Raw genomic sequence first — 491,545 nt, 5'->3', positions numbered from 1 at the left:
CATTGCTTAGGCCTGAACAATGAGACCAACACCTTAATTCTTGCACAGGTGTCACCATCCCTTGGGAGAGAGTTAGTGTTGCTTCATCAGCTGGATGCTCCATGCTTTTCAAAAGCAAGAGAAAAAAAAAGAGTGGGGACGTACATCTGTACATTGCTATAGGCAGAAGAAAAGTTGAATGCCCCTTCCAGTAATTCCACTTCTAGGATTTTCTCTTTAGGCAATAATTAGCAGTGGGAGTCAAAGTTAATTGTGCAAAAGTTTTCATCACCAAGCATTATCCCTTATACTGAGAAATGAGGAACAAACCAAGTGCCAGTTGGGACTGATAAGAAGCGGCACATTCATACAACGGACCAACAAATGGCTCTTAACAATCATGCTGTAGGATATTGCATGACGAAAGGAAAAATCTCACAATATGTTAAAAGAAAATAAAGGAGACAAACAGTAGTTATTGCTGAGTCATGTGATTGTGGATAGGTTTTATCTTATTCTTTACACTTCTCTCAACATTGTTCTATGAGTGATATTGTATCGGCAGAGATGTATGATTACATACAACAATAAGTGTTAAAGCTAACTGGTGGACACTCGGCGGCCCAGGTTGGGATCTCAGTGTCTTGCCCTTGCCCTTGCCCTTGATCGTGCCCTCTCAAGAGATTGCTTTCCCTGACCATGCTACCCACACGTCATCCCAGCCCCTTGCCATTGCTTTCCTGCCCGGAAAAGTTACGGCTCATCACTCACCCTTCCATGTGGTTACCTCCTGTAGACACCCCAGATTTCCCAGTTGATGACTTAGTGAGGTGACTGCCCTGGTATTATTCTTTTCTGTCTTGCAGAGTTAGGAGAAATGGAGCTGAATTAAAGAACAAGTGCTCATGGAAAACCATCTACACTGTTGGTGGGAATGTAAATTGGTGCAGCCATTATGGAAAACAGTATGGTGGTTCTTCAAAAAACTAAAAATAGAGCTACCAAATGATTCTGCAGTCCCACTCTTGGGCATATATCTGGAGAAATAAAAAGAAAAGATAATGCTCCCCAATGTTCATTGCTGCACTATTTACAGTAGCCAAAACATGGAAGCAACCTAAATGTCCATCAACAGATGAATAAAGAAGATGTGGTACATTTATATATGATGGAATACTATTCAGCCATAAAAATGAAATAATGCCATTTGCAGCAACATGGATACAACTGGAGATTATCAAATTAAGTCAGAGAAAGACAAATACCGTATCATTTACATATGGGCCTAAAATATGACACAAGAGTTTCTGCTGTGGTGCAACAGGATTGGCAGTGTCTTGGGAGCACTGGGGCACAGGTTTGATCCCTGGCCCGGCACAGTGTGTAAAGGAAATGGCACTGCCACAGCTGTGGCTTAGGTTGCAACTGTGGCTCTGATCTGATTCCTGGCCCAGGAACTCCATATACCGAGGGGCGGCCAAAAAAGAAAAAAAAATGACAAATGAATTTATCTATGAAACAGAAACAGATTCATAGACATAGAGAACAGATTTGTGGTTGCCAAGGCAGGGGGCTGGGGGAGGGATGGACTTAGGTGTTTGGGATTAGCAGATGCAGACTGTTATACACAGAATGGATAAACAACAAGGTTCTACTGTGTAGCACAGGCAACTGTATTCCATATCCTGTGATAAACCATAACTGAAAATAATATGAGAATGTGTAGATGTGTATAACTATCAGTTTGTTGTGCAGCAGAAACATTGTAGATCAACTATACTTCAATAAAATAAGATAAAGGGGGGGCCCTCAGGAACTGTTTCAAGGAGAAAACATGGCTGATCATCAGTGTCTTCTGGCTTTGCCACCAGGTTCCAAGCTCCATGGATAGTGGCCCACATTTCCTGCATATTCCCTCCACTCTCATCAACAAAGGGCTCCCTTTGGGTGTAGCATCTCTTCCCCCAACAGTCTTCTTCTCGAGTCCAGGAACCAAGTCCTCCCCATCCTCTCCCTACCAGGGCCAAGCAGGAGTGGGTGGGAGGGAGTGGGGCACTGCATATAAACCCTTGTGGGATGAAATTGATTTGTTTCTAGTCTACATCTCCTTGCAGATCTGTTCTGATTTCTGGAAACCTTGAATTACAAAACAGGAAATCAAGGAGTTTGCCCTTAATAATAATAAAAAACGCATGTGCCTTTCCTGTGTCTAGCCTAGCACTTTCACCCATTTTCAATTCTCACTCAGCAGCTGGCCCATTCCCATCACTTCTGTTTGAACCTTTTAAAGGTCAAGTCCAACATCTCATCTTGGCCATCAAGTCCCCTCCAGCCTTGTTCTCCTCTCAAACTGCCCCTGTCCATGGATTTCCAGAAGTGTGCTCTTGTTCTCCCACCTCTGGGCTTCCACGTCTGTTCTCTCCAACTCCCTTCATCCTACTTCCCACAGGACGCCTCCCTGTGCTTGAATCTGGGCCAGCGCTTCCCCCATGTCTCTCTCACCACATCCTGCTCCCTAAATTGCCTGGTGACAGGTCTGACTGTTCCTACATCACCTGTGAGCTTCGTGGGGTCAGGGACTATGTCTGTTTTGGTAACAGTCACTGTTTTTCTCCAGAGCCTGGCATGGTGTGTGGCATGTAGTAGTCATTCAAACCATTAAATGGAATCTAATGGAAATTAACTTTCTATCTCAGACAAGGCTGCCTGGGTAGAGCACCAGCTGTTGACTTGTGGGTTGGAAGTGCCTGCTGAGTTCTGGGTTGATGAGGGAGTGAAAGCCCTTTATTATTACTTAGTAAACATGGCTGGTTATAGTAAGGGATCTTCTGCAGTATGGAGGAGGAAGAGTAACAAAAGATGTTTTGGTGAAAAGGGTGTGGGCTGTAGTCTGGGTATAGATTTTGCCCTTGGAAATGGTATTGGGGAAGAGTGCGTGATGCTTAAACAGGAAAGGGCTCACGAGGCACTGGATTTGGGGTCAAAGTAGTGGAATGAAGTTGCAGCTGTTGGTTTGCTGGTTTGCTCAAGATGCTCGATTTCTGGCCCCAAAGTTGGGCTGTGGGTTAGGAAGAGGCCACCCAGCACTATGAGGCCAAGTAACTGCAAAGAGAGACAGGGATTGTAATGAAGAAAGTCTCGTTTGTGCTGGAGCAAGTTCTGACTGAACTCCTCATGCCAGTCACAGGGGCCCAGGCTGGGAGATTTACAGCCCAGTGGCTGTTGCTAGGATAGGTCTCTCCCAGGAAGCCCTCAACACCCCCCCACACACACCTGTGAGGTGGAATGAGGGGGTGGTGGTTAGAGCTCACCCGGTGAAGAGAGTGAGGCAGTCCACTCAGAGCCTAATCCGTCCACTTATTGGTGCCTAGGCCTGACAAGAGCTCTCCAGGCTGCCTTCATCTTTCTAAGCTTCAGTTTCTTCATCTGAGAAGTGAGTCCACAAAACCCCTATACCTCACAAGGCTGTTGTGAATATTAAAGTAGATAAGCACATAAAAATGCATGACTGGCGCACAAAAGCAACTGACGAATTTTTTATTTTTATCTTCACCGTTTTATACTTTCATAAGGGCCCATAACTAGAGTGTAGGGCTTTCCTGATCTTTTGGGGTCCTGAGGACTATAGGCGTTTATCTGTTGAGTGAATGAATACAGCGATTAGTTTTAGTATTTGGATTGCCCTATTTCATCACGGAGGACTCAGGCCACTGCCAGCTGCGGCTCTTTAAAGCTCAGCGTTTCCTACGAACTTGCTAGTCGCGGGGATTCGTCCTCGTTCTCACCCCTACAGATAAGGAAAAGTGAGGCTTGGGCAGGACCCGACACGCCCCAGGTCGGCCTGTCGGCGGAGCTGGAGCTTCAACCACAGGCGCCCGCCCTCACCCTCCAGGGCAGCCCCTGCTACTCTCGGCTGGTCGCCACAGTCCCCTCTCGCTCTGACACCTGTCTTGAGAGCCGCCCCAGGGAACGCAGGAGCAGGGATCCGGCTGCACACCCTGACGTTAAATTCTTTCCGAACTAGGTGTTGAGGGATGCCCCGGAGGCCAGATCTCTCCTCTTCCCTCCCTAGCCTTCTCCAGGATCTCCTCTGGGCTTGAGGCGAGGAGTGCTGAGCGGCAGGCGCGAGTCAGTGCGTCCGGGTCTCCAGCCACCCGGCTTGGGCGCCAGCTAGGGTCCCGGGCCCGCCTCCCGCCCACGTGGCCTCCCAGGCCTCTCCACGCCCACGCCCCGCCCCTCCTCGGGGAGCCGCCCCCACAGCCGCGGCCGCGGCAGCTGTAGCCGTGGTTCGCTCTGCAGCCTAGCGGGTTGAGCCTGAGCTGGGCGCCGAGGTGAGTGTAGATGGCTGGCCTGCAGCCCCTCTGCTCTGCTAGACTTTCCCTGACTGGACAACCCCATTAGCCGCCTCGGAGCGGGACACTTTCCCGGGCTGGCTCCTCTCCACCTTCACCCACCAGGCCGGAGCTGGGCCCCACCCCATCCCGGTGCCCGCGGCGTGCTCTACGCGCTGTCTGGCCCCGGGCACTCTGGGCGCTCGCGGGCGCACTGGGCGCTTGAGCGCGGCGCAGGTAAGCAGTGTCACTACAGCCCAGACCGGCTGCCACTCGCGCTGTTGACCCTGACTTCGGTCTTCTTGGTAGCTTTTGGGCGAAAGTTCTTGGAACCACTGCCGGGGAGGTGCCACCTGTCCTGGGGCGCAGCCCCTTTACTCGGGTGTCGGGCACTGCAGGTCTGGTCTTGCAGAGCTGCTGGTCACTTCACCGCGGAGAATCCAGCTTCGGGTGCGCGGGGCGGCGGCCGAGGTTTCGCGCGCCTCACCCAGTGCTGGCGGCTGCATGGTTTAAACTGTGCGGCCAGAGGCTCCTGAGATAGAAGCGGGGGAGGTGGACACCAAGGGGTTAAGGTGAACCTTGGTGCCTCATAGCCAGAAACGGGTGAGCGTTTTTCTGAGTGTGGAGGTTTCTACCAAGTCGGTTTCCCTTGGGCTTTGTCACGCGGAAGAATCGCGCTTGTCCTATCAGCGGCAACATCATGAGCTGAAAGTTGCTGAAACGGAGCTTCTTGTTCCTAGAGGGCTTTTGCTCCATTTAATGCCTGAACCGTGCTTCCTTCCAGCACTGGGTGAGGATGTGAGAACTGCACAACAGTAGTTGTCTTGGATGAATTAGCAGAAACTTATTTTTAAGCAGTTCATGTACTACCCAGCTATCACCACTTTCTACCCTGGAGTGTGGAAGAGGACTTTTGCTATGTCTGTGTCTTAGAATAGTCTTGGGAAAGTTACTTCACCTGTCTATGCCTCAGTTTCTTCATCTGTAATGTGGAGGTGATAATAGTTCAAACCTGAAAGTGTTGTGTGAGACTAAAGCTCTTAATGCAGTGCCTGGTACAAGCTAAGTTCTACCTTGTTAGCTGTTATTATTATGGCTGACATCTAACAGGGCGTCGCTATCCCGAGCTCTTCAGCCAGGTTGGTGGGCAGGTCTTGGCACTTCCCCTTCTTTTGCTAAGGACCTGAATTATTTACACAGTAGCTGTGGTGTCCCCTTCAGCCTTGAAACACTTGGGCTTGGCAGTAATACTTCCTATGGTTAACCAGCCTTGTGCAAAATGTATCTCAGAATGTGAGATTAGAAATGACCTTTGTCAAGGACACTCCTGGAAAATGAGGTCTTGGACTGTCTCTGGGGCCTCTGAGGTATTGCTGGATGTTTCCCTTGCAGAGGTAGAGTGGATAAGATTTTACCTGAATTCCTTCAGGCTGTGGGCCCCCTGACAGGCTGGCATCCTCTATCTCTGTGAGTGTGGGAGTCTATTTAGAGGCCTGAGGGCCTATTCTTGTCCCCTCTCTTCCATTCATTCACCTTTAGCTGATTGTCTCTTCCATCAGCAGAGTGTCCTTTGGCTGCACCAGTTTAGTTTTTTCCTTCTGGCAACCACAGACAAGCATTCTGAACCTGGGGCTCCAGAAACCTCCTGAAATACACATGGGATGTTTGCAGCATAGGTGTATATTTGCCAAATGGTTCTCTTTTCATCACATTCTGCAAAAGGCCTGCACCCCATAGAAGTGGGTACTGAACAGCTGGTGGGAAGATGGGAGTTCCTGCTCCCTATACAGGGCAGGGCCGATTTTTTAATGGAGTCAAGATGGTGACATTACCTCTGTACCTGGAAGTGGAGGTGCACCTATGTTCCTTTGTGCCCTTGCTTAGAGCACACCTTCCAGTTGAAAATTCAGATCTGCCTTGACTTGAGAAAATCTGATAATGAAGTCATTTGGGGAAAGAAGAAGACAGGTTGTGGGGCCTTTAGGATGGGATGCAATTCATGAAGATTTGAACTCAAGTTGTCAGGAGACGTCTCAGGGCCTTTGCACATGCTCTTCCCTCTGCTGAGCACACTCTTCCATCACCATCACTTCTTTTCCTTTCTTTTTTTTTTTTTTTTTGTCTTTTTGCCATTTTAGGGCTGCTCCCATGGCATATGGAGGTTCCCAGGCTAGGGATCTAATTGGAGCTGTAGCCACTGGCCTACGCCAGAGCCACAGCAATGCAGGATCCGAGCTGTGTTTGCAACCTACACCACAGCTCACAGAAATGCCAGATCCTTAACTCACTGAGCAAGGCCAGGGATCGAACGGGCAACCTCATGGTTCCTAGTCGGATTCGTTAACCACTGAGCCACAACGGGAACTCCCATCACTTCTTTTCATGTCTGGCACTTCCTTGCCCTTTAGCTCAGATGTCTCCTTTGTAGAAAAGGTTCCCCTGACCAAAGCAGCCCCTTCTCCATCAGTTTCTTTCACGTTCCTTCATTATATTTTACTCATGGAACTTACCTGAAACAGTCTTACTCATGCATTTGTTTATGGTTTTATTTTCTTCATACACCCAAAAGTATGTAGAATCCAAGAGGGTAGTTATATTGCCCTGCTCACTGCTGAACTCTGTCTCCTGGCACATATTAGGTGCTCAGTAAATGCCCCTGAGTGACAGAACCAATGAGTATCCACCGAGGGCAGCAACATGAGGCCAAAGAGGTTTAAAAGTAGTGAAATGCAAAGGAACTGGCTGTTAGTCAGGAATGCCAGGCTAAAGTGACCTTTGAGGTCGCATAGTTCAACCTACAGTTTAAACCACTTCCACAGCATCTCTCCATAGTTATTGCTTAACCTGAGTTTGAATCCTCCAGTGACAGGGACCTCATTGCCTTCTGAGAGAGCCCATTCTATTGGAGGAAAGATAGGGGGTGCAGAGAGCCAAAGATAGTTCCTGTACCCCCTCTGATGAGGATGAGAGGTGGTCACCAGGCTTCTGCATGCTGCTGCTCTAGTTTTCAGTTCCACTTTGCACCCCAATCACCCTTCATCCATTACCACCCATCCCAACGAGCTTCCCCTACTTCTCTGCCATTACCAAGGTTCCTGAGCCCCTGAATAGAACTTAATGTGCTACTGAGTCATACGTCATGGGGGGCGGTGGGTGCCGAGGCAAAAGGCATCAAAGAAAACTGCAATGACCTTCTAGGCCATCTCTATTGTTCAGGCTCCTGTAACTCATTGGGCAGCAGGGGTGGGTGGGAATGGGGTTGGGGCTCTGTTTCTTTCAGTCTTTTGTTCTTTCACTGGATTTTTCCTAATCATTCCTTAATCAGTTTATTCCGTATGGCCCGAGATACTATTTAAAAATTAATCCTTGGACTCATTGTCTTAATGGTTTGTATCAGTATTGCCTGATTCATATCATCTCACACATACAGGTTGAAACCTGAGTTAAAATGAAATGTTCCTTTTTTCTGTTATAAATTTGTTGATGTTGTTGTTGTTTTGCTTTTGAGGCGCCCACCGCGGCATATGGAGGTTCCCAGGCTAGGGGTCCAGTTGGAGCTACAGCTGCCAGCCTACACCACAGCCATAGCAACGCAGGATCTGAGCCGCATGCGACCTACACCACAGCTTATGGCAACATCAGATCCTTAACCCACTGAGCGAGGCCAGGGATTGAACCCAAAACGTCATGGTTCCCAGTCAGATTCGTTTCTGCTGCACCATGATGGGAACTCCAAAATGAAATGCTTCTAAATGTGGTTCTAGTTTATGGACTCAGTCCCAGTTTCTTCATAGGCTATCACTAGTGTGGTGGATGAAGTGGGCTCTATTCTGAGGAGGTTTGGAGATAAGCTTTGCTTTTTTCATGTACTTTAGCCACTTAGCTCAGCTCATTTGCTTCACTTTTCAAGAATCACTTATGGAGGGAGGGCTCTGGCACTGGCCACCCAGCAATCCAGAAAACCAACTGCGTTCCTCCCTTCAGGAGTTCATTACCCAGTGGTGGAGCTGGACAATAGATAACTCAACCTATAATATGATGTCAGGGAGTGTGATCAGTGTGACGTAGGAGATAAAGCTAGGTAAGGGGATCCAGAGGGACTGGGATGGAAGCAGGGTTGGTTTAGGTTAGGGACGGTGTCTCTGAGGAAACAGCATTTGAGCAGAAACTCATTTGAATGAGGGAGCAGCCATGTGGGTATGCTGGGGAAGACCACTCCATGCATATGGAACCCAAGGTTGTGGTCAAGCCGCTGGTGTGGGCTTGAGCTCTTGAACCCCAGACATGGTCTGTCTCCCTGGGGAATGGAGAGGTGAAATGAGGCATTCTAGGCAGAACCTTCCCTACCTTCTCCTCAAATCCTCAGCATTGTGTACTCACGTGGTTGACCAGAAGGCTCATGCCTTCCTTTCCAGAGGGTGGGACCTGGAGTGACGACATGCCTGAAAGTGCCACCTGGACAATGAGCCTGAGCCTGGGGGCACTGCTAGAATTATAACTCTACACATACTAGGGCCTGCCTCACCCTACCTGCCCTGACCATGGACTTCTTCCTCTTTTGTGTCATTTAGTCACATCCACCTCATCACTTAGAGGGAACTCTCTAGTGGGAAAGTAATTACTTAGCAGGACTTTGATGGAAAAAAATGAAGATATGAAAATATATGCAATTGTGGACCAATAGATGAATGCTTTTCCGTTTCTCCATTGATCGCCTGATCACTTTATGTTATTTAACGTAACATAAAGGAGGTGTGACTGGAAAGCTCCTTGGAAAAAGAGACCTCTATAAAGATACAGAGAGGGATAGCTACAAGTTCCCCCTATTGGAGAGTGAGGTGGGATGGAAGAAGAGATAACAGCATGTGCAAAGTTGCAGTTAAAGAGATTCTCATTAGTGGAGTTCTCGTTGTGGCTCAGTGGGTTAAGAACTTGACATAGTGTCCGTGAGGATTTGGGTTCGATCCCTAGGTTCGCTCAGTGGGTTAAGGATTGGGCATCACTGTAAGCTGTGGCATGGGTTGCAGATGCAACTTGGATCTGGTGTTGCTGTGGCTGTGACTGTGGCTGGAAGCTGTATCTCCAGTTTTATCTCTAGCCTGGGAACTTCCATATACTGCAGGTGCAGCTGGAAAAAAAAATCTCTTTGCTTATAGCAGTGCATGTGGGTTTCTCCGTGTGTGTGTTAGAGTGTACTGTGCGAAAGGAACTGACATAGCAGCCTTTGATAAATGCCAGTTGAGCGGAATCGCTGTGCCTTGTGCCACTGAACTGTGCACCAACATCTTCGTATTATCTGTGCACCTATCCTGTGGCACAGGCCCTCTGAGTGAACTAGTTTTTGAGACCAGGAAATTGAGGTGTGGTGTGATGAATAACTTGCCAACTGTGTGTCTTCTTGGGCCTCTTGTCAGTTGTATTGGGAGAGATGGAGCTGAGGAGGATCCTCCCAGAAGATATATTCAGTGATGTAAAGAGATAAGTGTTTTGAATATCTTGAACGGGGCTGTCCTTGGTACACGTCCCCATGGGATGTCAGCTTTGGGAGTCAGAGGCTGCTTCCGGCCAAATGCTCAGTCCCAGGCTCGGTGAGGGTTTGTGGGATGTTAGGTGGATGCCCCAGGGTTTCTGGTGCCCCTGGCACAAAGCTGGAGGAGGTCATTGCCTTCATTTCCCAGGTGTCTCCTGACTTTTCCAAGGTGGACCACAAGCCACCTTGTGGTCCTAGTTCAGGACAGAACTAGACATGGGGCCCAAGTCAAAACCAGAATGTGCCAGTGAGAGAGGCGGGGGCCCATGGCCAGAGTTGGAGAACAGTGGGGGCAGCTGGGTGTCTTGCCTGGCTCAGCTAGCTAAAGACCAAGCTAGTTACTTAACAGTCCAACTTGACTCCTTGTCCCAACACCCCATCTGCACTTCCAGCCAGCATATGGTAAGTTTATGGGTCTGGGCTTGCTCTCTTGCTGATAAAATCCCAAGCCCTGAATTCATCTTCAGTTCTGAGCCCAGTAATATTTTCCTGGAAGCTGGAGCAGCACACTGACTGGCTTGGAGGCAAATTGAAATGTCTACAAGATGCAGAGGTGGTGGTTGGAATCTCTGTTCCTGTCTCCGCTCCAGCACCACCAGTGGAGTGACCTTGGACAAGGTGCCTCACCTCTCCAAGCCTGTTTGCTCATCTGTAAAGGGGGTTAGTGCTGCCTATACCTCACAGGCTTGCTCTGAGAATTAAATGAGAAGATATTTGCAAAGTGCTTACCCCCATCATAACCTACATGCAGAAGGGGCTGACTGGGGTCCTCATTTGGTAACTTAGGGTTAACCCAGGTCACTCCATCACTGCTTTGTGCTTCTGCAGGAAAGGTGTGCTCAGGCACACTGGAACATCTTCCTTCAGATTTGGGGACTTCACTGGCATGGGAAATGGTCTTTTTAGAAGCCAAGTCTGGATAATGGACTTGAGGCTCAGTTTATGGTGAAACAGAGGCCAGGTATGAACCGCTGCTGAGACTTCCTGCCCAACCACAGCTCCTCATCCTCCCCCATAGTCCTCTCCCAGCAGTTTGCCCAGCTCCCAGCCTACAGTGATTGCCTTCCTGTCCCCATGGTACCAGACCCTGAGGGGCACGTGACTCCCCCAGAACTTGGCTGCTCAGCTCAGTATTCCAATTCATTGTTACCACACTGCATTCCAAGTCACCTGCTGGACCCTGTAATGGAGCTGAACCTCATGGCCCCCCAAACTCCCCAGAAATTTTTCTACTTTCACCTCTTTGTTTCTGCTTGGTGTGCTCTTTCGGTCTTGTCCACTTTTCACAGCTTCCTGTGGTGCCCAACTTCTTCCCTCTTTTCTTCCATTTTGGCTAGAAAAAGAAATGCTCTTTTGCACAGGAAACCATGATTATTTCTTAATATACAGAAAAGCAAACAAGTCAGAAATTATAGAGTAAAAATTGAAACTGCACCTTCCCCATCCCAGACTTGTGTCCAGAAAGAACATTTATTTATTTATTTTTATTTTTTATTTATTTCCCCACTGTACAGCAAGGGGATCAAGTTATCCTTACATGTATACATTACAATTACATTTTTCCCCCCACCCTTTGTTCTGTTGCAACATGAGTATCTAGACATAGTTCTCAATGCTGCTCAGCAGGATCTCCTTGTAAATCTATTCTAAGTTGTGTCTGATAACCCTAAGCTCCCGATCCCTCCCACTCCCTCCCTCTCCCATCAGGCAGCCACAAGTCTATTTTCCAAGTCCATGATTTTCTTTTCTGTGGAGATGTTCATTTGTGCTGGATATTAGATTCCAGTTATAAGTGATATCATATGGTATTTGTCTTTGCAGAAAGAACATTTATGATTAGCTGGCTGTGTGTATATTTCTCTTATGTTTTTACGTACCTGTGACTATTTTTAAAAACCAACATACTAGCTCATTTTGTATGTGTTCTTTTCCAACTTTTTTCTTTTTTTCATTTAGCTGTGTGTTCAAGAGCACTTTCCTTTCCATCTTTTGCATCTCTCCTCTTTTTACCTGCCCTGGCTCTTTCCTTTCCCGGGGATGAGTGTACAAATTTAATGGAAATAGGTTTTCTGTTTTCTTGGGTATATATCCAGAAATGGAACTGCAGGCCATATGGCAAGTCTATGTTTAACATTTTGAAGAACTGCCAAGCGTTCTCCGCAGTGGCTGTACCTTTCTGCAATCCCACCAGCAGTGTAAGGTTCCAATGACTCCACGTCGTCACCAACACTTGTCACTGTCCATCTTTTTGATTATTGCCATTCTAGTGCATGTGAAGTGGTATCTCATTGTGGTTTTGATTTTCATTTCCCTAATGGTTAGTGGTGTTGAATATCTTTTTTTCCACTTAATTTTTTTTTTTTTGTCTTTTTAGGGCCACACCCATGGCATATGGAAGTTCCCAGGCTAGGGATCAAATTAGAGCTATATTCACTGGCCTGCGCCACAGCCACAGCAATATCAGATCCAAGCCACATCTGTGACCTACACCACAGCTCACAGCAATGCCAGATCCTTAACCCACTGAGTGAGCGCAGGGATTGAACCTGTGTCCTTATGGATTGTAGTCAGATTGTTTCCACTGAGCCACTTAATTTTTTAAGGGCAGTTTGGGGTTTATAATAAAATACAAAAGAAGGTACAGAGATCTCTCCTGTACTCCCTGGTCCCACACATGCATAGCCTGCACCTTTATCAACATCATTCTCCAGAATGGTACATTTGTCACCAAGGATGAACCTGCGTTGATGCAGCATAATCATCTAAAGTCTATAGTTTACCTAAAGGTACACTCTTGCTATTTTACTTTCACTGGGTTTAGATAAATGTATAATGACATATATCCACCATTGTAATATCACACAGAGTATTTCACTAACCATAAAAATCCTTTGTGCTTCATCTGTTCCTCTTCCCCATCCCCTCCGCTGGAAACATAGACCTTTTTATTGTCTCTATAGTTTTGCCTTTTCTAGAATATCATATATTGGAATCATATACTGTGGAGCCTTCTCATTTTGGCTTCTTTCACTTAGTAGTATGAATTCAAGGTTCCTTCATGTCTTTTCATATCTTGATAGCACACTTTTTAGCACTAAGTGATGTTCCATTCTCTGGATGTATCACAGTTTATTCTCCCATTCACCCACTGAAGGACATCCTAGTTGCTTCCAAGTTTTGAAAATTATGGATAAAGGGGCTATAAACATCGGTGTGCAGGTTTTTACTGTGGATATAAGTTTTCAGCTCTCTTGGGCAAATACCAGAGAGTGTGACTGCTAGATGGCATAGTAAGAATGTGATTAATTTTTTAAGAAACCACCCAACTGTCTTCCACAGTGGCTGTACCATTTTGCATTCCCATCAGCACGCGTGTCACACATGTCTTTTACAAATACTTTCTCCCACTTTTGTAACTTGTCTTCTAAGTCTCTTGGTATTATCTATTGTAGAGCAGAAGTTTTTCATTTTATGAAGTCCAGATTATCAATTATTTCTTTCATGGATTGTATTCAGTTGTTGAATCAGGCATCACCATTACAGGGTATTCTAGGTTTTCTGCTGTATTATCTTCTGGGACTTTGAGACTTGTGCATTTTACATTTAGTTCTATGATACATTTTGAGTTAATTTTTTGTGAAGCGTTTTAGGTCTGTCTGGATTTTTTTTTTAATATATGTATGTCCAATTCTTTAGGTATCATTTGTTGAAAAGATTAACTTTGCTCCATTGTATTGCCTTTGCACCTTTGTCAAAGATCAGTTGACTGTATTTATGGTGGTCTATTTCTGGGCTCTCTGTCATGTTCCATTGGCCTATTTGTCTATTCTTTTGCCAATACTGCACTGTTTTTGTTGTTGTTGTTGTCTTTTTAGGGCCACACCCACAGCACATGGAGCTTCCCAGGCTAGGGGTCTAATCGGAGCTGTAGCTGCTGGCCAGCAGCAATGCCAGATCCAAGCCATGTCTGCAACCTATGCCACAGCTCATGGTAATGCTAGATCCTGAACCCATTGAGTGAGGCCAGGGATCAAACCCATGTCCTCATGGACACTAGTCAGGTTCATTACTGCTGAGCCATGACAGGAACTCCAGTACTGCACAGTTTTGATTACTGTAGCTTTACAATGCATTTTCATGTCGGGCAGCACCAGTCCTCCAACTTTGTTCTCCTTCAGTACTGTGCTCATTGAGTATCTTTTCATGTGCTTATCAGCCATTTGTATAACTTCTTTGGAGAAACGTCTAATCAAACCTTTTGCCTATTTTAAAAATTGGGTTGTCTTTTTACTATTGATTTGTAAGCAGTCTTTATATATTTTAGATTCAGTCCCTTATTAGATGCATGATTTTTTCAAATATTTTCTCACATTCTGCCTTTTCACTTTCTTGATGGTGTCCAAGATTTTAATTTTGCTGAAGTGAAATTTATTGGTTTCTTTTGGTTGCTTGTGCTTTTGGTGTCATATCTAAGAAACTTTTGCCTAATCCAAGGTCATGAGAATTTATGCCTAAGTTTTTTCCCAAGAGTTTTTTAGTTTTAATTCTTTTTTTTTTGTTGTAGTTTTAGTTCTTATATTTAGGTCTTTGATTCATTTTGGGTTAATTTTTGTGTGTGGTGTGAGGCAGAAATCCGGCTTCATTATTTTGTATGGGGATATCCTTCTGACCCAGTACAATCTGTTGAAAAGACTTTTCTTCCCATTAAATTGTCTTGACATCCTGTTGAAAATTACTTGGCAATAATTGTGTTTATTTCTGTATTCTCAATTCTGTTCCATTGGTCTATATGTCTATCCTTATGCTAGCACTGTCTTTTTTTTTTTGGCTGCCCTGAGGCATATAGAGTTCCCAGGCTAGGGACCAGTTGAGCCACAGTTGCAACCTAAGCTGCAGCTGCAGGAACACCAGATCCTTTACCCTGTGTCCTGGGCCAGTGATTGAACCTGTGTTTGCAGTGCTCCCAAGATGTCGCTGATCCTGTTGTGCCACAGCAGGAACTCTTTTTTTTTTTTTTTTCATTCTTGGTCTAGTACTGTCTTGATTAGTGGAGCTTTGTAGTAAGTTTTGGAATTGAGAAATATGAGTCTTCCAACTTTGTCTTTTTCCGTTGATTCTGCTGGCTATTCTGGGTCCCCATATGAATTTCAGGATCAACTTGTCAATTTCTGCCAAAAAGGCAGCTAAGAATTTTTTTTTTTTGTCTTTTTTTGCTGCTGTTGTTGTTGTTGCTATTTCTTGGGCCGCTCCCGCGGCATATGGAGGTTCCCAGGCTAGGGGTCCAATCGGAGCTGTAGCCACCAGCCTACGCCAGAGCCACAGCAACGCGGGATCCGAGTCGAGTCTGCAACCTACACCACAGCTCACGGCAACGCCGGATCGTTAACCCACTGAGCAAGGGCAGGGACCGAACCCGCGACCTCATGGTTCCTAGTCGGATTCGTTAACCACTGCGCCACGACGGGAACTCCCAGAATTTTTTTTTTTTTTCCTTTTTACGGCCACACCCACAGCATATGGAAGTTTTCAGGCTAGGCATCAAATTGGAGCTGCAGCTGCCAGCCTATGCCATAGCAATGCAGGATCCGAGTTGCACCTGCAACCTACACCACAGCTGGTGGCCGTGTCAGATCCTTAACCCACTTCGAGGCCAGGGATCAAACCTTCATCCTCATGGACACTGTGTTGGGTTCTTAACCCACTGAGCTACAGTGGAAACTCTAGTAGCTTAGAATTTGATAGGGATCATAGAGTCTGCAGGTCAGTGGGGAGTTTTGCCATCCCAGTGATATTAGATCCAGTTCTGAAATACTTATACTAGGGTTATACTGGGGTGCATCTCTGACTCAGCTTTCCCAGTCATTGAGCTTTCTCAGGAGACTTGGAGCCTCATCCTTCAAGCTGCACAGACAAAAACCCAGGGACTTCAGCATCTCTTTTCTTTGTTGAAGAAAATGACAGAATATAGTGTAGTGTTGAATCTAAGGCTGAAGACCTTGGATAAGATATTTAGCTCCTGAATTTGTAGAGTGGGAGTGCATCTGGCACTGACTGAACATATGGCAGACCCAGCTTCCCTGGCATGATGGAGATCTCTGAAGACACTCCCACAGTCCCTGCCCCCATGCCTTAAGAAGTATGGTGAGAACTAGGAGGTACTGGGCTGTGGTGGAAGGTATTGTAGTGAGAGGCTGTGTTTTATCTTGTTTTATCTATTGGGCAAAGAGGGAAGGGAAGGGTTTTTCATTTAAGGGAAGCGTTTTGCTGCTAAAGGAATTTTTGTCCCCCCTTGTCCCCATCATAGTTTGAAGACTCAAATAAAAATAGGAAAGAAATACTATCCCATATTAAAAGGTTAGTTTACACCCCTACATGCACTTGTGTGTTCCAGATGTAATGGTCTGGCCACATGTCCAAGACTGTATTCTCATGGAAGTAGAAATAAAATGTGAAGCACCTACATGTGCATCCGTAGGAGCCTGGTTTTCGAGATTTAAGAAACAGCCTGGGGACTCCATTGGAAACTGCAAATCCACTTACACCTCAGCTTACTCTCGGCTGGGCCGAGAAACTTCATTTTAAACAAAACAGTGCTAATGTGTGTATGAGTGAGGGATGGAGTTGTTACCACTGTTGTTTCAAAAGTCAGTTAGAAAAGCATTACTTTGGGCTGAGGTTTTAATTTGTTTCTGTAGGGGGAAAACTTATATGTGATAGAAGTTATTTTGAGATCTTCAAAATCTAAACTCCTTTTGTTTAACAGATTCCCTTCACCTAGGCTGTTAGAGCAGTTCACAGGGATTTCATTTCCATTCTTCAGTGAGGGGTGGGTGTGCATGCCTGTGTGCCTGGAAAGTTAGGGGAAAAACACAGTGATATAATCCAGCCCCAAACAAGGAAGCGTGTTACAGAGCTGAGGCTCCAGTCTCAGAAGGTGCAGCTTAGCTGACCTTATATAACCTCTATGACACATCTCCCAGCGGGGTGGGGGCACTGTTTCTATCCAGCATGGCTTTAATTTTACAAAAGCTTTGTGCAGTCTTGCAGACCCAAGTGGTTTTCTTAACAAATCACTCACATTTCATGTGTCCTGGGCTGGACAGGGCCTCACTAATCTTTGGCCAGAATTGTGAGTCAGAAAATATTTAAATAACCACCTGAATCCTTTAAGGAGAGAGAGTTGGTGAGTTAATTTAGGGAGGTGGGAGTTCCTGTTGTGGCTCAGCAATAATGAACCCGACTAGTATCCTTGAGGACGTGGGCTTGATCCCTGGCCTCACTCAGTGGGTTAAGGATCTTGCATTGCTGTGAGCTGTGGTGTAGGTCACTGAAGTGGCTTGGATCCTGCATTGCTGTGGCTGTGGTATAGGCCAGCAGCTGCAGCTCAGATTCGACCCCTAGTCTGGGAACTTCATATGCTGCACATGTGGCCCTAAAAGCAAAATAACAAAATTTAGGGAGATGGAGTGACGCTGAAATAGCAGTGCAGGAAGTGAATGGCAGATACTGATTTTAGAAGCTCTTTTTTATTATACTAGTAAAGAAAGTTATATTACCTTTTAGAGCGAGATCATAATGATGATGTTACCAAATTTTAGTGAGCACTTAGTACATAGTGGAGCATGGCTTTTCACACTTGGGTTTTTTTTTTTTTTTTTAGGGCCATACCTGCAGTATATGGAAGCTTCTGGGCTAGGGGTCGAATTGGAGCTGCAGGTACTAGCCTATGCCACAGTCACAGTGATGCAGGATCTGAGCCACAGTTTCTACCTATGCCACAGCTTGTGGCAGTGCTGGACCCTTAACCCACTGAGTGAGGCCGGGGATCGAACATGCATCCTCATGGATACTAGTCTGGTTCTTAACCTGGTGAAGCACAACAAGAACTCCCACACTTGTTTTTTTTTTTTGTTTTTTTTTTTCTCTCTTTTTTAGGGCCACTCCTGCAGCAAATGGAAGTTCCCAGGCTAGGAATAGAATTGGAGCTGCAGCTGCCAGCCACAGCCACAGTCACAGCAATGCCAGACCCAAGCTGTGTCTGCAAATTATACCACAGCTTATAACAACGCTGGGTCCTTAACCCACTGAGCAAGGCTAGGGATCTAACCTGAGTCCTCATGGATCCTAGTCAGGTTCATTATCACTGAGCCTCAACGGGAACTCCTCACACTTGTTTTTGATTTGGGCCCATTGTAAGAAATAAATCTAGACTAACCTGGGGTGTGTGTGTGTGTGTGTGTGTGTGTGTGTGTGTGTGTGTGCGCGCGCGCGCGCGCAGGCACATACGCGCGTGTGTACACAATGTGCACATGTGTACACACACACATATCTAAAACAAGTTAGGTGAGACAATACTTACCCTTTGTATGTCCAGTGCCCTCTGAACATTAATTTTCTACATTAATGAATTTATACTTTTTAAAAAAAGGATGGTCGTGAGACTCATTCAATTTATTTCAGTAATGGGTCAAAAACCTACTGTTTGATAGTTTCCACTGTGGCACAGTGGGTTAACAATCCAGCTTATCTCTGTGGAGGCTCTGGTTCGATCCCTGGCCTGGTGCAGTGGGTTAAGGATCCGGTGTGGCTGCACCTGTGGCGTGTGTTGCAGTTCCAACTCAGGTTTGATATCTGGTGTGGGAACTGCCATACGCTGTGGGTGCAATTAAAAAAAAAAAGCAAACCTACCATTTGCAGAACACTTTGCTAGACAATTTACTATGGGCTTTACATGTACTATCTCATTTTATTCTCATAGCAATCTCATGCATGGGGGTACTGAGGCACAGAGAGGTAACTTGTCCAGAGTTACATGATGAATGAGTAGGATTTGGGCTTGAAATGAGTATTGTTAAAAGTTCAAAGGAGGGAGTTCCCATTGTGGCTCAGCGGGTTAAGAACCCAGCTCGTATCCATGAGGATGCAGGTTTGATCCCTGGCCTCACGCAGTGGGTTAAGGATCCAGCGTTGCTGCAAGCTGCAATGTAGGTCACAAATGTGGCTCAGATCCTGTATCGCTGTGGCAGGGGTATAGGCTGGAAGCAGGTCCGATTTGACTCCTAGCCTGGGAACTTCCATATGCCTCAGGTGCGGCCCTAAAAAGCAAAAAAAAAAAAAGATTTCTGATGGAGTTAGTTTTTTGGGGGGCATATTAGGGTTCTTCAGAGAAAGTCAACAGGATATATAATATATATTATACAAATATATACAACATAATATAACAATGTATAATGTATAATGATGTATGATGCATAATATATATTATACAATATTATACAACAGGATGTAAATATATATTTATCTTACAGAGCGAGAGGGAGAGCATGAGAGGGAGAGAGATTTATATTTATTTGATTGTAGAGGCTCGGCACATTCAAAATCTACACAGTAGGCTGGCAAACGGGAGACTCAGGGAAGCATTGCAGTTTGATTCCAAGGGCTGTCTGCTGGCAGAATTCCTTCTATGGGAGGTCAGTCTTTGTTCTGTTAAGGCCTTAGACTGATTGAATGAGGCCCACTCATATTATGTAGAACAATTTGTTTTACTCAGAGTCTATTGATTTAAATGTTAATTTCATAAAAAAAAAATTCCTGGAGTTCCTGTCGTGGCTCAGCGGAAATGAATCTGACTAGTATCCATGAGGACACGGGTTCGATCCCTGGCCTGGCTCAGTGGGTTAAGGATCCTGCATTGCCATGAACTGTGCTGTAGGTTGAAGAGAAGGCTCAGATCCTACTGTGGCTGTGGTGTAGGCCAGCAGCCACAGATCTGATTCTACCCCTAACCTGGGAACCTCCATATGCCTCCTTTTTAGGGTGTGGCCCTAAAAAGACAATCAATCAATCAATCAATCAAAAATTTCCTGTACCTTCACAGAAACATATAGAATGATGTTTGACCAAATATCAGTCCCTTAAGGTCTAGTCAAGTTGACACTTAAAGTTAAGTATCGCAGGGAATAAGATACTGTTTAAAGTTGTTCCAAAGAAAGGAAAAAGTCAGTGGGAAGCAGGAATGTGATATTGTTACAAATAGAAGGACATTTCAGAAAGAACTCCTTCTCCCATGAATGACTGCAAAATAAGGTTATCCTTGGTTCCTGTGCAATTACAGGGGAATAACATGTGTTGGCAGATGGGTTGACAATGGCAGTGGCTCAGATTTTATTGCTTTGAGTTGAGTGGATTTTTCTTACATTTCAGTTTTAGACCAGATCCCTGAGAGTTCATGGCCCTAATAAACAGGGTCATTTATCTGCAGCTAGTGGGTATTTGTTCAGTGCATTTATCTGCAGGGCACTCTGTGTTAAAACCACATTTGTGTTTCAGCCTAAACTTGAAAGACTTCCTTCACCTCTCCTGAGCCAAAGCTACCACACAGCTGTGGTGACCTGTGGATCACTGGCCATAGGAACTGTTGGTATTTGGGGATGTCTCAGTGGAAACTTAGGCTGTATGTGAGAATATGGTATCCAGACAACATTAAACTTATTGTAGTTTTAATTTTATCTTACTTTTATTGATATAATTCACATACTATAAATCCATCCTCGGAGTTCCCGTCGTGGCGCAGTGGTTAACAAATCCAACTAGGAACCATGAGGTTGCGGGTTCGGTCCCTGCCCTTGCACAGTGGGTTAACGATCCGGCGTTGCCGTGAGCTGTGGTGTAGGTTGCAGATGCGGCTCGGATCCCGCGTTGCTGTGGCTCTGGTGTGGGCCGGTGGCTACAGCTCCGATTCAACCCCTAGCCTGGGAACCTCCATATGCCACGGGAGCGGCCCAAGAAATAGCAACAACAGCAACAACAGCAAAAAAAGACAAAAGGCAAAAAAAAAAAAAATCCATCCTCAAAGTATACAATTTAGTACTAGTTTTTAGTATATTCACAAGGTTGTGCAGCCATTACACATGTCTAATTCCAGAATATTTTCATCATCCCAAAGGATAACTTTTATTTTGAAGGTAGTTTAAACATTCAAGAACACTGTCCACTGGAGCCAACCCCTCAGCACACAAACATGCTCTTATTTTTCTCAACTTAAGAGAGAAGCACACCCCACTTATTCCTTCAGTTACACCTCCATTTCTTTTCAGTTTAGAGCAGAACTTCTTGAAAGAATTGTCTGGACTTGCTAACTCCAACTCTTTCATGCTCTCTCACTTAAAAAAAAAATGATAAACGACACATAACATAAAATTGACCATTATCACTATTTTTTTTTTTTTTAATGGCTTCCCCTGCTACATATGCAAGTTTCTGGGCTAGGGGTTGAATGAGAGCTACAGCTAGGGCCTCTGCTACAGCTATGGCAACACTGGATCCAAACTTAATCTGTGACCTGCACTGCAGCCTGTGGCAGTGCTGGATCCTGAACCCACTGAGTGAGGCCAGGGATCAGACCCACATCCTCTGGGGACAACATGTGGTCCTTAACCCATTGAGCCACAACAGGAACTCCACCCTCACCATTTTTAAGCATCCAGTTCAGTGGTGTTAAAGTATACTCACATAGTTGTGCAACAATCTCCCAGAATTTTTCATCTTGTAGAAACTGAAGCTCTCTATCCATTAAATGACAGTTTGCCATTTCACCTCTCCCCAGACCCTGGTAACTTCCATTCTGTTTTCTCTTTTCATGAAGTAAAAGATGTCTCATATAAGTAGAATAAAAAAAAGCAGTATTGGGAGTTCCCAATACTGGCTCAGTGGTTAACAAACCCAACTAGCATCATGAGGATGCCGGTTCAATCCCTGGCCTTGCTCAGTGGGTTAAGGATCTGGTGTTCCCTTGAGCTGTGGTATAGGTCCCAAATGTGGCTTGGATCCTGAGTTGCTGGGGCTGTGGTGTAGGCCAGCAGATTCAGCTCCTACTGGATCCCTAGCCTGAGGTATGGCCCTAAAAAGACAAAAAAAAAAAAAAAAAAAAAAAAAAAAATAAGACTCTGTGTGTGTATGGCTGGCTTATTTCATTTAGTATAATGTCTCCAGTATATAGCCATGTCGTAGCATGTGTCAGAATTTCCTTCCTTTTTAAAGGCTGAATAAACAGTCTATTGTATGTACAAACCACATTTTCTTTATCTGTTTATCTGTTGAGGAGGCACTCGGCTTGCTTCCACTTTTGGCTCTTGTAAATAATGTTGCCATGTTGCTCATCCCATGGCCCCTTCTCTGACCCCATCCTTCCTCCTGGCCACTAGCAGTGTTCGACATAGTTGGTCATTTTCTCTTCCTTGAAGTTTTTTGTTGTTGTTGTTAATGTTTTGGGTTTTTTGTTTGTTTGTTTGTTCTCTTTTTTGCCACTCCAATAGCATGTGGAGGTTCCTGGGCCAGGGATCAAACTTGTGCTACAGTAGTAACCCAGGCTGCTGCAGTGATAATGCCAGATCCCTAACCTGCTCTGCCACAAGGGAACTCCTTGAAGTTCACTCTTTGTCTGGCTTCCAGAACAATGGTCCTCTTCCTACATCTCAGTTGAAGGATCTTCATCCTTCTGAATGCTCAATCCAAAGCCTGGGGTGTTGTCTTTGACTCTTCTATCTCTCATCCTCACACCTATCAGAAAATTCCACTGCGTGTGCTATCAGAATATACCTGGTGTGTGGCCACTGTCTTGCTGCTATGACTCTTGTCCAAGCTCCTCTCCCGTCTCACCTGAATGAATGTGGCGATTTCTTTGTTAGTCTTCTAGCCTCTGTCCTTACCTCCTTCCAGCTTGCTCTCAATTCAGAGCCACAGGGATCCTTCTAAAGGGGTGGCCAGATTACCGCTTATTTTTCTAGAAACCCTCAAAAGGGCTCTTATCGTACAGCAAAAGCTGAAGTCCTTATGGTGGCCTCTAAGACCCCCATGATTTGGCTCCTTTTCTTTCTGACTCCTCCCTTAGTTTGGCTTTCCCCTCATTCCCCTACTCCAGCTGCATCCGCTTCAGTGCTCTCCTTCAGCTGGACACCTCAGGGCCTTTGCACTCACTGTTCCCCTTCCTGAAATGCTCTTCTCCTGACTTTGGCACAACACAGCCCCTCACTTCCTTAAGCCTTTATAGATATCACCTTCCCTGGCCATATTATCTAAACATAGAAGTGATATCATATGGTATTTGTCTTTCTCTTTCTGATTTACTTCACTTAGTGTGAGAATCTCTAGTTCCATCCATGTTGCTGCAAATGGCATTATCTAAACTGTCAACACTACCCCCAACACGCCTCTCTGCCTTCCTAGAATTTTTTTTTTTTTGGCCATTTATTGGGCCGCTCTCGAGGCATATGGAGGTTCCCAGGCTAGGGGTCCAATTGGAGCTGTAGCCACTGGCCTACGCCAGAGCCACAGCAACGTGGGATCCGAGCCGTGTCTGCGACCTACACCACAGCTCATGGCAATGCCGGATCCTTAACCCACTGAGCAAGGCCAGGAACTGAACCTGCAACCTCATGGTTCATAGTCAGATTTGTTAACCACTGTGCCACGACAGGAACTCCTAGATTTTTTTTTTTCTTAACAATCTAATAGAGGATATATTTTGCTTTTTCATCTGATTCATTTTCTGCCTCCTCCACTAGAACGTAAATTTCTTTTTTATGATTTTTATTTTGTCCATTATAGTTGATTTACAGTGTTCTGTAAATTTCTACTGTACAGCAAAGTGACCCAGTCATACATATATATACATAGACCCTTACCTATTCTTTTTCTCACATTATCTTCCATCATGTTCCATCACAAGTGACTAGATATAGTTCCCTGTGCTATACAGCAGGATCTCATTGCTTACCCACTCCAAATGCAATAGTTTGCATCTACTAGCCCCAAACTCCCAGTCCATCCAACTTCCTGCCCCTCCCCCTTGGCAACAACAAGCCTGTTCTCCAAGTCCATGAGTTTCTTTTCTGTGGAAAGTTTCATTTGTGCTGCATATTAGATTCCAGCTATACATGACATCATATGATATTTACTTCACTTAGTATGAGAATCTCTAGTTCCATCCATGTTGCTGCAAATGGCGTTTTTTTTTGTTTTTTTGTTTTTAATGGCTGAGTAGTATTCCATTGTGTATATGTACCACATCTTTTTTTTTTTTTTTTTGTCTTTTTGCCATTTCTTGGGCCGCTCCCACGGCATATGGAGGTTCCCAGGCTAGGGGTCGAATCAGAGCTGTAGCTGCCGGCCTACGCCAGAGCCACAGCAACGCGGGATCCAAGCCGTGTCTGCAACCTACACCACAACTCACGGCAACGCCAGATCGTTAACCCACTGAGCAAGGGCAGGGACCGAACCCGCAACCTCATGGTTCCCAGTCGGATTCGTTAACCACTGCGCCACGACGGGAACTCCTTTTTTTTTTTTTTTTTCTTTTGTCTTTTTGTACCACATCTTCTTAGTTCATTCATCTGTTGATGGACTTTTAGGTTGTTTCCATGTCTTGGCTAGTGCTGCAATGAACATACGGGTGCATGTATCTTTTTCTTTTTTTTTTTTTTTTTTTTTTTTGTTTTTTTTTTGTTTTTTGTCTTTTTGTTTTTTGTTGTTGTTGTTGTTGCTATCTCTTGGGCCGCTTCCGAGGCATATGGAGGTTCCCAGGCTAGGGGTCGAATCGGAGCTGTAGCCACCGGCCTACGCCAGAGCCACAGCAGCGCGGGATCCGAGCCGCGTCTGTGACCTACACCACAGCTCACGGCAACGCCAGATCGTTAACCCACTGAGCAAGGGCAGGGACCGAACCCGCGACCTCATGGTTCCTAGTCGGATTCGTTAACCACTGCGCCACGACGGGAACTCCCATGTATCTTTTTCAATGAAAGTTTTCTCTGGGTATATGCTCAAGAGTGGGATTGCTGGGTCATACGGTAGCTCTTTTTTTTTTTTTTTTGTCTTTTCTCTTTTTAGGGCCGCACCCACAGCATATGGAGGTGCCCAGGCTAGGGGTCGAATCGAAGCTACAGCTGCTGGCCTATGCCAGAGGTACAGCAACACTAGATCCAAGCAACGTCTGCAAACTACACCACAGCTCATGGCAACGCCAGATCCTTAATCCACTGAACAAGGCCAGGGGTCGAACCCGAAACCTCATGGTTCCTAGTTGGATTCATTTCCACTGTGCCATGATGGGAACTCCATATGGCAGATCTATATTTCATTTTCTGAGGTTCCTCCATACTGTTTTCCACAGTGGTTGTACTAATTTACATAGAATGTAAATTTTATGAGGCCTGTGTTGGTTTTTTTTTTTCACTCTTCTATTCCCTGCCATGTCCCAAGCACCTCTCCTGGCACTGTTGAACTAGTAAGTGGAAGTTTGGGAAAGAGAGTTTAAAAGCCATTTATGATTCCTCCATTATGATACAATTCTTGCTTTCTTTTTTTTTCATTTTTTCTTACCTCCGAACTGTTACATGTTAGTGTGTGTGTGTCTACTGTCTTTTCCCACCATACATTTCTCCATAAGCCTCTTCCTCCTTCTCTTTCTCCTCCTTCTTCTTCAGTTGCTACATGATCTTCATGATTGCTTATTAAACAGCTACATTATGTTTCACTGAGTGGATGTAGCAATTTTACTTAACTCTGCTCTTTTATTCACTATTATTGGGCTGCTTCCACTTTGCTGCTCTTGAAGATGAGGCCAGTGAATGACTCTTGGGCATTGGCCTTGCCTCCCTCCCTTGCCTCTGGAAGGAGTCCCCATTCTCTTGAACCCAGGTTGGGGCCATGGCCCAGGAGGGTCCATGGTGCTTCCCCACCCCCTGGCTGTGGTGATTGGTCCAGGGCTGCATATAGGCCTAGCCAGGACAGACTGTGGCTTCCCTCAGGCCACCCTGACTCATTCTGAAGCTGCAGAGAAGTTCCCGTTGTGGTGCAGCGGAAACAAATCCAACTAGTAACCATGAGGTTGCAGGTTCCATACCTGACCTTGCTCAGTGGGTTAAGGATCCAGCGTTGCTGTGAGCTGTGGGGTAGGTCACAGATGTGGCTTGGATCCTGCATTGCTGTGGCTATGGCATAGGCTGGCAGCTGTAGCTCCGATTCAACCCCTAGCCTGGGAACCTCCATATGCCGTAAGTGCAGCCCTAAAAAGCAAAAAAAAAAAAAAAAAAAAAAAAAAAAAAAGGGAAAAAAGAAAAAAAGCTGCAGGGAAGATGCTCAGAGGCACTTGAGTCCAGAGCAGTAAGGATGGGGCTCTGGAGTATATAGTGGTGATAGAGTACAGAGATGGTTGGGGATGTCATCTTTGGGTTCAGTCATTGGACTGAGCTGTTGCAGTCAATCTTTTTCACCATCCTAGATGGAGTCAGATCTCTCACTGCAAGGAATGAGTCTAGACAAATCCAACCCTATGGAGCATCATCCCCCTTCCACCTCTCTTCCCCCCTTTTATAGTTGTTTTTTAGTCCAGAGCGAGGACAGATATTATAGACCTAAGTAAGGCATTGTTCAGGGCAGAAAATGCATGTTGGCAGAGCAGCTTGATTTCTTTGTCACAAGTAGAGAGGCAATGTGAAAGCGTCATCTGCCTGGATGCAGATGCTGGCACTGTGATGTGGTGTGGGAAACCTCAGTTTCTTTGTCTGTAAAATGGAAATGAAAATAATCACACCCACCTCAGGGAATTTTTTTTGAGAACTAAATGAGTTAATACATGGAAAGTCTTTAGAATGGTGTATAACACAGAATGAGAGACCATTTACTGAGCATGAGTTGGGGCAGCAGCTGTGTTATGATGCCCAACTCTTGAAAGTGTAAGAGGGGTTAAACACAGAACTACCATAGGATCTAGCAATTCCACTCCTGTGTATTTACCCAAAAGAATTAAAATCGGGGACTCAGATAGCTGCACACTCATATTCACAGCAGTGTTATTCACAATAGTGGAAAAGTGGAAACAGCCCATGTGTCCATTGGCAAATGAATGGATAGACAATGTGGTACATGTGCAATGGAATAGTACTCAGCCATAGACAGGAAGGACATTCTGATACAGACCACACATGGACGTACCTTGAAGACGTTATGCTAAGTGAAAGAAGCCAAACACAAAAGGACAAATATTGTCTGATTCCACTTACATGAGGCACCTAGAATTGGCAAATTCATCAAGACAGAAAGGAGAGTAGAGGTTACCAGGGGCCAGGGGAAGGGCAGTGAGTATGGAGCTTCTGTTTGAGGTGATGAAAAAGTTTTGGAGACGGGAAGTGGTGAGAGTTGTACAACAGTGTGAATGTACTTAGTGCCAATGAACTGTACAGTTAAAAATGGTAAAAAAAAATTTTATCATAATAAAAAAATATAGGTGGATTTAGAAGGTGTGACTCCTATTGTGGGTCTTCTGGACATTTTCTTTACAGGTTGAAGTTAAATCAAAATGGAGCAAAACACAGTGAAAAAATAGGCACAGACCAAAAAAGAAGTGGTGGTGGTGGTGGTGGTGGGATAAACTACCCAGGAGCCCAGAGGGTCCCTCTAAGATCTGATACTGCAGCCTGGGATCTGGCATAGCAGGAGTGGGCATGGAAAGCATCCAGATGAATATTCTTAGTGACTGTGGGCAGGTCAGTCTGGTCCCCCGGGTCAGATGGGCCCAGCCCAGGGCTGGAGCCCATGTGAGTCACAGCTCACCCCCTAGTGAACAAAGAGATGTGGCAGGGAGGGGTTGGGCGGTGACTCAGAGGCTCCAGCTGCTGTGAGCTTCCTCTAGGCGCCCGCCCTCTCCAGTTCCCTGACCAGCTTTCTCCTGTGTGGGTGGAGGCAGGTATACCCACTTTTGAGCAGGCCACTGGGAAGGCTCCCCAACAGAGTCTAAAAGCTGTTCAGAGCTCTTTTGCAGCTCATTTTTAGAACCACAATTATAGCAGCTACACTGATTGAGCGCTTGGTGTATACCAGCCCTGGGCTCAGGCCTCTGCACATTTAATCTCCTTCAAACCTTAATCTCATCCTATCAGCTATCTCATCAATCTCACTTTACAGAAGAGAAAATGGGCTTATAAGGATGAAGCAACTTGCCTGAGGCCACACAGGCTGCAAATGGCAAAGATTCAGGAGCCTGGACTTGTAGCCATGCCGATGCATAAACACACACACACACACACACACACACACACACGGAAGATTAAACTCCAAATGTGACTTATCTCTAGGTCTTAGGTTTAAAGACAACTTTAATTTTTTTTTTGAGCTCATAAAAAAAACTGGGAAATGCAGATAATAAGTATATATTACAACAAAAACTGCATCATGAAGTATGATTACATTTTAGCATTTCAGATCATTCTTATTGGTACCTTTGGGATCCTGAGGAGTGGATGATATTAAATGAACTCGCTGACACTTCCAAATACAAAGATTGAATTTCATAGACCTGTGAAAAAATTGCAAATTGTTGAGTAGTATTTTAAGTAAATAAAATATTGAAATACATTTAAAATAGAAAATGGGACATTTAAAATCAAGGAAGCTTTTCCATTAAAAAAATACACACAAAACCCCGCTGAGTACTGAATGCCACTCACTCTGTGGGACACTGAGGCTAATCATAGCCATGACATTCTTGTCCAATGTTTGTAAAGCTGTAATGGCATCTCAAAAGAATCAGGCTCATTTGGCACAAATTACCATGAATGTTACAACAGATAAAATACGTGTAATATAGTTTGCTCCTGGAGGGAGCAAGCTGTCATGCTCATTTTCATTTCCAAGGCATTATTTTTCTGTGTGTAAAAGGCCACATGTCTTGTTTAATGGAAAGAAACTTGCTCTTTCAAGACTTTTATTTATTTTACGTATGTATGTATTTTTTCTTTTTACGGCTGCACCCTCGGCATATGAAGGTTCCCAGGCTAGGGGTCACATTGGAGCTACACCTGCTGGCCTATACCACAGCCACAGTCACAGCCACAGCCACAGCAGCAAAGGATCTGAACCGTATCTGCGACCTACACCACAGCTGGATCCTTAATCCACTGAGCGAGGTGAGGATCAAACCTACATCCTCATGGGTACTAGTCAGATTCGTTTCCACTGAGCCATGACAGGAACTCCAAAACTTTAATTAATTAATTAATTAATTTTTTGTCTTTTTTGCCATTTTCTTGGGCTGCTCCTGTGGAGGTTCCCAGGCTAGGGGTCGAATCGGAGCTGTAGCCACCAGCCTACGCCAGAGCCACAGCAACGCGGGATCCGAGCCACTCCTCAAAGTGCTCAATTTTATTGATATTTCTGTTGATATTAGATAGCTAGGAAGGAGTTGAGGATGGGCCACCTAAATGAGTCAGTTTGCTACCAAGTTAAAAACTCTGATAAAATTTCAGGAGATGAAATTTAAACTATTGGCGACAATGAATTTCCCTTCCCCCACATTCATTGGGCTTTAACTTTTGGTCTTGTCCATATCACTGCCTCATTCATTAAGAAGTGACCATAGGAGTGGAGTTCCCATTGTGGCTCAGTGGTTAACGAATCTGACTAGGAACCATGCATGAGGTTGCGGGTTCGATCCCTGCCCTTGCTCAGTGGGTTAAGGATCTGGCATTGCCGTGAGCTGTGGTGTAGGTTGCAGATGAGGCTTGGATTATGCATTGCTGTGGCTGTGGTGTAGGCCGGCAGCTACAGCTCCAATTCGACCCCTAGCCTAGAACTTCCATATGCTGTGGGAGCGGCCCTTAAAAGACAAAAAAAAAAAAAAAAAAAATTTGAGCACTTTTGGGTTTTGTTGTCCAATACAGTAAAGAGGCATTCATTCATACATTTACTGAGCAAGTATGTATTGAGTGGTGTGATGGCTGGGGTAGACTGAGGGGTACAGACAAAAAGAGATTAGGAATGAGCTGACCATTGAAGTTGTATGACGGGCACATTCTTTCAGCTTTTGTATGTGTTTGAACATTCACATTCAAAGAGTTAAAATGTATAATATTGAGCCCTTAAACCTTGGGCTGGGCCCTGTGCTCAGTGCTAGGGAGGCTTTTCTGAGAAAGACAGGCTCAGACTTTGCCCTTCTGGAGTCATTAGGCAGACTCATTCAGGAAACAGATATTAATCAAATAGTCACAAGAATGTAAGTAACATTACGGCTGTGATAAGTGCTGAGAAATCAGGAGCTGAGATGCCTGAGATGTAGTGTAGACCCCATTCTACCACCCAGGATTCAAGGAGGAACTAAGAGTCATCAGTCTGAGGCAGCACCAAGGGGGCATTTGTGTGTGTGTGAGTGTGTGCGTGGGCATGCACAAGCATAGTCTAGGCTGAGAGGAGTCTGATTCTCTGTCTGCCTGAACCGTGTGATAGAAGGACTTCAGAGTGGCCCAACTGCATGCCCTTCATCCTCTTAGAAAGGTTCCATGGTGCATGTTCTAGAAAATAACTAAGGCAGAGCACACTCCTTCAGTGCAATCCAGTTCTTCTTAGAAGAAAAATGCAGGGAGTTCCCATTGTGGCGCAGTGGTTAACGAATCCGACTAGGAACCATGAGGTTGCGGGTTCGATCCCTGGCCTTGTTCAGTGGGTTAAGGATTCGGTGTTGCCGTGGACTGTGGTGTAGGTCACAGACGCGGCTCGGATCCCACGTTGCTGTGGCTCTGGCGTAGGCCGGTGGCTACAGCTCTGATTCGACCCCTAGCCTGGGAACTTCCATATGCCACAGGAGTGGCCCAAGAAAAGGCAAAAAGACAAAAAAAAAAAAAAAAAAGAAGAAAAATGCAAACCTTTTCTTACTTTCCCCTATGCAGCTTGCTACTCCCTGCCTTGCCTTCTAGCAAGAACCCAGTCCCTGTTCTTTTTCAGTCTGCATGTGGCATTCTTCCTGTCTGCAGTGCCCCTACCTCTGCTCTTTTCGGGGTCAGCTCCTTTCCATGTACCAGTCTTGGCTCAGATGTTGCAGGGGTAGAGGATTAAAAAAATGGGTATCATGGGATTATATGAAATCATGTGTGTGAAACTTTGAAGACTGTAGAATAGAATTTAAGGAATTTTTCATTCAATTAAAAAAGCTCAAAAAAGAATAAATTAGAAAAAATAAAATTAAGAAACTGTTTATCAAAAGACATCATTAAGAGAGTGAAAAAGCAAGCTGCAGTCTGGGAGAAAATATTTGAAGTACACATGTCCAACAAAGGATTCATATCCAGAATATGTAAAGAACTCCTACAAAACAATAAGAAACAGACAACCCACATTGAAAAAGGCAAAACACTTGAGCAAGCACGTCACCAAAGAGGATTTCAAATGACCCATAAACATATAGAGAGGTATATAACCTCAATAGTCATCAGAACATTATGAACACAATGATAGCACATATAGCCACCCCAAATGGCTAAAATAAAAAAGACTGACACAAATGTGCTGGTGAAGACATGGAGCGACTGGAACTGTCGTACACTGCGAATGGGAGTAGGAATGGGTACAACTACTTTGGAAAACTGTTTTGGCCATTTCTACCCAAACTAAGCATGTGCCTACCTATGCAGAGCAGTTCCATTCCTAGGTATAGTGCCTGTGAGAAATGAGTGCCTATGAGCACCCAAGGACTTGTACATGGATGATCATAGCAGCTTTATTTATAATTACCAAAAGGTGGAAACAACCCAAATGCCCATCAACAGCCATGTGGGTAAGCAGGATGCTGTTTATCTATATAGTGGAGTGTACTCAGCAATGAAAAGAGCCTTTGGGTAGGGCCTTAACTGGGGGACACATGAGGAGACTTAGAGGACTAGATGCATTTTATATTTTGATTTGGTTGGTGATCACATGGGGGTATAAATATATGAAAACATTATTGAGTTGCACAAATAAGATTTGTGCAGTTTGGAGTTCCCATTGTGGCGCAGCAGAAACAAATCCAACTGGTGTCCATGGGGATGTGGGTTCTATCTCTGGCATTTCTCAGTGGGTCAGGGATTTGGTGTTGCATGAGCTATAGTGTAGGTCACAGACATGGCTAGCCCTGAAAAGCAGAAAGAAAAAAAAAAAAAAAGATTTGTGTAATTTATGTATGTTGTGACCTATTTTATTATGTATTCATTGGGAAAAAAATACACAGTAGTCTTTTTCTAGAGGAAGGTTGGGGTGTTGAAACACTGTCAGAGGCCAGGATAGAGCCCGTGAGAGGCGTTTTCCTGGCTGTGGTGCTCAGGTGTGTTTCTGCTCCTCTTCACCCATCTTGACCTCACATTCTGCGGTGTGAGCAATGCCCATCACCAGTCCCTGGCCCGCTCCTTACTTTGCAGAAAGGGTGGGCATTGGGGGGACGGGAGGCTGCTCCTAACTGTGGTGCCATTTAGAGGAGAGGTGCATCTCTTTGGTGCTCTCATTGGACTCCCTGTAATGTCCCAACCTGAAGGCTGGAGAGGGAGGGAACCTGCCTGTCGGCTAGCTTGACCTGAGGCCAAGGCTTTACCTGAGGTGCAGTGGTTGGTGTTGGAAGGGATGGGTTGGAAGGGATCCAGAGAGGAGGTGGAACCTGCCTCTGTCTGCCCAGGGAACATGGCTCAGCATCCACACCCTGGGCTGATCTTCACGAAATTACAGCTTATTGTATAGACAGCCTGGGACAGCCCAGTGGGTGTGCTGGGGCAGATCTCCAGGCTGAATGGCCTGAGGTTCCCTGGGTCAGGCTTTGTGCCCCAGAGGATCTGTGCTTGGGTGCTTTGGCTTGTGTCTTTCTGACAGAAGATGGACATGCTTCATTTCCATGCCTGGCTGCTTGGGACAGAATAAGCACTCTGGCTGTGGCTCTGGATGCCAACATGATTTGGCTTTTATCTATTTATGCCCTTGTGATTTTCCATGTTCTATAAAAGTTTTAAGCCGCTTTACCAAGAGACAAGGCAAGTGTAGGGGTTAAGAGGATACGATGCTCTGGAGCCAGAATGCCTGGATTCCCAGGGACGATCTTGAACCAGGGACAGGTGGCAGGTAGTGCTCATACCCCTGAGGACAATGCATTGGCTGGTGGCCTTGAGCAAGTCACTATGTCCATATGTGCTTCAGTCTCTTGGTTAGATGATAGAGAATAAATTGGAGATGAATCTGGGGTAACATGAGAGTACTAACAGTAGCACCTTTGGGTTGTGTGGATTTAGTGAGGAAATTAATATGAAGCACTAAGGACTGCCTGGTACAGTCTGTGCTCAATGGATGTTAGCAGTGGTGGTGATGGTGGTGGCCACGTGAAGATGCTTTATTTTTTCTTTTCTTTAAGGGCTGCACCTGCGGTACAAGGAAGTTCCCAGGCCAGGGGTCAAACTACAGCTGCCGGCCTACGCCACAGCAATGCAGATCCAAGCTGCATCTGCGATCTACCCCCTAGCTCATGGCAACGCTGGATTCTTAACCCAGTGAGCGAGGCCAGGGATTGAACCTGCATCCTCATGGATACTAGTTGTGTTCTTAACCCACTGAGCCACAATGGGAACTCTTTGAAGAGCATGTGGATGTGCTGGGATAGTAAAGGGCGTCAGGGCTCACAGGGGGCGCAGGGCATCAGTGGGTGGGAAGCACCTGGAGCTTATCTGCACACGGCCGGGCTCAGGCAATGTTCAGTGACTTTCTGTTTTATTATTCCATCATTTGACCACAGGCCTTCCATCTCTTATCCACAGTTATGGAATCAAGAAACTGAATGTTTCTGGAGTTCTCTTGTGGCATAGTGGGTTAAGGATCTGGCATTTTGACTACAGTGACTGCTGTCGCTGCTGTGGTTTGGTTTTGACCCTGGCTTGGGAACCTCCACATGCCAAGGGTGTGGCAAAGAAAGAAAGAAATAGAGAAAGAAAGGAAAAAAAAGAAACTATGTTTTTAAAATAACTTGGTGCAGGAGTTCCCGTCATGGCGCAGTGGTTAACGAATCCAACTAGGAACCATGAGGTTTCGGGTTCGGTCCCTGCGCTTGCTCAGTGGGTTAACGATCCGGCGTTGCCGTGAGCTGTGGTGTAGGTTGCAGACGCGGCTCGGATCCTGCGTTGCTGTGGCTCTGGCGTAGACCGGTGGCTACAGCTCCGATTCAACCCCTAGCCTGGGAACCTCCATATGCCGCGGGAACGGCCCAAGAAATAGCAACAACAACAACAACAACAAAAGACAAAAAAAAAAAAAAAAAACTTGGTGCAAACACCAAGTTTGCACCAAACCTGACCTGAGTTAAGAGGACACTGTATAGTGTGTAGCAGAAGTAATCATGTTCAGCTGCAGAACTTTCTGTATTTGACTGTGGATGCTGCACCTGACCCTGATGGGGTTTTATGTAACATATCATCGGAGTTCCTGTTCCTGTGGCGCAGTGGAAACGAATCCGACTAGGAACCATGAGGTTGTGGGTTCGATCCCTGGCCTTGCCCAATGGGTTAAGGATCCAGCGTTGCTGTGAGCTGTGGTGTAGGTCACAGATGCGGCTCAGACTGGCTCCGATCTGTTGTTGCTATAGCTCTGGTGGAGGCCGGTGGGTACAGCTCTGATTAGACCCCTAGCCTGGGAACCTGAACATGCCACGGGTATGGCCCTAAAAAGACAGAAAGACAAAAAAAAAAAAAGAATTGTGCATACTTGGTACCACTTTTCTAAAATGCAAACATTATGAATTCTTAAACACACCCCCCTCCAGGGGGTGGGAAGAGGGATTGTGGAGTTGTCTGCTTGTGGTTTATTCTCCAGTTGGCCAGTTGGGCTAGTTTCTCTTTTTTTGCTAATAGGCAAGTACCCTGCAGTGAGTGTCCTCCTGACACTGGGATTGCTGCGTCAACAGGCAGGCAGACTTCAAATTTTGGTAGCTCTTGGCAGATTGATTTCACAGAGATTAGAGAAAGTGATAGTTCATTCCACCAAAAGTGTGCAGATGTGAATTTGGTCATGTTACTGCCCTGCTTCCAAGAACCTCTTGGAAGATGCTCACGGCCCCCAGACTTACATCCTAGCTCCTTTCTTTGGTGTTCACAGCCTTCCCTTCCCAGTCTGGCTCTGGCCTGTCTGCCTAGTCTCTGACTTTCTGACCGTACTTGGGCCTTAGACCAGCTGAGGGTCCTGTGCTGAGTCAACCCCACCTCCACCACACACACCTCCTACTGTGCACCCTCTGGCTCAGCCCCGGGCATGCTCCTTCTTATGGCATTGCCCTCTGGGGAGGGTCATTACTGGCTCTGAGCTAAGAGACCTTGGAGAGCCCAGGGGGTAAGGGATGCCCTACAGGAAGGCCCTGAGACAAATTTGGAGGAAGATTTGTGTCTTTAGGCCTGTGAGAGGCCCTTGCAGAGGATTAAGCTGGGGAGTGACCTAGCTCACTGGCTCCTATTTAAATACCACAGGATTGGAGTTCCCTTCCTGACTCAGCAGTTAACGAACCCGACTAGGATTCATGAGGATGAGGGTTCAATCCCCGGCCTCACTTGGTGGGTCAGGGATCCAGCTTTGCCTTGAGCTGTGGTGTCGGTTGCAGATGTGGCTTGGATCCTGAGAGTGGCTGTGGCTGTGGTGTAGGCCAGCAACTGTAGCTCTGATTTGACGCCTAGCCTGGGAACCTTCATATGCTGCAGGTGCGGTCCAAAAAAAAAAACCACTGTCTGTTAAGGAAGTGTTACAGTGGCCTTAGTCACTGATGGCTTGTACATAAGAGGTAAAGAGAGAGAAAGGTCAGGGATGCCTCTCACAAGTCTGGATTGCAGTGTGGGTGGACAGAGGTGCCCTTCCCTAAGCCTGAGACTCAGGAGGAGGATGGGATGACAGTGAAAAGAGCAAGTGCTCTGGTTGCTGGGGTCCAAATCCCAGCCCAGGTTTTTGTTGGCCGGGCAGGGCATTTTACCACACCTGAGCCTCAATGGTCTCATCTGTAAAGTGGGCATTAGCTGCCCCCACCCCATAGGGTTGTGGTGAATATCAGTGGTGTGAACAATGGTCACAGGGCTGGCCCCTAGCAGGTGCGGGCTAAGTGTAAATCTCCCCCTCCCTGGAGCCATGACGCTGCCCTCAGTCTCCCCAGACCTACTTCTGTATCGGAACCACCTGCCTAGCCATCGCCTCCCAGAGTCCTCGTCCTGTCCAGCCTTGCTTTCGTTTTCTTGCTTGATTCTGAGTCCCTGAGAACCTGAACCACAGGCAGTGGAGCTTGGACATCTGCATTTCTGAGAAGTTCCCCAGGTGAACACAGCTGCTCCCTTAGGGCAGGAACTGTGTCTTGTCAGTGCCAGTCCCCTGGGTGGCCCTGCTGGGTAGATGCTCCTGGAATAACTGAACCATTAACAACTGTCTGTTCTCAGGCTCCCACGTGACTCCATCTCCCAGCAGGCTGGATAGATCCAGTTTTCAGAGCAGCCCAGTGCCAGGCTGGCCGCCCCAAAGTCGCCCTGGGCTGTGTGTCTTTAAAGTGCAGATTCCCAGGCCCAGCCTTGGCGATCCTGACTCTGAAGGCCGGAGCTGGAGACCACTGTGATCCTGTGCAGGGACAATTCTGTGTCCTGCTCCATCAGGACAGCTGTGGGCTCTGAGCCCTGTGCATCCTCCCGTCTCTGGCATCTTGTGACTCTGTCAGGGAAACACTAGGCCCTTGGCCTCAGCCACAGGCCGTGGCATGTCCTACCCTGCTGGGTGAGGTTGGTTTTCTTGGTTCCAGGTCACCAGGTGTGGTTTCTGGGTAGTGGCAGCGGCCGCTCCCCTCCTGCAATCAACAGGAATTAAAAGGCCTATCTGTTTTGAACTTGAGTGCTGCTACCCCCAATTGCACAAGGACAGGTGTATTTATCACACCTGATGTCCCAGTGACTTGGGGCCCATGCCCCCCAATTTACTTTGGTTTGTGGTCTCATTCTCCCAGGCAGCTCTTGGGAACAGCCGCTCTCACCCCAGGAGAGCCCAGGGCTCAAGTGCCAGGCTTTGTGTCCTGAAGCATCTACCCTTCCTGTTGGCCTCCCCTCCCTGGACACAGAGGAATGATTATGGGCAAACGGAAGGTTTCTATCTCTGCGCCACTTGCAAACTACTCGACAAGTTTTGTAAAGGTGCAGTCTTGCTCCTGACCTGTGCCAGCCTGCTGAGCAATAGAGGTCCCATTGTGGTGTCAGAAGTTAATTCTGGGTGAAGGTTCAGCAGCTGACAGAGCCAGGCCAGCACTGGACACGTGACTCTGCTGGCCCAGGGCAGCCTACTCACACCTCACTGTCATTTCTTGTGTGCCCTGTGGGCGTGTGCCTCTCGGAGGAGAGGAGGGCAGGGATCTGGAATCCTGGAGGGGACCTTGCAAAGCAAGTCCAGGTCTCAGCCTGTGGGGCTGGGGAGGAGGGGCTGGGTGGGCTGTCAGCCTGAGTCTGGGCCTGAGGAGCTGCCCTCTCAAAGGCTCATCTAGGGTGACCAGCACTCAGGTCACTTTCTTCATGACTGAGGCAGCCAGTTTACTGCCTCCTGAGGTCTCTGTGCCTGTGCAGTCTTGCCTTCTGGGCAGGTCTGGAATGATTCCTCAATGGGTTTTCTTATATTCTCTGGAAGTGCTTTTCCTCCCTTCTTTTCATCCTCCTGTTTGCTCAGCGTCCCAGCTCCCAAAGCTTCAAGTTCTGCCTCCCAGGCCCTTTAACCCTGCTGCCTTGGCTCGCTCTGTCCAGCAGAGACCCCCTCTCTTACACCCTGCTCCCCAAGACCACAGTGCTGATTGCAGTGTGGTGTCTGGACTCACTCACTTTGGGACCTCCGACGAGTAGATAACCTCTCCCAGAAGCCCTCTGCTTTCTTGTCTTTCTGTTTCTTGTCAAGGGGAGTGGACATCAGCCTTTGTGGAGCACTGTGCTGGGCTCTTTGCTGGCCCTGTTTCACTGACTCCCCACAAAAGCCCTATGGAGCTGACACCACTACCACCTGTTTAATAGCTGGAGAAAGGAAGGCACAGAGCAGCCCTTTCAAGCTCTCATAGCTGCCAAGTGGCAGAAGTCAAATTAGAGTCTCCATAGTCTTAACTTCAGAACTCAAGGTCTCACCTGGTTATCTGTATGGTGAATGTTGTCATCATTTTCAACTTAGATCTTTCAGCAGCTTGTGGTACATCATGTTGTTGTAGAATCACAACTCATTTGTGTTTGACTTAACTAAACTAGAAGCTCTTAAAAAAAGGAAACAAGCATGGAGTCCCTGCTATTCCTCTTGACTGCGTGTTCTGGTGGGGTGGGGGGTGGGAGGTGGGGGGTGAATCTGCAGGTCTCCCAGGCAAGCCCCGGCTTCCACAGCCCCGGCTACCATCAGGCAGCCCTGTGTGTGATTCTGAGGGTGGCAGTTCTGTGTGTTCCCTCTGTCCTGTCACCGACTTTACCTGGAATGTGTCTGAATACACTGCCACTTACTCTGTAGTGGGTTCCTGGAGGGCGTGGGCACCCCTCACCAGGTTGCTCCTTTTTGAGGGGCTTTCCAGGGGAATTCTGGACTCTATTTCCCACCAGCCATAGAATTTGCCCTCCGATGTCGGAGGCTCTCATTGGTCTTCCCCTTTGAGGGGCCTTTCTCAGCTGACACTTTGGGTTAGAGCACAGAAACAGAGCTAAGAGTTAGCCACAGAGTTTTTGGGGGGATTGGGCTGCATATTTATTCAGGTGCCAGCCTGTATGGGATATGGGAGGTTTGGAGGCCTGGATCCAGGATTCGGACAGATCCAGCTGCTCAGTCCCTGTGGTCCACTTCCAGAGGCTTGAACTTGGCCAAGCTGCTTAAGCTAGAGTTTGTTTCCTTCTCTGTAAAAACCATGTGCATCTCATGGGGTTCTTCTGTGACCTTAATGCAGGTAGAGGGTAGGTCCTGGATAGGTCTCAATTCCAGTGAATTTTTAATTCTCATCAAGTGGCTAGCTACATACAATTTCATGAAACATTTTTTTGTTTTGTTTTGTTTTTGTTTTCTCCTTTTAGGGCTTCACCCACAGCGTATGGAGGTTCCCAGGCTAGGGATCAAATCAGAGCTATAGCTGCCAGCCTACACCACAGCCACAGGAGTGCTGGATCCGAGCTGCATCTGCAACCTACACCATATCTCATGGCAACACTGGATCCTTAATCCACTGAGAAAGGCCAGGGATCGAACCTGCATCCTCAAGGATACTAGTCAGATTCATTTCTGCTGAGCCACGACGGGAACTCCAATTTCATGAAACATTTTTATAGTTGGACTTCTCAGAGAGATCACCCTTTTCTTTTTTGCAGGCATTTTGAAGCACTCTTTGGGCATGAAGGATGCTGTATGTATGCATTTGTCTTTGCAGATATTGAATGATGGAGGGGCAAACCAGATTGCCATCCTTGAGCTGAGTCAGTGAGTGTGGTTGTGTCACTTCTGCTAAGTTCATTTTAATAAATGATCTGGTTGGTAAGGATCAGGTCGGAAAGTCTTTCCTTGTCTGAGGGATCCCGTTTTATCTCCAGCTGGGAACATTGACACAAGGTCTTTTCCAGGGCCATTTTACATGACTGTCATTTCCTTTTTGGATTTCTCTTGAGGGTGGTGGAGACAAGCATCCATTTTCTTATGCTTATGCCCTAGTTCTTTCAACCCAAGAAAAGTCGCTTATTCCCCTTACAGTTTCCCCACCCATAAGGAGGTAAGAGTCCCTGCCTTACAAGCCTGCTGAGAGGATCAAGCATTTGAAGCACTCTGCAGGGTGCCTGGCTCATAAAAGGCAGTCATCACCATTACCAGTGGTGAGGAAGAGGAGGACTGTGATGACAGTGGTGATACTGATGACGTGGTTCCCAGATCCCTGGCTCGCCTCATGCCCTCCCTTGGATGGGCTGTGCTTGGGCAGTGTCATCTTACAGTGGGCAGTGGGGCTGAGAGACCCCAGACTGCTCTGACCACCGTGTCTCACTCTCTCCTACCTTTGGATCCTCCATGAATGGATGAGCATGCTCTCTGTCCATCAACAGAGTGAGACAGGTATCCACTAAAGATATCATTGGAGAGACTTAGAGAGAGGCAGGCAAATGTTAGTGCTTTTGTAAAAAGTAATGCTTTTTTTCATTTTTCATTTTTATTTTATTTTTTTTGTCTTTTTTAGGGCTGCTCCCGCGGCATATGGAGATTCCCAGGCTAGGGGTGCAATTGGAGCTGTAGCTGCCAGCCTACGCCAGAGCCACAGCAACGCCAGATCCGAGCCGTGTCTGCGACCTACACCACAGCTCACGGCAACGCCGGATCCTTAACCCACTGAGCAAGTCCAGGGATCAAACCTGCAACCTCATGGTTCCTAGTCGGATTCGTTAACCACTGAGCCACGATGGGAACTCCAGTAATGCTTTTTTTAAACCTTTTTTTTTTTTTTTTTACATTGGAACTTTTTTATGGTATGAGGACTTATCCAAGAACCCTGGTATATGGATCATAGAGGACAGGAGATGCCCTTTTTGAAATCAGAACATCCTTTGGGGAGTTCCTGTTGTTGCTCAGCAGTAACGAACCCAACAAGTAACTATGAGAACATGGGTTTGAGTCCTGGCCTCACTCAGTGGGTTAAGGATCTCGCACAGTTGTGAGCTATGGTGTATGTTGCAGAAGCACCTTGGATCTGATGTTGCTGTGGCTGTGGTGTAGGCCAGCAGCTAGGGCTCTGATTTGACTCCTAACCTGGGAACCTCTATATGCCTCATGTGCAATCCTAAAAAGACCAAAAAAGAAAAAAACAAAAGCAAAAATAAAGGCGCACCCTTTGGCCTAAGGACAGGCAGCATCCCAACCAAACCCTGAAATCTGATCTTCTACTGGGAAGACTGAGATTTGTGATGAGGACCCGAGGATTGACCTAACCTTCTCTCCTCATCTCCCCAAAGGTGCTTATGGTAGAAACCATGCAGCCTTTACATATTCAGTGAGAAGTGGAACAGTTCCTGCCACTGGGAGCGTGCTCACCTTGGCCTCTCTGTGTAGTTAAGCCACATGGAGAGCCAACCCCTGAACCTGAAGCCCACCTGGTGAGAACTCTGTTGGAGCATGTGTGATGATGGCCTTAGCTTGCTGCATCCATTTCATCATTGGGGTGTCTTGACATTGTGTCTAGAAATGTAATACCTGAGTCCTTGAGTCCCCAGTGTACATCTTCCTTTGATAAAGTGACTTAAGGGCTCAGGTAGGTACTGGGGTGGGGGTTGCCTCTTGAAGCCTTGTTTTTCTTTGATTTGGGGGTGGCCAGCTCCCCACCAGGGCCACTTTATTTCTTCAGCTGCGTGGTGATAGCCTCCGAGGTTCTGCAGCAGGTTTGCGTCATCTTTAATGAAAGTGAACACGTGCAGTTGATTGAATTTGTTCAGCAGGGGTTGTACTTGGCACCATGCTCACAGTTGGGGCGCCACTGCACCTGGTGCAGCTGGGGAGACACGGGGACATATTAGCCGGAGTGCCAGGGAGCACTGAAGGGCCAGGTAAAGCCTGTGGGGATGTGAGTGGTTGAGTTTACAGTGTGTCTCTGAGGGTGGTTGTGGGAACCTCCCTTCCAAATTCTTGTCTCCAACTCCCAGCCCAGACCTCACAATGCCTGGCTTCTAGGAAGGATGGAATAAAAATACAAATAAAAATAGGTAGCAGTAACCACTAGCACTAATCACTAACAAAGTACACCGTCTTGACTAAACACTCTGTAGATTGTCTCGTTTTGCCCAGAGGGATGAGATCCCATCTGTGGCTCCCTGAGGCAGCTGGAGGTGCTGCTCCCCTTGTGACCATATGTCTCTCCATTACCTCTTTACCACATTACGCTGTAATGATCAGTTTTTTGTTTGTTTTTTTAACTTTGAGATAATTTTAGTAACCCCCAAATCCATCAACCCTTTTTTATTCTTGTAAAACTGCTAGTGGTACAGTTGTAACCGAAGTCCTGCTTAGCCTCCAGCCAGTCACATGTCTGTCCTCAGAAGCAGCCCTTTAAAAATTAAGTGTCCTCCATGGTGGCATGGGTGCTCTCATCGAGGGCGAAGCAGCAGTTCCGTGTCAGTGTGGCCGAAGAGCTGGCCTCACAGGCAGGTTCTGTAGGGGCTTGAGCCGCTGCCAGCACCGTGGGCCACAGTGTGATGTCTTTGAGACGGCGAGGCTGCCAGTGTCATTATCTCTGGTTCAGTTTATCTCTGGCCATAGCAGCCCTCAGGGGTGGTGGCCTTGTTTTCAGTCAAGGCTTCTGGGCCACATTTTTTGGCTCATGCAGAGGTGAGGTCATCTAGGGCAGGTGGCTTGGGGCACTGTGGTCACAGGCCCAGTTGTCAGTCAGCCTTCAACCCTGACTTTCGTTTTGGCCCTGAGGTTGGTGGACAAAAAAGAAAAAAAATGTATCCAGCTCTCTCCCTTTTGTGATAAAAGCCTTTAGGACAAATCCTGACTGTGGTTTACTGATAAATGTTTATAAAGCCTCTGAAAGCCAAGCATGATGCAAAGGAACTTCTGCAACTCTCTCCAGAGTGTGTGTTTTCTTTTTTTTTTTTTTTTTTTGTCTTTTCTAGAGCCGCACTCGGCAGCATATGGAGGTTCCCAGGCTAGGGGTTTAATCGGAGCTATTGCTGCCAGCCTACATCACAGCCACAGCAACGCCAGATCTGAGCCACGCTGCAACTTACACCACAGCTCACAGCAATGCCGGATCTTTAACCCACTGAGCAAGGCCAGGGATCGAACCTGAAACCTCATGGTTCCTAGTTGGATTCGTTTCCACTGCACCACGATGAGAACTCCAAGTCCTGATTTCTGTTCTCAAGAGTTTGCAGCCTGTTTGGGGAGATCAGACTGAGGTGCTTGTTACTGTTAGCAATTGATGTGTCACAGTAGCAATTAAGTGCAAATGGTGTTGTTTCTATTGCAAGTCCTACAAAAGTTTGGGGCGTTCCCAGGGGGCGGCAATGGTGGTGTGTCAGGTGGGTGTGTCCCTAGGCATGTCAGGCTGGTGAAAGGAGGAGAGACAGAGGAAGGACACGCAGCAGGGGTCAGGGGTCCACTCTGAGTTTGTCTGGTGGATGATCATTGGCAGGGTGGGCGGTGATGAAGAGATCAACTGGGATGTGCCAGAGGTGAAATGACACATGCCCTTGGAATGGAAGTGGAGGAGAGGCAGAGATGCTGTTGCTGCTGCTTTGTCTTCTCTGCCTTCTCCCCCTCCTCCTTTTCTACACCTTTCCTTCTTCTTTAGTTAAAATACAATCATTGTATTTTCATAACTATTGACCTCCAATTGTAGGATACAATGTTGGTAAATTTAGCATGTTTATTGATTTATAGAAAAGAAACAAGCAGTCACCTTATTTTTTTCCTTTTTATGTCCATACTTGCGGCATATAGAAGTTCCCAGGCTAGGGGTCGAATAAGAGCTGCAGTGCCAGATCTGAGCTGCACCTTTGACCTACACTGCAGCTTGTGCAATGCCAGATCCTTAACCCACTGAGTGAGGCCACGGATAGAACCTAGCATCCTGGTGGATACTAGTTGGGTTCTCAACCTGCTGAGCCACAAGGGGCTCCCCAGCAACCTTATTTTTGAGAGGATTATAGAGAACTCTCATAGAGTTGAAGAAAACCATGGAATAGAAGAGTTGTTTTAAATTCTTTTTTTTTTTTTTTGGTTATTAAATTCTTAAAGCTTCCTTTTTTTTTTTTTTTTTTTTAAATGGCTGCACCTGAGGCATATGGTTCCCAGGCTAGGGGTCGAATTGGAGCTGCAACTGACAGCCTATGTGACAGCCGCAGCAACACGGGATCCGAGCCGCATCTGTGGCCCACACCACAGCTCATGGCAATGCTGGATCCTTGACCTACTGAGCTAGGACAGGGATCAAACCCACATCCTAATGGATAGTTGTCGGATTCTTAACTTGCTGAGCCACAATGGGAACTCTGCCTTTGACAAATCTTAACCCAGTTTTCCAATTTGTAGAGCAAGGCAGTGCCTGCCTCCTAGGGCTGATGTGAGAATTCGACGAGATGATCCCTGCCATTGTCTGCATGTTGGGCATCCCTCAGTGCTGGGGTTCAGAGCTGCAGGCTGAAGGGTGATGGTTTCTTGATGGCTGTCTGCAGAAAACCTTCTCTAATGCCAGGAGGAAAAACCTAAGACCCTGACCTAGAACTAGCCAGTGAGCCTGCGAAGGGCAGGCTCTGACTTTGTCGCTGCTGGGGAAATGTGACTTTGAGGACGGTCTGCTGTTGGCATCTTTGGGGATGTAGGTGTCAAATTGTCTTTCAGCAGCTACTGAGCTGTGGAAGAGCTTGTTACGCTTAGCAAACTTGGCTTCCAGACGGAGGTAAGGTGAGTCCACACCAGGGTCACAGCTGCAGAAGTGGCTTCTGCTTTCTCCCTTCTCCCTTTGTGGAAGGGATGCAGTGGCACCTCCAGGACTCTGTATTCAAATCCCACTACCCTTTCATCTCTCCTCCTTCCAGGTTCCACATTTTCCCTCTTGCCTTATTCTGAGTCCCTCCATAATGCACATGCTTCAGCTGAAGAAGTTAAACTCTGATGGAAGCCAGAGAAGTGGTCCCAGACAGGGATCCAGATGCTAAAAATAGTTCATGGTATGCTCTTTGCAAGCCAGTGTTGGAGCAGTATTGGAGGCTTTGGCTGGGGATTCTCCCCAATACTGATTCTGTCCAATACTTCATGGTGCAGGGGTCCAAGATATCTGGTCCTGCTTGCCTGGCTCTGAACGTTTATCCACAGGGTGCTTTGATCTGGGAGAAGGCCAGACCCACAGTGGAGCAGATGGAGGAGGATGGGTGGGAGATTTGGCCAAGCAGCCCTGTGATGCTCAGTGGTCAAAACAGCTGACCAGCGGAGCTGGGCTGCAAAGACTGTTCCAGCGTGGAAGGTCACGGGTGTCAAAACTATCCTGAACACAGACAAACAAACCAAAAAACTATCCTGAACCCCCTTTGGCCTGGGAGGCTCAGGGTTTGAGACCAAAATATTATCCCTCAATATGGTCTGCACAGCCAGTTCTAGCGGTGAAACTGACAGCTATTTCTTTGGTTACAAATGATTCATGTTTGGGGTCACGATGTAGAAAGAGAATATATCTTTTAATGCTGAAGCCACACCCTGAGTGGTCAGAAATGCAGTACCTGAGGCTGGAGAGTGAACCTCTCAGTTGTGTCTCAGACTCACCCTGGGACGGATGCTCAGGAGTGGAATTATGGGTGGAATCTTCTACCGTGGGGATAGTTGCCCTCAAGCACTGTCTCTCTGGCTCTATCCCTGTGTCTCTTAGTCTCTCTCGCTCCTAAGGTTAGACTTGAATCCTTAAGGGTGGTGTTGTATACATTAGGGTAGCATTTACCATATGAGTATTCATTTTGTGAAGTGACGCTCACAATTCAGCGTCCCTAATTTGCCAGGTGCTCTGCTCTCAAGAGGCTTCACACTGGAAGAGATTACAAGCTTATGAACATCCCTCCATCCATCAAATGCGGATTGAGCCTCTACTTGAAACTGCATGTGAAAGTACCAAAATTGTGACCCAAAACAATTTGGCTTTCCCTGTCCCCATGGACACAGCATGTACCAAGTTCCAAATAACCAAACCCACCCTCAGAAGGGTCCTAATGAGAATATGTAGTGATTAGTGTCAACTCATTGAGAGTTAAGCAGACATAAAAATAAGACCTAATAAAACTTAGAATTTTAGAGGGGTGCAAAATTCCTCGTGGTGCAGAGGAAACGAATCTGACTAGGAACCATGAGGTTGCAGGTTCGATCCCTGGCCTCGCTCAGTGGGATAAGGATCCCATGTTGCCATGAGCTGTGGTGTAGGTCACAGACGCGGCTCGGATCTGGTGTTGTGGTAGGCCAGTAGCTCTGATTTGACCCCTAGCCTGGGAACCTTCCGTATGCCGCAGGTTCGTATGCCGCAGGTTCGGCCCTAAAAAGACAAAACCCAAAAACAAAACAAAACAAACAAACAAAAAAACCTTAGAGTTTTATTCAACTTAAAATGACTTCAAAGGACAAAGAAATTCTTCTCTAAGGTTGTAGTTCCAAGGAGCAAGGAGAAAGGGTGTCTGTGCCCTAGGCAGTCAGTCATAGGCCCAGGTGACTCCTCCCTTGTTGCTCTGTTACTTCTAAGCACTTTGTCATCATCTACATGTTCAGAGCTGAGTTCCAGCCGGAGGGAAGGATAGACAAGGCATACCCATGTCCACGACCTGAATGGAGAAGCAGAACATATCATTTCCTCTCACATTCCACTGGTAACTCAGATACCTGGCTACACCTGGCTGCAAGGATGCCTGGAAAATGGAGTCCCTGATAAAACTCCAATAATCCATAAACTAAGGGAAAATGGACTTTGCTGGACACTGGACAGCCTTTGACCTATTCCCTTTGTATATAGCTAATGCATTTCTTTGTGTGTTTCTAACATAAATGTACCCAGGTTATAAAAGTTGCTTATTTTGCTTTTTCAGGAAGAAGACCTGGGTCTTGCCGCACCATGTCTATGGACAGTTCCAGAGTAATGAATCAGTGTGTCTTTAGAGGAATGGAAGAAAACAAGGAAAGGTGAAAATATCTTTAAAAATTAAAATTACAAAAATTCCTACATGCAAGAATTAAATGCAATGCAGAACTTCTTATAAGTCAGTGAAGTCCATCGAGACATTGGGGATAGCAACATTTCATGTGTCCCCTTTTCATATCTTGAATTTTATCATCAGTGGGGGATAACCCTTGTCAAGCATGAGGGAATTTTTCCAAGATTTAGAAAGAAGAATTGGTATAAATAGAAATGATGTGGTATAGAATTAAATATCTGATTCTAAAAACTAAGCACTTGTTCCATGAAAACTGTGAACTCATGCTCAGATGTGTTATGCCTACATTTGTGGGTGCCCAAACCTCCAAGAGGAGGTAAAGGCAGACCCTTAGCTCTTGGCAGCTGCATCTTCTCTGGAAGTCATCCACTCTTCCTCTTCCTTCCACCTCCTCTTTTTAGTTTCTTAAAAATAAATGTATTGGGAGTTCCTTTGTGGCTCGGCAGGTTAAGGATCCGGCAGTATCATTGCCTTGGCTCTGGTTACTGCTGTAGTGTGGTTTCGATCCCTGGCCCAGGAACTCCCACATGCCATGGATGTGGCCTAAATAAATAAATAAATACACTTAAAAATTTTAAAGTATTAATTTAACACCCAAGAAATGCATGGGTATGTTTTCCTAGTTAAAAATAAGAGCAGAGTCCACTTTGGCCCCCCAGTTTCACTACCAGCCCCTACTCCTCTTATACCTTTTCCAGAAAGAGTCCACTGTGATCTACTTTGTGCGTTTCCTTCCAGGGCTTTTTCTAGGTGTCTGTATACATATAAAAAAAGAGGGAGTTCCCGTCGTGGCTCAGCGGAAACAAATCTGACTAGCGTCCATGAGGACACAGGTTCGATCCCTGGCCTTGCTCAGTGGGTTAAGGATCCCCTGTTGCCGTGAACTGTAGTGTAGGTTGAAGATGTGGCTCAGATCCCGCATTGCTGTGGCTGTGGTGTAGGCCAGCAGCTGTAGCTCCGATTCAGCCCCTACCCTGGGAACTTCCATATGCTGTGGGTGTGGCCCTAGAAAAGACAGAAAAAAAAAAAAAAAAGAGTCATTCTTTCCTTCATTCTCTTTTTCTTTATTTCTGTTCTTTAAGTATGGTCTGCCATACTATGCTTGGTGGTCTATTATGTAACCTTTTTAAAGAATTCAATAAGATGTCTTAAAATGTTTTCAAGACAGTGCATGTGATTTTACCTTGTTTTGCTGCAGAGTGTTGTATTTGTGGCCTGAGAATCTCACTGTTTATCGGACTGTTTTCCTGTTGGTGGTGGGCAGATGGGTTCAGTTTTTTGCCCTTAGAGCAGTGCCGTGATGCACTTTCTGGGTTTATGCCCAAGGCACATGGGCAGATTGTTCTCTTAGCTGGTAACTGAGGAACGACGTTGTCAGGCCACCCTGTGCTTGCATTTAAGATCTTAATAAATTTTGCTGAATCATTCTCTAAAGAGCACCACTTATCAACAGGATACTAGATTTCCTTTCTGCCTGCCTCCTGCTACACCTCAGCTCTTCATACTCTTACATTTTTGCCAGTCTTTTGGGTCAACAGTGGTATCTCTCTGTGGTTGTAATTTCCTCCCCCTTCTCTTTACTCTGGGGAAGTTCATCTTCTCAGGTCTCTCTGGTCCCCAGTGGCCCTGGTGAGCCTCCCAGGGACCCAGTGACTAGCCTGAGGCCCAGGGCACCTGGGCAGTGCTGGTCTTCTCCAAAGTGGGCATCTCTTCATTTCTCTCCTGAAGATTATCCAAGTTTTCTCTTCAGGAGCATTCATACCAGGATCACCGGCTTCTCTCTGGATCTCAAAGGGGCGGGTGGGAGAGGGTTGGATTCCCCTACTTCAGGTGGTTTCATCACCACCATCAGCAGCAGCAACAATCTGAGTATTTCCTGTGTGTCAGGCTCTGTGTGGATCACTTGGCTTCCTCATCTCACCTGATTCTCACCATGGCCCTATAAGCTAGGGAGTTGGGTTTTTATCCCCATTACATAAAGAAAACTAACAAAAACTGCCTTGCCGTGGAGCCTCTGCTCCTACCCTTTGCTCTCATGTTGAGTGACGGACCCATGCTTGCTGAGTGGCGAGTTCTCCTCTGGTCAAAGCTTTGGAGCCATCAAGCCCTTGTTTGCAGTGGCCTTGGCCACACTCAGGTGTTCTTGGTGTCCTGGTCTTCCCAGAGGAGAGCGTGGAGTTGAGAGTGGTGGTTCGGGTTTTGTCTGCCTCCAGGATGTGAACACGGGCCTTTGCATTTCACCAGCTCCCCTGTTCTGGTGTATGGTTGGGGTGGCAGTCTCACCTGTGTCCGTGCACAGTACTTCTCTGGAAAGGGGCTTTCACCGTGAGCATATTTGTCACGAGGAGTAAATTTGCTTTATTAGGATAAATATGCCCACTGAGCTGTGGCTGGAGAGAAAGTTCTTCACTTGCCTCAGAAACCTGATCAGTCACCTTTATCCTAGAACCATTCTTTTTCTTTTTTGTCTTTTGTCTTTTTAGGGCCGTACCTGTGGCATATGGAAGTTCCCAGGCTAGGGGTCGAATTGGAGCTACAGCTGCCGTCCTACAGCACAGCCACAGCAATGCAGATCCGAGCCACATCTGCGACCTACACCACAGCTCACGGCAACGCCGGATCATTAACCCACTGAGCACGGCCAGGGATCGAACCCTCAACCTCATGGTTCCTAGTCGGATTCGTTTCCACTGAGCCATGACGGGAAATCCAAGCCCCGTTCTAAAAGCAGGCCAAGTACAGTATCAAAGGCCTTCCTGAGCCCCACCCCTGCCCCCCCCATTATGTTTCAGAGATGTAAACATAGAAAGCTGGCAGAGGTCCTAGGCTTGCTGTGTGAGTTCTTGCTTCTCCATCATGACAGTGTGAAGCAGTCAGGCCTAGAGTGAGGAAACGATTGCTTGCACATGGAGACAAACCTCAGTCTCAGCCTCCAGGGACTGGCTCTGGCTCTTAGCACAATATCACAGCTACTTCTTGTGTGATTATTAGGATACCAACCAGTACTTGTGACAAAAATTGAGCTTATTAAAATAGCAGATAATGCCTTGAAGGAAACCAGCCCATTGATCCATCCCTTGATTATTCATTCAGTGGAAGTCTATGGAAAACTGTGTGCACCAGCAAGCTGAGTCAGATAAGAATTCTCACGCATTCTGCTGTGGTGCAGCATGTTAAGGATCTGGCATCGTCTCTGCAGTGGCTCAGGTCACTGCTGTGGCTTGGGTTTGATCCCTGACATGGGAACTTTGCCAAAAAAAGAAAGAAAGAAAGAAAAAACAATTCTCAGGAGTTCCTGTGGTGGTGCAACAGGATCAGTAGTGTCTTGGGAGTGCAGGTTCAATCCCTGGCCCAGCACAGTGGATTAAGGATCTGGCATTGCTGCAGCTGCGGCTTAGGTCAGGATTGTGGCTGGGATCTGATCCCTGGCCTGGCAGCTCCATACGCCTCAGGGCAGCCAAAAGTGAAAACAAAACAAACAAAAAGAATTCTCAGGGAATTCAGAGTCTTGGTGGGAGGTGGGGTGGGCGTTTGCCCATGCAATGAGCAGTGGTTAAATAGAAAACTTTAATTCTTCATTGGTCAGTGGAGATAATAATAGTATCTCCTGCATTGAGTTGTTGGGGCATGTCCCAAGCTAACCATAGTGAAGCACCTGGTGTGAAGTAAACACCCAATAAAGGCTTTTCATTTTTGTTTATTTTTATTCCCACAATGAGGAACCTAGAAAGATATTTCTATTAGGAGATTGATAGGGCCAGACTTGTGTTTTAGAAATGATAGTCAATTGACAAGATTTCCTATCCTATATGCCATTATTTTTTTATTTATTTACTTATTTATTTAGTCTTTTTTTTTTTTTTTTTGCCTTTTCTGTGGCCGCTTCCATGGCATATGGAGGTTCCCAAGCTGGGGGTCCAATGGGAGCTATAGCCGCTGACCTACACCAAAGCTCACAGCAATGCTGGATCATTAACCCACTGAGCAAGGCCAGGGATCGAACCTGCAACCTCATGGTTCCTAGTCGGATTCGTTAACCACTGAACCAAAATGGGAACTTCCATTATCTTTTTAGTATCTACCTGACTGACTGGACTGTGAACTCTGTGGGGCCTGGTCTTGGCTGTTTTTTTTTGTTTGTTTGTTTGTTTTTGGCTTTCCAGGGCCACACACAAAGCATATGGAGGTTCCCAGGCTAGGGGTAGAATTGGAGCTATCACCACTGGCCTACACCACAGCCACAGCAATGCCAGATTTGAGCCCATCTGCCACACTGGATCCTTAACCCACTGAGCAAGGCCAGAGAATGAACCTGCATCCTCATGGATACTAGTAGGCTGATTTCCACTGAACTGAGACAGGACTTCCTTGCCTGTTTTGTTCACTATTGTTTACCCAGTGCCCAGCACACAATACATACTCACTAATATTTCTGGATGGATGAGGGTAGGGGTGTGGTAACCATAAAGGGTGAGCCCTCAATCCCTGAGGTGATGTGCTGTAGCAAAGCCTGGCAGTGAGAAGGACAGATACTCACCTGGGGCCCATCCAGGTTCCCCAGGAGAGGGGCTTCCCTGGAGGCCCTGCCCACAGTCCTCACTCTCTTCTATGGGAATATAGTTTTGTTCCTGTACTTTATGGACATTTTGTGTTTTAACCAAGCGACTTTATTGTGAGGCGACCTAGTCCCACAACATTTATTAGCTGAGCAACCATTAACTGCCACTGTACTTCTAGATGCCAGCTCACAAGATCACAGGTGTTCTAGGAGAGTAAGCCCCTGGGGAGGGCAGTTTTCTGCTGTCATCTTTGGTGTTGGGCAGAAAATGTTGTTCCTCCGTGCCTCACTTTCCCCCCATGCAGTATGGAGTTAGACAAATGGAATTCCTGATGTTCAAAGAGGAGAATTTTGACAGGAGAAGCCCTTGCTGCCCTTGCAAGTCCTTCCTGTAAATGGACTTGTGATAGTTCCTTGAAATGGATGGATGGTTAGGACTCAGCCCATGCTGGAGAAACAGAAAGTTTTACATTCATTCATTCATTCATTCATTCGTGGGTCAGTCAGCAAACTTTGCTCAGCAGCCCTAAGCACTTTTGGAAAATGTTCAAATAAGGGATTAGGCTTTCCTTGCAGGGTCTTTCACCCTCAGGTTGTAAAGTAGGCCTTTTTTTTTTTTTATGAAAATAAAGATCTTCTCTGGCTTGCCCATTTATTCCAGGGTGATTCAGGCACCCCCTTTGTGTTGGCTCCACTAGACTTTACTGTCCTGGAAGGCGTGGCCTTGTCTGGTGCAGCAACACCCCACTTCTGGCCCAGGGCCCCACACCCTCAAACTGATAATGGCTTTGACGGGCTTTACTGACTAGAAAACAGTAATTTTTGGATGGCATCATGAAGGGCAATATCTGAAATTGAGGTTTGCCCCAGGCTGTGTTCTGTTTTCACACTCCAGGAGCTGGCTGCCTAGAGTCCTGCCTTGGGTTAGTTTCACCGCCTGTTAGTTGTTCTTTTCCTGATCCGCTTATCAGCTTCCATCTGGTTCTTTAGGCAGGAGCTGTTTCAGTCACTGATTTTTATGAGCTCTTTGTTCACTGCCCCAAGGGTTCTGTGGGGCCTGCTATGCTTCTTCCCCCTCCCAAAGTTCAGCCCTGACCTTGAGAGACTGGAGACCAACAAAAGGGAGAGTCACCTGTCCTGACCTGAGGCTCTAGCCTTAACTCTCAGACTCACTAACCCTGTGACCTTGTGCAAGGCACTTCACCTCTCCAGGGTGTCTTCTTGGAGATGCTGCAGCATTTCCCACAGTCTGCTCCTCAGAACATGGTTTCCTCCAAACACTAATAGGCACTGCAGGGGAAAAATGGGGCCTATTGTCAAGCTAGTTGGGCATTGCTGGCTTAAGCATTGTCAAATGTGGCTTTCCTTGGAGTTACCTGGTGGTCTAATGGGTTAAACCCTGCCGTGGCACGGGTTCAATCCCTGGCTTGGGAACTTCTCAGTGCTGTAGGCACAGCTGGGAAAATAAATGTGGCTTTTCTCATAGGATCCAATAGAGCCTATGAAAGGTCAGTGTGCACAGAGAGGTCTCTCAAGAAGGATTGAATGTGCAGCCCCCTGACCGCCACATCTGCTGTTGCACAGATCACACCAGGGACGTGCTGCAGATCTTGAAGTTTCTTCCCACTGCCGCAATGATGTGCCTGGGACAGAAGCAAAGTAACCAAAGACAGAGATGTGGGATTTTGGAATGCTTTAGCTCCCCCACCCCCCCTGGCCGCTGGAAACTTTACTGTATTATTGTAGGCAAAAGACAGAAGAGGATTTCCAATCCCTGTCATAAGCTTACTGGTGAGTGAGTGGAGAACAAGTGGGAAGGTCAAATATCGTCATAAAGGTTTTCATTCAGGCAGAAACTCTTGTGTAAAGAACCCTGGGCTGCAAGTTGAAGAACCACTGCAATTTCTGCCTCTTCTTCTGGCTGTGTGACTTTGGGTGTGTCTCTTCTCTCTCATATCTCTCATTGGCTTAAAATAGGGATTGGTTGATTGATGATTTCCCGTTCAATCCTAAAACTTTAGGTATATTGTTTAAAACAACTGTAAGCCTCCTGAGGATGGATGTGGTCTGTCTCTCCTTCTTGACTCCTCAGGGCAATGCCTGGGACAAATATTTGTTGAATAAATGTGAAAACAGAATAGGCTCCTTATTACATTCATTGGCATAATCCCAGAGACAGCTTACTATTAAATGATTGCTAAAGTAATTGAATGAGTACATAAGATCTTCCTCAAGGCACATGAAGATGCTTTGCAGGAGATGTTATTATACAGATGAGAAACTGACACTTTGAGAGGCCAAGGACCAGGTGGTGATCCTATAGCAGGAATGGAAGAGCCCAGACCCAGACCCAGCCTCCTGAGCCTCAACTTCTGCTTTGCTGTGTATGTGTGGTTTTTTTTTTTTTCCTCACTAAAACATCTTTATCTGTCCATGGGCTGGCCAAAGGCATTAATTAGGATAGCATCTTGAAAGATTTGCTGTGAAGCTAATGAAAAAGCTCTTCAGTTCTCCAGGGAGCCTAGCTAATCCTCTACACGGCAAATTATAGTAATATCTGTCAATTCTGGGCATCTCCTAAGGGACTTTTTATATGCGCTGGCTATAAACATCCCAGCAACTAAGCAGAATACACCTTGTTTGTCTCCATTTTGCAGCCAAGGAAACAGTGTTAAGTATCTGCCGCAATGGCACAGGTAATTTTGTGCTCAGACTTAGACCTGTGTCTTTGATGCTCTGAAGGGAGAAAGTCCCTGGCCTTCTCACCATCTTTCTTCCCCCCCCCCCCCCCCCCCCCCCCCCGTTCATACTGGGTGGGGCACTTGTCTGACCTTGTCTCTGCAGCTGGGAGCTCAGAGCCCCCCTGCAGAATGGGGCGGAGCTGCTGTGGCTGCCACAGGGGTGGGGCTGGGCTTCAGCCAAGGTGCAAAGGGTGGATATTCTAGTTTCATTGGAGCCCATCAGCATGTTCCTGATTCCAGGCCCTAGTGACAGGAGGAACTGCCAGGAGGGTGTTAGGAGAAGTGGTGAAGATCCCGACACAGTTTTCAAAGTTTTCCAAGTCTAGTTTGCCTTCTATGAAGCTGGATAACAGTGGTACTTATGTCATAAAGTTGATGCGAAGGTGCACTGTGGTAAGAAGCCCCTAGCTTGTGGTCACCAGGAACCTAACACCTAGCACATGGCATTAGGCTGTTATCAGCCTGTAAATTGTTCTTCCACCAGCTGCAGAACTGGGGAGGAGCTAGCAGAACACATGCTCTCCACTTTTCTATGGCAGTTTTTTGTTTTGTTTTGTTTTGTTTTTTTTTTGTCCCTTTAGGGCCACACTTGTGGCATATGGAAGTTCCCAGGCTAAGGGGTCGAATCAGAGTTGCAGCCACTGGCCTATACCACCGCCACAGCAACGTGGGATCTGAGCTTGTCTGTGACCTATATCACAGCTCACGGCAACGCCAGATCCTTAACCCACTGAGTGAGGCCAGGAATTGAACCTGCATCTTCATAGATATTAGTTGGGTTCATTAACTGCTGAGGCATGACAGGAACTCCTCTAAGGCAGTTCCTATGGTGACCACTTTGGAAAATTCATTCAGCAAGGACTTGAGTGCTTGCCATATGCTCAGCACTCTATCAGCATGCTGGGGGATGCCATCAGACCTGGATCATGCTTCCTGTCTAGAAGGAGAGGCGAATGCATGTGATAGGAGACAAGAAGGGTTCAGGAAGGACCTTGCAGGGTCTGGCACACAGTGTGCACTTGGGACATGTTTCAAAACACTCAAACTGGGAGTTCCCATCGTGGCATAGTGGTTAAAGAATCTGACTAGGAACCATGAGGTCGCGGGTTCCATCCCTGGCCTTGCTCAGTGGGTTAACGATCCGGCATTGCCGTGAGCTGTGGTGTAGGTCGCAGACGCGGCTTGGATCCCGCGTTGCTGTGGCTCTGGCGTACGCTGGCAGCTACAGCTCCAATTAGACCCCTAGCCTGGGAACCTCCATGTGCCGCGGGAGCGCCCAAGAAATGGCAAAAAGACAAAAAATAAAATAAAAATAAAAAAATAAGAAAAAAAAACACTCAAACTGGAGGAGACTGGGATGGGCATCATACTTGAGGTGGCACCAGGAAACACAGGACAGGCATCTGGCGGGGGGAGGTCACCCAGCCCTGCTATGGACTGGTAGTGGCATGTGAAAGGCAGCACCTGTCCTGATGCTGAGCCCTGCTGGGTGGAGACCATATGCGTCAGTCTCCCTCTTGGGAATCTGATAGAAAATTCCTACCAGGCAAGAGCATGACACAGTCCCTGGAGGTAAATTAACATTTTCAATTCTGAGGGCCAAGAATCAGGCTTGGAGAGCAGCGTGAGGCTGGGGTGGCAGAACCTCTGATTATGGCATCGCTTGCTGGGGCTACAGAGGTTCAGAATTATCAAGATGTATTTATGAAGTGCTGGCTTTGTGTGGGGTGTTCTGCTAGGGTGTGGGTGGTGAGAGTCTTGAGACTTTTGTTCCCTAGGTGGAAGAAGAGCCTGGGAACTCCAGTTTAAGCTTTCTCCATGATCGTTGCTTGGACTTGAGTGGCATGTGGCTTTTGTCCCATCCCTGTGCAGTGTTGTGTGTGCTTTGTGCAGCCCGAGCAGGAGTCAGTGTCTTTTATAAGGATGAGGATTGATTGAGATCCTACTATGCACCAGGCACTGTCCTGGGCTCAGGGATAGATCTGTGACTGGCACAGGCAGGGCCCGATAATCTGACAGGGTCTCTACCTTAGAGGGGCTCAGATTTTACAAGGGCAGGAACTAAAACAAGAAGTAAAATGAGTGACCAAGAGGAGCTCTGAATGAGTGGGAGGGAGGCCTGGGGTCTGGGGTCTAGTCTTGGTTTGGGACTAGGATTAAGGGAAGGATGAGGGCAAATTGGCTACTGCAGGGGGTGGAGCTGGGAGCTCAGATGTGTAATCTACCTGTTTCCATGGTGTAAATACTGCCACCATGACTAGCTTCAACCCACTAATGCAAAGGCGCTGAGCCGTGCACCGGCGGCCCTCCCCAGTGTGAGCTGGCTTCAGCATACCCCCCACTTAGGGTTCGGATCTAGCCACCCCTCTGAGTGTTGTTTCCTGATCTCTGAAGTGAGTAGGTGGGACTAGACAACAAGAAATTCCTTGGTGAACTGTGTAAATGCAAAATGTAAATGTAAGTGTTGTGTAAATGTAAAATGGTAATGATTTCTCATAGCACTGAAGTGTTATGACCAACACTGTCTTCTAACCCGTCTACTTAGGACCCATGGTCAAGAGTGGGATGTGATGTTTTGAGCTGTTTAAACCTCACCCTCCTCTTTTTAAAACTGCTTTAAGAAAATCCACATCTTTGATTTCAAAAAATAAAAAATTACTTGTAGAAACCTAAGAAACTATAAGCAATTGAAAGAAGAAAACAGAGTTACTTTGGTTTTTTGAATAGAATCATGAGTGTGATCTTTTATTTATTTTTTATTTTTTAAATTAAATTTATTTTTCTTTACTTTTTTTTTTTTCTTTTCTTTTTTTTCTTTTTTAGGGCCGCACCCGTGGCACATGGAGGTTCCCAGGCTAGGGGTCAAATTGGAGCTACAGTTGCTGGCCTACACCACAGCCATAGCAACTTGGAATCTGAGCCATGCCTGTGACCTACACCACAGCTCATGGCAACGCTGAATCCTTAACCCACTGAGTGAGGCCAGGGATTGAACCTACAACCTCATGGTTCCTAGTCGGATTTGTTTCCACTGTGCCACGATGGGAACTCCAGGTGTGATCTTCTATTGTTGTTAAATGTGACCTAGACTTATACCATTGTGTAAAATTTAAGGTGTATACATGTTACTTTGATACATTTATGTATTATGATGCAGTTGCCATTGTAATGATATTTATCACATTATATACTTGTGGTACAATACTCTTATCTATATGGTAGTCCCCCATTATCTGTGGGGTGATACATTCCAAGACTTCTGGTATCTGCCTGAGAAACCTCAGAGAGTACCAGGCCCTATGTATGATTGTTTTTTTTTCCAATTCCTACATACTGATGATGAAGTTTCATTTACAAATTAGGCAGAGTAAGAGAATATCTAAATTGTCGAAATCATCTCTCTTGTGCTTTGGGGCTACTGTTACATAAAATAAGAATTACTTGCACACAAGCCCTGCGCTACCCTGGCAGCCAATCTGGTAATGGAGAAGGCTCCTAAGTGACTAGTGGGCAGGTGGTGTACCCAGTATATGTGCGCTGGACAAAGGGATGGTGCACATCCCAGGTGAATTTCATCGTGTTACCCAGAATGGCCCACACTTTAAAACTTATCAGGGAGTTCCCTTCCCGGCTCACTGGAAATGAAACCGACCAGTATCCATGAGGATGTGGGTTCCATCCCTGGCCTCACTCAGTGGGTCGGGGATCCAGTGTTGCTGTGAGCTGTGGTGTAGGTTGCAGACATGGCTCAGATCTGACATTGCTGTGACTGTGGTGTAGGTCAGCAGCAGCTGCAGCTCTGATTCGACCCCTACCCTGGGAAGCTCCACATGCTACAGGTGAGACCCTAAAAAATAAAAAGACAAAGAAAAAAAAACTTATCAGTTATTTATTTCTCAAATTTTCCATTTAATATTGTTGGACCAAGGTTGACTGTGGATAAGTTTAACCACAGAAAGCAAAATGAGGAATCAGGGGGACTACTGTATTCAGTATTTGATATGCCGGGTCTCTGTGCTTATTTAGTGCTCACTGGGTGTGGTCTTACTGCTCCTTAGACCCTCACTTGCATTTGGTCGGTGAGGAAACTGCCCAAGAGGTGATATGCCTGGAGGTTGCACAGCGAGTTAGAAGCAGAGGTGGAATGAGAGCCTAGACCTATAACATTGTGTAAAATTTAAGGTGTATACGTGTTACTTCGTTGCATTATATATTGTGATGTGGTTGCCATATCCTGGAGCCATGAATGAGGGCCAAGTCAAAGCCCAATTGTGTTTTGGCAGGTTGTCCTCATGTTTATAGGACTGAGGGTTTTGGGTTTTTTTCCTCCTATCTATAAATTTGAGCAAGTGAGAACAGTTCCTCCCTTTCCCTGATTTCCCTCCTTGCTTTGCTTCCTGCCCCCTTACCCCCAGGACACTGCAGTCCTTCCTCATACCTACCGTACTGTTAGGATTTTTCTGTGTTAACTCATTTTCTCTCCCACCCTCCTCCCCAATTATGCTGTTGTTTCAGTTTTGGTGGTTTGTGGTTTTTTTGCCAGGTCTTGTTTTATAATCTTAGTATAGTAGTTTTATGATACTTCTCACTTGTGTCCATCATTTTTTAGTTACGTTATCTTCCTATGCATTCTTTGTAAGGGGCTGGATGATATCTCATTCATTGAACAAATGCTGATTGAATGGCTGCTGTGTGCCTGGCCCTGTATTGCGAGTGAATGAGCAGGAATGCGACGCTGCCCCTGCCGGTGTGGAGGTTCTAATTAGTGGGAAAGTCAGCCATTAACCTCCTAATCGCATGGACAGAATGTTCTGCTAGGTTACAGTGATGGAGTGGTGGGTGAATTTTAATAATTACCTGTTCTGTACTCCGCAAAGCAAATGAATGGGAGTTTCACCTCTCCAGTAACATCTGGAAACAGTTCCAAGTCTGTGGTGGGGAGGAGTGGTGGGGTTGAGTATTCCAGGCCAAGGGCATGTTTTTCCTGTTGTGAAAAGTGAGAACAAAAGTATTATAAAACTACTAGTATTGCAAAGAAAATGTTGGGCTTGTGAGGCATAGGTCGCAGATGAAGCTCAGATCTGGTGTTGGCGTAGGACAGCAGCTACAGCTCTAATTAGACCCCTGGCCTTGGAAATTCCATATGCAGAAAGTACGTCCCAAAAAAGAAAAAAAAAGGTTATTGGGCTTGTGGATAGTAGGCATATTTTAAGTTCTGAACCAATCAGAGCTCTAAACACGTGTTAAAGGCCCAACGCTCCTTTCTTTGTGTTCTTTATCTTTTTAATTATAATAATGTATTATCAACGGAACTATTTTTCTACCCACCTGTATATTTAGAAAATTTGCAAATCTCCAGAAAATTTAACAGATTTTTTTCTTTTATCTAGATTTTATGTGAACATTTTCTCTCACTATTCTGTGTGTGTGTGTGTGTGTGTACACATATACTTTTTTTTTTCTAAACCGTTTGGAAACCATTGCATATATTCTGACACTTTACCTCTAAATGCCTTGGCCTATAACTCCTAAAAATAGGGACAGTCTTCTCTATATTCACCTACTGTCACCCACTCCTGCAAATTACCAGTAATTTTATATTGTCTTCTAATATCCACTCCATATTTAAATTTCCTTTGTTGTTCCCAAACACCTTTTACAGCTCATTGCATCTCTCCCTCCCTCCCACGCCACATCCAGGGATTATGCCTGGCTGAAGCACTTCGTTTGGTTGTTATGTCTCCTTAGTTTCCTTCAGTCCAAGACAGGACCTTCTCCTGTATTTGGCCTCCAAGACGCTGGTGTTCTAAAGAGTCGGATCCATGTTCTGGATTTGTCTGCGTATCCTCGTGGTGCTGTCTGCTGTGTCCCTCTGTCCTTTCCCTTCCATGAATGTCACGTGAAGCCCAGAGGCTGGTGGTGGGTCCAGGAACAGCATTTGCAGTGACAGGGCCTCATTGGTGACATCGTTCCTCCCCAAGGTCAGGGTGACCCATGGCTGGTGGTGCTGAGGTAACACTTGGTTAAGACCACAGTCTGCATTGTGTTTCAGTTTAGATCTGATAGAGATAATAATAATTATATTGACTGTAATTCTAACAGTTACCTTTGTAATAAAAAAGCTCTCTCACTTTAAACACAAGTTTTTTTTGAAATTACAGAAACAGTCACATATTAGTACTGTTCTTTTCGTTTGTTTGTTTTAAGATTTTCAAATAAGATTGAGTCTGTTTGATATGGACCTTATAGGTATAATGGCTAAGGGAGACATTTCAGAGAAAGCTTCTGCCCTTAAAAAATTTTCTCCCTTGGAGTTCCTGTTGTGGCTCAGTGGTTAACCTCATGATTCCGACTAAGAATCATGAGGTTGTGGGTTCGATCCCTGGCCTTGCTCAGTGGGTTGAGGATCCAGTGTTGCCGTGGGTAGTGGTGTAGATTGCAGACATGGCTCGGATCCTGCATTGCTGTGGCTGTGGCGTAGGCCAGCAGCTGTAGCTCCGATTGGACCCCTAGCCTGGGAACCTCCATATGCTGCAGGTGTGGCCCTAGAAAAGGCAAAAAGACCAAAAAAAAAAAAAAAAAATTCTCCCTCTTTGTTTTTGTTTTCTTTCCCGCTCTTTAGGGTGGCACCCTTGGCATATGGAAGTTCCCAGGCCAGGGGTTGAATCAGAGCTATAGCCGCCAGCCTATACCATAGCCACAGCAACGCCAGATCTGAGTGCATTTGAGACCTACATCACAGCTCACGGCATCGCTGGATCCCTTAACCCACTGCACAAGGGCAGGGATTGAACCTGCATCCTCATGGATCCTAGTCAGGTTCATTACCACTGAGCTACAATGGGAACTATCCCCTCTCTTTTTTAAATTGAAGTATAGCTGATTTATAATATTGTGTTAACTTCAGGTGTATAGCAAAATGATTCCATATATGTATAATTTTATATGTATTTCAGATTATTTCCCATTACAGGTTATTATGAGATATTGAATATAGTTCCCTGTGTTATACAGTTGCTTGTTGCTTATGTATTTTATGTATAAGTAGTTTGTGCCTATTAATCTCATACTTCTAAATTGTCCCTCTGCACCTCCTCCCTTTCCCGTTAGGTAACCATACGTTTGTTTTCTCTGTCTATTTCTGATTTGTATATAGATTCATTTGTAGATTTTAGATTTTTAGAGTCCATGTATAAGTGATATCATGTAATATTTGTCTTTTTCTGATTTATTTCATTTTGTATGGTATTTTCTAGGTCCACCCATATTACTATAATTGGCAATATTTTATGCTTTTTAATGACTGAGTAATTGTCCATATATGCACTACATCTTCTTAAACCAATAGTCTGTTCATGGGCACTTGGATTGTTTCCATGTCTTGGCTATTATAAACAGTGCTGTCTTGAACATATGGGTGCATTTATCTTCAAATTCTAGTTTTGTCTGAATATACACCCAGGAGTATATTAACTTTATGTTTATTATGTTAGCTTTATGTTTAGTTTTTTTAGGGAAACTCCATACTGTTCTCCATAGTGGCTGCACCAGCCTACATTCCCACTGGTGTAGGAGGGCTCCTTTTTCTCCACAGCCTCTCCAGCATTTATTGTTTGTATGCTTTTTTTTTTTTTGTCCTTTTTGTCTTTTCTATGGCCACACCTGCAGCATATGGAGGTTCCCAGGCTAGGAGTCCAATCGGAGCTGTAGCTGCCGGCCTACACCACAGCCACAGCAGCACAAGATCCAAGCCATGTCTGTGACCTACACCACAGCTCATGGCAACGCTGGATCCTTAACCCACTGATTGAGGCCAGGGATCAAACCCGTAACCTCATGGTTCCTAGTCAGACCCGTTTCCACTGCACCACAACGGGAACTCCTGTTTGTACACTTTTTGATCATAGCCATTCTGACTGATGTGAGGTGATGCCTCATTGTGGTTTTAATTTGCATTTCTTTAATAATTAGTGATGTTGAGCATTATTTTCATGTGCCTGTTGGTTGTCTGTAAATTTTCTTTGGGAAAATGTCTATTTAGGTCTTCTGTCCATTTTTGGATTGGGTTGTTTGTCTTTTTTGCATTGAGTTGTATGAGCTGTTTGTATATCTTGGATATTAACCCCTTGTCAGTCACATCATTTGCAAATATTTTCTCACATTCTATAGGTTGTCTTTTTGTTTCATTGATAGTTTCCTCTGCTGTGAAGAAACCTCTGAATGTGATAAGGTCCCATTTGTCTATTTTCGCTTTTATTTATTTTGCCTTGGGAGACTGATCTAAGAAAATATTCCTACAATTTATGTTTAAGAATGTGTTGCCTATATTCTTTTCCAGGAGTTTTTGGTGTCATGTCTTACATTTAGGTCTTTAAATAATTTTGAGTTAATTTTTGTGTGTGCTGTGAAGGAATGTTCTAATTTCACTACACACAGCTGTCCAGACCACTTGCTCAAAAGACTGTCTTTCCTCCATTGTATGGTTTTCCTTCTTTGATGAATTGACCATAGGTGGATGGGTTTATTTCTGGGCTGTTTATCCTGTTCCATTGATCTGTATCTCTGTTTTTGGTTTTTTTGTTTGTTTGTTTGTTTTTTTTTTGTGACAGTATCATCCTGTTTTTTATGCTGTAGTTTTGCAGTATTGTCTGAAGTCTTGTGGAGGGGGTGGGTTATGCCTTCAGCTTTATTCTTTTCTCTCAGGATGGCTTTGGCAACTCTGGGTCTTTTGTGGCTCCATATAAATTTTAGGATTATTTGTTCTAGTTCTGTGAAAAATATCATGGGTATTTTGATAGAGATTGCATTAAATCTGTAAATTGCTTTGGGTAGTACGGTCACTTTAACAGTATTAATTCTTCCAATCCAAGGGCATATTTTTCTCTTTTTTAATAGATGTAGCAGGCTCTAACAGTTAGTTTATAACATTCAGGAAGAAAACAAGACCTCCTCAAGCTTAGAATGCCATTGTGGGAATTTTGGAGAGTGACAGGCTCCCCAGGTGTGTGTGTGAAAGCATATCCATGTGTTCTCGTTGTCTCAAGGGAGTATGAATGGCCAGTCAGGGTGTCAAAAGTAGTATCAGATATGACACCAAGAGATGAACCCTGTGCCAGTCTGGAGAGGCATGATGGCACAGAAGGCATGATTTAAGTTAAAGTCAAGGAAATCTATCTTGAGTGCCTGCTTGGTGCCAGGCATTGTGCCAGGTGCTGTGAATGACTCAAGCTGGCTCTTGCGAACCTTATAGTCTGGAGGGAACAGACTTAAACACACCATTTCCAGGGTGATAAGTATCCAGTGGGTGTTAAGTTTCCTAGGGGAGGTAGTAGTCAGAAAATGAAAGCTTACATGAGGCCCAGTCAGGTAAGAGTGGTCTATGCATATGCAAAGGCCCTGAGGCCAAAGAGAACCTGTGGCATGCTGGAAGAAGAGAAAGTTGCTCAGTGTGGCTGTATCATGGAATGTGACAGGAGACAGGAGGGTCTGGGATGGGAAGACTGGGCCCTGAGAGCCTTGATAGTAAAGAACTTAGATTGTCTTAAACCCCAGGAGATTCCAGGAGAAGCATTTTAAGTTAGGGGAATGACGTGATCAAATTTACATTTTGAAAAAAGATCTCTGGCTGGAGTAGGAAAAAGATTTGCAGGGAGGCTAAACTTGGGGCTGAGAGACCAGCTGGGGGTATTATAGCCATCCAGGAGAGAGGTGGTGAAGGGAATGAATGGGAAGATGACTGGATATCAGTAAGGAAGGTAGAATAAATAAAAAATATTCTGGTGCTGGAGTTCCCATTGTGGCACATCGGAAATAAATCCGACTAGGAACCATAAGGTTGTGGGTTTGATCCCTGGCCTTGCTCAGTGGGTTAAGGATCTGGTGTTGCTGTGAGCTGTGGTGTAGGTTGCAGACACGGCTCAGATCTGGCGTTGCTGTGGCTGTGGCCTAGGCTTGCAGCTGTAGCTCCGATTAGACCCCTAGCGTGGGAATCTCCATATACTGTGGATGTGGCCCTAAAAACAAAAAGCAAAAAAAAAAATTCTGGTACTCAGAGTTCCTTTGTGGCCTAGAGGGTTAAGGATCCAGTGTTGTCACTTCTGTGGCTTGGGTTCGATCCCTGGGATGGGAACTTCCACGTGCTGTGGGTGTGGCCAAAAAAAATTCAGGCAGTAGGGGTGGTATTGGATCTGGGGACTAAAAGAAATCATCCTTCCATCTGTCCATCCATCCATCCGTTTGTCCTTCCATCCATTCATCCTTTCACCCATCCATCCATCCATCCATCCATCATACATCCATAAAGCCAAAGTTTTTAGTTGAAAGGGTCAACATTTCAATTTTAACCCATGTATCTGGAATGGGCATGTGTAGGTGGGGGATACACAGTGAATGAAGCAGACACGGTGATCCCTGCACTGATGGAATTTACCTTCTTCAGAGATGGAAACTATCAACAGACAAATGTATGAAACAACATTATCTGATGATGTATGCTATGGAGAAAAATAAAGAAGAATAAAGAGGTAGAGAGTAAGATGTAGAATTTTATTTTATTTTTTGGCTACAATGAGCATCAGCTTGATGTGGGACCTCAGTTCCCAGACCAGGGATTGCACCTGAGCTGTAGCAGTGAAAGCACTGAGTCCTAACAACTGGTATACCAGGGAATTCCCCAAGATATGGAATTTTAGATAGGGAAATTTGGAAGGATTTTTTTTGGGGGGGGGGGCCCACAGGTGCAACATATGGAAATTCCCAGGCTAGGGGGTTGAATTGGAGCTGCAGTTGCTGGCCTACACCACGGCCACAGCAACACTGGATCCTTAATCCACTGAGTGAGCCCAGGGATCGAACCCTTGACACATGCATACTAGTTGGGTTGTTTCTGCTGAGCCACGACAGGAACTCCTGAAGGGATTTTAAATAGAATACTATTTCAGCACAGATTTGAATGCGGATAGAGCAAGCCCTGCAGCCCTCTCAGGAAGCTCATGACAGACAGGAGGGATAGCATGTGCAAAGGCCTGGGGCAGGATAGCGGCTTGGCCTGTGTGAGGAACAGCATGCAGGTCAGTATAAATAAAAGTGTGTGTTGGTCAGTCTGGTCAGCCCTGTTACTGAGGGGTCTCATCTTGAAGATTGGGTCTCCTTTCTCTGCTGACAAAGAGAGGGCCGTGATGGGCTTGCTCAGGCAACTGGGGAGTGGACAGTGGACAGTGTCAAGAGATGTGTTGCCACGCACCAGAGATTGTTGAGCCTAGGCAAGATAAGCATCTTTTTGACAAGGTCTCTCTTTGGCTAGAGCTGTGTATTTCAAGCGTTCCACCAAAATCCCCATGGGCAGAGAAGAGGGAATATCACAGCTCAGAAGAAGGAAGGTGTTTTAGAATAATCATTTATATTGGCCAGATAACCATCATACCATGTTTTCTTCATGTCATGTTTTCTTTTTTTTTGTATATGAGAAAGCTATTGATTAATCATATGTTTTATTAATGTTGACTGATATTATGAAATTGCCCTACTGGTTCTAATAGTTTTTCAGATCTTATTTTATTTATTTATCTTTTTTGTTGTGATTAGGAGGAATTTTTACAGATATATAATCACATTCTCTGCGACCTAATAAAATTTTGCTTCCTCTTCCTTTCAAATTGGTATTTTTTTTGGTCTAATTGAATTGGCAAATGCTTCCTGAATAATGTTGAATAATGGTGAAATCTGTGAAATCTCAGGTCATTCTTTCCTTATACTACCTTCAGTGGGAGTGCTCTAACCCTTCCCCCAAAATGTGATGCTGGCTTTCAGTTTCACCTGTGACTCTCTTGAGGAAGTTTCCCTCTATTCCTATTTTGTTAAGACGTTTCTTAAAAGTCAGGAATAAATGTTGAAATTTAACAAGATTGGCATTTAAGGAGACATTTTTTTCCTTTGACTCTGTTAATGAGATTAGTTATACTGATTGATTTCCCGATACTGACCAATCTCGCATCCCTAGTATGAACCACGTGATTGTGATTTCTGTTTCTTTTAATAAAAAAAAAAGTTTTTTTTGTTTTTGTTTTTTTTTCTTTTTATAGCCGCACCTGCTGCATATGGAAGTTACCAGGCTAGGGGTTGAATCAGAGCTGCAGCTGCCAGCCTGTGCCACAGCCACAGCAACTCAGATCCAAGCCGAATCTGTGACCTACGCTCCAGCTTTCAGCAGTGCCAGATCCTTAACCCGCTGAGCAAGGTCAGGGATGGAACCCACATCCTCAGAGACAACATCAGGTTCTTAACTTGCTGAGACACAATGGGAAGTCTTGGAATCTGACTTTTTTTTTTTTTTTTTTTTTTTTTTTGTCTTTTTAGGGCCATACCTGCAGTATATGGAGGTTCCCAGGCTAGGGGTCTAATCCAAGCTGTAGTGCCGGCCTATGCCAAAGTGACAGCAACGCCAGATCTGAGACGCGTCTGACCTACACCACAGCTCAAGGCAACGTCGGATCTTTAACCCACTGAGAGAGGCCAGGGAATCAAAGAATTTGACATTTTATATTCAAATTCCTGCTCTGTGCTATGACTCTAGGCAAGGATGTAACCTCCTTGAACCTCAGTGCCCTTGGACTGCCTTGGTTCACCTCCTGACTGTGCCACTGTGTGACCTTGGGTGAACTGTTTAACCTGTCTGTGCTGGAGTTTCCTTGAATGTAAAATGAGGCTAATAGGACCTACCTTCTAGGGTAGTTCCGAGAATAAATGAGATAATGCGTACAACACACTTCCTTAGCCTAGTGCTTCAGTTGGTGTGTAATAAATGTGGCTTATTATTGCCAACAAATTGACCTCTATTTCTCTGTGGCCTTTAAATAACTTGATGGAAGTTTGCCTTGAATTTCAGTTTGTAATTTCTTTGTCCTGGTGCTTCACTGAAAGTTGTCTGCCATGCCTGTTTCTCTCACATTTGCGTTGGTGACTGAATTCGGGAAGACAAGACTGACTTCCCAGGCAGCAGCATCCTCCAGAAGCTGCAGGAGGAGGTCTGCTCTTGAATGGGCCACTCTCCTGGGTTGAGCGTTTTGTCCATTGAGGACAATGTGTGGCTTTCATGGGGGACTCATCCTGGTGACTACAGCATGGGAAAAGCGGAATGGAGTTCAAGCCTCAGTCACTGCACAACAGGAGCTGGGGGGTGGGGAAGGGAGGGCTGATTTCTCCAAGGACCAAGGAGTCAGCTCAACCAGCAGTGGGTCAAATTGAGCGAATGAAAGGATGTGAGAAAATAAGAGGTGTTAGTTTGACGGGTTTGGCCTTTTTATTTTGAAAAACGCTCCTTTTGGCTCTGAATTGGTCTCTTGAGCTGTAAGGAGCAGTGCCAGTTAACCCACATTTAATTAGAAACTAGGTTAGTGGACATTCTGTTTTTCCCCAGAGCATGTCCTGCATGTTGGACCCCTTCCAGGGGCTGGTACAGTAACGGCCATTTACACAGCCCTGGCTGTCTGGATGCTGGAATCAGCCGGGCGAATGTACATCTCTTTCCTCCCACCTCCGCCAACACTCTCCTAATTCATTTTGCCTGCTCCTCAGAGAATGCAGACTTTCTCCTTGATCTTCCTAAGGATCAGTCTTCCCTGCTGGTCTTTGCCTACCTCTGCAGTTTGGGAAACACTTCAACACCTGCTCACGGTTAGATTTTTCTTTTCCTCTGCAGTGGAAGATTTTCCTCTCCTGGGTGAAGTTATGTGGATTTCCTTTTGTCTGATGACTTCCCCCTGGGGGGTGTGTGTGTGTGTGTGTGTGTGTGTGTGAGAGGGAGAGGGAGAGGGAGAGAGGGAGGGAAAGAGAGAGAGAGAGAGAGGGAGAGGGAGGGAGGGAGGGAAAGAGAGAGAGAGAGAGCAAGAGAGAGAAGCTTCCCTCCTCCCTCCCCCAGGCCTCACTGTGTCTTGTTTCCTGGGTTGGAACCCAGCAGACAGTGATACAGAGACTCCCTTGTCTGCCTGGTTCCCACCAGCTGATGAGCAAGGTCATTTTCAAACTCCTGACACCTGCTTATCAAAACTGCCAGCTGCGTGCCACAAAATGTCCCCTCCCCCACACCAGGGACGGGGGAGATAGGAAAAGACCAGGGAGGCACCAAGGGCCAGAGAGCAAAGGACACTGTCTGCACCACGTTTAAGTCATGGGTGGGCATTTGATTGGACAACAGAACTCTGGAGGCTTTTGTTTGATGTAAATGCCTCTCCATAACCATTGTGTTGTGCAGTGGGGAGTTCTTTTAAATAGACAGTACCCACACTGTGATTTGATTCCCCCTCCTAGTTTTTTTTTTTTTTTCGTTCTGTGAGCAACATTACTTTTTAGAAAGTTTTATATCATCCTCCTGCCTCTTACTATTTGAAAGTGCTATGAGTACAGAGGCTCTATATCATGAAATACATAAATTAGATTGGATGGGATTTCAGTGGAGGTGAGGAATGGGTGAAGGACCCTGTGTGTGAGCAGGTGTTCCTCTTTCCTATTTGTGGATATGGCTGTTCTCAGGGTTCTTCCACAGGGATACTCTGTTCTGGGAGCTTCCTGGTGGATCCTGGGTATCTCTCTCTCTCTCTCTCTTTTTTATTTTATTTTTTTTTTGCTTTTTAGGGCCATGCTTGCGGCATATGGAAGTTCCTAGGCTAGGGGTCGAATCAGAGCTACAGCTGCTGGCCTACACTGCAGCTGCAACAACACATGATCCGAGCTGTGTCTGCAACCTACACCACAGCTCATGGCAAAGCAGGATCCTTAACCCACAGAGTGAGGCCAGGGATCAAACTTGCATCCTCATGGATACTAGTCAGGTTCATTTCCACTGAGCCACACCAAGAACTCCTCCTGGGTGTATCTTGAGGAGCAGCTGCCTCAGTCTTCAAGAGTTGGCCATCTAGGGAATGGAAATCAAAGAGTTCATTGTGGCTAGAGCTGCTTGGGGGTTGGTGGGGGAGACCCTTCTCTCCACTGAACACATGTGGTTTTGAACATAGAACAAAGATGGGGACATGTCTGGGCAGTAGGTAGGAGAAGATCCAGTTTTGAGGAGTTTGGAACATATAACGGGGGGAGGGGAGGGTGTTTCTTCAAGAAAGAGAATTCGAAAATATCCTTTTCTGGAGTTTCTATTGTGGTACAGCAGAAATGCATCTGACTAGTATCCATGAGGATGTGGTTTCAATCCCTGCCCTCTCTCAGTAGGATGGGGATCCAGCATTGCTGTGAGCTGTGGTGTAGGTTGAAGACGTGGCTCGGATCTGGCCTTTCTGTGGCTATGGTGTAGGCCGGCAGCTGTAGCTCTGATTCGACCCCTAGCCTGGGAACTTACATATGCCATGGGTGTGGCCCTAAAAAGCAAAAAAATAAAATAAAATAAAATCCTTTTCCAAATTTTATAAAAGCACCCCACCACATGAACACCTTTTGAAGGATGGGCTGCAACGTCATGAGCTTCCTGGTTTATCCATTTGATGCTGGAGCAAAACAAGCAGAGACACATTGTGAGGAGAAATTTAGATGTGGGGAGGTGAGAGGTTCAACTCTAGGCCAGATTAGAAAGAAAATGAATGTAGTGTGTTCCTTTGTGTCTACATGCTGCTCAACCTGCAGGTGTAGCAAAAAGCAGGCATAGACATTTCTTTAAATGATGGGTGTGGTTGTGTTCTGATAAAACTTTATTTTATTAAAAACATTTTTTATTGAAGTATAGTCGATGTACAATGTTGTGTTAGTTTCAGGTGCACAGCAAAGTGCTTCAGTTATACATATATATTCTTTTTCAGATTCTTCTCCATTATAGATTATTATAAGATATTAAATATAGTTCCCATGCTGTAGAATAGGTCCTTGTTGTTTATTTTATATGTAGTAGTGTGTATCAGTAAATCCCAAACTCCTAATTTTTCCCTTCTCTCTTCTTCTTTGGTAACCATGAGATTGGTTTCAATGTCTGTGAGTTTGTTTTTATTTTTATATAGAGAGTCACTTGTATTTTTTTTTCGATTCCAGAAATAAATGATATAATATGGTATTTGTCTTTCTCTGACTTACTTCACTTAATGTGATAATCTCTAGGTCCATCCATGTTGCTTCAAATGGCATTATTTCATTCATTTTTATGATTGAGTAATATTCCATTGTATATGGCTACCACATCTTATTTATTCATCCATCAGTGGACATTTAGTTTCCTTCCTTGTCTTGACTATGAACATTGGGGTCCATGTATCTTTTTAATTTATAGTTTTCTCTGCATATATGCCCAGGAGTGGATTGCTGATCATATGTGGTTCTTTTTAGTTTTTGCTTTTTTGTTTTTTTCATTTTTAATTAGGTTGTCTTTTAATTATTGAGATACAAGATGCTTTATATAAACTGTGCACAAGTCCCACAGATATATAATTTGCAAATATTTTCTCCTCTTCTGAGGATTGCCTTTTTTTACTGTTTTGGTGGTGGCCTCTGAAATACAATTTTTTAATTTTAATGATGTCTATTTTATCAGTCTTTTTCTTTTATTGCTTGTGATTTTGTTGTCATATCTGAAAAACCATTGGCAAACCCAAGGTCATAAAGGTTTACACCTATGTTTTCCTGAGCTTCATAGTTTTAGCTCTTACATTTAGGTCTATTATTCATTTTGAGTTAATTTTTGTATATAGTGTGAGGTAGGAATCCAAATCATCTTCTATGTGGATATGCAGTTGTCTCAGCACAAATTTTGTTAGGAAGACAGTTATTTCCCCCATTGAATTGTCTTGGCAATCTTGAAAATCAATTGGTCAAAAAGTAAGAGTTAATTTCTGAATTCTCAGTTCTATTCCATTGATACCTATGTCTATCCTTATGCTGGTACCACACTGCCTTTTTTGTTTGTTTGGTTGGTTTTTTAGGGCTGCACCTATGGCATATGGAAGTTCCCAGTCTAGGGGTTGAATTGGAGTTGCAGTTGTCAGCCCATGTCACAACCACAGCAATGCCAGATCCAAGCCACATTGGTGACCTACACCACAGCTCACGGCAATACTGGATCCTTAACCCACTGAACGAGGCCAGGGATCGAACCTGCATCCTCTTGGATTTGGGTTCATTACCAGTGAGCCACAACAGGAACTCCTGTTCTTCTCTTTCAAAATTGTTTTGGATATTTGGGTCTTTTTAGGTTTTTTTGTTTGTTTGTTTGTTTTTGTTTTTGTTTTTGTCTTTTTGTCTTTTTGCCATTTCTTGGGCCGCTCCCATGGCATATGGAGGTTCCCAGGCTAGGGGTCGAATCGGAGCTGTAGCCATTGGCCTACACCAGAGCCACAGCAACATGGGATCCGAGCTCGTCTGCAACCTACACCACAGCTCACAGCAACGCCGGATCGTTAACCCACTGAGCAAGGGCAGGGATCGAACCCGCAACCTCATGGTTCCTAGTCGGATTCGTTAACCACTGTGCCATGATAGGAACTCCAAGGGTCTTTTTAGTTTTTTGAGGAAGCTCTGTACTGTTTTCCATAGTGGCTTTACCAATTTACATTACTGCTAATAATGTAGGAGGATTTCCTCTTCTCCACACCCTCTCCAGCATTTATTATTTGTAGTCTTTTTGATGATAGCTGTTCTGACTGGTATGAGGTCATTGTAGTTTTGATTTGCATCTCTCTAGTAATTAGCAGAGTTGAGGCTTTTTTTTTTTTTTTTTTTTTTTTTTTTTTTTTTTCAGGTGCCTGTTGACCACCTGTATGTCTTCTTTGGAGAAATGTCTATTTAGTTTTTCTGCCCATTAAAAAAAATTTTTTTTTTATACTGAGTTATATAAGCTATTTGTGCATTCTGGAAATTAAGCCTTATTCATTGCATCTTTTGCAAATGTTTTCTTCCATTCCATAGGTTGTCTTTTCATTTTGTTGATGGTTTTCTTTGCTGTGCAAAAGCTCTTAAGTTTGATTAGGCCCCATTTGTTTATTTTAGCTTTTATTTCTTTTGCCTTGGGAGACTGATCTAAGAAAATATTCACATGATTTATGTCAGAGAATGTTTTGTCTGTGTTCCCTTCTAGGAGTTTTATGGTATCATGTCTTATATTTAAATCTTTAAGCCACCAATAAACTTTATTTGTATAAGCAGGCAGAGAGCTAGAGTTGGCCCTTGGGCCATAGTTTGCCACCTCTGATCTAGACAATTAATAATTTCAGATTGTTTGGTGAATTTTGCTAAAAAGTAGTAAGTTAAAAAATTAAAAACAAATTTTATAGCATCTTGCTTTTATAAGTTTAAGTTTATTATATTATTAACTATTACTTTTTGTTTAGTGTTAAAACTTTTTGAGAATTTTGGAAAAATATAAAGAGGAAATTTATAAATCACTTGTTAACTCTACCATTTATCAGTAAACACTGTTAATCAGTGAATATTGCAGGAGGTTTCCTTCTTGCATCAGTGTCATATACACACACACTGATAATGTTAATTGAATTCATGCTGTCTGCACAACTTGGTTTCTTGCTTTCTTCTAGAATATGAAGGTCCAGGTGGTGATGGAAGTGGTACAGTTTTGGAGGAGGGTGCCATCATGGTTAAGGCTGTGGATTGTGGTGTCTTGAGTCCTGGGTGTGAAGGCCAGTTTTGTTGGAGCTGTGAGGCCTTAGTCAAGTGACTTTAGTTCACCTGTTAAGTAGGGGTAATCATTCTACCCACCTCCCATGGTGGTTGTCAAGTTGGGCAGGCACAGAAATTAAGTCCTCAGTGGATTTTGGACAACATCATTATTATTAGTGCCGTTATTATCATTGTGTTGTAGGAATGGTAGCTGTTCCTGGGTTTGGGGGCAGATCATGGAGCCGAGGCCCTGCCTTGTAGACCTGGCACATCTTGAAGGAGAGTAGGGATGTCCCAGCCCATCAAGTTCCCCAGAATGCATTGTCCCTCTTGGACACGCCATGAGGGAATCCTCGTCTTCATTGGATGCCATGCAGGACCCCAGGACCTGTCTGTGCTGGTCCCTCTACAGCATCACCCCTCCCACCTAACCAGATCCCACTGCTTTCTCTTCAATTCAGTCAAGCAGGGTCTCTGCAAGCATCAGGAAAGATCACGATGGAGTGAGAACTGTGATTGACCGAGCACTTTCCAAACCTGGGTCTCGTTAATGAGATTAACCTGGTCTCCAGTAGCACCAAGTTGGGATTTGGGAATGATTATTCCCTAGTATAGGCGAAGAGACTAAAATTTATGGTCACATATCAGGGAAATAAATGACTGTGTTGGGGCACTGCCGTCTTTGCTTTTGTTGAAACCTGGGTTTCTCAACCTCGGCACTAGTGACATTTTGGACAGGATCCTCCTTTGTTGTTGAGGGTTGTCCTGTGCACGGTGGGCTGTTCAGCAATGTCTCTCACCTCTACCCACTAGGTGCCAGCAGCACATCCTCTCCAAGTTGTGACAACCAAAAATGTCTCATGCATTGCCAGATGTCCCCTGGGGGAAAAGGAGGAGACATGTATTTGCCTGCAGGTAGATGGGATTGCAAGCAGCTCATTATCAAACTTAAAACGCTGTCATCGGTGTGTCTGAACAAGGAATCTTCAGGGAGTTCCCCATGAGGGCAGAAAACCGTAAGATTCTTATTTGAGATCATGTGCTCAGAACCAGTGTGTTCACATCAGTTCCAGGTGGTTGAGCTTTACAACCTCTTCCTAAAACGTTTTTGTTTTTATCAACTGCAAGATAAAGTGTTTCTTTGTTAGGCTGCGTGTCTCCCCACTTTATGAAATGGGGTGCCCATCCCAGTTGCATCTTCCTATTCGGCTTCCCATGCTGCCAACTTGCAGGCTCATCACAACGCTTTGCACGCAGCAGTGTGTCTGTAACAAGGAGAGGGGTGGAGACATTTCCCTGCTGCTAAATCTTACTTGGACATTTCTTTTTGGTCTTCTTTCTAGAAATCCTATGCCATCTGTTACCGCCCTCCTCTTTTTCTCATTCCCCTTTTCAAATTTTGCTGCTTCTCACCTGTTCGTCCTAAATTTAATGGTATGCTTGTAAATTAAGAGTGAGAGACATGGAGTGAGGGCCCAAATATCTCTTCTTTGGAGTAAGGTATATTTTGTGAAACAGCCCATGTCCTTCTTTCAAGAGGACCCTCCTCATTATTCAGACCTTTTCATAAACACTGGGGTTGTTTGTTCTTGATGGTTGGGGTATTTGGGAATCAGGGCTCAGAGGGAATAGACACTTTACTGTGTATGAGGCCAAAGACAAGTGAAGCAACTTACACACCTAAAACTGGCTAGTAAAGTACAGATGGCAAATGGTTGAAGTTCATCTTAAAAGTCTTCCAAGCCATGAATAAAGGAGAATGTGCCTGGTTCTGTGTGTACAGTGATCTGTGCATCTAGATGTCACTGTACATAATACATAGTTAATACACTGTGAGAAGTGCACATGCAAACAGATTCCACTGTGATTCTTTCCTTTTTTTCCTTTTTAGGGTTGCATGTGCAGCATATGGAATTTCCCAGGCTGGGGTCAAATCAGAGCTGCAGCTACTGACCTATGCCACAGCCACAGCAACACAGGATCGAAGCTGAGTCTGTGACCTACACCACAGCTCACGTTAATGCCAGATCCTTAACCCACTGAGCAAGGCTAGGGATTGAACCCGCATCTTCATGGATACTAGTCGGATTCATTTCCACTGAGCCACAGCAGGAACTTAATGTGATTCTTAATAATGTGTGCATCACTGAATCATGAGCGTCTAAGGCACAGTGCTGTGCTGCCTGCGTGTCAGACAAGGCAGCGGCGAGCTCTGTGGTTCAGGAGGTGGCTGCCTGTGGTCTGGTTCCCACGCCACCACTTGCTGCCCTGTGAGCTTGTTCCAGTTTGTGACCCTGCCGGGCTTCACTCTCACCATCTCTAACGTGAGGATGCTGATGATAATACGAGCACCTGACACAGACTAAGAGCTCAGTGGGTGTTGGCAGTCATGTTACTGTTGATACTGTCACAGTCGTCATTACATTATTATTGTTCCCAATGAGATGTGACTGCTTTGAGGACTGAATTTCCACTCCTGCACCTCTTGGCTAAGGTGCTTCCTTTAAAGCGCCAGTGTGGAGCCAGGTCCCATTGTCTTGACCCCAGCCTACTATCATGGACATACCTGAGTTTCTCTTTCTGTGCTTCTTTTACTCACTTCTCTGCAATGTGACTGGCTTATTGCTTCATCTCCTCAGTGACTTGGCAGGCCCACAGGCAGCCCTGCACACCCTGGCCTATCCAGAGGATGACAAAATGCAGATGTGGCTCCAGCCTCCTCAGAAACCCGTGCACTTCTGACCTCACTGTCCTGGCTCCCAAACATGTGTCCCTGACTGAGGGGCTAAGGGACCGGGGTGAGGGGTAGGGGGTTGAAGAGACAAGTCGCAGAAGTCAAAAGAGTCCGAGAGGACTTTTAAACCAGCCCTGGATGGTCAATGTTAGAATTGCTGGCAGGCTGGGGCACAGGCCTCCAGCTTTATGGATCCCCACTAATGGATTGTTTGTATTGCTTCTTATGAAATATTTTGACTTCAGAGTTTATTCATGAGTGTTCCAGCTAAAGTTAAAAATGAAAAAGTTAAGCAATATGTTAAAGGAAAGAAATAAGCCAGACCTATGAACAGGAATCCCAAACTTAAATGCTCACAGGGCCAGTGTTCAAAGTGACCTTAGGGTGTTTCATTCCCTTTCCCAGGAACTCTCTCCCTTTCCTTATTCCTGCCTTCTATTGGGAATGTGAGTCCACTGTGGCCAGATCTGCTGATTTCCCAAGAGAATCCAGAAATTGGGATCTGAAAGTAAAATCTTGGGATCCTCATGAGAGTGCTCCAGATTTTGGAATGTTGGCTACTAATTGGAAAGAAAAATATTCAAACACATCTGTGGGCTGGAGTTGCAAAGCCACCGGCTTGCAGGGGACTTGAGAGATGCTGTGCTGGTTTTTGGGGTTTGCAGGTGAAGAAACCAAGCTCCAGAGAGAAGTGTCTTGTTCATGCTCCCAGGGCTGGATTTGAATCCAGATCTCTGGGGCCCCCATCACAGGCATTTTTCTTCCAGTTCAATTTGGACTGTGTTTTTCTGTTTGGCTTCCAAGAGGGCCACTGAGTGAAGTTTTATTGCAGGTGTCAGGGTCATCCAAACTGCCGAGGAGCTCATGCAGTGACCACAATGGGTAGGCGCCCCGGGAAGCCTGAGCGTGCTCCCCATCTGGGCTGATCTCTCATTCATTCCCAGAAAGGGCTGTTCTTGGCAGAGCCACCTCCTCAGATTCATCATACTGAAAAGCACACAGATTTAATTTTGCCGAAGTTTGATCCTGTTCTAGGAAAGTACATCCAGTATGGCTCAACAGAGAATTCTCTGCCCAAGAATCTATGTGGTTTAAAATACTTTGGAGATCTCAGCCTGCACAAAGTGAGACTGGGCTGATTTCCAGGGTGTCAGGTCAATTCAGCCTTGTCCTTCGGCCAGCAAAGACCAGGCTGCCCCTGGACCATGGCGTCTAACCCCAGCTGCCCAGCAGAGCAGCCCTGCTGGGATAAGGTGATGAGAAATTTGCCTTGGCTAACTGGTTGGTGTGGCCGAATGACTGTCTGTCCAAGGGGCTCAGGGATGAATATTTCCTGTGATACAGAAGGGGAGGGGTGGCAAGGGCTCCAGGCTCGTGAACTCATGTGCTACTCAGTCTGCTCATAAAAAGAAGTTTTATTTTTGCAAGTTACTGCAGTGTGAACCCCAAACACCAAAGCCAGTCTCTTGAAGGAAATTGATCAGGATCCAGGAGGAGCCGGGAGGATCCAGGATCCTCAGCCGGGAGGGTGACTCATGAGCATTAAGTTCCCGGAACACACCCGTCCCTGGCCAGCCAGAAAGAGGCTGAGAGAGGACCTAGACGTGGAGAGTAGGGTGGGCACTACAGGCATGGCCTCTGTTTGCAAAAAACAATGTGTGTTACGGTCAAAGCATCTATCTCCTGTGAGCAACCAGGCGATTTTAAAAATAGGAGGTCCTGCAGAAAGCTGTGCTGGCTGCACGTTTTCTTCTGGAAGGCCAAGTGGTCGCTTTCCAAGCTCAGTCTTGGAACAAACAGAGTCAGTTCTAGCTCAGCCTCCATAGGAGCCGTGTGCCGTGGCAGCACTCTTATGTCTGCCTCTCCTTCAGCTCTGTTGGAAGTTTCTGAAACCAGTACCATCTGTGGCTCTCAACAGCAGGAACAACTGGTTTTTCCGGCTGTTGAGAAAGTCTGTGATTTATGTGGATGAAGTATGGTGTAATTGACCCCACTTCCAACCCCTGAAGTTCCAAAACAAACTGAGAATGCATGTGAATCAGCAGTTTATTTATTAACTGCCTACAGATGAGTCACAAACATCTATTTGTGAAAAGCCTACAAACACCCATATCACTCTCTGGGTTTTCATGTACTGAACACAACTTTGCAATTAGCACCCAGATCAAGAAACACAGCATGATTGGAGTACCCACTGTGGCTCAGTGGTAATAACCCCAACTAGTTGGGTTCGATCCCTGGCCTTGCTCAGTGGGCTAAGGATCTGGTGTTGCCATGAGCTGTGGTGTAGGTCACAGATGTGGTTCAGATCTGGCATTGCTGTAGCTCTGGCGTAGGCCGGCAACTGCAGCTCCGATTGGAACCCTAGCCTGGGAACTTCCATATGCTGCAGCTTTGGCCCTAAAGAGACAAAGAAAGAGAGAAAGGAAGGAAGAAAGAAGGAAAGGAAGAAAGGAAGACAGCATGACTGGTGCCAAGCATTCCCTGTGACCCCCTCCACAGGAGGAACCACCACCCTGACTTCTAACTTTGCATAAACAGAGTCACCAGGATGTTGAATTCTTGGTTTTGAGCTTAAAGAGCCCTAAGCAAGTTGGTGCCATAAAACTGAGGGAAAAATCAGCCAGGGTGGGTTGTTCTCCGCAGGTTGGGAGGAAGGTTATTGTGTGGCAAGGGTCTGAAAGCAGTGTTGGCTCATTGACTGGGACGTTGATGGGTTTGTGGGCTCTTCCTTGAGAGTAAGTGGTGTGGGGGAATCGCAACTGTGTTTGGGGGCCCTCGGGTGGGCAGTACCCTGAACTTGCCATTACATTGGCGATATTGTGTGTGCCACTGATACAGGACCATTTTCTTAAAGGCCTGATTGTTCAGGAAGTATTAAAAGCCTGTCAGGGAGGAGTGGCATCCTGAATTGGAGCCAGAGAGAAATGCCATATGTCGGGACTGATAGAAATCTGATCATCCCCGGATGCCGCCTGTCAGCGTATGGGCTCCTGGGAGCAGTTTTTGATGGCCTCAGTGATGTCTGTTGACAGTGGAGGTGGGAGGATACAGCACCGCTCATGAGTTCCTTGTTTCTTGGCCTTAGGTGTGGGGTTTCTTCTAGGGATGCCATGAGCCACTTGGATGGTTTGTTTTAAAAACAACTGAAGTCTGTCTCGTTGGCCTGTGTGCACTTCACACTAGTCCTTAACACCAACAGCTGGGAGCTTCACTGGCAGGTGGACATAGCTGGGCTTCTTAATGATTCGCTCTCACATTACTTGCGTGTGTGGCTGGGGTGGTTTCTATATATACACTTGCTTTGTGTGAAGCAAAGGAAAGTGGCAGATCCCATTAAAAATGGTTCCTGTTGATTCAGTATTCATTCAACATTTATTAAGCGCCAACTGTGCTCCAGGTGCTAGGGTGACTTTATTCAGTCACTGGGGCGACCGGCCTTTATGTATGCACGATGTTACAGGTGAGTTATTTATTGCTTTGAGGGCTGCATGTTGTGCGTCACTCTCTCCTGATGTGTGCGTCTCATGTCTTAACAAGACATTTATCCCAAAGGAGACAACATATGTAAAAGACTGTACACTGGAAAGTGTGTGGTAAGTACATCTGGGGGATTATTTTTATTCCAGGGCCCCCAGTCTTCTGTTTATATGTCAAATTATGGCATAACGAGTAGGCTTTGTTCTGGGTGCACTTTAAACATTTCTCCATGCCTTTTACGTATCAGAGATTGGAGCCTCGTAGAGCTGATGCCCTCACTCCTTGAAGGAGCCGGTTTGCAGCTCCAGACCTTTACCCTCAGCTGCTCGGCAGAGTTGAGTAAAGTCTAGAGACAGGGCTGATGGGACAGGAGTGTCAATTTGTCCAGGAGTTGGAGTACTGGACTTGATGAGAGGACTTCCCTGTGACTATGATTCATGTTGGGGTTTCCCTGTTGTATAGCAAATACAGTTTTCACCAGTAACTCTCCTTTAGCCCCTATCATTCTATTTGACTGTGTGAGGATGGGGAGAGGTGGCACTCAGGTGGCAGGCGGGTTACAGCAGGCACTTCCACTGTTGAAGTCAACATTTGCCTTCCGGGGCCCTCATTCTGCTCTGCTGCTCACTGACTGGTTGTGGGCAAGGTACTTAACCCTCTGTGCCTCAGTTTGCTCATTTGTCAAGTGGGTTTAATAATAGTACCTATGGTGTTGGATTGTTATGCTAGTCAAGACTAAGTACTCAATAAATACTCACAGTCATTTCTCTTTAGTTATTCCTGAATGTTCCCATCACCCAGATTCTGTGTGTTTCACACCCGAGGTGTCCAGCAGAAGCAGAGTGTCTTTTGCCCAACAGTGTGGCTTTAAAATTTTTGCCTTATTCACAAATGAACCTTTCCACAGGAAAGAAACTCATGGACATGGAGACTAGACCTGCGGTTGCCAAGGGGGTGGGGGAGGGAGTGGGATGGACCTGGAGTCTGGGGTTAATAGATGCAAATTATTGCGTTTGGAGTGGATAAGCAATGAGATCCTGCTGTATAGCACAGGAAACTGTCACCTCTGATGGAATATGATGAAGGATAATGTGAGAAATATATAAAATATATGAAATGTATAAAATGACTGGGTCACTTTGCTATGCAGTAGAAATTGACAGAACACTATAAATCAACTCTAATGGAAAAATAAAAATCATAAAATAAAAAAGTATAATTAAGACCAGTTGAAATCTCAGTCCTTTCCACCAACCAGTATTTTCTTTTTAACTAATAGAAACGTCTCATTTTCAATTTATATAAATTCATATAATTGATAGTAAAACAAATTTATTTGTACCAAAAATCAATAAAAACTAATGCCTTTACAAAAAAAATTTTTTTTGCCTCGTACAGTCTACGTTTTAGGAAGGGCTGGACTCTTGTAGATTTTAAGAAGACATAAAGAGAGAGTTCCATTCCTTTTTGCAGCCCCATTTATTTTAAGGATTGCCTGGATGGTGCTATTATTTACACGTGTGATGGAGTCGCAGTTTATTGGTCTGGCTAGGAAAGACCGTGACATGTACAGAGATCGGTGCATGTAGGAGGCGTTTACTTGAAAGAGGTGCTGTGGATTGAAGACAAGGCCTCTCTCTCAGTAGAATAGTCTGGGCATGGGCTTGATGTTGGCTAGAGAAATAGGAAACGTCAAGCCTTGCTTGTCTGAAGGTTCAGGGGGCCCAGCCGAAGGGAAGGGCAGGAAGACCCGGCTGGTAAGTCCAGACAAGCCACCAGAGGATTCCAGGAAGGAAGCGCTGAGGGCGTTGCACTTTTTCTTGCCAAGTTTTTGTCTCACACAAATGCGGAAACATTATCAGGGCGGATTCATTAGAAAAGGAATCTACTGAAAAACCCGTTAGTAAGTGGCTCCAGACCATCATCATCTCCCTGGGTTTTGTAGCCAGTTGCAGAGATGACAAGGACATTCTGCCAGGATGGCCAGGGGTGTGCGTGTGTGTGTGTGGACCAGCCACTTTCCCCCAGGTCCCCACAGCACATCTATATGCAGGTTCTGTGCCCTTATTCCATGTCACCTTAGGAACAGGTGGTAGCTTCTCTCTCTGGATGAATAAGCTCCTTGAGGGCAAGGACTGAGGATGGCGGGGGGCTCGGGGGTCAGAGTTAGTGACTGTGTTAGTTTCCCATGGCTGCTGGAACACCTTCTTGTAAACTTAATGGTTTTAAACAACAGACATTATTTTATAGTTCTAGAGATCTGAAGTCTAAAGTCAGTCTCACTGAGCCAAAGACAAGCTGTCAGTGGGCCTGGCTCCTTTCTGAAGGTTCTAGGGGAAAATCAGTCTCTTTGCCTTTTCCAGCTTCTAGAGGCTGCCTGCATGCCTTGGCTGGTGGCCCCTTCCTTGCTTCACTTCCACTTCTGTCCCCCTCACTACATCTCTTCCTGCTGCTCTGACCCTCCAGTCTCCCTCTCTAGGGCCCCTTCTGACCACCTGTAAAGTGATTAGCTTCACCCAGCCAATCCAGGATTATCTAAAAATCCTCCCCTTAATCCCTTCAGCAGAGTCCTTTTTGCCGTGTGAGATAAGGTTCTCACAGGTTTGGGGAATTAGGATGTAGACGTCTTTGAGGGGCTGTTATTCAGCCTGCCACACCAGCATGTCCCCAAAGTGCTAAGCTCACAGATCTTGGCATCACTTAATGTCTCTCTAAGGAGTCTCCTCTTCCGATATGGGGATAGTAATAGTACTTCCCCTTCTTCTGAGACTTAACTAAAGTAATAAATGTGAAGTGCTTAGTACAGTGCCTGGTGAGTGCATTTCAAGTACTATCTATTAACACTCACTCTCTTATTCTTAGCACTCAGAGTGTTTGGATGAATGTTCTATTTTCTAGTTTGGTTGTTCTATAGACATTTAAGAACAAAAAATGTTGTCTTTTTTTCTTTCTTTCTTTCTTTCCTTCCTTCCTGTCTTTCTTTCTCGTCTTTTTAGGGCTGCACCCGTGGCATATAGAAGTTCCCAGGCTAGAGGTTAAATCTGGAGCTGCAGCTTCTGGCGTACTACGCCACAGCCATGGCAATGCCAGATCCAAGCCTCATTTGCAGCTTACACCACAGCTCACAGTAACGCTGGATCCTTAACCCACTGAGTGGGGCCAGGGAACAAACCCACATCCTCATGGATACTAATCAGATTCATTACTGCTGAGCCACAGTGGGAATTCCTATATATTTTTAATTTAAGAATCTCACTTTGGGTTTTAGGATATAAGGCAAGACTACAAGACTAAATCATCTTTTGCAGGAAAAATATATTCTTTTCCTTTGTAGAATGATACATAAACAGTGCTAAAGGGTGGAAAGAGATTAATTTAGCACCTGAGTAATCCATTTGGCTACAAGTCAAGTCTTTTTTCACTTTTCCATGTACTTGGTGAAGCTTTGTCCTGATATTCACACCGTGGCTGCTCATCTCCTGCCCTCAGGTCTGTTCCAGCAGGGGAGGAAGAAAGAGGGAGGGCCAACACTATACAGGGAAGCAAAGGCTTTGGGGAATCCTCAGCAGATTTTTGTCTACATCTTTGGCCAGAACTGAGGTGTGTATCCTCCTTTATCTGCAGGGAGGCCTGGGAGGGTGAGTGTTTAATTGCAACCTAGAACACACTGGGTGCTGCTAGTGAGGCTGAAAGATGCGTCACTGTCCCTTGTGATTCCCTAGAGAAACTTTGGCTGATGCTGATCCCCAAGGAGATCTGGATAAGAATGGTTGCATGTTTATTACCATATTGTTTGTAACAGAAAAAAACGTAAACACCCCAAATATTCATCAGCAGGACAAGCAGGAAGAAATGGATATTTTGTCCATACAGTCAAGTACTGTAGAATAATTATCACCTGCACATATCAACATGAATAAATCTCAAAGACAGGAAGTATCAAATAGAAAAGTATAGAAGTTTAAGAATAACATGCCTTGATTCCGTTTACAAAAAGCTTACATGAAGAAACACTGTTGTTTGTAGTTGCATCGCAAGATGAAAATACAGATAGGAAGTGATCAATGTCATATAGAAGTGAGGAAGGGAGGAAATGGGGAGGGATGTACCGTGAACATCTGTTGTTTCTTGTTATCGGGGGAGGATCCCGGTTTTGTGGGGTCTGCCACATGTATAATTTGGGAGGCTCTTTTTAAGAAAAAAGAGGGTCCTGCCCTGGTTTTACTGTGTGTCTGCCTCTAACTGGCCATTGCAAGTGTGTATGTGATATACTGAGAAATCATTTCTAAAGTTATGTGGGGAGCTCTTTGTAAGTAATGATAAGATTCATCTACACAATAGCTAATGATTTTGGAACACTTTCCATAGGCCATGTGCTAGGCTAAGGATTTGGTGGGATTTTTTTCACTGACTTGTTACAACCAACTTATGATTATGTGCAACTTATGTTCTGCTTATTAGTCTCCGTTTATGGCCAAAGCAGAGGCTCAGAGCGGTTAAGTCATTTGCCCAAGGCCACTCAAAGAGTGTATGGCAGTCTCGGGGTTCAGACTCATGGACAGAACAGGATTTGTCTACTATGGATTAAGATTGCCACACATAGTGATTTCTGTTATTGCTTATGTGAATGTTATGTGCACCTCAATAAAGACTCATTATTTTTTACTAACTGGAGGAAGTGTGACACAACCTGAACATATCTTCCCATCACATGGAGATTCTTTTTGGAATTAGTATGTTCTTTGGCAGTATTTCTCAAAGTAACTTATTTGTTGCATAGGTAAGAATGGTTTGTGATACATTAAATGTCTTTGACTAAAACTTAATTTAAAAAAAAACCTTTCAGGAGTTCCCGTCATGGTTCAGTGGGCAACAAATCCGACTAGGAACCATGAGGTTGCTGGTTCGATCCCTGGCCTCGCTCAGTGGGTTAAGGATCCGGCGTTGCCGTGAGCTGTGGTGTAGGTGGCAGATGTGGCTTGGATCCTGCGTTGCTGTGGCTGTGGTGTAGGCTGGCAGCTATAGCTCTGATTCAACTCCTAGCATGGGAAACCTCCATATGCCGAGGGTGCAGCCCTAAAAAGCAAAATAATAATAATTAAAAAAACCCTTTCAAAATCCTTGTTGTATTTAATCTGTTGTCTGAGCTAATACAAAACTTCAGTCTTAGATAATCAAGAAGTCAGTCCTGATGATTTCATAGTAGTAGAACTCAGTGAGGTTCTCCCCCATGGATGTACATTAAACTTCTTGAGCCCCCAGAACAACACGTTTTAGTGGATACGTGGGTCTGTTTCGTGGTATCTGCAAAGGATAGGACTCTTTGCATGCCCATGGGTATATATACGTGAACATGACTTCCTGTGGATACCGAAATGCCTAATTTCTCAGTTGGAAGAGAGGGTAAAGGCAGGCCAGGTTTGAATTGGCCATTCCTTGAAACAGCTTGAGTTAAAAGCCAAATCATGCAAACTCAAAGGGCTGGCTGCCGGCTTTCTTCTGGAGTGTGGTGAAGATGGCTTAGGAGTGGTCTGTGAGGTCCTTGGGTTGCAGGGTTCAGCCTGGGGGCTTGGCTGTGGAGGCCTCAATGGAGGGAGCCCCTGTGGCTGAGGCCAGGGAGGAGCTCACAGCATCCTCAGAGCTCTGGACACGGTCTTTGCTCTGGGGAACCTGCAGCAACGAAAGCAGGGAAGTGAACCGGGTCAAGCCAGTGTTGCTCTTGGCTTTGGAGAGAGAAAGGAAAAAAGGCAGGGTGACCGGAAGGAGAAGAAGCCAAGCCACCTTCTCAGTCACATGAATATTTGTAAATATTGGACAGTATCTGTTACCAAGTAACAGCCTTGCCAAATGATTGAGTGGAGGGCCTCCTCTTTGATTTCGCTAGCTGTGTGTGTGTGTGTGTGTGTGTGTGTGTGTGTGTGTGCGTGCGCGCGCAGAGAGTATTTGCCTTCTTTTGTGTAGTTCTATGGGTTGAATAGAAGGATGGTTGTTTCTCAATTGTCTGAGTGCAGGCTGACTGTAAAAATTTGGCACTGCAAAGTGAGCAGCAGTTTGTGATGTGATCAATTTGGCATTTGTGTAAATAACTTGAGAACCTTAAACACAAAACTGTACATCATATACTGTAGACTCAGGACATCAGAGGTAGTTAAGTCTTGTCTACCTCGTTTTTGAAATGAGGAAACAGGCCAGAAGAGCCTGCATGTAAGGCTGCTTACACATGTATAAATGTTTGTAAGGAGCCTGCCTTTTTGCAACATGAAGGCTTTACAAGTTCCTGCTGAAGCATCTCCAGGAATTTTAAATTGGAACATGGGGCCTCTGGAGGAGTGAAAATGTAAAACCCTCCAGGTTTTCTGATAATTACAAAGACATGGCAGTGGGGTGGGGGTGCCGGGGGCTGCTGGGATCACTCACCCCACCGGACCCCCATTTCCTGCTGGAGCCTCTCATTTTACTCTCAAGCTGTCCCTCTCTGTGGAGCAGGGCACATGACAATGTGGAAAAAGCCCCCACAAACAGCTCCTCTGAGTTCCTGTGATAACCTGCCCAGGGGAGGCCCTGTGTGGAGTCAGCCCTGTTTATGGAGAGGCTGCCAGACCTCACTCTCCCCTGGTCCTTCTTGCTCAGACAAGCCTGCCACTAAGCTGCCACTGTCGGAGGGCAGTGTTTGTTTTTAGCATTTCTTCCCACTCACCATGAGTTGCTTTTACTTTTGATAGTACCCCCTTTCAAGAAGCCAGTGCTCTCAGGCCGTGGACTGAGCAGAAATGACCAAATGCGGACCCTGCCCTGAAGGAAATCTGCATAGGGTACATGGGTGAATAGGTCAGAAGTCTGAGCTGAGAGTTGGGGAATCAATAGAGTAGTGGATACCCTGGTGGAGGTTGTGGGGGTCAGGGAGGCTGCTTAGAAAGGGTGACACTGGGACTGACTCAGCTGCTCAGAGAGAACCAAGCATCATAGGTCTGGACGGTGTTGTGGGGACGGGTGGTGGTCCTGGAGGCCTGGTGTAGGGTTGCTTGGGTCGGGCACCCGGGAAAGAGGTCTGGGGTAAGTGGGGTGGGGATGGGTGTACTGGTTAGAGGGTCTACTTAGTTGTACTTTTTTTCTTTTATTTTTTAATTAAACTGTAGTTGATTTACATTGTTGTGCCAATTTCTGCTGTATAGCAGAGTGACACAGTCGTGTGTGTGTGTGTGTGTGTGTGTGTGTGTGTGTGTGTGTGTATTTTTCTCTTATTTATCTTCCATCATGGTCTGTCCCAAGAGACTGGCCATTCTAAATGTAGTAGTTTGCGTCTACTAACCCAAAGTCCCTGTCTATCCCACTCCCTCCCCTCTCACCCTTGGCCACCACAAGTCTGTTCTCGATGTCTGTGGGTCTTTTTGTAGATAGGTTCATTTGTGTCATATTTTAGATTCCACATAGAAGCAATGCATATGGTATTTGTCTTTCTCTTTCTGACTTACTTCACTCAGTATGGTTGTCTCCATGTTGCTGCAAATGGCATTGTTTTGTTCTTTTTTATGGCTAAGTAGTATTCCATTGTATATATGTACCACATCTTCTTAATCCATTCTTCTGTCGATGGACATTTAGGTTGCTTCCATTCTTGGCTATTATGAATAGTGTTGCTATGAACATTAATTGAACTTTTTTTAAATCTTGGGTTTTATTTTATGAGATATGGAACCTTTCAAAGATTTGAAATGGGATGCAGAGATGGAAGACTGACTGGATTTGAGATTTTACAGCTTCTTGCTTGTTGCAGTGTGCAGGTGGAGCTAAGACGGGGACTAGATGGGGGAGGAAAGGGTCTGAGTAAAATAAATGCAGGTGTTCTCGTTGTGGCTCAGTGGTTAATGAATCTGCCTAGGAACCATGAGTTTTTGGGTTTGATCCCTGGCCTCGCTCAGTGGGTTAAGGATCCGGCATTGCCCTGAGCTGTGGTGTAGGTCACAGACACAGGTCAGATCTGGCACTGCTGTGGCTCTGGAATAGGCCGGTGGCTACGGCTCAGATTTGACCCCTAGCCTGGGAACCTCCATATGCTGTGGGTACGGCCCTAGAAAAGACCAAAAAAAAACCAAACAAACAAAAAAAAAAAACAAAGAAAATAAAAGAAAAAATGCAGAAATAAGAGAGAGGGGGGGTGTCTCTGTGGACTCCTGGAGGCCAGAGAGGGTGTGGGGAGTCCCTTCCTTAATTAGGAAGCCCCGGTTTCTAGATCTGCTCCATGGGAGTGGGGACAGTGGTGAGGATTAAAGAGCTCGTGGGCCTGTTTGTGGAGGGTGCAGATTCCTGTCTTTCTCTTCTCAATCAAAACTCACCCGGCCTGTGCCCCAGCCCCCAGGGCCTGGCCCTTTGCTACTTGGCTGGTGAATGATTTCTTGTCACGTGTGGGATTTAATGAATAGTCAGCCGGTATTAATATGTTACCCAGTCCTGATAACCTATTTACATTTTAAGCAGAAGTCCTCAGTGCCTGGACTAAAAGAGTCCTCAGTGTTCTTAAGTCAGCCCTGAAAATTTTATCCATTTTACCAGAAAACCTTTAAATGTCCAATTTTAGCTTCAACTTCTATTTTTTACATTTTTCTCTATCAAAGTTTCAAATTGAAATGAAGTTTCTTTAAAAAGTGGTAAGAAAGTTTAGTCTCTTTTGCCCCCTAGTGGCAGATTCGTAAATACCTCTTTTTGATTCCAACCCCTGGAATTTATAGACTCTTCATGTGCCTCCTATATGCTAGTGCCACAAAAATCTTCACTTCTTGATCTTTCTTGTTTGTTTGTTTGTTTTATTTTTATTTATTTATTTATTTTTGTCTCTTTTTCTTGCCATTTCTTGGGCTGCTCCCGCGGCATATGGAGCTTCCCAGGCTAGGGGTCTAATTGGAGCTGTAGCCACCAGCCTACGCCAGAGCCACAGCAACGCCGGATCTGAGCTGCGTCTGTGACCTACACCACAGCTCACGGCAACGCCAGATCCTTAACCCACTGAGCAAGGCCAGGGCTCGAATCTGCAACCTCATGGTTCCTAGTCGGATTCGTTAACCACTGCACCACGACGGGGTACTCCTGTTTGTTTGTTTTTTTAGGGCTGTACATGTGGCACATGGAGGTTCCCAGGCTAGGTGTCAAATGGGAGCTACAGCTGCTGGCCTACACTACAGCCACAGCAATTTAGGATCTAAGCTGCATCTGCTACCCATACCACAGCTCATGGAGATGCCAGATCCCAACCCACTGGGCAAGGCCAGGGATTGAACCTGCATCCTCATGGATACTAGTCGGATTCATTTCCACTGGACCGCTATGGGAACTCCACTGTTTGATCTTATGATGACGGTTCAGTCAGCTCCTAAAGGAGCAGCAGAACATACAAAGTAAGTTAAAATGTCTGGAAGGTTTTGTTTTTAACTTTTAGCATTTCCTATTTACTCTGATATTGTTGAGATCCTGAGGTTATTACAAACCTGAGGCTGAGAATTGCTTCTTTGTGCACTAGCCATAGTTCTGCTACATATCTTTTCTTCTATTATCATGGATTCAGGAGAGTGCAGGAAGTATTTCAGAGGTACTAATTGTTATAGGTCTGAGAAAAATATTAAAATATTGCTCATCCACATGAGCAGACAGGCACTCGAGACAAGGCACATAATAGTGGAAAAATATGAACTCCCTGTGAAATGGATGGTGCTGCTGACGCTCTTTCCTTTGCAGTAGATAATTTTAGAGAAATATTCATATTCTCCACAAAGTGGGCTCTTTTGAAAAAAAAGAACATGTTGACAAGTGGACTTCAATTCTCTGTAAGTTACTATTTTAACGTCTGAGTGGAAGTGGGTGAATGCCCGACCCTGTGCCTGATGAATCATCACAAGCCCTCTGATACTAGAGCTTGTTTTCTGACCATGTTTTTGTCTAGGTGTTTTTTTTTTCTTTCCCCACTGTACAGCATGGGGATCAAGTTATCCTTACATGTATACATTTTTTTCCCCACCCTTTGTTCTGTTACAATATGAGTATCTAGACATAGTTCTCAGTGCTACTCAGCAGAATCTCCTTGTAAATCTGTTCTAAGTTGTATCTGATAACCCCAAGCTCCCGATCCCTCCCACTCCCTCCCCCTCCCATCAGGCAGCCACAAGTCTATTCTCCAAGTCCATGATTTTATTTTCTGTGGAGATGTTCATTTGTGCTGGATATTAGATCCCAGTTATAAGTGATACCATATAGTATTTGTCTTTGTCTTTCTGACTCATTTCACTCAGTATGAGAGTCTCTAGTTCCATCCATGTTGCTGCAAATGGCATTATGCCATTCTTTTTAATGGCTGAGTACTATTCCATTGTGTATATATACCACATCTTCCTAATCCAATCCTCTGTGATGGACATTTGGGTTGTTTCCATGTCCTGGCTATTGTGAATAGAGCTGCAATGAACATGCAGGTGCATGTGTCTTTTTCAAGGAAAGTTTTGTCCGGATAGATGCCCAAGAGTGGGATTGCTGGGTCATATGGTAGTTCTATGTATAGATTTCTAAGGTACCTCCATACTGTTCTCCATAGTGGCTGTACCAGTTTACATTCCCACCAACAGTGCAGGAGGGTTCCCTTTTCTCCACAACCCCTCCAGCACTTGTTATTTGTGGACTTATTAATGATGGCCATTCTTACTGATGTGAGGTGGTATCTCATGGTAGTTTTGATTTGCATTTCTCTTATAATCAGTGATGTTGAGCATTTTTTCATGTGTTTGCTGGCCATCTGTATACCTTCCTTGGAGAAATGTCTATTCAGGTCTTTTGCCCATTTTCCCATTGATTGATTGGCTTTTTTGCTGTTGAGTTGTATAAGTTGCTTATATATTCTAGAGATTAAGCCCTTGTCGGTTGCATCATTTGAAACTATTTTCTCCCATTCTGTAAGTTGTCTTTTTGTTTTCTTTTGGGTTTCCTTTGCTGTGCAAAAGCTTTTCAGTTTGATGAGGTCCCATGGGTTTATTTTTGCTCTAGTTTCTATTGCTTTGGGAGACTGACCTGAGAAAATATTCATGATGTTGATGTCAGAGAGTGTTTTGCCTATGTTTTCTTCTAGGAGTTTGATGGTGTCCTGTCGTATATTTAAGTCTTTCAGCCATTTGGAGTTTATTTTTGTGCATGGTGTGAGGGTGTGTTCTAGTTTCATTGCTTTGCATGCAGCTGTCCAGGTTTCCCAGCAATGCTTGCTGAATAGACTGTGTTTTTCCCATTTTATGTTCTTGCCTCCCTTGTCAAAGATTAATTGACCATAGGTGTCAGGGTTTATTTCTGGGTTCTCTATTCTGTTCCATCAGTCTGTCTATCTGTTTTGATACTAGTACCACACCGTTTTAATGACTGTGGCTTTGTAGTATTTCTTGAAGTCTGGGAGAGTTATGCCTCCTGCTTGGTTTTTGTTTTTCAGGATTGCTTTGGCGATTCTGGGTCTTTTGTGGTTCCATATAAATTTTTGGATTGTTTGTTCTAGTTCTGTGAAAAATGTCCTGGGTAATTTGATAGGGATTGCATTGAATCTGTAGATTGCTTTGGGTACTATGGCCATTTTACAATGTTGATTTTCCCAATCCAAGAACATGGAATATCTTTCCATTTCTTTACATCTTCTTTGATTTCTTTGATTAAAGTTTTATAGTTCTCGGCATATAAGTCCTTTACCTCCTTGGTCAGGTGTATTCTGAGGTATTTGATTTTGTGAGGTGCAGTTTTAAAAGGTATCGTATTTTTGTATTCCTTTTCTAATATTTCATTGCTGGTATACAGAAATGCGACTGACTTCTGAACATTAATCTTATATCCTGCTACTTTGCTAAATTTATTAATCAGTTCAAGTAGTTTTTGGGTTGGGTGTTGTTTTGAGCTTTACATTTTTTATATGGAAATTTTGCCCAGGCGCACATAGAGTTGTCTTATTTAGTTGTTATATTTTTAAAAGAGCATCTGATAATCATAATAACTATGAAAGTAACACACATTCATATGGTGCTTTATAATGTAATGTGCCTTATCCATGAATACAGTCTTTCAAGATATAGTATTTCCCATTCTAGATGAGGACATCAAGGCTCAGGCAGGTTAAGCACCTTGTCCAAAGTCATGTAGTTAATAACCTGCCTCTGGTCAGAGTCTTCTGCCCGCAGGGCTGGTGCTCTTTAAGCTGTGTGAGAGAGAAAAACCCTGTTCTCAGGAGGCTGATGTAATGTTTGAGTGTAGAGTGATGTTTTTGATGGAGATGGGCAGAGATTATTATCCTATTGTAGAGTTTAACAAGCCTCCCTGAGCAGGCTCTTATGCCATGCTGACTTGGTGAGCAAGCGGATATGGAGCTAGACCAAGCACTGGGGCTGACAGGGCCTAGCAGTGAGCTGTTGATACCCAGGAATCTCTGTTTTCCTTTGTGCCATGTGTTAAGGCTGGCATCTGGGGCTGTAATCCAGGGCAGAGGTGTTCTCTCCCTCAAGAGCTAGGACTGTCCTTTAGCTGGCTTCCCTCTTCCCCTGATTATTAGAGGAGGGGGTGACATAGAATTATAGCCACTTGATCCAGGGAACACAAGTCTACATCCCCCAGCCTGTGAGGCCAGTTCTGTATTCTTTGGTCACAGCCATTGCATGTGGCTGGGACCGATAGGAGGGATTTGAAGGTCAAGTCATGATATTGATATAGCTGGTATTGGTTGAAAGGATCCAGTCACATATGCTGGAGATCACACAACCTTCTTTCCATTTTTCCAGTGTACCAGACTCCATACCACAGGGCCTTTGCACATGCTGTCTGGTTTCCCTGGGGTGCTTTCCCCCTAGCATTCCTCTGATCTCACAGATATCATAAAAAAGCCCACTTTTGTTTGTCTGTTTTGTGTGTGTGTGTGTGTGTCACACCCATGGCATGTGGAAGTTCCTGGGCCAGGGGTGAAATCCAAGCAGCAGCTGCAACCTGTGCTACAGCTGAGGCAATACCAGATCCTTAATCTACTGCACTGGGCCAGGGGTCAAGCCCTTGACACCACAGAGACAACCCCGGATCCCTAACCTGCTGTGCCACAGCAGGAACTCCCAAAGGTCTACTTTCTCTGGAAACTTCCCTTAATCCTTATGCAAATATACGCTTAGCTTGGGTAAAATATGGATTTAACTCATTAATGAGAGAACTAGAAGGGCAAGGAAGAGAAAGCTGGTTCTAGGAAGTACCCAGGAAGACAGATACATATGTGTGTGTGTGTGGGCACACCGTGCATGTGAGTGTGTGTATATGCGCACATATATATTCTCTTGTTATGTGGGTACATACACATATATGCATATATATGCAAATGTATATATAACATATATATGTATGATATATATATAACACTGCAGGCAGGCTTGAGGCCAAGTATTTAATACAGGGCAGAGAATGGTGTCCATTAAAGGTAAAGCCTCCTCCAACCTATCAGAGTTTGGGGTCGGAATGCAGGCTGTATGCAGGCCTGGAGGAAGCTAGGCTAGGGGCCTCTTACCAAACAGGGTTTGGGGCAACAAAGGACAACATGTCAGAAACCCAGCAGTGAGAATGGGGTTTTCAGAACCAGGGAAAGCCAGTGATTAGGACAAAGGAGGAAAGGAATGGAACTGGTTCTTCCAGCATTACCTACAAGATATGATACATTGTGGTCTGTCCCATGTTTACCCCTCTACTGGCCTATTAGGTGCTCTTCTTTTTCTCCCAAAGAGACCCAGAGCATCACAGAAGGAACTGTGGAATCAGATGCGCTTCGGTTTGCATTCAGGCTCTGCTGCCTGTGAGCTATGCGGGCCTTACTCAGCCTCAGTTTCCTCATCTGGAACACTGGAATGTAATCTGGGCAGTTACCAAAGCCTCCAGCATTCCACACTTCAAGTTTTGCTGCATCCAGAGGTTTCATAGTCCATTAGCCAACAATAAATGTCACTCTAATTTTTTTTTCTTTTTAGGGCTGCTCCTTTGGCATATGGAAGTTCCTAGGCTAGGGGTCAAATTGGAACTGCAGCTGCTGTCCTGCATCACAGCCACAGCAACTTCAGATCTAAGCTGCATCTGTGACCTATGCCGCAGCTTATGGCAACACTGTATCCTTAACCCACTGTGCAAGGCCGGGGATCGAACCTGCATCCTTATGGATAGTTTGGTTTTGAAACCGCTGAGCCACAATGGAAACTCCAGTATAGCTCTGCTCTATGTTGTGTCTCTTAAAGAAACCTCAAGATAGATTGATTTTATACCCAAGAGCAGCCCCTCTTAGGAACCCTGCTCTCTTTCCTCTTCATTCCTTTCAGTCCCCAGCTCACCTTGCCTTGCAGGCACCCTAAAACCTCCCTCCTCCCTTCCATAAAGTCCCCCTAAATTCTCCCCCTAGTCACTCTGCTCTAGAAGATTTCTCTCTTCTTCCTCACCCCAGTATTCCCTCTTCTCTCCATATCCTGCTTCTCTCTCCTCTGATTCTCTCAGTGTGCAAAAGGAGACTGATGAACAGACCCTGTGAAGGGGGAAGATGGCAGACAGGGCAAAGTCCTTTAGCCAGTGGACGAGAAGCTGAGTAGCGTCAAATTTGAAACAGTTCTCACCCTTGATTCAGGAAGAAGGGCACCTCACAGCATGGTCACAGGATTCATTTAAAGTGGTGTATGGCAATGGGGTTCCCATGATGGTGCAGCGAAAATGAATCCGACTAGGAACCTTGAGGTTGAGGGTTCGATCCCTGGGCTCACTCAGTGGGTTAAGGATCCAGTGTTGCCGTGAGCTGTGGGGTAGGTTGCAGACACAGCTCAGATCTAGTGTTGCTGTGGCTGTGATGTAGGCCGGCAGCTACAACTCCGATTAGACCCCTGGCCTGGGAACCTCCATATGCCATGGGTGCGGCCCTAAAAAGACAAAAAAAAAGTGGTGTATGTCAAGTTTCTGGCAGTTAGTAGACCCTCAGTAAAAGGTAGCTCCCATTATTGTTACAGAGAAGGAAACACAGTGGGGACCTTCCCACAGCTGCGAGTGAGGAGCTGGAATCAAGAACTCCGCCGAATTGGCTCTGGTGCATCGTCTGAGTGAGCACAGGACCCAGAGGGTTAGAACTCACCCACAAGGTCAGGGTTGTTCCCAGTGAGTGGGGTAGGGATGGTGCTAGGATGGAGATGAGGTCATGGTGACCCCAGCTGTGGGGATCAGTCTGGCAGGAAGCCAGACGAACTGTGTTCTAGTCCTGAGGTGGGGGGGAGGCTCTCGTCCCAAGGTTCCAAGATTCTAGAGGAGACCATCCAGAGCCATCTGGGTTTGAGCCAGGATTGACTGGTCCCCTCTGCCTTCAGGATCTTAAAAACTGATCCAGGAGTTCCCGTCGTGGTGCAGTGGCTAACGGATCCGACTAGGAACCATGAGGTTGCGGGTTCGGTCCCTGCTCTTGCTCAGTGGGTTAACGATCCGGCGTTGCCGTGAGCTGTGGTGTAGGTTGCAGACGCGGCTCGGATCCAGCGTTGCTGTGGCTGTGGCGTAGGCCGGTGGCTACAGCTCCGATTAGACCCCTAGCCTGGGAACCTCCATATGCTGCGGGAGCGGCCCAAGAAATAGCAACAACAACAACAACAAAAAAAAAAGACAAAAAAAAAAAAAAAAAAAAAAAACTGATCCACTGGGGGTTTCTAGGAGAAATCAGCCGGCTTTGACTCCACGTGTCCCGTCTGTGAGGTTTGGAGTCTGGTCAAGTCTTAGGATGGCAATTGGATAATGCTGTTGGCTGCCTGCAGACACTGGGTCAAGAGCTACAAGGACCTTTTTTTAGGTGACATTCAAGTGCTCCCGCATGGAAAACATAACCAAGAAGTGGAAGGAAATTCTCTATGATTGTGTCCTTTCTCTGAGGTCTTCTCCTTTAGGAAAGGAAGACTTTTTGTTTGAAGTTCATATTAATTAAAAAGAAAAGAAAAGGAAGGAAAAGAAAAGAAAAGAGAAGGGAAAAGCAAAGGGAAAGAACCACATTGGGTTTTTGAGACACCTCCAGGCTGCAGAGCTGAGGTCCTCCTGGAGAAAGCTTGTCTGCTGAGATTTCTATGCTGGTCAGCAGAGGACAGTCTTCACTCACATAATGTGCTGACTTTGTCCTCTTGGGGAGGTTGGAACCCTGCTCTCCTGGAAAAGTCAGTCCTGGAAAAGATTCACTTCCAGCTGTTTCAGATATAACTCTGAGCACTCAAGGAGGGGACTTTACCCCTTTAGAGCTGCAACGTCTGTGCTGTGTCTACTGCTGTCTGTGCATCTGAAGCCTTAGAGAAATCATTAGGGGGAGGTGTACAGCTTTTTAGAGCACAGGTTCAGACAGAATCGGAGCCAGATGGGCACGACATGTATAAACACCAATTAATAAACACTTGGCTCCAGATGAGCCTTGCTCGTCAAACTCATGACCTTCTCACCTCCATGGTCCGGGCCCTTCCTCCCATTGGTACAAAAACGATAGAGATGGGTACAAAAACCAGAGCATTCACAGGCCAGCTGGGAGGGTACATTGGGACATGCAGGGCACTGTGCTTTTCTTGGGGACATTTAAATTCCTTCCAGTGGATCTTTTGTTTTTCCCCATCACATTAAAAAAATTTTTTGTTTTATTGAAGCATCCCCCATTACCCCACCACACTTTTAATCCTATTGATGCTATTAATAATAATGTTAGGTAACATTTACCATGCTTTCACTATTTGCCAGGCACTGTGCTGAAGGGCTCTTATAAGCGTCCGCTTGATTAAGCCTCTTAAAAATCACAAGATGTGGGGGAACTGCTGGGGCTTCTGAGGCTTTGTGAGGGTCAGATCCTTGCTGAGGGTCATTTAGGTAGTGAGGGGGGATCCACATTTGACTCTGCTGAGGTGTTGCCCAGACCTGCCCATCCCCCATTTATTGAGTCCCAAGTATGTCCCAGTGTGGGGCAGATACAAGACGCAGTGCACCTCTGGCTAATTTTAGTTTTGAGTGTGCTATTATTTGAATATTTGAAAGGAGAAAGGAAGGAAGGAAAGAAAGAAAAGGAAGGGAGGAAAGAAGGAAAAGAAAGGAAGGAAGGAAAGAAAGAAAAAGAGGGAAAGAAAGAGAGGAAGAACGACCAGCTCTCAGGGAGCATACATCTGAGAGTGGAAGCCCAAAGGAGTCCTGCATTCCTTGGAAGTTCCCTTCCTTAGTGGCTATGAGGATGGAGATTTAGAAGTTGGGGGAGGTTGGTGGGTCTGGTTCCTTCTTCTCCTTCCCTTCAACGAGAGCCAGTCTGCTTCTGCCAGGTTTATTTCTTGAGTTTTGAGTCTGATCAGGTTTGACACATGGGTTCTGCTGCTGAAAGAATGAAGCCAGCCTCTGGCATAGCAGCTTGTAGCTAAGAGCATGCCTGGGGCATTATCCACCCACGTTCCCGGGGTTCCTTCCTCTTCTAGCTCCCTTTCCCATGGCTCCTTCCCTCCTTTGCCAAGCACTTCCTTCCCTGGCTCCCGCTGGGCCTTCACATTGCCAGCAGCTCAGCTCAGCTCAGCTACTGATGGTTGGCAGGGCTGGGAGGCTGAGCCCTGGACTCAGAGCTGAGCTTCCTCACCTGCTGGCACACTGTGCACGCGTCCTGGGCTCCAGGCTCCTGCTCTGCGAGATGTGGTGTTAACAGAACCTACCCCTCAAGTTGTTGTGCAGATTATATGAGATGGTGGCACCAGGTTTTTGCTTTTTGTCTTTTTAGGGTCGCAGCCATGACATATGGAGGTTCCCAGGCTAGGGGTACAGTTGGAGGTATAGCCACTGGCCTATGCCACAGCCACGGCAACACTGTATCCTTAACCCACTGAGCAAGGTCAGGGATCGAACATGCATCCTCATGGATACTACTCAGATTTGTTTCTGCTGAGCCATGACGGGAACTCCTATGGCACACCAGTTTTAAACATCACCTGGCCCAGGTGTGTAAGTGTTCACAATCTCTGGACCATAGTGATGATTATTATTAGTATTACAACAGCCATAACCACCCTGTTTTTCTCCCAACATTGTCAAGAGGGTTCCGTGCTCTTTTTCTCTCCACTTCTTTCTCACCCGCTCGCTCCTCTGAAGAGCTTGGCCAACCAGCTGCCACCCCCACTGCTGCTGCTCTGAAGCAGTGCCCCAGGTTGTTGCCATCTCCTGACAGGCAGTCCTGATTCCCAGACAGCCCCCACTTTCTGAGTCAACAACCCCAAGCCAGCGTCTCCTTTGGGGAAGTTTGGGTATTACTGACCATTTTGCAGATAAGCGACCTCAGGGAGAGGCTGAGTCAGGGGTGTGCACAGAGCTCAGGATTTGGTTACAGACATAGCCAGGCAGGGGGACCATGGGCTCCTCCTCCTCTGCTCCTTCCCAAGCTGTAATCGGTTCTAAAAAGTTGTGGTTAAATTGTCAGGGGGTGAAGAAGGTGGCAAGCCCATTGTTGTTTTCTGTGACCCTGTCCCTGAATGAAGAGATTTCCTTCAGGGGGAAAATGATAGAAAGGAAGGAGCCACTGCTGCTCCGAGCACCACAGGTGACTAAGTGGCTCTATGGGAGGGAAAGGCAGGTGAAAAAGACTACCTGCCGCATGATCCCACTTATGTGACATTTTGGAAGGGGCAAGATTATAGGACAGAAAGCAGATCAATGATTGCCAGGAAGTGGGGTGGGAGGAGGGTCTGACTACATAGGGGCTGCACAAGGGATTTGGGGGTGATGGGGCAGCTGTTTGATTGTGGCAATGGGGATCCACCTGTGAGTGCTGGTCAAAACTCACACCTGCATATCAAAGAGTGAATCTGTATGTAGAAGTGTATTTTCAAAAATGAGTTAGGAGTTCCTGTTGTGGCTTGGCATGTTACAAACCTGACTAGTATCCCTGAGGATGCAGGTTCGATCCCTGGCCTTGCTCAGTGAGTTAAGGATCGGCGTTGCCCTGACCTGTGGTGTAGGTCACGGATGTGGCTCAGATCCTGCGTTACTGTGGCTGTGGGAGGCTGGCAGCTATAGCTCCGATTAAACCCCTAGCCTGGGAACCTCCACATGTCTCAGGTGGGCCCTAAAAAAAAAGAAAAGCAAAAATTAGTTAATAAAATAAAATGTAAAATGAAATATAGGCTGCAGGGCAGGAGGACAGAACACTGTATCAACACACTTCAGCAGGTTGGTCTCATCCCCAGTTTTACTGGTGTGGAAATGGAGGCTCAGGCCCCTGGGGAATGGAGAAGATTTCTTTGGTGTTTTCTTCTGCCTCTTCATCTCAGCCCCTCCAGGCCCCCGGTGCCGTTCTAGGAGCTGAGGATCAAGTCCTCACAGAGCTCAGGGTCTGGAATTCTGGGAAACAGACATGGAATAAGTAAGTCTAAGTAAGGGTGGCATGGAAGGGAGGGTCAGGGTGTGCGGCCAGAGCAGGGTCAGGGAAGTGCCCTGCCTTGAGGAAGAGACAGCGAAGCCTGGGGTCTGTAGAAGGTCAGGAAGCCCCAGCATCTCCCACTGTGAGGTCTGGAGCAGAGATAGTGTGATGGGGAGGGGAGAGGGTGAGCTGTGGCCAGTGGGGGGTGGGGGTGAGGGGGGCGGGGGGGGGGCAGAGTTAAGGGCAGCAGGCCTCTTTAAGCAAATGAGAACTCATTCTGAGGGCCCCAGGAAGCCTTTGCCGGTTGAAGCAGGACTAATCCCAGGTCTGTCCCTCTCCTGAGGCCAGCCTGGTCTACACCCTGCACTTCCTGCCTTGCTGCTAGGCCTTCGGGTGGCGAGGACGCCTCCAGTTTGTGTGTGTTTCTTTTATAGTTAATCCACTCTGCTGGTGATTCATGCATCCCTCAAGACTCCAGTGCCCAAATGCAATTTGTTAATAAGTTGCGTCTGGCGGGACCTGGGGGGAGGGGTTGTAACTACGCAGTAATTAATAGCTGATGTTCTCCTGAGCACCCTTGGGAAACCAGAAATAACTTTCCGTCCCTGGCTTTTGTTTCCCACTTACTGGCCCAGATCTGGGGTTATCTTGGTCATTCACTTGATTAGTTGTTAAGGGTCTTTAGCCCTTTCCCCGCTTGCTTGCAAGTTCCAGGTTTGCATGGTCCGCTCTCACCTGGTACTTGAGAGCGCTCAGGAACCTTTGTGAAATGAACAGTAGAGGAAGCAGGCAACTCTTCTCAGCTTTGTCATCATTCCTCTTCTCAGAACCCATTTCCTCATCTGTCTTTACAAATTAGCTGGCCCTGAGCTTTTGTTGCCCACCCTATGTACAGCAGAACCCACCTGGAGAGCAGCCAAGGGGCAGAGACCCATCCAGGGCTCCTGGGAACGCACAGAACTCACCTCATCAGAGGACCACTCAGTTTGGTGTGGCGTGTGCTGTTTCAGCGGCCGCACAGTGATGGTGGCAGGGCAGCAGTAGTGTTTTTCAAGATTCATGTCTATTTTCTTAAAATTGAAGTATAGTTGATTTACAAGGTTGTGTTAGTTTCTGGTCTACAGCAAAGTGATTCAGTTATACATATACATTCTTTTTCATATCCGTTTCCATTATGGTTTATTACAGGATATTGAATAGAATTCCCTGTGCTCTACAGTAGAACCTTGTTTTGATCTGTTTTATAAATAGCAGTTTCTACCTGCTAATCCCATACTCCTAATTTATTGCTCCCCTCGTCCCCTTTGTTAACCATAAGTTTGTTTTCTAAGTCTGTGAGTCTGCTTCTGTTTGGTAAATAAGTTCATTTGTAAGACGCTTGTCTGCTTTAATTTAAATTCATGTATTTGTATTAGATTTCCTTATGTTTCTTTTTTTTCCTTCGGAAGCATTTATAGGCCAGTGCTGAAAAAATTGCCATCTTTTGCTCCAAAAGAAATATATTTTATTATTATTATTATTATTATTATTATTATTATTATTATTATTTTGCCTTTTGTCTTTTTAGGGCCAAACCCATGGCACATGGAGGTTCCCAGGCTAAGGGTCAAATTGGAGCTGAAGCCACCGGCCTACACCACAGCCACAGCAACACAGGATCTGAGTCATGTCTGCGAACCACACCACAGCTCACAGCAACGCCAGATCCTTAACCCACTGAGCAAGGCCAGGGATTGAACCCACAACCTCATGGTTCCTAGTCGGACTCATTAACCACTGCGCCACAATGGGAGCTCCCTGCCTTTTCATTCTTATTGATGCTGCCCGGACAGGTGGGGGATTATCTGGTTGCCTGGAGTATGGGGATAGCTGTCAGCTCAGGGAAGCGGGAAGAGGACATATACCCAAGGGTCCCAGGTCTGCTGACTGAGGCAGCAGGCAGGCGAGACCTGGATGCCTATTTTGTGCTGAGCATGCTATGTACCCACTCATTCCATCATTCATTCTTCCGCCAGAGGTATGCTGAACACCTGCGGGTGTGGAGCACTGATCTAGCCCCCCAGGATACAACTGTGAACAAAATAGACAAAAAATCCCTACCCTCATGGGATTCAAGTGGGGGAAACCAACAACAAACAATAAGTAAATCATAGGATAGGTCTGACAGTGATAAACACCTTAGAAAACAGCGGGGATAGTGAGACTGGGAGGGCTGCAGTTTCCAACAGCATGGTCTGGGAGAGTCCTAGACTGAGAGAAGGGTTTCACTCCGTTACACATAGGTTGTGTGCTTACTAGGTGTCAGGCACTGTGGAGGGCCTCCTGGGAACATTCCCATCATGCCATTTGCGTCCTTTTGTGAACTTTCACAAAGAAACAGAACAAACTTTTTTTTTTTGGTTGCATGTGACAAGTACAATACACACTTGCTTAAATTTAAGAAAGAAATGGGGACTCTTTCACTGACAAATCCAGTGATAGTTCTTCTGCTTCAGGCATGGGTGGATCCAGGTGGCTAATCCATGTCATTTCTTGTTTCTTACTCTACTTACCCCCAGATTAGCTTACTTCTTAGATGGATTCTCTGTACAAGATGCCCTGCACAAGTCTATGTTTCCACACCATCAGCTCAGCTATTGCACTGGAGGACTGCATCTCTTTTTTTTTAACTCTAGCAAAAATCTCAGGCTTCACTCTCATTGTTCCAGGCCAGGTCCCAGGCCCATCTCAGGAGCTTAGGGTTGGCCTTCCTTAATCATAGTTTAAGAGCTGGAGAGGGGCATTCTCCCACAGAAGATCAACGTACTATTGGCAGAAGAAGGGAGACTAGATGCTGGTGATAAGAAAATCCATCTTCCACTCTGGCAACACTTGCATCAAGAGAGCAAGAAGGGCTGCAGAGAGCCTGCAAATAGAGAGACCTCATGACCTTGAGCTAGCTCTTGGATTCCCAGGCTCTGAATAAGGGTGGTTTCTTAGCTGGTTCTCTGAGGATCCTTCCAGCTCTTAATCTATTTGAGTTTTTGGCATATTATTTGAGAACAGACACTTTAATTAAATTACCAGGTTTGAAATGATGTAGCGTCATGGGTACTTTTTTTTGTCTTTCAAGTAGTTCCTTTGGCAAATTGCTAAGGAAGCTGTGAGGCACACATGACTCGCCTCTGCTCCGGCTCTGCCGTTTCTTGGTGGCACCCACCTAGCGCTCTGGACATCTGGTCTGCAAGGAAGCTTTGTAAATGTATTAGTCTGGTGTTGGGAAGTGAACTCACTGCCATGAATTTCATGCTCTGAAGACCAGAATGGCACATTAAGGAAGATTTCCCCCGGCTTTACCTCCCAGTGTGAACTTGTGAGTAGGCCATAGTTTAAACAACACAGGACCGTCGACCTCTGTGGGCAAAACCAGCTGTGTGGATGTCAGCATGCTTTTCTGAGACACCGATGAGATGTCTGGGTTCAGAATTCTGTTTTATTGGTAGTGTCTCATCTCCAGAGTTAGACACACACCAGCCGGTTTTCCCGGGAAGATAGGGAGGGATGACAGAGATTGCTCTTTGCAGACTGTGCCGGGGGTGACTTGCCCGTCTGTTCATCAGCCGTCTGTGGGGGCCCATGTTCGTGCAGCCTGGGAGGGGGGGCTTGGTGGTGAGTCACGTCAAAGCTGGAAAGCCATGCACACCCTTCCAGAGGAAGTGCTGGCAGGCAAACCGCTACAACAATGAGTGGCCAGGAGCCATGTGCGGGGCTGTGTGAGTATTGGGCTGAGCAGTGCAGTGCAAGGGGCAAGAGTGCTGCTCTGACTGATGTGCTTTGAAGCCTGGCAGCATCGAAGCTTCCTGGCTGTGTGATCTGGGGCAACTTACTTGAGCATTTTGTGCCTCCATTTCCCCATTATAAATTTGAATCATGGGAGTTCCTGTCGTGGCTCAGCAGTAACAAACCCAACTAGTATCCAGGAGGATGCAGGTTCGATCCCTGGCCTTGACCAGTGGGATAAAGATCTGGCATTACTGTGAGCTATAATATAGGTCACAGACACAGCTTGGATCCCGCGTTGCTGTGGCTGTGGCTATGGCATAGGTTGGTAGCTGTAGCTCTGATTCAGTCCCTAGCCTGGGAACTTCCATATGCTGTGGGTGTGGCCCTAAAAAGACACACACACACACACACACAAATCGGAATCATCATTGAATGCTGTCAGCATTAAAGAGGAGATTATGTATTGGGTTCTGGTCATCAGAATAATGACTTCTGTTGGTGATGGACTAGTATGGTATCCTATTCGTAATACCTAACACATGTGTTTAGTGTGTGACAGACCTGCTATTCATACATGACATACTCAGATAAGGTTAGAATTCATGTTACTTCAGGTGGATGTTATCATTGTATTGATGAGCAAACTGAGAGATAAGTAACTTGCCTAAAGTCGAAGAGGTAGTAAGTGGTGGGTGTGGGATTTGAACCCAGGCAGCTGGCTCTGGAGTCTTGTTCTTAACCGATATGCTCTACAGTCTCACTGAAATCATCAGAGCTACCCAGGGAGCTTCCTGTAGGTTAGGAAACATCCCAGGCACTTTCTCTAGATTGACTCCTTTAACCCTTACAACAGACCTTCTGAAGTGATTGCTTTTATTCTCTCCATTTTATAGATGAGGAAACTGAGGCACCTAGAAAGGGGTCAGAATGTGAATGGAGTTCACATCCTCATCAGCTGGGTGGTTTAAGACAGGGAAGCTGATGACTATGAGCCTCAGGGTTGCTTCGAGGTAACTGAGGACAAGAACTGCCTGCTGACCTGTAAGACCTGAAAGACCTTCTCTGGGGGGTGGCTGTTTAATAATTAGTGAGAGGACCTTGCTTCCAGCTTTATTCTTTGTCTCTAGCTGCTCCTGGTACAGGGACAGGGGCCAAGAGCTCTTGGCTTTCTTGGAGAAAAGGTCTTTGAAGAGATGTTTCCACTTTCAGCTTGGGTCCGCTGTGGCACCAGGGCACACCAGGATGCTGTGTCTGGCCTTGAAGGTGACAGTTCTGCCCCTTGGGAATATGAATACACTGTGAACCTGTCCCAGCCACTTGGGGCAGACTGTCTAATGGGTCTGGCTCTTGGTTTCCTTAGCAGCAAAGCAGTGAGTTTGGGATGGAAAGCAGGTGATGAAAAGCAGCAAATCGAGAAAATTTGTATTCTTGCGATGTGGAATAAGCAAGTGTTCTTGCCTCTATTTTACACACTGAACATGGGGACCTTTGCAAGGTGCTTTCTCAGCAGTCGGTCCCTCTTGTCAGCTATTTAAGCCATGCCTAGCTTCTCCCCCTGAAACAACACGGGGGGCTGTATCTTTGTTGCCGAGCCTGTTCTCGTGGTTATTTTGTCAAATTAATTATTGTAAGCATGAAGTTCTGGGTCAGCTTAATGTTCTTGGAAAATGCTGCCAAATTGCTGCCAAATTATTCTGTGGAAACATTATACCAATTTATACATTCATAGTTGTGAAGTGAAATGTCTGCTTCTCCACAGTCTTGTCCACGTTGGATGTTACCATGTAAAATTTGCCAACTTAAAGGCAGATGTGCTATTTATTTAAATTTCCATTTTGCTAGTTACTAAGGAGGGCAAACATTTTTTTGCTTATTGGCTGTTTGGATTTCTTCTTTTGTGAACTGTCGATATTATGGCAAAATATTTCAGCCTTTATTTAAAAAGCTATTTTCTGATTACAAAATTATGCATGCATATCATAAAAGTTCAAGGAGTGTAGGAATGTGTAACATGACAATTGCAGATTTCCTGGATAAATCCTAACCCTGAGAAATCACCACTGCTGACAAGTGTGGACCTTATTTTTTTCAGAAATTTCTAGAAGGTGTTTTTTTGTTGTTGTTGCTTTTTTTTTTTTTTTTTTTTTTGTTTTTGTTTTTGTTTTGCTTTCCCACACCATATGGAGTTTCAGAGATCAGATCTGAGTCACAATGGTGATGCCAGATCCTCTAAGTCACTGTGCTGGGCCAGGGATCAAACCTGTGTCCTGGCACCACAGACATGCCACCAATCCTGTTTTGCCGCAGAAGGAACTCCTAGAAATTTTTGAATGCCACCATTTCACTGCAAAGATTTCCAAAGTGATACATCACTTTAGCATCTTAAAAGGTGTTTTGCTGAGTGGCCATTTTCTTGAATAAAGGTAGCAGGTTTATTTTGATAAATTGATCTTTCCAGAGAAGCCACTCAGCCTAGAGGGAAGAGTACTGAATTTGGGGTCCCCACCAGCTGCTTTCATGTCTCCCTAGGCTCAGCTGGGTTGTGTGATCTGTTTGACCTTGTCCAGCCTTGGATCAGTGCCTCTGCTCTACCAACAGGAGTGCTTTCTGTTTTGCATGCCAGGCTACTGAGCTGTAAAGGCAGCAGCAAGAGGATGAGGGCTCCTGAACCTCTGTCAGTGCCGGCACTGGCGCTGGCACCAGTGCACGATGACAATAATTAACAATAGTCATTACTAACAGCCAGCATTTCCTCTGTATGTCCTTTACATGCTTGACTGCACTTACACCTCACAACAACTCTGTCAAGTGTAAAAATCTAATATTATCCCTGTTTTTCATACCTAAGACATAGGTTCCTAGAGAATAAACCATTTGCTCAGGGTCGCCAGCCGGGAATTGCCAGAGCCAGAACTCAAACTCGGCCTTGAGAGGTTAACTACCCACTCTGCAGTTCTGCACAGCTGCTTCATGAACCCCCATCTCCCTGTCCACCTTTACACATATTAGTCTGGTCCATATATATCCAGGGACCTGAGGAACCCCCAATAGGATCTCAATTTTGTAAAGACTGAGCAAGTTGGGAGCAGGTAAAAAGACAAATTCAAATGGCTGCATCCCTGAATCAGGGCTCTGGAGCGAGTGGGGAGCGCATCTTTGCCTGGGTGACAGGGTGCAGTTGCCATGGTGGCAGCTATGGCAACGCTGATGCAAGTGCCAGCCATGTTCCCACTGGAGCCCAGCTGGTGAGCTGGAAGATAAGGTATCCAAGACAATGGACTGGGGGCTTGCTGTGCCCTGTGCTTCAGAAGGACCATGTTTGATAGAAATAATTGTTAAATAGTACATAACTGATCAACATGGTTAATTTTTCTCTCCCCCATTTATAGCTCTTGTAGATTAGGTGGCCAGAAAATCCTTAGGCAATTTGGCAGGACTCAGGAGCAGAGAGGGGGCGTCATCCTCTAATTGGACTGTCTAGCCCTGACCTCTAGCAACCATGGGGGCAGTTCCAAGTCTAACTTCTCAATGCTTCTGCCTTCTCCATGGTTATGGTCCTTATTTCTCAGGACCCCCATGAAAATGAATTAATCTACTTAAAAACCACAGTACCGTTATTATTATATTATTAAAATAGCAATAATGTTTCCCTCTTTCACTCAGATTTTCTCTTACTCTGAGTAATTCTCTTACTCAGAATTATCCTCGCTCACCCAGGATTTTGGGGGTGGCTTGCTCTTTGTCATAGTGATGACATAATCTCCCTTTGAACGGTGTCCTTGGCGTTACCTTTCCTTTTTATGCACATATACTATAGCAAGTCTGACGTGGTCCAGCCCCCAGCACCATATTTCACCGACAGTTTCGGAATAAACATGTTTTTATGTGTGGCCCCAGTCACTGCCAAAAACAGCATTTAAGGAGCTTCTAATTACCTTGGAGACTGCGGTAGGTCCTGTATCAGAGAGTCAATAAACTGCTTTAAGCGATGCTGGCTAATTTAAGAATTTGGGGTGTTTTGGGAGTTTGATTCAACAGAACATTTGTTAGAGATGCCCATTTCTGAGGACTCATTTTTAGGATTGTGATTTTCAGTTTGGAGGTGTTGGGCCACCTCCATGCTGATTTATTAGCTTCTGATCAATATCTTATTGAAAAAATTGTGAAGACTTTCTTCTGCTCCTCTCTGGGCGAAAAGAACTCATGGAGCCCCTCTTGGAGAGGAGCTGGGAGAATATGGTATCTGTCAATATAATTTTTCATTTAGAGCTTCCAAGTTTCAAAAAACATGAATTTATCTTCTTCCTTTTTGTCTCTGATTTGTATAGAGTTTGATAGAACGATTCCAAGGACTTCTCTTAATTTTTATTTTAAGACAAAAATTGGAAAGATAGTTAAGGTGGTTTTTAAAAAATGCCTTCTAAAGGTTTATTTGATCCAAATCCATTTAAAACATTAAGAAAACTCAGCTATTAAAATGTTTTAACTGGAGTTCCCATTGTGGCTCAGCAGATTAAGGACTCTGTGATGTCTCTGTGAGGATGTGGGTTCCATCCCTGGCCTTGCTCAGTGGGTTAAGGATCGACATTGCCACAAGGTGCAACATCTGTTGCAGAACTGGCTCAAATGCAGTGTTGCCAGTGCCGTGGCATAGGCTGGCAGCTAGGTCCAATTCAGCGAGGAAATTCCATATGCCACAGGTGTGGCCATAAAAAGAAAAACTTAGTTAAATTAAATTACAAAAATAAGATATTTTAACTAGAATTATACTTTCATCAAAGTGTAATGGATGTATACCAATTAGTCTGCATGGATTGCTACTTACAGATGTAGAGAAACTCAAAAAATAGGTCTAATCTCGGACCTTTATTGTTATTATTGTTAAAGTCCAATTGTACTTCATGAAAAGAGGAACCAACCCTGTAACACTGACTTTGAGTCTGGTGCATAGTAAGCATTTTAGTTCCTGCCTCCTTTCCTCTGTTGTTACTGCCTCTGCAATGGTTTTAACATCTGTTTCTCTCTATTCATGTTCTCTTGGAACCAGACTGCCTGGGTTTGGATCTTGGGTCTGTACCTCCTAGCTGTGTGATTTTGGATAAGTCACTTAACCTCTCTGAGCTTCAGTTTCCTCACCTGTAAAGTGAGAATAATAGAAGTACCTACTTATAAAATTATTTTGAGCATTCAATGAGCTAACATTTATTAAGCACTTAGAACATGTCTGGCACATAATAAGCATTTTTAAACCTTAAAAATGTCATCTCAATGACAAGAAGTTGAGGATTCTCCTGGTCCACAAGGCAAAGGTCAGTGGTGCTGATGAATTGGGATAATCGTGACCTGATTCCACATCCCTGGAGCTGAGGGGCCAGTGGCTCTCATCAATGGAGAGCTCCAGATTCTCATTTCAGACAAGGGAGGGCTCCCAGTGTTGGCTCACAGGAAAGTAGGGAACAAACAAGGAGTCCTGGTTAGAAAAACATATGCTCGGGAAAGAACAGGCTCTCCCCAGGCAAAACTTTAGAAAAACAACAATCTGCTCTCCTTGATTAAAGGGTAGAAAACTAATTATCCTTTCCGGAGGGACGCGAGGCCGCTCTTTGCCCGGCTGTGACCTGGAGGTGCAGGATGTGGATTTCCTTAGGTTGTAATGAAGCCTTTCCCATTGCAAATGTGCCGTAATTCAGATGGATGCATGTGGGGAGAGGGAGAATGCTCCTTTTGCTTTAGAAAGCAACCCCTAGACACTTTAGAAACATCACTTGCAGATCAGTACTTGGAGACTGAAAAAAATAGATTTCTTAAATTGGATTTCGGAAAGACCTCTGTTACAGAACATCTCTTCAAAAATATTCTGTGATTTCTGCTAATTAGACCAGCTGACAGCTTGAATATTTGAACCTCGGTGCTGCCAACAAGAACCCATCCATGCACTGATGATGCGGATCGGAATGCCAGTGAGGAGTGACTGGGAAACATGTTATTTTCATGCTAAATACATGCCAACTAGTATTAGTTCTAGTTTCTTTTGTCAAAGGAAGGTACTGAAACATTCCATATGGGGTCATTTGGGTATGTGTTTCCTTGTCTTCCACATCATCCTGTCAGGAATGGGCAGTTCTGTTGACCTGTACTGTTTGACTGGAGATGTCAAGAAAGTTCCAGAAAGTCTTACAAATACTTCTTGACACCACATCTCCATGTGGGGATCCATACTCATGCAACTGTGGCGTTTCCAACATGATAGGTCTGCTCTTAATTTTTGTCCCCAAATCTGCCGTTCCCGTAAGTCTTCTCCACCCTCTCAATTGCTCAGGCTAAAATTCTGAGAGCTCCCTTTCCTTCTCTTTTAGTTTACTCTCCAAACCCTGTTCCCTACCTTCAAATATGTACCTAAGTCTGTCAGTGCTCACCACCCCATTGCCATCATCTCGGTCAAGTCCCTGCTGTCCCTCACCTCCTCACCTCCTTCCTGCCCTTTGTCTCATCCCTAAAGCTATTTTCTCCACATAGCACTGAGAAGAGTCCTTTTAAAACTTAGATCATGCTGTACACAGTAGAAAAAAAAATAATATATATATGTAAATAAATGATAAAAAAATAAAATGAAAGAAAGCAAAAACAAAACAAAACAAAACAAACCTTAGATCAGGTTTTTTCTCTGCTCAGAATCCTCCTGTGGGTTTTCCGTCTCACTCAAACTAAAATCCAAAGACCTTGCAGTCATCTATTAAGACCCTTACCATCTGGTTCCTGCCCCTTCATGACCTTCTCTGCTTGTTGCTTACTCACGTACCCTACTCCGGCTGTACCAGGCTTACTGCCCCTTAGCTGTGCCCCAGGAACCTTGCATATGCTATTCTGTCCATCTAAGACACGCCTCCCCTTTAGGTCTCTGTTTTAACACCACTTTCTTGGAGATGCCTGCCCTGAACACCCCATAGGAAATGCCAGTTACTCCCACTATCTCTAGTCCCCTACCATGCTTTGGTTTTCTCTGTAGAACTTATCACCTCCTGATGTAAGCGCCAAAAGAACAGGGACTGTGTTTTACTCTCTGCATCATCTCTTATGCCTACAACAGTGCCTGGTACCTCATAGACACTCTGCAGGTATTTAGAGCTAACATTTATCAAGCACACAGTATGAGCCAGGTAGCATGCAAAGCACTTTGCAGAAATTACTCATTTACTCCTCTGGCAACCCTAGGAAGTCTAAGTCTTGTCATGTCTGTGTTAAATGGGAACTAAGTCTTGAGCAAATTCCACAAGGTACCTAAGGATACATGGTGGGCTTGGGCTTGAACCCAGGTCTCGGAGGCTGCAGAGCCCATTATCTGACCACCTTGTGTTACTGTTGTCTCTCTTTGGGGGCCTTACATTGTTCTAGAAAGGTTTGTGGTACTTGCCCAACACACAGAAGAGTGAATGAACAACGTGTGGACTTGAAATGTGGAAACAGCCTTAGTGTATTTGTCGTGACAGGATGATGTCTGGAGTTTGGTTTGCTGGGAGCAGTTATGGCATTTTGCAGATACTTTTTCTTGGATGAGGAGACAGCAAGGGAACTTCAGTGGGGTTAGGAAGGTGAAAGTCATGTATAATCCAAAGTGCTCCAAGATGCCCTGGGAAAGCTGTCATGTTAGAGCCTGACCCCCCTTGTGGCCAGAGTTCCTGCCTTTTTGCCAGGGTTATTCATTTGGACAGTTCTGGCCCGAGGAGCTGGCTGGAATTTGAAGACCATTTGCTCAGAAAGTGCCTATCTAGGATCCAGTTCAGCCTGGGGGTCATGAGACGGGGGCAGATCCACAGTCCCATCCCAGGTTTCTCTCTGGGTCCATGCCCAGCCTGCAGAAGGCCACCCGAGATGCTCTCAACTGTGGAACTTGTCCTCCCTCTCCCACAAGTGCATGTGGTTATATTCATGCTCTGTCAGCATGTATATAAGGCTCTTCTGTGAGGCTGTTGACCACAGGCCTCCTAGGGCAAGCACTGTGTATTCATTCTCCAGCTATTTATTAAGGTTCTATTAACAGAGTGCAGGGACAGCAATGAGTCCAAACTATATACTCCCTGGCCTTCCACTTCATCACCCAGAATGAGGATAACTCTTTAAATGCACTTTTTGTGGAGTTCCTGCTGTGGTGCAATGGGATTGGTGGGGTCTCTACAGCAGCAGGACACAGTTTAATCTCCAGCCCAGGACAGTGGGTTAAAGGATCTGGTGCTACTGCAGGCTGTGGCTTGGATCTGATCCCTGGCCTAGAACCTCTGTATGCTGCCAAAAAAAAGAAAAGAAATTACCTTTCTACCTTCTGGATCCTAGATAGGCACTTTCTGAGCAAAGAGTGTTACGTGTGTTAACTCAAATAATCCTCACAACAGCACTATAAGGGAATCCTGTTACTACCTCCATTTTACAGAAAGGGGAAGTAGGAACAGAATGTTTAGGTCACTTGTCCAGTGTCACACAGCTAACGAATGGCAGAGCTGGCTCCAGCATCTGTGTTCTTAACTCCTGTGCCAAGCTGCCCCTTTATAACACCACCCGAGAATCTTTCAAATTGACCAACAGCAGTTTTTCTGGAAGATTGCACCCGTGAAATGTTGTCCTAAAGATAAAAGCTTTGCAGGAAGTTCAAGTGTAAAAAAGAAACACAGCAGAATGGCTTGTGAGAAGGGAGCAGAAGATGTAACGGGTGTTGCTGCAGGATCTCTGAACAGAAGGACCAGGCTGGGGGTGGAAAGTGGGAGGAAGCACAGAAAGCCAGAGAGTATGGGAATTTTTATCATTGTTGAATGATTCACATAAATATGTGACTCTGAAACAGGGACTTGTAGGGCTGATTTCTCACAGTACTGATAAAACTTCACATTTAAACCATTTTTGTCAATTCCCAGGCCTCACAGAATGTTCTCCTGGCTTTTATTTACATCATTCCCTTTTCTGGAGTAGTTAATAGCATTTTAGTTTGCATTGTTATTTCATGAAGATGTTTTCCACAAGATGTCTATCTTTTATTTTGCCTAAAGATATCTTTACCCTCACTTTTAAAAAATTGTGGTTAACTACATATAACATTGTATTAACAATTTTAAGTATGAAATAATTCTTTGGCATTATATTCATTCACATGTTGTGTATCAATCACCGCTATCTAATTCCAGGACTTTTTTTTTTTATCCCCTCAAAAGGAATTCACCCTCTTCCCTTAGCCCCTGGCCACCACTTGTCTGCTTTCTGCCTCTGTGGATTTGCCTATTTTGGGTATTTCATATAAATGGGATCATACAATATGTGGCCTTTTATGTCTGGCTTCTTCCACTTTGCATAGTGTTTTCGAGGTTGTTCCATGTTGTAGCTTGTATCAGTGCTTCATTCTTTTTTATGATTGAATACTATTCCATTTTATGCATATGTAACATTTTGTTTATTCACTTTCATTCATCCTTTGATGAAATGTTATACCTTTTTAATATATTTACTAGAGTACTGGCTGTGTGCTAGATACTTTGCTACATGTTGTATCCTGAACATATAAAGAGCCTTTACATATCAGTAGCAAAAAGTACATCCCTTTTATATACATGAATAGATAGGAGTTCCCTTGTGGCACAGCAGGTTAAGGATCTTGCATTGCCACTGTAATGGCTCAGGTTGCTGCTGTGAAATGGATTTGATCCCTGGCCCAGGAACTTCTACATGCCACAGGAGCAGCCAATAAATAAATAAATAAGGGAGTTCCCGTCGTGGCGCAATGGTTAACGAATCCGACTAGGAACCATGAGGTTGCGGGTTGGGTTCGGTCCCTGCCCTTGCTCAGTGGGTTAATGATCCGGCGTTGCCGTGAGCTGTGGTGTAGGTTGCAGACGCGGCTCGGATCCCGAGTTGCTATGGCTCTGGCGTAGGCTGGTGGCTACAGCTCCAATTTGACCCCTAGCCTGGGAACCTCCATATGCCGCGGGAGCGGCCCAAGAAATAGCAACAACAACAACAACAACAACAACAACAACAAAAATAAATAAATAAATAAATAAACAAAAACCCTAACTTCTAAAAAATAATAATAATAAATAAATAAATAAATAAATAAAACCACAAAAAATAATGAGTAAATAACCTGAACAAGAAGGGAATACAAATATAATTATTTCATGGGTTTAAAAAATTATTTCAGTCTCTTTTTAGTTAATTCGGGAATTAGTTTGGATAGAGCAGGTCTCCATTATTTAGAACAGATCTTAGACATTTGTTTGGGGAAGAATTTCATTTATTGCTCCATTCAAGTAGGGATGTGACCTAAGGATCATCTCCATTGGTTTTCCTAGAGGCTCCATTTTATTTTTATTTTTATATTTATTTATTTATTTATGTCTTTTTTTAGGGCCACACCCATGGCATATGGAGGTTAACAGGCCAGGGGGTCTAATCCGAGTTGTTGCTGCTGGCCTATGCTAGAGCCACAGCAACACCAAATTTGAGCCACGTTTGCGACCTACACCACAGCTTATGGCAGTGCCGGATCCTTAACCCACTGAGGAAGGCCAGGGATAGAACCCGAAACTTTATGGTTCCTAGTCAGATTCGTTAACCACTGCACCACGATGGGAACTCCAAGGCTCCGTTTTTAAACCCTTTGTAAAGTAGCTTGCTCTTTTGAATGTTTCTGAATCCAGATGGATACAAAAATCTTTTTGGAGAGTATGTTACTTTTCATGTGGGTCTCAATACATTTTGGTTGGTCACTCACCGCCGAGATATAGAGCGGTGGATTTTCAAAGTCTGAGGCTCTTTGAAATTGCATGTGCTATGTTTCTTTAACTGTGCTGGTAGGCACCTGTTACCTACCTCTACTGATCTCCTTAAACGTGGCCAGTGCCAATTAAGATGTGCTGCAAGGATGAACTGCTCAGTGGAATTTGAAAACTTAGTGCACAAAAAGGTGAAAATATCTCTAATATTTTTTCTGTTGATCACATGTTGAACTGATAGTAATATCAGGCTAAATAAACTATATTATTAAAATTAAACTTACCTGCTTTTTTAAAAACCATTTTACCGTGACTAATAGAAAATTTTAAATTGCATATATTGCTCACATATTTCAACTGAGCAGTGAGTGCTGTTCTATAAATAACTGGCAGATGGGTGGAAAGAAGCCTAAACAGATATGACTTCTGCACCTTCAGAGTCTTAAAGGTGCCTGGAGAGAGAGACTACAGGAGGTCTGGATGCCTCCAGGAACCCTTTGGCTGCCTTCTCTCTCTTGACCAGAGGGATCTTTTTAAAGGCAAATCTCATCATGTCATTCCCTACTTTAAAACTTCAGTTGGAGCCCCAGTACCCCCCAACCCCAGCCTTTAAGGCTCTGTCCCGGCCACCAGCCCAGCCTTGTCTCATGACTCTCAACCTCCTTCCCTGCCTGTCAAAGCCTTTTTATAAACATTATTGTAATTTCCATTATATGCACAATATGTTTCCATAGTAATGATTTAAAAATACATAATGTAAAAGATAAAAGATAATGCCCACAATTATGCTGCCTGCCCCCTACACCAGCTACATCATCAATCACTGTCAACAGCTGGTGCCTGTGCTCTTCCAGGGCCCTCACTCTGCACGTGCACAGCTGATTCTGTACGTGTGTGTGTGCAAACCTAAATAGGTTTATCTATTGTCCTGACTCTTATTTCACATACTGTATTTTACCGTCTCTCTTTGCTGGTGAGGGCATAAGTGGACTGCATTATTTTTAATTGATGTCTGGTATTTTATTGCATAGCTGTGCCATAATTTATTCATGTTTATTACTATTATTTATTTATTTATTTTGCCTTTTCTAGGGCCACACCTGAAGCATATGGAGGTTCCCAGGCTAGGGGTCAAATTGGAGCTGTAGCCACCAGCCTATGCCAGAGCCACAGCAACATGGGATCCAAGCCTCATCTGCAATCTACACCACAGCTCATGGCAACGCGGGATCCTTAACCCACTGAGGGAGGCCAGGGATCAAACCCGAAACCTCATGGTTCCTAGTCGGATTTGTTAACCACTGTGCCACGATGGAAACTCCCTATTACTATTTTTAATTATAAAAATTTTCACCCATATAGCTAAACATAGACTATTACAACATTCACCTCTGTACCCCCATATAGACTTAATAGACAGCAACAATGTGCCTTGTTGGCTTTAGAATTTTTGTAAGAATAAATGAAACCTTCCAGGCAGAGAAGAAGCCTTATGTGTGCCCCACCCAGTCCCTCTCCTTCCTGAGAGGGAATCACTGGTGTGCAGGTGATACAGCTCCTTATCTGCAGCCTTACATTTTTACTATGTATATATGCAGCTATAAACAGTGTTACTTTGTGCATTCCAGGTAGGATCATAGCCCATCATGCATCTGTCTGCAATCTGGATTTTCATTCCTTTTTTGGGGAAGATTTTTCATTAATATATAGTTCTATATGGTCTTAATCACAGATATTTTAGTTGTCCTATTTTACTTCCAATTGCTTAAATGTGTTGGAGTTCTACTTCTTAACTCTGAACTCTCTATCTTTGGTGGAACAGTCTGTATAAGATTGGATTGATCTATGGGAGTTCCCATTGTGGCTCAGAAGTAAAGATCCCGACTAGTATCCATGAGGATGTATATTCAATCCCTGGCCTCAGTTGGTGGGTTAAGGATCCAGCATTGCTGTGAGCTGTGGCTTAGGTCACAGTCGTGGCTGGGATCTGGTGTTGCTGTGGCTGTGGCGTACGCTGGCAGCTGTAGCTCCGATTCGACCCCTAGCCTGGGAATCTCCATATGCCGCAGGAGTGGCCCTAAAAAGACCAAAAAAAAAAAAAAAGATCAGGTTGGTCTATTGTTTTGAAAGTTTTATAGATTTCATCAGCAAAACTGTCTGCCCTGGTGCTTTCTTTTTTTAAATTGGTTATAGAGCTTTTTAGGCTTTCATTTTCTTCTTCTTTTTTTTTTTTTTTTTTTTTTTGATCTTTTTGCCATTTCTTGTGCTGCTCCCATGGCATATGGAAGTTCTCAGGCTAGGGGTCGAATGGGAGCTGTAGCCACCAGCCTATGCCAGAGCCACAGCAACTCAGGATCCGAGCCTCATCTACAACCTACATCACAGCTTACAGCAACACCAGATCCTTAACCCACTGAGCAAGGCCAGGGATCGAACCCGAAACCTCATGGTTCCTAGTCGGATTTGTTAATCACTGAGCCACGACGGGAACTCCTTTCATTTTCTTCTTGAGATAGTTTTGATAAGTTATATATTTTAATGGAATGTATGCATTTTAAGTTGTCAGATTTAATGGCATCAAGTTGTTGATGGCATTCCTTTGTCATTTACTTGGTGTTGTATCTGTCATTCTGTACCCTGATCTGTAACAGTATTTTTCAGTGTTCTCCCCACCCCCAGCTTGATCAGTTTTGTCAGCTCTGTCTATTTGGTTTATCTTTTCAAAGATCAGTTGTTTACCTCCTGCACTTTGAGCATGCTTTTCCTGTGGCCTCACCTACAGTCCCTTTTCTCATCATCTGGTTGAGTCTTTTTTTTGGCTTCTCAAACCTTGATTGAGCCACTTTGGCTACAACTCTTTCTTTTTTTTTTTTTTTCTTTAAATACTTTCCCTGTTAATCTATCTGTTGAAAAACTCACCCGCCTTCTCCCTCTCAGTTTTTGGTCTGGTTGTCCTTCTGCAAGTTCCTTAAAAGCTAGAACTGCATCTGTTTTGTTTACCACTGTCTCTCTAACATGGAGCATTGTACCTGGTATACCATAGGTACTCAGTAAGTATTGGTGAAGAAATTAGTGGGTGTGAATACATAAATAGATACAGCTACATCCTCCAGTGGGTAAAGGCTGTCTTTTCAGGAGGTGTTCTCAATAGGACTGTTGCCAAAAGGATGCAGCTGGTGCTGAGTGATTGTACCAGCTGAGCATTCTGAGGTTCAGTGATTCTTTTTTCCTATAATTCATCAGGTAATAAATAGCTGGAGTTGTAGCCATGGCATGCATAGAATGAAGCTGAGTGTGACTCAGTGAACCACAGAGACATGGTACTGGCTAGTGCCCTTGTACTCTCTTAAGGAAACAAGCCAAAGTGATGAGCCTTCTGTTCTGCACACTCCCTCTTTCCAGGGAGCTTCTCCAGGAAGAATTGGGTTTTCACCTGACTAAAGACCCACACTAATTGGGTTTTAATCCTCGATGAGGTACCAAGAAACAGAAACTAAAATACACTTAAAGCAAAAGAAACCACCACATATTACGTGGTCCAGTCAGCATACAAATACCTGGTACTGATTTCTTTTATAAAGTGTAGCTGTTTGGTTTTCCTGGTAATGCCATAGTTGTCTTCATGGGGAGAGAGAGGTAAAACAAAAGAAAAGAAATCCAAGGAAATTTTGTTAGCAAGATGCTCTGAGTTGAGAATTAAGATATTAAAATATTTACAATATACACAACATGCTGGCAAAGGTGATAAACTTTGAAAAGGAAAAAAGGTCGTAGTGGGACCAGGAAATTAGAATGAGAAAATGGGTCTCTTTTCATGATTACAGTATACTCATATTTGTGGCCATGTTGTTGTCACCTAACAAAATATTCATAGCACATTAAAGCCTTTGTTTTATTTTTACTTCTGTTTTAATCCACTCTGTAAGAATTAGATGTAAATTTCATTATCTCTCCCACATGAGGCCTTGCCAATGATAATATCTCCTTTACTGGGTTAAAGAAGATGCCTTCTCAATAATAATAACAGCTAATTTGATCAGCTATTAAGTGCCAGACCCTCTGCTAAACATTTATATAGTACATTAATTTAATGTTTCAGTTTCGTAAAAGAGATTATTATCCCCACTTTCCAGATGAGAAAGTGGAGGCTCAAGGGGAGGAGAGAGTAGGTAGCCTGGTTGAGGTCCTCCAGCATGAAGGGAGGGAGTCCCTCTTGGGGCCCTCAGTTGGCTCCACTTTTAGCCCTCACAGTGTAGGCAGCAGAAGCAGCCTGAAAGCCACACTCCTGGCAGATGCTGTGGAAAGGGTCATCAATACTCTTCTCGAGGTGATGGGAAAGAGCCATATTTGTTTTCTCATGGTGGGAAAATGCAGCATGTTGTTAACTTGGCAGCCTGCTGCTCCTGAGCTTATGCTCTCTGAGTCCAGCCTCAGAGACACACACCTCAATCTCTGCTCACTCCCTAAATGCACCTGGAATCCTGGTCTTTCTGTGGGCATTTCTCCATTTCTGCTGTGAGCTCTCCTGAGGGTGGAGAGTTTATAACTTTTGTTTCCAACCGTCCCTAGGGTTGTAACCTCCTTCCTGACAAGAAGCTGTGCCTCCCCTCTTGGCAGTTTCTCTCCTGCTCCTCCCCCAGCCCTGGCTCCTGCCAGCCCCTCCATGGAGGTGGAGGTGGGGGTGCATAATTAGCGGTCAGCATTGCCCTCCGGACATCTGTGGATGGGCTGTGCTTCCTCACAACGTGTGTACACACTGTGCACAGACCTGAGCCACTTAGGGGCTTGAGGACTGGACAACTCTAGGGAACGCCTCCTAGCCCTGTTACAAAGTCCACTGCACAAAGCCTTTTTCTGTAGAACCAAGTGCCATTTTCTCCCTTGCGTTTTTGCTGACAGTGCAGAAGAAGTTGCTTGTAAAACAGAAAAAGTACACCCAGGACAGGCTGGACCCGGCTTTGATGTTGAGATGCTGTCCTGTCTGCGCCCAGTTTCCTCAGTGGTTTCACCAAGGAGCCTTCTCAGAAGTGTGTGTTGTGTTTCCCGACTCCTTCCTGTAAAGCCACGTGGATGGTAGCATTTGGCTGGGGAGGTGGAGGAAACTATCAGGAGACATATGATGGCAGATTCGATTGGTAAAAAGGACTCCACCAAAGTGACTGATCTGGAAGCCTGGCTGGTGGTGCAACACAGGGGTGGGGGAGGTAACAGTTAGGGATAGCCATTTTCTCGCCATCTTGGTAGGTTTCCTGGTAGTTTCCCCAGCAGAGAAGGGTGCTTTGAGTTGCCCGAGAGTGCCCTGGATTGAGAGATTTGCTCTGATGCCTTTTCTTTGCCTTCCAGGCCTCTTTAGTGTGAGGCCCTGCTAAACTGGTGTCCTCCCAGAAGGAACCCCCATGCTGCATTCTTCCAAAAGCACGGAAGCCCTGTTTGGTGGGGCTTCTCTATTTGAGAGGGGCTACACCCTCTGAATCTGGATTCAGATGTAGCTGGGTATGAATCCCACCTTGGCCACCTACCTGCTGTGTGACTTCTGGCACGTGGTTTAAACTCTCTGAGCCTAAGTTTATCCTGTCTGTAAAAATATGGTAATGATAATATTCCCATTATACCATAATGTTATATATTATATGAAAAAATTACAAGGTTAATGTATTATTTAAGTGTATGTAATGCCATACATATAAACGTATAGAATATTTATATAACACCATTATAATACTACCTGTATATCATGTATTAACATTATAGGATAACATAATAACCCATCTTATTGTTATTGTGAGATTTAGATTGTGTAGGCAGAGTATTTAGAACAGTCCCTGGCACATCCTGTAACTTAATCACTGTTAATTATTGTGATTGTCATTTTCTGTGGATTGTAGTGTATTAAACAGGGGCACATTGACTCAGAATGTTCTGGTATATGTTGTTGCTTTGGAAGCAGTGAAGCTCATCAAATAATTAGGAGAGCAAAGCTCAATTTAACCCAGGAGTGGAATCTAGGGGGAAATGTTGAATCTTAAGGGTTTTTTTCTTTTCTTTTTTTAAGGGAGAAATGTCTTTTCAGAAGAGCTTAGACCAACATGTTACTTAATAAGAGAAGAGTATTAAATCTAAATAACCACCCACCTTTTCTCTGTTTGTCTTGAGATGTTATTAGACTGGGTTTTTATTGTTGTGGGTGTGGGTGAGGCAGAGGAAGGGGGATGGATATAAAGACACATCAGGCAGAAGTTCCCATCTGTTTTGCTGAGTTGTCCCAGCTCTTCTGTTCAGTTCTGTGTCCCTGTTTGAAGGCTGTCTTTGGAACCAGGCCTTGGGGGATGGAGTGGCACCCTGCTGACATCTGTTGAGAACTTAGCAGGGACAGAACTGCAGTTAGAACCCTTATCTCATCTTGACTCTGTGTACTGGGTGCTATTTCTCCTGAAATAACAGGACTGAAAAACAGGAATGTGAATGCTCAAGAGCTTAAGCCTCGGGTTCATGGTCACACAGCTAATAAAACACCATGGGATTTGAGATCAGACACCTGAGACCACAATTCTGATTTCACCTGTGTGATGAGAGTTGCATCACTCTCCTTAGGTCTCCCTTTTCTCTCCTCTTTCTTTTCTTTTTCTTTTTTTTTCTCTTTTTAGGGCTGCACATTTGGGGGTTCCCAGGCTAGGGGTCGAATCAGAGCTGCAGTTGCCAGCGTACACCATAGCTCATGGCAATGCCAGATCCTTAACACACTGAGTGAGGCCAGGGATCAAACCTCATCCTCATGGATACTAGTTGGGTTCGTAACCCACTGAGCCACAACAGGAATTGCCCCGTTTTCTTATCTTTTGAGTATGATAATGCATCTCAGCTCCCAGTGTGAGTCAGTGAGTTTGGCTACATGAAGTATTAGCATATATTGTTTTAAGTACTCAATACCTGCCAGCTGCTGCTCTTATAGAATTATCTTGTATTTTGTTTATCTCTTCCCAGTAGAGCCAAGCTAGATTTTTTATCAGGCCCGATGATTTTTATCAAAGGGTGCACTTGTCACTATAAGCATCCTCCTTTGCATTCCTGCTGACTGTGACAGGGAGGTCCAAGAAAAAGTTGTGGGTATTAGGTTAAAAACCAACACCACCAACCCCTGGTACATCAGTGACTAAAACCTCAGGGCAGGTGCAGGGTGGGCCTTTGTCAGAGATACTCTTCAGTGAGGTGGTACTTCAAGTAAACATGACAGTTGAATATCCATATCGACAGACAGCATTTGGGGAAGGAGTAATGTATCACTCTGTAAACAAGCTGTGAAAGGTGTCCCTGTGGATATGTTGCCAGCTACAAAATAGGATTCATTTTACGAGACAGAAGTAAGGTTTTTCTGGTTCGCTGGGGCTGCCCAGCCTCCTTGGTGTATCTCTCCTTTTCTCTACTGTTTACCTGCCGCTTGTGTAGACCCAACTTAAAGCTGCCTCCATCACATCTAAGGAGCATGATTCGTGTGGAGAGATGAGTAGGTGAGTAAGCCAGTTCCAACTTGTTAGGCAGCGGCCACATGTCCTGTCCATGGTCCCTTTAAAAGTCTGGAGCTGGAGCGTGGCCTGCGTGGAGGTGCATGAAAGTGCAGGCACTCCCCAGCATGTGAGCAATGACGGGGGTTCCTAGGCTGCAAACATCACCTGATGGCATTCCCTTGAGGACCGTTTCTGTGTGAGAAATACAGCTTAAGGTTGGGAGCTTGATCTAGCTTTTTGAATTTTAGATTTTCTTTTATTTTTTAAGGGTGAGGGATTGACTATTTCAAGAGACTCTGAGGCTTTCCTCCTGGGGGGCTAGGAAGGAGTTTGGAATGAGTTTGGCTGCAAAGATTGCAGACCTGTAGAAAACTCCAGCAGCCTCATCTGCCTAGGCCAGTTCTTCAAACATCTCTCTTTTGATAAAGCTGCGTCTGAAGTTAGTGATTGCCTCTGAAGAGCCGATGAATAATGAATGTATTGTCTTTTGTCCTCTTTCAGGCCTAAACGGCAGCGGCAAAACAACTTTCCCATGTTTCCATCTCCTAAAGCCTGGAATTTCAGAGGGGTAAGTGTTTTCCCTGGACAGTCCTAGCTGTCATGTGTTGTGTTCTGGATGCTCCAGAGAGGAGACTGCCAAGGTTGGCTTCTCTGATCAAAGTCTCCACTGAGGAAGCTTCTGTACTTTATCACCTGGGAAAGTCATGTTTGCATCAGCACTTGTGGTGTAATTAAAAAAAAAAAAACTAAGTGGTTCAGTAAGCACCACCTGATGGTTGCTTGCCATGTAGGTCTTGGGTTACTGAAAGCATCTTATGAAGAAGCTAAGAGGTGGCAAGGTTGACAAAATGGGGCTGGTGGCTGTTTTCTTGGAAACATGGAGAGAACCAGTACACAGTGAAGGAAAAAGAAATCCTAAATGTACAGTCTGTTTATATGTAGATTTTTTATTTTGCTTTACGAAACAGCCTTTAAAGGGAATCATAAAGTTCTCCCAGTCACAAAGCCATAGACCCTGAGAGATGTAGGAAGGGTCAGATTTAACCTCCCCTTGATGCAAAGTTCTCATCATTTATGTAATAATAATAATAATAGTCAAAATGTATGGAGTTTCTTCTGTGTGTTAAAATAAATTCTAGCTATGACCTCAAGAGCAAGTCCCTTGCATGTGTAGAAAATATTCTGAACTCTTTTTCATAGCAGGCCTTTACCAGTGTTGTTCCTTCTGCCCAGAACACTGTCCTCTGCTGCCCAGCACCACACTCCTACACACATTGCACTGGCCTACCCACTTTATCCACTGGATCTAAGCCTTGACATCATCTCCTGTGGGAAGGCATCATGACCACCCCGAGTCTAACCCAGGGATACCTCCTATAGACCCCTATACTTTTACTGAATTTAAGATTGAAAGCCCCAAACATCAAAGAACTTACCATTGTCTTGTTCACTGCCATAGTCCCTGGGCCTAGCACTGTGCCTGGCACATACAGGCTTAATTAATTTGATGCATAAATGGAATGAATGACTGACTAAATAAATTTCTCACATCCATCAGACATAAAATTCACTTCAGATTATGTTTCAAGTCTTTAGTCTTTTCAGCACTGTTTTTACTGGTTCAATTCATCTTGAATATCCTATATATATCGTAGTCATATTCCCCAAGTGTCTTTTTGCTTTTGTTTTGTTTTGTTTTTTTGGCTGTGCCCAAGGCATGTGGAAGTTCTTGACCAGGGATCAAACCCATGCCATAGCTGTGACCAGAGCCACAGCAGTGACAGTGTTGGATCCTCAACCTGCTGAGCCATAAGGGAACCCCTCCAAGTATCTTTTCAAAAATACAGATCATGGTTCTTTTTGGCTAAATTTTCAGCATACATGCTTTTCACTGAGTACAAAAAGAAATGTGTAGACCTCTTAAGTAGATGTGCATGTCTTCCTGAATGTAGGTTGTTCATGGTTTTTTGGATAAGACCCCCATTTCTCAAAGTATGTTCAGTTGGATGATCATAACCATTAAGTGAAAGAAGACTTCTGTGGTCACATAAACCTGGGACATCCTGAGGGTACTAAGTTTAATATGTTCACCACTGCAGGACTTCTCAGAGCCTTTGATGGGTTGATGTGCGTGCAGACTGCATTAAGGAGAGCTGATGGAGTTAGTTTGGAGCATTTCCCCCTTTGTTGGCAAAATAGTTTGTACACACTTTGAAACAGTTGACTTTTGTAGTCGATTTTGAACTGTAGAGACATTGAGCCTTCTATGAACAAGTTGGCCTTTTTGAAGGTGTTTATTTTCTCTCCTTCTCTAACCTCCCTTGAGTGTACCTTATCCTTCCTTCTGATTCAACAGTGGCTACTAGCCAAGGATTGGGGTACATGTAGAATTTGTCCCGAGTTTGCCTGGGACTGGCCAGGTTTTGGCACTATAAGCCCTGTGTCTTGGGAAACTTCAGTCCTGGGCAAGCTGGGACAGTTGATTGCCCTTCCTATGACCATGAGACCTATTCAGTTGTTTGCCCTTGGAAAATGTTTTGTGAATTTTTGAGCGCAAGTCTGATTTTTCTAGAACTTGTTGCTGAAAAGGAACCTGTTAGAGGCACACTTGGTTTAGGGACCTTCTTTCAGGGGTAGTTTAAATGGTACCCGGTGCCTTGCAGGGGTAACATTTATATTAGTAATTGGCTGCAGGAGAACAAATGAACAAATTGCCCCTGGTTAATTGCAGTCAAGTAGATGACAGAATCTAATGCTTTGTTGACTTCAGTTTCCTATCAGCCCTCAAATTCTTAGCCAACTTGTAAGATTTACCCAAATAGCTTTAATAGAGTCTCTTAGGTCAGTTGTGTTGATCTTGGTCTCCTATCTTTGCTTTGATTTCTTCTAGCCCCTGCAGCTTCTTGGTAAAGTTAGACAATCTGACCTCAAGACATACCAGAGGGAGACGGTTCAGGGCCTGGTCAGTTGCCAGATTCCTCTGGGCCCAATTCATCTCTCTGTCGCTTGGAGCATAATCCTCCACGGCATGGTGGGGGTGGAAGGAAACACTGTCACTCCCAGCCAGGACATGCTCTGTAACCACCATTATGGTAATTGAAACTGAAGAACAAGAAGCCCCCAGAATGCCACGGAGAAGACATTGGAGGCACTATCCAGCTGTCACAGTTTCTATAATGACATGTGACTCTCAGGCCTGTTAGACCGAGCTATGCATGCTGTTCTAGGGCAAGGCACGAGTTCTGTGCACATTTCATTTTCTTCTTTCTTTGGAAGGGATGGTTTGAGAATCCCCATGCGAGCAATTGTGGCAGAGAGAACTGTTAGAAGCACTTGCAATTCTATTCCTCTTTAGCTTGTAACAAAAAGGATTCCTGTGTTACTTCACCCAGGTCCTGGACAATTGAGGGTTTGGAGGATGGGGGTGGGGCGGAATGAATAGGAAAAGGCAAGAGAAGAAGGGACCACATGGCTCTGGATGAGCAGTCAAGAGGGAGACACATGAGGGAGCTGAGGAGGAGGCACAAGGGGAGGAAGGGGGTGGTCAGAGTCTTAAGGAGTAGACGTTTTGAGAAAAGAGAGAGATGTTTCAAAGTAATCTTAAGGAAAGGCTTGCTGAGTGAATTGTATTGTAACACCCTCTTTGTGTTCCCCAGAAGCTTTCACTGCAGATCTGCATGAAGCTACATTTGTAGTTTTCTCTTTATTTGGGCAAGAGTTTTTGGCCGCAGAGAGTCCTAGGAAGGGCTGGTGACACTGGGCTGACACGTCCTTTCTACTTACCAAGAAGTGCATCCCTTTCATGAGGTGACGCTGTTAATTATACCTTGTGTCCTTTGGTTCCCATGCTCGTCCTCTAAGAAGACAGGGTTCCTGGGTGTTACCAACCCTCTGGGACTTCCTCACCCTCCTGGGCAAGGGGTGGTGCTGTGCCATCTCTCGCAGGCCGTGGGTGCTGTGGATATGCTCGTGGAGAGAAGCTAAGAGGGTGGTTTTGCTTGGGATGGTTACAGTGGGAACATCATGAGCAAAACCAGAACAGAGTCGGGGGAATAAGCAGCAGGACCCTCAGAGGCGGGGTCCTGGGAAGTATCTTGCTCTGAGACAGAGCCTCTGAATCTGGTTAGGACAGCACTGAGCTCAGAATTTCCTCCTTTCCTTATGGAGAGATTTGCTACAGCTTCTCCAGCAAGCTGAGAGAGTCACCAAGGTGGACTCGAAGGGGAAACTCACCCCCAGAAATGTGAAAATCTCCAGAACACAACTCCTGCCACTGCCTGTAGTTAACTAGGAAATACTTAACAAGACCTCCTGTGTGCGAGGCATTGTTTGAGGTACCAGAATTGAGATTTCAATGAAATATCAATCAAATTTTAGGGCCATGCTGGTCTTGCCTCTTGATCCACTGCCTGGTTTTGACTCTTGCCTAGGCCATTTGCTAAGAAATCTCTGAACTCTGGGAATTTGGAAAGGACTTTGAACCTTGTAACCTTAACCATTTAATTTTCAGATAAGGAAAATAAGGTTTAGTGTATTAGTCAGGACTCTTCTGGTTACAAATGATAGAAACTCAAAATAAGCTCAGGTGGAAAGGGGAATTGATTGATTCAGGTGACTGAGGGGACTGAGATGGTAGGCTTCGGATAACTGTATCCAGGGGTACTCTCTCAGTTTGTCACTCTTGAGATTTTGGTCTTATCTTCTACTGCATGTGAACTTTTTTTTGGAGGGAAGGATTACCACAAATAGGAAGGAGAGGTTTATGCTTTCAGAATCCAGATGGAAAATCCTATATGACTCTGATTTCTCTGGTTCTGGGCCCACAGCTACACTTTGGCCAATTGCTGTGGTCAAGAGCATGGACAGACTTTGGTCACATGCTTCTCTGAGGGACCTGGGTAGACAAGGTTTCATGACTGACAGTTCTACTAGGGCCACTGGAGGTAGGGAAGGGACATTTGCTCCAAGGAAGAGTTTTTTTTTTTTTAATTTCTTTTTAAAATAAAAGGTTAATAAGCATTTATTCAATCACATAGACGCAAAATTGAATACGACACAATCTTGGCAGTTCCCCTCGTGGCTCAGCAGAAATGAACGTGACTAACATCCATGAGGACACAGGTTTGATCCCTAACCTCGCTCAGTGGGTTGAGAATCTGGCACTGGCGTTCTTGTTGTGGCACAGCGGAAATGAATCTGACTAGGAACCACGAGGTTGTAGGTTCGATCCCTGGCCTTGCTCAGTGGGTTAAGGATCCGGTGATGCTGTGAGCTGTGGTGTAGGTTGCAGATGCGGCTCGGATCCTGTGCTGCTGTGGCTCTGGTGTAGGACAGCTCTAATTTGACCCCTAGCCTGCGAACCTCCATATGCCATGGGTGCGGCCCCAGAAAGAACATATTGAATAAGACATAGTCTTGATTTTGTGAACCTTAGCATCTAGTAGATGTGTATGTTAGCAAATTATTTTATTGGAGTTCCTGTTGTGGCTCAGTGGGTTAAGAACCCAGGTAGTACCCAAGAGATGCAGGTTCGTTCCCTGGCCTCACTCAACATTGCTGCAAGCTGCTGCTGTAGGTCACAGATGCGGTTCAGAACTACCATTGCTGTGGCTGTGGTGTAGGTTAGGTTGGCAGCTGCAGCTCTAAATCGACCCCTAGCCTAGGAAATTCCATATGCCGTAGGTGCAGCCCTAAAAAGAAAAAAAACAGCCAATTATTTTATCACAGCACAATGTCAGAGTTGGAGGTGTACGACAGAGCTAATTAACAGAGGCTAGAAATAAAAGGTCGCTAGACATCATACTAAAAACTTGTATTTTCAAATGACCCCTGCCCTGGTTACATGGCATAGATAATAAAAGTGCCATCCCCGCCTACAGTGTCTGGCACCCTCATCAGGGAGAAAGGACTAACCTTCTTCATGGGGGGTCCCGATATCTGGGGGAGTCGGTGGGTACTTGAAATTGAGTGTAGGGTCTGGGAAGCATGTCACTTTTTTTAGGGCAAAGGTCCTCATTTTTAGCCACCCTTGTATTTATTTATTTATTTATTTTTGTCTTTTTGCCTTTTCTAGGGCCGCACCCTCGGCATATGGAGGTTCCCAGGCTAGGGGTCGAATCGGAGCTGTAGCTGCCAGCCTACACCACAGCCATAGGAACTCGGGATCCGAGCCGCGTCTGCAACCTATACCACAGCTCACGGCAACGCCGGATCCTTAACCCACTGAGTGAGGACAGGGATAGAACCCACAACCTCATGGTTCCTAGTTGGATTTGTTAACCACTGCGCCACGACAGGAACTCCTAGCCACCCTTTTAGAGTTCTTCAATCCATGTATCTATGGATACAGTTCTAATGGTAGAAAATACAGTTATGTATGCGAGGCATTTGTAAAGAGATTGATTTTTAATAGCCTCTTGAGGCTTATTCATCCTGCTGGGGTTGAATATGGCTTTTTTTTTTTTTTTTTTTTTTTTTTTTTGGTCTTTTTGCCTTTTCTAGGGCCACACTTCTGGCATATGGAGGTTCCCTGGCTAGGGGTCTAATTGGAGCTGTAGCTGCCAAGCCTACGCCAGAGCCATAGCAACATGGGATCCAAGCCACGTCTGTGACCTACACCACTGCTCACAGCAATGCCAGATCCCTAACCCACTGAGCAAGGCCAGGGATGGAACCCACAACCTCATGGTTCCTAGTTGGATTCGTTAACCACTGAGCCACACTGGGAACTCCCAAAAATGGCTCTTAATGGCCTTGGAAAGGGACATTTTCACATAGACTGGCATACTCTCAGGCCCACTCGACCTGTCCTGCCCCCGACTCCTTCCTGCATGGATCTCTGGCCTTCTCCTCCCTTCCCCAAGCATATAGTTTCCAGCTCACCTCTCTTCCTTGGCACTTTTGGGGTACATATTTCTGTCATTCCTGGCACAATTAATGCTCCTTTAGATATTAACCTCCTTCTCCAAGGAAGAGATTGGCACCGTTACCAAAAGGAGTCTGGTTACTAGTCAGACAGAAAACAATGCTGTTGCTGCTGAGGGCCAAAGCCAAGTAAATGATTAATGACAGCCTACTGTACAGCACAGGAAAATCTATTCAGTGGTTTGTGGTAAACTATATGGGAAAAAAGAATGGGTATATTTATATGTATGACTGATTTACTTTGCTGTACACCTGAAACTAATGGTAAATCAACTAAACTCCAATTAAATTAAAAAAAAAAAAAAAAAAAGCCGAGCAATCAGGAGAGAACTGCGACTTCAGACAGTAAGTTCTCTGCCTGCTCCACACTTCCTGACCTAATCCAGGCCCTGTGTTTGGAAGTTGGCAAACCCTCAGTTTAGCTGAATGTTTCTTGAAGATCATCCTGAAAAGCTCTGAAATTCACAGCTTATTAGATTAAGAGGGTCTCATACTCTTAACACACCTGGCCCAGTCAAAGTGTACTGTGGCCTCATCTCCCTTTTGCAAAAGAAGGCAAGCATGGCTTTCTCTTCTCTCGTAGCTTGTTTGAACATTTACCTACATTATTGAACATCAGCTCCTGGCAAAGCCATGGCAGTCACACATGGTGGATAGTATCTGTTCCATTTCAAAGAGGAGGAAACTGTGCCCACATCTGCTCACTTGCCTGAAATCACAGCCATAGTAAGTGGCAGAGCCAGCGTTTAAACCCGGGGCTTTTGTCCCCAGGATGTTAGAGCCTTTTTTTTTTTAACTCGGGATCTGAGCTTTGTCTGTGACCTACACCACAGCTCACGGCAACGCCGGATCTTTAACCCACTGAGCGAGGCCAGGGATCGAACCCAAAACCTCATGGTTCCTAGTGGGATTCGTTAACGACTGAGCCACGAGGGGAACTCCTATTTTCTGGATTTATATACGGAAGCGGGACTGCTGGATCATATGTTAGCTCTATTTTCAGTTTTTTAAGGAACCTCCATACTGTTCTCCATAGTGGTTGCACCAATTTACATTCCCACCAACAGTGTTGGAGGGCTCCCTTTTTTCCACACCTTCTCCAAGATTTAGTATTTGTGGACTTTTGATGATGGCCATTCTGATTGCTGTGAGAGATACTTCATTGTGGCTTTGATTTGTATTTCTCTAATAATTTGTGGTGTTGAGCATTTTTCTATGTGCCTGTTGGCCATCTGTATGTCTTCTTTGGAGAAATGTCTGTTTAGATCTTCTGCCCATTTTTTGATTGGGTTGTTCATTTTTTCTATATGGGGTTGTATGAGCTGCTTGTATATCTTGAAAATTAAGCCCTTATCAGTTGTATCATTTGCAAATTTTTTTTGCATTCTGGGGCCTGTCTTTTTATTTTGTTGATGCTTTCCTTTGCTAGGCAAAAGCTTTTAAGTTTCTTCAGGTCCCATTTGTTTTTTGGTGGGTTTCTTTTTTTGCTTTTATTTCTACTGCCTTGGGATGCTGATCTAAGAAAATGTTGCTCGGGAGTTCCCGTTGTGGCGCAGTGGTTAATGAATCCAACTAGGAACCATGAGGTTGCGGGTCTGATCCCTGGCCTTGCTCAGTGGGTTAAGGATCCGGCGTTGCCGTGAGCTGTGGTGTAGGTCACAGACGCAGCTCGGATCTTGTGTTGCTGTGGCTCTGGCGTAGGCCGGTGACTACAGCTCCGATTCGACCCCTAGCCTGGGAACCTCCATATGCCGTGGGAGCGGCCCAGGAGGTGGCAAAAAGAAAAAAAAAAAAAAAAGTGTTGCTGTGGATTTCCTGTTATGGCTCAACGGGCTAAGAACCTGACTAGTATCCATGAAAACACGAGTTCGATCCCTGGCCTTGTTCAGTGGGTTAAGGATCCGGCATTGCCGTGAGTTGCCATGTAGGTCTCAGATGCAGCTTGGATCTGGCATTGCTCTGGCTGTTATGTAGGCCAGTAGCTACAGCTCCAATTCGACCCGTAGCCTTGGAAGCTCCATATGCCACAGGTTCGGCCCTAAAAAGACAGACAGACAGAATAAAGGAAAGAAGAGAAATATTGCTGTGAGTTATATCAGAAAATGTTTTGTCTGTATTCTCTTCTAGGAGTTTTATGTTGTCATGTCTTATATCTTTAAACGATTTTGAGTTTATAATAGATGACTTTTTGATGTGAGATGCCCCTTCAAAAGGAAAAACTCTCATTTCCGCTTAGTCCTCTTGTCTCGTTTCCCTTCAGATAGTGGAGAAGGCAGCCTGTGAGAGATGCCGACACCTGTGAGGAAAAGCCCATGTCATTGTCAGTCTGCTGATACCAAAAATATTCCGGGCACATTGAAGCTCATTTTTAGATTCAAAAGCAGTTTCTTTTTTTGGTCATATGTGAGGTCTGTGGGGACATTGCGGCTTGTATGCCAGCTGTAATGCCAGCGCAAATGTACTTCTGAGGCAGAATTTATAGATGCCTTTGTTTATTCTATGCTGTTATCAACTCACTTATTCCCTTTTTGTTCCAGAGTTGTACACGGTAAAAGATGCTTTTGACTGTGGTCTTTTAGATTATTTAGGAGATCATTTTCCAAGTGATAGAAATTCTACTTAAATTAGCCTAAGCAAGGAGAGTTTTAAAAATTATAGGGGTCTCAAAAATATCTCATGGAATGTAGCAGGACTTCAGAAGTCCCTGGAACCAGGTACCAGAAGCCCATGAGGCTTACAAATTCCTCTGCTGTTTGCTGCATTTTCTCGGCAGACTGACCTCCTCCATTTCTCCATATTGTGGAAATGCAGCCATCTGCTGAGTGCAGCCTTTTCTCTCTCAGAGCCAAAATTACTGGGGCAAGGGTACTGGGGCATTGATTGGCTCATCTTGGGTCAGGTGGATACTCCTGGACCAATCAGCAGTGGTCACACAGTGTGAAGTTCTGCTATACCACTAGGGTGGCTCCTATGGCAACCATGGTAACATAAAAAAACTAGAAGGGGCAGTTTCCAGAAGAAAGGACCAATAGACACAATTCTTGTCTACAAAAGTCATCCCCATCTTTCATCGCATAGTAAAGGGTATTCATTCCTGATTCCCAGGGGCTTACTCTCAGGTAAACAAAATTTCTAACTGCTCTTCTTCCATATTTGGTTAGAAGTAGTCCTTTTAGTTATTGATATTTTTTTTTTCATTTCTCACAGTCTGATCTGGAAACAGGAATAGACAGCTCATAAGATGTAAAACATAATAGTCCTCTGGATTAATCAAAATAATAGCAGATCCTGGAAAATCATGTTCTGAAATGGCTAAGGTCATTTCTGTACTATTGGAAAGTATTGGTGCTCAGGCAGGAATTTTAAATAGAAGGTGGCAGAGAATCAGTCTCAGTATTGCTTTGTGGTTTGTTGCCTTTATGACTTTTCATGGAGCTATTTATTTTTCATTCTAATCAAATTTAGTCTTTGTTAGACAAACAATATCATGGCAGTGATCTCATTACCTCCTAAAGGCCCTCGTGCCTTGAGAAGGTGTGGGAGGGGGTGGTGATGTTGAGAACTGAAGGGATGCACCAATTTGGAGAATCCCTTTTCTGAAGCTGAACCTTCCCCCTCAGTTTTCCTTTATGTTGCTTTTCCTGCCCACATCAGAAGCTGAGGACATGAATTGAAGCCTCTTACATGGGGGTTGATATTGGTCCTGTCACTGACTTTTCTTCTTTCCCATTGGTTTCTTCCTAGTCACAGTAATGTAGCCTATTTAATGGATTGGATGGGGCTTAGCTCATTGTGACTCTAAATACTGCCTCCTCCTCTTCTTTAAATGCCCAAATCACATTGTTCAATTAACTAGTAAAACATAGTAAGAAGCCATGAGGGGCAGGGCAAAGGGGAGATGAGGCATGTTAACATACAATAGAAACGATGCAGGTGGGTGGAAGGATCCCGCTTGAATCCCAGGGCTCACAATGGCAATATGCCCACCTACCCCAAGTCCTGCATTGGCCTTCCCCATTGATACTGTGGTTGCCAGGACCAGAGTTGAAGTGCAAGCAAGAGGTCCACAGACTGAAGGTGCCCTGGCCAATGACACACACTTGCCTTATAAAGACTCTGGTATCAACAAACATACTTGGTCAACAGCAGCAGTTTGCCAATTGGCCCAATGAACAACTGCCTAATTTCTATTTTATTTGTGTTTCTTGGCAGAAGGCACATGGAGCCAGAATGGGGTGTCTCCAGTGGGCAGCCAAATTAAGGCCTCATGTATATTAAGGGCTCATATATATTTAGAGCCTCTATATAGTTAGTATCTCACTGATGCATATGTAGTGTTAACATTTATAATGGGATGCCTTATGAATATTAGGTATCTTTTGCTCCTTCTACCCTTTCCTATCTGTGTTTACCACACATGTGTTCTATTTCCTAACCACTTCTTTATACTTAAGTTATTTGTATTATTGAAGATAAGTACGTCTTGCAAACTCATTCATCTTTGGTACTTGACGTAAATATCCTCTAAAAGCAAATGCTCATTACAACTTGGTTGCATAGAGCTTATTTTTAAGTGGGCTGCCCAATATAGGCCCAATGATGGAAATTCTCCTCTTAGTTGATTTTTGCACCTCCCACATTTGTCATCCCACTCTGCCATCCAACTCTGGAAACCTCAATGAATGCAACTCCTGGACTAGGCTTTTTGTGCATGACTGTTTTTTTTTTTCTTTTCTTTTCTTTTTTTTTTAGGGCCGCATGTATGTCATATGGAGGTGCCCAGGCTAGAGGTCGAATTGGAGCTGTAGCTGGTGACCTACACCACAGCCACAGCAATTCAGGATCCAAGCTGCACCTGCAACCTATATCACAGCTTACGGCAGGGCCGGATCCTTAACCCGCTGAATGAGGCCAGGGATCGAACCTGCATCCTCATGGATGCTAGTCAGATTCGTTTCTGCTGAGCCATGACGGGAACTCCTGTGCATGACTCTTAGTGCTGACTTTCACATGGTACTGGTAGTGAAACCAGCTGGATTAGATGCTGCAGCAGCAGCTTGGACCGCCATGGCCCTGACCTCCTGGTCAACACACGTTCAGGGAGAAGGAAACCTACCATACAGCAGAATACTGCTTGTGCACAATGTGCTTTTGTATCCTCAGGTCTGATTTGACCTTACAATCATTTGGAAAAAAGAGGGAATGAAGTCTGGTTACTTTTTTATGGACAGATGAGGACTTACTTTATTTATTTATTTATTTATTTATTTATTTATTTATTTTTGTCTTTTTGCTATTTCTTTGGGCCGCTCCCGCGGCATATGGAGGTTCCCAGGCTAGGGGTCGAATCGGAACTACAGCCACTGGCCTACGCCAGAGCCACAGCAATTCGGGATCCGAGCCACGTCTGCAACCTACACCACAGCTCACGGCAACGCCGGATCGTTAACCCACTGAACAAGGGCAGGGACCGAACCCGCAACCTCATGGTTCCTAGTCGGATTCGTTAACCACTGCGCCACGATGGGAACTCCAGGACTTGTTTAAAATCATAGTTTAAGGTACAATAGAGTTTAATCGGATACACATTTAATTTATGCAGGTTTAACTAAACCTGCCATAGAATAAAGAGTAGGGAAAGAATTTATGACTTGGTGTTAGATGGGCTGGTGAACCTGCTTTTCCCTCTGTTAATCGCAGTGGGGTGATGGTGATTCTGGACGCTGCTGTGAGCTTTTTGTTCTGCCTTCTGTGGAAAGTAGCATAATGTCTTTTCTATCAAAGGAAATCTTGGTTACTCCATTTTGCTCTGGTTTCGCCTTCCTGTGACCCCCACCCCTCCCCTTTCCCTCTTCTCCCAGTAACAGTGTGTTTCAAATTAGCCAACTGGGAAGAGTGTGCACCCTGACCTGACCAATGGGAAGGGGACAGGTACATCACCTGCGTTAGGGATAAATAGGGGAGGGTCCTTTGTTTGGTGCACACACTTTTTGGAGTGCCCGCGCCCTTCTGCAGAAGTAAGGAGCCTTGTCAAGATTTCTCCTTGTCCATGTGTCTCACTTTCTGACACTGACGACCTGAGCCAGAGTTATTATAATTTCCAACACTTCCCCCTAAAAACAAGACATAGCTTCATCTGGGGCTACATTGAAGATCTGTGTACACTATTGATTCTCACGGTGAAGTAGGAACTCTTGAGTGTGGTTTATTAAGGGCTTGTCAGGTGTCACCTGATGTCTTCCTAAGGGCTTTCAATGATTTTTATTTTTACTACATGTCTTATTTTTCAACTCTTTTTTAATGAAAAAATTTAAATATGTGGAACCTTGAAAGATAAGTGCAGTGAACACCCACCATCTAGAATCAACAATCGCTAATATTTTGTCTTACCTGTTTATATATTTCTAGCCATTTATGCAACTCAGCTTTGTTTTACTAAATAATTCCAAAGTGAGACAGTCATGATACCTCACTTCTAAATACCTCAGTACGTACATACTAAGAATAAGGATGTTTTCCTACATTACCAAAGCTAAGAAAGTTACTATTAATTCCTCAACATTCAGTCTGTATTTACATTTCCTCAATTGTCTTTTATAGTTGGTCCCCCCCCATATCATTCAAGGACCATCCGTTGCATCTGGTTGGATTTGTTTTGTTTTTATCCAATTGAGAACTGCAGTTTCATTTGTTATTTAGTTCTTTTAATCCCTTGAATAATCCCCTCTTTCTCTCTGTCTCTTTTTAAAATGACATTGACTTTTTGAAAGAGCAGACCAAATGCTTATGGAATGGGTCTCACATTTTAATTTATTTGATTGTTTACCTATGGTGTCATTTAACTTGCTCCTCTGTCCTTTATATTTCTTACAAACTGGTAATTTAGATCTAAAGACTTGGTTTGTTTCAGGTTAAGCACTTTGGGGCAAAAAAACATCCTAAGGGATGCTGGCTATTTGCATTCCATTAAGAGACACAAGGTCAGTTGTTGGTTATTAATGGTGGTAACTTGTATCTGGGTAGCTGCTGATGACAGTTCAATCCCTGAATGAGGAACTGTAGATTCCTTGGTGGATATTTTAGACAGAGGTCTTGGCAAAAAGCAGGCATGTCCTTCCACTACCTCAAGAAAATGGCTGTTTAATAAGAGGATTACAGTTGCAGAAACCCAGGATTTCTCTCTGTGAGTCGGTTTTCATTCTTTCTGTTGTGTAGGTCCTGCTCTTGGCATCTTCTCCTTGTTGGTGGTGTTGTTGGGCTTGTCATAATGCCAGGTGTCATCCAATCTGACATGATCTTTCAGCAGCTCTTTCTCCCAGAGCTCACAGGATAGTCTCAGTTGCCCCATCCCCAAATCCCTAAGACAACTCATTGCTTCAGGTCAACTTTCTTGGGGTGGGCCTCACAAGTGGTGGCCAGGCTGCTGGCTGGCTCCTAGAAGGGCTTTCCTCCCCCTTGGCCCAGTGAGCTGTGGCCAGAGATTCAGAGTCAAAGGAATCTGACATCCACCAGCTTGGGCAAATTAATAACCCCATTGAGACTCAAATGTCCCCATCTGAAATGTGTATCTAACTCATAGGGTTCTTAGGAAAGTTTTAAATCATTTGTGTCAAGTATTTCATACTAGGTCTAGGTCTGTGACATAGTAGGTCCTCAATAAATGCTTTTTTTCTTCCTTGCTTCTGCTACTATTATCTTATACCTACTCAGCAGGGACTGTGGATATCATTGGGGAAAGTGGCACAGATATCCTGAAAAGAGAATGTGGGGAAGATAACCTGAAACATTTCTGGTATAGTAGAAAAGATTTTCATTTATCTAATACTTCTTCCTGTTCTAGGGTTATCAGTTCAGGCCTTGGGTTATGAGAAACATTCTGGACCATTTGCTCTTTCACTTATATGCCATTAAATTAAAAAACATACCTGATGTATATGGGACTATGCATCAGCTTGTAGGGAGGAAAGAAAATTTCTTGTGTAAAAAAGCTACTGAATAAATTTTAAATATAGTCTGGATATATTCCTGAACATTCTAATGTGTTTCTTCTGATACGGATTGAGTTATGGGTCAAACCTTAGGTATCTTGTGCAGTTTTTTGACAGCGGATTCAGTTCTGAATTTATTTTGCTCGTGTCTCTGTGTGCTAGGCGTCTCTCCGTACTGTCGCAGACTGGTACATCATACTGGCTGTTCTTGGCTTCTTACCTACAGCACCTTAGTTGCCCCATGAAGACATCCAGCAAATGCTTACATTCTTTTCATGTTTGTGGTCTTGATTACATTCTTATATGTGAGAAAAATCAACATTGTATTTTAAAGGATAAATGAATATTCTGATACTGAGGGAATATTTGAAATTGTTGACCCCAGCAGGCCTAAGAATTGGAAATTTTTCAAAGTGTTGTTTTTCAGCTAGAGAACTAATCAGCATTTTGAAAAATGGTAACTTTAAATGCTCGTGAGGGTGCACATGCTCTCATGCTCTCACTGATGTTCAGTGGTGTTGTTCCTTGATCATCTGGAAAACTGTTTGTGTCAAGAATCATAAATGTATTTATGGCTGTTGAGCTAATAATTCCACATCTAGGAATTTATCCTAAAGAAGTTCCCAGAGATGTGGGTTAAGATTTATGCACAAAAGTGTTTAGTGCAGCAGTTATTATAATGATAGGAAAAAAAAGGTAAAGTCTAAATGTCTGATCACATGGAACAGTTGGTATAAGTTGTGTTTTGTCTATGTAAGTACATGCTATGCAGCCATAAGGGGATGTTGAAGAAGAGTGTTAATTCAGGAAAAATGTTTATTGTTATGGTTTTAAAAAGCAGGGAATGAAATTGTATATACAGTAATGATCCTGCTATGAAAAAAAAATGACTTAAAGGACTGAAAGAAAATGTGCCAAAATATTAATAATGATTTCTTCTCTGAAAGTGAGGTTGTAAGCAACATTTTATTCCTTTGTTTTGACTTTCCCAAGTTTCTACAAGGTGCATGCATACTTTTTATAATTAAAGAGAAGAAAAATTGAGGTGAGAAGACAAATATTTGAACTGTAATTTTCAAATGGAATCTTAGGTTTTAAGGTTTAAAAATAAAAAATCATCCACAAAAGGCAACAGGAATAAATCTGAGTCAGAAACGCAATGAATTGGCCTAAATCCCATGGTTACTTAAGATGGAATTTTAAAATATGGCATCTATTTGTGGAGGAGTTTCAAATGTGAGAACTTGGTAAAGGTGAACCTGGAGGAATTTTGTCTTCCTTTTCTAACAACAACAAAAAAATCCATAAATCTTACTTAAGGGGAGGAAAGCACCTCAGTAAGAAGGAATACTGTGTACTCAGCCGGGAGAGAAATCACAGTTCTAAAACAGGCATCCCCAAGAGTTAATATTCCAAAGAATTAATAGGTAACCAGTTGTATCTTCCTGAATTGGGGGTGCATTATCTTTATGGGTTCTGGCTGATGGCTTGGGACAATACTATGGAATATTACTTTGGGAAATTTAGAGAAAAATACCTGATATGGCAGCCTGTGTGTTCTTCCTCTGGGGTTTAATTATTGAATCTCTGAGGATATCGATTGCAAACTTGGCTTAAGAATTTTGGGGTCGGAAAGATACTTGGCTTTTAAAAAACACTCTCTGCCTCAAAAGTAAGTTTCCCATTGTGGACTTTGCATAATGAAAATCAAACGTGTTTTTCTTGGGTTAGATCTTTGCCAGGCATTAATCAGTTTATCACTAAATTCTAAAGCTTCTCAAGGAAGGAAAAATCTTGAGTTTCAGACTGGAATGGTCTTTTCAAGTCTACAGAATTGATACAAATGGACAAGATTTGCTGTTCTTGAAACATAATAAATCTTCCCACCGCCTATTCTTATAGTCTTTTTTTTTTTTTTTTTTTTTGCTTTTTAGGGCAGCTCGTGGGGCATATGGAGGTTCCCAGGCTAGGGGTCGAATCGGAGCTACCGCTGCGGGCCTACACCATAGCCACAGCCACGCCAGATCTGAGCCTTGTCTGCATCCACACCACTGCTCACGGCAACGACGGATCTTTAACCCACTGAGCGAGGCTAGCGATCGAGCCCACAATCTCATGGTTCCCAGTCGGATTCGTTTCTGCTGCGCCACAACGGGAACTCCTATTCTTACAATGTTGATGTCATGCCTTTTTCCCTTCTTTTAAAAATATATTCATCTCATTATCCAGAGTGACTAAGAAGCCCTGCATTTGTGCTGCTCACTAAAATGCTTGTCCTCAATTTGCTTTTCCTTTTCTCCCAACACCCACTGCTCAGGAAGTGGCTGTCCCATCTTGCTCCATTCGTCATTCTAACGTGGTCCATCGAAGTCCCTCCATGGAGCCTACCTAGTCCTTGAACATCATCTCTCTACCTTAATAAATGTCTTTTTCTCTTCCCTTGTCCCCATGCAGTTTTTTTCCTATTTGGGGATTTTGCTTTAAAGGCTAATGTTGTCTCTTATATCTCTTATGTGTAATTTTATGTTATTTTATGACAGCAAACTTCTTCAATATATTAACAAATATTTCCACTACCCAACTTAAAGGGTAATTGTCCAAAAGTGCTGGGGCCAAGAATAGGAAAGAAAAATCCTTACCATGAGACCATAAACAGGCAATACAAATACGTCAATTGATTTAGTTTTAGTGGGCCAAGAATTTGTGTACATGTGTGTTTGTGGAAGAAACTCAAAGTTGGCTTTCAGCATGTTCTCCACTCAGCTGCCTTCTGTTTCTTACATTTGACCCTGGTTTTATTTCTAGAGGAACTCAATTTTGAAAGTCTCTGGTTTAGCAATAGGAGAAGATAGAAACATTTTCACCTGTTGTTGGTTGTGTTTATTTAAACAAACTCATGCAACTATTGTTGCTTACAGTCACTGGGCTCATTTCTGCTGGCCTGGCAGGGTTTATGTTGGCAGCTGTGAGGAGATGCTATCAGCAATTCATTGTGTACTGTTTGCTTAACGGAATAGGGCAGCCAGCTCCAGCCAGTTAAAAAAACACATGTGTTGGATTAGTTGGATGATTTTATTAAGGTGCCTGTCTGGTTGGGAGAGTGCAGCCTGTGACTGAGGAGGCAGTGCTCAAGTTCTTAAGAGGCCCTCAGCCACAGCCAGTGGGCTGGGGATGGTTTGTTCGCAGCCTCTTAAGCATGCTGCACCTGCAATGGGGGAAGAGACGTCAGTGATAAGAATACTGGTGAAGTCTCAGCTTTGTTGTCTTTTGAATCTCGGAGGACCCAGGGCTATTCCAGAAGCTTGGGCAAGGGAGGATCTGCTGGGTTTTCCTTAGTGAATAATGTTCAACAAGGTTTTCCTTCAGGAACGGTCATCCTCTTAACCACCAATGAGAGAACTTGGAAACAAGAACTTTAAAGATACATAGTGCCCAAGTTTACTTCTTTGCTCTTAGAATGAAGTCACCACTGGCCATCATGACTGTAGAAACGTAAAAAATAGGAATTTTTTTTTTTCCCTTTTGCTTAAGCCATTAGCGTATCTCCTGGCAATAGTTCTTAACATGTGGTCCATGGGTGCAGCCGTAACAGCAATAGCAAGAGCTCCTTAGAAATGCAGACTCTCAGGCCCTACCCCCAGACCTGAATCAGAATCTGCATTTTATCAAGATCCCCGGGTGATTTGCAGGAACATTAAAGTTTGAGAAACTCTAGTTTTTAGGGCAGTCTTGCAGACACCATCAACCCAGGAGAGGTTTCATGGGAAAGTCTTGAGTCAGGATCTGGGGTGATGGAAATTGCTGTGTGGTTTGTCCTCTTTCTCTAGTAAAAGAAAGTAGGGCTATGGTGAATTCCAGTTAACAAGTACCCAGGACTCTAGACACTTGGAGCCAAAATTATTAGTACAAACACCTCAGTGATTGAGACATAGTAAAAGAAGCCGCAGGCAGGAATGAGAGTTCTGGTCTTGCCACCCCTCCCCCACTGCACCCTCCTTCCCCACCTGGGACAACCCAGATCAGAGCATTCTTTGTTCAGGGAAAGCCCTCCTGGACCGCTTTCTCTAATGCAAATGTTTTTTGTTTTTTTTTTTTCCTCACAGTGTGCACAGAGTAAGCCTCCTGCTGATCTTGTGGGTGTCCTCTGGCGGCAAGGCCACAACACCCTGACAAGTGACAAGCAGGCAAGACAGTAACTTGTGATAAAGGAGAGAAGGGTATCCATTTCACCTCGCACTTCGGCCCCGTGTGTTATGTAATGCGTTTCCTGCCTTTAATTATTTACCGGTCTTGCCCAGCCCATCCACTGTCCTGGCTGCTGTTTTCTTTGTTCTGTGACAGAGGAATTTGACCTCTCTGGGGTTTAGATCCCGCTCAGCCCTGGCCATTTCTCGGCATGGTTTTTCCTCAGGTGGCAGTTTGCTGGGGGCAGAGGCATATTTTCCAACCCCCCGCCCCCCTCCATTTCAATTCCTTTAATATGTCTTTATTTCGAGGGAGATTTGGGCAGAGGCTAAGCTGATTACAGGGCTCAAGTGAGGCCCTGAGCACATTTCAGCTTTGGAATGCAAATTGTTGTCTATAGTAATTACAGTTTGTGCCACAGCCCTGTTTGGCCCCCATGGTCATTATCTTGGTGCAGAATAAGTAGCTTTGTGCTTTTAGAGTAGGTGGTAATAAGGAGTGTTTTCAGAGCCATCTCTAAGCCTAAATGGGAGTAGGACAGACCCACATGTGTGGCAGGGTGTCAGCACTGACAAGCTCTGCCACCATGCACCAGGAACTCAACCTCTCAGAGCCTGTGTCCTCCAGTCCTTGTCTCAGAGCATTGCCATGGTGATGAGATGGCGATGATGTGATGGGACACTCTACAAGGTGCGTAGTAGGTGCTTAACAAGGGGGAGTATCACTGCCCAGCAAGTGTCCTAAGGGTAGAGATCCACAATGAGAAAATGCACACCCTTCTTTTTTTTTTCCCTGTGATTTTTATTTTTTCCATTATGGTTGGTTTACCATGTTCTGTTAATTTCTACTGTACAGCAAAGTGACCCGGTCATACACACATATATATTCTTTTTCCTCACATTATCCTCCATCATGTTCCATCACAAGTGACTAGATATAATTCCCTATGCTATACAGCAGAATCTCATTGCTTATCCATTCCAAATGCAATAGTTTACGTCTGTTAACCCCAGACTCCAAGTCCATCCCACTCCTTCCCCCTCCTCCTTGGCAACCACAAGTCTGTTCTCCAAGTCCATGAGTTTCTTTTCTCTGGAAAGGTTTATTTGTGCCTTATATCAGATTCCAGCGCAGTAATTCCTGTAATTCCTGTCAACACATCAGTTACTCCTCTTGTCCTACAGAGGAGCTGTGGTACATCTTTCTCATGCTTCACAGACCTGCAAAATTGAGGGCTAGCTTGGAGTGCTGGCTTGGGTGAGACTTCCTATGTGCCAGTCAATTTGGTGATTTGGCCTCTGAGCCATGGGTCTTTCTCATTTGTCAAGTGAGCACCATCACTGTATGTGATTCACAGGTTGTTGGGAAGATTATGTGTGAAAAATACATAGAAAAATTGAGCACTAGTGCTTGATACTACTGTTATCCCCTTTGCAGAGATGAAAAAAAATTAAGGTTTTAAGGGCTAGGTGACTTTCCTAAGCCTGAAGCTCATATGGGGTAAATCCCAGACTCTGACCCAGCAAATTGGCTCTAGGGTCTATATTAATATCCCTGACACTATATCAGAAGGTGGTCAAGAGTCACTGCATAAGCACTGCCCAGGAACCTGCAGCTGAAGCTCTCCTCAGACCACTCATTTTTGTTGACAAATTCTTTCTTATGTTAAAACAGATCATAATGAAGTCATTATATTACTATATTAGATAATGATAGATGTAATGTTATATGATATTTTAAAATAAAATTTTATTTTTAATATACGTTATAATTATATAAGAAATACTATATATGTTAAATAATGATAGCAACAGCTATTTGCATAGATTTGCATTCCTACTGAAAATGTCCTAGCCATTGTCATCACTTTTTTTTTTTTTTTTTTTTTTTTTTGTCTTTTGTTGTTGTTGTTGTTGCTATTTCTTGGGCTGCTCCCACGGCATATGGAGGTTCCCAGGCTAGGGGTCAAATCGGAGCTGTAGATGCCGGCCTACTCCAGAGCCACAGCAACGTGGGATCCGAGCCTGCAACCTACACCACAGCTCACGGCAACGCCGGATCGTTAACCCACTGAGCAAGGGCAGGGACCGAACCCGAAACCTCATGGTTCCTAGTCGGATTCGTTAACCACTGCGCCACGACAGGAACTCCTGTCATCACTTATAATTACTTTCTGTTGTCCCACCTGGGAGCTTATTGTCCATGATTTTACTGCAAATTTTATTGTTTGTCATAAACCATCTCCAGAAGTTGCTATTGTTACTTATGTGCCAGGCACTAAGTGACTTATTTGATCATCACAACAACCTTGTGTAGTAGGTGTGCTTGTTATTCCCATTTAACGATGATGAAACCAAGGCACAAAGAACTTAAGTAAATTGTCAGAGGTCACACGATAAGCAATAGCCCCAGGCTGTTTGGCCTTCATTGATTTCCAACCTCCTTTCCAGATGCTCTGCCCTTGCCATTGTGGCTGGCCTTAGTGCCCTCAGATCTCCATGGCTGCAAACCACTTCCTGGGGCCTGGTCTCACCTGGCCTCAGAGGGTCTTTCTGGAGCCCCCTCCTGCAGACCCCAGATTCTCATTCAACACAGGAGGCCCTTTAGGCCTCAACCTCATACTTCTTTAAAAAAGCAAAAAATCAGCCTTTCATTTTAATGATGACACAACCCAGAAGTGAGGTTCTTGTTAGCACACTGGGGGGACCTGGGCAGAGGGGTTTGGAGTTGTAAAGTCAAGTTAGCGCGGGAATTCCTTCTTTTCACCATAAATTACAGTTGTGAGAACTCTGTGTAATTTCACATTTGAGGAGGGGATGGCTGGGCTTAATTCTTGTTGGAAGGGCAAATTTATCTCACTTCTCATTCAGCAAAGAGTTGGAGTCATGAAGCATAGAAATGGAATTTGTCACTGTTGTTGTTGCAACTCCTGGCTTTTAGCTCATGTATTTATGCATGTGTACTTTAAAATATCATTTCCAGTGTTATATAGCCATGGCTACTGTTTTTGACAAAACAGAATTTTTATCTACTCATGTCAATTCTTGTCCCCAAACTTGCCAATAACCTTGGCACCCCATTTTCTACAGGACAGAGTTAGCATTCCTGCCTTGGTTCCAGCCTTCTCATCTCCTGGCCTTCCCACCCTGTCCCTTCCATCGGCCCTTTGAACATCTCCCCACTTCCTGGATGAGCCATGCTGTCCCCACCTCTCTCCTTTGCTCAGGGCCCTCTCCCAGCAGTCTGACAACTCCTGCACATTTCCAGCAACCTGCTCGAATGGCACTTTCACTCAGCGGAGTCCTGAGAATTGTGCCCCATGCTTCCTCTGTGTTCCCAGTGCTCGGAGACTGGAATGTGGCAGGTTGAGCCCACAAGCTGTTTGCAGGTCTGCATCCCCTGACCTGTGAGCTCCTCCGTGGTATTTTTTTTTTTTTTCTTTTTGTTTTTCTCTGTGGTATTTTTGTATGCTGACACTTTGAACACAGAGCTGGGCACTTCTTTGATGAATGAAGGATCCTGCCCCTCTTTACATAAAGCCGGCTGCCTTTCTTCCCTGAGGAGGGTCCAAGGGTAGTAGATACAATACAAGTGGAGGATCTGAAACACCATGCTATGGGCTCCATGAGAACTGGGCCAGTCTTGGGGCTCCAGAGCCTGCACTGTGGTCAAGCCCCATTCTGTGGCTGTCAGATAACCGCCCAAGTGAGCTGTCTAGTAATTAGCCCATACTGCAGGCATAGGTTCAAATCTCTGTTCCATTACTGCCATGCTTGGACTATACCTTAGTCCCTCTGAGCCTGTTTCCTCATCTAGAAATGAGGGATAATAAAAGTATCTGTCCCATAGGTTGATCATAGAATTAAATGAGTTTAGCCTAGTGTCTGGCATATAACAAGCCTCCAGTCAATGGTGGTTGCTGTTGTTATTAATAATTGATCACAGGATGTGTGCTGGAAAGGAAATTAATAGGGTGTCATGATAAAGAATAAGAGAGTGGGGTGTGGTCTTTTAGACATTCTGGTCATTGAAGGCTTCCTGCCAGCTGGTGACTGAAGGGCACTGAGAAGGACACTGCTGCCATGTAAAGAGCTGGGGGAAAGAGTTTTCTGGAGAGCAAGTGCAAAGGTCCTGAGGCAAGAAAGAGCCTGATGAAGAATAGTAAGTGTGAGCAGAGCTTAGGAGTAGGGAGGAGAATAGAATGAGATGAGGTCCAAGAGGGAGACGGAAACCAATTTACATGGGGCCTTGTAGGCTGAGGGATAGTATTTGGGTTGAATTCGAAGCGAGAGGAAGCTATTCAGCCCTTATACCCAGAATTATTCTGTGGGATTGGTTTCTGGACTACTGCATCTTTAGCCCATCCTGTGTTCTCTGTGCATGAACTAATCCCTTGCAATAAAACCCAGTTGTAATTGATTTAAACAGGAAATGAATGTATTAAAGGATATAGGAAGCTCAAAGAATTTGGGAAAGATCAGGGAATCAGGAACAACCCAAATTACACTACCAGACTTTTCCTGCAATGATAACATTGCTGCCACAGCTGAGCAGGTGTAGATACCATGGTTTGCACCACCCACACTGATTACAGAACACACATATTCGATCTACTCTCACAGCTTCTTCTTGGAACTGCTGCTACCCTCACCAGAGTAGAGTCTACAGTATCTCCAAGTCTTTTCATGCCAACTTCTGATGCCAAGTCTGGGGCGGAGGTATTTGATTGACTGAGTCTAGCTTTGTGCTCTTATGCCCTAGCTGCAAGGAAAGCTGGAAAAGCAAATGTGTGGTATCCTCATCTCCTTTGGTAGAGTGTAGGCCCTGGCTCATGAGTTGGGTGTTCCCCAATCGTAGGGAGGAGATTGAGTTGCAGAGTATCCAGGGGCAATAAATGTCCGTCACCAAGACACATGGAGTAAATAATTCATGGAGTCACTTGGACACAGCAACATTCATCTAATAGGCAGTGTGGTACAACTACTATGGAAAACTGTAGGGAAGTACCTCAAGAAACTAAATATAGAGCTACCATATGATCCAGCAGTTCCACTGCTGGGTATATCTGGACAAAACTTTCATTGAAAAAGATACATGCACCCCTATGTTCACAACAGTGCTATTCACAATAGCTGAGATGTGGAAACAAGCTAAATGTCCATCAACAGATGAATGGATTAAGAAGATGTAGTGTGTGTGTGTGTGTGTGTGTGTGTGTGTGTGTGTATATATATATATACACACACATACATATACTCACACACACATATATATACATACACATGTGTATGTGTATATATATATATAAAGAAGATGTATATACATGTATATACTACACACACACACACACACACACACACACACACACACACACAATGGAATATTACTGAGCCATAAAAAAGACAAACTAATTCCATTTGCAGCAGCATGGGTGGATCTAGAGATTCTCATACTGTGTGAAATAAGCCAGAAAGAAAAAGACAGATACCGTATGATACCATATTTAGAATGGATGGGCAATGGGATCCTACTATACAGTGCAGGGCAATGTGTGTGATTGGGTCACCTTGTTGTACAACAGAACTTGATGAAACATTGTAAATCAACTAAATTTAATAATAATAAAATTAAAAAAAACATAGGCAGCCACACTTGAAGTAAGACTTGATTGCTTTTCTCATAAACAATGATTTTTTTTTAAAAAATAGTGCCAACTATTTCTCAATCTAATGAGAGGCTGGGAACTATTTTTTAAATTAGTTTAGTTTGTGCAGGTGTGTGGAGTGGCATGTCTCTCCCATGTTTATCACAGATTTGCATTCCTGTTGGAAATGCCCTAGCCATTGTCACTGCTTATAATTGCTTCTTGTATGGCCACGTGGGGTTTATTGTCCAAGATTTTGCTGCAAAGTTTATTGTTTATCTTATATCGTCTCCAGGAAGCTGCATGCGGAAATCTCTAAGCCTTACCAGGAAGTCTGATTTAAAGGGACAGCCTCCAGGGCAGAGCCCTAAGCGGGAGGAGTTACTGAGCTTTCCAGCCAGAATTGGCTTCCCTTGGGTGGGAGCTGGAAGGAAGCCTTTTCATAGTATCTACCGCTTGGTTTGCTGGTTTCCAGTATTTTGGTGGTTCCTTTCTGATTCCGATTTAAAGGGGAAAAATGGCAATATTTATTCTTCAAGTACACATAGATATACACCAAACAAAATAAAACAGAAACAACTACTTTCACTGTTGTGTAGGCAGAACGAATATTCTGAGTCATGGGGGCACACATGCTTTTCAGTCTCTTGGTATTTTCTAGAAGTTTTAAACTGTTTAGATGGACACAAGGATTCCAGGGAAGTCAGCATTATAACATCTAAAAAATAAATAGAACTTGAGTTTTAAGCTCCTTCCCATCCACCACCCCATCCCACCCCACATTGAAAGGAAGAGGGAAAATGAGAAATCGAAAATTTCCATTGCCTTTGTCTTTTTAGATGCCCAGTTGACAGGTCTCATACAAATCAGAATAAAAATCAAACTATTTCATATTTGATAAAAACTTTGCAACTTGCTTGGAGGAAAATTTGAACCAGTGTCCATAATTACACCAAAAAACTACCTTTTCTGCATGAAAAATAAGTAATCACTACTATGCTTTTGTCTTTTAAAAAATACTGTAGTATGGAAAAGTTTAACTTATATAGAAACAAAAAGAATAGTATAATGATCCCCAGTGTTCCCATCGCCTTTGTTTTGCTTTTAAACACGTATACACATCAGTTAGATTCCTATGGTCCTCGCCATAACCCCATGAAAGAAAATGGAATAATTATTCCTGTTTTACAGATGAGGAAGCTAAGGGTCAAGAAAGTTAAGAAGTGACTTACCAGGTCATTTAGCTAGTAAATGCAGAGCCAAAAATCACAGAGCTCCCGTGTTAATTTACTGCTCATTATTCCAGCCAGCCAGTTTTTTCCAGAAATTGTCCCTAAGGAGATATCTCAAATCAAAATAATGGTGAGAAACTTTTCAATAAGAATGATTTCTACATTTGTTATATATTTTAACTTAGAAGTTTACTTTGTCAAAACTTGTTTTTTGATATAAGCAAATTACTTTTAAAAATCCTCCTTAATATGAAACGAATGTGTGTGTGTGTGTGTGTGTGTGTGTGTATGACTGAGTCACTTTGCTGTGCAGTAGAAGTTGGCACCACATTGTAAATCCACTATACTTTAATTAAAAAAAAAAGTGAGAAGAAAAAAATTCTCCTCAAGGAGTTCTCTTGTGGCACAGTGGATTAAGGATCCAGCGTTGTCACTGCAGTGGCTTAGGCCACTGCTATGGTGCGGGTTCAAGCTCTGGCCCAGGAACTTTCATATGCCGTGGGCATAGCCCCCACCCCAAAAAAAATATCCTCTCAAGTATTCAAGTGTTAGGAGCACCACCCCCCTCATGTTCAGGTTTTCCACTTCTAATCAATTTTGACAGTATAATGCCAAATAGTTTCATTTCCAACTAAAGAAACCCTTTGGCTGATAGATATCAGCTAATCAGTTTTTAAAACTCTTTTTCCTAAGAATTGGGCAGAGGTCAGCAACCTGTTGGAGTTTCACTTTTAACTGACAGTTTAACCAAGAGGACCTGACAGTCCTTTGATAAAGCTGTATTCAGGGTGCTCATGTTTCTAAGAAACTGAACAAGCTTTTGCAAGCACCCTAGTCTGCTACCTGCAGAAGTTCTTCAGGCTTCCTTGCTTGTGTTTGTAAAGGAGGTGGAACCGCACTGACCAGGCAGGTGGCTATTTTGCAAGGTACAGCAGAAGACAGCTTTCCTTATTTTTTTGTTCCTTTTTTAAAATAACTGTCTATGTACTGGTTGCCAAAATCATGTGAGTAATGTGATTATAAAAGTTCAGAATTGTTTAGCAAGAAAAAAATACAGCGTTCATGCTTTTACTCATAACAAAACCAGCCAAATAAACCCTCACGATGAGCCATGGTTAGCAATCTGTTGAGACCTCCATGATCAAGCCTCAATTATTTTTAGTTCTTGTGTTGAAACTATAAAGGAAGACTTTTTATTTATTCATTCTTGACCTTGGGCAGCCAGGTCTGCTCCCACATTCTTCTCATCATTTTGTAATCTTGTTGAGCCGGGATATTAAGCAGGGCTCTAGGAGTGCATCAGCATTTTTAAGTGGTTGAAGTCATGTCTTGAGTTAAACCACCTTGCATCCAGCTGACACTGGCCTGGTATGGGGTCTGGACACCCCCACTACTCCCCAGCCACAGTTTGTCCACGGCTCATAGTGAGAGGGGTAGTTGTTGAAATTTTGCTTAGATTAACCACACTTCCAGCCTTGAGGAGTAGCTATGAAGGTATCTAATAAAAGTGTGTGATGGCAGGTAAACTCCCAGGTTCTAAAATACTTTGAAGTTCTTTTTTTTTCACTGACTTGCTGAGCATTATGCCTTCAGGCTAACCTAGTAATACCAAGAGTATTATGGTACCTCCCCTCTCCACCACAGCATTTTTTTTTTTTTTTCTCAGTCGTAATCTGAATTTGACAATAGCCTCAGACCCTAAGATCTGTGAAGTGACACTTTTCTGATGGCGGAAACTTGGTTAAATCAAGGTGCAATATACACTTTTAATTCGGTCACTGCTTCCATCTCGTTTTAATGAGATTGTGTTACCACCTACTTTTCAACTCAGTTTATGGAATTATTTTAAAGTGTAAGACATCAAATGGCATATGGTTAAAGACTGAATTTTCCAGCCATCTTCTGAGCTTTTGCGAAATCTATGCCTTCTCTGGGGCAAATAGGAAAGAAATTGAGGAACCAGAATAAAAATTTAAATGGAAAGAATCATTATTAGTCACCAACTTTTAATGGAGAGGTAATTCTGCTGAAATCTCACCATTTTGTTTTATGAAAATGAATTTATCACAGCCCTGATGAATATTTCTTATAATATTTTTGGTAAGAACATTGCTTGAAACTTCTCAACAGAACATGCCATAAAGTACATAGACTAACAACACAGGAAACACATCGCTTGGAGTGCCAGTGACATGAGGAAGCCTGCGGTGGAGTCCTAATGAGGCCCCCATTTTGGCACTAGTCTCTTTAAAGGTCACTAGAAGTTTGTCACCACCATGGTTATTTCACCAGGTGTGGGGAAACAGGGACCATTTTTGCTTACCTATAGCTGCCTTATAGGTAGTTTCCCAGATGTATAAATATATATAAATGATTCAAGCCCAGGCATTTAAAGAAAAGCATTATACCCTGAGAACCTATACCCCCAGAATTTCATAGTTCTTAACATCTCACTCTAATATATATAGAATTTATTTGGGGTGAGTGTGAAGTAGGGCTTCAGAATGAATCTTTTCTTTGAGGAACGAATTATCCCATTTGTTAGTGATCCTTCTCTCCTTTCATGGTTTGCAGTCAACATTTGCTATACATCACATTCTTGACTATCCTGGGGCAGGTTTCAGGGGTCTTTTCTGGGCGCTGTGTGCCTGTAGCAGGAGCTCTAAAGTCAGCCATGCAGCTCCCCTCCGTGCCACATGTTTGAATCTCATTTTTTTTTTTTTTTTTTTTTTGGCCGCCCTGTGGCATATGGAGTTTTGGGCCAGGGATCAGATCTGAGCCAAGCTCTGGCAACACTGGAACCTTAACTCACTGTGCCAGTCTGGAGATGAAACCTATGTCCCAGCTCTCTAGAAATGCTGCCAACCCCATTGCCCCACAGTGGGAACTCCGAGTCTCAATTTTTAAAAAATGTGTACAGTAGAGATAATAGTAAGGCCTACTTTGGGACAGTGTGTGATGATCAAATGAAAAAAAAATACATGTTAGATTCTCATATATAAAACATCAAAAATCTGTACTCACTGTTTACGGTTTCAGTAATTGTGGCTTTAGAATGTTTTAATATCTGTGTCAGGAGTTATGTTCTTAAGAGTGAGCAACCTAGAGGTGACATTTCAAGAACATCTCTTATGTTGGCTGAATGTTCATAGGGCAGGACCTAGTGAACTGGGCTACTTCCACACCCTCTGCAGAGGGCTCCAGAATGTGGCTGACGTGGGACGATGTTAAGAAAGCAAATGCTAGGATAATGTTATCACTCCAGTTTTTTTTTTTTTTTTCTTTTGTCTCTTTAGGTCTGTACCTGCAGCATATGGAGGTTCCCAGGCTAGGGATCCAATCAGAGCTACAGCTACCGGCCTATGCCACAGCCACAGCAACGCAGGATCCAAGCCACGTCTGCAGCCTACATCATGGCTCACGGCAACGCCAGATCCTTAACCCATTGAACGAGGCCAGGGATCGAACCCGAAACCTCATGGTTCCTAGTCAGATTCTTCTCTGCTGCGCCACGGTGGGAACTCCATCACTCCATTTTTGACAAACATAAATAAAAAAATAAAACATGACACCCAGCAAACCTACCTGCATTTAGACAGAAGGAAAGGTCTGAAGTTTGCCAGCAGAGGTGGCAAACTAGTGACCCTTGGATCAAATCCACTGGCAACTGTGTTTTATGTGGCTTGTATAGCATTTTTTTAAAATGGTGAGTTAGTGGCAAGCTTTTAAAAATTGGGAGATTTTTATATAAACCCGCCATTTCTAACTTCCCTTGAAAATTTTGAATGTCTGTTCACTTGGGCCATTAGTCCCTTGAGACTGCAGCAAGCTGGAACTTTCTTAAAGCAAACATTGTCAGTGGTATCCAATGCTGTCAAGCCCCCTCTTTCACATACCTTATGCCCTAGCCCTGAAAGCCTTTAGGTTTGCGACCCTCTTATCTCCATCTGGCTTTGATACGGGTACCTCTGGCAAAGGGGACTGCAGTAGAGGAAAAATCAGGGCCTTTGGGAAGATTCACATTTTACACCATATACTTTTCTTTGTTATTTTTTGGCTGAACCCATGGCATATGGAAGCTCCTGAGCCAGGGATTGAATCCAAGCCCATAGCTGCAACCTATGTCATAGCTGTGGCAATGTCAGATCTTCAACCCGCTAATCTGGGCTGGGGATTGAACCCACGCCTCCTCAGCAACCTGACCCACTATAGCGGGAACTCCCACCATATGCTGATGTGTGGTTTGAATGTATTATATAATGACACCATGTTACTTTTAAAATTTAAAAATTGGTAGAAATACATGTTTGAATAGTCGAGAGTATCCTAGATGCCACAGAGAGAAAACTCACCTCCCTGTGCCTTTTTGAGCTCTCATTACAAAGCTCAAAATGAACTTGAGCCCTGCAGGGCAGGAGCCTCTTGTTATGGAAATGTTCTTCTGAGGTGCCTTCTGCCTGGATGATTTCATTACTGGAGTTCTGGTCAAAGCAGGGGCATCAGAGGAAACGGCCATGCCCTGTTCTTTCCTTCCCTTTTGTGGCTGTGCCCTGTGTCTCCTGCCAGGGCATCTGCTGGTCCTCTCGCCCTTCCTCCCTCCTCCACAGCTACCTGCCCCAAAGCCCACTCAAGTTTCACCTCTTCCACGAAGTGCTGCAGCCCACGGGTTTCGGTTCTTCTTTCTCGTTCACAGTCAGCAGCAGGAAGTTAGGCTTAATCATTCTAGGATTAGTTATGTGAATGAGACCTTCCTCCCCCAGGAAAGAGGTAAACTCTAGTGCCCTGTGGTCACCTCACGTTGCCTTTGGCTGCCCATTGGGGTGATCCTGGCCTTGGTGGCTGGGACTTTATGGAGAGGCTGTTGCAAAAGCCTCCAGGAGGCTTTCCTGTCATGACTCAGTGGTTAACAAACCTGACTAGTATCCATGAGGACGCAGGTTTGATCCCTGGCCTCTCATAGTGGGTTAAGGATCCAGCATTTCCATGAGTTATGGTGTAGGTCACAGATGAGGCTCAGATCCTGCATTGCTGTGGCTGTGGTGTAGGCTGGCAGCTGCAGCTCCGATTCAACCCCTAGCCTGGGAACCTGCATATGCTGTGGGTATGACCCTAAAAAGACAAAAAAATAGCCTACAGGAGAGGAGAAGTACCTGGGCTTATGGGAGGTTGACATCTTTAGTTCTCAGGGGATTGACATTCTTCAATAGCTGAGTTGCTACCAAAGCTGGTTAATCTTAGGTTGTTTAAAGGCCTGTACAAATCAGGACCTTTTCCATGCAGGAGGCTAGCACTAGAGGCCTTTTTAGGAACACCTCCCTTTCCCCTAGCACCACGTACCCTGGGCTTGCTCTAAGGGGAGTCTGACTTTGGGAAATCAGAAATCTCAAGGACAAGTTGAAGCCCACCTTTTATGGACACCACTGCTTGCTTTGCATACATTACTGAGCGCTTCCTGGGTGCCAGACCAGATAGGTACCACATACAGCCCTTGAGGTGACCCACTTCTTGCCTGAAAGGCCTGAGCCTTTTCATAGCAATTTCACTTCCTTCTTTCTCCAGACAGATGGGACCCCCATTATGCTCCTTGAAGCAAAACCCACACCCATCAGATCAGTGCTTTCAAAGCATTTGCCTTTCTTCCAAAGCACCATGTGGTTCTGCACCCTGCCTCTGTTGCCCTTGCCAGTTCTTCTGTGTAGAAAGCCCCTCAGAATTCTGCCCATGTGTCTCTTGCTCTGAGAAGCCTTCCCAGACTTTGTCCCCATAAAAAATGCATTTGTAAAAAAAAAAAAAAAAAAAAAGGGAGTTCCCATTGTGGCTCAGTGGTTTAATGAATCCAACTAGGAACCTTGAGGTTGCGGGTTTGATTCCTGGCCTCACTCAGTGGGTTAAGGATCCAGTGTTGCCATGAGCTGTGGTGTAGGTCGAAGATGCGGCTCAGATCCTGCGTTGCTGTGGCTGTAGTGTAGACCAGCAGCTATAGCTCCGATTAGACCCCTAGCCTGGGAACCTCCATATGCCACAGGTGCGGCCATAGAAAATACCAAAAAAAAAAAAAAAAAGCATTTGCCAAGCCTAGTTATTTCTTGGCTCCCTCAACACCTTTTGCAGATTCCTGGCAGTGTTTATTTTATTCTCCAGTCATCTTTGGTTCATCTTTGTACTACCAGAGCCTGGTGCCTCCTTCCGTGGGGCTCTTATGTAAGGTCCTTTTTAGAGGCCCTATGGTAGGGGGCCCATCAGCTGGCCTGAAAATGGAGAGAGCCTGCTTTCTTGTAAGCTCTGAAGTCAAGTCTTGGACTGAAGTTGTTGTTCAAACGAACTTCTGTCTTTGCTGGGACCCCACTTTAGTCAGGGATGAGACAGGCAGATGTTCTTAAAAATCTGTGCATTTGCAAAAAGGCCTTGGGAAACCCTGAGCTAAATCTTTGCGGCTAAAAGTTGCTATTACAGAGATTTTTTGCAAATCAAATACTACCCATTAGAGATCTAAAAAAAATAAAAAATAAAAATCAGGAATTGAAAGCTACGCCAGAGGTATGTCTCCTTGGGTTTGAGTCCCTCTGCGACTGGGCAGGGAGAGGAAGGTGTTGATTTGTTTGTGGGGAGGGACTGAACAGGCATAGTTTTCATTCGAGACCTTGTAGTTCACATAAGACACTCTAGGTTTCATAAGAGGCCAAGGGACCAGGGTAAGGTGTTCATGCATGAGATCCCCGGTTCTTAAAATGAGAAATAATCAGCCACAAGTTGGTTCCATAATAACTCTGAGAAGAGTATCTAAGGTCTTTTGTTATTCACGTGAAAAGCTGATAGGGAGGTTTCCAGAAGCAACTCTTCTAAAGGGGCTCTGAAGAGAAGATTTGAAAGAAAGGAAGGCATGGATATGGTGTGTCCATCACTCTCATTTGTTGAGTTGCTATGAAATTGGGATTTAGTGTGGGCTCTGTATGCTAGGCAGGGCCCGCACTTGTGGGTGAACTTCAAGTGGACTCTTGGTTCATTTTTGAACACACAGAGTTCTCGTGTCCCTTCTCTCCATTCCACCCCAATGTCAGGGTCTGCAAGCATGATACCTTGGCAGCAAGCCCTTTTAGAGCTGCTGGAATGCCCAGCATGGCTTTAGATGGGGACCCTGTGAGCATTCTTACAGGCTGGGGACTGTCAGCCAGAAATTGAATTTCTGGTGTGCCTTTGAATGCCAAAAGGCAAAGTGCTCTGAAAAAGCAGCCACAGCAGCCGGCAAGGAAACTGCTGGAGGTGGGGAGCTCTGGGCTGGTGCGGTTCTCAGCTTCTGACAATGTAACTGATGGCCCCCTGTCACTTCCTGTCATGCCGCCAAGTGGCGGGGAGGAGTTCCTTGAGGGAAACCATGCTCTGCTGTGCTTAGAGAATCCTGTCGGGAGGGCTCTGCCGCAGCTAGGGGCGGCGGACTCCGGGTGGATGAGGTCGGAGTGCCCCACGGTGTGGTGTTGCTTCTTTGTTCGGGCTCAGGTAAGCTCCCTGAAGCGGGGCCAGGGGTAGACCGCTCCCAGCTTACACCTGAGCCTGGCTGGGCTGTGCCAGGAGCTGAGGTGTGGGAGGGTGTGGCTGTCCGCATCTCCCAAGAAACAGAGCAGGGAGCTGCCAAGAGCACCTGGGATGGTGGAGCACACTTCCGCCTCACCTTACTATGAAACGGAAAAGAGCTGTGTGATTGCATTTAAGGCCACAGATAGTTGTGCTTGGTGGAGATGGTGAGTTAAGTGGAGTGTCTGGACATCAGCGCTTCCTTTGACATCTGTGATTGGAGGAGAGCAAGGGGGCTTTCATTCTTTGCTGAGCGATGCCAGTATTTTAATTTTTGTAAGGGTCCTGTTTTCATTAAGTGGGAAGGGAAATCTGTGTGTGTGTGTGTGTGTGTGTGTGTGTATTTAACTAGCAAAGTAGACTTCTAAGGCCTTTTTCTCTTCGGATTGGAAGATGGCTAAACTCAGTTTTGAAAATTCATTCTGCTTGGAGTAACTTTTTTGTAGGTTTTCTTAAAGTGATCCTGGTGCTTTGAATGTGTTCATCATTGGGACAATGAAGTCAGATAATATCAGAGGAAACTCAGATTCACTGCTATTCTCATTAAAAGTATTGGTGCTTGTTCCAGTTATTTCAGGAGTGGCTAAAAATGTTATGTTTCTGTGGCCTGAAGAATAATTAGGAGCCCCGAAGCTTACTCTTTCTGTTCCTTTTATTTGTTTGTTTGTTTGTGAGTAGGTGTTAACGCTTTGGATAAGCCAAAACTATTTCCTAAAGAAAATGCCCATTGCTTTTTCTGTTTCTGTCATCAAAATTATGTTTCTGAGACTGGTATTTGTTTGTAATACTAATTGCAACTCTTATACATGACCACTAAGCATACATTTTTTTTTTTACTCACACAGTAAATGCAATTTATTTATTTATTTTTTTGGCTGCCTTGAAGTATATGGAGCTCCTGGGCTAGGGATCAGATCTGAGCTGTGCCGCAAATTAAGCTGAAGCTGTGGCAACACAAGATCCTTAACCCACTGTGCTGGGCTGAGAACTGAACCTTGTCCTAGTGCTCCCAAGACATTGCTGATCCCGTTGCACCACAGCATGGAGGTCCTAAACATACATTTTATTTATTTGTTTATTTATTTTTTGTCTTTCCTAGGGCCACTCCCACGGCATATGGAGGTTCCCAGGCTAGGGGTCTAATTGGAGCTGTAGCTGCCAAGCCTACACCAGAGCCACAGCAACATGGGATCCAAGCCACGTCTGCGACCTACACCACAGCTCACGGCAACGCCGGATCGTTAACCCACTGAGCAATGCCAGAGATCGAACCCGCAACCTCATGGTTTCGAGTCGGATTCGTTAACCACTGAGCCACGACGGGAACTCCTAAACATACATTTTAAAACTTTCATATGATTTAAGCTGTTTCACTATCTTTCTTCTTTCCCATCTTATTCACCTAGCTTTTTGTTCACCTAATAAGGAATAATTTTTGAGCCTTTGAGATGTGGAAATTGACATTTAAAATCATTTACTATGTCTCAAGAATAGTTCATGCAACATTAATAGAAATATTACCGTAATAGCTAGCACTTATTAGATGCTTTTTTTTTTTTTTTTTTTGTCTTTTCTAGGACTGCACCTATGGCATATGGAAGTTCCCAGGCTACGGGTCTAATTGGAGCTGTCGGTCACATCTGTGACCTACACTACAGCTCACAGCAATGTCAGATCCTTAACCAACTGAGAGAGGCCAGGGATTGAACCTGCAACCTCATGGTTCCTAGTCGGAATAGTTAACCACTGAGCCACGATGGGAACTCCTATTAGATGCTTTTCATGGTACTTTATTTGCATTAGCTCCTAACCTTCTTACAACACTTGCAGGGGTTGGTTGTTATTACTATCCCCATTTTGCAGATGGTAAAACTGAGGTTTAGAAAGGTTAAATACCTTGCCCATGGTCTCCTGGTGGGTTAGTAGTGGATCAGGCTCCAAGCACAGGCAGAATGGATCCAGAAATGACATTCTTAGCCATTAGGCATACATGATGATTTTAATGGCAGGGCCCTTTCCATATCTGCTATCACCTGCAGCATCTTCTCTAACACCTTGTTTTCCAGTCCTTTGGCAAAACAGTTCGTTCTGGTGGATGTTTGCTTTGGTCTAATCAGCGCTTACATAAGAGGCATCTATGATAAGTCACTGCCTTCTCTGGACTTAGTTTCCCACCTGTCAAACTGAGATGCTCTAAACTCATTTTAGCTCTGATGACAATGTATGACAAGAAGTCACAAATAGTTCTAATATCTTCCCTGTTTCAAAGTAAAATGATTTAATAATTACTTTTACGCACACGTTTCCCAAGGATATCACCTGGAACTCTAAATGTAATTGGCCAGCTAGCTACTGACCTTAATTCTACTCTTGAAAATATTATCGTATGGATTTTAATTTCTTGGCTCTGAGAGTCTCTAGAGAAAGGATCTGGAGGGATTGGGTTTGGCTATGGGAGAGGCAGTTGGTAGCTAGATGTGGAGGGAGAGAAAGGGAAGGGAGAAGCCCTTTAAAGATCTCATAAATCCATCATCTGAGATTTGGCCAAGGTAGTTCTGTATCAGTGTAGGAATGGTAGAGGGTAACAGTCAAGGGCCTGAGTTTTAGAACAACAGAGATAAAGGTTTTGAGTCCCTTCTTTGCCTCTTACTAGCAATGCAATCCTAGGCACGTTATCACACTGCTCTCAATCTGTTTTCTCCTTGTAAAATGGGCATAATAAATAGTGAGTACCTTATAGGGCTGTCATGAGGAATAAATGAAGTGACTCAACACAGAGCCTCGCAGAGAGTCCACATTCAGTGAATATGACCCATGTTCCAGGTCTTATTGACTATAACTGTTGGTGGCTCCCAGAGAAATGAATCCTTAGTGTGAAAGGGCTCAGCAACAGTAGAGCTGTGAGACATCATATCCTGAGTTAAACATGGCCCTGGTTTGATTTTGTGGAGGGAAAGAAGCAGTGTATTACACGGGAAGTCAGTACTTCATTTTATTTTATTTTATTTTATTTTTATTTATTTTTTGTCTTTTTGCCATTTCTTGGGCCGCTCCCTCAGCATATGGAGGTTCCCAGACTAGGGGTCTAATTGGAGCTGTAGCCACTGGCCTACGCCAGAGCCACAGAAACGTGGGATCTGAGCCGCATCTTTGATCTACACCACAGTTCACGGCAATGCCAGATCCTTAACCCACTGAGCAAGGCCAGGAGTACTCCATTTTAAAGCCCCAATTCCAGCCATGTTTTTACAGCTTGCTCGGAACACCAAGTAGGAGCCGTGGAGGGGGAAGTTGATTCAAACCAGATCCTGAAAAGGCCTGTCTTGATGGAACACTCAGTGGTATGACGCGGAGAGGGCAAGGTCAGGGTGGTGACCCCGAATGTCCACCGGGAAAGAAACAATGGGTGACTTTAGGACCTAAATATAGACTCTGTGGATGTCAGTTAGGGGAGCCAATTCCTGATGCTGACCAGGGTGGGTGAGTCTCTTGGGAGGAGTTCAGAAATCAGCCCCTGTGTGCCCTCCCTTGCTTTGTCAGCCCTTTTTTTCCCGAATAACTTTGTTTTCTAGCTTTTCTGCATCCCTTGAGTACCTGCATCTGTTTGGGAGCCTTGTTTATGTCCCCATCTCTTCCCTCCCAAGTTTTTCTTGTGCTATTTACCATCTCTTTCCCTTGTTTCTTTAAAAAAAATTTTTATTATAGTTGATTTACAATGTTCTGTCCATTTCTGCTGTACAGCAAAGTCAACCAATTATGCATACACACACACACACACACATTCTTTTTCTCATATTATCCTCCATCATGTTCCATCACAAGTGGTTAGATATAGTTCCCTGTACTCTACAGCAGGACCTCATTGCTTATTTACTCCAAATGCAGTAGTTTGCAACTCCCTTATTTCTTGCAGGCCCCACCCAGCCCCTGCCATAATCCCAGGTATTCTCACCACAGAGTGCTGGCTGGGAGTCTGGAGTTTGGGATTCAAGTTGTAGGTTTTGCAGTTAGCCTTGGGCAGTGTTGAACTTCCCTGGATACCGAGTTTTCCGATAGAGACACAGGTAGGTCCTGAAGGTTGACACTCTGGATTCACATCCTCACCGCCATTTGACCTTGGGCAAGTTTTCTTTACCTTGCTGGGCCTTAGTTACCTCTCCTGCAAAATGGAGATGGTAATAATGTCTGCTTCACATACTATGAAAAGTTTATAAACTAATATCTGTGAAACCCCTAAAACAGTGCATCTTGTAAGTGCTCACAAAATGCTAGCTAGGATTATGATTATGATTTGTAGGAAAATGAGACTTGAAATGGATCAATGTTTCCTAAACTTCAGTCATGTTTCCCATATCTACATACCACTTTTATTATTATTTTTCACTTACTGTTTTTCTTTCAGTTGTCTAGTTGTTTTGTTTTGTTTTGAACTTCGGCAGTGATAGGCCTAAGCAGTGATAAGCCTAAAGTAACTGAACATTAAAATGTGTTTTCTAAAACATGTCATAAGAAATAGGAGTTCCCACTGTGGTGCACTGGGTTAAGAATCCAACTACAGTGGCTCAGATCACTGCAGAGGTATGGGTTTGATCCTTGGCCCAGTGCGGTGAGTTAAAGGTTCTGGTGTTGCTGCAGCTGTGGTGTAGCTTGTAGCTGTGGCTCAGATTTAATCCCTGGCCCAGAACCTCCATATGTCATGGGTGTGGCCATAATATTTTTTTCTTTTTCTTTTTGCTTTTTAGAGTTGCACCCTTGACATGTGGAGGTTCCCAGGCTAGGGGTCGAATCAGAGCTGCAGCTGCTGGCCTACGCCACAGCCACAGCAACGCGGGATCCAAGCCATGTCTGCAACCTACATCTCAGCTCATAGCAATACTGGATCCGTAACCCACTGAGCGAAGCCAGGGATCGAACCTGCAACCTCATGGTTACTAGTTGGATTCGCTAACTGCTGAGCCACGAAAGGAAATCCAATAAAAAAATTTTTTTTAATTACGAAAGTATTCCTTGGTCTACTGTGTATAGTCTGAAATGATATTGTGTCATTACCAGGTCCATTTCCCACACTTTGGGGACCACAGGACCAGTGACTCTGAGCATCTGAGGCTCAGGTTGCTGCCTGATGTGATTTTGATAGTGCTCCTCCAGAATGAACAGCCTTTTATTCATCAGATGCAGACTGAGAACCAGCTTTGTGCCTGACTTGGTGCCAAGATGGCCAAAATATGGGTCTTTGTGGCCCCTTCTGCCATCTCTGAATGGGACATTACTAGCCTAGAGAAAACAGGGTAGAGAAAGGCACAAAATGACCCCACTGCTGAAATCCCATCTTAATGAGAAGTAAGAGAAGCTAGGGCCACTCTGTCTGAAATCTCTTGAGGTGGGTAGAGACTATCTCAGTCAGCTTTTGCTGAGTAACAACCACCCCAAACTCAATGGCAAATGATAATAAGCATTTATTCTCTCTCTCTCTCTTTCTCTTTTGGCCACACCCATAGCATGTGGAAGTTCCCAGACCAGGGATCCATCGAACCCATGCCACAACAGTGACCCAGGTCACTGCAGTAACAATGCTGGATCCTTAATCCAGTGTGTCCAAGAGAACTCTGTAAGCATTTATTCTCATGCTCACAGGTGTACCGGTTGGCTGGGGTAGTCTGCCCCATGCAGGTCCATTAGCTTCCTGTATATATATTCTTTTCCTGTGCAGGACAGAGAGCCCCAAAAGAGCAAGCAGAAATACGCAATGTCTCTTAAGGCCTAGATTCAGAATTGTCCCTTCCACCCATATTCCATTGGCCAGAGCAAGTTGCAGTACCAAGCCATGGAAGTCAGGGAAGAGCATAAAAGTTTATCTTCCATAAAGATCATCAGTATTTACTCACACAACCTTCATATATTGATTTTTTTTCTTTTTTCTTTTAGGTCTGCACCTGTGTCATATGGAAGTTCCTAGGCTAGGGGTCCAATGGAGCTGCAGCTGCTGGCCTATGCCACAGCCACAGCAATACAGGATCCAGCCCACATCTGCAACCTGCACCACAGATCATGGCAAGGCTGGATCCTTAACCCATTGAGCAATGCCAGGGATCAAACCCGTGTCCTCGTGGATACTAGTTGGGTTTATTACCACTGAGCCATGAGGGAACTCTGACAACCCGCATATATTGAGTGCCTGCTGTGTGGAGTAGTGCACTACCATGTTGGGGGAGAATTAAATGGTACCAGTAAGTGATGAAGATGATGAAAAGAAATAACCCAAGCCTGGTATGTATTAGATCCTAACTATATATTCAGCAAATGAACATCTGCTCATACCTTTGGGATGCTGACTAGTGATGAGTGCTTCACATGGGTTATCTCATTTTATTTTCCCAATGCCTTCACCCTGTTAGGCAGGTACAGTCATCCCAGGTCAGACAAGTGGGATACTGTCTTGGCCTATTAAATGCTTGTCATCTTCTGCTATAGGAAGGGGTGAGTTGGTGAAGGCACAGCAATGGGGAGAAGCCACATGCAAAGAGATTATTCCCTGATGTGTGGGGGAGAAGTGGGCTTTGTACCAAAGGGATCTGGTCCAGATCCTTTGTATTTATTCCCATATATACCTTGTGCACTATCTTGGGTGCTAACTCTTCAGGCACCCACCATGGACGAAGACTTTCACCTGGTACTTGGCCTCTTAGAGTTTTTTTGTTGTTGTTTGACTGTTTTTTTGTTTTGTTTTGTTTTGTTTTTAGGGCCACACCACAGCATGTGGAGGTTCCCAGGATAGGGGTTGAATTTGGAGCTGTAGCGTACAGCCTAAACCTCAGCCACAGCAAAGCCAGATCCGAGCTGTATCTGCCACCTACGCCACAGCCCCTGGATCCTTAACCCATTGAGCAAGGCCAGGGATCAAGCGCACGTCCTCATGGATACTAGTCAGATTCGTTTCCACTGAGCCATGACGGGAACTCCCTTAGAGTTTCTTTTCATCCCTAGCCTCCTGCTTTTTCTTTTCTTTTAATTTTTGGAAGTTTTATTGAAGTAGAGTTGATTTACAATATTGTGATGATTTCTGTTATACTACAAAGTGACTCAGTTATACCTGTACACATATCCACTAGCTCCCTGTTTCTTGAGGTCACATGCACCTTGGGATGTTCTCTTGAGAAAATTGCACACAGTTGTGAAAATGTCTGTGCAGCCCCCTGGCCCAGGTGAAGAACCCTGCTGTAATCAGTCAATCCGTCCCCACCCCCTTCTTCCTTCCATCCCTTAACGACTTTATCTAGTGTAAGAAACATTTTTCCGTATTTGTATGCCAGTGTCAAGCTTAGGGTCTCACTCATATTAGTTGCCCAATGAGTGTTTTTAAAGCGGGGAGAGAATGAGAATGAAGGTGTTGGTGGTAGCTCATTTACATGTGCATAGCGTCACAGAACTTTCCAACTGGATGAGATCTGAAAGCTCATACATTTTATAGATGATAAAACTGAGACCCGGAAAGGTTAGTTCACTTGCTCAAAGGCACACACCTAATGACAATGACGAAGATGATGACGACGGCAATGATAATGATAATACAAAAATTAATGTTCTCCTCCAAGCAGATGACTTATGCTCTGATACAATTAGGTCTCATTCCCACAGTACCTGTTTAGAAAATGTTCTCATCTATCGGGTGTACAGATTGTGTTGCACAACTGAGTTTTCTTGACCTTCACAGACACAGATAAGAGAAACATATACATCATGTCTCAACTATGGTCCAGTTGTGGTTTCAGCCTTTTAGGGCAGGGCTCTTGTCATCCATCTCTTTCTCTGCATCTCCCCTTTCCACTCTGTCCCACAGTCCTCGCCCAGAGTTGTGCGTGCAGATTGCTGAGAATGCAGAGGGGTTGGGGCTGAGACAGGACGTTTGTCGGGCCAAGGAGCCAGGTCACACCAAGGATGGAAGGAGGGATAGGGTGGGTGCAGGGGAGGGATTTGTTCCTGCAGAGCCCTGGAAATCTTATTTGGAGCCATTCTTCTATTCTTAGTTTCGAAGGCACTTTGTTCTCCAGTGCATTGTTTTAACAGCCACCAGGAAATCAGTCCCTGCTCGGGGTCAGCCATGCCGCTGGTTCCTGCCTGTGGCCGCCCAGGTGGGAAGTAGACTGGTTTGTTTCAGGGCTGGTTGTTCGTCATCAAGATCCTCGCCGCCCTTTCTCCTTTTGTTGCCCACCCTGTCTGCATGGGGCAGGGAAGGGCGAGGAGGAAAAAGGGTCCAACGAGTCTGTGTTTCTTTATAGCCATAATAACTACACTTATTTCTGTGAAAAAAGGAAAAAGGCTAAAATCCAAGTATTGACAGAGCGCGGTGCCCTCTGGAGCAGTGTTGTCAAATAGACGTAAAACGTGAGCCACGTGTCTAAATTTAAATTTCCTTGTAGCCATATTAAAGAGGTAAAAAGAAACAGATGAAGTTAATTTTCATGATTTATTTAACACAGTATATTCAAATATTAGCACTTTAACATGTAAACAATATCAAGAAAAATTTTTAAGTTTTTATTATAGTTGATTTACAATGTTCTGTGAATTTCTGTTGTACTGCAAAGTGACCCAGTTATACATATATATATATATGTATATATATACACACACACACACACACACACACACACACACATTCTTTTGTTCACATTATCCTCCATCATGTTCCATCACAAGTGGTTAGATATAGTTCCCTGTGCTATACAGCAGGACCTCATGGCTTATCCACTCCAAATGCAATAGTTTGAATCTCCTAACTGCAAACTCCCAGTGCATCCTACTCCCTCTTCATTGGCAACCACAAGTGGGTTCTCCCTGTCCATGAGTTTGTTTCTTTTCTGTAGATAGGATCATTTGTTTCTTAGATTCCAGATAAAAGTGATAGCAAATGGTATTTATCTTTCTGACTTATTTCACTTAGTATGAGAGTCTCTAGTTCCATCCATTTTGCTGCAAATGGCACTATTTTGTTCTTTTTTTATGGCTGAGTAGAACAATATAAAAATTATTGAGACATCTTACATTCTTTTTTTTTTTTTTCATACTAAGTCTTGGAAATCTGGAGTGAGTTATCCACTTAGAGCACATCTCCGTTTGAACTGGCCACATTTCAGATGCTTAGCACCCACACATGGGCTTGTGGTAGCCGTTGGAGAGCCCGGATTTAGAGCAGCAGTGTCCAGTAGAGCTCTGTACAAGTCTAGTGTTTTATATCTGCACACTCGCACACCAGAGTTTCAGAGGGCTGTTAAGCACTTGACATGTGGCTAGTGCAGCTGAGGGGCTACATTTCACATGTTATTTTCATTAATTAAATTTAAACAGCCACACATATCTGGTGGCTACCATATTGGAGACTGGAACTCTAGAGATTTGATCTTGTTAGAGAAACATCAATTTAAGCTTGGCTGAGGTATCATTTTTCATCTACCACATTGGCTGACATTGAAATGTTGGATAAGTTGCTTGGCAAGGGTAATAGAACCTTTTATGCATGGCAGTGGGAGTGTAAATTAGAACAGCCTTTACAGAGGACAGTTTGACAATGTTCATCAAAATTACAAATATACTTTGGACCCAGGAGTTTCATTCCTGGATATTCATGCTACAGAGGCTCTCACATGTGTAAATGGATTTATATAGAAGGGTATTTGCTGCAGCAAAAAAATTGGAAACTACATACTGAGCTAATCGATAGGATTGGGAAAATAAGCTATAGTACATTAATTTTTTTATTATAGTTGATTTACAGTGTTCTGTCAATTTCTGCTATGAAGTGACCCAGTTATACATATACATTCTTTACTACATTTAAACAATGCAATTTGCAACTATTGTAAAAATGAGGCCAATTTTAGTTTGATGGCATGGAAGGCTGTCTGAGTGCTGTCATGTTAAGCAAATGTGGAGCAGTGCAGATAGTATGATGCCATTTGGGTAAAAGAGGTGACTTGCTTATTTATGTCCAGAGCAGCTCAGGAAAAATGTAGACGGAATTAATCACAATGGTTGCCTCTTGGGAGAGGAAGGGCTAGGTGTGGGAGAGAGGTCTACTTATCATTGTTCCGTAAACCCTTTTGGAATTGAATCCAATGCACCTGAATTACTTATTCAAAAAATAAGTATCTAGGAGTTCCCGTTGTGGCTCAGTGGTTAACAAATCTGACTAGGAACCATGAGGTTGAGGGTTCGATCCCTGGCCTCGCTTAGTGGGTTAAGGATCTGGCATTGCAGTGATCCGTGGTGTAGGTTGCAGAAGTGGCTTGGATCTGGCATTGCTGTGGCTCTGGCGTAGGTCAGCAGCTACAGCTCCGATTAGACCCCTCTCCTAGGAGCCTCCATATGCTGCAGGAGCAGCTCTAGAAAAGCAAAAAGACTAAATAAATAAATAAGTAAATAAACAAATGTATCTAAAACACAAAAAAGGAACTCCAAGGGAAAAGTGAATCAGAGAAGGTTTCCTAGAGGAGGTGACCTGTGGATGAGTTTATAAAAGATACGCAGGGGTCTTAGCAGGAGGAAAGCTGAGGCTAGGAGGCTGAACAAGCAGAACAGGTCAGACGTGTGTGTGTACCTGGAGGTGGGCAGAGTACCAGCATATAAAACAGAGCAGTAATGGAGCTTGGACAGACACCAGATTTGCTAAATTGGAAGGGTTTGTGCACAGAGTTTGGACTTAAGTCTGTGAGCCATAGGCAGCCATTCATGCTTTGAGGGAAGCAGGAAATGACATGATTGTGTTTATGTGAAAGACAACTTTTGGCAGAATGAAGGATGATTTAAAACTGTGGTTCTAAAGTGTGATCCAAGGAGTCCCCAGGATGTGGAAAGTACTAACTACATGACTGCGGAACAGATTTTCTTTACATGCCTCAACCAAAATAACACACCGCAGCAGATTGATTACAGAAGCAGATATGTGAATCCAGCTGACTTCTATGCAGCCAGACACTAAAGAGAGTTATGAAAGTATAAAATGACACTGCTCTTCTCATTATGTTTTTTGTTTTGGAAAATAGAGTTAATTTTCACTAAAATATGATAATTAGATTAAGAAGTAATAATATACTCATTACTTTTTTAAAAGAAGGAATATTCTTTAATCCTTTTTTCTTTTTAAAAAAATTTTATTACATTTATTACTTATTTTTTATTTTTTCCATTATAGCTAGTTTAGTGTTCTGTCAATTTGCTACTGTACAGCAAGGTGACCCAGTTACACATACATGTATACCTTCTTTTTTCTCACATAATTTTATTTTCTAATACTGTAAATATTGATATCACCAATACAAACAAAAGCTCTTCAGGGTCCATGATAAAAGTATAAAGGGGTCCTGAGACCAAGAATTTTGAGAACTGCTAATTTAGAAGCAAGGAGGCCTTGTGTGCTTGTGATCTCAGTTGGATCAAAATAAACTCTAGGGAAACAAATGCAGCTTTCCAAACATGAGTCAGGTAGGAGGCATGAACTAGCAGTGCTGGAGCTTTGCACATCCAAGTGCAATGAACTGGTCTGGGCAGGTATGTGTGAGAGGAAGAGGCAGACTGATGGATGGGTTTTGACTGAAGGAAATGTCAGTGCACGTCCAATATTCCATTTATGCACTAAAAGATATTTCTGTTATGTCCAGTCCTTTGCTGTTAGAGACATCTTGAGCATTCCTGTACAGGCCTCTTAAGTACCCATCACATGCAAGAGTTAGACTAGACTGGAGTTCCCATTATGGCACAGTGGGTTAAGGATGTGGGATTGTCTCTGTAGCAGCACAGGTTCAATCCCTGGCCCGGCACAGTGGGTTAAGGATCTGGCATTGCGTGGCAGTGGCATGGGTCGCACCTGCAGCTCAGATTTGATACCTAGCCTAGGAACCGTGGTGTGCCCAGGGTGTGACCAAAAAAAAGAGTTACACTAGACCATGTCCCCAAAAGTGGGATACTAAGCAGGAAATCATGCTCATTCTCAGCTTGACTGGGAGCTGTCAGGTTACTGAGAGTGCCCACTTTCCTTAGTATTATCAGATATTTTAATTTTGCCAATAATTAATTTTTATTTTAATGTTGGATGTGAATGTCATCTTATTATTTTAACCACTCCCTCGCTAGCACTCCTACCTCTTTCCCCCACCTTGGAGCATAAGATACTAAACTATGAATTGTAGATAATTCAGAAAGAGCCTGCCTCAAGGAAATGTGTGTGTGTGTGTGTGTGTGCACATGTGCATGTATGGTGTGTGTGTGTGTAAGCTTGTTCTGTATTCTGGTTCCCTAGGTGAGGGAGGAGTAAAAAAATTAAGGTACTTCTCTTTATTTTGGATAGACATCACCAGTCACCTTTACCCGTTCTTTTGGTGTTTGTTGTAATTGGGACCAGCTGGGTCTTCATTGAAGGAGAAGAAATTGGGCCTTTCTCCATTGCCTGACCTGGGCTGGTGTCTGGGGAAAGGCCCAGTCTGAGGCATTAAGATGAGACTTGAGGCCCTGAGCAAACAGGTGTCCTGTGAGTATGAATGGTCTTCTATAGACTGGCCACATGCCTTCCTGGGTCAGGCCTCCCTCTGGGCTTGAAGCCAGGGATAGCCTCCATCTGACACCTGTGCTGGTGCACAGGGTCCTTCCTACCTTCACAAGGGCCTTCTTGGAGATTTAAGGCTCTGTTGTACCTGTCCTGAAACTCAGTAACTTTTGAACAAGGAGCACCATATTTTCATTTGGTTCTGTGCCCTGCAAATTATAGAGCCCCTTCTGCTTGAAGCGTCTTTGTGTCTCCTTTGGGTCTCCAGAGCTGAGCTCCACAGGCAGCTCTTTCTCACTCTGTGCAGAGCCTGCCTTCACTGTGAGCCCAAAGCTGTTTTGGGTAAAACATTCATTTCTTCACATCCTGTGTTACTTCTATTATTTACTTCTCAATCTCTTTGAAACTCTCTTTATCCATCCATATGTATATGTATATGTATATGTTGTGTATGTGTGTGTGTGTATATACACACATACTTCTCTAAATATACATCATACAGGCTGTCAATCAACATTATTTACAGATTCTGTATTTGCCTACTTGCTAAAATTTATTTGTAACTTCAAAATCAACATTCATAGCGCTTTTGTGGTCATTCACCAACATGCACAGAGAAGCAAAAATTTGAGTCACTTGCCATGCACGTCCTCTAGCTGAGACAGAAGAAGGCAACACTTGGGCTCCTCATTCCAGCTGATGCTCTAAACAAGAATCTTTCTCATGGGCTATTTGTGCCAGGTTTTTCGTACTTTTTTGCATTTTGTTGGTGATTTCCCTGTGTGAAACAGCCCTCAAGTGTAGCGCTAAAGTGCTGTCTGAGGTCCCTAAACAGAAAACAGCTGCAAGGCACCTACAGCGAACACATGTGTTAGGTAACTTCCTTCGGGCACAAGTTATAGTGCTTCGGGCCATGAGTTCAGTGATAATGAATCAATGATGTATATTAAACAAAGCGTCTTTAAGCAGAAGCACAGATAAATGAAGACCATGTATGAATTGGTTGATGAAAATGTTATCAACTTATAACATGAAAAGCGTTAGTGATTAGAGGCTGAAAGGAACTTGCCTCTGTGTTTCCCTCAGACGTAGTGGTTCCGTATTTACTAACTCCTTGTTCATCAAGATTTTACAGAACATGAGGACCTCAAATAACAGGAATTGACTGTATGTGTGTTTATCTGTACGTGTATCCTTTCCTTTTCCTTGCTCACTCTCCTTTTCACCCTCTTTCTTCTCCTAACCCCTTATGGTTTCTGTTCTTTTTCATTGATCATTGGTCCTTCTGTCAGTAGCCTTTTTTAAAAAATTAAAATAACATTGGTTTATAATATTGTACTTTTAACATGTATAACATTGAATTTCTACTTCTGTGTACCCTACAGTGTGATCACCACCCAAAATTTAATTTCCATCCATTACCATAGAGTCGATTCTTTAGGAATTCCCTGGTGGCCTAGCTGCTAAGCATTCGACATTATCACTACTGTGGCATAGGTTCGATTCCTGGCCCGGGATCTTCCACATGCCACCAGCATGGCCCCCCAAAAAAACCCAACAAAACAGCCATGCATTTGACCCCTTCACTCGTTTCTCCCTCCCCCACCCCCTGCCCCTTCTGCTCTAGTAACCACTACTCTGTTCTCTGTATCCACATCTTTGTTTTTGGTTGGTTCATTTATTTTGCTTTTGTATTCCTTATATGAGTGAAATCAAATGTTACTTGTTTTCTATGACTTAATTTCATTTAGCGTAATGCCTTCAAGGTCCATCCATGTTGTTGAAAATGGTAAGAATTCATCTTTTTGTTTGTTTGTTCTTGTCTTTTTAGGGCCGTACCCGCAGCATATGGAGATTCCCAGGCCAGGAGTCGAATCAGAGCTGCAGCCACCTGCCTGAATCACGGCCACAGCAACTCGGGATCCGTGCCACGTCTGCAACCTACACCACAGCTCATGGCAACGCCCACTGAGCGAGGCCAGGGATCGAACCCACGTCCTCATGGATGCTGGTCGGGTTTGTTAACTGCTGAGCCACAACGGGAACTCCGATATCATCTTCATCTTTTTATTGCCAAGTAGTATTCGTGTGTGTGTGTGTGTATGTGTGTGTGTGTGTTTTCCATATGTATATACTGCATCTTCTTTATCCATCCACCCATTGATGGGCCCTTAGGTTGTTTCAGTATCTTGGCTGTTGTAAATAATCAGACATGAGCTTTGAATCCTCAAAACGTATCCAGGGAAGGTAGTTTTGTCCACTCATTCAATACACATTGGTGGGTCACCTTCTTTGTGTAGTGTACTGGGCTATCCTGGAACCTGAACACAAACATTGTGTTCCCAGAGCATAACTTACAGTTAGGATTATTGTCATCCATAATTTTAAGGCAAATCAAGAATGTCCTATTTATTTCTAGAAAGTGTTTCCCAGTCTCTGCCATTCTCCCCGTCCACCTTCCCACCTCACCCAGTAGTCTTCTTGGCTAGGCTATGTGTTGTCATACATGCATAGATGTTAGAAGGAAACTTTGGAGGTCACTCAGTCCGCTGCCCTCATCTTACAGATGATAATGCCCTCATCTTACAGAGAGGGAACGTGAAATGCCTAAGCTAGTTAAATGACTTTAAAAAATAGATAACCACCAGAACAATCAGGTAATTGTTTTCTAGTTGCTTACTTGACTACTTGTGCATCAGATAAGAGAAAGATAATAGCCCCTGTGATCTAGCAATTTCTGAAGAAAACCTATAAAACAGACTTCTGTAAATTTTGCACATTGTAATAAAGCTAGAGAATATAAATACAAATAGAAATTTTAGAAAACTCTTTAGGATTAAACTTTCTTGTTTTCACAGAAACATTTTGTATCTGTGGTCAAGGTGTCTAGATGGTTTCGACACAGGTTTTTTAATCCCCATTTGGGTGGTTTTCATCATCAAAATATTTTTCATCTTACACCCTAAAGTGGACATCACTTGGTCCTAACTATATGTAGCTTAAGTTTGAGAGCCAGGACTGTGACAATAGAGAGTGGAGAAACCTCCCACAAAGCCAGCCAGGAAACAGATCCAATAGGCCTCACTTCCCGCTCCCTCCCCAAAGCTTAGCCTCCACCCCTCCCCTCCCAAAAAGGGGAAGGAAGAAGGTTCAGTAAAGATAGTGTGCCCATCCTTTAACAAAGCTTGGCTAGCCCTTTGAGTCCCCAAGTGCTTCTGCTTCCTGTGGCTAAAGTTAGCCCTATTAGATAGGGATTTCATTTTTAATCCATGACTGGGCAGACAGAGACGACAGATCTACTCCAGAAAGGATGGGTGTGTGAGGTCAGGGTGGGGGAGGAGTCTCTTTTCACTCATCTCAGGGAAGATGGCAACATTGTGTCACTTTTTCTGTGCTTGTCAGGACCAGCAAACTCAGGGGCCAGTGCATGTGACAGTTACAAGAGGGAGTTTCCACAAAGAAAAGCTCATTCATTTGTGAATCTTCTCTAACCATAGCCCTTCACAATGAAAAATACCTAATAGTTTTCTACACAACAGTTCTTCCCTGCCAGTTATCTTTAATGGAAAGTTTATATTATTACAATAAACAGAAAACCAGGCCCAAACTTGAATATAGCTGTTAAGATACAGAGATACCCACAAAACAATGCAACTCCATTCTAACTCCATGCTTTTGCAAGAGTCTCTTTGCACCCTGGAGAAAGAGAAAGATTGAGGTTGATAAGCATTAGATGGGTGTTAAAGATGAGGTAGCCCCAGTCTGAGCCTTTCTCCTTGATGGGTTAAAAATGGGCAGTGATCTGATGCTGGGTAAAGCCTGTCATAGCAGACTCTCCCAGTGCCCCACTCACACCACCTCAGCTCACCTCCAGAGTCCCCTGTACGCACTTCGGACTTCTGTGTCCTTCTACTTGCAGAGGTGTCCAGCCGAAGGGGTTAACATCCTCAGGAGCCCCTCCCCGTCAGTGAGAGGCAGGAGCTGGTGGACTGAGTACTTTGATCTTCTTGCTCCTTCGTGGAAAATTAGGAGCTGTGTCCTACACAGTCTCTTGGGGGCCCCAGTTTGAACTCCGGCTGCCCACAGCTATAACCTGGTGGCTTCACACATTTTTGTGACCTCCCTCCTTCCCTCCTCACTTTCCCACACCCCACTGGTTCTTCCACCCCAGTGGCTCACCCTCCCACAAAAATAGCTTATACCTAAAACTTTAGCCAAGATCTGCTGTGGGAGCAGCCCAAACCAAGACAGCTGGGAAGCATGGTGCCTAAAATCATCTTACAAAACACTGTGGTACCAGACCGATCCTCCAGGAAACAGTACCCCCAGGGTATATAGCCAAATGGTGCAAAGCAACTTGTCATTTTTCTTTCTTTAAAGGTCGCAAATACATTGAAATTATTGGTATTGAACTCTGCCATTTTCCCTAACATGTTGGTGGTACTCTGTTCTTATGAGTCACTTCATTTTCCGTGTTTGCTGTTCCTCTTTCAATATGGTGTTGTAATTTGCTAACAAACTTGGTGTTTCCACTTTTGCCTGTAGATGTAATTTACTGTGTGGCATTTGTCACTTGTGTGCCAGTCTGAGACATCTAGGGAGTAGAGCAGCACTGTTGATCTGTGGCTGCTTAAACGTTAGCTGATGCATCAGTGATGAGCCCAGGCTGAAAAACAACAGGCAAATATTGCTACACTCAGCCACTTTCTGGCAAGCCTCTTACAATAGCCTGAGGAGAACGAGGACTTTAAAATTAGGGATATTAAAAGTGCTCTAGGAGTTCCCATTGTGGTACAGCAGGTGTCTATGAGGATGCACTTCGATCCCTGGCCTCACGCAGTGGGTTGAGGATCTGGCATTGCTGTGGCTGTGGCATAGGCTGGTAGCTGCAGCTCCAATTTAACTCCTAGCTTGGGAACTTCCATATGCTGCAGGTGCAGCCCTAAAAAGAAAAAAAAAAAAAAGTGCTTCTATAAGATGAAGTTTCTGTTTTGGCCTGATTGACATTGGCAGGTTGAAGGCAGGACCAAAGGTCTAATGCAGAAAGGATTTCTTATCTTCAATGTTGAGCCCATGCCAGAAAAGTCCTGTCCCAGGAAACCTAGACCGTGCAGAGAGTGGTGAAGTCCAGGGTGAAATATATCCCACGAAAAATCAGAAGCATCTTTAAATGATCTGGGATTATGATGCCTAAGAGCAAGGCAGGGCAGAGCTCTGTAGCACTCTACTGTGGGCACACAGAGTTGCCCAATATATATATATTTGTTTAGTATTTGAATGAATCAGTGCTTAGTAGTCAACCTTGCTTTGGGTTTTCAGAGATGATGGCCTCAGAATGAGCACCCATCCCAGAAGAGCCTCTATAGATTCTTTCCTTCCCAGGACTGGCTGCACAATTTGTGGGGGCCCAGTGAAAAAATGCAGGGCCCTTGTTAAAAAGTTATTAAGGATTTCAAGGTGGTGACCACAAAACATTCTGCTCTATATGCTCGCATAATGGAATGTGCTAGAAGTAGCATCGTAAGTGAACTTGGTCTGATTTCTATACTCATCGTGGAAAGAGAGAACTTACGGAGAGATCTTGAACTTTTAGTGATGAAGGGCCCTTATGAGCTCTCACTGCCCATCTATCTCCATCCTTGCTTGGTTGGCCCTGTGCAGTCACTTAGGTGTCATTTCAAATGTTCCTCCTCGGAGAGGCTTCCCTGCCCTCTCTCTGGCAGCTCCACCCCTACCCCCCTTTTCATAGGCTTTCCTATTTCTCTGTTTTACTTTCTTCCTTAACTTAGTACACCCTAAAACTAGTTTATTTGCCTGTTGTTTTATTGTCTCTGTCCCCTACTCGACTGTTCTCTTCTTGAGGACAGGGATTGTGTCTCTTTCGTTCACCAGTGTGTCTGCAGCAGCTAGCACACAGTGTGTGGCACATAATAGGTGCTCCATAAAATATTTGTTGAATGAATGAACCTATGTAGTGAAATTCACTTATCTCAGTCTCCTGTTGTTCCTAGGTTTCTGTGGCTGAGAAATCAGGAATACTGCGGGCCCCAGAATCAAAAGTGAAATTTTATGGATGGGACATCTTGATGTTTTAGTCTTGCTGAAAAGAAATTCTACAGCTTCATATTTGCTGTTTTGGGGCACGTGGGTTCATTTGTTGACATGTGTCAGGCAGCATTTGTTGTGCTTTCTCTGTGTGCTGGGTTAGGCCTTAGAAATGTCCAGGAAAGTTCTGAACATGAAAGAATTCTACTCTTAGTGAAACACTGATTTCCTGGGAAATGGATTAAAGGCTGGATAAACATGCTTTGATTCTGCAAAACCCAGATCTCTGTTTCACACTTCAGGATAAAAGTGATTGGGATGGGCTTTGATGCAAAAATTCCGGATTAGAAAATTTAGCACAAAGTCCACACCCCCCATCCCTGCAGCCCACTTGTGGCTCATCGCAACTTTTACGTTTCAGTCCAAACTTGACAGGACATGATAGTGCTGCTGAAGGCAAGATGCCCTGAATACCTGAATGTCCCTGGTGTTTGGGGGCCCTTTACCTCTCTCCTATAATTTGGGGTTGTGGTAAGGCCCTCCTCCACTTTCAAAGACAGCTGCAGAAGGAAAATGTCCCTCTAATCACAGTTGACATGTTTCCAGACACCGCATCAGAAATGGTAACTGGCTTTCACATTGTTGTTCTGACAGCTTCTCTGCAGACTGTTGCAGGAGTGTTATTCTCAAGTTAGTCAAGGCTTCTCTGAAAAATCGGTGGCCTCCTTTGTGCTAATGAACTCTAATTGGACGAGGAGAGGTGTCTAGTCCTTCCAGAGGAGCTATATTAAAAGATATTGTTGGCATATTTGAGTACATTTTTTAAAATTTTGTTTTGAATTGTTAGTTTTTTTGTTTATTTTTTGTTTTTTGGCTGTACCCATGGCATGTGGAAGTTCTCAGGCCAGGGTCAAACCCACGTTGCAGTGGTGACTGCTCCACAGCTACAGCAATGCCAGATCCTTAACCTGCTGCGGCACAAGAGAACTTCGTCAAGTACGTTGTTTTGAAGGGAGAGGTATTGCCTATTCCAGTTATTTTCCTTATAGCTGTTTCTTTCCTGCTGAGAAACATCTTTAGAATAGACAGCCTCTTCTGCGAATTTCTAGCTTGGTTTGGAAGGACAGCTGTTTTTGATCAAATAATCCTTAGATTATATTCTCCTCAGGCCTAAGGAATTGTGTCCCAGCTAATACCCAACCAAATTCTGCTGAAGGGCCTGGTGGTACCCACTGCCTTGCAGGAGTACCAAGGATTAGCAGATCCTGCAAAGCTGAGCCCCAAGGGTCTGATGCTCCCTGGAGTTGGGCAAGGGGTGGATATCAGATGCTCCAAAGAGGAATGAGTGTTTATGGACATGTCTTTTTGTTGAGGAAGGACAAGAGTGTGCCTTTATTTTACTTTTGGCAACTTTAATATCATTTCAAACTTATAGAAAAGTTACAAGTCTAGAATAAGATACTCTTTTTTATATATTACTCAATGAATTTATTACAATTATGGTTGTACAGTGATCATCACAACCCAATTTTATAGCATTTCCATCCCAAACCCCCAGCACATCCCCCCACCCCCAAACTGTCTCCTTTAGAAACCATAAGTTTTTCAAGGTCTGTGAGTCAGCATCTGTTCTGTAAAGTTCATTGTGTCCTTTTTTCAGATTCCACATGTCAGTGATAGCATTTGATGTTGGTGTCTCATTGTCTGACTGACTTCACTTAGCATGATAATTTCTGGGTCCATCCATGTTGCTGCAAATACCGTTACTTCGTTCCTTTTAATGGCTGAGTAATATTCCATTGGGTATATGTACCACATCTTCTTGATCCACTCCTCTGTTGATGGATATTTAGGTTGTTTCCATGTCTTGTCTATTGCAAATAGTGCTGCAATAAACATCCGAGTACATGTGTCTTTGCGAGTCATGGTTTTCTCTGGATAGATGCCCAGGAGTGAGACTGCTGGATCAAATGGTAGTTCTATTTTTAGTTTTCTGAGGAATCTCCATACTGTTTGCTACAGTGGTTGCACCAATTTACAATCCCACCAACAGTGTAAGAGGGTTCCTTTTTCTCCACACCCTCTCTAGCACTTACTATTTGTAGACTTTTGGATGATGGCCATTCTGGCTGGTGTAAGGTGGTAGCTCATAGTGGTTTTAATAATGAGTGATGTTGAACATCTTTTCATGTGTTTTTTGTCCATCTGTATATCTTCTTTGGAGAATCATCTCTTTAGATCTGCCCATTTTTTGATGGGGTTTGCTTTTTTGGTATTGAGTGGTAAGAGGTGTTTATAAATTTTGGAGATTAATCCCTTGTCAGTCGATTCATTTGCAAAGATTTTCTCCCACTCTGTGGGTTGTCTTTTCATTTTGTTTAGGGTTTTCTTTACTGTGCAGAAACTTTTAAGTTTAATTAAGTTCCATTTGTTTATTTTTGCTTTTACTGTCGTGACTCTAAGAGGTGGATCTGAGAGATGTTGCTGTGGTTTATGTTGAAGAGTGTTTGGCCTATGTTTTCCTCTAAGAGTTTTATAGTATCTGGTCTTATATCTAGGTCTTTAATCTATTTTGAGTTTATTTTTGTGTATGGTGTTAGGGAGTGTTCTAATTTCATTCTTTTCCATGTGGCTGTCCAGTTTTCCCAGCACCACTTATTGAGTAGGCTGTCTTTTCTCCATTGTATATTCTTGCCTCCTTTGTCATAGATTAGTTGACTGTAGGTGTGTGGGTTTAATTCTGGGCTTTCTATCCTGTTCAACTGATCTATTTTTCTGTCTTTGTGCCAGTACCATACAGTTTGATGACTATTGCTTTGTAGTATAGTCTGAAGTCTGGGAGCCTGATTCCTCCAGCTCCATTTTTCTTTTTCAGGATGTCTTTATCTATTCTGGGTCTTTTGTACTTCCAAACAAACTTTAAAGTATTTTGTTCAAGTTCTGTGAAAAATGTCCTTGGTAATTTGATAGTGATTGCATTGCATCTATAGATTGCCTTGGGTAGTATAGTCATTTTGATAAAATTGACTCTTCCAATCCAAGAGCATGGTATGTCTTTCCATCTATTTGTGTCATCTTTGATTTTTTTCATCAGTGTCTTACAGTTTTCAGAGTACAGGTGTTTTGTCTCTTTAGTAGGTTTACTCCTATTTTATTCTTTTGGATGCGATGGTAAACGGGATTGCTTCCCTAAATTGTCTTTTTGATATTTCATTGTTAGTACATAGAAATGCAGTTGATTTCTGTGTATTAATTTTGTATCCTGTGACTTTGCCAAATTCATTGATGCACTCTAACAGTTTTCTAGTAGAGTCTTTAGGATTCTCTAGGTGTAACATCATGTCATCTGCATATAGTGGTAGTTTTACTTCTTCCTTTACAATTTGTATTCCTTTTATTTCTTTTGCTTCTCTGATTGCTGTGGCTAGGGCTTCCAAAACTATGTTGAATAGTAGTGGCGAGAGTGGACATCCTTGTCTTGTTCCTGATCTCAGCGATAATTCTTTCAGCTTTTCACCATTGAGAATGATGTTAGCTCTGGGTTTGTCATATATGGCCTTTATTATGTTGAGGTAGGTTCCCTCTATGCCCACTTTCTGAAGGGTTTTTATCAGAAATGGGTGTTGGATTTTGTCAAAGGCTTTTTCCGCATCTATTGAGAGGATCATATGGTTTTTATTCTTCAGTTTGTTAATGTGGTGTATAGCACTGATTGATTTGTGAATATTGAAGAATCCTTGCATCCCTGGGATAAATCCCACTTGATCATGATGTACAATCCTTTTACTGTATTGTTGGATGTGGTTTGCTAGTATTTTGTTGAGGATTTTTGCGTCTATGTTCATCAGTGGGATTGGCCTGCAATTTTCTTTTTTTGTGGTATCTTTGTCTGGTTTTGGTATCAGGGTGATGGTGGCCTCATAGAATGCATTTGGGAGTGTCCCTTCCTCTGCAATTTTTTGAAATAGTTTCAGAAGAAGAGGTGTTAGCTCTTCTCTAAATGTTTGACAGAATTCTCCTGTGAAGCCATCTGGTCCTGGACTTTTGTTTGTTGGAAGTTTTTAAATCACAGTTTCAATTTCAGTACTTGTGATTGGTCTGTTCTAAAAATTTGTCCATTTCTTCTAGGTTTTCCATTTTATTGGCATATAGTTGCATGTAGTAGTCTCTTATGTTCCTTCGTATTTCTGTGATGTCCATTGTTACTTCTTTTTTGTTTCTAATTTTACTGATTTGAGTCTTCTCTCTCTCTCTCTTTTTTTTTTTTGATAAGTATGGCTAAGGGTTTATCAATTTTGTTGATCTTTTCAAAGAACCAGCTTTTAGTTTCATTGATCTTTTCCATGGTTTTCTTCATTTCTACTTCATTGATTTCTGCTCTGATCTTTATGATTTCTTTCCTTCTACTAACTGTAGGATTTGTCCTTCTCTCTCAAGCTGCTTTAGATGTAAAGTTAGGTTGTTTATTTGAGCTTTTCCTGGTTTCCTGAGGCAGGCTTGTATTGCTATAAACTTCCCTCTTAGAACAGATTTTGCTGCATCCCATAGGTTTTGGAGTGTCGTATCTTTGTTGTCATTTGCTTCTAGGTATTTTTTAATTTCCTCTTTGATTTCTTCAGTGATCCATTGGTTGTTTAGTAGCATGTTGTTTAGTCTCCATGAGTTTGTGTTTTTTGCAGTTTTTTTCTTGTTGATTTCCATTCATATAGCATTGTGGTCAGAAAATATACTTAATATGACTTTACTTTTCTTAAAGTTACTGAGGTTTGATTCATAGCCCAGGATGTGATCAATTTTAGAGAATGTTCCATGTGCACTTGAGAAGAAAGTGTATTCTGTTGCTTTTGGATGGAATGTCCTGTAAATATCTATTAAGTCCATCTGGTCTAATGCTTCATTCAGGGCCTGTGTTTCCTTATTGATTTTCTGGATGATCTGTCCATTGCTGTAAGTGGGGTGTTAAAGTCCCCCCCTGTTACTGTGTTATTGTCGATTTGTCCTTTTAAGGTTGTTAGCAGTTGCCTCATATATTGTGGTGAACCTATGTTGCATGTGTAGATGTTTAAAATTCCTCTTGGATTGATCCTTTGATCATTACATAGTGACCTTCCTTGTCTCTTAAAATATTCTTCATTTTAAAGTCTATTTTGTCTGTTATGAGTATTGCTACTCCAGCTTTCTTTTGATTCCTGTTTCCATGGAGTATTTTCTTCCATCCTCTTACTTTCAATTTGTATGTGTCCCTAGAAGTGAAGTGGGTCTCTTGAAGACAGCATATATATGGGTCTTGTTTTCATATCCATTCAGCCAGCCTATGTCTTTTGGTTGGGGCGTTTAGTCCATTAGTCCATTAACATTTAAGGTGATTATTGATATGTATGTTCTTACTGCCATGTTATTAGTTCATTTGGATTTGTTTTTGTTGCTCTTTTTTCTTCCCTTCTTCTCTTCCCTTGTGGTTTGATGATTATCTTTACTGTTGTATTTGCATTGATTTTTCTTATTTGTTTGTGTATCAATTGTAGATTGTTGGTTTGCGGTAACTCTTAAGTTTTGATATGAGTCTATATATATATATATATGAGATTGTTTTAAGTTGTTGGTCTCTTAATTGCAAGTGTATCTCCAGTGTCCTGCATTTGTACCCACCTCTTCTCATGATTTCTGAATTTGGTGGCATAATTGTGCATGGATGATTTCATATCTTTACTGTATATATGCCTTTACTGGTGAGCTTTGTCATTTGTGGTATTTTTGTTTCTGATTGCGGCCTTTTCTTTTCTGCCTAGAGAAGTTCCTTTAGTATTTGTTGTAAAGCTGGTTTAGTATGCTGAATTTCTCAGCTTTTGCTTATCTGTGAAGGTTTTGATTTCTCCTTCAAATCTCAATGAGAGCTTGCTGGGTAGAGTAATCTTGGTTGGAGGTTTTTTCCTTTCATCACATTAAGTATATCATACCACTCCCTTCTGGCCTGCAGAGTTCGTGCTGAAAAATCTGCTGATAACCTTATTGGGGTTCCCTTGTATGTTATTTGTTTCTTTTCCCTAGCTGCTTTCAAGATTTTCTCTTTGTCTTTAATTTTGGTCAGTTTGATCAATATATGTCTTGGGGTGTTCCTCCTTGGGTTTATTTTATATGGTACTCATTGTGCTTCCTGGATTTGAGTGAGTGGTTCCTTTCCCATGTTAGGGAAGTTTTCAGCTATTATCTCTTGAGATATTTCTTCTGTCCCCTTCTCTCTCTCTTCTCCTTCTGGCAGCCTTATAATATGGATGTTGGTGCATTCAATGTTGTCCCAGAGTTCTCTGAGACTCTCTTCATTTGTTTTCAATCTTTTTTCTCTTTTCTGTTCCACGTCAGTGATTTCTACTAGTCTGTCCTCCATCTCACTTATTCATTCTCCTGCCTCCTTTATTCTGCTCTTGGCTGCTTCTAATTAATTTTTTTACTTCAGTTATTATGTTTTGCATCTCTTCTTGCTTAAATTTTATATCTTGTATCTCTTTGCTCAGCATTTCCCATAAATTATCCATCTTTGCCTCCAGTTTATTTCCAATGTCTTGCATCATCTTCAGCATCAACCGTCTAAAGTCTTTTTCTTGGAGGCTGAGAATCTCCTGATCACTTAGCTGTTTTTCTGGGTTTTTTTTCTTTCTCCCTTGTCTGAGTTATCATTCTCTGTTTTTTCATTTTTATAGGTTTTTGGTATGGTGACCTTTTTACAGATAATAGAGTTTTAGCCTCTCTTACTTCTGGTGTCTGCCCCCCTTGTGGCTGAAGTTGGCATAGGGGCTTACTGTAGGCTTCCTGATGGGAGGAACTGATGCCTGCCCACTGGTAGGTGGGGCTGATTCCTGTACCTCTGGTGGATGGAGCCTTGACTCTGGGTGAGATTAGAGGCGACTGTGTGCTTGGGGGCTCTTCAGGCAGCCCGTTTACTGAGGGGCGGGACTGTGATTCCCCCCCCCCCCCGGAAAATTGTTTGGCCTGGAGCTTCTCAGTGCTGATGAATGGGGCCAGATTTTCCCAAAATGTCCACCTCCAGAGAAAGGCACTCTAATGAATATTCCCAAGAGCTTTGCTTCCAATGTCCCTCCCCCACAACAAGCCACATCCCCCCCCTGTTTTCCCAGGATGACCTCTAAGAACTGCAGTCAGGTCTGACATAGTTTGCTATGGAGACTTTGCTTTGCCCTGAGACCCAGCGCACGTGAATGTCTGTGTGTGCCTTTTAAGAATGGGTTCTCTGTTTCCCCCAGTCTTGTGGAGCTCCTGCGCACAAGCCCCACTGGCCTTCAATGCCAGATGCTCCAGGTGCTCTTTCTCCCAATGCCAGATCCCTAGGCGTGGGGACTTAACCTGGGGCTCAGAACTCTCACTCCTTTAGGTGAGTCTCTGTGATACAGTTACTTTCCAGTCTGTGTGGCTTCCCACCTGGGAGGTATGAGGTTGCTCATATTGCGTAGTCGCCCCCCTCCCTCTTTGTCTTCTGGAGTAGGATATCTTTTTGAAAGTTTCTGGTCCGTTTAGTTAAAGATTGCTTGGAATTTGATTGTAATTTTGTTGTTTTTAGGAGAGAAGTTGAGCTCCAGTCCTTTTATTCCACCATCTTAATCCCATCTAGCATAAGATACTCTTGAATACCCTTTACCCACACTCACTGATTGTTTATTTATTTATTTATTTATTTATTTATTTTTTTTTGTCTTTTTGCTATTTCTTTGGGCCGCTCCCGCGGCATATGGAGGTTCCCAGGCTAGGGGTCCAATCGGAGCTGTAGCCACTGGCCTACGCCAGAGCCACAGCAACGCGGGATCCGAGCCGTGTCTGCAACCTACACCACAGCTCACGGCAACGCCGGATTGTTAACCCACTGAGCAAGGGCAGGGACGGAACCCGCAACCTCATGGTTCCTAGTCGGATTCGTTAACCACTGCGCCACGACGGGAACTCCCCTGTTTATTTATTTTTATTTTTATTTTTTATTTTTTGCTTTTTAGGGCCATACCCGCAGCATATAGAGGTTCCCAGGCTAGGGATCCAGTCAGAACTGTAGCTGCTGGCCTATGCCACAGCCACGGCAACACAGGATCCCAGCCACATCTGTGACCTACACCACAGCTCACAGCAACACCAGATCCTTAACCCACTGAGCAAGGCCAGGGATTGAACCCACATCCTCCTGGATCCTAGTTGGGTTCTTTAACTGCTGAGCCACAAAAAGGAACTCCATGGTTGTTTATTTTTGCTTTCTCTCTCTCTGGACTTCTCTTCCTGTGTTTTGGCTCTCTGTATCAGTCGATAGATAGATAGGTAGATAGATAGATAGATAGATAGATAGATAGATAGATAGATAGATAGATAGATTATATGTAACATATAAATGTAAATTATTTTCTTCCTATTTATTTCTTCCATTATTTCCCTTTAGCCCCTAATAATTTAGTGTAAGAACAAGAGCATCCTCTCACACAGTATAATTATCAGAAGCAGAAAATTCAATATTGACAAAATATATTAACTCATCTACCATTCATTTTAAAAATTGCCAACTTTCACAATAATGTGTTTTATATCATGTTCTTGGTCCAGAACCAAATTTAAGATCATGAATTACATTTATTTACACATATTCTTTAGTCTCTTCTAATATGGAACAGTTCCCCAGGCCTTCTTGGCTCCTTTCTGCTGGAAGAGAATGTGGATGGGCTGTGGAGGTGAAGAAGTAGGAGCTGTGAGTCTCTCTGGCTTCCTGGACCCTTCCCATCCTCTGACCAGAGAAAAGTGGACTCAGCCCCTTCTGTGTCTTGCATAATGGGTGGTCAATGTGAAGGTCATTCTTGAAATTTCTTCCCAGCCTTTAAAAACTCATTGACATTTCATTCTCCTTAAAAAATTTAAATAATGGCTTGCATGTCTTTCCACAGAGTCAAGTTGATGGACTGTTTTTATTCTGTGGCTTTACCTGCCTCCTCCTACCCTGCTAGTTTTAAAAGCACAGAGCCAGATTCAGCTCATTTTAGGTTCAGTGTCTTAGAAGCAGACCCAGATACAAGGGCAAGTAGTTTATTTGGGAGGTGATGCCCAGAAGCATTGCGGAGGGAGTGGGGCGGAGAAGGAAGCCACCACAGGATGTGATCTTGAACAGGTTAGCTCTGTGGGCAGCTGAGGCTCAGTCCTGTGGTGGAGGAGGGGGCTTCTGGGAGACTGTACACGGCTGCAGTTCTCAAACTTTGCTGCACGTAGACTCACCCGGGGAGCTTCTGAAACTCCTGATGTTCAGAATCCTGGGATGGCAAGAGCTAGTCCCTGGGAGCTTTTAAAACTCCCCCTGGTGATTCTGGTACACAGTCAAGACTGAGAGACCATACCTCAGTTGTCCTCTCAAGCTTTAGGATACTGGCATATTTACGTACCTACTCCAGTTCATCCCAGGTTGGGGGCTGCTCCTAGTGGCGCTCACACCCAAGCATTGCTGGCCTGTAGAATGCCAAAGCATGCCAGGAAATGGTGATTGCCCCAGGGATGTGGGCCAGCAGTATTGGCTACACAGCTGGATGTGATAGAAAATCTTGGCTTTGTCCACATACTTGCAGAGCAGTTTTAATCAAGTCATTTAAACTCTTTAAGTCTCAGTTTCCTCATGTGTAATAACTTCTTTGTATAAGCTGTATGGATTAGACATAATATATGGAAAGCACCCAGCATGCAGTAGATTCTTAATAGACCGTTGTTTAAACCCAGCAAGGGGAAGGAGAGAGAGAAGGAAGGGGCTACTTTAAGCAGTCAGAATATGCCATCAAGAAACTAAACTTTAGCAACTCAGGTTGTGAGTTCTGATCTTGTAGACAACACCAGTTAGTTCTACCAGGGAAACTTTTTCTTATTTAAAGAAGTGTTCTGGAGTTCCCATTGTGACTCAATGGGTTAAGCACCAGACTAGTATCCATGAGGATGGGGGTTCAATCCCTGGCCTTGCTCAGGGGGTTAAAGGATCTGGTGTTGCCACAAGCTGCCATGTAGGTTGCAGATGCGGTTCGGATCCACTGTTGCCGTAGCTGTGGAATAAGCCAGCAGCTGCAGCTCCAATTTGATCCCTGGCCTCGCCTCAGTAAGTTAAGGGTCTGGTGTTGCCATGAGCTGTGGCATAGGTCACAGGCAAGGCTCAGATCTGGCGTTGCTGTGTCTGTAGTATAGGCCAGGGGCTGTGGCTCTGATTCGACCCATAGCCTGGGAACCTCCATATGCCATGGGTGTGGCCCTAAAAAGAAAAGAAAAAGAAAGAAAAAAATTATTGTAATTGTTAGAAGATTTTTTTGGGGAAAGTGCTCTGTTTAATTAGATTTTGTGCTTCTTGTCACATTCCATTATTGGAAACCTTTGTGACTATGAACCCCCTTTCCCACCTTAGATGGGTGCCCATAATAAATTTTTTCTGGAGCATTCTTTCTGGAAAATATATTTGCCCATACTCTGCCCTGGGTAGACCATTTTTCTGTCTTCTCTCCTGCTCCTCTGGCCTTCAGTGCTTTAGAGGAAAAAGTGGTCTGTAAATGTTTGTGGGATAACCGTGAATGTGGTTGCTCTTGGTTGTCAGGGCTGGCGATGGCACTGGCCAGCTGGCTGGACCTCCCCCACCTGTCACCTCCTTATTCAAACAGCTTTTCCTTCCCATGGAAGAGGAAGACCTTTCCTTGGCCAAGGTGACCGCATCTCTGCATCCAAATAAGCTAAAGGCTAGGTGTTCTGTGGCCAAAGTCAATCATTAGGGCTTTTCCCAGTTTGCCAAAATCAAGTTAATAGGTACACTTTTATACATTATAGGAATTTTCTTCATGTTTTTTCCCTCTGGTGCCTACTCTCACTGCCCTTACTTCTGTTTTTGCTGCTACTACTGCTGATAGATAGTACTCGAGAAGTTACTCTGTGCCAGGCATTGTGCTGAGCCCTTGATTCACAATGATGTATTTAGCTCTCATGATAACCTTGGTATCCCCATTTTATAGACAAGGAAACTGAGGTTCAGAGAAGCAGCATGACTGGGATTGACACCCACCAAGTCTCACTTTAGAGCCCACAGAGCATCTTTTTTTTTTTTTTTTATGTTAGAAGAGATTTATTGAATACATTGCTAAGGGAAGTAGTGGTCAGAAGAGCTCACCTGCCCTGGAGTAGTGGTTTGGGCTCTTTTTATTACAGGAACTGGTGTCCTCTCTCTCGGTTCCCGCATGTAAATAAGGGATTGAAACATGGCAGTTCTGGTTGGCTGATGTTTGAGGCCACTCATTAGTCAATTGGAGGTTAACACAGAATGGCTTGTGTATAAAACGGCTTCCACCTAGCATCTTTAAACCACAGTTAATGGCATCTGAGCACAAATTGCATACTATGTTAAGATTTATTTACTAGAGTTCCCATCGTGGCTCAGTGGTTAACAGACCCAACTAGTATCCATGAGGATGCAGGTTAGATCCTTGGCCTCATTCAGTGGGTTAAGGATCTAGTGTTGCCATGAGTTGTGGTGTAGGTTGCAAATGCAGCTCAGATCTGGCGTTGCTATTGCTGTGGTGTAGGCTGGCAGCTACAGCTGTGATTGGACCCCTAGCCTGGGAACCTCCATATGCCGCAGCTGCGGCCCTAAAAAGATTAAAAAAAAATTTTTTTTTTAAATTTACCAACAGTTCAGAGAGCACCATTATTTCCAGATTTTCTATCCTGTGATTACACGGAATAATCTAGGAAAAAGAATCACGGTTCCTGAATGCTGGAAAAGGGAGGATTTTTAAAAATAAGGAAAAGAGGAGTTCCTATTGTGGCACAGTGGTTAACGAATCCGACTAGGAACCATGAGGTTGCGGGTTCGATCTCTGACCTTGCTCAGTAGGTTAAGGATCTGGCGTCATCATGAGCTGTGGTGTAGGTCACAGACGCGGCTCAGATCCTGAGTTGCTGTGTCTCTGGTGTAGGCCAGTGGCTACAGCTCCGATTAGACCCCTAGCCTGGGAACCTCCATATGCCATGGGAGTGGCCCTAGAAAAGGCAAAAAGACCCCAAAAAAAAGGGGGGGGGAGAAAAAAACAAGGAGTGTATTAAAAATGGAGTAGGGGATCCCTTTCAGTACTCTTGCTCAGTTGTAGGGCTGAGACAGAAGACAAACAAGATATGGATCCTCTCCCTGCTCAAAAGCGAGTTTAGTGAGTCAAGTTCCAGCTAAGGGCAAGCACAAGAACACAAAATCCTTTTGCTAATCTCTCTAAAGAAGGCCCAGATGAAAGCCCTCATCAAAGCCTCTGAAACCACCAAAGCTGTTTGCCAGCAAAGAGATAAATCAGAAAGGTTGGAGATCTGGTTTGAATTTAATAATTACAAATGACTAATCAGGGGCCATTTGCTGTCAAGTCAGGAGCTGCACTCCCTCCATCAGTGCATTTTTGCTGCTCTGGTCACTTGGTTATTAAATAGAAAAGGCCCTGTGATTAAATCACAGGGCTGTTCTGACACTAATCAATTCAATCTTGGCCATTTAAAATTAAGTCAGGCCTTGCACTTGCCCTGTCTCTGTGACAGAAGTGGGAACAACACACTGCAAACGTGACTGAAGGTATCCAGGGAGCATCCATTTATAACCCTGTGTGATGTGGGCAGTTAGAGGAGGGTCAGGCTGCATCTCAGGCCTCTTATCCATCATCCTTCAGGATCCTTCATCTCTAATACCACCCCCTGCCCCCTGCCTGCCTCTCAATGCCGAGTAACAACAAAGCAGCAGTGACAACAGTAGTAATAGTAATTATGGAATAACCACAGTGGTGATAATAACTACCATTTTTTAAATCTCTTGCCATATGCCTGGCTTCTTTTAATATCTTATCTGCTTGAATCCCTTAATAACCCTATAATGGAGAAATCAGTTTACAGAAGTATTCTATAGATAGATTCTCACACACCTGGAACCTGCCTGGCCCATAGTAAATTCTTAATAAATAGAGCGCACCTTGCCCAGGGTCACACCAAGGAGTAAATGTTGGAGCTGGATTCTGAATTTGGGTCTGTCTCATTTATGCTCTTAATTTCCTTCAGGTAGGTGGGTAAATTCCTGGTGAGCTTTTTTATATTGTTGTAAAACACCTATTGTAGTAAATAAATATTTACATTTATTTTATATTGTATTAATTTAAGTAAAATACAATTTTTTAAACAATATAAAAAGAGAAGAAGCACTAGATAGCAGTAGGATCAGTGGTTTGGGAACCAGGCTGACCTCAAGGAAACTCTCTTCTCTGGCATTTACTCATTTTGTGAGCTGGAGCAAGTTACTAAAGCCTTCTTGAACTTCGTTGTCCTCTCTGTCAAATGAACACCTCCATGCTTACTTAGGCTGGGCTAAGGAGAAACTGAAATGGAATTGTCCTTTAATGGGTGAGCACAGTTCTTGGCTCAAAGCAAGTGCCCAGTTTCAGCATTCACTTCCCTTGTGTATCTATCGGAAGGCACCTGGAAATTCTCCTTTGATTCTAAAACTCAAAGCTTCAAAGGATCCAAAGATTTGGGTCTAGAGAGAATGGAAGCTGAGCCTAGTAAGAGTAAGATAGGCTTGGATCTGGGGCCAGCTCTTTTAAAAATCCATCAGTTGAGGACAGGATAGAATCAGTGCTCTTCACATAGAGCTGTACCCAGAACTACAGAACAATCGATTGTTCCTGGATCATTTACTGATGTGATTTTGATGTATGTCTCATGCTGCCAGAAGATAGCGAAGCCTAAAAGAGATAGCCATAGAGTAGCCCCGAGACCAAGGATGCATTGTGAAAGTGGATGGGTCACCAGTAATGAGCCTCAGAGTCCACCTGATCCATCCAGAGATACATGTATCTCCATCAGAACTCACATCCAAATATACAGAAGACTTTGCTCTGTTGCAAATTAACAAAGAGCTTCCTGATTGTTTTTTGATCCAAGAGGCTTGAGAAGGTTTTTTCTAGCACCCAAACATTTCTAGAAAGTGTCTCCATCAACTATGTAACCCACAGGGCTAAGGAATCTGAAAATACACTCAGACTCTTTGTTCCCATACATTTCCCTCTCTAACTGCCTTTCCTCCCAGCCCCAGATAGGCACCAGGCATTCAGACAAAGAGTTCAGGTGCCTGTTAAGTTCATGTATGGTTTGGTTAAGCCGGCTGTTGCCTTTTCATTGAGGTTTTAGCAATCCTGGATTCCTTACTCCTAAAGCACATCTGCTTAGTACACGTGCTGTTGTTCAGGGCAGTGCGTGGATGCTCCCTGGTGATGGATGTGCCTTGCCTTTGAACAGACCTGACCTTGCTTCTCCTGGGAGGAGTGGAAATCACCAGCGTCCCACTTGAACCAATGTCTGAACAGCCATAATTTTTTTTAACATGTCTATATATTTTAAGGAAAATAAATGCCCCTGCTTGTAAGGAAAAGATTCTTTCTTATTTCAAAAGCAAGAATCATAGCTTGAACTTGCATGTTTTCAGTCTCCAAGGAAATTTGAGGTTGAAGAATTTCAGCCTTCAGTGAGCTTTGCTTTTGAGGTTTTGATTTAATTTTGGCAGCCAGGTGGTTAGCGGAAGGGGAGGGTGTCACCTCAAGAACACTGGCCCTCTTTATTTATTCTTTTTTTAGTCACTCATTCAGAAATTATTCATTGACCTGCTGTTCAGCTCAGGGCACTGGGGTTCAAAGTTATGTGCTCAGGTCAGAGAACCCAGCACAGTCTCTGGGCTCCCCCAGGGCACTTTGTTTTTCACAGCTGAAGGGGAAGAGCGTTCGCTTCAGTAACTTTGACAAGAATAACAGGGTGGGTCCATGGCTCTTCAAATAGGCTGAGAACCTGTGAGATCAAGTGTGCAAATGCAGGCGTTTCACACGCAATGTCCTTCCTGCCTAGGAACTCCTCCAGGTAATCTGTCCATGGCTTCTGATGCACAGAGGAAGGGCTGTGCTGGGCTGGAGGAGTAACTGCCTATTTGGTTCCCTCCATTCCTTCCACCTGCCCTTCCCCACCCCAAAGTTGGGTAATTGGTAAAGAAGATAAGCTTCTCAAAGAGAGCAGGGCTAGGGGCACCAGCAAAAAAAAAAAAATCTAGAAATACTCCTCTGGGTTTGGCTAGGTATCAGTATTGTACTGGGTTCTGGGAATGTGATCATGACAGACTGAATCCTGCCTTCATGTGCTTACATCTCCTGAGAAGGTCAGCCAAAAACCAGAAAACAAAAAAATTAAGCAAAGTTTCTCTCTAAAGTGGGTCACCCTTGCTAGTCTCTGTCTCAGCCCCTTACTTATCTGACTCATTCACATCTGTAATTATTTTGATTTCTTTTTATTCCCAGTTAGAGGGCAGGGAGCATGTCTGGCTTGCTTACCGCTGGATCCTAGGACCCAGAGCAGGGCTTTGCACATCTGAAGTGCTCGGTGAACATATAGTAAAAGAGCAAACAGCTAGGTGACATGTCGTGAACTGTTTGTCTTGGGCCCAAAGTTTAAACTTCAGGCTCCTTTTGTTTTGCTGACCATGGTTGTTCACCACCCTCTGCAGTGGGAATTAAAAACCCACTTTGATAATCCACCTAGATTTCGTTTTACAAAAATACGTGGTTTTATCAAGATCATTCTATCCCAGATTAACTGGCTGTGGCTTAATGTAAAAGGCTACTAGAGGACTTCTGTCTTCTGGATTTAACACTTGGGTGTGTGGAAGCATCTGGGGTTAGTGATGCTTATGAGCCCTGGGGGATGTACTGAGTTGGTCTGGAGGGGGCGGCAGCATGCCCAAGAGAAATGATCTCTCTTATTATCCCCTCTCCTTCATCATTGTGGGCTTCTTGGGATAACAGGCTACTATTAACATGTCATGTTGACAAAATCATGGAGCCCTGAGGAACAAAACTGTAGCATCATAAAATTCCATAATCTGACAATACTAGGCAGCAACATACATCTCTAAGCCCTACAGTTCTGGTAATACATAATGGGAGCCATTTGTTGCACCCCTGCTATGTGCCAGGCCTTGTTCCAGGTGCCGCACATACATCATCTATGATTCTCACCGAAGCCTGACCTGGTGGGCATTATTTCCTCTTTATAGATAGTCCCAGAGCCTTCATCCTTTCATGGCATTTCCCGAGATCCTAGGTATAATTCTGTAGCTTCTAAAGGCAAGAGAGGCCAGGCTCAGGAAGGGCACAGGTTCCCCTGGGTGGCAGGACACTAGCATAGCCATTCCCTGCTCTTCTACCCCAGCACATGTTACTAATTGATGGCAGACTTATCTCATTTGCTGTGCTATGGAATCCTTCTCAATACAGTGCTCCAGGCAGACACTGCCAGACATTCTGGATGGCAAATGAATCATAACCTATTTGCCAAGCATGCTTTAAACGGTGTGTGTATGTGAATGGTTTTGCCCTAGGAATTAGAATCCTGCATTAGAAGTGTTATACTGTAGCCATGTAACTTGTAGCAAAGTGCTTCTCTCTCCTGACCTCAGCTTATTTACCTGGAGAATGGGAATTATCTCTTGCCATCATACTTGTCTCAAACATCACAATAGGAAGTTCCTGTTGTAGCTCAGTGGGTTAAGAACACAGCATAGCTGATGGAGGGGAGGGAGTGGAGGATTGGAGCTGGCTATCAGTCAACGTAGAAAGATTACAAGAGATCGCGAATAGCATGAAACTATTAGATATCATGGCAACAGAAGAAATGGGGAAAAACTAATGTAATATACATGTAAGATAACCTGACTGTACAAAAAAAAAAAAAAAAAAAAAAAAAAAAAAAAAAAAAAAAAAAAAAAAAAAAAAAAAAAACAGCATAGTGTCTGGAAGGATGTGGGTTCCATTCCTGGCCTCACTCAGTGGGTTAAAGATACAGCATTGCCATGAGCTGCAGTGTAGGTCAGATGTAGCCAGATTCCTGAGTTGTTGTGATGTAGGCAGGCAGCTGAAGCTCTGATTCAACCCCTAGCCCGGGATCTTCCATATGCCACAGGTGTGACCATAAAAAGAAAAAAAGAGAGTCGCCATATAAATAAATATAAGCCAGGAGTTCCCACTATGGCACAGTGGGTTAAGAATCTGACTGCAGTGGCTTGAGTAGTTGTGGAGGTGCAGGTTCAATCCCTGGCCAGGAGCAGTGGGTTAAAGGATCTGGTATTGCTGAAGCTGTGGCTTGAATTCAGTCCCCAGTCTGGGAACTTCTTCCATATGCTGCAGGTGTGGCCATAAAATCAAAAAATAAATAAATAAATAAATGCCAGTAAAGTGGCTTCAGTGACACCACAGTGCCAATTTTAATTTTAGCTGGATGATAAATCAGTGAGGATCAGGTCCCCACACAAACAGGAAGCATCCTCAAAAATGGCAAGTGGTGATCAGCATCTTCCCAAGACTCCCCCAAAGCCCCTGAGTGGAGTATTTGACCCCCTAAAAATCACGTGGTGAACTTGTTAGAGCAGATTTTAGGACCTCAGAAGGGCTGATTGAGGATCCTGGTTCATAGTATTGGATCTCTAAATTATCCCACCGCTCAAGTGGAATAATGTGTAGGATCTAGCATTCCATATGCTAGATAGAACCATGTTCATCTTTAGGATTTTAAACATCTGGATAGAACCATGTTCATCTTTAGAATTTTAAATATCTAGATAGCCAGTGATGGAAAAAGAAGCCCCAGCCCCCTCCCCATCTTTGTCTGACAAACTCTTATTCCTCCTTCAGACCTAATCAAATGCATCCTCCCTTAGAAGACTTCCCCAGCCCCCATCAAGGCCAAACTAATTACTCCCTTACTGTGCTTCCAGTTCTGCAACCCAAGTTCTGGGCACCTACTATGTACCAGGCACTCTACTAAGCTTTAATATGTGTTAGTGTATTTACTCTCCCCCCTTGGAGAAGAGAAGCTAATGTTATCACCTCCACCTTAGAGGTTGGGAAAGGGTGAGTCAGACAGTGAAGTGACTTTGCCTAGGATGATTAGATCTTACTGCATTATAAGTTAATCACATCAGTGTCTGCATCTCCTACATGAATGTGAGTTCCTTAACTGGAAGTTGCTGAGATGAACAAACACAGGACCTGCCACATAACACATGCTCAACATGTGCATCTTTGTTGCACTGAAATGGAGAAATAATAAAGCAGTTACAATGGGACAGACAAGGATCGCTCTGGTTGCTTTCCAGTCTCTGCCCATGTTCACATTCCTCCTGATAGAGGAGAAAGAGGATGAGGAGGTGGGCTTCTTTGGAGGTTGATGATTCCAGATGTACCTGGACTGCACTGTAACCTCAAACCAGTGATTCTGGTCTTTTGATAATTTTCTGCCAAGTAGGATCAGGAGACTTAGTAAGTCACAAATTAGGGACTTGAGAACTACTTGCCTGATTGGTTAAGCTGGGGATACAAAGAGAGGTGACTATCTCTTCGATGAGTTTTATTCTGGTTGTGCATTAAATATCTTTTATTTTTATAAAGAGGAGAATATATTTTTCCATATTCAACTTCATAGACTTCCTCGGTCACAAGTTCATTTCCAATATAATTTTCTTTAGTTCAGATTCTTTTCTGAATCTTGGTGTTTATGACTATAAAATAAGAAAGTTGGAGAAGATGGCTAAGGTTCTTTCCAGCATTCTGGTTCTGTGATTACATCAGCACCCTGGATGAGGTTTAGAACAAATTTAAATTACCCAAGTACAAAGCAGCTCTAAAAATGGAATATCTTAAAGTGAACGAGATTTTCTTTCCACTCTAATCTCTTCTTCCAAGCTAATAAAAATCTGAACTTTGTATCTAGGTTTCTAAGCCTTGATATACAGAGACATTTAGAAAAAAAAAAAGAAAATCTAAAGAGAAACTGAAGCCGCATGAATAAGAGCAATAATGCAAACCAATTAGCCTAGAGCTTAATAGTGTCCCAAAATTTCTTAGGCTTTTTTAGAACTCTTCTTATTCATAGCTTGGTTAAAGGTTTTGGGTAACATGGTAGAAATGATAACGATTACATGTGCTATTTGATTGCATTTTTTCTTTCCTTAAAGCCACAATTCTTGTTTACATTTGAACTTGGTTTTATCTTTTGTTTTACAGCGAAAGCGGAAGCAGAGCACCCAAGATGAAGATGCCGTTAGTCTTTGCAGTCTTGATATAAGTGTAAGTACAGACCTTCCTACATCTCTACCTTGAGAATACCTCTCACCTCTGAATGTACTTATTAATATGCTACATGCTGTAAGTGGGCTTCCAGGATCCAACTATGGAAGTTGTGATCTGGGGGGAAACTTGTTTTAAAGAAACATTTCATGGTACTGAAGAAATCTGTGTGGCCAACTTAAATTTCCAAGCCAAGTTGTTTATTGCCTGTGTCTTTTCTCTCGTAAAATGAATTATGATCTCAGCGCATCTGGGTAGAAGCTAGATAAATGCCTCTGCTATGTTAGAAGCTGGTCATGGAAGATGGACCGGGTGTTTGTCCCCCTTTGGGGAAGTTAGTGAGTTGGCTCAACTAGGCAGCTGGGTGGCCCAAAGGCCAGAATGAGTCTCTAGAAACATGGCTGAGGGAGTGGCTTTGGATTCAACAGGTCTTAGTTTGAATCAAGGTTCAGTACTTTGTGTGTGACATCTATCCTCACCTTTCTCTCTTCTTCTGGACCTAACAGGATTGTTGTGAGGCTCAAGTAAAAGAATGTAAGAGAGAATACCAAGCTCATTGCCTGGTACCTTCTAGGCACCCACCAAATGTTACCCTGTTTTCCTTTTCAAGGAAAAGCAGAAACTAACAAAAATGTTTAAGTGACGTGATAGTTGAGTGCTAGTGATGATAGAGGTTGAAAGCTTTTTTGGATTTTCCAGACCCATTTCCTTGGATATTTAATTTCAGCAACTTTCTTTACATGGCCTCTTTGTCTCCCAAGTGGCAGAATTGGGAAACCTATGTGGGCTTCTGATGTTCTCAATTATCCAGAGGCTGGGGTATAGGGTAGCAGGCCCTCCCTGGGTTTGCCATGTCTAGCATCTTTTACACTTCCTTGAAATTTAAATGTTGTGCACAGCAGATCCATCTAACAGTAGGTCATGGTCTTTCTCCTCTCGAGAGACCACAAAAGCCATTCTTGTGAGATGAGGCTTCTAAGATAAAAAATTAAGAACTGGGTTATGGTCCTGACTTCCCATAGCTAACGATGTCATCTTGAACAAGTCACTTCATCTCTTTGGCCTCATCTGTTAAAAAAAAAAAAGAGAGAGAGAGTGGTTTGAGATCATCTTCTAAAACCATTGTGAAAATTTGAAAGTTCATTGTACACAGATTGTCGGGCTCTCATCTCTTGACCAATATAAACCATGCTCTCCTAGTTATTTTTAATTGTGGCAGATTCTTGTATAATGCAGACAGCCATGATAGAGTGAGCCTGAGCTAGCATTAATGTACTTGCACATCTTTGTTTCACCATATGGTGTTTGTTCCAATCTTCAGACCATCAGATTGACGGAGTTGGACCAGCTGATTAGATTGCCATGGTAACAGACCCAAAAAAATGGTGTTCTTCTGGGTTTTACTTTACTCGTTGAATGTTTTATTGTTGACAAGTAAAGTCTTAGAAACTTCCCTTATTGGCAACAGGTTTTTGGTGTTTGAGTGTTTTTAATTTTGTGGTAATATTAGAATTGTTGACTTTCAGAATATATAGAGCCCTTAGCCATCATAGAGCCCAGTCCCCTTACTTTGAAAATGAAGTAGAAGCCTAAGGAGGTGTAGTGATTTATAAGACTTTAATCTAGATCATTTCTAAGACCATGCCTCATCATACATTCCCTCTCAACTATATTTACTTTTCAGGAAAACATCTCTAGAAGTGTTATTCAAAGAATCTCTCTCATATGGAAGGATTTTTCACAACTATGAGTTGTGATTTGGTTTTTTGTGTTGATTGGCATCAATGACCTTGCCTTCTTATCAGGGTCACCTAAGCTCATATAGTGATTAATTTTTTGTCTTTTCTCCTTATGCAGCTACCGAAGGTACTGCTTGCTTTCTTTTTTAACCCTATCATATCATGTTTTGTCACAGTAAAGAGATTTTCATGGAAGTCTACATTCGTGTTGGGAGTCAGCTACAGCCAAACTCCTTTCTGATTTACCTGGCCTTTTTCCTGAATCTTAGCAAACAAATTCCAGAACCTGGGCAGAGTTTCTTCCAGATATTGTCACATAGTATTGTAATCATTATAAAACTTAGAAGAATCCTAGAAGTTGTTGGAGGACATGAAAACTGGCGTTCTGCAGGTTTACTGACAGAACAACCTGTATGGAGATGGCGGACTGTGTGTCAGATCCAGATGTGGACGTGGAGGAAGTGTTACTGACCTTCAGTGCCTGGCACCTGACAGGCCCTCAGTAGAAATGAGTTAAATTGAATGAAATAGTGGGTGGAGCCATTCATGAGAAGATGTTTTGGCATAAAGGCTACAATGTCTCAATAAATACCTGAGTCCAACAACTTACTTTCTCTAATAGATAAATGGCTTTGCAGTCTCCTCAAAGGTGCTTTCAACGGGGATATCCAGTAGCGTCACTGTCCCCTAACTAACCAGCAGCAATAGTGAAGAGTTGTTTTGAGCCTCTTTTTGTGTGTAGTGGAAAGTATCTGAAAAAAAGGTGGGTTCCAGTGGATGACTCATACTGGAGGATGTGAGGGTTTGGAAAAGTAGTATTAGTAACTCTCAATTTTGATTCCACTTAATAAGTGGAAAGACATTCACCACATGTGTGCTTTGAACAAGAAATTGCTAAATGAGAGACAAGGGGTCTTTGGGGATTATGGTCAAGTTTTCTTCAAGTCCTAGCCCAGTGCTGCACAGTGAGCTCTTGGTAAATACTTATTGGTCGATAGATTTTTAACAACAAAATAACAACAACAAAACAAAACAAAAAATCAGTGAACCTTCCTAATGTGTATATGGCATTCAACACACCTGCCCCCTTTAAAGAAATATATCTATGACATAAAGTTGGGAAACATTAACACAGAAATCTACACACACACACCTATTAAAAGCATATATAGGTGTCTGAGTGATAGTAACACCAAACATTCCCACTGATACGTTATTTTCAAGCCTCAGATGACACTTCTGACAGGTACCTGGAAAGGGATTTTCTTACTAAATACCTCTGCAACCTCCTATTGAACTTGGGCTTAGAGACCAAAGAGGCATGGGTAAACTAAGAGCTTATTCTTATAGAATGAGCATCCTCAATTGTTGGTGGGGGGTGGGTCATGGACTCTTTCAAGAATCTGGTGATAGCACTGGGCCCCAGAAATTTTTACAGTATTAATTGTGGTTTCATGGGCCCCAGGGGGCCCAGCCAAGACCCCACATTAGGAGTTCACCTTAGAAAGGAAATAGGAAGGGCCTTAAGGTATGGTGATGTACTTCCACAGAATTATCCACCCCCCAACCCCCGCCATCTCCAGCACTTGGTGAAAAATGAATTGTGACTGGAGAGTCCACACTAGTTGACAATATAATTGGTCTCTATTTTTTCCCACCGTTTTACCCAATCCACTGCCTGAGCCCCCAGCTTCCTGGCAGGATAGAACACAGACTATTCCAGAAAAAAAAAAAATAGCAACCTATATTTTTGAGTACTTTTGAGAACATTTTGCAAAGTGAAGAATGCTCCCAGCAGCCGCCTACAAATCTCTCACGTCAGAGGATATGAGTGGGATGGTTTCAGGGACATCGTTTCCCCACAGCACTTTTCTAGTTTAAATTCTAGTGGGTGAGAAATGCCTGAGTGAAGAGCTGGGTTTCATGATCCTTCAAGAAAGGCCCTTGACAGAAGAGCCAAAGTGTGCCCCTGATGGAGGGCACTGCTTAGCACCAAGCATCTTTTATCAAAAAACAGAAGAGTTTGGGGGTGAGTGTAAAAATAGTTTCCAGTAAAGAAACAATGTAAAAGATAAAGAAAGAATATGTGTTCTTTGTAGAAAATTTGGAAGATCAGCATTCATGGATACACTCACCTCAAAGTAGTAGCTGCATTTTGATGTATTACCTTTCTGGTATTATATACACACTCACTTAAAACCTTTTCATTATGAAATATTGCAGACATACGAAACAGTATAAAAGATACTGTAAATGCTACCAAAGCAACTGAAGAAATATGCCCTTAACAAGGCCTCAGGCCCTTGCATTCCCCTTGCTCCTCCAAGTTTAATGTTTATTGTTGCCTTGCCTTTCTATAAACATGTATCCCTAAATAGCACATATATTTTCCACTAGCTTTTTTTTTTTTTTTTTTTTGTCTTTTTTTTTTTTGCTATTTCTTTGGGCCACTTCCGCGCATATGGAGGCTCCCAGGCTAGGGGTCGAATCGGAGCTGTAGCCACCAGCCTACGCCAGAGCCACAGCAACGCAGGATCCGAGCCGCATCTGCAACCTACACCACAGCTCATGGCAACGCCGGATCGTTAACCCACTGAGCAAGGGCAGGGACCGAACCCGCAACCTCATGGTTCCTAGTCGGATTCGTTAACCACTGCGCCACGACGGGAACTCCTCCACTAGCTTTTAAGGTTTGTGTGAGCATACAATTTTTTAAAATTGAAATCACAACACATATTAATTTATTCCTGTATTTTCCGTTTACTATATTGAGATATCACCACATCCTGAAATATTCTTTAAAAACATTATTTTATTTTTAATGATTTTTCTTTTTTTCCATTATAGCTGGTTTACAGTATTCTGTCAGTTTTCTACTGTACAGCAAGGGGACCCAGTCACACGTACACGTATATATTCTTTTTTCTCACATTATCATGCTCCATCATAAGTGACCAGACATAGTTCCCAGTGCTACACAGCAGGATCTCATGACTTATCCATTCAAAAGGCAATGGTTTGCATCTATTAACCCCAAATTCCCAGTCCATCCCACTCCCTCCCCCTTGGCAACCACAAGTCTGTTCTCCAAGTCCATGATTTTCTTTCCTGTGGAAAGGTTCATTTGTGCCATATATTAGATTCCAGCTGTAAGTGATATCATATGGTATTTGTCTTTCTCTTTCTGATGTACTTAGTATGAGTCTCTAGTTCCATCCAGGTTGCTGCAAATGGCATTATTTTGGGTTTTTTTTTTTTTTTTTTGGTCTTTTGTTTGTTTGTTTTTGTTTTCGCTTTTTAGGGCCACACCCACAGCACATGTAGGTTCCCAGGCTAGAGGCTGAATCGTAGCAACAGCTGCCAGCCTATGCCACAGCCACAGCAACACCAGATCTGAGCCTCATCTGCAACCTACACCACAGTTCACAGCCATGCCAGATCCTTAACCCACTGAGTGAGGCCAGGAATCAAACACACAACCTCGTGGTTCCCAGTCAGATTCGTTTCCACTGTACCATGACAGGAACTCCTATTTTGTTCTTCTTTATGGCTGAGCAGTATTCCATTGTGTATATATACCACATCTTCTTAATCTAGTCATCTGTTGATGGACAACAACATTATTTTAAATAATCATACTTTGTCAAATGGATGCACTAAATTGATTTAACCAGTTCTTCATTGAATATTTAGATGAGTTACAACTTTTGACTATTACAAATAACACTGATGTTCATCTAAGAATATCTTTGTGTAATCTTTTATCAGCAGGATAAAATTCCTGCCTAAAAGGGAATAAATATTTTTTACACTCATGAACAAATTTATACCCCTTCTGGCAGTGAGAGGTGGAAATGAAGTTCAGGGCATTTGAGTGTCTTGTGCAAAAACTCAGTGGGGGTATTGTTTTCAGTTTTCTCTCCCACATTACTCTTTCAACTATATCACCCAGTCCCTCGCTAAGTCTGTAACTTTATATAGGACATTTGCTTATACCACCCCCCCAGGAGGAGCCCCTCCTGCTGCCCCTGGCAGAACCCAGACCCTCTCTTAACTGACAGGGATGCGGCTGGTAGTAGTGGAGTTGGTGGTGGGGCATCCTTTCCCTGATGGTGGGGCTTCCTCACAGGAATAGGTGGTTGAACCATGACTGGGGTTGGAATGAGATCCATTTAATCTTCACAACAGTCCTGTGACCATAGGTGTTATCCTGCTCTTTCCCTCCCCCCCAATGAGAAAACTGAAGCTCAGAAAAATAAGCAACTTGCTCAGTGTCCCAGCTGGTAAATTCAAACCTGGGATAGTTGGACTCCACAGCTTCCCCATCCTGCCTCCAGCACAGGAAGGAGAAGAAAGCTTCAGCTCCATGGTTTCTGGTGATGAACATTCAGCTGGTCTTATTCTCAAACATGTTTGAGCTTTATGATGTGCACCTTTAAATTACCATTCCTGTGCTTTCCAGGTACTTCCCCCTGTTACATGGATGCTCAAAGCACAAGAGTTGACATAGAAGTGAAGGGGGAAGCTTTCCTGTCTTGATGAGGCTAAATGATGTTTCATTATTAGAATGTGTTAAACTAGACATGGAACAGTGACAGGATTATTTTATCTCTGTTCAGCAGAGTCCAGATAATTTAAAAAGATACCATTTCTGTGGTTTTGTTTCTCTTGGTCTGTTCTGGAACTTGCTAACGGGGGAGATTAGCTTTGCCCTAGCCAGCGTGAAACCTTGATGAATTACGTGGGAGATTTTATTTTTTATTTTTTTATTTTTTTTAAAAATTTTCCCACTGTACAGCAAGGGGGTCAGGTTATCCTTACATGTATACATTACAATTACAGTTTTTCCCCCACCCTTTCTTCTGTTGCAACATGAGTATCTAGACATAGTTCTCAATGCTATTCAGCAGGATCTCCTTGTAAATCCATTCTAAGTTGTGTCTGATAAGCCCAAGCTCCCGATCCCTCCCACTCCCTCCCCCTCCCATCAGGCAACCACAAGTCTCTTCTCCAAGTCCATGATTTTCTTTTCTGAGGAGATGTTCATTTGTGTTGGATATTAGATCCCAGTTATAAGTGATATAATATGGTATTTGTCTTTGTCTTTCTGGCTCATTTCACTCAGGATGAGATTCTCTAGTTCCATCCATGTTGCTGCAAATGGCATTATGTCATCCTTTTTTATGGCTGAGTAGTATTCCATTGTGTATATATACCACACCTTCCAAATCCAATCATCTGTCCATGGACATTTGGATTGTTTCCATGTCCTGGCTATTGTGAATAGTGCTGCAATGAACATGCGGGTGCATGTGTCTCTTTTAAGTAGAGTTTTGTCCAGATAGATGCCCAAGAGTGGGATTGCGGGATCATATGGAAGTTCTATGTATAGATTTCTAAGGTATCTCCAAACTGTTCTCCATAGTGGCTGTACCAGTTTACATTCCCACCAGCAGTGCAGGAGGGTTCCCTTTTCTCACGTGGGAGATTTTAATATTGCTCTTATCACTGAGGAGACCAGGCCTACCCGAGATTGGGTTGCCAGTAATACATACTTACATTTAACCTGATGGCATTTTTCTGTTTTGGATTTATGTTCTGCTCTTGTCACCTGCAAAATTGGTCACAAGGTAGCAGAGACTCTATGTTGAGTCCTAGCCCAAGTCTCTGATGACAAATCTGCTCATTTTTGACACAGGCATATTTTGTCTTGCTTTTGGCCCAATTGACTAGGCTGTGGATTGTAATCCTTTCCCTGTGTAATTACTGTGATCTTTTCTCTCTGATCCATGTCTTAAAAAGCACAGTGACAGAGAAGAATTTCCATCGTGGCTCAGTGGTAATGGACCCGACTAGCATCCATGAGGATGTAGGTTCAATCCTTGGCCCTGCTCACTGGATTAAGAATCCAGTGTTGCCTGATTCAACCCCTAGCCTGGGAACTTCCTTTTGCTGCAGGTGCGGCCCTAAAAAGCAAAAAAGCAAAAAAAAAAAAAAAAAAAAAAGGCACAGTGACAGAGAAATTCCAAAGAGCTCTCAGAAGTTAATGTTACAAAGTGTTAGTCATCATTTATTGTTCCCCTTCAGCGACCCTTGTGGGGCCCATGATCATTGAGGGTTCATGTGCTTTAAGAATACCTATTTATTTGAATCTGTCAGCAGAATTACATATTTGGGGAGCTTGGAGACTAAATACCACTTGTACCTAGTTTCCTCACCTATAAACTGAAGTCATAGCAGTGCCTTCCTTGCCTCGGAATTGTAAGGATTAAAATGAGTTAATTCATGTACAGCACTTAGTACCTGGCCCTTAGTAAACACAAACTATGCTTGCTGATTTCACAATACAAAATTGACCTTATGCTTAAATTTGAGGATGCTTGTTATTGGCGCAAGTATTCCATAAATAGAACTGATTATGAAATTTTAAAAAAAGTACCAGGATATAAAGAGATGTATATGAGGAGTTTTATTACAGTATTTTTTTAATAATAGCCAAAAGCTGTAAACAGCATGAATGACCAAATTGTGTAGAGACTTGTAAAATATAGTATAAAATATAAGTATAGAGGACAACTGCAGAACACATAACTATATGTTATGTCTCTGGATGTTTATATGTATTTGTCTATATGAAAGATAAGCATGGGAGAACATATGCTGCATTGTGCATAGTGGTTATGTTGGTAGAATGTGATTATAGAAAGGAATGGTTGAGTTCCAAAGGTTCTTAACCTTTGGCATCTTGTGAAACCTATGAGCCTCCCCCAGCCCCTGAAGACTTTATATGTGCTTAAAATAAAATAAGATTAGAACAAAACCCAGTTGTACTGAAATGCAGTTATCAAAATATTTAAAAACAAATTTGTAGGAGTTCCCATCGTGGCTCAGTGGTTAATGAATCTGACTAGGAAACATGAGGTTGTGGGTTCGATCCCTGGCCTTCTCAGTGGGTTAAGGATCCGGCATTGCCAGGAGCTATGTTGTAGGTTGCAGACGCGGCTTGGATCTCACGTTGCTGTGGCTCTGGCATAGGCCAGCAGCTACAGCTCCGATTAGACCCCTAGCCTGGGAACCTCCATGTGCCGCAGGAGCCGCCCAAGAAATGGCAAAAAGACCAAAACAAACAAACAAACAAAAAAACAAACAAAAAACAAACAAACAAAAATTTGTAGTAAGAGTTACATATGTGCTTCTTAAGGCATAAAGTAACAAGATCGAGCAGCAAGTCTAATAAGTAATATACCCTCCATGGAAGAAGAATAAATGATATTTTGAAAAACCAACACCAGCCACACTGTGTTTTGGAAACATAGTGATTTCTGTGGTGACAAAGTCATATGTCTGCTGATGCTTCTGTGATTTGTGGCCTCTTTTCATACTTTGAAAGAAATGCTAAATTTCACTTGTTAGTAAAACTGAAGATGTATTTTTTCTCATCCAAGGTCACAGATGCCCTAAATGGAATCCCATGGACTCCTTGGGGATCTGGGGATTCTAGGTTAAGAACTCCAGGTTAAGATACTTGATCTGTTATGATAAGCTTTGTATTGTATTTAGAAGTTCACATGACTAAAATTTAAAAATACAACAGATATAACTGATTTTAACCCATTGGTATGTGAAGTTGTTCATGTTTTAAAGGAGGGAATGTAAAACATTATATAAAAGTAAAGAATGCAGTGCAATGGGATCAGTGGCATTTGGAGAATGCTGGGATAAAGGTTTGATCCCTAGCCTGGCATCATGGGTTAAGGATCTGGCATTGCCAAAGCTGCAGCTTTAGGTCACAGCTATGGCTAGGATCTGACCCCTGGCTCGGGAACTCCATATGTGGCAGGGTGGCCAAAAAAAAAAGAATGGGGATAATGATGATGATTTTTTTTTTTTTTTTAGGAAGGCCTTGTAATAACCATTCAATCAGTTCCCAACATTTAGTGTTTAAATTTTTCTTTGAAGAGTTCCCATTCTTGCTCAGCAGGTTAAGAACCCACAACAGTGTCCATGAGGATGCGGGTTCAATCCCTGGCCTTGCTCAGTGGGCTGAGGATCCATTGTTGCCACAAGCTGCATAAGTCACAGATGCACTTCAGATCTGGCATTGCTGTGGCTCTGGTATAGATCTGCAGCTGCAGCTCCAATTTGTCCCCTAGCCCAGGAACTTCCATATGCCACAGGTATGGCCATTAAAAAAAAATTTTTTTTTTTCTTTGAGACCAGCTCAGCTTTTTGAAATAGATGACTTAACTCACCCTAATAGTTTAGTAGAATGTCTTTTGTGCTTTTTCTGCTGTTTGAAAAACAATTTTAGGGTAGAAAAATGTTATTTTTAAAAGATAAATACTGAAGTATTTAGAATGTCATGATATCTGTAATTTACTTTTGAATACTTTATCATAAGTTATAAAGTGACTATTTTAAAATGAGAAAATATTTTTATTTTTAATTACACAAGTAACACTGCATATATAGCCCCATAATTTTAAAAAAATCATGCAGAGATAGAGCCAAGAGGCCCTTAACCATCCATGGTCCTATTTACCTTCTCAGGTATAATCCTGGTTACCAATTTAATCTTGTCCCAGATATTTAGATACAGTTAGATAGGTAGATAGATAGAGCTATAAAAATTAGTTTGTGGTTGCTTTTTAAGGACGTAAGTATTCTCATATTTTTGTTTCACTTTGCAATTTGCTTTTTTTGTTTTATTTTAAGTTGTCTTTATTTTTAGAGCAGTTATGTTCCCAGCAAATTGAGCAGAAAGTACAGAGAATTTTGTATATCCTCTGCCCATCCACGTGCACAGCCTCCCCCCAATATCAGCCCTCACCAGAGTGTTACACTGTGACAACTGGTGAACCCACATTGGCATATCATTATTACCCACAGTCCATTATTTACATTAGTGTTGACTCCATGTTGTGTATTCTGTGGGTTTGACAAATGTGTGATGACGTATCCACCATTATGGTATCTTAAAGAATAGCTTTACTGGAGTTCCCATTGTGGCACAGTGGAAATGAATCCGACTAGGAACCATGAGGTTACAGGTTCGACCCCTGGCCTCACTCAATGGGTTAAGGATCTGGCGTTGCCGTGAGCTGTGGTGTAGGTCACAGACGTGGCTTGGATCCCGTGTTGTTGTGGCTGTGGTGTAGGCTGGTGGCTGTAACTCTGATTTGACCCCTAGCCTGGAAACCTCCAAATGCTGCTGGTGTGGCCCTAAAAAGCAAAAAAAAAAAAAAAAGAATAGCTTTACTACTCTAAAAATCTTCTGTGCTCTGCCTCTTCATCTCTTCCTCTCCCCAGCTGCTGGTAACCACTGATCTTTTTACTGCCTCTGTGGTTTTGCCTTTTCCAGAATGTCATACAGTATGTAGCCTTTTCAGACTGGCTTCTTTGACCCAAAATATCCATTAAAGTTTTTCCATGTCTCTTCATGACTTTTTTTTTATCACCAAAATAATATTCCATTGTATGAATACGCCACAGTTTGTTTATCCATTTGCGTGGTGAAGGATATGTCTCATTGTTTTAACTGCTGCTTATTACTGCATAAGATAAACGGGTCATAGTTTATTTTAACATGCTTCTTCATTGAGGGGAATTTTTGTTATTTCCGATATTTCCCAGTTACAAACAGTGACCATCCTCATATTTCAGAGCAAGTAGTAAGGTAGATGTAAAAAAGTACCTGTAGACACTCGGTGTTTTAATATTAGTGTGTATAATATTAAATCGCCATCTTTGTAGTTCAGATTCTTGTGTAAACAATTAGAAAACAAACTGTTGGAGTTCCTGTTGTGGCTCATCGGTTTAGTGGTAACAAACCTGACTAGGATCCATGAAGATGTGTGTTCGATCCCTGGCCTCGCTCAGTGGGTTAAAGATCTGGCATTGCAGCGGCTATGGTGTAGGCTGGCAGCTGCAGCTCCGATTCAGTCCCTAACCTGAAAACTTCCATATGCCACAGGTGCAGCCCTAAAAAGAAAAAAAACAAACTAACTAAACTGTTAGCAAATGCAGATCTGAACAGGCTGTGAAAATTGGTAGAGCAGGAAAATTATTTTATCTCCATCGTGCAGGCTATATTTAAATAAAAGTGTACAACTTTTAAACTTGCATATCCAGAAGTTATTCCTTCTGTGTCATCCATGGTTTAAAAAAAAAAAAAAACTACAGTTGTAAATTCAAAGGATAGGTTTGTTATATTGACAAAGTTTACATCCCAACTGCTTTAAACATTTTGTAATTTATCATTAATTCTATTTGAGATTATTTGCAATAAAAAGTCACTAGAAAATAATTGTTTACCAGTGCTTTTGCATATGATTTTTTTTTTCTAAAGCATAGCCTGGGTCCATCCACCTGAAAATTATATGTAAATAATCTCAGTTAGAAAGTACCATCCGGGCTTCCCTTCCCAGCTAATTGAGTTTTTCCCCAAATGACTTATGTAATTGCATCAAGCCTCATCTTTGATCTGGTTATATGTTCCTGGTTTCAGTAGCAGAAGCTGTTTTTCTTTTTTCTTTTCTCAGTTATATCTGATGTCCATTCTCTGTGAAGAAAAGGTGATAGGTTGACTTTTTTCCCTTGACATTTCCACATAAACATTTTATTTTTTAAAAGATTTTTATTTTTTCCATTGTAGCTGGTTTAGAGTGTTCTGTCAGTTTTCCACTGTACAGCAAGGTGACCCAGCCACACATACACATATACATTCCTTTTCTCATATTATCCTCCATCATGCTCCATCCTAAGTGACTAGATACAGCTCCCAGTGCTATTCAGCAGGATCTCATTTCCTGTCCACATAAACTTTTTACATTACTGGATTGTTAATACAATTCTTGGGTAACTTCTGAAAAATGTCAAAAGAATGAAGGATCCAGAAAAATACTTATGGTCTGTGTGTCTTTGTCCACGCTGCTAACTTATACTGCTCTGTGTGGCTCATTTATGGAGAGTGGACCAAGGACGAGCAGGTAGTTTTTCATTAAGCTACATTCACAGCTGATATCAATGATAAAGTGTATGAAACTGAATCATGGGCTTATTATATTTACTGGTCAAAATGCCAAGCTTTGGTTTAACTCCTTAGAAATCCTGGAGGGAACTGAAGGTGTTTGTTTTGGTTCTTTCTCTCTCTCCCTTTTTTTTTTTTTTTTTTGGTCTTTTTGGGGCCGCACTGAAGGCATATGTAAGTTCCCAGGCTAGAGGTCGAATTGGAGCTGTAGTTGCCAGCCTACACCACAGCCACAGCAATGCCAGATTAACCCACTGAGCAAGGCCAGGGATCAAACCTGAGTCCTCATGGATACTAGTTGGGTTCGTTACCACTGAGCCACAATAGGAACTCCTGTTGTGATTCTTTCTTGAGCAGACTGACTTTTTTTCTTTTAGTTCTATAAATGAAAATTCATTTATTCCTCACACACCTTAAAACACCAATTTCTAAAATTGGACTCTTCTACTACACACAAAAATCAATAAAGTGTTTTCTTTGCCTTTATTTGCCAGAGAAAGTGATGCTTTTGCTGGCCAGGTCTGTGTAAATTCCATTCAAGGAAACATATACTACTATAGGATTAATGAGTTCATTTGTTCATTGTTTAGGGCATTCATTGAGTCAATCATGCATTATTTCAATTAACTGGTACCTATTGAACTCTTCTGTGTGTCAGGCACGAGGATGCTAAAGGAAGCAAATCTCATTCATTCATCGGCAGACAAGTGGGAATTACTCTCTGTTTTGGTACAAGTTAACCAAGGACAGAGAAGGCACTTTTTAGCTGTACCCTGGATTGGTTTTCTCCTTTCTGTAAGGGAATAATTCTGCATTGATGATTGGTTTTGAACGAAAGAAACACTGTTATAGATTCTGCTGCTAACATTTTTCTCCCTTAGAATATCCCTGAAATCACCTTTATTTTCTTCTAGCTGGTTAGCCCAAAGGTTCAACTGGAGATATGCTTCACTTTATTTTAGGCAAAAATTGACCCTGAGAAATTATACTTTATGGAAGGTGGGCTGCACCTGTCCTCTCCTTATAGTGAGGGAGCAGTGGCTTTCAGGACAAGAGCTCTTGAATTTTTAGACCTGAAAGGAACATTAGAGATTATCTAGTTGCTTACATTTCATTTCGTAGATAGGCAATTGAAGCTGAGACACGTTAAATGTCCCCCCCAGAGTGACCGAGGAAGAGCAAGAATATAATTCTTGAGACTCATGTTCTGGATTGTACTTTAAATCCAGAAGAAGGGAGAAACTAACAGTTCTGGTTCAGCTGTGTGACCTGGCCTGGCGTATTCAAGCTCTTTGTGTTCAGGTTTCCTTGGCTGGAAAGTGCAGATGACAATAGAGTTGCTGTGAGGATTCAGTAAGATAATGCAGGTAATGTGTGGCACAATGCCTGACACAAGTAAGCACTTAATTTCCACTGAGAGTGTAAAGTATTCCAGGAGCATGAAACAGGACACAGACAGGGAGATTGTCTTTTTTTAGGCACTGCTGTCTCCCTGGTGCCAAAGAGAGTGCTGGTATGTACCCAGGCCTCAATCAATCAAAATTTGTTGAATGGATTATTTTAAAATATAAAAGTAGTAATTCTCATAAAGTATACATGATACCAGGAAGGGGAAAATAAAGATGATGTTTATATGTCTCTTATAACAAGAGGGTTGTGGAGTTCTCTGCCTTTTTTTAGGGGGAACAAGTTTGTTTTTCAACATACTTAAATTTAAGTTTTATTGTTCTTAATGTATCTTTAATGTTTTAAGATGTATTTGAATGATAATTAATAGGAGTATTTAACAAACGCCTCAGTTGTTGATTTCATTCTGCAAAGCTTTGTTCAGACTCCAGCAGTTGTGATCACTAGGTGACCAGTGCTAACACGGGGTCAACTCTGCCTTTAGATAGAGCCAGAAGCACACCATTATCACCTCCTCCAGCTGGACCACCTTTATCAGGCTCCCATCACCTCTGCTATGTGCATGATCCCAGTGGCCTTCCTGTTTCTACCCTTGACCCTCTGTTGTCTACTCTCAACCCAGCAGCTAGAGGGGTTCTTTTAAGCCTAAATCACATGCTGTCTCTCTCATGTTCTCCTTCGCACTCCCCAGCACGGTCATGTCCTCCTAGTGGCCCCAGAGGCCCAGCACCATCAGGTCCTGCTACTACTCCTGGACCTCATTCCCTCCCATGCTCCCTTTTCCCTGAGCTCCCAACACACTAGCTTTTTTCTTATTCTTCAACACTCACACCCTAGGGCCTCACAATTGCTGTTCCTCTCCATTTGGAAAACTCCTTCAAACTCCCATGTGACTTACTTCCCATTTTCCTTCAGGTTGTGCTTGAATGTTCTCAGACCAGCTCTCACGGCTCCCCACCCCACCCCCCACCCCTGTGTGGAGCAGCATATCATTCCCCATCCCCACCTTGGCACTCTCTGCTTCTTACCTGACTTTATTTTTGTCCTCTATGGTATTATCACCTGCCACATTACGTATTTTTATTAGTGTCTGTCTACCCTAGAATTACAACTCTCATTTTGTTTTTGCCATATTCTCAACATCTGGGATGGTGTCTGGCACAGAGTGTGTCTAATTAATATTTGTTGGATAAATGAATGAGGGGCCATTTCATTGCTCATGTTTCATGCAATCTTTGGAAGGTTACTGTAAACATGAACTGGGTTTATCTTGGCAACGTCGTAAGAATGTCTGTCTTCCTCTGTCAGCATATTTGCATTCCCTCATTTTGGAAGAAAATCCATAAAACAAGCGGCAAAACCAAGGCCAACCTGGAGAGACTTTGTGGTATACAAAGTGAGATAAGTGAACATAATGCCAGGCTTTTACGAGCTATAAAATAAATCAGCCGAAAGATAAGCGGATATAAGCAGTGTGGAATGTACACGATTGCTACAGATGCAGAATTGTTAATGCTGATGCTTTCCCATCTAACTTGATGCTGAGGAAATCTCTCAGGATAATGGAAGGAACGGAAATTTTCTGTTAAAATGAAAAACATTCCCCTTTTGAAGTTTCAATTCCTTTCCACTTAACCGGGATTTATTGAGTGCAGAGCACTAGTCCTGGTGCCCACCGTGTGGTGACAGGAGGAGAAAAGCATGCAAGGAGTTGTCAGACACACTCATCTCCGGATGTGGGAAGGAGTGTATTCCAGGCCTGTTGAAACAATGCACTACCACTACATTAATTGCAGCTCACCCTGGACTGTGTTCTGGCGATGACATTGAAATGTGAGTGTGTCTTGAGCATTCTCAATACTGTGAAGGAAAGAAGGGAACTGCTTTGTAGAGACCCAGCTTTGTGGAAACTAGAAATGCGGGGTGGTGGTGGGGCTCTCCCTGGACCGAGTGGCATTCTTCCCCACTCTCCCTCCAGGGCTGGTAGAGGAGTCTCATCTGGGAAAGTGATGCAGGGCACCTGCCATGCTGACCCACCCCCTCTAGCTTTGTGTGTTCAGCTTACCTGACTTAGAGAAGGTAAGTAAGGTTGTGGTTTTAAACGCCTTTTATTGACTATAAGCTTCAAACACATTGGAAAACTAAATAAGAGGTGCTGAATGGATCCAAAAGTGGACCAGATGATCTACCTAGCTCAATCATGCTAATGACGTTAAAGAAAGGTGGTTTTGTTTTTTGTTTTTGTTTTTTTTAACTTGCAAATAATCCAAAAGGTAGATGATTCACCTATGGCTAATAGAGGCAACTGCACTTGGAACAAGATGTCCACATCCGGAGTTCCCATCATGGCTCAGTGGAAATAAATCTGACTCGTATCCTTGAGGATGCCGGTTCGATCCCTGGCCTTGGTCAGTGGGTTAAGGATCTGGCATTGCCATGAGCTGTGGTGTAGGTCTCAGACAAGGCCCTGATCCTGAGTTGCTGTGGCTGTGGCATAGGCCAGTGGCTATAGCTCCAATTTGACCCTAAGCCTCCATATGCTGCAGGTGTGGCTCTAAAAAGACAAAAAGAAAAAAAATGTCCACATCCACAGATGGCACCTCACCAGTCACCTGTCTAAATGTCATTAAAGCCACAGGAATTGACTCAATTCCATAGAGGGGTGAGAAGAGGGAAAACATCTTCTTAACATGGTTTGGTTTTCACACATTTGAATATTACGTTTAGCTGAAAAAACTTTGACCTTAAAATATTGTCTATGGTCTTCCCTTACAGTCAACATTTCATGTTGTTTTGCCTTCACATAGAAAAAGGGGTTTTCTTTTGACTACGTTTTTTTGTTTTTGTTTTGAACTTTTTGCTTTTTAGGGCCACACCTGCAGCATATGGAAGTTCCCAGGCTAGGAGTTGAATCAGAGCTGCAGCTGCTGTCCTACACCACAGCCACAGCAACACAGGATCCAAGCCACTTCCATGACCTACATCACAGTTCATGGATCCTTAACCCACTGAGTGAAGCCAGGGATTGAACCCGCATCCTCATGGACACTAGTCAGGTTCATAACCTGCTGAGCCACAATGGGAACTCTGTGACTACGAGGTTTTTTGTTTTTGTTTTTGTTTTGTTTTGTTTTTTGTCTTTTTGTCTTTTCTAGGGCTGCACCCGCAGCATATGGAGATTCCCAGGCTAGGGGTCTAATCAGAACTGCAGCCACTGGCCTGTGCCAGAGCCACAGCAACATGGGACCTGAGCCATGTCTGCGACCTACACCACAGCTCACAGCAATGCCGGATCCTTAGCCCGATGAGCAAGGCCAGGGATCAAACCTACAACCTCATCGTTCCTAGTCAGATTCGTTAACTGCTGAGCCACAATGGGAACTCCTGTGACTATGTTTTTGAAGTGTCTTTTTCATGGCTGCTGACAATTTACTGTGCTTTGCTCTGCTCCCTTGGCCATAGCTGCATGCTGCTTCTTCAGTCAGCCCACACTCTGCCACATCGTGTTCTCTGCCTCATCGCTGCTTTAAGTTTTGCTATGTCCCTTGGTGATGGTCTCCCTCTCTAATACAACCAGCAGTTGAGGCTGAAATTTAATTTAAATTATTGTCAGATTGCGGAAATAGGCCTGCCATGTGCTTGCTGTCCCCCGCGGGGAAGTGGAGGAGTGTCTAAAATGAGAAATGAGCCGGCTGCTGGCGACAGTCATGAAGAATGTGTCTGAAAACAGGGATGGTATGAAGGGAGGGTTATCTCTCTATGTTAGATAATGAAAGGCTTGATTTATGGGGTCTCGGGGAAAACCACAGTAAGGAGCAAAATTGCCATTGCGACCCCAGAGGTTGTGTTTCCTTTGGGAGCTAATGTCTGACTGGAGGTCTTAGGTTGTTGGCAGAAGGGCGACATTTTACTGGGCGCAGACTTTGAAATGTTATTATGTTTTATGTGATGCGGGCTTCAAGAAGCAAACATGCTTTTGAGAGAAGGCTATTGAGTCCTTTCTCTCTCTCCGGAAAAGGTCTGTTTTAATGGCATCATTGAGTAGCTTCCTGATGTACAGTTAACTTGGAAGACATTTCTAGCCTCTAAGGTCCTTGAAGACCTTAGGTGTATTTTTAAATTCTTTTCTTCATTTATTCTTTCATTCATAGTCATGTTGATTGAGCATCCCTTAAACTCACACTGTGTTGGTGGTGAGAGGATAAAATGGCAAACAGGCCAGGCAAGGTGCTGGTGGCTTACAGTCCAGTGATGAGGTAGACATTAAGTTAAAAACGACAGTAACAAGAATATAATAACAAGTGGAAATTAAAGCATGGGAAGCATGCTACTGTGAGGACATTTAACCAAAGATCTTGACTTAGTCATGAAAGGTCAAAAAAGTCTCCTTTGGGGAAGTGAGGTCTGAAAGAAAGGAGGGTATTAACTAAGTTAAAGGGGAGAGTAAAAGGGTTGCAGCATGGGAACAGCATATGCAAATGTCCTATGGCAGTGTGGAGCCTGCGGTTTTAAAGGCAGGTGTGGCTGGTAGGTGATAGATAGTAAGACTACAGCAGTCAACAAGTACCAGACCATGTAGAGTCTCAAAGAATATGCTCAAGATTTAGATTGTTTTCCTAAGACCAATAGTGAATCCCTAGTGGGTGTTGGGGGTGGGGGTTGGAGGGTGTTGGCTAAGCAAGAGTATGGATTGCATTTTGAGAAGATTCTTCCAGCCGCTAAGTGGAGAATGGCTCAGAGGAGGCCAAGGTTAGATGCAGACAACCAGTAGAAGGCTGCCTCGCTTTCCTGGTGATGATGTCCAGGTTTTAGCTGTGGTAAAGCTGATGGGTTTGAGAGATGTGTGTAGAGCTTTGCATGTTACTGCCTTGTCTTGGATGGGCTCTTCTCACCATGAATTAAAAGACTTAGTTTTCTCTTGACTTCTGTTGTGGAGCTGTCAGATCTTGCACTTGTCGCTTCACCTCTTTGGGCCTCAGTTTCCACATCTATAAAGTAAAGCAGAAAAGTGCATCATTTCCAGTGCTAAAATGCCCTGGATCCATGATATTTTGAATACCATGGGTTTTTCAAGAGGATGATTAGAAGGTCAATATATTAGATGCCAGTTACTAATGGGAGACCAATATCTAAGTCTGCTCATATAACCACCTGGCTTCAGGTCCTTCTCTCCAACTCTGTGGATGATGGAAGAAGACAGAAGCAGTTAAGGACACTAACACATACTCTCCCACTTCTTATTATAGCCAACACTAGACTATTCTTTAGGACTATTCTTTAATGAGATAAGTCTTCACTCAGGCTGCTATGACAAAGTACCATCATCTGGGTAGCTTAAACAAAAAACATTTCTTTCTTTCCCCGCTCTGGTTGTGGGTGAGACATTTGTTTCTTACACTCCTGGATGCTGAGAAATCCATCAGATTGCCTGCAGATCTGGTTCTTGGTGAGGGCCCGCTTTCTGGCTTGTAGAGGACCGCCTTCTCACATTTTCCCTGTGCCCTCACAGGGTAGAAAGAGAGTGATCTGTTCTCTCTTTTCTTTTCTTTTTTTTTTTTTTTCATTTTATTTATTTACTTTTTAAAATTTTTGTTGGTTGTTGTTGTTGTTGTTTTAGGGCAGCACTCCAGCATGTGGAAATTCCCAGGCTAGGGGTCAGATCAGAGCTGCAGCTGCTGGCCTACACCACAGCCACAGCAATGCCAGATCTGAGCCATGTCTGTGACCTACACTGCAGTTCACAACAATGCCAGATCCTTTAACCCCCTGAGTGGGACCAGGGATCAAACCTGGGTCCTCATGGATTACCAATGAGCCACAATGGGAACTTCTCTCTTGCTTTTCTTATAAAGATGCCAAGTCCACCCGCACAACTTGATCTAAACCTATAACTTCCCATAGACCCTGCCTCCAAATCCTATCATATTGGGGTTTAGGGCTTCAACACATGAATGCAGGTGGGGGTGGGGGTGGGGGAGAGGGAGGGTGCAAACATTCAGTCCATAGCAGATAAGTTTTTAAAACACACCAGATGCATGTGATTCATAGAAAAACAAAACAAAACCCTTCATATGAGTAGGAGTGAAAGCAGGGATTCTAATGAAGCAGCCCAGTGTACACAGCCTAAATGAAATGGAAAAAGCTAGAGGAGTTTTTGCGGAGGGGTTCATTTGACTGTTGTGCCTTATGATTTTGGAATCCTTTGTCAGCAGTTGTAACAGGTCCTCAGCTGCAACCACAAACATTTTCCAGTGGAGGAGTGGTGATAACATTTTCACTGACCTGAAAGGAAAAAAAAAAAAAAAAATTGAATGACACCGCCAGCGGAAAGGCAGGAGGTGTAATTTGCTAGTTGGCATTGGTCAGCTGCCTTCAACAGCCTTGTCCTGAGTGTCTTTGAATGAATGCACATTGCCACGGAGATCCCCGGGGGTATGGAGGGGGGCACTGTTCAGCCTTGGCCTCATAGAGGAGCCACAAATTAAAACAAGAGCGGCAGTGTCGACCTTCAGACTGTGAGAGGACTGCTTTCTTTGTGCCATGTCACCCAGCAAAATAATCCTAATAAAAGCTTTTTGTTTAGCCATTGCCACAAGAGCAGGGCTTTAGGAAAGGAGTATTTCCCCACCCTCTTTAAAAGGGGTTTGGAGCTGGCTCAGCAATAGCAGTTCAGCAGATCTGAGTTAAAAGTGGGCGTGGGGTTGTGGGGATTTGTGGAGTACAAAGGTTCTTAGGTGAATCTTAGTGATTCAGGGTGTTTAGTGTATCTCTCCCACGTAAAGAAGGACAGATGCTTCCACCTCGCAGCCCCCTCACCCCCTCTATACCAGTCCTTATAAATTCCCAAATGGTGGATGCCGGGGTTGGGGGTAGGTCAGAGATTTACACTTCCTTTGCTCCCCCATTTCAAGCTGTGAATGAGAATCTGTGTTTTTTAAATTTGCATCAGCTTGGCCAGAGGAAACCCTTTTTTAGTGCACCTGTCACTGTTGATGGGTTTTGGGGGCTGCTTGAGATTTATCATAGGTATGACTAGTGGAAATAGAGCTGCTGCTTCTTAGATTGGAGACATTTGGAAGAGAAAGAGTGAAAAGGATACAAAGGAAACCTACAAAACATTGGAGTTCCCATCGTGGTGCAGTAGTTAACCAATCTGACTAGGAACCATGAGGTTGCGGGTTCGATCCCTGGCCTTGCTCAGTGGGTTAAGGATCTGGCGTTGCCGTTAGCTGTGGTGTGGGTTGCAGACTCGGCTCAGATCCCGTGTCGCTGTGGCTCTGGTGTAGGCCAGTAGCTACAGCTCCGATTAGACCCCTAGCCTGGGAACCTCCATATGCCACAGGAGAGACTCAAGAAAGGCAAAAAAAAAAAAAAAAAAAAAAAAGACAAAAACAAACAAACAAACAAAAAAAACCCCACAAAACAGGTGAGAAGGTTTCAGCGACCCTTAGAAAGGAGGAAGAGTCTGAGTAAGGCAGGTTCTCTCACTTTGGGCAGAGGGAACACTGTCTGATGGCAGCTTCTAGACGACTGCAGGCCTGGGCAGTGATGGACTCCCCACCTTGCTGCCTGCAAGGCTCCTGCAGCCCCTCTCCTGAGGGCCCCCCCACCCCAGCCCCACTGTACCACCAACACAGGCTCCCTTTACCAAGGGGGTGATCCATGGAAATACAAATGCATCAAGAAAGGAGAACACAGGTCTGGAAAACTATGCAGCCTCTGCTTTTACCACCACCCCATACCCTCTTCTGATCTCAGGATTCTTTGCTTTCCCTGCTGGGAAGACGGTTTCCTCTTGTGTCTTTTCCTCTGGACAATCTAGGTTTTAAATTCTCAGTATTTGAGGAGCTCAAGTTGGTTTTATTCCAACCCTAAATAATAGAATTGAGCTCCAGTACCCCCCAGCCATGATTTTCTGGATCATATATGGCCATCTCTTGACTTGTGCAAGGGAAGATGGCCCCTAAGACTCCTCTCTGGTCCACCTGTCCCCTGATGATGATGATGGCCAAGGTCCCAGACAGAAGGTGCCAGAAAGGGAAGGTCCCACCACTTACTAAGGGCTTGCGGATGCCAGGCACTGTGGACAGTGGCTCCTTTCATATGCAGAACCAGCCTGCGGGGTTGTCCTCATCAGACCCATCTTCCTTACCCCAGTGAGTGAGGTGTCTTTTCCCCAGGCCTCAGTGACTCATACAGGGAACTCTCCTGGTCATGAGCCTCCTGTCCAGAGGGCCAGAGGCACTTTATCTCTGTGGTGTTAGCCTTTTCCTTCACAAGCCTGGAGAATGCTCAGGAAAACAGATTTGTTCTTCAGCAGCATCCCAGCAAGAGAAGCCATGGTGTGGCCCTTCCTCACAGCTGGCTAGTGCCAGCTTCTGAACAGGAAATGACTGCATTGCTTTTTTTTTTTTTTTTTAATCCATTAGGCTGATCTTTTTAAAAACGTAAGTCATATCATGTTACTTAGTCAAAACCTCCATGACTTCCATGGGGTCTAAAAATTTAGATTGAAAAAAATTATGTTTTCATTTTTGCTAACCTCCAGCTAAAATTTACTTTTGTTATGAAGGAGGACAACAAACCACAGAAATACCTGTGACTTTGTCACCAAAAGAACACCCTAATATTTTCACATTATGCTGGTTGCATGCATCTCTAAATATCTTGTACACCCATGATTATTCAAAATGGCAGTAGTTATTAGATCCACCACCAGATCCATTATTTAAAGCAGAAACAAAGAAACCATATGTTACCATAGGATAACTTAGTCTTCTAATATGTTGATAACTATATTTTTATATAGTGGGTTTCTTGAATCAGAAGTGTACCAAAAAGGGCTGTGGGGTAGTGATGGGAGCGGTTACCCAATTTCAGGCACGGCGTTGGCTGAAGAATTTAAAAGCAATAAAAAGCCAATTTCAAGTATGTCTGCTTTTTATTATCTCTGTATGCTGGCAACTCTAAACAGCATCAGTGATGCTGTTCTCCTACCTGCCAGGATGAACCACTGCCATCAGCCCCCCTTGCCCCCACACCCTCACCTGTGGCCTTTCACATGCCTAATTTGTTGTTTGTTTCTCTGTTTTGTTTTTTGATTTTTGAAAACATTTTGTTAAAAGAGGTCCACAGGTTTCAGGAGGCTGCCCAAGAGATTCAGGGCACAGAAACAATTAAGAATCCCTGACTTAAGGAGTTCCTGTTATGGCTCAGTCATAATGAACCTGACTAGTATCCATGAGGATGTGGGTTCAATCCCTGGGCCCACTCAGTGGGTTCAGAATCCCATGTTGCTGCAGCTGTGGTGTAGCCTGGCAGATAAAGCTCCGATTCAACCCCTCGCCTGGGAACTTCCGCATGCTGCCTTGGGTGCGGCCCTGAAAAGCAAAAACAAACAAACAAAAAAAGAATCCCTGACTTAGAATAAAATATAGATCCACTTTCCTTGGGCTACAGGGTCCTATGTGTCTAGTTCCTGACTACCTGCCAACTTCATTCCTCTCTTGCCAGGTTCATTCCTGTCTTCTTCTTCACCAACATCTGGTTCCCATCCTCTTCAGAACTCAGCTTTCTTTTTATTTTTTTTCTTTTTTCTTATTAGGTCTGCACCCATAACATATAGTGGTTCCCAGGCTAGAGGTCAAATCGGAGCTGTAGCTGCCAACCTACACCACAGCTACAGCAAAGCCAGATCCTTAACCACTGTGAACTCAGCTTTCAATGCCCCTCCTTGTGGAGGCCATCCCTAATGTCCCTAGCTAAGGCAGGCCATCCTCTCCCAGTGTTTCCTCTTGTAAATATTACTATTAAACCATCTATTGTTCTCATATACTGTCACCTCCCCTCATTGGAAGGTAAATTCATGAGCACAAGCAGGAATTCCCACTGTCCTCATCCCTGCTGCAGCCCCAGCCCCTAGCACGTCGATGGGCGCTGTCAGAGGCTCAGCATCCTCAGGGCTGAGTTTGCTCCTCCTGAACTTCCCGTGGAAGTAGCCATTTGATCATATATACTTAATTACTAGACTTAAAATGATTAAAATCATTCTTTCAACACCTGGGAAAATATATTCACCTATAAATGTGCATGTGGATGCAGCAAGTGTATTATGTAAACAACAGAGAAGGAAAGAAGAAACCTTTCAAATGTAATTCATAGGTCAGAAAATGGCACCAGATTTTCTGTCTTGCCTTCTTTGGTGTTGCGTTGGTTTGGAGAAAGCAGCAGAAATCCCGACTCACAGAGCCTTAGACAGTAAGGATGCTTGGTCTCATAGAAGTAAGAAATATGGAGGTAGGTTGATTGATTCCTGATTGATTGACTCAATTACTCAACTCTCACCAAACACCCAGGTAGGCCCTTTCCGTCTCCCCAGACTCTCCACACTCTTCAGGCTGGTGCCCTGACCCTCACAGGTGCAAGATGACTGCCAGTAGCCACTGGGGCAGTGTGCTTCCATTTTCTAGAAAATGAGTCTTCTTTTTAGTATAATTGAGTTCGTTAAGTCACATGCTTATCCTTGTGCCAGTAACAACCCTCAGAGGAACATCATGCAGATAGATTCAGATTATGTAGTGGGCATGGTGTGGATATTTGTAGAAAACGGAGGTTCCATAAGGAGGGAGAAAGTGAGAATTAGCGATTAGGAAGACAACATGCTTCCTCTTATGGACCTCACACTGTCCACTGTAGGCATAGCTCTTCTAAAAATCAAATTTCTTTTTTGGTTTTAGTGTTGACAAATAACTCCTTAGAATGGGTTCTGATGAAAGCAGTCCTAATCTTTTTTTTTTCTTTTTTTCTTTTTTTCAAATGCATGGGCTTTGTTTCTTCCAGAAAAAAAAATTAATTATTGCCTTTATCTTGGCCTTGTTATCAGTCATGTGATCTGGCAGCTGAAGAAATATGGCCCATGGCTGCAGACTTGGATGCTTATGTAACAGGCTTTGGTCTCCATAGTTTTAAGGGGAGTGTGTGTGTCAGGGATTTGAAAAAGCTCTAATATAAATTTTCAAAGAAACAACATCACTTAGACCTTACTTAGATTATGAAAAAGCAAGTCAATTGATCTTGGGAGGCAGAGCAAAGCCTCTAATTGAGCTCTGGAAAGCCTCTATTTTTTTTTTTAATTCTAGTTTTATTACAGCTGAAGTGTCAGCTGTTATTGTGATGAATCCTATGAAAGAAGAATAGAATTTGGTTCACTTTAGGAAGATTATAAAACAAAAGATGCAAGTAAATAAGGGGATATGTTTATATATTTTATCTATACACACACACACACACACACACACACACACACACACACACATATACACACACAGATGTGCAGAGAGGTCTGAAAAGTGAGCCACCTGTACTTCTGCTGCAGAGAAGAGAGCATCCCTGGGGTAAAGGGGAAGAATGCAGTTGGGACATAATGTAGTGACAGGAGAGGGTAGGGAAGCCTGAGGGGCTCAAGTGTTATTTGTAAGAAAGATAGGTATTCATGAATGACTAGTGCAATAAAAAAAAAAAAAAGAACAGAGTCAGTTTATCAGCAATAACTAGACAGTGAAACTGTGGTATTAGATTTGATGGCTTAAGAATCCTTCAGTTCATAACTTTTATTTGCAGCAGCATGGATGAAACTAGAGACTCTCATACTGAGTGAAGTAAGTCAGAAAGAGAAAGACAAATACCATATGACATCACTTATATCTGGACTCTAATATACGGCACAAAGGAACCTTTCCACAGAAAAAAAAAATCATGAACTTGGAGAATAGACTTGTGGTTGCCAAAGTGGGAAGGGGAGGGAGTGGAAGGGACTGGGAGCTTGGTATAAATTTTGCAGAATGTTGCCTTTGGGATGGTTTAGCAGTGGGATCCTGCTGTGTAGCACTGGGAACTCTGTCTAGTCGCTTATGATGGAACATGCAATGTGAGAAAAAAGAATGTATACATGTAAGTATAACTGGGTCACCATGCTGTACAGTAGAAATATATATATATATATATATATATATATATGTATGTATGTGTATATGTGTGTGTGTGTGTATAAATATATATATATATATATATATATATATATATAATTAAAAAAAAAAAAAGAATCCTTCAGTTGGGAGTTCCTGCTGTGGCTCAGCGGAAACATCTGAATAATATCCATGAGGATGCGGTGGATTTGATCCCTGGCCTTGCTCAGTGGGTCAGGGATCTGGCGTTGCTGTGAGCTCTGGTGTAGGTTGCAGACAAGGCCCATATCCCATGTGGCTGTGGCTGTGGCGTAGGCCAACAGCTGTAGCTAGGATTTGACCCCTAGCCTGGGAACTTCATATGCCGCAGGTTCAGCCCCAAAAAGCACACACACACACACACACACACAAAGAATCCTTTAGTCCCCTGTTGGTAAAGGCTCTGGGGTAAAGGGCTAGAGAAAGAAGTTGAGATTTCTAAAACTGTTGAGTCATTGTCCTTTCAGACTGAGGTTATTTTCTTTCTTTCTCTTTATCTCCCTTCTTTCCTTATTTACCCCGTGCTTCCTTTTTCTCCCTGAGTTATATGTATTTTGTGTGACTTGGAGCTTTTCAACGGTGCCACGTCCTAGGATTGGCTGGTTATATATTCAGATGTCCAGCTTCCTAGTAGACCTCTCTGATGTACAGTGGCTCAGGCCCTACATCTTCCTCCTCAGCTCCAAACCCCTCAGTGGTCGGCAGCCCCTCTGCTCCTCTGAGAATAAAACTTAGTGAAATGACACAATTGGGACAAGAAAAGAGCCCTTTGAAAGCCAAGTAGTAGAGTTGAAAAATGACACTCAACTCTTTTTAGAATTTAAATTTCCTTTTATTTTAAGGTTTAGGGTAAATATTTAGAATATCTTTACCAGTGGCAACTGCCAGTCCATCATCTGTGCCATATATGTGACAAGTATGGGAGAACTCTGGTTCAGCGTTTCTTACAGCTTTCTCCCCCTTCAGCTACAGTCTGTAGCTGTAGGCTGCAGTCATTTAAGGGGCAGACAACCAAGAGCACTTGTTTTTCTGTCAGTAAAGGTCCATTTATTGCTGCCATGATGAGATGTTTTGTAGAGAATCAGAATGCACGTGTTTGGATTCCTATCCTCCACTTTTGTGGGAAAGTGATTTTATCCCTTGCATAAAAATGGGCACAGTAATATTTCTTGACAACCTTAAGTCTTTCTCATTACAATGAAAACCTTTGGGCTAGTGCAGGCACCCTTCTATCCTGCCCCTCACCTCCATCTCTCCCCTCCCCTCTCTCATCAACTCCATTCACGCCTGGATCCACTCTAGTCTGGATTCTTCCTTCACCTTTCCTCTGACTTTGTAGCCAAACACCATGTGTGAGTGTCACATAAATGACCCAACTGCCTTAGCCTCCAGGTCTTGCTATGGCCACATATAATAGCTCTTTTTCCATCATGACCTCTGCTGACCATACCTGATCCAGCTCTCCCTCTGTATGGCCTCTATGACCGACACACTCTCCTCTTTCACCCTCGCCTTTTTGGTCACTCTACCTGGATTTCTGTGCAGGTTCCTCTTCCTGTGGCCACCCCTCAAATGGGGACACCCATCAGGGTCCTGAGTGAGGCTTCCTGGACAGCTGCATGTGAACGTCTCCCTCAGATTTGATACTTAATATGTCTAAGATGCAACTCCTCCCCTTCCCCCATATCCACCAAATTCATGGCCCCTTGAGGTATTTGTGTCCCTGAATAGCACCTCTCAGTTGCCAGAAACCTGGGTGGTAGCGTGACCTCTTTCCTTCCCATGCTGAATCCATCACCAAGTCTCAACCTGTCTGCTTCCGAAATATCTTTGAAATCTTCCAGTTGTCTCAGCCTCTTTCTTTGCTGAGGCCACTCAGTCTTTGACCTGCATTCCTGCCGCCAACTTGGACATCAGCCTCCTTTCTCCCTCTCAGACCCATTCCCTGCATGAAGCCAGAAGGGTCTTACCAAAACACAAGCTGGGTTTTCACTCTGCTACTTTACACCTTTTGCTCCCGCTTCCTATCCCTCTAGTGACACCCAGACCATAAAGCCCAGTTGTTGTTTTGGTTTGTTGTTTGTTTTTTGGGGTTTTTTTTTGGGGGGGGGCTGCACCCACAGCACATGGAGGTTGCCAGGCTAAAACCACAGCCACAGCAACATGGGATCTGAGCCACGTCTTTGACCTACACCACAGCTCATGGCAATGCAGAATCCTTAACCCACTGGACAAGGCCAGGGATTAAACCTGTGTCCTCATGGATAGTAGCTGTGTTCGTTAACCACTGAGCCACGACAGGAGCTCCAATTCAGTTATATTTATGAGGGTGGACAAAAAGAGCTTTCTTCTACACATTCACCAGACCTTTTTGTCAATAACTTCTGACTTTGGTCTTCCCTGAATCTTCCTCTGATAATTCTATGTTGTCCTTTCTGCTCTATCTGCAGCCCTGGCTCAGGTGCTGGAGGAAAGTGCTGTGTTGAAAGAAATCAGAAACAAGGTTCATCGAATGTGCAGATTTCCATCTTCGGATCAAATTCATTATTTAAAGATCTGCTATTTCTGGGAGGTCTTATTTTCTTAAACACAAAATCCCTTAAGCTACAAACAGAGACTGTCAACTGAAGCCCTCTCTGGCTATTCTTAGCCCTTGCTTTTACTATTTTTTTCAAGGCAGTGCATGATCTATACATCCATTGAGCAGTCTGGCTTCCTCTTTGGGAAGTAATAATTCTAGTGAGTCAGGGAATGGTTGAGAGGATAAAGTGGACATGTCAGATCAGGGTTTGATGAATCAGCCAGCCAAGCCTGAAGCTGGAAAGATTACCAACTGCATACTTCACATTTTCTTCTCCAAGTTGACCATTAAGAATGGCATATTAATACAAATGGGTTTTTTACAACATGTGAATCAGCTTGTGACAGTTCTGTAGGGTTTTTTCCTTTAATCTTATGAAACAAAGGACAAGTAGCCATGATTTTGATCTGCAGAAGTAAGGAGAAGGGGCCCCAGGCCTGTAGCTTTCTCCTGATGCATTTGAGAAAATGGCAGTTTGTGTCATGTGTGTATGTGTGTGTGTGTGTGTGTCTCCTCTCCAAAGGGGAGACCAGCATGCAGGGACTCAGCCAACTTTCCAGGCTATGCCTCCCAAGTCAGGTCACTGGTGGGCAATGAGGTAAATGCAGAGATCTTTTTTCTTTTCTTCCCCCCACCTCCCCATCTGATATCTCTGGGCTCTGATTCAACTCAAAGAAACTACAGGAGGAAGAACCAGAAGAACACTTACTCAGATTCTTCCTCCTGTAAGATAAAAGCTCTGCAGAAAAAAAGAGAGTGATGAATAATGAAATAGAGTTAGGGCCTGCAGGGGGCCATGGGGCCCTTGAGACCCTTATCCTGGAGTATACACAAGGGGAAATTTGCTTCAACACTGGGGCATTTTGTTGCGGTGACACACATCTCTGCTCTGTGATAGGCTTTCCTGCACAAGGAGGAGCCAGCTCTAAGGAAGGCCCGGGGTTGGAAAATGTTGGGGGTTGGGGGGCAGTGCGCAGAATGAGTCAGATGGGGAGGGGAGACTCATAGGTCTTCAGGGCTGACTCTCAGGATGAGGGTCTGGTGACAGCAGGCACAGCAGCCAAGTTGACAGGGCTGGACTCCACCTAGAACCAGTGAAGTTTTCTATCCCATGTGAGATGTGACCCAACTAGCCTAACACTACAGAACCATTGTTCAAAAATAGATTTCATAGATAAATGATGGATAGACTGACATTGGTGTGTATATTCGATAGAGGGAGAGAGAGGCAAGATCTGAAATGACTTGATGAAAAATTTATCTCTGGGAATAGGCTTTGGGTAATTTTAATTTTGTTGTTTTTGGGGTTTTTTTAAGATTTTTATTTTTTTCTCTTGTAGTTGATTCATAATGTTCTGTCAATTTCTGCTGTTAATTTTGTTTTTATTTGCTTGTATCTTCTACCTTTTCTGCAAAGATCATATGCTACTTCTACACTGAAAAACACAAAGTAACAGGTTTTTATTGTGTTTTTGTTTGTTTTTTAAGAAAAGAGTGTATTGGAGGGAAAAGTGAGGAGAGGAAAACCCATCAGGAGGTTGTTGAAATAGTCCAGGTGAGGAGAGACCAGGATGCAGAAGGAGGAGAGGAGAGAAGTGGCTGATCAGTGGGACTGGAGGTGCTAAGCAGACGGGTGGCTGGGGCTGGGGGAAGGGGACATGGGGAAGTGAGAGTGAGGACTCGGTCACCTTGTGTCACTAAGTGGAGCATGGAGTTCCTGTGGTGGCTCAGTAGAAACAAATCTGACTAGCATCTATGAGAATGCAGGCTTGATCCCTGGCCTTGCTCAGTGGGTTAAAGATCCAGCATTGCTGTGAGCTGTGGTGTAGGTCACAGGCGCGGTTCAGATCCCGTGTTGCTGTGGCTGTGGTGTAGGCCAGCAGCTACAGCTCCAGTTCAGCCCCTAGCCTGGGAACCTCCATATGCTGCAGGTACGGCCCTAAAATAAATACATACATATATGCATCCATGCATACATACATACATACATAAATGGAGCAGAGGAGAGAAGGGAAGAATGGAGATGGAATGCCCTTAGATACAACAGAGTCGGAGACAGGAAGGGCCAGACCCCCCTCCCCGCCCCGCCAGCACACAGCTGGGACCCTCAGGCAGAATCTGAGGCATTTTCCCAACATAGTGAACAAGCAAATAGGTGAACCGGGGAGCCAGACCACCTGGCTGTCTACCTCCACTCCATCACCTGCTAACTGCATGACCTTAAACAAAGTATTTCACCTCAGTTACCCTATCTGTATTTGGGGATAATAATACTATCAACCGCCTAAGGTTATTATATGGATTAGATGAGTTAATATTTGTAAAGGGGGTAGCACATCTCCTGGTATTTGTATCATGTAATGATTGATAGAGAAAAACAGAAACTAGAGTTTGAGCCCCTTGAGGACCGGAATGTGTGTTTAACTAGTCTCTACTCAAGTACCTCTCAATATAGTATATTTTCTACAATATGGTATATAGCATATTGCAAGCACTAGCAATTTAGTGCTAAGCAAGTTTATTGTAAGCACTATGCATATAGTTGTCAAATAAATACACATGGCGATTGGGTTTTTAAGTAAATTTTGGCTATATTTTGAGTTAAATACACCTCAGATGGCTTTGTTTTCTATGCATAGGAAAAAAAAAATGGAGTTCCCATCGTGGCTCAGCAGTATTGAACCTGACTAGGATCCATGAGGATGTAGGTCCGATCCCTGGCCTTGCTCAGCGGGTTAAGGATCCTGCACTACTGTGAGCTGTGGTGTAGGTCACAGATGTGGCTCAGATCCCTCACTGCTGTGGCTGTGGTGTAGGCCGGCAGCTGCAGCTCTGATTTGATCCCTAGCCTGGGAATTACATATGCCACCGGTGTGGCCCTAAAAAACAAAACAAAAAACATAAAGAAACACCTAATTTCAAGTTCCAAATAACCAAGTTTACAAGGAAATTTTGGTACTTTATTTCATAACATGGGAGATACTTGTATTTTCAAAGATTCCAGGAGCTGCAGTGCCTTGTACCTACATATGATGGATGATGTGAAAAAGCATCAATTAAAGAAAAAGGGCTTAAAAACATTGCTAAGTGTCTGGCAGTGAGTTTCTATGACACTGGGGGGCTGGGGGGAGCCTAGGAAGCACTGTGTAAAACTTAGAAAAGGCATAAAGCAACTTAGTTTTGGATCTTGAGCCAAAATTGATAAGATCTGAGGCACGGGGGACTACATGGGACTACATTCTGTGTGTTTTCCAAAAGGCCCTTTCAGCTGTCATGCCACTGCTGGAGTGTTAAGGCGGACCCTCCAAGGAGGGAAATGGGGAGATGCAGCCACAGTATTTTTAGACTTCATTGTTCTCTGAATTCTAGAACAGCCCACCTAGATTTAAATGTGTTTTCAGCACACTCTTCCACTCTTTGTGCTACTTTAAGATTGGTATCTAGAAATAGAAAACAAAGTATGTTTTCTTTGGTAATTAAATGCCTTGCTGTTTCACCCAGAGTTAGGCCGCAGGGAACCATCTATTTTGGGCTCATGGAGTTGATAGAACATCATCTTTAAGGCAAATGAACACAGGCTTCCTGGGAGGGAAGTGCCATAGCAATGTAAGAGCTTTCTGGTTGAGTTAATGGCACTGGCAGAATGTGAGGCAGCTAACGTTTATTGAGCTTTAACCACGTAACCTAACATGGGTCTTCTCTCCCTTTCAACAACTCTGAGAAGTTACTACTATCCCTGTACCCATTTTACAGATAAAAAATACAAGGATGAAAGAGGTGAAGAAACTTGGTCCAGGCTGTATGTCTGTACTGCTGGAATGAATCCAGAGACTGTCTTTGAGCCTGTGGCATGTTTGTTTTAAATAAATGAGAGTTTGAGCTTCTCATACCAAGTTGTAAAGAAGAATTATGTAAGTTCCTGATGAAAGGTCTTCTGATTCTGTAGGGACAGGACACTTCGGTGCTCTTTGTAATCCCCAGGAGTACAGAATGAAGTGGTTTTCACAAAAGGCTGGTGCTCACCTTGGCAGGAGGTGAATGAAGCTTGATTCACTGCAATTAAGATAAAAATAAAGCTCTTTTAGTGGTTTTAGTAAGTGAAGAAAAGAATACCTGCTGATGGTAATTAGTGTTCAGTTCAGCCTTTTAAAAAAATCTACCGGCAAATTAAGTGCATTAAGACACCTCAGAGGGAGAGGTGAACAGAGAATGTATGTATATGTGGGAGGGTGTTCTTTTCCATACCTCACCCCCAGGAACTCATCACATGATAAAAATAACAAACTACCTTTTGTTGAGCTCCTGCATTATTTCAGAAACAGTACCATACCTTTTTACTTATATCTCATTATCACCTAAGTCTCAAAAAAGCTCTCTAAGGGAGGGGGTTTCATAGCGATTATATACTTGGGGAAACTGAGTCTCTGAAGAATTAAGTGGACTGACCAAAGCCACAGAGATAGCAAATGTCACAACTTAGAATTGACTCCCCAAATCTTTTATTTTTGTTTATTGTAGAAATTCTCAAGCATATACAAAACTTGAAACATTGGTATAATGAGGCCCCCACCTATTAGTTTACCCAGCTCTACTGTCAGCCATCACTTATCATTTTTCTTTTACCTATTCCCCCATCCACACGTTCTGTAGTAGTCGTAATGGTAGTAGTAGTAGTAGTAGTAGTAGTAGTAGTAGAAATAGTATCTTAGAGCAAATCCCAGGCATTATGTCACTTAGTCCATAAATATTTTAAAAGGTAAAATACCACAACATTAGCAATTTCTGCTTTAATGCTACTTTCTATTCAGCTCAAGGCTTGCTTTGCTTGACAGTGAACTTTTCTCTAGTTCATGGTGCTTATCACCATCTCTGTGTGATTATTTCTTGTGACTCAAACTCTTGAGGGGGCAGCAGCTGTGCCATCCCTTCCCCCCCAACACACACACACTCACCTCCAAACTCTGCACTGAATGAGTGGGACGCAACCACCGCTTATAAAATGAAGAGTAAATGCTCTCAACTTTTTAAAAATCAGAGGTTTGCTGTTTTCAAGCAATCCTAGCAATGGCCAAGAAAATCTCTGAAGGAAGAGGTGAGGAAATGCTCCTTCAGGACCCCAAACTCACTGCTTCCACCTTGAAAACATCTTACATGACAGCACAGTTGGCCAGTAACTGCTTGGGGAGCTGGACTGGAGGTACAAAAGAAGGCTGAATTCTGGTACATGTTTATGAATTTGATTATTCAAGTTATGCCTCAGTTTGGGTAGAGTTGAGTTGGCTCCAGAGCAGAAGAAACTGTTTTCATGGAATAAATTCTGAGGAGTCAGGAAGACCACTTTCCCCTAAAATTGAGATTCTTCTTATGAAACTTTCTGTCTATAGTTTACGGCATGTAGGAATAGAGGAAGCTTGGATGTGGAACCAGAAAACCTATGTTATCTTTCCCTGTTCTGCCTCTGTTTCTTCATCCATCCATTTAGTCCATACAGCTGAGTACCTACTCTGTGCTGGGCACTAGGCATCAAATAAGATCATGTATGTGAAAATAATCAGTACATAAATCCTCTAGTAATTATTGGTCTTTTCCTTGTTAACATGCAAGTGCCTTTAGAAGGGAGCTCTTTGAATCATAATTGGTCCTTATGAATAATTCTTAGATTTTTAGAGTTTTGACCATGCGGTGGCAAGGTGGAGGGGTTGGGGAGGGGAAGGGAAAGAAACAGGACACAAGGCCATGGGCTCACTAAAGATGTACTGGATCAAAGACTGGCTCTGAGGAGGGGCAGTTTTGTGTGGGGAAGTTATGAAGGTAATCCACGAGCAAGCACTATTATAAAACAGCACCATATAATTTCTGGTGTTACAGAAGACCATTCAGAGCAGCAAAAACAGCAGTTTCAACAGCTTACACGTACTTTGAGCCCATTCAAAATTTCTACAAATGTGTCCCTTGAGAATAAACACCACTTGGACCTAGAAGTTCTATAGTCATTTTTACCCCAACAATTAACTCTTGTATTAATTGTTGCTGAACTTTCAGACCACTTTCAGTACCAACACATCTCCATAGGGTATAAGACTATTACCTGGTCTTTTAATTCAACCCCTATTTCCTCCATCCTCATCTTTTAATGTCTGTATTTCTGTACAACTCTTCTGTGCTTTTGTACTCCTTTGAGGATGAAGTAGAGTAAAATCTATCAATTAAAGGCATAAATAAATGCCTCTGAGATTGGAGTGGTAAAGGACTTGTTATGAACCCAAGTGGGAATTTTAGGACCATTAAACAGATTATGTGTTTTATTGTCAGCTATTAAATATTATTTTGCACTGGAGAGATATGTTGACCCTAGAAAGGCTGGGTTCATTTTCTCTAGTGCAAGTTACCAGAACCAAGGCCACTCAGGTAATTCAGAGATCCTAAGTGCAAGGGTGATGCTTCTTAGTTTTTGTTTCAGCATCATGATAGAAGTTTAGGGGCAGCTGCCACCTGACAGTCCTTGTGCTGAGAACTGAGAAAATGAAGATAAATGAGATCCAGTCTTGCCGTTGAGGAATCACAGCCTCATGCAGTATAAGTGTTCTACCACAGGCCTTTGTTCACTTCTTTATTCACTCAACAAACCTGGCCTTGGGGCTTTGCTAAAGATTTTGGCTTAGATTCTCCAGGAAGTGGAGATTTGGGAAGAAGGATGTAATCTGATTAGAGTGATCTTTTCAGAAGATCAAGAACTGAAAGAGTGGCTTAGTGAAGTCAGAGCCTGGCAGCTTGTAAATCAATTAGGAAGCCAGAGAAATCTCCCAGGAAGATCATCTGCTCATGGACTTCTGTTATATGCTGAATGTTGTTCTCTTTCACTGGGAACAAAAAAGGAAAAATCGATGAACAAAGAAACACAAAATAAAGCACCAATTTTGAGAATAAGGCCCATTTCAATTCAGGCATCATCAAATAGACTTGGCGACCCAATGCTATTACAGATTTTTGCTCTCTCCTTACTGATGAGACTGGGTTTTATATGATTTTCCCGTTGGTTCAGATGGAGAAATGTAAGCAAATGTGATGCGTTAGTTATGCAAACTAATTACCCTAATTTCTGTAAGCCAAATTTTGTGGCTTAAAACAACACGTTTATTATCTCACAGTTTTGTGAGTCAGCAGTTTGATTTGGCTAAGCTGGTCCTCTACTTGTGAGTCTCAAAAGGCTGCAATCCAACTGTTGGCCAGGGCCGTGGTCTCATCTGAGGTTTGATTGGGGGAAGAATCTGCTTTCAAACTCACATGGTTGTTGGGAACTTTTATTTCCTTATGGTTGGAGGACTGAAGGCTTCCTTTTGTCTATTGGAAGAGGCTGCCCTCTGCTCTTAGAAGCTGCCCTTAACTCCTTGCCACATAGTCCTCCCAATATGACCTCTTGTTTCTTCAATGCCAGCAAAAGAGAGTTGCCTTAAAATCTGGATGTTACAATCTTATGTAATCAAGTGCACTTACATAATTGTGCACATCTCATCACTTCGCCATGTCTTATAAGGCAAGAAGCAAATTACTATGTCAGCATATAGTCAAGGGCAGGGGATCACTAAAGAGCATGAACACAAGAAAGTAGAGGTCATGGGCCCTCCCGCCCAACAGACTGTCTTCCATATGTGATGTTCAGTGACTTGATGGAGGAATAGATAAGAAGGTAAAGAAGACCACAGCCTAAAGGGCTCCCAGAAAACAATTGTTGCCATCACAAAACTATCCTGTTTTCCTCTGACTGCAGTAATCTTGGGAAATTGTTCCAGTCCCCACTGAATCCTTCAGGCTGATTGTTTTAGCCCCACTGCAAGATTGAGGCAAAATCTGTTCCTTTGTCTGTGTGCTGGAGTCCTGGTGGCAGCAGCAGTTGGTACTGGTTTTATTTTCCTATTCCTTTTTTGTTTTATTTTAGTTCATAAAATGTTATCTTCTTTGCCTGAAAGCCTTTGTTCCTTTTAGTTGATTTTAATTTTAACTTATTTAGCTCAACTGATTTGAATAATAGTCATTTGGGGGCAGGCAGGATTCCATATAGCATTCTTTATTAGAAAGTTTCAGGTAGCAATTTCAGGCATTCTGCTCATTGATTTAATGTAAATCATAAGAAAAGAAGCTTGATGACTCTTAGAAAAGTGGATCCTGGCACCGTAATGAATCCACCTTGAGCATATCTATATCAATTCTCATACCTAGAAATCCACAGGATGCTCTACCCATACTAACAAGATGTTTCAAGAGGGATCAATAATTTTTTGAAACATAAACTGGAAATCTTACACAGTAGAAATTGACTTGCATCCTGCATCATTAAACATAACTGTGCTATGAGCCTTAAATAGTTGCTGTGCTCTGATTGCCTACCATGTGTCAGGTACTCTCTTTGTTATCTTCATTTTCTTTCCTTACACAGTCTTGACAGTGACCCTGGAAGGTAAATATTATCTTCATTTTGCAAATGATGAGTCTGAAATTCACAGACGTTGTTCAACAAGTGCATGGTCACACATCTACAAGTTGGAGTCATTCTACCTGACTCCATATCCTGTTAACGGGTCATTGCACCAAGAATTATGGAGCTAAGATTGATTCCTCACTCAGATTGACATCCACGTATTGTTTTTTACTGAAATCAGTGGCAGCTTGGCAGAAGCCATAAAGGACAGAACTTAAAGGGGAGTTTCAGCTTGTGTATCATTGCTCATAAAGAAAGGAAGGTTCCTGCCATGGTGCAGGGGGTTAAGGATCCAGCACTGTCTCTGCAGTGCCTCAGGTCACTGATGAGGTGCAGCTTTAATTCCTGACCTGGTGCAGTGGGTTAAGGATCCAGTGTCACTGCAGCTGTGGCATAGGTCACAGCTGTAGCTTGGATTTGATCTCTGGCCCGTGAACTTCCATATGCCATAAGTGCGGCCAAAAAGAAAAGGAAAAAAAAGTGTTTTTCACCGTTTTAAATATAAAATATATATCCACACTATGGAAGGCAATACAGTGATTTAAAGACAAGAAAGAAAGAGGGGAAAGTGAGGTAGGTCTAAGGTGAAAAGTTTGCTAAGATACATTGTTAGATATTATAGAAATTTGAGAATAATGTCATTTTTGTGCTACACTAAACTGCATAAAAAACAATTCTATTTATTTTTCAAAGATATAGAAATGCATTGAAGGTAGTCTGAAAATAGCCTAAATTCATTAAAATGATTCCCTCTGAGGATGGGATCTGGTATTGGTCCCAGTAGCAGCCTGGAAGAATTTTAACGTTTTAAATTTTTACAAGGAGAAAATATTCATGTGTTACTTATGTAATTAGAAGTTACTTTTTTAAAAAGTAAAATATAGAACACAAAGTCAGCCCACCTCATGAAGAGCGGCAGCCAAAAGTTGCAGTTATTTATAAATGATTTCAACAATAAAGATAAAGGATGAACTAAAAATACCATGAAGACTTTTCCCCCAAGAGATTTCTAAATCAGCTAAAGCTTTGATGTCTGGCTGTTGTCTGAATAGGGCACTTGCTCAGGATTCAGCTATGGCCACCCTATAGAGAGTTCCTTGATGAGCCATGGTGGGGACAGAGGGATGAGTGAGCATATCTGTTTCCTTCTAGACATCTCTGTTCTTCATCACTTCATTTTTTGTTGGGTAATCTTCCAGGGCCAGATGAGTATGGAAAGGGTGGGAGAAAAGCGGGGAGGGGGTAAGGCAAGGGATTTAGTTGATGGAGAAAGGGGTAAAAAAGAAACTCTTCTTTGAAGGTAGAAAGCATTGGATTCTAGGTATCTACTAGGACTCTTTAATATCCAGGCTGATTAACTCATTTGGGTTCCAATCTTATGAGACTGGTATAGGCTCTGTCCCTTGGTGAGCCAGATCACTTAATTTCTAGGAGAAATGGCATGAGAACTCTTGACCATTCCTCTAGTTCTTGCAAAATATGTAACATGCTGAATGAATCAAGTTCTAAGCAGTACAATTCAAGTTAGATTGGCTAGTCAAATAGTTTTTCTCTAATCCATGTTAAAAATAAATATTAAACAAATAAAACAACTTAAAAACTTATCCATGTGCATATTAAAATGTCATGTTCTAGTAGTGATGCGTGGTCCATGCTTGAGGAAACATTGCTGTAAGTGTGATGAGCTTGGGCTTTGGGGAGGAACTGTGTTAAAATACTGTCTCCACAACTAACTTAGTTACCTAGGGACTTAACCTTCATAGCGTCAATTTCCTCATCTTCAAGTGGGTTTACTAGTAGCTGCTACCTCCTGGGGCAGTTGTCAGGAATTTCTGAGCTAATGTCTATAAAACATGTGTAGTTCTTAAAATTGTTAGCACAATCAAAAGGTCTTTGCAAATAATAAAACAAAGACTCAGATCTTGATTGAATATAGCATCTGTAAAAGAGGCTGTCATCCTTTGGTGATGGTTCAGTGCTCAACTTCTTGTTTTGGAAATTTGTATGTGTTACGTGGGAGGTTTTCCCCTAAATTGTTCCCCTTGGGTCCTCTTTTTATTTTGGTCCTCATTTGGCTGTAATTCATAAAATTACCTATTTCAAATCAATCTGATGGCTGAAACAGGCAAAACACAGAATCAAAGTGATTACATAGCTACTCTGAAATGCACAGAATCAGACCCAAGAATTTTTCTCATTAAATAATCTTTGTGGGGGTGAAGTCTCTAGCATGAAACTATGTAACTAAAGCCTTAGAAACACCTCATCAGATGGTGGGTACTTATGTTTAAATTTTGTATCAAATACATCTGCTCCAGCTCTACTGCTTGCTAGTTAACTCTGTACTTAGAAAAGTGAAGTTAACTCAGTTATTTGGCTCTTAAATGCCTTCCCTGGTGGAGAAAGTGGAAGAGAGTGAGCTGTGGTGATGGCAACTAATTGGGTAAGTTGTGCCTAAATGGAGGCCTCTGAAGATCTTGAGTCACACAACAAGAGTATGCCATAGCTGAAAAGGCGATCCAGTTCAGGAAGCCCACCTATTAGAAAGCCTTTACATTTCTCCCTGTCACTTCTTTAGAGCTTCTGCCTGATTAGCTGGAGGGATTGACTGAGCTTTTCCCACCATTGCCTTTGCTGCTGCAGCCAGACTCAAGCCAAAATCTCGCCTTCTCACTTACATTGAGATGCCAAGTGGGAATTTCTAGGGATCTTAATTTGCCATTCTGTTTTTCTCAGAACTTGACTAGTACAGATAAAGAGCTGAGGTACTCATGTGTTGGGGATGAAGAGAAAAGTTTTTTTGCTAGGTTTGTACCCTGGGGTGCTCATTTAAACATTCTTAAGGTCAGGTAGATGTTATTTTGGGACCAAAGGCTTTCTTTGGCTTAACAGTGTGTGTGTTAATAAAAGGAACCTTTCTATTTCCTTCTTAATGTTTTTGAAAACCTTTTCTATCCCAGTAAATTTTCCTATCCATGCAATTTAATAAAATAGCATTCAAGGAGTTTTTACCTTTTAAAAAAAGGAAAACATTTTAATATTTGATGAAATAAGTCAAAAAATAATTTAAAAAGTCTTGAATACATAGTACTAATTTTATGAAATATCAGCAAGAAAATTTCCATTGCATTCCTGGCTGCTATTTCAGCCTTTCGGGAGTGGGATTTGTCCTCTCAGTGTTAAAACTGGGTTCAGTGACGAGGTCCCAGAGAACATGAGTCAGGGCAGAGCTGGCCTTCCATTCTGGTGTCTCAAACTTTTATTGACCACTTATGATGCTCACTGTGGTTAAGTCCCTCAGCAAACACACACTTCTAATCATATGTGAAAGACAAATGAATTGTGCCTTTGGGAATGTGTGTGGTAATAGAGATGCTTTAAAAAAGGAGACATTTGATGGGAACGTGCTTGGAGTCTCAACCTTCTTGAAACTGGATGACATCTCTGCCCCTTTCCAGCATTGAAACTCCTTGAGCTGTTAGAAACATAGACTGCCTCTTGTCCTAGAACATTTGTTTTGCTTGATCCTTGAAGAGTAAATACACCATCAGACACGGTAAATATTTACAGCCCCCTGAAGCGCGGTGTTTTTTCCTGTTTGTGACATCGCTGGCTGGCTCTTTTGAACACGGCATAGGTTTTTCATTAGAGTGTAGCACGTTGCCTCCACCTCTCCTTTGCAGAAGGTCTAGGATGGTCTTTAAAAGTAGGTGCTTTGCCTCAACATGCTAAAAATAGCCACCGAAAAACAAGGTGGGCTGCTGGAGCTGTCTCAGCCCCCATTTCCTCTTAGCAACTTGAGGGAAAATGCAGAGGATGACACACTGCCAAGATGAGATAATGCCTGGGATCTGGTGGTTGAAGTCATCCCCAAAGGGCTTCCTGTCCAATGAAACACTTCCGGGCCTGAGAGAGCCGGATGCTCTGGGGTTGTACCACTTTCTTTCCCAGAGTTTGCAAACCTAGGGACCAAGCCCACTTTTTTACTACTCTTTCTCAGGAAGGTAGAGGGGTAGACATGATTCTTTACCATGAGCTGTCAGATTCTAAAGAAAGGTAACCCTCTAAGAGTTAAAGGGTCCTGGCAGTGATGGGTTGAGGTCTGCAAACCCAATCAGTGAAACCTCAGCTATTAGACTCCTTGAGATGTGGGGAGAGGGTATAGGATATGGAAAACATGTTTCAATAACCAAGCCCTCATTCTTTGTTTTCTCTCATATGTTTAATGAACTGCAATTTTGGAATGATTTTAGATTTACAGGAAAGTGGCAAATATACTACAGGGAATTCCTGTATCCCCTCTAGCCTTCCCTAAGCTTCTCTTAACGTTAATAATATCTCACATAACTATGGCACGTCAGTCAAAATCAAGACAGTAACTTTGATAGAGTGCTACTAACAAAACTGCACTCTCTTTGGATTTTACCACACATTCCTCTTTAAAAACCAAAATTATTTTTTAAAAAACCAAATCATAAACACACATACACACACCAGTACACAAATATTCGTTTTTAAAATGTATATGTGCAAATGCACAAATTTATCTAGTTATATAAACAGATATTATGTTCTCCTGCCTTTTAATGGGTCATACACAGTATCATTTGCATTTTTTGGTGTTTTTTTTTTTTTTTTTGGTTTTTTTTGGTTTTTGGGTTTTTTTGTTTTTTGTTTTTTTGTCTTTTTGCCATTTCTCAGGCTGCTCTTGTGGCATATGGAGGTTCCCAGGCTAGGGGTTTAATCAGAGCTGTAGCCGCCGGCCTAGGCCAGAGCTATGGCAACTCAGGATCCAAGCCACGTCTGCGACCTACACCACAGCTCACGGCAACGCCAGATCCTTAACCCACTGAGCAAGGCCAGGGATCAGACCTGCAACCTCATGGTTCCTAGTCGGATTCAATAACCACTGCGCCATGACAGGAACACCCTCATTTGCACTTTTGGATAACCATCAGCTTTATGCTTTGCTGTATTGCATTGGCCTCTTGATGTTTTAGGGCTCTTTGGCCCCAGGAATTTTGTGCTTTTTTCATCCTTGGGTCAGCTGTCACAGTTTTTCTAGCTCCTCTCTTATTACCAAAGTGTCAGCTGTTACTTTTCTCTACAATCAGCATTTTCCTCTGTGGCAGACCTCCTTCTTATATCTACAACTGTTTCAGTTGCTAACCTGTTAAGATTTTATAACCATGAACTAGGGCTTCTTAGAATTATAGAAGGAAACATACTGTAAATGAGGTCCATGGGCTGTAATAGTATATGGATTCTGACATTTTTTCAGAAGCCTTTTTATTTCCCCTCTTTTCCACCAGATTTTGAGAAATAACAATGCAAGTTCAGTGATAATTTAAGAGATAGAGCCTAGATTTTAATAGCTAAAAATATGGGAATGATTACCTGTCTTATGTAGAGGTTTTTACCAAAAAATTCAGCCTAGTACTATATATATATATATATATATATATATATATATTTTTTTTTTTTTTTTTTGCTTTTTAGGGCTGCACCTGTAGCATATGGAATTTCCCAGGCTAGGGGCTGAATCAGAGCCACAGCTCTCAGCCTATGCCACAGCCACAGCAACGTGGGATCCAAGATGCATCTGCAACCTACACCACAGCTCAGGCAACTCCAGATCCCCAGCCCAGTGAGCAAGGCCAGGGATTGAATGCACATTCTCATGCTTACTAGTCCATATTCATTTCTACTGCACCACAATTGGAACTCTCTTCCAATATATTTAAATTATTATTTAACTCGGTAAACATTGACCTAGGTAAAAAATTTAAATTATTTCCCTATAATGTTTTTTACACACCTTACAAAAGTATTTGCTTATTGTTGAAAAGTTGAGAAATAAATAAGTTTTTTCCTATGTTGTTATTTTGAAAGATGGATGTAATCTTTCATTTATGGCTATATTTAGCACATATAGAATGTTTTGATTTTTATATAAGTATTTTTTTTAATTTTGTGGCCACACCCACAGCATATGAAAGTTCCCAGGCCAAAGATTTAATATGAGCTACAGCCACAACTTATACCACAGCTGCATCAAGGCCATATCCTTTGACCCACTGCACCGGGTCAAGGATCAAACCCACTCCTCCACAGCAATCTGGGCTGCTGTAGTCAGGTTCCTAAACTACTGTGCCACATCAGAAACTCCTGTTTTTATATATTTTTAATATAAATACTCCTGTGATAAATAGTCTTGTAGCTGCACTTTTAAACACATCCAAGAGACTGTCTTTCCAGCAGTGAAATTTATTGAGTCAAAACATAACACTTAGATGGCTTTTGATGGCCGTTCCCACAGATAACAGAATGTTAGAAATACGTGATATTCTAGCTGCTGAAGGAAGCTTATAATCCTGAATTCTAGAGTGGAGCTGTTTGCTAGGCTGTGCACACACAATAGCAAAGGAATCGGCTCTGCTTCAGCCAAAGGTCACTTATTCATACTGTGGGAGGTTGGGGTGAATTTAGATCATCAGAAGTAAACCTTTTCAGGTGGCTTCTTGACTCTTAGGAAGAAACTGTTTGTCAAGCCCTCTTGGAGTTTGTTGTGACCTCCTCCACTGGAGATGATGGCTTCGTAGTCGGGGGTTTATGAGGGGCAGGCTTCCACAGGCTCTGTCCCCCCACAGGCTCTGCCCCCCACAGCACTTCCTTGCCCTGCAACTTCAGGGAGCTTCACAAAATAGCCTCTTTAATGAATACTCATCCTCTTCAATTCCTGTTGGTGATTATTGGCCTATCTTTTATCAAGTTTTCTGCCTGGTGGACTGTCAGGCTAAACTTCTTGGCATGTTTTCTAGCTAGCCAGTTAAAAATGGAAGACTAATTTCCAATGAGCATTCAATTCCAAGTAGCTCATCTGGTGGGATTGTGGCATCAGTGCTGGGCCACGGAGGTAAGGGTTTGATCTCTGATGAACTCAATTGGCCATGCTCTTTTCAGAGTGTGGTAGCAGAGTAAGAGAATGCTAAATTCTTTGCTCACTCCCTTTCCTCCTTTTAAATAAAGTCTCTTTTAATTAGACTCTTCTATGGAGTATAGCCATCACCGTTCTTTTTAATCAGCAATTTAGAACCAGTCTTTTCAAAAACTAAAAATAAATTTTCTGAACCTTCTGATTCTGATCCTGACTCTTCACTTTCCTTAGGAAACCATTTGTTTATCAAATGAAGCACACATTCTGCAGGCTCTGCATCTCTGAAACCCTGAATTCATGTTAAATATTTGGAGGATCAGCCTTCTGGGAGTGAGTGACGTGAAAAATACACAGTGCAGACTGATTCTTTCCCATCATTGCTGATCCTTACACAATGTTTTTTTATCTTGTCTAGTTGTATTATAAATACCTCCAGAGTTGGTATGGATCATTCAGAAGGGGTCAAAACAAGAATGGGTTGGGAGTTCCCATCATGGCTCAGTGCTCAACAAACCCAATGAGTATCCATGAGGACACGTGTTTGATCCCTGGCCTCGCTCAGTGGGTTGAGGATCTGGCATTGGTGTGAGCTGTGGTGTAGGCTGGCAGCTATAGCTCCAATTCGACCCCTAGCCTGGGAACCTCCATGTGCCATGAGTGCGGCCCTAGAAAGACAAAAGACCAAAAAAAAAAAAAAAAAAAAAAAAAAAAAAGAATGGGTTGAAGTCACATTTGTATCCCCAGGCACAGGCCTGTGTTGGGTCCATGTAGGGACTCCAGGTGAGTGAGTGAAAGAATTATCAAATAAATGAATCCCTGAATGACTTGAATCAATAAATGAATGTATGACACAGCCAATTAGAATAATCCCATAATGGGCTTTATAATGTTTCAGATCATTTAATTTAAAATGTCAGCTATCTCCAATTTCAAAAAAAATTAGTAATAGATTGAAATTTGTATACCATTTCGTGCACAAAGAAATTATGAAGGAACACTAAAGAAGGCTTCCTCCCTTAAAGGGTAGAGATGGCCTTCATTCCTTCTGAAATGTTTCATCAACTATTGATCAAAACCAAACATCTGCTTTTTAACCTAGTTCTTCCTGAAATTGCTCACTTGGCCTCATGCAATCATCAGGAGTTCTCTCTTAAGCACAGAAGATGGGGGGAGGGGACAAGGAAAAGTGGTAAGTCAGCTTGTATTCATCAGATGTGAGCATGACACCTTTGTTTGCTAAACCGTGTCACAAAGGTAATTTTTGCTGCAGAAGCCCTCCCACTTAAAACCAGTTTTTGTTGTTGTTGTTTTTATTTATTTATTTATTGGTAAGAGATGTGATTTTTCTTCCCTTGGGGGAACTGAGGAAACAAAGGCTTAAGTCATTTCTTGACTCTGCAGAATTGTTGCACAGGAAGTTCATGTGTAGGTGCATGATTCAGTTTCTCTACCCTCTTCTTCTCAGAGGTCAGCAGGGAATTCTGGGTGACTCAGCCGCAGGGCACTGTATCAGGCCCCATTTTAGTCATCTGGCCTGGAGGTGGCCAGACCTTGAAGTCATTTTCTGTGTGTATGAAAAAGAGAGGAGAGGGTTTGTGCGTTTAAGCCTTTCTGCTAAAGCTAAATAGTTCTTTCAAGGGAGTGATCCGGTCCTTCCACATGGTTTAGACCTTGGGAAGTAGAAGTAGCAATTAATTAAACAGTTAATTCAGTCTTACTCTGAACTTTATGCTTTTATTTAGTATTTCCATGTCTTATAATTGTTTCATTTTAATGCATGAAGTATGGGTGAACATCTGTTTTAAGAACACCTAATGTTAAAATTATGGACACAAAAACAGATAATTTAGGGTATTAACAGTCAGAATACTTTTAGGTAAGGATTTGTCACAATCTTTCAGAGAAAAAAGCCCCCTAATATGTTTATTTTTCATATTCTTCACATTTTAATTAATTTATTTTATTTATTTATTTTTGCTTTTTAGGGCCATACCCTCAGCATATGGAGGTTCCCAGGCTAGGGTTCAAATTGGAGCTACAGCTGCCAGCCTACTCCACAGTCACAACATCACAGAATCTGAGCCACATCTGCGACCTACACTACAGCTCACAGCAATGCCAGAAACTTAATCCACTGAGTGAGGCCAGGGATCGAACCCACAACCTCATGATTACCACTCAGATTCATTTCCGCTGAGCCACAGAGGGAACTCCTTGATTTCTTTATGACACCAACATTAAATGGATGTAGAAAATTATAAAATAAACTTGAAACAACAAGAACAACAACAAAAAGACAAAAGACCAAAAAAAATAAACTTGAAGAAAGATTATTATATCAGAATATTACTACTGAGAAAGAGCTACTGTTCATATTTTGGCAGATAGCTCTCCCAAATGTATAATTATGTGCTCTTGCCCAGAGGGTGACACAAGGCACAGATCTGTTTTGTGGCTTGTCTTCCTTTGTGGTACATAAGAACATTGTACGTGTTCATAAACACACCTGGACCTTGTTATTCTTAATCTCTATATAATATCAAGTTATTCACTTGAGACATAACTTTATTGAATTAATCCACTATTGCTGGATATATAGCCTGCTTCCAGTTTTTCTTACTGGAAACTTCAACTTTTTCAATAATGATAGCTGCTTTCTACCTCATATTCAATGCTATGTGAAGCACTTACCATGTCATATCTCTCTTTCTGTTTAATTCAGGTAAAATTCACATAACATAAAATTAGCCATTTTAAAGTGTGCAATTGTTTGACATTTAATACAATCACCATGCTGTGAAACCATTGCCTCTATCCCATTTTCAAAATATTTTCATCACCCTAAAGAGAAACCCCTACCCATTAAGCATTGACTCCATCTGCCCCATCTTCCTCTTCCCAGCCTCTGGCCACCCAACCACTAACCTCTTTTCTGTCTCTCTGGGTTTACCTATCCTGGATATTTCCTATAAATGGAATCATACAACATGTGACCTTTTTTGTAACATCACTTTTAACCTTCACAAGTTCTGTAAGGTAAGACCTAGGGAGACTAAGGGTCTTACCAGGGATTCCCACCCTGTAGGACCAGAACCTGAATGCTGATCTCTCTGAACTTAAAGCTTCATTCTGGAGTTCCCGTTGTGGCTCAGTGGTTAACGAATCCGACTAGGAACCATGAGGTTGCAGGTTCGATCCCTGCCCTTAGCTCAGTGGGTTAAGGATCCGGCGTTGCCGTGGGCTGTGGTATAGGTTGCAGACATGGCTCAGATCCCGAGTTGCTGTGGCTCTGGCGTAGGCCAGCGGCTACAGCTCTGACTGGACCCCTAGCCTGGGAACCTCCATATGCCGCGGGAGCGGCCCAAGAAATGGCAAAAAGACAAAAAAAAAAAAAAAAAAAAAGCTTCATTCTGTCCCAGTGTTGCATGCTGTCTCTCTGTGGTCTTTCAGACTGTTGTATAAAAGTGCTCACTCTTTTCTTAGCCTGTTTACTTTAGCATCATCATTAGGTGATTAGTCCTTTTCCTCTGCTTCAAACTTGTAAAATGGGAAAGTGCTAATACAGCAGTTCTCACATTTTAACTGCAATCAGCATCACCTGGAGGACTTGCAGAGTTTCTGACTCAGGACTGGGATGGGTCCCAAAAATTTGCTTTCCTGACAAGTTCCCAGGTGAGGCTGGTGCTATGGGGACTACATGTTGGGAACGAGTGCTCTGATAGATATGTTTCATTACACTACCTCCTGATCAGGATGCTTGCAATGGCACTTAAGCACATGGAAAATTCAGAAAAATTGAATGATTATCCAGCTTGACAAACATGTGGGTATAATGTAAACTGGAAGCTAAGGAGTGTCCTGAAGTGTGATCCAAACTTGCATTTGGTTTTCCAAATATATGTTTAAAAAGAAACTGAACATCTGGTAAGATTGTAAGTATGCATATCCTATGATCTACTTTTGAGCCTTAGAGAACCAATCTCAGGAGTGCAGAGAGAGGCATTTACAGGGAAGTGAAAGGCAATGCCTTTTGTAACAAAACTATTTAAAAAGAAAATCTAACTCTTAAAATCATAAATAAGAGAACAGATAAATAAAATATATTGTGTAAAGGCCAAATGCAGTTAAGCTTTGAACTCAATCTACATAAAATAACATGGAGGGAGCTTAAAAATAATGCTAAGTGGGAAATATATTTACACTCACAAAACCATACTATGCATTATCTGTGGATGCCTGGAATTTAAAAAAAAAAAGTGATAAATGGTCTCCAAAGAAGGTATATAAACGGCCAATAAGAACACGAAAAAAATGTTCAATATCATTGTCACTAAGGAGATGCAAATAAAAAACACAGTAATATACTATTTCACATCCAGTGGGTTAGCTGTAATTGCTTTTAAAGACTGGGAAATATCAAGCATTGGTGAAGATGTAGAAAAATTGAAATCCTTATACATTGCTGGTGGGGATATAAAATGGTACAGCCACTATGGAAAAACGTTAACAGTTCTTCAAAGAGTTAAATGTAGAGTAACCACATGACCCAGCAATCCCACTCCTTAGTATATACCCAAAAGAATTGAAAATAGGTACTCAAGGACTTGCATACAGATGTTCATCATAGCAGCACTGTTGATAGAAGCCAAAAAGGGTAAACAGCTCTAATGTCTATCAACTGATATATGGGCAGTCAAAATGTGATAAATCCAAGCAGTAGAATATTATTCAGCCAGAATAATGAATATCAATACATGCTACAACATGGATGAAACCTAGAAACATTATACTAAGTAAAAGAAGCCAGATACAAAAGATCACATATAATATGGTTCCATTTATATGAAATGTCCAGCACAGGCAAAAGTCTGTCCATGAAGAAAGATTAGTGATTGCAATGGACTTCAGAGAAAGGAGATTTGGGAGGTACAGGGTTTCTTTGGGGTGATGGAAATGTTCTGGAATTAGTGGTGATGGTTGCATAATATTGCAAACTAATCACCACTGAATTGTATATCTTTAAGTGGTTAAAATGATGAATTTTAATTCAATAAAATTTTTTTTGTGATAAGTGGACTAATAGGGTATATACCCAATGCTTTCAATAGTTGCCTTTGGGAGTGGCTTACAGGTGGGATATGGAACTGCAGTGATGGGAAAAGGAGATGTTAAGTATGCTAGTAATGTGGAGTTCCCGTCATGGAGCAGCGGAAATTAATCCAACTAGGAACCAGGAGGTTGTGGTTCGATCCCTGGCCTCGCTCAGTGGATTAAGGATCCAGCGTTGCCATTGAGCTGTGGTGTAGGTGGCAGATGTGGCTCAGATCCAGCATTGCTGCAGCTGTGGCATAGGGTGGCAGCTACAGCTCCGATTCAACCCCTAGCCTGGGAACCTCCGTATGTCTCGGGTGCAGCCCTAAAAAGACAAAAAAGACCAAATAATAATAATAATAATAATAAAAGTATACTAGTAATGTTTTTTTTTTTTCTCTATTTAAAAAAAAAAAAAAAAAGCACTGAGAGTTCCCTTTGTGCTGAGTAGTTAATAAACCCAGTCAGGATCGATGAGGATACAGGTTCGATCCCTGGCCTCACTCAGTGAGTTAGGGATTCGGCATTGTGATGAACTCTGGTGTAGGTCACAGACGAGGCTTGGATCCCATGTTGTTGTCGCTGTGGCTGTGGCTGGCAGCTATAGCTTCAATTTGACCCCTAGCCTGGGAATTTTCATATGCCCTGGTGTGGCTTAAAAAACCAAAAAAAAAAAAAGGGAAGAAAAGAAAAAAGCATTAGAAGCACATTTAACAAAATATTCTCAATTTGGATGGTTGGAACGGCAGCATTCATTATGTATTACCCATAGCATTTGCTCTGATTTTTTAAATTTCTCTTTTTTTTTTTTTTTTTTTTGTCTTTTTGCTATTTCTTGGGCCGCTCCCGCGGCATATGGAGATTCCCAGGCTAGGAGTCCAGTCAGAGCTGTAGCCACTGGCCTACGCCAGAGCCATAGCAACGCGGGATCCGAGCCACGTCTGCAACCTACACCACAGCTCACGGCAATGCCAGATCATTAACCCACTGAGCAAAGGCAGGGACCGAACCCGCAACCTCATGGTTCCTAGTCAGATTCGTTAACCACTGTGCCACGACGGGAACTCCTAAATTTCTCTTTTAAAAAATCATACCAGATGCAAAAAGGCCAGTGGAGTGGGCTTAACATGAGAAGAGCTGCCTTCTTGTCCAGCTCAGACCTCTGCCTGCCTCCTAAGGTCCCCTTGGATCCTGGGCCCTCTAGTTTATGCACTCTTTTGGTACAGCCTCCACTGGCCCCTCTTGACTAAAGTCATCATTACACTTCTGATTTAGTAGGAACATTAAGATCCTTGATTCCCCAGGGGCTAATCAGCAGACGTTTGCTGTCCTGACTCCTCCCTGAGTCTGAGCACAAATCCTCCTTCTTACTAGAGAAGCCCCTGCCACCAGGCTCACCTAAATATTGCTTGGGTTAAGTCCTGAAAAAAAGCAGAAGAGCGTTCATTTCTGTTGGTACGAATATGGTGACTGGTCAATATGGACCTGCAGAGAAAACCTTGACTTTTTTTTTTTTTTTTGTCTTTTGTCTTTTGTCTTTTGTCTTTTGTCTTTTTAGGGCCGCACCTGAGGCATATGGAGGTCCCAGGCTATGGGTCCAGAGCTGTAGCCACTGGCCTACACCACAGCAACACTGAATCCAAGCCACATTTGCAACCTACACCACAGCTCATGGCAACACCGGATCCTTAACTCACTGAGCAAGGCCCCAGATCAGATCTGCATCCTCATGGATGCTAGTCGGGTTCATTAACCACTGAGCCACAACAGGAACTCCACCTTGACTTTTCTTAAAACATTGATTATTTCTCCTGAACGTACAGAGCAGTGTTCTAGTGAAGAGAGTTTCATGTCTGATTACCAGGCATCATAATAGCTGAATGATAGGCAAAAACTCTACTTCTCTGCTGGTCTATTGCAGGTATCATCGGGCTATAGCCAAATCTTGTCTACTGTCTGTTTTTTTTGTTTGGTTTGGTTTGGTTTGGTTTTTTTCTCCTTTTAGAGCCACACCCCAGCATATGGAAGTTCGAAGTTTAGGGGTCGAATCGGAGCTGCAGCTGCCAGCCTACACCACAGCCACAGCAACAGCAATGCCAGACCTGAGCCACACCTGTGACCTACACCATAGCTCACAGAAATGCGAGATCCTCAACCCATTGAGTGAGGCCAGGGATTGAACCTGCATTCTCATGGATACTAGTTGGGTTCATTACCACTGAGCCACAATGGGAACTCCTACTATCTTTTTTTTTTTTTTTTTTTACTTTTTAGGGCTGCACCCAAGGCATATGGGGGTTCCACACTAGGGGTCAAATTGGAGCTGTAGTTGCCATCCTATGCCACAGCCAGTGCAACACAGGATCTGAGCTGTATCTGCAACCTACATCACAGCTCACAACAATGCCAGATCCTTAACCCACCAAGCGAGGCCAGGGATCAAACCCACAATCCTATGGTTCCTAGTTGGATTCATTTCCGCTCCACTGTCTGTTTTTATAAGTAAAGTTTTATTGGAACACAATTACACTCTTATTCACTCATTGTCTTTGTCTGTTTTCATTACTGCATGAGCAGAATTCAATAGCTGCAACAGAGACCACAGGGTCCACAAAGCCTAGAACAGTTATTATCTGTCCTTTACACAAAATTTTGCCAGCCCTTAGAGTAGTGGCTAGGAACATGGGCTCTTGACTCCAAATACTCTTGGAAGGTAGTTAAGAAATATAGAAGATCTTCTGATCTTCTTTTTAAAGTGGGGATGACACTGAAATGCAGGGAAGTGAAATGAAAAGTCAGAGACAGTTACTCATGGGAGTTAAGAGTGTAAATGCTGGAGGGAGTTCCCACTGTGGTACAGTGGAAATGAACCCAACTAGTATCCATGAGGATGCGGTTCCATCCCTGGCCTCGTTTAGTGGGCTAATGATCTGGTATTTCTGTGAGCTGTGTTGTAGGTCGCAGATCCAGCTCAGATCCTGTGTTGCTGTGGCTGTGGCTGTGGCTGGCAGCTACAGCTCCAATTCGACCCCTAGCGTGGGAACCCCCATATGCCTCTGGTGCGGCCCTAAAAAAAATAAATAAATAAATAAGGAAAAAAATGACATGGAATGTTATATTAGTTTCAGGTATACAGGTATACAACATGATTTGATATTCTCATTCATTGTAAAACATAAGCTAACCATCTAAATGATCTTCCTCGTGGTTGTAGTGCAAGCATAGAGACAAGGTTTACAACAGGGAGAACCTTTAGCGGGCTGTTGCCCTTGCCCAGGTGAGAGAGGACGGCCGTGTGTGCTGGGCTAGTGGCAGGTGAGGTGAAGTAGTCGATGGATATAGTGAAACTGATGGGACTTGCTGGAAGAGTAGACCTAATGTGACAATGTGTGGGAAATGCTTAGCGTAGGGCCAGGGATGGTTTCATCCTCGTCACCATCATTACCATCTCCGCCACCACTATCGTGATCATCTTGAGAGACAGTGTTAGCATTATGGTTTAGGGTATAGATTCAACCCACCCTAGTTGGGTTTAAGCCCCAGATCTTCCCTTTGACTGTGAGTAAGCTACAAACCCTTGATGTGTTTCCATTACCTTTTCTGTAAAATGAGGGGATCAGAGTACCTTCCTTACAGGACATTGTGAAGTACCATAATATTCCTGCCAGATAGTAAACCATAAACACTGTTGCTCTTATTTGAGGGCTAGGAGATGGTCCCGTACTTGACAGAGATTTGGTGAGTATGGCTAAAATCCTAGCATTCTGTGGAAATTCTCCTTAGATGTCAAAAACAAACCCTTCTTTATGTAACCCATTGATTGATGAAGCTGATGGGAGGGCTTTCTCCTTGACCTCTGGAAATCTGCAATTTCAGGGAGACAAGACAGCCCCACTGTTTGTTAGAATGTTTTAGCTGCAGGGTTTTTAATCAGCATTCCAAAGATGTAAAGGCAATAGAAGTAGGCACTGGGATCTCCACAGAAAATAGTGTGGGGCTCTGTGCCTGTTCTGAAAAGCTGTGTCTGTGTGGGGTTGGCAGGGCTGTCGTTTGGGAGACATCACTTCTTAGAGGCAGGCTCTGTAGGGGTATCTCATTTCTGCATCTCAGGCAGACCTTATTTCAGCTACAGGGCCTCGGGGTTAGCTTGAGCTCCCCAAGCATTCAGCTATGGGCTTTGAACAGCCTGGGCCAGATGCAGGGCATCGTCATCCCTATCATGCCCTGGTCAGGGAGGCTGCTGGAACCAGAGGACCAGCCTCTGGGAGGTGAGAGGGACCCCCCCTCCCACCCCAGGTGTCCACTCACCCAGAGCCTACACAGATTGCCTGGGAGCTTGTGTTCACTGCTTGCTACAGACCTGTCCTTCCCAGGCCCCAGGCAAGTGGCACTTGCAGCATTATAGTAGGCTGTCCCAAAGAAATAATGGTGTGTGTTCTCCTCCACTTATAACCACAGAAGGGACCTCTTTTACCTTTCTGTCTTCTGAGAAATAAAAAAAAACAAGACGTGGTAAAGGTCATTTAAAACCCAATAATGGCCTCTCTCCAGCTCAGAAACAAGTTCCCATTGGTGGCACTGGACCAGAGTCTGTCCTTATACCTGAAGGCTGGGGTTTTTAAAACTTTGGAGGCTCTGGATATCTTTTCCTACAATTACTTAGTTGGAAACTTGTTTCTTACCTTTTAAGTTAGGGAGATTGTTGTATATACAACCATGTATGTGAGAAAATAATAGGATCTTATTGAGCTATAACAATGTTGCTGTTTTATTCATTAGACTTCACATGAGCCTTACATTCTGAGTATCTGCAAGATCTTTTTTTTTTTTTTTTTTTTTTTTTTTTTGTCTTTTTTTGCCATTTCTGGGCCGCTCCCGTGGCATATGGAGGTTCCCAGGCTAGGGGTCCAATCGGAGCTGTAGCCGCCGGCCTACGCCAGAGCCACAGCAATGCGGGATCCGAGCCGTGTCTGCAACCCACACCACAGCGCATGGCAATGCTGGGTCGTCAACCCACTGAGCAAGGGCAGGGACCAAACCCACAACCTCATGGTTCCTATTCGGATTCATCAACCACTGTGCCACGACGGGAACTCCATGCAAGATCTTGAGGTTAGGTTTTAAAATCTTTACTTGAATACTGACAGCTCACATTTATTGAGCACTTACTATGTGAGAGAGAATCACTGAGCTCATTCACATGTCTTTAATCCTCACCCTACAAGGTGGATGCAGTTATAATCCCCACTTTACACATGAGAGAAATGAGGCCTACATGAGAGAAATGAGCTTGCCCAAGTAACAGACTAGAAAGTGACAAACCTGGGATTTGAACCTGAACTGCAATGCCAAGCCCTTTAACTTACTCTCCTAGCCTTTTAAGTATTCCTGCATCATAAGTAGCTTTGCTCCCGATGAATATTCTCATACCAAACACACAGTCATACAGAGTTGGTTGTTGGTCCTTTCCCTCTTGATTTCTAGGTCTTCATATATCGTGGAGATAAGTGTTTTCCGATATGAGTTATGAGCATATTTTCTCAGTTTGTCCTTTGTTTTCTGACTTTGTTTACAGTATTTCTGTGGTTCTTCTGTTTGCCAGGTAGAAGCATTTTTACATTTAAACTGTCTCTGATTTTTCATTTCACTTCCCTGCATTTCAGTGTCACGGGTGATCAGTAGGGAGTTGTTCATGGTTCTAATTAGACCTCTAGCCTGAAGCTTTGATAGGCATTTTCCTGTCTGCTGAGATGGTCCAAGTGCAAGAAAGGGGCCACCAGACAGAAGAAGCTTTTGGAGGTAGCTTTGGACCCTCATGAGACCCCTGACTCCTTATGCCATCCACTTCCAAAATTCACCTGTGGAACATCTTGAACATTTTCTGACTTTCTTCTCTTTGGCATTGTTGAAGAACGATTCCTCAGCCAGCCTAGGTTTGGTTTTAGCAAAAAGTGTCACTTTATCAGTATCACACTTGTCTCCTAGTTTCAAGATATTTACAGTCTCTGTAAAGGAAGCATGACCTAGATATGTAATATAAATCTTAAATAATACAAGGGAGTAAGAAGGCACGTACATACTCATTTATTTGACAGAGGCCCTTTTGTACGTCTTTGAATTAAACTCTTCTAGTTGCAAGTGACAGAAACACAACTGAGTTCTCTTGTGGCTCAGTGGGTTAAGGATCTGGTGCTGTCACAGCAGTGGCTCAGGTTGCTGCTATGGCATGGGTTCAGTCCCTGGCCCAGGAACCTCTGCATGCCACGGGTGAGACCAAAAACAAAAAGAGACACAACTCAAACTCTTCAAGCAAAAAGGGGGTTTCTACTCATGTAATAGGAAAGTCCAAAGCTTATTGACCCCAGGAATGGCTGGATCCAGGTGCTTCTTTTCCTCAAGAATTTCTCTTTCTTTACCTCTCAGCTTTTATTTTTCCTACTGCCTCTATTCTCAGATGTGGTCTCCTCTCCAGGCTTACCCACTTCTAACTTAGAGGTCCTATCTTGCCTAATTCTTCCTGCAAAAATCCCAAGCCTGGTTCTCATTTCCCCTCCCTGAATCAGTTGCTGTGACCTGAAGGAGAGGCTTGCTGGTTGGCCAGTCCTGAGTTATCCATACTCCCAAGGGGATGGATGGTGGGCTCAGTCCCATTGAAACCACAAGCACTGAGACAGGAGCAGTTTCCCAAAAGAATTGTTATTAGAAGAGGGAAGAACTGATGCTGAAGGAGTCAAAACCCCAGGGTTCCCTGCAGCCTGAGCTTCTTGTTCTCAAAACTCTTAAAAGATCAACTCAACTCTGGGTGCCAACAACAGAAGCAAACAAAATCTTTTTTTTTTTTTTTTTTGTCTTTTTAGGGCTAAACCCGAAGCATATGGTGGTTCCCAGGCTAGGGGTCAAATCAGAGCTGTAGCCACCAGCCTACACCATAACCACTGTTCCCATCTTATGAAATAATGTACCAACATTTCTTTGTAAATTTGGTTATTTGGAACTTGAAATGAGGTGGGGTTTTTTTGTTTTGTCTTTTTAGGGCTGCATCTGTGGCATGTGGAATTCCCAGGCTAGGGATCAAACTGGAGCTGCAGCTGCCAGCCTACACCACAGCCACAGCCACACCAGATGCAAGCCGAGTCTGCGATCTACACCACAGCTCACAGTGACACTGGATCCTTAACCCACTCACTGAGCGAGGCCAGGGATCGAAGCTGCATCCTCATGGATGCTAGTCAGATTTGTTTCCACTGAGCCTTGAGGGAAACTCCAGCAAAAAAAATCTTGAATGGAGTGGTTGGACATGGGTTAAGCCTGTAAAAATGAAGCCTTCCTGTCCTGTAATAAGAGCAATAGCTTTGGTCAATTCTCACCAGCACTGCAAAATAAAAAAATAAATTAAAAAAAATGTAGCATTGCTGCCTCTGTTACTGATGATGGGTTTTTGAGATTCAAATGGAATTTGTTGGAAAAGCTACCATCCTGTCATCAGTGTTTGTAAATACCAAAACCCAGCAGAAAACATGCAAAGGCATTGTTTGCTTCTTCTCGACCACGGACAAATGGTCTGGGGAAAGAACAAGGTCTTGAGTTGGGCGAGATTCTTAATTGACTACTTTTGCAAATGTCATTTAATCATTCCACATTTGAATGGTCCATAGCTTGTGAAAAATATGACAGGAAATGCAGGGGCATTTGTAAGTGAAATGGCCTGGACATCTTGTAGGTTGTACCAAAAGTAGTAGTTGACATTGTGTCTGGCACCGTGTCTTATGCCCTCCAGGCGTCATCTGTTCACTTCTCATGATAGCCTCAGGTACTGTTCTCATCCCTATTTTATAGGTGAGGAAAGTGAGGCTCAGAAAGGTTCATTCACACAGGGTCCCAGAGCAAAGGAGTGGTAGAGTCAGAATTCTGCCTCAGGCAGCTGGACTCCAGTGCTCGGTTATTAGCTGGCCAAGTAACCCCAACCTCGTTAACTTACAGGGTTTCCACATCGTTTTTACAGGTGAACTCTTGGGTTGTTAGAAGAATCTTAAAACAGAGATGCCACTACAGTAGTTTACTCTGAGAGTCCTGGTGTATAATTAGCTCTGAATAATGACAGACCACAAGAAGAGAAACATTCTCCAGATTTTTCGAATGGGTTTCCTTCTACCTGTCCCACAAAACAGCCACACTTGCTAAAATGGACTGGGACTTGCTAAAGGAGCCAGGATGCTGACCAACTTGGCCAGCAGCTCTGAATTTATAATTATCAATAATCTTCAAAAATGGCATTGCACGATCTTTGAGATCTGGTAATTACATACCTGTATGTAAATGGTTCAAAGGCTGGGCTTTTAAACAAATCTGAATTTGAACATAGAACTGCCACTGTGACCTTAAAGAAGTTGTGGAGCCTGTCTGAGCCTCAGGTTCCTCCTCTATAAAAGGGGTCATTAGTTGGTCTGAGCTCACAGAGCTGTCACGGGGATTAAAGGAGTGCTTACAGAGTGCTCAGCACAGCACTGCCCAGAGTAAGTGATCGAAACAGGCCAGCTGGCAGTAATACAATCATTTATTATTACAAGGACTATTGCTGTTATTATTCTTTCTTGTCCTTACTCCTTCCCCCTCCAAAATAAACTCTACTGCACCAAGATCTCCATTTTTATCACTGACATTTAATAGTTAAACATCCTTTACAGTGGTTTGCAAAGCACCTTGCAATTTCCTCTCTTCCTAATTCCTGGAATTCTTATGTTTGAACTTGAATTGTTTAAAGCTCTCTGTTCAGCAAACTCTTTTGTGTTTTTCTCTCTGATGTCCAGAGGCTTTGAAACAGTAACATTTCCATAATCTTCCACAAAAAAATTGCACAAACTCCCTGAAGGGTCACTGCCTTTTGGGCAGTCTTCTCTTCCAGCTGGCTGTCTGGCTCTCTTTTCATTTTTTATTCTTTTCCCCAAGATCTTTTCTCTTTGTCTAGCTCTTTTATGGGGAATCTCTTGCAGGGCTTTCTCTAAAATATTCTTGCCTCTTCCATTCACGATTAAGCAGTTCTTTTGGCGACAAGTACTGACGAATACCACATCGCCTCACAAATGGTCTGTGGCTTGGCTCACAGATGAGTGCCTTTTTCAGGTGATCATGATCCCCATGGCCTTTGCAGAAGTTTTGCCATAAAAAGTTGATTATTTATGATATCCCTGATTTTGGCAGTTAAAAGCATGGGGGATCTAGTTCGTTACTTTTTTCCCTTTGCAAGGAACATCTCTGAAATTCATTTATGGCAAAAGAAACAGGAACATGGATCAGGTTTTTAATCAGGATAACCTCCCCTCTGTAGAGCAATTTATGAATTTCAAAGCACTACCATGTTCATAATCACAGTAAACTTGTCTCTGGGAACCAGTGGAATGTGTCTGTTCAGGGAAGATGATGGGGAGGAGGAGGCAGAGAATGGATCCAGGATGCTGAGCTGTGGGGTGGGATTTTGAGGATGTGCCTAGGCTGGACTGCAATAAATTGGAGAACTGGATCTCATGCTTTCTGGTACTTTTCTCACTCTTGCTAATAACAAATGACCCGTGAGAGGATTTTACAAGACTCAGAGGGCACCTCAAAAACACTTTGAGATTTGTTTAAGCTGCTGTCTTTTTTTCTCTTGTGCTATGTTTAAGACATCCATTTTATAATAAGTGTAACATTTTCCTGAGCATCTACTGCAAGAGGAAGATATGGAATAATTCTTGCTTCCTGATCGAAGTAGGTAAATTCCTAGCAGAGGCCATTAGAAAGATATTTAGGGGAAGAAAAGAGGAGTATTTTTTCCTTTAGTTTTGGAAGACTTCCAAGGAAGAGGAAAAGAACTTACTTTAAGAAACTGGTGGTTCCGGAGTTTCCGTCGTAACTCAGTGGAAATCAATCTGACTAGCATCCGTGAGGATGCAGGTTTGATCCCTGGCCTCACTCAGTGGGTTAAAGATCCAGCGTTGCCATGCTGTAGGTCGAAGACACGGCTCAGATCTGGCGTTGCTGTGGCTGTGGCATAGGCCAGCAGATGTAACTCCAATTCAACCCCTAGCCTGGCAACCTCCATATGCCTCAGGTATGGCCCTAAAAAGACCAAAAAAAAAAAAAAAAAAAAAAAAGAAAAAAGAAAAGAAAGAAAGAAAGAAAGAAAAGAAACTGGTGGTTTACAATGTTTTTGGAAGCACCACTACCAAAATGCATTGGTTCCTTTTGCAATTAGGAAAACTTCCTTCTGATTCAGCCATTTTCATTTTGTGTATTTTCCTTGCCAAATTTTTCTGCATTTATACATATGGCATAGGTGCCCTAAGAAATAGTTTTTATCCTGCTTTTTTTAATCTAATATTTTTCATTTTGGTTGACTTCAAGTTATTTGTTAATGTTTACATAGTGTCATCCAGTGGATGTTCTATAATTTAATTAAATATCCCCTGTTGTTTGATGCTTGGATTCCAGGGCAACTTAGTGCAGAGTTAGGAAACCTGGGCCCCAGAGCCAACCTGACCCATATTTCCTGCTCTGCCACTTCCCAGCTGTACTATCTTGAAGACATACTAGGGGAATGATACTTTCCTCAAAGGATTGTTTAAAGGGAAATAATGTATGTGAGGCACTTAACCATAGCTCCTGGCACATAGAGTAGTCCCCATATTTAGTGGCTAGTTTATTATTATTTCTAATTTATTATTATTAAATGACCATGCACTGACAGTGTTTTCTTTGGGACTATTTTCTTTTGGTTAATTTGCACATGTAGGAATATTGGGCCAAGATATTTGCATATTTATACTGTCCTTGTTTTATATTGATGTCTTTTGATATCCCAGTTGTTTTTTTTTGTTTGTTTGTTTTGTTTTTTACTGTCATCAACAATTTTAAGTATGCCATTTTCATATACCCTCACCAGCATTGGAGACTATAATTTTCTAAGTTGGGCAATTTAGTATGTTTAACATGATAGCTTGTGATCTTCCCACATTAGAAAAGTAGAGAGAATAGTATAATTAGCACCTCCACTCACCCAACATCTAGTATCAATAATGGTTAACCTCTTCCCAGACTCAGCACACTGTGATTTTAGGAGTACTTAAAGCAAACCTCAGTTATCATATCATTTCACTCATTGGTATTTCAGTATACAGCTCTACCTGATGAAGACTTTTTAAAAAATATTTATTTGTTTGTTAGTTTATTTTAAAGGGCGAAGCTGCAGCATATGGGAGTTCCCAGGCTAGGGGTCAAATCAGAGCTGCAGCTGCCAGCCTACACCATAGCCACAGCAACACAGGATCCTTAACCCACCAAGCAAGGCCAGGGATGGAACCCACATCCTTGTGGATACTACTCAGGTTCTTAACCAGCTGATCCACAACAGGAACTCCCCAGAAGACATTTTACACTAACAAAATCCTTAATAGTCCAAATATTCAGTCCAAAGTCAAATTTCTCAAAATTCAAATTTGTCTTTGGGGCTGCATCTTAAATAATACCAAGGAATTCTGGTTAATTCATCTCACACAGTTCCTTGTTCATTTGGCCTATTTGAATCAGGATCCCAACATGTTCCACCCATTTCTTTTCCAATATAGGCTATCACAGAGTATTGACTAGATTTCTCCGAGCTTTAGTATGTCCTTGTTACTGATTGATTTTGTATGTAGCAGTGCCAATTGTATATGCCAATCCCAATGTCCCAATCCATCCCTCCCCCCAGCGTTTCCCCTTTGGTAACCATAAGTTTGGTTTTGAAATCTTTGAGTCTGTCTCTGTTTTGTGAATAAGTTCTTTTGTATCATTTTTATTAGATCACACATATTAGTGATCTCATGATACTTGTCTTTCTCTTTCTGACTTACTTCACTTAGTATCAGAATCTCTAGGTCCATCCATGTTGCTGCAAGTGGTATTATTTCACTGTGTTTATGGCCAAATAATATTCCATTGCATACATATATATAACACATCTTCTTTATCTTATCCTCTGTTGATGGACATTTAGGTTGTTTCTGTGCCTTGGCTACTGTAAATAGTGCTTCAGTGAACATTGAGGTGCATGTATCCTTTCAAATTGTGGTTTTCTCCAGATATATGCCCAGGAGTGGGATTGCTGGATCATATGGTAGTTCTATATTTAGTTTCTTAAGGAAGCTCCACACTGCTTTCCACAGTGGTTGCACCAACCTACATTCCCACCAGCAGTATAGGAGGGCTCCTTTTATCCCACATCCTCCCCAGCATTTATTGTTTGTACACCTTTTCTTTTTTTTTGTCTTTTTGTCTTTTTAGGGCTGCACCGACAGCATATGGAGGTTCCCAGGCTAGGGTTCCAATTGGAGCTGCAGCTGCTGGCCTATGCCAGAGCTACAGCAATGCCAGATCCGAGACACATCTGCAACGTACACCACAGCTCACGGCAATGCCGGATCCTTAACCCACTGAGCGAGACCAGGGATTGAACCTGCAACCTCATGGTTCCTAGTCAGATTCATTTCTACTGCACCAAGACGGGAATGCCTGTTCGTAGACTTTTTGATGATGGCCATTCTGACTAGCGTGAGGAGATATCTCATTTTGGTTTTGATTTGCATTTCTCTAATAATTTAATGATGTTGAGCATCTTTTCATGTGGGGTTTTTTGGGTTTTTTTTTTTTGCCGACGGTATGTCTTCTTTGGAGGAATGTCTATTTATATCTTCTGACCTTTTTTTTGATTGGTTTGTTTGTTTTTTTGATATAAAACTGCATGAGACATTTGTGTATTTTGGAGATTAATCCCCTGTCAGTCACATTGTTTGCAAAGACTTTCTCCCATTCTGTACACTGTCTCTCTCTCTCTCTCTTTTTTTTAATCGTTTCTTTTGCTGTGCAAAAGCTTTTAAGTTTAATTAGGTCCCATTTGTTTATTTTTGTTTCTATTTTCCTTACTCTTAGAGGTGGATCCAAAAATATATTGCTATGATTTATGCCAAAGAGTGTTCTGCCTGTATTTTCCTCTAAGAGCTTTATAGTATCTATCTGGTCATATGTTTAGGTCTTTAATCCACTTTGAGTTTCTTTTTGTGCATGGTGTAAGAGAATGTTTTAGTTTCATTTTTTTATATGTAGCTGTCCAGTTTTTCCAGCACTACTTATTGAAGAGGCTCTCTTTAACCCATTGTACATTCTTGTGTCCTTTGTCATAGATTAACTGACATAGGTGTGTGGGTTTATTTCTGGGCTTTCTGTCCTGTTCCACTGATCTATATTTCTGTTTTTGTTCCAGTGCCACACTGTTATGATGACTATAGTTTTGTAGTATAGTCTGAAGTTGGGGAGCCTTGTTCCTACAGTTCCATTTTTCTCTCTCAAGATTGCTTTGGCTATTTGGGGTCTTTTTTGTGTTTCCATGCAAATTTTAATTTTTTTGTTCTAGTTCTATGAAAAGTGCCGTTGGTAGTTTGATAGGGATTGCATTGAATCTGTAGATTGCTTTGGGTAATCTAGTCATTTTGACAATATTGAGCCTTCCAGTCCAGGAGCATGGTATTTCTTTCCATCTGTTTGTGTCATCTTCAATATCCTTCATCTGTGTCTTATAGTTTTCAGAGTACAGATCTTTTGCCTCTTTAGGAAGGTTTATTCCTAGATATTTTATTCTCTTTGATGCAATTATAAATGGGATTGTTTCCTTGATTTCTCTTTATGATCTTTCATTGTTAGTGTATAGAAATGCAAAAGATTTTTGTGTATGAGTTTTGTATCCTGCAACTTTACCAAATTCATTGATGAGCTATGGTAGTTTTCTGATAGCATCTTTAGGATTTTCCACGTATAGTATCATGTCATCTGCAGACAATGACAGTTTTACTTCTTTTCCAACTTGGATTCTTCTTATTTCTTTTACTTCTCTGATTGCCATGGCTAGGACTTCCAAAACTATATTGAATAAAAGTGGTTAGTGTGGACATCCTTGTCTTGTTCCTGATCTTAGTGAAAATTCTTTGAGCTCTTCACCATCAAGAATGATGTTGTGAGTTTCTCATACACGGTTTTTATTATGTTGAGGTAGGTTCCCTCTATGACCACTTTCTGGAGTTTTTTTTTTTTTTAATCAAAAAACAGTGTTGGATTTTGTCAAAAGCTTTTTTTTTTCTTTTTTTGCATCTGTTAAGATGATCATATGGGTTTTATTCCTCAGTTTGTTAATGTGGTATATCACAGTGATTGATTTGCAGATATTAAAGAATCCTTGTATCCCTGGAATAAATCCCACTTGATCATGGTGTATAATCCTTTTAATGTATTGTTGAAGTTGGTCTGCTAATATTTTTTTTTGCATCTATATTCATCAATGATATCAGTCTGTAATTATCTTTTTTGTGTGGTATCTTTGATTTTGGTATCAGGGTCATGACGTAGAGTCTTATGTAACTGACCAGATACCAATGGTTACTGGCTTTCCTGACAGTAGCAGAACAATCAGCACAAAGATTCTATTGACCATTAAACTAGTTGGAAGAAGTTGAATATAAAAATGTGATTATATTAGCTTAAAACAGCTGTTGTTAGTTATTGCGCTAGAAGTCACTCTCTCTTTGTTCCAGTGCCCTAAGAGCAGTTCCAGAGGTAGGTGTGGACAGGTTTTGCCCTCCAGGCATTCTAGATGGGAGGAGAATCAGAAAAGTTACATGGCTGCGGACTGTTAAGTAATTTCAAGAGTTGTTGCCACCTGGCAGAACATGGTTAGTGAGTGGTAGTAATAAATGCTGTTAGAATCCAAGAGAAGAAGCTATCTCCTGTGGGCTGGATTTATCTGGGAAGGTTTCTCAGAAGAAAAACTTGATCAAGATGCTGAATAATGGGTGGCATTTGAAAAGGCCAAGAAAGTGGAGGGAGGGGCTATTCTGGACATGAGTTCAAAGGTACACGAAACTTTTAAGATGTCAACCAATCGATCCACTCTTGTTGATGGACTTGGTATGTATCTTCTGAAACTTTTTCTTTCTTTTTTCTTTTGTTCTTTATTCAGCAAATATTTATGGAGCGTTTATTTTGTGCCAGCCTTTTTGTGGCATGGGAACGTGGCTCATGAGGCAAACTGATTTCTTGAAAAAAAAAAATCAAACATAAGCTGGGAATCAGAAGACCTGAATTACTCTGAAATCCTGTTTTTAGGCTAAAAATACAAAAAGAACTCCTTGAGATTATCGTTCCCCCTTTTATCACCAGATGGAAATGTCAGCAGGTCTGACTGAGGCTTTAGCACCCTGTCATTTTTCCTAGGAAGAAAAGATTCTGCTATTTTAATGAAATATATATATTATTTTATTATTTGTTCCCTTACCTTCTTTCTTCTCTTCCTTTCTTGTGGAAGCACTTTATCCTTTGAGCTCTAAAGCTAAGCTGGAAACTCATGAAACAATATTTGTCACTACCATGGGCAAGGATACAAATGAAAGCTCCCAGACAGCTCACCTTTGTTCAGATTCCAAGTGCGTGGGATGGAGGCTGGGGAAGGTTTACCAGTGGTTATCCCACTGGAAGAGGTGGGCTCACTCACAAGAAAAAGCACAGATCTTGAGATTGAAAATGGCATATGGGGAGTGGGTATCTGGGGACAAAAGAAAGACATTGTTAGCATTTTTCACATAGTCATACACTTTTGCAACAGCTCAAGTTCTATCAGTTTCATCCACGTCTATTTTCCTTTGAAATGAAATCTGCCAGCATCTATGGAGCAAGCAGTGCTCGCTGTGTGCAGTAGTGTTATTCCAAGGAGAGGGATTTCGCTTCCTTCCCCATGATTCCCACCAGTTCCCCCCACCCCAAAGTGCCCCCAAATAAGCTTACAAGCCAGGTTGTATACTGTGGTTGCTATACAAATACAGCTTCAAGGTGAACCCCCTGTTGGCTTCCCCATGATTCCCGTGAGCCCTCTCTTCCCCTTTCTCTTTCCCTATCACATAACATTCTATAGAATTTCTGAATTTTCGAGATGAAAGAGAATTGAAGAGTCACCAAGTTCTGTATTTGCTGACAAATGTATTCCACTCCTTTCCCCAGGGGATACCAGCACAGAGGGTCAACTCACCCCTTGGTTCTTTTATCCCCAACCTCCTGGGTATAAAATATAAGGGTTAATATTCCACAAGACTTGGATTGAAACATCTAATCCAATATATTCTGTTTGACCAAAACAGGATCCAGGAGGAGTTCCCATTGTGGCTCAGCAGAAACAAACCTGACTAGTATCCATTAAAACCATGGGTTCAGTCCCTGCCTCTGCTCAGTAGGTTAAGGATCCGGCATTGCCATGAGCTGTGGTGTAGGTCTCAGGTGTGGCTCGGATCTGGCATTGCTGTGGCTGTGGCATAGGCTGGCAGCTGCAGCTCCAATTTGACCCCTAGCCTGAGAACTTCCATATGCTGCAAGTGTGGCCCTAAAAGAAAGACATACACACACAAGCACACACACACAAAATAGGATCCAGGAAAGTTAAATTATTTGTCCATAGCTTCTTGGAGTCTTTAGGTAAACAGAGACTGAGACCCAGGCTGCTTGAACCCACACACATGTCCTATCTATAAAGCCACCTGTCCATATTGTAGACCAGGATTGCTGCCCCGTGAATCTGGGCATACTAAGGACAATGATATTCTATCCTTGGGAAGGGGGTGCTGCTGTATAGATAGAACTATTCGTATTCTGGGGAGACTAAGATATGGTGTGGCTATTTAGTAGCTGTGGGCCTTGAGCAAGTTACTCAACCTTTCTGAGCCTCTATGTCCTCCTCTAAAAAATCAGGGAAAGCACCCTCTTCAGCAGGTTGTGAGGGCTCAGTAAGGTAATAATACATGTCACATGCTAGACACAGGCCCAGCCATAAAGCAAATGGCAACCTAACATTTTCTAGCATTTCAGCATTCGCATCTGAATGCCCCCCAATCCCAGTGATTCGCTTTTGTTCTATCCAAAGTTAGCTCAAACCTGTCCACCTTACTCCAGTTTTGAAAAGAGGATCCAATACAAAATTGTTGCTCTGGAGATGTGGCAAACATGTACTCTGCTCTTAGAACTGATTTAAACATTTTTGTTTCAGCATGATCTTTTCAGTTGGTTGGTTGGTTCCTAGGCTTTCAGGAGATTCTTTCTTCCAACAGACTTACCTCCCAGCTCTTTTGGGGACCATAATAAACCTAGCTACTGTTTATGAAATTACTACTATTTCAGCCCCTTTCCCAGCTTCTCTCTAATCTTCACCTCCACCCTTTGAAGTGGGTACTATTATGTTCTAATTGTAGATCAGGGCACTGCGGCTCTGAAAGATTGGGTAACTTGCTTGATTGTTGAAGATATTTTGGTGGTTCTCCCTTGTTGGAAGATGAAGTACCCCACTTATGTGACCTACAGTTGTCTGGATGTGAGATTCCATCTAGGGTGACTCTAGCACTTTGGAATTATAAGCGTTAGGGACCTAGTTGACCATCCAACCCCTTATTGACCAGCAGAGGAAACAGATAAGCAAAGAGGTCGCCGGACTTGACCAAACTCATTGTAGGAGTTCAGGGCTAAAATTTGAACCCAGGTGTCCTGACTCTTGTTTGATGTTCCTTTAATCATATTTTGTAGATTCATATCCTTGACCCTTAGCATCATAGTTGCCAGGATCAAGACACTCACTAAGTTGCAAATGGCCTGCAACTGGAATTCCACTGCAAGTGGAATTAATGTTCCACTTCATACATGGAACTGCAGATTCTGGAAGGAAAATACTTGCATTTGAACCCAGCTCTGTCACTTATCAGCACTGTTACTTTGGGCAAGTTGTTTGAACTCCCTGCCTCAGTTTCTCCCTTTATATAGGTACTCACCTCATTGGATTGTCGTGAGGATTACCTGAGATCCATCGTGGAAAGTCATAGGATGGTGCCTAGCAGAGAGCTACCCACTACTCAGCATCAGCTGTAGTCATCATTTGTCAAGTGCTTGTCACTTGCTGGGCATTTTTTGGCACTGGAGATACAGTACTGAACAAGAAAATCATGTTTCTTGCCTATATGGAACTCACAGTCATGTGGGAGATACAGATGTTAAAGAATAGTGAAGCTTATGATTTGTTGAGTAATTCTAGTTCCATTTGTTTTTATAGAGCACTGTTTAAAAGTTGCTGCAATGTAGCTTTGTCTTTAGTTCTGATTTTTTATAAATGCATGACATCACCACAAAGATTTTGCATCAGAAGTTTGACTGAGGGTACACCGAGCCCTCAGCCCTAAGAGGCCTCTGGTGCTCAGCTGCATGAGAGCAACCATCTGTGTGCTGCATCCAGAGCAAAACTGGCCGAGGTCCTATTACTTAGATGTAAGCAGCCTATCCGAAGGGCAGAAAGGAAGTTATGACTGGGGGAAATCCACAAGGCAGCAAGGCTTGGTCACTGAGGGAACAGACAACTCTCATAGTCATAACAGGACTGTAGGAAGAGGACACAGTAGGAACCATGCTGTCATACAGATAACACAGACACCACGCAGACAAGTACTTATTTTTAAGTGACAGTGGTATATTTTAGGCCAGTTCCATCCCATTTGTAGTCTAATTCCATCTTATTTTCTGTCTTTCTTTGCTCATAGTCGATCTTACCTCTGTTTCAACAGTGTTTTTTGGGGGTTTTTGGCCATTTGATATTTTAAAAATCTATATTCCTGGAGTTCCCTTTGTGGCTCAGTAGAAACGAATCTGACCAGCATCCATGAGGACGCAAGTCCAATCCCTGGCCTTGCTCAGTGGGTTAAGGATCCAGCACTGCCATGAGCTGTGGTGTAAGTCACAGACAAGGCTCGGATCTGGCATTGCTACAGCTGCGGCTATGGCATAGGCCGGCAGCTGTAGCTCCGATTGGACCCCTAGCCTGGGAACCTCCATGTGCTGCAAGTATGGCCTAAAGAAAAAAAAAGGAGAGAAAGGGAAAAAGAAAGAGAAAGAAAGAAAGTCTGTATTCCTCTTGCATTTCCTGACAATTGAGGACATTGAGCTGAATTTTCTGATGAGCCCTTATAAAATATTACCATAGTGAACTAACTAACCCAAAGTGTAGGCTGTCTGTACCAAATGTGCTGATTTTAGACAAAGATGTTTTCATCAGTAAGTGATATTATCATTTTTACATCCTTCCCTGAAATAAAATAGCATAAATTGAGATCATACTTTGTATACATCTCAGTCTTTGCTGTTTTTAAGATCATAGAAGATAAGTATTTATGCTTAAATTGCTTATTTCACAGTTTAAGAAACTGCACCTCAGAGTTTGACTTGCCCAAGGTCACACAGCAAATTCAGCAGTAGAATCAGGATTGGATCCCATGTCCTCAAATGTAGGTCAACTCACTCTTAACTGTGCTGCTTCTTTTAGATATGTCCCATAGTTAAATCAGTATTTGAAATCCTGGGTTTAAATTAAAGAATTAACCCCTTTGGAGACAAAGAGGATGGAAAAGATCCCCAAATCCCATCTTTTCCTCTCTAATTCATTGAGAAAGGGGGGAGTAGATGATTTACATGCCAGAAAGGTTAATAACAGTATGGATAATATGCTCACCTTGTACCCATACATACATAGTTTATCCCATTAAACAATTCATAGGTTTTATCTCATTAAAGCCCAGACACTCTCATACCCCATTTTACAGCTGATTAAACTGTGGTTTGGCATGGATAAATAAATTATCCAAAGTCACATAGTAAGCAAGTGGAAAACTTGGTATTTGCATTCTGGCTTCTGATTCTAGAGCTTGTGTTCTCCTGGGCTCTACCAGGAACTGAAGAATGAGGTGTTGAATATTCCATAAAATTTTACCAAAGAACCAGGGCAGAAGGGAAATATCTTATTCTTCAAAAACTAATGTCACAAGGCAATGCATTTATAACCATCAGGTTACTGTAGCAGTCTGTAGGAATTTTTTTCCTTTACTTTGTAATTTTGCACTTTCCATATTAACAGTTTCTCTAGGAAATTAAATTTAATTGGGAGGAAGGAAGCCTCTGTTCTCTTTGGTCCTGGCTGGTGCAGATGCTTGGCCTCCTCTGAACAGGTAGGAGGGTAGGAGGCCTGCCTCTCTCTGCTGAGCTCATAAACTGGAGAAGTGTCTAAATTCGGGAATGGTGCCAGGTGGGGTGGGGGTGAGGAAGGGAGGAAAGGGATGTGGGCTTTGGAGGCCATAACTCAGGAAACATGATGGCACCTAATTTCAGAGTGGCATGAGGCAAGCGTTTAGGAAAAGAATAATGAGCTATTGTTGTGGGCTTTTTTCTTTAATGGGTGGGTTGTTTTTATTAAGTTTTATGAACAGGAAACTGAAGCAAAATGCTGATCCCTTTGGTTTTTGAGCTCTGCCAGCATCATTTTCATTTTTATTTTTGACTGTTGGTGACAGGCACTTCCTTTAACATTACTGAGGGTGAAGTGTAATGAGACACCCCAACCTGCCTTTCATAAAAACAGCGGAATCCAGATGAAGAGCTGTAGTTTCAGATCTTATCAATAATGTCATGAGACAGAATAAGATTCTCCTCCCCACCCCAACCCAGGTAGAAAGACAACTCTTTCAGAAACCAAAGCAGTCTGCAGAATGTTTTCCCTTTTAACATGTTCTAAAAAACTTGCCCAACATGTGGAAAACCTCTAACATGTTTTAAAATGGGTCTTGCTGTGGCAAAGAAGATACAGATTGAATTCCCCTCCTGCCCTGAATCATAAACACTCTGCCTTCTCAGCTATTGTTTCCCCTGGAAGATGACTTCATCTTAAAGGTGGTCTTACCTGTTGTGCATTCTGGATTCATGAAACCAAAGTTTCAGGCATCTGGCTGCCAACTTCAGAAATGTTAAAAGCTGTTTTGTTGCTGCAGGGCATTTATTCATTGCTTACCTTGTAAAAGTTATGTCTTACTGCATTTTCCTGGCACCAGAGCAATCCTTGTACCTACCCATTGCATGTGGTTTTTCTAAGCCTGCAGGCAGCATTGGGTTATTAAAGTTCAAGGAGGAAGCCACGTGATGTTGGCTTTACAATTTTCTCTCTTACCTTCTTCCCTCCCTTCCTCCCACTCCCTGACAGATGAGTTTTGTTCACTGTGTACTGTGTCTAAACCAGAATGAGCCTTCAAAGCATCTCCTGTAAGACTCCAGGTAAGGAGGAGGCCCAACAGGGAGAGCATGACCCTCCCTTCAGAGAGGTTTCCTTCCTCTCCCATCGGCTTCCTTGGATAAAAATTCTTAGGTCTGTAACTTCACATCAGCCTGGGACCATTAGACCAGCACCATGTTTGATCTTGCAGAAACTCCAGGCAAAATCTCCCCTTCCCCTTAAAAGTAAGCCTCCCCAGGGCCCAATTTAAGAGAACAAAGTTTCAATGTAAATGGCACTAGGTATGAGCATGGCAAATTGAAAAGAGAAGGAAAAGGGAAGATGAGCTTGTTACAAGAAGTTTCTGAAAACAAACTATTTGACATCTCTTTGGCACTAGAGTTTCAGTCAACCTGACAGGTCTACTTTGTTCAGGCATTAGTGTAATTGCTGAGTGTGTGTAAAAAGCCAGAGGAAACTGAAAGCCATCAGTTATAGCCAGGAGGGCCCCATAGCCTTACACAGCAGGAGCCATCTCTAAAAGTGCTTTCAGTGACTTTGGGACTTTTCAAGAACCTTTTTAAGGGACCCATGTCTCCTTTTCAAAATTTAATTTTTTTTAAATTGTTTTTAGGGCCACTCCTGGGCATATGGAGGTTATCAGGTTAGAGGTCTAATTGGATTTGTAGCCACTGGCATGCGCCAGAGCCACAGCAACGCCGGATCTGAGCCGTGTCTCAGACCTACACCACAGCTCACGGCAACGCCAGATCCTTAACCCACTGAGCAAGGCCAGGGATTGAACCCGAAACCTCATGGTTCCTAGTCAGATTCATTAACCACTGAGACACAATGGGAACTCCCAAAATTTCTTTTAACGGCCCACTGTGGTATTCTGTGTGTGATTTCTTGGTCCCACCTCAGAAACTTTAAATAGACTATATTCCTTATTGCAAAAATTCTCTGAATGTGCCTCCTCTATGACATGGGTTTTTTTTTTTTTATTAGCCTCATTTTTATTTAATTTTTGTTTCAATAAATATGGATCTTTCTGCCATATGCCAGCATGATAGAAGGAGCTGGAGCCAGTGTGGTGGTTAGGATAGTTGTGGTCCCTGTGTGCCCTTGTTGTTGGAGACTCACTGAGTCATTATGAGCAGGATGGGTAGGAAAGAAGGAGAAGTACTTAGCACTGTGGGGGCACGAAGCAAGAGCTCCCCTTGCCAGGGGATTGAGGACAGCCTTGGAGGAGAGGAATTAGCCAGGAAGCCATCTGATGAGTTGTTCTTTTTTATTTTTTATCTTTTTAGGGCCGCACCCATGGCATATGGAGGTTCCCAGCCTAGAGGTTGAATCAGAGCTATAGCTGCTGGCCTACAGCAGCTGGACAGCCGTAGCAACACCAGATCCAAGCCATACCTGTGACCTACACCACAGCTCACGGCAACACTGGATCCCTAACCCAGCGAATGAGGCCAGGGATCGAACCTGCATCCTCATGGATACTACTCAGATCCCTTTCTGCTGAGCCATGACAGGAACTCCCTGGTGGGTTGTTCTTGTCGTGCCAAGGAACTAAATAATCATACAGTAAGAAAAAGTAGTGGAGTTTGTTGAGGCTTAATGGGTTAAGAACCCAACTAGTACTCACGAAGATGTGGGTTTGATCCCTGGCCTCACGCAGTGGGTTAAAGGATCCTGCATTGACATAAGCTACTGTGTAGGTTGCAGGCACAGTTCGGATCTGGAGTTGCTGTGGCGGTAGTGGAGGCCAGTAGCTGCAGCTCCTATTCGACCCCTAGCCTGGGAACTTTCATAGGCCACAAGTTTGGCCCTTAAAAAAAAAAAGTGGTGAAAAGAGGCTGATACTTAACTTCAGCCTTCTGTTGCCACGGCTTTGGGTTCAGTCAGAATGGCAGGCGTGTTAGACCTGTGTTTGCTGAGCTTTGTTTTAGATGTGATATGGAAAAATTCAGACACAGCAGAAGCTCCCATTAAGTCAGCTCCTACTTAACCAAAGCATTCAGTGAACCTGCACCCTTGAAAGCCCCCGTGGTGTTACAGGATGCCCATGGCTCAAGGAAGATTTTCAGTAAATAGGCTGCTCTCTTCTACACACCAGCCAACTTCTACTCCATCAGATGAGTGAGACACAGGCTAGCCAGGATCTGAATCTGTTTCTGCTGGTTGAACTCGTTCTGTAATTAAGGTCTTCTACTCACGCCACCGTCTCCCTCCCCCTATCAGCCCCAAGCCTTTTTCAAGTAAACATCTCCAGCTAACCACCCTCCTCCCATTCTCTACTGCTACAGCTAATTTTTTAAAAACTTAAATGCAGTCATGCCCCCTGGCTATGAAGATAAGCATGTTTTTAATTGAAACATTGGAAACCAGATTGTAAATCAAGTCCCAAAGGCCAGAACACGTCTCCTGGTGGGTGGCTTGGTTGGTAGTTTACTGGGAATGTGGACTTGCATATTTTTCCTTGTATCCTTGTTGCACCCATATATTTATAGCAGGCTGCCCAGCACATGGTAGTTTCCTGTGTATGGTCTGAGCCCATTAGTAGCTCTCCATGCCTCTTCTGAACTGTGATGCTACAACCATTGGACTACCCCTGCGCACCTCTGGCCTGAGGATCTGTGGTTTGAGTGTTTCTGGAAGGGCAGGGGCCCAGGTTCATTACTGGGCTTACAGATAATTCTGACTCACACTTTGCTACTCAAACAAAGCTCTTTGATCATGTTTATAAAAAATTCAAATTTCTGGAGTCTACCACTGTAAGATCCTGATTCAGTGGGTTCCAAGTGCGGCCCAGGGATACAGATTTGATAAGCTTCCCAGTTGATGTCACTGCCAGTGATCTCTGGAAATACTGTCCCTAAATTCCCAGAACTCATGTTTTTATAAATGTGTTGGTTTTCAAATCCCAGCCAGAAGATATGAATAGTGCTGTAGTTCATTATTATGCACATTTCCCCCACATTTTAACCTTTCTGGGATTGGGATGCATATAAAATTGATCACATGTTAAATTTAATTGGAAACTTTTTTTTTTTCTTTCTTGGTTGTCCATAAAATAATAGTACATATTACAGTCTTTGGTGTCTTAGGTTTGATGAAATATGGCAGTTTGATTGCTGAATTTGTAGTTGATGAAAAGAAAACACTTCCACATTCTTATCTAAAGCTAGAATTTATACATTTCAGATTCCATTTTCTCCATGCTCTGGAGTTAGTATAAAAACCCTACATGATGCAGGCATTAGTTGTAGTCTGAGGGGAATAGTTTTGGAGTATAACAAATTTATTGAATTTTTGGTCAAAAAGTATGCAATACTCTCAAACAAATGCAGACTCTCCATAAAGTTCAAAGTGTACAGAAAGTGTTCTAAAGGTTGGCTTAAATTCTGTAAGCCAAGCAAGCCTGCTGATAGTAATCAGCTCCAATTGGAGAAAGTCAGGATTCTTATTGCAAAATCTTGAGTGAAGACAGGTTTCTGATTGCACAGGCTATGCTGTGTATCAAAAACACAGTTAAATTGTACCCTTTAGGGATTTTAATTCATCACTGAGTTTGCATTTCTGCCCCCAAAACAATTAAATATGGTGGTAAAATTTGTCCTGGGAAAAACCAAGCTTTGAAATGTTTCTTCTCAAGTTTTTCTTAAAGTATTATCTGTCACTGAAACTTTCATTTTCACTGGTCTTTGGAAGTGCATTTTCATATCTGAAACAGTTTAAGATAATTTTCTGTTCCCCTCCCCCCCCCCACTCCCATATTCTTCTTTATTCTCTTGTCCTTTTCAAGCTTTATGAAATCTGTTACTCAGTGAAGGGTCAGGTTTGGGCATGAAAGAAAGATTCTAGGCACATAGATATTCTGTGGCTTCTTGGCACTCAAGCACTTTTTTCTTTGCTTCACTAGGCCTTACCTGACATTTGACATCAACAAATGAGCAAAGTCTAAATGAAAATATCCTTGAGGTCAGAACCAACAGATTGTCTGCATTCTGATGCCATATTTCAGTCTACTTTCTCTCTTTTTTTTTTTTTTTTTTTTTTTGTCTTTTGTCTTTTTTTGTTGTTGTTGTTGTTGCTATTTCTTGGGCCGCTCCCACGGCATATGGAGGTTCCTAGGCTAGGGGTTGAATCGGAGCTGTAGCCACCGGCCTACACCAGAGCCACAGCAACGCAGGATCCGAGCCGCGTCTGCAACCTACACCACAGCTCACAGCAACGCCGGATCCTTAACCCACTGAGCAAGGGCAGGGACCGAACCCACAACCTCATGGTTCCTAGTCGGATTCGTTAACCACTGCGCCACGACGGGAACTCCTACTTTCTCTTTAACGCAGGACTTCTCAGCTATGGCTTTATAAGGATTTTGGACCTGGTAATTCTTTGATGTGGGGGGGGGACTATCCTATGCATTATAGGATATTTACCAGCACCCTGAGCCTCTACCCATTAGATGCCACTAGCACCCTCTCCCAGAGACAATCAGAAATGTATAGACATTGCCAAATGTCATGTAGGGGACAAAGCTGCTCCCAGTTGAGACTCACTGCTGTAATGATTGTACCTGTCAGTGGTATATCAGGGCATAACACATTTCATTCTTTGTTTTTAAACATAAAATCTTGACTGTTTTTGCATTATAGCTAATAAATCACAGGATTAGTTCAGTCCTCAGAGAAAGAGATGCTATCAATGAACCGGTTTTTCAGACTTCTTTCAGAAAATGAAATCTGTAATTGAAGGCACAAATGAAGTCTTCCAACTTTAGAATATCCAGGCTTATATTTTCATAAATCTAGCCTGGAGCCAGTGGACATATCCCCATGCAGGAGGAGAGATTTTTTTTGATGGTTTTAGATATTATCAATGCTTTATTTGTGCCATTTTAACCTGTGTAGCGGTAAACCAGTCCTGACCTCTCAGAAATCACCGCCACAACTTCTTCAGGCTTTCAACTGCCCTCTCCATCAAGACTGAAGTTGCAGAGAGGAAAGGGAGCTGGGTCATTAGCTAGGAATGTCACCCAAATGGAAGGGGAGGGGAGGGGTGTTGGTACACACGTGTGTCCAACATGTACCTGCAGGACCGTGTCAGATTAGCAGGGGTAGACAAGATGGCTCCAGATGCCAAGGAAGCAGATGGAGGTGCATGTGTTTGAAGGCAAGGCTTAGGGGCATCAGCTACTGTCACTTCTGCAAATGCACACTTCACTGCAGAAGTTACAGGTGAAAAGCCATGTTTTAAATGCAACCATATTTCTTGAGCAGGTATGTATTACACCTCTTGTGGCAGAGAGATTCAGGGATGGGTGGAGAAGAGGAGGGGAGAAGTGTAGCTCATTAAGCACCTGATCACTCTTACATATTTGATGAATGAATGAATGAACAAAAGAATGAATGAACAAATGAACCTTTTAGAAAAAAATAGATCCCACTCACCCTGATATTAAGTGTAATGCTGTCAGGACAAAGCATCGTCCTGTTGGCCGAGAAGTCTATCAGAACCACTTTAACTTCTGACGTTTTAGGCTCCCACAGGGCCTCTTCTGCTCATAGTCATGGCAGTGGGATTTGAGGAGTTGATTGATGGTCTCCCAGTCATTCCTGGCTGTCTGCTCCTCTAAAAGGAACTAACAGCCAGTGCTGGGCTTGTGGGTGGAGGCCCACCACTCCATCAGCAGCACAAATGAGCCCTGCTCAGCCCAGGCGAGAATGCAGGCTCTGCTCTTGGCACCATTCCTGGAAATGCAGAACAGGCTTCTTTATTCCAGTCCCCAGGCTTCTGGCTAGCGAGGAACACTGCTTGGCTGTGAAGCGTTTTATAGGATTATAACGGGTTGTGCCGAAGGCAAGTTCTGAAAGGCACTTTGTGCCATTGCTTTGAGTGAAGTTGACTGTTAGAGCAGTGTTGTTCTTAAGCCCATAAACACACACACAGGCAGGAAGGGGAATGCTGGGCTTCTGTGGCCGCTCATCTGGGCAGCACTGCAGAGCTGGACTGGCTTCCCTCCATTGTGACACAAGCTTCAGGGGTATGCTTGGGATCCTCCTGTAGAGTAGCCTGCTTTCTGACCAAGTCTTTGGTCACAGACATCCCTGGTTAGAATCCAATGCACATGTCCAAACCCTAAATCAGCTAATGTTGGAGCAGTGCGTCACACACAAGCGAGCTTCTGAAAGAGGAAATTGCATGGGGTCAGAAATTCCTTGAAAATCTTTTAAATGTCTCAAGGACCACGTACATGGCTTGTGTATAGCCAGAATTGCCAGTTTCAGTTTACAGGCCTTATTGTATCAAAAATATATGTCTTCAAACATCAAAATTTTATTCATGCTGGTGTGACTGAGAAGCTTGGAAGCATCAGACCATCTAAAGGAAATACAGATTCCCATATTCCCTTTCACACTCATTTGGGGCTTATGCTTTCCCCTGCCTCCAGCACTATTTAAATTGTTACTGGCCTTTAGCAATCTACCTCTCTCTCTCTCTCCCCCTCTCCCTCCCTCCTGCTCCCCATCTCTGTCTCTCTCTGCCTAGCATATATAGTGGGAAAAACATAATTTTGCTGCAGATATATTGTACGCCTATGTATATTGATTGATTTTTATGGTTCCAAGTCTTTTGAAGAGAGGCATTAAAAAAAAGTTTTAAGAGGAAGTGGATATGGCAATCTTGTCATCAACCAGTATAACTATTCTTTGCTCTACGACAGTTGTATTTAACTTAAGATTTAAGTCCCCTTTATTTATTACTACACTGGACTTATGGTATATCACACTTCCTGCTTGATCCTGAGAATTCTGCAGCAAGTAGCCTAGTCCCACAGCTGGCTGGCATAGCTTACCAGAGTCACTCTTCTTTTTTTTTTTTTTTTTTTTTTTTTTTGGTCTTTTTGCTATTTCTTTGGGCCGCTCCTGCAGCATATGGAGGTTCCCAGGCTAGGGGTCCAATCAGAGCTGTAGCCACTGGCCTACGCCAGAGCCACAGCAACTCAGGATCCGAGCCATGTCTGCAACCTACACCACAGCTCACGGCAACGCCGGATCCTTAACCCACTGAGCAAGGGCAGGGACCGAACCCACAACCTCATGGTTCCTAGTCAGATTCATTAACCATTGCACCACGATGGGAACTCCTCTTCTTTTTTTTTTTTTTTTTTTTTTTTTTTTTTTTTGCCGTGCCTGCATCATGCAAAAGTTTCCAGACCAGGGATGGGACCCACAGCACAGTAGTGACAACACAAATCCTTAACCTGCTAGGCCTGCAGGGAACTCCAGATGTTTCTCTTCTTCATCAGGTGCTAGATGTACACTTCCCAACTGGAGATCAAGACCAAGTGAGCTCCATCAGGTATCAAAGTCCATCCATGAAGGCACTGCTATTGGCCAGGGTCCACTAGTTGAGGTGGTGGGCCTGCGGGGTCCAGAGGAGGAGGGAGAGGAAGGGAACAAGGAACGAGCTCTATGTGTTTCTACTCAAATCCTTGGCAGCCAGAGGAGCCCTGTGTGAAGCTTTTGGTAGCAGAATTAATCAGGTGCTGCTTTGGTTGGTTACCTTCTTACTCCTCACCCCAAGCTCGGCCAGGCTTGCAGTGAGCATCTGTGTAAGTTTTCCATGAGCACAGTTCAGGCTAAAAGGACAAAATGTGTTAGGAATATGGGCTGGGGAAAAAATCAGTGTCCTGAGGCATTCTTCCTACACCAAACCTCTTTTTTTGGCCATTTCCCGTCCTACTACTTTAGTGTGTATACTTGAGGAAAAAAATTCAGGTGCTCTCTTCAGTCTCAGTTTGAAGCCACCCACCCATTCAGGAGCTTCCTTTGCATGAGTGGCAAGAATAGGGCTGGAAGAACTAGACCAGATTTTCTCTGGTTCTGAAGGCAGTTGGTCCACAGGAGCTGGGCAGGAAAAAGTGCCATCATGTGTGTTTGGTATCTGGGATGAAAGAGCTGTGTATCATGAGGTTTCCTGCATGGAAAATGGTTAACTGCTGGATTCTGGCCTCAGCTGAATCAGAGAGCACTGAAAAAGGGACTAGATATTTCCATTCCCACCACCTCCTGCACACCTAAGAAATCAAAAGACATTGTCCCTCTAGACCACCATCTGCTATGGCCATGACTTTGATAAGAGGGGGGAAGATTCAACAGTGCAGTCTACAAAATAACTTTTGAGATAATGATCATTTTAATATTTTAAAAATTACTAATTTCCCAAATAACACATCAGTATATTTTTTCATGTAAAAAATTTAAGGGAGTTCCCATTGTGGCTTAGCAGTAATCAACCTGACTAGTATCCATGAGGACTTGGGTTTGATCCCTGGCCCCACTCAGTGGGTTAAGGATCTCATGTTTCCGTGAGCTGTGGTGAAGGTCACAGACACAGCTTGGATCTGGCGTTGCTATGGCTGTGGTGTAGGCCCACAGCAGTATCTCCAGTTTGACCCCTAACCTGGGAACTTTCATATTCCGTGGGTATGGCCCTGAATAAAAAAAAAAATTTTTTTTTTGGCATTTCTTGGGCCGCTCCCACACATATGGAGGTTCCCAGGCTAGGGGTTTAATCGGAGCTATAGCTGCCAGCCTACGACAGAGCCAGAGCAACGCAGGATCCTAGCCGTGTCTGCGACCTACACCACAGCTCACGGCAACGCCGGGTCGTTAACCCACTGAGCAAGGCCAGGGATCGAACCGGAAACCTCATGGTTCCTAGTCGGATTCATTAACCACTGCACCATGATGGGAACTCCAAAAATTTTTTAAGAGTATGTTAGTCGTAGGAGTTCCCGTCATGGCGCAGTGGTTAATGAATCTGACTAGGAACCATGAGGTTGCGGGTTCGATCCCTGGCCTTGCTCAGAGGGTTAACGATCCGGCGTTGCCGTGAGCTGTGGTGTAGGTTGCAGACGCGGCTCGGATCCCACATTGCTGTGGCTCTGGCGTAGGCCAGTGGGTACATCTCTGATTAGACCCCAGAAAAGGCAAAAAGACAAAAAAAAAAAAAAAAAAAAAAAAAAAGAATATATTAGTTGTAAATGTAAAGTCTCCTTTGTCCACTCCTTTAATCCTTTAATCCCCCTGCCACTGCTTGCCTTCTCTCACCCCATAAGAACTTGCTGTGGATCTTTCCAGATGGGTTTTTTGGGGTTTTTTTTTGTATAAATTATTTTATTTATTATTGTAGTTAGATCTACACAAAGTTGTCTTTTCACCTTCCAGGTGGTTTTTAATGGTATTTACTTATGTTTCTCTATAGATACATACATGATTTTAACAGAAATGGTATTACATTGTGCTTACTCAATTATTATCATTATTTTTTTTTTTTTTTTTTTTTTTTTTTTTTTGTCTTTTCTAGGGCACATGGAGGTTCCCAGGCCAGGGGTCCAATCAGAGCTGTAGCCACCAGCCTACACCAGAGCACAGTAATGCCAGATCCAAGCCGAGTCTACAACCTACACCACAGCTCATGGCAATGCCAGATCCTTAACCCACTGAGCAAGGCCAGGGATCAAACCCACAACCTCATGGTTCCTAGTCAGATTCATTAACCACTGAGCCACCATGGGAACTCCCTATTTTTTAATGAACCTAATACATTGGTGATCTTTCCATGCCACACCCATAGGCCAATCTTCTTTTTGTTTTTTTCAATTTTATTTATTTATTTATTTGCTTTTTTTTTTATCTGGGCCTCACCCGTGGCATATGGAAGTTCCCAGGCTAGGGGTCGAATCAAAGCTACAGCTGCTGGCCTATACCACAGCCACCGCAACGCATTATCTGAGCAGTCTTTGACCTATGCCACAGCTCACGATAATCAGGATCTTTAACCCACTGAGCAAGGCCAGGGACTGAACCCACATCCTCATGAATCCTAGTCAGGTTTTTTAACTGCTGAGCCATGAAGGGAACTCCCGATTTTCTTTTTATTACTATTATTATTATTATTATTTTGGTCTTTTTGTCTTTTTGGGGCCGCACCCATGGCATATGGAGGTTCCCAGGCTAGGGGTCTAATCGGAGCTGTAGCTGCTGACCTACGCCAGAGCCACAGCAACGCGGGATCCATGCCGCATCTGCGACCTACACCACGGCTCACAGCAACACCAGAACCTTAACCCACTGAGCTAAGGCCAGGGATTGAACCTGCAACCTCATGGTTCCTAGTCAGATTCGTTAACCACTGTGCCATGACAGGAACTCCCCGATTTTCTTTTTGATTGCATGTGAATAGTGTTCCACAGTGATGAGATTATTTAAGACTTCCCTATTGGTAGATACTACGGTTGTTTCTAGTTTGGGTTTGTTTTTTACTGTTCCAGACAGGGCTGCAGGGAATGATCTTATAATTGCCTATTGGGCATTTACAGTGTGTTTCTCTGGTAAGGTGTGGTAATGCCTGGTCATCACTGCACAGCTTTATCTTGACACATCCTGTCAGATTCCTTTTCTGAGTGGCAGGCAGCCTCTTACCAGCCTCTTCATATTTAAAAATGGGCGCAGAGGACGGGGCTTTAGGAAGCTTTTTGGAAGTGGTGGAAATGTTTAGTGTCCTGATCGTGGAGGTGGTTACATGAGTGTTTACCTTTGTTAACACGCAGTTAACAGCACAATTAAAATGGGCGCATTTTATTGTTTGTAGATTATACTTCAGTGACTTCATTAAAAAAAAAATGTATGGAGGAAGACTGGCTAGGAATAAGGCAAGAAAGAATACCACCTCTTAATGTGGGCTTTAAAAAATGCTTACTTTCATCCCAGATAGCTTGCCTCCGTCCGGCTTTTCCCCGGGCTTCCTCTTCCACCTGCCGCCCGGCTTCGCCCCAGCCTCGGTTTACCCGCTGCCTCTTCTACCGCGAGAGCGGCTGGGAACCCGATGGAGCAGCCGCTGGGTCGGGCGTCCCCTCAGTCATGTCCCCCTTGTCGGTGGCCCTGAGCCGAGAGCCCACAGTAGGAAGGTTCCCACCGCGAGACTACCCTGCAGCTCGTGAGGGGGTTTCCGTGGGGCGGTACCTGGACGCTCCCGGGAAGCGCCGGGGGAGGGCCCTAGCTCGCGCCCCGCCCACTCCGCAGGCCAAGATGGGAGGGCCCAGTGACGGTCCCTCCCCTTTGCCCAAGCGCCGGAGTCTGGTCGAGCTAGGCTAGAAGCCGGCTGTCAGTCTCCGTGTAGCCGCAGCCGCCAGGCACCGTGGAGCTGGGGCCCCCTTTCGCTTGGGAGTTTTGTGGTCGTATCGGGTCAGCGGTGACATCCCAAAGGGCAGGCCCGGCAGCCGCCATGGTGGCCAAGGATTATCCCTTCTACCTCACTGTCAAGAGAGCGAACTGCAGCCTGGAGGTACCCCCGGCCAGCAGTCCAGCCAAGGACGCTGAGGTAGGGCCCCCACCTGGACTTCTCCGGTCTTTCTCGATCTCTTTCTCTCGGCTCTCTCCCTATGTCACTGTCTCCGTTTTCATCTTTCATTTTGTGCGTTCCTCCCTTTTCTTTCTCCACCTCTCATACACTCTCTCTAACTCTCGGTCTCTCGGTCTCTCTGCCTCCCTTCTCAATGGATCAAGAGTGAGCCACCTCCTCTTTCCCTACCTCTCTTCCTCCCAGCCTAAGGGCATCAGCCTCTTTGCCCTTGCCTCTCTCTTGCATCCTGCAGGGCTCTTAGACTGTCAGTCAAATTGGCAGGACTTTCTCCTACCGCATCAACTGGCTCTGTTGTCAGGAAGAGCTACCTTTTTAAGCACAGGTTTCCTCTTGCCAGGGTTGGGGGTTGGGGGACATTGTTGAAGACCCTTTGGGATGTCTCACCTGTCAGCCTCAGGCTTGCAGCTGTTTGGCAGCAAAAACAGAACACAGCACCTCTGCATGTCATCTATGGCCAGTGGGCGTCATTTAGCTGGGGGTCTGGGAGCTAAATGAGTAATTTGAGGGTCTCCCACATGGATTCTGAAAGTGGATTAAGCTCTTTGGGGGCAGTGGGAAGCTGTTTCGGAACACTGGAGACATTTCTCTTTCTGAGAACTTTCCTGTGCCTTGAGGGTGATGTGAGGGAGCGCTCCTAACTTGTGTTTAGTCTGCCTTTTCCTCCTGTGTGTTCTGTCACTGGCAGAAATGCTCACTGGCCTTAAAGGCTGAGTTCAGCTGGCAGGGAAAGTGTTCCTCTTTCTTTGAGGGTCTTAGCAAATAAGGTTGCTTTCGTTAGACTGCACCTTTGCTGTGGCTAAGCTGCAAGTGGAACCCACAGGACCCAGATCATCATTTCCGCTGGTGTGTGTCTAGGAGATCTCCACTCTGCCTCACCACAACTGGGAAAGTCTGGGGGCAGGTGTGCATCCGGCCTTATCACAGTGTTCTTGGGGGTCCACCCACCCTTGAGTCTGCTCAGCTGTGTGCACTTGGTTCACTGAATTATATATATTCAGGAGGATAGCATCAAAAATTCATTGCCTCAAACAAGAGCTGCTCCAAGCTGACAAGACTCCAGACTTGGATTGTAATCAGCTTTCTGTAAGCTGAGTGCAAACTGACTTCTCACTCCCATTCCCACCCCACACCTCAGTTCAGTTTTATATTTTCACAAAGGGTTTTTGTTCCCCGCAGCTGTGGAAGTGTGATGGCTTTAGTGGTGTTTGGACTTAAATAAATTTTGACAGGACAGCACCTGCATAGAATTCAGGTTATTCGGACTTGGGATAGATATATGATTTTTTAATGAGAACTTCATAATTTAATGAATGTAGGAGCAGTGAAGCTAGTGTCCCCTCAAACTGCTTTTTGGTGTTAGCAAAGCATAACCTTGTTGAATTAGTAAATCGAATTAGGTCAAAGAAAAGAACAGTGAGAAGAACTCTGGACTCTGACTGGTCCCTTCCTGCTATCACTTAGTCCTGTATTTTGAGTGGTTTGACTAAAGGCTTAGGTAAAACACATCTGCTTAACCTTTTCTTATCCTGGTTCTTAGAGTATAAATATGTCTGTATATCACAAATGTGGTAAGAGAAATGTATCACCTGGAGTTCCCATTGTGGCTCAGTGGTTAGCAAATCCAACTAAGAACCATGAGGTTGCAGGTTCGATCCCTGGCCTTGCTCAGTGGGTTAAGGATCCAGCATTGCTGTGAGCTGTGGTGTAGGTCACAGACTCTGCTTGGGTCCCGTGTTGCTATGGCTCTGGCACAGGCCAGTGGCTACAGCTCCGATTAGACCCCTAGCCTGGGAACCTCCATATGCCACAGGTGCAGCCCTAGAAAAGAAAAAAAAAAAAAGGTATCACTAGATGTCAAATATTAATTTTCTTCATGGTAGCTGGAGCCAGATTATAAAATGTGACTTATTTTATGGGAATGTCCTGGTGTGGGAGTAAAGATGGGATAGGAACAGTTTCTGAAGTAGTAAAAAATATTTTTCAGATATCACCTTTGAGGATTTTTTCCCCTAGAGTTTAAGTCAGAGTAGAATTCTCTCTTATGCTGTATATATATCTTGAGTCAGAGGTGTTCAGCCCAGTACATCTCCAAACTTCATTAATCCGACATATCGCTTCCTGATAATGGCGCTAGGCAAAGTTGGAAAAAGAAACCTAAGTGATTTGGGGGCTGGTTTTCTGTTTCATTATCAGCTGAAAAGACAGTCAACTATTGTAGGCCTCACTTCTCCATAAGCAGTCAACTAAAATATATTTGCTACCAGCAGGTGTCGTCAGCACTTGTGTTTAAAAAAGCATACACTGGCCTTTTGAAAAACATGATTATATGCTTGTTTATAAGCTAGGCAATAACTGCTAATTCCTGTGAAAGTAATTTTTAAAGATCATTTTCTTTGGAGAAAGAATGTGGTTATGATAAAAAAAAAAAAAGAAAAGAAAAGAAGAACAAGAAAAACAGAGAGAGAGAGAAGAAATGGCCTATCCAAAGTCCTTTTTGACCTTCAAAGGCAGTTGAAGCAAAGCACCTTCCCCGTCAGACATGTACTGGCCCATCCTTCGAAATTTGCTATGACGAATACAGTGGGCACCGTGCTGTATGGGCAAGTGCCTTGTAGCGTTTGTTCCTGTCCTTGCAGCAGGAGTGCTGGGCAGGGCCACTTAGGGAAAGACTTGTGGGGAAGAACTGAATGTCACTGATGTGCATTTGATACTGTACCCTTGAGTAAAAATATGCGACAGTAAACATTCTCTTAAAAGTAAATCGTAGCAAAATTTCTCCTCGGGGTTTCAATGCTTTGTACATTTTTAAATTTCAATGATAACTTTAAGTGGCAGAAAAACATGGTATATGTTATAATTTTATTTTCTTTAAATTTTTTATTTTTAACATTAAAATTGCTCTACCTGGATTCTGATATCAAAGCAATATGGCTCCTTACTCTAGTAGTTCTTATGACACAGATGTATGAGTTGGGTTATAAATGTTTAATTTTAATACCTGTAACCAGCTAGATCCTTCTGGCTCTTATCGTTAATGGTGACATCTAAGGGGCTTAGTTCATTTCAGTCCTTAGCGCTCGACTTTTAGAAACATGGTATCACATGAGCATCATTAAGCTTATTTCTTCTGATTCATTACTGCAGGTTTGCTCAATTGATCTGTTTTTATATTTATTGGGTCCTTGTTTTCCATGCCAGGAAGAACTGGTTCTTCTAGGTAGTGTCCACTTAAGATTGGTGCTCTGTACACCTGATCAAGTCAATCAAAGAAAAGTTGGTAGTGCTAATGAATTATACTGATTCCAAGTTAAAAGTCACTGTTTTCCTGTGGTGAGGTTTTCTTTTAGAGAAAGAAGCCTCAAAAGTATATGTTGTCTAAGGATGGTGGAGTCTGGTGAGATCTTAAGAGTTTGGGGTCCATTTAATGACAATACAAAGTAATGTTTCTGTTTTCTTTCTAGAATAGATCTAATTATGTGATGGACAGCTTACTTTTGCTTTTAAGATTCACTATCTCAGATGTTGGTCAAGATTGGGCCAGATGTAGTTAGTGGTGTTTGTAGTGATTGCCTTTGTCTCTCTTGTATATGCCTCTGACTGGTCTCTTTGTAAGTGTTCTAACTTTGACTCAGCCAATAGCCTAATGCAGAACCTTGAAATGACCTAGAAATGATGGAATTCTATTCTTTTTCTAAGTACCACATCTAGTGTCTCACTTCAGAACCTAGTCTCTTGGAAGGTTAACATAAAGCATGTATTATTCTCCCCACTTTATGAATAAAGATATTTGGGGAAGTGACTGGCAAAAGTTACTAAAAAAATCAGCAGCTGAGCCAAGACCCAATGGTTGGTTTTCTGATGAATTTAGTCTAGCACTTAATACCAGTGTACCTTATGCCATCTAAAGGTGTTTACCTCTGTGAAGGGGGGAGGCAAAACAATAGATGTGTAAAATACTTTGAGATATTTTCTTTTCAATGTATCATCTTTACTAATTGAGGAGGTACCTTTCAAGCTTCAGTTCTAAAGGGCAAGGTGAATTCTATGCCCCACCATAATTTATGCTCCAGTCGGTCCACATGTGTATTTGAAATATATGTACCTGAAGCTGTATTCCTTACTGGCCAACAGGAGAGCTAAAAGGGTTAGCTGATTTCCAGTTATTTATACATTTCTTATAATTTGTATCTTATGGTGTTAAACTGACCGTATGTACAACTAACTACTTGGAAATAGTTCCAAGGGATTACAGCAGTTAGAATCTTGGGATTTTAGAGTTCCCGTTGTGGTGCAGCGGAAACAAATCCGACTAGGGACCATAAGGTTGCAGGTTCAATCCCTGGCCTCGCTCAGTGGGTTAAGGATCTGGCATTCCCATGAGCTGTGGTATAGGTTGCACACTCGGCTTGGGTCCTGCATTGCTGTGGCTGTGGTATAGGCCAGCAGCTGTAGCTTCAATTGGACCCCTAGCCTGGGAACTTCCATATGCCGTAGATGGGACCCTAAAAAACAAAAGAAAAAAAAAAAGGAATCCTGGGATTTCATCACATAATCAAATAGATTCCACAAATCATGTGACCCCAGATGTTGCTAGATGGAGAGCAACGTGGGTGGTAAAGGGCTATCACTTGTTGATAGGATCTGAGTGTGGTCATTGGCCATGATTCTGAGGCTTGTTGAAATAGGTGGGCATTTTAGGGGTCTTTGCCCTCCAGGATGCACATGAACTAGGAATAAGTTTATTAGAGAAAAATATGTTGACATGCACCTTTGAGTCTGTTTAGGGTGTCAGCTACTGAATAAGACTGCCTCGGTTCATGCCATCTCCAGCTGCTACTGATAGGGCCTTAGACAATCTACTGTGCTTTTCTCAAAGCCCTGGTTTCCTCAGTGCTAAAATGGGCACGATGATAGATGATTCATGTACAGTGCTTAGCACATAGTAAGTGCTCAATAAGTATCACCGTCAAGTCCTCTGCATCTCAGAAAGATTCCTAAAACAATTTTTAAAAACATGATCACCATCCTAATTTCCTGGATGCTATTTTATGCATATCAGTGCAACAGAGGTCTTCCTGTAAGTCCTCTAATCATCCTTAAAACAATCCTTTGAGGGTGGTGTAAATGCTCTTTTTTGTAGAGGAAACTGAGGCTTAGAGCTGGATAGTGGCCTTTCCAGGATGGCTGAGCTGGGAGGTGGAGGAGCCAATACTCACACCCCAGTCCGACCCTGAAATCTGTATTTTCCCAACCACATCATGTTGCCTCTAAATGACTAAATCACTGGTTTCTTCACCACAGAGCACGTGAAGGGTGAACTCGCCTGCTGGAGCAAATTGCCTTATTGCCATTTTTTCCTGAGTATCTGGACAGGAGACCCCACCATTAGTCACTTCTCTGGCAGCCACTTCATAGAATGGCTGTGACCCACAGGAGGGGGTTTGCAAGCCTTCATTTGGGAGGGTTTTGGTAACTTCCGTTTTGTGCTTCTCAAGACCAAGGAGCTGGTCTTTGGCAGAATTCTGCATGCTCAGTGCTGTGGAGGTGACATTGTTAGTGCTGCAATTAGTCATTTTGCTTATCTACATTAACCACCAGCCTTCCACATAAACCAATAACTAGAAGCCCCTGACCACCATCTGGATATTTGCAAATTGTGTCATTTTTCTCAGGACACTTTGTGATTGCCTATAAAATCCTGGACCGGTGCCACTGTTTTCATAACAAATGAATGAAAATAAATTACTGGTCCTATCCTAATTTTGCAAAGTCCTATGTACATATAATTGTTATTAATGGCATGTGTGTATCTGAAAGGGCTCCTTCTTTTGTGATGTGTGCACTCAGTTGCCTTCCATAATTTGTTAGCCTGGTAATGGGTATGGGTCTCACACAAAATGAGGAAATTTCTGTGATTGCACTGCCATTTTTCCTTGTTGTGTTGGCTCATGAAACATTAGGAATGAAGGCCAAAGGTTTCTAATGCCTTTAAGTTTTTATGAATTGAGGTCAGTTATTAGCTTAGAAAAGGTTATGGCACAAATTAATCAAGAAAGTTTTCCAAACCTTTGGCTGGAAAAAGAGTGGGTCTTTTTAAGTCTGGAAATGCTTGTGTCCAACCTTCTGTGTTTGGGAAATTGCGTCCTTTTGTAGGAAGGTAGCTGATTATTAGTAAACTCAATTAATTGGAGCTGAACCAGAAACCTTAACGGTAAGTTCACTGGACTTTTTTTTTTCTTTTTCTGGCTCTTAAGATGAGGAGGAAAGGAGTAGCAAAACATGCTTTTTTTCCGGGGATTTATGAAACAAACAAACAAAACCAGCCTCCAGGAAATGACCCAGGGTGATTGTGTTAGAGAATCTCAGGGTGGGAAAGACCTATTGAGAACATGGAGCTCAGTTCTTGTCCACTGCTGGATCCATTCGATCTCTCATTCAACACTTCCAGGAACCTTCTAAGGCTGTTCATTCCATCTTTGTTTAGTGTGAATCATAAGAAAATCCTCTCTTAATGATAATGTTGCTTTCTGGAGCTGAATATTATGCAATAATACTTCTTCATGTCTTATCCCCTTAAATATTTGAAAACTTTCCCTACTTCACACGTGTGCATGAGCACACCCGTGCATACACACACACTTAACACACACACACACACACACTTCTCCCAGGAGCTTGTCTTCTCCTGGCTGGACATTCTGGTTCCTCTAACTTTTCTAAATAGGACATAATGCCCAATCTCTTTCTCTTCCTTTGTTGTTTTCTATTGGACCTCCTCAGTGTGCCTGGAAATCTTGAGTATTGATCAGCCTAAAGACCCTGTATGATGCTGTATCAACAAACAAGATTTATGTTTAAGTTGCTTCCTTAGACAAAGGAAGTAGACTAATGCATTGAGAAGGATTTTTGAAATTAATGATTAATCTTTGTCTTATAAATAATTTACACAGACATAACATTCCAAATGTCCAGACAGATGGGCAAAAGACAGTAATAGGCATTTCACACACAAGGAACTATGAAAGTAACTGTTTTGAAAAGTTCACTCTAGGAGATCCTGCCATGGCTCAGGACTTAGTGAACCCAACTAGCATTCATACGGACACGGGTTCAAACCCTAGCCTTGCTCAGTGGGTTGAGGATCCGGCATTGCTGTGAGCTGTGGTGAAGGTTGCAGACATGGCTTGGATCCTCCATTGCTGTGGCTGTGGCATAGGCAGGTGGCTTCAGCTCCAATTGGACCCCTGGCCTGGAAACCTCCATATGCTGTGGGTATGGCCCTAAAAAGACAAAAAAAAAAAAAAAAGTTCACTCTAGTAGAAATTATAGAAATTAAAATGGTGGATAATTACTAGATGCTACTTCATACCCAATTGATGTCACAAATATTTTAGAACTTTGTTTTGGCCATGCCCACAGCATATGGAGGTTCCCCAGGCCAGCAATTGAACCCAGGTAACAGCAGCAACCCAAACCACTACAATAACCTGCTATGCTACAAGAGAACTCCACAAATAATTTAAAGACATAATAAAACCCAAAGCTGGACATGTTGCAGAGGAATAAAATACTTCTGTGTGGAATGAGGGGACTTCTCAGTACAAATTACTAATTTTTTTTGTTGTTGTTGTTCTTTTTAGGGCCACATCCACGACACATGGAACTTCCCAGGCTACAGGTTGAATCGGAGCTGTGGCTGCTGGCCTATACCACAACAACACAGGATCCGAGCTGTGTCTGCAACCTACACCACAGCTCATCGCAACACTGGATCCTTAACCTACTGAGCAAGGCTACGGATCAAACCTGCATCCTCATGGATGCTAGTCAGATTCTTTAACCACTGAGCCATGACAGGAACTCCCTCAGTGCAAATTAAAGGATAAAAATGTTTCAGATCTTCATACCCAGTCTTCCAGCTCTTGGGAGGAAAGCTACATGTCCAAAGTTGTTCATTATGGCATTATTTGAAATACTATTCATGTTTTATGTTTATGCAATTTATAGGTTTCAAAGTGCTTTTAGATTCTTTGCCTCACCTGAGTATAATTATCCTCATTTTAAACATAAGACTCCCAGGAGTCAGAGAGGTTCAGTGTTTTTCCCAGGATCACACAGCTGGGAATGGTAGACTGAAGCTTGAAGTCAGACGGTCTGATTCCAGCCTAGCATCTTTTCCTACTCATTCCTAACAACCAGAAGAGCCAGTAATGTCTGACCTGTAATGAGGGAATGGCTCCATGTACTGTGGCCAATAAGTAGCAAATGGAAATACCTGGTGTTCCTGGAAAAAATAAAGAGGCTAAAAGTTGAGCATAATTATATACATGATGTAACCTATTTAAATATATGTATGAACATGGGCTGTAGAGAGGTGGGGGAAGGGATATTTCAATCACAGCACCCCCCCCTTTCTTTTTCATTGTCATCACTATAGCAGTGCCACCCAGTATTCAAATAACAATTATTTTCACATGCATTCTCTCCCAGATTCAGAGAGATTAGGAGGCACGGCTGAAATATTGGTCCCTCCTTGCCTAGTCTTGACTTCTTGGCATACCAGAATGTTGGCTTAAGCTAGTCGTGTTCCTGAGTGCAATTGGTGAAAGCAGCACTGTCTAGGGCTTGTTCAAAGTGAATGCCATTAAACTTATCCTGAACATTGCATGCAGTGACCTCACCTGGGGACCAATGGACTTGTGGACCCTTCCCTGGTCTGCACTGCTGCAGATCCAAGTGCAAGGTATTTCTTTATATTTGATATGAGATGCCTGTTAGAATAAACAAAAAGCCCACAAAGAACAGATAGATACAAACTTCTGTACATGTAGAGGACATCCCTTCTCAGCTCTAATTTGCACCAGAGGTGATAATTAAATGGTAAAAACAAATAGAGCATTTCCCCCAGGGTATTGTTTCCATAGATACCACTAGACATTAGCAACCTGACTGAATTAAGTAAAACTGAGAGCATAAGTCAGGACCTTGGGAAAAAAAAAAAATGAAATGTTTACCAGGTGCCGTAAATTGTCAGATTTAGAAGTTTGGTGTCTTGCTGGATAAAGAAGCAGCAGAAAGGAGAAAGAACTAGCCAGTGGGTAGAGAGATGGAGTTGGGTCTGATGGCGAGGGGGCCTAAGTGATAAGGTTTCCCTCTGTCCTTTCTAGACCTGATACAAGGCCGATGCAAGCTCCCTTCTCAAGTGTGTTATCTTATATTGAAATGCTAACATTTCATAATCCCCAAGTGACGCAATCGGGTCAAGAACAACTCCAGGCAAATGCAGAGAAGATAATTAAAGGTCACTGGCGAAGACAGTGTTCTTCTTTTTAACTTCACAGAAGTGGGGGAAGGGTGTGGGTGGCCCATCTGTATCCTGTTAGGTTTTTGGCAGCCTTGGTTCGTTTTCTCACACCTCATCAGCAATCTTCCTTACTGGTTGGTGATTGCCTGGGTGCTTCTGGGTGTGGTCTTACAGAAGGGGTCTGAAACCGCTGTAAAGAAGGAAATAGACTGAAGGGGGAAAAAATAATGCTAGCTTAAGTGTCAACCACAGATGCACCGTAAAGAGTCTCTGCCTTCCGCCTCAGCTGTTTGATGAAGCCTTCTCAGAGAGCTTTGAAAGAAAGAGCATCAGAAAAGACACCTGCTTTTCCCTCGTTAGTCTCTAAATGTTTTATGCCCAGGCTTTAACAGTTTAGAAGAGTGGGCTTTGTTCTGGCTTACCATCGAGGACTCTTTGCTTCAGATGACTCTTAAATGCTCATCTGAATTTCTTTAGGAGTGACTATTTCTAAGCTGGTTCTTTCAGAAGTTTTACTGCTAGCTGGGGACAGGGTGCAAGTAGGCTAAGCTTTTTGGAACATCTTTGTTTCTGAATGAGTGGACTGGGTTAGATCATTATTTCCCAGGAGATGGATTTCATACCACTTGTGGTAGCTCAAATAACATCAAACAGGGTGACACAGAGATAAGACAAAATAATTTTGAATCACTTGCCCTTTCCAATTTTTTTCTGATCCTTCTCATTTTGTCAAGGAGAAAGTCTCACTTTGCAGCAAGTGTGTCTTTCGTACCTCTCTCTCCCTTGCTAATTTCCCTTTTTAACAAAGCACAGGCCTCAGGGAGGCAAGAGTCTGTGACAAAAATTTAACAATAGGGTTCATTTTTTAATTTCTATTTATGGTAGGTGATAGTGATTTTCTGTGTAGAGCGGTGATAGAGTTTGTTTTTGCAATAAGCTTAAGTAAAAAAGTGCATAATGTAAGGAGACATTATGTAACAACTCAGGTGATATGTACATAGGGCAAAAAAATTGCGGTGTTGGTACCAAAAGTTTGGGAGCAGGGCATTAGGCATGTCCTGAGGCCTTTCTAGGATTAGAACTCTGACAAAATTTCCCAAGTTTGGGCACAGCCACTTACAACTAAACTTGAAATTTGGACTATGAGTATAGGACCCAGATTTCAGGTATTAAGATTTTTAAATAGATAAAAGTGGTTTTAACATTACATAGAAATTTATGAAGGACTAGTTGTTAGCCAATTAAAAAAATAAAACTAGACTTTTTTTTTTTTTTGGTCTTTTTAGGGCTACACCTGAAGCAAATGGAGCTGCCCAGGCTACGGGTCGAATTGGAGCTGTAGCTCCCAGCTTACGCCACAGCAGTGCAGGATCTGAGCTGAGCTGTGTCTGCAACCTACACCAAAGCTCATGGCCACGCCGGATCCTTAACCCACTGAGCAAGGCCAAGGATCAAACCTGCATCCTCATGGATGCTAGTCAGATTCGTTTCCGCTGAGCCACAACGAGAACTCCCAAAACTAGACTTCTAAGAACAAAATCTTTTTTTTCTTTTTTCTTTTTTCTGCTATTTCTTGGGCCGCTCCCACGGCATGTGGAGGTTCCCAGGCTAGGGGTTGAATCGGAGCTGCAGCCACCGGCCTACGCCAGAGCCACAGCATCGCAGGATCCGAGCCACGTCTGCAACCTACACCACAGCTCACAGCAACGCCGGGATCGTTAACCCACTGAGCAAGGGCAGGGACGGAACCCGCAACCTTATGGTTCCTAGTCGGATTCATTAACCACTGCGCCACGACAGGAACTCCAAAATCTTTTTTTTTCTTTTCAAAACTTCAAAGTTCCAATGTTCCAGCTGAAACCATGTAACCCATCTTCTTCCTTTTCCAGTTCACCCCAAGAGAAGGATTTAGCACAATGGCATTTAATTTGGGGCAGCCATAGAGTGTAGTGGTTAGAAGCTTGGATTTGAGAGTTGGACTGAGCTGAGTTTGAATCCCAAAGTCAGTTACTTGTGAGCCAAGAGACCTTAGGCCATTAACTCCTCCTCTAAGCCCCAGTTTGCTAATGTATAAAATGAGAACTTCCAAGGGAATTGTGAGGATGAATGGGCATGCAGAGGGCTTCCACAGAGCAAGTGCTACACAGACTGTTAGCTGCAGCGGCATCTGTTTTGCATGTGCACTGGTGGAGCAGAAGCTAGAGATGGTCATCCCTGTCAAGTGTCTGCTGGGAGGTCACCCCTTCCTTTTAGGAAACACCCACCCAGTTTCCCAGGGATCAGAGTTGGCACTGGGCATCCTTTTTTTTTTTGAAAAAACAAAAGATGTTTCAAGTATATTGGCAAGCTTCACATTCATTCTGACGGGTAGGATGAAAAAATATGGTGTGGTTTTTTTAGTGTTCCCGTAATGACTCTCCCACAGGGTTAAAGAGCTCTGGGTGGAGAGGCGCCCTGCTCACCAGAGATGAGGAGTGTGTCCTTGAGGCCAGCGTCTAGCTGACACTCGTCATCCGCGAAATTTATCCATGTTCCAACCGCAGACACAGACCCAGGGAAGGTGAGGAGGATTAGGTTGCTTTGGGAGTTCTTCATGTGCTATTCATCAGTAGCACACTTTCATTATAAATAGATCCATTGTTAGAAATGCGGGGAAACAAAAAAAGAAAAAAAAAAAGTTCTTATTATGGCACAGTAGAAACGAATCCAACTAGGAACCATGAGGTTTCAGGTTCGACCCCTGGCCTCGCTCAGTGGGTGTTGCCATGAGCTGTGGTGTAGGTCACAGATGCGGCTTGGATCCTGCATCGGTGTTGTTGCTGTTCCTCTGGCATAGGCTGGCAGCTGTAGCTCCGATTAGACCCCTAGCCTGGGAAGCTCCATATGCCGTGGGTGCAGCCCCAAAATGCAAAAAAAAAAAAAGGAAAAGAAAAGGAAATGTGGGGAAACACCATAGAATGGTGACTCTGAGCTGGTGAAGAGTTGAACAACTCAAAATGACTCCCAGTGCTCTTTGATTGTCAGTAAATATTTATTGAGACCAGACTCTACCCAGGTCCCCCCTCCCCAGTTTAAAGAAGAGAAATGCATGCTTTTGGCCCTCAGGGAACTTTTCCTTGAGTTTGGTGAAGTCATTCACAAGTGTAAAATACAGATAGTGATTGTCAATCAGCAGAAAGGGGAGTTTGGCAGGCTGGGATGGGGGTCGCCCAATGAACCCCCTGGTGATGGATGCTGATATGCCCATCCCCAGGCCTGCCCTTAACACTCATATGGCACCTGTGCACCTGGCTAGATGCTCTAAGATGCTGGGGGAGGATGCAAGAGGGGCTCCATCTCTTTTTGACAACATTAGAAGAATTAAACCTGGGTCAGGTGTGGAAGACTGGCTTCTCTGCTTCTAGAAAATTGCTAGGATCTGTGAGTAGGCAGATAGGGGCCCTGGCAGCATATAGTTTATTTAATAGCAATTCGAGAGGTTTTGCAGGGTCAGGTGGCCCCTGCCACCTCTCTGCATAGCCCTGCTTTGTAAATTCAGGAGTAGCCCAGAGCCTGGCTCCTAAATGGTGAGGCAGAAGGTAGGAGCTCCTAGCTGGTAAATGAGCCTTCCCCAACCCCTGACAGTGCTGGAGGATTTGGGGAAATCTTTGTCAAGTTTGACCCTCAGTGGTGTCCCAAAGGAACCTTTCCCTCTATAGCTGGCCCTGCAAGAAAACTCATGGGACCTTTGCCCTTTCTGCCACAAGAGCACTTTACTTCAGGAATAGAGAACATTTTTCTTTCACCACAAAACTATCCAATCGGTTTCCAAGAACAATGATCATCTTTCCTGGAAACTTTTATTGGCAGCCCTTATCACTGAATCTCTCACGGCAAAACCAAAGAGCCAAATCACAGATTTGTATTTACTTCTTTTAAGTCAAGTGCCATTGTCTGTTCATTTTCCCTCTTGTGTCTTTGTAATTGAAATGAACTGTGTGTGATGTGGGGAGCAGAACTTGGTCTCTAAGGCTTCTGCCTCCTTTGTCAGTGCAGATAGGTTCTTTTTCAGATGCACAGGCTTCTGAATGTTAATCGACTCTAGATAATGATACATCTCGTTGCATATTAATTGCTGAGAGTTAGAAATAATGCATAATCGCTATGTTTCAAGGTTGCAAGTGTACAGCACTGAGAACCGGGGTTTGTTATGAGCTTTTGGAAAAATCCATTGTTAGTGGGCATTTTTAAATTCCTGTCACTGTGTGTTATAGAATTCCTGACAAATGTGTTATAGAATGAAAACCATCTCAAACAACATACAGTCTTGTGTTCTGCATGTGTGCACCAATACTCACACCTCCCAAGGAATAAAATTTTGAAGCTATTCATCTCTTCAGTTGGGGTATGTGGGGGTAACAGCAAGGCCATATGAATCCATTATATGTTACCTACCTCACAGTTTCCTGAACAGCATGCTTTGTACCTTATTTTTCTACAAACCATTGCTCAGTGGGTGGTAAGGTGTCAGCTGAAAGCCAAAACAGGAAAGTTTAAAAAAAAAAATTTTTTTTTTATTCCCGATTCAATCAGTCCCTCGTGGCTGTGTGACTGGTAGCTTTTTCCATTTTGAATAATCATATTTCAGGGTATTCTGTTCTCAGTTGAGAGCAGACTGTTCTAAAACACCCGAGTGCAGTGTTCCTTGGTTCTCCAAGGAGGCATGTGATACTGAGGACACACGTGGACCAAATGATTTGACAGGATAAATTGTTCTGGGAGGGACAGCTGGGGGTTAGCAGGGACCATAACAAATGCATTTTATGTTTCTCTCTGGGAGTCACAACTCTGCCAGGCTTGACTGCTCAAAATCATTGTTCTTAGAAACCGACCGAGCAGCTAGAGGAGAGGGTCCATATTCTCCTCCTGCAGACCTGGTGCACCTGGTTAGATGTCCTTGTAGGTTTTACTAAGCAGCTGAATGTGGGATCCCTCATCCCAGCCTAGTCTCCAGTCAGATGGCAGACCCAGCTGTCAGCTTTGTTTGCCTGCGACATGTTTGATCATTTCAGATTCAGCTGGAACACGCTGTCCTTCCTTTGGGACATGAGATTAAGATCTGTGCATCCTTTTCCATCTCTGTACTTCTTTTCCTCTTCTGGGAAGCTAAGATAATGCAGAGCTTCAAGGGATGACAGGTGGATGAGAGAGAGGATACGTCAGTGGGTCTGTGTGGTCCTTTCTGGAAGCCAAAGGTGACCTTTTATTTTGGGGAGAAATTCTATCTTGCACCTCTGACATGGCTTGAACACCAAGAATTCCCATCATTGCCTGATTTCAGATATTATTGGGATCAGGCAAGATTGGAGACCAGCTCTTCTAGCCCATAATTCAGCAGTGTGGGGTGGAATGGGAGGAGTTCAATGTGGGTCTCAAGATGCTTGGGTTCCCTCTCCCCATTCAGGTTCTTATCTTGGGATTTCATGGCTGATGTTTTTTACCACTCGGACACAGCCTTGAATCCTGCCAAACCACTCCCAGTTTTGCTCTATGCAGCCAGAGCTTGACTAAACAGTGATAAAACTGCAGGAAGAAAGGGAAGGCAAGAATGTGGCCTCATAGCAGCCCGAGCCCCCAGTGGCCAGAGCATGTCATTGGTGAGATTGTGGCAGTGACATGGAGTACCAGTTTTGTTGAGGCCCATGGCAAAACCCAGTGCTGCAGGGAATGAATGAGGGCAGGAGAGCAGACTGGGGGGGGTGGGGGGGATCTCACCTCTCCTTGGTCATCTGAATTTGAAGGCAATAATTTGATATTTATAGGGAACAATTTATGGGGCAGGCTTATACCAAGCACAACACACCCGTGATCTCATGTCAGCTTCCCAACAACCCTGTGAGGGAATAGGAGAGTCACCACCACCACCCCCACTTCACAGGGCATGATACCGATCCTGTGGAGGTTACATTGTTGGCCCAAGGTCATAGGATATTGGGATCATAGGGCATTGTCCTCTAAGGAGAAAGGTTGACTCATATTTGATCCTTAGACCCTTTGCAAAGAATCAGTACATTTTGGGGGCAAGAGTGATAAGAAGTTTGTCACTTGCAGCAGAGGCTTTCTGCTCACTTTTTTTTTTTTTTTTTCCTTTTGCTTTTTTAGGGCAGCACTCACGACATATGGAAGTTTCCAGACTAATCGGAGCTACAGCTACGGCCTATGGCAGCCACAGCAACACAGGATCCAAGCCACATCTGCGACCTACGCCACAGCTCATGGCAACACCAGATCCTTAACCCACTGAGTGAGTCCATGTATCGAACCCACATCCTCATGGATATTAGTCAGATTTGTTTCTGCTATGGCACAACGGGCACTCCCTCTGCTCATTATTAAACCCTGGAGAAACCTCAGCAAATGTCCTTAAAGTACCCTTGAGGTCTGTGCATACCATTTCCCAAACCCTGAAGCAGAGGTAGAACCCCTAGTACATTCTTCTCTCCTTCCACCTCCAACACAGCCCACAGGGAAGCCAGGGGATCCACCCCCACCCCCCCTGCCGTTTTGGTTTTTTTTTTTTTGTCTTTTGTCTTTTTAGGGCCAAACCCAAGGCATATGGAGGTTCCCAGGCTAGGGGTCTAATTGAAGCTATAGCTGCCAGCCTATACCACAGCAACGCAGGATCCAAGCCACATCTGCGACCTACACCACACCTCAGGGCAACACTGGATCCTTAACCCACTGAGCAAGGCCAGGGATCGAACCCACAACCTCATGGTTCCTAGTTGGATTCATTTCCACTGTGCCATGGCAGGAACTCCGGGGATTCCTTTTACAGAGACCAAAAAGTGCAGAATTTATATTCCATCCAAGGGTTTCCATGAAGTCAATAGGAAATGACTGACTGAAACCCCAGAACCACAGAGCCCTTCCTCTGGGCCTGTGGCTGTGATTATGTCACCACTGCCACCTCTGGGTGCCTTGTCAGCACCCGCCCCCCCCCACCCCCCAGTGGGGCTGTGTGGTCCTGACCCCATTTTCTAGACTTGAGGGTAAGTGTAGCATAGTAGGCACATTTCTTCTGTGGCATTCTTCTGAAAAAGTCATAACCTGACTCTAATCATGAGGAAACATCTTCTGGGCCCAAGGCTGGCCTTCCTGTAAGGGCCACAGAGGCACGAGTAGGCCAGCAGTTCTCTCTCTTTTCCGGGAGGTAAAACTCCTAACATGCTTTGGCTCTGAGGACCTGGACCTTTCTGCCATGACAGAGTGAGAGCTTTGCTTGATGGACAAAAGGCAGATGTGGAGCCAGGGACTGCAGAGAGAGCTGAAAATTTGGCTTCCTCTTTCTCTGAAGGTCTGCAGTGCCATGTCTGGGCCTGACCAAAATGAGTTTCAGGCGATGGGCTGGCATTTGCTAAAAGGAACTTATCGGGGTGAGGGTGTGCATTTCTCCTTCTGCCCAAGGTTAAGTAATAGTAACATCCTGTGTAAGAGAACTTGAATGTGGTTTTCTACTCAACTCCAATATTTTAGGGCTATTTATTAGATATGTTTAATCGTGGGCCAATTTAACCAGTAGCAGACTAATAAAATAACAAATTTGGGCTTGCTGCCAGGACAAATGTTGACTTACCCTTATAATGTTGACTGAAAGAAAAACTTTGAAAGTAATTGAGGAGTGAAACTTTAGCCAAAAATACAGTGTCTGAAACAGTGGTTCTGTTTTATTTTACTGGCACTGCTAAGAGATTTTGTTCTCTAGGCTGCTGCCCACTTCAGCTCTCAGAGAGTCCGATGTTTTACTAAATTATTTTCTAAGGTTGGTTTTTTTTCTTTTTTCAGCCCATAAACTATCATTCAGCAAAAATGAATATCCCTATAGCAGAGAAGAACAGGCTACTTTTCCAATGTGAGGGGCAAACATTCAATGATAATGAGAGGAATAAAGGTAATAATTTGCTCGAGGTCTTCCCTCAGAAACAAAAACTGTATGCCAGGAACGTTTGCCCTCTCAGAATTTGTAGTAAAATTAATTGCTCCTCCAGAGTATACTCGATGGAATCTATCTAGCTTGCCTCCCACTCACTTTTCTTTCATTTTGCCATCCAGTTTATACAAACATTAGAGAGCTATAGGATTTTGCCAGCATGTGTTTTGGACTTGAAGGAAGCAGCAGAGGCCTGGAGGAAGTGAAGCCAGGATGACCATAGAAATTGGCATAAAGTGTGGTTTCTTTCTCTTCTCATTTTTGATTTGCATTGATGGAAACTGTATTTGGGGCCAGAACTGAGCATACTTTCAGAGGCTCATGCCAGTGTTGTCTGAGCGCAGTCAGATGCCCCGCCCAATGCTTCCACCTTAACCAAGGCTCCCCTAAAAGCTACTACCTGACAGGCTGACCTTGGCCAGAGGGCATAGGTGCTGCCTGGGCTTTTGATGCTAACTGACTGAAGCAAAGACAGACTGGATATACAGAGAATAATCTCCCCAAACTTCATGTGTTCAGTTTTACCACCCCAAGAGTCAATGGTTTAATTTGTGGGTTTACCCAGACCATCTTTTGATGTCTCTGCCATCTGCTTTTTAGCATTTCCATTAGGAGAGGCTGGAGAAATTGTCGGATCTTCAACACAGCAATCCAGCAGTCTTTCTGCAGCGTGGGTGTAAGATTGAACTAACTCAGAGTGTTGTGGATTTTATTATTCCAGGCTCCCCTTAATCCAGAGTAGCAAAAATACAAAGAAAACAAAGCCCCCAAAAGCTTTTTTTTTTTTTTTTTTTGCCTTTTAAAGAAGAAAATTGGGATGTTTTCCTTATGGCATCTGATACAGAAAGAGTTCAAAAGGAAGTCTAATTTTCCTTGGATGCACAGTGCAAGGCAACAAACTTGCAGCTGGAGAAAAGAAATGCCAGGGTGTGGCCTTGGCCTTTGAGATTAGCCTGGAGGGAAGGTATCAGGGATTCCTCTGGAGCTGTTCCTGGTGTTTTGTCAAAGTCCACAAAGCCTGTGGTCCCTTGGTTGAAATCACTGATAAGCATCTCTAGGGGAAAATTACAGTTCTGCATTTTAAGACCTTTTGCTCACCTTGTGGGTTAGAAAGGAATAATTCTGAAACACATTTGGCCTAATCAATGAAGCCAGGTTTCCGTTGGAATTTGGGCCTCATTATTTGTCTTTTAAGTTCTGGTAACAAATGACACCAAGTCCATTAGCTCTGTGCCAGGGAAAAGAAAACAACCCAAAAAAAAAATTTTTTTTTTCAATGGAAATTTTGGAGTTAGAAACCATTATTTCATTATTATCCTTTTCTTTTTCCAAAATAAGATGAAAAGTCACTTTCAGGATCCAGAGACACTCCCCTTCTTGTTCCTCCAGCCCAACACCTCTTGCTCACACAGCTCTATGATGATCTTCGGTCTTCGAGTTGCTACTTCTGTGTCCTGCATGCCCCTGTGGTCCTCTGTCCCCTGCCTACTCACCACCTCACCCACCCTACTCGTTGCCCACTTCAGGCAAGGCTGACTCTTGAGTTGCTCTGCCTGGATCGACCTTTTGGTGCTCCCTGTTCAGCCAGGAGTCATTCCCCCAAAGGTGACACCTGTACACTTCAGCGAAGCCCACTTTGCCCATGCTGGGTAAACACTTGCAGAATTGAATTTCAAAGGATACACATGGTCACAAAGTATCTCTTCCATTTTGTGTTTTAATTACAAAGAGAGTAGTAGTAACTTTACAATGGAGACATCCAGCAGATACCTCCTGTAGGGCTACTGTAAGTACCACAAGCAGGGAGGATTAGAACAAGGGAAATTATTTCTTACTCTTCTGTAGACTAGAAATCAAAAATCGAGGTGTCTGTAGGGCCATGCTCCCTCCGAAACCTGTAGGAGATTTTTTGCTTGCCTCTTTCTAGTTTCTGGTGTCTGCTGTCAATCTTTGGTGTTCTTTGGTTTGTTAATGCCTCACTCTAATCTCTGCTTCCATCATCACATGGTGTTGTCCCTGTATGTCTCTAAATTTCCCTTTTAATAAGGACACCAGTGATTGGATTTAGGGTCCACTCCAGTCTGTTATGATCTTATTCTAGCTTGATTACATCTGTCAAGATCCAATCTCCAGATAAGCTCACTTTCACAGGTTTAGGGGTAGAACTTCAATATATCTTTTTGTGGGGGATAGACATCAACTCATTGTACCACCTTAGCCAATTGGTCAAGGTTAACCTCACCAGTAATAAGATACTGTGACATCATGTACCCTCGATATGGTGTACCAAGAAAGGCACATCACTTCTGTTGTATTATAGCCAAAAATGCATAATCTGAATCTAATCATGAGAAAACATCAAACATCTAAATTGAGAGATAACTGAGCAGTATTCTTCAAAAGTGTCAATGTCACCGAAGACTGAGAAACTGGCACAGATTGGAGGAAATAGCAATATGACAATAAAATACAATGTGGGGGCAGTTTCCATTGTTTGAGGTTGTGGGTTTGATCCCTGGCCTCACTCAGCAGATTAAGGATCCAGTGTTGCCATGAGCTGTGGTGTAGGTCACAGATGTGGCTCAGATCTGGTGTTGCTGTGGTGTAAACTGGCGGCTGTAGCTTCGATTATACCCCTAGCCTGGGAACCTCCATATGCCGCAGGTGTGGCTCTAAAAAGCAAAAAATAAACAAACAAGTGATGTGGAGGAGTTCCCATCATGGCTCAGCAGTAACAAACCCAACTAGTGTCCACAAGGGTGCGGGTTTGATCCCTGGCCTCGCTCGGTGGGTTAAGGATCTGGCGTTGCTGTGGCTGTAGTGTAGGCCAGCAGCTGGAGTTCTAATCTGACCCCCCTGCCTGGAAACTTCCAAATGCTACAGCTGTGGCCCTTAAAAAAAAAAAAAAAAAAAAAAACACAATAATACATTGTGGGTTTCTAGATTAGAACCTGAAAGAGAAAATGGAATGTTAGTGGGAAAATTGGTGAAATCCCAATAACTTTTTAAGAGTTTAATTTGTAATGTTGTAGAAATGTTAATATCTTAGTTTTGATAAGGGGCCCATGGTTATGTAAGATGTTAACATTAGGGCTAGTATGGCAGAAAGTGCATGGGAACAGAGTACTACTTTTACAATTCTTCTGTAAATTAAAATTATTTCAAAAACAATCTTTTTATGGAAGAGAATGCATACATTGAATGATTAGATAAATTCACCTGTTCTTAGAAGCTAAGAGGAAGAGAAATGATTTTAGTAAAAACATACCAGTCTGTGAGTCCTACCTTAGGTGCCATTAATTGATAGCTTGCTTTTTACAAAGCCTGTGCTATGCACTCATCCTCATTACTTGTTGAGCAGAATAGTTATCTGTTGGGCGGAACAGTGTGGCAGAGGCTTCTGGTCCATATATGGTCCACATCTTTCCTCTGTCACCTGAGATATGTGACCTGTGTAAGTACTTATGCGCATTGAACCTCAGCTTACTCATCTGTAAATAGATGTAATATTAGGATGTTCTGCAGATGCCATGAGCAAATCCACATAAAGCTCTTAGCCCAGTGCCTGACACAGATTTTAAATTGCCAATAAATGTTAGTGCTCACTCACAGAATTCTCACTACTGCGTTATGAGGATTATTTCCCCATTTCTCAGTTGAAGAAACTGGTAACTTGCCCAATATCACCCACCTAGTAAGTATGAGAGCCAGACTAAGATACATAGACAGATATTATATTTACATATATATATATATGATATGTATATATGTAGTATGTATTTTAGATAGATAGATAGATAGATATAAAATTCTCAAGCATTTAGTTAGATAAACAGTAACTGGGAAGGAGAGTCTGCAGGAATTCTCTGAGGGGCAAGATTTAAAGTAAGCTGTCAGATCCCTGCAAAGGAGAAGAGTATCGCCTTTGAAAGGAGTTGGGGGGAGGAGTAACCTGAAAGGGTAGGAAGGCCTTGGCAGTTGGAGGTGTCAAAGGAAGTGAGAACACAAGAATATTTGTGGAGACTTAGAAGTTTTGAAGGGTGAGAATCTTGGACACAAGCTGTGAAACAGTAAGAACTGCCCTTTGGCCCAAAGGAAGCGGGTGGTTGAGACAAATGCAGAGTAATGAGCAGGAGTGAGGCTCTGGCAAGGAGAGGGAGTTCTCAGCGTACTTAGTAGAAGATGGTGCTCTTGTAAGAATGGAAAGAAAAGCTTGGATTTGGGAGGCAGTCGTGGAGAAAGCAAAGCACGCTCACAATTCAAAATGAATACAGTGGAAGTAAAGTCTCTTCTCCGTGGGCAGTGTGACCTTGAATGACTCCTATTTTCTCTCATCACATTGTTTTATGTTGTTGAGTTCAGCTATCAGGATCCTGTTGATGGATTTCATTTTAATGAAAGCAAATGAAAAATCAGTCAGTAGAATAAAACAGATTTCAGGAAGTCTGATAGCCAGGTTGGTGCCTCTCCATGGGGTGTCCTGTCTTTAAGTATTTCAGGGTAGCTCTCTCAGCTTTCAATTTCCCAGCCACACGAACCTTTCCCTCTTCTGGCCTATGTCAGTTGAGAATTATTGAAATTCACTAGTGGGATTTTTTCTCATTTTACTAGGTTTTTTCTAAATGTGTTCAATTCTAGATGACATCTGCCCCTTCACTATCCTTTCTCACCAGGCCCTCTCTAACAACTGAAGTAGAAATCTCAGATGGCACCTGTCTGCCCCAGTTCAGCCTTCGCTAGTATAGTTGCAAAACTGTTTTCTGTCCATCGAAATAAATCTTATTAGGTAGCATTTTTTTTTTTTTAGGACTGCCTGCACCCACGACATATGGAAGTTCCCAGGCTAGGGAACAGGAGCTGCCCTTTGGCCCCAAAAAAGCAGGTCCCAAGTCAAATAGGAGCTTCAGCTGCCAGCCTACGCCACCGCCACAGCAAAGCGAGATCCAAATCGCATCTGCAACCTACACCACAGCTCATGGTAACTTTAGATCCTTAACCCACTGATCGAGGCCAGGGATTGAACCTGCGTCCTCATGGATACTAGTGGGGTTTGTTACCACTGAGCCACGACAGGAACACCTATTAGGGAGCATTTTGACCATTACCATAGGCAGGACTGCACACTGCATCCCCTGGGAGAGTTTGACAATTACCAGCATATGATCAGTGCCATTCCCTACACATTCCCTTCCCCCAGCCCTGTATGACTTTGAAGCAGATCCCAAGCATCATATCATTTTTATGTCTTTTATTCATATGTATTAATGGTCTTAGGACGTTTATGTTATGCCAGGATGATTTGTTTTGTGGGGAGGGTTGTTTTCTGGGTTCGTTTTTGGTTTTGTTTTTGTTTTGCTTTTTATGGCTGCACCCTTGGCATATGAAGTTCTGAGGCTAGGGGTGGAATTGGAGCTGCAGCTGCTGACCTATGCCACAACCACAGCAACACGGAATCCTGGCCACACCTGAGATCTATACCACAGCTCACAGCAATGCTGGATCCTTAACCCACTGAGCAAGGCCAGGGCTCAAACCTGCATCCTCTTGGATTTTAGTCAGATTCTCAACCCACTGAGCCACAATAGAAGCTCTATGTCAGGATAATTTGTTCAGAAAGTTAAGATAGTAAAATGTGGTAGGATAGGGTTCACTCACATAAAAGGCAAGTCAAACACATCCCCTGCTCCCCAGGGGAGGACCCCACATATGCAGCTTCAGGGAGAAGGTACAAATCTCACCTGTGCTCTCTGGTGGAGCCTGACAACTAAGTGTGCCTGTGGGAGCCTGCCATCCCTGGGAGTGTCATCTTTAGGTATGTCACAGTAGAAAGCTGAAGCTGAGGACTACTGACCCAGGCCATGACCCCTATGAAGCCAGCAGTGATATAGAGCAGTAGTACGACATCTATGGCCCCTGTGCCAAATACAGCCCACTTCCAACAGCCCTCAAACTATTTCAGTGGCATGAAATAGTGTTGCCCTCCCCATCTTAAAATTAGATTTCTACCCCTTATTTTTTGACTCAGTAGTTCTTGGAAGTGAAACTCAGGATCTAAACATTTCAAATGTTACTAGTATAGTCAAGGTGCTGTCAGACACAGTACTTTAGAAATTAATTTTCTAGAATCTGCTACAGTGTCCCCTTCTGCGAAAAATACTCAACTGAAAATTGGATACTCTCCTGAAAAATTCATGTTCCTTTTTTTGATGAAGAGAGAAAGAAAAAAAAAAAAAGCCCTCAAGCCTTTAAGAATGATTCCTATATTTTTTAAGGGTTGAAAAAAGCAAAAGAGTAATATTTTGTGACATCTGAAAATTATATGAAATTTGAATTTTAGTGTCTATGAGCAAAGGTTTAATGGAACATAGCCACATTTCTTTATTTACCTACTGTTTATGACTGATGGCAGAGATGAATAGTCATGACAAAGGCTGGACAGCCCACAAAGCTTAAAATGTTTAACCATCTGGCCCCTTATATAAAGAGTTAGCCGAGCTCTGGAGTAGGGTACGGACTCTGGAGCCAGCCTGTTTAGGTTTAAATCCTGGCCACCTTTTTTTAGTTTTCCCTGTCTTAAAATGAGAATCACAATAGTGGCTACCTTACAGGGATGTTAAGGGTAATAAATTAGTAAATATCTGTAAAACAGAGAGAAATATGAGCTTATCATTATTTAATAATGCTAGAGCATCTCCATCACTCTGAGATTATAACTTCCTCTGTAACATGAAGATGATGAAAGCCTCCTAGGTTACTGGGTGAATGAGATATAACCCCTGGACACACCCCCTGTCACACAGATAAAGCCCTGCATAAAGCTTCCTGGTATTTCTAAACATTTGAAAGACTTTTTTTTTTTTTTTTTTTTTTTTTTTTTTTTTTTTTTTAAGATTCCATCAACTCATGGGCAAAAGCATTTGCTAGTACAGTTGAGTCTCACCTCTCCCTTGCTCCTTGCCAGGTGTAGAGCATCCAAGAGCAGTGCTGCTCTGCACAGAGCAATAAGTCTTGTGCTCCTGGCTGCATTTCTGGCCCCTCCTTAGCTGTGTTTGTGACTCAGTAAAGACAGAGGCTCAGGGCAGCTACAGACATGATGTGGAAGACCCTTCCACTGCTCCCCCAACCCAACTCTGGTTGCAAAAAATGAATTGCAAGAAGAATGAGTGAAGGGTTCCTGTGTGCTGTGTCTATTAGAATGGAACAACTTTTAAGGAATAAAAAATTGTGCCAGATCATATTGGTATGATAGGCATTTTCTTACATTGCATATAATGTGCTTTGGTTTTTACCTCTTGGTGAAAAGAATGAGGAAAAAATAAACACTGTATCCTCTACGGAAAGAATATTAAAATTTGTTTAATTAAATCTCTCATTAAAAGTAAAGTTTCAGAGTTCCTGTCGTGGCGCAGTGGTTAACGAATCCGACTAGGAACCATGAGGTTGCGGGTTCGGTCCCTGGCCTTGCTCAGTGGGTTAATGATCCAGCGTTGCCGTGAGCTGTGGTGTAGGTTGCAGACGCAGCTCGGATCCCGAGTTGCTATGGCTCCGGCGTAGGCTGGCAGCTACAGCTCCGATTAGACCCCTAGCCTGGGAACCTCCATATGCCGCGGGAGCGGCCCAAGAAATAGCAAAAAGACAAAAAAAAAAAAAAATAATAAATAAATAAATAAATAAAAGTAAAGTTTCATGGAGTGCTTTATTCCCCTTTGTTTGTAACTTAAGCACAAGAGCTATCTGAATGATGGAGTTCCCATCATGGTGCAGTGGAAACAATCCAACTAGGAACTGTGAGGTTGCAGGTTTGATCCCTGGCCTCAATCAGTGGGTTGAGGATCCGGCGTTGCCATGAGCTGTGGTGTAGTTGGCAGACGTGGCTTGGATCTGGCTGCTGTGCCCCTGGCATAGGTCCACAGCTACAGCTGCAATTAGACCCCTAGCCTGGAAACCTCCATATGCCATGGGTGTGGCCCATAAAGACCCCCCCCAAAAAAAGATATCTGAATGAATTCCTCTATGGAAAAAGGGGATCTCTATGCCTTTCTTCATCCTCTCCTTCCCATCTTCCCACCTCTTTTTCTATCCTTCATTTTTCCCCTTTCTTGACTTCTAAAAAGATGAAGAGAAAATATTTGATACAAGTCATTACTCAGTCATGATAAAAATTCACAGCAAACTTTGTGTAGAAGGGAACTTTCTCCACTTGATAAAGGTTGTCTCTTCCATGCTAATGATGAAACCTTCATTAACCCCTTTAGAACTAGAAATTAGACTAGGCAACCCAATGTCTCAGCTTATAATCAGCAATAGACAGGTAGTCCTAGACAGTGCAATAAGACAAGAAAAACAAACAAATTTATAAGATCTGGAAAAGATGCAACAAAACTGTTACTCAGTAAATATTGCCCACATGGAATACTCAATGCATTTTTCATTTTTCTTTTCTTTTTTAACGTCTTTAGTGAGATGACCTCCTGCAATATCTTAAAATTTCATGGTGAGGGTGGTGTTTTCTCATTTTTCTTTTCTTTCTTACTAAAGAGGTTAACTCTTTAGTGAGATGCCCATGCTGTTTTAAATTTCCATGGTGAGTGTGGTATCTGCACTTGAAACGGGACACCTTGTTCCTGGGTTTATCAGTGACCTTGCCCTGCTTAGTCTGGCAGCTGAGTTGTTGGACTAGGAAACTTCTGCAGGTTGTAGTCTGTCCTCTCTCTGTAAAGCCTGAAAGCATCCCTGGTATTGCATTTGCTAGTTCTTAGTAGAGCTATTTAACTAGAATCTGGAAACAGTTTCCCTGAGGGCTCTTTTTAGACAGCAGTAAAATGTAGCTGGAGACATACTGAGTAAATGGAAAAGAAAAATCAAATTAGGCTAAGAATTTTTTTAATCTCCTCTTCTCACTGAAGCCCTCAAGGGGAACACCATAAGTCATACTTTGCTCATGTGGATCAGGCATAAAGCTTCCTCCATAGATTCAGCAACTTGCAAGTGTTCTGGTTTGAAATTGCACCTGCTCACTTTGCTGGATCAAGCACTAAATCACACAGCAATGGTTTCTGTTGCAATTGTTCGTTACTTGGGAATGTCAAATTGCCAGAGAGCAGCCCAGTGTTTACTTCCAAATGGGCAAAGCCTTGGGAAAGGAGTTTTAATTATAATCACACATAGCAGTACTGCACACAACCTGCAGAGGGGCTGACATTTGCAATGTGCATACATCTTGTAGCGATGCAGAAAAACACCCATCTGATTGGGTCATGTAAAATGGGCAGCAAAATCAGCAGAACCTTAGAAAAGATGACACAGCAAGTGGAACAGAGCCCAATCTTCTCTCATCCTGCCAAATGTGCAAGACTCCCTGTCCCTTTTTAAAGCAAGAGAACCCAGTTGGCATTTGCCCTTCAACCTCCCCAGTTTGATACAGAATCTGTGACCCAGCAGCTTTAGCTGTTTTAAAAAACCAGAGACCCAAGAGTCACTGGGCTCTGAGGTTCATGCATGATTGTCTGAGACCAAGTCCTGCTCCCCTAGGAAATCCCCCATCTTCTCACTTGCTGCAATGCAGTTTGTGCCACCCAAGGTAGTATATCACAGCTCTGGCATTTCCAGCTAAAGCAGGAGCCATTTAGAGAAAATTAGGAAATGCTCAAGAGGCTGTGTGTGTGTGTGTGTGTGTGTGTTCAGTATGCCTGCTGGTGGTGCAGCTCTGACGTAAAAAATATTTTAAAAATCCTTCTCTGGGCACAGATATTCAGGAGCCAGGCACTGGAGAGGGAGCATCCTTGAAGGGCACTGTTACCTGGAAGCAGAAGGGCTATTGGATCTTTCTCTTTAGCATTTAAATAATTGTAATGTGATGTCTCTCATGTTGAGAGATTCCTCCTTTGAATTTTGGAACTAAGCCTTCCCAGTGTTCGGAGAGTTTCTTGCTGTCTGCTCAGTTCAGCATGCTAAGAGGCTGGAGAGGTACCCGGCAGCCCAGATTCATTGTCCGTCTTGGAAAAGTATTTGCTTCAAGAAATCATGAAGTCACTCCTGGCCACATTATGGAATTGTTTTGTGCTTTTTAAAAAGTCTTTTAATTTTTCTATTTGAATGCCAGAAAGGTTGAATCTTTTTCAGAGAAGGCTTCTGATTTCTGAAGCTGGCAAGGACATAAAATGACATGAGTGTTTCTCAGCAGAATTCCAAATTCAGGCAAGATTTTTCCAAGCACCTACTATGTTCAGAATACCCTGCAGAGATATTCTGGAGAATCGGAAATTCTGGCTTAACTCTTGAAACTTTGAAAACAATGGCTGAAAAAGAAAGATGAGCATCTTGAGGCTCCCTTTGGAAATGACTGAGTTTCGCCACAACTGTTGGCAAGTTTGGCTTTTCTCTCAAAATTTGGTGTCTTCATGTGCTGTCCAGCGTCTACTGCAGGTCAGATGGAGCTTAGGAAGATAAGGGTAACTGTTCTCTTTGTCTTTGTAAAGTGTTTTGTCTATCATCTCACTCTTTTCCACAGCCTGTTGTTTGTACTTACGTAATTCTTATCTGCAAAGTCATTGGTATGGGTAAGTTTCCCTCACCCATCTGCTTAGATTGGGGTAACTTGCAGATTTGCAGGTATTTTATGTGGAGGTGATTTTCAAAACTTGTGACTGTGTATAGTATAAAAACTGGCTCGTGGCAGGGTTTTCTCTCTGTACATTTTCTTTTTCTGTCTAGTTCTTTATAGGTATTAATATGTGCATTTCAAATATACTGTAGATACAAAGATGCTTTCTTAAAAGCCTAGTAATAGAAGAACTTCTGTAAAAATATGTATATTTTTTAATTTGGTGAACCAGGAAAAGAAAGATTCTCTGTGCTTTAGAAAAACCATTGCATATTAGAAATTTGGAGAGTGGCTCAAGGCAAGGTAGAGAAAAGGTTTTTAAAAAGAGGAAACCAGAAGCATCAAAGGACAACCACCTGACAAGGTCATTGGGTGGGAAAGCTGAGGCAGCTTTTCTCTACAGGAGAGGCTGGGGAGAATGATTCTGCTAACTGGAAGCCTCTGATTTAAAAGCTGGCAGATATATTTAAGGTGAAGGGAAAGGAGAAATCCCTGCCCATTTCCTGCCCCCTCAGAGGCTGCGGCTGTTGACACCCCCCTGCCATTGCTCCTTCCCTGGGTCCTAAGCCAGGTCACCTCCACACAGTGGAGTGGGATGGGGCACTGGTTACCTTCCACAGATCAGTATGCAGCCAGCAGTTCTCAGAGTGGGACATGATTGTATGGTGGAGTTATCTTGTCTTTGCAATTGACCTTGACGTTTTCCTTTTTTTTTTTTTTTTTTTTTTAACCCTACAGGAACCCAGTAATAAACGAGTCAAACCCCTTTCCAGAGTCACATCGCTAGCAAACCTCATTCCGCCCGTAAAGGCCACGCCGTTAAAGCGCTTCAGCCAAACTCTGCAGGTAAGAAGGCCACGGTGGACTCATGTTTGCAGAAAACCTTGTTATGTGGGAGGAGACATCGGTGCCCTAACCAACCCTCCCCTGGCTTATTTCAATAGAAGAGAGAGCAGGTAAGGGGACTAAAAGGAGGAAAGAGATGTTTTCAAGTTGAAAACGCATCAGGCAGAGTCCTTCAAGGAGTAATAAGGAGTCGTCTCTGTTGGGTCTTTCCTCAGAGTTGTATTTCAGAGTCCTATGCTCCATCCAAATGCACTCTTGTAGGTTTTGTCCTAAAATATCGATGGGCCTCCCAAGGAAACCAGCACATGACGTAAGCTAGAGGGCAGAAGAGCCTGATGGCTTAGACCAGGGTCTGCAAACTACAGCATGTGGGAAAAAATTCAGCCCACTCTGATTTCTTATGGCCCGGGAGCTAAGAATGGTTTTTATTTTTAAAAAATGGAACAAAGGAGGAATGATAGATATTGCATGACCCATGAAGATTATATAAAATTCAAATTTCAGTGTCTGTAACTAAAGTTTTGCTGAAACAGGGCATGCCCAAATGTTGATGTGTTTTCTGTGGTTGGCATTGCACTACAAAGGCAGTCAAGTAATTGTGACAGAGACCATATTGCCCACAATACCAAACAAATTTACTGTTTGGCTCTTTACAGAAAATGTTTGTTGACCCCTGACTGAGAACAAGTGCCCTGGAATAGAAGTATCTCACTTCTGTCCTTGGCTCTGTCACTCAGACTTTGTCCCCTTGGGCAGGTAACTTAACATCTCTAGGTCTTGCTTTTATTCTTTGTGGGTGAATTGGGGGATAATTCCAATAGCTCCTTTATAGAATCATTGCAAAGATTTACAGGATAGTACATTTAAAGGACTTAACATAGTGCGCTGGCCCATACTTAGTCACCACTAACTTCCTAACTAGTTAGCTAAGGTGTAAATATTAGCTACTATAATAATTCTTTGGTTGACAGGTGGTTGTAATTCTTGTTCATAAACTCCTGATAAAGTTTCTTTTAAAGTGAAAATTGAGGAGTTCCCATCATGACTCAGTGGTTAACTAATCCGACTAAGAACCATGAGGTTGTGGGTTCGATCCCTGGCCTTGCTCAGTGGGTTAAGGAGCTGATGTTGCCATGAGCTGTGGCGTAGGTCGCAGACTCGGCTCGCATCTGGTGTTGCTGTGGCTCTGGCGTAGGCCGGCAGCAACAGCTCCGATTTGACCCCTTGCCTGGGAACCTCCATGTGCTGTGGGTGCGGCCCTAGAAAGGACAAAAGACAAAAATAAATAAATAAATAAAGTGGAAATTGAGCTTTGTCCAAGGCCTCAAGCCCAATGTGAAATTCATAAAAATCCTTTCATGGACTGAAGCCCATGAAAGTCATGCCATGAAAAGACTCACCTTATTCAGCTGAGAAGTAGTCTTGAGTCTGCCAGTTTCTTAGTTTCCTGAATACTTTTGCTTAGCAGTATTTTGATCTGATTTTCTGAGTCATTAAGAAAACTATGGACCGGAACCTAAGGCATGTCCCATGCTATGAAATGCTGTTATTTGACAACAGTTTGAAGTCTCCCTCACCCGCGCCTGTCTTTGCTTCTCTACCATTCAGCCAATGTGCCATGACTCTGCACAGACCAAGCTGTTCTCACCACCTTCCTACAGGTGCTGTCCCTCTCCAGTGCTAATCCTCAGCCCTGCCCATTCCTCTGTTAACTCTGCTAGTATTTCTCCCGAAATGAATACCTCATCATCTAATTAGCTAATTAGGTTTGGCTCTGTGCTGGAACCTCTGGGCTGCTTCTTATCCCCTTACCCCCTTTGTGGGGGAAAGGAGGAGAAAAAAAAAAAAATAAGGTCATCTGGGGGAGCCAGATGAAGGGCTTTGAAGCTAGTAAAGAAAAATGTGTTTACCTTCTCTCCCCAGTGACCAGTCCTTCAGCCCTCTGGCCAAGTTCATCACAGGCTTCCCCTGGAAGATTCGTCATTGCCCTAGCCCTGCACATCTGGTCTTTCACTGAGTTCTGCTTTTCGAAGATTCTTTAGCCTGTCTACTGCCATTTTACCCTTTCCTTTCCATCCCAGTGGCTATGGCTTAAGTTCACTGTAGTTATTTCCTCCCTTGGTCACCACCTCCATGGCGATCTCTTTCCAATGTCTCTCCAAGCTCAGTCCCCGCTCTGCCCCAGGAAGGGCTCACTCATTCCACAAGTATTAAGTAGGCCCTCATCATCCACCTGGCTCTACTTCCTGCCCTCATGTTGCTTCCATCCTAGATAGAGTTGCCCTCTGGCAACTTCATGGCCACATCTGGCCCTCACTTGTGTTTTCTTTGGCCGCACATTGTTTTGAGCTAACATTTAGAAATCAAAACAGTCCCTGTAAGAATCTGGACTTCTGACTTCTTTTGAGGAATTGGAAGGCGTAGCAGTTCCTACATGACGCATGAGCTGTAGCTGAGTAGCCAGGCAACTTCCATCTACACATGTCCCCACTTCTCCCAGTTGTCCTCTCAACACCTGGCCCCTTCACTCACTGTCACCGCCTTCCTGACCTGTAGATTCCGTGTTTGCGCTCATGGGTCACAGGAGAGCACCATCTACCCCTCCTCACGCCAGCCCTACCCTGACTGCATATTTCTTTAAGGTTCTCCATTGTCATACCTATAAAAATATTTCCTTTGCCTTCCCAGGCAACCTTTATTTCGTTTCTCCTATTTCTGCCCTATACAGTTCGCACACAGGGAACACACTGCAGGAAATATTTGATCACCTTGCAAACTTGCATTGACCTAGAGAACTGGGATAGAAAGAAATCAAGCCATGTCTGAAATCCAGCAGACTGAGACCAAGCAAAGATGAGAAAGCCAGACCCGAGGGGGAGATCTGACATGTGGAAAATGGTTTCTAAAACCTCAAAAGATTTTTTTTTTGGCAAAATAATTTTTTATTTACTTGTAAAAAATATCACAATAAATAGCTCACTCCAGGTTCTGTTTATTGGACAGAAACAACCTGGCAGAAACAGAATGGTTCTTCTTAATGGTTATGCACATGACCACAGACAGAACTTGAACATGTGCTTATGTTGTGAATGGGGGTCAGCAAATGGAAATACGCCCCTGGGTTGTATGCAGAGTTAGGCAGCCAGGTTTGCAGGATGATCTGCAAACCACAGAGAATACCATTCTTGCCCCCATGTATCTCCCTGTGAGTCACCTTGGCATAGCCAACGCAAGTTCTGCAGAATTATTTCCAGCCTTAGCATCCCAATAATTGCCTCATGACTTTTTGCTTCCTTTCCCAGCTAGAACAGGATAGATGTTACTATAGCCTAAGGAGCAGGGAGGACTGGGGCCAGGGGAGATCCCAAAGGGGTACTCAGTGGGCCAACTTCACATCTTTTCCCATCTTGCCTAGGGTGACCTTAGTGCCCATTCTTAAAGGGGAGAAACAGAAAACAAGGAGTGCAGGGCTGTCCCAAAACTCTTGGCAGTCATTCATTCCTTATCCAGATGTGTATATAATTTTTTTTCTACTTCCCAAAACAACTCATTGCTGTAAGTGAGCCACTTGCTTCTCCGTCACAGTGTCCTTTGTCCCAGGCTCCTGGCACATACATGTCCCTTTGATAGCCAGTTAGGTCTCTCAGGTTGAGTTCCTTTTATCATAGGAAGAGAGATGACTTAGACCCAAACACTATACTTTAATCAATAGTAGAACACTTAGCAGCCCTTCCTCTGGCTTCCTGAGAGGCCAGGGTTAGCCTAGGAGGATATCGGCAGGGCTCGGGGCTGGCAGCCACTTCCAGAAAGGTTAAGAGCCCAGTCACAAATGGGAGTGGTCCTTGCAGCGACAGTTCAGCAAGACACTGCAGGAGTTGTTCTCTGCCAGCTTCCCACATGGTCCCCTGTTGACTGGGGACTCAGACCCCAGCACAAAGGCAGCATTTGTGGAAACTGGAGGGGGAGAGACGCCTGCATGGCTCTCCATCCGCTTCTAACTGGGGAGGTTAGCACTGCTGGTAGACTGTAGCACAGATGTCTAAATCCCTCTGGGCCTATAAATCCCCTCACTGGCCTGCCCACCTCTGGAAGGGGCCAGCATGCACTCCCCACTCCCAAGTGGAGTGAGGAAGGTGAGCTGCCCCCATCACAGCTGTGTGCGGTAGGTGAACTCATTTGGGCTGTGTCCAGGGCGTGCTATGGAGTGCTGTGTGTCTTACACTGGAACTGAGCCCTGCATTCTCTTTGAATGTGAGCTGCATTTCTTTTCCATTATAAAAGTGTATGTTCATTTTGGAAAAATACCGAAAAGAGGAAAGAGAAAGATTCCACTCCCAAACAACCTCTGTTAATGTTTTATAATTTCCTTCCAGTGTTATTCTCGGTCTGTCTACAAAACTTGCATACCCTGAGCCTAATTTGGGGTTACTTGCAGTCTGCCCAGCCTTATCTTTGTATGATCTGTTTACCTTTGATTTAAACCTCCCCCAGGGACTATGGATGATCCATTTCTCTTGCATCTCTATTGGTCTTGGCCTCACATGTTTCCAAGCTATGCCGTTAGGTGTGTAAAATTTCCTCTTTATCATTGTACTTTTCACTAAAATTAAATACCCCTGTTTATTTCTTTTAATGCTTTTTCTCTTGGGTTTCATTTGGGGTTTTTGTTTGGTTTGTTTGCTTTGTATTTTACCTGGTATATTTCAGTCTGTTTGTTTTTTTGCTTTTTAAGGCCACAGCCGTGGCACATGGAGGTTCCCTAGGGGTCGAATTGGAGCTATAGCTGCCGGCCTATACCACAGCAACGCAGGATCCAAGCCACATCTGCGACCTACACCATAGCTCATGGCAACACGGGATCCTTAACCCACTGAGCAAGGTCAGGGATTGAACCCACGTCCTCATGGATCCTAGCTGGGTTCATTAACCACTGAGCCATGAAGTGAACTCATACTTGGTATATTTTGATCATCTCTTAATTTTCACTCTCTCTCATTAAGCTGGATGAGTGTTTTATTATGGCTTAAGGGAAGTGTTATATCACAGTTATCCTTGGAAAATAGGATCTTAATGGACTGAGTATATATTATTCCAACATGATATGATTTATAAAACTGGTCTGCTACTAATGGATATTAAGGCTGTAAATATTTTTATATTATTAAATAGCTCTGTGTTGAATGTTTTCTGATGACATTTGTCCTTTCTTTTAAAGTACCTTCTATCGTGCTTTCTTTCCTCATTATGTTTTAAAAATTCGAAAAATATATAAACACAGAATAAGAAGTAGTCTTTTATCTTGTAATCTTGTAGTTCTTGTGATCTTATAATCCCATCTCCCCATTACCAAAAAAACCTCTATTAACACTTTTGTATATACTCAGGCAATCTTTTTTTTACTGTATACCTACATGCATATAAAAACAAAATCATAATCATACTATTTTTTAACTTGCCTTTGAACAATACAAAGTAACCATACAGTATGAGAACACATTTTCATGTCATTAAATATTTTTCAAGATCCAAATTCTTAGTGGGTTCATATAGTGTTTTGTCAAAAAGATGTTTATTTAATCACCCTTCTATTGCTGAGCATTTAAATTGTTTGTATTTTTCCACTATTATGGATAATTGCTTTAAACACCCTAATCACAAATCTTTATATGTGTCTTTATTTCTTCTTTCCTTAGAGTATTCCCAGAAGTGGAATTCTAGTCAAAGGGCGTAAACAGTAAAGGTGTCTAATATCGCTGGTGTTAGGCCTCTGTTCTTGATATGAATCTGTCTTGGACAAAATTGCTTCTCCGTGTTCTCACATCCTAATTCTAAACTCATGGTCATATTCCTCCCTCTCTTTGAGCAGGAGTGGAAGGATTTGTGTTGGGCCTAGAATAGCTCAGATAAGATGAAGATAAAGGGGAAAAGGGCATTTGGGGTTTGAGGAAGGAGTGTGGAAAGACTGATGCCATCCAGGTCTGAGAAGTAAGTAGGAAGAGTCCCCAAGCATATGGGCTTAATCTCCATGGGGTGGCAACCATGATTTTCTGCTCTAAGGACATCAAACATCACCCCTTTGTCCAAGGTCATATACTTTCTATAACTGATAAAAGTCTTTGGTCCTAATTTATTTGAGCTCAAGGGGTAGGAGTGTGGGGATGTGTTGGGGTGTGTGTTGGAGGAAGTAACCAGAAACCATACTGCCTGCTTGGAAGGTAAGGATGTAACTGAGGAGTGACCTGTATTCCACATCAAAAGGAACTCCTGACTTTCTGCTCTTCTTTACTATTCCTGGAATCATAGTTAGACCATTGTAATAGTGTGCTATTGTAATTTAAAGCTTGTCATTTTAAATGTAGTACTGACATCTTTCATTAGTTGAGTATTTACAAGGAGCCAAGTTCTATGCAAGGTTCTTTGTGTTCCTGGCCTCACTGACAACTCTGCAGAGTAGGATTCATCTGCACATTATAGGTTGAAAAATGTGCCTAGTGTCACACAGCCGGTCATGCTGGAACTAGGATTCTATAGAATTCACAGTGCCTCTCTGGTGGTAGGCTTTTGCAAAAAATCAGTTTGGTCATTACAAAGGCTGCAGTTTGCCAGGATCTAAAAATAATGGCCAGATTTCAGTCTGAAGCATCCCACCTCGATGCTGTTCTTTGCTCTTTGTTTGCCTGTGTGGTAGTGAGAGTCATCATTTCCATTTCAGCTTGTGGAATTTTTTTACCATGAACATTATCACGCAAAAGCTATTTTATGGTGCCCAGTGAGGATGGTTGGGTTGCTTCCCCAAGCCTCTGGAAGGCTTCCTAATTTTTGGCTGATACTAAGCAATACACTGACACTGTACAATATTGCCTCCATTCCTAAAACAAATATTTTCTTCATCTTGTCATTCATTTCTACTCCAGATTTCCCCCACAGCTATAGAAAACTTTGTCCTTGTACTAGTCCTTTCAGGTTTGACATTTATTGATTGTCAATTGATCAAGTGCCATTTTACCATATTTTTAATGCACGTTAATCTAAACCAATTCTATATGTGATTTTATGTTTATAGCACCATGTCTTTTTTTTTTTTTTTTTTCCCCTGTCTTCTTAGGGCCACACACACGGCATATGGAGGTTCCTAGGCTAGGGCTCTAATCAGAGCTAGCTAGGGAGTTCCCATTGTGGTGCAGCGGAAATGAATCCAACTAGGAACCATGAGGTTGCGGGTTCGATCCCTGGCCTCGCTCAGTGTTAAGGATCCGGCTTTGCCATGAGCTGCAGTGTAGGTCAAGACACAGCTCGGATCTGGCATTGCTGTGGCTTGTGGTGTAGGCTGGCGGCAACAGCTCCGATTAGACCCCTAGCCTGGGAACCTCCATATGCCTCGAGTGCCACCCTAAAAGGTGGGGGGGAAAAAAAGCTGTAGCTGCTGGCCTACACCTACGCCATGGCAAGCCAGATCTGAGCCACGTCTGCAACCTATACCCACACAGCTCATGGCAACACCAGATCCTTAACCCACTTAACCTACTGAGCAAGGCCAGGGATTGAACCTGTGTTCTCATGGATACTAATCAGATTCATTTCCACTGAACCGTGACGGGAGCTCCCTTTAGCACCACTTCTAACTCAGTGCTCATGGTTTTACACAGTTGTCTACTCATTTTGTTTTTTCTTTTTTAAAATCTTTATTATGGAAAAATCTATTAAATACGTAAATGTTGGGAGTTCCCGTCGTGGCGCAGTGGTTAACGAATCCAACAAGGAACCATGAGGTTGCGGGTTCGATCCCTGCCCTTGCTCAGTGGGTTAAAGGATCCAGCGTTGCCCTGAGCTGTGGTGTAGGTTGCAGACACGGCTCGGATCCCGTGTTGCTGTGGCTCTGGCATAGGCTGGTGGCTATAGTTCCGATTCGACCCCTAGCCTGGGAACCTTCATATGCCGCAGGAAGCAGCCCTAGAAAAGGCAAAAAGACAATAAATAAATAAATAAATAATTGCAAAGAAGTATGAAAATAAAAATCATTCATAGTCCCACCATTCAGGGGTAAACCCTATTATCATTTTGTATTTAAATAGGGACCTTTCTTCTCTTCCTTAACTCTGCATTTGAGACTTTCTTATTATCATTAAGCTTTTCTCAAAAAGAATGTTTTTCCCAGTTTTATTGAGGTATAATTATATACAGCAATGTATAAGTTTAAAGTACGCAGCATAATGACTTGATTTACAGGTGTCGTGAAATGGTTACCACAATGAGTTAACATTCATCATCGCATATAGCTACAAAAAGAAAAAAGTGTTTTCTGAAAAAGAATGCTTCACAGATTTCATGTCATCCTTCACAGGGCCATGCTCATCTCTGTATGGCTCCAATTTTAGTATGTGCTTCCAAAGTGAGCGCAAAAGAATGCTTTTAACTGTATAATATTCCACTTTATGGTTGCACTGTAATTTATTTATTTTTTTATTACTCAAATGAATTTATCACATGTATATGCACTATAATTTATTGAACTCATCCCTGTTGTTGGGCATTTAGGCTGTTTCTAGATCTTTTGCCTTTATAAACAACACTGCTACTCATAAATGAAGACATATATAAACAAGTACTGATGGTAGCAGTGTTGTCGATGGTATAACAACAATAAGAAGTTAACACCCATTTCCTACTGATCATGTCACTTGGCTAAGCCCTTGATATACTCTGTCTTGTCTAATCCTCACTACAACATTGTGACCTGCTTATTACTATGCCCCTTTTTGGGTAAAGAAAGTGAGACCCAAAGAGATTTCCAAGATCCCTCAGCCATTTAGGTGACTTGAAGCCATGGTTTTACCCCAAAGCCTGTGTTCTCAGCCCATGTTTTGGAGTTTTGGAGCTGAAAGACGGGACTCAGTTTTCTTCCACTTAGCTTGTGCCAGTCACTTAGTCTTCTGGCACTTGGATTTCTCATCTATTAAAAGGGGGCAAGAGGTCCTGTTGTGGCTTATCGGTAATGAATCCAACTAGTATCCATGAGCACACGGGTTTGACCCCTGGCCTTGCTCAGTGGGTTAAGGATCCAGCATTGCCGTGAGCTGTGGCATAGGTTGCAGACATAGCTCGGAGCTTGCATTGCTATGGCTGTGGCATAGGCCACCAGCTGCAGCTCCAATTTGACCCCTAGCCTAGGAACTTCTGTATGCTGTGGATGCAGCCCTAAAAAGACAAAAAGAAAAAAGGGGGGGAGAGCAAAACCTGAGAACTTGTCCAATGCCTCTGTCAGGATTAGAGAGAGGGTCAGGTGTGCTAAAGTGTTAGCTGGAAATTGTTATTTCTCAACTTAGGTTAATTTCTCTCATCAAGCTTTACAAGAGAGACTCCTCCAGGATGCTATTTGAGAACATTTCCCATCCCCCACCATAACCACTATATAGTCTGGTTTAACCCATTGTAGTAACAACACAGAAATGTGTTTTCCAGAGTTCCCGTCATGGCGCAGTGGTTAACGAATCCGATCCGACTAGGAACCATGAGGTTGCGGGTTCGGTCCCTGCCCTTGCTCAGTGGGTTAACGATCCGATCCGGCGTTGCTGTGAGCTGTGGTGTAGGTTGCAGACGCGGCTCGGATCCCGAGTTGCTGTGGCTCTGGCGTAGGCTGATGGCTACGGCTCCGATTAGATCCCTAGCCTGGGAATCTCCATATGCCGCGGGATTGGCCCAAGAAATAGCAAAAAAAGAAAAGAAAAAAAGAAAAGAAAAGAAATGTGTTTTCCTCTTAAAGTCCCACCCTAACCTCCAGTCCATTTAAAAATGAGCCATCTGCTACAAAGTAGCCATGGTAAGTGTAGAGAATTTCCCTGGCTTAAACTCTTTATTGGAGCATGTTATCTTTGGCTGTAGACCTTCTGTTTTGGGAAAAGGAGAAGGGAGTACCCCACTGAACAGGCAGCTTTAACAAACCAGATCTGTTCCATCATGCCTAACATGCTGGGTTTACATTTCCTGTGACATGTGTAAGGGGCCCCCTTTTCCTACCCACAGCATCTTTTCCACATACCCAGCTCAGGCATAAACACGAGCACCCATTTCCTAAATCTGCAATATCAATGTCTGCTATGGCCATTGTTATTTTAGCTGCCAGCAATTATGAGCTTTGCGTTTTTGACTCATTTGCTAGGTAGATTCCCTTGCGGAAATTATTGCTTGTCCTGGAACGTTTTCTATTCCAGGCCCAGAACCCCGCAACTTGGGGGCAACTATGTACAGGTTTCTATTTTGTATCCACTTCCTCCCAAGTAAGTGAGCCTCTCCTGGTCACCCTGGACCAGTGTTTCTCACCTCAGGAGACATTCATCAGTGTCTGGAGATGTGTTGGTTGTCACAGCTGTGACACAGCTGGGGTGGAGATACTACTGGCATTTAACAGCTTAGAGGTAAGGATGCTGTTAAACATCCTACCATGCACAGGACAGCCTCTCAGAACAAAAAATATTCTGGTCAAAAACATTAGTGGTAACAAGGCTGTGATTCGTAGCCTGAAACTCATCTGTTTGGGCACATGCATCCCACCACACTTTAAATCTTACTCTAGAGGAAGGAGGGTAGGATACTGCTTAAAACGTCCAAGGGGCAGGCGGAATTAAACTAAAATAGACCAGATGTGGATTGCCATCATCACCTGAGTTTAAATTCTGAAGCTGCAGTCATTAGCTGCATGACCTTCAGCAAACCTTCACCCTCTCTGAACTTCAAGTTTCCTCATCCCTAAAATAGGGATGGGAATCTTCACCTCTTGGGCTTAACAGGGTTCTACAGCTCCCCCTCACCGAGCCCAGCACCATAGCAATGCCATTCATTCAATAAGCAAAACTGTTGAGGCCCTACCATGTGCCAGTGCTGAGGAATCCATCAGTGAACAGAACAGATAGAGAGCCTCTCCTTCAAGGAACTTAGCTTCTATTGGGAAGAAATACACATGTCAAAAACAAACCAGTAAATATCATGTGGCGTGTGATAAAAAGAGAGACATATAAAGCAGGGGGATGGGCAGTGGTGGGAACACTGGAAGGGACACGGGAGTTCTCCTCTCTCTCAAGGCATCCATCCTCTTCTTTGGGTTTTTCCTCCCAGCAGTGGTCACCTTTTCTTCCCCCAGAACCAATCCTCTCATCTAATTGTGTCCAGTTATATTGATAATTGGTAGGGATGTAGGTAGGGTGTGTGGTCAGCACTGTGGTGAACGCCCACCCATAGCTTGGGCCTGATTGGCTGTGAGCTGTCCCCAGGGCCAGCTGCTGACCACACACCTGTCTGGTGTTTTTTTATGTCTTTGGGATTCTTTCTTTAGTATCATCCCCTTTTTTTAAGTGGGATTTTAAAAAGACAAAATGCTTCAGTCCAGCATAATTAAAGGTGTAAGGCTGAAGTTTGATTGAGCCACTCAGTCATTATTCTTAAAACTGAGCAAATGCATTCCCTCTTTTTAATGAGGCTTAAACTCCTAGAAGATTAGCTCTCATCTCCCCAGGATGCATGATTTGCATGTAGACAGCAAGTACAGCCCCCATGGTAGAGAGAGCTCAGGTTTTGGAGTCAAACAGAAGTGGTTGTGAATCCTGGCTGGGAAAATACCTGAGCCTCAGTTTACTGACCAGTAAAAGTGGAATGAACTGCCACCTTGCAGGGTGGTTGTGAGCATCAGAGAGAAAGCATCAGAAGTGCTAAACATGGGCAGGTACATAATGACCCCTCTGAGGTATGCACGGTGAACTTCATCCATGTCCCTTCCCACTTGGTACCTGAGCCCAGCAATCACTATGGAAACACAAAACCAGAAATTCTTAGTGATAGAGCTCACCTAATATAGCTCACCTCTCTTCCCCCCCACCCAAACTGTGACAGAAGAAAATCCACAACTCTGAGAAAATTTTCAATAAAGATATATTCAATCTTATGTTCAAAACATGAAACTGAGATTCAGATGTATTTTTTTTCCCTATCAGATTGAAAATAATATCCCATTAATGAGTGTAGGAAAAGGTATTATCACATACCTTTCTGGAGATTACAAACTTGAACAGACTATTTGAAGGTCAGTTTGGCAGTACATATCAAATGCTAAGAAGTTGAAACTTCTTAGACCAAGGGATTCTACCTAAGGAATCTGCCTTACAGAAATAACAGCACAAATACATAAAGGATGTTCACTGAGGCACTTTTTGTAATAGCTGGACATTGGAAATGATTTTAATGTCCATTACGTGGAGTCGATAAATCCATGTGGTCCATATGGGCAATGCAATGCTAACTCTGTAGCCATTAAAAAGAATGACTTAAGAGACACACTAGCAGAGCCTCTTGCCTGCCTGATTGCATCTCTCACAAGTGTCTTATCTTAATAAATCTATTTCTTTCCTATCAAAAGGGAAAAAAAAAAAAAAAAAAAAAAAAAGCATACCACCAGGAGTTCCCTCATGGCTCAGCAGGTTAAGGATCCCTAGTTGTCCCTACTGTGACTCAGGTCATTCCTGTGGTGTGGGTACAGTCCCTGGCCTGAAAACTTCCACAGCCAAATAATAATAAATTAAATTTCAAAAAGAATGAGGAACTTTCATGTGAAGGAAATGTTTTCAAACTTGAGGTGGCAGCTTGCACAGTACTATAAATGTACTAAAAGCCACTGGATTGTTCACTTAAAAAGTGGTTAATTTTATGTTATATGAATTTTACCTCCATAAATTATTTTTTTAAGAATGAATCTCATACACTAATATGGAGAGACATGTTGATTGAAAAGGGAATATATTCTGTTTTCTGTGAATGTTAGCAAATGCATAGAAGAGGTTTGGAAAGATCTCAAACTTTTAGTTACTTCTAGGAAGTGGATTTGGGAAAAGAAGGGGATTTGTACTCAGTTTTATATATTTTGGTATGAGAGTTTAAAGTTAGCATAAATTATTTTCAAACTGATGGTGGAGAAAGGGGAAGTTCAGAGTTGGTCAGGGACTGAAAATACAACAAAGCAGGCGATTAATTCTCTTAAGTGAAAGTGGAAAATGTCTTTCGTTTTGAATCGTCTTTTTTGTGTTTTCCTCTCTTTAATTCCCACCCTGGTTGGCATCAGAACCACAAACTGAGATGAGTGAGTTACATGATGACTCACTTTGCTTGTCTTGACCTTTCCGTGCCTGTGGCTAATTGACTTTGAGTGCCTTGGGGGAGCCGGGGGCAGGGGAGGTGGGGGGAATGTTCTGCAAGTGTTAGTCACTCTGGTCAGTGTTTATAAGGGCCTGTTTTCAGGAGATCACAAGGATTTGCCAGATACCATTGGTGAACTGTATTTGGAGCAAGTACTTTCTTGACTAGCACAGGGCTGGTCCAGTGATCTTGAGCTCATTAATGAGCTCAGGAGCTCACAGATGCCTGTGCCAGCCTAAGGAATCATGTTGCTACTTGCAAACAGAGCTAATTTCCTGCTTCCAGAAGGCTGTGGTAATACCCTGAAGCCTGTTGGCATTTATTTTTATTTTTATTTTTTATGTTTTTTGTTTATTTTTCTTGAATTAAAAGTTTTGTAAACTAGGGTAATAATTACCTATAACGCCATCAGGCAAAACAGTAGAATTTTGTGGCTTTATGTTAAATTTTATCATTGAATCTCAAATTATTTGGAAGCTACCTAGGTAGCTTCACCTCAGTGATGACAGCTCATATGTCACATGCAAATTCAGTTCTTGCCCTCAAGAAGTTTATAGTTCAGAGCAGGTGACCAATAAGTATAATAATATGTGATTGTCATTATATCAGCGATATATCCTAATTGTTCTGGTAAAGGATGAGAGAACATTGGTAATGGCTTCCTAGAGGAGGTGTTTGGGTTACATCCCACAGACAGTTGGAGTTAGATAGCTGGGCAATAAAAGAAAAGCATTCCAGGAAAAGAAGACTGTTTGAAGGATGCACAGTGAATAGCAAAGCATGGTACACTTAAGGAATGGCATGTAGCCTAGTAGACTGGAGAATAGGAGGCTCATGTATGAGTGGCAGGAGGTGATCCTAGATATATAGATGGTGGTCAGATTACAAGAGGTCTTATGTGCCAAACTAAGGAGTGGGAACTTGACATTGAAGGCCATAGACATGTGGCCACACCCATGGCAGGGAACACTTGCTAAGTGTTTTGAGCACACCAATATCTCATTGCTTTGGCAGTTTCCAATAAGTGTGTTGAAATCTTGGATGAAGGCTAAAGATGATGCCCTCCCTCGGTTTTCTTCTTGATCATTTGTGTTTGTCAAGATAAAGCACTATGGTAGCATGTTTCATCCACAGGGGAGGACTTTGGGTAATTAGATCACCCAAAATCTACCAGGACTTCTTTGGAAAATAAGGCAGTGACTCAAGGCAGGCATAATTTGCTGCCAAGATGGTAATTGACAGAACCTCAACTGAGGTGAATGTGAACAGAACAGGCAATGTATTAGCCCCCAGTCTTAGAATGGCTCTCCCTGGCTTCAAGCACACTGATATCCAAGGGCTTATACAGTGTTTGTAGAGCTTGCTGCTTCCCTTCTTCCTGCCAAAGTACTTTCCCTCCATCCTTAACTCTGTGCATCCCTTTATTCTCTCTGATAGCAGACACACAGCTTCTGTGTGACCAGAAAGAGTTGCTGCAAGAAACTCCTGCTTATGTTATCTCTTGAACTCACAATCCCAAAGGAATAAAGAATTTCACACACTTTCTCTCTTGAACCACACAGCAAATTTCAGGGAGACATATGCCCCTCTCTGAACCAGGGTGGTGGATTACTCTGTTCAGGTCTGGGGGAGCCAGCCCAGACTGCGTGGGACAGGATATTCAAGAGAGGGCTGTGCTCCCAGAAGGAGGAGGAGAGCAGGAGTACTGGACAGACTTTTTTTTTTTTTTTTTTTTTAGGACATCTATTACAGGTAACCTTTGTTCTTCCCAAGAGCAGAGTTGTCCACTGGAAAAAATGTAGAGCCCACCCCTTGTCTGAGAGCCAGCTTTGCACATGTGTTTGACCTGAAGTGTTCTTGTGCTGGTGCACACTTGGTTATCCCAGTATTGCAGAACGGATACTCCCAGCACGTAGGTAAAAGCGGCCCCTTGCCCAATTTTCCTTAGCACGTAGGCTCAAGACAATTCCCTACTTCCCAAAGGCCTCGTGGCATTGTCCTCTCTTTCTTGCTAATGTCTGATTTATGTTCTGTCAGTGACAGGAAGCCGCTCAAATGATCCACCCAGTCCTGCTGCTGCCCCTGTGACGGTTTGTTTCTCTCATTGTTTAGCGCTCCATCAGCTTCCGAAGCGAGAGCCGGCCTGACATCCTCGCCCCCAGACCCTGGTCCAGAAATGCCGCCCCCTCAAGCACGAAACGGAGAGACAGCAAGCTTTGGAGTGAGACCTTCGATGTGTGTGTCAATCAGATGCTTACATCCAAGGAAATCAAACGTCAGGAGGTAGGCTGGCACATCTGGAGTTGGCCACATGTCTGGAACAAGGTGCACTGTAGGCCAGAGCCAAGCTGAGGTCTACACGGCCTCTTCCCTGTGTTGGTAGAAGTATAAATGGGGATGTCAGATCTTATAAGGAACTGAGAAACCAGCGTCCAGCTGAGTGGGTGTGGCCCTGGCTTTTGAAAGAAACAAATGTGAAAATCTGAATTTACAAAGAAGATGAATCAGAAAGTGTCTATTTAGGGAGTTCTCATTGTGGCTCAGCAGGTTTAAGAACCTGACTAGTATCCAGGAGGATGGGATTTGATCCCTGGCCTCCCTCAGTGGGTTAACTGCAGCATAGGTCACAGATGCGGTTCAGATCCCCTGCAGCTGTGGTGTCCACAGGCAGCTGCAGCTCTGATTAGAACCCTAGCCCAGGAATTTCCATATGCTGCACGTGTGGCCCTAAAAAGAAAAAAAAAAAAATTGGTATCTATTTAGGATATTAGAATTCACAGAAATAATCACTTTAGTTATATTTTAATAGCACCTTCTAGAGTTTTTTGCTTGTTTTTTTAGGGCCACACACATGGCATATGGGCTCTAAAATATTTTAAAACATTCAGTTTAGGAAACTTTGTTCCAGTTTTGTGGAAAATTTTGTTACAGAATGCAACTAATCTCATTCCCTTCAAATTTTCTGTATCAGCAGCCCTAGGTAGCTATGAACTTTTCATGTGCCAGGATGTGCTGTACACTTAAAAGTGGAAAAAACTGCCATCATCTATTGAAATCCATGGAATACCTATTTTAGTGTAGGAACCTGACATCAGCAGAAGGAGTACTTGAAAACTTTCTAGGTATTTGACTCTCTTCTAGGACTCCCTCAGGCACACTTGTACACAGATGAAAAGATGTATGTGTAGGGTTATTCATCACAGTAATGTTTATAATAGTGCCGGATGGATCCTGAATATCTATTACCAAGGCCTGGTTAAATAATGAATTCCCATGGAGTTCCCGTCATGGCTCAGTGGTTAACGAATCCAACTAGGAACCATGAGGTTGCAGGTTTGATCCCTGGCCTTGCTCAGTGGGTTAAGGATCCAGCGTTGCCATGAGCTGTGGTGTAGGTTGCAGACGCAGCTTGGATCCCGCATTGCTGTGGCTGTGGCATAGGCTGGCGGCTACAGCTCCAATTAGACCCCTAGCCTGGGAATCTCCATATGCTGCAGGGGCGGTCCTAGAAAAGGCAAAAAGACAATAATAATAATAATAATAATGAATCCCCATATATTCTGTAACTATGGAAACATAAGTGGCTGATACGTGTACATGGCTAAGTGAATAAAGCAAGGCACAAAATAAGCAGTTATAGTATGCTACTGTTTATGTAAAAAAGGAAGGAAAATTGTGTGTATGTGTATCTATCTACTTATAGATATGTAAAATATTTCTGAAAGAACATATAAGGAGCTGGTAACATTGTTGCCTCCTGAGAGGGCAACTAGGTGGCTGGAAGAAGGAAGTGAGAGGGAAGTTTTCACTGTGTGCTCATTCCTACAATATAAATATTGAACTATGTCAATGCATTATCTATTAAAAATAAATAAATAATTTTAAAATAATTTGAACTCTCAAAAAAAATCATTGAAGAAATATGGCAAAATCGTAACAATGGTTAGCAAGATAGCATTGTGGATAATTTAAAGTTTTCCTCTTTATACTTTTCTGTGTTTTTCCAAGTGTTGTTAGTATACACATATAACTTGTATCTTCTGATGGTGGCCTTCACAGTGACACTATACGGCCCCAGCACAGACACCTGACTGTGGTGTATCCCAGTGTGGGGTTCTGTGGTTTTCTTCTCTTAGGGACCATGTTGAGCTATGGTCAGACACATGAGGAAATGTGAGGAAGGTCCAAGTAGAACTAATTAATTGTGTCATGCCCATCCATGTCCTGGCTTTGATAGCACTCTGTAGTTATATAAGATGCCACCACTGGAGAACAGTGAGTAAGAGCAATACAGGACCTCTCTGTGTTATTTTTGCAACTTCTCATGTGAGTCTAATAATAAAAGGTTTAAAAAATACATACTACCAGGAGGGCATGATGTGGAAGCTTTACTGGGCCTTGAGAGAGGTTGCCATGCACAGGCCTCCAGCTCGGCATTCTGCCTCCACCCGCCTTGCCAGGGAGCACGTTCCTGTCCTGCTGTCCACCAACCCCAGGGATGGAGCTTTTCTCCAAGCCTGCTCACTTCTTCCCTCTAGTCTGAAAGAAATGTAGTTTTCCCTGAACCATCACCAAAAACACATAGTCCTTCAATAATGTAAAGTTTGAAGTTCCTGTTGTGGTGCAGCAGAAACAATCTGACTAGGAACATGAAGTTGTGGGTTTGATCCCTGGCCTTACTCATTGGGTTAGGGATCCGGCATTGCTGTGAGCTGTGGTGTAGGTCACAGACATGGCTCAGATGTGGTGTGGCTGTGGCTTAGGCCAGCAGCTGTAGCTCCAATTTGACCCCTAGCCTGTGTACCTCCATATGCTGCAGGTGCAGCCCTAAAAAGCAAAAAAAAAAAAAGTAAAGTTTGCCAACAGTTTAGACTTTTAGATAAGAGTGAATGTTCTGTGCATCATAGCTCTTACATTATGATAGCTTAATAGAGCCAACTTAGAAATGGTCCATTTACACACTCTTGCATACAGCCAGTTCCTGTAATTTTATTTATTGTACCATGTGGGACTGAGAGGTAATTTAGGGTGATTAACTTCACGAGATATTTAGAGTGATAAAAAAAATTGGATTCTTCCTACAGTGCAGCCTCAAGACAAGTAGCTGATAGGAATAGAGCTTTCTGTTGAAATTCATGTCTGTTGCGTAGAAGGAATACAAATTGTGATGGCCCGATTAATAATAATTCCATGTCCATCATTGAGAACAGACCCTGAATCACTTATTATGATTGCCACTAACAGCAGAGACATGGAATCCATGGTTCAGACTCTAATTATTATTATTTTGCCTAAAATAGTTCCATCTTGTTCAGCTTCATCAAAATTCTGTAAATGTAAGATGACTGGTTGGATTGGAAACATATGTGGAAACTCTCCCACAAACAGATAAGCACATAATACAGAAGTTTTGCAAAATCTTTTCTTTGTAGGCTTTAGTCACTAAATGCAATTGCTTTGAGCTAACTTTTAAAGAATCTTTTTATTATTATTTTTTTATTTTTTTCCTTTTTATGGCCACATTAGCAGCATGTGGAGGTTCCCAGGCTAGGGGTCTAATCAGAGCTACAGTGCCAGCCTACATCACAGCCACAGCAACACCAGATCCTAGCCTCATCTTCGACCTACACCACAGCTCATGGCAACGCCCAATCCTTAACCCACTGAGAGAGGCCAGGGATCGAACCTGCAACCTCATGGTTCCTAGTCGAATTCGTTTCTGCTATGCCACAACAGGAACTCCTAAAGGGTCTTTTAAAAAGCCTTAGGAAATGGAGTTCCCATTGTGGTGCAACAGAAACGAATCCGACTAATACCCATGAGGATGCAGGTTCGATCCCTGGACTCACTTAGTGAGTTGGGGATCTGGCATTGCCATAAGCTGTGGTATAGATCACAGACATGGATTCAATCCTGTGTTGCTGTGGCTGTGATATAGGCCTGCCACTGTAGCTCAATTCGGCCCCTAGCCTGGCAACCTCCATATGCTATGTGCTGCCCTAAAAAAGAAAAAAAGAGAAAAAAAAAAAAAAAAAGCTTTAAGAAATAAGCAGATTTGGAGCTCCTGTCATGGCTCAGAGGAACCAGATCTGACTAGTGTCCATGAGGACAGAGGTTCAATCCCTGGCCTTGCTCAGTGGGTTAAGGATCTGGCATTGCCAGGAGCTGTGGTGTAGGTTGCAGACGCGGCTTGGATCTGGCGTGGATGTGGCTGCAGTGTAGGCCAGCGGCTATAGCTCCAATTCGACCCCTAGCCTGAGAACTTCCATATATGCTGGGTGTGGCCCTAAAAAGACTAAAAAAAGAAAAAGAAATAAGCAGATTTGGGGCTTTGAGCACTGGAAGTAGCATTGTTTGAATTTGGTCTCATAAGTAAAAGGACAGTTTGGTAAACATGTTTTATCTATTCTTGCAGGCCATCTTTGAGCTCTCCCAAGGAGAAGAAGACTTAATAGAGGACTTGAAATTGGCAAAAAAGGTACATTCAGATTCAGCGGTCCTTTGTATCACCTCCTACTTCTCTCCTCTGTGTAATTTCACAAAGATTGTGCTTTATGAGTACTCTTTTTGACTAAGGTCATCAAAAGTTGAGAAGAACCTGCACAAACCAAGTAGTGGGGAAAATGGCTCAACGCAAGAGTTCTCTAGACCTGGCACCTTTAGGGATTCTCCTCTGTATGTCTCTAATGCACTTCAGGGAATACTTTCATTTAATCAAAAAGCATTCATGGGGGAGCAGTTTCTCGGGGCTACCTGAGATGCTGTCTCCCGGGCGTAAGTCCTAATTTCACCCCCAATAAAACTTAACTCTCCAAAAAAAAAAAGTGCTCACGGGGCTTGGCTTTACATACATTTGGTTGTCCTAGAAGTCTCACATGCAGAGCCCCCTCCTCCCTGGGAAAGAATGTGTGGATGTCTACAGCTGGAACTGTGTTTTGGAAAGAAAGTCAAGTGCATCCCATGAGGTTAAAAATGGTTCATTGAGGCAATTCCATGCTATCATGTACATGTATGTTAGGGTCGTTTTTTTGTGTGTTTTTTCTTGTCTTTTTAGGGCCATACCTACTGCATATGGAAATTTCCAGGCTAGGAGTCCAATTGGAGCTGTAGCTGCCAGCCTACACCACAGCTACGCTGGATCTTTAACTCACTGAGCAAGGCCAGGGATCTAACCACATCCTCATGGATACCAGTCGGTTTCATTACCACTGCCACAAGAGAAACTCCAGTTATGAGTTATATGGAAACTTGTTTCTAATCATACTGTGTGTGGAAGAGGCTGAAATTCGTGCCTTGTATTCTGTATAGTTTTGACAGCAGTCCTTCCTCAAAAACCTTTCCATTACATGGAGTTCCCGTCATGGCTCAGTGGTTAACGAATCCAACTAGAAACCATGAGGTTATGGATTCTATACCTGGCCTCACTCAGTGGGTTAAGGATCTGGTGTTGCTGTGAGCTGTGGTGTAGGTCACAGATGTGGCTTGGATCCCACGGTGCTGTGGCTCTGGCGTAGGCCCCTAGCCTGGGAACCTCCATGTGCCATGGGTACGGTCCTAGAAAAGAACAACAACAACAACAAAAACCTTTCCATTCTAGTGACCCCCATGGAGGCTAGAATCCAGACTCCTCCAGCTGATACTCACAGACTCCTCAAGGAATCAGGGTTGGAAGGACACCTCCCTTTTTTAAGTGTTCTTAGTCCAACTTTCTGCTAATATGAAATCCCATTTGTAGCATTTCTGAGAGATGGCCATCCAAGCTTTGCTTGGAAACAGCCAAGAAATTGAGTTTTGGGCAGGGCTGAGGAGGAGGAAGATGGTGGGACAAAGAAGGCATTTAATTCTGGGAGACATATTGGTGGGCATATGTCCAGCTCCTCCATCCTGTGTCAAGATTTCCCTTAAGCCCCTTAAGACGTTTTACTTCTGTCCTTTGCTTTGCTGGTCTTCCCTTCTTGGAAACCCATCCCTTTCCTTTCAGCCATCCATATCCACCCATCCTTCAGAAGAAAGTTCAAATCTTGGAGTTCCTGTCGTGGCGCAGTGGAAACGAATCCCACTAGGAACCGTGTAGTTGCGAGTTCAATCCCTGGCCTCACTCAGTGGGTTAAGGAGCCGGTGTTGCCATGAGCTGTAATATAGGTCACAGACATGGCTCAGATCTGGAGATGCTGTGGCTGTGGTGTAGGCAGGCAGCTGTAGCTTCAATTAGACCCCTAGCCTGGGAACTTCCATGTGCCATGGGTGCAGCCCTAAAAAACCACCCAAGAAAAAGGAAGTTCAAATCTCAGTTCATTCTTCAACAGTATTTACTGCCTCCTCCTCTCTGCCAAGCAGCTCATCTTTAAAATTTCCCTTAGCCGGTCTACCTCTAATTCCCTGATCCTCTTATCTTCACAGGTAGCTTTATAAAAGCCCCACCACCACCACCCACCCCAGAAGGCAGGGACTGTGTGATCTGAGTCTTTGTATTCTATTGTAGTGTTCTGGGTATAATTATGTATTCTTGTGGTTTAATTATCATTAATACGAGGTGATAAGACTGGCAGACATTTTGCCCTCTTTGCTTCAAATCCACAGTAAAGGCTAACAACTATGTTTTTTTCTTTTCTTCCTTTACTTAATTTTAATATGGACTAATTGAAAAAGAACCTGCTAGTAACTAATTTTGTGTAAAGTAGGGTTTTTTAAGCTGTCTTATCTAACTAAAGTTAATTTTTAAAACATTATACAAATAAAATCTGCTCTATACTTGTATCCTTTCTGAGATGTATAATACGCTAAAAAAAACCTCTTAAAAACTCTGCTTTGGTTTATCAACAACCATAGAAGGCTCAAGGCAATGCTGGATTTTCATTTGCTCCAGCCACACCCTTCTTCTGTTTATGCAGCATTATGGGAGAAGTTGTTGAGAGCCAAATATTTTGTTATTGCGTTGGGGATCTCAGAAGCCATTTATGTTAATAACTTACTTCCTCTGATTTTAAATATTTGCTTCCATCTCTTGCCCTTCTTGTGCAGGCCTATCATGACCCCATGCTGAAACTCTCCATAATGACAGAACAAGAGTTGAATCAAATTTTTGGAACACTGGACTCCTTAATTCCTCTACACGAAGGTATAATTTTGTTCTCAGAATGAGTTGTGACTTGTAGCCTTGAGTGAGTTGTCTTATAACAAGTCACGGTTATGTAATAATGTGAGTAACTCAGAATCTTATAGCCCCATTCATGTTTGCATACCTAACAAAATAAGCATTCCATTTGTTATTTTTTACCAGACCTCCTTAGTCAGCTTCGAGATGTCCGGAAGCCTGATGGCTCGACTGAACACGTTGGTCCCATTCTCGTGGGCTGGGTAAGAAAAGTTCTCTTGTCTTGATTGACGATAAATTTCAGTAATGTAGATGAAGTTTCATTTCACCTTGACTTTTTCTTGTTGGAAGGCATTGGCTTCACAGCAGAAAAAATTTATCATTACAGGAGTTCCCATCATGGCTCAGTGGTAATGAACCTGACTAGTATCCATGAGGACATGGGTTCAATCCCTGGCCTCGCTCAATGGGTTAAGGATCTGGCCTTGCCCTGAGCTGTGGTATAGGTTGCAGACGTGCCTCGGATCCCAAGTTGCTGTGGCTGTGGTATAGGCCGGCAGCTGCAGCTCTGATTCAACCCCTAGCCTGGAACTTCCATGTGCCGTGAGTGCAGCTCTAAAAAGACAAAAGACCAAAAAAAAAAAAAAAAAATATCGTATAGTTAGGCTTTATCTCCTCAAAGCATAGAAACATTTTTTTATTATTATAAATGTACTTAAAGATAACATGGGCTTTGTGCAATAAAAGAAGTGAAGTTATTCATGAAATTGTTACTAGTTTCACATCAAGCAATGTGAAACTAATTAATATTCACATCAGGCCAATTACAAATATAGTTATTGCCTTTTTTATTCTAATGAAAATTCATGAATAGGAGTTCCTGTCTTGGTGCAGTGGAAACGAATCTGACTAGGAACCATGAGGTTGCAGGTTTCATCCCTGGCCTTGCTCAGTGGGTTAAGGAGGATCTGGTGTTGCCATGAGCTGTGGTGTAGGTCACAGACATGGCTCAGATCTGGCGTTGCTGTGGTTCTAGCATAGGCTGGCAGCAATAGCTCCGATTAGACCCCTAAGCCTGGGAACCTCTGTATGCTGCGGGTACAGCCCTAAAAAAGGACAAAAGACAAAAGACAAAAAAAAAGAAAAAAAAATTCATGAATAGCTTCCTCTCTAGCACTATAAAAGCCTTTTATTCATGCTATTAAAAACTCTATGGTCAAATATTTCATAAACAAGGTAATAACTAAATGTTTTTAATGTTTAACATATATCTTATACTAAGTAACTTCTTAGGAGAGCTGGGTCCTGTGCTGAACTTTATCCCAATATAACCCATTCCCTTTCCTAATTGAAGAAATCAGCTCTGACTGTAGGTTATGGATTGTGAATTTATGGTTCTAGGGCTGAATTTGTGTTTTACTGAGTGCATAAAGTGATTGTTCATTTGTTTAATTTATTTTAGGCAAGGCATGGACTCTATTTTTCCACAGTCCCCACCACTCCCTATTATACATTTCTGTTTCACTCTGCGAGTCCTTGAGTGTTTCACCCCTGCTCCAGGTGTTTTTCATTTGTTACGAAGCAGGTCAGGAGAGCAGATTACTTTGAAAACTTTTTCCAGGCAGGGTTAGGTCTCTCATCCCTCTGATCCACACAGTGTTCCAGAAAAATAAGCAGGAAGTGCCACAACAGCAAGTATTAGAGTCATTCCACTGCTTGGAGAGTGTTGTGGAAATTATAAATCCTACTCTTACTGTGTGAATTCTGTTTATCCAGTTCCATTTTATTTGTGTTTTAACCTTCCTAAACCTTCCTGCTCCTAAGTTTTGATGTTGATCTTCTCACTTACGCTTCTCAATTACTGCCTTGATCAAGAAACTCTGAGGGTTTCAGCTCCAGTTCAGGAGTCAATTTTAGCACTGAGGCTGAAATATCCCAAGGGAATCTGAAAGGGAAGTAATGTTCTAGGATGAATAATTTAGAAAATGTGCCTCAATATTTCAGGAGAGACCATTCATCTTATATCCTTGACTTTCATTTTATTATGAGCCGTGGTAGATGTCTTCGTTGCCCACAGATAAATTTCTCTAAAGAGAGCCAGACAGCTGGAGACAGAGGAGGTGTAATGAGAGGAGAGAGTCTGCCTTGGTATTTCTTGAACTTCCTCAGTCTGTGGATGGCTTTGGTGGGAGTGAGCCCACAACCCTCCAGAATTAGCATGATGACTCCTCTGTTTTTGACGAAAGGCAATGCAGAGCTACAAGGTGTCATATACAAATCATCACTTCACACCAGAAGCAAAAATGAATGCATTTGCCTTATTACTAATTTTTTTCTGAAATAAATGCACTTTTATTAGGATACTGGTTTGCTTTGAGGATAGCTTTTGCAGTCCTTTTCTGTACCCAAAAGAAGTTCGTCCATGCCAGTCCACTGCAGTCTGGACCTTTCAGACACAAAATGGGGCCTTGCAGGGTGAAGAGCAGGCTAAAATTAAACAACTGGCCCATTGTTACCAGACCTCATGAGAAACAGTCCTTATTTATCAGGCCTGACGAGCTGTTAAATGTTTTCCCTCTTTTAACTGCAGATGTGTCCGTGTGAGTGGGAACTGTAAACCAAGGGGTACATCTGTTTGAGTTCTGGTCTTTTTAACAGAACAAAATAAACATCTTAGTGGACTTTGAATGAGAAAAGTCAGAGCCCATTTCGACCCATGAAAAATTGATTTATTTCTCCCCAAAGGAAAAGAAGTGGAAAAAAAAAAAAAAAAAAAAACCTTTTAAACAAGTGAGCCTCCCAAGTGGATAGCCCTGACCAGTCCTTTTGACCCTAGAATGAATCAATTACATTTACTTGGAAGACCTTAAACAGAGTGGTGGGGTTTTTTCAGGGAACCACCCTGGTTACTCACAGGTTGGCCTGTTCTTATAAGCCTCCTCTGTCATAAAGACACAAGTTCCCAAGTGACTTTATCTTCACGCTAAGGTTTTTTCAGTGATAAAATAATTTATAAGCTCTCCAAGGCAGAAGTTCTTATATTAATTTGGGTTCTAATTAAATTTTCATTCCAAAGAGAGAGGCAGGGTATATGGAAGCAAAAAAAATAGATTTGTTCTATCCCTTTTCTCAGCGATAGGGAGATAGAAAGAATTAGTTAAAAAAAAAAAAAAGTGAAAGAGTTTCCCTTATAAATTCTTAATGGTCTATTTAAAGAGCTAGTTCAAAGCTTTAGGACAGAGGGGACAGACATCCATCAGACTAGATTTGCTTCTCTAAACCAGAATTTCTTCAATAAAAATATTCTAGGAAAAGACAAAAAAATAATAATAAATAAATAAATAAATAAAATAAAAATAAATAAAAATTTTTTAAAAATTCTAGGGATAAATAATAGCAATATCTAGTACTTACTGATTCTTAACCAGGAACCAAACTTGTGTTATGTTTTTTTAAAAATTGAAGTATAATTAATTTACAATGTTGTATTAGTTTCAAGTATACAACAAAATGGTTCAGTTTTATATTTATATATATGTATACATATATATATCCCATATATATACATATGTATATATTATTCTTTTTCAGATTCTTTTCCATTATATGTTATTATAAGATATCGAGTATAGTTTCCTGTGCTATACAGTAGGTCCTCATTGTTTACCTAATTGTTAATCCCAAACTCCTCATTTCTCTCTTCCCCGACCCTCATCCTCTTTGGTAACCATAAGTTTGTCTTTTTTGTCTCTGGGTCTGCTTCTGCTTTGTTGTGTAATGCTTTTTATCTGCTCTATCTCAGGATTTCATTCAAGAAAAAAGGTATTAGTATGTGCATTTTGTAAGTGGAGAAACTGAGGCTCCCTGAAGGGTCACCTGACTAGTAATTGTCTGAGTTAGGCTTTGAGCATGATTCTGCCTGGTTTCAGAGTCTGTCCTCTTAACTATTGTGTTATCGCTTCTTACATTTTCTATAAGTGAATGTGTGTGTGTATTTGGGAACCATTCTCTGCACATTTTTCATTCTCTGTCGAGTTATAGATTACTTGGGGCTTTTTCTAGCCAGTGAGCTGAACCAGATAGCTTTTTGGGTTCTGCTCAGGAAATGAGCACCCTTGTCAGGTGTGAATATAGGACCAGATCAGGATTTGGTTGCCATGGCAGCAGGGGTGCAGGATCAGAGAAAGTAATGGCCCATTGGATAGCAAGCAGCAGTGTGGTTAGGGTATCTCACTAGTTTACTGATGGTTACTACTGATTTGTTTCTCTGTAATAAAAACATTGGAAATTTCCAGGTCTTTTTAAAAGGTGACAAAGTAGAATGAAATTAAGAGGGCCTGAGGCTCTTTATTAATTAACTCTGAAGCTCTGAATTACAAGCCACAATCCCATATCTGGGAAGTGAATGCATGTGTGTCTGTGTGTATGTGTAAGCACCAATTATCATTACTTTCAAATACAACATTGAGGCAAGGATGTCTATAGCTCTTTTTAAAACAAATAAAAGTCGGGAACTTGGGGTTATCCGATACAATTTGGAATAGATTTACATGGAGATCCTGCTGAGTAGCATCGAGAACTATGTCTAAATACTTATATTGCAACAGAACAAAGGGTGGGGAAAAAAATATATACATGTAAGAGTAACTTGGTCCCCTTGCTGTACAGCAGGAAAAATAAATAAATAAATAAAACAAATAGAAGTTTGGAGTTCCTGTCTTGGCTCAGCGGAAACGAATCTGACTGGTATCCATGAGGGTGCAGGTTCGAGATCCCTGGCCTCACGCAGGGGATTAGGGATCCACCATTGCCATGAGCTGTGGTATAGGTCACAGATGCGGCTTGGATCTGGCATTGCTGTGGCTGTGGTGTAGGCCAGAGGCTACAGCTCCAATTGGACCCCTAGCCTGGGAACCTCCATATGCCTCAAGTGCAGCCCTAAAAAGACAAAAAAAAAAAAAAAAAAAAAGAGGGTAGAGGGTTTTTTAAAACAACATGTAAAGAAAGTAGACATTTCTAAGAAATGTTAAACTCAACAGTAAACTTTTTAAACATTACATCCATGAGGAATTCCTGTCTTGGCACAGCAGAAACCAATCCGACTAGGAACCATGAGGTTGTGGGTTAAATTCCTGGCCTCACTCAGTAGGTTAAGGATCTGGTGTTGCTGTGAGCTGTGGTGTAGGTTGCAGACACAGCTCAGATCTGGCGTTGCTGTGGCTCTGGCATAGGCTGGTGACTGCAGCTCCAATTAGACCCCCTAGCCTGGGAACCTCCATATGCAACAGGAACAGCCCTAAAAAGACAAAAGACCAAAAAAAAAAAAAAAAAAAACCATTATATCCATGATATCTTGTTTGGTTTTAGTCATTAAGAAAATACTTTCAATTAAAGGTGTAAAAGAAGAAGCAGAATATTTAACTTTGACCCATTATTCAGATGCTGTTACAATTTAAGCCATGTTCATAAACCGGCAAATATTACCTAATCTGGTAATCCATTAAACATTCATTTGTTTGTTCATTCAGAATACAGACACTGAATGTGTACCATACACTAGGCCCATGTATAGTACCGAGCATGCAGAGATGAAAGACCCTCTTGTCACTGTCTGGCACTGAATCCCCCTGCTGAGCAAGTGGTAAATGTGGCTTTCTCGTCCAAGGGAAACACATCAGGGCCATTAGCTACATTTTATTGCCTCCAGTGACTTTCTGGAAACTGAGAGCCCATGCATTAGGATGCTTAAGTCTTGGATGGCACTCATAGAAGTGAGGAAGGAATGAACAGCTCTTTCCCTGAGTCTCTGACTCCATGTTTGTACCATTTGACTGATGGGGCATGTCAGGGAAATTAGTATTTGGCTGGAAGGAAGATAGTGGAGTTGAGGTGTTCTAAAGCTTGAGTTGTTCTTTGCATGGAATTGTAATGTTAACCATTTGGTATAGCCAAGAATCATTCTGGTCTGTAGAACTAATTTAAAAGTCTTTTCTAAATGCTTTTTGCCTCTAATTTTTTACTAATTATACTTTTGCTTTGACTTCTTGGAGTTCTTTGGAACTCCTTGAATCAGGTACCTTAAAACTAATGTGGAGGTGCTTGCCCTGGGTCATGCTAAAGGCTGGGCTGTGGGGTCTGGTTCCTTTCTTTTTGTAGCACTAAGTTTTCAAGATTAGTTTCTTATTAATAAATTCAAAAGAATCTCTATTTTAAAAAAGGGGGGGGAGGCTTTCCTCTCACCAGGTACTTTTGAAAGTTTAGGACAATTCTGTTTGCATAAGCAATAATTTTAGTTTAGGAAAATTCTGAACTATGTGCATATATAGTAATTTCAGTTCTTTTATGTCTAGTTTAGATTGACAGAAATGCAGCAAATTATTAGGATCTCATCAATCAAGAAAGTAAACATACAACTAAGAAAATAACTTTGTGCAGTCAAGCCAGAGCTTAAAAAAAAACCTCTCCATTGCCTGCCATTTTGAAGATTCCGCTGTCTGTCTCCTCCAGCCATGCAGATAAAGGAATATTGGTCAGGCCTGGAGACCAGTTATAGTTTTGTTCAGACCCAATGAATAATGTAGCTTCAGAGCACGATTATTTTAATGTTCCAACCGTCTTTTAATGTTTCTTTCTTAGCTCCCTTGTCTTAGCTCCTATGACAGCTACTGCAGCAATCAAGTAGCTGCCAAGGCTCTGCTGGACCACAAGAAACAAGATCACCGAGTCCAAGACTTCCTACAGCGATGTTTAGAATCCCCCTTTAGCCGCAAACTAGATCTCTGGAATTTCCTTGATATTCCAAGAAGCCGTCTGGTGAAATACCCTCTGCTTCTTCGAGAAATCTTGAGGCACACACCGAATGATAATCCAGATCAGCAGCACCTGGAAGAAGCTGTGAGTTTGTTTTTTTCTCTCTTCCCTTGTTATTTTCCCCAATGGCTGAATGAAGGGGCCTTGGTACCTGGGACTCAGGATTCTTGGGTTCCAGGCTTGGCTCTGCCTTCAACCATGTTTTGATTTTACAAGTTAATACTACTCCTAATCAGGAGTTCCCGTTGTGGTGCAGTGGAAACAAATCCGACTAGGAACCATGAGGATGCAGGTTCAATCCCTGGCCTTGCTCAGTGGGTCAGGGATCTGGTGTTGCTGTGAGCTGTGGTGTAGGTCACAGACATGGCTCACATCCCACATTGCTGTGGCTGTGGTGTAGGCTGGCAGCTGTAGCTCTGATTTGACCCCTAGCCTGGGAACTTCCATATGCCACAAGTACAGCCCTAAGAAGCCAAAAGGAAAAAAAAAATTAAAAAAAAAAAACATTAAAATACTACTCCTAATCTATAAAATGCAGTATTTACATGAAATGCATTCTCAAGTCCCTTTGATTCTAAATTTTCTTGATTCTGCATAGGTGACTCTGTAATCTGTTACAGTTGCTAACTGAGGGTTAAGATCTCCGTGGAGGGAGTTCCCGTCGTGGTGCAGTGGTTAACGAATCCGACTAGGAACCATGAGGTTGCGGGTTCGGTCCCTGCCCTTGCTCAGTGGGTTAACGATCCGGCGTTGCCGTGAGCTGTGGTGTAGGTCGCAGACGCGGCTCGGATCCCGCGTTGCTGTGGCTCTGGCATAGGCTGGCAGCTACAGCTCCGATTCGACCCCTAGCCTGGGAACCTCCATATGCCGTGGGAGCGGCCCAAGAAATAGCAAAAAGACAAAAAAAAAAAAAAAAAAAAAAAAAAAAAAAGATCTCCGTGGAGATTTGAAAATGAATAGCTTTGTTTAGTTAGCAAATGCAAGTTGCCTAAAAGGCATCCTTGCCACAAAGCCTATTTGTGAAGTCAAACACCCATTTAAGACCCAGCTCTCACCAGCCCCACATTGCAGAGTGGAGCCTAGTCCAACCCGCTCACCAGCAACTGTTGAGTATGGGGCTGGGTGGTTTGGGAAATATGGATTCTTCCCTAACAGCAAGAGAAGACCAGGAAAAATGGGGTACATACCGTGAGAATATGGCGAACTATGAACATTCTGCCCAGAGAGGTTGATTCTGATTGGAGTGCTCTGTGGGGCAGGGCACAGGAGATGGAGATGGCAGGCCAGGAGGAGCAAATGGCCTGATCAAAGGTGTGAAGAAATGACAGGGCAGGCATGCCAGGGAATGCCATGGATCAGTCTGTGTGGCATTGATTATACTCAGGAAATAACAGGAGAGGAGGCGGAGATTGGTGGTTCATATTGGTTATAGAGAGTTTTAAATATCAGTTTGAGACATTTTCCCTTTGTTGTGTTTTTGTTTTGTTTTCTAAGTAGTTTGGATTCAAGGTTCAAATCCCAGCTCCATCACTGACACGCTATGTAATCTTGGACATGGTACTCTTCATCTGTCAGATGGGATGGAGGAGACTAAGGGCAGGGAAGCAAGTGGTAGGATACTACAGTGGTCCAGGTGTGCTGTCATGGAAACCTGCGCAGGGAGGTAGCATTGGGGATGGAGGCTAAAAAACCAATTCAGAGGGCTCATTCCCTGTCTGGATCCAGGACAAGAACAAAAGGAGGATATGCATAAGTTATTAGCAAACCAGAAGCCTTGAGCATGGGGAGAAAACTGCCTATATCTTCCCAGAGAGGGGCCTAATAATAAATAGTAACAACAACAGCAATAAAAATAGTAGTGCTCGCTGACATATTTGAATACCTAGTAAATCAGCTTTATGTAATTGCCCTATATGTTATGTATCTGATTTAATCATCATGATAACCTCTGAGATACCTGTTCATGTGAGAGCTATCTTCCTTTTCCAGGTGAGGCTGGGTGAGGGTGGGGGCAGGGGTTAAATAACTTATCCAAGTCCTGGGCCAGCAAGTAATATCCGAACCCTCTCAGTGCAGACTGCAAATCTTGTGGCTTTTCCACTTCTTTATCATCTTATACCTTGGAACTGAAAGCCCGGATGCTTTTTTAAGCCCCTGTTGCCTTTGAAACTGCCCAAAGCTGTGTGGCCACCCGGCTCCGTGGAGGAGCTTCACTGGTACAGAGCTGGGCCAGTTGTCTGTGTCGGGATAGAGAATGAGGAAAGATTATTTCCTGATTCTGATTCACGAGGTGTTTGATGTGTCTGGCAGGCCCAACAAGCACAGACCAGGCTCCCAGTCCAGCACGATGGGGGACACAGGCATCAGGGATGAAACCCATCTCACTTCATCATGTCTGTTTTTATTACTGGGAAAAGCAATAGGGTTGCCTCCCATCCGTATTTCATTCCAGCCAGTGTGTGGTCTGTAGGAATGAGAACAACAGGGAGCTCAAGCTAGTCTAAATAATTACTTTTTAAAGCACACAAGCCTGCTCAGAGTTTCACAGTTAAGTTTTCTTCTTTTTAGTATGCTACATGAAAGAATAATGCTCTGTTTTAAAAAACACACCCAGCAAGCTAAAGTTTAAATTTAAAAACAGGTTAGAATGTGATTGTTTGTGATCTGAAAGGATGCACCAATTTCCCTAATGCATAAAATGTGATGCTATTTTCGAAAGCCGAATCTGCACCTAGTTCTTCAGACAGATGCACGAAGCATGGTAGGTATGCCATGCACTGGAAAATGAAGACTCTACAAAGCAAATCTTCTAAGTTCCCATTTACACAATACAGGCACAGCAATTTTTTCCCCTTCTTTTCAAAATCCTTATGGCTCTACCGTAGATGAGCAGAAATATTTAGCCCTATATTCTTGGGTGCATTGTGACTGTTTGATAACCATATAATACACAGTACCAATGTCACTTGAATTACATGTCCCCTGAATAAATTTTCCACCAAAGAAAGGGGAAAATAAGAGAACTCTAAGTAAGTTGCTTCTACACCGAGCATTCAGTCTTATGATTAGATCTGAAGAAAGGTCTTGCTTTTAATGCAGTGCATAAATTCCACATCTGTATTAGAATTTCTTAAAAGTGTTTTGATAGAGAGTTCCCCCCAAAGAGAACTTCTTAAAATTGGACTTTGGATATTCAGATATGCCAGAGATCTGGCTATTAAATGTTTTAAATTCTAAGGATTGTTTCAGCCAGGAAATGATCCTGCAGCCAATCTCTTCCCTCTGCCCACCCTTGTTCCAATTCCTTTAAAAAATATATATCACTGGAATCAATGGAAAGAACAGTCCTGCTTTTGATGCAAAGCAGTGAAGGCTGCTATTCTGGTCCACATCAGGAGCCGATAAGTAGATGATATTACCACACAAGGGACTAGGCAGACAGGGCTTTCAGATTCCTCTTTGAGGATGATTCCAACATGTGTGGGCTTAATCCCTGTTCTGTTATGGATATCTCTCATCATCTCCCTTTACCAGCCCCTGCCCTTCAGTTTGAACCCAGATGAGAGACGCAGCAATAAATTTAATTTAAATGCATAACTACCACAATCATTTGCTTTTGGCAATTTGCTATATGCAACTTTATTCCTCGCTATACTTCTACAAAGTAAATTCTTCTCAGGAACCGGTGAATATAAATACAAAATACTGGTTTTTTGTTTGTTTGTTTGTTTGTTTTTTAAATACTGTTTTTAATAAGTAAAGGCAGACCCACAGTTACTCTTACATAGACGTAGAATATGGAATAACACTAATTGTTTCCATTGTTTTGTTTCTTTTTATTTTTTTCAAACACCAGAGAAATAAGCAGCATTTGAGAGTAGTCATAGCTGCCTAAGGAACCACGGTGGCGTTTGAGTTTATTAATCTTCATATGATTTGCCAGATGTTCAGTTGCCGAGTTAAATTAGGAAACGAATGCATCTTTATGCCTACAGAATATTTTCCTCCTGGTTTTGTGGATACTTGCAGGAAATTCAGAAAATTGACTCAAGTATTGGTTAATTCCAGCTGCCGAGGTACACCTAGTAATAAATAGTTAACTGATAAGATGAGCCACAGCAATTAATTCTAAGTCTTTAAAAATAAGCAGATAGGTACTCAACAAGCATTAATTGAATTAATTTGGAGGCTTAGTCATAGCTTTAGTATATTTTGTGAAATTTCTTTTTTATTTTTTTGAAAATGACAATAAATCATGAGTTATCTTTAAAAACCAAGAGATGGAGAGTTCCTGTGGTGGCTCAGCAGTAAAGAACCTGGATAGCATCCATAAGGAACCAAGTTCAGTCCCTGCCCTCACTCAGTGGGTTAAGGATCCGGCATTGCCATGAGCTGTGGTGTAGGTCACAGACATGGCTCGGATCTGATGTTGCTGTGGCTATGGTACAGGCCAGCAGCTGTAGCTCCAGTTCGACCCCTAGCCTAGGAATTTCCTTATACCGTGGGTGCAGCCCTAAAAAAATTTTAAAAATAAACATAAATAAAAACCAAAAGGGGGAAAAAAGAAACAAGGAGGAAATTTGTATACCAAACTGATCTATTTATTACATGTTTTGTGTTAGTGAAACTCAGATTAATTTCACAGGATTTGTATTTAATATTGACATCAAAGACTAAAAATTTTTCTTTTGTAACATAAAGAGCCTGTATTTTTAAAAGCAAAATGTTTTATTATTATTATTATCAAAGTAGTGCTAGCTCCAAATTTAGGAAGCAGAGAAAAGTAAAATAAATGATCTTTGAAACTTTTAGTAACTACACACGTGTACAGATTATATGCATCTCTCCATAGGATGTGGTCAGCAGACTTCAGCTCAAAGCCGTAAGGTAGTCTATCAAACTTGAGTGCAAGTGCCAAAGTTATAACTGGGTAGACGTTTTTATCCAGTTGCTTTGGGCAGAAGGCAAATGAAAAATAACCACTTAACAATCTTAGAATTCACTGCCACTGTAACATAAGATCCAGTAGCTTTGCACTGAGTAAAGTCCTCTTTTAAAACCTTGCTTTTCAGAGACTGGTTTATTTTTCCTTTAAGTAAATGTGACCAAGAAGAGGCCTTATTGATAACATTTCTTATCTGTTAAGTTCTTTTCCATTAGTACCACCACAAGAAAAATGGGACTGTTGGGTTTTTCACTTTTAGAGGACAGAGAACTCTGCTGAGGAAGTCATTACTTTGCCTTGAATTGATGTCATTGGGTTTTTACTCAACTAATTTCTTGCTCCTTTGTTTTCTAGAATTTTCTAACTTTTAAATGTATTATTCATATGATAGAACAACACTACATCAGAATAAATGTCCACTGACCATGTCTCAGTGTTATATTCTTGTTGTTTTGTTCTGTTTTGCTTTTTGTGGGGGCTGCACCCTCAGTGTATGGAAGTTCCCAGGCTAGGAGTCGAATCGGAGCTACAGCTGCAGGCCTACACCACAGCTCCAGCAATGCCAGATCCCCAACCCACTGAGTGAGGCCAGGGATTAAACCCACATCCTCAAGGATACTAGTCAGATTCGTTTCTGCTGTGCCACAGCAGGAACTTCTTGTTGTTTTGTTTTGCTTCATTTTGTAATAACAAAAATGTATCCACCATTGCTTTGAAATCCCTCTACCCCTAACTTATTAACATGTACTGTAGGCATAGAGGTGAGTGTATATAGACCAATTGTTCCCACCCTTACTCCTAATGCCTTTCCATTCCTAATTCTCTGACCTTTGTAACTTATTTATGTTTGTGACTAAAAAGATAACCAAACCATTTATTCACACTCAGTTTGCAAATATTAATTGTGGGTTAGATTGAATGTGTATAGAGAGACCTTGAAATGGGGTTTCAAATCCTAAAGGACAATCCCTTTTCTGGACTTTTTTTTTTTTTTTTTTTTTTTTGTCTTTTCCAGGGCCACACCCACAGCATATGGAGGTTCCCAGGCTAGGGGTCTAATCGGAGCTGTAGCCGCTGGCCTACACCACAGCCACAGCAACTCGGGGTCCGAGCTGCATCTTCAACCTACACCATAGCTCATGGCAACGCCGGATCCTTAACCCACTGAGTGAGGCCAGGGATCGAACCCACAACCTCACGGTTCCTAGTCAGATTTGTTAACCCCTGAGCCAAGACAGGAACTCCCCTTTTCTAGACTATTATGTTCTGTTTTGTTTTCTTTCCTTGGCCACATTTTTTATATGCCTGTATTTTCAGCATTGTGAGCATGTTTTAAGAGATGTGCGCCATGAAGCTCAGTGGTTCTAAGTTCCGCATATTGAAAGTAGCACTTTATGCAGTTCCTGTAGTGGCGCAGTGGTTAACGAATCCAACTAGGAACCATGAGATTGCAGGTTCGATCCCTGGCCTTGCTCAGTGGGTTAAGGATCGGGCGTTGCCGTGAGCTATGGTGTAGGTTGCAGCCGCGACTCGGATCCTGAGTTGCTATGGCTCTGGCGTAGGCCGGGTTCTACAGCTCCGATTAGACCCTTAGCCTGAGAACCTCCATATGCCTCAGGAAGTGGCTCTAGAAAAGGAAAAAAAAAACAAAAACAAAAAGAAAAGTAGCACTTTATATCTCTTCCTCTCAAATAAAATTATGCATCAATGTTAGTTTTATATGTAATATAAATCTCTGTATATGTATACTGTATTTATCTATATGTTTTGATGTATAGATGGATAGATTAAAAGCATTTTTTCCCCTTTTCCCAAGCAGCAACGTAGAAAACAGAATCTCAGAATTAGATTCAAGTGTATCATAGCGACTTTCTAAGCTGAGTCCCCTGGCCATGTTAGTGTGGATGGTTTGCTTACTTTTTCCATACATCATACATTCTTTTTGTTTTCACAGATAAACATCATTCAGGGAATCGTGGCAGAAATCAACACCAAAACTGGAGAATCTGAATGCCGCTATTATAAAGAGCGACTTCTTTACCTGGAAGAAGGCCAGAAAGACTCCCTGATCGACAGCTCAAGAGTACTGTGTTGTCACGGCGAACTGAAGAATAACCGGGGTGTGGTGAGTGGTTACTCCCTTCAGTGGTCTCATCCTAGCCTCCAGCCCAAATGCTTAATCCATTTGATGTTGAGCCTCCTGTTACTATGCCTTCCCTATCCAGGGTCACATTCTTTAGACAAAAATTGCTTTTTCAGTGTCTTTTATATAATTTTTATATATTTATATATTAGATAGCTATAACTCATAAAGTATACATTATATATATATATTTTTAAATTTCATGACCACTACATACTCAGAAAAATTTTCAAAACCAACATAGAGTTGCTGACTTTTTCTCTGTTTGGTCATGACCTTCAAAAACAAAACAAACAAACAAAAACAAATACAAGCAGTTTTCTGAACGCAACCAAAAAAAAAAAGTTTAAAAAATTTTTTTAAAAATACAAACAGGGAGTTCCTGTCGTGGCGCAGCAGAAATGAATAATCCAACTAGGAACCATGAGGTTGCAGGTTCAATCCCTGGCCTCACTCAGTGGGTTAAGGATCCAGCGTTGCCCTGAGCTGTGGTGTAGGTCAAAGATACGGCTCGGATCTGGCATTGCTGTGGCTCTGACGTAGGCTGGCAGCAACAGCTCCAATTAGACTCCTAGCCTAGGAACCTCCATATGTTTCTAAAAGGACAAAAAACCAAAAAAAAAAAAAAAAAAAGTAATAATACAAAACAGTTACCATCTCCCACTTTGACATTAGAAAATGATGGGTAATTTTAATCAGATATTACAAGTATATGATCTCATAAAAACAGCTCTTAAATTGAATTCATTTAGCTTCGTGAGAAATGCTTCTTCTTTATGAATTGGTACCTAAGCACAGACTGACATTTTGAGACCAGTTTTTTGTTTATATACAGACCATTGGCTGTATATCTAGCTCTGTCCTGTAGATACTCAATTTCTTGGCTTTTATTCCTCAGTAGATATTGAAAGTATTGCTCAGAGTTCCCTTCGTGGCTCAGAGGTTAACAAATCCGACTAGGATCCATGAGGATGTGGGTTCAATCCCTGGCCTTGCTCAGTGGGTTAAGGATCTGGCGTTGCTGTGAGCTATGGTGTAGGTCGCAGACGTGGCTTGGATCCCATATTGCTATGGCTGTGGCGCAGGCTGGAGCTTTGGCGTAGGCTGGCAGCTGTAGCTCTGATTTGACCCCTAACCTGGAAACTTCCATATGCCATGGGTGCTGCCCTAAAAAGCAAAAAAAAAGAAAAGAAAAAGAAAGTATTCCTCTTCTTCTATCATAATAACTTGTACAGATCTCCCCTGGAGGGCTTACTACAGTGTGTTACGATTCTGCATCTTTCCATCAGTATCTTCCATTATACTATGCTCTTTTTTTTTTTAAGACGTGAAATTCAATTCCAATTTTTATAATTAGAGTCAATAACTATAAAATTAGATTTTAATTAATATTATCAGAAGAAACGTAACATTAAATTTTTTGAATTATAAAAACTGGTCATATTATTTAGTGAATAGTGAATTAAGTGACTAATGTAGAAAATCACCATTTTACATGTGGCTTTTAATCATCTTATAATTATACTGTGCTCTTTTAGCATAGAGACCGTGCCTTGTCAATCCCCAACTCTTATGGGGGCCTGGCACATACTAAGGCACTCAGTAATGTTAGGTGAATGAATGAGTGAATGAATGAATAAATTCTTACATGAAGGAAAAATGGATTTGAATTATATGAGAGTTCAAAATTCGTTCAATTCACCAGGCTATTTCTTTATGTAGTCAATAGAAATTAATGCTAATCTGTAATATAGACGTATATAATTTAAATATATTATGTATAATGTATATAATATTCTATTTTATATATTTGAATTTCAGTATTGAGAAAGACAGTCTCTACTTCTTTAGTGTTTCATCTCTAATATCTAGCCAACCCTTAGAATGAAAGCCAAAACTAGATTGAAAAGCTCTTAATAAAGCTTTGATGATTCAAAGGATGCCCTTTTGACCTAGATTGAACAGGGGCGTTCATGAGCAGGCTTGAAAGTGTTGTTTGAAATCATAGAGTACATGTCGCAGCACCCATTATCCATGCTGCTGTAAATCTAACCAGCTGTTATTGCAACAGAGGTTATGAGACCTGTCTCAGGCCACTGGTTGAAGAAGTGTTTCTGTTTGACTAAGGAGTTACTGATTGCCAGAAAGCTCCATTCTGGTTTTTGCTGATTTTGGAAAACACTAGTGGACTTACAATGTCTGATGCTCTGGCTCCTCCAACATTCTTTCTCAGGAGCCCTTGAAAAATAATCAGGAAGATGCATTACTCCAGGAAATGAGTGCCTGTTCCCTTTCTGTCCATCAGTCAAAGACTGAGATTCTCTGGCTTGCTGTGCCTAGGGCATTAAAGATGAACTCTTTCTAGTTCATGTGGCAGGCAGATAGAATTTTGAGAACAAAGATTTCTTTTGGGGTGAGAGATTTGTTTTTATTTGTTCATTTTACCCCTGGTAGAATTGTAAAAGTCATTATGAACAAAACCCTGAGTCAGAAAAAAAAAATCTCAATAATTTGAGGGCAACAAGGAGCTGTGACTAAGAAGGGGAATTCTCAGTGAACATTCATAAAATAAGGGATTTTTTTATTTTATTTTATTTTATTTTATTTTATTTTATTTTATTTTATTTTATTTTATTTTGCTTTTCAGGGCCACACCCACAGCATATGGATGTTCTCAGGCTAGGGGCTGAATCAGAGCTACAGCTGCCAGCCTATGATACAGCCACAGCAACTCGGGATCAAAGCCACGTCTGTGACCTATACCACAGCTCACCACAATGCCAGATCCTTAACCCTCTGAGGATCTAACCTGCAACCTCATGGTTACTAGTCGGATTCATTTCCGCTGTGCCACAGCAAGAACTCCAAAGGATATTTTTTAAAGGTTGCCCAGACAAGATGAGTTCAAACCTCCTACCTTGGCTAGAAGATTGATTAAAGTAGTAATGGGATAAAAATCTCTTTTTTGTTTTTAGTATGTGAAACAATGACTAACCCCTTCCTTTCCCTTCCCGTCCCAATTTGCCAAAGAAAAGTTTTAACGTTCTCTCTACCATAGCTCCCACACCAAAAAAAAAAAAAAAAAAGCCCTTAACTTGATTATTTTGTGCTTTACTCTGTTTTTCAATCTTCAAACCTCCCCCTTACCCATTCACACCAATACAGAACCATCATTATTTGTGTTTCTTCTAGCCAATATTTGGTTGAGCTTTAGTTTCTGCAGTTTTTGGTGTGTGTGTGTGTGTGTGTCCCCATCTATCTGTCCGTGGGGTTAGATGACCCACAGTATCTTTTCTTCCAAATAGAAAACTGATAATTCTTTTTTTTTTTTTTTTTTTTGTCTTTTTGCCATTTCTTGGGCCGCTCCCGCGGCATATGGAGGTTCCCAGGCTAGGGGTCGAATCGGAGCTGTAGCCACCGGCCTACGCCAGAGCCACAGCAACGCGGGATCCGAGCCGCGTCTGCAACCTACACCACAGCTCACGGCAACGCCGGATCCTTAACCCACTGAGCAAGGGCAGGGACCGAACCCGCAACCTCATGGTTCCTAGTCGGATTCGTTAACCACTGCGCCACGACGGGAACTCCTAAAACTGATAATTCTGAGTGTACTTCCCTGGCCCCAAATCAAGATTTTAACGTGAGTTTCCAGCCTCACTCTTCTGGTCTTCTCTTTGACTTCCCTGGGCTGACATTCCCAAATATTTCCACTGGAAAACCAGAGCCAGCTGCAAGGTCATGGATCTTCTCACCTCAGCTTCCCACATTTCCAAGCTGTGGAAAGAGTCTGGCACTTGGAGTTGTATGGAGCCAATTTACTCCTGCTCCACCCAGTAAAATTGCTTTCATGATGTGGTTTGAGACAAGCCTTTATTTTTGAGATTCTCTTATTGCCCACAGCACACACATCAATTGTCAGCCTTTTAAGCACAACCTCTTCAGAGCACTGAGGTTCTTATGAACTTACCCGAGAAGAACAACTTCTTTGATCATCCTTCTTTGTGGCTGCAGCCACATGTACTGCTTTCCTCTGGGCTGGGCAGTGTTCTGAGCTGGGAAGCCTGGATGAAGCTGATAATCAGCTCTGTGGTTGAAGAAACAAGTATTTTATGGATTTGGGGAGCAAGGATTAATATTAGGCTCTGATAAGGATTAATATTAGTCTCATCCTTTATAGACTATTACTCATTTTGATCTTTTAGAGTTATCTTGGGTACAGTAAACCAAAACCAGGTGAGCACTAACTTCTTTTTCCTTCAATATGTCCTTCATTGTGTGGAGTTTGTCTTTTTTTTTTTTTTTTTTGTATATGCCCAGAAGAACATACTGGAGGCTATATGTGTCTGCACAGGTTGTAAATTGCCCCTGGAGTCGGCAGACATGGCTGTAGGTATCTTAAGGCAGAAAAGTCTTCTTCAGTGGGGCCCTAGGGAGGCACTCCTATAGGAAAGGCAATGGATGCATCTAGAAATGCCTTCAACCTCCAACTTCTGTTCTCCTGGAGGTAAATTTGAGCCTAGAACTTGAGAAGCCAGTGTGAACCTGGTACCCTCTTATCCAGGTCCATTATTAACCATTTGCTAGATGATTGCTTAGGGGAATCCTGTGGATTCTTTTCTTCCAGAAACTGCATGTTTTCCTCTTCCAAGAAGTGCTTGTGATCACTCGAGCCGTCACCCACAATGAACAGCTCTGCTACCAGTTGTACCGACAGCCTATCCCCGTGAAGGACCTCCTGCTGGAAGACCTGCAGGACGGAGAAGTGCGGCTGGGCGGCTCCCTGCGAGGGGCATTCAGCAACAATGAGAGAAGTATGGGGGACTGTTTGTTTTGACCTGTTGAACATCTTTGGTTGTGGTGGTGTGGAGGGAGTGGCTGGCTGGTGAAAAGGGAAGAGCCATGGCCTTGGAGTCAAATGGCCTTCCAGTTTGTTTCATTACTTGTGTAACCTTATTCAACCTCTGTGAGCCTGAGTTTCCCATCTGCAGAGTGTGGCGTGGGGAGGTACATGCGTTACCTACTTCATAGGGTTGTTAGAAGGACTGAGAAGATATTGCAGGAGTTCCCATTGTGGCACAGCGGAAATGGATCTGGCTAGGAACCACGAGGTTGCCGGTTTGACCCCTGGCCTCGCTCAGTGGGTTAAGGATCCCCCGTTGCTGTGACACGGCTCAGATCTGATGTCATTGTGGGTGCAGCGTCGGCCGGCAGCTGTAGCTCCAATTGGACCCCTAGCCTGGGAACCTCCATATGCTGCAGGTGTGGCCCTAAAAAGCAAAAAAAGAGTAAGACATTGGAGCTGACCTGCCTGCACATAACTGGTGCCCCTTAAGCTCCCTTTCTCTGACTCCTTCCATTGGATAAAAACATTCTTAGGACCATACAGTCCCTATATGACTACAGTTGCATAACATGGATTTTTGTAGTTGAACTGGCAAACTTACCTCTAACGAGACACAACTATGGGCAACTGGGTTGAGGGTTTATCTCTAATTACTTGAACTGGCTTCTCTAACTTGAGACTTGATAAACAAAGGAATTAACCAAGAGACACTTAAATAGCAATGTTCACCAAGTATTTTCTATGTGTCAAACACTCTTGCAAGCACTGATGAACCAAACAGCTCAATTCCTTGTAAGCCCTGTGGAACCTACATTATAACACAGGAGATAGGTGAGTAGCAATTAAATATTCCAGGTACTGTTATGAAAACTAAAACCCAGGAAGGAGATGGAAAGGGATAGCAGTAGGAGGTCTGTTTAAGATGAAATGGTCAGGGATGTCTTCTTTGAGAAAGTAGCATTTGAGCCTCTTGGGTTAATATCAGCATTGTATTGTCAAAGTAATTAATGTATACTGCCTCTTACCTCCTCACCAATCCCTCCACCCTAGTGGAATAGTACTTAAATTTCTCAAGTGCTGACTATATATGCCAGGCATAAGTATAAGCACTTAAATATTTTATCACATTTATCCTTCTTAATAACCATCTAAGGTAGGTTCTCTTTGTTTTCCCCATTTTACAAAGAAAGAAACTGAGACATAGAGGACTTAAGGCATTTGCCCCACAGCAAGGAGTGGAGCCTGAATCTATCTGAAGCTAGTCTATTGGCTACAGGGATCGTGCAGGGGACTGAATGAACTCACATGCTTCTGTGAACTGCATGCAAGTAGACACATGGGGCCCATTAAATGCCAATTAATGTTGTTATTAAACTTAGTCACATGTCTTCCATACTATGCACTACCAGTTTTTAAAGGCAGGTAGCCCCTCTTGAGGTTATGAAAATGTCACTTCATTTTTTTTTTTTTTTTTTTTTTGTCTTTTTGCTATTTCTTTGGGCCGCTTCCGCAGCATATGGAGGTTCCCGGGCTAAGGGTCTAATCAGAGCTATAGCCACCGGCCTACGACAGAGCCACAGCAACGCAGGATCCGAGCCGTGTCTGCAACCTACACCACAGCTCACGGCAACGCCTGGATCGTTAACCCACTGAGCAAGGGCAGGGACCGAACCCGCAACCTCATGGTTCCTAGTCGGATTCGTTAACCACTGCGCCACGACAGGAACTCCCTCACTTCATTTTAAAATGAAACCCCGTTATAAGAGTTCTGAGTCTTTACATATCTTCTCAGTCATTGGATACTAAATGTACAGGTACTGTGGAGGGTCATGGGCCTGTTGGCTGTTACAAAGAGCGTCTTAAACTTGAAAAAGCTCTAGCTTGGGGCAGTTGAAATTACACGTTATCAGGTGCACATCAGATGTATGGAATCCAAATCTTTAAGGGTAGGATCCCAGGATCTACATTTTTAACATACTCTTAGGAGATTTTGATATGCAGCCAGATTGGTACCCAGTTCTCTGGGGTCCCCTAAAATACAAGATTTCATTCTGTGCTGATTTGCTAGACCTGTGTCAATACCTGTTGATTGATGGAGGCTGCAGGGTGGAGCCGAGCCATGTCCTGGATCAGTGGGACACAATTAGTAATGAATTGGTGATATCTGCTGTGGGTACTGGGGGTTCGTGGCACTGCATGTCTTGCCTTTGGCTTGGAAAAATACCTGTCCCTTAACCTTTTTTTTTTTTTTTTTTTAATGTGTTTTTCATTTCTAGTTAAAAACTTCTTCAGAGTAAGTTTCAAAAATGGATCCCAAAGTCAGACCCACTCACTGCAGGCCAACGACACCTTCAACAAACAGCAGTGGCTCAACTGTATTCGTCAAGCCAAAGAGACAGTTTTGTGTGCTGCTGGCCAGGCTGGGGTACTTGACTCTGAGGGACCGTTCCTAGATCCCGCCACCAGGGGCAGGGAGCTACAAGGAGAAACAAAACTTGAGCAGATGGACCAGTCAGACAGTGAATCAGATTGTAGTATGGACACGAGTGAAGTCAGCCTAGACTGTGAGCGCATGGAGCAGACAGACTCTTCCTGTGGGAACAGCAGGCATGTTGAAAGCAATGTCTGACAGAAGCATGTACTTCTTGGAAGTACCCTGTGTCTTACCTGTACAGTATTTGCATTCCACACATGGAACGATTTGGAGAAGCACTTTTTAATACTTGTGTGACCATGTTCACCCAGTTCTCTTCTATCTGTACTTTTGTCCCTGTACTGTAACTGCCAATCTGTCTAAGCTGGAATCTGTGGCAACTGTTACCCTGTATTGTATTTACCAAGTGTCTGGATGGCTGGAGAAGTACTTGAACAAGTTACTTTTCATTGTCTTGCTGGATTTTTAAAAATAGAAAGCCTCTGTAAAGTACTGTTTCATGTAGTTTGCTGAAAGAGTCCTTCAGTATTTTTCTAGCTCCTTACAGGGTTGCTGAAGACATGAAATGAAATGCAAAGGGCTTTGCAAACAGGATATGAGGAAGTCACTTGTGTGTCATGATGGCATTTGAAGGAGAACTGGGAAAGATCAATGTTTCAAGTGAAATTGGTTCAATGTCATCCAACCAAAAAGCATGAAAACATCCCTGGGGCTTTTGAAGGCTTAATTTTGCAAAGGAAGAAGCACTGTCTTGACCTTGCAATTTCATCTGATGCAAATTTGATGCAGTCATCTCTTAGAACATGAAATAGAGTCTGACCTTAAAAGGACCAGCGCAAAAGCAGCTGTCAGCACTAAAGCTTGAACTAAAATGTGCATTGCACCAGGAAGTCTCTTCCATAGATGCTGGCTGGCCTTACAGAGCCATTTCTAGCCTAAGACATCAGAAGAAAACTCATCAAAGGGCCTGAGGAAACCTGGCAAGATAACAAAAAGGCCAATCTTTGCTTCGTTTCATCTGCCTGGGACTACTCATACTTTAGAGTGTGAATGAAGAGATGAGGACAAGAGACTGCAGCCGAGTCAGTGACTCTGTTTATAGAAACATGTAAGAAGAATTTGGAAAAAGTGCTCCTTCGTGACCTTATGTGGGAAGCATTAAAAGAGAAAAGCACAGTCCAGTGTCCTTCTGGGAAAGGCCTTGGGTTTTCCCGCTCTGCCTTTGGGTCATCAGTTTGCTGTCTCTGTCTCTGTACTGGGATCGGAATCACAGTTACATTCTCCAGAGGCCAACTTAATTAACTCTATGATTAATTAGGATCAGTTAGCCAAACTTGTAACCTCTTTGTCCAGCCTTGATTTACAATGCAGGGTGGGTCACAGACCTTGGAAGAAAGGTAACTGAATACATACACAGATAAGCTCCCTGCGAGTGTAAATATTAAAGATGACTTGTGCAAAATTGTACCCACACCAGCACTAGTAGAAACGGTTCTAAATTATTGCCAAAAAAAGGTTTTGCTTTTTTTTTTAATCTTCTGTGTCATTCAAGTTTACAGAAAGGAAAGCAGTAAATACTATGTTGTCATTTTATTATGTACATCTGTCATGTACATTCAAAGAAGCTGTGTGACAAGATTTATCAATGTAAAAACAAGGTATATTACTTATTTTTCAAAAAAAAAAAGTTGTAGTCAATTTTATCCTGTAAAGCCTATTTCTGTATTTATAGATTTTAAACATGGTGATTTTTTTTCTATTACAAGTTTATTTAAAACTGCTTTGTTTCTTCAGTTGTTATTGATTTGGCGAGTGAATGAACCTGCTGCAGATAGAAACAGAGAAAAGCCGAGAAAGGTTGTTTGATGGTGGGGAAAAGAATGAATCATTCTTTGCAGGAGCCATCAGCCACTTTGGCCAGCCTGTTGAGAAAAGTCTGTCAAGGGCTGGCCTATGGGAAGAAAGTCAATGAATGTTTTCATGAAATGAATGTTTTTGTATACTGGCCTTAAACTTTTCTGGAAGCATTTCAAATAAATTACATTAAAATGCCATCTTCTTTGTGTACAGTATTTACCCTACAAACACCAAACTTCACCCATCTTCCTGGGAGATTCTTTCTGAAATTTTCGATTGTACCCAAAAACACACTTTATTTTTGTTTTTTTTATTTATTTATTTTTTGCTTTTACAGGCCACACCTGCAGCATACAGAGGTTCCCAGGCAAGGGTTCCAGTTGGAGCTATAGCTGCCGGCCTACACCACAGCTCACGGCAACGCCAGATCCTTAACCCACTGAACAAGGCCAGGGATCAAAGCCACAACCTCATGGTTCCTAGTCAGATTTGTTTCCTCTGCGCCACAGCAGAAACTCCCCAAATACACACTTTAAAATAGGATGTGAGGAGTTCCCACTGTAGCACATCGGGATCAGCAGTGTCTCTGCAGCACCAGGACATAGGTTCAATCCCTGCACAGTGGGTTAAAGGACCCAGCATTGCCACAGCTGTGGCACAGGTCGAAACTGTGGCTTGGATCTGATCTCTGGCATGGGAACTCCATACGCTGCAGGGTGGCTAAAAATGAAAAAAAAAAATAGGATGCAGGTTGAGATAAATGCTTTGATTTGATCTATCAAAGCTCTTGAAGAACTCATTCCTAAGATCTCTTTTTTCAAAAATTCTCTACTCATTTGTTTATTCATTTTTAACAACTACATCTTGAATCTGTACATGTACCAAAGGACGTCATGATTGTTACGGAAAAGTGTGACTTTCACTGCTAGTGCAGGTGACTGTTGATGAACTTGAGGCTAAGTAAGAGAAGGCACATTTTGCTTTGAAATTCTTCCTGGAATTTCAGTCTGCTTTTTCTTTCATTAAAATGCTTAGTTTTATCCCCCCACAGAATAGTTTTTAAAGAAAAGCCTCAAAGTTTGAAGCGTTTGGTAGCCAATTCTTAGTAGCATATTAGCCCAGTAAGGCTGGTAGTTAATCTTATCTTTATAACAAGCTCTCACCATTTTCTTGAAAATACTGTTAATTCCCAGATTAGTCAAGATACGTGAATAAATAAAAGTCCAAATTTTTTCCCAAATGAAAAGTGATTCCTTGTTCTCATCTTGCTTTTCTTCCCTCCTCTTCATCCTCCTTGTCCTTCTTCAGTGTCACTTTGGATGTTTCTTCCACTTTTTACTCCCCTGACTGTGTTGGCTTTGTTATTAAAGAGTGTGTCTACTAGTATATTCGAAAATATTTGCATTGACATTTAGTGGGTTAGTACACATGACTGAGGGCTAAATGGTTCTGAGTTTATTTTCAAGATGTTATTTGACACACAACTAAATGTAATCCTCACGGTCTAAATGAAAGTCAGAACAAAGAAAAGAATCAGAACTAGCAATTTTATGCAAAATTAGAGTGTGGTCTCAGCTTCTGTGTAGTGGTCACCGCCATGGACTGCTTTCGTTTCCATTCCTAACATACTTTGCAGCGGCTAAGAATGCAGAACCCTTCATAACTTCAGTCCTGTTTTAACAAAGTCTCTGTGGTTTCAGGAAACTGCAGCCCACCATGGTGGTGAACAAGCTGTTCAAAGTTTCCATTTACGTTCTATGTCCGCTTTTCACTGATTCCGTAGAAGCCTTGGAGGATTTCTTGGAGAACTTATTCAAGAGAGCATCTGACCACAAATTTCACTTGGGTCTTTTTTCCTCATCTCGCTCCCCTCTCCATTGTGGAAAAAGCCACTGACCATCTCCTCTGATTGATGAAGTTGATATATTTGATTCATGCTATCTCATTTATTGACGGAATTCTAGAATTTATCGTACTGGAAATTTGAAGAGAACTCAAGCCCAAACTCACCAGAAGGAATCTAGAGATCATGAAGATTTAAAAGCTTTCCCAGGAGTTCCCGTCATGGCGCAGAGGTTAACGAATCCGACTAGGAACCATGAGGTTGCGGGTTCGGTCCCTGCCCTTGCTCAGTGGGTTAACAATCCAGCGTTGCCGTGAGCTGTGGTGTAGGTTGCAGATGCGACTCAGATCCTGCGTTGCTGTGGCTCTGGCATAGGCTGGTGGCTACAGCTCCAATTCGACCCCTAGCCTGGGAACCTCCATATGCCGCGGGAACGGCCCAAGAAATGCCAAAAAGACACACACGCACACACCAAAAAAAAAAAGCTTTCCCAGTGAACGCACAATGAAAAAACGGAACTGTGTTAAAAATACCTAGAGGGCACTTATACAAACAAGTTTGCAAAGCAACCACTGCTTGTTGCATCTTATTTCTTTCCTCCAGGCTTGGATGGCACTTCAATCAGCTATATAAATCTACACAGACGAAGCAATTTCTCAATTGACTTAGAGGATTAGCAAGGAATTAGAAATGGCACTATGTATCCTTGAGAAATGATTATCTAGTTCAGGAAACTGGACATGAATTCACACACAGACACACCTCAATATTAATGAATTGTGTTATCTCACCCATAAAGGTTTGAAAAATGGCATCCTGAGTGTCCTACTCACCCTCAGTGAAATGGGGACACTGTAAATCCTTAGGCCATTTAAAAAGTGAGTATATGTGACATCACTTTGAAAACTCTTTTAAGAGCTAGTTGTTTTCATTGTTGTTATTGAGTAATCACTTTTTTTGACCACACTCACACCATGCAGAAGTTTCCAGGCCAGGGATCGAACCTGCTCCACAGTAGTGACAACGCTGGATCTTTCACCTGATGAGCCACCAGAGAACTCTGATAATCACTTTTAAAGTCACACATGGTGTTATGAAATTTCACAAATGTATGCCCTGGGCTGAGGTCTTTTTTCATTCTGCTGCATATTTGAGGGGTGAGGGTGGAGATGGCTTCTTAACCCAGAGAATCTGGAATGTTTTCTCATATTTTTTTCACTGATTCCTTTTCACAATTTTCTATTTTCTCTTTCAGGATCTCCAGAGTGAGAGAGATTGAACCTCCTGGATCTGGTCTCTCCCCTCCTGGACTGGTTCTCATATATTTTTCTTTCTTTATTCCTACTTTTTAATTCTTAATATTTTGTTCACACTCATGGAAATTTCTTCACCTTTATCTTCTAACTCTTCTAATTTGGAGAGAAGGTTTTTATTGCTAACCCTTTTTATTTCCTTTTTTTTTTTTTTTTTGGTCTTTTTGTCATTTTAGGGCAGCACCCACAGCATATGGGCATTCCCAGTCTAGGGGTCCAATCAGAGCTGTAACTGCCAGCCTACACCACAGTCACAGCAACACCAGATCTGAGCCATGTCTGAGACCTTCACCACAACTCACGGCAACGCCAGATCCTTAACCACTGAGCAAGGCCAAGGATCAAACCCACAACCTCATGGTTCCTAGTCGGATTTGTTTTCTCTGCACTATGAGAACTCCTCCTTTTTCTTTATTCCTGTTCTTAAAGCATCCCTATTCTTTTTAGTGAAGGCATTATCTTTGCTAAACTCAGGGCGTCATAGTTTTGTTGGATTTTTCTCCTTCTTGCATTATTTGTGTATCTGGGGATAATAATAGTAATTTATGGGATTGTTTATTTTTGTTTACCTCTCCAAATTGCTCTCATCCTGATTCATCCTTTTATGTGACTGTGCAGTATATGGGCTCCTGCTCTTTTTTTTTTTTTTTTTTTTTTTGCTTCTGGTTTTATTTGGCCAAAAGGAAATCTTTGCATGATATCAGAGAAAGGGAAAAGAGTGAGGTTAGGGTATTTATTTCCCTGGCTTTCTCTTCAAAGAACTGTCTTGGTGGAGTTCCTATTGTGGTGCAGCAGGTTAAGAACCCAACTAGTATCCATGTGGATACAAGTTCAATCCCTGTCACTCAGTGGGTTAAAGGATCCAGCATTGCCGTGAGCTTGATGTAGGTCCTAGATCTGGTATTGCTGTGGTTGTGGCATAGACCAGCAACTGCAGCTCCCATTCAACCCTAGCCTCGAAACCTCCATATGCCACAGGTGTGGCCCTAAAAAAAAAAAGAACTCTCTTGGGCTGATTGCCTCTTGACATGAAGTCACTACTCCTCTCAAGGAGTACTTTCTGAGTTCCAGTAACCCTTCCATCCTAAGATGGAAACACCCCCCCGTCACTTGCCCCAGAATACTGTATTGTCCCTGCACCCTGCCCACAACTTTATCTAAAGTTCCTTTTTAAACCTTCTTCAAACTAATATAATTTACATATGCTCCTGAGCCTGCTGAACCTCTGATGGATACTGGTTGGTATCTAATATGATAAAAATTACATACAGGTGCTGTCATCATCATCAAGGGATCATCCCACCATCTGCTTCCTATTTTTTTGGCCACACCCACAGCATGCAGAAGTTCCTGGGCCAGGGACTGAACTTGTGCCACATCTGTAATCAGAGCCACAACAGTGATAATGCTGGATCCTTAACCCAATGAGCCACCAGAGAACCCCTGCTTCCTATTTTCATATGTTGTGGCTCAAGGATATGAAGATCTTTAGAACTATCAAAGATGGAATTTATTTTTCTATTTCCTATTGTGATCAGTAATTTTCTGAGAAGAGACATGAAAATATCTTTCAAAAAAAAAAAAAAAAGAAGGCAAAATAAAAACTTTTTCAGGCATAAAAAAGCTGAAAGAGTTCACCAGGAGACATATGCTGCAAAAACTGTTAAAGGACCTTCTTTCAAAAAAAAAAAAAAAAAAGGAGTTCCCGTCGTGGTGCAGAGGTTAACGAATCCGACTAGGAACCATGAGGTTGCGGGTTCGGTCCCTGCCCTTGCTCATTGGGTTAACGATCCGGCGTTGCTGTGAGCTGTGGTGTAGGTTGCAGACACGGCTCGGATCCAGCGTTGCTGTGGCTCTGGCGTAGGCCTGTGGCTACAGCTCCGATTCAACCCCTAGCCTGGGAACCTCCATATGCCGCAGGAGCGGCCCAATAAATAGCAAAAAGACAAAAAAAAAAAAATTTAAAAATTAAAAAAGAAAAGAAAAGAGAAAGAAGAAGGAAAGAAAGAAAGGCAACATACAGGAAACTATGCTTTGAAGACTCTGGACACCAGGCAATGAAGGACAGTGCCCCTGAGAAAAGGAACAAATGGATAAGCCCCGTGTTTGCTCCAGCTTACAGCCTCGAGATGATTAGCAGGGGCAGGAAACCCAGCCTAGCCCAGTGAAGTCCCTAAGTGGAAGAGATGTGGCTGAGAGTTTGAGGAGACCAAGACAGCTACAATTTAGAGGACAAAGAGAGGCCTGCATGAGAGAAAACCTCAGGGATCTGGAGAGAGGACCGCCCCCCACCCCAGGTACTCAGATGAGTACTGATCAGTTCATACACAGGAGAAACTACCCAAGGGTGGGGAGAACTATCCAAAAGGATTAGCAAGAACTCACGCAGTGCTGGGAATAGTGCCCATTCCCACAAACCACACTTGAAGAATATCATAATTGGGTAAAGCACTCAGAAGGGCCTGAAAAGTAGTGGGGGATAATTAGCCCTAGCATAAACACTACTCTGGTTCCACCTAACAAATCTTAGAGACCAAAAAAGACCAAGCAATTCCAAGTAACTTAACTGCATCCCAGAACAAAGCTCGAGAAGGAATGCAAAAATATCCAGCTCTCAACAGTAAAATTCACACTGCCTGCCATCCAATCAAAAACTACGAGGCATGCAAAGAAGCAACAAAATACAACCCATAGTGAGGAGAAAAATATAAAAATAACTGAAAGCAACCTAGAACTGGCATAGATGTTAGAATTAGCAGACAAGGGCATTAAAAGTTAATATACCTGTAAAATGTTAGGTGGAGAAATGAAAGGTATGGGTAAAAAGACCCAAATCTTACTTCTAGAGATAAAAACTACCACGTGTGAGAAGAAAGATACTCTGGATGGGACGAGCATTAGATTAGACATTTCAGAAGAAGAGATTAGTGAACAAGACATAGCAGTATATACTACTCAAAATTAGAAAGAAAAGAGAATTTTGAATAATGAAAAGAGCATCAGTGAGCCATGGGACAATGTTTAGTGCCCTGATATACATGAAACTGGAGTAATTGGAGTCTCTAAAGAAATGGAGAGAGGTAGGGGACAGAAAAAATATTTTAAGAATTAATTGCAAAAAATTATCCAAATGTGGTATAACTATAAATACATAAATCCAAGAAATTCAATGAACTCCAAACAAAAGAAACAATAAAACTACACCAAGGAATATCATAGTCAAACTGTTTAAAACCAGTGATAAAGAGAAAATCTTAGAAAGCAACCAGAGGAAAAAGTCATGTTACGTACAAATAAACAAAGATAAGGATGATGGAAGATTTTCCTTTGGAAACAAAGCCAACAGGAAGACTGTGAGCAATACCTTTAAAATACTGAAAGAAAAATAGTCCAGAATTCTATACCCAGTGAAGATATCTTTCAAAGGCAAGGCAAAATAAAGTTCCCATGTGGTGCAGCAGGTTGAGGATCTGGTGTTGTTGCAGCTGTGGCACAGGCCACAACTGCAGCATGGGTTCAATCCCTGGCCCAGGAACTTACACATCTGCAGACACAGCCAAAAAAAAAAAAACCAAAAACACACACACACACACAAAACAAAACCCCAACAAAACAAAGAGCAAGGCAAAATAAATGATTTTCAAATATTAAAAAACTGAAAGAATTCGTTACAAGAAGATCAGAACTATAAGAAATGTTAAAAGAAGTTCTTAAAGCAGAAGGAAAGTGATATCAATGACTGATTTAACACAAAAAACATCAGCCAATGTAAGTCATCAAATTAAAAAAAGTAAAAAGGGAGTCATATGATCATTGATGTGCAAAACATGTACACTGAAAATTATAAAACCACTAAAAAAATTAAAGACCATCTACATAAATAGGAAAATACACCATGTTCATAAATTGGGAGACATGATACTGTTAATATGTCAGCTCTGCTAAAATTAACCTGAAGATTTAACACAATCCAACTCTAAATCAAAGTGAACTGTTTTATAGAAATTGACAAGATAATTCTAAAATTCATACAGAAATCTAAGAAACCTAGAATAGACAAAATAACTCTTAAAAAGATTAACAAATTTGAAAGACTTACCTAAAACTTACTTGAAACTACAATAGCCAGAACAGTGTATTACTGGTATAATGACAGACAGTCCATAGACCCAAATAGAGTCCAGAAATACAACCAAAGATACAGTGAGTGGATTTTTCAACAAAGGTACAAAGGCAATTCAGTGGCAAAAGGATAATCTTTTCAAAAAATGATGTTTGAACAACTGGATATTTATATTTAGCAAAACAAACCAAGCAATTTATATTCTTGGAGTGCCTGTCATGGCTCAGCAAAAAGGAATCTGACTAGCATCCATGAGGACACAGGTTCGATCCCTGGCCTCACTCAGTGGGTTAAGGATTGGGTATTACCGTGAGCTGTGGTGTAGGTAGCAGATGCAGCTCAGATCCCGACCTGCTGTGGCTGTGGTGTAGGCCGGCAGCTACAGCTCCATTTTGAGCCCTAGCCTGGGAACTTCCATATGCCGAGCATTCAGCCCTAAAAAGCAAAAATATAAAAAGAAAAAAGAAAGAAAGAAATGTAGACGCTTATGTCACACCTTCTACAAAAATCAACACAAATGAATTGGAGACAAATATAAAACCTAAAGCTGTAAGGCCACTAGAAGAAATAAGGAGAAAATCTATTACCTTGTTAGGTAAAAAATTCTTAGATTTGGGACAGAAGACCTAAATAGACATTTCTCCAAAGAAGACATATGGATGGCCAGTAGGCACATGAAAAAAATGGTTAACATCACTAATTATTAGAGAAATGCAAATCAAAACTACAATGAGGTACCACCTCACACCAGTCAGAATGGCCATCATTAACAAGTCAACAAATAACAAATGCTGGAGAGGGGGTGGAGAAAAGTGTACACTCCTTCACTGTTGGGAATGTAAATTGATACAATCACTATGGAAAACAGTATAGAGGTTCCTCAGGAAACTAAATAAAGAACTACCATAGGATCCAGCAATTCCACTCGTGGGTATATATCTGGACCAAACATTCATTCAAGAAGATACATATACGGAGTTCCCTTCGTTGATCAGCGGTTAACGAACCTGACTAGGATCCATGAAGACGTAGGTTTGATCCCTGGTCTCACTCAGTGGGTTAAGGATCTGGCGTTGCCATGAGCTGTGGTTAGTTCGCAGACGTGGCTTGGAACTGACATTGCTGTAGCAGTGGCGTAGGCCAGCGTGTAGCTACTGCTCTGATTGGACCCCTAGCCTGGGAACCTCCATATGCTGTGGGTACGGCCCTAAAAAGACAAAAATAAAAATGGACGAAATAAGTGTTCCCTCATGTCTTAGTAGGTTAAGGATACTGCATTGTGACCGCTGTGGCTCTGGTTACAGCTGCGGCATGGGTTTAACCCCTGGCCTGAGAACTTACGCATGCCATGGGCATGGCCAAAAAAAAAAAAAAAATGGACAAAATATTTGGACATGCAGTTGACCAAAGAAGATACATGGATGGCAAATAAGTATATTAAAAGATGTTCATCCTCACTAGTTGTGAAGTAAATGCAAGTTAATACCACAATGAGATACCACTTCTTAACTATTACATGTCTAAAATTTAAAAGATTGACCAGGGCCAACAGCCGTGAAAAGATGAAAAGATGCTCAAAATTGTTAATTAAATTAGATCTCCAATCACTAGAGAAATGCAAATCAAAACCACAAGGATACCATCTTGCATTTTATTAGGACAGCTACTATTAAAAAGAAAAACAGAAAATAATTGTTGGTGAGGATGTGAAAAAGTTGAAACCCATGTGCACACTTGGTGGGAAAGTAAAATGGTACAGCTGCTGTGGAAAGCAGTATGATGATTCCTCAAAAAAATTAGAAGTATCATATGATCCAGCAATCCTTTTTCTGGGTATATGTCTGAAAGAATTTGAAAGCAGGATCTCAAAGAGATAGCAGCACATCCATGTTCATACCAGTGTCATTTACGATAAATAGCCAGGATGGAGAAGCAACCCAAGTGTCCATCGGTGGCTGAAGAGAGAAACAAAATGTGCTATATACACACAATGGGATATTATTCAATCCTAAAATGGAAAGAAATTCTGTCACATGCTGCAACGTGGATGAACCTTGAGGATATTGTGCTAATAAGCCAATCACAAAATGACGATTACTGGATTTCCTGGTGACTCAGCAGGTAAGGATCCAGCTCTGTCACTGCTATGGCTCAGGTCACTGCTGTGGCACTGGTTCAATCCCTAGCCTGGGAACAAACCAAAAACAAAACCAACCCCCCCAAAAAAACCCCAAAAGACAATTATTGTATAACTCCAATTGTATGATGTATGCCAAATCATAGAGCTAGAAAGTAGAATGGTAGTTGCCATGGGCTGGGGGTGGGGGAGTAACGAGAAGTTGCTGTTTAATAAGTATAGAGATTCAGCTTTGTAAGATGAAAAGGGTTCTGAGGATTGGTTGCACCTAGTGAGAATGTGCTCAACTCTGCTAAACTATATACTTAAAAATGGTTAAGACAGTAGGTTTTCTGTTATATATACTTTGCCATAATTTTAAAAATGAAGTAGTATCCTACTTTATATTTCATCTGCACAGCAACCCCTTGAAGTGTAGGTATAATTATTATCTCCATTTTACAGATGAGGAAACCCAAGTGCATAGTTAGAACCCTTTATATATATATTTTATATATTTTTATTTATATATGTGCACATATACATAGGTATATATGTTGTTGTTGTTTTGGCTGTACTCACAGCATGTGGTACTTCCTGGGCCAGCACACCACAGCAGCAACCAAAGCCACTGCTGTGACAATGCCAGATCCTTAACCTCCTATGCCACAAAAGAACTCCATAGAACATACTTTGTGTCTTTTTAAGGCTGCATGCGCGGCATATGGAAATTCCCAGGCTAGGGATCGAATCAGAACTGCAGCCGCGGGAGTTCCTGTCGTGGCACAGTGGTTAACGAATCCGACTAGGAACCATGAGGTTGCGGGGTTCGGTCGCTGCCCTTGCTCAGTGGGTTAAGGATCCGGCGTTGCTGTGAGCTGTGGTGTAGGTTGCAGACATGGCTCGGATCCCGCCTTGCTGTGGCTCTGGCGTAGGCCGGTGGCTACAGCTCTGATTCGACCCCTAGCCTGGGAACCTCCATATGCTGCGGGAGCGGCCCAAAGAAATAGCAAAAAGACAAAAAAAAAAAAAAAAAAGAACTGCAGCCACCATCCTACATCACAGTCACAGCAATTCAGGATCTGAGATGCATCAGCGACCTATACCACAGCTCAGGGCAACACTGGATCCTTAACCTACTGAGTGAGGCCAAGGATTCTACCTGCGTCCTCATGTATCCTAGTGAGGTTCATTATAGGTGAGCCACAACAGGAACTCCTAGAACATATTTTTTAAAAGAATTCCATTGTGCCTTAAACCATGATTCTTTGTAAAAAGACTTGGTGAACCACCAGCAGATGACCCTGCTAAAGACATAGGGAAATGGCCCACCTTTGTTCCTTGTTAAGTATGGTCCTGTCTATCCAAGAGCCTTGGGAAGAATTCTGTTCTGCCTAAAATTAAGTGCTGCAATTCCATATTCCTGTAAGATAATACATAAAAACACAGATAACATATTGTTCACATAACTTTTCTGCTGAATATTTTAAAAATATTGTTAGGCCATGCAGAAAAGCTGCTAGGGGTGTTAAAAACCTGTTGAGTGAAGTTATGCTGCCCTCTGCTGGGAAGTTTGTGAACATTCTCCTGAGAGTGGTTTTTGACCAAAAAAAGAATCACAGGGTCAAGTTTAGAGTTCATTAGCCAAGTGCTAGATTCTGTTTCTCAGAACCTAGAGTTTCGAGGAGGTGTCTCAGATATTCGGCAAGTATCTGATTCAAAAATTTCTAAACACATTTAAGCTATTTTTACAATAAAACAACGTCTTTAAATGCTACATATCTAATATTGACACACCAGATACTTCCTGAATCTAGTTTTAGAATGGAAAGATAACGTCTTCTTAAACCAGTCTGTGTGCTTATTATCTGCTCTTATACTTTTGTGTTCCATCACTCCATTTTAAACCCTGTGGTCTTCTGTTAAACCATTCCAACGGGAAAAATACTTACAAGGTTTTATAGGGAGTGTCTCTGTTACCCGGAAAATCGTGAACCAATGTAAAGTCTTCTGCATCTGAATTATGAATTGGAAGTGTTTTTTCCTTTACCTGGTGTTTTTTTGTTTGTTTGTTTGTTTGTTTTGTCTTTTTTTAGGGCCACACCCGCAGCATATGGAGCTGTAGTCACTGGCCTACACCATGGCTTAAAACAAAAAACAAAAAAAAACCGCACACCTGACAATATCATTTTATGGTTTACTGTGTGGCCTTTCTAGATTATTGACACATTTTTTTAAAGGATGGTAGTGACAGAACAGCAATAGCTTTCTTTATTAACTGTTATTAATGTCTTTCATCTCTTTACTTCTTCCCATTAAAATTCTCTCACATGATAACACACCTTGGTTTGTATCTCAGCTAACAATAACCAAGACTGTTGAAGTCCTAAACCATCTCTTAGTAGATCTTTGCAACAGTCTCCTAAATGATCTCTTGCCTCCGTGTTGTAGCCTTAAAACCTACTTTCTATAATGAGAACCAGAATGCCTGGTCAAAAATGCGCATCTGATTAGGTCAGCCTCTATCTAAAGTCTTAAAATTCTTAATAACTCTTGCCTCGTATTAGGTTCGAGTCCCTTAACCTGGCACATGAGGGTTCCTGTGCCTCAGCTTATCCTGCCTCTCGACTTCTTGCTTCTCTGCAGCAAGCAAAAACGGTGGTGCCCTGCTACATAAACCTTTTTGCTTCTCTGATATCTTTGTTCCTTTTTTCCCTCTCTTCCTAGATTCCTATCATTCTCCCTGCCACACTGCCTCCTCTCTATCGCTGGCTTTGGCTAACTCTGCGAGTCTCTACTAAACAGTCTCAAGGATGTGCCCTTTGCTTGTCTTTGGCAGCAGGAACTATGTCTTACGTTTAATTCTCTGCATCAGATACAGTTCCTCAAAAACACAAGTTGTTTAATAACTAATTGCTAGACAATTGAGAGAGTTTAGTAAATGAGTACCAGCTTACATCAATGTGGGAAGCTTTAGTTATCAGTGTCCCAGTGTGAGGGTATGAGGCATTCTCTTGCCTCACAAACTTCCTGGGTTATTGTAGACAAGCTGTGATTGGAAGTTGCTTGAGGTGTTGAGACAGACTTGTACATTATTATGGTTTTTTTTTTTTTCAATCACATGAAATTTGCAATTTGACTCCCCTTCAGATAGGAAATAGGGACCTGGAACTTGGCTTGAACAATTTCCAAAGCTTAAATATTTGAAATAAGTTCTCTTGTGTGCATTTCTGTCAGAATCTAAATTCTATCTAATATGCTTTTCATAGAAATAGTATTTTCATATTTATTTGTATGAAGTATTTATAAGAAATATTTGGAAAAATTTGACAGCATTATATTCTTACATTGTTCATTATTTTTACAGGAAACAGAAACTTAGGGGAGTTCCCATTGTGGCTCAGCAAAAGTGAATCTGACTAGCATCCATGAGGATGCAGGTTTGATCCCTGGCCTTGCTCGGTGGTTTAAGGCTCCAGCGTTGCTGTGACTGTGACGAGGGCAGCAGCTGCACTTCCAATTTGACCCCTAGCCTGGGAACCTCCATATGCTGTGGGTGCCGCCCTAAAAAGACAAAAGAAAAAAGAAAGAAAGAAAGAAACTCAGCCAAGGACCTATCTTAGCAGATTGACTAGGGGTCAAGAGTTCATTAGCACTTAAAGAAAGAAGCAGCACAAAATGGTGAGTGTAACTAATCCACATCTCTATTACACATGTGGATATATATCTTCTAAAGGAATTATGGATTTATATTTTTAGTACTGTTTTATTAAAGAAATACATAAGAATGGTATTTTATATTTAATATATATTTTGACTTTTTGCAATGCAAAACAAAACAATTTTTTAACATTACCGTACTCTGACCTCAGAGAAGCACATTTAGACTCTCATGAGAATGGACTAATCACCACATGGCACAAACCGCAAGTAGAATTCCTCCAGATGAGTAACTGAATACCAAATTTTCTTCAATTAGATAAATGTCTGGTGTTATGTTTCTATAATTTATGTAAATTGCAACCGTAGACCTACCAATTACCCCATTTAAACTTGGCTGGTTCCCCAAAGAGTTCTTAGAAGAAAACTTGTAATAATTATTGCCTATCCTTTCAAAGCCACTGGGGGGTACTAAAACTCTAAGTCACATTTTTTTGTAAAGATTTATTTTTGCAAATCTCTTCTAACCAGGGCTTTTTTTTTTTTTTTTTTTTTTTGGCGTTAAATGGAAAATAATTGGGAAAAACATTTTTTTTCTGAGTGTGGAAATATTATGGGAAAGGACATTACAGATAAAGTATTTAGAGGCAGACAATAATGTATTTTATTTTTTTAAGTTTTCTTGGTCTATAGTTGACTTACAGTGTTGTATTAGTTTCAGTTGTACAGCAAAGTAAATCAGTTTTATATATGTATGTACCATATTTTTTTTTTCCCACGTGGTATATTTGCTTTAATGGTAATTAAACCCATGGTATATTTCTACATGGTAATTTGCTTGAATCAAAAGTGCGGGAGTTCCCGTAGTGGCGCAGTGGTTAACGAATCCGACTAGGAACCATGAGGTTGCGGGTTCGGTCCCTGCCCCTTGCTCAGTGGGTTAACGATCCGGCGTTGCCGTGAGCTGTGGTGTAGGTTGCAGACGCGGCTCGGATCCCGCCTTGCTGTGGCTCTGGCGTAGGCCGGTGGCCACAGCTCCGATTCAACCCCTAGCCTGGGAACCTCCATATGCTGCGGGAGCGGCCCAAGAAATAGCAACAACAACAACAGCAGCAAAAGACAAAAAAAAAAAAAAAGTGCGAATGAGGGGGAGTTCCCGTCCTGGCTCATGGTGAACGAATCCAACTAGGAACCATGAGGTTGTGGATTCAATCCCTGACCTTGCTCAGTGGGTTAAGGATCTCTCGTTGCCGTGAGCTGTGGTGTGGGTTGCAGATGCGGCTCGGATCCCATGTTGCTGTAGCATAGGCCGGTGGCTACAGCTCTGATTAGACCCCTAGCCTGGGAACCTCCATATGCCGCGGGAGCAGCTCAAGAAAAGACCTACACAAAAAAAAGTGCGAATGAGTTCCATCGAAGAGTAAACCTCTTGATGTGGCCTCCTCTTTGTCTTCTGGAGTAGGTATCTTTTTGAAAGTTTCCAGTCCATTTGGTTGAAGGTTGTTCAGCATTGGGTTGTAATTTTGTTGTTTTTATGAGAGAAGTTGAGCTCCAGTCCTTCTATTCCACCATCTTAATCCCGACCTGTACCATATCTTCTTTATCCAATACTCTGTTGATGGACATTTAGGTTGCTTCCATGTCTTGGCTATTGTAAGCAGTGCCACAGTGAGCACAGGGGTGCATGTATCTTTTCTAATTATGCTTTTCTCCAGATATTTGCGTAGGCGTGGGATTCCTGGATCATATGGTGGTTCTGCATTTAGTTTTTTAAGGGATTAATGTATTTTAAGTAGTTGAAGTGGATTTTTTCCAGATAAGAATTTGGAATATTTTATATTGATAGTTCACAACTCACTAGGCCTTCTATTTAGTATTCTTTTTAAAGGGGAGTTAAATAACTTTTTAAAAATCTCTAAAATATAAAAATCAAGAAAAGACACAGGAAGCCCTCTTGCTACATATGCACCCACATACTGTAATTGTTGGATATAGACAGATTTAGGGTATAGATGTCAGTTGCTGCTCCCTTGATTGACTGAGGCTACATCTCAGCCATAATATTTAAATTATTGTGCTGCAGCATAGGTAGAATCCAGAGTTTATTGGGTTTTTTTTATTTGAAGAGAAGAAAAGCAAACATTAAACATCAAAATTTTTTTATTAATAATGCTCAGTGCTTTATTTTATTTTGTTTATTTATTTTTATTTTATTTTATTTTATTTTATTATTTCTTTTTTTAAGGCTGCACCAATGGCATATGGAGGTTCCCAGGCTAGGGGTCCAATTGGAGCTGTAGCCGCTGGCCTACATACACTACAGCCACAGCAAGGCTGGATCTAAGCTGTGTCTGGGACCTACACCATAGCTCACAGCCACGCCAGACCCTTAACCCACTGAGCAAGGCCAAGAATCGAACCTGCGTCCTCATGGATACTAGTCAGATTCGTTTCCACTGAGCCACGACAGGAGCTCCTAAACATTAAAATTTTTATTCAGTTACCTCTACACATACAGCACAAATATAAGCACTGTTTGTAGGTCAAATAATTTCACGCATCATATACCCAAGTTATTAGTGAAATCCTTTTCATTTTTCTTTTTAATTAATTAATTTAGGTTTTTTTGTCTTTTTAGGGCCTCACCCACAGCACATGGAGGTTCCCAGGCGAGGGGTCAAATTGGAGCTACAGCTGCCGGTCTATGCCACAGCCACAGCAACATGGGATCCAAGCTGCATCTGATACCTACACCACAGCTCACGGCAACACCAGATCCTTAAACCACTGAGCGAGGCCAGGGCTTGAACCCGTGTCCTCATGGATGCCATTGAGATTTGTTTCCGCTGAGCCACGATGGATCTCCCATTTTTCTTTTCTTAAAAAAAAAAAGTTTTACCAGAAGTTCCTTTGTGGTGCAGCAGTTTAAGGATCCAGAGTTGCCACAGCTGTGGCACAAGTCGAAACTGTTGTGCAATTCATTTCCTGGCCCAGGACCTTCCACATGCCATGGGTGCAGAAAAAAACAAACAAACAAAAAACCCAAAACAGTTTTATTGATGTAAATGACATGACTATAATCACAGGTATGCAACCATCTGCGCAATTCATTTTAGAATATTTTCACCACTCTAAAAAGAAACCCTTCTGCAGAGTTCCCATTGTGGCACAGTAGATACGAAATCAACTAGGATCCATGATGTTGTGAGTTCGATCCCTCACCTTGCTCAGTAGGTTAAAGATCTGGTGTTGCTGTGAGCTGTGGTGTAGGTTGAAGACAAGGCCCAGATCCCAAGTTGCTGTGGCCAAGGTGTAGGCCAGCAGCTACAGCTCTGATTTGATCCCTAGCCTGTGCCCTAAAAAGCAAAAGAAAAAAGAAAGAAACCCTGTTACTTTCACCTCTTAGTCCACCCAATCTTCCATGTCTAGACTTCTTTCTTCCAGACATTTCATAGAAATACAGTCATATTATATGTGGCCTTTTGTGACTGGCTTCTTTTTTTTTTTTTTTTTTTGTCTTTTCTTGGGCCGCTCCCGGGGCATATGCAGGTTCCCAGGCTAGGGGTCTAACTGGAGCTGTAGCCACCGGCCTACTCCAGAGCCACAGCAACTTGGGATCCGAGCCGCGTCTCAGACCTACACCACAGCTCACGGCAATGCCAGATCCTTAACCCACTGAGTAAAGGCCAGGGATTGAACCCACAACCTCATGGTTCCTAGTCAGATTCGTTAACCATTGAGCCACAGCAGGAACTCTGAGACTGGCTTCTTTCACTTGGTATAGTTTTCACAATTCATCCGTGTATCTTTTTTTTATAATGATTTTTTATTTTTTCCATTATAGCTGGTTTATAGTGTTCTGTCAATTTTCTACTGTACAGCAAGGTGACTCATTCACACATACATGTAACATTCTTTTTTTCTCACATTATCATGCTCCATCATAAGTGACTCCATGTACCTTTATTCCTTTCTGGAACTGAATAATATTTTGTTGTATGGATAATACATTTTGTTCATCCATTCATCAATGAACACTTGCTAATTAATTTTTTTAAATCAGTATTTACTATGTAGTTGCTCGGATACTAACTGGGTGTCCAAGAATTCAACTCAATTCTGAAGGTATCTACTCAGAGAGAGAGTCAGATTCCACAGGTGAAAAGTTCAGTCCCACAAGATCACCCTCCACTTTAGACCCCAGTAGCAAGCACATGTTGCCACCTGTGCTTCTGACCAACTGACTACAAAGCAGAAGTTTCCGTGACTCCCTCCTTAGTTTAATTTGCTGAAACAGCTCACAGAGCTCAGGAAAACCTGTTTAATCACAAGGTTTCTAATTTATTATAAAAGGTTATTAAAAGATACATATCAAAAGCCAGATGAAGAGATACATAGGGCGAGACACTGAACAAAGAAGGGTCTGTCCTTCTGGAACTTGGGACCTGGTAAGGCAGCATGCAGAAGTATTTTGGGTCCCCTGCGTAGACTCTCTCTAAAAAAAAGGCCAAAAAGCAGTCTCTTAAGGTTTTTAGGGAGGCTCTATTACACAGTCAGGATTGTGACTAAATCATTGGCCAATGGAGATTGATTCAACCTCAAGCTCCTTGAAATCAGGAGATGGGACTGAAATCAGGAGAACCAATCACATGGGTTGACAACCAGCCTACACCCTTGGTTGGGATCTGAAGATCACCTTCATTTAACATAAACTTAATTGCAAAGGAAAGGAATTGTTAAGAATAACTTGAGGAGTCCCCATTGTGACACAGCAGAAACAAATCCTACTAGTAATCATGAGGTCTCAGGTTCGATCCCAGCCTCCCTCAGGATCCTTAACCCGTAAGGATCCCACTTTGCTATGGCTGTGGCATAGGCCAGCAGCTGCAGCTCTGATTTGCCCCCTAGCCTGGGAATCTCCATATGCCTAGGGTGCGGCCCTAAAAAGCAAAAAAATAAAAAAAAAAATCAGACACACAAACATTGATACCCATTCCACCTGCAGAGTTTTCAGGAACTGAGGACAAGAGACCCAATGTTATAACAAAAGATAATCTCATCAATGAGAAAATTCCAAGGGTTTTGGGAGCTGTGAACCAGGAACTGCGCATTAAGACCAAATATAAGTGAGAAATATATTTTGGTCATCTAAATACCAAATGTATACTTTTCTTTTTTTTCAATTTTATTGTAGTTAATTTATAAGGTTGTGATGATTTCTGCTGTATATATACATTTCTTACAAATCACAGTATCATAGTAGCAAAAGGTCATGTCAACTTTATCTTTTACTGCAGGACTTTTATGAATTGAGGAGAAAAGGTCCAGCTAGTAAGTCTGGGTACTTTTCTGATACCACAAAGCCTCAATAATAAACCATAGCCTGAATCATGTGATGTAAAAGGGAAGCAGGATCTCAGTTAGGCTGTTGATCAGCCACTGAGACTGGATGAGTGATATGCTTCTGTATGCTAAAAACCATCTACAAACTGGTAGATGACAAAGAAAAAAAGTAAAAGTGAAAAAACTTGTGAGTGTAAGGGAGTTGGTGGCAAGTTTCACATTCACTCAGAAGAATAGAGGGTCAAAACAAAGGAGAATAAATGATTCATAGGGCAGTGATTGAGAGCCTGATTTGCCCCCTAGCCTGGGAACCTCCATATGCCACGGGTGTGGCCCTAAAAAGACAAAAAAGAAAAACACTTTTGAAATTTTTTTCACACATTTTTACCACTGTTTGCACTTTTACAGTAAACCACTTCCTCTTGAGCATTTCTTTTCTCTTTGTGTAACTAACTCATGTCCTTGGCACCATCATCCGTCTTACTTAGACAAAAAACTTCACCAACCACAATGTGTAGTGTAAACTTGGGTCTTTCTTCAGGTTGGAATAGTAGTGGTGTAAATGACCTTATCAACGGGTGGGTCTGTAACTAGTTAGCCAGCTGATATAACACAAGAATCTCTCCAGATTGTTAAATCTTTTTTGTTTCAACAAATCTTGGATTTGGCACATGATGTTCATCTATCTTTTCAAATGCAGTAAAAGGCATTTTGAGTTTGTGTAAATCATTTCAAGAGCCGGAGTTTCCAACGTGGCACAGCAGAAACATATCCGACTAGGAACCACGAGGTCGCAGTTTGATCTCTGGCCTTGCTCAGTGGGTTAAGGATCTGGCGTTGCCATGAGCTGTGGTGTAGGTCGAAGACGTGGCTCGGATCCTATGTTGCTGTGGCGTAAGCTGGCAGCCACAGCTCTGATTAGACCCCTAGCCTGAGAACCTCTATATGCTGCTGGTGCAGCCCTAAAAAGACAAAAGATAAAAGACAAAAAAAAAAAAATCATTTCAAGAGTTTTTTTTTTTTTTTTTTTTTTTTTTTTTGGTCTTTTTGCCTTTTCCAGGGCCGCTTCCCAGGGCATATGGAGGTTCCCAGGCTAGGGGTCGAATCGGAGCTGCAGTCTCTAGCCTACACCACAGCCACAACAACGCCAGATCTGAGCTGCGTCTGCAACCTACACCACAGCTCATGGCAACGCCGGATCGTTAACCCACTGAGTAAGTCCAGGGATCGAACCTGCAACCTCATGGTTCCTAGTCAGATTCATTAACCACTGCGCCACTACAGGAACTCCTCAAGAGCCTTTGATAGACACACCCTAATTTAAAATTTGGGAAAATCTAGATTTCCATATAATGTGCTTTGCTTAAAGCAAGATATACCAGCAAACCGATAATGAGGTAAAACCCAAATCGGATTATGTGAGATAGTGACTTTCTAGGAGGAAAATATCGGATAGCCACTCTGTCCTTAGCAGTCAAAATTTATTTAGTAAATACGTATTCTGTTCCAGGCACTGTGCCATGCCTGGGCTTATTGTGGTAAGTAAACTCAGGTATTGTCCTTCAGTCCATGGAATGGAACATAGGGTCTAGTGGGAGAAATAGGTATAATTAAATAATTCCACAAATGAGGGAGTAATTACAGATTGAGGGAAGTGGGGCATAAATTGTCTGAAGGGAACAAGGTTCTGTGAAAAGCACCACACAGGGGAAGGGAGGGAGATGATCCAGGAAGCTTACACAGGGAAACGAAGCTTAAGCCAAAGGAAGTGCAGGAGCTAATGGGGAAGAGGGTGTGGAGGGGAGGAAGAGCACACCATACTGGGACACAGTAAGACAGTAAGACACTAAGGTTGATCATGGGGCCAGGGGAGCTGGGCAAGTGTGACAGGCTGACAAGGCACCCAGTCTTCCAGGAGGAGGGCAGGCAAGAGCATCAAAGATGGAAAACAGAAAAAGGTCGGGATCAGCAAGGCTCTGCAAACCACATGAGGAACTCATCTCTATCCCTTGAATAATGAGACCCCCCCCATAAGAGTTTCTGTTGTTGTTTAATTGAAGAATAACTTCATACAGCAAAATCCACAACTTTGAAATGCAGAGTTCAATAAATATTTATACATGTATATGCTCTCTATCACCTAGATCAACATATAGAATATTTTCATCATTTCAGAAAGTTCTTTCATGTTCCCTTTGACTCAATAACCCTCCCCTCCACACACACACACACACACACACACACACTCACACACACACACGAGAATCACTATTCTGCATTGTATTACTGCTATTTTTGTCTGTCCTTGAACCTCATATGAATGGAATCATATATCTTATGTCTGATTTATTTCACTTAGCATGTCTGGGAAATTCATTCATGGTATTACATATAACAGAAGAGTCTGACTCAGAAATGGCAAAAGTGGTGACCATTTTGTACTGTATAGAAATAGCAAATCACTATGTTGTGCACCTGGAACTGACATAATGTTATAGGTCAGTTATACTCTTCAATAAAAAAAAAAAAATTAAACCTTTGTAACAGCTCTTGGGTCCTGGCCTTAGTTGAGATTTATGGTTACCAGAGTCAGCTGTGTAGTTGAAGGGATGCTCACATGCTTGCTCATCCCTAACAATATTCTTTTTTTTTCAACTGAGGATTCCTTTTGAGCTTTCTCTTCATTACATGGAAGTTGTACCCTCCATACATCAACCATGATGAACTTGAACCCAGTTTTTTGCCAGGGTCTTATAACTCCTTGGGACACACTCAAGAAATATCTGCTCAGTGAGTAACAAACAAGGTCTTTGAGGGATAGACAGTGACTCCACTGAGGCAGAATTATTGCTTTAGCTGATGCATAATGAAAGGAATGGCAGTTTCACATTTTTTTTCAATGCATTGGAATAGGTAATGGAGTTTTAGGCTTGTGGTACTATCTTTATTCATAAAATGAATGAATCGAACTGATTAATTTCTAAGCTCCCTAAGATTCTATGAATTGGATTAGTGGTGATTTTGTTGATTTGGCTTTATTATTTTCCCTGGAAATGTCCAAAAAAAAAAAAAAAGTCTCCTAGCTTTGTGACCTTGAAGCTTGAAAGCTTAAGGTAATTGTTAGCATCAAGAAACATCTTTCATCTGAAAAAAACACTTGAAATTGCTTTTCAAATGCTAAAGGCTGTTGTTACTATCAAATCTTATCAGTGACTTTGTTCATTTCAAAGGCATTGCTATTAATGCTTTTGTTTCTATGTGCAAATCCTGTAACTCTAACTATATACTTAGCTCATTGATTTGATCAGCATGTGGGAGTCTGTAATTGCTCTATATTGAAACATTGGGATCCTTCTCAAATCTTTGTATTGCCTTTTTGGATGATTAAGATTTACTCTTGTATAAACTACTGAGTAATGATGACAGCTTCTCAGCATGCTTTGCTTTATCTTCTTTCCCATTCCTTTTAAAATGTAATTTTTTGAGTATTGACGCATGCATATGCTTTAAAGTATAAAAAGATACAGAGTGAAGAAGTCTCCCCCACCTCTGCCCTCCCACCCTTGTTTCCCTTCCACAAGCAGCCACTGTTACTAGTTACTTAGGTAGTCTCCCACAAAAGCTTTATGCAAATGAGTGTATATACATAACCATATTTCCCCTTTTTGGGTACAAATGCTACCATTCTCTCCATCCTGTTCTGTACCTTGGTTGTTTTGTTTGAGCAATCATGAGGTTCTTCAGCAGAAAAATGGGAATGAGTTCCTACCTTACAGAGCCTTACATATGCAAAGCACTTAGAACAACTAGGCATTCTGTAGACTCTATATTAGTTTTCTGTTGCTGCATAACAAATTACGACAGGGTGGCATCAAACACTATCTACGTGTCATCTCACAGTTTCTGTAGGCCAGAGTATTGGTCATGGTTTAGCTGCTTTCCATGCCTGGGTCTCACATGGCTGAAAGCATATGGTGTCAGCTGGGCTGTATTCTCACCTGGAGACTCGCTAGGGAGGAATTTGCTTCTAAGGTCTCTCAAGTTGTTGGCAGCCTTAGAATTTATGGCAGCCTGCTTCTTCAAAGCCAATGATGGGAGAGAGTCTATGCTGCTTGGAATCTGTCTCTGGTAATGCCTATCTCTATTTTTTTTTTTTTAAATCAGATGTAATTCATATATCACAATATCCATCGTTTGAAAGTGTATATAACTCAGTGGTTTTTAGTACATTCACAAAGTTTTGCAACTATCATCATACCCAATTCTGGAATAGTGTCATCTCCCCAAAGAGATCCTATACTCATTAGCAATCTGTCCTAATCCCCCCCTCTCCAGCTCCTGGGAACCATCAGTTTTCTCTCTGTTACTATGGATTTGCCAATTCTAAACTTGCATGTGAATGGAGTCATACAGTATGTTTTTTTATGTGTCTGGCTTATTTCACTTAGGAAGATGCCTCCATGTTGTAGCATGTATCAGTACTTCCTTTATGGATATACCCTATTGATAGACACTTAGATTGTTTCCAACCCTTTGCTATTTCAAACAACTCTTGATGTCCCATTACAAACAACAATGATATCCTTGAATAAACATTTCAAATGTGAATGAATATATCTGTACTATTGCATCAGCGATACTGGCAGTTATTGCTGAGTTATTGCTATTTATATCCTGTCTTTTAAAGAACCATTTGAGGAAGGGAGGTAGCATTGTGGCAAATGCACTGAGTTCTGGACTTTGTTTTGCCACCAGCAAGAGAGGTTAGCCTAGAGTGATTACTAGCCTAGAGTGGTTACTAGCATGAAGGCAGACTACCTGGGTTAGAATCTTGGTTCTGCCACTTAAAAATCTAAATGGAAAAAAAAATCTAAATGACTTTAAGTAAATAACCCCTTTGTCTCGGTTTCCATATATGTAAAATATGGATAGCATTAGTATTTTTTGTGGAGATTAACGAGACAATACACATAACACTCTCTCTCTTTTTTTTTTTTTTGTCTTTTCTAGGGCCACACCCACAGCATATGGAGGTTCCCAGGCTAGGGGTCTAATTCGAGCTGTAGCCACCGGCCTACACCACAGCCACAGCAACACAGGATCTGAGCCTCATCTGTGACCTACACCACAGCTTATGGCAATGCCGGATCCATAACCCACTGAGCGAGGCCAGGGATTGAGCCCGAAACCTCATGGTTCCTAGTCGGATTTGCTAACCACTGTGCCACTACGGGAATCATACAGTATTTTAAAATGTGTTTTTATATTAACTATTTACTAAAAGGAAATATTGTTTTATAATTATTTTCCTATAATTTACTGAGGTGATTTGAATAGGTTAAGCAAATCATGATTAGCTTTTCCATATTAACTGTTAAAACAGCAATTATATTTATCACAGGACATTATAATCCAACTCTGCTATTGTCCTTGGGAATGCTCTTTAAGTATCAGCCACGTGGCAAGGCATAGAGTTTTATTATAATTATAGGCTTGGTCAGCCAATGCCTTGGGAGACAGCTGGAGTTTGAGAATAGTGGTCTGGGCCCCAATCCTGATTCTTCTGCTTGGAGACTGAGCAAAATATCAATCCTCATTTCACCATCCATAAAATGCTTAAAGGTGCAGAGCTGTTGTGAAGATTGTTCTTAGAAAAGAAGTAGGAAAAAATAATAAAATAGGAGTTCCCGTCGTGGTGCAGCAGAAACAAATCTGACTAGGAACCATGAGGTTGCAGGTTCAATCTCTGGCCTCACTCAGTGGGTTAAGGATCCGGCATTGCCATGAGCTGTGGTGTAGGTTGCAGACGTGGCTCAGATCTGGTGTTGCTCTGGCTGTGGTGTAGGCCAGCAGCTGTAGTTCCAATTAGACCCCTAGCCTGGGAACCTCCATATGCCTCAGGTGTGGCCCTAAAAGGATAAAAGACAAAAAAAAGAAAGAGAGGAATGGAGGGAAAGTACTTTATTTGGAGTTAAATAGATCTGGCCTCAAATTATGATTTTGTTAATTTGTTCAACTCTTGCAACACTTTTTATTTATTTTTTATTTTTACAATATTGTGTTAGTTTCAGGTGTACAGCTTCCCATTCTTTTCCATTATAGGTTATTACCAGATACTGAATGTAGTTCCATGTGCTATGCGGTAAATCCTTGTTTATGCATAGTACTGTGCATCTGTTAATCCCATTCTCCTAATTGCAATACTTATTTTAAGTTGTGCATGATAGTATCTCCCTAATATGTTGTTGTGAGGATTAAATATACGTAATATATGTGAATTGCTTTGTGGGGTGATTAGCATGTAGAAAGAACCCAAGATATACTGTATTCACTGTAAACCAAATAAATAGTAGTTTCAACCCAATTAGCATAAGCTATTTAAAGGTCTTTTACTCGACTGTGAAGAGAAAGCGATCACCTGCTGTGGGTTTTTTTTTTTTTCCGCGTGTTTTTTTAACGTGGCGGCAAACGATTATATTTTTTAGTATACACTATGAGAAAACTGAAACACGAAATCTAAGAGCCAGCAGCACTTCTTTCCTCAAGCTCTGCAGAACCAAATCCTGTTAACATTCAGCTGTGGAAGTCTTATCAAAGGATCCGAGGTATTGACCCTTGCTGGAGGCGTGCCACAGGTTACAACCTAGTAAGATAAAAGGGGGGGGGGACAGGTGGGAGTAATCTGTTGTAAAGATGCAAAATCCGGTAGAACGGCAGGTAGGTGAAGCAGGCCCCCCCGAGGCTTTCAGGCTCTTATCGCTGCAGCCCACTTGCTTATCATTACTCCAGGCCTTTATATGCACGCAAATATTTCACAAAGCCGGGATCGTCCCACAACCATTGCCTCTATTCTCTTTTGGCCAAAGTAAATCCTGCGCGGAGAAACGGGGTAATCTTGCCCAGAAAAAGGCGAAGCCTGCGTCCCCAGGACCTGGCTCTGCGCGCCTCCTTCGCCCTCGCCCTCGCCGGCGGCGCTGGCCAAGCACTGTCCGGGATCGTTCAGCTAGCCGGGAGGCCCATCCACCCCGCAGCGCGCCGGGGCGTCGAGGTACTCTCTGGGCGTTGCGGTTGCCCCTTTTGGCGGGCTCGAGCTTCCTGAGGCTCCGCCCCTGGGCGCCGTCCATCCGCACCCGCGGAGGCGGGCGCCGCGCCCCCATTGGCTGAGGGTTCCGCGATGTCCCCGCCCCCTCCCGGCCCCGACGCCAGCACGTTGAGTGGCGGGGGCCGGCCAAAGAACTGCCCGAGAGAGGAGCGGCTCCGGGGTTTGGGCGGCACGGTTGGGGCGCCCGCTTCGGGGCCCCTGAGAGGCTGCTGGCCCGGGATTGCGGCCCGCGGCCACGGGGGGAAGGGGGTGGGTGGGCTGAGAGCAGCTCGGCGGCGAGGCCGGCCCGCCGCCCCTTCCCCCCACCCCCGTCGACCTTGTCGACAGAAGGTTCCCGGAGCTCCTCACGCCGGCGGGATGGCGACTGCAGCGGAGGCGGAGGCCTCTCCGCCGACGGACGCGAGCTGGGAAAGTGGTGGCGGCGGCGGAGACGACGAGATGAAGCAGGCGCTTCCGGAGCTTGAGTCCACCCCACAAAATGGCGGCGGCGTCAGCATCGCGGAGCCCGGCGGCGGCACCGGGCCTGAGGAGAGCGCGGCTGCTGAGGCCGCCCCGAGCCTCTGCCACGAGCAGCCTCAGGACTCCTCTGAGGCGGGCGCGGCCGCTCTGCCCAAAGGCCCCGAAGAGCCCGAAAGACCTGTTAGGAGGAGTTTTCAGATCCCCAGGAAGAGCAGAGAAAAGAAAGGTGGTGCTTCCCCTCTTCCCCAACCCCTCTCTCTCTCCCCTCCATCTTTTCATTAGAACCTCTCTGTTTCCTTCCCACACCCATCCGAGACACGTAAACACGCATGCAGCGCCGGCCGCCTCTCCCCTCACTGCCACGGCCGCCCAGCAGCTGCGCTTTGGTGCGAGACGAAAGCGGTGGAAACCACGCTCTCCTGCTTCCCCCCTCCCGGTGGAAGTTGGAAGTAGTTCAGGTTTGAAGCGTGTCTATAAGGCTGCAGCTCCCAGAGAGGAAAGATGGTGCTCGGCGCCCCTCCCTCCCAGCCCCTGAAGGCAGAGAAGCCGATGTGTCCTCCTAAGGATGCTTCTGAGAAGTCTCACGGTGGAAATTACCCGTGGCCGTGGAATCTGGGGCTTACTCCAAGGCCACTGCGTTGAGAGGACCACAAGTGCTTCTCCCTGTGGAAATTCTTCAGCTATCTGTCTACTTGAAATTTGCTCGATGTCAGCGTCTTCTCTTGTTTAGAAATCTCCGTTAGATGTGATTCATGCAACACTTATTTTCCATCACACTTCATTTCCATGTAGATTTTTTTTTCTCATTTTTGAGGCGTTAGGGCTTTCTAAATCCAAACTTTAGTATGTTTTTTCTCGAATTTGAGAAAATTGGGAAGGTAGGTAGGTTCTTGGTGCAGTAATTTCCCTCTGGAAAAAAAATAGAGGTTAGCTTATGCCCAAGATTCACCAATTTGATTTTGCAGATGAGAGAACTTAAAAAAAATTTAAAGTCCAGTCTAGTTTTTGGAACCAATGTGGGAAGAGTTACATGAAGTACGTTACCATTTTAAAACTTAATGCCGTATTATGACCCATTTTTTAATGGAAGAAACGACCGTTTTCTGTTAATCGGAATACAATTTTTGATTATCCAGTGATTTGGGATGCTCAGGATTTGGTCAATTTAAAGCTTTTTGTTTTAGAGTTTGGCTCCGTTTTTCATGATTTACTTTGAAAAGTAATAGGAATTTCTTATTTGCAGAAAACGTAATTTGTGCTTTCAATCTTGATAAAGAGTATCTTGAATGAAGCATGTGCTTCCTCTTTCCATGTGCATTACCAGTTCCATTTGCACAACTGAAATTGTTAGCCTTTGTCAGATACACATAAATTCAGATTGTTAATTCTATTTGGATTAACAAAACCAAGGAAATCGCTGGTGTGCGAAACCTTGTTGACAAAGATGAGGTTACTTTTTGTCCGTTAGCATGAGGAATGTTTCTAGAAATATCTTTTAAGTGAGGTAATGTAAAACATTTTAGGGTTCAAGAGGATTCTTGTAAAGGTCGAAGTTATCCATTCTTTTGGTTTATTTAAGATGTATGGTGTAGCCTAAGAGAGGATAGTTAAATCTTAAGCCTAATTTATCAAGTGGTGGAGAATAGATTGGAAATATATTCAGGTGGGCTCTGGTTATAGGGTCACAGTAGGAGGCTGAACATTTTTCATTTTTTTTTTTTCGACTTGATAATAGTTTTGAAGCCCGTTTTTTTAGGGATTTAAGTAAAGCATAAAAGCATGATGTCCTCCTTTTTAACTCTTGATAGGACTAGAAAATTGGTCTAAAAACTCTCCTCATGGTTTGGTTTGATATGAGGGAGGACTCTAGGAAATGTTGAAAGGTACTGTTTGCATGTGTTTTCTGTTTGTTTTTTAATAAGATCTAGAGGTTGCTGTAAAATAGACTTCATTTGAACACATTGAAAGTGGATATAATTGAGGAATTAGGAAATATAAAACCTAGTTGTTTTCTCCCTTGAGTCTGATGCTCTCTTGGGGAAAATTTATATTTTCCACTCTCAGGTAGAGGCAGAAGGTTGTTACCTTTCTCCCCAAGGAGGTTTGGTAAGAAAATATAACACAGTGGACTTTTTTCATGTTTAGTGAAAATGAGTAATTTTTAACTTGTCTAAATATTTGTACACTGAGCAGCAGCTGTTCAAATAGTGCAATAACGATTTAAGTAGAGCTTTTAAAACTTAAATAAGCAGCTTTTTACAGCCATGGACTTCATCGTGTCCAATCTGAAAGGAGTTAGTGCTTGATGATAGAATTTAATAGAAAAATTCCTCTTTTCATTATTAAAGGAAATGATTAATCACAAACAGTGCAGCAGGCACTGCTAGTTTCACACTTGATCCCAAAATAATCTTTTGGAAGACTTAAAAGGTATCACTTTATGTATGGAATTTGACTAGATATTAGTTGTGGTCAGATCAGTCTTTTATTGTGAATATTAGATTGTTTTTTGTAGATACCTCTGAACTTTTCAATATCAAAGGTTTTGCATTCATATTTTAATATGGTGGCATACCTTTGCTTGTGACTGCTTTTCCAGTGAAATTTAAGACTAGGACTCCTATATTTTTGGTACTTAAAGGAAAACCTCTGTGAATATAGCCTGATTCAGTTATTTTATTGGTCTTGACAGTAGGATAACATCCCAAATACTGCCATTTTAATTAATTATATTGGCAAACACTTTATAGTACTTAATAAGTTGTAGGCATTGTTCTAAGTAGTTTAACTGCATTAACTAAATCTCAATCCTTTGTGGTAGGTACTGTTCTCTCTCTCTCTTTTTTTTTGAGGAGGGGGTCTTTTTCCTTCTTCTAGGGCCGCACCTGTGACATATGGAGGTTCCCAGGCTAGAGGTCCAATTGGAGCTATAGCCGCTGGCCACAGCCACGCCAGATCTGAGCCTCCTCTGCAACCTACACCACAGCTCACGGCAACGCCGGATTCTTAACCCACTGAGCAAGGCCAGGGATCAAACCCGAAACCTTATGGTTCCTAGTTGGATTCATTAACCACTGTGCTACTATGGGAACTCCTGTTCTCATTTTATAGATGAGGAAACTGAACTACTGAGGTAAATAACTTTCCTGAGGTCACATAATGTAGAGTTGAAATTTGAACCTAGGTGTAGAATATGTCTTATTTCTTTTTTTATTTTATTTTATTTTTTTTGTCTTTTTAGTTATTTCTTGGGCCGCTCCCGCGGCATATGGAGGTTCCCAGGCTAGGGGTCCAATCGGAGCTGTAGCCACTGGCCTACACCAGAGCCACAGCAACGCAGGATCCGAGCCGCGTCTGCGACCTACACCACAGCTCACGGCAACGCCGGATTGTTAACCCACTGAGCAAGGGCAGGGACCGAACCCACAACCTCATGATTCCTAGTCGGATTCGTTAACCACTGCGCCACGATGGGAACTCCCTTATTTCTTTTTTTTATTATGTAATTTGGAATTCCTGTTGTGGCGCAGTGGAAATGAATCCCACCAGGAACCGTGAGGTTGCGGGTGTGATCCCTGGCCTTGCTCAGTGGGTTAAGAATCCAGCGTTGCCCTGAGCTGTGGTGTAGATTACAGGTGCAGCTCGGATCTGGCGTGGCTGTGGTTGTGGCGTAGGCCAGCAGCTGTAGCTCTAATTAGACCCCTAGCCTGGGGACCTCCATATGCCATGGGTGCGGCCCTATAAAGACAAAAAAATAAGCTTTTGTTTTTTTAGTAGGACTTTTTAAATTTTATAATGATTTTTATTTTTTCCATTATAGCTGGTTTACAGTGTTCTGTCAATTTTCTACTGTATAGCAAGGTGACCCAGTCACATATACATGTGTACATTCTTTTTCTCATATTATCATGCTCCATCATAAGTGACTAGATACTGCAGGATCTCATTGCTTAGCCATTCCAAAGGCAATAGTTTGCATCTATTAACCTCAAATTTCCAGTCCATCTCACTCCCCCCTCCCGCTTGGCAACCACAAATCTGTTCTCCATGTCCATGATTTTCTTTTCTGTGGAAAGGTTCATTTGTGCTGTATATTATTTTCCAGATATAAATGATATCATATGGTAAAATTAATACATTTAATCAGCACTGACAGATTCAGTGATCTGTTGACTGTAAGAGTAAGATTTTTAGTCTTTATGATTTATGTGTTATTTTGTTTCTTATCGGCTGGGCTATTTTCTGTATTGTAAGGAGGCACTGTTTCACATTTAACCAATTTGTGGAGTTACTCTTGCCTTCTTTTACTCTAAAATCTAATAGTGTAACTCATCACAAGTAAATTAAAATTGGTAATTACATTTGGTATAATTATTTCCCTCCAAATTTCTTGGGAAATGCAGCGATGATTCATGTTCTAGAAAATGTTTATTGGTTAATGCTTTATGTAGGGCATAAGATTACCAGTTCTTGTGCTCTTGCCTCTTGCATCATGTACTTGCATCCATACTGACCTATTTCAGGAGAAATAGAGAATGGATAATTCTCCCAAATCTCCATCTTTTCCCACAAAATTTGAAGTTGTTTTTTGGAAGACTTTGTGCCTAAAACTCTTTCTTAAGGAAATTTGCATGACATTTTATATGAACACCATGCAAATTGTATATGAATGGCTTGGTTCTATGTACCAGAGTTTTTCACGCATAGAAGTAAATCTGAGCAAGGAGTTCCCGTCGTGGCGCAGTGGAAATGAATCCAACTGGGAACCATGAGGTTGCGGGTTTGATCCCTGGTCTTGCTCAGTGAGTTAAGGATCCGGCGTTGCCATGAGCTGTGTTGTAGGTCGCAGACATGGCTCGGATCCCACATTGCTGTGGCTGTGCTGTAGGCTGGCGGCAACAGCTCTAATTAGACCCCTAGCCTGGGAACCTCCATAGGCCCTAGGTGCGGCCCCAATAAGACAAAAAAAGTAAATAAATCTGAGCAGGAAAGTATATGTAGAATCCAGTCATCCACATAAAACGTTTTGTGTGCATATAAATTCTGAGTAGTGGAGGTAAAATTTTCTTTGACATATTCTCCAGTCCAGAAAAGTCAAGTTTCATATTTGTTGTCTCTCTACATCTCTTCTAAAATATTTATTCCTGGAGTTCCTTTCGTGGCTCAGTGGTTAAAGAATCTGACTAGGAATCATGAGGTTTTGGGTTCGATCCCTGGCCTTGCTCAGTGGGTTAAGGATCCAGCATTGCCGTGAGCTGTGGTGTAGGTCGCAGACGCGGCTCGGATCCTCTGTTGCTGTGGCTGTGGTGTAGGCCAGCTGCTACAGCTCCAATTCAACCCTAGCCTGGGAACCTCCATATGCCGCAGGAGCGGCCCTAGAAAAGGCAAAAAAAAAAAAAAAAAAAAAAAAAAAAAAATTTCTAAATTCTGTGCTAAGTCCAATGATGATTTAGGGATGAAAGTCCATTCCTACAGAATTACATCTGTAGAATTTTATTAGACTAAAGAACAGTGATTTTTATTTTTTGTTTTTGTTTTGCTTTTTAGGGCCACACCTGTGGCATACAGAACAGCAGTTTTTAAAAGATCTAAATTATTGTGAGGAGCAAATGGATATTCGTTGTACTTTAGTCATTAGTTGTAGTAGACATCAGAGAGATGGATTCAGAGAGAATTGAAGACCAGTGTGATCGCCAACCTACTTTCTGCTGTTTCCATTTCTTCCATGAATTATTTTAAGTTGGAATATGTATTTTGTATTTTCCATTGGTATATTTTGGTAGTATCGATCCATCTTATTTTAAAAGTTAAGCTTGGAAGTTACCATGAGGTACAGTGGGTTACCTTGCTGCAGCTGTGGCACAGGTTGCAACTGTAGTAGGGGTTCAGTTCTTGGCCTGGGAACTTCCCCATGCTGTGGGTGGGTGCAGCCAAAAACATAAAACGTTTTTATATATATGTATATATGATAGTTTTTTTTAACATACACAATCTTAATACAAACATAAAGATTGGCATTGAGACTAAATTGGTAAATGTAGTTGAGGAAAAATATTCCTTCAACTAAGGAACAAAGGTACTATTTCATAACCCTAACTGTATGTCTATTCTAGCTGCTTAAATATAACATTGGATTCTTAGTATGTTTTGTATGCTACCAGTAATAAAAATCTTCAATTCTAGTTCTGATCTGTGATAAAAATCAGTTTCCTCATTTGAATTATAAATCTCCACTTGCCTTGCTAAATCCACACTTGAATCCCATAAAATAGATCTGTAATCAGTTTCGTAACTATAATCTTGTGAATTATCAGAAATTGGTCAGCTATCGGAGTTCCCGTTGTGGCGCAGTGGTTAATGAATCCGACTAGGAACATTGAGGTTGCGGGTTCGATCCCTGACCTTGCTCAGTGGATTAAGGATCTGGCGTTGCTGTGAGCTATGGTGTAGGTCGCAGATGCGGCTCAGATCCCTCGTTGCTGTGGCTCTGGCGTAGGCTAGCAGCTACAACTCTGATTAGACCCCTAGCCTGGGAACCTCCATATGCCATGGGAGCGGCCCCATAAAAAGGCAAAAACCAAAACAACCCCAAAAAACCAGCTATCTTTGGATTTGATGTAAATCTTGTAAATAAGCAAAATTATGTGCTTCATGTCTGGAAGAACTGTTAAAATTGCGGTTAACCTTTATAAACCAAAAAAAATGTTAGTTATGAGAACTATTAAGATACTTAAACATAAGACAGAGCATTCTAGACAGCAGATGTTTTATAGCTCATTTCCTTACAGCTAATATAATTTCTTGGTCTAAAATAAAACAATTCTATTTTTCTAGCTCTTGGAATGATTAGTTTCAGCTCTTAAGATATACCCACATACACATCTTTTCTTTTACTTACAGTTCAGAATATAAGATTTGTGGCAAGGCAGCCTGAATTTGAATACCCACCTGCCCTATTCAGTTATTAACCTTAGGCTAAGTAATCTCAGTTTAAATTTGTGAAATTGGCATCATGAACTTCATAGGGTGGTTTCTATGATTAAATGAGATAATGCATATAAAGCTCTTGGTACAGTACCTGGAAAGAAATAATGGTTACACTCAATAAATGTTAGAATCTGGAGAATGGTGTATTATTGGATGCTGACTTACTTAAGTGAAATGGATGATTAATGTATAAAATGTTCTGCTCCCCATTTGGGTAATCATAAGGTTATTATTACTGCCTCAAGAGATGGCCCATAATATGATGAGTATATATGTAAAATTTTTTAAAGAAGTGACAGGATTTGTTGGTCAGAGTATATCTATCCTTTAGAGGATTATTAAAGATAAAATAGACCACCAGGGAATGTACATTCAGAACATAAACTTGTTATATTTCTAAGCTACCACTCCAGCACATTGACTTGAAACCTTTAAAAATAGTCATAGCATAATTTTATTCTTACAGAAATTGATAATTAGGAAGAAAATATAAAAATTATAACCCTGGTCTAACAGTAAAGCCAAGTGAAGCATTTGAAATATACCTAAGACACAAATATTGTTAGACCTAAAATCTTGGCACCTTTTTCTGTATTTTTTATTCACAAGAATTTTTTCACTGACAGTGTACTTGAGTACATTTGAGGTGACTCTAGGACATTGCTTTGGAATGAAACAAATGTTAAATATTTTTTTGAGAATATGTTGAATGTTAATTTCTACATAAATTTATATGATTTACCTTGAATTTTTCACTTTGATTAGATTGTGGTAGAAATAGTGTTGGAAAAGCTTAAATAAGAAAAATAATTTATGTGGATTTGTGAAATTTCATAGACATGTAAAGCCACTTGATACTTCTTTTTGGCATATTTCTAGATAACTGAAATCACTTGTTAGTTTAGAAACAAAAGAAACAGTCATGCATAAAGCCCAACTTTAAAAATCATGTTTGGCCCACTTGGGATGTGAAAGCCTATAAAAACCATTCCACGTGCTATTTTCCTTCACAGGTGTTTTCCAGCTTAGTTGGGGGCCATCAGAAAATCATTTTTTTCCTATCACATAGTATAAAGCAGATTTTTTTTTTTTTTGACAGAATGGAGTTCTCCCTGTTTTGTGAGCTTTCATTTTGCTTTATTGTTGAAATTGTGAGACTTAATTTAAACTGGCAACAGTCATATTTTGGTAGTTTAGAATATATCTGTATTAAAAAATCTTGGAGTTCTTGCTCTGCCACAATGGGATGAGTGGAGTCTCCACAGCACAGGTTGCAGGTTCTTTTCCTGTCCTGGCACAGTGGGTTAAAGGATCCAGTGTTGCCACAGTTGTGGCATAGGTTGCAACTGTGACTAGGATCTGATCCCCGGCCCTGGAACTCCGTGTGCCACAGAGTGGCCAAAAAAAAAAAAACAAACCTTGACAAAGTTTATTCTTATTTTCTTTACTTACTTATTCAGTCTTTCAACTTGGTGCCAGTACCCCAGGTGTAGACAGAGCAATGAATAAGGCTGTCATGGAGCTTACAATCAGTAGATTATTGAGTATTCTCATCTACTATAAATTTGATTGTGGGATACTTTCCGTGTTTAATAGTTTCTTAGGTTTTGGTTTTGTTTTTGGCATGCAGAAGTTGCAAGGGCCAGGGATCATACTGACACCAGAGCAGCAACCCAGACCCCAGCCATGATGCTGGATCTGTAACCCACTGAGCCACCAGGAAACTCGTCTTTAGTTCTTTTATTCCCCGCCCCCACTTACTAGTCAGTCTTCTTTTTTTTTAATCATTAAAAAAATTTTTTTTATTTAAGTATAGTTGATTTACATTGTTGTGAACTAGTCAGTCTTTTTTTTTTTTTTTTGTCTTTTTTGCTATTTCTTTGGGCCGCTTCCGCGGCATGGAGGTTCCCAGGCTAGGGGTCGAATCGGGAGCTGCAGCCCCCGGCCTATGCCAGAGCCACAGCAAGGCGGGATCCGAGCCGCGTCTGCAACCTACACCACAGGTCACAGCAATGCCTGATCATTAACCCATGAGCCAGGCCAGGGATTGAACCTGCAACCTCATGGTTCCTAGTCGGATTCGTTAACCACTGAGCCACGACAGGAACTTGTGAACTAGTCAGTCTTAATTGCATTTTTATAAGTGTGATTTTATTATCTCTTCCCCACGCCCATTTTTGTGTGCAGTTCCAGAGTGGTAGGAACCATTTGTTTTATACATTCTGTCGCTGAAAGCTACATTTTTAATAGACACTTTAGTAAATACACATTGTTTGGTAAATGAATAAGATGAATGGATATATCATTTGACATTAAGTCCTTTAAAGCCTAATAACTATATATTGAAAATACAGTAAAAACAGCCTGTCAGCTGCTCTGTGGTACCTTTGCGAGTATACACAAGTAGAACACTGAGTAGTGACCTAAAAGTATTTTGACTGGCGTTTATTGACTTTTTTTTTTAATTGACTCCTTATAAAGAGTATCTGAAAGAAATTAAGGTAATAACATATAGGTTCTATGGATATTTACATCTACAGTGAAAAATAAGTGGTTCCTTTTGGTTTGGACAAAATATCTATGTATAGACTTGATGTTTGAAGTTTATTAGGTTAAATTATTTCACACGTAAAGTGAAAATTTGAAATTATTAGGCTACTGGTTGAAGGACAAATTGGCTATTTCACTGAAGTATTTTAAAATTTAAATAGGGTGTACAATAGTTGGAGGAGTGGGGAATAAAAATTTTTACTGTCTTACTCTGTACCAGATGCACTGCTTAGAGCTTTCTCCATGTATCATGTCATGTGGCACGTGGCATATAGTAGTGGTTATTAGGATAGCTAGACTTCTCTTTTTTTTTTTTTACGAAGAGAGTACTTACTGAGCTTGTTTGGTTAAGTAATTGATTTACCCCATGTCTCCTACATAGCCAATAGGTGCTACATCTGATGTTTGTGTCCAGGTTTGACTCCCAAAGTTCCATATCTTTCCATTTCACCAAGTTTTCTACTACTTTATATTGGTAATACAAGAAGCTAATGGATGCTGTGTATTTTATTTTAACTTTAATATAAAAAACCAGATAGACTCATTTTATTCTATAGACCCATAAATGTCTTAAATGCTTTTATGTTTTTACTTAAGGTGTATGCATTTAATTTAGTGAAATAAATGGTCCTAGACATACTACTTAAGTGTAATGTAAAATAGGAGTTGAGACTAGACGAGTTTATGCACTGTATCTTATGAGCTGTCTTTAAGCAGTGTAGATTGCCTAATCCACTAAGCTTTGCAGAACTATAACCGCCATGTCTGCATGTGTAATGCCAGATGCTCATTGCTGAAGGGTTTTTTCCTTCAATGAATTAGTGTCTCTTTTGCATATTACAAAACGAGTGACAAGTAACTAGTTTTTTTCTTCAATGATTTATCTCTTTTGCATAATACAAAATGAGATGACTGTGATGCCTTTTTTTAAAACTCTATTTAAAATTCATATTGGAGTTACCGTCGTGGCGCAGTGGTTAAAGAATCTGACTAGGAACCATGAGGTTTTGGGTTCAGTCCCTGGCCTTGCTCAGTGGGTTAAGGATCCGGCGTTGCCATGAGCTGTGGTGTAGGTCGCAGACGCAGCTCGGATCCTGTGTTGCTGTGGCTCTGGCGTAGGCCCAGGGCTCTGGCGTAGGCCCGTGGCTATGGCTCCAATTCAACCCCTCGCCTAGGAATCTCCATATGCCGTGGGAGCGGTCCTAGAAAAGGCAAAAAGACAAAAAAAAAAAAAAAAAAAATCATATTAACAAACCCACAAAAATGTAAGAAACTACATTTGGGGAGTTCCTTTGTGGTGCAGTGGGTTAAGGATCTCATACTCAGTGCAACGGCTTGTGTTGCTGCTGTGGCATAGGTTTGATTCCTGGCCCAGAACATTCAACATGTCTTAGGCCTGGCCAAAAAAAAAGAGAGAGAGAGAGAGAGAGAGAGAAAGAAACTACATTTAAGATAAAATAATCTTTAAATTAATGTTTTTTATTTTAGCACTTTTTCAGCTGTTAACTCCAGGCTCTCGAGAATTTGAAGATGTTTTAAATATTCTCCATTCATCTTACCTTGAACCAACTTCAGCAACAAATTTTAACTACAAACGTGCTTGCTTGATACATAATGAGCTTTTGGAAAAGGAGGTATGTTTTAAATTGTGGTTTTTGTGAGATTCTTCAGAACCAGTTAACCTGGAATTTGTTTTAATTTCTTTGTTTTCTTTAAAAATCCTAAACTTTTTAGGAAAGCTAAGTTATAGAAGGGAAAACAAATTTTAAGTTCATTTTTCCCCCTGAACACTGTTGATACTGCACTACATTTATTTGTATTGTTAAATTAATGTGTGGTTATGTGAAATAGTTTCTTTTAATAAAAATGAATCTTAGGGATTGTATAATGGCTTAACTGTAAACTCATAACAAGGCTTTTTGCTTTTTCAAGCACATGTTAGTTAAATGGAATCCCTAAGAGCATACTGTGTCTGCATTGGAAGGTAATGAAATAAAATGTGTTTTCTCTTTTAGGTTGTGTTTAGTTTTTCCCTCAATTGTTGCATGGTAGTTGAATTATCTTAATATCATTAGAAATTCTTAGTGAAAAAGTAAGAACGAGGGCAACAGTTGAGCCTGTTAGTAAATTTCAGTTTGATTTATAAAATAGAATATTTTTTGAGTTTTTTTTTTTTTTTTATTATTTTCCCACTGTACAGCAAGGGGGTCAGGTCATCCTTAGATGTATACATTGCAGTTACAGTTTTTTCCCCCACCCTTTCTTCTGTTGCAACATGAGTATCTAGACATAGTTCTCAATGCTATTCAGCAGGATCTCCTTATAAATCTATTCTAGGTTGTGTCTGATAAGCCCAAGCTCCCGATCCCTCCCACTCCCTCCCCCTCCCATCAGGCAACCACAAGTCTCTTCTCCAAGTCCATGATTTTCTTTTCTGAGGAGATGTTCATTTGTGCTGGATATTAGATTCCAGTTATAAGTGATATCGTATGGTATTTGTCTTTGTCTTTCTGGCTCATTTCACTCAGTATGAGATTCTCTAGTTCCATCCATGTTGCTGCAAATGGCATTATGTCATCCTTTTTTATGGCTGAGTAGTATTCCATTGTGTATCTATACCACATCTTCCGAATCCAATCATCTGTCGATGGACATTTGGATTGTTTCCAAGTCCTGGCTATTGTGAATAGGGCTGCAATGAACATGCGGGTGCATGTGTCTCTTTTAAGTAGAGCTTTGTCCGGATAGATGCCCAAGAGTGGGATTGCAGGGTCATATGGAAGTTCTATGTATAGATTTCTAAGGTATCTCCAAACTGTTCTCCATAGTGGCTGTACCAGTTTACATTCCCACCAGCAGTGCAGGAGGGTTCCCTTTTCTCCACAGCCCCTCCAGCACTTGTTATTTGTGGATTTATTAATGATGGCCATTCTGACTGGTGTGAGGTGGTATCTCATGGTAGTTTTGATTTGCATTTCTCTTATAACCAGCGATGTTGAGCATTTTTTCATGTGCTTGTTAGCCATCTGTATATCTTCCTTGGAAAAATGTCTATTCAGGGCTTTTGCCCATTTTTCCATTGATTGATTGGTTTTTTTGCTGTTGGGTTGTATAAGTTGTTTATATATTCTAGAGATTAAGCCCTTGTCAGTTGCATCATTTGAAACTATTTTCTCCCATTCTGTAAGTTGTCTTTTTGTTTTCTTTTTGGTTTCCTTTGCTGTGCAAAAGCTTTTCAGTTTGATGAGGTCCCATGGGTTTATTTTTGCTCTAATTTCTATTGCTTTGGGAGACTGACCTGAGAAAATATTCATGATGTTGATGTCAGAGAGTGTTTTGCCTATGTTTTCTTCTAGGAGTTTGATGGTGTCCTGTCGTATATTTAAGTCTTTCAGCCATTTGGAGTTTATTTTTGTGCATGGTGTGAGGGTGTGTTCTAGTTTCATTGCTTTGCATGCAGCTGTCCAGGTTTCCCAGCAATGCTTGCTGAATAGACTTTCCTTTTCCCATTTTATGTTCTTGCCTCCCTTGTCAAAGATTAATTGACCATAGGTGTCAGGGTTTATTTCCGGATTCTCTATTCTGTTCCATTGGTCTGTCTGTCTGTTTTGATACCAGTACCACACTGTTTTGATGACTGTGGCTTTGTAGTATTTCTTGAAGTCTGGGAGAGTTATGCCTCCTGCTTGGTTTTTGTTTCTCAGGATTGCTTTGGCGATTCTGGGTCTTTTGTGGTTCCATATAAATGTTTGGATTGTTTGTTCTAGTTCTGTGAACAATGTCATGGGTAATTTGATAGGGATTGCATTGAATCTGTAGATTGCTTTGGGTAGGATGGCCATTTTCACAATATTGATTTTTCCAATCCAGGAACATGGAATATCTTTCCATTTCTTTACATCTTCTTTGATTTCTTTGATTAAAGTTTTATAGTTCTCGGCATATAGGTCCTTTACCTCTTTGGTCAGGTGTATTCCGAGGTATTTGATTTTGTGAGGTACAATTTTAAAAGGTATCATTTTTTTGTATTCCTTTTCTAATGTTTCATTGCTGGTATACAGAAATGCAACTGACTTCTGAATGTTAATCTTATATCCTGCCACTTTGCTGAATTTATTAATCAGTTCAAGGAGTTTTGGGGTTGAGTCCTTAGGGTTTTCTAGGTATAGTATCATATCATCTGCATACAGTGACAGTTTGATCTCTTCTCTTCCTATATGGATGCCTTTTATTTCTTTTGTTTGTCTAATTGCTGTGGCTAAGACTTCCAAAACTATGTTGAAGAGCAGTGGTGAGAGTGGGCATCCCTGTCTTGTTCCAGATTTGAGTGAGAAGGCTTTCAGTTTTTCCCCATTGAGTATGATATTTGCTGTGGGTTTATCATAAATGGCTTTGATTATATTCAGGAATGTTCCCTCTATACCCACTTTGGCGAGGGTCTTTTTTGAGTTTTGATTTAGGAAAAGCCAGCATGTATGATCCTGAGGTAATACAAATAAGGTGTTGAGAAATTTGTTGTGTGTATTGTTTTGTAACATACACGGAATACTACTAATTTTGTACTTTTGTAAGTTGAGCACTATCTGAATTTAACTTGCAAAGGATCCCTAAAGTGGATGAATGTTACCAGGTCCCAGAGGAAATTAAAATGTTGGTAGTTTTGATGTGGTTTCATGGTATGGTATTATATTTGTTAGTTTTATACGGAAATTTATTCTAAAGAGTAATGATATTATTGAAGATCAATAACAGACGGAATATTGTGTGTAAATCTGTTATATATGGTTTCTATATTTTGAATGTCTTTGTGAAAAAAGGGAAAGCTAGCAGTTTAGGGTACTTATCATTCAGGTGTACTAAGGGCAAGTCACTCTTTTATGTTAGAAATGGGTATGGAGTATGGCTTATGTACTTGATATTAAGAATGTAGTTATAAAGACATGAAACATTTTTCCTTTTCTAATTGAGTTTATGTATAGTCTAGAAGTTGGTCATTAAGTAGGTTTATTAAACCACCTATTGTATGCAAATCACCATGTTAGGTAAAACGAGAGATCCAAAGATAATTAAAACATGAATTTAAAAATCTGTGGGAGTTGGAGTATGGTAAAATTTTAATAGAAATTTAGTTAAAATTGTTAAACATGAGATGCTTCTTTGGCTGTGTATCCTTTGGTAAGGATAAAAAGCCAATTATAATGGCAAAAAAACTGAAATACAGAAATTATACGGAGAGAAATGATAATTTCTGCTTTGGTAGATTTGGAATTTCTTAGAAGTAAAAATCGTGAAACTCTTAGCTTGAAAAAAATCACATGCTAAGGAGTTGTTACAGATTTAATTTCATTTAGTTTACAGAAAAGAGAAGAGAACTGAAGTTTGATGGTCGTTTAGATAAAGAACTTTCAGAATCTTATGCATTTCTGATGGTTGATCGATATCAGGTGAGTGAACCCATTTTATTCAAAAAAAATTTGAGGGAGTTCCCTGGTGGTCTAATGGTTAGGATTTGATGCTTTCACTGCTGTGACCTGAGTTCAGTCCCCGATCTGGGAACTGATATCCCACATTAAGCAGCTGTATGCCATAGCCAAAAAAAAAAGAAAGCATTTTCATTATAAGTTACTAAGTTTATTCAATACACTTGATTTTTATAAACAGGTTTTTTTTTTTTTTTTTTTTTTGATATTTTATGGCCACACTTGCAACATTTGGAAGTTTCTGGGTCAGGGAGTGAATCTGAGCCACAATTGCATGGTGTGATCCTTTAACCCACTGCATGGAACTGGGAATCGAACCCACACCTCCACAGCGATCTGAGCGCTACAGTCAGATTCTTAACCCACTGTGCCACGGTGGGAACTCCTAAACTAACAATTTTTTGATATATAAATGGAAGAGATGGTTTAGTGTAGGGCAAGGTATTTCATTGTTTTATGTTTTGCTTTTCACATGGGTTCATTTTTTTCTTCAATCAAACCTATTTTTTGCTCCTAGAATGTGTTTGATAATGAATAATGTTCCCTTTATTGAAGAAGATTATTTTCTATATTGCTAATTATATGTACCAGAAACTATTTTTTCTCCTTTAATTGAAGAATATTTAGATGGAATTACTTTCTCTTTAAATATTTTGGCCATTCTAATTCTAAAAGGGGATTTATTTTTAGTTGAATTTTTTTAATTAACATATAGTTGATTTACTTATTGTGACAATTTCTGCATACAGCAAAGAAACCCAGTCATACAATTATATACATTCACTTTCTTATATTATCTTCCATCATGGTCTGTGCCAAGAGACTGGATATAGTTACCTGTGCTGTACAGCAGGATGTCATTACATATCCATTCTAAATGTAATAGTTTGCATCTATTACAAACTCCCAGTCCAGCACACTTTCTTTCTTCCCCCTCCCTCTTGGCAACCACAGATCTGTTCTCTGTGTATGTGAGTTTCTATCTTGTAGATACGTTTATTGTGCCATGTGGATTCCAGATATAAGCGGTATCATATGGTATTTTTCTGATTTACATCACTCAGTGTGAAAATCTCTGGTTGTGTCCATGTTGCTGCAGATGACATTATTTTGTTCTTTTTTATAGCCGAGTAGTATTCCATTGTGTATATGTACCACATCTTAATCCATTCATCTATTGATGGACATTTAGGTTGTTTCCATGTCGTGGCTATTGTGAATAGTGCTGCTATCAACATAGGGGTGCATATATCTTTTCTGAATTGTAGTTTTTTCCAGATATATGCCCAGAAGTGGGATGACTGGATCATATGGTAGTTCTGTATTTAGTTTTTTGAGGAACCAGCATAGTGTTGCTTTCCATAGTAGTTGTACCAATTTACATTCCCACCAAAAGTTCTAAAAGGGGATTTTTATATATGAATGGCATGATATCTGAGTATTTATTAGACCTGGCATAAAAAAATAAGGATTCCAGCTATGGTTATATAGAAAGTGTAAACCAGTTTCACAGTTGATATTTAGTCATAAACTTATGCATATAATTTCTATAATGTAGAACAGGTATAGTTTAGGAGCTAAGATTTTACTTAAAACAAGTTTATAAACTATCTCTTCACATTGAATGTATTATAAAGTGAAATGTTTTGTTTATTTAGGTTCAAAGCATATGTGAAAAAGGATTACAGGTGGGCCAGTCCAAAATAACAATTCTTGGCAGTCCTTCCATGGGTAATCTTTTTTCTTTTTTCATACCGATTATTATGTTGCCCTTTAAAAGCGTATCTAATTTTGCTGCAGTCCTTATAATTAAATTAATCTAGTCTTTGTCATGTTCCCAGAAAAAGGGACTAATTTCAGGTTCTGCAGTGTAAGATCAGTTTTATCCTTCTTTTCTGATTTTGCATACTTGAAATTGAGCAAGGATTATCTTTTTTTTTAATGTCTTAGTCCTAGTGATTTTAAAAAGTAAAAAGTTTAATGTTTTTTTCTGGTTTTATAATTATTATTATTTTGTCTTATTAGGGCCATACCTTTGGCATATGAAAGTTCCCGGGGTAGTGGTTGAATCAGAGCTACAACTGCGGTCTATACCACAGCCACTGCAATGCCAGATCTGAGCTACGTCTGTGACTTACACCACAGCTCATAGCAACGCCGGATGCTGAACCCACTGAGTGAGGCCTGACATGAAACTGCTTCCTCATGGATAATAGTTGGGCTTGTTACCAATGAGCCACGATGGAAACGCCTCTGGTTTTATTTTTGCTTGGTTAAATCTCAGCTGTCTTTGCTGTCATTATATATATATTTTTAAGTATCATGATCTCTTTATCATTAGGTTAAACATTTGGACTTTGTGTATTTGTGTCCTTATTAAAAGTAAAAAATCTTTAATTTTTCACTCTTTGCTAGGTGTCTATCTTTCTAGGTATGCTGATTTATTACAAGCCAATCCTTTGGAAGCAGGTGCAGTAGGCGATGTTGTTATATTTAAAATAATGAAGGTAATTTCAACTTCTGCATATCATATATCAAAGACTATTTTACTTGAATTTTAGTTGACCTTGTCTTTAGGAGTTTGACTGAATTAAAACCAGTGCCTGCTTGTGTTTCATATATATAGATACTTTTGAAACTTATATGCTATCTTTCATCTGAGCTTACTGAGCTTTGTTCTCCTTTCCAAAGAAAAGAATAAAGGAAAGAAGGAAATATGTTGATAATGTCACTTAAGCTAGTGAAGTGTTGTGAATACAATATTTCTTTGTTTTAAATTCACATAGTCCCCTCCCACCTTGTTGTTGTTGTTGTTGTTAGCTATCTTACTGCTTCAATATTGGTAAAAGTGTTGGGTGTTACTTTATTGCCATATACGAAGGGAAAAAACTGTTACAGGTGATCTGTATTTGAAGAGGTATTCTATAATATTAATGTCATGTAGTCAATAATTAGGTTTAGGTGGACTTAAAACATTTTCTCTATTTTAGGGTAAAATAAAGAGTATATATGACCCCATGGGTGTAAAGACTTTGGACTCTATGTTAAATAAAAGTGCTTTGGACCCAACACCAAAGCATGAATGTCATGTGTCGAAGAATGCCAATAGAGTTACGTCACTTTTGGCTTACAGAGCCTATGAACTTACTCAGGTAGGTGCCTGGATCCATTTTGGTGTTATGACCTCATATCAATGAGTTTGTCACTAAATTCTTGTAAATGTCTCCCTTTCATTTCCTTCTGCCACCACACTAGCCTAGACTCCAGTTTTCCACTTACTTCTGCCAGACACCAGTGATTCTCACTGTTCAGTATTTCTGAGGAAGCTTAGAAACATACAATGACTCTGCTCAGACTCTCCTCAGAGTATTATTCAGAATCCTTAGCCTAGCTAGCTTTCCCTGCCTGTAGACTGTGACCTCTAGTCTGTTTTTTTGTTTTTGTTTTTTCTTTTTAGGGTCACGGCTGCAGCATATGGAGTTTCCCAGCCTAGGGGTCGAATCAGAGCTACACAGCCACAGCAACGCCAGATCTGAGCCTCATCTGTGACTTATACCACAGCTTTACAGCAACGCTGGAACCTTAACCTGTTGAGCAAGGCCAGGGATCCCACCCACGTCCTCATGGATACTAGTAGGGTTCATTAACCGCTAAGCCATGATGGGAACTCCTAGCCTGTTTCTTTTAATATGATTGCTGCTCTCACCAGTCTCATTTCCTATTGAAGCCTTGGCTTCTCCTGGCCTAGAAAGGTCCTTCTAATAAAATATTTCTCATCCTTCAAGGTAAAATTGATGTCCCTTGAATGATCTTAATTCATATTACTTTGTACTATTGACTTAATATATACTTTCTATTTTTATTAGCATTTTTCTAAAATGCAAACTTAAAATTTATATTTTAAGCTTCATTCAGATATAATTGATTTAGAGTTAACTACACTAATACTTAAAAGTGTAATAATTGAATTTTTGTCGTGTTTTTATATGTTGTTTGACTATAAAGCGATGTTATTCTTTTTAACAGATATATGCAAATGGATTCTAAGTGAAAAGCAGTAGTGCTAACCTCCCTGGAAATGGCCTTTCTTCTTTTTCCTTTCTTAACTCTTACTTTATTACGTAATATAGAATTTATTCTTCCTCCTTTATTTTTGAATAATTTCACTGGGAAAGCCCTATTGTTGGGGGCTTTTAGCAAAAATTGTATTCATTTGATTACCTTCTGGACAGTAGTAGTATTGGTAGATGTAAAATAAAACTATAAGGTAATTACTGGTTTTTCTAGCAAGACCAGTTAACTGGCTTGATGTTTCCCAAAAATTCTAGGCATTTTTTAGAGCAATAGCAACATTATTGAAATCAGTAGTTTCCCAAGGGAATGGACTTTGAAGGACAATGCTTTGTTTATAAACTAGAGTCATTCTTTTTAATGAAAATCACTAGACTACAGGTCAGAAAATCCTAATCTAATGAATATTATGAATGAGTGTGAAGGGGAGAGGCAGATGGCTAATAGGAAGAGGTTCCAGCTGCCTTTGTCACCTATGTTTGTAATCTCTACCACCTCCCCTTTGTTGCTTTGTCTGTAGTTGGAGTCAAGACTGTTTTTCTTTAGAAGTAATGAACAAAATGGTAGGGTTGTTTAAGATTGTGTTCTTTGTATTTTATTTTTTATCAAATTAGTTTTCAGGGCTGACCATTTGTTTAATTTTCATATGGAAATTTGTTGCACATTTCCAGTGGTCAGCTCCTCAGAAGTAAACTCTTGGAATACCTATTAGTATCCTGACATCTGACATAAACATAGAAGCAGAATATTTTATGTCATAAAATGAATATAAAGTGCAAAATTATTTTAATTAAATTGACAAGCAGTGCTTAAAGATATTTTCTGTTAAAGGTACTTAAATGACGTTGTATTTCTCTAAAATCAGGCAGATAAATAGAAGATTCCACTTTGTACTTCTTGCCTTCTTAAAGAAGTTACCTTTGCATTTTCTTATTTTTAGTATTATTTTTATGAGTATAGCTTTGATGAGCTAAGGAGAAGACCAAGACACGTATGTCCATATGCAGTTGTGTCTTTTACTTATAAAGATGATATACAAACTCCGAAGTTCATACCTTCATCAAGGTAAGACTCATACATTTTAGACATCATATAGAATGGTACTGTATCCCATATCCTGCACTGCTGAGTTGGGAGGAACACTTGGTTTTATTTTTTTCCTTCTTCTGATACTAATTAGGTACATGAGTGCTTGTGATGACTTTTAAGAAGTCAGTTAAAAGGAGAGATACTTAAACCATGTGAAGACAAACATTGAAATGTACATAAACCTTACTGGTTAACCTTTTCCCCCTGATATTAAGGGTTTGCATAATTGCATAAATGTAGTTTTTAAAAGTGAAATTTTGTATATTAGCTCTGGAAATGGAAAGCTTCTACAGAGCCTTAGCCCCATTTCAAACTAATTAAATCAAATATTGCAGAAGGAGCCTAGGCGTTGGTAGTTTTCATAAGTTTTCAGGAGATCCTTACTGCCAGTCAGAGTTAAGTATATACCATTGATGATTTCTTATAAGTTATAAGGTGACCAAATACAAAGCAGTTTCTTTTTTTCACCCCCATGGGGTGATTCCAGAAAATGGTTTGGCAAAATTGAATATGTAAATTTACAGAGCTCTAAGTGAAACAGTTAATTAAATATTTACTTATTTACACTAAATATTCATGTTTAAAGTTGTGCATAGTATCTATCAACTTAGAATTACTGCTATCTATCTATCTATCATCTTTTTTAGGGCTGTACCTGCAGCATATGGAGGTTCCCAGGCTAGGAGTCAAATTTGAAACCACAGCCATAGCAATGCCAGATCTGAGCCACATCTGTAACGTATACCACAGGTCATGGCAACACCAGATCCTTAACCCCCTGAGCCAGGCCAGGGATCGAACCCAAGTCCTCATGGATACTAGTCGATTTGTTTCTGTTGAGCCATGATGGGAACTCCATTTTATTATTTTTTTTGTCTTTTTGCCTTTTCTTGGGCTGCTCCCGAGGCATATGGAGGTTCCCAGGCTAGGGGTCTAACCGGAGCTGTAGCCACAGGCCTACACCAGAGCCACAGCAACGCGGGATCCAAGCAGCGAATGCAACGTACACCACAGCTCACGGCAACGCCGGATCCTCAACCCACTGAGTAAGGCCAGGGATGGAACCCGCCACCTCATGGTTCCTAGTCGGATTTGTCAACCACTGAGCCACGACGGGAACTCCCCATTACTGCTATTTTAAAAAGCCACATTTCATGAAACTAATATCTTTGAGGACAACTTTTTTTAAATCAGTTGTCAGATCAGTTTGTATTGTTTTCATTTAAGTTGAGATCCAGCCCCTTTTTGGTTCAGTGAATAGCTTTGGAACCATCTATACACAAATAGCGATTCATGTAACATCCTGACAATTGTGGAGTTCCTCTTGCGTCTCAGTGGATTAAGAACCTGACTGGTATCAACGAGGATGTAGGTTTGATCCCTGGCTTCGCTCAGTGGGTTAAGAATCTGATGTTACTGCAAGCTGCACTGAGGTGGCCGATGTGGCTTGAATCCAGTGTGGCTGTAGCTGTGGCTGTGGCTGGCAGCTGCTGCTCTGATTCAACCCCTAGCCTGGGAACTTCCAAATGCTGCAGGTGTGGCCCTAAAAAAAGAAAAAAATCCTGCAGTTATCATTTTTGTCTTCTATTTCTTATTTATTTATGTGTTTTTTGCTGGCCCCATGATCCCCATGATACGTTTACTGTAGTGCCTTTCAACAGTGATTTGGCGGGGGGCACTCCTGTGGCATATAGAAGTTCCTAGGCTAAGGACTGAATCGGAGCTGCAGCTGCTGGCCTACACCACAGCCATAGCAATGCAGTATCTGAGCTGCATCTGTGACCCACACCACAGCTTACAGCAACACCAGCTCCTGCTGAGTGAGGCCAGGGGTCGAATCCTTATCCTCATGGATACTAGTCAGGTTCTTAACCTAGTGAACCACAATGGGAACTCCCTCAATAGTGATCTTTAAAAGACACTCAGTACTTAATATGTGGTTCTACCCCCAGGAATAATGATTGTTAATTTTCTTTGTCTTTTTGATTCCATCTGTTGACCCTCCACATCATTTAAAATAAGCATTGATTGGATGTCTTTGTTGTACCTTGAATGTTGCTGTGAATGCTGTTTCTTCTTCATTCCTCAGTTAACTGCATAGATTACACCTACACTGTCAGAGAGGCCTTCTGTGATTTTTTTTTTTTTAAAAACCTCCACCCCCTTAGTTTCTTTCTTCCTTTTATTTGTATAGCAATGACAACTGTCATTATCTGGTACACTATATACTTACTTTTTGATTGTCATTTCTCTTCCTTAGGAGATTATAAGCTCTATGAAGGCAGGGGTTTTGTAATCCTGTTATATAGAACTGTGCCTGGCAAGTAATAGGAGCTTAGTAAATATTTGAGTGATGAATGAACATATTTAAATATAATTGAGGCTATTTCTTTGAACGTCATCACCAAGTAGAGTAATTGAAGGAGACCATTCTCTCCTAATGGCTATTTTTGGGGAAAAAAATTCCTTTAAATTTGGACAAATATGATAATTTGAGCCAAGTAAGTAATTTTGGTTTTTCCAAATAGATTTGGGTTTATTAAATGTTGTAGTAAGTAATTTGTTCTTCATACTTGGAGGAAAGGATTTAATTCTCTTGTTTGAGTATGTCATTAAAAATAGCATTTCTGGAGTTCCTGTTGTGGCGCAGTGGTTAATGAATCCGACTAGGAACCATGAGGTTGCGGGTTCGGTCCCTGCCCTTGCTTAGTGGGTTAAGGATCCGGCGTTGCCGTGAGCTGTGGTGTAGATTGCAGACGCGGCTCAGATCCGGCGTTGCTGTGGCTCTGGCGTAGGCCTGTGGCTACAGCTCCGGTTAGACCCCTAGCCTGGGAACCTCCATATGCCTCGGGAGCGGCCCAAGAAATAGCAACAACAACAACAACAACAACAAAGACAAAAAGACCCCCCCCCAAAAAAAAAATAGCATTTCTGTCAAGGTCCTGAATGTTAACTTGTATGTTTAGCAATCAGTAATATCTCTTTTCTTTTTAAAAATTTATTTGTAGATCTAACAGCTTTAATGCAGATAGAAACACAGGTAAGGTTCTTACATTTCTTTTCTTTAGTTTTATAAATTGAAAGAATATGTAGATTAAAAAATAACTACATTGTTTTATTTTTTATAATGAATGAGAATCTGTAAAATATGAAAAAGCTTGAGGCTGTGTTCTGACATAGTATCAACATTTGGTCAGTCAAACATAAGGTCTCTTGAGAATCTGCTAGTGCTGTGAATAGACCAAAAAGTTTTAGCACTTTGGATGATAAAAGTAAAAAATAAAATAGGTTTCGTCACAACTCAGCCTTTTAAAAGTATTAAATACGTCAGTTTTAGGATTTAGAAGAGAGAAGATTAAAAACAGTATTGACTTTTTGTATCTTCAAGTTTCTCCACAGTGTAAAGAGCTCCAGTGGCTGTTATAAGACTTTGTGAGGGATTCGTGTAGTTAACCAGGCCGAATATAGTCTCCTTTGCAGGAAGTAAGAGGGGCAGGGCAGTTTTAGTATTGTCTTTGCTCCTCAGCTTTCTGGTAGAGAGAGGACATTTAGACAAATTTGTTACTCTTTTTCCTGTGGATAATTTTGTAGGGGGAAAGATACCTGAAGCAAAAATTTGTAATATTTGAATTCTCTGTATGCGAGTTTTTTTGGTGTTTATTGTTATACTTAACCTGTGTTTCTGAATGTTTTTCCCCTTATTTCTAGTTAACATGTATTTGTTTCTAAGGCTTCCAAGAGGCTGAGTTGTATCATTATTCTTTTTATTTAGAAAAATTTAACTACACATTGTGGAAAGGACAACTTTTGAATAAAGGAAAGCTTTTGTGTTATATTTCTCTGAGGTCAGCCACTCGTGCTTTTTTGCCTATCAAGCTGTAAGTATAAGAAAATAGCAATTAGTGGTTGCTAATTATTGATCTCTTTCTTATAGTTAAATTTTCTTTTTCCTAATTACTTTTTCTTCCATTGGAATTTGACTTTGGTGTGTAAGAACCTAAATATAAATACTGGTTTGCTTTAAAAAACATGGCTTTGGTAACTTTGGAACTTAATTGGCAAAATGAGCCCTCAGCCCATCTGTCTTCATTTATAGATGGGCTAAATAGTCGTACACATTTATGGCATAAGTTTTTTTTTCTTAATTGATTGTAAATATTAAAAGTGATTTATTAAAGTATTGTCCTCATTAGATACATTTTTCATTTAGCAATTTGAACATGATAGACTTAAAAGTTATTGATTCTTTGTTGGAAACAGCTTTATGTGGTGAGTTAAAATTTATAGGCTGTATTTAATCCTGTGCAATGTATGTTGGAATAGAAAGATTTAAAAATGACCTTTTGGGAGTTTCCATCTTGACTCAGCGATAATGAACCCGACCAGTATCCACGAGGATTCGGGTTCCATCCCTGGCCCCACTCAGTGGTTTAAGGATCTGGCATTGCTGTGAGCTTCAGTGTAGGTTGCCGATGTAGTCTGGATCTGACATTGCTGAGGCTGTGGTGTAGGCCGGCATCTGTAAGCTCTGATTTGACCCCTAGCCTGGGAACTTCCATATGCCACAGGTGTGGCTCTAAAAAGCAAAAAATAAATAAATAGAAAATAAAAATGATCTTTTGCTACCAACACAGTAAACATTATGGACCCTCATAAGTGATTGAAAATTAATTTGACTGTTCATACTTGAATTGTCTTCAATAAAATGACAATTTTTATCCTTTGTGGTTAGTAAAATTGGCCTATTGGATTAGCTTCTGGCTTAAAGATGGAAGGTTGGTAATATTGCCAGGCTGTCTAGTAGCTACCTGTATATATTTCCTAATGTCCCATATCAAATATCAGGTATGATGTTAGTAAATATATTCTTCTGTATTCTATCTAGATAATTCTTTGTGTATGTGTCTGTGTGTGTGAGAGAGAGTGAGTGAGCAAGAGAGAGACGACATTGCTAGAGTTAAAAATACAGGTAGGCAAATATGCCTTTTCAATTTTCTTTCAGTCCTGAGAAGTTAGATGTTGAAACAGTTATGAGTATTGATCATCTGAAACAGAAAATCCCTCCAGCACTGTTTTATAAGGAAACATACTTAGGTCCAAATGAAGGTAAATTAATTTAATTTTACTAAAATATATAAGAAGCAGACTTGATTTGAGTATTTACTTTGTATTTTTTCTCATGTCAGTTTTGAAGAATGGAATGTATTGCAGCCTTTATGAAGTTGTAGAAAAGACAAGAATTGGAAGCAACATGGAAAGTTTGCTGCAAAAACTAGAGAAAGAAAAACTTGTGAGTGAAAGGTTTTAAAATGTTCCTTATTCTCCCTTAGAAATAGGCATACAAATAAGTGATTATAATAATATTTAAGTTTCTTTCATTTTTGCCTCTGAAAATACTGCACAGTCTCCTCTGTCTTAGTTGCTGCCATTTAGTTAATTTTACTGTGGCCTCTGGTACTTTTCTTTTTAGTCATGACACTAGATGGTCTGTAGAGGCCAGTCTTCCCCATGAAGTATCTTACTGTATTTTATGACTGATGGTCAACAAATATTTATTGATTATCATGTTTTTATCAGGATGTATAGTTTTAGTAAAGAATGAGACAAGATACTCTGTCTTCCTGGATCATGAGATAGAGTTACTCAGATAGGTGTGGTTTGTTCGAGTAGAGACAGTGTCTTATTTGAAGATTCAAAAGGAACAATGCACTTGATTAGGTTGAAAGGATAAAAGAACACTAGAGTAGATGCAGGAAAGTGGTAAAACATGAGGCTAGAAAAATATGTAGGGGGCTGTTTTCTGCTGTGTCATTCAGGTGCTGAAATGTTTGGACATGAGGGCTTCATCCTGTAGCAGTGGATTTAAAGAGAGTGGAGTGAAGTTTTGATTGTGTATGTAACATGATCAGATCTGTTTCGAAAATTGACCTTGGTTACTCTGAAGAGAATGAGAATGAGTTAAAGGGGGAGATGAGATAGGAAACTATTACTTTAGAGGGGAACTATAGGTTAGATGAGAAAGGACAAAGAAGAGTGATTTAAGAACTAGGTAGTATCTGGGAGAGTTCTCGTTGTGGCACAATAGAAACAATCCACCTAGGAACCATGAGGTTGTGGGTTCGATCCCTGGCCTCACTCAGTGGGTTAAGGATCTGGCATTGCTGTGAGCTGTGTTGTAGGTAGCAGACATGGCTTGGATTCTGTGTGGCTGTGGCTGTGGCATAGGCCGGCCACTGTAGCTCCAATTGGACCCCTAGCCTGGGAACTTCTACATGCTGTAGATGCAGCCCTAAAAAGCAAAAAAAATAAAAAGTAAAAATAAGAATTAGGTAGTAACTGATTTATTAGATAGTATTTCAAGTTTGGGTAGACAGACTACTGGTCAGATATCAGATTGTGATGATTCAGGAATGAATGGAAAATGAGTATGTGATGCTAATATGTATAGTTTAGCCGAAGGAGAGGAGGCGATTGCAGAGGAGAGTGGATATTCCAAGGTTTCTGTTAACAAAATTGGGTGAGCTCATGTTTAAATGTTGATAAGAAATTCCAGTAGAGAGGGAGAAAAGTTTTTTTGCACAAGTGTGTCATTTACATAAATTTTAAACAGTTGGCATCTTTTTACTTCTCACCTTGTTGAGCCTCAGTTTCCAGGGCATCAAATGGAGAGTTCTATCAGTGATTTTCAGAACCCGTAATTTCACAGATGGCAATACAGAATTTCATTGTATGCATATATACTTGCTTAACCAATCCATCATTTATAGATAGGAGAGTCAAATTATGTAATAAATTTGTAGGCAGAGTGGGTACACTAAGGAATTTATAGACACCTGGCAGTATTTTTTAGGGGGTTCATGCCCGCGGCATGTAGAAGTTTTCAGGCCAGTGGTCGAACCCACACCACAGCAGTGATGCAAACCATTGCAATGACAGTGCTGTATCCTTAACTTGCCACAACACATGGGAATTCCTACTAACTTTTTTTTTTTGGCTGCTCCTGTGGCATGTGGAAGTTCCTAGGACAGGGACCAAATCTGAGTTGCAGCCATGAATTGAACCTGAGCTGCCACAGAAACAGCACTAGCTCCTTAACCTGCTGTACCACAGCCGGAACTCCTGAATATACCTTTATATTTATGTTTCTTGTTTCTCTCCAAAAGCTTATCTAAATGCAAGTATTCCTCATTATCAAAATCTTTTCAATTCCTGAGTTCATAAAATGAAAGTTTAGGTAGTAGGTTTGGATCCAGATCTCTTTGGTTTTTGAATTTCAGGGAAATTAGAGAGTGGATTTATCACTTTTGAGTAACAGTGACAAGTTTATCAGAAAATTACAGTATCTTGAATTTCAAATAGTGAGAATCAGGATACTGGCATTTTGTTCTTCACCTGAGCAAGTGTTAATATTAGGTTTGTGGAGGACTGGGTCCTGCCAGAATCAAGAAGGCAGAGTAAGATCCTGGATCTTAGAGTACACGGAAATTCCACAAGGATCCAGCCATTACGCACATCTAATGAATCAGTGTGTGGTTGGTTTTTTTTGTTTTTGGCCATTTTGGGGCCGCATCTGTGGCATATGGAAGTTCCCAGGTTGCTGAGCCGTGATGGGAACCCTGAATCAGTGTGTTTTTTGTACCTACCCTCTTTCCTGCAATCCCCTTTGGGAATTATTCTAACTATAGCTACTTTGGTCATAGTTGTCATAATGGGAGGTGCACTGGGGTCTCTTGGGTTGTTAATTTTATCCCGAATACACACAGGAGATGTTCTGGATCAGAGACTGATTTAGTGAATACCTCATAGTAAGTAATAAATATCTTGGCTCTTTGCCCCATTTCCTACCCTTAGGGCAATGCAATGAGACTCGGATCAGTTACCCTAGACGAAGGATGAGGAAAAATTATTTTTCTTTGCTAATAATGGGAAGGAGGCAGCTATCTCCCTCTGTTCTTAAAAAGGTCTCCTTGAAATGTAATGAACATTAACTCCAACCCTTTGGTGAATAAATAGAATCTCCTTAAGAGCCATTTAGCCTTCTTAGACCTAAAGAGACATTTCCAAGTTCCCAGAACTCATTCGTTCTTATTTTATTTTATTTTTTTAAGGGCTGTACCTGAGAGGCACATGGAAGTTGCCAGGCTAGGGGTCAAATCAGAGATGCGCCTGCTGGCCTGTGCCACAGCCATAAAACGCCAGATCCGAGCCATGTCTGTGACCTACACCGCAGCCCGCCCGATCCATAACCCACAGAGTGAGGCCAGGGATCGAACCTGAATCCTCATGGATACTATTTGGATCCTTAACCTGCTGAGCCACAGTGGGAACTCCTTGCTCTTCTTATTTCTTTGCTGGCCACACCCGAAGCATGTGGAAGTTCCTGGGCCAAGGATCACACCTGTGCCACAGCAGCAACCCAAGGTATTGCAGTGATGTCTAACCCACTGAGCCACAAAAGAACTTCTCATTCGTTTTTCTTAAATACCTCGGGAGATAGCTCTCCAATCTTCTTGGCACATTGGATTTATTAGCCTAAAAATCTAATCTATACTGTAACCGTCTATGTACTCATTTGGCACTTTGAAGATATGAGAAATTTAACTATTCTTTTGGATCAGAGCAATTAACTAGATAGTTGGCAACAGATCTAATTTTTTCAAATATATATAACTTAAATTTTTTTTTTTTTTTAAATTTTGAAATTTTTTGTCTTTTTAGGGCCAGACCTGCAGCATATGGGTATTCCCAGGCTAGGGGTCAAATCAGAGCTGTAGCTGCCGGCCTACACCACAACCCTACCACAACGCTGGATCCAAGCCGTGTCTGCGATCTTCACTTAGAGCTCACGGCAACACTGGATCCTTAACCCACTGAGCAAGGCCAGGGCTTGAACCCGAGTCCTCATGGATACTAGTCAGGTTCCTTACCACTCAGCCATGACGGGGAACTCCCAGATATAATTCTTAAGGTATGTGAAAGAGAGAGATATTTCTCGGGGAAATGAAAGCAAACATTCCCTGTCTTTATGTTGTATATGTTTATGCATGTCAAAAGGTTAGGGCTTATTTGCAGGACACTGTGTTCAGAGAATTTGTTTTTCCAGAGGGAGATTTATAAAATAGGTAAATTTATAGAGTTCTCTTTTGGTTTTTTTTTTTTTTTTGGTAAAATTAACTTTTTTTTTTGGTCTTTCTCTCATTTTAGGGCCACACCTGAGGCATATGGAGGTTCCCAGGCTAGGAGTCCAGTAGGAACTGTAGCTGCCAGCCTACACCACAGCCACAGCAATACAGGATCCGAGCCATGTCTGCAACCTACACCATAGCTCACAGCAACGCTGGATTCTTAACCAACTGAGTGAGGCCAGGGATCGAATCTGTGTCCTCATGGATGCCGCTCAGGTTCGTTAGCTGCTGAACTACGAAGGGAACTCCTCCAAGATTAACTCTTAAAACTGATTTTAATACAAGCAAAAGTATGAGAGATATCCCTAAAATCAAATATTGTTCCTGATGTGAACATTCTGTGTGTCTCCTGGTGCACATGTATGAGGTAATTTTCTCTCAGTATATATCCAGTATATTAGATTTATTATCTGCAAGTAAAATTACTGAATCATAATGTATGACTGGCTTTACAAGATAAGGCCATATTGTTTGAGTTGTGCCAATTTATTATTATTATTATTTTGCTTTTTAAGGCCGCACCTGCGGCTTTTGAAAGTTCCCTGGCTAGGGGTGGAAACAGAGCTACAGCTGCTGGCCTATACTACAGCTACTGTAATGCGGGATCCCCAACCCATTGAGTGAGGCCAGGGATGGAACCCAAATCCTCACGGATACTAGTTGGGCTTGTTACTGCTTGAGCCACAATGGGAACTTCCAAGTTGTACCAATTTATACGTTTAGTACCAGCAAGTTCCCACTAATTCACATCCTCATAATTACTTGGTATGGTCAGATTTTAGCAAAATCTTGCCCAACTGGTAGGTATAAAATGGTATCTTACTGTGACTTTTAAGTTTTATTTTCTTGCCATATGATGAGTTGATCTTCCCTTCATAAATTTATATCTTTTAATGTTCAGCTGCCTATTTTCCCTTTTGAGTGGCTTATGTTTATTATCATTAAAGTATAGTTGATTTTCAATGTTGTGTTAGTTTCATGCGTACAGCATAGTGACTGTTTTTACAGATTATGTTCCATTATAGAGTGGCTTGTCTTTCTTTTTTTTACTGATTTGAGGACTTTCATATGTATTTTGGGAACTAATACTCAGCTGTGTGCTACAATTTTGTCATAATTTACGCTTGCCTGTCTATTCAGTGTTTTTTTTTGAAGAATAGATGTTCGTGACTCTCATGTAATTGAATTTATCTGTCTGAATGTTAAGCACTGTTTGTGACTTCTCTTCACTTGCCTTTAGGTCTTAGAGATACTGCTCTGTATTTTTTTTTTTTTTAATGTGTTGTGATTTTGCCTTTGGCACTTAAATCTTAAAAAAAAAATGTATATGTATTGTTTTTTATTTTTGTGTGATATGATATAGGAATCCAACTTCACTTTTTCCCCAATATGAATAACAAGTTGTTCCTGAACCATTTTACTGAATGTTCCATCCTTTCTCCACTAAGAAGTCTTGATATCAGGTAGGGCAAATTGCCCCCACTTTCTTCATCCTTTTTAGGAGTGTTCACTATTTGAGATTGAGCCTCTTCCCCGCTCCCCCCCCCCGAAAATTTAAAAATCAGCTTGCTTTTTTCAACAAATTTTAGAATAAGCTTGTTAGTCCCCCTCAACCCGACCCCCCCCCCAAAAAAAACACCCTATTGAAATTGTATTAAATCTGTATACCATCTTTGAGAGGATTGACATCTTTGTGATACTGTATAATCCATGAACAAGATCATCTCTTTACTTTTTTAGGATATTCTTTTAACAAGAGTTTTGTATTTTTTCTAGATACAGGTCTTACTCATTTTTTGTTAGTTTTGTCCTTAGGCATCTTATTTTCCTTGATGCCGTTGTAAACAGTATTTTCCATTTCTGTACGTTTTGTTTGTTGTATATATAGAGATATAATTGATATTTATATCAATATATGTATATTTATATTGATTTAATGTCAGATCAGTATATGAAATTTGAATAATTTGTTCATTTTTGTACATTCTTTGGGATTGCTATTTAGATTTCTTCTTATTTTTTTGTCTTTTAGGGCTGCACCCACAGCATATGGAGGTTCCCAGGCTAAGGGTTGAGTCAGAGCTGTAGCTGCTGGCCTATACCAGAGCCACAGCAACACCAGATCCAAGCCTCATCTGCGACCTACACCACAGCTCACGGCAGCGCCAGATCCTCAACCCACTGAGCGAGGCCAGGGATCAAACCCACAACCTTATGGATGGTTCCTAGTCGGATTCATATCCTCTGTACCATGACAAAAACGCTGCTATTTAGATTTCATTATCTGGGAGCAACATTATTTTGTTTTTTTCTCTCTAATATTTATGCTTTTTATGTCTTTTTGGTGCTTCTGGCAGTTTAGTATTTCTATATGATCTTTGGTTTATTTAATTTAATTTTATTTAAGTATGGTTGATTTCTAATGTTGTATTTCTGCTGTATAGCAAAGTGATTCAGCCATACATATACACATTAGGATCCTCTAGTAAAATGTTGTGATTGTAGGCAACCTTCTTGATTTTCAAGAGAATACTTCTAACATTAACCACTAGGTAGCAAGTATGCACTAGAATTTTTTTTTTCTTTTCTTTTTTCTTTCTTTTTTTTTTTTTTTTGCCATTTCTTGGGCCATTCTTGTGGCATATGGAGTTTCCCGGGCTAGGGGTTCAATTGGAGCTGTAGCCACCGGCCTATGCCAGAGCCACAGCAACGCGGGATCCGAGCCGCGTCTGCAACCTACACCTCAGCTCACAGCAATGCCGGATCCTCAACCCACTGAGCAAGGCCAGGGATCAAACCCGCAACCTCATGGTTCGTAGTCGGATTCGTTAACCACTGCGTCATGACGGGAACTCCTGCACTAGAATTTTTATAGGTGTCTTTATCAGTTAAAATTTTTTCTTATTTTTTAAACAATAAATCGGTTTTGAATTTTACTGATTTTTTTTTTAATTTAATCGAGTGGTTACATGGTATATTATATTAGGGTTCACCAAAGGAACAGAACCAGTAGGATATACAGTCAATACTTTAACAAAGTTGCTTTGAACTGTGCAAGACCGTTTGAACAATTTTTTTTTTTTTCCCTCCAGTAAGCATGTACTATAGTACTATATGATCCATGATTGGTTGGATCTTTGGATGTGGAACTGTGGGTATGGAGGGCCAACTATAGTTCTATGCCGATTTTCAACTGCATAGATGTTCCACTAACCCTCACATTGTTCAGGGGTCAACTGTGTAAACATAGAAGGAGATTTATTGTAAAGAATTGTCTAACACAGTTTTATGGAAGCTGAAAAGCCTCAGTATTTGTAGTTGGCAGGCTGGAGACCCCAGGAGAGGTGATGGTTCCATTTTAAGGGCTAGCAGACTTGAGACAGGAAGAGCTAATGTTTCACTTTGAGTTGAAAGGCAGGAGAAAAACCAGTGTTCCAGCTCTAAGGCAGACAGGCAGAAGAATTACCCCTTATTCCAGGAAGGGTCACCCTTTGGTTTTAATCACACCTTCAACTGGTTAGATAAGACTCAACCACATTTGGAGAGGGTGACCTGCTTTACACAGTCTATCCGCATATTTATATATAAAACTCGTCCAAAAAGTACCCTCAGAAACACCTGAAATAAAGTTTGACTAAGTTATGGACACCCTGTGGCTCAGTCAAATTGACACATAAAATTTACTATCACACATAGTATTTATCCTGTAAACTTAATAAGATGAATTTTATTTATCTTTTTTTTTCAGTATTAAACTGTTCTTTTGCTCCTGGTTTAGAATACTTTCCCCCACTTTTAAAATATACTTGGTTTGCTGTATGACTTGTTTTTCTTAGGAATTTTGTATCTGAGATGATGAATGAGATTGACCTACACTTTTTCCTTTGGTATTGTCCTTATTTAGTTTTTGTAGCAAGGTTAGACTAGCTTCTCAGAATCATAGGTAGTGTTTCCTCATTTTGCAAAAATGGATATATATATGATGAGAACAATCTGTCCTTTGTATGTTGTGTTGCACTTAACTGCAAAACAGCCTTTAAGATGTTTATGGGTGATTTTAAAGTATTGATTCAATTTTTTAAAAAATAGGTCAGTTTTTTTAATTTCTTCTTGGGTCAATTTGGATTTTTTTTTTTTTCGAAATAATTGAAATTGTCCATTTCTTCTATGTCTTTAAATTTATCAGACTAGAATTATTTAATCGTTTTAATAGCTACTGTGAGCACTTTTACATGTAGTATTTTCATTATGCTGTCTCTTAGTAGTCCTGTTCATCAAAGGTTTGTTGATTTTGTTAGTCTTAAGAACCAAAGTGGTTTTGACCCTCAGTTGTACCTTTGTTTTCCTATTTTATTAATTTTAGCTTTTAGTTTTAGTCTACTTTGGGGGGGGGATTATTTATTTATTCATTTTGGACTTTATGTTAGAAAAATCATCAGTGAATTTTGAGTTACAAGTACTACTTTAGTTGTATTCCACTTTAAAAAAATTTTTTTTCAATGGACGCACCCATGGCATATGGAAGTTTCCTGGGCCAGGGACTGAATCTGAGCCACAGCTGCAGCTTCTGCCATAACTACAGCAATGCCAGATCCTTTAACCCACTGTAGCGGGCTGGGGATTGAACCCACACCTCTGCAGCAACACAAGCTACTGCATTTGGATTCTTAACCCACTGTATCACAGTGGGAACTCTTCTACATGTTTTAATATGTAGTATTTGCATTATTATTTAGTTCTAAGTAGTTTCTAGTTTCCCTTATGATTTCTACTTTGACACATGATATAGAGGTATATTTCTTAATTTCCAAGTGTATGAGAATACTTTTTCCCCTTCTAATTTAATTCCATTGAAATCAGAACAGATAATTATTTGAAATTTATTGAAATTTGATTTAAAACCACTATGGTCAGTTTTTATACATGCTCCCTCTGTATTTATGAAAAATGTGCATTTTTTCTTTCTGGCTACATCTGTGGCATTTGGAAGTTCCTGGGCCAGGGATCAAATCTGTGCCACAGCAGTGACCTAAGTCACAGAAGTGATAACGCCAGATCCTTAACCACTGGGCCACCAGGGAACTCCAAAAAGAAAAATGTGTTTTTTAGTAGACCCCGGAAACACAATTCTGGGTTGATAGCTATTTCTCTTAGAACTTTGTATATACTACAATATTTCCAGGCTTTTTTTTTTTTTTTTTTTTTTTTTTTAAATCTCCATTCCCATGGCACATGGAAACTTGTGGGCTAGGATCAAACCCACCCTACAGCAGTGACCCAAGCTGCTGCAGTGACAATGCCAGATCCTTAACCTGCTGCATCACAGAACTCCTTCTGGTTTTTATTTTTGTTGGGATATCTGTGCTTAGTCTAATGGTTGTTTCTTTATAGGTCATCTTGTCTTTTGTTTTGTGGATGTGCCTGCAGCATGTGGAAGATCCTGGGTTAGGGATCGAACCCATGCCACAGTAGTGACACCATCCATAGCAGTGACAACACCAGATCCTTTCACTACTAAGCCACCAGAGAACTCCATCTGGTTGCTTTTTTTTAAACTTTGTGGTTTTGCCGTTGCATTAAAAATACCTACGCGTAGATTTCTTATTTATCCAGCTTGGTATATATTGTCTTTTCATATCTGTGGAGTTATATATCTTTATTTCTAAAATATTGTTAGTCATCATCTCTCTGTACTTCTCGTTCATTCTCTTTTGATTGCTTTTTAGGACTCTGAAGGATCGTATGTCAGACTTTTTCATTCGTTCCTCATGTCTGTTAACCTCTTGTGTTTACTGCCTTGTTTATCTGCACTGCATTCTGAGTAATTTCATGATAGCTATCTTCTAGCTTACAAATTCTGTCTTTAGCTGTTTAATCCAGTCGTTGAGTTTCTAATTTCACAGAAAATATTTTTCATTTCTAAAAGCTTTACTTCTTCTTTTTGAGATCTTCCTGACCCCTTTTTAAAAGAGATTTTCATTAATTCTTGCAGAAATATTTATTGAGTACCTGTTATGTGCCAGGTACTTTTCTAGGAGGTAGAGCTTATGTTCTGATATTCTTTGCTATTTTTAAAAATTGATTCATCATTTTAGCCAATTTTTCTTCTTTGTCTTTTTAGGGCGACGCACATGACACATGGAAGTTCCCAGGCTAGGGGTCGAACCAGAGTGGTAGCTGCTGGCCTACGCCATAGCCGCAGCAACATGGGATCTGAGCTGCGTCTGTGATCTACACCACAGCTCATGGCAATGCCACAGTCATGATGGGAACTCCCATTTTAGCCATTTTAAAGTGTACAGTAATGGAGTTCACATTGTGCATCGGATATGAATCCAACTAGTATCCACAAGGATGTGGGCTTGATCCCTGGCCTCGATCAGTGGGTCGTGGATTTGGCATTCCCATGAGCTGTGGTGCAGGTCACAGATGAGGCTTGGATCCCACATTGCTGTGGTTGTGGCTGGCAGCTGTAGCTCCGATTCAACCCCTAACCTGGGAACCTCTGCATGCCGTGGGCGCAGCCCTAAAAAAAGAAGAAAAGTTTTTTTTAAAAGCGTACAGTTAAGTGATTTTTAATAGATTTACATTGTTGTGCAGTCATTGCCACTATATTATTCCAGGATATTTTCATCATCATGTAAAGAAACCTCATATCCACTAAGCATTCGCTCCCCGTTCCATCCTCTCCTTAGTCCCTAGCAACCACTAATACTTTTTGAAGTCCGTCCTTACAGCAGGTATCAGTCTTTTATTTCACTGTATGGGTAACACCATGTTTTGCTTGTCCCTTCATTGTTATTTCCACTCTGGCTATTAGGGCATTGCTGCTGTGAACATTTGTATAACAGTTTTTGTGTGAACATCTTTTCATTTTTTGCCACATTTTTTAAAACATTTCATACCTGTTTAAATGTATATTACATTTACGTATTGCATCTGTAGCCCTTGTGTGTTTGAATATGTTGTTTTTTGCCTGATCTCACTTAGGGTAGCTTATTTCTTAAGATTTTGAGCTTAGTATTTTATATTTTCAATTTGTTTTTGTAATTGTACCATATTACCTATAATGTTATCTGGAAAGCCAAAAGAAGTAGAATCCAGTAATATAAATCCACAGACTGGGTTAATACTGTTTTCTAAGGGAGAAGGAAACAGTAAATGGCAATAAATAGAGACATCAGGAGTACAGAGTTCATAGCTGTTCCTGTTCTGTAGGATTGAAAGTATTTCTTTGGACAAGGCCACAGATATTAATTACTGCTAGGGCTTCTGTCTGCCTGCGTGTTGTTTCTGGGTATTAGATTCCCTGAATTCTTTGGGTCTCTGGGGACAGTGAGTCCCCTTAGGGATCTAGCATCTTTAAGCCACTAAAGCCAGTGGGTTTTAAAAAACCTGATATTTGGAGTGATTGAGAAGAAGTAGTCTAATTGTTTTTTCTCAGCAACCATAAAAATACAGCTCTTACTCATGTCTACCAACTTTTCTGACAAACAAAGAGTTGGGCAGAATATTAAAAGGGACATGATATATAAAACATCTCAGACAAAACTGAGTCTGAAGCACAAATTTTGCAGATGCACTGTACACCTTATTTTTGGGTGTTCAAACGGTGTTTTTATTATATGTAAATTGGTAGCATAGTCACCCCGAGTCCTTTAATTATTGGTTCTTACAAGACTTTGTTTACTAGAATTGTTTAAAAGGAATTTAGGTAGCACAAGTTTTCTTTCAGAGTCCAGATATCCTTTTGTGTTAAGCTGCCTATGTTCACTTCTTTAACTTGCCCTCTTGTTTAATCTAAAAAATATTTTGAACTATTATTTATCAGTCTTCGAACTGAGTTCTTTGCATTACATTGTTTCCTTTCCCCCTCTTGCACAGTGCTGTCAAGTTTTTTTCGTTTTTTTTTAGGGAAAACACTCCAGCTTAAAAGGGTGTGCTCTCAAGGGCATTCCTGGCTAATCTGGCATTCTTGTCATTTTATAATCTAGCCCATGGTCTGTCTTTCTGGATTTATCTTACATGTTTCTCTTATTCTCTCCTCACCCTTGGCCATTCGTAAGTACTCTGATGCCTGCAAACTATCCATCATGTTATAACTCTGCTTTGGCTCTTGATGTTGCCGCTATTTTTTTTTCTTTCACCTTTTTGGTCTTCTTTTTGGCCATACCTGCAACCTGTGGAAGTTTGTGGGTCAGGGATTTAACCTGTGCCACAGCAGCAACCCAAGCCACAGTATTGACAACTCCAGATCTTTAACCTGCTGGGCACTGAACTCCAGTGTTGCCCTTACAGAAATGTCTTTCCCACAATCTTAGTCCCTTGGCGATGTACCCATCCTTCAAAAATCCACCTCCAATACACTCTCACTATGTTTTCCAACCATAAGCTAACTGAATTTTCCCCTTTTTTTGCTTTGTAAATTTTTCCAAGACCTTTCCTATCTTAAGTAATTACTGATCATTCTTGTGTTGCTATTGCTACCCAGTTATTATTTTAATCAAGGATATTGTTCTGCTTGTCTTTCAAGTAGATAACTTTCTCATTAGGCAAATTGCCTTACATGTAAAAGATTCATTAAATATGTGAAGAATTAGATTATAGGAACACATTTCATTTAAGATTAGCCTGAGCTCTTGAAAAGCAGCTTTGTGTCATATCTCCAACATCCAATACCCACCTTGGAAATTAATAACATGTCTTTTGAATTGCTGAAGAAAATATTTGAAGTCTTTCTTTGGGTCTTGTATTTTAGCTTCAAGGAAGAATCGGCAAGTTGATCTAACAGTTATGTAGAATTCTTTCGTTGATGTTTTCTTAAAGTTATGAAGACTAAGGAATTCTTAATTGATTTGAATCCTGTTAAATCAGCAGAGTTGGTGGAGTTTTTTAACTAATTCAGTAGCAGTAATTGTCCTAAGAAGATGATCAAGACCTTTTTATTTTCTTTATAACAAGTAAAAACTGCATGTATCTGCCTTATAGTGAACAATAAAGCAGATTCAACTTTTTTTCCAAAAATGCAGGTTCTTGTTAAACCTTTGGGAGACCGAGGATACCTTTTTCTTCTCTCTCCTTGTCAAATGGTTCCTCCATATGGTAGGTGATCTTCTCTTTAATTTTTATAATTCTCTTTTAACTTTTGAAACATTAAAACATTGCTAATGAATTTTTTTTTTTTTTTTTTAGAACATCAAACTGCCAAGTCTCGAGTCTTACATGCTTTGTTTTTGTTTCAAGAACCTAGAGGCATAGTTACTTGTAAGTTATTTGAATATCTAAGTCAAGTTACTCATAGATACCTACATTTTATTGAAGATTTCCAGGAATTCCTATTGTGGCTCAGCAGGTTAAGAACCCAACTCGTATCCATGAGGAAGTGGATTCAATCCCCTGGCCTTACTCAGTGGATTGAGGATCCCTAGTGTTGCCACAAGCTGCAGCATTAAGTTGAAGATGCAGCTCGGATCTGGCATTGCTGTGGCATAGGCCGGCACCTGCAGTTGCAATTTGACCCCTAGCCTGGGAACTTCATACACTGCAGATGTGGCCCTTAAAAGAAAAAAAAGAAGGAAAGAAGAAAGAAAATTTCCAGATAATTGACTAAATTTTTTTATTTCTTGCATCTTGTTTTGGGAAATAATAGGGCCATTAAGAAGTGTTAGCAATATAAAATGCAAATTATATGACTTTAAAATTCTGGTTCTATCATTGTTTTCACTAGGTAAACATTGATTGTAATTGTTACAGTACTATAACTTAGTTTTTCAGGATTTATATTACTAGTATATGACTTTTTCAGCTTATTTTTGCATTTAAATTTAGCAAAATTTAGCAAGTATAGGTGTATCATATGTTAGGTTAAATATTAGGCCATTCAAAATTCATAAGAATTTTCACCGTGAAAATTTTCTATTCACCATTTCTTAGAATGAACTTTAATACTTTATTAAGGTAAAGTTCTCACTAGTAGATTTCACTGTTAGGTTAGACTGAAAATGGGATTCTCAATTGTAGCCACTTAGTACCTACAGTTCTGCTCATGGGGATAAGAATTCATGTAAAGTTAAAGTTGTTAGGTTACAACAGGAAGGAGTGACTTTGGTATCATTTGCAGGACTATCTTGCTAGGAGCCTCAGGTCTTGTCTTGCCTCTTTATTTTTCCTTATATTTTGCTTGCCACCAGTTGATGCCTAGGGACAGTAGGAGATGATAATCTTCAGTGGGCAGGTATTTTTCCCTTTATTTTTTTATTTATTTATTTTTTTTTGTCTTTTTGCCATTTCTTGGGCCGCTCCCGCGGCATATGGAGGTTCCCAGGCTAGGGGTCGAATCGGAGCTGTAGTCTCCGGCCTACGCCAGAGTCACAGCAATGTGGGATCCGAGCCGCATCTGCAACCTACACCACAGCTCACGGCAACGCCGGATTGTTAACCTACTGAGCAAGGGCAGGGACCGAACCCGCAACCTCATGGTTCCTAGTCGGATTCGTTAACCACTGCGCCACGACGGGAACTCCTATTTTTCCCTTTAAAAATACCTTCTGCAATTTTTATGTTTTAGTTTCTTAATGACCCATTTTAGGCTCCTGGGCTTAGCTTAGAAGCATGTTGTTCACGTATACATATATTAAGGTACATACTGGTTGAGTGCACCATTAATGTATGGATGTTGTTACATTGCCTTGACAATATGTAGATCTGTTCTTGACTAGTTTCTTGATTGCTAACATGGTTTGCCTTTTTTTTTTTTTTTTTATAGCACAGAAAGGTTCTACCAATGCAACACCACAGGAGAGACATGAAAACATGCCAGATGTACTAAAAATAACTCAATTTTTACAGTTTGCTTTGATTCAGTATCGAAAGGAATTCAAAAATATAAACACCATAAATTTTCATTCTGTTGTTGAAAAGTATGTAAGTGAATTTTTTAAGCGAGGTTTTGGTTCAGGTAAACGAGAGTTTATCATGTTTCCATATACTTCACGATTAGATGATAAAAAATTCTTATATTCAGCTCCAAAAAATAAATCCCATATTGATAATTGTTTGCATACCTATATTTTTCGGCCTGAAATGTATCAGCTACCTATTTATAAGTTAAAAGAGTTATTTGAAGAAAACAGAAAACTTCAGCAGTTCAGTCCACTTTCAGATTATGATGGCCAAGAAGAAGAGGTGAATGGTACAAAAATGAAATTTGGAAAACGAAATAACTCGAGGGGTGAAACTATTACACCTGGAAAGCAGAAGTCATCTCACTCTTTGGATTATGATAAGGATAGAGTCAAAGAATTGATTAATTTAATTCAGTGTAGGAAAAAAAATGTGGGTGGGGACTCAGACACAGAAGATAAGAGAAGCAGAACTGTCCTGAAGAGGAAGCTTGAGGATCTACCTGAAAATATGAGAAAGCTCGCCAAAACCAGTAATTTATCTGAAAATTACCATCTGTATGAAGGTAAAATACCAGAATTGCTTTTTTATAGTATAACAGTAACAGCCTAAAACATAGTAGCTCTGTCCTTTCTCCTGTACAGGGTTTGCAAATTACGGCCTGAGAGTCAGTCCAGAGGAAGTTTTATAAAAAGTTTTATGAGGAGTTTCCATCATGGCTCAGTGGTTAGCAAACCTGACTAGCATCCCTGAAGATGCAGGCTCGCTCAGTGGGTTAAGGATCTGGTATTGCCATAAGCTGTGGTGTAGATCTCAGATGCAGCTTGGTTCTGGCATTGCTGTGGCTGTGGTGTAGGCTGGCAGCTGTATCTCAGATTAGATCCCAGCCTGGGAACCTCCATGTGTTGTGGGTATGGCCCTAAAGAGACCAAAGAAAAAAACGTTTTGTGAATAGCCACACTTATTCATTTACGTGTATTCCTCTTTTTCTTACTAAGCAGTTTTGTTCACGTTTTCAAACTCTGCCTGTCTCAGAACTGACTAGGTTAGTGCCTTATTACACTGTTCTCAGCAGTCTATGTTTGTATCCTCAGTTATCTACTCTACTCTATTTCCTTTCTTCCTGCACTATCTAATATGGTAGCCATGGCCATATGTTATTTAAGTTTAAAGTGAAATAAAAGTTAACTTTCTGAATTGTATCAGCTACATTTCAGCAGCCACACCACTGTTTTGAACAGCACAGATAGAGGACATTTCCATTTAGAAAATCCATCTGCAGTAAGTTCTATTTGACAGTGCTGTTCTTTTCAGTAACTTTTTTCTTTATTTGACCTGTGTTCTCTTTTTCTTTTGAATGTTTTATCCTTGCCAGTGTGCTGGGTGGCCTTTCTAGATTCTGACACTAATTTCAGTATCATGTTCTTCTCAGTATTGTTTTGCCAATTTGCCACCAATCTCAGCTTCTCTATTCGTTTTTCAAGGCTGGCCATGTCTAGCCTGGGTAGCCATGTTTCCCACTCTCCTGGGTTAAAGCGCTCTTCTCAGAATATGTCATGGTAAGCCCTTCACTTCTCATTGTGTTTTCCTGAAAGCATTTTTCATTTCTTTTAAGCCTCCTATCTTTGCAGTTCAGATACTTCCTTAGCTTTCTGGCTGCTCTGCTCCTTGGTGGTTTTTGTCTCCTTTAGCTTATGCTGAATTTCTGTTCTGTGTTGAACTTGAACTTGTTGAGTACAGGTTCATACTGAACCATACTGTCTTGCATTGTTGACCTGGGTCTTGAGAGTTAAGTGCTTACTATGTGCTAGGTGCTTTATATGTATAGACTTATTTGGTTCTTGAGTGGTAAACATTGTCCTTATCTTACAGATGCTGTTCACAATAGTGGTGTGGCTGGTTAAGTGTATGTAGCTTCTCAGAGAAGTTAAACAACTACCTGAAATTTTGTAGTTCAGTGACCCATGTTTAAACTCATTTCTGATTGATGTAAAGCATTGTTCCTAAACTTAGCTGTGTTTCCTGTGTATATAATAGGTGAGATACTTTAATTTTGGCAACACTTTAGCTGATAAGTGACCAGTTTGTATACGTGAAGAAGTACCTATGAGTAGAAATCAGACTTTATCAGTAATTAAAATGTGGGGAAAGCCATGCTTGCTCTAATAGACCGAAGGACAAATGAGGAAGGGGAGAAGGGGTAAATAGGTTAAAGTAGAACTAGTGACAGACTCATATATCCAGGTTTGCTCACCTGTGTTTGTTTCTAGTCATTTTGCACAGTTTATTTCTGATTCTAAAAGTAGAGATTTAGGAGTTCCCGTCGTGGCTCAGAGGTTAATGAATCTGACTAGGAACCATGAGGTTGCAGGTTCCATCCCTGGCCTTGCTCAGTGGGTTAGGGATCCGGCGTTGCCGTGAGCTGTGGTGTAGGTTGCAGACGTGGCTCGGATCCTGTGCTGCTGTGGCTCTGGTGTAGGCCAGTGGCTGTAGCTCTGATTCGACCCCTAGCCTGGGAATCTCCACATGCCGCAGGAGCGGCCCAAGAAATGACAAAAAGACAAAAAAATAAATAAATAAAAGTAGAATTTAAAGGTTGGAGTCTAACTTGTAAAATATCCTAATCTTGATTTGGTGGTGAGCCCACTCATTTTATTAAAAGGTAGTCTTCTGTCTCCTCTACCCCTTTAACATCAGCTTTTTGAGGTATGATTTATGTACAATGTATACATTTTAAGTGCACAGTTTAATGAAGTTCTTGATAGCTGTATTACCACCACTCCACTATATAGAACATTTTTCATTAGCTCCAGATCTATTGTCTTGCTTTCTGTATACTATATACTACCTGAATATATACTATATATACTACCTGAATTGGAAATCTTGGCTTTACTCTCCTTCACCATTAAAACACATGCTTTTCTGAATGTCTCCTCTCTTTGCAAGTTTTTAAATATATTGGTGGTGCAGATTACTCAGATTTATACCTGCATGCAGCCATGTTTAACCTGTTTTCTCTTACACTGCTTTTTGTTCTTCTTTATATGTGTCTTTTTAGGGCTGTACCCACGGTGTATGGAAATTCCCAAGCTAGGGTTGAATTGGAGCTACAGCTGCTGGCCTGCACCACAGACACAGCAATGTGGGATCTGAGTGGCATCTGTAGCCTATATCACAGCTTATGGTATTGCCAGATCCAAGGAGTGAGGCCAGGGATCAAACCTGCATCCTCATGAATACAAGTCGATTTTGTTACCACTGAGCCACAGTAGAAACTTGAGGTTTTTGTTCTTAATCCAAGTTTGATGTAGATTTCTTCAGGATGATTTTGTACCTCTAATATCTCTGCTTTGTTATGATTTAAGTCATTTAGTCATTTAAGATAAGGCTTACACATTTTAAGAAGGTTAGCCAGTATCTTAAGTACGAAATGTTATGGAGAGATTGAAATCAAACTAAGTTATGGATTTTTGTTGTTTTTATTTTTTTCAGTAGATATAAGTGTAATCTGCATACTGTCCTCTAACATTTTGCAAAACAGTAACAGGTACTATATCTGTTGTCAAGCACCTGGTTTGTTTTGGGATTTTGGTGGTAGAGTTTAAGGTAACTGTAATACAGTTACTTATATATCATCCATGTTACCATCATGATGTTTGAGCTCATTTCTCCATTAATAGAATTTTCAAATCATGATGAAAATAAATCTTCAATTAATGGGAATTTTGACCTGTGTGCAGAATTTTAGAACTGGTCGTTTGTAAAGTAAGAGATGGTTGTACTTGTAAACTCTAAGCAGGTGGTTTGAGTTCCTTCTTATAAATGTCATATGGTAATTTATATAATTTATGCTTGCCTTCTGAACTTTAAGACATAGCTCTTTTCTCTTTTCCCTTCAAGAGTCTTCACAGCCTGTTGGCTCACTTGGGCATGATGCTGACTTGAGACGGCAGCAGCAGGATAGCTCTAACTCCAGCATTGCTGACATCCATAGGTTGTTTAATTGGCTGTCAGAAACACTAGCAAATGCACGCCATTCTGATGCATCCCTGACAGACACAGTCAACAAAGCCCTAGGATTGAGCTCTGATGATGCCTGTGAAGAGATGAGGCCAAAGCATGATTATGAGTTGAACTCTACCCTGGATAAGAAAGAATATGAGCAGCCGACTTGTGCAAAAATTGAAAATGCACATTTTAGGGATACTAAGAGCCCATTGCTAGAAATCGATACATTATCTTTAAAATATCCTGTTGCTGTTTCTACCAGTGAAGTAGGAACTGACCATAAAGTACATCTGAAAGACGTAAGCATATGTCTTTTGATTATCTTTGTTTTTATGAATGCATATGTGAATGGGAGAATGTGAGTGTACTTCAATGAGTTGTTTTTCCTTTTCAGTAGGAAATAAGGTATACATTTCAATAATAGTGTCTGTAGAGGTTAGTATTTCTAAATTATCCTTGTTACAAAAGGATAAATTCCATCCTGCTTATAGCTTTATGTATAGTCTTAAGATTTATCTATTGTGATAAAGCGAAAGCCAAAGAGTCTGTCAAGAATGGCTTATGAGGAGTTAGTTGTCTCTCATTTCATAATAAAATTGAATCCACAAAACATTGACTTTCTGTTGGCAGTACCAGAACCCTTAGGTGCGGCTGATAACTAAAGTCAGTGCACCAGTTACAAACAAGGTTAAATACTTTTTATTTCTGATGCAATGGAAAATGAGTGGCCTTCAACATTACCTCTGAGGTGACTCTCAGCCTTGCTTGACAGGCAGTCCAGTTTGTTTATGGTTCATGCTTAGAGTACTGATGAATTAACTGAGAAGTAGCCTAATTCCCTCCATCTTCCCTGCCTAAGAAGTGGCTGTATCATTTGAGGAACAATACCAGCATGCCACCATATTCCTAAGGGCTTATTCCTAATTTATTCTTTCTTCCATTTTTTCATCCCTGCCTTTGAGTGAAAGTCGTAGACATGTCCCTAGGTTTCCTACATGTATGTAGTTTTGGGATATTTATTTTAGGGGGAGGATGATGGTAGGAAAACTCACTTGGGGAACGTGTGTAAGGTGGGCACTAAGAAATTAACCTATATTGCTACTATTTTCTGACATATTTAATACTCTAAATTGGACTAATGGGAATATAGACCAAACCCAGCCCACTGCCTATTTTTGTAACTAAGATTTTATTGGAACACAGTCTGCCAATTCATTTAGGTATTGCTTATTGTTGCTTTTACACTACAGTGGCGGAGCTGAGTGCCTGGCCTGCAAAGCCTTAAATACTTGGTACTTTACTGAAAGCTTACCACCCTCTGCTCTAAATCAACAGATTATGTTTTAAGGGAAACAATTATGTTTTAGTTTGAGATTAGAGTATTATAACTCTACCATATTGATTTTAACTCATTTTTTCTTAAACTTGTATGTTTTTGTTTTGTTTTGTTTTTTAGGGCTGCAGCTGTGGCATATGGAGGTTCCCAGGCTAGGGGTCAAATTGGAGCTACAGCTGCCAGCCTACACCACAGCCACAGCAACACCAGATCCGAGCTGCATCTGAGACCTACACCATAGCTCATGGCAACACCAGATCCTTAACCCATTGAGCGAGCCTGCATCCTCATGGATGCTAGTTGGGTTCGTTAACCACTGAGCCATGACAGAAATTCCTCATAAAACTTTTTATAAAACTTCCTTTACAAAAGGATCTGAGCTGCGTCTGCGATCTACACCACAGCTCATGACAACACTGGATCCTTAACCCACTGAGCAAGGCCAGAGGTTGAACCTGCAACCTCATGGTTCCTAGTCATATTTGTTTCCGCTGCACCATGATAGGAACCCATGATTTTACTCATTTGTAATGTTTAGATGGCAGTTTGTGAATTTGTGAAAACATAGTTGTTCTTGACATTGAAGATTAATTGCAAAGAAAGATATTGAGTCTGTACTTTAATTTTTAGGATCCAAATTTAATTAGCATGAATAATTTTGAAGATTGCAGTTTGTGTCCCACTGTTCCCATTGAACATGGATTCCACAGACAATCTAAGTCAAATAATGTTGAAGAGACTGAAATTCATTGGAAACTGATTCCAATTACAGGTAAGAACAAGTACACTGGGACTTAGGTTTGCTTGATTTTACTTAGGGACCAGTTTCCTGAAGGGTTTTGTCTTTTCTAGATACTGCTCTTGAGTCACAAGGTGCTTCATCTTATTAGCTCTGACATCTTCATTGTCTAATTTTGAGAAATTAGATATTTAACATTGAGTATTACTATTCTTGGTCAACATCAGCAAATACCTGTAACGAGCCTACTAAAAACAGGGATTTAAAACATTTACTCCCCCTATGGGGTTTAAAATGCAACTAGCAAATGAAAATTATTGGCAAAAATTGGGTTTCAAATAAGGTGAGATAGCTAGTCAGATGAAATTATGGTCTTTGGGCAGCCAACTAAATGTTCTCTTCTCAAATTATTAGAATAAGCTATTATGTCAAGCTATGTCTAAAGAAGTAGTCATAGTAGTTTGTCTATTTGAAAGTACTTTGAGTTTCTTACTGTTGGATTATTTTAGAGAAATTGGATCACTATATAAGAGAATGGCCTGAAATGATCAAAAGAAAATATCCCTAGAAAGCTTATTGAACCATGGGGCAAGAGTAGTTTAGCAGATGTTAAAAGATCATTTCAACATTTACTGTATTCTGGTTTCTCTGTGCAAATACATACACACACACACACACATACTATTAATATTCTACGTTCTCATCTTTGTTAGCTAAACATTTTTTGGAAATATTTTCCATTCTTAGATGTTGATTGAACTTTTAAAAAGAAAAAAACGAACATTTTTTGCTAAAAAGTAGACTGGTTTGTGACATAGAATCAATTGAGACAACTCAGAAGAATTTCTAAAATCTGATGAGTTTCCATGGACTTAAGCAAGATCCTCTACTTCGTACCTTAACAGTGAGGTCAAGAGTCCTAGAGGTGACGGTAGAGCAGCACGTGCTACTCCTGAGGTTAAGAAATGGGCTTGAGTTGAAGAAACAGAATAAGAAAGTAGTGTACAAGGTGATTATCCTAGCCGTTTCTCATTTGGACACCTTCATAGTTGGCTTCAGAGCCATTTGAAGGCACAATATATAGGTGTTACTCCATCATCACCAGAATGGAAAGGGAAGCAACTTCCCATTTCTTTAATGACCCTTCAGGATCATTTTAGGCAGAAGAAGGAATATTTGGATTTGTTAGCATTTGGGGTTATCTGAAAGGTTATCACCATATCCGAAGAGAGTCTACAAATCTAATGGATGCTTTCCCTCAGGAGGGAATGCAAGAAGCCCAGAAGACCACCTGGGGAAACATGGTGAGAAACAAACACCAGGTGAGAAGGCTTGCTTTGCTTTTCCCCCCAATGTGCCCTTCTTCAGAATTGCTACTTGCAGTTCTGGTCCTCTGTCAGGAGGGCATCAGTTTAAGTCTTTAAGCTACAGAAAATTTGGATAATATCATATTTGTGTTTAAATTGTTAATTGATAAATACTCTTTTTTTTTTTTTTTTTTTTGGTCTTTTTGCCATTTCTTGGGCCGCTCTTGGAGCATATGGAGATTCCCAGGCTAGGGGTCGAATCAGAGCTGTAGCCACCAGCCTACGCCAGAGCCACAGCAACACAGGATCTGAGCCATGTCTACAAACTACACCACAGCTCATGGCAATGCCAGATCCTTAACCCACTGAGCAAGGGCAGGGATCGAACCCACAACCTCATGGTTCCTAGTTGGATTTGTTAACCACTGAGCCGTGATGGGAACTCCTTGATAAATATTCTTATATAAAAAATGTGTTCAAGGGAGTCACTGAATACTCAATAGAGATTAAGTTTTTCTCACCTACAATAGATTCTGTCAGATATGATATCTATTTCTGCAGGATATCCTTGAGTAGCAGTCTTCAAGTGTCTCTTAAATTTAAAAAAAACAAGGAGGTGAAGTCATTTATCTTTTAGGTACATTATTCCTAATCTTGAATTTTTTTAACTCGATTCTTCTTTATCTAATTGTAAAACTAATTTCTGCAGATAGTTTAAGAGAGTAGAAAACTTTTGGATTCCATAAACATTTATAGACATTACTGATGACTAATTCTAGTAGGTGCCTGGAAAACAGTCTCTTGCCTGAATGCAAGTCACTTCACCATACCTGCAAATGGCCATTGGTAAAACTCTTCTTGCTTAGAGTTTGTTCTGGTTTTTTGTTTTGTTTGTTTCTGTTTACTTTTATCTTACAATTTCAGGAATCTTACGGTTTTGTTTGTTGTTTTTAAATTTGGAAGAAGAGTAAATGACTTTAATTTTAGTAGATCTTTATGTTTATTCCTCTCTTTGGAAAATAAAAAGGAGACTTTCAATTAATAGTTTTCTTCAAGGATCTTTATCTCCTCTTAGGAAAAGATGATTGGGGAAAAAAACAAGCAGGAAGAGTAGATACATGACGTGGACAAATCTTTAGTAGACAGCTTGATAAATTTCTTCATGTATAAACACTTAGGTGACCACCACCCAAATCAAGATATAGAATGCAGTACCCCAGGTTTTCTTCCACATCCTCCCAGTCAGTATTCTCCCTGCCCCACATAGCAACCACTAATCTGACTTTTTTAGCTGTGGATTAGTTTTACCTGGTCTTGAATTTAAGATAGATGGCACAATGTATACATCTAAGGATGACCTGACCCCCTTGCTGTACAGTGGGAAAATAATAAAAAAAAAAAAAAGATAGATGGCAAACTGTACATGTCCATTTGTTTTTGGTCTTTCACACAACATTATGCCTGGGATTCATCTAAGTTTAGCTTCTATCAGTAATTCTTTCTTATTAGGAGAAGCAGATATCTTGTTTATGCTTCAGAATGCTCCTGATAGAGCATCTGCAGTCCTCTTTGTCATACCATCTTCATATATTGTGATTGAAAGTATAAAAATCCAAAATATGCTGCTTTAGAGAACTTACTACTCCCCTTGCACTTAAAATCGAAGTACCACAGTGTTTGAGTGATAATCAGTTGGAACCATGTATCATGGATATTGACACGTGCTTCTTTTAATTCATTTATTGAAGACATTTAACAAATAATAAAGTTGTCAGTCTTAATAATTAAAATTATATGGGGGAATTTGTACAAAATACAGATCACAATTAGGTGGTGATTATTTGTATTTTCAAAAGGGATTTGGTTTAGAATTGTTCGTAAGGGCTGTACCCATGTGGAAATTCTCAGGCCAGGGATTACCCCGAGTCACAGCAGTAACAATGCCAAATCCTTAACCTGGGCTAGGACACGAGGGAGCTTAGTTTAGCTATAGGCCTGCGTCACAGCTCATGGCACCACCAGATCCTTAATTTACTCAGTGGGGCCAGGGATCAAACCTGCAACCTCATGGATACTAGTCAGTTTTGTTTCTGCTGTGCCACAATGGGAACTCCTAGAGTTTTTAATACAGAAAATTTCCCATGTGAACTTAAGTTACATTTCAGCTTAGAAAAAATTTCTTCATCCATAGGCCTTCAGGAATAAGTATATTGGTCTGACCTATAGCTGAAAAATTAGGGAGCAAGTATTTCAAGTATTTTTAATAATACATAATTCAGAAGTTTTAAAATTATACATGGTGTCTCCCTCAATCCATTTGCTTTACAAGATACAATTAAAATTTTTGTTAAATAAATCTGGTATTTGACATGGTGCAGAATTCAAGAAATACAAAAATATTTCAAAAAATGTTTTCCACCCCTAGCTCAGACATTTGGTTTCACCCATCAATAACCCCTGTTTCTTATGTAACCATCCAGACATTTTATACGTGCACTAAACCCCATGTTGCAGATTGAAGAAGGGTATTCAGTGTTCCTGAATTATTTTATCATTATTTTTAATTTTATTTATTTGTTCACTGCTTTGCTTTTTATGACCGCACCCGCGGCATATGGAGGTTCCCAGGCTAGGGGTCCACTGGGGGCTACAGCTGCTGGCTTATGCCACAGTCAACAGCAATGCCAGATCCAAGCCATGTCTGCGACCTATATATACCACAGCTCACGGCAACTCCGGATCCTTAACCCACTGAGCGAGGCCAGGGATCGAACCCAAGTCCTCATGCATCCTAGTGGAGTTCATTAACTGCTGAGCCATGAAGGAAACTTCCTGAATTATTTTATGAAACTTGAATTTTCTGGTTTCTCAGTTTCATACAGTTGTAATTCTTACCTTGATACAGTGGATATTTTTCTCCCCGTTTCTTCCACCTATAGACCTGCTATGTGGTCTTTTTGTCCTGCTGACAGGTGCCTTTGTAGTACTTAATGGGTGCAGTTCATGGTAACCACTGCAGTTGGTAGAGAAATGTTACAAACTGAATGCTGGGGTTCCTGTTGTGGCACAGTGGTTAACGAATCTGACTAGGAACCATGAGGTTTCGGGTTCCATCCCTGGCCTTGCTCAGTGGGTTAGGGATCCGGCGTTGCCGTGAGCTGTGGTGTAGGTTGCAGATGCGTCTCCGATCCTGCATTGCTGTGACTCTGGTGTAGGCCAGTGGCTACAGCTCTGATCAGACCCCTAGCCTGGGAACTTCCATATGCCACGGGAAGTGGCCCTAGAAAAAGCAAAAAGACAAAATAAAATAAAAAAACAAAACAAAACAAAAAAAACGAATGCTGCTGAGGCTGTTTAAACCATGAGAAAAGTGTGAGGGGAGGGAATCAAAACTGAATTTTATATAAGGAGGTTATACTATTACACCTGGTGCAAACTTGAATAGAGAGTTCTTAAAAGTACTACAGTTTTGAAAATTATATGTGGACTTTATGATTTAGAGATAACATTTTATATATACTATAACAGCAGTTTGTTAGAGAATCTTGGCTAAGATTTAGTTATTTTCTAAAGGATAAAATTTGTAATATGACCTAGACAAAAATAATGAATTTTTATCTTTTCCTAAAATAGAGTATTATTATGAATTGCTGTTAAACATATTTTCCTCTTGTTTTTAAAAAAGGGACTTAGGGTACTGTTTTGAAATGCAGTTTCAAAAAAACAACTGTTTGAATTAAGGATTTGTGAGGGGAAAAGTATGTTCTTAATGGATTGAGCTAGTTATCAAGAATCAAAGGTTATAATTCCATTAGCACCATCAGCCAGTTTCATGATCTCTTCATCTCAAATGGGGTAATAGCTATTAATGATTTCTCTTGGAATTCTTTCTTTCTTTTTTTGTCTTTTTGTCTTTTCTAAGGCCGTACCTGTGGCATATCCCAGGATAGGGATCTAATCGGAGCTGTAGCTGCCAGCCTAGCCACAGCCACAACAACACAGGATCCGAGCTGCATCTGCAACCTACCCCACAGTTCACGGCAATGCCAGATCATTAACCCACTGAGCAAGGCCAGGGATCGAACCCGAAACCTCATGGTTCCTAGTCGGTTTCATTCACCACTGAGCCACGATGGGAACTCTGGAATTATTTCTAAACAAAATAAAAATACTTAGGCAAACACTATCAAAAGTGCTGCTATTAATGCAGCTATGAAATTTGTCCTCTTCTTCTATTGTCGAGCTTATTTTTCCATGATAAATTGAAGTTTTTAACATTATAGGAAATCCACTAAACAACCCTGTATGTGTGAGCAGATCTGAAAACAGATAAAACTGATAATCCTAGATCCTAAATGCAACTCTTAACTTGACAATTTAAACAGCCTGGCATTTTTTCAGTTGTCTTACATTAAACATTTTCATATTTGGAGGATATTATCACAGTAGTAGACATTACATGGAAAAACAGGTTGAGCAAGCTCTTGCAACTGACCATGCTGATTAAAGCATGTCTGTTATAGTCAGATCTACAGAAAGGTAGGGACACAAATAAGGAAATGACTTAGTTTGTATTGTTATTAAATTGGAGCTTGTTTAACTACTTCAAAGGGAATCAAAGTAACATCGAAACTGTTACTCTACTTCCTGAAATACAAAGACCAGCCATTAAATAATCAGGGCACATAGGAAATAGGGTTTACACTATTATTTTTTGGAGTTCCCATTGTGGTGCAGTGGAAACGAATCTGACTAGGAACCATGAGGTTGAGGGTTTGATCCCTGTCCTTGCTCATTGGGTTAAGGATCTGGCATTGCCATGAACTTTGTTGTAGGTCTCAGGTGAGGCTCAGATCCTATGTTGGCTGTGGCTGTGGTATAGGCCAGCAGCTATAGCTCTGATTTGATCCCTGTCCTGGGAACCTCCATATTCCACCGGCACGGCCCTAAAAAAGGCAAAAAAAAAAAAAAGATTTTTCTTCTACCTTCCAATGCATAGTTTCTTCTAAATACATACTTGACCTGGTTTTTTTTTTTCTTATTTATGAGTGTATATTTTCAGATGTTACCATTTTTTATTGCTTTTGTAATAATGACCTTTTCCTATATAGGTATGAAATCACCAGAAGAACAACTGGTGTGTCTGCCACCACAGGAGACCTTTCCTAACGACCCCCGGGTAATAAGTAGACAGAGAAGTTCTGATTACCAGTTTCCATCCTCTCCATTTACAGACACACTAAAGGGCACCACTGAGGATGACATGTTGACAGGTCAGGTGGTGACCGTGGAGGAGCAGTGTGTGCCAGCAGCAGAACCGCCTGCAGTGAGTGAAACCACGGAGAGGACAGTGTTAGGAGAGTACAGTCTCTTTTCTAGGAAGATAGAAGAGATTTTGAAGCAAAAGAATGTTTCATATGTCAGTAGTATTTCCACACCTATCTTTTCAGCGCAAGAGAAGATGAAACGGCTTTCTGAGTTCATATATTCTAAGACTTCCAGAGCTGGTGTACAGGAGTTTGTAGATGGCTTGCATGAGAAATTAAATACTGTTATTATCAAAGCATCAGCCAAGGGTGGGAATTTGCCACCAGTCAGTCCTAATGATTCTGGTACTAAGATTGCACTGAGTCCTCAGGGAAGGCATGTCATACCAGTTTCCTCAAGTGACTTCAGCAGTAAACACCTTCTTGAGCCACTTGGTAGTGATCCTTTGAAAGAAACCAATTCTAATGAGCAGCATTCCTCTTCAACTTCGGGTTTAACGGAAGTAGAAGTGAACCAGCCACATCATATCACAGAGCCAATGGTGACTTCTGATCATACTGTACCTGGGGACACTGCCCGAGAACCAGTAGAAAAAGAAACAACAAAATCACCCAGTGATGTAAATATTTCTACCCAACCAGCTCTTTCAAATTTTATAAGCCAGTTAGAACCCGAAGTATTTAACAGTTTGGTTAAAATCATGAAAGATGTCCAGAAAAATACTGTGAAATTTTATATTCATGAAGAAGAAGAGAGTGTGCTCTGTAAAGAAATAAAGGTAACTAAATGAGAAGGTAATAATAATACTGTGTAAACTTGTCTTGTTGGGTCTGACCTCTATAAGGTAGAATTTTTTTGGCTTTTAAATGTTGACCATGTTATTTTTGTATTTAATGCAGAGTAGAATAAGACTAGTACAACTCAATTCAGAACCTGCGATCTACATATCTGAGAATTTTGAATCTTGTTTTTTGCATAGTGTAGTTTTTGAGACCAGTTGTATGCATATTGTGAATACTTTTAGATGGTTGATTCAGAGATGTTAAATGTTTTCTTACTTGGGTTTTTAACAAAGGGGAGGAAAAGAGGCAGTGAAATCAAGTTTTCAGTATTTACCTTAGGGGTTTTATTAATTAAGTAGAAAAATAAAACTGTCCAGGATAAAATCGTTTGGTGTTTCTTGATGGTCTGGTCATGCCAGGGCTTCCTATAGCACTTACTGATCAAAAATGTGATGGTTTTCAAAGACTTCTTCAATTATGAAAAAGTCCTCATTTCAATGTATATTTTTTTTCTACTGCAGCTGTAGAATAGACTAGCATTTCAAGTATTTGGTTTAAAAAAAAACACGTATAGACGTAGGTAAGTAAAATCTATAACAATAGATATATAACTTATTACACATGGAATAACTATATTAGTGGTTTAATATTACCAATTAGTATTCACTAAACTATGGCATTTTAATTCTTTAAGGGAGTGCCTTAGTTTTTAAAATAAATGCCTGCTCCTATTGGTGGAATTTATTTACCATGATGAGCTTCTGTTTTTTGTTTGTTTGTTTGTTTTGTTGTGGAAGGGACAGTAAATAAGGGGCTTATAGCCTATAGTGTCCCCAAAACTCCATGCTTTGACATATCCCAAGCCTTTGACAGTATGAAGATCTCTTTGATGTTGGCATGATGTGGTCATGAGAACATGAAGAGACTGGAAATGGAGGCAGCAGTGTGCTTAGTGTTTCACCTTTACTAATTCCTAGTTTCTTGGGAAGATGAAACCAGACTTAATAGGAATTTCTTCTTTGGATTTTTGCCTGTATGACTCAACATTGAGCTTCTCAATATTTTTCCACCCTCAGCAATGTGTTTCCAGCTCTTTGCAGCATAATTGCATGTTGGTATAGGGCTAGCGGAGAGAGTGGATTGGGTACCATTCCCAGTGCTCTTTGGCATTACTCCATCTCCTCCCACTGCATTTTTTAAAATTGTAAGAAACTTAGAAGTGCATTTAATTATGAATTGTGCTTTTTAATTCATTCTAACTTAGAATAAATCATATTTCTGCTATTTATGTAGAAGAGGAAAGGAATGACATTTGTTTTATAAATCTGATAGGAAATTAGATCAGAACTTTTTCTTTCTTTCTTTTTTTTTTTTTTGCTTTTTAGGGCTGCACTCGTGGCTTATGGAGGTTCCCAGGTTCCCAGGCTAGGGGTTGAATTGGAGCTGCAGCTGCTGGCCAGTGCACTGCCACAGCAACATAGGATTTGAGCCACATCTGGGACCTACACCACAGCTCACAGCAGTGCTGGATCCTTAACCCACTGAGCTAGGTCAGGGATTTAACCCTCATCCTCATGCATAGTAGTCCGAATCATTTCCTCTGTGCCACAACAGGAACTCCTAGAACTTTAATCAATATCCATTGGAAATTTTCCAGCAAAAATGTTACAATGGAGTAAAAGACTATCAATAAAATTGTAAGCTTCCTAAATATTTCTGGAGTCAAATTGATGTATTATTGTATGAGTTAAACTGTCTTATTTAAAACAAACTTGTATTTAAAGGTTCTTAATGTTAAAAAGACTAAAAATTACAGGTAGGCCTGTCAGACAATAATTTACCTTTTCTTTATTTGATTATAAGCTGCTCTGAGATATGCCCAGAGGTTTTAAAAGTTAGAGCAAAATAAAACAATGTGGAAGATCCTTCTTTAGAGCTACACAGAAACATCCTCTTTGGGTGTGACACCTGTAGACTGCTCTTAAAAGAGCAATAGACCTGTTGGTTTAGATTTATCTAATCAACTCTGTCAGCCTTGAGAAAACTAATCTGCTCCTGTATCTGTGAAATGAGGAATGTGACTTTCAGAATCCTGGAATTTGCTTCAAAGTCCACGGTTCTCCCAGCAAGCAGGGAACTCTGTTGGACTGGCTTGCTGTTTTGTATCCTTAAAAGCAGTACATGTCGCCAGCATGGAGGAAGGTGTTAGATGGGAGAGGCAGTTTTGTTTGAAGGTGAAAACTTGACAGGCATGGCTAATTAATAATATATAAATATCATTGTACATACTGAAGCTCTGTATGAATGATCTTGAGGCTGTTGTAAATTAAAGTGAGCTACAGTGGTTGGAGAAGTAATTTGTAACTCTGAAGGAATATGCCAGTAATGCTACAGATAATAAAATAAAGGGCCTGCTTTAAAATTAAAGGAAAATGGGAATGGGGGAGTGGTTTTTGGGTTGTTCAGAATCAGTCATAATCGTTAAGAACCTGAGCTGATTCATTGTTCTTGTGGTTCTGTTACCCCCACACTGGCATTTACTTGGCTTTGATTACATGGGATTATAACATTGTGGCTATGACCATTTAAGCTCTGAGCTTCAAAGTCTGCTGTAAGAGTGGACTTCGTGATCTCTGAGGTCCCCCAGTGTAAGGTCATCATTAACAGTGGTCTAGTAGTAAGTAGTTGAACTTAACAGTTTATCTTGGATTTCTGGTGTTAAATAGATGTTTGCAAAAAAGCTTTTAAATGTTGATTTAGCTTTTTTCTTTAACAGGAATATCTTATCAAATTAGGCAATACAGAATGTCATCCAGAACAGTTTTTGGAAAGAAGATCAAAATTAGATAAATTGTTGATTATTATTCAGAATGAAGACATTGCAGGTTTCATTCACAAGGTAGACTATTACTTTGAATTCTCTACTTATTTTGGTTATTAAAAAATTCCTTATTTTAAAATCTTAACTGTCTTTGAGATTAAAACTGATTGTTTTATAAATATACTCATAAGCTTTAAAGGTGATAAAACTTCAAGATTGGGAGATTTGGGGCTTTTGAGACCTAAACTACCCTCCGTGAATCAGCTTCTGAGAGTCATATTTGTACCTCTGCAGAATTTTAAATTGTAGCATGTTACTGACACTCCCTGTTGTTCAGATAGTCAAGACTAAGAATACTTACTTCTTGAGTGCTACTGGGTTTGCTGACTCTCTCTATATTGTTGTCACCTTCATTTGTATGTCCCAAGTAAAACCTTTTTGTACTTAATCTTGGCCAAACCAATTCTCATTTCCTTTGGATTTGAAGGTACCCCATGTAGTCTTATAAAGGTATCTTTTTTTTTTTTTTTTAAATCTTTTTTGCCTTTTCTAGGGCTGCTTCCCACGTCATATGGAGGTTCCCAGGCTAGGGGTCCAACTGGAGTTGTAGCCGCTGGCCTACACCACAGCCACAGCAACTCAGGATCCGAGCCGCATCTTCGACCTAAACCATAGCTCACGGCAACGCCGGATCCTTAACCCACTGAGCGAGGCCAGGGATCGAACCCGAAATCTCATGCTTCCTAGTCAGATTTGTTAACCACTGCACCACAACAGTAACTCCCTAACGTATCTTTAAAAAAAAAATGAAAAAACAACAAAAAAAAAACAGTTATTTCCCTCAGTCTTTTTGTGTTTTTAGGGCTGCCTCCGTGGCATATGGAGGTTCCCAGGATAGCGGTCTAATCTAAGCCACAGCAGATGGCCTGCACCATAGCCACTTCACAACAACGCTAGATCCTCAAACCACTGAGCAAGGCCAGGGATTGAACCTGAGTCTTCATAGATACTAGTCAGTATCTAGTACTGCTAGTACCCTGACCACAATGGTAAACTCCTAATTTTTAAAAATTTTTAAATTTAGGGCTGCATCCATGGCATATGAAGGTTCCTAGGCTGGGGTCCAATCAGAGCTGTAGCTGCTGGCCTACACCATAGCCACAGCAACACTAGATCCAAATTGCATCTTCGACCTACACCACAGCTCTTGGCAATGCCAGATCCTCAACCCAGTTAGTGAGGCCAGTCAGATTCCTTTCCACTGAGCCATGACGGGAACTCCCCTAATTTTTATTTACTTATTTATTTCCATTTTTAGGGCTGCACCCATTGCACATGAAAGTTCCCAGGCTAGGAGTTGAATTGGAGCTGCAGCTGCCGGCCTAACACCACAGCCACAGCAACGTGGGATCCAAGCTGCATCTGTAACCTATACTGCAGCTCATGACAATGCCAGATCCTTAAGCCATTAAGCAAGCCCAGGGATTGAACCCAACCGGCTGAGCCACAATAGGAACTTATGAGCCTGTCTTTGAATGACTGCTCTGTGTAGTCTTTCCTGACTGTTCCAGACTATAGGCTCTCAGCCTCATTAGAAGTCTGTACTTATAGGGCAGGTGACAGGTTAGCATTTGTCATTCTGTGTCTCCAGGTCTGTTGTAAGTGCCTCTTCCTTAGAGTGTTCTGTTCATGAGATTCCCACTACATAAATGTCGGTTTATATACTTGGAAATAGTGTTTGGAATATTATTCGTGTGCTTGACTTTGAGAGGCATCACACTAATATAGGTGAGCCATAGTACATTTTGTTAGACTTTCTTGTAGGTTACTTCACACTTGAGTCTGTTCTTATTTCTATTTTTATTTTGGTACTTAAACAGGTACCTGGCTTGGTGACTTTAAAGAAGCTCCCTTGTGTTAGTTTTGCTGGTGTTGATAGTCTGGATGATGTTAAAAATCATACTTACAATGAATTATTTGTATCTGGAGGTTGTATCGTTTCTGATGAATCCATTCTAAACCCAGAAGTAATCACAATTGGTAAGATTGATTTATTCTTTTGAGCCTGTAACTTCTAGTCTCGTTAATGACTCACACTTTTTTTTTTTTCTTTTTAGAGCCACACCCAGGAGTTCCCGTCATGGCACAGTGGTTAACAAATCTCACTAGGAACCATGAGGTTGCAGGTTCAATCCCTGGCCTTGCTCAGTGGGTTAAGGATCCAGCGTTGCCGTGAGCTGCGGTGTAGGTTGCAGACGTGGCTCAGATCCTGTGTGGCTGTGGCGTAGGCCAGCGGCTACAGCTTTGATTAGACCCCTGGCCTGGGAACCTCCATATGCAGTGGAAGCGGCCCTGGAAAAGACAAAAAGACAATAAATAAATAAATAAAGTAGAGCCACATCCACAGCATATGAAAGTTCCCAGGCTAGGGGGGCTAATCCGAGCTACAGTTGCCAGTCTGTGTTACAGCCACAGCAACGCTGGATCCGAGCCACGTCTGCAACCTACACCACAGCTCACAGGTCACATCCTTAACCCACTGAGAGAAGCCAGGGATTGAACCCATATCCTCATGGATACTAGTTGGATTCGTTTCCACTGAGCCATGGCAGGAACTCCCAACTCATAGTTTTTAATGTATTGTCTATTCTGCCAGTTACAGATGACTAGTACGTTCCCATTATACTTTTGAGCTTCTGTTACATCAAATATCTTCCTTATTCTCTTTATTTATGAGTAATTTCCTCTAAGTCTGGTATGGAACAGGGCTCTCTGTACCAGCTGCACTTCGTTCACTTTTGGTTTGTTACTTCCGTCACCACGTTTTGTTGATTTATGTTGTAGATGTTATGTTCTTAGATCTTTCGAAGAGAATATATAGATCTGTCTCCCTTAGAGGGGAAAAACAAGAAAATTCTACATAGGAAAGTGGCTGTTCCTGCAGAATATCAACAAACACTTCTTCCATAATTCAGTTGTGGGGTGACTGTTATTTACTGAACTTAAAATGAACTTCATTATCTCTAACAGAGAACCTTAAAAATTTTTTGACATTCCTTGAAGAACTTAGTACTCCAGAAGGAAAATGGCAATGGAAAGTCCACTGTAAATTTCAGAAAAAACTAAAGGAACTGGGCAGGTAAGGTTTGAAAAATAACTATATAATGGTTGTTGATTTCAACATTGTATTCACAGAATTTATTTATTTTTATGTTTGTAGATTATAGATTCTGCTAATTTTCACAGATATCTTCAGCCAGCCATAAAGGGATGTAGATATTGAATTATTCTAGCCTGTTTGAAATATTTTTATTTCGGTAGAGGTTTGTTGAAGTTGGAGTATGTTTATACAGATATAATTTAATTTTTGCCACTTTGGTTCAGGATAATAATAAAAATGGAATAATCAGCATCCTTTTTTTTTTTTTTATAGAATTATATATGCCAACTAGGTCTGGCCCTTTCTCAGTTGTTAATCTAATTAATATTACACATATGAGACAAGGATTAATGATACTGACACATATGAGACAAGGATTAATGATACTGACATGACAAGGGGACCTATGACTAGGGCATTAATCTATGTTAAAAACTGATATCTAACATGCCCAGAAGTCACTTTTCAAAGTGTGATCCTTGGAGCACTATTCACTTGAGCGGCTATGAAAATGACTATTTTAATCAAGTTGGTATACATTATCCTACTACTCTTATGTTGTACTTACTCACTTAAGGATCTGAGAAACTCTGTATGTAGTTAAGAATTGTTTTACATTTTGTCAAACAGTGTTTCCAAAAACCTAGACCACAAAAGAATTTTTTCTTCTAATACCTACTGATATCCCGTGGCATATACTTGAAGAAATTCAGGGCTAAATATTTATTTATGTATTTATGTATTTATTTAGGGCTGCACCCATGGCATGTGGAGGTTCCCAGATTAGGGGTCTAATCGGAGCTGTAGCCTCTGACCTACGCCATAGCCACGCCAGATCCGAGCCACATCTGTGATCTACGCCACAGCTCACCGCAACACTGGATCCTTAACCCAATGAGTGAGGCCAGGGATTGAACCCGCAACCTCATGGTTCCTAGTCGGATTTGTTTCTGCTGCCCCCCCCCCCCCCGCCATGGGAACTCCTAAATATTTAAATTATGTATCTTTTTATTTAATTTTTAAAAAACTTTTCGTATCATGTGAAATAGGCATTTATCTCTAAATAACAGCTATAGTGGGGCCCAAAGGTATAACAAATGAGCATAAATTAGTACCCTCATCTTTCTGACAATAGCCAATAATTTCTACTACATATTGCTTTGTGCCTGCAGCTATAGAAATAGGTTAGAGCCCTGTATTTTTTGAAGGAAAGATTTATATTTTGTTGTCCTTTTATCCCTTTCATTATAGTTGTAATTTTTTATTGGGTAATAAAAATCCAATTGAGATTTTAGTCTGAGCCAAATAGCTGGCCCTCAGGCTTTGCACCCAGGAATTATATGTGGGTTGTACAATTCCTGCTCTCCCTCTTCTAAGCAGCACCCCTACATCAGGCAGGGAGCTAAGCCATGCAGTTGTCATTATTGCCTCAACTGGGAAATTATGGTTTTAATGTGAAGCAGAAAGTTCCATACTAAATTTTAGAAATTCATATCCAGATACTGAACTACTTAATTTCACAGATTGAATGCTAAAGCACTAAGTCTTTTGACGCTTCTGAATGTCTATCAGAAGAAACATCTCGTTGAAATCTTGTCATACCACAACTGTGATTCACAAACTCGGAATGCTCCAGAATTGGATTGCCTCATTAGACTTCAGGCTCAGAACATACAGCAACGACACATAGTCTTTTTAACAGGTAAAGAAAGTGCTCTTAAATTTTCTGCTATGAATATAGGAATGTGGATGAAAGGATTTTGTGGGCTGTGTTGGGTGTTACCAGCTATGATTCTGAAAACGTGATGGAAAGGATTTTGTAAGACCTGGGGGCAGGAATTATTTTATATGTTTCATGGTCAACATTGTTGTTTTTCCCATTTAGAAAAGAGTATCAAGATGCTTTCCAGTTATACCGATAATGGAATAGTAGTTGCAACTGTTGAAGACTTTATGCAAAACTTTAAAAATCTTGTGGGCTATCACAATTCAATCACAGAAGAAAACCTTCCATTGCTTGGTGCTAATGAGAATCTTGAGTCACAGTCAGGTAACTTTTCAGTAGTTTTTATTTCCTTTAAGGCAGAGAGAAAAAGAACGGTTTTGTTTTTGACTTCATGTAATGAAATGCCTATTTTGAAACTGCTCACCCCAGTGTAAATAGCTTGAGGGGAAGAGTTTCAAGGCATTTATCATTCTTTTACTTAGCATACACAGAATCTGCTCATTTATTATACTGTAGTCTATTTAAGCTGTTGGAGTTAATGTAGAGTGCATATTAGTAAGCATTTTCTCATTGAGGGTATTAAAGCTTTATAGGTTGCTGTTGTGAGCAAAGGGGTTATATGTTTTTTAGAAGGAGGACCAGATATGGGGATTTATTTAGCTTTAGGCTTCTAAATCTCCCGAAGAGTATAAAGCAATTTAACTACAAGGTAGTAGAGATATCCATAACTTCAGTCTTTTGTGAGATGGCCTCTGCTTTGGTTCCAGGTTTTGTATAAAATGAAAGATGTACTTAAATTTTGTTTTTGAGGAAGAGCAGAGATGATCAAACATTTGAAAGAGCTAACCCGTTTAGTAATAATCCAGTGAAGCTAGATGTCAGACGTTTTATTTTATATTTGTCTTGTCAAATACTGAATTACCGTATAACTTTAGATGCTGTTTTGACATTAACCCCTTTGGAGCTGGGAGTTGGGATTTCCCAACATTAAACGTGAACACATTTCGCAGAAGCTTTTAGCATCGGATTATCTGGACATTCACACCTAGTGTGAGTGTTGTGACTAAGTGAACTTGTGGCAGAAGACCAAGCTTTAAGGGATTGTGGACTTGCAGATCCTGACGCATTATATTGTGTGAGTAGTGTATAATTTTAAAACATAAACAAATTGTGTATTTCAATAGAGGAGGACTTTTTGTTTTTTAAATGTAGCTCTTTTAGAAAACGATGAAAAGGATGAAGAGGATATGTCTCTGGATTCAGGGGATGAAATCTCACAAATTGAAGTATGCAGCAATTTTCATTCAGAAATATTGGCGCAAGAGACCAAAGGATCAAGTGGAACAGATCAAAAAAAGAATATTCAAATTGAGTTGCAATCGTCTCTTGACTTGCAAAAATGTTTATTAGAAGATAAGACTTATCAAATTGATTCGGAAGAGAGAGCTTCTATTGATACAGTATGCTCTGAAGGAGAGAACAGCAATTCAGCTGAGCAAGATTCGTATAGCAACTTTCAGGTTTATCACAGTCAATTAAATATGTCCCATCAGTTTAGTCATTTTAATGTTCTCACTCATCAGACATTTTTGGGGACACCATATGCCCTTTTATCAAATCAGTCTCAAGAAAGTGAAAATTACTTTTTAAATGCTTATACTCAAAGCTTGGATAGAGATAAACCTCCATCTCCATTAAGCTGGTGGAAAAGTGATTCTTCCAGGCCGTTTTCAAAAGAGAAATAATTACAGTAACTTTAAAAAAAAAAAAAATAGGTTGTTATGGACTTTTTCTGTTTCTTAAAACTGAATTAACAATTTATATTTCATTCTCTTAACGAGGTTTCTTTTCCTTTCTCAAATTTTTTCCCCTTTTATTTAAATCATGATGGCCTGTAACAGTTGAAGCATCTGAAAATTAAAATAAATATATATATTTTTAACATATATTGTACTTGAATTATCTCATGTTGGCGCTTTTAAATTTTACATTATATGTCATCTGTACTGTGGCTTCAAATTGAAGCCTGCTTTATATATAAAACTAAAAGGAGAGTAGACAGTAATGGCTTTATTACTTTTTTCTTCCTCTAATGTTACGTCATTTCAGCAAAAGTAGCTGGAACATCTACTGTAGCTAGAGTATCAACTATTGTATTTATTTTAAGCTTTTGTACGTTTTTACACAGGTATAAGCCAGTAATGTTGATAAATATTTACAGGATTTTGGCTCAATACCTCAAGATTTATTGAACAATGAAGTTTCATTTAGATCATAAAACTATGTACATAGAACTTAGGACATAATACCAGGCAGCATTATTTTATCTTTAGGCTTAACCATGTAAAAATAGCCTGTTGGTAGAATTGTGATCAGCCTTTTTTTGAGAGTATTCAGTAATTAAGATTTTTAGTGCTTGTGTGGTCCTTTACTTAACCAAATTCAGATTCATGTTTCAAAGGATAGGTGTCTGTTAAAGGCATTAAACAGTTTGACAACTTTGCTATGGGTTTTTAAATTGCTAGAAAAATGGAAGTATATTTTTGAGTTGGTAATGCACTTAAGTACTTAAGTGCTGTACTAAAACTAACTTTTTTTTTTAAACTAACAAATAAAAGTACATGGTGGAGGTAAATTTTAAATCCTCTTATGTTACTAACTGCCTTTCCATTACTAATCATAACTTGTAAATGTTTTTGAAAACTTTAAAAAAAGGACTTAAAAGAAAAAAAAAATTTCCACATAAGCCTAAACTCAGTCTAGGCTATTTTAGCAAAAATTGGGATGTCAGACCTTTTCCTTTGGCACCTCAGAAAACCTTGGATGAGTTTTATTTACCCTTTAAAATTTTTTATAGAGCAAATATGTGATATTTCAATTAATAATCTATATGCAAAAAGGTGTGGAAGAACGTTGTCTGTAAACTCCAGACTGCTTTAAGGTAAGTAGATAAATACCCAGACTGTGACATAGCAGAAGAAAAAAAATTTTTTTTTTACTAGGCTTTTTACAAAAGTGTCTGTTTTATTTTTTTTTAATGTATATATACACACAAACAGCATTTTACTATGTAATATACAAGTTTTAAATAAGCATTTTAAAAATAGACTATTTGAAAAATACAGTGAGCAACAACCACATTTTATAATTTGGAAAACACAAATGTGAAGGATTTGATTTTCTACATTTAAAACAAAGAACTAAAATTCTCTTCTTGATTTGCAGCTAAAGGCATGAGATTAGTTTCCAATTCCCTTTGCTTCTGGAGAAGGCCCTGAAATCAGATTGATAATATTAGTAAGGTGTGCAGCAGATGTGCAAACTATTCCTGTTTTACATTTATGTCCTGTTAATCCAGAACTATATTTACTTTGAAAACTTGTATTTCTATGCTCAGTTATTTGGCCATAGCTTAAACTTTGACATGCTGAATTTTAAACAAACATTTTTACACCAGACTTTCTCACTTGGATACTGTGTAGTTATCATTTGTAAAAATATCTTTTGATATTTTTTTAAAACCATGTCTCTGTAATTGTGGAGCTGAGTCTGCCTTTAACCTCCAATGTTTTACCTTGACTGCATTAACCTTAGTGGCTAATACAAGGCCCTGTTGAATGTTGAAATAAGATATGGTCACTATATAGGTGATGAATATGTATGTATGTTCATCGTAATCCTTCCTCTTAAGCTCACAACAAGCTCACAACTTTTGTTCCAGTAAGCTAGAAGTAAGTATGCCTTGTCATTTTAAAGGAAGATATTTAAGTAAAAAACCTTTACTATGTGAGTTACCAATCTTGACAAAATTCAATCCATAGTCACCAAAGCTAGTATTTAAAAAACTAAAGAAAACTATTATTCTGGGTTAGTAGGGGTGATTTTCTAGCTCTATAGAAAGAATTGTTAAGCAACACTTGAATCAACAATTTGAAATACAACAGGCACTGGTAACTGACTGGACATGGAAAAAGGTACTCTTAAAACTCAGTATACTAAACTAAGAAAGAAAGCTAATTGCAGAACCAGTTTTGCAAGTTTATATATTTTTTTTAAGGTATAGCCTTAAATAGTGGATATGTTACCTGATTTTATTTTTACCTGAGCAAGATAGTACATCATAGTTGGTCTGGGATAAAAAGTTGTCTGGTAAGATTTTATACATACATAAATTTCACACTGACTAAATATTATTCTTTGGGATTTGTGTTGTCAATGTTCTGTTTCAAACATGACCAACACATTCATTTAATAAATTGTAATCTGCATTACTAAGAATTTATTAAAGCATAATTGTATCTTCTGCCTTTAGTTTTAGGGCCTTATTGATCATGCTTTTTACCATTTCAAATGTATGCATTTTTCATTCAATAAAGCTGTTTTAATACTCAAAATGTCTCATGATTCCATGCTAGAAAGAAATATTCTCAGAGATGATAATGTGAAGCAAACTGAAGGAAAGTTCTGTTTCCATTCAAGGTTAATGTACAGGTGCAGTTTTTTTTAACTGGGATGTGATAAGGTCACATAGTCACGTAACCAACTAAACTTGGTAGAACTTAGAGCAGAACTAGTAAACCCTTAGCCATCCAACACATAGCGCTCCACCAGAAAATGGTCACCTCCACACTGTGGAAAAGCTCATACCTGTCTCAGTTCTGAAAGTCCCTTAAGGATTGCTTGCTGTCGATCCCTGTTTTTCACCAAGTTGGGGTTAAGAAGTGGGTCCCTGAGTTGCTCAAACAGCTGTTGTTCTTGGTCACAGTCTGAAGCCAAATCAAAAATGACAAAATTCAAATACATTCCTAAGAATAATATAGCATAGGGCTATTTTACATTATAAGGATTCATCAATGCACCAACTAAAACTTAATGCTCGATTAGAATTTTCAAAAGAGATAAATTATGTCTACCTCTCTGGGACAAAACTTGTAAGTATCCAAATACTAACTAGATGTTGAATTTAGGATTTATTATTATTGTTGGGTTTTTTTGTTTTTGTTTTGTTTTAGGCCTGCACCTGCAGTATATGGAGGTTCCCAGGCTAGGGGTCAAATCCGAGCTGTAGCCTACACCACAACCACAGCAACACGAGATCCTTAACCCACTGAGCGAGGCCAAAGATCGAACGTGCAACCCCATGGTTCCTAGTCTGCTTTGTTTCCACTGAGCCACGACAGGAACTCTTGAATTTAGGTAGGATTTAGAGAGAGGAAGGGATACTTATATTTACTTACCGTGTGGACTTGGGTACTGAGGATCCTGGGTTAAAGGCCTAGACAATGGTGCATCTGGATCAAGGTAATAAATCTCATTGGTTCGCACATAGGGAATAAAATAGAGTGGTTCAGAAATCCCAGGTGATGAGTCTGTCTGACCATCTCCTGCGAAATTACTGTTTTTTAGTGTCTGAGTTTGCTGAGTTCTGTTTTTCACTGCTGGAACTGGTGGTGACTGAGATCTACGTTTTTCAAAAGGGTACAACAAACATGAATGAAAAATTGTGTATTTTATTTTAGGTTAAGCATATTCTACTCTTTAATCACATTTCAATTTATTCTAAATGTACCTATAACACTTTCTTCACAGCTTGAGTTCTGTGATATCTCTTCCTAAAATACAGCAATAACGTACAATTAATTTAGGATTGTACTAGTACTTGCTGTGCATTTATAGACTCTAGAACTAGGAGGAAAATTTACTAGCTAATGAATAACAACACTACATGCATTAATTTAAAGCCTAAAGTTTCTCCTTAGGTAATTCACCATAAAATAATAAACTTATATCTGAACTAAATGTGCTACACCCCACTTTCTGAGATGACTCTAAACCAACCGGCCTATGCACAAACACATAGAATGAAAACAATTCTAAAATCTCCCCAATGGTTAATTTCTCATTATCTCTACTAGTTATTTCTTTCTTCCCTACCTCCATCAAGCAGAATGTCCATTTCACTGCTGACATAGAAAATCAAAATTGTCTGGAGATAATAAAATGTCACCCATATTCCCAATTAGGATGCCTAGGCCCAGTCCAATTTGGACCTTCAAATTAAAGGTAAAAAAGCAGGCACCCTTTCCCTTAAACTTCTAGTACTCACCTGGAAATCACAAACTTGCCTGTTACTTGCTTGATATACGTACATAAATCTATATTTTGAACAAGTGTATTGCATAGAAAGCACTAAGTATCTATGGAATCCAGGACATACCTTTCCTTGCTGAAAGAATTAATCCTCCGGGGCTCTTCTTCCTAAAAGATGGATAGATAAATGGAGAAATCAGTAGCTGTATTTCCGTATGTCCCCACAGATAGTTTTAGTAGCTACTTGTTGATAATAATTGAGCTACAGATACTGGAATAATAAATTTTACTTTTTTCCAGAGCCAAAGAGAAACCCATCTAGTAATTACCTTGTAAATTTTCTTCTTGTCTGTATGGATTATAAATAAGAATTGTGAATGGGTATTTGAATAAATCTAAGTCTAAATTTGCTTTAATCTATAGAGTTTAAGTGTAAACTTTCACCATAAAGGAAAGTTGAGGGAGTTCCCTGATGGTCTAGTGGTTAGTGCTTTCACTGCTGCAAAATCCCTGGTCTGGGAATAGATCCCACATCAAGCTGTTGCACCCTACAGCCAAAAGACCACAGAACAATAGGCAAATAAAAGTATTTGGGCTTTGTAAACCATGTGGTCTTGAATGCAACGACTCAACTCTTGTAGCATGAAGCCCACCAACAGACAATATATAAAAGAATCAGCATGGCTGTAATCCTATAAAACTTATTTACAAGATGGATTTGCCCATGGGCCATAGTTTGTTGATCCCTGGTGTAAACTAAAGCAAATTTCTAGCACTCACACATTCAAACGCCAAACAGCCCTATTAAAACATGCATGTGGGGAACTGTATTCTCATTCAAAAACTTCAGTACATGCTTTAAAAACACTTTTGCTTTTTAGAGCTGCGCTTGCAGCATATCGAAGTTCTCAGGCTGGGGATCAAATCGGAGCTACAGGTGCTGGCACAGGATCTGCTACCCATACCGCAGCTCACAGCAGTGCCAGGGACTGAAACCACATCTTCATGGATACTAGTCGGATTCATTTCTGCTGCGCCACAGTGCAACTCCAAAACACTTATTTTTAGAAGGTCTTTTACCTTTTTGAGGAGCTGCCACTTAAACCTTGGCTCAGTTTCTTGATGAGCTGAATGAAGAACTTCTGGTGAAGTGCCTCTATTCGGAGAGATATGTCCAGGATTATTTCTTTCTACCAAATGAAGCAGTTCCATCTGCCTTCTTACTTTTTTTTCTTCTCTCAGTTTTTGAAGCTGTTTAGGGTACTTTTCTGATGCTGGAATATACCTTCTGAGTGGCTTATTTATATTCCAATCAGGCCTTTTAGGATATTTCTTCATATGCTTTGTTTGTTTCTCTGTCCTTGTGAACTGATTACATTGATCATTATACCAACTATTTTCTTTTTCTAAGTTGGCTCCTTTATCCCAACTTACTAGTTCTTGTTTGTTTTTCTTAGTGTTAAACTGTTCATTAAATTCTGCAGGAATCTCAGGAGATGAACAATTTATAATTTCCCTCTCTATTACCGATCCACAACGTGATTCTGTATTGGCAAATATTCCTGTACTTAAGTCATCTAAAAAAGAGTGTTAGATGGTTAATTTTAAAAAAACAAAAACAAAAACCAAACACATTGTGATATACATAATGCAAAACTCACCATCCTAACCACATTTTTCAAAGGCATTAAAGCTGCTAATACCTTGTTTTGAAAATATATTTTAAAAATTCCGTGAGTTCCCGTTGTGGCTCAGTGGTTAAGGAACCCAACTAGGATCTGTAAGGACGCCGGTTCTATCCCTGGCCTTGCTCAGTGGGTTAAGGATCCGGTGGTGCCATGAGCTGTGGTGTAGGTCTCAGACGAGCTGGATCCCACGTTGCTATAGCGTAGGCTACAGCTCCATTTAGACCGCTAGCCTGGGAACTTCAATATGCCACACCTGTGGCCCTAAAAAGCAAAAAAAAAAACACAAAAAAACAAAAAAACCAAAAAAACAAAACCATTTTCCCACTTCCCATAGGCTCCTGGCAGCTACCTCTAATTTGTCTCTATGATTTTGACACTATAAACACAAGTGGAATCTTAAGCTATTTGTCTTTTTGTAACTGACTGACTTCATTTAGCATAATGTCCTCAAAGTTCATCCAAGCTGCAGCATGTGTCAGAATTTCCTCCCTTTCTAAGGCTAAATAATACAATACTGTATATATACTGTAAAAATATTCTATTGTATGTATATATCATTTTGTTTATCCATTCATCTGTCAAGGGACACTTGGCTTGCTTCCACCTTTTGTCTGTTGTGAATAGCCAATTGCTGCTATGAACACGGGTGTCCAAAATCATTCTTCAATACTTTAATTTTCAGTTCTTTGGGGTATACACCAAGAAGTGAAACCACTGAATCATACGGTAATTATATTTTAAGTTTTCTGAGGAAACCCCATACTGTTTCTTTAGCAGCTGCTCCATTTTACATTCCTACCAACAACGTACAAGGGTTAAAATTTCCCTAAATCTGGCATCAAACCATTTTTGTTTTTTGGTGCATGCAAAATTTCTGAAGCCAGGAATTGAACACATGCCACAGCAGCAACCCAAGCCAGAGGACTGACTCAGCCACAGCAGTGACAACTGTGTCCTTAACTCACTGCACCACCAGGGAACTCCCATTAAACCATTTTTAAGTATAAAATTCAGTGGCACCAAGCACACCCATGATGCCACACAATCTCAGATGCCATCACCACAAGTAGAAACTGTACCCACTAAGCAATAACTCCCCATTACACCCTCCTTTCCAACCCCCAGCAACCTCCACTCTACTTTCTATCTCTAAATTTGTCTACCAGAACCTAGGCTTCTTACACAAGTGGAACTATACAGTTGTGTCTCCCCGCACAACTGCCCCCTCCATTCATGTCAGCTTATTTCACTCAGCATAATGCCTTCAAGAGTCATTCAAGCTTCAGACCTCCAGATGATTCTTTTTTTTTTTTCTTTTTAGGGCTGCAGGTGTGGCATATGGAAGTTCCCAGGCTAGGGGTCGACTTGGAGCTGCAGCTGCTGGCCTAAGACACAGCCATAGAAATGCTGGATCTGAGCCACATCTGCGACTACAGCTCATGGCAATGCCAGATCCTTAACCCACTGAGCAAGGCCAGGGATCAAACCAATACTAGTAAGGTTCATAACCTGCTGAGCCATAACAGGAACTCCCCAAATGATTCATTTGTAGTACCACAAAATAGAGACTTTTTGGGGTTTTTTTGTCTTTTTTTTCCCCCCTTTTCTAGGGCTACTTCCCACAGCACATGGAGGTTCCCAGGCTAGGGGTCAAATCGGAGCTGTAGCCACCGGCCTACGCCAGAGCCACAGCAATGCAGAATCTGAGCCGAATCTGTGACCTACACCACAGCTCATGGCAACGCTGGATCCTTAACCCACTGAGCAAGGCCAGGGATCGAACCCGCAACCTCATGGTTCCTAGTGGGATTCATTAACCACTGAGCCACGACGGGAACTCCGGGTGACAAAATTTTTCTTCAAAAGCACTGCAAAAAAAAAAAAAGTCTCTTTAAAGTGACATGTCTAGTGTTCTTGTTATGTTGGTCTGAAATTAACTAAGTACAGAATATACAAAGATCTGGAGAATGTCCTTAAACTTATTCTTACCCCAGAAGCAGTGGGAAAATATCTCCTATAAAACTCCCCTCTTGGAACCAAATTTTTAGGGAAATGATGATTGCTACTGATAGAAATCATGTTGCCTTTCACCTACTTTTAAGTCTATATCATATAATATGCTTTGCCTGCAGACCATCCCTGAATCATATATGATCTTTCACTTTTTTTTTCATTTTGAAAACAGGAAATGCTCACCATTCAAAAAGGACATCTGGAGTTCCCGTTGTGGCTCAGCAGGTTAAGAATCCAGCTAGTATCCATGAGGACATGGGTTCAATCTCTGGCTTCGCTCAGTGGGTTAAAGAATCTGGCGTTGCCGTGAGCTGTGGTGTACATTGCAGATACGGCTCAGATCTGGTGTTGCTGTGGCTGTGGTGCAGGCTACAGCCTGATTCAGCCCCTAGCCTGGGAACTTCCATATGCTGCAGGTGCAGCCCTAAAAAGACAAAAAAAAAAAAAAAAAAAAATCCTTACCATTTATATAATGATCATAATTATATGTGTGCTCAGCGATTGCAACAGTACAGCAATAAACTTGTAAAGGTTTGCTTTCACATATGACTAAAAATTCAAAATTAGCTACTTAAAGGAGGTCTGGACCACCCACTAAAAAAATAACAGTCCAGTTATTACTTTTATATTAGACACTTATTTAGTGTGCAGGATTTTTGGTGTGTAGGACTAATCCCTAATAAGGCTACATCATTCTCATACTGTTTATCCTTTTTTGCCACTCTAGACCAACTTTATATCTTTTCTCCCCTGCTCTGTGCACTAATAGGCTGACTGGTAAGAACCTTATCAATGGGTTCCTGGGTCCTCTGACTTCTGTCAAAAGTATTACACAGATTATAGGGAAGGGAAAGAATAAATCCAGGATATTTATTACGCTGGCTCATTCCCTATGAGGTGACCTCAGGCTGACTCTGCCCCTTAATCAAAGGTCACCCTTCCCCTAAAGTTACCTCTATACAATGCCTGTCTTTCAGAGTCAATGCACTCACTGTACTCCCTCACACCCCATCCTTTGAAAATAGTCTATTTTGTCTTTTTGTCTTTTTAGGGCCGTACCCGTGCCATATGGAGGTTCCCAGGGTAGGGGTTAAATAGGAGCTGTAGCTGCCAGCCTATGCCACAGCCACAGCAATCTGGGATCCAAGCTGCGTCTGCGACCTACACCACAGCTCACCAGCAATGCCAGATCCTTAACCCAGTATGCGAGGCCAGGGACAGAACCCGAAACCTCATGGATCCTAGTCAGATTTGTTTCCGCTGCATCACGACGGGAACTCCGGTAACAGTCTCTTTCTAAACAAACTATCTTTATTCTATTTGGAGATCTGATTAAATCCCCTTAGAGTCACCCAGTGATAATATATGTAATTTCACTGTCTTAAGGACTCAATTTGACTTTCTCTTAATTGATGAGTAGGATTTATATACTTTTGTTATCTAGATACAGTGAAGGGAATGAACCAGATTCTTTAACCTTAAGAGTAAACTATTAAAATTAAAAATACCAAGAGTTCATGAGCAGAATAATTTCAGATAAATAAGCAGGTTGCATTGGCAAAATATCCTACTTCCTTTTTCAAGTTCCTCTTTCCTGTTACACGATGTGGGTGATTTGGTGTCGTACTGAAGTAAGGATTAAAATTAACTGGCAGAAAATAGTGCTATGTTAGAATATGGATGTCCTTAGGACATTATGTGCTTGGGGCTCAGTATTAGCCAACTCGAGTGGCCTTTTGATATTCCTAAGGAATATTTTCTCCTAACTTATGGCCAGCTAAATTGGCTTATGTCTCTTTTTAAGTTACCAAAGGATTCTCAAGACTGCAAATAATTGACAGGAGAGTCCACTGGCAATTAGTTTAAAAAGTGAAGGGTTCTGGCTCAAGGTGGTGACCTAGGAAGATCCTGAACTCACCTCCTATGAACACGCTAAATCTAGAGTTACATTTGGAGCAATTTCCTCTGGGAAAAAAAAACTAAAAAACTGGCTGGGAAACTTTATACAATTGGCAAAGGAGAAAGACGCCACTGTCAAAGCAGGTGGGAGAGGCTGAGAATCAAGCCTCAGCCCTGTGCAGCAACCCACAACTGGGAGGGAACTCAAAACCCCAAGCTCTCCCCCAAGAAGTGAAAGGTTTGAACTCCACATGGAGCACCCCCACTTTTAAGACATGCACTGAGAAAATAATCCCCCCAAACATCTAGCACTGAAAACCAATGCAACTCATGTCCTTAAGACCCACAAAGCTACAGGAGAAGGGAGAAAGAGCTCTTAAAGGGCTCACCCACCCCAGGGCCCATGAAGAGGCAGGTGACTACAGCCAGACCTTATGTAAAAGAGGCTCATTTAAAAATATGTTTAAGTACTGGCCTGATGGACAGGCATGTAACACATCCAGGGTCTGCTGGAATACTGTTGAGGTTGGGGTGGGAAGAGGTTGGTGAGTGCCCCCTTTTTTTAAAAAATAATACTAGGCCTTTTATTCCCCTCTGACTGCTCCCTCCTCTGCCTAGCTCCCACTGGGGAGTTCCCATCTTCACACTCTCCCTCTGCCTTGTAAGCTGATAGATGCCATCTTCACTCTCCTCCTTTATCCCATTCCAGAGTGCCAGTATCTCCTGAAGGGGAAATTTTATGTGCATCTGGTACCCTGGTTTTTACAGTTGTTGTCCAGTAGATGCCCCTTAATGGCCTGTCTCTGGACGTTAGGGATGTTGCATTCCTAGGTTCCATGAAACTGTAATAACCAGAGAGACAGCTTCTGGTATATTACCTACCACACCCAGGACACAGCATGGACAGCAGACAGAAACAAATCCCCAGTCGTTTTGAGAAAGATTCCTATTTGCTTGTCCATAGAGTCTGACCTTAGGGGCAGGCTTTTAGTTTGGGACACATCAAGGCCCTACCCATAAATTAGCTTTTAGGGAACAGAGGCCATTAGATGCAATCGTTGCATTCTCCCTCTGTCTTACCCCTGCTTGCCAGTATTTCCCAAAAATCTTATACCCTTGCATGGTGCCCTGACTTTTGCAGCTGTTGCCAGGGGACACCTCTACATCATTTAGTTCTGAGGTCCAAGGGCTTATGCTTGCAGGTCCCACAAGACTCTAAGCAAGAGAGCAAGAGTTCTTAAATAGCTACCATTGCCAGGGCACAGCAAGAGAAAACAGATACAGGATTTCAGTCTTTCTATGAAGGAGCTATTAACTTATCATAACTACAGCATGAGGGAGAGACTCCTAATTAAACACACATCTATGTAGGCTGGCAACTGTAGCTCCGATTTGACCCCTAGCGTAGGAATTTCCATATGCCACAGATGAGGCCCTAAAAGGCAAATAAAAGCAAAACAAAAAAACAAAGAAAAAACTTCCATCAAGCACACTCTATCCCGGAGATTCCTAGAGGCCCAGCAGTTAAGAATTCAGCATTGTCACGGCTGTGGCCCAGGTTCAATTTCTCTATCCAGTAAAGTGATTCAGAATTGAAGGAGTGACAGTTTTTCCAGATAAGCAAAAGCTAAAGGAGTTCATCACCACTAAATTGGTCTTATAAAGGAAACTTTTTTTTTTTTTGGCTATGGCCATACCATGCAGAACTTCATGGGGTAGGTATCAAACCCTCACTACAGTAGTGACAGCAGCAGATCCTTAATCCGCTAGGCCACCAGGGAACTCCAAAAAGGAACTTTTTTAAGCTGAAAAGAAAGGGAGCTAATTAGCAACAGGAAAACATATACAAGTATAAATCTCAATGTAAAGGTTAATATTATATAGTAAAGGCAGTGGATTAATCACTCATAAATTCTATAAATCACTCAAAGCTAGTATGAAGGTTTAAAGGCAAAATAATAAAAAAATAATAGTTTAGGAGTAAACAAGGTAAAAAAAATGTGACATCAAAAACAAAAAAAAACATGAGGAAGGGTAAAAATGCAGTGTTTTAGAATGCATTCAAACTTAAGTTCTTATCAACTCAAATAGACTGTATAAAATTGTTATACGTAAGCCTTGTGATAATCACAAAGGAAAAAACTTATAGTGGATACATGAAAGATAAAGAGAAAGGAATCCAAGCATACCACTGAACAAAGTCATCAAAACACAAAGGAAGAACAGAGAGGAATTACAAAACAACCAGAAAACAATTAACAAAAAGGCAATACATAGTGGTTGCCAAGAGGGAGGGGGAGGGAGTGGGATGAACTGGGAGTTTGGGGTTAATAGATGCAAACTATTGTATTTGGAGTGGATAAACAATGAGATCCGGCTGTATAGCCCATGGAACTGTATCTAGTCACCTGTGATGGAACATGATGGAGAATAATGTGAGGAAAAAGAATATATATATATATACATGTGACTGGGTTACTTTGCTGTACAGTAGAAACTGACAGAACACTGTAAAATCAGCTACAATGGAAAAAATAAAAATCTTAAAAAAAAAAAAAAAGGGATATGGGACTGTCACTGTAGTGGCTGAGGTCACTGATGTGGCACAGGTTTGATCCTTGGCCCAGGAACTTCCACATGCCTCCAGTGTGGCAAAAAAAAAAAAAAGTAAGAAAAAAAAAAGTCTAGTCTGGGACCAGTAAGTTTCACAGTTACTTCTACCAAATATTCAGAGAAGAATTAATAACAATTCTTTCAAACTCTTCCACAAAATAAAAGATGAGGGAATTCTTCCAAACTCATATATGAGGCCCTGATACCAAAACCAGAAAAAGATACACCACAAGAAAAGAAAATTATAGGACAATATCTCTGACAAAAGATTTAAAAAAAAAAAATCACCAAACTGAATTCGACAATACAGTAAAAGGAGACAACACAATCAAGCAGGATTTATTCAAGAGATACAAGGGTAGTTCACCACTAGCAAATCAATGAAGGAAGTATGACACATTAACAAGGTGAAGGATAAAGATCACATAATCATCTCAATAAATGCAGAAAAGGCATTTGATAAAACTCAAATAAGTTTATGATAAAAACTCTCAACAAGGAGTTCCTGCTGTGGCACAATGGGATCGACAGCATCTCTCTAGTGTTAGGATGCAGGTTTGGGCCCTGGCCCAACAGAGTGGGTTAAAGGATCCGGCATTGCCACAGCTGTGGTGTGGGTCACAACTGCAACTCGTATCTGATCTCTGGCCTGGAATTCCATATGCCACAGGGCAGTCATAAAAGAAAAAACCAAAAAAAAAAAACAAAAAACCAAATAACCCTCAACGAAATGGATATAAAGGGAATGTACTTTAAGATAAGAAAGGCCATATATGTCAAACCCACAGTTAACATCACAATCAATGGCGAAAAGCTGAGAACTTTTTCTAAGACCAGGTACAGGACAAGGATACCCACTTTCACCATTTTTGTTCAACACAGTATGGAAGTCCTAGCCAAAACAATTATGGAAGAGGAGCTCCCATCATGGCGCAGCAGAAACGAATCCAACTAGGAACCATGAGGTTGTGGGTTTGATCCCTGGCCTCGCTCAGCAGTGCTGGGAGACGTGTTTCTACAATCTTTTCTTAGCCTCTCTGCTTCTATTTTCTATGCTGAAAACTCCATCTTGTCCTACTTTACCTTTACCTCATATTCCTGCTTGAAAAACAGTCGCAGTGCTGGTAAATAACTTAAGCTTAAGAACAAAGACCAAAAGGCATAAATTATTCATGTGGTCAGCTGAATGAGGACATAATGCAATGGTCTAGGCATGCTGGACCTGTGCAGACTGGCACGCCATTTGCACAGCATGATATGTCCTGTTAAAATAAGAGAAAGGGGAATCTCATGGCCCCAGGGGCTTTATGAGCAGTCATTAGCTGAATATGCATCAGCAAGGAGAATGACATGCAAACCTAAGCACACTGGGTTGCCACAGATAGGCATGCCTGAAGCACAATGATGATTCTCTAGATTCTATGCATAGACAGCTAATGCCAGGCTTCCTCAATGCTAGTAATAGTTAAATGCCTAAAGATCAGAATAAAAGCTTAACCAGCTACCAGCTATGTGACTTTTAAAATAATAAAAGAACTATATCCTGCACATACAACCCCCTCCTCACTTGATGTAATCCTAAAGAGCTCAATAAAAGTAGTGTGGTTTCTTGAGGCTGTGCTCTTGGTCCCTGAGACCTTGAGTACCCCGGTTCCCACCTTTAATTAAAATAAATGTCTCTGTGCCTTGTTTTATGTTAACTTTTTCTGAAGTTTCACAGCACCCCTTCTTAAGCCCTCACCTGCTGAGCTGGTCTCAGCATAGCGGGTCAAGGATCCAATGTTGCCATGAGCTGTGGTATAAGTCGCAGACGCTCAGATGTGGCGTTGCTGTGGCTGTGGTGTAGGCCAGCGGCTGTAGCTCTGATTAGACCCCTAGCCTGGGAACCTCAATATGCCATGGGTGTGGCCCTCAAAAAGACAAAAGACTAAATAAATAAATAAAATTATGGAAGAAAAAGAAGAGACATCCAAATGTGAAAAGGAAAAGTGTCATTATTTGTAAATGACAAATTACATAGAGAAAACCCTAAAGCCTCCACCAAAACAAACAAACATTAGAATAAATGAATTCGGGAGTTCCCATCATGGCACAGTGGTTAACGAATCCAAGTAGGAACCATGACGTTGAGGGTTCGATCCCGGCCCCTGGCCTTGCTCAGTGGGTTAAGGATCCGACATTGCTGTGAGCTGTGGTATAGGTCGCAGACAAGTTTCGGATCCCACGTTGCTGTGGCTCTGGCGTAGGCCAGCGGCTCCGGCTCCGATTCGACCCCTTGCCTGGGAGCCTCCAAATGCCGCAGGAGCGGCCCTAAAAAAAGGCAAAAAGACCAAAAAAAAAAAAAAAAAAAAAAAAAAAAAAAAATGAATTCAGTAAAGCTGAAGGATACAAAATCAATATACAAAATTCTGTTGCATTTCTATACACTAATAATGAACTGTCAGAAAGAGAAATTAAGAAAATAATCCCATTTACAAGTGTATCAATTCCATTTATAATGTATTACATAAAAAAGAATACCTAGGAATAAACCAAGGAGATCTGTACACTGAAAACCATAAGAAATTAATAATGAAAACTGAAGATTACACAATAGCAAGATATTCCATGGTCATGGGCTAGAAGAATATTGCTAAAATGACCAGGCAACCCAAAGCAATCTACAGATTCAATATAATTCCTATCAAATTCCAGTGATATTTTTCACAGAAACAGAACAAACAATCCTAAAATCTGTATGGAACCACAAAAGACCCTGAAAAGATAAAGCAACCCTGAGAAAGCTAGAGGCAATCATGCCCCCTGATTTCAAACTGTATTACAAAGCTATAGTAATCATGAAAACTGACACACAGATCAGTGAAAACAAAATAGAGAACCCAGAAATAAACCTGTGCATATAAGGTCAATTACTTTACAACAAAATAGCCAAGAATATACAATGGAGAAAGGAGAGTTTCTTCAATAAACGGTATTGGGAAAAATGGACAGCCACATGCAAAGGAGTTAGACTGGATCACTATCTTTTGTGTGTGTGTGTGTGTGGCTTTTTAGGGCCACACCTGTGGCATATGGAGGTTCCCAGGCTAGGGGTCCAATTGGAGCTATAGCCATTGGCCTACACCACAGCCACAGCAACGTGGAATCCTTAACCCACTGAGCAAGGTCAGGAATCAAACCCACAGCTTTGTGGTTCTTAGCTGGATATGTTAACCACTGAACCAACACGGGAACTCCTGGATCACTATCTTAAATGAATTAAAAACAGTTCAAAGACTTTAAATGTAAGCGCAGAAACCACAAAACTTCTGGAGGAAAACATAGGCAATAAGCTCCTTGACATTGGTTTTGGTGATGATTTTTTTGATTTGACACAAAAAAGCAAAGGCAGCAAAAGCACAAATAAACAAATGAGACTATATTCAAACCAAAAGGCTCCTGGGCAGCAAAAGAAACATCAACAAAATGAAAAGGTTGACAGGCACACTGCTACATATAGCATAGATGACTAACAAGGACCTACTACACGGCGCAATGTTCTGTAATAATGCGTATGGGAAAAGAGAATGTGCATGTACAGTTGATTCACTTTGTTGTAAACCTGAAGCTAAGATAGCACTGTAAAGTATTTTTAAAAAATGAAAAGGCTGAATGGAAGAAAATATTTGCAAATTACGTACCATGTATTAACAACTCATACAACGCAATAGCAAAAAAAAAAATCCAATTAAAAAATGGTCAGAAGATCTGAATAGACATTTTTCCAAAAAGACGTACAGAGGGCCAACAGGAATGTGTGAAGATGCTCAACTTCCCTAATCATCATGAAAAAGCAAATCAAAACCACAATGAAATATTACCTCAAACCTGTCAGAATGGCTATTATCAAAAAGACAAGAGGAGTTCCCGTCGTGGCGCAGTGGTTAATGAATCCGACTAGGAACCATGAGGTTACGGGTTCGGTCCCTGCCCTTGCTCAGTGGGTTAACGATCCGGCATTGCCGTGAGCTGTGGTGTAGGTTGCAGACGTGGCTCGGATCCCGCGTTGCTGTGGCTCTGGCGTAGGCCGGTGGCTACAGCTCCGATTCGACCCCTAGCCTGGGAATCTCCATATGCCGCGGGAGCAAAGAAATAGCAACAACAACAACAACAACAACAAAAAAGACAAAAAGACAAAAAAAAAAAAAAAAAAGACAAGAAATAACAAGTGTTGGTGAGGAAGTAGAGAAAAGGGAACCCTTGTGCACTGGTGGTGAGAATGTAAACTGATGTAGTCATTACGGAAAATAGTACTGGAAGGTCCTTAAAAATAAAAAGTAGAACCATATGACCTAGCAATTCTACTTCTGGTTATTTATCTGAAGGAAATGAAAACACTAACTCAAAAAGATATATGCATTCCTTTTTTCATTACACTACTATTTACAGCAGCCAAGAAATGGAAGCAACCTAAGTGTCTTCTGACATGAAGAAAATGTATAAATGTATCTATCTATATATAAATGGTACATTTCCTTTATTCATATACATACACACAATGAAATATTAACCATAAAAAAGAATGAAATTTTGCCATTTCTGACAAAATGAACTAACCTGAAGGACATCATGCTAAATAAAATAAGAAAGAAAGACGAATACCGTATCATCCTCAGGTATGTGTAGAGTGTGGGAAAAAAAAAAAGCTCATAGATACAGAAAAGAGATTGGTGGTTGGGAAATGGGCAAATGGCTGAAGAAGATCGAACTTCTAGTTATAAAATAAATAAGTCTTGGTATGTAATGTACGGCATGTTTTCTTCAGTACTCTATTGTATAATTGAAAGCTGTTAAGAATAAATCGTCACAGTTATCGGCATAAGGGAAAAAATTTTTTTACTCAGTACGGTAATGAATGTTAACTAGACTTGTAATTATTTTGCAATATATACAGGTATCAAACATTATGTTGTATACTTGAAACTAATATTATGTGTTAATTATATCTCAACTTTACAAAAGAAATGAAAAGATAAAGAGATTACAAGGTATTTTATTTTGTTTATTTATTTACTTATTTTGTCTTTGGGGGCCATACCCAAGGCATATGGAGGTTCCCTGGCTGGGGGTCGAATAGGAGCTGTAGCCCCTGGCCAATGCCACAGCCACAGCAATGTGAGATCCGAGCTGAGTCTGTGACCTACACCACAGCTCACGGCAATGCTAGATCCTTAACCCACTGAGCAAGGCCAGGGATTGAACCCACAACCTCATGGTTCCTAGTCAGATTTGTTTCTGCTGCACCACGATGGGAACTCCTGTTAGAAGTTATTTTAAACAAATAAAAACTATTTCCTGGATAGAAAGAAGAAGAGCTGAAAGGATTCATAGTAAATAAAAACAGAGACCTACAATAATGATACCCAACATGGATATTATCTAATTACTTAAGTAAAAATCTGAAACAAGCACATGAAAAGATGCTCAACATCAGCCGTCACAAGGAGAGAGCACTTTATAACTACCAGAATACTAAGTATGGACAAGGATGTAACGACATTGGAATTTTCATACATTGCTGGTGGGAATGAAAATGGTACTGCTGCTTTAGAAAACAGTTTAGTGGTTCCTCAAAATTATAAACATACCATTACTATATGTCTCAGCAATGCTACTCTTCTCCCCCAAGACACCTGAAAGTTTATATCTACACAAAAATTTGTACATGAATGTTCATAGCAGCATATGTGTAATACCCCCAAAGTGGAAGTAACCCAAATGTCCTCAACTAATGCAAGAATAAACAAAATGCGGTGGTACGTCCATAAAATGGAATATTATTCTGCGATAAGAAGGGATGAAGTACTTACTGTTACATGCTAAAATACAGGTAAACCTTACAACATTATGCTAAGTGAAAAAACCCAGACAGAAAAAATCACGTATGATATGATTCCAATTATATGAAGTGCCTGGGATAGACAAATCAAGAAACACAGAAAGTAGACTGGTGGTTGCCCAGGAATAGAGAGGAGGGAGGAAATGGATAATTACTGCTAATAAGTACAGGTTTCTTTCTGGAGTGAAAAATATGTTCTAAAATTCATTGTGGTGATGGCTGCTCAACTCTGAATATAAAAACCAAATTGTAGGCTTTAAAAAAACCAATAAACTGTACTGTACCCTTTAAAATGTTTATTTTTATGCCATGTAAATTACATCTTAATAAAGCTGCTATAGAGAAATTAAAAACCAAGAGATACGTCTAACTCTTACTGAAAACCTCAAAATTCTTTTAAATTTTAAAGCTTTAAATTAACTGAACTTAATTCTAACTGTGACTCAAATTTTAAGTAATTTTAAGCCAAAACACAATTTCTAAACCAATACCTGTTTGCACACCAGTATCCTTCTTGGGAAAGGCTATAGAGTTGATATATGTATTCATTTTACCACTGAATTCATCCAAGCAATGTCTTGAATTTGGAATGTTGTTAGTAGATACATTATATTCCACTTGTACTGTATCAACTGGCAAGAGAAGTAAATTGTCTGAAAAAATGACATAGCAACAACTGAATACACAGAAGACTTTTTTCAATTAGGCAGTGTAAACACTGCAATAAAAATTTTAAAAGGCCTACACTTTAATAAAAAAAAAATTTTTTTTTTTAATTCAGAAAGGCTAAAGACTTCCCTTTGTGGCATAGCAGGTTAACGATCCAGCATTGTCATTGCAGTAGCCTGGGTTGCAGATGTGGCATGGGTTTGATACCTGGCTTGGGAACTTCCACATGCCATGGGCATGCCCCCCCCCCCAAAAAAAAAGGGTTAGCCTAAAGTTTCTTATAAAAAGTTACCAGTATTCTTACACCTTACTGAATTTAGGGAGATAACATAATAGATTCCTTTGTAAAAAAAATAAGTACAAAAGTATACATTTTACCTACTGTGAGGAAAATACAAGAAAACGTATGTGAAAAGAAAGATATTAAAGAAATGTATAATATTTAGTTCTTAAGGCGATTTCTCAAATAAGCATTACAAAGTCAAATTAGTTCAAAGTCTGAAATCCCTTAACCCATATTTACTTAAGTGTCTAAAGGTAAAAAAAGGAAATCATTTAAGATCTTCAAAAAATATTACAAATAAAATTTTGGTTAAGTGCGTACCACCAAGATTTTTAATCAATCTGGAAGTGTCATGTCCCTTTTGAGCCAATTCTCGGATTCTCTGTTCTTGTTTCAGTCTCTGTGCCAGCTCTTGCGCTCTCTGCATCGTCTGGAACAGCTCATTTGTCTTAAGAGTCATGATTTCCTATCAATATTGAAGTGGAAAAGTTTTTAAATACAATTATCAAACAGGAACAGACTTGACTATTCTTTCTCTCAGTAACTATTTTCTTTCTTTCTTTTTTCTTTTTTTTTTTTTTTTTTTTTTTTGCCACACCTACGGCATGCAAAAGTTCCCAGGCCAGGGATCAAATCTGTGCCACAGCAGTGACCCAGTCACAACAGTGACAATGCTGGATCCTTAACCATCAGGCCACCAGGGAACTCCCCTCAGTAGATACTTTCTAAGTTCCAAACATGCCAGGCACTATGCAAGCTACTGGGAGTAGAGCAGCCAACAGAATAAAGTTCCTTCCCTTTTTGAGTTTACATTTTACTATCTTTACTACAGGTATACTGGACCAAAAATAAAGAACTCTTTTACCTATTCAAGTTTATACTAATAAAGTTTTCAAAGCTCCTAAAACCAATGGTCAATTCCACCAGAATTCTATCATGATAAAAAAAAAAAAAGTTAAGAGGTAAAAACTTAAGATTTATGGCCATTTTTTTGCAATTCAAGCAAATGATATTATGATTTTTCCATGTATGCTATTTCATAGGTGTAGTTGGCTCAGCCTATTCAACATAATGAAATCAGAACCTAAATGATGCGTACCTTCATCAGCTAATTTTGAAGCAAAGTTGGCAAGTGGCAAAAGATAAGAAAAGGCAAGCTTTCAGCCTCCCACCTCCCAGCTCCAGAAGAACTTCTGTATGGTCTACCCTACACACCTCATGAATGTCTGGCAATCAGATGTCACTGCACAATTTGTTCTTTGTCAGATTCACTCAAACAGGGCACTTGACACCACCACATTTATGCAGTCTGTACCACTTAATACAGGGGTTCTCCTAACCAACCAAGTACATACTCTTTTGGATAGGCCCTTATTTAGCACAGAGGAATCCCTTAACATAGCAACAAACTATACCATCAATCTCAGCCAATTATTCTGCAAGTCAATACTCTTGTTCACAAGTGGATACAGACAGAAAGATCAATCATTTCTCTTAACATATCTAGAAATTTATTAATATAATAATCGTTGCTTAGAAAACATTTCAGGAGTTCCCGTCGTGGCGCAGTGGTTAACGAATCCGACTAGGAACCATGAGGTTGCGGGTTCGGTCCCTGCCCTTGCTCAGTGCGTTAAAGATCCGGCATTGCCGTGAGCTGTGGTGTAGGTTGCAGACGCGGCTCGGATCCCGAGTTGCTGTGGCTCTGGCGTAGGCCGGTGGCTACAGCTCCGACTCGACCCCTAGCCTGGGAACCTCCATATGCCACGGGAGCGGCCCAAGAAATAGCAACAACAACAACAACAACAACAACAAAAGACAAAAAGACAAAAAAAGAAAACATTTCAAAGTCAAGCACGTGGATAGCTTTTGTTTCATGCTGTAATAACTCATTCTGACCTCTTCCTTAGCAGAGAGAAAAAAAACCCAAGCAATACAGCATCTGTGAACCAATCATTTGAAAAAACAAAACCTTCTCTAGCTTCTCCCCAACTTTCATATCCTCCTTTTACAAAACTTTAATGTTTCCATATACAGCTTCACAATTTCAAAATATACGCAAATATTCTGGCTATTTTTCCTTTAAAAACACAGCCACTTTTTATGAAAGTTACAATATAAATACCTACTTCCTTTTGTTTTTGCTTAAGTATATCTTCTTCATACTGTTTTTGCATCTCTTCTCGTTCCCGTGCTAAGCGACGCTCCTCTTCTTGTTCTTCCTTCTTTCTTTGCTCTTCTTCAAGCTGCTTCTTCCTGCGCTTCTCTTCTACCTGAGCAATGATGGCTTTCTAGTCATAAATAATCACATAAATTATTGTTATACATACACACAAAAAAATCCATGAAGCATTTGTTTGGTGTTTGAAGAATGTTTATCAACATATACAGAGTTACATAAATTAGCTAAATTAAAATATCAAATTTCCAATGTATTTTTCCCATCTTCCACCTGTCAAGTTCTACATGCCTTTTCTTTAATCCCATGAAGGTTGTTCATATGAAGAAAAAAACAACTGAAGAAAGGATCTCAGTTCTTAGTATAGTGTCTGGTAAAAAGAGAAGATGCTCTATAAACATCTATTCACTTAACTGATTGACAGTAACAATATTAACTAAGCCAAATTCTTCACATCCTAGAGATTTTGAAGAAATAATTAGACATTTAAGTCCTTCAGCATTAAACCAAAATTAGGAGAGAATTTTTATCTTAGTTTCCTTTCCTTTCATCTGCTAGATTATTTAGTCTTAATTCTACTTCAATCCCCTATATTTACTCCCCTTTCAAAGAAACAATTCTCATTCTGTACAGAATTCAGGAGAACTGGAGAACAAAATATCCAATATTAAACATTCTTGTTTCAGGAGTTCCTGTCGTGGCGCAATGGTTAACGAATCCGACTAGGAACCATGAGGTTGCGGGTTCGGTCCCTGCCCTTGCTCAGTGGGTTAACAATCCGGCGTTGCCGTGAGCTGTGGTGTAGGTTGCAGACGCGGCTCGGATCCCGCGTTGCTGTGTGGCTCCGGTGTAGGCTGGCAGCTACAGCTCCGATTCGACCCCTAGCCTGGGAACCTCCATATGCCGCAGGAGCGGCCCAAAGAAATAGCAAAAAGACAAAAAAAAAAAAATTCTTGTTTCAGATACACAATCTATATATATTAAATACCTCTCTCTTGAAAGACAAATGGCTGTACTATATGAAACTGTCTGCTTCTCAACATGAATATAATTTTAATATAATGCCAGCTGGAGAGTAGGGATTTAATTTATCACAGGACTGCACAGAGCCTGTGCTATAAGTTTACGGTGTAATTTTAATTTCCATTTACATAGGTATCTAGGCCATGACTACTAATTATCAAGGCAAAGAACATTGTACAATGCAATACCTGATGTTCTAACTGTTTTTGTCGCCGCCTGTCTCGTTCCTCAATCTGAGCTGGGTCCAAAAGAGCAGTCATAGAACGGAGAAAGCTGGGCAAGATACATAAACTATTTAAAACCCCCAAAAGGTGGTTTAACAAGGTACTAAATCATTTTTGTTTGACATATACCTACTAGTCATTTCTACTTTAAAGAAAAAAAAAAAAAAAAAAACGAAACCTCTTAAGACATAAATGTAACAACAATCCTAATGAAGTACAGAGACTTCCTTAAACACCAACAAATACTGAAGAAAAGAGCTTTGTTGTTGTTGTTTAGGAAAGAAATAGATATTAACATAAAGCACTTCTGAAAGACATAAATGAGCAGGCAAGGAAGCTCTATCCTCTGAACTTACTTCGTTTTTTGACTGTATGCCACAACCACATCTCTGACAGGTTTTGCTATATGCTCCTCCTCTGAAGGTTCAACCTGGCTTCCAGTTGTAGGTGTATACAGACTGCTGATATCAGCCAACTCCTGAGTGTCCGGAGAGACACAGAAGTACTCTGGTTGTTTGTGTGTTGATCGAGAGGAGAGTTGAGACTGAGAATCAGGATAGCTTTTTAATGAATCAGAATGCATTGCCCATCTGTCATGTTCTTCACCCTAATCACAACAAAGAAGAACTGCTAAGAATTTTTCCACTAGAAATCAACCATAGGAAAAGAAATGAGAAAAAATGACTACATGAAGACTAACCAACATACTACTAAAAACCAATGGGTCAATGAGGAAAAAGGGAAATTAAAAAATAACTTGAGACAAATGATAATGAAAACATAACCATTCAAAATCTATGAGATGCTGCAAAAGCAGTGCTTAGAGGGAAGTTCACAGCAATACAGGCCTTCCTCAAAAGAGAAGAAAAATCTCAAATCGACAACTTAACCCACCATCTAGAAGAATTAGAAAAAGAACAAACGAAACCGAAAGTCAGCAGAAGACAGGAAAGCATAAAGATCAGAGAGGAAATAAATAAAATAGAGATTCAAAAAACAATAGGAAAAAAATCAATAAAACAAAGCTGGTTCTCTGAAAGGGTAAATGAAATTGACAAACTTCTGGCTAGACTCACCAAGAAGATGAGAAAGAACCCAAAGTAAGAAATGAAGAAGGAGAAATCTCAATTGATACTGCAGAAATACAATAAACCACTGTATAGAGAATACTATTAACAATTACATGCCAACAAATTTGACTACTTAGAAGAAATGGACAACTTTCTAGAGACATACAGCCTGCCAAAATTAAATCGAGAAGAAACAGATCAACTGAACAGACTGATCACTAGAAATGAAATTGAATATGTAATAAAAACACTCCTACAAACAAAAGTCCAGGACCAGACGGCTTCACAGGCAAATTCTACCAAACATACAAAGAACTTATACCCATCCTTCTTGAACTTTTACAAAGGGTTGAAAAAGGAGGAACACTCCCAAAAAATTCTATGAAGCCGCCATCACCCTAATACCAAAATCAGACAATGATACTACCAAAAAAGAAAATTATAGGCCAATATCTTTGATGAATATAGACACAAAAATTCTCAACAAAATTTTAGCCAACCAAATCCGACCACATATAAAAAAGATCATACAATTAAAAATAAAAAATAAATATACTTAGAAAATAAATAAATAATTTTAAGGAAGAACATTAAAAAAAAGATCATACACCGCAACCAAGTGAGATTCATCCTAAGTTCACAAGGATGGTTCAACATATACAAGTCAATCAACATCGTAAACCACATTAACAAAAGAAAAGTTGAAAACCACATGATCATCTTGATACATGCAAAAAAGCATCTAACAAAATTCAACATCCATTCTTGATAAAAACTCTTAGCAAAATGGGTATAGGGAGTTCCCGTCGTGGCAGAGTGGAAATGAATCCGACTAGGAACCATGAGGTTGCCAGTTCAATCCCTGGCCTTGCTCAGTGGGTTAAGAATCTCACATTGCTGTGAGCTGTGGTGTAGGTTGCTGACATGGCTCAGATCCTGGTTGCTGTGACTGTGGTGTGGGCTGGTAGCTGTCCCTCTGATTGGATCCCTAGCCTGGGAATCTCCATATGCTGCAGTGCAGCCCTAAAAAAAAGCAAAAAAATCCCCCACAAAAACAAACAGAAATAAAACAAAAAAAATGGGTATAGAGGGAATATACCTTAACATAATAAAAGCCATTTATGACAAATCCACAGCCAGAAGAATACTCAACAGAGCAAAGCCGAAAGCCTTCCCACTCAAATGTGGAGCAAGACAAGGATGCCAACACTCAACACTTTTATTCAACATAGTATTGGAAGTCCTCGCCACAGCAATCAAATGAACAAAACAAACAAAAGGGATCCAAACTGGAAGACCTAAAATTGACACACTATGCAGATAACATTATACCACATAGAGAAAACCCTAAGGACTCCAGACAAAAACTACTCAAACTGATCAATGAATTCAGCAAAGTAGTAGGATACAAGATTAGTTTTCAGGAATTGGTTCCACTTCTGTATACTGACAATGAAGTATTAGTAAAGGAATATAAAAATACATTATCTTTTAAAATCACACCCCAAAAATTAAATACCCTGGAATAAACCTGATGAAGGAGTTAAAAGACTTACATGCTGAGAACTATAGAACATTAATCTAGGAAATTAAAAAGGATTCAAAGAAATGGAAAGATACTCCATGCTCCTGGACTGGAAGAATTAATGATGTTAAAATGGCCATACATGGGAGAAAAAATGTAATTGTAATGTATACATGTAAGGATAACCTGACCCCCTTGCTGTACAGTGGGAAAAAAAAAAAAAAAAAAGGCCATACTACCCAAAGCAATCTACAGTTTCAATGTGATCCTGATCAAATACCCATGACTTTTTTCACAGAACTAGAACAAACAATCCAAAAATTTATATGGAAGCATAAAAGACCCAGAATTGGCAAAGCAATCCTGAGGAACAAAAACCAAGCAGGAGGCATAACTCTCCCAGACTTCAGACAAGATTACAGAGCTACAATAAACAAGACAGTGTGGTACTGGGACAAAAAGAGACATACAGACCAAAGGGACAGAATAGAGACATAAATCCAGACACCTATGGTCAATCAATCTTCGACAAAGGAGGCAAGAATACAAAATGGGAAAAATACAGTCTCTTCAACAAGTGGTGCTGGACAGCCGCCTGTAAATCAATGAAACTAGAACACACCCTCACACCATGCACAAAAATAAACTTGAAATAGCTTAAAGATTTAAACATAAGACAAGACACCATAAAAATCTTAGAAGAGAACATAGGCAAAACATGTTCTGATATCATCTGAACAAATGTTTTCTTAGGTCAGTCCCCCAAGGCAACAGAAATAAAAACAAAAATAAACCAATGGGATCTAATCAAACTTACAAGCTTTTGCATAGCAAAGGAAACCAGAAAAAAAAAAAAAAAGATAACCTATGGAATGGGAGAAAATAGTTTCAAATGACAATGCAAATGACAAGGGCTTAATCTCCAAAATATACAAACAACACATACAACTCAACAGCAGAAGAACAAACAGCCAATTGAAAAATGGGCAGAAGACCTGAATAGACATTTCTCCAAAGCCATACAGATGGCCAACAGGCACATGAAAAAATGTTCAACGTCACTAATTATTAGAGAAATGCAAATCAAAACTACAATGAGGTACCACCTCACACTGGTCAGAATGGCCATCATTAGTAAGTCTACAAATAATAAATGCTGGAGAGGGTGTGGAGAAAAAGGAATCCTCCTACACTGTTGGTTGGAATGTAAGTTGGTAAAAACACTATGGAAAACAGTATGGCAGTACCCCAGAAAACGAAATGTAGAACTTCCATAGGATCCAGCAATCCCACCCCTGGGCATATATCTGGACCTAACTTTCATTGAAAAAGATACATGCACTCCTGTGATCACTGCAACACTATTCACAATAGCTATGACATGGAAACAACCTAAATATCCATTGACAGATGAATGGATTAAGAAGATGTGGTATATATACACAATGGAATACTACTTAGCCATAAAAAAGAACAAAATAATGCCATTTTCAGTAACATGCGTGGAACTAGAGACTCTCATTGTAAGTGAGGTAAGTCAGAAAGAGAAAGACAAGTACATATGACTGTACTTATATCTGGAATCTAATATATGGCACAAATGAACCTATCACAGAAAAGAAACAAACTCATGGACACAGATAACCATCTTGTGATTGCCCAGGGGGAGGGGGAAGGAGTGGGATGGACTTGGAGTTTGGGGTCAGTAGATGCAAACTATAGCATATGGAGCATACAAGCAATGAGATCCTGTTGTATACCACAGGGAACTATATCTAGTCACGTGTGACGGAACATTATAGAGGATAATGTGAGAAAAAGAATGTGTGTATATATATAAGTAACTGGGTCACTTTACTATACAGCAGAAATTGACAGAACATTGTAAATCAATTCTAATAAAAATTTTTTTTAATTTAAAAAGAATGTTTCCAACTGTTCTTAACATTTAAAATCCCAAATGACAAACATGATTTCTAAAAGTCACCATTCAGCAGAACAAGCATCATAAAAATTAAAAAAACTATAACCTGTATTGATTCCATAGACATTTAGATAACTAAGCTTGGAGAATACGAAAAATTCAAAGAATTGGGAAATTTCTAAAAAGTCAGTTACAAGAAGCCATGTAAAAAGCATACTTATTTTAAATGTATTGTGCAAGGTTCACAAGAGCAAATGTGGAAAAATATGTCAATAGTCTTATCAAACAGTTTCAAAATACTTTTACGTTTATGGCTAAAGACTGAAATTAATTTTTCCCTTTTATATCCATAAAACTTCATAAATTACCTTTGAAGATATTTTTTCCTCTGCTTTTTTTTGATGATCATCTTCTACTTGCTTGTTCAATTCTTCAATCCATTTTTTCTGGTGTTCTTGTCTTATAACACTGAGAGGGTGCTCCATCAGTACTGCTTCCTAAACAACAATCATCAATATCACCTAAAGTTTAATCTCTTTATATACTTACAAATCTTTCCAAAGAATTTATATATATTTAATATGGTACAGTATTTATCCCTAAGAGAAGCAATAATTTTAAACAAAAAAATCAAGTATTCAAGGGTTAAGTAGATATTCTGATTTTCAGAATCATATTTGTAACATATTCTAGCAGAAAAATATAAGATAACTAACTGTAAAGAAAGGAAATTTTCTAATGAAAAACAGGAAGTTCTTTCTTCAAAACGATTATAAAATTTTCAAATTCCTATCCTAATATAGTTTCATTTACTGTGAAAGGAATTATTAGACACTGCTTCTGGACCAAGAGCCAGGGGGACATAATAGAGCCAAAGGCTTTCTCTATTGAACCATAATGTCTCTCGGATATCCTTCTTTGTTTCTGCTGCTACAGCCCTAAGACAATCTATGACATTTTATTAAGAAAAATACATTGGGTCCAGAATAATTCCTTGAATTCTAAGAAAAACAAAAACAAAATTAGCAGTATAATAATTTTTGTTGCGCTAACTTATCAGAGTATGTATTTATGCTCCCTTTATATGTGAACATGTTGTTTAGGCATTACATTTTTTTAGTCCATCTTTATCTCTTAAACCTTTATAAATACTGTTCTATTATCTACAGAGAAGAAGTCTAAGGTTAACTTGAAATTTGTTCCTTGCCTTCTTCATATGCTTAAATGCCTGAATAAGTCTGCTCTTGTTCTTGAAATTTGAATGCTTTTTTAAGATGTATGTTCAAATTAGCCTTTCAAAAATCTTATTTAGCTTAATTTTTTTTTTTTACTGGTCTCAACATTTTTGTTCTCAGATTCCTGTTATTAGTACCTCTTATTTGTTTTCTTCTTTGGAAAAGCCCATCACTCAAGGTTGAATCTTTTTTCTTTTTAATGGCCACACCAACAGCATATGAAGTTCCCATCAGGGATTGAATCAGAGTGCAGTGGTGACCTATGTTGCAGCTGTAGCAATTTCAGATCCTTTAACCTATTATGCCAGGCTGGGGATCAAAACTACATTCTGGTTCTACAGAGATGCTGCCTATCCTGTTGTGCCATAGTGGGAAAAAGATATAACCTTAAGTCCCCACTGTGGCACAACATCTTTATAAGCTACTTGTAGTTATCCTCTACATTAGACTTTACATCTCTTCTAAAAAATTCCTTTTAAGTTCTCACTGTAGCACACTGTGTTAAGAATCTGAATGCAGGAGTTCCCGTCATGGCGCAGTGGTTAACGAATCCGACTAGGAACCATGAGGTTGCGGGTTCGGTCCCTGCCCCTGCTCAGTGGGTTAACGATCCGGCGTTGCCGTGAGCTGTGGTGTAGGTTGCAGACGCGGCTCGGATTCCGCGTTGCTGTGACTCTGGTGTAGGCCAGTGGCTACAGCTCCAATTCGACCCCTAGCCTGGGAACCTCCATATGCCATGGGAGCGGCCCAAAGAAATAGCAAAAAGACAAAAAAAAAAAAAAAAAAAAAAAAAAAGAAGAAGAAAGACACAGTTCTCCTGTGGTACAGTGGGTTAAGGATCTGGTGTTGTCACTGCTGTGGCTTGGAGTACTGCTGTAGTGTGGGTTTGAGCCCTGGACTGCGAAGTTCTAGATGCTGCAGGTGTGGGGAAAAAAAAAAAAATTGTTTGAACAGACCAATCACTAGAAGTGAAATTAAACATGTAATTAAAAAAACCTCCCTACAAACAAAAGTCCAGGACCAGGTGGCTTCACAGGTGAATTCTAACCAAACATACAAAGAACCTATACCTATCCTTGTCAAACTCTTCCAAAAGACTGAAGAGAACACTCCCAAAGACACTCTAGGAAGTCAACACCACCCTAATATCAAAACCAAAAACACAACCAAAACAAAACAAAAAAATCTATTGGCAAATGTCTTTGATGAGTATAAATGAAAAAATTCTCAACTGGAATTCCTGTTGTATAGAATCCGACTGCAGCTGCTAGGGTTGCTGAGGAAGTCAGGTTCTATTCCTGGTCTGGTACAACAGATTAAGGGATCTGGTGTTGCTGTACCTGTGTCATAGGTCACAGCTGCTGCTCAGATTCTATCCCTGAGCTGGGAACTTCCATGTGCTGCAGGTGCAGCCATTAAAAAAATGTTTTCAACACAATTTTAGCAAACCATACCCAACAACACATAAAAAAGATCATACACCACGACCAAGTGGAATTCATCCAGAGCTCACAAAGATGGTTCAACATACGCAAATCAATGTACAACACCACATTAATAAAAAGGCAAAACCGTATCATCTCAATAGATGCAGAAAAAGCATTTGACAGAATTCAACATCCATTCATGAAAAACGCTTATCAAAGTAGATATAGAGGGATCATACCCACTAACAATGAAATATCAGAAAAGGAATATAAAAAAATACTATCCTTAAAATCACACCTGAGTTCCCGTCATGGCTCAGCAGTAACAAACCTGACTAGCATCCATGAGGACTCAGATTCAATCTCTGGCCCCATTCAGTGGGTTAAAGATCCAGTGTTGCTGTGAGCTATGGTGTAGGGTGCATACGTAGCTGGGACCCACACTGTGTGGCTGTGGCATAGGCTGGCAGCTGGAGCTCCAATTCGAACCCTAGCCTGGGAACTTCCAAATGCCATGGTTATGGCCATAAAAAGACAAATGAATTAATAAATAATAAACCCCTCCCCCCCAAAAAAAATCTAGGAAAAAATCTAACCAAGAAGGTGAAAGGCTTATGAGCTGAGAACTATAAAACATTAGTAAAGGAAATTAAAGAGGACTCACATAAATGGAAAGCTATGGTTCTTCTGTGGTTGGAAGAATTAATAGTTAAAATGGCCACACTACCCAAAGCAATCTACAGATTTTTTTTTTCTCCTTTTGTCTTTTTAGGGCCGCACCCAAGACATGTGGAAGTTCCCAGGCTAGGGGTCCAATCAGAGCTGTAGCCACCACCCTACACCACAGCCCCAGCAACATGGGATGCAAGGTACATCTTCGACATACACCACAGCTCATGGCAATGCTGGATCCTTAACCCACTGAGCAAAGTCAGCGATCAAACCCACGTCCTTATGGACGCTGTTGGGTTTGCTAACCATTGAACCACAATGGGAACTTCCCTACAGATTTTTTTTTTTTTTTTTTTTTTGGTTTTTAGGGCCACACCTGTGGCATATGGAGGTTCCCGGGCTAGGTGTCTAATCAGAGCTACAGGTGCCAGACTACACCATAGCCATACCAATGCCAGATATGAGCTGTGTATGTCACCTATACCACAGCTCACAGCAACACCACATCCTTAACCCACTGAGGCCAGGGATCGAACCCGTAACTTTATGGTTCCTAGTCGGATTCGTTTCTGCTGCGCCACAATGGGAAGTCCAGCAATCTACAGATTTAATGTGATCTTTATTAAAGTACTCATGACATTTTTCACAGAACTAGAAAAAACAATTCAAAAATTTACATGAAACCATAAAAGACCCAGAATTACCACAGCAATCCTGAGGGAAAAAAACAAAGCAAGGGGCATAACTTCCTGGCTTCAGACAATATTACAAAGCTACAGTAATCAAAACAGCATGGTATTGGCACAAAAACAGATATATGGATCAATAGGAGAATGGAGAAACAAGAAATAAACCCCACACCTGCAGTCATTTCATCTTTGACAAAGGAGGCAAAAATATAAAATGGGAAAAAGTCTCTTCATCAAGTGGTACTAAGAAAATTTGACAGCTGCACATAAATCAATGAAATTAGAACACAACCTCACATCATGCACAAAAAAAATAAACTCAAAATGGCTTAAAGATTTAAACGGAGAGTTCCAGTTGTGGCTCAGCAGGTTAAGGACCCGATGTAGTCTCTGTGAGGATTTGGGTTCAATCTCTGGCCTTGCTCCAATTTGCTCCTTGGCCTGGGAACTTGCATGTGCTCCAGGTAGGGCCATAAAAAAAGAAAAAAAAAAAAGAAAAAAAAAAAAAGACTTAGCCATAAGACATGACACCATAAACCTCTAAGAAGAGAATACAGGCAAAACACTCGCATAAATTGTACAAAAGTTTTAAGTCAGTCTCTCAAGGCAAGAGAAATAAAAACAAAAATAAACAAATGAAACCTAATCAAACTTACAGGCTTTTGCACAGCAAAGGAGACCATAAACAAAGCGGAAAGACAACTCACAGAATGGGAGAAAATATTTGCAAACAAAGTGACCGACAAGGGATTAATCTCTAAAACAAACAGCTCATGCAGCTCAATACAAACAACCCAAATGAAAAATGAGCAGAAGACCTAATGAGACATTTTGTCAAAGAAGAGAACAGGTGCTTGCTTCAGCAACACATATACTAAAATTGAAACAATACAGAGTAGATCAGCATGGCCCCTGCACAAGGACGACAGGTAAATCTGTGAAGTGCTCCATATTTTTTCAATATTCTGTGATAATATATAAGGGAAAAGAATCTGCAAAAGAAGTGTGTATAGTATAACTGAGTCACTTTGTTGCAAAGCAGAAATTAGCACATTGTAAATCAAATATACTTCAATAAAACTTTTAAAAATGAAACTAACAAACAAAAAAAGAATACATATTGGATGGCCAGGAGGCATATGAAAAGATACTCAACATCACTAAGTATTAAAGAAATGCAAATCAAAACTGCAGTGAGGTACCACCTCACAGTGGTCAGAATGGCCATTATTTTTTCTTTTTTTTTTGTCTTTTTGTTGTTGTTGTTGTTGTTGCTATTTCTTTGGCCGCTCCCGCGGCATATGGAGGTTCCCAGGCTAGGGGTTGAATCAGAGCTGTAGCCACCGGCCTACGCCAGAGCCACAGCAACGCCAGATCCGAGCCGCGTCTGCAACCTACACCACAGCTCACGGCAATGCTGGATCGTTAACCCACTGAGCAAGGGCAGGGACCGAACCCGCAACCTCATGGTTCCTAGTCGGATTCGTTAACCACTGCGCCACGACGGGAACTCCCAGAATGGCCATTATTAATAAGTCTACAAATAACAAATGCTGAGGAGATTATGGAGAAAACGGAAAATTCCTAACACTGTTGGTGCGAATTTAAACTGGTATAACCACTAGAGAAAACAGTATGGAGGTTCCTCCGAAAACTGAGGATAGAGTTTCTATATGATCTAGCAATCCCACTTATGGGCATATATCCAGACAATACTCTCATTCAAAAAGATAAATGCACCTCTGTGTTCACAGCAGCACTATTCCCAATAGCTATGACATGGAAACAACCTCAATGTCTACTGACAGATGAATGGATTAAAAAGACGTGGTACAGGAGGCCCGTAGTAGCTCAGTGGTTAACAAATACGACTAGGAACCATGAGGTTGCAGGTTCGATCCCTGGCCTTGCTCAGTGGGTTAAGGATCTGGCACTGCTGTGAGCTGTGGCGTAGGTTGCATATGTGGCTTGGATCTGGTGTTACTGTGGCTCTGGCATGGGCTGGCAGCTACAGCTCCAATTAGACCCCTAGCCTGGGAAGCTCCATATGCCTCAGGTGTGGCCCTAGAAAAAAGACAAAAAAAAAAAAAGACGTGGTACATATATACAATGAAATACGACTTAGCCATAAAAACAAACAAAACAATGCCATCTGCAGCAACATGGGTGCAATCAGGGATTATTACATTGAGTAAGTTCAGAGAGAGAAAGACAAGTACCATATAATATCAATGAACCTATTTACAAAACACAAAGACTCACAGATATAGAGAATAGACTTGTGGCTGCCAAGGGGGAAGGGAGGAGTGGGATAGACTGAAGTTTGGGGTTAGTAGATATAAACTATTACATTTAGAATAGATAAAAAATAGGGTCTTACTATTTAACACAGGGAACTATATCCAATCTCCTGGTAGAGACCATGATGGAAAAGAATATAAAAATAGTGTATATATACATATATATATATATATATGACTAAATAACTTTCTGTACAGCAGAAATTGGCACAACATTGTAAATCAACTGTAATTTTTTTAAAGTAAAAAAAAAAAAAATACCATATGATCCAGCAACTCCACTTACAAGTATATTCCCAAAAGAACTACAAATACTGATATATTATCTGTATACCAAGGTTCATAACATCATTATTCTCAACAGCCAAAAAGTAGTAACAACTCAAATGGGCATCAATATCTGGATGAATGGATAAATAAAATGTAGTACTATACACGTAGTGGAATATTTTCAGCCTTAAAAACACATGAAATTCTGATACATGTTACAACATGGACAAACCGTGAAAACATTAAGTGAAATATATCAGACACAAAAAGTACAAATATTGTGTAAGTCCACTTAAACATAACTAGAACAGCCAAATTTATAGACACTGAAAGTAGAATGGTGGTTTCCAGGGGCTCAGGGGAAGAGAAAATGAGAAGTTACTGTTTACTTGACATAGTTTCAGTTTGGAATGATAGAAGAATTCTGGGGACAGGGCAATGGTTGCAAAACAGTTAATGCACTTAATGCCACTGAAGAGTATACTTAAAAATGATTAAAATGGTAAATTTTATGTTATGTATATTTTACCACCACAAAAGGAAAAAATTAGAGGAATTTTGTTTCTGGTAGCAGTAAGAATCTAGAGGAATGACAACCTCAAGTTAGAAAGTACACTGGAATATACTCCCCTCACCCAAGAGGCTTCCCAGGAAGGGAAAGTCATTTGGTAAAGTCAAGTTTTTATGGAAGTGAGGTATTCTCAAAAAGGCTGAAGTGGTAAGCAAATGTCTTAGAAACACAAAAAAGGAATTCTAAGCTGCACAGTTAAAACATAAGAATGAGAAAATAGGGCTGTTTAACTGAGGGAGAGGGGGTAAAATTTAGAATCAAGAAGAGGAGAGAGGAAAGGAAGATGGTGAGAGGATTGACTTTTTTTTTTTTTTTTTTTGCCTTTTCTAGGGCCGCTCCTGCTGCATATGGAGGTTCCCAGGCTAGGGGTCTAATAGGAGCTGTAGCCATCTGCCTACACCAGAGCCACAGCAACACAGGATCCGAGCCTCGTCTGCGACCTACACCATGGCAATGCCAGATCCTTAACCCACTGAGCAAGGCCAGGGATCGAACCTGCAACTTCATGATTCCTAGTCAGATTCGTTAACCACTGAGCCACAACAGGAACTCCGAGGATTGATTCTTAACAGCATCAGAATGGACCTGCGCTTTTTAAAAGTGTAACTAGAGCAAACCTTCATTAAACACTTGGTATTTATGTCAGCTATGTTTCTAAGCATTTTATATGCATTACCTTATTTTATAACAAAACTAGCTTTGATGATTGTGTTTGCAGCTAAATTTCTGCTCCTCTCAATAACAAGAAGAGGTTAACTTAATATTCAAATAATATAAATGTTTGTGGCTGGCTGGGATTTATGAAACTAATCACTTTCAGGTACTTAAGGATGATTTTTTTTGTTACACAGTTCGTTCTTGTCCCCTCAGCACTTCTCCTTTATCTTAGTGCACTCATACCCAAATACAGAGAAACTAAACTTAAATAGTAAAAATAAGCACAGTTAATCATACTCTAGAGTTCTAGGTTATCCAGCCCTGGATTTAGTGTATGTTTTCCTTTCTAATCTTTCATCCCAAATCCTCTGACTCCAAAATATAAATATCTTTATTGGTTTTTAGATTAAAAAAGAAAAGACACATGCTATTTTTCTTTTCTTTTTTTGCTTTTTACGGCTGCACCCACGGCACATGGAGTTTCCCCAGTTAGGAGTCTAATTGGAGCTACAGCTGCTGGCCTACACCATAGCCATGACAATCAGATCCAAGCTACATCTGCAACCTACACCACAGCTCACAGCAACGTCAGATCCTTAACCCACTGAGAGAGGCCAGGGATTGAACCTGAAACCTCATGGTTCCTGGGTGCATTTGTTTCTGCTGCACGACAATGGGAACCTCCTATCATTTTTTTAAAAAATGCAAAAAACTCTAAAAAGTCACTTAAATGGTTAATTTTTTTTTTTTTTTCCCTTTTAGGGTCACACCTGTGGCATATGGAAGTTCCCTGGCTAAGGGTCAAATGGGAGATGTAGCTACTGGCCTACGCCACAGCAACACAGGATCTGAGCTGCATCTGCGACCTATATCACAGCTCACTCACAGCAACACTGCATCCTTAACCCACTGAGCAAGGCCAAGGATAGAACCCACATCCTCATATATCCTAGTCAGATTTGTTTCCGCTGACCCACAAAGGGAACTATTTGCATTAACAATCATAGACTGGATTAATCCCAGATAATCAATGAGCTAAAAAACATGCAAAATAAGCACTAATAAATGACACACTAACATTTCAACTGACATTTTGGTGACAGAAATACTTAATCATTTTAGCATTAAAGGCTTTTTAATCTTAATGTTGAAATGTAAGAAAGTTTACAACTGATTGTCACCAACTTTGTGAACAGCTGTATTTGTAGTTTTTAGTAGAATCTGTATGCGTCAAAATCTAAACTTTAAAAACTTAAAATTATCACCCACAACTAGTTTTCCAAAATGAATTCTAGCAAGACTAACTTACTGCCTTTTAACAGTTAGTCAAAGTGCTTTTGGGAACATATAAAAACGTAACTCATGTTTCATTCCTTTCGTTAACATAAAATTATCAAAAGACTATAAAGCTGTTTGATGTAGGCAAGTCAGACCCATATGGAAGAGAACAAGCTTTCATGCAAACAATCTAACTGGAAGGGTTCTATAAGAAATCTACCAGGACTGAAAATGTCTACCACTAGAATCATACCTTTAGGTTATTGCCTTACTTTCAGAATACATTTTTTAAAATATAAATGTTCGCTAGGAAGAATTATATGTGTGAAAAAGAAAGTTGATAACTTTTTTAAAAATTTAAGGAGCATAATGCACTCAGTAAAAATTAACAGGTAATTAAAATAAGAGTATTTAGATTCACTTCTTCAAGAAAAATAAGTTATACAGTGATCAAGCACTAAAGGACTTATATATTCAAAATAATGACACTTAGAACTTACCTCTAAAACCTGACTAGCACAAGGTAGTGAGTTCCCATCAGCATGGACCACCATTACCTGACTAGGAGACTGTGACAGAATGCTAGAAGAGCTAGGAAAAGTCTAAAAATAAACAGAAAAACAAGAATATTTTTTGTCTAATATTAAAAACAGGCAAAACTTAAAAGGTCCCTGAAAGACGTGCAGTATACATATGGTATGTGTGATCTGAAAACCTTGTAGTGGATACCATATGGTCATGCTGTGGTCATCTAAAAAATTGTGGAGCTCTTTTGTAGGAGACCAAAGGAGGTGCCAAGGACCTCTACACTCACCTAATGACATAGTAAAACTATTTACGGAATGCAAATAGAGCAGTTGAGGTAATAATTAAAAATCACATTGTTTTAAAGTGACACATAAAAATGAGTTTTAAAAAAAAATGAACACTTCAAAAATAAGCTTTATGGAGTTCCCATTGTGGCTCAGTGGAAATGAACCTGACTAGCATCCATGAGGATGTGGGTTAGATCCTTGGCCTAGCCCAGTGGGTTAAGGATCTGGCATTGCCGTGAACTGTGGTGTAGGTCACAGACGAGGCTCAGATCCCGCATTGCTGTGGCTCTGACATAGGCTGGCAGTTGCAGCTCCGATTCAACCCCTAGCCTGGGAACTTCCATATGCTGCAGGCATGGCCCTAAAAAAAGCAAATAAATAAGTAAAAAGCTTTATGATACAAACATGGCTTAACATTAATAAATTTCAATTATCTTATATTCCATAAATGCCTGATTTTGATACTCTTACCTTTGACTGATCAAGAATTTGAAGATTTTCCCATACTACTTTATCATTTTCAGATTTTTTACAAGGATTGTACCGTTTTTCAGAAGCTTCTTTTTCTTTCTTCTTTAAAGCAACCTGTTCGTCTGTAAATAATGTCCTTTTTAAAAAAATATACAAAAACCATAAAAAAAAAAAATCCCATAAACAAATCATGACCTTCTTAAAGAGGGCAGATTCCAACACAGATCTATTCAAAATTGTTTTTTGGGAAGGAGATTAACTTACAAGACAGAGAAGAATTTTAAGGGGTATGGAATAAAAGAAAACATGGAATCAGAATCGAATTTAAATATTGAGTAAACGGATGTAAAAATGTTTGTTTCATACAATTATCAATAAGGAACAATTGTGCTAATTGTTGTGAGGTTCTACTCTACTGCAACATTCATTCAGTTATTAATAAGTGACTTAAGAGCTAGAACTCTAGAGTCAGAGAACCCTGGGGTCAAATTTAAGTTCAATCACTTCCCAGCTGTGTCACTGTGGGAAAATGATATTCACCCCTCCAAACCCTGACTCTTCTATAAAATGAGAGAAATAATAGTGCCTATGTTTGAGTATAGGGCCTCGCACAAAATAAATATTTAATAAATGTCAGCCATTATTACTCTTAACTGCTGAAAAGTAAAATACATAAAATCATGTGTCTGGAACTTTCTTGTGCCTCAGCAGTTTAAGGATCTGGCATTGTCACTGCAGTGGCTCAGGTCACTACTGTGGTGCAGATTCTGTCCCTGGCCTATGAACTTACTCATGCCATGGGTATGGCCAAAAAAGAAAAAGAAAAAAACATGTGTCTAAATTTTTACTGAAAGAAACATTTAAAGCTGAAATTATGATAAAAACACATATCAGATCTCCAAACTTCTGATACTGCTACCATATATTTCATTTCTTCATTCTTCTATTACTTTGACTTCCAACATCAATTCATTCTCTACTTCTTCTACTTATCTCTTTTACTAGATCACCTGTCCAAGCAGGGTTATGATTGCCTTGGAGGACTTCCCAGTTCAGTGGAGATAAAGTCAATCTTCATGCTTTTAGTACAACTGTTCCTAAGAAGTACAACTATATGTCTTGTATTTTCCAAATTCTGACACCTGGACCCTAAGTCTAGTCCAAACAGAAGTTTCTTAGTTATTATCTTAGTTACCTTAAGACCTTACCTGGAGTTTCTGCTGTTGCACAGCGGGTTAAGGATTTGGCATTGTCTCTGTGGCAGCATGAGTTTGATCTCTGGCCTGGTGCAATGGGTTAAGGTACTCAGCCAGCGTTGCCACAGCTCTGGCTCAGATTCAATTCTTGGCCTGGGAACTTCCATATACCATGGATGTGGCCATAAAAAAATTTCTTTCAAAAAGATCTTACCTAACAGAAATTAACAATTTTTCTGTTATAATGTCCGCAGAAACATAAAGAAATAAGCTTATTTCTGTATGGGATATACTAAGTGACACTTTATTGTTGATTCTTGATTAGAATGTTTTGATTAATTTTTTAAATGAATTATTTTAATTTTAATTTTTTTTTTTTTTTTGGTCTTTTTGCCATTTTCTTGGGCCGCTCTCACAGCATATGGAGGTTCCCAGGCTAGGGGTCCAATCGGAGCTGTAGCCACCAGCCTATGCCAGAGCCACAGCAATGAGGGATCCCATACACCACAGCTCACGGCAACACCGGATCGTTAACCCACTGAGCAAGGCTGGGGATTGAACCCGCAAACTCATGGTTCCTAGTCGGATTCGTTAACCACTGCGCCACCACGGGAACTCCTTTAATTTTTTTGGCTGTGCTTGCAGCATGCGGTTCTTGGGCCAAGGATAACTCCTGTGCCACAAGAGTGATGACACCAGATCCTTAACTGCTAGGCCAACAGGGAACTCCCAAAAGTGATTTTTTTTTTAATTGTTTTTTTTACACTGTACAGCATGGGGACCAAGTTACACATACATGTATACATAATTTTTCCTCCCACTGCCATGCTGCAAAGTAAGTGTCTAGACATAGTTCTCAGTGCTACACAGCAGGATCTCATTATAAATCCATTCCAAGAGCAATAGTTTGCATCCGTTAACCCCAAGCTCCTGATCCCTCCCACTCCCTCCCCCTCCCCCTGGGCAACCACAAGTCTTTTCTCCAAGTCCCTGATTTTCTTTTCTGTGAAAAGGTTCATTTGCGCTGTATATTAGATCCAGATATGAGTGATATCATATGGTATTTGTCTTCTTTCTGACTTATTTCACTCAGTATGAGAGTCTCTAGTTTCATCCATGTTGCTGCAAATGGCATTATGTTGTTCTTTTTTTATGGCTGAGTGGTATTCCATTGTATATACATACCGTGTCTTCCTAATCCAATTATTTGTTGACTGACATTTGGGTTGTTTCCATGTCTTGGCTATTGTGAATAGAGCTGCAATGAACATGCTGGTGCATGTGTCTTTTTCTAGGAAAGTTTTGTCCAGATATATGCCCAGGAGTGGGATTGCTGGGTCATATGGTAGTTCTATGTACAGATTTCTAAGGTATCTCCAAACTGTTCTCCATAGTGACTGTATCAGCTTACATTCCCACCAACAGTGCAGGAGGGCTCCCTTTTCTCCATAACCCCTTCAGCACTTGTTATCTGTGGACTTATTAATGATGGCCATTCTTACTGTGTGAGGTGGTATTATTTTTAAGTAAAACCATTTTTAACCCATAGAATTTCAGTAATGGAAAAATATGAAAATGGGTTCTCAGGAAATGAGAAATGTTTGATCTCTAGAACAATACTGATGATATTAATGTTCCTCCGTGACTTTTGGTACACACCAAAGAGCACCAAACAAAAAGACATAATGTAAGGGAATGTGAAACCACAAAGTTTCTTATGTATTTGCAGAGAACTACTCTAGATGGTGAATGTTATTTTTGATAACATAGAGAAAGATATACTTCATCGTCAATATATATTCCTTAAGCCAACAAAACTATAATAAAAGATGCAATAACTACTTACCAAGCTCTTTCTTCCACTGGGCTTTTTTCGCTTCCAACAAACTTCTATCACGTTCTCTTTCTCCCAGAGTACTGAATATATCAGCTGGTTTCCATACATTGTCTCTAAGACAAAACACAAAAAAGTAACAGTGGAAATCCCATGTGGCACAGGGGATTAAGGATCTGGCATTGCTGAAGCTGAGGCACAGGTTGCACCTATGTTGGTTTGATCCCAAGCCCAGGAACCTTCAAATGCTGTAGATACAGCAAAAACATAAATAAATAACAGTAACCTTATTATACACTTCTATACAACTTACTCCATAAATATTAAAGTTTTAAATAGTTCTAGTCTTCAGAGTAAATACTTCACATGCAAGTAAAGGAAAAGTAAAACCATATTCCCAAGATGACCTCACAATAACAGATATGAATTACATACGTGGTGATTTTCTGCTCATACTGATTAGATGTCACCTGATTTTTATTTAAAACAGGTTTTTTTTCATCCTGAACAGATGAAACAGCCTCAGTTTTTTGAAGTAAGCCCATGATGTTCTCGTCCTTTGGCTGATCAGGAATATTGTTTAAATTTAGACTATACTGACCTAGAAGGTAAAAATGTATATTTTTAAATTAATACTAAAATTACATCAATTATAGCATCTTGATATATTGCTATACAGTTTCTAAAAAAACATGCTTTAGGCAAATTATCTAAGGAATTACCTCTCACAGCACTCCCTGCAGTGGTATTAGGATACCTTTTTTTGTCAAAAAAGGAAACTGAGCCTCAAAGGTTAACTCAGAGGTTATGGCCCAGAGGTGTGGCCATAGTCATATACTCTCTTGTATCAGATAAGAAAACAAGCAACAAAATAAATCTCCATTTACTCTTGCCAACAATACTTTTACAAATAATATAAGTAACACAAATCAAAACTTAAAGGATAACAGACGCAAATAGCTTTATAAAAATCTTATCACCTTCTCCTCATTTTTCTTATTTAGCCAGGAAACCAGAGAACTTTACCATGGAACACTGTCTCTATGTCTCAGCTATTATCGATTTCAAGTATTTTATACCGGGCTCATATACTTGGCTCAGAAATTCCTCCTTAGGGTGATAGCTCTCCCAATGAAGAGAAAGCATATCTAATATGCAGGCCATTATATTAGGCAAATTCTGCTTTTAACTTTGTTGCTATTATCTCTCACTCCGCCTATTTAGTTTTTATCTTTTGTTCACCAACCTAGAATTCTAGCCTTAAAGACAAAAGCCCGTCCCCTCACTTTATGAAGAATAATCTAGACCAAGAGAAGATAAATGACTCAATTTGAGCACCTTGGAAGTGTTAAGGAGCTACCAGGTCCCCAAACCAGTTGTGAGGCTTCTTCCTGGTGACTGTTAATTTTATTTCCCTATTGCCTAAGAAAATTTTAATAATATTTCTATTCATGATCACAATTCCTTGGCTCAAAGCTGAAACTAGAAGGCTTTTTAAAACATAATACAATGCCCTGACTAGGAAAAGAGAAGGCATGCAATACTCTACTAGTTCCAAGTCAGTGTTTTACACTGGCTAAAAAGATAGTGCTGCCAATTCTCAGCAAGGATTGAGGTCAGGAAGAGCAAAAGCCGGGGCCAGGAAAATAATCCCTTTCAGTAACTCATGTCAAATCTTCATAATAAGGTTCCTTTGTTTTTCACTAGAAATACTACACCAATTTTTTTAAAGACTATTTACATAATTACTTTTCTTGTAATAAAGCCTCATACATTCTATTTTTTTAATTTTTTTATTACTCAAATGAATTTATCACATCTGTAGTTGTATAATGACCATAACAATCTGATTTCATAGGATTTCCATCCCACAGCCCAGGCACACCCCACACCCCCCAAACTGTCTCCTCCGGAGACCATAAGTTTTTCAATGTCTGTGAGTCAGAAGCCTCAGACACTCTGAAATTAGTACATCTAGAATCCACAGAAACTGAGTTTCTTAAGACTATGGCACATGAAGATAACACTCTGAGCATTAACCTTAAAATACAGCACATTTTAGCTATAAAAGTATTTCTGCATATAGGAGAACATTTTCTAAAAGAATAATTTAAAAGACTGTTATACATTAGAATTTAAGAGGCACAGTTACATAAAAGTCCAATGAATCTCAAATTCTAAAAGTTAAATATTGATAAGATAAATATTAAACCTTTAGAAAAATCTTACTTGTTTCTTCTTCCTTTGCCTTCTCAGTCAGAGAAAAAGATTTATTTCCTTGGTTTATAGTCAGTAAAATCTGTTGTAGTTGGTCTTGTGTTAGACACACCAAACTGCTTTTCATAGTTTCAGCTGTGATGCGCTTTTTGCAAGGCTTCTGTTTAGCTACTACAAATGTATTTGTGGTGTTTCTAGTCTTCTGTATATTAGGGGTTGCAGGTGAAATTTCCTTCTGGATATGAAAACAGTCTGCATACTGCTTGCATAAATCCTTAGTGGGTGAAAAAGTCATGCTATTTTTTTCACCTTTTGCCAGTAAAGTTTCTGAACCAATTCTCTTCTTTTGTAAAACCTTTTCACTCCTGACACAAGTATTTTGTGTTGATTTTAGAATGTATCCAGTTTGTTTAGTTCTTAAAGGGCATTTTGCAATCTTGGTCTTATTTCCCATCTGTTAAAACACCAGAAATTTCTTCTTTATAATAACCCAAGAAAAGTCAACACTTATGACTATATAATCCACGATAAATCGGGCTTCTAAACTTTTATTCCATTTTGCTATATAATATACCTGTAAAAAACTAACACTTAACCTTTGCAAATCTTCACTTGAAAGCTTCATTAACAACTGGAAATTATTTTATTTCAGGATAATGAAGATTACAGAACTTTTATTCTGGTTGTTGCAGTCCATTCAACTCCAGTTTTGAATCTCATGTCAGGATTATAACACCTGCACTACCTCTTTTTTTTTGTCTTTTTGCCATTTCTTGAGCCGCTCCCGTGGCATATGGAGGTCCCCAGGCTAGGGGTCGAATCAGAACTGGAGCTGTTGGCCTACACCACAGCTCATGGCAAAGCCGGATCCTTAACCCACGGAGCAAGGCCAGGGATCGAACCCGCAACCTCATAGTTCCTAGTTGGATTCATTAACCACTGAGCCACAAAAGGAACTCCACACTACCTCTTTTTTCACAGGCAATTTATAGACCTATAGGTTACCAGCCCTTATTCTTGAATAACTTAGCTTGTAGGTCACCATCCCTCTGTAGAACCTAACTCCCATCTTAATTATTAGTGCTTTCATATTTTTCCAATACCGCAGTTTCATTTCCTTGAACTCTGCTCCTATACTCTTTGTCTTCCATGCTACCTCAACTACTCATTCCCGTAGTGGTATCTTAGGCTGACCTTGTAATTACCCATTAAGTGCAATCCCTTCAAGAAGAACCTCCAGTCATAGGCCTTAGCACTAGTCAATCCCTCTACCTGGGATATTATTCCTACAGATTTTACATGGCTCATTCACTCACCACTTTCAAATCTTTGCTCTGGAGTTCCCATCATGGCTCAGTTCCCGTTGTGGCTTAATTTGACTAGGAACCATAAGGTTGCTGGTTCGATCCCTGGCCTTGCTCAGTGGGTAAGGATCCGGCATTGCTGTGAGCTGTGGTGTAGGCCAGTGGCTACAGCTCCGATTAGGCCCCTAGCCTGGGAACCTCCATATGCCAAGGGAGCAGCCCTAGAAAAGGCAAAGGACAAAAAAAAAAAAAAAATCTTTGCTCCAACATAACTCACCCAGCGAGTTCTTCTCTGAACATCTTATTAAAAACTGCAGATATCCTGCTCTAACCTCACTCCCACCTCCCTAGCACTCTCACCCACTGTTCAAGACTACTGTCTCTGAAGTGACTGTGCTCTTCCCTTTCTCTCCTTTACTTTTCTCTACAGAATTTTTTGTCTTGCAGTATTCTATATTTATTTTTATTATTTTCTGACCATTCCACCTTTTTCCAATTTAAACTCCACAGGGCAAAGATCTTTGTCTGCATGGTCTATTGCTGTATCTGAACAGTGAGTGGAACGGAATAGGCTTCAGTAAATTTTTGTTGGATGACTGTCTTCAACTATACCATTTTAAAGACTGAATTCTTGGAGTTACCTTGTAGCACAGTGGGTTAAGGATCTGGCATTGTCACTGCAGTGGCTTGAGCTGCTGCTATGGCACGGATTCAATTCTAGGGCCAGGAACTTTCACATGCTATCGGTGTGGCCAAATATACATATACATAAAAATATAGTATATATTTATATACCATATAGTGTATATTATATATATTTTATATACTATATACTATATATTTATATATAGTATATAGTGTGTATTTTATATATATTTTATATAATATATATATATATAAAAGACTGAATTTTCTTCTCTCCCTCAAATTAGCTCCCCCTTCCAAAATACCCAATTTCTGTGGCACCGTCGTTCTAATCTTTCAGACCAGCAACCATGGTGTCATCACTGACTATCCTCCTCCACAGTCTTATTTAGCTTCCCACAAGTATTGGTCATTTCTTCCTTCTAAGAATCTTTCTGTCCCCTTTTACATAACAGTAAGCCTAAATTCAGGTTTTCAGTACCACACTACCAGATTACAGCCTGCCTATCTCAAATCTATCCCATATTTAATCCACTATGCATTTCTGCAAACTTATCTAACCTAATTCAATAGTCATTTTAGGTGCCCAACATTACGGGAAAGATGTTGGCAGTATAAAATGAATAAGACATGATTCTTTTTTTAAATTTTTTTCTTTTTGCCTTTTCTAGGGCTGCTTTCTGCAGCATATGGAGGTTCCCAGGCTAGGCGTCTAATTGGAGCTGTAGCCGTCAGCCTACACCACAGCCACAGCAATGCAGGATCTGAGCCATGTCTGCAACCTACACCACAGCTCATGGCAACACTGGATCCTCAACCACTGAGCAAGGCCAGGGATCAAACACGCAACCTCATGGTTCCTAGTCGGATTCATTAACCACTGCGCCTCGATAGGAACTCCAAGACATGATTCTTGATGTCAAGGAGTGGGGCAGATGTCACATGGCTTTCATTTGGCTTATCATACTCCAAATATCATTATCTTTCTAGAAATTACATTAATACACAATCATACTTTGAACAATTAATCAGTCCCTCTTTATCCTACTTTTCAAAATGTACATGTATTATCAGTGGCAAGATTTTTTTTATTATCTTCTTCACCTTAGCTATACCTTTTTATTCCAGGCTTTAGGCTTTTAATAATACCAATACTACATCCAAAATGCCTTTACCCCTTCTATCTCTGTGGCAATTTTTTTTTTTTTTTGGTCTTTTTGCCATTTCTTGGGCCGCTCCCTCGGCATATGGAGATTCCCAGGCTAGGGGTCGAATTGGAGCTGTAGCCACCAGCCCTTGCCAGAGCTCTGTGGCTATTTTTATATAACTAATTTTCTCTAAATGAGAGGTGGAAAATTTAAATCCCTTTCATAAATTAGGTTGGGTAGGAACTAAGATGAAATGAAGAGCACTTTTCCACATAAAGGAGGCAGCCCCTACTCAGAAGCAGCCTACACTGCCCAACAGGAATCTGAGTCTACTTGTTAGGTCATCCAGTATTTCAAAAGAATCAAAAATGCCATATTTACCTTAACATTTTTCCAATTTTTAAACAATGACAATTCATTCTAGTTTTCGAAAACCACTGCATGGATTAACTAAGGCTGCACATAACTTACAGAGCTAAGTCCTATCGCCTATCTCCAACTATTATTGTTCCTACTAATCCCATCTTTCTTTGACCCAGTGACTTTTTGGGGATCACTAACAATTGAGTATTTCATTTTTAAAATCAGTTTCTCAATCAAACTGCTGATAAGCATAGTGCATTCTCTTAACCTATCTTAAAAGTCTCTCATTTTTGGCCCCTTAGTTCCATTCTGCTAGCTACCATACTTCAGGGTCTCATAAAGACTCCTCATGGACTACTCTAATTGGCCCTTAACTAGTGTCCCTATTATGATAATCTGTCCTTCACAGATCTACCCAAAGCATTTTCCTACAACAGAAATCGTATCTACATTCCAAAAATTCTTCAATGCTCCCTACATGCAAATCAACTAAGTTCAAACACTTTGAGTATATTTAAACTGCTCATGATTATAATAACCCTATGTTTTACGTTCTATACTCCCCCACCCCTGAGGTACACACTATTCCCCAAATGCAAATTATGCTTTGTATCTTGGTCTTTTGTTCACTATTTTATCTGAACTTAGAATATACTTCCTTACTTCTTTCACTATAAATACTTCCTTCGTCTTTAAAGTTCTAATTAAAGTGTCACCTCATTTATGAAGCATTTCCTGGTCTCCTCAAACCACAAAGAACTGCTCTTTCCAAAGTTTTCTTCTTTTCATAACCCTGGTATAGCATACATTTTATTCTACTTATGTTATACAGTTATTTACCCAATTGATATCCCTGCTAGGAAACAGGAACTCAGTTTTACTTATTTCTTTCTCTCATAGTCATAGAACAAATAGAGCCAAGAATGGAGCTGCAGACACATACGGGAGTTTTACAGCTGTAGTAAATCCTCGTTAAACAGAAACCTAGTAATTGGAGCTCCGATTTAACTACAATTATTTTGCCACATTCCACCTACAACAGAAATAATGTACAGAAAAAAAATCATCTAAAAATTACTTAATAAAAAAAGAGAGGATAAATTTAAAAAAACAAAAAGGGAGGGAGCAAAGACATTCATGAACTCAATATACATTTATCTCAATCCTGAATAGATCTGTAGCTTAACATCAGAGAAGAACAACAATGGAGGCAACAAAAATTGTGAACTACCAAACAAATATTCAATTCTGTTCAGGTTACTTAATAGGAAAAAGCAATCTAGCTCAAATCATTTCCCAAGTGTTTACTGGGTTAGCTGAATTTTAATAAATCAAATAGGGTCTTCATATCCTAAACATTTTTATGTAGAATGATGCTCTTCTACCGAGTTTTAATTTTACCAGTATTTTTCATAACATTAAAAAAATACATAAAGCCAGTGTTCAATGCATTTAACACTGGCCAACTTCACAATTTACATGGGGCCAGGATCGCAAAGCCAGAAATAAAAATATAAAATGTGCTTAGAACTAATATTGTAAAAAAACCAAAAAAAAAAAAAAGAATATTGTATACACTCTTCAGTGTATTATTATTCTAAATCTCACATATAGAAATACCTATGCAAACTTAAAAAATGTTTTATAGTTCAACTAATTGTGAGATAATTTTAAGAATTTAGAATTATAAATTACCCATGACACTGAATCATTAATATTTCTTTCATTTTCTTATAAAAGCTTAAGAAATTAAACTGGTAACAATCTTCAAATTCATTATCACAGATTACAGAAAAATAAAGGAGAGATTTTGACAGAATTAAAAAAGTACTCTGGAGTTCCCGTCCTGGCACAGTGGTCAACGAAGCTGACAAGGAACCATGAGGTTGCGGGTTCGATCCCTGCCCTTGCTCAGTGGGTTAATGATCCGGCATTGCCGTGAGCTGTGGTATAGGTTGCAGACGCAGCTCGGATCCCACGTTGCTGTGGCTCTGGTGTAGGCCGGTGGCTACAGCTCTGATTCGACCCCTAGCCTGGGAACCTCCATATGCCGCGGGAGCGGCCCAAGAAATGGCAAAAAAAAAAAAAAAAAAAAAAAGTATTCTGACCACATGTGTTCAACTTGTTGATGATGATAAGATAAAATTTGTAGTGTTTAAAGAGCACACTATGGGAGTTGCGGTCATAGCTCAGTGGTTAATGAATCTAACTAGCATCCATGAGGACAGAGGTTCAAACCCTGGCCTTGCTCAGTGGATTAAGGATCCAGCATTGCTATGAGCTGTGGTGTAGGTCACAGACATGGCTCGGATCCTGCGTTGCTGTGGCTGTGGCGTAGGCCAGCAGCTACAGCTCCAATTCAACCCCTAGCCTGGGAACCTCCATATGCCGTGGGTACAGCCCTAAAAAAAGGCAAAAAAAATAAAAAATAAAAAATAAATACAAAATAAAGCACACTATGAAGATGACAGTAATTCAACCTGTGAAGAGGAGGAAAAACGGAACTGTAGGTAAGTGTTACAGGAGCTCACCCCAGTAGAAGGAAAGAAGCACTATGACCAGAAAATGCATGAATAACTTATAGAAAAGAGAATTTAACATACAGCTGAAGAACTGTAAAAGCTGGGAAACTAAAAAACTGATAAAACAAAAAAAGGAAGAAAGTACTACTGTTTTTGGTTGTTGCTGTTTTTCCTTTTTTCATGGCCACACCTGCAGCACATGGAAGTTCCTGGGCTAGGAGTCAAACTGGACTTGAAGCTGCTGGCCTATGCCACAGCAATAGCAACGCTGGATCTGAGTTGCATTTTCAACCTATGTCACAGCTCACAGTAACACTGGATCCTTAACCCACTGAGAAAGGTCAGGGGTTGAAGCTGCATCCTCAGAGACAAGGTTGAGTGGTTAACCCAGTGAGCCACAATGGGAACTCCTAGTATTTCTGTTTTCTGTGAAGAGCAAAGAAAGAAATGAGGATCTCAGCAACTATATAAATAAGCAAAGATAAGCTCCTTGAAATAAAATCAATATAGAAGGGAGATTTAGGTTGCAATGGTATTTTTCTCCAGCTTTAATGAGGTTTAATTGACCATTAAAAACTACATATATTTAAGATTTCCCTTGTGGCCTAGTGGTAAAGGATCTAGGGTTGTCACTGCTGTGGCACAGCTTCGATCTCTGGCCCAACTTCTACATGCCACTGGGCACGGCCAAGAAATATATTTAAGGTGTACAATTTGATGATCTGCTACATGTATACACTGTGAAAAAATCACCATAATCAAGCTAATTAACATATCTATCACTTCATAGTTACCAGGCATCAGTATTTTGGAGTCCCAAAAGCAAGAGGAATATAAACCCAAACAATTAGCTTCAAGACAATAAATAATTTAAGATCAACATCAGGTGAGATACATTAGTTCCTCTGGAAAAAAAGAATCCTAGAAAAAGAATTCCCTATATTGCTAACAGAATTTTGTAATGCTTCTACCAGAAGTCTAAGACTAGTAACTTTATCACAGGCATTAAATGGGATCTCCAAATGTTCTTAGTTAAAAAGATAACAAAATATCTTCACAAATGTAGTGACCACAGCAAATCCATTAAGGATACAATTAAAGAGGGAACATGCAAGAGAGGAGAGAGGGCAGGGGAAGATAGAAATCAACTATTATATGTACTTTTTTATTTAGGAGCTTGAAAGAGGGCACTGTATTTGTTAATGTGACTCAAATAAGAAGAGTTAGTTGCTATATTGTAATAGGGCAGGGCCAGGAAAAAATATACAGTCTGTGCTCTGTGACTAAGGGAACACATAAGATATATATATACTGTATGTATGTGATAATTTTTGTATGTAGTTTATACAATTACTCTGATCATCATCACCCATTTATCAAGTGACTGGTATATGAAATACTAAAGCAACTTCTCCACCTTGATTAAATCTGGAAGAAATGGAAAATCCATCAAGGGTTCAGAGTTGACAAGAAAAGTGCTATGTCACCCAAAGTGGGCTCTATTCAGACATACAAAGATAGACTTTAAGACAGCTGCAAAATAAAAGGGGATATAGTGAGTTATGAAAGAGAAGAGTAAAAACATCTGCTGCTTAATGGGAAAAGAAATGGGAAACAAGAAAAGTATGTTATCAAAATTTTAAAGGGGCAATGTATTTTGTAGCAAAAGGCACTGTGGGCTCCTGACAAAAAATAAAAGAAAATTATCGCTGGAGTTACCTGGTGGCCTAGCAGTTAAGGATTTGGCATTGTCACTGCTGTGGCTTAGGTTTAATACCAGGCCCAGGTACTTTTGCATGCCATGGGTGCAGTCAAAAAAGGGGGGGGGGAATTATCACTTAGCTCCAGTATAAATTTTTTTTTCCTGTTTTTGCTTTTTAGGGCTACACCCGTGGCATACGGAGGTTCCCAGGCTAGGGGTTGAATCAGAGCTGCTGCTGGCTTACACCACAGCCACAGCAATGTGGGATGCGAGTCACATCTACCATCTACACCACAGCTCATAGCAACGCTGGATCCTTAACCCACTGAGCAAGGCCAGGGATCAAACCTGCATCCTCATGGATAATAGTCAGATTTGTTAACTGCTGCGTTATGATGGGAACTCCTCAAGTGTAAATTCTTAAAGGAGGAAGCTAAATGCATGTAAGATTCTGTCAAATACATCCTTTAGGTGTGGGAAAATGGAATTTGAGTAAGAAAAGAAAATTCTATTTCAAAAAATTCTGAATATTGATTTTTAGAGCTCTCAGAAGCTGTACTGTCCAGTATAGTAGCTATTAAATTTACTTATTTAGTTAGTTAGTTAGTTAGTTAATGGCTGCATTTGCAGCCTATGGAGGTTCCCAGGCCAGTGACTGAATCTGAACCACAGCTGCCAGGGATTAAACCCACACCTCTGCAGCAACCTAAGCCACTGTAGTTGGATTCTTAGTCTACTGCACCACACTGGGAACTCCATAAATTTATTTTTTATTTATTTATTTATTTTTTGTCTTTTGTCTTTTTGTCTTTTGTTGTTGTTGCTATTTCTTGGGCCGCTCCTGCGGCATATGGAGGTTCCCAGGCTAGGGGTTGAATCGGAGCTGTAGCCTCCGGCCTACGCCAGAGCCACAGCAAGGCGGGATCTGAGCCGCGTCTGCAACCTACACCACAGCTCACGGCAACGCCGGATCGTTAACCCACTGAGCAGGGGCAGGGACCGAACCCGCAACCTCATGGTTCCTAGTCGGATTCGTTAACCACTGCGCCATGACGGGAACTCCGTCAATTTAAATTAAAAATCAAATAAATGAGTTAAAAGTTCACTTCCTTAGTCACAGTGGCCACATTTTAAGTGCTCAGTAACTACACATGGCTAGTGGCTGGCTATCATATTGGACAGCACTGATTTTAGAACATTTCCATCACTGCAGAAAGTGTTATTGGACAACACTGATCTAGAGAAATGAGTTATATAAGACTTTTTAAACTGAAAAATTATTCCACTTCTGTGAAAGGACCAGCCTGAAAGCAACGGAATGACAACTTTTCACCATCACTCCAAACACTTTATAACAGTTTGACAGGAATTATTTTCAAATCACTGTAAAGTAAGCTGCATTTCACAAGTGAAAATAAGTCAAGTCAAAGTCATTTGGCTTACCTTTACAGAAATTTTTGATTTATGTTCTACAAAAGAAAAAAAAAATTACTAAACTATTAACCAAAAACATACTAAGGCAGTCACAAAAGAAAATTTTAATTACTACTGGTTTAAGAAAATATTAAGTAAAAACATTAATCTGCCAAGCATTAACTTGAGTGTTCTAACTTTTACAGTGTGTTTCAAGTCTTTTTATTTTATTTTTGTTTAATTTTCAAGGTAAAACCATAAATAGATCAGAAAAAAAGAAAATAATGTGAATACTGTGAATTTTAAAATACTGAAAATGATTTTAAAACTATAGTCTTAGTATAAATGTAAGTTTCTAAAAAATAATTCTTTACATGAACAGAACATATTCATATAAATTCCACCTAGATTTTTTCATTAGGCAATAAGCATATCTGCTATATACAAATATAATAAAAGGTATTACAAATGATATATACTGAAACAGCAAATTATACAAATACTGACAGGGTAAGCAATGATATAATCTAACTTGGCTAAATATAAATTTGAGGCAGTTAGGGAAACCACCTTTTTTCAAAGTATCATTTAATAAAAACATTCCATTACAAGCAAAAAAAAAATGTGTTAAACAAGTATAACTTAAAAGTTAGCATTTTAGATTTCCAGTAACATAGCATACCATATGGAGACAATATTAGCTTGGTTTTTCCATCCAAGAATTCAGTTTCAAGCTTTAAACCATCTCTGCAAAATACAAGAAAGTTGTCATTTTTGGAGTTCCCATCGTGGTCCAGCAGTTAACGAACCTGACTAGCATCCATTAGGACGCAGGTTCAATCCCTGGCCTCACTCATTGGATTAAGGATCCAGCGTTGCCTTGAGCTGTGGTGTAGGTCACAGAAGCGGCTCGGATCCCACGTTGCTGTGGCTCTGGCATAGGCCGGTGGCTACAGCTCCGATTCGACCCCTAGCCTGGGAACCTCCATATGCCGCGGGAGCGGCCCTAGAAAAGGGCAAAAGACAAAAAAAAAAAAAAAAAATTTCAACAGGTGTTCATTTTTTAAAAACTGAGGTATAGTTGAAACCATTCTTTGAAAACATTTTTCAAACCAAGATAAAATTTAAAATTACATGGAGAAAATTCCTGAAACTTTCCAAAAATACAAAGAATTTATCATTTTTAACCTGAAATTTCATTTTGTTAGCTGACAAACAATAAATTAGACTGGTTATCATAACGGTTATCTATTTATTTATTTATGTATTTCTGTCTTTTTAGGGCCACACCTGCAGCGTATGTAAGTTTTCAGGCTAGGGGTTGAATCTGACCCTAGCCGCTGGCCTACATCACAGCCACAACAATGCCAGATCCAAGCAGCATCCGCAACCTACACCATAGCTTGGGGCAACACCAGATCCTTAACCCACTGAGTGAGGCCAGGCATCAAACCCACATCCTCATGGATACCAGTCAGGTTCTTAACCTTCTGATCCACATTGGGAACTTCCCCATCATTTAATTCTTCTAACTCTAACTGGAAAAAATAACACTGTTATAAAACTCCTCACCTACATTAAAGGAGCAAAACATATCTAACTACCATTTATTAGTTTTATGATGGTCTCATGACTAACACATTCTATGGCCTGTTAGAGCATTATTTGAAAATGAACTAGAATATTGCCACCAGGGTTATTAACTGCCTGAGCATGGAGTTCTACTCTATTTTGAATATTTCAACTAATACATATTCACACTTAGTGACGCTTGTGTTACTATCACAGCAATACATCCATAATAAACTGGCCTCTACACTTTATTTGTGCCTGTGAAATCCAAAAGCACAAAACAAAAGGAAATGCTGCAAAGGAAACTTGTATATCTGTTAAGGTTCTAATAAAAATTCCACTGAAAACAAAACAGCAGTCCACTCAGTTAATTTAGTTTTAATGAGAGAGATAGAGAAAGACATGTCAATAACATCAACGGGGATAAAAGTCACGTCCAAGAGACAAAATAAAATGCAATGGACCAGTAAAAGAAACGCATCACGATATTTGCACTGATGCTAAGGTAGGGGAAATTACATGACTTCAACTTACTGCTCTAAACACTGCAAAGGATAGGTTTTAAAGGTTTCGCGGTTGTGCGGTTACGACCAGCTCCTATTTACGTTGGTGAAACTTGAAAGACCTTGAAGTAATAATGTATGCCTATTCAGCGTTACTGCACTGAAAACGTGTTCAGGGGCAGACTCTCTTATTTATTTTTACATCCCTAGATTCTAGAACAAAAAAAAATTGCTAAATGATATGGACGAGTCTAAACTTAGTGACTTTTTAATCATCTCAAAATAACAAATTTCCCAGTGATAAAAACCACACGACAGTCCTTTTTATTTACTCAACCACTACTTAATGAGGCCCTATGAGATGCCAGGCACTGAGAATACATGATTCGAGAAGCCTCTGCTTCTCATTTGGCGGGCGCCAAACTCCTCTGGGCGCTCTGACATTCTGCAAAGAACCCAAAGACAGGGTTGCAAAGCGCCAGGGCCTGGGCCAGGATTTCTCCTCAGGAAGCTGCTAAGCTTCATCTCTCCACCTGCCCTCACGCCTCTCCTCCCGCTCCATCCTGAGGTGAATGAGAGGGCGGAAGGGAGGCACAGACATCTAAATCCGAGATATGAAGCGGAAAAGTCAAGGCTGCGGGGGGCGGTAAAGGCCGACCTCGCCCCTCTCCACCTCAGGGAGCCGGGCACTGCCGCTTGGGGCGCCACAAGCCTGAAAGGGTCTCCAGGAAGGACTCCAAGGGTCAGCCCAGCGTCGCCCCATCTTTCCACTGCTTACCCCAAGTTCATGGCCTGACCTCCCGCGCGCTCCACAGGACGCTCAAGCTCCTTGCGTACGCCGGTTGCTGCTCAACAAGCGCCACGCCGATTCGATTAAGTGATGCCGGCGAGCTGGGGAAACAGACCAATCAGAGTTGAGGATGCTGACGCGTGCGCTCAACGGGGGCGAAGCTGCAGGAGCAACCAGCTTGGTGGGTACCTCCTGGGTTTTGTTTGCAGGCCAGGCTGTTACCGCAGCAGCTGTGGTCGGGAACCTGGTCTCTCGCTATTATAACTTACAGAGTTCAGGCGAGGCTCTCATACAAATGCCTCATTTCAGGTGGAGGTGGCTAAAATAGGGAAAATAAAAAAGCATGACCCTTTTTTTTTTTTTTAAGGGCCACTCGCGCAGCATATGACGGTTCCCAGGCTAAGGGTCGAATGGGAGCCACGGCTTCAGGCCTACGCCACAGCAACGCCAGATCCAAGCCATGTCTGCAGCCTATTCCAATAGCTCAGGGCAATGCCGGCGCCTTAAC

General features: G+C 41.8%; 3 protein-coding genes and 1 long non-coding RNA gene across 23 annotated transcripts; 2 read left to right on the top strand and 2 right to left on the bottom strand.

The window, feature by feature from the left end:
• Positions 4,208-347,189, top strand: ARHGEF3 (Rho guanine nucleotide exchange factor 3). 5 transcript variants are annotated; one of them, XM_021068992.1, is made up of 13 exons: positions 4,208-4,310; positions 46,212-46,305; positions 120,360-120,426; positions 191,093-191,155; positions 301,583-301,690; positions 316,979-317,149; positions 321,282-321,344; positions 323,888-323,984; positions 324,147-324,223; positions 330,597-330,854; positions 337,670-337,840; positions 342,483-342,669; positions 344,978-347,189. In XM_021068992.1, exons 2-13 carry the CDS (start codon positions 46,238-46,240, stop codon positions 345,328-345,330), a joined length of 1,683 nt encoding a protein of 560 aa, XP_020924651.1. In that variant the 5' UTR covers positions 4,208-4,310; positions 46,212-46,237; the 3' UTR covers positions 345,331-347,189. The 5 variants fall into 5 exon arrangements, with proteins under 5 accessions (XP_020924651.1, XP_020924653.1, XP_020924652.1 ...); XM_021068994.1 differs by having other exon boundaries at positions 4,228-4,547; XM_021068993.1 differs by lacking the exon at positions 4,208-4,310 and adding an exon at positions 40,619-40,751.
• FAM208A (family with sequence similarity 208 member A) lies at positions 372,551-438,759 on the top strand. Of its 4 annotated transcripts, none has more exons than XM_003358482.4 (24): positions 372,551-373,177; positions 383,977-384,122; positions 387,840-387,932; positions 389,627-389,699; positions 390,384-390,475; positions 390,959-391,120; positions 392,980-393,104; positions 396,137-396,168; positions 396,901-397,006; positions 398,131-398,234; positions 398,315-398,418; positions 411,343-411,415; positions 411,506-411,577; positions 413,079-413,780; positions 417,119-417,525; positions 419,193-419,334; positions 420,564-420,623; positions 425,720-426,654; positions 429,435-429,557; positions 431,360-431,519; positions 432,510-432,618; positions 434,163-434,341; positions 434,525-434,689; positions 435,301-438,759. In XM_003358482.4, the coding sequence occupies exons 1-24, from the start codon at positions 372,565-372,567 to the stop codon at positions 435,354-435,356; spliced, it is 4,833 nt and encodes a 1,610-aa protein (XP_003358530.2). In that variant the 5' UTR covers positions 372,551-372,564; the 3' UTR covers positions 435,357-438,759. The 4 variants fall into 4 exon arrangements, with proteins under 4 accessions (XP_003358530.2, XP_013837254.1, XP_003358532.2 ...); XM_013981800.2 differs by having other exon boundaries at positions 372,570-373,177; positions 435,578-438,759; XM_003358484.4 differs by having other exon boundaries at positions 372,595-373,177; positions 425,843-426,654; positions 435,578-438,759.
• Positions 436,595-491,138, bottom strand: CCDC66 (coiled-coil domain containing 66). Of its 13 annotated transcripts, none has more exons than XM_021068981.1 (20): positions 491,026-491,138; positions 488,855-488,919; positions 488,203-488,228; positions 483,479-483,568; positions 479,088-479,529; positions 477,294-477,459; positions 476,871-476,974; positions 473,829-473,950; positions 473,043-473,144; positions 463,812-463,940; positions 459,281-459,531; positions 458,889-458,973; positions 457,628-457,789; positions 455,820-455,964; positions 455,038-455,199; positions 441,536-442,032; positions 440,583-440,623; positions 439,603-439,826; positions 439,013-439,131; positions 436,595-437,639 (listed from the first exon to the last, which is right to left on the bottom strand). In XM_021068981.1, the coding sequence occupies exons 1-20, from the start codon at positions 491,034-491,036 to the stop codon at positions 437,553-437,555; spliced, it is 3,030 nt and encodes a 1,009-aa protein (XP_020924640.1). In that variant the 5' UTR covers positions 491,037-491,138; the 3' UTR covers positions 436,595-437,552. The 13 variants fall into 13 exon arrangements, 12 of the variants coding, with proteins under 12 accessions (XP_020924640.1, XP_020924641.1, XP_020924644.1 ...); XM_021068982.1 differs by having other exon boundaries at positions 455,038-455,178; XM_021068985.1 differs by lacking the exon at positions 455,038-455,199.
• On the bottom strand, positions 484,604-487,463 carry LOC110256250. Its single transcript, XR_002337594.1, has 2 exons — positions 487,108-487,463; positions 484,604-484,774 (listed from the first exon to the last, which is right to left on the bottom strand). It is a non-coding gene; the product is annotated as an uncharacterized LOC110256250 (long non-coding RNA).

This window comes from Sus scrofa, chromosome 13 (assembly GCF_000003025.6).
Source record: "Sus scrofa isolate TJ Tabasco breed Duroc chromosome 13, Sscrofa11.1, whole genome shotgun sequence".
In the NCBI taxonomy this organism is placed as follows: domain Eukaryota; kingdom Metazoa; phylum Chordata; class Mammalia; order Artiodactyla; family Suidae; genus Sus; species Sus scrofa.
Note: the sequence above shows the minus strand (reverse complement) of the source record. Positions and strands in the feature narration are given on the sequence as shown.

What these genes read in the sequence shown, in the direction of transcription:
- ARHGEF3 (XM_021068991.1), top strand. Translation starts at nt 153,164, where the DNA reads ATGCCGCCAAGTGGCGGGGAGGAGTTCCTTGAGGGAAACCATGCTCTG. An exon ending in ACTTGAAATTGGCAAAAAAG is followed by an intron (nt 321,345 to 323,887) that starts GTACATTCAGAT and finishes CTTCTTGTGCAG; the next exon opens with GCCTATCATGACCCCATGCT. An exon ending in GTCCCATTCTCGTGGGCTGG is followed by an intron (nt 324,224 to 330,596) that starts GTAAGAAAAGTT and finishes TTTCTTTCTTAG; the next exon opens with CTCCCTTGTCTTAGCTCCTA.
- FAM208A (XM_013981800.2), top strand. Translation starts at nt 372,850, where the DNA reads ATGGCGACTGCAGCGGAGGCGGAGGCCTCTCCGCCGACGGACGCGAGC. An exon ending in TAATGCAGATAGAAACACAG is followed by an intron (nt 396,169 to 396,900) that starts GTAAGGTTCTTA and finishes CTTTTTATTTAG; the next exon opens with AAAAATTTAACTACACATTG. An exon ending in ATACTTAGGTCCAAATGAAG is followed by an intron (nt 398,235 to 398,314) that starts GTAAATTAATTT and finishes TTCTCATGTCAG; the next exon opens with TTTTGAAGAATGGAATGTAT.
- CCDC66 (XM_021068981.1), bottom strand. An exon ending in CCAGTGGAAGAAAGAGCTTG is followed by an intron (nt 473,951 to 476,870) that starts GTAAGTAGTTAT and finishes CATTATTTACAG; the next exon opens with ACGAACAGGTTGCTTTAAAG. An exon ending in AGTGGCAGCTCCTCAAAAAG is followed by an intron (nt 440,624 to 441,535) that starts GTAAAAGACCTT and finishes TCCATCTTTTAG; the next exon opens with GAAGAAGAGCCCCGGAGGAT.